The 576716-nt window shown below is 38.8% G+C and overlaps 11 protein-coding genes, 3 long non-coding RNA genes and 1 pseudogene across 20 annotated transcripts in view; 1 reads left to right on the forward strand and 14 right to left on the reverse strand.

Annotated features, from left to right (window-relative positions):
- Positions 1-103340: 103340 nt before the first annotated feature.
- Positions 103341-115128, reverse strand: LOC311069480 (B-cell receptor CD22-like; the record flags this gene model as incomplete). Its single annotated transcript, XM_084092659.1, has 3 exons — positions 103341-103618; positions 114511-114759; positions 114858-115128. 3 exons carry the CDS (start codon positions 115126-115128, stop codon positions 103341-103343), a joined length of 798 nt encoding a protein of 265 aa, XP_083948785.1.
- A 13237-nt stretch (positions 115129-128365) lies between these two features.
- LOC311069489 (B-cell receptor CD22-like) lies at positions 128366-130723 on the reverse strand (the record flags this gene model as incomplete). Its single annotated transcript, XM_084092670.1, has 7 exons — positions 128366-128960; positions 129107-129173; positions 129248-129325; positions 129556-129595; positions 129784-129871; positions 129994-130299; positions 130660-130723. 6 exons carry the CDS (start codon positions 130721-130723, stop codon positions 129141-129143), a joined length of 609 nt encoding a protein of 202 aa, XP_083948796.1. The 3' UTR covers positions 128366-128960; positions 129107-129140.
- Positions 130724-131759: 1036 nt separating this feature from the next.
- LOC311077775 (uncharacterized protein) lies at positions 131760-132547 on the reverse strand. The gene is made up of 2 exons (XM_084106394.1): positions 132206-132547; positions 131760-132107 (listed from the first exon to the last, which is right to left on the reverse strand). The coding sequence occupies exons 1-2, from the start codon at positions 132477-132479 to the stop codon at positions 131830-131832; spliced, it is 552 nt and encodes a 183-aa protein (XP_083962520.1). The 5' UTR covers positions 132480-132547; the 3' UTR covers positions 131760-131829.
- A 17352-nt stretch (positions 132548-149899) lies between these two features.
- Positions 149900-152824, reverse strand: LOC311077776. The gene is made up of 3 exons (XR_014604985.1): positions 152187-152824; positions 151599-151668; positions 149900-150251 (listed from the first exon to the last, which is right to left on the reverse strand). It is a non-coding gene; the product is annotated as an uncharacterized lncRNA (long non-coding RNA).
- A 75199-nt stretch (positions 152825-228023) lies between these two features.
- LOC311077773 (B-cell receptor CD22-like) lies at positions 228024-479534 on the reverse strand. The gene is made up of 5 exons (XM_084106392.1): positions 479214-479534; positions 478867-479115; positions 472565-472819; positions 472233-472475; positions 228024-228459 (listed from the first exon to the last, which is right to left on the reverse strand). Exons 1-5 carry the CDS (start codon positions 479479-479481, stop codon positions 228362-228364), a joined length of 1113 nt encoding a protein of 370 aa, XP_083962518.1. The 5' UTR covers positions 479482-479534; the 3' UTR covers positions 228024-228361.
- Positions 281032-351750, reverse strand: LOC311077768 (B-cell receptor CD22-like). 2 transcript variants are annotated; one of them, XM_084106383.1, is made up of 12 exons: positions 351464-351529; positions 337021-337356; positions 336674-336922; positions 332783-333037; positions 330876-331133; positions 330528-330782; positions 282465-282713; positions 282301-282382; positions 281939-281984; positions 281712-281792; positions 281488-281551; positions 281032-281338 (listed from the first exon to the last, which is right to left on the reverse strand). In XM_084106383.1, the coding sequence occupies exons 1-12, from the start codon at positions 351525-351527 to the stop codon at positions 281334-281336; spliced, it is 1944 nt and encodes a 647-aa protein (XP_083962509.1). In that variant the 5' UTR covers positions 351528-351529; the 3' UTR covers positions 281032-281333. The 2 variants fall into 2 exon arrangements, with proteins under 2 accessions (XP_083962509.1, XP_083962510.1); XM_084106384.1 differs by lacking the exons at positions 281032-281338; positions 281488-281551; positions 281712-281792; ... (1 more) ...; positions 282301-282382; positions 282465-282713 and adding exons at positions 329224-329654; positions 329801-329867; positions 329942-330019; ... (1 more) ...; positions 330324-330405; positions 351678-351750 and having other exon boundaries at positions 351464-351536.
- Positions 283147-288783, reverse strand: LOC311069494 (sialoadhesin-like; the record flags this gene model as incomplete). Its single annotated transcript, XM_084092688.1, has 3 exons — positions 288717-288783; positions 283514-283852; positions 283147-283415 (listed from the first exon to the last, which is right to left on the reverse strand). Exons 1-3 carry the CDS (start codon positions 288778-288780, stop codon positions 283147-283149), a joined length of 672 nt encoding a protein of 223 aa, XP_083948814.1. The 5' UTR covers positions 288781-288783.
- On the reverse strand, positions 322518-324002 carry LOC311077779. Of its 2 annotated transcripts, XR_014604988.1 has the most exons (4): positions 323859-324002; positions 323688-323781; positions 323312-323612; positions 322518-322957 (listed from the first exon to the last, which is right to left on the reverse strand). It is a non-coding gene; the product is annotated as an uncharacterized lncRNA (long non-coding RNA). The 2 variants fall into 2 exon arrangements; XR_014604989.1 differs by having other exon boundaries at positions 323312-323781.
- On the forward strand, positions 366217-369616 carry LOC311077772 (uncharacterized protein). The gene is made up of 7 exons (XM_084106391.1): positions 366217-366634; positions 366734-366851; positions 367287-367378; positions 367599-367713; positions 368040-368312; positions 368451-368624; positions 368708-369616. The coding sequence occupies exons 1-7, from the start codon at positions 366425-366427 to the stop codon at positions 368896-368898; spliced, it is 1173 nt and encodes a 390-aa protein (XP_083962517.1). The 5' UTR covers positions 366217-366424; the 3' UTR covers positions 368899-369616.
- On the reverse strand, positions 376165-378097 carry LOC311077777. Its single transcript, XR_014604986.1, has 4 exons — positions 377980-378097; positions 377308-377497; positions 376290-376461; positions 376165-376197 (listed from the first exon to the last, which is right to left on the reverse strand). It is a non-coding gene; the product is annotated as an uncharacterized lncRNA (long non-coding RNA).
- Positions 387628-409806, reverse strand: LOC311069499 (uncharacterized protein; the record flags this gene model as incomplete). Its single annotated transcript, XM_084092699.1, has 5 exons — positions 387628-387654; positions 388341-388600; positions 388699-389043; positions 408249-408497; positions 409758-409806. The coding sequence occupies 5 exons, from the start codon at positions 409804-409806 to the stop codon at positions 387628-387630; spliced, it is 930 nt and encodes a 309-aa protein (XP_083948825.1).
- LOC311078369 (uncharacterized protein) lies at positions 470199-472146 on the reverse strand. The gene is made up of 4 exons (XM_084107127.1): positions 472050-472146; positions 471839-471884; positions 471119-471375; positions 470199-470495 (listed from the first exon to the last, which is right to left on the reverse strand). The coding sequence occupies exons 1-4, from the start codon at positions 472118-472120 to the stop codon at positions 470438-470440; spliced, it is 432 nt and encodes a 143-aa protein (XP_083963253.1). The 5' UTR covers positions 472121-472146; the 3' UTR covers positions 470199-470437.
- Positions 479535-512433: 32899 nt separating the features above from the next.
- Positions 512434-513433, reverse strand: LOC311077774 (uncharacterized protein). The gene is made up of 2 exons (XM_084106393.1): positions 513116-513433; positions 512434-513017 (listed from the first exon to the last, which is right to left on the reverse strand). Exons 1-2 carry the CDS (start codon positions 513390-513392, stop codon positions 512686-512688), a joined length of 609 nt encoding a protein of 202 aa, XP_083962519.1. The 5' UTR covers positions 513393-513433; the 3' UTR covers positions 512434-512685.
- A 14174-nt stretch (positions 513434-527607) lies between these two features.
- Positions 527608-576716, reverse strand: part of LOC311077770 (sialic acid-binding Ig-like lectin 14) — a 54632-nt gene continuing 5523 nt past the window's right edge. For 2 of the 4 annotated variants that reach the window (XM_084106389.1, XM_084106388.1), the window contains 7 exons: positions 573422-573769; positions 573079-573323; positions 567784-568158; positions 567437-567685; positions 567107-567349; positions 566930-567023; positions 559587-559879 (listed from right to left, as the gene is read on the reverse strand). In XM_084106389.1, the coding sequence (XP_083962515.1) occupies positions 559792-559879; positions 566930-567023; positions 567107-567349; positions 567437-567685; positions 567784-568158; positions 573079-573082 (1053 nt within the window). In that variant the 5' untranslated portion in view covers positions 573083-573323; positions 573422-573769 and the 3' untranslated portion in view covers positions 559587-559791. Of the gene's footprint in view, positions 528483-529466; positions 529697-530204; positions 530251-530415; positions 530516-559586; positions 561204-564865; positions 565123-566715; positions 566762-566929; positions 567024-567106; positions 567350-567436; positions 567686-567783; positions 568159-573078; positions 573324-573421; positions 573770-576716 lie in introns of those variants that run through there. The other 2 variants (XM_084106387.1, XM_084106386.1) reach the window with 2 other exon arrangements.
- On the reverse strand, positions 530591-547242 carry LOC311069506 (B-cell receptor CD22-like; annotated as a pseudogene). The gene is made up of 7 exons (XR_014609568.1): positions 547185-547242; positions 539169-539516; positions 538822-539070; positions 536475-536729; positions 536115-536372; positions 535760-536021; positions 530591-530841 (listed from the first exon to the last, which is right to left on the reverse strand). The product of XR_014609568.1 is annotated as a B-cell receptor CD22-like (transcript).

Genomic DNA, 576716 nt, shown 5'->3' on the forward strand with positions numbered 1-576716 from the left:
TACGAGACCCTCCATCACTCCACCTGCTCTTATGAGACCCTCCATCACTCCACCTGCCCTTACGAGTCCCTCCATCACTCCACCTGCCCTTATGAGACCCTCCATCACTCCACCTGCTCTTATGAGACCCTCCATCACTCCACCTGCCCTCATGAGACCCTCCATCACTCCACCTGCTCTTATGAGACCCTCCATCACTCCACCTGCCCTTATGAGACCCTCCATCACTCCACCTGCTCTTATGAGACCCTCCATCACTCCACCTGCCCTTACGAGTCCCTCCATCACTCCACCAGCCCTTACGAGACCCTCCATCACTCCACCTGCCCTTATGAGACCCTCCATCACTCCACCTGCTCTTATGAGACCCTCCATCACTCCACCTGCCCTTACGAGACCCTCCATCACTCCACCTGCCCTTACGAGTCCCTCCATCACTCCACCTGCCCTCATGAGACCCTCCATCACTCCACCTGCCCTTATGAGACCCTCCATCACTCCACCTGCTCTTATTGCGTCAGATTGTGAAGCACAACACATCACGCAACAACCTCCGGCACGAGGGAACGGCTCACCTCGGGCGGTCAGCTGAGTCATCAGAATAAAGCCGCAGAATGGGAAGCGCTGTGTTGAGATGGCAGAAGGATGTGGGGTTCAGCGCCTGTAGTCTACATACATGATTGTAGTTTGAATAAAGCTTTGTTTCATGTGTTGACTTGTATATGCATTTGTTTATTGTGTGATGGTGACTTTCATTCATTCTTTTACTAATTTATTAATATTTCTCATTGTTGTCAGTAAATAAAATATAATTATTTAATTAATGTTTTATTTAATTGTTTGAAAGAAAATGTAGATATGTTCATTATATACACATCTAGAGTGTATTAAATCATGCATAGCTATGTCATATGACATACATTGCAATTTGTTTTATTGAATTATATAATTTTCAGTAAAAAGTAATATAATTAAGTATTGGTCAGCATTTATAGTTGTTATTATAGTATGTTTTGGGGTGGGATAGCAATGCAATTCATTCTGAGGTAATATTAATTTTTAATATTACAGTTTTTCTCGATTGCTTAAACACTATAACCAGGCTTTTGAACTAAAATTTCAAAACCATAATGCCATTTATCAAAAAGCACACCCATTTCACTAAACTATAAACACTATTCCATGATTTGACACATGAGTCAGATTTGTTGAACTGTCACTGCAGAACTCTACACACAAATCCCTTCATTTCTCATTGCCTAGACCATGTTGTCATATAGAAAGCACTAGCATTCAATATTGTTCACTCAAGTCAGCACAGCTTCAGCTCAGTTAGCACACAATTACCCAGGTGGAAACACTAGGAGTCAAAATTTAACACACATCAATCAGAACCTTCAATAGATATATAAAAGGGCCCAAATCAGTTTATTGCATTTTGGAACAATGGATCCAGAAAGACATAAAGGAAGAGGGATAAGATTGAGGAGGAGGAAGGGCAAGGACAAGAAGACAAGCAGTCTCAGATGAAGTTCAAGCCACTCTAGTTGGCCATGTGTTAGTCAATGGTGTGACTATGAGGGAGAATGGGCTACGAGTAAGGCCAAATTTGAGTCGCTTTACCGTCGCCTCGAGAACCTTCAGGGAGGAGTGGAGGCAAACAAAATTCTATCAGTGAATAAGAGACAAACATTTCCAATAGTCTTTGATGAGGTTTATTTTCTTGCAAGAAAAGGCCAGCAGTCGAACAGTCACATGGAGTGATTATATAGTGTGACAATGAAGGGAGGGCATCCTTTCTCCTTTATAGTCTTGACTCCCAGAATGTTATCTTTCTAGGCAAATGATGGTATTTCAACCATATGTGGAACATTCTTAGACGTATCCATCATATTGTATCCTTGAGTGGAGACCCTCCTGTCACGTACCAACACTCTTTACCATTCCAATACAATTTGAATTCCATATTAGAATATGGTTTGTGTGTGCTCTTTTACTGTCATATGTTGGTCACACACATCTTACTGTAAGTAAATATTACTCTAAAACAAAATAGAGGAGAAAGTAAAAAAAAAAAAGAGTAAAATGTGCCAATGTATCCATTGGTTGTGTATTTTGTGTTCATCATGTGAAAAGGTTTGTGATCGGGGAACCACAAGCAACAAAACTTACCAGTTTTGGAAATGTTGTTTTGAATTTATTGCACCAGTGTGTTAGACTATGTTGTAGTGTGTGTGATTTTGAGTGCTTGTGTGTCCAGTCTGAGGGCAAAGTTTGGTTTTTCAGCAAGAGTGAATGGTTTTGAGTGTAGAGCTTCATTTTGACCTGAAAATAGGATGTTTGGGGAATTGGGTGAGGCGTTATGGATTTGTGTTTATAGTTTTGAGAATACGAGGCATAGTTTCAAGAAATGTGTTTAATCAATCGAGAAAAACTGTAATGATACTTAAATTTTTCGAGTATAAAATCAACAGTTTTCTCCAAAGGCGAATCTTCGCACAGCTGCCCTTTGTGCAGACATTACAAACGCTGAGGAAAACCGTTCTAGGTAGGGCTGTCGAGTTCTGTAAAAAATCTCATTATATATATATATATATATTATGGGTTTGCATACATAATATGAGATTTTTTACACAGGAAAAAAGAACCTACAAGGTTGAATATCTTAATATATATTTTCTTAAATAATTCATTATAATACATTTAAAAAAAGCATTTTTTGTTATTTATAGGCCTGAGGGATGAAACGAGAGTTAAATTCAACAAGAAAAAGAGGAAAAAATAAAGCAGTTAGCCACTTTTGTGGATGAAAATGTTTGGATATAAAAAAAAAAAAAAAAATATTTAACAACATATTCAAGAGATGACAATTTTGGGATTTCATAATAAAAATAAATAACATCGTTAAGGATAAAACGGTGGGTCACATTAGTAGGGTTAAATATAAGAACTTAAATCAACCCTAAATGTATTCACAAAATAAATGGGCAGCAGTTTCTTCAAAAAGACCACAAAATGAGCAAGTTTAATCAATATCAAGATATTTACAGATAGATGAATTAAACGTGTCGTTCAAATCTTTTAAGTTGTTGCGCGTGTGATAACGCGTTGTAGGTCACATGATAACGTCAACATGGCAGATGTCCGGTTCGCATTCATACTCAACGAGATCTGGCTATAAAGTACCTACTCTTTTAGCGCTCGTTAAGTAAGTACTTATTGAAATTAAGTACCTACTCATGGAGTATGCGGTTTGGAACGCAGCCAGAGACACCGTTCCAACTTTAAAACGTATGGTCAGTAACGGTGTAAGTTGCTCGCGAAGATGACATCACGAGTCCATGTCGTTCGTCCGCCATATTGGATTGAACAAAAAGCGAAACTAAATTTTCACAGGTCACAAATTTGGTCCGAACTTCACGAAACTGGACGTACATGGTCCTTGGACCAAGCCTCACAAAAGTTACTAGAAGGATTTTTGTTTTTCGGAAGCGTTTGCCCGTCACAGTCAAATGAAATCGGCAGCGTAGTCGCCAAAACAGGAAGTCGTTCATATTTCAGGAACTCTATCACGTATCGAAACCAAACTTTGTACATGAACTCGGGACTCCAATGTGAGGATGCACAAGATCTGATTTTTTTTTTTTTTTTTTTTTTTTTTTTTCAGGGTAATTGACAAACCCATTTACCTATGTCTATGCAAAAGAGTTTCACCTCACACTTTTAATGTTAATGCATTTAGACAGTAGGTGGCACTGTTGTATTACATTTTCACAGAGCTGCCAAGTCGAGTGAATAGACTGCATTCGTTTTTACTAGGTTTGTCTTAATAAATGCAGGGCCTGGATTTCGTTTTTTAAACTGGGAGGGAATTCCACTGCTTACATGGGTCACATGGGGGGGATCTAAAGATTATGGGGGGGGGGGGGGGGGGATAACTTTTGATGCATCGGTCTAATTTAATCATCTTCATTTATTAATATCTACAGATTTGTATGCATGAATTGTGCATTCCCAGTTCTCAAAACAGTTAATAACAAAAAAAAAAAAAACTTTATACAAAATACATCATGCTCTTCTTCGCTAACCGAACAATTCACAATTGTCTGTGGCTGTGTTTGTGCGCGCGGGAAATATGCTGCGCATAACAATAGAAAACAAGGAGAAACGCGCAGTCACATGCTCAAACAATCAACAACGTCGCTCTAGATGTGTAAAAACCTATTTTTTACAGTCTATGGTAAAAACAAGTTGAAAGCGCGAGCGCGCCGCTGTCTCCTTTCCACAAGCGCTTGCTGTCCCGTGGCGTCTGTCGTTGCTATGCAACCATGAACTGCGCTCTCCATGATGACAAGGAAGTATCAGCAAAAGATTAATTGATTTCTAGCCCTTGCATTAGCTTTACTACTAGATATATTTATGGAGATGAAAAATAATAAGGCGCCCTGTACAGCTATGATCAGCTGTTCGGCCGAGCATTCAATGTTGTTACGCTGCAAGCTGATCAGTTGGTTTGTTGCTGCCGCGCTCTATCACTCGCACACCATAAAGAGCAAATTGTTTTTTAATGTTTCAATTTCGTGATTTAAAATGACATAATTTGGAAGCGGATAATTTCTTCACAAACAGCTCATTATGACTCAAAATGTTAGAATGCTGCACCTACACTCGATAGTGTGAATAAGATCAGCGCAACGCAGACCACTGCATTGACAGCGTGAAACATATAATCTGTCTACGGCCAGGGCTCAGCGGAAGACAGAAAATGCCGGTCCAGCGCTGATTGAGGAATTCAATTCGAAAATAAAAGACAGTTTGACATCTTTTTTCTCGCATCTGTGAATTTATTTTTTAATCATTTGCTCTGAGATGAAGCGAATATATTTGTGCGGGAATTTCTCGCACTATAAAAGCTAACCTTGCGGGAATGGTTTAAATTATGCGCAATCCCCACATTCCCGCACCGAAATTCAAGCCCTGAAATGGCAGCGGGATGTGTAACTCTAGCATATGGCGCATATGTCATATAAAGTTAGGCAAGGCCAAACAGCGTTATCCATGTTGTTGCGATTGCATCACTAGAATAAGCTAATAGTGAAACTGATAGCGTTTTTCATTTAATTACAATATGAGGACTGACGGTAGGCTATAAAAATCAGCGTTTCTGTATAGGTGATGGCAACCATCTTGACAGCAGCAATCAAAGCACTGCACTAATTACAGTAGACCTTAATTTGAGATAGTAAATTTGTTCCTAATCAAAGGGAACACTCAACCACAGAACAGCTGGGTGAGTTTTGGATTGGCTTATTGGATACAGTAAATGAAGACTGTCAACTTCTTTTCAATACTATTTCATCACCCAAAACACTCCCACTCTCTGCTGTATATTCATAACCAAATATTTCAAAACCAACAACCAAGCCACATAAACAATGCCATTGGCACTAGTCTACATTGCAGACATGTCTCTTAATGCACATAACTTTTCACCTTTTTGCACAATCTTGAAAAAAGTACTATTGTTGAAATTCTCAGATCAAGCAAACTTCAACGCACCCTTATTATCCACTACCTGCTAACGTTAGTGAACTGCACCCGAGCAAGCACACTTCGCAGTTCCTCCGGAAATGCATTCTAGTTTGATGTAAATGTTCATTGTAAACCTTTAAAAATCAGACAATTAAAATGTATATTTCTGAAAGTGAGCTGTGCACCCACACATTATTTTAGAGTCTTCTGATGGACATAACATGCAAATAAAGTGTAGTGCAACTTACCTCTCTTCACACAGAGCACTGCATCTTGTGGTGAAAGAAACAAGTGAAGTAATAATATCCTCAATAAAACAGTTTTACTGTATTGTTTATTGTATATAATTAATTAATTTCCTCATTATAAACACAGAAGCTCGTTCTTTAGCCTGTCAAGACAGATTATTTGTAATGCGTCATAGAGTAATATTGACTAGTCCCACCCACAGTAAAATCTGATTGGTTTTTCTCTCATTCTGCGAAATGGTGACGCGTTACGCTACTCAACGTCGACGGCCCATCGAAAACAAGTGAACACAATCATATCTTTTCTAGAAGGGTCTTTCCATGAATTAGCCAAGTTAAAATAAATTTAATTTATCATAATCTTTAAATAAAAGTATTAGTTTCGATATGATTATGTCATGGCAACCACCTGTTTCAAACACTATACCTTTCTAGTTTCTACAACAGTAATATAATAATTAATTTAGGTTTTTTTTTTTTTTTATCTCAAGGGGCTCTGTTGTATTTATGTTAATTTGAAATAAATATTTCCCTCCATCTGGGGTATTTGGTCTCTGAAACTTTATTTACATTACCATTATCCACAAGGCACATATATAAACATTTTACTTTTTTCTTCGCTGTCTGCTTGAGATCTGAAACTGAAAGAGACTCTGTCGATCCTGACTAGAGAGAAGAAAGGAGGAGGGTAAAGTAGTTGGATGCCAATGTAATCTGAGACATAGTTTATGTCCCATCAAAGAACAATAATTCACAAGTCAACCACTAGAGGTCCTACCAGTGCTGTGAATCCAGTAAAGACATAACAGACTTAAATATCTTGAAGGTTAATCAGGTTTATTGAAGCACTGGTCCTAGTTGAAAAACATACAAAGTAAAGCAGGGAGAGGAAACTTTATAAAATACCTTAATACATAAAATGAAATATTTTTGCATTTGAATATTAATAAATTCACTTGTCTGATTTCTAATCTTATGCCCAATCTGAAGAGCAAAAAATACTGAATAACAACAAACTCTATACTAACAGATTAAAGTCAAACAAATTTCAAAAAGTCAAATTATATATAAATTATATATATTATATTATATTATATTATATTATATTTATATATATATATATATATATATATATATATATATATATATATATATTTACAAAACAATTACACACAAAAGATGAAACAATTAAGAAACGTACTCGGTTACTAACTTAACCTCGGTTCCCTGAGAGTAGGGAACAAGTATTGCGTAGCTAATACGCAGTGGGGGAAACTCCTTTCCTCAAGAAATATTGAAGCCTAAATTTAAAATGCACAGCGAAAGCCCATTATTTCGCCATAATATCAGGTTAAATCGACTGAAGCAACAAACTCTGGCAGTTTGCAATAGTGCGGCAGGCTACGCAATACTTAGTAACCGAGTACGTTCCCTTTCGAAAACGGTCACTTTGTATTGCGTAGCTAATATGGAGTGGGGATGCAATGTAACACGCCGCACAATTAGCATGGGGAGCGACCCGCATCCAACGGCTCTTGTAGGAAGGAGAGTACCACTGATACCTTGCATGACTGGGGTTCGAAGTCCCTAGCTGTGCACCAGCTGGTGAACACTGACCACTTCAGGGCATAGAGGCACCTGATAGACGGTACTCTAGCTTCAGTGATAGTTTTCAAGACTTTTTCTGGGAGGCCCCAGGAGACCTGTCGAGGGGCCACACATGGAGGGCCCACAAGTCAGGGCGAGGGTGCCAAATCGTCCCGTTTGCCTGCGTGAGGAGATCCTTCCTCACTGGCACAGGCCAAGGGACTTTGTCCATCAACTGAGCCAGCTTTGGAAACCACACCTGGGTTTTCCAGAGGGGGGCTTCTAGGAGGACTGAGCATCCGCTCTCTATGATCCGTTTGATGACCTGAGGGATCATAGAGACAGGAGGGAACGCATATAGAGGGGCCAGGGATGGGCCAGTACCCTGTACTTTGAAAAGAACATTGCACAGTGAGTGTTGCTGTCCGAGGCAAAGAGGTCAACCTCTGCCTTGCCGAATACACTCAATATCAGACAAACCATCTGTGGGTTGAGAGACCACTCACCTGGAGAAGTGTTGTCTCGAGATAGCATGTCCGCACCCAAATTTTGGATGCCCGGGATGTGAGCAGCTCTCAGAGAGTGCAGGTTGGCTTGTGCCCAAAGGAGGAGGTTTCTGGCCATGACATACAGGTTGCCTGATCTGAGGCCGCCCTGGCGATTTATATAGGACACCACTGACATATTGTCCTTGCGGACCAAGACGTGGTGTCCTCTGAGGTCTGGCAGAAACACTTTCAGGGCTAAACAAACTGCTCTCATTTCCAGGCAGTTGATATGTAAGCTCTTCTCTGGGCTCGATCAGAGCTTGGTAACAGTTTGCTCTTGGGAAAATTTATCCTGAGCCCCAGACATTGCAAATGGCTGAGGAGCAAGGATTTGTGTGTCAATAATTCGGTCTTCGATTGAGCCATAATGAACCAATCATCGAGATTGTTCAGCACGCGCACTCCCTGTTGCCACATGCACTTCGTAAATGTACGGGGTGCCAGTGACAGACCGAACGGTAGGACCGTGTATTGATAAGCCTGCCCCTCAAAGGCGAATCTCAAGAATAGCCTGTGATTGGGTGTTATCTGAATATGAAACTAAGCGTCTTTCAGATCCACCGTAAAAAAAACAATCCCCCGGGCGAACCTGCGCGAGGATTTGTTTGGTAGTTAGCATTCTGAATGGCCGTCTCATGAGGGCTTTGATCAGATGTCTCAGATCTATAATGGGCCTGGTGCCGACATCCTTTTTTGGTACAAGGAAGTAGCGACTGTAAAACCCTGACTAACTCACGTGCTTTGCGCCAAAATACAAAATCTACTAGCAAAAGGGGTGATAGAATTAGTCCCCCACTAATTCTATCGCCCCTTTTGCTAGTAGATTTTGTATTTTGGCTCGAAGCACGTGAGCCACGTCGCTTCTCACTGAAGTCTAGACGACCACCTAAAATCGCGGGGGTTTGTGAGCGAATTCGAGCACGACAAGGTTAGCCATGCCTCTGCCGATCGCTTGAGTAGTAGCCTTCGTAGTGCGCAGTGCTAGGTCTGTGGCACAGCGCGGGTCACGAAATGCCTCAGGGTCGGGGCCAGACCAAGGATTGGAGAAGCTTGGCCTAGAAAACCTGTAACACCGCCATGGTGTGCTGAGCCGATGCCACCTGGCCGGAAGCTGAAAAAGCGTGTCCAGCAAGGGTTGAAGTGTTTCGGCAGGGCTTTGAGGGGTGTACTGCTCTAGATCTCCATCAAGCAGAAGGAGGAGGGCAGAGGTGAGTGGCGACTGCTTCCTCGAGCAGTGGCAGCTTCTCATATCCTTTTTCCGCGGCGCCGTCAAATGAGGAGAGCATAGCGGCGGTAGAAGCGTTCATGCGTGCCAATAGGGTGCGTGCCATGACTTTGTGAGTTCGTTGTGAACTTCAGGGAAGAAGGGCGCTGGCCTGTGACGGGAGGCCTGCTGGCGCCCCGGCAGAAACCATCCATCCAGTCGGCTCCTGGCAGGCACTTCGAGCGAGGCCCACTCAAGCCCGAGGTTCAAAATGGCCACGGTGAGAATGCGCAGCATCTCAGCATCTGAATTAGTCCTGATAGCACTAGCACTGGCTGGCACCTGACTGTGAGAGGAGGGTGGGGTCAACTAAGCCCGACCACTCTTCCTCAAAAGCAGCAATGGAGAGGCTGTCATCGTGCTCTTCGTCCGATCTACGAAGGAGACAAGATCCGCCGCTCGAAGAGAGGGGCCCTGGTCCGCCTGAGTGAACAGGACCGGCGAAGGAGACTGTAGTCTGCAGCTTCAGCATGGGCGGCTCCCAGGCACGTGGCACACTCCGTGTGTCCGTCCACCTTGTGCAGAAGGGATCCGCACGAGGTGCATGAAGAGCGAGGCATTTGAAACAGCGCTTGCGAATTTGCTCTTTTAGAAAACCGAGTGTCGCAGCGGCGAGCACACAGTTAGCAAATAAAGGATATAGCGTGTTCACCGGATGGCCAAAGGAGAACGGTGACAGAAGAGAAGTGGCTTCTAGGTGAGTGAAGAAGGAGCTGTCCGCTGTATGCAAGGCTCGTTCTGGCTGTAAAAGGCTTGTTTCCACGGCGAAGGCTTCAGAGGAGGCAGAGACGTGAAAGGTCGCTGAAGGAGATAAAATCTGATATTATGGCAAAATAATGTTTTTTTATAGACATACGCCCACCCATTTTGGCGGGCTCTGGCGCGGGGTCGCCTGATTAGTTTGTGTGTCAGAGGAGCTTCGCCATAGGGTGTGCAGTTGCCGCACCACAGCCAATGGGCGAGCTAGACGCTCTGCTGTGTTTGCTGTGCAGCTGCACTGCGTTTTAAATATAGGCTTCAATATTTCTCGAGGAAAGGAGTTTCCCCCACTGCATATTAGCTACGCAATATGAAGTGACCGTTCTCGAAAGGGAACACACTTTACATCAGTCCAGCACACAATTACTGTCGTTATCTCACAAAGGGTCAAAGAGAACTAATGAGTCTTAAGGGGGTCGCACACCGGACGAGAAGCGCAGCGCCACGTCGCGTCTAGGACAACTCAAGGTATCGCACACCGGACACGCACTTTCTCAGTTTATGGCCAGCAATATTGTTATGTTTGAGGACATTATGGAATTAAGATAATGTCTGTACTATGTTATGATTGTACTGTACAATTAAATACAATCGTTGTTGAGTCTGCAGTCTGAACACTTTACCTCAGAGCGTCCGTTAACTGAATGAATTGAGAATATCACCTAAAAATCTGATAACATCAGCAGTTTTCATCCATGCAGCTGATTTCTGTAAATTAATGTAAAACTAAATGTATATTGCAGCACAGGGTGAAGTCAGTATATACATACAACAATTTGAGACAAAAAAATTGACATTTAATATAAAACTATGTAAATGGCGCTCTGTGGCGCGGCAGGATTTTGAACAAGGTCCTGAGCCGTAGCTGGGCGCCACGGACAGATGCCGAATGGCGCCGCCGGTGTGTGTACACTCACAGAGAATAATGTGTTCGAATTTTAAAGACGTGGCGCTGTGCTTCTCATCCGGTGTGCGACCCCCTTTAATGTGGGTGATGAACATGTTTATATTGGTCTGAACAGATAGGTAACTTATTCCACAACTAAACAATCATCCAACAATCGTTCATTAAACGATTGAACACAGGCTTTGTGTTCCCTGGTCTCTATCACTCATTTGACGCTGCTGTAGATCACTGATGCATCTTCCACAATCTGAACAGTTGATCGCCTTAAAAATCAAAACAAACAGGAGCACAACAATATTATAGCCCATTAAATATCATATTAAATGATCTGTGGTTATTTAGATGGTGCTGGTTAAGCTGGTACTAGTTAAGTTGGTACTGGTTAAGTTGGTGCTGGTTAAACTGGTTAAGCTGGTACTGGTTAAATTGATGCTGGTTAAGTTGGAACTGGTCAGGTTGGCACTGGTTATGTTGGTACTGGTTAAGCTGGTACTGGTTAAATTGGTGCTGGTTAAGTTGGTACTGGTTAAGTTGGTGCTGGTTAAGCTGGTTTGGTTTGTGCTGGTTAAGTTGGTTCTGGTTAAGTTGGTACTGGTTAAGTTGCACTGGTTAAGTCAGTACAGGTTATGTTGGTGCTGGTTAAGTTGGTTCTGGTTAAGCTGGTGCTGGTTAAGTTGCACTGGTTAAAATGCACTGGTTAAGTTAGTACTGGTTAAATTGGTACTGGTTAAAGTCCCCATGAAATCAAAATTGACCCTATTTACTTTGTTAGCGCATATTACTAGTCTTGTGGTGAACAATTAATCCGTGCAAGAAAATATTGTAAAAAAAATTTTTTTACCATGGTAATCTTTAATCAAAATATGAAAATGCCCCTCCCCTCTGCATTGGAGGACCTTCTCTGATGACGTAGGTTTGAGGAATTGGTTTGGGCAACGCTTAACCACTCCCCTCAAACCGTTAGTCTGTTATGAGTGAGAGATGGAGAGGAGGAGCGCTAGAGTAAAACCCTGCCCTCTGTTCAATATTCCTTTTCACTGGGAAATACGTCATAACACTGGAGAAAAGTCGTTTGCAACTTCCGGTTCACGGGGACTTTAAGTTGGTTCTGGTTAAGTTGCACTGGTTAAATTAGTACTGGTTAAGCTGTTGCTGGCTAAGTTGGTGCTGGTTAAGTTGGTTCTGGTTAAGTTGGTACTGGTTAAGTTGCACTGGTTAAGTCAGTATTGGTTAGGTTGGTGCTGGTTAAGTTGCACTGGTTAAATTGCACTGGTTAAGTTAGTACTGGTTAAATTGGTACTGGTTAAGTTGCACTGGTTAAATTAGTACTGGTTAAGTTGATGCTGGTTAAGTTGGTTCTGGATAAGTTGGTTCTGGTTAAGTTGGTACTGGATAATTTGGTTCTGGTTAAGTTGCACTGGTTAAATTAGTACTGGTTAAGCTGTTGCTGGCTAAGTTGGTGCTGGTTAAGTTGGTTCTGGTTAAGTTGGTATTGGTTAAGTTGCACTGGTTAAGTCAGTATTGGTTAGGTTGGTGCTGGTTAAGTTGCACTGGTTAAATTGCACTGGTTAAGTTAGTACTGGTTAAATTGGTACTGGTTAAGTTGCACTGGTTAAGTTAGTACTGGTTAAGTTGGTGCTGGTAAAGTTGGTGCTGGTTAAGTTGCACTGGTTAAGTTGGTGCTGGTTCAGTTGGTGCTGGTTAAGTTAGTACTGGTTAAATTGGTATTGGTTAAGCTGGTTAAGTTGGTTTTTCTCACCTCACTGCAGCATCAGGCTGATGAACTCTTATATCATCATATTGACATTCATTCTCCTCTGCTCTCTTCGTCTCTGGTTTTCTGTGATGTTGGACAGTTACGTACTGGATCTCCTCAGTATCTCTGGATTCAGGAGTTTTTCCTCTTTTTATTTTGGGTTTCACACTGGCATACAGAGAATCATTGGCTGAATTTTGTTCAGAAAGAGGCTTGTCATGGACTGAAACGCTCTGTGACGCGTCAGAATAGAGATCATTCTGAAATGCAAGAAAATGTGTAATTATTATTAAGACATGTAAATCAGTTTGATCTGAAGATTCTCAGTCTAGAGGAACTGAGTTTTCCTCAAACTTTTCAGATCAAGTATCAGGTTAGATCAAATCAATGTAGTGATGTAAAATACAGGTATATTTCATTGATTCACACACGGAGTGAAGAAGAATAGGGCAGAATTAGTAAATGAAGTGACATGTTCATTCATCTCACTATGTGTTAATGATTATGCAATTAGACCAACACACCTATATTAAAACAATAAATATATAAGTATTCCATTAAACCATGTACAAATTAGTTAAATGTTTTCTTCAGTTTTATTTATGATTTTTTTTTTCTGGATTGTGTTGATAAAGTCTTTGATAATGTTAGTTTCTCATCAGTTCGTACAGTCACAGTCTGAGACACAGATAACGGCTGATCGACTGATTTTCTGCTTCTGTAAAGTCGTCTTGTGTTTAGATTTACCTCTTTCACTGTGTGATCTTCAGCTTTAACACTCCTTTGTTTCTTCCTGTTATAATCACAGACATTAACCCTATTTACTTTGTTAGCGCATATTACTAGTCTTGTGGTGAACAATTAATCCGTGCAAGAAAATATTGTAAAAAAAATTTTTTTACCATGGTAATCTTTAATCAAAATATGAAAATGCCCCTCCCCTCTGCATTGGAGGACCTTCTCTGATGACGTAGGTTTGAGGAATTGGTTTGGGCAACGCTTAACCACTCCCCTCAAACCGTTAGTCTGTTATGAGTGAGAGATGGAGAGGAGGAGCGCTAGAGTAAAACCCTGCCCTCTGTTCAATATTCCTTTTCACTGGGAAATACGTCATAACACTGGAGAAAAGTCGTTTGCAACTTCCGGTTCACGGGGACTTTAAGTTGGTTCTGGTTAAGTTGCACTGGTTAAATTAGTACTGGTTAAGCTGTTGCTGGCTAAGTTGGTGCTGGTTAAGTTGGTTCTGGTTAAGTTGGTACTGGTTAAGTTGCACTGGTTAAGTCAGTATTGGTTAGGTTGGTGCTGGTTAAGTTGCACTGGTTAAATTGCACTGGTTAAGTTAGTACTGGTTAAATTGGTACTGGTTAAGTTGCACTGGTTAAATTAGTACTGGTTAAGTTGATGCTGGTTAAGTTGGTTCTGGATAAGTTGGTTCTGGTTAAGTTGGTACTGGATAATTTGGTTCTGGTTAAGTTGCACTGGTTAAATTAGTACTGGTTAAGCTGTTGCTGGCTAAGTTGGTGCTGGTTAAGTTGGTTCTGGTTAAGTTGGTATTGGTTAAGTTGCACTGGTTAAGTCAGTATTGGTTAGGTTGGTGCTGGTTAAGTTGCACTGGTTAAATTGCACTGGTTAAGTTAGTACTGGTTAAATTGGTACTGGTTAAGTTGCACTGGTTAAATTAGTACTGGTTAAGTTGGTGCTGGTAAAGTTGGTGCTGGTTAAGTTGCACTGGTTAAGTTGGTGCTGGTTCAGTTGGTGCTGGTTAAGTTAGTACTGGTTAAATTGGTATTGGTTAAGCTGGTTAAGTTGGTTTTTCTCACCTCACTGCAGCATCAGGCTGATGAACTCTTATATCATCATATTGACATTCATTCTCCTCTGCTCTCTTCGTCTCTGGTTTTCTGTGATGTTGGACAGTTACGTACTGGATCTCCTCAGTATCTCTGGATTCAGGAGTTTTTCCTCTTTTTATTTTGGGTTTCACACTGGCATACAGAGAATCATTGGCTGAATTTTGTTCAGAAAGAGGCTTGTCATGGACTGAAACGCTCTGTGACGCGTCAGAATAGAGATCATTCTGAAATGCAAGAAAATGTGTAATTATTATTAAGACATGTAAATCAGTTTGATCTGAAGATTCTCAGTCTAGAGGAACTGAGTTTTCCTCAAACTTTTCAGATCAAGTATCAGGTTAGATCAAATCAATGTAGTGATGTAAAATACAGGTATATTTCATTGATTCACACACGGAGTGAAGAAGAATAGGGCAGAATTAGTAAATGAAGTGACATGTTCATTCATCTCACTATGTGTTAATGATTATGCAATTAGACCAACACACCTATATTAAAACAATAAATATATAAGTATTCCATTAAACCATGTACAAATTAGTTAAATGTTTTCTTCAGTTTTATTTATGATTTTTTTTTTCTGGATTGTGTTGATAAAGTCTTTGATAATGTTAGTTTCTCATCAGTTCGTACAGTCACAGTCTGAGACACAGATAACGGCTGATCGACTGATTTTCTGCTTCTGTAAAGTCGTCTTGTGTTTAGATTTACCTCTTTCACTGTGTGATCTTCAGCTTTAACACTCCTTTGTTTCTTCCTGTTATAATCACAGACATTAACAGCATATGGACAAATGTATTAAATTAAGAGAAAATATGTAAATAAAACATTGTTTTTAAGATTACTAATAATCAAACACAAATTAGCCATTTTCTTTTACATTAGACCAAAAGTGAACTTATACAATCACTGCAGTTTTTTATTGAGCTCACATTATAAACAGGATGATGATGAAGATGATGATGATGATGAATAATCCTCCAGATGCCGCTGTGATCACAATCACATTCCTACCAGCAACATGATGAACTGAAAGAGGAAGATCATCGTGATTAACTCTCCAAACTGATGAATGATGTGAAGATACAGGAGTGTGTTAATAAAAGCTTCATCTGTGACAGTTACAGTTAGTCTGATCTCTGAGACTCACTATAAATATTAGAAAATTATGAATTTGAAGTTTTTGAACAATGTGTAAACGATCTTTTACTCACACATGATGTTTAAAGTCACAGCATCAGAATATTTCTCTCCATGTTCATTGATGGTCTTGCACTTGTATTCTCCACTGTAATTAGAGTTGATCTTTGAGATGCTGTAGATTCTTCCAGATCCTACAATCGTTCCTCCTTTAAACCAGCTGAAGTTCAGAGCAGGAGGGTTTGAGTCACTGATGCAGTTCAGAGTCACTGAATCTCCTTCCACTATTACACCAGATGGACTGATGGAGATCACAGGTTTCACTGGAGGATCTAGAGATGTCAGGTAACAGTATTTATCAGAGACGGCTGGTGGAAAATGTTCTAGGAAAGGCTGCAGTTGGTTATTATTGGACAATTTCAGCAAACATCCCAGTTTAATTTTTCACTGTTTAAGGCTAAAACACATCCCCCTGTAGGATGTGAGGGAAGGTTGCAAGGAAAGAAAATGAAGACGGAGGAATCGCGGGAAAGTTTATGAGTGCTTCTCAATATTCAAATTGATGGTTCCTCATTTCCTCGCTCCTCCGTCCTCCAGCCTGTGACCCAGAAACCGATCAAACTCACCATCTCAATTCTCTCAATTCCCTTCACATGCACAATCATTTTTATTTATGCTTTACCTTTGCAGTTTATATAAATTATTTATTGTAAGACTGAAAATACTGGTTGGGGCCTGGTCTAAGGGACAAAATGGCCCTGCTGGCTAATTAACATTCAACCTCCCCATACAGCCTTTATCTATCTATCTATCTGAGCTCGGTCTGTGGTCCTGTTACGGTATACACTGACCATAATCTGTTGACTTTCTTAGATCGAATGCGCGGTAAGAATCAGAGAATTATGAGATGGAGCCTTATTCTACAACCTTTCCACTTACAGATTAAAACACATATGTGGCAAGGATAACATAATTGCTGATGCTCTCTCAAGGATGTAAGCTGTCCCAGTAGTGTCTGGTATCTTTTCTTCTCTCTCTCTCTTCTTTCTCCTTTTTCTCTCTCTGATGTCCTAGGGCCCAGGATTCCGGGAGCGAAATGGAGCGGGATTTATGGAGATGAGTATTAAAGTTATTGTACAGTCACATTTAAATGATTGTTTTGCATTTGTACCATTTTTATTCTCTCTCTCTCTCTTTTGTCTTTTTTTTTTTTGAGAACCTCTTTTTGAGTGGGAGGTGTGACGACCCTGAGTCTCCTGATTCTATTGGTGCAGGTCGTGGGAGTTCCTGATTGGCTTTCCTCATGCTAATTGCTAATTAGTTAGAGTATATAAGAGTGTTGTGCCTTATTTGGGGCAGGCACTCTGTAGGGAAGCTCTCCTCATGAGTGACTCTTTCTTATGTTTTCTTACACATGTAGCCTCAAGATTTTGTCAGAGTTGTTTGTCATTTCTTTGTTTTTCCCCTTATCCCTAGACTTCTGTTTATTATTATTATTACTTTTCGTTTCTGCTTGATCCCTCTTTTGTGTTTTGGCTTGAAACGAGCTAATCGTAACAGTTACGTCAGTGATTGATGAATTGGGATCCCTAAGAAAAACGCCACAAACACTGTCTTCCAGCGCCTCGTGTAAACCGCCTGATCCCCCCCACCCTTGGAGAAGGACAGGGCTTTACACAGAGAAGTCAATCACTGCTGTTCCTACTTGTTCCCACATAGTGAGGAAGGATATTGGATAACACTGGGAAAGCGTGCCTACTCGTTGTTGTGCGTTCAAGTCATCTCGTAAAGATCGTATTTTCGTATCCCGAACGATTGGAAAGCTCGGGATTTTCTTTAAGGCCCAATCTTTGCAAGTTCATATCACAATAATAGTGACCAAAATAATCGTGATTATCAATATTATCACGGTTTTGTTAAAACGAGATGAAAGTGTTCAAAAATAACTGATGCTCACACTGAAAACATTTCAACAAGTTTTATATTTGAAAAACAAACTTTTCCACTAGACGAATCCACACTCCTCTGGTGACCATATAAGGACTCTCACTGCATGAAAAGTGGGATTTTCGTCAGTAAGCGGCACTGTAGATTGTCGTGGAAGTTCAGGTTTACGACTGCACACGGCAATTTGCAGGCAACACCGAAAACTGACGTGAATTGTCGGAAATTGACGTGGACCTTGCTTGGCAGTTGTCGCCCCATGACCCCCCTCCCCCTAATTCTAGGGGAGGCTTTAACATGTAAATGAAAATGCTGTGAGCTATACAAATGCAAATCAGGGCAGGGGGAGTTTTACCCCAGGTAATATTTTTGTAAAAGGTATTTACTTCATTCTAAGAAAATCTCAGTAGCAGTTTTAACATTAAGTGACATGGCATCTGACGCACAGAAGCCAATGGCACGTCACTATGCATATTGGCACATCCGGTGGCACATCCGGTCTTCATTGGCATGTGCCAGTGGATAGTGGCATGTGTCACTGACATTATTGGCATGTGCCAGTGGTGGATAGTGACATGTGTCACTGCACTGACATCGCAACACACTGACACTGACATGTCACCTGACTGACACCGAGTCGCGGAACATGTCACCGTGTTGCGACACCTCCAGTAGTGACTGACAGATTAATCAAACACCTATAGCCTACTGACGTAATTGTGGCACAAAATCCTAAATAAATAGCCTAATTTTGTGATTTTTAAAATATCAATTAAACGAATTCAAACGTGTTATTTGTGTCAGTGTCACGTTCTGTAGGCTATTTGATTGGTATGTGCCACTGAATGTTTTGTAATACCAGTGCTACTTTATGTTGTTTATCTCGCAAAGTCACAAACTGCCCATTCTAGGAAAGACACGAAATAAATCTATCATGGGTCACTACGAATACAGTCGCGTCCGTTACTGTAAACCTTTATTTTTGCGTGATGCTGCACAGACGCACGCCAGTAGGTGTCAGTATAAGTGAGTGTAACAGTGGCCAGCGCAAGATTCTCATTTGTGGCTTTAATATTTAAAAAAAATAATTGTATCGAATTATGTATGTTGTAGGCTACACATTACCTTAGCGATGTTATAAATCATATTTTTTGACAGCATAAAGCAAATTGTTATGCAAGTGGCATATGACGCAATCCATTGGCACATATCACGTTTTAGTGACACATGGCAATATCCACTGGTGGTACATGCCAGTTGGCCTGTGTCACTAAAACTGACATGTCTCTTTATGTTGTGGCACCTCCAGTAGTGACACCTGCAGCTGTCTGCCGGAGTATAATGTAGATTATGTAACATATGCACATAGTTAATTTGTACAACAAAAAAATATTTTATTTATTGAATAATTCCAATAAAATTATTGAATAAAATTATTTTTGAAATATTAAAGGTACTGAGGTAGGTCCTGTTTGTTGGAAAAACATTCTGCCACTGAATGTTTTGTAATACCAGTGCTACTTTATGTTGTTTATCTCGCAAAGTCACAAACTGCCCATTCTAGGAAAGACACGAAATAAATCTGTCATGGGTCTCTCACTACGAATACAGTCGCGTCCGTTACTGTAAACCTTTATTTTTGCGTGATGCTGCACAGACGCACGCCAGTAGGTGTCAGTATAAGTGAGTGTAACAGTGGCCAGCGTAAGATTCTCATCTGTGGCTTTAATATTTCAAGTCCTTCCAAAAAGTGTAAAAAAATTAATTATTAAAAATCATTTGTTTGTTAGGCTATGTAGGCCTATCTGAAAAGGAGTATACCGAGCTACTAGCAATATTCTTTATTTATACAAGTGCAAAAAAGTGCTCAGTGCATTTTAAAAATTCAACAAACAGGACCTACCTCAGTACCTTTAATATTTCAAAAATAATTTTATTCAATAATTTTATTGGAATTATTCAATAAATAAAATATTTTTTTGTTGTACAAATTAACTATGTGCATATGTTACATAATCTACATTATACTCCGGCAGACAGCTGCAGGTGTCACTACTGGAGGTGCCACAACATAAAGAGACATGTCAGTTTTAGTGACACAGGCCAACTGGCATGTACCACCAGTGGATATTGCCATGTGTCACTAAAACGTGATATGTGCCAATGGATTGCGTCATATGCCACTTGCATAACAATTTGCTTTATGCTGTCAAAAAATATGATTTATAACATCGCTAAGGTAATGTGTAGCCTACAACATACATAATTCGATACAATTATTTTTTTTAAATATTAAAGCCACAAATGAGAATCTTGCGCTGGCCACTGTTACACTCACTTATACTGACACCTACTGGCGTGCGTCTGTGCAGCATCACGCAAAAATAAAGGTTTACAGTAACGGACGCGACTGTATTCGTAGTGACCCATGATAGATTTATTTCGTGTCTTTCCTAGAATGGGCAGTTTGTGACTTTGCGAGATAAACAACATAAAGTAGCACTGGTATTACAAAACATTCAGTGGCACATACCAATCAAATAGCCTACAGAACGTGACACTGACACAAATAACACGTTTGAATTCGTTTAATTGATATTTTAAAAATCACAAAATTAGGCTATTTATTTAGGATTTTGTGCCACAATTACGTCAGTAGGCTATAGGTGTTCGATTAATCTGTCAGTCACTACTGGAGGTGTCGCAACACGGTGACATGTTCCGCGACTCGGTGTCAGTCAGGTGACATGTCAGTGTCAGTGTGTTGCGATGTCAGTGCAGTGACACATGTCACTATCCACCACTGGCACATGCCAATAATGTCAGTGACACATGCCACTATCCACTGGCACATGCCAATGAAGACCGGATGTGCCACCGGATGTGCCAATACGCATAGTGACATGTGCCATTGGCTTCTGTGCGTCAGATGCCATGTCACTTAATGTTAATACCGCCTCTCGAAAATCTCTGGTATAAATAGATCAGGCTCATAGCCTAATTATAGACTCTTAAATTTTAGCTTAAATTGATATATTTAATGAAAGTAGCTAGATTAGTTACTATGTGTCATTAGCAATAGCCAATGTTATGTAAAAAAGACACAAAACCATTTATTTCAACAATTAATTTCAATCAGGCTTTGCCACAAAGGTAAAATGTGCATTCCATGCAAACAGCATCACAATCTCCTAGAGCTCAACCACTGTGCATAATACAACTGTTCACGAACAGAAGATTGTATTTGACTCATGCTGCATACACATACGCAATGACAAGAATTATGCCTACTGTACATATAGAGTTACAACTACGATTAGAGTTGTTTGCATAAAATGTACCGTGAACATTCACGTTTGCCCTGTGATAGGCTACAACTTATCTCTATAAATACTATTTTCTCAATTCTTTGCATATATTTTTACTTAGATCAATTGACATGATGCTGATAATGACGACATTGTGTGTAAGTAACTTTTTTACTATTCTGGCCTAGTAGTAGTGTATATACCTCGTTTCTATTTTCCATTAAAAATGTGTGTGGCCCCTTTAAGAAATCCCTCTCTTCTCGCGATACTATTCACTTGTGCTGGACGCGTGCGCGCGACCAGAGAAGCCATTTTTTCACTGTTCAGGAGAGCTCCATGACTGTGTGTGCATCGATCGGATTCTGTGTTATACGTTCTTCTTTCTTGGTAAATATTACTCCAATATCTTTAATATGCACAAATAAGTTGTGAAGCGAAGTTTTCTTTTCTTTCATTTTTTTGTAATAGATTTAGAGATTTATTATGTGTGACGAGTGAACCTCGTGGTGATCGGTAGTGATGGCAAAATGAGGCTTCCTGAACCACTGAGACCTTGCAGGCCATTGCTTCAGCTAAAGGTTCATTACTCGAAGCTTCATTCATCATTGCTCACTAGTGACACCTAGCGACTGTGCAAAGAAATAGCAGACAAAAAATTAATTAATTCTGAACCAGTGTCGCGCCCTCCCTCCCTCCCTCCCTCCCTAATTTTATAAAAAAATATTTATTTTATTAAAAAATATATATTTTATAAAAATGCTTTAATAAATAAAAATATTTATTTGTAATGTAAATATATTTATATTTAAATGTATATTTTATAAAAATATTTTTATAAATAAAAAATATTTATTTATTTATTTTGTACTCACTGTTGATGTTTGTAACCTTTCATTTGCAATAATAAAAAGACATGATCAGACATTTGTCCATTACTGTGTATAATATAAAATATGTATCTTTCTCTGTGTGAATTTACTTTTCCAGAGTAACACTCACAGTTCATTAATTATTCATAAATTGTTTGGATAGGGACAGTATGAACAACAACAGTGACACTGTTGAGTGCAGTGCTTATGTTAGAGGGAGTGTAATAAAGTACATTTATTAATTTAACAGATTATAGATAACAGATTAAAGTAAACTGCAACAGAATAGTCCGGAAGGAAGGAAAATAAAAATTGATTTTTTTATTGAGAAACAGAATTATTTCAAGTGTGTTGGGGTTTAGATGATTCCTCTTCTTGGACAAAATCTCTCTAGCCTTGGAAAAGATCCTTTCACAAGGAACAGAGGATGAAGGGGAACGTAAAAATGGCAGTGGTACAAATGAGGACACTGATGCTTCTGTTGAGCCCAGACAGGGGAGGATTCCCTCTTTCTTGCTGCTCCATTACCAGGAAAAAGGAAGAGTCACAAAAAGCAAACAAATCCAAAAGGGCAATCCAAATCAAAAAGCAGTCCAGTCCAGATCCAAAAATCCAGAGCAATCCAAATAATCTTATCTAATTAATATAACAAGACTATAATATAGGCCTACTATAATAATAATATACTATAACTACTAACCAGATAATGTAATAATATACAGCCCTCACATATGACACAATACAATGATAGTTTTATAACTCTCTGACTCTACAACTGCTTCTACTACTGCTGACAACACCCACAAGGAGGCGCGAGTTTCGAACCGCCTTTTATCCGGAAGCGACACTCAGACCGAACCGATGACGTAGCCACACAAACCGAGGCCTCGTTTGTCATTAGTCACGTGATTTTCACGTTAACAACACAAGCCTCGAATCGCGGCTTCATCTGGCACGCCCACTTTTTCTCGACACACGCTCCGACGCCTCGGTTCATATGTCACATCACTAGTGATCGGTAAAGGATATATGTACGTTTCATGGTTTATGGGGTAAATTACTGATGGCATGTTTATTTGATAAATCTGTTAATGAATTTAATCTATATTCTGTGATTATACAGTATAACTTTATGGTTTAATGCATATTTCTGGTTCTGCATGATTAAACGTGGGTTGTCGCTTTGTTGAAGTGCTTTTATTTCTCTTCTAACTTAGGCCTAAGTTACCTCAGCCACTGCCGTATTCCAGTTTGTGTTATCGTATTTAAAGGTCCCATGACATGCTACTTTGTGTAGGCTTTAATATAGTCCTTAGTGGTCCTTAGTACTGTATCTGAAATCTCTTTCCAAAAATTCAGCTTCGGTGCAGAATTATAGCCACTACAAGCCAGTCCCAGAATGAGCTTCCTTCAGACGGGCCGTTTCGGTGTCTGTAGCTTTAAATGCTAATGAGGAGGAGAAAGGCGGCGCAAGGTGGAGGGTGGGTGTGGCCATGACCATCTTGCGGCAACAGTACCATGCATGTTTGTTTATGTTGGATATATTGCAATGGCACAAAGACACGCAGTCGTTCAAGCATTTCAGTTTGACCCAGATGGAGAAGCAACGGATGAAGAAGTTGCAACTCAGCGGCTCCAGCAGGACGTTTCCGAATGGTTAGTTTAAAATATTATGTCTGGATACGGTACTTTATTCGGATGGTTTACAGTTATTATCATGTAGCTAACGCGAACCTACTGTTGCCTTTTCATGAGAGATCTGTAACGTCTGTGTTTATCTTATTACAATTACATCAAGCTCTGCGATCTTGAAATGCGGATATCGCGCGCGCCATATAACCAACAGGAAAACGGTTATCCAAATAACAAAGAAATGTACAACACTCGCGTTACAGTGTGTGTAACTTGATGCTGGTCTTCCTTTACATTAGCGCAAGTAACTGCATAGCTGCGTAGCTAATGTGACAGCCACATTCTATGTGTAACAAGCTAGGTAACCATAAACAGTAAAGCAACACACTTATATATAATTTGTTGACTTGCTTGTCTGACGTTCAGCAAGCCCAGCTCTGTATTGACCCTTCGGTGTTCATTTGTACATCCAATTATTGAGCAATTATAATGCTTTGCACGCTCAAAAGCCATGATATCTCTCGTGGACAAACTAAAATCGCGTGCGCGTTCCTACTTCCTAGCTCATTTTCTCATGGGCGAAAAATATTCTCTGGGCGGGCAAAGCAGAGACAGGGGAGGAAACATTTCTCCTTATAACGTCATAAGGAGGAGATTCAAGATCAGCCCGGTTGAGCTTCCATTTTCTCAAAGGCAGAGAAAAATAGCAAAAGCTCGATTTACACCGATTAAAATTTCTAGAAACTTTGGGACCATATACAGGCTAGGGGAACTCATATTAATGTCAAAAAACCTCAGAAAGTGGAAATTTCATGTCATGGGACCTTTAACATATTTTGGTTTGGAGAAATCGATTTAAATCTGACCTGTTGCAGTGCATTACACTATTTCAGTTGATCCACTGGTTAAACTTTTTGTGACATTTGATTATATGTCATCTTCAAATTTACTGTAAACTGTTTCTACAATTTCTTGTTTTTTTTGTTTGTTTGTTTTTTAACTAGTGAAATCAAATTTTTTCTTGTGAAGTCTCTTCAAACAAGGCAAACTTTTTTCTTAATCAGACTTTTATCTGTTTAATTGTGCTTCCATTGACCGCTGTCACTTATTTTAAACAGCAGTCAGAATAAAACCCCAATTTCAAAAAGCATAGTTTGCTTCCGGTGTGTATTTCTTCAATTTCATCCGGTTGAATCGTTTCTCCTTTGTTTAATTTTACTGTGACTTATGTTGTTCTTATTAATATAACTCTCATTTAATTGTTTTCCAGGTGCCTTTAAGACATATTACGCGACAGTGCGCAGGAGCTTCAGGTACAAAGCGAGAAGCGAGTCGAGCGAGAAGAAAGAGGGTAAGATTTATTAGATTAGATTTGTTTTTGGTCAATGTGACTATTTTTCAGGTGCATTAATAGATGTGTGTTGTCCATACGCAGTGCATTGCGCAGTACTGATTGTCTTTATTGGTTTTTACAGCTGCTAGAAGCGAGACAGAGTGTGCTAGCTGAGGATGAGGTGGGCCTTTGGAAGTGCGCTACCATAGACCTGATGTCTGATGAGGAAGACGGCATCGTCGGCGGGGTGTCTGGATGGATTGTGCGACCTCCGTCCTTTCACAGCCAGGAGCTCACCGAGCTCTGTGCCACGCTGCAGTCGAGATTAGAGGCGACTCCAAAGTACAGGGCAACGCACCACAGACGTCTGCAAAATGGACCGAATTCAGACAGAATGCCGCTAGTTACCTGCAGCTCTGAAGCAGAAAACAGACACTTCACGGTGCTGTAGGATTTTGTGCTTCTCATGAGCTTCCCATTTGTTGTGTGGGCAAATCTCCTATGCTTTGTACATATATGATATATGATATTAGTTGTGTGTTTGTGTTAATAAAGCTCTTTCTTTGAATAAACAGCACGTCCCTGGCAAATTTTCCTTTCCTCAATAAATTAATTCATGTCCTTGATGATGGTAATAGTGTAGTCCATAGGATAACAATGACATGAATATACAACATAACTTCATATATATATATATATATATATATATATATATATATAATAAAAATATATATATAATTATTATAATTTTGGGGTGGGGTTTAAATTTATAATGACCCAGGGTCACCAATAGTAACAGATCTGCCAACCAATCACGAGTGATTTTTCTTGTTTAAATGTAGTGGTTTCAACCAATACTGAGTGAGGAAATTCAAGCCATTCTCTGGCAAGGCGCGGGCGCTGCTATTCATATGCAAATTAGAGCCATTAGCGCCTCCGCGAGCTCTCCACATACGTCATGGTTCGTTTCCGTCAATATGTGGCACAGACGAACGTGTTCACAGGCTGTAAATTGTCGTTAACTGCCGAAAATTATGGAGATTTCCGGCCGTTTATGGGGACGAAAATCCCACTTTTCATGCAGTGCTCCGATTTCCATATATGGATCTTGTTTGGGAAGTAATGTTAATATTTGATTTGAATTCAATCTCTAAAACATATAAAAAGACACATAAAGAATCAGAGCATGTGTTATAATTCGACACCACATCTTTTGAAAATCAGTCGCCAAATATGAAAACTACAGTCTGAACACTTTCAAATGCTATATAGTTTGTCAAGATTACTTCAGTTAGACTAAGATATTATTGTTATAAATGTATAATGGCAAGTGTCCCACGGGTGCTGGGGAGGGGCAGTCTTAGTGGTTAAAAACTTTTTTATAAATCAGAAATGCAGATATTTAGTGTTTGTAATGTTTGAAAAGTATTGATATTAAAAGTTCATTATTTGTACCTGATTTTTTTTTTTTTTTTTTTTTTCATAGTGTGATTTTTGGGGAATTTACAATTACGGTCAGTTTGACCTGGACAAGAAATCTAAAGTGCATGAGGGTTAAAGAGAGAAAGTCAATCTGCACTCACACATGACATTGAGCTGAACAGCAGGAGAGATGTGAGTGTGTCCGTCTACAGCACAGCTATATCTGCCTGAATCCTCTCTTCTGACTGACTGCAGCAGGAGTTCATTGTTTCTGTCTCTTCTCTCAGTTAATGGCTGTGAGTTTCTGTACCAGATGAATGTTGCTCTGTCAGTCAGAGCGCAGCTGCTTTTACATCTCAGAGTGACTGAATCTCCCTCTGTCACTCTCTCAGGAGACTCCACCTGAAGATCTGAACACAACACACACATTATATCTAGTGCTGCTGTCATACACTGATTATTATTCAACATAATGCACAGAAGAAGAGATAAACCTCATCAAACTCACCTGTGACAGTAAGAGTCACTCCTGATTTAGCAGTCCATTTTCCTTTTGTTATATTAGTGATGAATCTGAAATAGTACTTGTGTTCATCCTTCAGTGTCACATGACTCAGTCTGACGGTGCAGTTCTGCTGTTTATCTCCCAGATACTGAAGCCTCTGACTGTATTCAGGGTCCTTAGACAGATCTAGAGGCTCAACACCCTTTACAGGGTTTTTGCTCCAGAACACTTTCTTGATCTGATGTCCAGTAGGGTATGTATAAGTGCATCTCATTATCACTGTTGAGTCCTTTAGTGCACAGATGTGTGAAGGACTGTAACTCACACTCCAATCATCACTAGAAATCCCTGAAACACAGAATTCATCAAACTGTATCAAACTGTTGTTTTATCTGTTATATAGGGCCATGAAAACATGACAATACTTTATTACTATTTGAAAACAGCGACTCATTACAGGAAATATAAGATAAATGTAAATAAATAATCTCAGTGTGAATTACTTTAAGACAGAGGAGTGAAGAGAGAATCAAGAAATCAGCCAAAAACAACAAGCTGCACAATTACAGTTTTTCTGAATTGCTAAAACACATTTCTTGAAACCATCACTCACTTTCTCAAAACCTTAAACACAAAAGCAAATGTTCAAAACTCATTCAGAGAATCTCTGACTCTTCTGGCAAAATCAAACAATGCTTTCAGATCTTACACACATCAGTCAATATTAGAAACACTACAGATCATTCGTTAGACACTACATGAAGAATGGAGAACACAGAATCCAAAGCAGTTACAGGAGAAATATTTATTTATATATTGTAACAAAGTAAACAAATTTTGCAATTCTGTAATAAAGTAGTACTGACACCTGACAGTGGTGAGTGAATAAATACTGTATGCACTGCAAGTACTGTATAGTATTGCACTGAATATTGTATAGTATGGAATGTCTGTATATTCAGCATTTGCATACTGTGAAATACAGTGACCAACTGCAGAAGCCCAAAAGGTTACAGTAAAAAACTGTAAATGAAAAGCATGTTACTGTAAAGTACAGTCAGAAGAGTTGAGCAACTGCAGAATCAAGGTCAGTGAGAGAGATTTATTCTGCTTCAGCTTCACGTCTTCATGTCGGTCCGGCCGGAGAATATCATCTCTGCAGGAGAAGAGAAAAACCCTGAAGCAGATCCAGCCTTGACAACATTCTCCACACCTTCCTCTTCCTCTTCCTCTTCCTCCTCGTTCATCACCTCTTTCACACACTCTTCCTCTTCTTATACACACACTCTTCCTCCTCTTATACACACACTCTTCCTCCTCTTATACACATACTCTTCCTCCTCTTACTCACACTCTTCCTCCTCTTATACACACTCTTCCTCCTCTTATACTCATACTCCTCTTATACACACTCTTCCTCCTCTTACTCACACTCTTCCTCCTCTTATACACACTCTTCCTCCTCTTATACACACACTCTTCCTCCTCTTATACACATACTCTTCCTCCTCTTACTCACACTCTTCCTCCTCTTATACACACTCTTCCTCCTCTTATACTCATACTCCTCTTATACACACTCTTCCTCCTCTTACTCACACTCTTCCTCCTCTTATACACACTCTTCCTCCTCTTATACACATACTCTTCCTCCTCTTACTCACACTCTTCCTCCTCTTATACTCACACTCTTCCTCTTATATACACTCTTCCTCTTATACTCATACTCTTCCTCCTCTTACTCACACTCTTCCTCCTCTTATACACATACTCTTCCTCCTCTTACTCACACTCTTCCTCCTCTTATACACACTCTTCCTCCTCTTATACTCATACTCTTCCTCTTATACACACACTCTTCCTCATCTTACACACACTCTTCCTCCTCTTATACTCACATTCTTCCTCCTCTTGTACTCACACTCGTCCTCTTATACTCACACTCTTCCTCCTCTTACTCACACACTCTTCCTCCTCTAACTCATACTCTTCCTCCTCTAACACACACTCTTCCTCCTCTTATACTCACACTCTTCCTCCTCTTACACACACACTCTTCCTCCTCTTGTACTCACACTCGTCCTCTTATACTCACACTCTTCCTCCTCTTAAACTCATACTCTTCCTCTAACTCACACTCTTCCTCCTCTAATACACACACTTTTCCTCCTCTTAAACTCATACTCTTCCTCTAACTCACACTCTTCCTCCTCTTATACTCACACTCTTCCTCTTATACTCACACTCTTCCTCCTCTAATACACACTCATCCTCCTCTTATACTCATACTCTTCCTCCTCTTATACACACTCTTCCTCCTCTTATACTCACACTCTTCCTCCTCTTATACACACTCTTCCTCCTCTAACTCACACTCTTCCTCCTCTTATACACACTCTTCCTCCTCTAACTCACACTCATCTTCCTCTTATACTCATACTCTTCCTCCTCTAACTCACACTCTTCCTCCTCTTATACTCATACTCTTCCTCCTCTTATACTCACACTCTTCCTCTTATACACACTCTTCCTCCTCTAACTCACACTCTTCCTCCTCTAATACACACACTCTTCCTCCTCTTGTACTCACACTCATCCTCTTATACACACACTCTTCCTCCTCTAACTCATACTCTTTCTCCTCTAACACACACTCTTCCTCCTCTTATACACACTTTTCCTCCTCTAACTCACACTCTTCCTCCTCTAATACACACACTCTTCCTCCTCTTGTACTCACACTCATCCTCTTATACACACACTCTTCCTCCTCTAACTCATACTCTTCCTCCTCTTATACTCACACTCTTCCTCTTATACTCACACTCTTCCTCCTCTAATACACACACTTTTCCTCCTCTTATACTCATACTCTTCCTCCTCTAACTCACACTCTTCATCCTCTTATACTCATACTCTTCCTCCTCTTATACACACACTCTTCCTCCTCTTATATAGTGAGGAAAATAAGTATTTGAACACCTGTCTATCAGCTAGAATTCTGACCCTCAAAGACCTGTTAGTCTGCCTTTAAAATGTCCACCTCCACTCCATTTATTATCCTAAATTAGATGCACCTGTTTGAGGTCGTTAGCTGCATAAAGACACCTGTCCACCCCATACAATCAGTAAGAATCCAACTACTAACATGGCCAAGACCAAAGAGCTGTCCAAAGACACTAGAGACAAAATTGTACACCTCCACAAGGCTGGAAAGGGCTACGGGGAAATTGCCAAGCAGCTTGGTGAAAAAAGGCCCACTGTTGGAGCAATCATTAGAAAATGGAAGAAGCTAAACATGACTGTCAATCTCCCTCGGACTGGGGCTCCATGCAGGATCTCACCTCGTGGGGTCTCAATGATCCTAAGAAAGGTGAGAAATCAGCCCAGAACTACACGGGAGGAGCTGGTCAATGACCTGAAAAGAGCTGGGACCACCGTTTCCAAGGTTACTGTTGGTAATACACTAAGGATGATCCAGAGGAGTCATGGGAGAAAGTCATGTGGTCAGATGAGACCAAAATAGAACTTTTTGGTCATAATTCCACTAAACGTGTTTGGAGGAAGAAGAATGATGAATACCATCCCAAGAACACCATCCCTACTGTGAAGCATGGGGGTGGTAGCATCATGCTTTGGGGGTGTTTTTCTGCACATGGGACAGGGCGACTGCACTGTATTAAGGAGAGGATGACCGGGGCCATGTATTGCGAGATTTTGGGGAACAACCTCCTTCCCTCAGTTAGAGCATTGAAGATGGGTCGAGGCTGGGTCTTCCAACATAACAATGACCCGAAGCACACAGCCAGGATAACCAAGGAGTGGCTCTGTAAGAAGCATATCAAGGTTCTGGCGTGGCCTAGCCAGTCTCCAGACCTAAAGCCAATAGAGAATCTTTGGAGGGAGCTCAAACTCCGTGTTTCTCAGCGACAGCCCAGAAACCTGACTGATCTAGAGAAGATCTGTGTGGAGGAGTGGGCCAAAATCCCTCCTGCAGTGTGTGCAAACCTGGTGAAAAACTACAGGAAACGTTTGACCTCTGTAATTGCAAACAAAGGCTACTGTACCAAATATTAACATTGATTTTCTCAGGTGTTCAAATACTTATTTGCAGCTGTATCATACAAATAAATAGTTCAAAAATCATACATTGTGATTTCTGGATTTTTTTTTTTTAGATTATGTCTCTCACAGTGGACATGCACCTACGATGACAATTTCAGACCCCTCCATGATTTCTAAGTGGGAGAACTTGCAAAATAGCAGGGTGTTCAAATACTTATTTTCCTCACTGTATATGTTGTTAGTAAATATATTGACAAATATATTCACATATTTAACTAAAATATATTTTCAAAAAAATAAAATATATATTTACATATATTTAACTAAAATATATTTATTGGGCCAATTTCAAATATTTGCATAGAATGTGTTTTGAGTTTTGCAAAAGAGTGCATGAGATTTGCAAACAGTGTTTTAACTTCCTGAACTTGTTTAATGTTTTACAGAAAGAGTGATTTATTCAACAAATTGGTTTAGGCTATTGAGAATTTGGTTCAGAGAAGTGGGTTTAGTGTTTTAGCAATTCAGAAAAACTGTAAATCCTGGAATATGACAATATAAATATTTAACATATATACATTCACTTCTGAGAACAAGAGCAAAATATATTCATGATCTAGTGCTAGAGCAGGGCTGTGAACTGTCACACATTCAGCCTGAGACTCTAATCGACACGTTTCACACACTCTCACGTAAATGGTGCTTGTAAATGTGACGTTTCCTCGAAAGGGAACTCAAAAGTTGGCAGCCCTGTCCTACAGTGATTTTTTGATGAGCTTTGATGGACGGTGTTGCAGAAAAGCAGAAGTAAACGTACAGAGACAGAGTGAAGAGAGAACCAAGAAATCAGCCACAAACAACATGACACACTCTCAAATAATGAAATATCTGAAAAATAAGATGAAGAAAATAATCAAAGTTGATTTATTAAATACCCAATGACATCAAAATATTAGTTTTGTGGCTTTTAGTTCTTATCTATCAGCTCAGAGCTCATTTATGCTAGTGAACTCCTTTGACATGATAAATATTTAACATGTACACATTCACTTCCGAGAACTCGAGCCAAACATACTCATGATCTGCTGCTACAGTGATTTCTGTCCAATCAAATGCTCTGAACATTGAGAAAGTCCCTCCCCCCTAAACCATGTGACACTGACTAGCAAGTAGCAAAAGACTATTGGACATTTCTAAAAGGAGCGTTTGACAAGTTCAACACAAACTTCCTGTTTCAGAGAGAAATATGTGAGAACAGGACAGAAGAAAGTGCAGATCAGCCGCTCATGAGGCCTTAAATAAAACATCAGAGTGTTTCTAATGTGAATGTAAGAGAGACTCACCGTGAATCATGAGCAGAAAGAAGATCAGAGGAAGAGGAGGAGCCATTCTGACCCACATCAGCATAACATATATCTATAATACAGCATTCAATTCAATTCACATTTATTTGTAGCGCTTTTCACAATACACATCATTTCAAAGCAGCTTTACAGAAAATACACGAGTCCACATTACAGTTTAGAGTGATCTGTTATCAGAGGAAACTGTCTAAGTTATGCATTTCAGAAATGTACATATACAAAATCACAGTTAGCTAAAATGTATTAATTGAAACAATGTAATAATTTAAGGCAAAAACAATGAGCTCATTGAAGTAAGGGACCGTTCGGTATTTAAGGAATGGACCACCGGAGGAAAATACACTCTCAGAAAAAAAGGTACAAATGCTGTGACTGGGACAGTACCCTTCAAAAGGGTTCTAATATGTACCATTTAGGTACTAATATGTACACTTTTGGTGCCAATATGTACCTTTGAGGGACTAATATGCACTCTTTAGGTACAAAGGTGTACCTTTTGAAAAGGTACCGCCACAGTGACAGCTTTTGTACCTTTTTTTCTGAGAGTGTAGGGGAGGTTCATGTCTTTTTATTCTTTGTTGAGGGGAGGGTCATCCAAATTTTGTTAGTCTAGGGGGAGGGTCACCCAACTTTTGTATTCATGAAAACAGCAAAATTTCAAAGTGGCTTGTTTTGCGTATTTTTTTCCCATCGCTAGCAGATGGATGGTCTGACCCTACATGAGTTCAGTTTGGCGCTGTTTGACTGCGTGCACACTTTGGGGCGTACACAGAACGCCAATGAAATGTTTACCCAGCAAAGCTTTAAAGCACAAGCAAATAATGAACTTTTGTGATTGTGAATAAGTGCAGTGTCCTGTGAGTGTAACTCTACCGCTGCATTAACATGCCGGTACAGTATTGGGACTGAGGCGCCAGAACTGCAGCTGATGTGCGCTGTAGCACGATACTGCCATATTTTAGTTTTCATGCTTATTATGTTTCCACAACAATGTTACAGGGCTGCCAACTCTCACGCATTGAGCGTGAGACTCACGCAATTGACACTTTTCACACGCTCTCACGCCACACATCCATTTTCTCACGCACAGAAAAATTGCGGCGCAAAGAGGTACTTTTGATATTAAACTAATTCCCAGCTCATAGATTCCGTCAATTTTATTACGAAATTCAGACAAAAATACGTTTGGCGCTTGTAAATGTGACGTGACAGATCGCTGAGCGCCTCAGATCAAGTGCACGTGAACCGATCATCTGTTACTTTTTATTTAAAGATGCAGTACAACTTACCGAAAGTATACATAATATCGACCAATTAGTGTTTTTCAACCACGTAAAGAGGTCAGTATAACAGCAGGAGAACAATTATGTCACATAACATTACATTTACCTCAGGAAAGCCATTTAATGACCATGTTAATTGAATAGAAAAAAATAGCTAGAGAGGAGATTTTGCTGAGCACTATATTACATATTTATTATATTTTTACTTATGTCATTAAATAATTTTTATTATAACAAAAACTGCATTATATTTAATTTAATTTGTTATTTTTAACCTTTAATAATACCAGCAGATTGGGCCCTCTATGTTTACAGCATTAGGTGAGATTATTTTTTTTAATAAAATTTAAAATAAACATGTATCCAAATTAGTCAATATTGAATCAAAATCGGAATCAAATCACAAGAATGGAATTGAAATCTTGAAATTTTTGTCAAGCAAAAAAAACTCTATCCTACCAGTCATTGTACAATGTAAACATCATAAAATTCTAATTAGTTACCAAATGTTTTGACAATCACAATTACACTTATTGTGATGCAATATTTGTTTTTACATAAGTCCCTTAAAAAAAAAAAAAAAAATCTCACTCAAAAGTTGGCAGCCCTGATGTTAGTAAATCTACTGAAATGGCCACCATAACAGTGGAGTGTGATGTGTAAGATGAGAAAGCAGAGGTTAACGCCTGTTTCACACATACTCAGTGTGCAGTGTGTATGCGGTACAGGAGCAGCATGCTATAGTGCTTTCACATATGCTGCGTTTGCAGTGCGTAACTGATCCGCGGCTGTACCACAAACGCTTACTCACTATTTTACTCTCAAATCCAGAAGTTATCAGCAAATTTTATTTTAAAAAAAGTTGTCAGCATTGCGATTCTCTCTATACACATCAGGGCCGTGCACAGACATTTTGAGGGGCAGTGGCTTAAACCAAAAAAGGGGGCACTATAAGGAGTTTGACTCTGAGGCAGTATCATCTTAATATAGTGAATTAATAACAACTCTTTTATAATCATGGGCAATTAGATTACAATTAGGATTTAGTGCTAAATCAATTTATGTTGTCATAATTACTCTTCCAATTAAATAATTAAATGCCTGTCTTTCTTATCACACTCTAGGATATGTATTTACTGTCAGCCAGTTTAACCGTCTGATTTGGCTGATGCTCAGTGGGCTCTCCCGCACTCTCTGAGCTGCCTCATCTTAAATGGAAGAATTAGACATTTCATTTAATATTATACAGTTACAGTATAAATTGAAATGATATTAGGTTACAACAGTTATAAAGTCACACCAGGGTAAAATGCACATTTGACTTAATTCTCTTTTAGACCACTCGATGGCACAAATTCAGCTCAGCACTTTTTTTCATAAATGCTTTTGATGATGGACTTGAAAATTTGGCTGATCCTTGACTTGATCGCGGCAAAGTTGATTCTGTACTAATTTGATCTAATATTTTATGTTTTTAAAAAAAAATGTTTTAAATACAAAGATCTCAAGAAACTTTTAGTTTTTCAAATTATTTTGTTTCTGTATTTTTTTAAGTAAATTTTGATGACAGTATATTTATTGAACAAACATTATTTATTTAATTTATCAAAATAACCCCAAAAATAGTATAAACTTTGCTAAAGTGATTGTTTTGAACAATTATCAACTTATGCATTATTAAAAGCATTTTAATTTAGCTAAAGTATCAATACTGTGTGTCTTTTATACCGTGCTGGTTTTACCCCGTGTGTGTTCCTCCTTGCCACCTCATACATTAATACGATTTTTAAACTAACAAACCACCTTTATGATTTATTTTCACACAAAATCTGTTGCTCATCAATTTTCAAACATATACTGTCCTCGGAGAGCGGGCACATGCTTGTCTGCGAGTGATGCTGCGGAGCGAGCAGGAAAACATGGAGCGGATTAGCGGAATCAGTGGATCTTTAGCGGAGCGATAACAGAACGTTTTTATGGGAATCCTCTGGAGGGTTAGGGAGGGGGGGGCGAGAGGGGCACCTCAGCTGATGAGGGCAGAAGGGCAGTGGCTCTAGCCACCGGGCCACCCCCCTGATACACATACACTCTTTAATAGACGTATTCACGTTAAAACACAATTTAAACAACGTATTATTCAATGCATTACTTATAGATTTAATATTAAGTTGCTCAAGCAAGTGGTAAAATATTTAACCATGTAGCCTGCCTATATTAAAATCGCAAACATTTTAAATTAAAACTTAAAATTTACAAAAACAGCCGATTCTCATGCCTTTTCTTTTGCATTTAAATTGTAATGCAATAAATATTGAATCTCACAAAACTTGTTTTTCCACCTCCACGAATGAGACGAGTGTTGTTCATTATGTCGCCTTGTTGAGGTAAATTGTAGTTCCCCTTGCTTTACCCCGGTCTTAAAGTAAAAAGATGACATTGAAAAATAGTGGTATTTAATTAAATACATTTATGGTGAGATTACTACATTTTATTTAATTAAATGCATTTATGGTGAGATTATTATATTTTCATGTCAATCTGTGTTCATTTTGACCACGACCCATGCACTGTCACTGTGTCAGCACAGCAGAAATAGACACTGTGCAGAAGCGATCTCTGCACTGCTGTATACGCACCGCACCTGGAACGGATCGACGGACCGCATCCGTGTGCAGTGTGAAAGCTCTAACCTCTTAACATGTGTGCAGAAAAAATACGCACCGAATATGCACTGAAAACGGAGTATGTGTGAAACGGGCGTAAGTCGTTTGTCACGGTTGTAAAAAACAATGGCTATCTGACATCTTTGCCAAGCGCAAACCAGTACAGAAGTTATCAATAAATTATCAGGGAGGGTCATGCCTTTTTTCACAATCATTTTGGAGGGTCATAGAAAAACGTATTGCTGGCGAAGGGAGGGTCAAGTCTATTTTGACTATAGATCTCAAAACTCCTCCAGTAGCCCCTTAAATAAAAAACGAACAGTCCCTAATGAATACTTGCCTTAATATATTCTTCATTTAAACAAGTATAAGTAAATTACCCTATTCTTAACATTTCCCATGTAAAGACACGTATGTTATATGAGCAATAATCATCAGTTTCATTTAAGCAAGAGTGTGTTTGTCTTACCGTGTTGAAGCTCATCAGATCAACAGCAACCAAATGACAGACTGTTTTAACACAAGCACTTTAGCTTTACAGTGAAGGACTTTGTGTGGTTAACACTGTTTATTAACACCCAGTGACAGAAACATCACAGTCCCTCCCTCAACAAGAGGACAACATTACTGAACTAAACATAACTAAAGAAAAATGATGATCTTTTTCTGTAAGTTGAAGATGAATAATTGTGAAGATGAATGATAGTGATTTACAGGTGAGGCTCATCAAGGTTGATGTCAGTCACAGGAGATGGTGACCTCTGGTGGCAGTTTGAGGGACTGAACGAGCACATATGAGACGAGATGTGTCAGACTGCAGAACTATATACGTCACTGTAGTCTCCCACTGAAAAGGGGAACATAGAAATATTAAAACAATGACAGACACTTGTTGTGTTTCCCTCAATCTCTGTATTATGAGTGCACAAAATTACCAAAAAAATGCATAACAACTTGCATATAACAATAATGTATTCTCAAATGACCCATATTGTATTTACTGTCAAAACACAAAGATACCAGCATCAATTGGCATAAAACACTATATCCATCCTGTTACAAACAATAAACAAGATAGTTTGCATCTGTGTGTGACAAAATAAACTATTAAATAAAGAAAATTAATAAAATATAAAAAAATGCAAATCATATTACATATTACTTATAAATCAGAATTAATGTAATCCTGTGAATTATTCTCTGTACTCTATATGTAGTGCATATTAATCTCAAAACATTTTACTTGTCACAATATAATACCACTTTACACGTCATCCATTTTATGTGATAACTGCAGGCCTTCACACTTGAACATGGACAGTTAACACTGCCACAGTTATTGCATCATTATAACTGCAGTCATTCATAAACTGTGTGTGCGCAAGTGTGACTTGCAAAAACACAGCTCAAGCAGCAAAAGAAACACTAATGTTTTAGCATCAGCATCCCAACTAAAGCAAGCACTGATCTCTATAACGGTAACTTCAAACCGAACATTTTCAATTAAACATCTCAATAACAACTTCTGTATGACAGAAATAAAGTCATACTGGTTAATAATAAGTGTAATAATGTGTAATGGCTGGAAGTCAGTCGTAGTTATTGTGTTTCTCTATTTTCTGTTCTTGTGTTTCTCTTTTCTTCAGTGATTCTGCTTACAATCACTTATCTCACTGCATCGTTACTTTTTACTCGTAGTGTGGATTTCCTGTGGGGTTGAAAGGGTTAACTGTGTAAGATAAAAAAGACACACCCACAAAATGTATTTTAACAGTAATAAACTGTAAGTTATAAAACAGGTTTATACTGGCAACACTGTTGCCAGTAGTTTACTGTAAAATTTATTTTTTGGGTCACCATTGTGCAGAAGAGTAGAGCCTGTGCTTCAGTCCAGCAGAAGATCTACAAACATTGATGATTTGCTGCATGTTGCTTTATTTAACAGGCGGTGACTGTGTAGTTGCTGATCCAGTGGAAATTTTTTTATGTACAATAGTTTTTTAGTGGTCTCAAATGAAAGAAGTTCACAGTAATACTTTGCTCACATTATTAATGCATTATACATTTTAGTTAATACATTTAAATGACAGTTGGTCAATTTAAGGCAGTCGGTTTCTGCAAGTGTAATTAGTTAACTATAATTTAGTGCATTTTTACAGAAACAAACTAGATTACAGTAAAGAACTGTACAATTAACAGTATTTTACTGGCAACAGTGTTGCCAGTATTTTACTGTAAAAAAACCCGGTAAGGTCTAACAGTGCAGTGTTACTTGCTTAGAGGAGCCAGCACCAGGGTCAGATTGTACAGCACCTGTAATCCCATCTATAATCGGCCGTCCCTTATTGCCTACTCAGAGCCAACTCCTCCGCCAGTGTATTCTGGTTTTCTGAATTTAACTCTTTATTTCTGTTTGCTGCAAACAAGTGTTTGTGATAAAATGTTCACAAAAATAATAAAAGGTTGTGGTAAATACTCACCACTTTGAATTATATTTTTATATTTTGTCTTTATCTGCTGCCAAGAACATTTGGAGTTGGGGTTGCATCTAAAAATCAATGAATATTAATCTTTCTTAGTACATGCACATTTTTTATATATTATAAAAATAGGCTATAGGCTATATTACACGTATAGGCTACATACATATACATAATTTTACATAAATATAGAACGTATTTGTTTAACTTACACATTAACAATCAGCAATCTTTCTCCAACAGTCTTCTCTTGCTTTGGCAGCAGAGACCGTATTGTTTCGAGCTTGAAATACATATTTAAATTCATCGTAATTATGAATGATTATCTCTTGCTCCTCCGCGGAAAAATATATCGCTCTCGCTCTACCCGCGATTGGTTGTTCAGTGTCGACGTCACTCTTTTATGTGCACGCGCGCGTGGAGTAATCATAGCTTGAGGATCAAAGCCTGAGTTGACAGAGAAAGTTGATGAGCTGCATCATGGTACCAATAAAGCCTGATTGCATCGGTTTGGTTTTGTCAACTCAAAACTAATCCTGTAACCCTGAGTTTGTTCAGCTACCTTCATGGTACAGGCCCCTGGTGAAAATTTCATGTCAGTAGCACCTTTGGAAATATATTTACTGAGAAAAATGATGACGTGTTCAATACTTATTTCCCCCGCTGTATGTAAGGGATAATGTAGAGCGAGTTCGGTTGTTATAGCGAATACAACCCCGACAGGCTGATTAGGACCCCGACGTGAAGCTTGTCTTGAATCAGCCTGAAGGGGTTGTATTCGCTATAACAACCGAACTCGCTCTACATTATACCGCTTATTACATGGCTACCTACCAAATAAATCAATAATTTGACACAAATTATTGATTTAAAAAGGAGTTTATTCCTTTAAAAACGATTGTATTGCTTCCGCTAAAGAAAATAGTCCATTCCGCGTCCATAGCAACGCTCTGTTTTTCATGGCAACGGTGTGTTATACTTCGCAGCGTCTATTATCAAGAAATAACAGACCACATTCTACATTAGAATTCAACCAAGCCATGTAATAAATATATATAATATTATATTATTATATATATACTTTTTGTTACAGGTTTAACAATGTCAATGTCAAAACCAGTTATTTCTTAAATTGGTATGTGATTTTAGAAAAAAAAAAAAAAAAAGCCTTAAAGGCATATCACACCAACAAACTCCAGCTAAATGTCAGGGGTGTTTTGGAGCAAACATGAAAAAAGTATTGAAAACAAATAAAAGTGATGCAGAAACCCATGTTTTGTCATTAACAATTTTAATATTGATATTTTGTAATGGAATTAATACCAAATAAGTAGCTTGTGAGAATCAATATATGGAATTAATACCAAATAAGTAGCTTGTGAGAATCAATATATATATATATATATATATATATATATATATATATATATATATATATATATATATATATATATATACATATATACATATATATACATATATATACATATATATATATATAGATATATATAGATATATATATATATATATATATATATATATATATATATATATATATATATCAATACTGCAGGATCTATGAGCCCTTCAGGTTTCTACAAGTATATATGAGATGATCACAAATACAACTTAAAAACTTAAAAACATTTAAAGCAAGAGTTACAGGAACACAAAAGACAGAATAACAGAAGCTGATTATATTGAGCACTTTGAGAGCAAGAAAAAAAAGAAACATTTTCCATTGTGAATGAATTCCATTATCAGAATAAAATGATCAATTATGATTTAAAAGCTGGAAAATATTGTACAATGAGAAAGCATAGATTGTTTGCCACAACTGAACATCACTTTAGGTGTTTTGACTTAATTTTAACGTATATTTTGACAATAACAATTCACCAGCTTTTAACTTTCATTTAATTCCATTGTTACATCATATTTCTTAAACTATAAAGAAATTAATCTTTTGTGACTCATCACTGATGATCCCTGTCAATCATCAGTGGCTCCGCCCACAGAGCTCAGGATTGGTTCATTTGTGCTCCGCCTCTCACTGCAGAATCTTCCTGTTGATCTGAACAAACAATAAGATGAAGAAAGACTGACTGAAGTTCATCAACAACATTATAAAACCTTTCTCAAGATACATAAAACAATCACACTAATACTGAAGAGAGTTTTATTGATTATATTGAGAAGAGCTGCAGGTTCTGACACTTACTGATGGATTCTCATGTTTAGAAAAGCTCTGAGGATCAAGAGTCTTCAGGAGGTCTGCGATCAACGGTCTGTGTGAAAGAGAGCGAGAGATCGGTCATGTGATCATCAGTGATGGAGTATCTGACTTTGACGTCTCACTTACTGTGAGTGTGTCGTACAGGTCAGAGGTCATGGACTTGAACTCAAGAGCTGTATATGTGTCTTCATTGGGATCAGAGATCTACAGGAGAGACAGAAGGACACACACATTGTGAGTTCATGGTTTAAATGCTGACTGTAATGTTTAGAGGATCTTGATGGAAATCAGTTTTACTGGATCTAGAACTGAAGAATCGGGTGTTTGGTCACGAGACTCGTGTGTCTTATACTCTTAATATCTGTGTACGGCTCATAGCGGCTGTAGGAAACATCTCTGCATGCAGGAAAACACTGTGAATAATTGAGATCATCTCACCTCCTTCATAGCAGATCTTCTGTTCATCCTTTTAGTAAGACTGTCAGAAGAAAGATGAATAAACAACACATTTAACGCCTCAAATAACTGCAATTTCAGGATTCAAACAGAGATGGCGACAAAGAGGCAAAGCTTACGCACTACCGCTTTAAATGTAACACTTAACCTAAATGTAATACAGTAATTCTTCATACATAGAGAATTCGATTTTTTAAATTAACTTCTAATTTTTTTAATTAAACAAGCTACAGTTAGTCCAAAATGCAGCCGCTAGAGTTCTTACTAGGTCAAGAAAATATGATCATATAACACCAATTTTATCATCACTGCATTGGTTACCTATAAAGTGCCGTATCAATTACAAGGTATTGCTACTGACTTATAAAGCCCTAAACGGCTTAGCTCCAGTCTATTTAACGGATCTTCTATCGCCCTATAATCCATCGCGCTCTTTAAGATCAATAAATTCGAGGCTTTTGGTCATACCTAGGATATCCAGATCAACCAAAGGAGGGAGAGCATTTTCACATTTGGCTCCAAAACTCTGGAATAGTCTTCCTGATACTGTTCATTGCTCAGACTCGCTCTCCCAGTTTAAAACTAGATTAAAGACGCATCTCTTCAGCCAGGCATTCATATAACATTTTAAATCTTACTGTTCAAACTACAATCCGGCCTCTAGTTCATAAATGCCAGAGGAGAACTGGCCCCCGACTGAGCCTGGGTTCTCCCAAGGTTTTTTTTCTCCATTAGGTCACCTGATGGAGTTTTAGGACACCATTAGGTCACTTGATGGAGTTTTCGGTTCCTTGCCACTGTTGCCTTTGGCTTGCTCAGTTGGGGATATTTTGGGGATATTAATTTAATTTTATCAATCAATAAATTTACACTAGAAACAACCTTGTTGTGTTATTTTGGTTTAATGCTGTGAAGCTGCTTTGATGCAATCTGTATTGTGAAAAGCGCTATATAAATACACTTGACTTGACTTGACTTGACTTCTTACCAAATGTACATCACAAAAGCCCCTGATGCTCCACCGAGTAAAACACCAACAGCAACACCGACAGTTACAGACGAGAAATATCTGACTGCTGAAATACAGACAAACGCACACCAATGTTTAACAGGACTAGATCAGACAAAATATAATGACAGATAAGAAAGTAAGCAGGAGTATGTGGTTAAAATACAGAATATGATTCATAAAACTCACACATGACGTTTAAAGTCACAGCATCAGAGTATTTCTCTCCATGTTCATTGATGGACTTGCACTTGTATTCTCCACTGTCATCAGAGCTGATCTTTGAGATGCTGATCTTTGAGATGCTGAAGATTCTTCCAGATCCTACAATCGTTCCTCCTTTAATCCAGCTGATTTCTGCAGGAGGGTTTGAGTCACTGATGCAGTTCAGAGTCACTGAATCTCCCTCCACTATTACACCAGATGGACTGATGAAGATCACAGGTTTCACTGGAGGATCTACAGATGTCAGGTAAAAGTATTTATCAGAGATGGCTGGTGGAAAATGTTCTAGGAAAGCCTGCAGTTGGTTATTATTGGACAATTTCAGCAAACAACCTTTGTTAATTTTTTCACTGTTTAATGCTAAACAGTGAAAGTTAAAGCAAAAAAGTTGACAGAAGGAAAAAGACTAGAATTTGAGAGGCTTGAAACATTTGAAATACAGACAAATGTGTTACCAAGTTCTAGATTAAAGGTACAATATCTAAGAATATTGTATCAAAATACCCCCCCCCCCCCCCCCCAAAAAAAAACTTTTTATAGTCAACTCACACCGTGTTATATATTTCTTTCAATTGTGTACTTACATTATCCTAAATCTTTCCAATAATTTGTAAATTCAGAGAAATTCACAATTTTAAATGGTGCTTGTCACTGGTCGTCTGTCAATTACGTAAAAAGATTTTACTTTTTTTTTTTTACTTTTCCTGATGTAACCCAGAGTTATTACAAATAAAAATTAAGAAAGGAAAAATAAATAAATAGTAAGCCAGACTGGTTATTAAAAGAAGTAACCAAAAGTAAATTAAATTAAAAGAAAAGTAAATTAATAATATTAATATAAAATTATTAATAATAAATTAATAACTGAGTTCAGAATTGTAAAGTTAAAACTTTTTCCATTAATGATCCAAAAGTGTTTTCTTTTTGTTCTTATTTTTCTCATATTGTGAATATGAAAAATGTATGCTGTATTTTGAATGTTATGTTGCCTTTAAGAGAATGTGATGTGTAGTTCACTGGCGACCTATCAGGAGACAGTAAGTGAATGGGGGGATGACGTCAGAACTCTCCAATAATATTTTTATTTTAATTTTTTTTATTATAAATTTCAGTACGAGTACACAAACAAGCAGATGCTGTAAAAAGTGATAACAGAATAAGTACAAGTACTACAACACATACAAGAGGTTACGGGAAATTCAATAGCTTAAACATGGCACATTGTAGACGTGTATTTATAGCCAAAGGGCTTGTTGAGTGTTCAAGAGAGAGCAAGTATTGGTTAAAGTCCTTTAGAAAGATACAAAAAAGAGGTTTTCTATCGATAAACTTACATTTGTGGATAAAAAACTTTGCTAGGAAAAGAAGCAAATTAATAACAAATTCTCTATTAGAAATATCACTTTGGACTTTGGGGACCCCAAAATAAACTTTTTTTAAAGTTAAAGTAAAATCTTCGGAAATATTTTTATTCACATAGTTCGAAAAATCAAGCCAGAAGATCCTTGAATATAAACACTCCCAAAAAATATGATCAATAGTTTCTGGGTAAAACAGACAAAAAGAGCATTCCTCTTTGATACTAGTATGAAATTTAGACAGACGATAGTTACAAGGGTAACATTTATGAACAATCTTGAGGGAAACCTCAACAACTTTGTTGGTAATCAAGAACTCTTTTTTTAGAGACCAAAATCTTTTCCAATCGATATTTTCGAACTTATTATTCCAAAAACTGATGCAAGGGGGAACAGAAGCACAAGGTTTGAGAAGGATTGATCTGATTTTCTTGTTGGTGAATTCACTACTTATAAAGAGACAGTTATCTATATAGAGGTTAGAGGAGTCTAAAGAGGGAGGAGAACAGGAAGGGCCTTTAGGACTGGATCGAAGTAGCATTCTAACACCAGAGGGAATAGCATAAAAAAATGACTGCATATTCTTTTGGTGGGATCGGAAAAGAAAATGCATCCATAAAGTCTCTATAAGACAAGAAATTACAATTTTCATCAAGAAGCTGTGACACTAAAGGCCCTTTCACATTGGACGCGATTTTGACGCACGAATAATTCGCGCGATGGGTTTATTTTTTGATCAGCTGTTTGTGTAATGAGCGCTTCCACACCGAACGCGAATGTGCTGCGGCGAAAAAACGACTTTTATTTTTTTCGCTTCGATGTCGATTTTTTTTTTACTTTTGCGGCGACAGAATAGGCTTCAGCCAATCACACACTACAAGGACAACAATTTGAAAGACAATGTGTGGCGTAGCATTGCCAACCAACTCGGTTATCTTGACTGTGAGTATGTTGTGTGATAGTTTTAGTCGTTGTATAGTCCTGTGCTGTGTAGGCTAGCAGGCCAAACTACATTTGGGATAGAAAGCGAACACTATTATCGTCAAAGATAGAGACAGAGACCGTGTTTACTTTGAACACGTAACAAAATGTAGTGAGACTATTTAGGGCTGCTTTTAGTATACTATACATTCTTTCTGTGATATCTACAGTTTCTAGTCGAATGATTTTTAACTTACTTCGTGTGTTACATGTAATGTGTAGTGACATTACAAAACGCACTGTGTTTAGTTGAAGACGCAAAAAAACCTGTGCACATTAGCATACTCCCCTTCAGACTCTCTGTTCTGTAAGATTGGGTGCACCCAAAACCTTCTTTTCTGTCTTTTAAATAAAATGAAAAGCTCGTCTTCACTGGATGCTATGACTATGACTGGATGATGATGATGATGATGATGAAGTGTCCATGTTTTCTCAGCTGTCGGCGCGATTCGCGCGAAAGTTTTGGAATGTTGAAGCTCTCTGAACGTCACAGACGTCGCAAATTCGTGTCGCGGCTGATGTGAATGGTTTTGATGCGAACTATTCGCACACGAACTATTCGCTTTTTCGTTTCGCTTTTTCGTTACGCATCCGGTGTGAAAGGGCCTTAAAAGGATATTTTTATCAAACCAAGAATGGTAGAATAGTGTTTTATTCTTATATGTAATATCCTTATTGTTCCAAATAAAATAAGTGTGAGGTGAAAAATTGTGATTGTACATAAGAGACCAACAGGATAACATCTGTTTGTGAAAGTTTGCTAACTTCAAAGGGAGCTTGGAGATATTATAATTGCAATGTATAAGGAATTCAAGCCCTCCCACAGGCTTTAACAGGAAGTTAGGGATACAGTTCCAGATAGTAGTGGGGTTCTTAAGGAATGATTTAATCCACTTGATTTTAAAAGAGTTGCTAAGTAGAGAGAAATCAATAAGATTGAAACCCCCAGATGTGTGATCAGCTAACATTACACTTTTTTTAATTAAGTGAGACCTAGATTTCCACACAAAGTTGACAATTAATTTGTCTAATCTCCTGCACAGCTCGAGAGGGACATCCAAGACCATAGCAGGATATATAACGCGGGATAATGCTTCCGTTTTAGACAGCAAAATCCTACCAGAAATTGAAAGGTCCCTCTGTAACCAAGAATTAAATTTTCTTTGAATATTGATTATCAGGGGGTCAAAATTTACTGACGTTCTCCTTTTTTGATCTCTGCATACCGTTATGCCCAGATACTTTAGCTCTGCTTTTACAGGAATATTGTATAACGTGTCATAAGTTGAAGAACCTAAGGAAAAAAGTTCACATTTATTTATATTAAGCTTAAGGCCTGAAGCTTCAGAAAAGGATCTAATGCTGTTCAGAGCTATGGGAATTCGATCCTTGTTTTTTAGAAATAAGGTAGAGTCATCTGCAAGTTGACTAATTAATAAGGAGTGTTCAGCAATAGAAATTCCTTCAATATTGCAGGAATTAAGGTGAGTGGCTAGAAGCTGCATCGGAAGAAGGAAAAGAAAGGGTGAGATGGGACAGCCTTGGCGGATACCTCTCTCTATGTTGAATCTCTTTGTTGTACCATGTTGTAATTTGATTGAGGCATTATTGTGTTTATAAATAGTCTGAATGGAATTGATAAAATTCTGCCCAAATCCAAAGACACTTAAGGCTCTGAAAAGAAATGGATGTTCAATGGTGTCGAAGGCTTTGTAAAAATCAAGAAAGAGTAAGAAACTGTCATCTGCCAATAAATGTGAATAATCTATTAGATCGAGAACAAGTCTAATGTTGTTGGAAATTAGTCTTCCTGGAATGAAGCCCGACTGACATTCATCTATAATACAATCCAGGACGCACTTTAGTCTTTTAGCCAGTACAGAGGCCAGGATTTTGTAATCAATATTTAGGAGACTTATAAGCCGCCAGTTCTCTATATATAAACGATCTTTTTAACTCTCCAATAATAACCAACTGCAGAACCGCAGAACCATACGTCATAACAGTGTGAGGACGACAGCTCCAGCCTGACAGTCTGATGCCGGAAGTGGGCGGGGTCAAAGTTGATGACGGAAGTGGACGGAGTTCATGCTTAACACGGTAGAACAAGGAAAAGAAGAAGAGAAGAAGCTAAAAATAAGTTATATCTTTGTTGGATACAACATACTTAACGTTACACTTATACAAAACGGCTCTAAGTTTTTTGTAAGTTAATATTCAACAATACTATTGATCTGTCATTGACACCATTATATGAGAACTGAACTGAGCTGGATGATAACATCACAGTTTTCTCCAGAATGGCTAACGTAACATTATATAGATTAATTAACTTTAACAACAGAAATGAATCAACACTGAACCTACTTAAGCTGGATTATGACACTATTTTGTTCTAGATCTCCCGAGACAAACTTTGTTGCATTATTTTCCTATGATCCGTGTAAAGCTGCTTTGAAACCATCTGTATTGTAAAAAGTGCTGTATGAATAAAGGTGACTTGACTTAATAAATGTGACTAAGTGAGAATGGTGACGATAGCACTTGATCATGTTGTTATTTTACTTCGCAGCGTCTATTATCAAGAAATAACAGACCACATTCTACATTAGAATTCAACCAAGCCATGTAATAAATATATATAATATTATATTATTATATATATACTTTCTGTTACAGGTTTAACAATGCCAATGTCAAAACCAGTTATTTCTTAAATTGGTATGTGATTTTAGAAAAAAAAAAAAAAAGACTTAAAGGCATATCACACCAACAAACTCCAGCTAAATGTCAGGGGTGTTTTGGAGCAAACATGAAAAAAGTATTGAAAACAAATAAAAAGTGATGCAGAAACCCATGTTTTGTCATTAACAATTTTAATATTGATATTTTGTAATGGAATTAATACCAAATAAGTAGCTTGTGAGAATCAATATATATATTGATATATATATAGGATCTATGAGCCCTTCAGGTTTCTACAAGTATATATGAGATGATCACAAATACAACTTAAAAACTTAAAAACATTTAAAGCAAGAGTTACAGGAACACAAAAGACAGAATAACAGAAGCTGATTATATTGAGCACTTTGAGAGCAAGAAAAAAAAGAAACATTTTCCATTGTGAATGAATTCCATTATCAGAATAAAATGATCAATTATGATTTAAAAGCTGGAAAATGTTGTAAATTGAGAAAGCATAGATTGTTTGCCACAACTGAACATCACTTTAGGTGTTTTGACTTAATTTTAACGTATATTTTGACAATAACAATTCACCAGCTTTTAACTTTCATTTAATTCCATTGTTACATCATATTTCTTAAACTATACAGAAATTAATCTCTTGTGACTCATCACTGATGATCCCTGTCAATCATCAGTGGCTCCGCCCACAGAGCTCAGGATTGGTTAATTTGTGTTCCGCCTCTCACTGCAGAATCTTCCTGTTGATCTGAACAAACAATAAGATGAAGAAAGACTGACTGAAGTTCATCAACAACATTATAAACCCTTTCACAAGATACATAAAACAATCACACTATACTGAAGAGAGTTTTATTGATTATATTGAGAAGAGCTGCAGATTCTGACACTTACTGATGGATTCTCATGTTTAGAAAAGCTCTGAGGATCAAGAGTCTTCAGGAGGTCTGCGATCAACGGTCTGTGTGAAAGAGAGCGAGAGATCGGTCATGTGATCATCAGTGATGGAGTATCTGACTTTGACGTCTCACTTACTGTGAGTGTGTCATACAGGTCAGAGGTCGTGGACTTGAGCTCAAGAGCTGTATATGTGTCTTCATTGGGATCAGAGATCTACAGGAGAGACAGAAGGACACACACATTGTGAGTTCATGTTTTAAACGCAGACTGTAATGTTTAGAGGATCTTGATGGAAATCAGTTTTACTGGATCTAGAACTGAAGAATCAGGTGTTTGGTCACGAGACTCGTGTGTCTTATACTCTTAATATCTGTGTACGGCTCATAGCGGCTGTAGGAAACATCTCTGCATGCAGGAAAACACTGTGAATAATTGAGATCATCTCACCTCCTTCATAGCAGATCTTCTGTTCATCCTTTTAGTAAGACTGTCAGAGAAAGATGAATAAACAACACATTTAACGCCGCAAATAACTGCAATTTCAGAATTCAAACAGAGATGGCGATAAAGAGGCAAAGCTTACACACTACCGCTTTAAATGTAACACTTTACCTAAATGTAATACAGTAATTCTTCATATATACAGAAGTAGATTTTTTAAATGAACTTCTTACCAAATGTACATCACAAAAGCCCCTGATGCTCCACCGAGTAAAACACCAACACCAACACCGACAACGACACCGACAGTTACAGACGAGAAATATCTGACTGCTGAAATACAGACAAACACACACCAATGTTTAACAGGACTAGATCAGACAAAATATTCTGACAGATAAGAAAGTAAGCAGGAGTATGTGGTTAAAATACAGAATATGATTCATAAAACTCACACATGACGTTTAAAGTCACAGTATCAGAGTATTTCTCTCCATATTCATTGATGGACTTGCACTTGTATTCTCCACTGTCATCAGAGCTGATCTTTGAGATGCTGAAGATTCTTCCAGATCCTACAATCGTTCCTCCTTTAATCCAGCTGAAGTTCAGAGCAGGAGGGTTTGAGTCACTGATGCAGTTCAGAGTCACTGAATCTCCCTCCACTATTACACCAGATGGACTGATGGAGATCACAGGTTTCACTGGAGGATCTACAGATGTCAGGTAAAAGTATTTATCAGAGACGGCTGGTGGAAAATGTTCTAGGAAAGGCTGCATTTGGTTATTATTGGACAATTTCAGCAAACATCCCAGTTTAATTTTTCACTGTTTAATGCTAAAAAGTGAAAGTTAAAGCAGGGCTCAGTAGTTTCGGGATTTCTTCGCTGTATTCTCGCTTTTTGCTCGCAGGTTTCTCTCTAGAGCCTTGAAACCTTTGAAATACAGACAAATGTTTAAGGAAGATTCTCACAAAAGTTTTTTTCTGCAAGATTTTTGTAACTTTTTTAACTTTTCCTAATTTACGATGAATGTATAAAGTGCAACCGCAAAAACTGAGAGGACATTACATTTGTTTAGAGTTTTTTTTTTATATACATAATTACAAGTCAATGTGCGATACCAAACAGGACCACATGGAGATGCCAAAAGACCACTAGCGGTGAGCGGGCAATACTTCCACACATGCTAGCATGAAGAAACTTAGGTTGCTTCTCATTTCTAATTTGTGCATCTTCGTTTCCTTTGTGGCAATGGGACGTAACTTCAACCTTCCCTCCTTCAGGGAACAGAAGTTACATTAGTAACCGTTCCCATTCAGTCGTCACTATGAGTTACGTCAGTGATTGATGAATTGCGATCCCTGAGAAATACGCCACAAACACTGTCTTCCAGCACCTCGTGTAAACCGCCTGATCCGCCTCACCCTTGGAGAAGGAGAGGGCTTTACACAGAGAAGTCAATCACTGCTGTTCCTACTTGATCCTAGGGCTGGGCGATATGGACAAAAATGAATATCTCTGTATATTTTGGCTAAATGACGATATACAATCTCGGTACTTCTCTGTAATTTATATTTTACAAAACATGTTCAACTCTAAAACCTCTAAAATATCTGAACAAGTTCTGTGACAAATTTTAGGTTGATGTCTCAAAAATATTTTTATTAAGTTTTTTTGAGCGCAGTACCAAACTTTTCCACTAGATGACATCCAGACTCCTCTGGTGACCATATAAGGACTCTTCGATTTCCATATATGGATTGAGTGATCTTAACCATATATTTCCATACTTTAAAAAAATATATTTATGAAGTAGACATCCTATTCAGAAGTAGTTTGGGAAGTAATGTTAATATTTGATTTGAATTCAATCTCTAAAACACATAAAAACATACGGAAAGAATCAGAGCATGTGTTATAATTTGGCACCACATCTTTAGAAAATCCCCTCCTTGAACTGCCACCTTACCGTGGTGGAGGGGTTTGAGTACCCGAATGAACCTAGGAGCTATGTTGTCTGGGGCTATATGCCCCTGGTAGGGTCTCCCAAGGCAAACAGGTCCTAGGCGACGGGTCAGACTAAGAGCGGTTCAAAACCCCTTATGATGCCCAAAAAAAGGAGGACCGTGACGTCGCCCGGTATGGCGCAGCCGTATGCGAGCGCCTGGTGGTCGGGCCTCCCCCCATGGGGTCCGGCCGGGCTCAGCCCGAAGGAGTGACGTGGGGCCACCCTCCCGTGGACCCACCACCTGCAGGAGGGACCGTAAGGGGCCGGTGCTAAGTGGATCGGGCGGCAGTCGAAGGCGGGGGCCTAGACAACCCGATCCCTGGACGCGGAATCTAGCTCTAGGGACATGGAATGTCACCTCTCTGGCGGGGAAGGAGCCTGAGGTTGTGCGTGAGGTTCAGAGATTCCGACTAGAGATAGTTGGGATCACCTCTACGCACGGCTTGGGCTCTGGAACCACACTCCTCGAGAGAGGATGGACTCTTCACCACTCTGGAGTTGCCCATGGTGAGAGGCGGCGGGCTGGTGTGGGTTTGCTTATAGCCCCCCAGCTCAGCCGCCATGTGTTGGAGTTCACCCCGGTGAACGAGAGGGTCGCTTCCCTACGCCTTCGGGTCGGGGATAGGTCTCTCACTGTCGTTTGTGCTTACGGGCCGAACGGCAGTGCAGAGTACCCGGCCTTCTTGGAGTCTCTGGGAGGGGTGCTGGAAAGTGCTCCGACTGGGGACTCCATCGTTTTACTGGGGGACTTCAACGCCCACGTGGGCAGCGACAGTGACACCTGGAGGGGCGTGATTGGGAGGAACGGCCCCCCTGATCTGAACCCGAGTGGTGTTCTGTTATTGGACTTCTGTGCTAGTTACAGCTTGTCCATAACGAACACCATGTTCAAGCATAAGGGTGTCCATCAGTGCACATGGCACCAGGACACCCTAGGCCGGAGGTCGATGATCGACTTTGTGGTCGTTTCATCCGACCTCCGGCCGTATGTCTTGGACACTCGGGCGAAGAGAGGGGCGGAGCTGTCAACTGATCACCACCTGGTGGTGAGTTGGATCCGATGGCGGGGGAGGAAGCTGGACAGACTCGGCAGACCCAAACGTACTGTGAGGGTCTGTTGGGAACGTTTGGCCGAATCTCCTGTCAGAGAGATCTTCAACTCCCACCTCCGGCAGAGCTTCGACCAGATCCCGAGGGAGTCTGGAGATATTGAGTCCGAGTGGACCATGTTCTCCACCTCCATTGTCAACGCGGCCACTCGGAGCTGTGGCCGCAAGGTCTCCGGTGCCTGTCGAGGCGGCAATCCCCGAACCCGGTGGTGGACACCGGAAGTAAGGGATGCCGTCAAGCTGAAGAAGGAGTCCTATCGGGCCTGGCTGGCTTGTGGGACTCCTGAGGCAGCTGATGGGTACCGACGGGCCAAGCGGACTGCAGCCCGGGTGGTTGTGGAGGCAAAAACTCGGGCCTGGGAGGAGTTCGGTGAGGCCATGGAGAAGGACTATCGGTCGGCCTCGAAGAGATTCTGGCAAACCGTCCGGCGCCTCAGGAGGGGGAAGCAGTTGCCCTACCAACGCTGTTTACACTGGAGGTGGGCAGCTGTTGACCTCGACTGGGGATATCACCGGACGGTGGAAGGAATACTTCGAGGATCTCCTCAATCCCGCCGTCACGTCTTCCATTGAGGAAGCAGAGGCTGAGGGCTCGGAGGCGGACTCGTCCATCACCCAAGCTGAAGTCACCGAGGTAGTCAAGAAACTCCTCGGTGGCAAGGCACCGGGGGTGGATGAGATCCGCCCTGAGTACCTCAGGTCTCTGGATGTTGTGGGGCTGTCTTGGCTGACACGCCTCTGCAACATCGCGTGGCGGTTGGGGACAGTACCTTTGGACTGGCAGACCGGGGTGGTGGTCCCTCTTTTCAAGAAGGGGGATCGGAGGGTGTGCTCCAACTATAGGGGGATCACACTTCTCAGCCTCCCTGGGAAAGTCTATGCCAGGGTACTGGAGAGGAGAATCCGGCCGATAGTAGAACCTCGGATTCAGGAGGAACAGTGTGGTTTTCGTCCCGGTCGTGGAACACTGGACCAGCTCTATACCCTCTACAGGGTGCTGGAGGGCTCATGGGAGTTTGCCCAACCAATCTACATGTGCTTTGTGGATTTTGAGAAGGCATTCGACTGTGTCCCTCGCGGCGGCCTGTGGAGGGTGCTCCGGGAGTATGGGGTCCGGGGCCCTTTGCTAAGGGCTATCCGGTCCCTGTACGACCGGAGCAGGAGCTTGGTTCGTATTGCCAGCAGTAAGTCAGACTTGTTCCCAGTGCGTGTTGGACTCCGGCAGGGCTGCCCTTTGTCGCCGGTTCTGTTCATAATTTTTATGGACAGAATTTCTAGGCGCAGCCAGGGGCCGGAGGGGGTCGGGTTTGGGGACCACACGATTTCATATCTGCTCTTTGCGGATGATGTTGTCGTGTTGGCCTCATCAGACCAGGACCTCCAGCATGCACTGGGATGGTTTGCAGCCGAGTGTGAAGCGGCTGGGATGAAAATCAGCACCTCCAAGTCCGAGGCCATGGTTCTCAGTCGGAAAAGGGTGGTTTGCCCGCTTCAGGTTGGTGGAGAGCTCCTGCCTCAAGTGGAGGAGTTCAAGTATCTTGGGGTCTTGTTCACGAGTGAGGGAAGGATGGAACGGGAGATTGACAGGCGGATCGGTGCAGCTTCTGCAATAATGCGGTCCCTGTACCGGTCTGTCGTGGTGAAGAAGGAGCTGAGCCGCAAGGCGAAGCTCTCGATTTACCAGTCAATCTACGTTCCTACTCTCACCTATGGTCATGAGCTGTGGGTCATGACCGAAAGGACAAGATCCCGGATACAAGCGGCCGAAATGAGCTTTCTCCGCAGGGTGGCTGGGCGATCCCTTAGAGATAGGGTGAGAAGCTCGGTCACTCGGGAGGAGCTCAGAGTAGAGCCGCTGCTCCTCCACATCGAGAGGGGTCAGTTGAGGTGGCTCGGGCATCTTTTCCGGATGCCTCCTGGACGCCTTCCCGGGAAGGTGTTCCGGGCATGTCCCACCGGGAGGAGACCCCGGGGAAGACCTAGGACACGCTGGAGAGACTATGTCTCCCGGCTGGCCTGGGAACGCCTCGGTGTCCCCCCGGAAGAGCTGGAGGAAGTGTCTAGGGAGAGGGACGTCTGGGCATCCCTGCTTAGACTGCTGCCCCCGCGACCCGGCCCCGGATAAGCGGTAGAAGATGGATGGATGGATCTTTAGAAAATCAGTCGCCAAATATGAAAACTACAGTCTGAACGCTTTCAAATGCTATATAGTTTGTCAAGATTACTTTAGTTAGACTAAGATATTATTGTTATAAATGTATAATGGCAAGTGTCCCACGGGTGTTGGGGAGAGTCTTAGTGGTTAAAAACTTTTTTATAAATCAGAAATGCAGATATTTAGTCTTTGCAATGTGTGAAAAGTATTGATATTAAAAGTTCATTATTTGTACCTGATTTCATAGTGTTATTTTTAGGGAATTTAATACAATTACGGTCAATTTGACCTGGACCACACAGACTGTAACCAGAAATCTAAAGTGCATGAGGGTTAAAGAGAGAAAGTCAATCTGCACTCACACATGACATTGATCTGAACCTCAGGAGAGATGTGAGTGTGTCCGTCTACAGCACAGCTATATCTGCCTGAATCCTCTCTTCTGACTGACTGCAGCAGGAGTTCATTGTTTCTGTCTCTTCTCTCAGTTAATGGCTGTGAGTTTCTGTACCAGATGAATGTTGCTCTGTCAGTCAGAGTGCAGCTGCTTTTACATCTCAGAGTGACTGAATCTCCCTCTGTCACTCTCTCAGGAGACTCCACCTGAAGATCTGAACACAACACACACATTATATCTAGTGCTGCTGTCATACACTGATTATTATTCAACATAATGCACAGAAGAAGAGATAAACCTCACCAAAGTCATCTGTGACAGTAAGATTCACTCCTGGATAACCAGTATATTTTCCATCAGGTTTATCAGTGATGAATCTGAAATAGTACATGTGTGAATCCTTCAGTGTCACATGACTCAGTCTGATGTTGCAGTTCTGCTGTTTATCTCCCAGATACTGAAGCCTCTGACTGTATTCAGTGTCCTCAGACAGATCTGGAGACTCATCAACCTTTACAGGGTTTTTGGTCCAGAACACTTTCATGATCTTATATCCAGTAGGGTATTTATAAGTGCATCTCATTATCACTGTTGAGTCCTTTAGTGCACAGATGTGTGAAGGACTGTAACTCACACCCCAATAATCACTAGAAACCCCTGAAACACAGAATTCATCAAACTGTAAATGTTGTTTTATCTGTTATATTGGGCCATGAAAACATGACAATACTTTATTACTATTAGAAAACAGCGACTCATTACAGGAAATATAAGATAAATGTGAATAAATAATCTCAGTGTGAATTACTTTAAGACAGAGGAGTGAAGAGAGAACCAAGAAATCAGCCAAAAACAACAAGCTGCACAATTACAGTTTTTCTGAATTGCTAAAACACATTTCTTGAAACCATCACTCACTTTCTCAAAACCTTAAACACAAAAGCAAATGTTCAAAACTCATTCAGAGAATCTCTGACTCTTCTGGCAAAATCAAACAATGCTTTCAGATCTTACACACATCAGTCAATATTAGAAACACTACAGATCATTCGTTAGACACTACATGAAGAATGGAGAACACAGAATCCAAAGCAGTTACAGGAGAAATATTTATTTATTTATTGTAACAAAATAAACAAATTTTGCAGTTATGTAATAAAGTAGTACTGACACCTGACAGTGGTGAGTGAATAAATACTGTATGCACTGCAAGTACTGTATAGTATTGTACTGAATATTGTATAGTATTGAATGTCTGTATATTCAGCATTTGCATACTGTGAAATACAGTGACCAACTGCAGAAGCCCAAAAGGTTACAGTAAAAAACTGTAAATGAAAAGCATGTTACTGTAAAGTACAGTCAGAAGAGTTGAGCAACTGCAGAATCAAGGTCAGTGAGAGAGATTTATTCTGCTTCAGCTTCACGTCTTCATGTCGGTCCGGCCGGAGAATATCATCTCTGCAGGAGAAGAGAAAAACCCTGAAGCAGATCCAGAGGTGTAAAGTCCAGGTTCAGAAAGTCAAAGTCCTGCTCAGAATTTTGTTCCAATCACCTGGATTTGCTAATTAGCAGTTTTTCAGACAGGAGATAGAAATCAGCTGACAAAGTTCATGGGTGGAATAAACATATGGCAGGACTTCTACTTTCTGACCCCTGGACTATACAACTCTGGTCAGTTGTAGTTCTTGTGTTTCTCTGTTCTTCAGTGATTCTGCTTGTTAACAGCAGGTGTTCATTAATGCTCAATCACCACTTAATTATCTCATTAACTTCAACACTGCTTCAATGGTACTTTAACTCTGTAGTGTGCACACATATGAACACTGAGAAGTGTTAATTTAACATGGGCGTTTTTCTGTGTACTATTACATAAATCTTACCCGTTTCATTAACATATGACTGACAAATATGAATCACATTCAGTTTATTAATACAATTGCATAAATCTTATCCGTTTAATTTATATATGACTTAAAAATATGAATCACATTCAGATTATTGATTGGTTTATGTTAAAACTATGTAATCCAAATGGATGGAAATTCTACATGCAATTCAAATACATAAATCTTATGTTTAGACATAATCTTTTTTTTGAGTGTACTAGCCGTTTGTCTGCTGTCTGTTAAGCGGGTCGCACACCGGACGCGCAGCTCAGCGCCGCGCCGCGCCACGTCTAGGACAACTCTCACCTGAAAATCCATTAGCATCAGCAATTGTCTGATTTCTGTAAATAAATATAAAACTAAATGTATATTGCAGCACGGGGTGAAGTCCGTATATACATTAACTACGATTTGAGACACATAAATGTAAATTTAATATAAAACTATGTAAATGGCGCTCTGTGGCGCGGCAGGATTTTGAACACGGTCCTGAGCCGTTGCTGGGCGCCGCGGACAGACGCCGAAAGGCGCCGCCGGTGTGTGTACTCTCATAGAGAATGATGTGTTCGAAGTTAAAAGACGTGGTGCTGCGCGGCGCTGAGCTGCGCGTCCGGTGTGCGACCCCCTTTAGCGTCACGTCACCTCAGCTAATCCGCCTCGCTGCCCATTTTCGTTTATTGCGGTGCCAAGATGGTGACGGCCGGCTCCGCCCACTTTGAGCTTCAAATATTTTCATCAGTTAGCACTGCTGGTAGCCCCAGGAAAAATATCACTGGTAAAATATCTACTATAATGTAGGGACATTTCTGTGATTTATTTGTTGCTTCCAAAGATAAACAGCAGAACTGCACCATCAGACTGAGTCATGTGACACTGAAGGATTGTGCCGCAAGGACTCACTCAGGAGATTCCAGAAACTAACAGTATCTTTCCTCATCGAATAAGGGACTATTCGAAAATGTAAAAACTTCTGAAATGGCTACGCAAAAACTGATGGAGAGCGACTTCCCGTTGAGTTCTGGCGATGCGGGGCACAAGTATCATCCGGCGTGTGAGTGTGCCACGGGCAATGAGTGTCGTTTAAGAGCTACGCTAGACTGTATGTTTATAGATCATTTTAGAGGCCAGATGGTTGGCTTGATGCACAGGATCATCGATGCTGCGTGTGATATGAAAAACGATTGTGCGCAGGATACCAAACATGTTACAAATCTCAAAAATTAAATGGATGTCGTAAGAGGCTTGACAAATTCATGGACAGATGTAACCCCCATGTTTTTTAATGGCAAAGAGCCAATCGGCGTAATCCTCAGAAAAGTTCTGGATGTGTTGCGTAAATGTAGTGATGTTATAGGAGTCACTGAAATACTCTGTATGTGTACATATGTGTATGGATCTCTGTGTGTCACTGGTGTCAAAAAATGCAAAAACTGACATTGGTGAAATAGTTGAAAGTCTGGTCAGCTATACCCTAGAGCAAGACATGATAGCCTGCAGATATTTCCTATTCTGGTTAGACCATCTGTAAATGTCATATTGTTTTACTTTATGTATGTAATGCCGGTCTATCATTTTCTTCACTACCTCAATTTATGAATGTATACTCAAAAGTATAATGTTGAAATAAAAAAAATTACAAAAATTTCTGTTGTGGTAATGTCTGAGCTCATACAAATAATATTACACAACTTATTCTTTAGGAGGTAAAAAATAAATAAATAAATAAATTAATTAATTAATTAATGTGTGAATTGTTCGCCATAAGTGCCGTAACAAGCATTTAGAAAGTAGCTAGGATGCATTTCATTTTGCGCATGCTTTAAGTTAATTTTACCAACTATTAAGATGTTAAAGTTCATAGACCTTTAGTGCATTCAAATGTATTGAGTTGAAATTAAAACATGATATCAATATTGCGTAAAACTGGTCATTACCGAATTCAGGGGTGTTTAATAACTTCAATAGTTATCAAGCACCAGCTGATTTAAGTTTTTCTTCAAACAAAGAGACAAATGTAATTTTATGATAAATCATCTCTCTCTCTCTCTCTCTCTCTCTCTCTCTCTCACTCTCTCATGCATGCTAGGAGTTTGTGGACGGAGAGTGAGTGTGTGTTGGAGTGAGCTCTACGGTGTAAGTGAGTTTTCTATCTTTTTATCTATTTCTTGTGGTTTTGTTAGGTAAATAGAGGAAAGTTTGTAGGTGTTTGTGAGGAGCGTCATCGGCAGGGTGGGAATTATGTAATTTTAGGGGCAAGGCCATTTGGCCTCCACCTTTTTTTTTTTTTTAGGGGCACCAAGGCCATATGACAGGGCACAAAGGCCATCATACAATTCGATGGTTTTCCCATTCAGATTGATACCATAACATCCTAATTTGGAATAAGACATGGATTATGACTTTTTTAATAAAAAAAACATTTTTTAATGAGAGAGAGAGCGCCATTACATCCAGAAGGTATACACCCTCACACAACAATAAAAACAACATAAATGCCAATAAAAGCATTCAGAAACACCACAAATGCCAATAAAAGCATTCAGAAACAACACAAATGCCAATAAAAGCATTCAGAAACAACACAAATGCCAATAAATTAATAATTTCCTGCATTGTCGAACGCTCTTCTTCATGTGTTTCAAATATGGACTATAATGTTCAGTAGAGCGCCCTCAGGCTGCTGGTATGAATTGAAAACACAGCACATCAGTATACAGCGCTCATAATGATCAGAGTTGTATAGTCCAGGGGTCAGAAAGTAGAAGTCCTGCCATATGTTTATTCCACCCATGAACTTTGTCAGCTGATTTCTATCTCCTGTCTGAAAAACTGCTAATTAGCAAATCCAGGTGATTGGAACAAAATTCTGAGCAGGACTTTTACTTTCTGAACCTGGACTTTACACCTCTGGAGAGAACAGAAAAAGAGACGAGCAGAAACACAAGAACTACAACTGACTTCAGCCACAGTCTCAGATGAAATCAACTGAAGAGAAAAGAAGACATTAAATCTGTGAAGATCTCAGCAGAGGAGGATTAAACAACTCCACAAACAGCATTACCAGCTTCACTTATTACTAACCAGACTGACTTTATTTCTGTTAGAACTCCTTATTGAGATGTGTGTAATTTGAAGTTACCATAACAGTGATTAGCATTTCCATTAGTTGGGCTCTAAACTCTGATTATATCTTTTGTGTTTTCTGGCAGCTGTGACAGTGTGTTTGTTAAACACATTTGCAGCAGCAAAGAAAGCTCAGTTTAATCAGGGCAGGTGATGATGGTTACCTGTTGATGGCTTTTTAATCATGATGTTATTGCCTGAATCACTGATATAATTTGTGTAATACAATTGTTTTGCTCAATTAATATATCAATATCATAAGCCCTGTGTTACTGCAGCATGAGATCAAGCAGTATTATACCTATCAGTTAAAATATTTGAACAAACATGAGAACAAAAATTTTATCTTCAGTGTGACACACACACTTATCAACAATCAGCGTATGAATCTCAACAATGGTGACAATCAAAAATATTCAGATAAACTGATCAACTCTGAACATTACAAAAAAGCTACTAAATGTCACTACAAAAACAACAGCAAAAAATAAAAGCAAATATTTAAAATTAAACAAAATAATAGGACAATTCAGCTGCATAATTTATTCATGTTGCAATGCATGCTGGGAGTTTTGTACTATGCTGGTACCCAGCATGCATTGCAACAAGGTACTTTTGATTGTCACCATTGTTGAGATTAATACGCTGATTATTGATGTTTGTCATAGTAGATTTAGCTATAGCACTCAAGTTTATAAAATTCTTTTAACTGATTTCTATATTACTTCTGTATCTCATACTGCAATAACTCAGGATTTGTGAAGTGAAAATATTAATGGAACACAATTGTTAGATTTGAAAAGCATCAGTGGAGCACGATACTTCATGATGATTATAAAGCCATCAACAGGTAACCATCATCACCTGCCCTGATTAAACTGAGCTTTCTTTGCTGCTGCAAATGTGTTTAACAAACACACTGTCACAGCTGCCAGAAAACACAAAAGATATAATCAGAGTTTAGAGCCCAACTAATGGAAATGCTAATCACTGTTATGGTAACTTCAAATTACACACATCTCAATAAGGAGTTCTAACAGAAATAAAGTCAGTCTGGTTAGTAATAAGTGAAGCTGGTAATGCTGTTTGTGGAGTTGTTTAATCCTCCTCTGCTGAGATCTTCACAGATTTACTTTACACCTCTGTTCTTTTCTCTTCAGTGGATTTCATCTGAGACTGTGGCTGAAGTCAGTTGTAGTTCTTGTGTTTCTGCTCGTCTCTTTTTCTGTTCTCTCCAGAGGTGTAAAGTCCAGGTTCAGAAAGTAAAAGTCCTGCTCAGAATTTTGTTCCAATCACCTGGATTTGCTAATTCAGACAGGAGAGAGAACTAATTAGTGAAATCAGCTGACTGAGTTCATGGGTGGAATAAACTATGGCAGGACTTTTACTTTCTGACCCCTGGACTATACAACTCTGAGCAGATCCAGCCTTGACAACATTCTCCACACCTTCCTCTTCCTCTTCCTATACTCATACTCTTCCTCTAATACACACACTCTTCCTCCTCTTATACACACACTCTTCCTCCTCTAGCTCACACTCTTCCTCCTCTTATACTCACACTCTTCCTCCTCTAACACACACTCTTCCTCCTCTTATACTCACACTCTTCCTCCTCTTATTGTCACGGTTCGCGGGTTTGCTTGTTCATTCTGTGTGTACTGCACTGATCTGATTGCATATCAGCGTCAGCTGCTTTGATGAGTGATCAGATCAGTCGCAGGCGTGTCTCGTTTATTAGTCCTATGGGCTGTGTTAGTCATGTTCAGTGTCAGATCGTTTGGTTTGCTGGTTCCTGTTTCTGATCTCTGGTCCTGCTCTCGGATCGCTCAGATCTCTTTTCGTTTCTGCCTGAGCTGTGGTCTGCCAGTGTTATGAGGATATTCACGGCGCATCACAATTCTCGTCTGCTTGGACTCTACTCTGCAGTTCTCGTGTCTCCTAGGACCTGCTTGGTGCTCGTTATTTGCCAGCAATTCTGGTTGTTCTATTGTTTACAATAAACTTCATTACGACTCGCTACTGGATCAGTTGTGTGCTTCCTGACACTTATACTCACACTCTTCCTCTTATACTCATACTCTTCCTCTTATACTCACACTCTTCCTCCTCTAACTCACACTCTTCCTCCTCTAACTCACACTCACACCCTCCTCTTATACACTCTTAGAAAGAATGTGTTAAAAATGACACAACCTGTAAAAAGAGATGTTAAAAATGACACATGTTGTGTAGATTTTAACACATGTAGTGTGTGTGCTCAGGGACAACACATGTTGTGTAGATTTTAACACATGTAGTGTGTGTGCTCAGGGACAACACATGTTGTGTAGATTTTAACACATGTAGTGTGTGTGCTCAAGGACAACACATGTAGTGTGTGTGCTCAAGGACAACACATGTTGTGTAGATTTTAACACATACATCACCCAACTTTAAAAATACATGGTGTAGAAAAAAGGTTTTGAACTACTGCAGTATTTAAACCAACACAGACATAAAGATTCAGCGTATGAATCTCAACAACGGTGACAATCAACACAATAATCAGATAAAACTCTGAACATCACAAAACAAGCTACTAAAAAGCTGCAACAAAAACAACATCAAAAATAAAAGCAGATATAATAATAAAAGAAAATACTAAGGCAATTCAGCATAATGTATTCCTGCTGCTATGCATGCTGGGAGATACTGATGAGTTTTGATTGGAGGCTCCATCAAGTGCGCTACACTTTTATCATCACCATTGTTGAGATTCATACGCTGACTCTTGATGTCTGTGTGTGTCTGAAAGATACAGCAGTTCAAACCTTAATTGTACACAATGTTTTAAAAATTCTTCTGATTATCACAGCAATGATGGATCACATGCTGTAGAATCATAGGGCTACTACAATCAATAATGTAAAATTAATAACACATATAATCAAAGATAAGACTCTATAAGAGCTCAGTGAATCAAACATGGTGATTGCCATCACTGAATCACAACCACCATCACACGATTCATTTTCTCTCTGATTTCCTAGCCATAATCAACATGTCTTATAAACACAGAGTTACAGCAGGCAGAGAAAAACTAATGTCAGAAAGTCAAGGGTCAAGAGCCCAACTAAAGCAGTCACTGATCTCCATCATGGTGACTTCAAATGAAACAATAAATCATCAACATCTAAACCTCTGTTAATTCTCAAACAGAACTGTAGACGTCTGACAGAAATAAAGTCAGTCTGGTTAGTAATAAGTGAAGCTGGTAATGCTGTTTGTGGAGTTGTTTAATCCTCCTCTGCTGAGATCTTCACAGATTTAATGTTTTTTATCTTCAGTTGATTTCATCTAAGGCTGTGGCTGAAGTCAGTTGTAGTTCTTGTGTTTCTGCTCGTCTCTTTTTTCTGTTCCTGTTGTTTCTCTAAATGGACATTCCCAGAATTCCCTGTGTGACACTTCACATTTGATGCTATTTCATTTAAATAATTATGTTTCTTCTTGGTTTTTGTTATCAGTTTTATACATTTGGGGTTTATATTACATCATATATTGTTTAATGAATGTTTATGGCATTATTTGGAGTCATGTGTGTGTCACCATGATGGTGTTTTGTGTTTGTGTGTATGACACTGTGCACCTTTTAAATATTAACATGTGCCTCAGTTTGTGGAAAACTAATGCTATACTTAAAATCATTGTGTGTTTTTCTTTTTTGCCACTTGTGTTATTATGATGGTTATCAGTATATTACAAAGATATAAAGCAGACTTTAATACTTTAGTGAAATTTAATGATAACATTTATCAGTTTATGTAATATAACGGTTGTCCTGTGAAAACTAAAAGGTTCCTACTGTATTTTTTATGGTAAAGTACTGGGAACCACAGCTGATGTTTTTTTTACCACACATTTAAATCCTGCTGAAGGTTTTTTTTTTTTTTTAAAGTAAGGTTGCTACCATATTTTTTACGGTAAAATACTGGCAACCAAGCTGACGTTTTTTACCGTAAATTTCACAGGGTTTTTTTTTACATTGTGTTTTTTTGCCCGTAAATTTAAATCCCGTAAAACATAAAAGGTTGCTACCTTATTTTTTACGGTAAAATACTGGCAACCACAGCTGCCAGTTCTTTACCGTAAATTTCACAGTTTTTTTTAACAGTGCACTGTAAAAAATGGCTGTGAAATCTACAGTTATTTACTGTAGATTTCACAGTAACATTACTGTATACGATTTTTACAGTAGAATATTGTAAAGTTTACAGTAAGACCGTAAAAATCACAGTAGTCCAAGCATTACAGTTGAAATCACAGTAGTCAAATCATTACTGTAAAAAAAAATCACAATTTAGCCACTATAGTACTGTAAATAGTAGGGCTGTGCGATATATATCGTGAGATTGTTATGCGCATCTCGTCAGTAAAGCCGGTTCCTTGATTAGTAGTAAATCGCCATCACCTGCTTTCAGATGGAGCGGCATTTAGGGCTGAGGAGATAATTAAGTGATTAATTTAGTGATGATTGAGCATTATTGAAGACACCTGATGTTAACAAGCAGAATCACTGAAGAAGAAAATCACAAATTGTAAGTTACCATTAAGGTGATGGGTGTTTGCTTTAGTTGGGCTCTAGACCATTATATGTTTACTTTAATATTTACTGTTGTTCGTCTGCTGTTATTGATTTATAACAGTTAAATGAACAAAGTAAAGTGTTATCTTATAGTGTTGGTTATGTTTTGACATAATCATGCTGTGATCTCAAAAAGGAAACTTATTGAGATAGTTTGATTTAACTTGTTAGCAGCAGTTTAGTGATTCTTCAGCCTATGATTATCAGTATTTTACTTATAATTCTAAATATTTAATAAATATTGTTCTGATCAAAAGACATTCAAATAAATTCATTTAAAACACAGACATCAATAATCAGCCTGTGAATCTCAACAATGGTGACAATAATAAAGCATGTTGCAGTGGCTGCCACCAATCACAACTCATTAATGGCTCCCATCATGCATTGCAGTATGAATAAATTATGATCTGAATTGTCTTTGTAATTTACTTTTCCTAATTGAATATTCTGCTCCTCACCATTGTTGAGATGCATAGACTGAATCTTGACATCTGTGTGTGCCTAAAATAATGATTTTTTTTAAACAACTTTTAAGAAATCCTTTATATTATATCAAAAATTCTGGGCATTTATGCAGATTCACAGTTATGCTGTAACCAACAACATAAATCGAAGTCAGAAAGAAGGATTTTAATGAGTTCAGTGATCAAGTTCAAATGATGATTGTCATAATATAACCAATACCATCAGATCACTTTTTTCTTTGATCAACTGGTGATTATAATTAAGAAACAACAGACAAACAAAATCTAAAGTTAATAATATATGGGTCAAGAGTCCAACTAAAGCAACCATTGATCGTCATAACGGTAACTTACAATTTGAGATTTTCTCCTTCAGTGATTCTGCTTGTTAACATCAGGTGTCTTCAATAACGTTCAATCATCACTAAATTAATCACTTAATTATATCATTAACTTCAACACTCTTGAGTGTGGACTCATACACTCCCAGGAGTGTTAATTTAAGACAGGAGTGTTTGCTGTGTACAAAGAGCCGTAGTTAACTGACAAGCTGAGCCATATCGCATTAAATATCGCTGGCGATACGTCCGCGATATTAATGCGATATGGCTCAGCTTGTCAGTTAACTACGGCTCTTTGTAGTAAATGCCGCTCCATCTGAAAGCAGGTGATGGCGATTTACTACTAATCAAGGAACCGGCTTTACTGACGAGATGCGCATAACAATCTCACGATATATATCGCACAGCCCTAGTAAATAGTAAAGTAAACTACTGTAATTTTCCTTTTTATACTTTTTATACTGTAATCTTTTTTTGTACCCCTTTCACATGGACGGCCCCAGATTATTGTTGTTCAGAATTCATTACCGGAATATGATATAAATACTCGATGGTGAGCTTTAAGTAAAAGTGTAATATTAATAAATTAAAATGTGTCATGTAACTTACTCTGATGCACCTGCTGCAGGAGCTTTCTATTCCATACAATATATTTTTTTAAAGAATTCACATAAGATTCCAAGAATATTTTTTGTTTGTTTGTTTTGTGGCTGTAAATGGGTGTTTGGGTGTAAATGGGTGTTAACAGGGCAATAAAATATTTGATAAGCCTTATCTTAAACTTCTCCAAAGTCTCCCCTGACATGGTCTAACAATATAGGCTTCATAAACGCATAATTTTTTGAGATGTCATCCTCAGATTTGAAATGAAGCATGACCATTGGTTATAAGTTGCAATAGTATATTCACATAATTATGTATATTAATATTAAAATATTAATATTTTTATACATTTAATAAATATATTCTTAATAATTGTTGTTTTTATTTTTGAGATTATATATCTCAATATTAAGAACATCTGATTAATTTTGAGTTTTGAACTTGAGCCAAAACTCAAGCTTTCTAAGGTTATGTGTCTATTCAGAATGACTTTTATTTTGGGTAGGCTATGTCATGTGCATTACTTGCCAAAATTGGGGCTGTCTGGTTAACTCATAAATACGTACCATGGGATTTTTATTTGACAAAAATCAGTGTTATATATTTTTTTCTTCGGAAGCAGGAGAGATAAACTTTTTAAACGATAAAAGTTTCCAGAGCTGTTTCTGAGGTGCAGGGCGAAATCAAAGCGCCGGCAGAGTGGGCGGGGTTTACCCAGTCTAGAAAGTTCTAGAATCTGTTGGAAAAAAGCGCGAAAGAAGCAACACTTGAATTTATGACTCGTCGTCAGTGACAGAAAAGCTCTGTTAATTCTCAAATTTACGTTTCTTTACACACGGCTTTGTCTTGTGGTTGTATTTATTTTGTTTTCGTCTTTGTGTTGATATCTTTCACTTTTTGCCTGAGAGGAATTCAGCGAAAACGTTTCCGTGAGAGCTCCGACGGAGATGTTTTCACAGCCTTTAGCAGCTAACGTTAATGTATTGTAATGATTATGATTCGACAGACGGTGCGTGACGTCATTGCTACGGATAAACACGGAAGGAATGATGTTTTCGAGGACACCTGTGGACAATGAATAATAATTGGATACTTTTAAAATGGGGGTTTTCAGACACTGGGGAGGAAAAAGAGAGACTGAAAAACTGTGTTTTAACCTGCTGGGTTCACAAAGGGGATCTGTGGCGTTCGTGGTTGGCTAGCACCACCGGCGTGAAGAAAACCGGGGTCCCACTTATTGGCCTGGAGGTAGACAGCAGGGGGGAAATATAGATAGATAGGGGAGTAAGTGACTTAGGGCTGGGCGATATATGCGCATCTCGTCAGTAAAGCCGGTTCCTTGATTAGTAGTAAATCGCCATCACCTGCTTTCAGATGGAGCGGCATTTACTACAAAGAGCCGTAGTAAACTGACAAGCTGAGCCATATCGCATTAATATCGCGGACGTATCGCCAGCGATATTTAATGTGATATGGCTCAGCTTGTCAGTTAACTACACTGTAAAAAAGAATACATTGATTTTATTAATATCTAATTAATAAAAATGAGGCAACAGATTACAAGCAATATTATTAATTAAATTTAACAAATTAGAATTGAGTAATAATTAATCAAATTAATTCCTTAAAAGTTAACCATTTAAAATGAGTAAAATGTACAAAATATCTTTTATTGCCAACATTGAAGACACCTGATGTTAACAAGCAGAATCACTGAAGGAGAAAACCATAATTTAAGTCACCATTGTGGAGATCAGTGTGTGTTTTAGTTGGGCTCTTGACCTTAAATTATTAACTTTAAGTTTTGTTTGGCTGCTGTACATGAGTTATAACAGCCAGATGAACAAATAGAAAAGGTGATCTGATGGTGTTGGTTGTGATTTAACATAATCATTATTTCACAATCCTTAGACCTGAATCACTGAACCTCATATAGAGTCCAGTTTATGAGTTAAGTTAATTTTATTAATTACAGCAGTATAATATTTTTAGCCTTTTCAATGAAATCCAAATGATCAAAATCAATAATAAAAAATAAATAAATATGTAATTTTTTTTTTTTTTTTTTGTGGCACAAACACACATCATGATTTTGCGTATGAATCTCAGCAATGGTGACGAACAGATCACCTCTGAACATAAGCTCATTATTTATTCATGCAGCAATGCATGATGGGAGCCATGAATGAGTTTTGATTGGTGGAACCCAGAATGCACTGCAACATGCTTTATAAATGTCACCATTGTTGAGATTCACAGGCTGATTATTGATGTCTGTGTGTCTCCTTTTTATGTAAGAGTAACTTTTTAGAAATTATTTGCCTTACATTGTAAAAGTTAAAAATATTATGCTGTACAAGGACAGTGCTGCTATAATTAATAAAGTAATTAAAGGAGAAGTTCACTTTCAAAAAAACTTTTGCTGATAATTTACTCACCCCCATGTCATCCAAGATGTCCATGTCTTTCTTTCTTCAGTCGCAAAGAAATTAAGGTTTTTGATGAAAACATTCCAGGATTTCCCCCCATGTAATGGATTCTATTGGGACCCAAACGGTAGAAGGTCCAAATGACAGTTTAAGTGCAGCTTCAAAGGGCTTTAAACGATACCAGACGATGAATAAGGGTCTTATCTAGCGAAACGATCGGTCATTTCCAAAATAAATAAAAAAGTTTAAGTTTTATAAGCACAAACGCTCGCCTTGCTCTGTTCTGTGATGCGCGTTCGTGACGTCACGTAATACGCAATTACGTTGAAAAGGTCACGCTTGACGTGTTTACAAATGTGCGGAAGGAGGACCATATACACATTTTCAAATGTATTTGTGTCAGTTTATCGTTTAAAATGCCCATTTCGTGTGCGTATCCTCGGTGTTTTAATATTAAAAAGCCAAAAAGAACATTTTCTTCAGGACAGAAATTTTTCAAGCGTGACCTTTTCAACGTAATTGCGTATTACGTGACGTCACGAACGCGCATCACAGAACAGAGCAAGGCGAACATTTGTGCTTATAAAACTTAAACTTTTTTATTTATTTTGGAAATGACCGATCGTTTCGCTAGATAAGACCCTTATTCATCGTCTGGTATCGTTTAAAGCCCTTTGAAGCTGCACTTAAACTGTCATTTGGACCTTCTACCGTTTGGGTCCCAATAGAATCCATTACATGGGGGGAAATCCTGGAATGTTTTCATCAAAAACCTTAATTTCTTTGCGACTGAAGAAAGAAAGACATGGACATCTTGGATGACATGGGGGTGAGTAAATTATCAGCAAAAGTTTTTTTGAAAGTGAACTTCTCCTTTAATAAAGTAAACCTAACTCATAAATTGGATTCTATATGAGTTCAGTGATTCAGGTCAAATGATTGTGAAATAATGATTATGTTAAACACAACCAACGCCATTACATCACCTTTTCTCTTTGTTCATCTGGCTGTTATAACTCATGTACAGCAGCCAAACAAAACTTAAAGTTAATAAGTTTAAGGTCAAGAGCCCAACTAAAACACACACTGATCTCCACAATGGTGACTTTAATTATGGTTTTCTCCTTCAGCGATTCTGCTTGTTAACACCAGGTGTCTTCAATGTTGGCAATAAAATATATTTTGTAAATTTTACTCATTTTAAATGGTTAACTTTTAAGGAATTCATTTGATTAATTATTACTCAATTCTAATTTGTTAAATTTAATTAATAATATTGCTTGTAATCTGTTGCCTCATTTTTATTAATTAGATATCAATAAAATCAATGTATTCTTTTTTACAGTGTACGGCTCTTTGTATACAGCAAAAACTCCAGTGTTAAATTAACACTCCTGGGAGTGTATGAGTCCACACTCAAGAGTGTTTAAGTTAATGAGATAATTAAGTGATTAATTTGGTGATGATTGAACATTATTGAAGACACCTGATGTTAACAAGCAGAATCACTGAAGGAGAAAATCTCAAATTGTAAGCCACCGTTATGACGATCAATGGTTGCTTTAGTTGGACTCTTGACCCATATATTATTAACTTTAGATTTTGTTTGTCTGAGGTATCTGAGTTATAACTGCCAGATGAACAAAGAAAAAAAAGTGATCTGATGGTGTTGGTTATATTATGACAATCATCATTTGAATTTGATCACTGAACTCATTAAAATCCTTCTGTCTGACTTTGATTTATGTTGTTGGTTACAGCATAACTGTGAATCTGCATAAATGCCCAGAATTTTCAATATAATATAAAGGATTTCTTAAAAGTTGATTTAAAAAAAAGTCTTTCTTTTAGGCACACACAGACGTCAAGATTCAGTCTATGCATCTCAACAATGGTGAGGAGCAGAATATTCAATTAGGAAAAGTAAATTACATAGACAATTCAGATCATAATTTATTCATACCGCAATGCATGATGGGAGCCATTAATGAGTTGTGATTGGTGGCAGCCACTGCAACATGCTTTATTATTGTCACCATTGTTGAGATTCACAGGCTGATTATTGATGTCTGTGTTTTAAATGAATTTATCCGAATGTCTTTTGATCAGAACAATGTTTATTAAATATTTTGAATTATAAGTAAAGTACTGATAATCATAGGCTGAAAAATCACAAAACAGCTGCTAACAAGTTAAACCAAACTATCTCAATAACCCCCAATTTCCACCGGCTGCGTTACGGCTCCGGCACGGCGGCGGAGTCAATAGGTTTCCATTAAAGTCAATGAGTGTATTTCCACTGAATGCGGTACAGCTGCGTTCCGACTCCGGCGATCCGCAGCCCTCCGGAGCAGATACGCAGAGCTTCTATTTTTGCCGGATGCCGGAGCGCTCCGCAGCACTACAGGGCAGAGTACGCAGGACAGGAAGTCGAGTGACAAAACAGAACAGCCAGAAACAAAATAAAAGATCCGTTTAATTTTCAAAATAAAATACACCGCGCTCATATTTCCCTACACTACACCTTGAAAACGTCATAATGGGCGGAGACAGGCTTGTTGAAGTTTTAACCCCGTTGACACGATGGATGAAGAAATGCTGATTATTGAGGTACAGAATCAACCCATCATCTATGACCCCTCACATCCTTTTTATAAGGACAACATTAAAAAGGATGCGGCGTGGAAAACTATAGCAGAAGTGATTGGTGTGGATGGTAAGTCACTATTTTTGTCCAAGAAATAAAGATAAAAAGCAAATAGCTAGTTATGTACTAGTAATGAGGAGTTATATAGCTATACAGGTTAAAAACACATTAAAAATTTTAATTAAGTAGCCATTGCAGGATTGTTTGATTAGTTTGATTGTTTATAGAAACTACATATCGCGCGATCACACCAGAATTCGCAAGATTACATGGGGCCTCGTGACGTCAGCTGTCAGTCATGACCGCAGCCGTTCCGCAACAAAGTGTTTAACTTAAACACTCTTGAGTGTGGACTCATACACTCCCAGGAGTGTTAATTTAACACTGGAGTTTTTGCTGTATACAAAGAGCCGTAGTTAACTGAAAAGCTGAGCCATATCACATTAAATATCGCTGGCGATACGTCCGCGATATTAATGCGATATGGCTCAGCTTGTCAGTTTACTACGGCTCTTTGTAGTAAATGCCGCTCCATCTGAAAGCAGGTGATGGCGATTTACTACTAATCAAGGAACCGGCTTTACTGACGAGATGCGCATAACAATATCGTGCGATATATCGCCCAGCCCTAATTCCTTCTTAATTCTTGTTTTGGATTGTGTTTGGTGTGCTCCTCCCGGACCAGACCGGGTTAAAATTAAAGGTGGTGGCAGTATAGGTCTCCAGCCGCAAGGAGGCTCGCCAGTGGCCCCTAGTGGTGGCAAAAATCATTACAGTATTTTTCCCACCCGTGGCCTCTGCCGGAGTTTCCATCTTGGAATCGCGGATCCTTCACCAACTGCTTATCGGGACTTCCAGAAAATTAGTAAGTAAATTTACCATCACTACTAGGAGTAAATAAAAAAAAAAAAAGTTCAGTGCCACACCCTTGTCAGGCTGTGGAAAGCCACATGTATACAGCTAGCACTAGAAGTATAACCAGTTAGCTTGTCATAAAAATGAATTACTCGTGCAAGCACTGTAATTTTACCACAGCTTTAATTACTGCATTTGTTCGTCATTTGAGCACACACAGAAATCTAGCTAACTTTAGATTTCCATGTGGCGTAGCAAAATGCTTTGCCACTTTTGTGACGCGTGGTGCCGTTCAAAGCCACATGTACCGCTTTCACAAGAAGACAGCTAAACCAGGACTTAAAAGGAAAATTGATGGAGTTGATTTGGCTTGCTCTGTTGAAGGTTTATGTGTCAGCAAATTTTCCAAGCTTACATGAACATCTTCATTGGCATATTAAAGATGGCACAAAAGTGTCATGCCCTTATATTAATTGTTTAAAACATTTCCGTGTCCGTTCAACCTTTGCCTCGCACTTGAATCGGAAACACAAGAGTATATCTAGTTCTCCACGTATTAGCCAAAGTTCTACCAGTGCTAGTACTAACATCACCTGTGCCTCCATGTCATCAGACAGTGAACTAGATTACACTTTTGAGACAACCTTTGACGATGATAATGACAACACAAATGATGAAGTGGACACAGATGATTTTATGAACAATCTGGCCATGTTTTATCTCCGAATGCAGGCTAAAATGCTGTTACCAGCCAGTACAATTCAGACCTTAATAGAGGAAATGCAAGAGGTACACAACACTGGTTTGACTCATCTATTGTCTAGGATGCATGAAGAGTTAACAAATCTGAATGTGCCTGAAAGTGATATTAAGAGGCTCCTTGATAATCTCTCAAAAGATAACCTTCTGAAAATGTGCAACGAAGGAGTGTTTAGAACAGATCAAACCCGTAAAACCTTCTTTAAGAGCAGATTTAGCTATGTTGAGCCAGTCAAGACTTATTTTGGCATTGATGCTAAAGGCAAAGAGAGGTTCTACCAGTACGTGCCCATCAAGGATACAATAAAATCACTCCTCTCTCAGAACTCTGTTAAAGAGCAGTATGCCCAAGCTAAAGCTGACACAGAAACAAATCCTGATGTTCTGGAAGATGTGAGAGATGGTAGAAACTTTAAAGAGAATATACTTTTACGAGATTCACCATCTTCATTGTCTCTCATCTTGTATCAGGATTCTTTCGAAGTTGCGAACCCACTGGGCTCAGGCAGAAAAAAACACAAAATACTGGCCATGTACATGACACTTGCAGAGACTGCACCACACAACAGGTCTTCCATTGATCCAATGCAACTTGTTATGTTGTGCAGAGAGGAGGATTTCAATTTTTTTGGACAAGAAAAAGTGTTCTCCACTTTAGTCAATGACTTAAAAGAAATGGAGGAAAATGGAATTGAATATGGTGCTGAGGAGAAAATAAAAGGCTCTGTGATTGCCATTACTGGAGATAATCTGGGGTCACACAGTACCCACATAGCAACATTGTGTCGGCCCAGATCCGGCCCACATCTGGCACACGTGGAAAGATGATCTGGCCCACATGCAGCGTGGAATTACGGCACTTGGGTGGGCCACTCCTGTTTGCCAGATCTGGGCCACAAGCAGGCCATAGCAATGCCACATCTCAGCCAAGAGCAAAGAAATAAACCAGAACTGGACCTTATCTGAGCCACAAAATCTGTGTATATTAAATATGAAGTCATCTCAGCCTGTTAACAAAAAGAATCACTGAAAGAAAGAAGAGAACAGAAAAAAGAGACGAGCAGAAACACAAGAACTACAACTGACTTCAGCCACAGCCTCAGATGAAATCAACTGAAGAGAAAAGAAGACATTAAATCTGTGAAGATCTCAGCAGAGGAGGATTAAACAACTCCACAAACAGCATTACCAGCTTCACTTATTACTAACCAGACTGACTTTATTTCTGTCAGACATCTACAGAAGTTTTTATTGAGAATTAACAGAGGTTTAACTCTAATGTGTTTCATTTGAAGTCACCATAACAGTGAATAGTGTTTCCATTAGTTGGGCTCTTAACTCATATTATATCTTGTATTTTTTTTTGGCTGTTGTGACAGTGTGTTTGTCAAACACATTTGCAGCAGCAAAGAAAGCTAAAGTGAAATGAGATCAGGTGATGATGGTTTTATAATCATCATGAAATAGACTGTTTCACTGAGGTAATTTGAATCTAACAATTGTGTTGTACCATTAATATATTCTCATCACAAACCCTGTGTTACTGCAGCGTGAGGTCCAGCAATATTATAACAACCAGTTAGAAGATTTTAACAAACATGAGCACAAAAAATTACTGTTTGATGACAAACACAGACATCAATAATCAACGTATGAATCTCAACAATGGTGACAATCTAAAGTACCTTGCTGCAATGCATGCTGGGTACCAGCATAGTACAAAACTCCCAGCATGCATTGCAACATGAATAAATTATGCAGCTGAATTGTCCTATTATTTTAATTCTAAATATGTGCTTTTATTTTTTGCTGTTGTTTTTTTGTGACATTTAGTAGCTTTTCAGTGATGTTATGAATTAATCTGTTTATCTAAAATATATATATATATTGTCACCCTTGTTGAGATTCATGTGCTGATATCTCTGTGTGTCACCGTGGATTCATTTTTCATGTTTGTTAAAATCTTCTAACTGATTGTTATAATATTGCTGGACCTCACGCTGCAGTAACACAGGGTTTGTGATGAGAATATATTATTGGTACAACACAGTTGTTAGATTCAAATTAACTCAGTGAATCAGTCTATTTCATGATGATTATAAAACCATCAACAGGTAACCATCATCACCTGATCTCATTTCACTTTAGCTTTCTTTGCTGCTGCAAATGTGTTCGACAAACACACTGTCACAGCGGCCAAAAAAGACAAAAGATATAATAAGAGTTAAGAGCCCAACTAATGGAAACACTATTCTCTGTTATGGTGACTTCAAATGAACCAGAGTTAAACCTCTGTTAATTCTCAATAAAAACTTTTGTAGACGTCTGCCAGAAATAAAGTCAGTCTGGTTAGTAATAAGTGAAGCTGGTAATGCTGTTTGTGGAGTTGTTTAATCCTCCTCTGCTGAGATCTTCACAGATTTAATGTCTTCTTTTATTTCAGTTGATTTCATCTAAGACTGTGGCTGAAGTCAGTTGTAGTTCTTGTGTTTCTGCTCGTCTCTTTTTTCTGTTCTCTTCTTTCTTTCAGTGATTCTTTTTGTTAACAGGCTGAGATGACTTCATATTTAATATACACAGATTTTGTGGCTCAGATAAGGTCCAGTTGTGGTTTATTTCTTTGCTCTTGGCTGAGATGTGGCATTGCTATGGCCTGCTTGTGGCCCAGATCTGGCAAACAGGAGTGGCCCACCCAAGTGCCGTAATTCCACGCTGCATGTGGGCCAGATCATCTTTCCACGTGTGCCAGATGTGGGCCGGATCTGGGCCGACACAATGTTGCTATGTGGGAAGTGTGAAAACAGAAATAAGGTGTCAGTCATAAACAACATGCTATCAACAGAAGGAACACTATAACAATTTCAAACACATGACAATTAAGACTAAGAAAATAATCAACAATAGTTTAAAGAATCAATGATATCAAAATATATATAAAATATGATCTGGCTATACACTTTGTCCAGTCAAATGCTCCGATGAGTGAGAAAGTCCCTCCCCTGAACCACCTGACACTGACTAGCAAGTAGCAAATTAGCAACTCATGTTCAAGACTGTGACGTATCCAAAAACTACTGGATATTTAGAAAATAGACAAGCCCATTGACATGCCTCACCCAAACTTCCCGTTTCAAAAGTAAACACATCAACATACCACAGAAAACTGCTCAATCATAAAAAAAAAAATAAAAAAAAAACCTTCACTATAAACATCAGAATAAAAGGAAAAATCGAGCAGCAACTAGTTGCTTTAGCGCCTCAGAAGCTGAAATGTAAGAGAGACTCACCGTGAATCATGAGCAGAAAGAAGATCAGAGGAAGAGGAGCCATTCTGACCGACATCAGCATAACATATATCTATAATACAGCATTAAACATCACTTATATGCTCATAAACAGTGTATGTTCATCACCCTAAACAGCTCTGTGTGTTAGTAAGATCTCTGCACATCTGAGGATTATTAATGCACAACATCAGTGTGTGTAAATGAACTGATCATTAGATGAACAGAAGATATTCCTCATGTCAGGAATCATGTGTTATTATGAGCTTCATCTATAGAAATAATCATTTCATTTTCAATAATCGTTTTCATTTAATTACGAATGTTGTTGAAGCTCATCAGATCAACAGCAACCAAATGACTGACTGCATTAACACATGCACTTTTGAATCTAAAGATCGATTAGTAAATGATGCTCTTACCCGTTTCACCAACACTCATGAAATGAGTAAAACCAGCGTTGGGTTTTTATGTGGTCAACACGTTATATTTAACACAGGATATGACACTTCCACCAGTGCTGATAGCAGAGGCAAAGTTTAAATATCGCAACATCAGAGACAACATTAGACTAAAGTGATAAAAGTTAAACTGGTGAAACTCAGTCATTATAATGTTTTCAAACTTCTGTGCATATTTATTGCACTGTGAGGAACGTGGAGTGAGGAAGCTTCCAGAGGAGCTACAGTATGTGCAAGGAACAGTTTAATTAGGTTCATTTTAGCAAATTTATCTTTTTAACTATTGTGTCATAACTTGTTTATTGTTTAAAATAATGATGATGATGTCCACATACTAAAGAACTAATAAAATAATTGATTAATTGTGGATTTGATAAATCTTGACAAATTAATAGCAATTTGGTAATAAAACAAACACTAAGAACTTTTCAGTAATAATTAACAGAGTGATAGAATACGGAAGTTTCATCCTTATGTCTAAAGGTTTTATAATATCAGATCTTCTTTGCTTTTCATTATCACAGTGACCATGTTGTGTCACTTCTAGTGAAACTCTAAATATGGCCATGAATGCAGTTTCCTCTGTAGCGAGAGAGGTGAGAAAACAAAACGTAAGCTGAGTTCACACTGCATGATTTTAGGCCTGATTTTCACTCGCTGACAGGTTTTGCGAGATTGCCGAAATGCCCAAAATCGGAGTCAAATCGGTGCTTGTGATCATCAAACATTAAACAGCTTGTAAATCAAAACTGCTTAATATGACCAAATGAAATGAAGCGTAACCCATGAAGAGAAAACGACTGAAGCTGTGGGGGTGTCGGACTCAATCTACTCCATCTGTGTTTGATCATCGTTCTGAATCTGATCAAGGCGTAGTCTTTGACAAAAATGAGATTTTCTCATCTTTTTTGTTTAAAATGTATGGGGCGCCGTTTGTAAATCGGCTCACGCTGAAAATAACAGCAACATTTTGTCACATTTAGCTTCAAACAATGTTTAAAAAACTGGTATGAATTTTTGACGGTCACTTTTTAGCACATTTACAACAATATTTGTCAACTTAGAGATATTTTAAATAGTTAAATCTAAATATTAAATGTTACACCTAAATGTTAAATGTTAAATCTAAATGCTAAATCTAAATCTAAATGTTAAATCTAAATCTAAATCTAAATGTTAAATCTAAATATTAAATCTAAATCTAAATGTTAAATCTAAATGTTAAATCTAAATCTAAATGTTAAATCTAAATGTTAAATCTAAATCTAAATCTAAATCAAAATGTTAAATCTAAATGTTAAATCTAAATCTAAATGTTGAATCTAAATGTTAAATCTAAATCTAAATGTTAAATCTAAATGTTAAATCTAAATGTTGAATCTAAATGTTTCAGGTGAAACTAAATATTTAACTAATATGCAAATTCAAAATGCCGGTAACCGGATTTAGATTCAACATTTAGATTTAACATTTAGATTTAGATTTAACATTTAGATTTAGATTTAACATTTAGATTTAACATTTACTTTTAGATTTAATATTTAGATGTAACATTTAGATTTAGATTTAACATTTAGATTTAGATTTAACATTTAGATTTAACATTTAGATTTAGATTTAACATTTAGATTTAGATTTAATATTTAGATTTAACATTTAGATTTAGATTTAACATTTAGATTTAGATTTAACATTTAGATTTAACATTTAGATTTAGATTTAACATTTAGATTTAGATTTAATATTTAGATTTAACATTTAGATTTAGATTTAACATTTAGATTTAACATTTAACATTTAGGTGTAACATTTAATATTTAGATTTAAGTATTTAAAATTTCTTTAAAGGAGCATTCCGTAAGTTCTGAAATTTCTAACCGTTACTGACACCAGTGGCCGTTAGAGGAACTGCAGCCAGTCTCATGCTCGTTCTCGGTGCGCACGCTCGTACGAGCACGACCACATCAACCAGGGTTGCCGCGGCAACCACTGACGGCTCATCGAGATTCACCACTCACCAGCATAATGTTTGAGGTAGGAAAAGTTACAGTACTGTAAGGTTATTGTTTGACAGACCATATTTTAGTAAAATGTTGCAGTGCTGCTTTATATTATCAACTAAAGTCTACTTCTAAAAGTATTTTAACACAACACTGTAACACACACTCCCAGCACTCACAGACCCCTTATTTTGACTATTGTAGAGTAACGCTAAATTATATAACTGAGTTGAAGACGTTATGCTTATTTTTAGATACAGTACAATTACTATTATAGTTGTACTACTATACTATTTTGTAGAATAGCAATAACATTATGGTATTAAAGGTAAAGGAACTCTAACCTTGATGTATGAGCTTGTCATGCTTTATTTTCATTCAGAATACCACATGAAATTTTGCACTAAAAACACTTGTCATAGTAAATAATTAGTTTTTTTTTTTTTTTTACACTTCCGAGGAGTGTCGGTGGGTGTCTGAGTTGTGCTGGGGGCTGGTCGCTTCTTTCCATCCGCAGAGTCCGTTTGAAAACACCGATTGCCGCTGCTTACTATAATGGCTGCCGTGCCGTACGGTTGTAAGCCCAAGTAGACGAGAACGCGCATGACGTCACATTTTGTGAATTTTCGCGCCGATTCGGGCCCGACTCCTCCACACACGATTGAGCCTACAGGCTGATAGAGGCAACCGTGGTGGACAGTCGAGGTGTCATTCTTTTTATTACATCATGGTTGGCTCAAACATGTACAAATGAAAACTCTATCTTAAAGATTTTTTTAAGTAAAAACCTACGCAATGCTCCTTTAAGTTGACAAATATTGTTGTAAATGTGCTAAAAAGTGACCGTCAAAAATTCATACCAGTTTTTTAAACATTGTTTGAAGCTAAATGTGACAAAATGTTGCTGTTATTTTCAGCGTGAGCCGCTTTACAAACGGCGCCCCATAAAAATGTTGCCTTTATTTATGAAACTTACCAACATTCAAGTGTTGATAAAAAAGGATGTATGAAGCTAATAAAATGTTTTTAAAATTAAAGTACAGTTAAAGGTATTTTTCAAGTATAAAAAAATAACATTTGAACATAGTAGTATAGGCCTACTGCAAGTGCAAAAAATATATATAAATAGTAAACTATAAGTATAATGTTAATGTGGTGAAGTGCTCCTTTAAGCATGACTCCGCCCCATGATTATTTAGCGGGCCTTATTTGGACCAGAGTGGTAGAGAAAACATCTCTCTCTATGGCTCTGATTTGGACTATATAAAGGGCATTTCCAGAGTGGTAGGATATGGCGTCATCCTTGCGTTCATCTGGGTGTCATGATTGCTGGTGCTCCTTTGCTCTGTGTGAGCTGACTTTTCCGCGCAGCTGGTGTCTGTGTGGAGGTACGGAGCGTACTGCTAGTAGTATGAAGCTGCAGACTCGGAGCCTGCATCTACAGTCCCGCACCCAGAGTCCCGCATTCTCAGACCATTCGTTTTTCGAGACAGCGCCTCCTATCAAATTGGATCCGGGTCCGTGTACGTTTTGATAGTTTGTTTTTTTGTTTGAAACACAAAACAAAATAACGAGAAACCACCTGTTTTTCGTTTGTCGTTTCAAACCAAAAACAAAGAAACGGTAAAAAAAAACAGCCGTTATCCCGTTTTTGGTTCTGAATCCAAAAACGAAAAATGACAAAACCAAAATCAAATAACGGTCCGATTTTGGTTTTTGGAAATTCCTTTTTCCGTTTTTCCTTTTGAAGATCTACATTGAAATATAGACAGGTTGGCCACGTGACCCGGAAGTAATAGTAAATATGGCCTATCAAAATAAAAGCCAAGCTTTTAGAACGGTCATAAAATGCAGCGCTAACGTTATACCAGAGTAACGTTAGAAGAAGAAAAATAAATTAATAAATAGCCTTATATAAACCTGGACCGGAATAAATATGTTAGCAACAGTAGTTTATTACAGCTATTTAATATCGTGCATATCCAGACATCACAGTCATGTTTAATGAGCGCATTGTTTGGCTCAATACAGTTGGTAATATAGGTTAACCTAAGAACTTATTGTGTGTGCAGAGTTGTTACTGTTAGCGCTATATTATATAATTAAATTTATATTTAATGTGGTTTCCACCGTAATGGACAGCGAACTGACAGCGATTGAATGAATACTTGTCAACGTGAATTCCCACGTGACGTCATGCGTAGGCCTAAAAACGTTAATAAAGAGGGAGATTGGGATTCCGCCATCAAAATATCAGTCCCTATCTCGTCTTTGCCATTTGATTGACACCCTCGTAAAACTTGCTGGTCCTCAAATATAATTTTATCCTAAACGCATCATATCTATTTTCAAAAAGCCCAAGGACACGCTGTTACCTCGCTCACGTTATACAGTGTTAATAAATGTATTGAACAGGCTAGTTAGGTAACTAATAGTGATAGTAGTTTGTTTATAATACAATCAAAAACGACATATGTGAAGGTTCTCAGTCCTCCATGTAACCTTAATAATCCAACGAAGTTTAAAATCACGGGCAGTTCAAAACGATTACAGACACCAGTAGGTGTCGCACTGTGTCTGCTGTGTGCGAGCTACTGTGTTCTGTAATTAAAACACTTTCCATTATTTTCATTACAACTGTGCTTTCACAAATCACGTTTCTTAGCACTGCTGCTTAAGGCATTAGCCTACTTACCAAAATGAGCTCTTTCTCCTCATGTCTGATTTACATGTGTGCTATTATACTGCGTGAACAGTTTTAGGAGTTGACTGTAACACTCAAAAATGTATATATGTATATACTTACACTTTAGAACTGGAGTTGATGCCCTAACATACAAATAAATGTTTTTATTTTGTGTCTGTACAGTTGCTTTTGAATAGCTGCCTATGATGGACATCATAAACGTAATAGTAATTTTGTTTGTATTTGTCAAAAAAAAAAAAACACCAGCATGTTGAAACTTGCATGTTCATGATAATAAATGAGAAAAAGTCACAAAATATCAAGAAAAAAAAGGTTTAATATTATTTCAGGTAGCTTGAAAAAATAAATGATAGGTCATTTTTACCATCTGTGGCAGACAAAATATTTTTCTGTATTGAAATAAGTGTGGAAAACCTTTTTTTAGCTTCATAAGGTAGTAAAAAATAAAATAACCAAATATAACCTAGAAATGTTATTATTTTGGGTTCGTACAGTTGCCTTAGAGCGTTAAAATATGCGGGTCAAATTGACCCGCGAACATCACGAAAGGAACAGTCATTTTGTTTGTATATGTCAAAAAACACCAGCATGTTGAAACTTTGCATGCATGTTCATGATGATAAATGAGAAAAAGTCACAAAATATCAAGAAAAAAAACATATTTAACCAGTATTTCCAACAACTAGAAAATCTAAACGGGTCCAATTGACCCGCAATATAACACAAGGGTTAAAAATATATTTTTAAATTGACGTAAATTCCTGACCGTATCTGATAATGTAGGATATCGACTATTGTCAAAACAAAATATATGCAGTAAATAATAATTAAATAGTGTTGTTTTGCACAGAGCATTCTTTAATATTTATACCATAGCAAAAAATATTTAGTTGTCATGAAAATCATTCTTTACATTTATGTAGGCTATTTTAAACATGCATTCGCGCTTAGGCTGACATAGACGCGCAATAGGCTATATTTTTAAGCGTAGTAGATGGTGCGACCATGGGCGCGACCGCACTTCTCCGAAGCACAGATTGCGCATAGAGTTTGCGTGACAGCGGTAGGCTATTATACTAAGGCAGCTTTGAAAAGCTGTCTATGAAAAAGCTACAGAAAGTTTTGGGTCCATGGTGGGTCTATCAGGATACCGCCTGATGAATTTTGTTTTTCTAGCACCTCATATTCATTCACGTATTATTAGCCTTCTTTGAAATGTGTACCTTGAAATGTTTTGTTTCCATTCCAGATTGATTTTAAAGGCTAGTTGTTTTCAGCAATTACTAGGCATATTGGCAATGATAAGCAGAATAGCCTATACTTAACAACTGCCATCATTATTTGATACAAGACCACTGAGAACACCTAAAGTTTTGATAATATTTATGGAATATAATTTATGGAATTCTACTTTTACATACATTTTTCAGATAAAGTTCATGTCAGCATAGTGATGCACAGTTCACTTCTCCATCATCTATTGTGATATCTGTCATTGCACAGTCAACAGATATATATACACAGATATACATTGCAACAAATGATATATTGAGCTGCAGTCAAAGGGACTGAAAGCAAACAAAAGTTGAATGCCATGCTGATTTAGACACACAGGCTAGGTGTACAGACACATTTTCATTTCTTAATTTTATGCCATTCTAAAACATTTTTATGTTAACATTGAAATATAAAGACAGTGCTGCAAGTCTGATCATAAGTAAGGACATTCAAAGTATGGACAGATAAGGTCACCACCAAGGAGAGCCTTGAGGATTATACATCATCAGTGTGACGTGTTACATCATGGTGATCACCTGACTGGAAACATCACAAACATGGGATGTGCATGGCCCAGGACCGGAGGGCTCTGCAGCGGGAGATTAAAACTGCTCATAAGATCACTGGTACCCATCAGAGCATCAGTGATGTCAGTGAGGTGAGGTGCCAACGCAGAGCCAAAAAGATACTAAAGGACAGAACCCACCCAGCCACAGCCTGTTCATCCTGCTGCCTTCTGGGAAGAGTATAGAAGTTTCTGCTGCCGCACCACCAGACTGCAGAGCAACTTTTCCCCCCAAGCTATCAGACTCTTAAACTATAGTTCATCCTCAGCACTGCTCCACTGATCATAGTTTATTTCTGTTTACTATTTTTATAATTGCTTCAATATTAGCCCAATAATGTCTGCTATGTACCAGAAGGGAGTTATAAACTCAATTTATACTTTATACTATTATAGATATTATATTGTGACAAAATATACCCACCTACCTTAAAGAAGAATAAAGTGAATGTTTTGGAAAGGCAGAGTCAAAAGTTATGACCTTAAAATGATTGAAATGTTGTGGAAGGATGAGGAAGCAAGCAGCTCATGTGAGGAAACCCACCAACATCCAAGAGTTGAAGCTGTTCTTTACAGAGGAATGGGCAAAGATTCGTCCAAGTCAATAAGCAGGACTGTTCAAAAGTTACTGGAAACGTTTTCTTGCAGTTATTGCTGATGTAATCAGCGTTGACAGCCTGTTTTAGTAATGTAATTATGTTTTTGGGTTTTCTTTTGAGGACCTTGTAAAATGTTCTTATCTTAGGGCTTAACAAATGTTCTGCAGCCATTGATTGTACATGCAATGCCCTTGAAAGCATGTATGTGCTATATAAAGTTTCAAGACTTGTATGGATTCTCTTCACTTGCATGACACAATCAGAGTTTTGTATGTTATACAAACTGGAATGTGTATAGAGAAGAAATATTCACACAGTATATAGCACACTGGTAAATCCTTCTTTTGGCCAGATGGCCTACATTAGGATTAGGACATGTCTGATGTGAGTTTGTTGTCTGAGCTGCTAAGAAGCTGATAGCAGTGTTATAATCAGGTTAAAACAGAAGCAGGTTTAACTCTGGGCTGGGTGAATGATGATGATGATAACTAGGCAAAAAAAATTAAAAACAAAATAAAATTAACAACAATATACATCTGTATCAGTAATCTTGATTTAAATCAGTTACCAAAGACACCATACAGTCAGTCATTTAAATACTGCCACCTGCTGGTAGAAAGGGGGAACAGTTATCCATTACGGTGGAAACCACATTAAATATAAATTTAATTATATAATATAGCGCTAACAGTAACAACTCTGCACACACAATAAGTTCTTAGGTTAACCTATATTACCAACTGTATTGAGCCAAACAATGCGCTCATTAAACATGACTGTGATGTCTGGATATGCACGATATTAAATAGCTGTAATAAACTACTGTTGCTAACATATTTATTCCGGTCCAGGTTTATATAAGGCTATTTATTAATTTATTTTTCTTCTTCTAACGTTACTCTGGTATAACGTTAGCGCTGCATTTTATGACCGTTCTAAAAGCTTGGCTTTTATTTTGATAGGCCATATTTACTATTACTTCCGGGTCACGTGGCCAACCTGTCTATATTTCAATGTAGATCTTCAAAAGGAAAAACGGAAAAAGGAATTTCCAAAAACCAAAATCGGACCGTTATTTGATTTTGGTTTTGTCATTTTTCGTTTTTGGATTCAGAACCAAAAACGGGATAACGGCTGTTTTTTTTTTACCGTTTCTTTGTTTTTGGTTTGAAACGACAAACGAAAAACAGGTGGTTTCTCGTTATTTTGTTTTGTGTTTCAAACAAAAAAACAAACTATCAAAACGTACACGGACCGATCGGATAAACATTTGAAGAACTTAAGCCGAAACGTGAGTATCGTCAGTTTTATTCAATGATTTCTTTTTTAATCAAACTACTTTATAGCTCATCGATACACCAACATATGAATAGTTAATATTTGTGAAGATAGTTTGTAACAAAATTTGAGCCGTTAATGTATGTTTTTCCGCCTTTTCCCCCCCCCGAAAATATTTTGATAGCTAACGTTAGCCTTTAACCTTGGACTTTTTGTAGACAAGCCATTGTAAAAATTTGATTAAATTTAGTTGACATTAAAGTAGACCAATTAAATACATTAAGTGTGTTAATATCAAAGAATGTCATCATTAATTATTTAATCAGATTTACCTTTTTACCTTTTTTTAATTATCGGACCTTTTCTCCTAAAACTATAAATTGAATTAATTAATGCCGGTAATTATTTTACTTTATATAATTTATGTAGACTACTTAAATTAGTTCTTATAAAACGTAAGTATTAAAATGGATAAATATTAATTTAACTGTGATATGAAGTTGTTGTCAGCCATTTACAATAATAAAACAATAAAAATATTATTTATTATCACACAATATTTTTGACAATGGCATTCATCTTTTATTTTAGTGAAGTTGAGGAATTTGACAGGGTGAATGCAAAAAGAATGAGAAAATAAGCAACATTTGCCTTCCAGAAAGTAATTATTTTACCTTATGCATTTACATTACATTTTACATTTATTCATTTAGCAGACGCTTTTATCCAAAGCGACTTATAAATGAGTAGTTTTTTTTAATGCAATTGAAGATGAAAAGTAAAGTCACTAACACAATTCTTTCTTCCTTTTTTCTTTGCTTTGCCCTGTTTACAGCAAGATGACGGTGATCAAGGTGATTGTTAGATAAAGTACAGAATTGTTTATTATTGGTGTTTTGTCTATTATTTGAGTTTTGCTTCACATTCAACATATCAAAAAACAGGTTTTGTAATGTTAGCATGGTATAATGTTAATTAGACCATTATAGGTTGAACTGAAAGAAAAAATGGAATTTGAAACATTGTACAAAAACAAACTAAAACATTGTAGCAATATAATATCACATAATATTTTTCAGAAGATAGTTCAATCTGTATTTGTATCCCTTACATCAGTAATTTTCTTTCAATTACACCCACGTTAAAAAAATAAATACTGGGTAATTAGTTAGTTTGAAAACCCAATGATTTTTTTTTTTTTTTTTTGGCACATGCATTAAGCAGGGAACGCAAATATTTATTTGGATAACTTTAAATAAAAAGAGACCGTAATATTGCATCCTAATGTTTTCAATGGCATTTGGATAAGGGTGTTATACGATCTTCCGAACAGCAGGAGGCGCTGTCTCGAAAAACGAGGGGTCTGAGAATGCGGGACTCTGGGTGCGGGACTGTAGATGCAGGCTCCGAGTCTGCAGCTTCATAATGTTGTACTGCTCGAGAGTTTTTGTTCCTCCACATTGCTGCTGTAGTTCCAGTGTAGAAAAGGGAACCGATCACACGTATAACCCGGCGTGCTGTGAGTGACTGCTACTTTACTGCTCGTAAATGGGTTGAGGGAATGGTCTGCCAGATATTCGAACGGAAGTCCGGCTGATCGGCCGTTAAAGAGGGCGCTTGATCAGGGCGCTGCCGTTTTGTTTCTAGCCGTTTTGTTTCTAGCTGTTTTGTTTCTAGCTTTGCTTTCATGTGTTTTGCTTTCATTTGTGTCTTCATTTGTTTTTGTGTTCTTTGTCTTTACGGTCAGTAGCAACGGTACTTTGTTTCTGTGTGTTTATTTGGCGTTAATTGCCTATTGCTGGCAATATTAACAATTAATGCTGTTTGTTCATAGGCTGCATTTGTATTTTGTTAATTGGTTTTATTTTTCCTTCACAGGAGCAGGGGTGACCCAAAAGCGGGCAGGCTAGCCATCCTGTGCATGGTGAACAGAAGTTCTCCTTTGAGTGTGCGGTAGAGGTTTTCTTGTAGTGGATTTCACGAGTGTGTGTGTGCTTTGGAAGTTTTGGGCACGGTGCACTCCTTGCGGGCTGATTCGAGGCCTATTGCCCAGCCTGCCCAGCTAATGGTGCACCCCAGCTCCGTCACGAGAGTCGAACTGTCTGTTTATTGATTGAACTTCGTTGCTCATGTACAAAGTAGTGGCCTTGCCATCCAGCCCCATTGTTTGACTGACTCTAGTAGCCTTTTAAATTTATGATCATTAAATAAAGAATTATATATATTTTTGTACGTATTCACGTCTCGGTGTCTTGTGATTGTGGGAGGGAGAAACGAACTTGTGTGCCCTTTTTTTTTTTATGGGTATTTCCCCAGCTGGGTTAATGCTGGGATGGCGTAGTCGTGATTCATTATAGCTCTGTATTTGAGAGCGTGCCCGTAATCATACAATTCCCTTGTATCACCACATTAAGTTCACTTAAAGAAAACTTTTAGTATAAAACAACTAAACTAGTAGTTTACTGAGAGTATACTTCAAAGTTGCTACAAGTGTTAAAATAGTAAACTACTATTATACCCATAAGTTCACTTGCAGTACAAATGAGAAACATAATTATGAACTAGTTGTGCACTTAAAGTTTACTACTGTTACACTTATAGTACACTTAACAATTTAGTCCCAAGCGGTGTTAAAATAGTACACTTAGAAGTTTACTACAAGTACATATTGACATTAGTATACTTACTACATAATGTATACTTAAAAATATACTTGAACATTAAGTATACTTTATAAAATTAACTTTAAGTATACTTTTTCGTAAGGGTACTCCTAACAATCATAATATTATCTTCTTTGCATTATATTTAAAGTCAAAGTCTGAGCCACACTGAGAGCAAACCCTCAGTAACTGTTGAAGGCCGGCACTATATGGACATAAAAATCACCAAATTAACATTGTTAAAACTTTCCCCAAAACAAGTATGACTTGTTTAGGAGCCAGAGTTCGACCAACTTCAACCTTGAAGAAGCTTTGTATCTTTATTGTGTGTGTGTGTGTGTGTGTGTGTGTGTGTGTGTGTGTGTGCTAGTATTCCTTTTACACTGCAGTATTGGCACCCTGGGGAGACTAAATAACTTGTTCTCAACAAGCTGCATGGCCAGTAAGAAATAATCTCATGTACTCACCGGCACCCAGTCAAAAACATTAATATAGACCAAAGAGAAAGCTTATATTAACAATTTTAGTATACCCACTTCAGGCAGTCACACATTTAGTGAGACTCACCGGCACCCAGTCAATACATTGTTCAAATAAAAAACCATGCTGTGCAGGCCAGGAATGTCAGATGTTCAATTTCTTTACACCACAATAAAGGCCAGAATCTCACCTTTCCTTCAGTGCCAAACACATTGATGTAGCCCAAAGAGAAAGCTAATAATAAAAAAATTTATAGTGCAATTCAGGCATTATTTCAACTTTTCCAAAAATGCTCCATATACAAAACCATGCTGTGCAGGCCAGGAATGTCAGATGTTCAATGTCTATACAGCAAAATAAAGGCCAGAATCTCACCTTTCTTTCAAGCCCAAGAACATTAATATAGACCAAAGAGAAGGCTAATAATACTATTTTTTATAGAGCAATTCAGGCATTATTTCAAATTTTCCAAAATTGTCCAAATATTAAACCCTTCTGTGCAGGCTAGCATAATCATATTCTCAATTGCCATACACCAAATTAAAGGCCAGAGTGTCCTCTTTCATTCAAGCCCAAGAACAATACTATAGCCCAAAGAGAAAGTTAAATATAACATTTTTTGAATGCCCAATTTAGGCATCATTTCAACTTATTTTAATTAATTAATTAATTGTTTTTTAAAACAAAGTCCATGCAGTGTGAGTCTTATATCATTGGAAAGCTCGTGTTTTGCTGTTTCACATGAGCACTTGCTCACTGCTGTGCGTTATTCGAGGGCCGAGAGACACAGGGGTCAAATTGGCCTCGATTTTGGGCTTGCCACTGGATCGTGACACTCACCGCACAAAAACGGCTGTTTTTCGGAATCCGAAAACCCAGGATGCATATTCTTTATGTCATTGTAAAGGGTGTGTTTTGCCGCTCGCAACGAGCCCAAGCACTTTGCTGTGCGTCGTTGGACAAGCGAGAAATCCCACGTCAAACGCGGCCCGTCCCGGGTTTAACTCTCGCACCGATCGGTCAGAGTGAAGGCCAAAATCTCGAAAACGTCGTTAAAAACCGACCCGCAAGGCGTATGTCGAAATCGAAGACACCGATGTTCTCAGGAGAGCGGGCCGGATGCTACGATACCAGACTCGGTGGGAACGGGCGCTCGCTCAACCTTTTGCGAATCCCAGAGAGGGCTCGGTGAGCTCACTGAGCGATTTCTAAAACATTGACGGAATTCGTAAAGTTGTGAGCCTCACGGGCCTGGAAAGTACGCCGCGCGAGGCCAACGAATCTGGTGTTTTTTTCCCGGTCCGACGCTCCGTCACACTTTTAGACCGATTATGGGTTATGAATTATGGTACCGATGGGTTCATTTTGTGGCTTCACCCTGAAAAGTCGTTCCCTACGGAAAAGTTCGGCTCATCGCGATCGCGCCGCCGAGACGAGCGCAACGATGTATGACTCACTATTTTGACCTGGGTGTGAGTCAAACTGTTGAGGTTGTCTTCACCCTGGATTGGCCCCCGACGCCTGTTGCGTCAGTTCTTTCCAGGGCCCTCACTGAACCGTGTTCTATTCTGTCCCTGTGTTGTGTACACACTGTACAGTGTGTGAGAAAATTGGCACATTTTCATTCTCCAGTGAAACATCAGTCTTAATAGACATCATATAGAGCATGGAGGTCTGATTGTAATATTCTATGGCATAACATTTAAGGCTGTGAGTTTTCTGAATGTCCCCCAAACAAAGGCTGTGACAGTCACTTTCCTTTTGTTCTATTAAACAAAAATAAGTCTTTCATCTTTGTTGTGAGTTACTGTGGAAATTAAGCACTCACAGCCTAAATGGTTAACACCGTATCAAGTTGCCCCACGAGTTTAACGAGGAGGGGAGGGGCTGCTTCAGAATATCAAGCAGGCTGATCAGAAGCTGGTTAACCTTGTTAACTTGTCTTAAGTTATTTTTGTTTTTTCTACATTCTTTTCCAAAATGTCCGTGCTTGCCACAGTAAGAACAACTGGCTTCTCTAGGACTTTTGCGTTTCTTTGGCTTCTCTGAATTGACCTTAATGGATGCTGCTGCAATTCTTACTCTCTCTTTGACATCAGAATTTCTTTCCCAAATAGCTAAACTTTCTAGGTTACTTCTGAGAGTTCTTTTAGCCCACGTAATATCTAGGAATGGCAAGGCTGTTCTGTACTCAGCTACAAGACCATCTGCCCAAATTCGGATTAGAGCTCCTTTGTCAGCTAACACACTTTCGGAATCATCCACTATTCCACTGTACGTTACCGCTACCTGACAGAACCTCTCAGTATATTCACTCACAGTTTCTTCTTTCTCTTGTACACAGCTAGTAACTCTCGACCAATCGATTTTGGGTCCTAAGATATTCTTTAGGATTTTCAAAACACCTTCTCTCAAATCGCCTTTACTGACATGTTGCAGTTCGGAAGTAAAAGCAGACTCAAAATTGTTGAATTCAGATTCAGTTAGAATTTGTGACATCAGCTGTGTGACTTCCGGCAACGACATGTCGTAAAGATGCATTTTGCTGAACAATGCTCTTCTAAATTCAGAAAAATTTGTACGTGCTGAGGGTAAACTCTGGGAGAGTCTATCTATATCCTTAGGACCTAAAGATGTTTTGGCAACCGTTTGTATTTGGACAACAGAAGAGTTCGGAGTAACACTTTCAGTTCCCTGAGATCTTCTCCTAGCCCCACAAACCTGCACTGAATCTACAGGCTGATCAGTTACTGATTGGATGGCTACATTTGTTTCAACGAAAGCTTTTAAGTCAGGATAATTGTTATCAGGCTGACTAACTTCTTCCACATCAGTTTTTTCTGCATCTTTGTTGCGGTTTACTTTCTTAGTCAACGAAGATATTCTAGCATGGAGCTCTTTGATCTGTTTCTCTAGCTCAGAGTTGCGCTTAGACTGTTCTGTGGCTTTTGCTAAGACAAATTCTCTATGAACACAAATAATGCCCTTCATATGGTTTTTGCGGATGCTTGCTCCAAGCACCTTTTTACACTCATCTACTGACCAAGTTTTGTCTGGGTGAATTTCATATTTCTGAGTTAGTTCCTGTCTAACTTTTTCAGTGACTATTAGGTCCATTTGTTCTCTTAACATATTTTTGAATTCGCTTTCTGACCACGAAGGTGTAATCTGTCTAGTACTTTTCCTAAACATTTTGTGAATTTCTGTTACCACAAACAAACACTAAAAAAAAAAACCTTCTCTCTACTGTCTTGCAAACAGAGGGTACAATCTTATTAGCACATGAGGCTAAATCTAATTCTAAAGCTAATTCTCTAGCTTACAGATAGGTCTTCTCTAGCAAGAGCATACACACAATATTAACATGTAACTGTTAATCTTCCCTGTCAACAACAGAGGATCAATTTCATCTCTAAAAGAAAACTTTTTAGAGGCTTATCTTTAGTTAACCAAACTCTACAGCTGTTTGTTAACCCTTTAGGCGCCAGAGGTTTTTTCCTAAAACGTTCGATTTTGACATCTTAATTTCAAAAGGCTATATCTTAAAAGTGATAAAAGATAGAGACTTTCTGTAAATTAGAGAAATATTAAGGATGACCCAAAGTTTATGTAGGGATTACATTTTCCCATCTAATTTGCATATTATGACGTCATATAGTGGCGGCCATCTTGGATTATAGAATTTTCATGAAAAGTCACGTTTAAATGATCAAATGCAGCACTTCTTTCCCCCAAAAATGTCCCTCACCTTCTGTATGCTATATTGCACAATACTGAAAGCTCAGGTAAATAGTAAGTAGTGAACAAACTGTGTAAATCATTACTAATAAATGGTAGAAACAAACTGAATGCATGTAGCGGTTGGCCTTTTGCTGTAGAGATTTTCCATTTACTACATACAGTTGGCACTCTGATTCCATGTATATGGGGCACATATTATTCATATGACACACAAACACAAGTAGACAAGACCTGTTTAGTTCAAAAGCTCACTCGCCACGGCAAGCCACAGATCATGAGTGAGATGACGAGACAAGACGAGAGACAATGTTAGTATTTTCTTTTTCTTTTTGTGGTTTTTGTTGTTTTTTTTGGTTGTTGTTTTTTTAGTTGACAAAGACGCACACATCACAAGGACATGAACACACAAAAAAGAACACATATTGTACACTACTAAATGGTCAGGGAAATAGATAGTAAATCAACAGTGTAAATCATTACTAATAAATGGCAGAAAAAAAAGAAAGAATTTATGTTGCAGGGCTTTTGCTGTAGAGATAATGACTCCCTATCCATCCAGGTGACATTTCTTGTAGTGTTTCATGGTGTGGTCTTGCGATAGACTATGCATAATATAGCCCCTCTGCCCCGTGTCACACCGCCTCTGCTCCTGATACGAGCAGCGCGGGCGCGGCCAGATCTGCCTCGCGCGCGCGCCGAGTGTGCACAGCTCGGACTACTGTCATTGTCATTGCGACTCCCCACCCTGCCTCCACGTTGCCCCCTAACTGTCCTATGAATACTTCGACCTCGTCTAACATACCCAGTGGCATTAGACAAAGCCTCCACCACAATACTATTGCCGCGATTGCGGAGACGCACACGGTCACCATGGCTAGCGCGGTAAAAATCTCCCGCCTCGTTCCCCACAACACTAACACGCCTGCTAACTTCGCGATGAACACTCCGACCCCGGGAAACATTGTTCCCACCACTGACATTGGGCAAAGGAGCATATATATTGGGCAAAGGATTCACCGTTTGTGCTTGGTGTAGGGCTATACTTTCACTTTCAGAATCACCGTCATTTTCTGAAGGCAGATAACGTTATTCCCCTTCAGAATTAGGGTCCGCGAATAGAAGACCCAACACTTCATTGCGGGTAAGCTTTATTGATGCCATTAGATAATAATAATAATAATAATAATAATCGAATGCAAATACTCGCTGACGTTGACAATATTGCTCTGATAAAATGGCTCACTCGCACACTAGCTCCGCTTTTGTTCGCACTGATTCAATGCGCTCTAGCTCGAAGATTTTGTATAGAAGCATGACGTTTTTTTGAGTCAGGGATGAAGTATGACATGTCTGCCAACTAGTGGAGGGGAGGTCGAACGAAATTTGACACCCTATTTGACAAAATCGGCCGTTTTATTCAGTGCCGCATCTTGTCGAGTAAACTCGACCGTGGCGCCTAGAGGGTTAACTACTTCTCTGAACGGTGCAGAGGAAAACATTTGTACTGGTCTGCATTGGTTCTTTTAATGGAGTGAAACTCACCGAGTCTTTCATTTGTAGAGAAAGATTCCGTCTGGAAAAATTCAGTCTTTGAGATCTTTTTGGAGCTTGAAGTTTTCAATCTGGATTCAGAAGATTCAGTCTGGAACTCAGTCAGCTTTGTTGAGATCTTTGAGCTTGAAGTTTCAAGATGCAGTTCTTTGAGCTTAAAATTCTTTGAGTTTCCTTCTTCTCCATCCGGGTCACGGCACCATCTGTTGTAAAGTTTTCTTTGTTTGAAGCAGAGACCAGTGAGACAGTCGGGATCGCGTTCAACAGAAGTTATTCTTTATTGAGAACTCCGCTGTACGCGGCTGTAGAAACTTCCAACATGATCTAATCTAATACAGTATGCATTGTAGTTATATACATTCCAAGGGGGAGGGATTACATAGAGGTGGAGACTCTGAACAAAGCATGCAAATGAAGTAGGAACACACCCTACTCTGAGTCCAATTGAATCAGCATAACTATTCACATGCTGATACTGGCCAGGAACTCCAATTCCAAGAGGCATCCCAGTGCCATTAAAGACAAAAGGTGAAAGTCAATCAACCTAACGATTCAACGTCTGGGCTCCGAAAGGTGAGAATCAAGTGATCTGATTCATTTAAAACACAATAGAGAAAACAGGTCTAGCAGGAAAGGAGACTCTTTGCTGGAGACTCCATAATCATCTGAAATCAGTCTACTAAACTTTATCAGTTTATATACTATTGCAGTGGAAAAACTAAATTAAACATTTAATAAAAATGTAATCCAACAAAACGTACTCGGTTACTAACTTAACCTCGGTTCCCTGAGAGTAGGGAACAAGTATTGCGTAGCTAATACGCAGTGGGGGAAACTCCTTTCCTCAAGAAATATTGAAGCCTAAATTTAAAATGCACAGCGAAAGCCCATTATTTCGCCATAATATCAGGTTAAATCGACTGAAGCAACAAACTCTGACAGTTTGCAATAGTGCGGCAGGCTACGCAATACTTAGTAACCGAGTACGTTCCCTTTCGAAAACGGTCACTTTGTATTGCGTAGCTAATATGGAGTGGGGATGCAATGTAACACGCCGCACAATTAGCATGGGGAGCGACCCGCATCCAACGGCTCTTGTAGGAAGGAGAGTACCACTGATACCTTGCATGACTGGGGTTCGAAGTCCCTAGCTGTGCACCAGCTGGTGAACACTGACCACTTCAGGGCATAGAGGCACCTGATAGACGGTGCTCTAGCTTCAGTGATAGTTTTCAAGACTTTTTCTGGGAGGCCCCAGGAGACCTGTCGAGGGGCCACACATGGAGGGCCCACAAGTCAGGGCGAGGGTGCCAAATCGTCCCGTTTGTCTGCGTGAGGAGATCCTTCCTCACTGGCACAGGCCAAGGGACTTTGTCCATCAACTGAGCCAGCTTTGGAAACCACACCTGGGTTTTCCAGAGGGGGGCTTCTAGGAGGACTGAGCATCCGCTTTCTATGATCCGTTTGATGACCTGAGGGATCATAGAGACAGGAGGGAACGCATATAGAGGGGCCAGGGATGGGCCAGTGCGTCCCTGTACTTTGAAAAGAACATTGCACAGTGAGTGTTGCTGTCCGAGGCAAAGAGGTCAACCTCTGCCTTGCCGAATACTCTCAATATCAGACAAACCGTCTGTGGGTTGAGAGACCACTCACCTGGAGAAGTGTTGTCTCGAGATAGCATGTCCGCACCCAAATTTTGGATGCCCGGGATGTGAGCAGCTCTCAGAGAGTGCAGGTTGGCTTGTGCCCAAAGGAGGAGGTTTCTGGCCATGACATACAGGTTGCCTGATCTGAGGCCGCCCTGGCGATTTATATAGGACACCACTGACATATTGTCCTTGCGGACCAAGACGTGGTGTCCTCTGAGGTCTGGCAGAAACACTTTCAGGGCTAAACAAACTGCTCTCATTTCCAGGCAGTTGATATGTAAGCTCTTCTCTGGGCTCGATCAGAGCTTGGTAACAGTTTGCTCTTGGGAAAATTTATCCTGAGCCCCAGACATTACAAATGGCTGAGGAGCAAGGATTTGTGTGTCAATAATTCGGTCTTCGATTGAGCCATAATGAACCAATCGTCGAGATTGTTCAGCACGCGCACTCCCTGTTGCCACATGCACTTCGTAAATGTACGGGGTGCCAGTGACAGACCGAATGGTAGGACCGTGTATTGATAAGCCTGCCCCTCAAAGGCGAATCTCAAGAATGGCCTGTGATTGGGTGTTTTCTGAATATGAAACTAAGCGTCTTTCAGATCCACCGTAAAAAAAAAAAATCCCCCAGGCGAACCTGCGCGAGGATTTGTTTGGTAGTTAACATTCTGAATGGCCGTCTCATGAGGGCTTTGTTCAGATGTCTCAGATCTATAATGGGCCTGGTGCCGCCGTCCTTTTTTGGTACAAGGAAGTAGCGACTGTAAAACCCTGACTAACTCACGTGCTTCGTGCCAAAATACAAAATCTACTAGCAAAAGGGGCGATAGAATTAGCCCCCCACTAATTCTATCGCCCCTTTTGCTAGTAGATTTTGTATTTTGGCTCGAAGCACGTGAGCCACGTCGCTTCTCACTGAAGTCTAGATGACCACCTAAAATCGCGGGGGTCTGTGAGCGAATTCGAGCACGACAAGGTTAGCCATGCCTCTGCCGATCGCTTGAGTAGTAGCCTTTGTAGTGCGCAGTGCTAGGTCTGTGGCACAGCGCGGGTCACGAAATGCCTCAGGGTCCGGGCCAGACCAAGGATTGGAGAAGCTTGGCCTGGAAAACCTGTAACACCGCCATGGTGTGCTGAGCCGATGCCACCTGGCCGGAAGCTGAAAAAGCGCGTCCAGCAAGGGTTGAAGTGTTTCGGCAGGGCTTTGAGGGGTGTACTGCTCTAGATCTCCATCAAGCAGAAGGAGGAGGGCAGAGGTGAGTGGCGACTGCTTCCTCGAGCAGTGGCAGCTTCTCATATCCTTTTTCCGCGGTGCCGTCAAATGAGGAGAGCATAGCGGCGGTAGAAGCGTTCATGCGTGCCAATAGGGGGCGCGCCATGACTTTGTGAGTTCGTTGTGAACTTCAGGGAAGAAGGGCGCTGGCCTGTGACGGGAGGCCTGCTGGCACCCCGGCAGAAACCATCCATCCAGTCGGCTCCTGGCAGGCTCTTCGAGCGAGGCCCACTCAAGCCCGAGGTTCAAAATGGCCGCGGTGAGAATGCGCAGCATCTCAGCGTCTGAATTAGTCCTGGTAGCAGTAGCACTGGCTGGCACCTGACTGTGAGAGGAGGGTGGGGTCAACTAAGCCCGACCACTCTTCCTCAAAAGCAGCAATGGAGAGGCTGTCGTCGTGCTCTTCGTCCGATCTACCGAAGGAGACAAGACCCGCCGCTCGAAGAGAGGGGCCCTGGTCCGCCTGAGTGAACAGGACCGGCGAAGGAGACTGTGATGGGGAAAGCGAGGCATGTGGGGACATGGCCGGCATGGGCTCGCTTACTTCCATATGTTCAGGCTGCCGATGGCTGAGGCGCTTCTTCTTCCGAGGCTGAAGTAGTGCGGGAAAAGGAAGAGCAGGAAAGCGGTGTCACTGTCTTTGAATAGAGCTAACCCGCAGCATTGAAATAGGCAGACTCTCGCTTTGAGAGCAGCTCCTGGCAGAGAGTGCAGCTTCAGCATGGGCGGCTCCCAGGCACGTGGCGCACTCCGTGTGTCCGTCCACCTTGTGCAGAAGGGATCCGCACGAGGTGCATGAAGAGCGCGGCATTTGAAACAACGCTTGCGAATTTGCTCTTTTAGAAAACCGAGTGTCGCAGCGGCGAGCACACAGTTAGCAAATAAAGGATATAGCGTGTTCACCGGATGGCCAAAGGAGAACGGTGACAGAAGAGAAGTGGCTTCTAGGTGAGTGAAGAAGGAGCTGTCCGCTGTATGCAAGGCTCGTTCTGGCTGTAAAAGGCTTGTTTCCACGGCGAAGGCTTCAGAGGAGGCAGAAACATGAAAGGTCACTGAAGGAGATAAAATCTGATATTATGGCAAAATGTTTTTTTATAGACAAATGCCCGCCCATTTTGGCGGGCTCTGGCGCGGGGTCGCCTGATTAGTTTGTGTCAGAGGAGCTTCGCCATAGGGTGTGCAGTTGCCACACCACAGCCAATGGGCGAGCTAGACGCTCTGCTGTGTTCGCTGTGCAGCTGCACTGTGTTTTAAATATAGGCATCAATATTTCTCGAGGAAAGGAGTTTCCCCCACTGCATATTAGCTACGCAATATGAAGTGACCGTTCTCGAAAGGGAACACACTTTACATCAGTCCAGCACACAATTACTGTCGTTATCTCACAAAGGGTCAAAGAGAACTAATGAGTCTTAAGGGGGTCGCACACCGGACACACACTTTCTCAATATATGGCCAGCAATATTGTTATGTTTAAGGACATTATGGAATTAAGATAATGTCTGTACTATGTTATGATTGTACTGTACAATTAAATACAATCGTTGTTAAGTCTGCAGTCTGAACACTTTACCTCAGAGTGTCCGTTAACTGAATGAATTGAGAATATCACCTAAAAATCTGATAACATCAGCAGTTTTCATCCATGCAGCTGATTTCTGTAAATTAATGTAAAACTAAATGTATATTGCAGCACAGGGTGAAGTCAGTATATACATTAACAACGATTTAAGACAAATAAATGTACATTTAATATAAAACTATGTAAATGGCGCTCTGTGGCGAGGCAGGATTGTGAACCAGGTCCTGAGCCGTAACTGAGCGCCGCGGACAGATGCCGAATGGCGCTGTCGGTGTGTGTACACTCAGAGAATAATGTGTTCGAATTTTAAAGACGTGGCGCTGTGCTTCTCGTCCAGTGTGCGACCCCCTTTAATGTGGGTGATGAACATGTTTATGTTGGTTGTGATCTGAACAGATAGGTAACTTATTCCACAACTAAACAATCATCCAACAATCGTTCATTAAACGATTGAACAAAGGCTGTGTGTTTGCTGGCCTCTATCACTCATTTGACGCTGCTGTAGATCACTGATGCATCTTCCACAATCTGAACAGTTGATTGCCTAAAAAATCAAAACAAACAGGAGCACAACAATATTATAGCCCATTAAATGATTATAGCCCATTAAATATCATATTAAATGATCTGTGGTTATTTAGATGGTGCTGGTTAAGCTGGTACTGGTTAAGTTGGTGCTGGTTAAGATGGTGCTGATTAAGATGGTACTAGTTAAGTTGGTACTGGTTAAGCTGGTGCTGGTTAAGTTGGAACTGGTTAAGCTGGTACTGGTTAAATTAGTGCTGGTTAAACTGGTTAAGTTGGTACTGGTCAGGTTGGCACTGGTTATGTTGGTACTGGTTAAGCTGGTACTGGTTAAATTGGTGCTGGTCAAGTTGGTACTGGTTAAGCTGGTACTGGTTAAGTTGGTGGTGATAAAGCTGGTACTGGTTATGTTGATGCTGGTTAAGTTGGTGCTGGTTAAGTTGGTTAAGTTGGTGCTGTTAAGTTGGTACTAGTTAAGTTGGTACTGGTTAAGCTGGTGCTGGTTAAGTTGGAACTGGTTAAGCTGGTACTGGTTAAATTAGTGCTGGTTAAACTGGTTAAGTTGGTACTGGTCAGGTTGGCACTGGTTATGTTGGTACTGGTTAAGCTGGTACTGGTTAAATTGGTGCTGGTCAAGTTGGTACTGGTTAAGATGGTACTGGTTATGTTGATGCTGGTTAAGCTGGTTAAGTTGGTGCTGGTTAAGTTGGTTAAGTTGGTGCTGTTAAGTTGGTACTGGTTAAGCTGGTTAAGTTGGTACTGGTTAATATGGTGCTGGATAAGCTGGTACTGGTTATGTTGATACTGGTTAAGTTGGTGCTGGTTAAGCTGGTTTGGTTTGTGCTGGTTAAGTTGGTACTGGTTAAGTTGCACTGGTTAAGTCAGTACAGGTTACGTTGGTGCTGGTTAAGTTGGTACTGGTCAGGTTGGCACTGGTTATGTTGGTACTGGTTAAGCTGGTACTGGTTAAATTGGTGCTGGTCAAGTTGGTACTGGTTAAGATGGTACTGGTTATGTTGATGCTGGTTAAGCTGGTTAAGTTGGTGCTGGTTAAGTTGGTTAAGTTGGTGCTGTTAAGTTGGTACTGGTTAAGCTGGTTAAGTTGGTACTGGTTAATATGGTGCTGGATAAGCTGGTACTGGTTATGTTGATACTGGTTAAGTTGGTGCTGGTTAAGCTGGTTTGGTTTGTGCTGGTTAAGTTGGTACTGGTTAAGTTGCACTGGTTAAGTCAGTACAGGTTACGTTGGTGCTGGTTAAGTTAGTACTGGTTAAGTTGGTACTGGTTAAGTTGCAATGGTTAAATTAGTACTGGTTAAGTTGTTGCTGGCTAAGTTGGTACTGGTTAAGTTGGTAAAGGTTAAGTTGGTGCTGGTTAAGTTGGTTCTGGTTAAGTTGGTACTGGTTAAGTTGCACTGGTTAAGTCAGTACTGGTTAGGTTGGTGCTGGTTAAGTTGCACTGGTTAAACTGCACTGGTTAAGTTAGTACTGATTAAATTGGTACTGGTTAAGTTGCACTGGTTAAATTAGTACTGGTTAAGTTGGCACTGGTTAAGTTGGCACTGGTTAAGTTGGTTCTGGATAAGTTGCACAGCAAAAACTCCAGTGTTAAATTAACACTCCTGGGAGTATATATGAGTCCACACTCAAGAGTGTAAAGTGTTAAAATATGAGTGTTAAATTAACACTCAAGAATGTTAAAGTTAATGAGATAATTAAGTGATTAATTGAGTGATGATTGACTATTATTGAAGACACCTGATGTTAACAAGCAGAATCACTGAAGGAGAAAATCACAAATTGTAAGCCACCGTTATGGTGATTATTGTTTGCTTTAGTTGGGCTCTTGACCTTTAAATGTTTACTTTAGATTTTGTTTGGCTGTTGTATCTGAGTTATAAATGCCAGATGAATAAAGAAAAAAAGTGATCTGATGGTGTTGGTTATATTATGACAATCATCATTTGAACTTGATCACTGAACTCATTAAGATCCTTATTTCTGACTTAGATATATGTTGTTGGTTACAGCATAACTGTGGCTCTGCATAAATATCCAAATTTTTAGATATAATACAAAGGATTTCTTAAAAGTTGTTTTGAAGAAAAACAAAAATCTTTCTTTTAGGCACACAAAGACGTCAAGATTCAGTCTATGCATCTCAACAATGGTGACGAGCAGAATATTCAGTTAGGAAAAGTAAATTACATAGACAATTCAGATCATAATTTATTCACACCGCAATGCATGATGGGAGCCATTAATGAGTTGTGATTGGTGGCAGCCACTGCAACATGCTTTATTATTGTCACCATTCACAGGTTTCTCAGATTCACAGGCTCAGATTCACAGGCTGATTATTGATGTCTGTGTTTCTAAATAAATTCATTTGAAAGTCTTTTGATCAGAACAATGTTTATTAAATATTTTGGATTATATGAAAAATACTGAAAATCATGTGCTGTAGAATCACAGAGCTGCTGTAATTAACAAGTTAATCCAAACTATCTCAATAAGTTTAGTTTTTCAGATCACAACATGATTATGTCAAAACATAACCAACACCATCAGATCACATTTTTTCTTTGTTCATCTGACTGTTATAAATCATTAACAGCAGACAAGCAAAATTTAAAGTAAACATATAAGGGTCAAGAGCCCAACTAAAGCAAACACCCATCACCATAACGGTGGCTTACAATTTGTGATTTTCTCCTTCAGTGATTCTGCTTGTTAACATCAGGTGTCTTCAATAATGATCAATCATCACTCAATTAATCACTTAATTATCTCATTAACTTTAACACTCTTGAGTGTTAATTTAACACTCATATTTTAACACTTTACACTCTACAAGTGTGGACTCATATACTCCCAGGAGTGTTAATTTAACACTGGAGTTTTTGCTGTGTGGTACTGGTTAAGTTGCACTGGTTAAGGTAGTACTGGTTAAGTTGGTTCTGGTTAAGTTGGTACTGGTTAAGTTGCACTGGTTACATTAGTACTGGTTAAGTTGGCACTGGTTAAGTTGGTGCTGGTTAAGTTAGTACTGGTTAGGTTGGTGCTGGTTAAGTTGGTACTGGTTCAGTTGGTGCTGGTTCAGTCGGTACTAGTTAAGTTAGTACTAGTTAAATTGGTATTGGTTAAGCTGGTTAAGTTGTTTTTTTCTCACCTCACTGCAGCATCAGGCTGATGAACTCTTATATCATCATACTGACATTCATTCTCCTCTGCTCTCTTCGTCTCTGGTTTTCTGTGATGTCGGACAGTTGCGTACAGAATATCCTCAGTATCTCTGGATTCAGGAGTTTTTCCTCTAAACCTTTTGGGTTTCACACTGGCATACAGAGAATCATTGGCTGAATTTTGTTCAGAAAGAGGCTTATCATGGACTGAAACGCTCTGTGAGGCATCAGAATTGAGATCATTCTGAAATGCAAGAAAATTTGTAATTATTATTAAGACATGTAAATCAGTTTGATCTGAAGATTCTCAGTCTAGAGGAGTTTTCCTCAGACTTTTCAGATCAAGTATCAGGTTAGATCAAATCAATGTAGTGATGTAAAATGCATGTATATTTCATTGATTCACACACGGAGTGGGAAAGAATAGGGCAGAATGAGTAAATGAAGTGACATGTTCATTCATCACAGTATATGTAAATGATTATGCAATTAGACCAACCTATATTGAAACACTAAATTTAAAAGTATTCCATTAAACCATGTAAAAATTAGTTAAATGTTTTCTTCAGTTTTATTTAATGATTTTTTTTTCTTTTCTGGATTGTGTTGATAAAGTCTTTGATAATGTTAGTTTCTCATCAGTTCTTACAGTTACAGTCTGAGACACAGATAACGGCTGATTGACTGATTTTCTGCTTCTGTAAAGTCGTGTTGTGTTTGGATGATTTACCTCTTTCACGGTGTGATCTTCAGCTTTAACACTCCTTTGTTTCTTCCTGTTATAATCACAGACATTAACAGCATATGGATGGAATGTATTAAATTAAGAGAAAATATGTAAATAAAACATTGTTTTTAATGATTACTAATAATCAAACAAATTAGCCATTTTCTTTTACATTAGAACAAAAGTGAACTTATACAATCACTGCCGTTTTTTATTGAGCTCACATTATAAACAGTATGAAGATGATGATGATGAATAATCCTCCAGATGCCGCTGTGATCATAATCACATTCCCACCAGCAACATGATGAACTGAAAGAGGAAGATCATCATAATTAACTTTCCAAACTGATGAATGATGTGAAGATACAGGAGTGTGTTAATAAAAGCTTCACCTGTGACAGTTACAGTTAGTCTGATCTCTGAGACTCACTATAAATATTAGAAAATTATGAATTTGAAGTTTTTGAACAATGTGTAAACGATCATTTACTCACAAATGACGTTTAAAGTCACATTATAGTATTTCTCTCCATATTCATTGATGGACTTGCACTTGTATTCTCCACTGTCATCAGAGCTGATCTTTGAGATGCTGAAGATTCTTCCAGATCCTACAATCGTTCCTCCTTTAATCCAGCTGATTTCTGCAGGAGGGTTTGAGTCACTGATGCAGTTCAGAGTCACTGAATCTCCCTCCACTATTACACCAGATGGACTGATGGACACTGAGACGCTCCTGGGAGGATCTAATACAGAAAAAAAACAAAACATTAATCAAATTAAATTTGACATCAGACTTATGAATCACCCTCCATTATTTCCCCAGATGGACTGATGCAATCACAGGATTTATTGGAGGATCTGTGTCAAGTAGAAGGTATGAAAAATGAAAATGTGATTCATAAAACTCACACATGATGTTTAAAGTCACAGCATCAGAGTATTTCTCTCCATGTTCATTGATGGACTTGCACTTGTATTCTCCACTGTCATCAGAGCTGATCTTTGAGATGCTGTAGATTCTTCCAGATCTTACAATCGTTCCTCCTTTAATCCAGCTGATTTCTGCAGGAGGGTTTGAGTCACTGATGCAGTTCAGAGTCACTGAATCTCCCTCCACTATTACACCAGATGGACTGATGGACACTGAGACGTTCCTGGGAGGATCTAACACAGATAAATATTGATATCATTAACAATCATTTTAAACTTAACATCACAGATGTTTCGAGGATTTAATGTCACAGTTACTGGACCATCATTAACTCACACATGATGTTTAAAGTCACATTATCAGAGTCTTTCTCTCCATGTTCATTGATGGACTTGCACTTGTATTCTCCACTGTCATCAGAGCTGATATTTGAGATGTTGAAGATTCTTCCAGATCCTACAATCGTTCCTCCTTTAATCCAGCTGATTTCTGCAGGAGGGTTTGAGTCACTGATGCAGTTCAGAGTCACTGAATCTCCCTCCACTATTACACCAGATGGACTGATGGACACTGAGACGTTCCTGGGAGGATCTAACAGATAAATATTGATATCATTAACAATCATTTTAAACTTAACATCACAGATGTTTCGAGGATTTAATGTCACAGTTACTGGACCATCATTAACTCACACATGATGTTTAAAGTCACATTATCAGAGTCTTTCTCTCCATGTTCATTGATGGACTTGCACTTGTATTCTCCACTGTCATCAGAGCTGATATTTGAGATGTTGAAGATTCTTCCAGATCCTACAATCGTTCCTCCTTTAATCCAGCTGATTTCTGCAGGAGGGTTTGAGTCACTGCTGCAGTTCAGAGTCACTGAATCTCCCTCCACTATTACACCAGATGGACTGATGGAGATCACAGGTTTCACTGGAGGATCTACAGATGTCAGGTAAAAGTATTTATCAGAGACGGCTGGTGGAAAATGTTCTAGGAAAGGCTGCAGCTGGTTATTATTGGACAATTTCAGCAAACATCCCAGTTTAATTTTTCACTGTTTAAGGCTAAAACACATACCCCTGTAGGATGTGAGGGAAGGTTGCAAGGAAAGAAAATGAAGACGTTGGAATCGCGGGAAAGTAGGGCTGGGCGATATATCGCACGATATTGTTATGCGCGTCTCATCAGTAAAGCCGGTTCCCTTGATTAGTAGTAAATCGCCATCACCTGCTTTCAGATGGAGCGGTGTTAAATTAACAGTCCTGTGAGTGTATATGAGTCCACACTCAAGAGTGTAAAGTGTTAAAATATGTGCAGGCACCACTGATTGGGACAGCCTATTAGCAATCACTTTCAGCTTTCCACCAAAGTCAACTCCATGCAATAATAACCAACTGCAGAACCGCAGAACCATACGTCATAGCAGTGTGAGGACGACAGCGCCAGCCTAACAGTCTGATGCCGGAAGTGGGTGGGGTAAAAGCATCTAAGGGGTGGAGATGGGTAGGTTTAGGGGTAGGTTTAGGGATCAGGGGGTGGAGATGGGTAGGTTTAGGGGTCAGGGGGTGGAGATGGGTAGGTTTAGGTATGGTATATGTAAGGTGGATATGTATGGTATCCACTTCCGGCACCAGACTGTTGGGCTGGCGCTGTCGTCCTCACACTGCTATGACGTATGGTTCTGCGGTTCTGCAGTCAGACCTATCTCACTCCATGGTCAGATTTAGATAAGAGACGAAACCATGGACGAAACATTGGATGAAGACGCAGCAGGTCCATCCCGGGAGTATTTTTTTTCCAAGGATGGTAGGGGAAGACTCATGAATATTCATTAGGGAAGTCATCCCTGATTGGTCTTAACCCCAGTGACGGGTAGGTTTAGGGGCGGGGTTAGGGAGGTCATAAGACCCCCAGTGACGGGTAGGTTTAGGGGTGGGGTTAGGGGTAGGTCATCAGACCAATCAGGGATGACTTCCCAAATGAATATTCATGAGTCTTCCTCTACCATCCTGGGAAAAAAAATATCACATCCCAGGAATGTGCCAACCCGTGGCCCCACCTCGCCAGACTATTTCAATTTTCTGAATAAGTTAATGATAGTTTTCACTTCAAGTGTCTGCTGTGTTTACCAATGTAAGCACTGTGGCAGTAGTAATGCAATATTTAGAAAATGTACTCTTGTACTCTTGATACTCAAGTACTTTTAAAAACAAGTACTTTAGTACTTTTACTTAAGTAGACATTTGACTGTAGTACTTTTACTTGTACTTGAGTAAAATTTAGCAAGGGGTATCTGTACTTTTACTCAAGTAATGAAGCTGTGTACTCTGTCCGCCTCTGAACAATTGTGACAATAATAAAGCATGTTGCAGTGGCTGCCACCAATCACAACTCATTAATGGCTCCCATCATGCATTGCGGTATGAATAAATTATGATCTGAATTGTCTATGTAATTTACTTTTCCTAATTTAATATTCTGCTCGTCACCATTGTTGAGATGCATGGACTGAATCTTGATGTCTGTGTGTGCCTAAAAGAAAGATTTTTTTTTTTTAAACAACTTTTAAAAAATCCTTTATATTATATCAGAAATTCTGGATATTTATGCAGATTCACAGTTATGCTGTAACCAAATCGAAGTCAGAAAGAAGGATCTTAATGAGTTCAGTGATCAAGTTCAGATGATGAATGTCATAATATAACCAACACCATCAGATCACATTTTTTCTTTGTTCATCTGGTAGTTATAACTCAGATACAACAGCCAGACAAAATCTAAAGTTAATAATATAAGGGTCAAGAGTCCAACTAAAGCAACCATTGATCGTCATAATGGTGGCTTACAATTTGTGATTTTCTCCTTCAGTGATTCTGCTTGTTAACATCAGGTGTCTTCAATAATGTTCAATCATCACTAAATTAATCACTTAATTATCTCATTAACTTCAACACTCTTGAGTGTTCATATACACTCCCAGGAGTGTTAATTTAACACTGGAGTTTTTGCTGTGTACAAAGAGCCGTAGTTAACTGACAAGCTGAGCCATATCGCATTAATTATCGCTGGCGATACGTCCGCGATATTGATGCGATATGGCTCAGCTTGTCAGTTAACTACGGCTCTTTGTAGTAAATGCCGCTCCATCTGAAAGCAGGTGATGATGTTTTACTACTAATCAAGGAACCAGCTTTACTGATGAGATGCGCATAACAATATCGTGCGATATATCGCCCAGCCCTACGGGAAAGTTTATGAGTGCTTCTCAATATTCAAATTGATGCTTCCTCATTTCCTCGCTCCTCCGTCCTCCAGCCTGTGACCCAGAAACCGATCAAACTCAGCATCTCAATTTTCTCAATTCCCTTCACATGCACAATCATTTTTATTTATGCTTTACCTTTGCAGTTTATATAAATTATATATCAAACGTATATCAACAGGACATCTTGCTTTATCTTTATTATGTATGAATTTCTTAAATAACCAAACTTTAACAACATAAGGGCAGATCCCTTGATCGCAGCTGTTGACGCTTTGAAGTGACGCTCCAGTGATCAAGAATATTCCAATTTACAAATAGGGCGCTTCTCATTTCTTATTTGTGTATCCTCGTTTCTTTTCCTCGTGTCTCAGTTCTACCCCTAGTGGTGCTTGTTGCTCAGCGGTGAACACAGGGATTGTGGCAAAGGGACGTAACTTCTCCCTTCCCTACTTCAGGGAACGGGGGTTACATTAGTAACCTAGACGTTCCCATTCAGTCATCACTATGAGTTATGTCAGTGACTGATGAATTGGGATCCCTAAGAAAAACGCCACAAACACTGTCTTCCAGCTTTCTCTGGATGGTGGGTTACTACAGAGGTTTTTGTCATAATTTTGCAAATGTAGTTGCCCCTCTGACTGATTTATTAAGCCCTAAGAGACCCTTTCAATGGTCAGAGCTAGAGATGTTCCGATACCCTTTTTTCCTTCCCGATACCGATTCCAATACCTGGACTCAGGGTATCGGCCGATACTGAGTACTAATCCGATACCTGGGTGTGTATCTATACAGCTGCAATTCATACTAGCCCTGTATGAATTGATAATTATTTTATAAAAGGTATTTTAGTTTTACAATATAACTGTATAAAAAAGTGCAACAAATAAATCTAGGAATCTAAAAAATTATATATGAATAATAGGGATGTAACGGTCCACAAAATTCACGGTTCAGTTCGATACCATACACTGGTGGTACGGTTCGGTACGTTTTCAATACAGCAAAAGGAAAGAAATGCCAGAGAAATTTCCTTGATTTACATTTTAATTTTTTTTTATTAAAACTAACATCATAAAGTATGATAATTTTTTACTTTGAGCAATGATGGAGCTATAATTGACATATAAAACAAAAACAGCTCCTTATAAAAAAATGAAATGTAATATTGTAGTAGGCTAGTTATAAACAAAGGTTTATTTTATTTCAGATTAACATTTGAGGGCAGCAATTTTATTCATAATGTCAAAATAAAACCAATGTCAAAATAAAACCAACGTAACGTTACTTGAAAGCACAATGTTCCTGGTTTCCACGTCAGCGCTGTTTAATCCATTAATAGCGGAGAAATGTGAATGTTTCTCACTAGATCTCGCAGCGATGTTATTAAGTTACTTCAGTGGCGAATTCAAAATGCTTTCTTTACTGGATCTCTTAGCGCGGTGTAGCAACAGTGTAGCTTGATCAAGATCGGCTCACGCTGCATTGTTCCAAACTGTTTAATGGTCCGTGAAGCACGAGTAGCTCAGTTTTGTTCCGTTTTCATTACGTTTGCCATTTGATGTTGGGCGCCAGCGTCTCTTACATTATTATGCGCTTGCCGCGCGCCTGCATTTGATAATTTGCGTTTTCATTTCTTCTTCGCTGCTCTAAACAGTGGTTGCTTGTGGCAACAGCACAACTTCCTGTGTTGCCACAAGCAACCACTGTTTAGAGCAGTGAAGAAGAATTGGTCTCTGATTTGCAGCGTAAAGCAAAGCTAGCGTGCATAACTAGGTATTGTTTAAAGGGATACTTCACTTTAAAATGAAAATTCTGTCATCATTTACTCACCCTCAAGTTGTTTCAAACCTGTATGAATTTCTTTCTTCTGCTGAACACAAAAGAAGATATTTTGAAGATTGTAAGTAACCAAACAGTTAACTGGAACCATTGACTAGTACTTTTTTTTCCTACTATGGAAGTCAATGGTTCCAGTTAACTGTTTGGTTACTGACATTCTTCAAAATATCTATCTTTCTGTGCAGCAGAAGAAAGAAATTCATACAGGTTTGAAACAACTTGAGGGTGAGTAAATGATGACAGAATTTTCATTTTAAAGTGAAGTATCCCTTTAATAAAATGGTATCAGATCGGTACATGGGTAGATGTACTCGCCGATACCGATGCTAGAATTTTTATTGGTATCGGCGGCATTTCCGATACTAGTATCGGAATCGGAACAACCCTAATCAGAGCAATGTCAGTGTTACTTTGAGAATGGCAAATCTTTATTGGCCAATGCTCCTGTGTTGGCTACTCCTAATTTTGAGAAGCATTTTCTACTTGCAGTTGATGCTAGCGCTTATGGTGCTGGTGCTGTTCTTTTACAAGAGGATTCTAATGGAATTGAACATCCAGTCGGTTATTTTTCCAAAAAATTAAATCGTCACCATCAAGTGTATTCTACGGTGGAAAAAGAGGCATTAGCCCTTATTTTAGCTGTTCAAAATTTCGAGGTCTATCTGAGCTCAGTCTGTGGTCCTATTACGGTATACACTGACCATAATCTGTTGACTTTCTTAGATCGAATGTGCGGTAAGAATCAGAGAATTATGAGATGGAGCATTATTCTACAACCTTTCCACTTACAGATTAAAACACATACGTGGCAAGGATAACATAATTGCTGATGCTCTCTCAAGGATGTAAGCTGTCCCAGTAGTGTCTGGTATCTTTTCTTCTCTCTCTCTCTTCTTTCTCCTTTTTCTCTCTCTGATGTCCTAGGGCCCAGGATTCCGGGAGCGAAATGGAGCGGGATTTATGGAGATGAGTATTAAAGTTATTGTACAGTCACATTTAAATGGTTGTTTTGCATTTGTACCATTTTTTTTCTCTCTCTCTTTTGTCTTTTTTTTTTTGAGAACCTCTTTTTGAGTGGGAGGTGTGACGACCCTGAGTCTCCTGATTCTATTGGTGCAGGTCGTGGGAGTTCCTGATTGGCTTTCCTCATGCTAATTGCTAATTAGTTAGAGTATATAAGAGTGTTGTGCCTTATTTGGGGCACTCTGTAGGGAAGCTCTCCTCATGAGTGACTCTTTCTTATGTTTTCTTACACATGTAGCCTCAAGATTTTGTTATAGTTGTTTGTCATTTCTTTGTTTTTCCCCTTATCCCTAGACTTCTGTTTATTATTATTATTACTTTTCGTTTCTGCTTGATCCCTCTTTTGTGTTTTGGCTTGAAACGAGCTGATCGTAACAGTTACGTCAGTGATTGATGAATTGGGATCCCTAAGAAAAACGCCACAAACACTGTCTTCCAGCGCCTCGTGTAAACCGCCTGATCCCCCCCACCCTTGGAGAAGGACAGGGCTTTACACAGAGAAGACAATCACTGCTGTTCCTACTTGTTCCCACATAGTGAGGAAGGATATTGGATAACACTGGGAAAGCGTGCCTACTCGTTGTTGTGCGTTCAAGTCATCTCGTAAAGATTGTATTTTCGTATCCCGAACGATTGGAAAGCTCGGGATTTTCTTTAAGGCCCGATCTTTGCAAGTTCATATCACAATAATAGTGACCAAAATTATCGTGATTATCAATATTATCACGGTTTTGTTAAAACGAGATGAAAGTGTTCAAAAATAACTGATGCTCACACTGAAAACATTTCAACAAGTTTTATATTTGAAAAACAAACTTTTCCACTAGACGAATCCACACTCCTCTGGTGACCATATAAGGACTCTCACTGCATGAAAAGTGGGATTTTCGTCAGTAAGCGGCACTGTAGATTGTCGTGGAAGTTCAGGTTTACGACTGCACACGGCAATTTGCAGGCAACACCGAAAACTGACGTGAATTGTCGGAAATTGACGTGGACCTTGCTTGGCAGTTGTCCCCCCATGACCCCCCTCCCCCTAATTCTAGGGGAGGCTTTAACATGTAAATGAAAATGCTGTGTGTTAATGACTGTATATTGTCTGTTTTGAAATGTAAATGATATAGTCCTTAAATTTATTTATTATTTATTTTTTGTATGGTAGGGGAGAGGCGGGACGATTGAAACGCGGGACGGATGAAACACTGAGATTTCCTTGAAAACCACTCATGTCATGTACGTCAAATTTCGTCAGCACGTACAGCACGCAATGCCTAACATACCCGCGAAAAGATTTCTTCTTTACGTCGTGCCGTTTTGGAGTTAAAGCCGCAAAGCTGTTTTTGAATGCGGTGAGTGAATTCTTTCGTGCGGTACTTTTTTTTGACTGACAAGTTGGATTTATTGTTTCATGTGCCATTGTAATGATAATATGGCAGGTGTATTAGTACTGCAACACACCCTTAAGTGGGCAATATCAGAGTTTTTTAGTTTAAGAGCAAAAGAGGTTTAAATGACAGGATGCGCTGTCGGGACGGTTGAAACAGTGTTTCAACCGTCCCGACCGCGCGTCCTGCCCGTTAAACCTGGTCATAGCCTATACTGTTCATAGATTCATATACTGTTTCTAGACTTGTGTTTCTTTTAATGCAAATTAATTTTTCCCGCACAGGCGGGACGATTGAAACAAAGCACAACTCCCGTTCAAAGTCATATTTTACTTAAATCATTCTATATTTGTAATTGTACCGAATAACACATGATACTAAGAGAACACATATGTGAGTTGTTAATCACAAAAAAAAAAAAAATCTATCTGTAACGTTATCTTAGAAAACGACATTTATCTGAAAAGTGTTTCAACTGTCCCGGCTCTCCCCTATCTAATTATTTTATTATTATTTTTTATTGGGTTTCATGTGTGTTATGGTAACAGAGGTCTTTTATTTTGACGTTCGCCCGCGTGAGCGGATATAATGCGCATATGGTCCAAACATTTCAGTATGGAACGAGACCCAAACGTACATGGTTGTGGTATTAAAGGATTACGGTTTGCAAGGAGTTTAAAAGGATTTAGCTCCTGGTTTAAATGGAGAACAAGGTACGGTTATAGACTTCCTGCTATCTTTGTTTTGTTTTGATTTATTTTCTTTGTATTAAAATTAATTGTTGGTTGTTTTGTATAATGTTTAGGTATGTTTAAGTCATTAATCTTTACTTATGTGGTTTTGATGTATGTCTATTTCAAGGTTTATTCATTTTGGTATTTTGTTTTCTTTTGTACAAGCTTTTACGTTGATTCTCAACGAGTCATGGTGTCCAACGGTGATCGAATCTGTGATGACGGACATTCAAATAAAGTGTGTGGGAATCATCAGTAAACGAGTTCAACCTTTCTTAAACCAGGCAGCTACACTGTGAGCTATACAAATGCAAATCAGGGCAGGGGGAGTTTTACCCCAGGTAACATTTTTGTAAAAGGTATTTACTTCATTCTAAGAAAATCTCTGGTATAAATAGATCAGGCTCATAGCCTAATTATAGACTCTTAAATTTTAGCTTAAATTGGTATATTTAATGAAAGTAGCTAGATTAGTTACTATGTGTCATTAGCAATAGCCAATGTTATGTAAAAAAGACACAAAACCATTTATTTCAACAATTAATTTCAATCAGGCTTTGCCACAAAGGTAAAATGTGCATTCCATGCAAACAGCATCACAATCTCCTAGAGCTCAACCACTGTGCATAATACAACTGTTCACGAACAGAAGATTGTATTTGACTCATGCTGCATACACATACGCAATGACAAGAATTATGCCTACTGTACATATAGAGTTACAACTACGATTAGAGTTGTTTGCATAAAATGTACCGTGAACATTCACATGTTTGCCCTGTGATAGGCTACAATTTATCTCTATAAATACTATTTTCTCAATTCTGTGCATATATTTTTACTTACTTAGATCAATTGACATGATGCTGATAATGACGACATTGTGTGTAAGTAACTTTTTTACTATTCTGGCCTAGTAGTAGTGTATATACCTCGTTTCTATTTTGCATTAAAAATGTTTGTGGCCCCTTTAAGAAATCCCTCTCTTCTCGCGATACTATTCACTTGTGCTGGACGCGTGCGCGCGACCAGAGAAGCCATTTTTCACTGTTCAGGAGAGCTCCATGTGGTGCATCGATCGGATTCTGTGTTATATGTTCTTCTTTCTTGGTAAATATTACTCCAATATCTTTAATATGCACAAATAAGTTGTGAAGCGAAGTTAAAAGAACATTTGATGTGTACTTTTTTTTTTATATAGATTTAGAGATTTATTATGTGTGACGAGTGAACCTCGTGGTGATCGGTAAAGGGTATATGTACGTTTCATGGTTTATGGGGTAAATTACTGATGGCATGTTTATTTGATAAATCTGTTAATGAGTTTAATCTATATTCTGTGATTATACAATATAACTTTATGGTTTAATGCATATTTCTGGTTCTGCATGATTAAACGTGGGTTGTGGCTTTGTTGAAGTGCTTTTATTTCTCTTCTAACTTAGGCCTAAGTTACCTCAGCCACTGCCGTATTCCAGTTTGTGTTATCGTATTTAACATATTTTGGTTTGGAGAAATCGATTTAAATCTGACCTGTTGCAGTGCATTACACTGTATTTCAGTTGATCCACTGGTTAAACTTTTTGTGACATTTGATTATATGTCATCTTCAAATTTACTGTAAACTGTTTCTACAATTTCTTGTTTTTTTGTTTGTTTGTTTTTTAACTAGTGAAATCTATTTTTTTCTTGTGAAATCTCTTAAAACAAGGCAAACTTTTTTCTTAATCGGACTTTTATCTGTTTAATTGTGCTTCCATTGACCGCTGTCACTTATTTTAAACAGCAGTCAGAATAAAACCCCAATTTCAAAAAGCATAGTTTGCTTCCGGTGTGTATTTCTTCAATTTCACCCGGTTGAATCTTTTCTCCTTTATTGTTTAATTTTACTGTGACTTATGTTGTTCTTATTAATATAACTCTCATTTAATTGTTTTCCATGTGCCTTGTAAGACATATTACGCGACAGTGCGCAGGAGCTTCAGGTACAAAGCGAGAAGAAAGAGGGAAAGATTTATTAGATTAGATTAGATTTGTTTTTGGTCAATGTGACTATTTTTCATGTGCATTAATAGATGTGTGTTGTCCATACGCAGTGCATTGCGCAGTACTGATTGTCTTGGTTTTTACAGCTGCTAGAAGCGAGACAGAGTGTGCTAGCTGAGGATGAGGTGGGCCTTTGGAAGTGCGCTACCATAGACCTGATGTCTGATGAGGACGACGGCATCGTCGGCGGGGTGTCTGGATGGATTGTGCGACCTCCGTCCTTTCGCAGCCAGGAGCTCACCGAGCTCTGTGCCACGCTGCAGTCGAGATTAGAGGCGACTCCAAAGTACAGGGCAACGCACCACAGACGTCTGCAAAATGGACCGAATTCAGACAGAATTCGAGAGGTATTGTAACACCGTTACTGTTCGAGAGGAAATTTGTACTCCGGATCTCGAGCTACTCTCTATCTCTCTTCGCCCCTTTTATCTTCCAAGGGAGTTTCCCCAGCTTTTCTTAACCCTGGTGTATATACACCCGCGCGCAAACGCCTCCACAGCCGCTCACTTAATCTCAGAAGTGACTAACAGACTCGATGCGATATCACCCGATGCTCCTAAATTTATTATGGGAGATTTTAACCATTGTCAGATTCACAAGACACTAAAAACTTACGAGCAGTATATCACCTGCGCAACAACTAAGAACAACACTACTCTTGACCTGTGCCTAGGCTCAGTACCTGGCGCTTTTAAATCTATGCCCAAGCCTGCTTTTGGCGCATCGTACCATAATAGTGTCCTCCTGATACCTACTTATAGTCCCATCTGCAAGCGACAGGAGAAGACTGTAAAAATGGAGATTTCCGGCCGTTTACAAGGACGAAAATCCCACTTTTCATGCAGTGCTCCGATTTCCATATATGGATCTTGTTTGGGAAGTAATGTTAATATTTGATTTTAATTCAATCTCTAAAACATATAAAAAGACACATAAAGAATCAGAGCATGTGTTATAATTCGACACCACATCTTTTGAAAATCAGTCGCCAAATATGAAAACTACAGTCTGAACACTTTCAAATGCTATATAGTTTGTCAAGATTACTTCAGTTAGACTAAGATATTATTGTTATAAATGTATAATGGCAAGTGTCCCACGAGTGTTGGGGAGGGGCAGTCTTAGTGGTTAAAAACTTTTTTACATTTACATTTACATTTACATTTATGCATTTGGCAGACGCTTTTATCCAAAGCGACTTACATTGCATTCAAGGTACACATTTTTTACATTTTTTTTTGTCAGTTCTTGCTTCCCCTGGGAATCGAACCCATGACCTTGGCGTTGTTAGCACCAACGCTCTACTGTTTGAGCTACAGCAAGGCATAAAACCTTCCTGTAATGTTTTTATAAACCATAAATGCAGATATTTAGTGTTTGTAATGTTTGAAAGGTATTATTAAAAGTTCATTATTTGTACCTGATTTTTTTTTTTTTCATAGTGTGATTTTTGGGGAATTTACAATTATGGTCAGTTTGACCTGGACAAGAAATCTAAAGTGCATGAGGGTTAAAGAGAGAAAGTCAATCTGTACTCACACATGACATTGAGCTGAACAGCAGGAGAGATGTGAGTGTGTCCGTCTACAGCACAGCTATATCTGCCTGAATCCTCTCTTCTGACTGACTGCAGCAGGAGTTCATTGTTTCTGTCTCTTCTCTCAGTTAATGGCTGTGAGTTTCTGTACCAGATGAATGTTGCTCTGTCAGTCAGAGCGCAGCTGCTTTTACATCTCAGAGTGACTGAATCTCCCTCTGTCACTCTCTCAGGAGACTCCACCTGAAGATCTGAACACAACACACACATTATATCTAGTGCTGCTGTCATACACTGATTATTATTCAACATAATGCACAGAAGAAGAGATAAACCTCACCAAAGTCACCTGTGACAGTAAGAGTCACTCCTGATTTAGCAGTCCATTTTCCTTTTGTTATATTAGTGATGAATCTGAAATAGTACATGTGTGAATCCTTCAGTGTCACATGACTCAGTCTGACGGTGCAGTTCTGCTGTTTATCTCCCAGATACTGAAGCCTCTGACTGTATTCAGGGTCATTAGACAGATCTGGAGGCTCGACACCCTCTACAGGGTTTTTGGTCCAGAACACTTTCTTGATCTGATGTCCAGTAGGGTATGTATAAGAGCATCTCATTATCACTGTTGAGTCCTTTAGTGCACAGATGTGTGAAGGACTGTAACTCACACTCCAACCAGCACTAGAAACCCCTGAAACACAGAATTCATCAAACTGTAAATGTTGTTTTATCTGTTATATTAGGCCATGAAAACATGACAATACTTTATTACTATTTGAAAACAGCGACTCATTACAGGAAATATAAGATAAATGTAAATAAATAATCTCAGTGTGAATTACTTTAAGACAGAGGAGTGAAGAGAGAAGCAAGAAATCAGCCAAAAACAACAAGCTGCACAATTACAGTTTTTCTGAATTGCTAAAACACATTTCTTGAAACCATCACTCACTTTCTCAAAACCTTAAACACAAAAGCAAATGTTCAAAACTCATTCAGAGAATCTCTGACTCTTCTGGCAAAATCAAACAATGCTTTCAGATCTTACACACATCAGTCAATATTAGAAACACTACAGATCATTCGTTAGACACTACATGAAGAATGGAGAACACAGAATCCAGAGCAGTTACAGGAGAAATATTTATTTATATATTGTAACAATGTAAAAAAAATTGCAATTCTGTAATAAAGTAGTACTGACACCTGACAGTGGTGAGTGAATAAATACTGTATGCACTGCAAGTACTGTATAGTATTGTACTGAATATTGTATAGTATGGAATGTCTGTATATTCAGCATTTGCATACTGTGAAATACAGTGACCAACTGCAGAAGCCCAAAAGGTTACAGTAAAAAACTGTAAATGAAAAGCATGTTACTGTAAAGTACAGTCAGAAGAGTTGAGCAACTGCAGAATCAAGGTCAGTGAGAGAGATTTATTCTGCTTCAGCTTCACGTCTTCATGTCGGTCCGGCCGGAGAATATCATCTCTGCAGGAGAAGAGAAAAACCCTGAAGCAGATCCAGCCTTGACCACATTCTCCACACCTTCCTCTTCCTCTTCCTCCTCGTTCATCACCTCTTTCACACACTCTTCCTCCTCTAACTCACACTCTTCCTCCTCTAACTCACACTCTTCCTCCTCTTATACTCACACTCTTCCTCCTCTAACTCACACTCTTCCTCCTCTTATACTCACACTCTTCCTCCTCTTATACTCACACTCTTCCTCCTCTTATACTCACACTCTTCCTCCTCTTATACTCACACTCTTCCTCCTCTTATACTCACACTCTTCCTCCTCTAACTCATACTCTTCCTCTAATACACACACTCTTCCTCCTCTTATACACACACTCTTCCTCCTTATACTCACACTCTTCCTCCTCTAACTCACACTCTTCCTCCTCTTATACTCACACTCTTCCTCCTCTAACTCACACTCTTCCTCCTCTTATACTCACACTCTTCCTCCTCTTATACTCACACTCTTCCTCCTCTAACTCATACTCTTCCTCTAATACACACACTCTTCCTCCTCTTATACACACACTCTTCCTCCTCTTATACTCACACTCTTCCTCCTCTAACTCATACTCTTCCTCTAATACACACACTCTTCCTCCTCTTATACACACACTCTTCCTCCTCTAGCTCACACTCTTCCTCCTCTTATACTCACACTCTTCCTCCTCTAACTCATACTCTTCCTCTAATACACACACTCTTCCTCCTCTTATACACACACTCTTCCTCCTCTTATACTCACACTCTTCCTCCTCTTATACTCACACTCTTCCTCCTCTAACTCATACTCTTCCTCTTATACACACACTCTTCCTCCTCTAACTCACACTCTTCCTCCTCTTATACACACACTCTTCCTCCTCTTATACTCACACTATTCCTCCTCTTATACACACACTCTTCCTCCTCTTATACACATACTCTTCCTCCTCTTACTCACACTCTTCCTCCTCTTATACACACTCTTCCTCCTCTTATACTCATACTCTTCCTCCTCTTATACACACTCTTCCTCCTCTTACTCACACTCTTCCTCCTCTTATACACATACTCTTCCTCCTCTTACTCACACTCTTCCTCCTCTTATACACACACTCTTCCTCCTCTTATACACATACTCTTCCTCCTCTTACTCACACTCTTCCTCCTCTTATACACACTCTTCCTCCTCTAACTCATACTCTTCCTCTTATACACACACTCTTCCTCATCTTACACACACTCTTCCTCCTCTTATACTCACATTCTTCCTCCTCTTGTACTCACACTCATCCTCTTATACTCACACTCTTCCTCCTCTTACTCACACACTCTTCCTCCTCTAACTCATACTCTTCCTCCTCTAACACACACTCTTCCTCCTCTTATACTCACACTCTTCCTCCTCTTACACACACACTCTTCCTCCTCTTGTACTCACACTCGTCCTCTTATACTCACACTCTTCCTCCTCTTATACTCATACTCTTCCTCCTCTTATACTCATACTCTTCCTCCTCTTAAACTCATACTCTTCCTCCTCTTAAACTCACACTCTTCCTCCTCTTATACTCACACTCTTCCTCCTCTAATACACACACTTTTCCTCCTCTTAAACTCATACTCTTCCTCTAACTCACACTCTTCCTCCTCTTATACTCACACTCTTCCTCTTATACTCACACTCTTCCTCCTCTAATACACACTCATCCTCCTCTTATACTCATACTCTTCCTCCTCTTATACACACTCTTCCTCTTATACACACTCTTCTCCTCTTATACACACTCTTCCTCCTCTAACTCACACTCATCCTCCTCTTATACTCATACTCTTCCTCCTCTAACTCACACTTATACACATACTCTTCCTCCTCTTACTCACACTCTTCCTCCTCTTATACACACTCTTCCTCCTCTTATACTCATACTCTTCCTCTTATACACACACTCTTCCTCATCTTACACACACTCTTCCTCCTCTTATACTCACATTCTTCCTCCTCTTGTACTCACACTCGTCCTCTTATACTCACACTCTTCCTCCTCTTACTCACACACTCTTCCTCCTCTAACTCATACTCTTCCTCCTCTAACACACACTCTTCCTCCTCTTATACTCACACTCTTCCTCCTCTTACACACACACTCTTCCTCCTCTTGTACTCACACTCGTCCTCTTATACTCACACTCTTCCTCCTCTTATACTCATACTCTTCCTCCTCTTATACTCATACTCTTCCTCCTCTTATACTCATACTCTTCCTCCTCTTAAACTCATACTCTTCCTCCTGTTATACACACACTTTTCCTCCTCTTAAACTCATACTCTTCCTCTAACTCACACTCTTCCTCCTCTTATACTCACACTCTTCCTCTTATACTCACACTCTTCCTCCTCTAATACACACTCATCCTCCTCTTATACTCATACTCTTCCTCCTCTTATACACACTCTTCCTCTAACTCACACTCTTCCTCCTCTTATACACACTCTTCCTCCTCTAACTCACACTCATCCTCCTCTTATACTCACACTCTTCCTCCTCTTATACTCATACTCTTCCTCCTCTTATACTCACACTCTTCCTCTTATACACACTCTTCCTCCTCTAATACACACACTCTTCCTCCTCTTGTACTCACACTCATCCTCTTATACACACACTCTTCCTCCTCTAACTCATACTCTTCCTCCTCTAACACACACTCTTCCTCCTCTTATACACACTTTTCCTCCTCTAACTCACACTCTTCCTCCTCTAATACACACACTCTTCCTCCTCTTGTACTCACACTCATCCTCTTATACACACACTCTTCCTCCTCTAACTCATACTCTTCCTCCTCTTATACCCACACTCTTCCTCTTATACTCACACTCTTCCTCCTCTAATACACACACTTTTCCTCCTCTTAAACTCATACTCTTCCTCTAACTCACACTCTTCCTCCTCTTATACTCACACTCTTCCTCTTATACTCACACTCTTCCTCCTCTAATACACACTCATCCTCCTCTTATACTCATACTCTTCCTCCTCTTATACACACTCTTCCTCTAACTCACACTCTTCCTCCTCTTATACACACTCTTCCTCCTCTAACTCACACTCATCCTCCTCTTATACTCACACTCTTCCTCCTCTTATACTCATACTCTTCCTCCTCTTATACTCACACTCTTCCTCTTATACACACTCTTCCTCCTCTAATACACACACTCTTCCTCCTCTTGTACTCACACTCATCCTCTTATACACACACTCTTCCTCCTCTAACTCATACTCTTCCTCCTCTAACACACACTCTTCCTCCTCTTATACACACTTTTCCTCCTCTAACTCACACTCTTCCTCCTCTAATACACACACTCTTCCTCCTCTTGTACTCACACTCATCCTCTTATACACACACTCTTCCTCCTCTAACTCATACTCTTCCTCCTCTTATACCCACACTCTTCCTCTTATACTCACACTCTTCCTCCTCTAATACACACACTTTTCCTCCTCTTATACTCATACTCTTCCTCCTCTAACTCACACTCTTCATCCTCTTATACTCATACTCTTCCTCCTCTTATACACACACTCTTCCTCCTCTTATATAGTGAGGAAAATAAGTATTTGAACACTTGTCTATCAGCTAGAATTCTGACCCTCAAAGACCTGTTAGTCTGCCTTTAAAATGTCCACCTCCACTCCATTTATTATCCTAAATTAGATGCACCTGTTTGAGGTCGTTAGCTGCATAAAGACACCTGTCCACCCCATACAATCAGTAAGAATCCAACTACTAACATGGCCAAGACCAAAGAGCTGTCCAAAGACACTAGAGACAAAACTGTACACCTCCACAAGGCTGGAAAGGGCTACGGGGAAATTGCCAAGCAGCTTGGTGAAAAAAGGTCCACTGTTGGAGCAATCATTAGAAAATGGAAGAAGCTAAACATGACTGTCAATCTCCCTCGGACTGGGGCTCCATGCAGGATCTCACCTCGTGGGGTCTCAATGATCCTAAGAAAGGTGAGAAATCAGCCCAGAACTACACGGGAGGAGCTGGTCAATGACCTGAAAAGAGCTGGGACCACCGTTTCCAAGGTTACAGTTTGCCAATGACCATTTGGATGATCCAGAGGAGTCATGGGAGAAAGTCAGATTTTGGGGAACAACCTCCTTCCCTCAGTTAGAGCATTGAAGATGGGTCGAGGCTGGGTCTTCCAACATGACGATGACCCGAAGCACACAGCCAGGATAACCAAGGAGTGGCTCTGTAAGAAGCATATCAAGGTTCTGGCGTGGCCTAGCCAGTCTCCAGACCTAAACCCAATAGAGAATCTTTGGAGGGAGCTCAAACTCCGTGTTTCTCAGCGACAGCCCAGAAACCTGACTGATCTAGAGAAGATCTGTGTGGAGGAGTGGGCCAAAATCCCTCCTGCAGTGTGTGCAAACCTGGTGAAAAACTACAGGAAACGTTTGACCTCTGTAATTGCAAACAAAGGCTACTGTACCAAATATTAACATTGATTTTCTCAGGTGTTCAAATACTTATTTGCTGCTGTATCATACAAATAAATAGTTCAAAAATCATACATTGTGATTTCTGGATTTTTTTTTTTAGATTATGTCTCTCACAGTGGACATGCACCTACGATGACAATTTCAGATCCCTCCATGATTTCTAAGTGGGAGAACTTGCAAAATAGCAGGGTGTTCAAATACTTATTTTCCTCACTGTATTTACATATATTTAACTAAAATATATTTATTGGGCCAATTTCGAATATTTGCATATATTCTAAAAATATATTTCAAATATACTTCTTTTGTGTATGGGCAATTTTGAGTCGTTGTGTGTAAACGATGACAACTGTGTTGTAGTTGTGTTTAACTTTAGCCTGCCTGTGTTTAGCGTTTTGAAACATAAGTGCATCACAGTGAGAAATGTGTTTTAATGAGTGAGAATGTGTTTAGTGTTTTGCAAAAAGAGTGCATGAGATTTGCAAACAGTGTTTTAACTTCCTGAACTTGTTTAATGTTTTACAGTAAGAGTGATTTATTCAACAAATTGGTTTAGGCTATTGAGAATTTGGTTCAGAGAAGTGGGTTTAGTGTTTTAGCAATTCAGAAAAACTGTAAATCCTGGAATATGACTAAATCAATATTTAACATATATACATTCACTTCCGAGAACAAGAGCAAAATATATTCATGATCTAGTGCTAGAGCAGGGCTGTGAACTGTCACACTTTCAGCCTGAGACTCTAATCGACACGTTTCCCACAGTCTCACGCCACACACAGATTTTCTCACGCAGAACAAAATTGCTAAACATTCATTGTGTGAGAACAGCAGACCTCGGGAAACTGCAAGCAGAGGGCATCATCAAAACGGTCAACGCCTCCCTATGGGCAGAGGTGTATAGTCCAGGGGTCAAAAAGTAGAAGTCCTGCCATATGTTTATTCCACCCATGAACTCAGCAGCTGATTTCACTAATTAGTTCTCTCTCCTGCTGAATTAACAAATCCAGGTGAACAAAATATTGACTTTTACTTTCTGAACCTGGACTTTACACCTTTGGCCACATGTCAGCCAAGACAGAGCTGGTTAATTTTAAATTCTGTCAATTTTATTATGAAATTAAAACAATAAATATCGTTTTGGCGCTTGTAAGTGTGATGTTTCCTCGAAAGGGAACTCAAAAGTTGGCAGCCCTGTCCTACAGTGATTTTTTGATGGGCTTTTATGGAGGGTGTTGCAGAAAAGCAGAAGTAAATGTACAGAGACAGAGTGAAGAGAGAACCAAGAAATCAGCCACGAGCAACATGATGCACTCTCAAATAATGAAATATCTGAAAAATAAGATGAAGAAAATAATCAAAGTTGATTTATTAAATACCCAATGACAATAAAATATTAGTTTTGTGGCTTTTAGTTCTTATCTATCAGCTCAGAGCTAATTTATGCTAGTGAACTCCTTTGACATGATAAATATTTAACATGTACACATTCACTTCTAAGAACATGAGCGAAACATTTTCATGATCTGCTGCTACAGTGATTTCTGTCCAATCAAATGCTCTGAACTTTAAGAAATTCCCTCCCCCTAAACCATGTGACACTGGCTAGCAAGTAGCAAAAGACTATTGGACATTTCTAAAAGGGACGAGCGTTTGACATGTTCAACACAAACTTCCTGTTTCAGAGAGAAATATGTGAGAACAGGACAGAAGAAAGTGCAGATCAGCCGCTCATGAGGCCTTAAATAAAACATCAGAGTGTTTCTAATGTGAATGTAAGAGAGACTCACCGTGAATCATGAGCAGAAAGAAGATCAGAGGAAGAGGATTAGCCATTCTGACCCACATCAGCATAACATATATCTATAATACAGCATTCAATTCAATTCACATTTATTTGTAGCGCTTTTCACAATACACATCGTTTCACAGCAGCTTTACAGAAAATACACGAGTCCACATTACAGTTTAGAGTGATCTGTTATCAGAGGAAACTGTCTAAGTTATGCATTTCAGAAATGTACATATACAAAATCACAGTTAGCTAAAAATGTATTAATTGAAACAATGTAATAATTTAAGGCAAAAACAATGAGCTCATTGAAGTTAGGGACCGTTCGGTATTTATGGAATGGACCACCGGAGGAAAATAGGTTCATGTCTTTTTATTCTTTGTTGAGGGGAGGGTCATCCAACTTTTGTATTCATGAAAACAGCAACATTTCAGAGTGGCTTGTTTTGTGCATATTTTTCCATCGCTAGCAGATGGTCTGACCCTACATGAGTTCAGTTTGGCGCTGTTTGACTGTGTGCACGTTTCGGGGCGTACACGCTCAGAAAAAGTGCATCATGTCAGAACAGAAGCCAATGAAATGTTTACCCGGCTGTAAGAATTGAGAAATTAGGAGATGCCGGACAGTCTGTTTGAAGAGCGACCAGACCCTGAGAGGACCTCTCTGGAAATTACCATTTGAACTCACCATGTGAGAGGCAAAGTCTCACCTCAGAACACATCAGAACACATCTCTCCCCCTCTTCCCCACTCCCCCTCTTCCCCACTCCCCCTCTTCCCCCTCTTCCCCACTCCCCCTCTTCCCCCTCTTCCCCACTCCCCCTCTTCCCCCTCTTCCCCACTCCCCCTCTTCCCCCTCTTCCCCCTCTTCCCCACTCCCCCTCTTCCCCCTCTTCCCCACTCCCCCTCTCTCCCCCTCAGATCACCTGAATTCACCCAAGAAAATGTATAGTTTAATGTGAATGATTATCACAGAGTATTTTTCATGTTTGGTATCGTTTAAAATGTCTCAGTGCAACTGGTACAAATGTCTCATTTCCAAATAAGTAAAACAAAAGGTAATAAGAGTTTATGGATAACTGGCACACAAGGAGGGGTTGGCCTCTAGACAAATGGTCTCCCTACACCCAAAGGTGTAATCTCTGAATGCAAATTTCCATTGTTAAAATATGTTTCCAAGTGAAAGAGGTCCTGACTATATAATGAAATGCAGCAGAGGATTCGGGGCCTTTCTGTATCTCAGATTCGCCCGTGAGGCTGAGAGTGAGAGCTCTCAGCCTCATGTATTTCTTAATGTTGGGTTTGTATCTTCTCTCTATTCCAGAGCATTTGATGTTTTGTATCGATTATCTTTGAATTGATTATGAAATTGGCATGATACATTTACCTGACATAACAAATTGTTACATTGATCATTCTAACTGACTTTGACATTATTTTCATTAAAGAGTTAAAAAGAATAGTTAAACATTCGCTCACATTTAATGATGCAGAGATATCATTTAAAACCTTTTCATTTATGGAGTCAGATGAAATAACGAGAGAATACATATTCAAATGTATTGCATTTAATCAAAAAGTACTTTGCCTCGAGAAAAGGACAGTAACACGTTAAGACCTTCTGCGCTGGTTGGATGCCGGTTTTGGGCCGATCGAGCGCGAGCTTACACGGCAAAGCTTTAAAGCACAAGCAAATAATGAACTTTTGTGGTTGTGAATAAGTGCAGTGTCCTGTGAGTGTAACTCTACCGCTGCATTAACATGCCGGTACAGTATTGGGACTGAGGCGCCAGAACTGCAGCTGATGTGCGCTGTAGCACGATACTGCCATATTTTAGTGTCCATGCTTATTATGTTTCCACAACAATGTTAGTGAGTAAATCTACTGAAATGGCCACCATAACAGTGGAGTGTGATGTGTAAGATGAGAAAGCAGAGGTTAACGCCTGTTTCACACATATTCTGTGTGCAGTGTGTATGCGGTGCAGGAGCAGCACGTTATAGTGCTTTCACATATGCTGCGTTTGCAGTGCGTAACTGATCCGCGGCTGTACCACAAACGCTTACTCACTATTTTACTTTCAAATCCAGAAGTTATCAGCAAATTTTATTTTAAAAAAAGTTGTCAGCATTGCGATTCTCTCTATACACATACACTGTTTAATAGACGTATTCATGTTAAAACACAATTTAAACAACGTATTATTCAATGCATTACTTATAGATTTATATATTAAGTTGCTCAAGCAAGTGGTAAAATATTTAACCATGTACCTATATTAAAATCGCAAACATTTTAAATTAAAACTTAAAATTGACAAAAACAGCCGATTCTCATGCCTTTTATTTTGCATTTAAATTGTAATGCAATAAATATTGTATCTCACAAAGAACTTGTTTTTCCACCTCCACGAATGAGACGAGTGTTGTTCATTATGTCGCCTTGTTGAGGTAAATTGTAGTTCCCCTTGCTTTACCCCGGTCTTAAAGTAAAAAGATGACATTGAAAAATAGTGGTATTTAATTAAATACATTTATGGTGAGATTACTACATTTTATTTAATTAAATGCATTTATGGTGAGATTATTATATTTTCATGTCAATCTGTGTTCATTTTGACCACGACCCATGCACTGTCACTGTGTCAGCACAGCAGAAATAGACACTGTGCAGAAGCGATCTCTGCACTGCTGTATACACACCGCACCTGGAACGGATCGACGGACCGCATCCGTGTGCAGTGTGAAAGCTCTAACCTCTTAACATGTGTGCGGAAAAAATACACACCGAATATGCACTGAAAACGGAGTATGTATGAAACGGGCGTAAGTCGTTTGTCACGGTTGTAAAAAAACAATGGCTATCTGACATCTTTGCCAAGCGCAAACCAGTACAGAAGTTATCAATAAATTATCGGGGAGGGTCATGCCTTTTTTCACAATCATTTTGGAGGGTCATAGAAAAACGTATTGCTGGCGAAGGGAGGGTCAAGTCTATTTTGACTATAGATCTCAAAACTCCTCCGGTAGCCCCTTAAATAAAAAACGAACAGTCCCTAATGAATACTTGCCTTAATATATTCTTCATTTAAACAAGTATAAGTAAATTACCCTATTCTTAACATTTCCCATGTAAAGACACGCATGATATATGAGCAATAATCATCAGTTTCATTTAAGCAAGAGTGTGTTTGTCTTACCGTGTTGAAGCTCATCAGATCAACAGCAACCAAATGACAGACTGTTTTAACACAAGCACTTTTAGCTTTACAGTGAAGGACTTTGTGTGGTTAACACTGTTTATTAACACCCAGCGACAGAAACATCACAGTCCCTCCCTCAACAAGAAAACAACATTACTGAACTAAACATAACTAAAGAAAAATTATGATCTTTTTCTGTAAGTTGAAGATGAATAATTGTGAAGATGAATGAAGATGAATGATAGTGATTTACAGGTGAGGCTCATCAAGGTTGATGTCAGTCGCAGGAGATGGTGACCTCTGGTGGCAGTTTGAGGGATTGAACGAGCACATATGAGACGAGATGTGTCTGACTGCAGAACTATATACGTCACTGTAGTCTCCCACTGAAAAGGGGAACATAGAAATATTAAAACAACGACAGACACTTGTTGCGTTTCCCTCAATCTCTGTATTATGAGTGCACAAAATTACCATAAAAATGCATAACAACTTGCATATAACAATACTGTATTCTCAAATGACCCATTGTATTTGCTGTCAAAACACATACAGATACCAGCATCAATTGGCATAAAACACTATATCCATCCTGTTACAAACAATAAACAAGATAATTTGCATCTGTGTGTGACAAAATAAACTATTCAATAAAGAAAATTAATAAAATATATAAAAAATGCAAATCATATTACTTATAAATCAGAATTAATGTAATACTGTGAATTATTCTCTGTACTCTATATGTAGTGCATATTAATCTCAAAACATTTTACTTGTCACAATATAATACCACTTTACACGTCATCCATTTTATGTGATAACTGCAGGCCTTCACACTTGAACATGGACAGTTCAGCATGTGACCCATTAACACTCATGTACGATACAAACTCAAATAAACATCCAAACTATCTTAACAGCATAATAACACTGTATTTTCATTATACGAATAGTTCTGATCAAAAGACTTATTTGGACACACAGACATCAAGAATCAGCCTGTGATTCTCAACAATGGTGGGACTCTTCACACAGAGTCAAAGCACTGCATCTTGGGGTAAAAGAAACAAGTGAATCAATAATATGTGACTCTGGATCACAAAAACAGTCACAAGTCGCACGGGTATATTATATATGTGGTCAAAATTATAGATTTTTTTGCCAAAAATCATTAGGATATTAAGTAAATATCAGAAGAGATCAGCAGCCTTCGAAGGATACAGCCTTCACATTGGGACACAGCTAATCACTCAACGGCTAGAGAATACCCACAATGCACTGTGAGAGTCATTTACCAAATGAATTCCTGCATCTGAACAGAAGATGGCGCCGCAAATGAATCATCCATCCATTTTCCAAACCGTTGATCCAATGTCGCTACAGCATAATATAAAACAGGTATAAATTCCTTTTGTATTGATTATTAATTTCATAAATTAAGGTTTATACATGCTAATTTCCATGACAGAGTCCAAGGTGATACTCTTTTTTCGGCTAAGGTTTCAGGCTTGCCAAAACCACCAGGCTTGAACAACTTCACAATAACTATAAGCTCCAGCATAACGAATACCCCACCCGACCACTAAACCAGACCTTAATGCTGCTGTAATCTGATCACCTAAAGGGAAAGTTACAGGAACACAAAGACAGAATAACAGAAGCTGATAATATTGACCATAAAATGAAAGAGTGTCCATTGTGAAGTGGCACAATTATGATTTTGTTCAGTATATTAGGGTAAAATGATCAATTATTATTTAAAAGCAGAAAAATGCACTTTATCCACCAATGAACATCACTTTAGGTGTTTTACCCCTCTGACTTAATTTTAGCATTTATATATTTTTATACACAGTGACAATTCACCAGCTTTTAACCTTTATTTAATTCCACTGTTACATCATTTGTTTTAAAGGTGCTCTAAGCCAGTGGTTCTCAAAGTGGGGTCTAAATAATTTTAGAGCCCTATGAACGGAATCGCGGGATCCAGTCAGACCATCGGGGAAATTCTTGGCAGAGCGCACCTGCTCTCTCTTTCTCTCCCCCCACAAACATGCGCGCATATCCAGAGAGAAGAGTGAATCGTGGATATACAGTAGCCTAGCCTAGTTGTAAAATCAAAGTTAAGAGGCTAGGTTTAAATTTTTCCGTTCTTTTTTTTTTTTATCCATCAGTTTATTTAAAATGTTTTAAAGTAATATTGTTTAAGACGTTTAGTAGTTTGCCTATGTCAATGGAGTTTAGTAGCTCATTGTAGTTTAGTAGTTTACCTATTGTAATGGAAGCCCGTTTCCGCCACTGAATACAAAAAAAAAGAAAGAAAAAGAACAACCGAACTCGCTCTACATTATACTGCTTATTACATGGCTACCTACCAAATAAATCAATAATTTGACACAAATTATTGATTTAAAAAGGAGTTTATTGATTTAAAAATGATTGTATTGCTTCCGCTAAAGAAAATAGTCCGTTCCGCGTCCATAGCAACGCTCTGTTTTTCATGGCAACGGTGTGTTATACTTCGCAGCGTCTATTATCAAGAAATAACAGACCACATTCTACATTAGAATTCAACCAAGCCATGTAATAAATATATATATATAATATTATATTATTATATATATACTTTTTGTTACAGGTTTAACAATGCCAATGTCAAAACCAGTTATTTCTTAAATTGGTATGTGATTAAAAAAAAAAAAAAAAAAAAAGACTTGAAGGCATATCACACCAACAAACTCCAGCTAAATGTCAGGGGTGTTTTGGAGCAAACATGAAAAAAGTATTGAAAACAAATAAAAAGTGATGCAGAAACCCATGTTTTGTCATTAACAATTTTAATATTGATATATTGTAATGGAATTAATACCAAATAAGTAGCTTGTGAGAATCAATATATATATATATCAATACTGCAGGATCTATGAGCCCTTCAGGTTTCTACAAGTATATATGAGATGATCACAAATACAACTTAAAAACTTAAAAACATTTAAAGCAAGAGTTACAGGAACACAAAAGACAGAATAACAGAAGCTGATTATATTGAGCACTTTGAGAGCAAGAAAAAAAAGAAACATTTTCCATTGTGAATAAATTCCATTATCAGAATAAAATGATCAATTATGATTTAAAAGCTGGAAAATATTGTACAATGAGAAAGCATAGATTGTTTGCCACAACTGAACATCACTTTAGGTGTTTTGACTTAATTTTAACGTATATTTTGACAATAACAATTTACCAGCTTTTAACTTTCTTTTAATTCCATTGTTACATCATATTTCTTAAACTATACAGAAATTAATCTCTTGTGACTCATCACTGATGATCCCTGTCAATCATCAGTGGCTCCGCCCACAGAGCTCAGGATTGGTTCATTTGTGCTCCGCCTCTCACTGCAGAATCTTCCTGTTGATCTGAACAAACAATAAGATGAAGAAAGACTGACTGAAGTTCATCAACAACATTATAAACCCTTTCACAAGATACATAAAACAATCACACTATACTGAAGAGAGTTTTATTGATTATATTGAGAAGAGCTGCAGGTTCTGACACTTACTGATGGATTCTCATGTTTAGAAAAGCTCTGAGGATCAAGAGTCTTCAGGAGGTCTGCGATCAACGGTCTGTGTGAAAGAGAGCGAGAGATCGGTCATGTGATCATCAGTGATGGAGTATCTGACTTTGACGTCTCACTTACTGTGAGTGTGTCGTACAGGTCAGAGGTCGTGGACTTGAGCTCAAGAGCTGTATATGTGTCTTCATTGGGATCAGAGATCTACAGGAGAGACAGAAGGACACACACATTGTGAGTTCATGGTTTAAATGCTGACTGTAATGTTTAGAGGATCTTGATGGAAATCAGTTTTACTGGATCTAGAACTGAAGAATCGGGTGTTTGGTCACGAGACTCGTGTGTCTTATACTCTTAATATCTGTGTACGGCTCATAGCGGCTGTAGGAAACATCTCTGCAGGAAAACACTGTGAATAATTGAGATCATCTCACCTCCTTCATAGCAGATCTTCTGTTCATCCTTTTAGTAAGACTGTCAGAAGAAAGATGAATAAACAACACATTTAACGCCTCAAATAACTGCAATTTCAGGATTCAAACAGAGATGGCGACAAAGAGGCAAAGCTTACGCACTACTGCTTTAAATGTAACACTTTACCTAAATGTAATACAGCAATTCTTCATATATACAGAAGTAGATTTTTTAAATGAACTTCTTACCAAATGTACATCACAAAAGCCCCTGATGCTCCACCGAGTAAAACACCAACACCAACACCGACAGTTACAGACGAGAAACATCTGACTGCTGAAATACAGACAAACACACACCAATGTTTAACAGGACTAGATCAGACAAAATATTCTGACAGATAAGAAAGTGAGCAGGTGTATGTGGTTAAAATACAGAATATGATTCATAAAACTCACACATGACGTTTAAAGTCACAGTATCAGAGTATTTCTCTCCATGTTCATTGATGGACTTGCACTTGTATTCTCCACTGTCATCAGAGCTGATCTTTGAGATGCTGAAGATTCTTCCAGATCCTACAATCGTTCCTCCTTTAATCCAGCTGATTTCTGCAGGAGGGTTTGAGTCACTGATGCAGTTCAGAGTCACTGAATCTCCCTCCACTATTACACCAGATGGACTGATGGAGATCACAGGTTTCACTGGAGGATCTACAGATGTCAGGTAAAAGTATTTATCAGAGACGGCTGGTGGAAAATGTTCTAGGAAAGGCTGCAGTTGCTTATTATTGGACAATTTCAGCAAACAACCCAGTTTAATTTTTCACTGTTTAATGCTAAAAAGTGAAAGTTAAAGCAGGGCTCAGTAGTTTCGGGATTTCTTCGCTGTATTCTCGCTTTTTGCTCGCAGGTTTCTCTCTAGAGCCTTGAAACCTTTGAAATACAGACAAATGTTTAAGGAAGATTCTCACAAAAGTTTTTTTCTGCAAGATTTTTGTAACTTTTTTAACTTTTCCTAATTTACGATGAATGTATAAAGTGCAACCGCAAAAACTGAGAGGACATTACATTTGTTTAGAGTTTTTTTTTATATATACATAATTAGAAGTCAATGTGCGATACCAAACAGGACCACATGGAGATGCCAAAAGACCACTAGCGGTGAGCGGGCAATACTTCCACACATGCTAGCATGAAGAAACTTAGGTTGCTTCTCATTTCTAATTTGTGCATCTTCGTTTCCTTTGTGGTAATGGGACGTAACTTCTCCCTTCCCTCCTTCAGGGAACAGGAGTTACATTAGTAACCGTTCCCATTCAGTCGTCACTATGAGTTACGTCAGTGATTGATGAATTGCGATCCCTGAGAAATACGCCACAAACACTGTCTTCCAGCGCCTCGTGTAAACCGCCTGATCCCCCGCACCCTTGGAGAAGGAGAGGGCTTTACACAGAGAAGTCAATCACTGCTGTTCCTACTTGATCCTAGGGCTGGGCGATATGGCCAAAAATGAATATCTCTGTATATTTTGGCTAAATGACGATATACAATCTCGGTACTTCTCTGTAATTTATATTTTACAAAACATGTTCAACTCTAAAACCTCTAAAATATCTGAACAAGTTCTGTGACAAATTTTAGGTTGATGTCTCAAAAATATTTTTATTAAGTTTTTTTGAGCGAAGTACCAAACTTTTCCACTAGATGACATCCAGACTCCTCTGGTGACCATATAAGGACTCTTCGATTTCCATATATGGATTGAGTGATCTTAACCATATATTTCCATACTTTAAAAAAATATATTTATGAAGTAGACATCCTATTCAGAAGTAGTTTGGGAAGTAATGTTAATATTTGATTTGAATTCAATCTCTAAAACACATAAAAACATACGGAAAGAATCAGAGCATGTGTTATAATTTGGCACCACATCTTTAGAAAATCAGTCGCCAAATATGAAAACTACAGTCTGAATGCTTTCAAATGCTATATAGTTTGTCAAGATTACTTTAGTTAGACTAAGATATTATTGTTATAAATGTATAATGGCAAGTGTCCCACGGGTGTCGGGGAGGGGCAGTCTTAGTGGTTAAAAACTTTTTTATAAATCATAAATGCAGATATTTAGTCTTTGCAATGTGTGAAAAGTATTGATATTAAAAGTTCATTATTTGTACCTGATTGTATTTTTTTTTTTTCATAGTGTTATTTTTGGGGAATTGAATACAATTACGGTCAATTTGACCTGGACCACACAGACTGTAACCAGAAATCTAAAGTGCATGAGGGTTAAAGAGAGAAAGTCAATCTGCACTCACACATGACATTGAGCTGAACAGCAGGAGAGATGTGAGTGTGTCCGTCTACAGCACAGCTATATCTGCCTGAATCCTCTCTTCTGACTGACTGCAGCAGGAGTTCATTGTTTCTGTCTCTTCTCTCAGTTAATGGCTGTGAGTTTCTGTACCAGATGAATGTTGCTCTGTCAGTCAGAGCGCAGCTGCTTTTACATCTCAGAGTGACTGAATCTCCCTCTGTCACTCTCTCAGGAGACTCCACCTGAAGATCTGAACACAACACACACATTATATCTAGTGCTGCTGTCATACACTGATTATTATTCAACATAATGCACAGAAGAAGAGATAAACCTCATCAAACTCACCTGTGACAGTAAGAGTCACTCCTGATTTAGCAGTCCATTTTCCTTTTGTTATATTAGTGATGAATCTGAAATAGTACATGTGTGAATCCTTCAGTGTCACATGACTCAGTCTGACGGTGCAGTTCTGCTGTTTATCTCCCAGATACTGAAGCCTCTGACTGTATTCAGGGTCCTCAGACAGATCTGGAACATCTACACCAATTAGATTTGGGCCTTTTGTCCAGAACACTTTCTCGATCTGATGTCCAGTAGGGTATGTATAAGTGCATCTCATTATCACTGTTGAGTCCTTTAGTGCACAGATGTGTGAAGGACTGTAACTCACACCCCAATCATCACTAGAAACCCCTGAAACACAGAATTCATCAAACTGTAAATGTTGTTTTATCTGTTATATTGGGCCATGAAAACATGACAATACTTTATTACTATGAAAACAGCGACTCATTACAGGAAATATAAGATAAATGTAAATAAATAATCTCAGTGTGAATTACTTTAAGACAGAGGAGTGAAGAGAGAACCAAGAAATCAGCCAAAAACAACAAGCTGCACAATTACAGTTTTTCTGAATTGCTAAAACACATTTCTTGAAACCATCACTCACTTTCTCAAAACCTTAAACACAAAAGCAAATGTTCAAAACTCATTCAGAGAATCTCTGACTCTTCTGTCAAAATCAAACAATGCTTTCAGATCTTACACACATCAGTCAATATTAGAAACACTACAGATCATTCGTTAGACACTACATGAAGAATGGAGAACACAGAATCCAAAGCAGTTACAGGAGAAATATTTATTTATATATTAATTAATTAATTTATTTATTTATTGTAACAAAGTAAACAAATTTTGCAATTATGTAATAAAGTAGTACTGACACCTGACAGTGGTGAGTGAATAAATACTGTATGCACTGCAAGTACTGTATAGTATTGCACTGAATATTGTATAGTATGGAATGTCTGTATATTCAGCATTTGCATACTGTGAAATACAGTGACCAACTGCAGAAGCCCAAAAGGTTACAGTAAAAAACTGTAAATGAAAAGCATGTTACTGTAAAGTACAGTCAGAAGAGTTGAGCAACTGCAGAATCAAGGTCAGTGAGAGAGATTTATTCTGCTTCAGCTTCACGTCTTCATGTCGGTCCGGCCGGAGAATATCATCTCTGCAGGAGAAGAGAAAAACCCTGAAGCAGATCCAGCCTTCCTCTTCCTCTTCCTCTTCCTCTTCCTCCTCGTTCATCACCTCTTTCACACACTCTTCCCCGTCTTATACTCACACTCTTCCTCCTCTTATACACACACTCTTCCTCCTCTAACTCACACTCTTCCTCCTCTAATACACACACTCTTCCTCCTCTTATACTCACACTCTTCCTCCTCTAACTCATACTCTTCCTCCTCTAACACACACTCTTCCTCCTCTTATACTCACACTCTTCCTCCTCTTACACACACACTCTTCCTCCTCTTGTACTCACACTCGTCCTCTTATACTCACACTCTTCCTCCTCTTATACTCATACTCTTCCTCCTCTTAAACTCATACTCTTCCTCTAACTCATACTCTTCCTCCTCTTATACTCACACTCTTCCTCCTCTAATACACACACTTTTCCTCCTCTTAAACTCATACTCTTCCTCTAACTCACACTCTTCCTCCTCTTATACTCACACTCTTCCTCTTATACTCACACTCTTCCTCCTCTAATACACACTCATCCTCCTCTTATACTCATACTCTTCCTCCTCTTATACACACTCTTCCTCTAACTCACTCTTCCTCCTCTTATACACACTCTTCCTCCTCTAACTCACACTCTTCCTCCTCTTATACACACTCTTCCTCCTCTAACTCACACTCATCCTCCTCTTATACTCATACTCTTCCTCCTCTAACTCACACTCTTCCTCCTCTTATACTCATACTCTTCCTCCTCTTATACTCACACTCTTCCTCTTATACACACTCTTCCTCCTCTAACTCACACTCTTCCTCCTCTAATACACACACTCTTCCTCCTCTTGTACTCACACTCATCCTCTTATACACACACTCTTCCTCCTCTAACTCATACTCTTTCTCCTCTAACACACACTCTTCCTCCTCTTATACACACTTTTCCTCCTCTAACTCACACTCTTCCTCCTCTAATACACACACTCTTCCTCCTCTTGTACTCACACTCATCCTCTTATACACACACTCTTCCTCCTCTAACTCATACTCTTCCTCCTCTTATACTCACACTCTTCCTCTTATACTCACACTCTTCCTCCTCTAATACACACACTTTTCCTCCTCTTATACTCATACTCTTCCTCCTCTAACTCACACTCTTCATCCTCTTATACTCATACTCTTCCTCCTCTTATACACACACTCTTCCTCCTCTTATATAGTGAGGAAAATAAGTATTTGAACACCTGTCTATCAGCTAGAATTCTGACCCTCAAAGACCTGTTAGTCTGCCTTTAAAATGTCCACCTCCACTCCATTTATTATCCTAAATTAGATGCACCTGTTTGAGGTCGTTAGCTGCATAAAGACACCTGTCCACCCCATACAATCAGTAAGAATCCAACTACTAACATGGCCAAGACCAAAGAGCTGTCCAAAGACACTAGAGACAAAATTGTACACCTCCACAAGGCTGGAAAGGGCTACGGGGAAATTGCCAAGCAGCTTGGTGAAAAAAGGCCCACTGTTGGAGCAATCATTAGAAAATGGAAGAAGCTAAACATGACTGTCAATCTCCCTCGGACTGGGGCTCCATGCAAGATCTCACCTCGTGGGGTCTCAATGATCCTAAGAAAGGTGAGAAATCAGCCCAGAACTACACGGGAGGAGCTGGTCAATGACCTGAAAAGAGCTGGGACCACCGTTTCCAAGGTTACTGTTGGTAATACACTAAGGATGATCCAGAGGAGTCATGGGAGAAAGTCATGTGGTCAGATGAGACCAAAATAGAACATTTTGGTCATAATTCCACTAAACGTGTTTGGAGGAAGAAGAATGATGAGTACCATCCCAAGAACACCATCCCTACTGTGAAGCATGGGGGTGGTAGCATCATGCTTTGGGGGTGTTTTTCTGCACATGGGACAGGGCGACTGCACTGTATTAAGGAGAGGATGACCGGGGCCATGTATTGCAAGATTTTGGGGAACAACCTCCTTCCCTCAGTTAGAGCATTGAAGATGGGTCGAGGCTGGGTCTTCCAACATAACAATGACCCGAAGCACACAGCCAGGATAACCAAGGAGTGGCTCTGTAAGAAGCATATCAAGGTTCTGGCGTGGCCTAGCCAGTCTCCAGACCTAAAGCCAATAGAGAATCTTTGGAGGGAGCTCAAACTCCGTGTTTCTCAGCGACAGCCCAGAAACCTGACTGATCTAGAGAAGATCTGTGTGGAGGAGTGGGCCAAAATCCCTCCTGCAGTGTGTGCAAACCTGGTGAAAAACTACAGGAAACGTTTGACCTCTGTAATTGCAAACAAAGGCTACTGTACCAAATATTAACATTGATTTTCTCAGGTGTTCAAATACTTATTTGCAGCTGTATCATACAAATAAATAGTTCAAAAATCATACATTGTGATTTCTGGATTTTTTTTTTTTAGATTATGTCTCTCACAGTGGACATGCACCTACGATGACAATTTCAGACCCCTCCATGATTTCTAAGTGGGAGAACTTGCAAAATAGCAGGGTGTTCAAATACTTATTTTCCTCACTGTATATGTTGTTAGTAAATATATTGACAAATATATTCACATATTTAACTAAAATATATTTTCAAAAAAATAAAATATATATTTACATATATTTAACTAAAATATATTTATTGGGCCAATTTCAAATATTTGCATAGAATGTGTTTTGAGTTTTGCAAAAGAGTGCATGAGATTTGCAAACAGTGTTTTAACTTCCTGAACTTGTTTAATGTTTTACAGAAAGAGTGATTTATTCAACAAATTGGTTTAGGCTATTGAGAATTTGGTTCAGAGAAGTGGGTTTAGTGTTTTAGCAATTCAGAAAAACTGTAAATCCTGGAATATGACAATATAAATATTTAACATATACACATTCACTTCCGAGAACAAGAGCAAAATATATTCATGATCTAGTGCTAGAGCAGGGCTGTGAACTGTCACACTTTCAGCCTGAGACTCTAATCGACACGTTTCACACACTCTCACGTAAATGGTGCTTGTAAATGTGACGTTTCCTCGAAAGGGAACTCAAAAGTTGGCAGCCCTGTCCTACAGTGATTTTTTGATGAGCTTTGATGGACGGTGTTGCAGAAAAGCAGAAGTAAACGTACAGAGACAGAGTGAAGAGAGAACCAAGAAATCAGCCATGATCAACATGACACACTCTCAAATAATGAAATATCTGAAAAATAAGATGAAGAAAATAATCAAAGTTGATTTATTAAATACCCAATGACATCAAAATATTAGTTTTGTGGCTTTTAGTTCTTATCTATCAGCTCAGAGCTCATTTATGCTAGTGAACTCCTTTGACATGATAAATATTTAACATGTACACATTCACTTCCGAGAACTCGAGCCAAACATTTTCATGATCTGCTGCTACAGTAATTTCTGTCCAATCAAATGCTCTGAACATTGAGAAAGTCCCTCCCCCTAAACCATGTGACACTGACTAGCAAGTAGCAAAAGACTATTGGACATTTCTAAACGGGACGAGCGTTTGACAAGTTCAACACAAACTTCCTGTTTCAGAGAGAAATATGTGAGAACAGGACAGAAGAAAGTGCAGATCAGCTGCTCATGAGGCCTTAAATAAAACATCAGAGTGTTTCTAATGTGAATGTAAGAGAGACTCACCGTGAATCATGAGCAGAAAGAAGATCAGAGGAAGAGGAGGAGCCATTCTGACCCACATCAGCATAACATATATCTATAATGCAGCATTCAATTCAATTCACATTTATTTGTAGCGCTTTTCACAATACACATCATTTCACAGCAGCTTTACAGAAAATAAACGAGTCCACATTACAGTTTAGAGTGATCTGTTATCAGAGGAAACTGTCTAAGTTATGCATTTCAGAAATGTACATATACAAAATCACAGTTAGCTAAAAATGTATTAATTGAAACAATGTAATAATTTAAGGCAAAAACAATGAGCTCATTGAAGTAAGGGACCGTTCGGTATTTAAGGAATGGACCACCGGAGGAAAATACACTCTCAGAAAAAAAGGTACAAATGCTGTGACTGGGACAGTACCCTTCAAAAGGGTTCTAATATGTACCATTTAGGTACTAATATGTACACTTTTGGTGCCAATATGTACCTTTGAGGGACTAATATGCACTCTTTAGGTACAAAGGTGTACCTTTTGAAAAGGTACCGCCACAGTGACAGCTTTTGTACCTTTTTTTCTGAGAGTGTAGGGGAGGTTCATGTCTTTTTATTCTTTGTTGAGGGGAGGGTCATCCAAATTTTGTTAGTCTACGGGGAGGGTCACCCAACTTTTGTATTCATGAAAACAGCAAAATTTCAAAGTGGCTTGTTTTGCGCATTTTTTTTCCATCGCTAGCAGATGGTCTGACCCTACATGAGTTCAGTTTGGCGCTGTTTGACTGCGTGCACACTTTGGGGCGTACACAGAACGCCAATGAAATGTTTACCCAGCAAAGCTTTAAAGCACAAGCAAATAATGAACTTTTGTGATTGTGAATAAGTGCAGTGTCCTGTGAGTGTAACTCTACCGCTGCATTAACATGCCGGTACAGTATTGGGACTGAGGCGCCAGAACTGCAGCTGATGTGCACTGTAGCACGATACTGCCATATTTTAGTGTCCATACTTATTATGTTTCCACAACAATGTTACAGGGCTGCCAACTCTCACGCATTGAGCGTGAGACTCACGCAATTGACACTTTTCACACGCTCTCACGCCACACATCCATTTTCTCACGCACAGAAAAATTGCGGCGCAAAGAGGTACTTTTGATATTAAACTAATTCCCAGCTCATAGATTCCGTCAATTTTATTACGAAATTCAGACAAAAATACGTTTGGCGCTTGTAAATGTGACGTGACAGATCGCTGAGCGCCTCAGATCAAGTGCACGTGAACCGATCATCTGTTACTTTTTATTTAAAGATGCAGTACAATTTACCGAAAGTATACATAATATCGACCAATTAGTGTTTTTCAACCACGTAAAGAGGTCAGTATAACAGCAGGAGAACAATTATGTCACATAACATTACATTTACCTCAGGAAAGCCATTTAATGACCATGTTAATTGAATAGAAAAAAATAGCTAGAGAGGAGATTTTGCTGAGCACTATATTACATATTTATTATATTTTTACTTATGTCATTAAATAATTTTTATTATAACAAAAACTGCATTATATTTAATTTAATTTGTTATTTTTAACCTTTAATAATACCAGCAGATTGGGCCCTCTATGTTTACAGCATTAGGTGAGATTATTTTTTTTAATAAAATTTAAAATAAACATGTATCCAAATTAGTCAATATTGAATCAAAATCGGAATCAAATCACAAGAATGGAATTGAAATCTTGAAATTTTTGTCAAGCAAAAAAAACTCTATCCTACCAGTCATTGTACAATGTAAACATCATAAAATTCTAATTAGTTACCAAATGTTTTGACAATCACAATTACACTTATTGTGATGCAATATTTGTTTTTACATAAGTCCCTTAAAAAAAAAAAAAAAAATCTCACTCAAAAGTTGGCAGCCCTGATGTTAGTAAATCTACTGAAATGGCCACCATAACAGTGGAGTGTGATGTGTAAGATGAGAAAGCAGAGGTTAACGCCTGTTTCACACATACTCAGTGTGCAGTGTGTATGCGGTACAGGAGCAGCATGCTATAGTGCTTTCACATATGCTGCGTTTGCAGTGCGTAACTGATCCGCGGCTGTACCACAAACGCTTACTCACTATTTTACTCTCAAATCCAGAAGTTATCAGCAAATTTTATTTTAAAAAAAGTTGTCAGCATTGCGATTCTCTCTATACACATCAGGGCCGTGCACAGACATTTTGAGGGGCAGTGGCTTAAACCAAAAAAGGGGGCACTATAAGGAGTTTGACTCTGAGGCAGTATCATCTTAATATAGTGAATTAATAACAACTCTTTTATAATCATGGGCAATTAGATTACAATTAGGATTTAGTGCTAAATCAATTTATGTTGTTATAATTACTCTTCCAATTAAATCATTAAATGCCTGTCTTTCTTATCACACTCTAGGATATGTATTTACTGTCAGCCAGTTTAACTGTCTGATTTGGCTGATGCTCAGTGGGCTCTCCCGCACTCTCTGAGCTGCCTCATCTTAAATGGAAGAATTAGACATTTCATTTAATATTATACAGTTACAGTATAAATTGAAATGATATTAGGTTACAACAGTTATAAAGTCACACCAGGGTAAAATGCACATTTGACTTAATTCTCTTTTAGACCACTCGATGGCACAAATTCAGCTCAGCACTTTTTTTCATAAATGCTTTTGATGATGGACTTGAAAATTTGGCTGATCCTTGACTTGATCGCGGCAAAGTTGATTCTGTACTAATTTGATCTAATATTTTATGTTTTTTTTAAATGTTTTAAATACAAAGATCTCAAGAATCTTTTAGTTTTTAAAATTATTTTGTTTCTGTATTTTTTTAAGTAAATTTTGATGACAGTATATTTATTGAACAAACATTATTTATTTAATTTATCAAAATAACCCCAAAAATAGTATAAACTTTGCTAAAGTGATTGTTTTGAACAATTATCAACTTATGCATTATTAAAAGCATTTTAATTTAGCTAAAGTATCAATACTGTGTGTCTTTTATACCGTGCTGGTTTTACCCCGTGTGTGTTCCTCCTTGCCACCTCATACATTAATACGATTTTTAAACTAACAAACCACCTTTATGATTTATTTTCACACAAAATCTGTTGCTCATCAATTTTCAAACATATACTGTCCTCGGAGAGCGGGCACATGCTTGTCTGCGAGTGATGCTGCGGAGCGAGCAGGAAAACATGGAGCGGATTAGCGGAATCAGTGGATCTTTAGCGGAGCGATAACAGAACGTTTTTATGGGAATCCTCTGGAGGGTTAGGGAGGGGGGGCGAGAGGGGCACCTCAGCTGATGAGGGCAGAAGGGCAGTGGCTCTAGCCACCGGGCCACCCCCCTGATACACATACACTCTTTAATAGACGTATTCACGTTAAAACACAATTTAAACAACGTATTATTCAATGCATTACTTATAGATTTAATATTAAGTTGCTCAAGCAAGTGGTAAAATATTTAACCATGTAGCCTGCCTATATTAAAATCGCAAACATTTTAAATTAAAACTTAAAATTTACAAAAACAGCCGATTCTCATGCCTTTTCTTTTGCATTTAAATTGTAATGCAATAAATATTGAATCTCACAAAACTTGTTTTTCCACCTCCACGAATGAGACGAGTGTTGTTCATTATGTCGCCTTGTTGAGGTAAATTGTAGTTTCCCTTGCTTTACCCCGGTCTTAAAGTAAAAAGATGACATTGAAAAATAGTGGTATTTAATTAAATACATTTATGGTGAGATTACTACATTTTATTTAATTAAATGCATTTATGGTGAGATTATTATATTTTCATGTCAATCTGTGTTCATTTTGACCACGACCCATGCACTGTCACTGTGTCAGCACAGCAGAAATAGACACTGTGCAGAAGCGATCTCTGCACTGCTGTATACGCACCGCACCTGGAACGGATCGACGGACCGCATCCGTGTGCAGTGTGAAAGCTCTAACCTCTTAACATGTGTGCTGAAAAAATACACACCGAATATGCACTGAAAACGGAGTATGTGTGAAACGGGCGTAAGTCGTTTGTCACGGTTGTAAAAAACAATGGCTATCTGACATCTTTGCCAAGCGCAAACCAGTACAGAAGTTATCAATAAATTATCAGGGAGGGTCATGCCTTTTTTCACAATCATTTTGGAGGGTCATAGAAAAACGTAGGCTATTTCTGGCGAAGGAGGGTCAAGTCTATTTTGACTATAGATCTCAAAACTCCTCCAGTAGCCCCTTAAATAAAAAACGAACAGTCCCTAATGAATACTTGCCTTAATATATTCTTCATTTAAACAAGTATAAGTAAATTACCCTATTCTTAACATTTCCCATGTAAAGACACGTATGTTATATGAGCAATAATCATCAGTTTCATTTAAGCAAGAGTGTGTTTGTCTTACCGTGTTGAAGCTCATCAGATCAACAGCAACCAAATGACAGACTGTTTTAACACAAGCACTTTAGCTTTACAGTGAAGGACTTTGTGTGGTTAACACTGTTTATTAACACCCAGCGACAGAAACATCACAGTCCCTCCCTCAACAAGAAAACAACATTACTGAACTAAACATAACTAAAGAAAAATGATGATCTTTTTCTGTAAGTTGAAGATGAATAATTGTGAAGATGAATGATAGTGATTTACAGGTGAGGCTCATCAAGGTTGATGTCAGTCGCAGGAGATGGTGACCTCTGGTGGCAGTTTGAGGGATTGAACGAGCACATATGAGACGAGATGTGTCTGACTGCAGAACTATATACGTCACTGTAGTCTCCCACTGAAAAGGGGAACATAGAAATATTAAAACAACGACAGACACTTGCGTTTCCCTCAATCTCTGTATTATGAGTGCACAAAATTACCATAAAAATGCATAACAACTTGCATATAACAATACAGTATTCTCAAATGACCCATATTGTATTTGCTGTCAAAACACAAAGATACCAGCATCAATTGGCATAAAACACTATATCCATCCTGTTACAAACAATAAACAAGATAGTTGGCATCTCTGTGTGTGACAAAATAAACTATTAAATAAAGAAAATTAATAAAATATAGAAAAAATGAAAATCATATTACTTATAAATCAGAATTAATGTAATACTGTGAATTATTCTCTGTACTCTATATGTAGTGCATATTAATCTCAAAACATTTTACTTGTCACAATATAATACCACTTTACACGTCATCCATTTTATGTGATAACTGCAGGCCTTCACACTTGAACATGGACAGTTCAGCATGTGACCCATTTACACTCATGTACGATACAAACTCAAATAAACATCCAAACTATCTTAACAGCATAATAACACTGTATTTTCATTATACGAATGGTTCTGATCAAAAGACTTATTTGGACACACAGACATCAAGAATCAGCCTGTGATTCTCAACAATGGTGGGACTCTTCACACAGAGTCAAAGCACTGCATCTTGGGGTAAAAGAAACAAGTGAATCAATAATATGTGACTCTGGATCACAAAACCAGTCACAAGTCGCATGGGTATATTATATATGTGGCAACAGTATGGGTCAAAATTATAGATTTTTCTTTTATGCCAAAAATCATTAGGATATTAAGTAAATATCAGAAGAGATCAGCGGCCTTCGAAGGATGCAGCCTTCACATTGGGACACAGCTAATCACTCAACGGCTAGAGAATACCCACAATGCACTGTGAGAGTCGTTTGCCAAATGAATTCCTGCATCTGAACAGAAGATGGCGCCGCAAATGAATCATCCATCCATCCATTTTCCAAACTGTTGGTCCAATGTCGCTACAGCATAATATAAAACAGGTATAAATTCCTTTTTTATTGATTATTAAATTCATAAATTAAGGTTTATACATGCTAGTTTCCATGACAGAGTTCAAGGTGAATCTTTTCATTACTACTGGAGCAAACATGTTTAGCACAGCGTTAGCTAGCGTTACGCTTTTTTCGGCTAAGGTTTCAGGCTTGCCAAAACCACTAACCCTAACCTCACAATAACTATAAGCTCCAGCATAACGAATACCCCACCCGACCACTAAACCTGACCTTAATGCTGCTGTAATCTGATCACTTAAAGGGAAAGTTACAGGAACACAAAGACAGAATAACAGAAGCTGATAATATTGACCATAAAATGAAAGAGTGTCCATTGTGAAGTGGCACAATTATGATTTTGTTCAGTATATTAGGGTAAAATGATCAATTATTATTTAAAAGCAGAAAAATGCACTTTATCCACCAATGAACATCACTTTAGGTGTTTTACTCCTCTGACTTAATTTTAGCATTTATATATTTTTTTACACAGTGACAATTCACCAGCTTTTAACCTTTATTTAATTCCACTGTTACATCATTTGTTTTAAAGGTGCTCTAAGCCAGTGGTTCTCAAAGTGGGGTCTAAATAATTTTAGAGCCCTATGAACGGAATCGCGGGATCCAGTCAGACCATCGGGGAAATTCTTGGCAGAGCGCACCTGCTCTCTCTTTCTCTCCCCCCACAAACATGCGCGCATATCCAGAGAGAAGAGTGAATCGCGGATATACAGTAGCCTAGCCTAGTTGTAAAATTAAAGTTAAGAGGCTAGGTTTAAATTTTTCCGTTCTTTTTTTTTTTATCCATCAGTTTATTTAAAATGTTTTTAAGTAATATTGTTTAAGACGTTTAGTAGTTTACCTATTTCATTTGTAATGGAAGCCCGTTTCCGCCACTGAATACAAAAAAAAAAAAGAAAAGAAAAGAAAAGAAAAGAAAAGGTAATTGTGACTTTAGTCCCAATTAGCCTACCTTTTTTATAGTTTTATGGCGGACACGGGCTTTCATTCTCTTTGATAGGCCTACATGAGTAAAAATGTATGAGCTTTTACACAATAGTGTCATCTCCAGAGCTGCTATGAGTCACTTTGAGAACGTTTCAGCATTTAATTTGATAAAAAAAAACAGGCCTAAATAAATAACAATACAAAACTTTTATTCACTACAACCCGCCAAAATAAAAGTGTGGTTTAACTTTAAGAAATTATTATATAAATAAAGTAATATTGCACCGTAGAATGTAGCCTACTTCTCAAAGTAATGATAAAAAATATATTAAAATTAATTACACAATCACACAACATATTGTGTGATTGTGAAAATCGTTTTAATCATTTTAAATAATTATATCATTTTCATTATAGCCTATAGCTAGACCTAATAAAATATTTTTATTTATTTAATTTGTAATGTTTTAATTTTAACAGTTAGGCTAAACCTTTTTTGTGCAGCATTGTTTGCTAAAATAAAATAAATAAAATAAATTAGCCAATTATATTTTCATTTGATTACATTTTAAAATATTATAATTTGGTAATGTTTCATGCCATTTGATTCCCCCCCCGTTTCTGATAATAAATTTGTATTAAATCATAAATTCAGAAATATTAAAAAGAAACTCTGATATGATTGTGACATAGTCTATAGCCTACAATCTGTCAATCACTTCACTCAGAATACAAATCTCTTCCCGCAACGAACGTTCCTGCTGCTAACTGACAAAAATGGAGAAGTCCGCGACTGAAGCTAATTTAAAATTACCGGTGTCTAAATTGAGAAAATACTGTGAGAGTTATATTCAATTTGGTTTTATTGAGAACAGCGACGGGAGACCAAAATGCGTTTTATGTCTTCAGGTGCTAGCAAATGAAGCTATGAAGCCCGCCAAATTGAAGCGGCATCTTATTACAAGGCACCCACAATATAAGGACAAAACTAAAGATTTTTTTGTTCGAAAGAGCCAGGAATACATCCAACAGAAAACACGGACGGTAAACCTGGCCACAGTTTCAGAGAAAGCACAAAAGTCTTCTTATTTGGTGGCTCAACGGATTGCTAAAAGTAAGAAACCACACACAATTGCACAAGAACTCATACTTCCAGCGGCCGTTGAAATGTGTGAAATTATGCTCGGCACAGAAGCAGCTGATAAACTGAAAGCTATACCTCTCTCTGTCACAGCTACTGGATAGATTGTGTTCCTGTGTAGAGGTCTGCGCGGGACTGTTTTTTAAGTCCCGCTCCCGCCCGCTCCCGCTCGCTCCCGCTGGGGTTATATCCCGCACCCACCCGTTCCCGCTATATATACACTATTTGTTCACCCGCTGTCTGCTTAGAATAATTTTCTTCCCGACCCGACCATCCCGCTTAATATAGATCTCCCAGAATTTCACATGTACATTTTCACAGAGAAAATAAAAATGTAGTCTGCACAAACATTTTTTATTATTATTTTATTCGCCTTGTCAATATACAAAATTTAACATTTTGCTGCAGACAGTAGGGGAAAAAATGTCGCAGCGAAAAAAAAAAGTGTAGGCTATTATTTTTATTCGTATTATCAAAATTCGTAACATTTTGCTGTCAACACAGGAAAAGTGTCAGAGAAAGAAAGAAAATATGACATGTCATTAAGCAAAATATGTAGGCCTTAACCGAACAATATGTAGGCCTTAACCTTCTCATCCCTGAGAAGAATGTGCTGACGTACGTCTCTCCAACAAAATATAAAAATTCAACAATAACTAAAAAAAATATTAACAACTCAAAATTGTAGGCAAAATATGTAGGCCTTCCATCGCGAAATTAAATCACTTTTTAACCAAACAATTTAAGAAAAGAATATGCCGACATCGATTTCAACGTCTCCCCTACAAACGAAATAAATTCAACAATAACTAATAATAAATTAACAACTCAAAATTGTAGGCCTTCCATCGCGAAATTAAACCACTTTAAAACAATTTAACATCCCTGGGAATGTGCCGACATCGGTTTCAAGTCTCTCCTACAAACAAAACATAAATTAAATTCAACAATAACTAATAATAAATTAACATCTCAAAATTGTAGGCAATATGAAATGAACGAAAGCCGTTTACTTACTTGGAAAAATCAGCTTTTTCCAGACTATTTTAAATATCCATGCAAGAAAAGAATGTCATTGACAAATGATCCAGCAAATACAATCAATGAGAAAGAACCGTTACTGGTCCGTGCGTGCAGCGCGTGCATAACGGTCCTGAGTAGCTACAGGGCAGACTGTAGCCTATACCGGGTGGTCCTTAAGATTAAGATTAGGTAAAGCGAAGATATGCTGTTCTGAAAGAACGTCGGCGTCGGGAACGTGATATTGAATGACCGACCGCTCCCGTTCAAATTACACCAGAGTTACCGACCGCTACCGTTTTTTAGTCGGAAATTTAATCCCGCGGCGCAAAATATCTGGTCGGGTCCCGCGGGTCCTGCGGGACAGCCGCGGGAATGCAGACCTCTAGTTGGACGAATCAACTGACATCGCCAGTGCGGCTCAGTTAATTGTTTTGGTTCGCTATCCATGGGAAGGGAAGATTTTGGAGGACTTTCTGTTCTGCAAGGAGATGCCTGCACTCAAAAAAAATTTTTTGTCTAAAAATAAGATTTATGTATTTTAATTGCATAACAAATTCCCATGCATTTGGATTACATAGTTTTAACATAAACCAATCAATAATCTGAATGTGATTCATATTTTTAAGTCATATCTAAATGAAACAGATAAGATTTATGTAATTGTATTAATAAACTGAATGTGATTTATATTTGTCAGTCGTATGTAAATGAAACAGGTAAGATTTATGTAATAGTACACAGAAAAACGCCCATGTTAAATTAACACTGCTCAGTGTTCATATGTGTGCACACTACAGAGTTAAAGCAGTGTTGAAGTTAATGAGATAATTAACTTATGATTGAGCATTAATGATGAACACCTGCTGTTAACAAGCAGAATCACTGAAGAACAGAGAAACACAAGAACTACAACTGACTTCAGACACAGCCTTAGATGAAATCAACTGAAGAGAAAAGAAGACATTAAATCTGTGAAGATCTCAGCAGAGGAGGATTAAACAACTCCACAAACAGCATTACCAGCTTCACTTATTACTAACCAGACTGACTTTATTTCATTTCCGTTTGAATTAAATCAATAGTTATATTTTAAAGTCACCATGATGGTGGTTAGTGTTTGCTTTAGTTGGACTCTTGACCATTGACTCTGTAATGTAAATTTTTCCTGGTTGCTATAATTATGTGTTTATAAGACACATTTGTTGCAGCGAAAAAGCCAAGAGAAGGTGAGATCAGGTGATGTTGGCTGTTTATTGATGAAGGTGTAATCATCATATTGTGGCCTGAATCACTTATCTTTTTCAGTGTCTAATGCTTTGATTATTGGGGTTATGTGATTTTGTTTTAATTGTTATAGTAGCTGTGTGACCTGACAGCATTAGATCCAACAGTTAATCAAATAATATAAAGAATTTTAAAAACATTTAGTGCATTAAACTTTCTACATTATTACTTGGACATCAATAATCAGTGTATGACTCTCAACAATGGTGACAATCAATGAAATGCTTCATGCTGCAGTGCATGCTGGGTACCACCAATCAAAACTCACCCATATCTCCCAGCATGCATTGCGGCATTAATAAATTATGCATCAGGATTTTTGTATCTTTTGTCACCATTGTTGAGATTCATATGCTGTTTCTTGATGTCTGTGTGAGTCTAAGTAATGCCATAGATGAAAGGTTTTTGTGCACTAACTAATGAAAAAAAAAAAGTATATTGTTTGATAAACAACACTGTTAGATTTCATGCTGTAAAATCAAATGGCTTCTGTTATGAATAAAACAATATTAAAAAGCATTAGACACTGAACAAGATCAGTGAATCAGGCAATTACATGATGACTTTGTCATCATCATCATCAATAAACAGCCAACATCACCTGATCTCTTTTTCTCATGGCTTTTTTGCTGCAATAAACATGTTTTATAAACACATAATTATAGCAGCCAGAGAAAATTTTATATTAAAGAGTCAATGGTCAAGAGCCCAACTAAAGCAAACGCTAACCACCATCATGGTGACTTTAAAATACACCTATTGTTTTCATTAAAACGGAAATGAAATAAAGTCAGTCTGGTTAGTAATAAGTGAAGCTGGTAATGCTGTTTGTGGAGTTGTTTAATCCTCCTCTGCTGAGATCTTCACAGATTTAATGTCTTCTTTTCTCTTCAGTTGATTTCATCTAAGGCTGTGGCTGAAGTCAGTTGTAGTTCTTGTGTTTCTCTTTCCTTCAGTGATTCTGCTTGTTAACAGCAGGTGTTCATCATTAATGCTCAATCATAAGTTAATTATCTCATTAACTTCAACACTGCTTTAACTCTGTAGTGTGCACACATATGAACACTGAGCAGTGTTAATTTAACATGGGCGTTTTTCTGTGTACTATTACATAAATCTTACCTGTTTCATTTACATACGACTGACACATATAAATCACATTCAGTTTATTAATACAATTACATAAATCTTATCTGTTTCATTTAGATATGACTTAAAAATATGAATCACATTCAGATTATTGATTGGTTTATGTTAAAACTATGTAATCCAAATGCATGGGAATTTGTTATGCAATTAAAATACATAAATCTTATTTTTAGACAAAATTTTTTTTTTGAGTGTGGCAGGGCAACAGGTGAGGAAATATTTAGAATACTGGATGCTTTCATGACAGAAGCGGGACTGAGCTGGGAAAAATGTGTTGCCGTTTGTACCGGCCGAAAAAGTGGAGTTATTGCACGAATAAAGACTGTTAACCCGAAGATTATGGCTACGCACTGTATACTGCATCGGCAGGCGCTCGCATCCAAAAGCATGGGACCTGACCTTCACTCTGTTTTGAACACAGCTGTCACTGCAGTTCATTTTGTGAAGTCAAGAGCATTGCAGTCACGCTTGTTCGGACAACTTTGTGGAAGGACGCAGGGCATGACACACTACTGTATCACACAGAAGTGCGATGGTTGTCACGTGGTAAAGTTTTGCAGCGTGTGTTTGAGCTACGCAGTGAGATGTCAGTATTTATGAGAGCGGACAAACCCGACATCGCAGAGTTTTTTCGGACCCGGAGTGTGTTGCCAAACTGGTATATCTTGCCGATGTATTCAACTTGCTCAACAGTCTAAACCTTTCTATACAAGGAAGCTATGAAGCGATAAAATCACTGCCTTCATGAAGAAAACAGAGCTATGGAGAAAAAGGATACAAGACGGAGTTACAGACATGTTCCCCCAACTGACCGAGTTTCTCCACACAAACAATCTGTCTGTTGCTATAGTGAGAGAGGTAGTTACCTCTCACCTCACTGCACTGAGCAAGCATTTCAGCTCATACTTCCCAGATGTGAACACAGATGCCTGGGACTGGGTGCGAGATCCTTTTGCCCCAGATGCAACAAGTGACCTTACTGGTAAGGCAGAAGAGGAGCTGTTGGACTTATCCTGTGAAAGGACACTGAAAGTCCGATTTCAGCAGATGCCTCATGCAGACTTTTGGCCCACCCTCTCACATGAGTATCCTGAACTCACTGCCAAGGCCATGGGAATATTGCTCCCCTTTCCTACCGCTTACCTATGCGAGTCATCATTCTCAACTTTGGCTGCAATGAAAACTACACTGTAAAAAGAATACTGTGAAATTTACAGCAACTTGCTGGCAGCAATTAGCAAGTAAGTTGCTGTAGTTCATTTCACAGTATGCTTACTGTAAACTTAATTGCAGTTACTTGAAAAATACTGTAAACTTTTTTACAGTAATAATCACAGTACTGTGTTTCATCACCTCACATATTTTACTACTGTAATAGGGATTACTGCATTAATTTTGTGTACTGTAAAATGAAGACACTGTTTTTAATCACAAAAATGCCGTTTATTGACAACTTTTCACACTTTAAATTTCAAAATTCTTAAAATAAATAGCAAAAAAAAAACTTTTTTTTTTCAATAGGTAAACATTTTTCTGTTAACATTTAATTTCGTTTTGTATACAACAACACTTTTCTGAACATAAAAATCAATCCTGTTCAAATGTATTAAAATGTTTGGTTAAAATTAGAGTGTATAAAAGACAAAATAAATGATTTAAAAACAGCAGGATTTCAAACAGTAGAATTTAGTCCCTTAATGTTGTTTTTCTCCCAGAACTGTATTTTCCTTCAAAAACGGGGCCTGAACTAGTCAACGTCCTGGGCTGGAGTCTTCTACCCTGCAGTGGAAGAAATTAATTATTAATTGAAAAGTTTATAAGCAAGACAGATGGGTTGATGACAATATACATAAAAGTTTGATTGGATCATTTGATTTAGCCAATCAACATGTAATACAATGTCCACTTCTCTATAAACCAAAACTCTTAAAACACACATTTACATATATATTAGGGCTTGGAGAGAAAAATCGATTAACCTAGCTATCGTGTAGATTCTAAAATCTTTTTTTATTTTTTTATTCCAGAATCGATATCAATTCAAATTCAATTGCTTTATTTTTGTCCTTGCTTGTAGATGAGGTTGACAGAAGTTAGCCACTTTCGTTCCAAGAGAGGATGAAATTTGTCGTTATCTATGAGTGTTAAAGTGGCGTAATATCCAGAATGGACGCGTATAAGAGACATGAGACTGAACGCACTGAAAAGCCTTTGCACTGCTCATATGCTGAGAGGGAGATTAGACAATAGAGCTGCACGATTCATCTTCAAAGACTGTGATCTCGGTCATCCAGACCTTTCAATTCGTCTGTCTATTAAACTTTGACAAATTCATATCGCAACATTCAAATCTGTGTTGGCGCTGCCGTTGACCCAGAGAGAGAAACGTTAGTCATGAAACAGCTTCACAAACAGTCTTTTAAATAAATATTTAAAATTGAATATATTTTTAAATAATTGTTAAACATCAAACTTTTATTTTAACTCACCATGCAAATGGTAGAAAAGTTAATAATAAAAATGAAAGTTTGATGTTTAACAATTACACAATAGTCCATATAAACCCAAATAAACACTTTGAGAATTATTTTACTAGTCGGGTAGGTGGTTAAAGAATGACTACTCAAATATTTGTTCCCATTCCTAGTCAAAAATATATCAACAACAAATAAGTGCTTACCTCTGGATAAATTCTAATGTATGATATTTATTTAAAAGACTGTTTGTGAAGCTGTTTCATGACTAACGTTTCTCTCTCTGGGTCAACGGCAGCGCCAACACAGATTTGAATGTTGCGATATGAATTTGTCAAAGTTTAATAGACAGACGAATTGAAAGGTCTCGATGACCGAGATCACAGTCTTTGAAGATGAATCGTGCAGCTCTATTGTCTAATCTCCCTCTCAGCATATGAGCAGTGCAAAGGCTTTTCAGTGCGTTCAGTCTCATGTCTCTTATACGCGTCCATTCTGGATATTACGCCACTTTAACACTTTGGAATCTAAGTGCAAGATGACGAAAAACTTTGTTCACACACAGTGAATCGATACAAATATACTTAACACTTAATATACTTATACACTTAAAATTGGGATCTATTGTGCATGTCTAGTGCTGGGATCTTACCGAGCATGATGAGCCTTGGAGTGCTTGGCAGGGAAATCTGGGCCTCAACGTCTGCTTGGGTGGAAGTTTCCTGTAACACAAAATAAACAGAAAAAAAAACCTTTTAAAAATCACAAGTACAATAAATGGTAAATAAATGAACTAGTAAGATCTCGAAAAATCTTAATACAGTGCGAGTATATTATTATGCTTCCACGAGTCATGAATAAAACTTTCGAATCGGCCCGCTTAAAATGTCTGATTCTTCAGGCGGCGACGTTAGCATTAGCAAGCATGAAAAAAAAAACGAGTGAGATTATTCAAACGGCTACCGCGCCAACACATAAGTTACATCAAATACACAATTACAAATTAATTTTATTCGACAATGCTACACGTTACTCTTTAATCAAATTTAAGACGTTATAAATGTAGGCTAATGTTGCCAGAAAAGACACTTAATACAGTATAGGCCTATGCTCCCACATGTGAAGGACATTTGAAGGAATGGCACTTCAAATTAGGCTATCAACAATCTCGTTTCTGCAGTTTGACCTGCGATTAAGTTCAGAAAAATCATGATCCTATTAAAAATGTGTTAAGTCTTACCTCTACCTGCGTTTTCTGTCGAGTCGGCTGGCTTCACGGCTTCACTGCTTCACGCGCACGCGGTGTCGTCCGCTGTGACAGTTGACGTGCTCAGGCAAGAGAAAAATCCAAGTGTATGGGGATCAAATTTCCGGCTAGCGCACCAATATACATCACGTACACATACACAATTCCAATTAAATTGTTATTCATTATGACGTTATCGAATGTTGCCAGATTAGAAAATCTATCGAAATTATGTGCAAATATATATAGATATATTTATTTTTTATTTTTTATAAAATGCACACAAGACACGAGTTTACTAGGAAGTGCGCCGCTCGTTTACTTGGTGCACTCTTAAAGTTGAACAAATAGGTAACTTTACAAGAGTAAACTGTGGAAATAAATCAGCAAAGTTACCTTTCTGAAGTTAAAATTCCGATAAAAGTGTGGAATCTCGTAGCTTTTCAGCTTACCATGGCAAAGAAATTGCTGTATTGTGATTCACAGAAAAAATATTTTTACTGTAGAATTTACCCGCCATTGAAAATTGACCATGATGCTTTGCAGATCTACAGTAACATGCTGTATACAGGTTCTACAGTAAGCATTTGCTCATTTTACAGTAATAATGCTGTGAAAACTACAGAAATTTGTTACAGTGTAAGTACAGGGCTCGTTTGAATGTGGAGAATGACCTTAGAGTGAGAGAGAGTGACCTTGCTCTGAGAGAGAGGCACACCCATCTCATTAGTTTATGTTAGCTCATCAAACTAGTTACTGTAAAAATGTGAGACTATAAGATGCAGACTAATTACTAGGATGTGTTCTGCAACAGTGTTAATTCTGTTATGATTTGTTGATTGATAAGGTGCAGTGAGTTCATTATTTTAAAAGTTGATGCACGTAAAGTAACATTATGTAACAACTACGAGAATGAACCAAACACAATTGAAGCTTTTAGGTGATTTTGTTCATACATAATCCTACAAAGAGTCTTCACATTCCAGACTCAAATCACCAAACCCAGAGCCATAAATCACCCAGGCTCCAGAGAGTCTGCAACCGTTGGAAGAACGTTGTCAACGTTTGATAATTTTGCAAGACAGATCTGTTCAGAAATGGTACTGCTCAGGGCCCTACCAAGAGGTCACCTGACCCCTGCGACTAACAGACCCCATCTTTCTTAAGGACCAAGGTCCCATGAGAGATGAACAAAACCTCTTTTCAGCAGGAACTATCCATGACCTCAGATTGGAATGTCTAAACCCCATAAACTTTACACACCAAAAAGACTTTACATATCAAAATCCATAAAACTCATCCCAGAACATTTCTTGACTGACCTATAATCAAACATCTACATCATTCTTTGTTGTCTACAATCTATATATGTGTCCATGCACGCTTAGATCACATACAAGTCATGTAATTGTTAACTATTAGATGTTTGAATGAAAGTGTGTCTCGTTTCATGGCTGTTTGATTGTCTGTTCAAAACTAGTAAGTTGGCTGGAATGAAATCTGTGTAATATGTTTTGATCTTCTTTTAATTAGAAATCATGTCTAAACTGTGGCCTCTGTTCTCTCTGCTTAAAGGGATAGTTCACTTTGAAATAAATTTTTGATATGTTTTAGCTTACCTCAAGGGCATCCAAGATGTAGGTGTCTTTGTTTCCACAGTAGTTTCAATTTTTATATTTTTAGGTCAAACCGTTCTTGTCTGTCAGTCATATAATGCAGGTCTATGGTCACTGTCTCAAAACACAAGCACAGAGTCCAAATTAAAACAATTCCCCATCGTCCAAATGAAACAATTCCCCATCATAAGTACACATTGATGGCCTAAGACACGAAACGAGCGGTTTATGTGAGAAAACGAACAGTATTTATATTGTTGTTATCTCTTGAAAACAGCACACGTCCAAATGATCTGACGGCGCGGGCGGGTATAGATATATACATAGATGCCGCCTTGGCTACGGTTTCGTCCCAATGAACTGCAGTAGCGAAGGCGACATCTAGTGTATACATCTATACCCGCCTGCGGGCAGGTATAGATATATACACTAGATGTCGCTTGGCTACGGTTTCGTTCCAATGAACTGCAGTAGCCAAGGTGACGTCTAGTGTATATATCTATACCCGCCCGCGCCGTCAGATCAGTTGGACGTGTGCTGTTTTCAAGAGATAACAACAATATAAATACTGTTCGTTTTCTCACACAAACCGCTCGTTTCGTGTCTTAGGCCATCAATGTGTACTTATGATGGGGAATTGTTTCATTTGGACGATGGGGAATTGTTTTCATTTGGACTCTGTGCTTGCTCTTTGAGACAGTGACCATAGACCTGCATTATATGACTGACAGACAAGAACGGTTTGACCTAAAAATATCAAAATTGAAACTACTGCGGAAACAAAGACACCTACATCTTGGATGCCCTTGAGGTAAGCTAAAACATATCAAAAATGAATTTCAAAGTGAACTATCCCTTTAAGAGCTAGAGAACAGACACCCCCCCCCCAGATAAGATAATTTACGATCAGAACTGAAAAGAACGCCACCTCCTAAATTTAGCCAGTGTCTAATTGGCCAGAACTCATCCTGGAGGTTGGACAAACTTTGAGTTTAAAATCTTAAGACCCGAACAAAGTTTTAGAAGAGCTCTCAACAAGTGCAGAACAAAGACGGAGACAGAAGACACTAGTAACCATGTAGACCGCAGAGACAAAGAACCCAAATTAAGATCAGAAGAACGGGTTCAACAGCTTTATTCAAGCCATCTTACTACTCTCGTCTCAATTTTCTTTCTTTTCTAAGTTTTCCTTTATTTTCCGTTGTGAGTCTCGGTTTTAAGTTAAGTTTTACAGCAAAGTTTCGCTCCACGTTTCTTCTGCAAAGCCAGCTTCAAACAAAGACAACTTCCATCAACCCGCCATCCACACCACGTGAGTGGCCGCCTCAGACCAGGCACGAGGAGACCAGCCAACGAACGAACTCGGGAAACCCCTTTTACGCCGAAAGGGGATCCCAAGAGAAAAAAAGGAAAAAGGAACTGAACTGGTGTATTTTATACAAATTTTGTAACCCACCTAAGAAACGAAGGGTGAAATTAATTATTGATGGTTCGTTCAGGTTATGTCTTATAAGTGCACAGAATCTTGAGATTTCATCATCTCACTCTTAAACTCATTCTTTCCAAACTCTTTCTCACTCTTTCTTTCTTTCTTTCGGCAAATTGTATGAATGTGTGTGTATGCTTGTGCGTGTGTTTGTGTTAGATATTAGTTTTATGTGTTAGTAGCCTATATAATCAATAAAGTATTGTTTGCATTTAAAAAGAGAAGTATTACTTGTGTTATGTGCTTACGAATTTATTGTCTTGAATTTCGATCTAAGTTACCTATGCTTTTACCCTTGAATTATTTAATTTACTGTTAGCTGGGGATTATTCTTTCTTGGCCAGGAAGATATTATATTTCCTAGAGTTAATAATTGTTTATGTGATCATACTATTGATTCTGCTATGGTAAATTCTGAAAATAATCAAATTATTAATGATTGATCATAATCCGTTATGAATAATAATTAATTATATTTATACGGGCGTATAAACGCTACAATTATATAATTTAAATGCTATTTTAAAGGGATGGTTCACCCAAAAAAAGAAAGAAAATTGTGTCATCATTTACTCACCCTCAAGTTGTTCTAAACCTGAATGAATTTCTTTCTTCTGCTGAACACAAAAGAAGATATTTTGAAGAATGTGGCTCATCAAATCACAAAAAGTTCCTTGACTTCCTACAAACACAGGACTGACTGTAATTTATGTCAAGGGTTTTAAATCCTTACCTTGTTCACATTTCTTCTGAAGCCCATTGAGGTAGAGGCCTCAGTTTCTGGGGCAGGTTGTGAAAAATCCTACAATAAAAGAGATGTGTAAGGGCCAGTCCCTTTTTTATGCCACACATTCAAATGTTTGCCATAATAAAAAGCCCAGTGCATTCACATCAGAAACTGTCTGAGAACACACAGACAGAGTGTCTTTATTTACTCCACCCTAATAAATAAAAATAGGCCAATGTAAAGCATAACTGTTGTAAAGCAGGTTATGTTTCTGGTGTTCTGTCTGCTGCATACTGACCTCTGTGTGGGAGACTGTGTGTATGTGTGCTGGCTTCAACAGGGACACTGTATTTCCCTCTACTGCAGAACATACAGTCAGCCATATTTAAAACTTAAAAACAGAGTAATGTATTGCACATGTACCCAGTGTTACTTGCTTAGAGGAGCCAGCACCAGGGTCAGATTGTACAGCACCTGTAATCCCATCTATAATCGGCCGTCCCTTATTGCCTACTCAGAGCCAGCTCCTCCGCCAGTGTATTCTGGTTTTCTGAATTTAACTCTTTATTTCTGTTTGCTGCAAACAAGTGTTTGTGATAAAATGTTCACAAAAATAATAAAAGGTTGTGGTAAATACTCACCACTTTGAATTATATTTTTATATTTTGTCTTTATCTGCTGCCAAGAACATTTGGAGTTGGGGTTGCATCTAAAAATCAATGAATATTAATCTTTCTTAGTACATGCACATTTTTTATATATTATAAAAATAGGCTATATTACACGTATAGGCTACATACATATACATAATTTTACATAAATATAGAACGTATTTGTTTAACTTACACATTAACAATCAGCAATCTTTCTCCAACAGTCTTCTCTTGCTTTGGCAGCAGAGACCGTATTGTTTCGAGCTTGAAATACATATTTAAATTCATCGTAATTCTGAATGATTATCTCTTGCTCCTCCGCGGAAAAATATATCGCTCTCGCTCTACCCGCGATTGGTTGTTCAGTGTCGACATCACTCTTTTATGTGCACGCGTGCGTGGAGTAATCATAGCTTGAGGATCAAAGCCTGAGTTGACAGAGAAAGTTGATGAGCTGCATCATGGTACCAATAAAGCCTGATTGCATCGGTTTGGTTTTGTCAACTCAAAACTAATCCTGTAACCCCGAGTTTGTTCAGCTACCATCATGGTACAGGCCCCTGGTGAAAATTTCATGTCAATAGCACCTTCGGAAATATATTTACTGAGAAAAATGATGACGTGTTCAATACTTATTTCCCCCGCTTTATGTAAGGGATAATGTAGAGCGAGTTCGGTTGTTATAGCGAATACAACCCCGACAGGCTGATTAGGACCCCGACGTGAAGCTTGTCTTGAATCAGCCTGAAGGGGTTGTATTCGCTATAGCAACCGCCTCGCTCTACATTATACCGCTTATTACATGGCTACCTACCAAATAAAAAAGGAGTTTATTGATTTAAAAACGATTGTATTGCTTCCGCTAAAGAAAATAGTCCGTTCCGCGTCCATAGCAACGCTCTGTTTTTCATGGCAACGGTGTATTATACTTCGCAGCGTCTGTTAACAAGAAATTCATACCTTCATAAGAATTCAACCAAGCCATGTAATAAATATAAATAATATTATATTATTATATATATACTTTTTGTTACAGGTTTAACAATGTCAATGTCAAAACCAGTTATTTCTTAAATTGGTATGTGATTAAAAAAAAAAAAAAAAAAAAAAAAGACTTAAAGGCATATCACACCAACAAACTCCAGCTAAATGTCAGGGGTGTTTTGGAGCAAACATGAAAAAAGTATTTAAAACAAATAAAAGTGATGCAGAAACCCATGTTTTGTCATTAACAATTTTAATATTGATATTTTGTAATGGAATTAATAACAAATAAGTAGCTTGTGAGAATCAATATATATATATATATATATATATATATATATATATATATATATTAGGGCTGTCAAAGTTAGCGCGTTAACGCAAAATCATATTAACGGCACTAATTTTTTTAACGCGCGATTAACGCAGCGCGTATTTTCTGTTTGACCCGTGGCCCAGCCCCTAGTTGGAGAACTGGAGATACACAGTGTTGCCAACTTAGCGACATTGCAGACCCCTTTAGCCATTTTTTCCCTTCAAAAAAGCACCCAAACCTTATTTAGTTTCTGAGAATCTACCGGTACCGCCGGTACTGCTCTCTCAGCACGCGCGCACACCTCTCTCTCTCTCTCTCTCTCTCTCTCTCTTAATGGGTCGCGTTTCAGTCACCATTTCAAATTCATTCTGTTGTTTGACAACAGAAACAGTAAAATATACCAATGAAAACAGTTTTATTGAGAATTTAGCTTCATCAAAATGGGCACAGAGAGAGACAAACTACAATGTAATAGGCTAATAAATAATAAATGTATATTTAGCATTTTCAGAAGAGCTGCCCTGTCATGCAAAAATCTAAACATGTTTGTGTTAGTAAATTGCTCAGTGCAAAGAAAGAGAAGTAATGGGTACCTGGTATTTCTTTGTTCTTTCTACATGTGTCTAATAGACATGAACAAGTTCTTTGAAAAACATCTATGACCTTTGAAACATGTCTCATCCTTATGCTCTATATTGACTATGGTTTCAATAATAAACATACATTTGCATAAAGCATCTATATTTATCCATGCCCACGTTGATTAGAGTATTGCAAACTTGAAAAGTATTAATTTAAGGTACATTTAGAACAAATAAAAAAATGTGCGATTAAATGTGATTAATCGCGAGTTAACTCATGACAATATGCGATTAATCGCGATTAAAAAATGTAATCGATTGACAGCCCTAATATATATATATATATATATATATATATATATCAATACTGCAGGATCTATGAGCCCTTCAGGTTTCTACAAGTATATATGAGATGATCACAATTACAACTTAAAAACTTAAAAACATTTAAAGCAAGAGTTACAGGAACACAAAAGACAGAATAACAGAAGCTGATTATATTGAGCACTTTGAGAGCAAGAAAAAAAAAGAAACATTTTCCATTGTGAATGAATTCCATTATCAGAATAAAATGATCAATTATGATTTAAAAGCTGGAAAATATTGTACAATGAGAAAGCATAGATTGTTTGCCACAACTGAACATCACTTTAGGTGTTTTGACTTAATTTTAACGTATATTTTGACAATAACAATTCACCAGCTTTTAACTTTCATTTAATTCCATTGTTACATCATATTTCTTAAACTATACAGAAATTAATCTCTTGTGACTCATCACTGATGATCCCTGTCAATCATCAGTGGCTCCGCCCACAGAGCTCAGGATTGGTTCATTTGTGCTCCGCCTCTCACTGCAGAATCTTCCTGTTGATCTGAACAAACAATAAGATGAAGAAAGTCTGACTGAAGTTCATCAACAACATTAGCAATAACCTTCACAAGATACATAAAACAATCACACTATACTGAAGAGAGTTTTATTGATTATATTGAGAAGAGCTGCAGGTTCTGACACTTACTGATGGATTCTCATGTTTAGAAAAGCTCTGAGGATAGTCTTCAGGAGGTCTGCGATCAACGGTCTGTGTGAAAGAGAGCGAGAGATCGGTCATGTGATCATCAGTGATGGAGTATCTGACTTTGACGTCTCACTTACTGTGAGTGTGTCGTACAGGTCAGAGGTCGTGGGCTTGAGCTCAAGAGCTGTATATGTGTCTTCATTGGGATCAGAGATCTACAGGAGAGACAGAAGGACACACACATTGTGAGTTCATGTTTTAAATGCTGACTGTAATGTTTAGAGGATCTTGATGGAAATCAGTTTTACTGGATCTAGAACTGAAGAATCGGGTGTTTGGTCACGAGACTCGTGCACTGTAAAAATGAATACGCTATATTTACTCAATAAAATTGTGGCAACAGATTACAAGCAATATTATTAATTAAATTGAACAAATTAGAATTGAGTAATAATTAATCAAATTAATTCCTTAAAAGTTAACCATTTAAAATGAGTAAAATTTACTTTTTTTTTAAACAAAAATATCGAAATAACAGACAGACGTCAAAGATGAATTAAGAACTCTTTATTTTTTATTGGCAACATTGAAGACACCTAATGTTAACAATCAGAATCACCGAAGGAGAAAACCGTAAATTGTAAGTCGCCATTATGGTGATCAGTGTTTACTTTAGTTGGGCTCTTGACCTTATATCATTAACTTTAGATTTTGTTTGGCTGCTGTACCTGAGTTATAACAGCCAGATGAACAATGAGAAAAGGTGATCTGATGGTGTTGGTTGTGTTTTAACAATCATTATTTCACCTGAACTCATATAGAGCCCAATGTCTGAGTTGTGTTTATTTTATTAATTATAGCAGCGCTGTCCTTGTACAGCATAATATGTTTAGCCTTTTCAATGAAATCCAAATGATCAAATAAAAAAAAAACTTGGTTTTTATATAAGCACACACAGGCATCAAGATTTAGTGTATGAATCTCAGCAATGGTGACAAACAGATCACCTCTGATCATAAGCTCATTATTTATTCATGCAGCAATGCATGATGGGAGCTATGAAAGAGTTGTGATTGGTGGAACCCAGAATGCACTGCAACATGCTTTATAAATGTCACCATTGTTGAGATTCACAGGCTGATTCTTGATGTCTGTGTGTTTAGAAACTAAATTAAAACATTTTTTTTTGTATTTTAGATATATTAGATAATTAATTATAGCAGCCCTGTCCCTGTACAGGATCATATTTTTAACTATATGAGTCCAGAGATTCAGGTCAAATGATTGTGTAATAATGATTGTTAAAACACAACCAACACCATCAGATCACCTTTTCTCATTGTTCATCTGGCTGCTATAACTTAGGTACAGCAGCCAAACACAATCTAAAGTTATTGATTTAAGGTCAAGAGCCCAACTAAAACAAACACTGATCACCATAATGGTGACTTACAACTTACGGATTTCTCCTTCGGTGATTCTGCTTGTTAACATCAGGTGTCTTCAATGTTGCCAATAAAAAATAAAGAGTTCTTAATTCATCTTTGACGTCTGTCTGTTATTTCAATATTTTTGTTTAAAAAAAAGTAAATTTTACTCATTTTAAATGGTTAACTTTTAATGAATTAATTTGATTAATTATTACTCAATTCTAATTTGTTCAATTTAATTAATAATATTGCTTGTAATCTGTTGCCACAATTTTATTGAGTAAATATAGAGTATTCATTTTTACAGTGTGTGTCTTATACTCTTAATATCTGTGTACGGCTCATAGCGGCTGTAGGAAACATCTCTGCAGGAAAACACTGTGAATAATTGAGATCATCTCACCTCCTTCATAGCAGATCTTCTGTTCATCCTTTTAGTAAGACTGTCAGAAGAAAGATGAATAAACAACACATTTAACGCCCCAAATAACTGCAATTTCAGGATTCAAACAGAGATGGCGACAAAGAGGCAAAGCTTACGCACTACCGCTTTAAATGTAACACTTAACCTAAATGTAATACAGTAATTCTTCATATATACTGAAGTAGATTTTTTAAATGAACTTCTTACCAAATGTACATCACAAAAGCCCCTGATGCTCCACCGAGTAAAACACCAACAGCAACACCAACACTGACAGTTACAGACGAGAAACATCTGACTGCTGAAATACAGACAAACACACACCAATGTTTAACAGGACTAGATCAGACAACATATTCTGACAGATAAGAAAGTAAGCAGGAGTATGTGGTTAAAATACAGAATATGATTCATAAAACTCACACATGACACACAAAGTCACAGTATCAGAGTATTTCTCTCCATGTTCATTGATGGACTTGCACTTGTATTCTCCACTGTCATCAGAGCTGATCTTTGAGATGCTGTAGATTCTTCCAGATCCTACAATCGTTCCTCCTTTAATCCAGCTGATTTCTGCAGGAGGGTTTGAGTCACTGATGCAGTTCAGAGTCACTGAATCTCCCTCCACTATTACACCAGATGGACTGATGAAGATCACAGGTTTCACTGGAGGATATACAGATGTCAGGTAAAAGTATTTATCAGAGACGGCTGGTGGAAAACGTTCTAGGAAAGGCTGCATTTGGTTATTATTGGACAATTTCAGCAAACATCCCAGTTTAATTTTTCACTGTTTAATGCTAAAAAGTTAAAGTTAAAGCAGGGCTCAGTAGTTTCGGGATTTCTTTGCTGTATTCTCGCTTTTTGCTCGCAGGTTTCTCTCTAGAGCCTTGAAACCTTTGAAATACAGACAAATGTTTAAGGAAGATTCTCACAAAAGTTTTTTTCTGCAAGATTTTTGTAACTTTTTTAACTTTTCCTAATTTACGATGAATGTATAAAGTGCAACCGCAAAAACTGAGAGGACATTACATTTGTTTAGAGTTTTTTTATATATATACATAATTAGAAGTCAATGTGCGATACCAAACAGGACCACATGGAGATGCCAAAAGACCACTAGCGGTGAGCGGGCAATACTTCCACACATGCTAGCATGAAGAAACTTAGGTTGCTTCTCATTTCTAATTTGTGCATCTTCGTTTCCTTTGTGGCAATGGGACGTAACTTCTCCCTTCCCTCCTTCAGGGAACAGGAGTTACATTAGTAACCGTTCCCATTCAGTCGTCACTATGAGTTACGTCAGTGATTGATGAATTGGGATCCCTGAGAAATACGCCACAAACACTGTCTTCCAGCGCCTCGTGTAAACCGCCTGATCCCCCGCACCCTTGGAGAAGGAGAGGGCTTTACACAGAGAAGTCAATCACTGCTGTTCCTACTTGATCCTAGGGCTGGGCGATATGGCCAAAAATGAATATCTCTGTATATTTTGGCTAAATGACGATATACAATCTCTGTACTTCTCTGTAATTTATATTTTACAAAACATGTTCAACTCTAAAACCTCTAAAATATCTGAACAAGTTCTGTGACAAATTTTAGGTTGATATTTTTATTACGTTTTTTTGAGCGCAGTACCAAACTTTTCCACTAGATGACATCCAGACTCCTCTGGTGACCATATAAGGACTCTTCGATTTCCATATATGGATTGAGTGATCTTAACCATATATTTCCATACTTTAAAAAAATATATTTATGAAGCAGACATACTATTCAGAAGTAGTTTGGGTAGTAATGTTAATATTTGATTTGAATTCAATCTCTAAAACATATAAAAACATACGGAAAGAATCAGAGCATGTGTTATAATTCGGCACCACATCTTTAGAAAATCAGTCGCCAAATATGAAAACTACAGTCTGAGAGCTTTCAAATGCTATATAGTTTGTCAAGATTACTTCAGTTAGACTAAGATATTATTGTTATAAATGTATAATGGCAAGTGTCCCACGGGTGTCGGGGAGAGGCAGTCTTAAAAATAGTGGTTAAAACATTTTTATAAATCAGAAATGCAGATATTTAGTCTTTGCAATGTGTGAAAAGTATTGATATTAAAAGTTCATTATTTGTACCTGATTGTAATTTTTTTTTTTTTTTTATAGTGTAATTTTTGGGGAATTTAATACAATTACAGTCAATTTGACCTGGACCACACAGACTGTAACCAGAAATCTAAAGTGCATGAGGGTTAAAGAGAGAAAGTCAATCTGCACTCACACATGACATTGAGCTGAACCTCAGGAGAGATGTGAGTGTGTCCGTCTACAGCACAGCTATATCTGCCTGAATCCTCTCTTCTGACTGACTGCAGCAGGAGTTCATTGTTTCTGTCTCTTCTCTCAGTTAATGGCTGTGAGTTTCTGTACCAGATGAATGTTGCTCTGTCAGTCAGAGCGCAGCTGCTTTTACATCTCAGAGTGACTGAATCTCCCTCTGTCACTCTCTCAGGAGACTCCACCTGAAGATCTGAACACAACACACACATTATATCTAGTGCTGCTGTCATACACTGATTATTATTCAACATAATGCACAGAAGAAGAGATAAACCTCATCAAACTCACCTGTGACAGTAAGAGTTACTCCTGGATAACCAGAATATTTTTTATCTTTATCAGTGATGAATCTGAAACAGTACATGTGTTCATCCTTCAGTGTCACATGACTCAGTCTGACGGTGCAGTTCTGCTGTTTATCTCCCAGATACTGAAGCCTCTGACTGTATTCAGGGTCCTCAGACAGATCTGGAGGCTCAACATCCTTTACAGGGTTTTTGGTCCAGAACACTTTCATGATCTGATGTCCAGTAGGGTATGTATAAGTGCATCTCATTATCACTGTTGAGTCCTTTAGTGCACAGATGTGTGAAGGACTGTAACTCACACTCCAATCAGCACTAGAAACCCCTGAAACACAGAATTCATCAAACTGTAAATGTTGTTTTATCTGTTATATTGGAACATGAAAACATGACAATACTTTATTACTATTTGAAAACAGCGACTCATTACAGGAAATATAAGATAAATGTAAATAAATAATCTCAGTGTGAATTACTTTAAGACAGAGGAGTGAAGAGAGAACCAAGAAATCAGCCAAAAACAACAAGCTGCACAATTACAGTTTTTCTGAATTGCTAAAACACATTTCTTGAAACCATCACTCACTTTCTCAAAACCTTAAACACAAAAGCAAATGTTCAAAACTCATTCAGAGAATCTCTGACTCTTCTGGCAAAATCAAACAATGCTTTCAGATCTTACACACATCAGTCAATATTAGAAACACTACAGATCATTCGTTAGACACTACATGAAGAATGGAGAACACAGAATCCAAAGCATTTACAGGAAAAATATGTATTTATTTATTGTAACAAAGTAAACAAATTTTGCAATTACATAATAAAGTAGTACTGACACCTGACAGTGGTGAGTGAATAAATACTATATGCACTGCAAGTACTGTATAGTATTGTACTGAATATTGTATAGTATGGAATGTCTGTATATTCAGCATTTGCATACTGTGAAATACAGTGACCAACTGCAGAAGCCCAAAAGGTTACAGTAAAAAACTGTAAATGAAAAGCATGTTACTGTAAAGTACAGTCAGAAGAGTTGAGCAACTGCAGAATCAAGGTCAGTGAGAGAGATTTATTCTGCTTCAGCTTCACGTCTTCATGTCGGTCCGGCCGGAGAATATCATCTCTGCAGGAGAAGAGAAAAACCCTGAAGCAGATCCAGCCTTGACAACATTCTCCACACCTTCCTCTTCCTCTTCCTCTTCCTCCTCGTTCATCACCTCTTTCACACACTCTTCCTCCTCTTACACTCGCACTCTTCCTCCTCTAACTCACACTCTTCCTCCTCTTATACACACACTCTTCCTCCTCTTATACTCACACTCTTCCTCCTCTTATACTCACACTCTTCCTCCTCTAACTCACACTCTTCCTCCTCTAACTCATACTCTTCCTCTAATACACACACTCTTTCTCCTCTTATACACACACTCTTCCTCCTCTAGCTCACACTCTTCCTCCTCTTATACTCACACTCTTTCTCCTCTAATACTCAGACTCTCTCTAATTCACACTCTTCCTCCTCTAACTCACACTCTTCCTCCTCTTATTGTCACGGTTCGCGGGTTTGCTTGTTCATTCTATGTGTGATGAGCGATCAGATCAGTCGCAGGCGTGTCTCGTTTATTAGTCCTATATGTGTGTTAGTCATGTTCAGTGTCAGATCGTTTGGTTTGCTGGTTCCTGTTTCTGATCTCGGTTCTGTGCAGTTCTGGTCCTGCTCTCGGATCGCTCGGATCTCTTTTCGTTTCTGCCTGAGCTGTGGTCTGCCAGTGTTATGAGGATATTCACGGCGCATCACAATTCTCGTCTGCCCTGCTTGGACTCTACTCTGCAGTTCTCGTGTCTCCTAGTTATTTGCCAGCAATTCTGGTTGTTCTATTGACTGTTTACAATAAACTTTATTACGACTCGCTACTGGATCAGTTGTGTGCTTCCTGACACTTATACTCACACTCTTCCTCTTATACTCACACTCTTCCTCTTATACTCACACTCTTCCTCCTCTAATACTCACACTCTTCCTCCTCTAACTCACACTCTTCCTCCTCTAATACACACTCTTCCTCCTCTTATACACATAGAAAGAATGTGTTAAAAATGACACAACCTGTGTTAAATTTTGACACATGTGTGGGTGAGCTCCAGGACTACTAGTTTTGTGTTAATTTTAACTCAGTCACTGTGTAAGTCATTTTAACACACAAATTGTGTCATTTTAAAAAATAAAGCGAAAGGGCCAGATGCTACAATATTAACCGTTTAATCAATAGTCGAGTACAGAATGCATGTGCACACAAAGTACAACACAATGTTTCAAGCTCAATGACTGGACAGACTCACTGTACTGGACATTATTCAGTTATTCACGCTTCAACCCCTAACTGATAATGCTGCTTTTGACAAAAGTTCATGAAGAGATAACAGTTAACCGAGTTTGCACTTTGAATTTAATTAAAATGTAGCAACTGACAAAATATTGTATATAAATAACTTGTATTTCCACTGGCCTGTTAGTTTGAGAACATAACAAACACTGCATACCATTCACAGTGATGGTGAGTGTCGGCACTCAAAATGATGAGTTGAAAACAACACAACCTGTAAAAAGAGATGTTAAAAATGACACGTTGTGTAGATTTTAACACATGTAGTGTGTGTGCTCAAGGACAACACATGTTGTGTAGATTTTAACACATGTTGTGTAGATTTTAACACATGTAGTGTGTGTGCTCAGGGACAACACATGTTGTGTAGATTTTAACACATGTTGTGTAGATTTTAACACACGTAGTGTGTGTGCTCAGGGACAACACATGTTGTGTAGATTTTAACACATGTTGTGTAGATTTTAACACATGTAGTGTGTGTGCTCAGGGACAACACATGTTGTGTAGATTTGAACACATGTAGTGTGTGTGCTCAGGGACAACACATGTTGTGTCAAATTTAACACACAACCTGTGTCGATTCTTAACACATCTCTGTGTTTATAAGGACTACACATTTTGTGTTACCTTTAACACAACTAATGTGTTATTCCTCTTACACAGAAGTGTGTTGAAACCTTTTACACACTAATGTGTTATAGTTACACAACTTGTGTCAGATATGTGTCACATGTGACTGTAGTCGGTGTGTATTTGCCAGAGTCACTTCCTGTGTTTTTACAACTGAGTGTTTGGATGAAAACTGAAACGTATTGTTAACTTGTGTTTATGGAGTCCAGTGACATTTAATAAAGAGTTTGTTTGAACATTTTAATAGCTGGATGTTTTAGACATTATGAATCTACATAGACAAGCTCTTATTGAGAATTAACAGAGGTTTAGATGTTGATGTTTCATTGAATGTGTTATCTGAAGTCACCAGAATCGTGATTAATGGCTCCTTTATTTGAGCTCTTAGTAGGGTTGGAAGGGGGGGTTCACCTGCACCCGAAAGGTATATTTTTTTAACCTAGTTTTTTGTAATCCTTAAGGTGTCTAGTAAAGGAATTTTGATGTTCCCCACGCAAATTATTGTCCCATATATGATTTTTTGTATCATCTTTTGTGTCCGTGCTTGATTTTCGGCTGTGAAAAATGAAAACTTTAAATCTACATAGAATCTGAACAATACATCCTACAGACACAATCCACCCCATTTTCTCTTCGTCTTTGCATGAGGAATTGATAGATATGAGGATTGTCATGATTAGATGATGTTTGGTGCATTAAAACTCAAATAAACGCAAAAAAATGTAAAAAATCGGTGACATTGGATCACTGGAACTCCTCCCCCATGGACCCTATTGATATATGTTTTCTAACTTTTGTATTTTTATAGTCTTTATGATGTCTAATAAGCAAATGTTGATGATCTCTACTTGAAAAATTGTCACATGTTGGTCCAAATGAACATCTCCCATAATAAGGAGTTACTATTCAAACCGTTATATTGGTATCATATTTATTGAAACAAAACAGAAAACCACTCATATTGTCAAATGTGTGTATATATAGGGTATAACAAATCCCCATTAGAATAAACGGAAATAGAAAAAAGTGATTGTAATCAAAGGTCAAAAGGTCAAGGGCAATGATGTCTATTCATCATACAGCAGGTCTTCATAATCGACCTCTTGCTCCTCGTCTTCTTCACCATCTCCATCCATCTCCTCGACTGTTTCCTCCAGCAAGTTAGTGAGTAAAGTGGGGAGGATAGGTCCACAAGACCACACTGGTTCCAGGGTACCCTCTTCAGTCTTTTCCCAGCCTTGGCCAGGATCATGGGGCTTGGGACACCAGAATATCGGTGTGGCTGCTCTCTTGTAGTTGGCCAGACGGTGGTCGACACGGTTGATGTGTGGGACCAGGTTGTCTCTCCAGGGCGGGAGCCGGGACAAACACTCTTTTTTTTTTTTCACTCTAACTCACACTCTTCCTCCTCTAATACACACACTCTTCCTCCTCTAACTCACACTCTTCCTCCTCTTATACTCACACTCTTCCATACTCACACTCTTCCTCCTCTAACTCACACTCTTCCTCCTCTTATACACACACTCTTCCTCCTCTAACACACACTCTTCCTCCTCTAACTCACACTCTTCCTCCTCTTATACACACACTCTTCCTCCTCTAACACACACTCTTCCTCCTCTTATACTCACACTCTTCCTCCTCTAATACTCACACTCTTCCTCCTCTAACTCACACTCTTCCTCCTCTTATACTCACACTCTTCCTCCTCTTATACTCACACTCTTCCTCCTCTAACTCACACTCTTCCTCCTCTAACTCACACTCTTCCTCCTCTTATACTCACACTCTTCCTCCTCTAACACACACTCTTCCTCCTCTTATACTCACACTCTTCCTCCTCTAACTCACACTCTTCCTCCTCTAACTCACACTCTTCCTCCTCTAACACACACTCTTCCTCCTCTTATACTCACACTCTTCCTCCTCTAATACTCACACTCTTCCTCCTCTAACTCACACTCTTCCTCCTCTTATACTCACACTCTTCCTCCTCTAATACTCACACTCTTCCTCCTCTAACACACACTCTTCCTCCTCTTATACTCACACTCTTCCTCCTCTTATACACACATTCTTCCTCCTCTTATACACACTCTTCCTCCTCTTATACACACACTCTTTGTCCTCTTGTACTCACACTCGTCCTCTTATACACACACTATTCCTCCTCTTATACTCACACTCTTCCTCCTCTTATACTCACACTCTTCCTCCTCTTATACTCACACTCTTCCTCCTCTTATACACACTCTTCCTCTAACTCACACTCTTCCTCCTCTAATACACACACTCTTCGTCCTCTTGTACTCACACTCGTCCTCTTATACACACACTCTTCCTCCTCTTATACACACACTCTTCCTCCTCTTATACACACACTCTTCGTCCTCTTATACACACACTCTTCCTCCTCTTATACACACACTCTTCGTCCTCTTATACTCACACTCTTCCTCCTCTAATACTCACACTCTTCCTCCTCTAACACACACTCTTCCTCCTCTTATACTCACACTCTTCCTCCTCTTATACACACATTCTTCCTCCTCTTATACACACTCTTCCTCCTCTTATACACACACTCTTTGTCCTCTTGTACTCACACTCGTCCTCTTATACACACACTATTCCTCCTCTTATACTCACACTCTTCCTCCTCTTATACTCACACTCTTCCTCCTCTTATACTCACACTCTTCCTCCTCTTATACACACTCTTCCTCTAACTCACACTCTTCCTCCTCTAATACACACACTCTTCGTCCTCTTGTACTCACACTCGTCCTCTTATACACACACTCTTCCTCCTCTTATACACACACTCTTCCTCCTCTTATACACACACTCTTCGTCCTCTTATACACAGACTCTTCCTCCTCTTATACTCACACTCTTCCTCTTATACTCACACTCTTCTTCCTCTAACTCACACTCTTTCTCCTCCAATTCACACTCTCTCTAATTCACACTCTTCCTCCTGTAATACACACACTATTCCTCCTCTTATACACACATTCTTCCTCCTCTTATACTCACACTCTTCCTCCTCCCCAGCCAGCAGAGCCATGTGGGGCCCAAATGGGTTTGACCTGGACTATCTAACTGGGACCCAGCCAGTTTGTAGGCCCCACATGGATTTGCCCAGATGAAATGAACACTGCTTAGTGTGCACACTACAGGCTGTTTAATGTAACACTTAATCAGTGTTGGAGGTAATGAGATAAGTGATTAAGTGATTGAATAATGATTTTGTATTAGTGAAGAACACCTGCTGTTAACAAGCAGAATCACTGAAGGAAAGAGAAACACAAGAACTACTTCCAGCCACAGCCTTGGATGAAATCAACTGAAGATAAAATACATTACATCTCTCAAGATCTGATTAAACAACTCCACAAACAGCATTACCAGCTTCACTTATTACAAACCAGACTGACTTTATTTATGTCAGACATCTACAGAAAATAATTAAGAAGAGGTTTAGATGTTGATTACTTATTTGAAAGTAATAGTTTGATTTGATGTTACCATTGTGGCGATCAGTGTGTGCTTTAGTCAGGCTCTTGACTTTTCAACATTTGTTTTTCTCAGGCAGCTGTGTCTGTTTGTTATGATGAGAACAGCAAGAGAAAAAATAATCAGATGCTGTAAGCTGATTGATGATACGAATATAATCATCATATATTGGCTTAACTCATTGATATTATGTGGGAGGTTTATATGGGTAGTATGTTATTAATTCTGTTTTATTGTTGTGATTCTACAGCAAGAAAATAATAGAATTTAATCAGAACATCAAACGATTTTTAACACACCATTTACATATTTTGGGCTCCTGTTAGTTTTACTCGCACACAGACATCAAGAATCAGCATATGAATCTCAACAATGGTGAGTCGGTGACATGCTTCATAGTGCAATGCATTCTGAGTGCATCATACGAAACTTATCCATGGCTCCCAGAATGCATTGCACCATTGTGCGTCTTATACACACACTCTTCCTCCTCTCATACTCACACTCTTCCTCCTCTCATACTCACACTCTTCCTCCTCTTATACACACACTCTTCCTCCTCTCATACACACACTCTTCGTCCTCTTATACACAGACTCTTCCTCCTCTTATACTCACACTCTTCTTCCTCTAACTCACATTCTTCCTCCTCTTATACTCACACTCTTCCTCCTCTTATACACACACTCTTCCTCCTCTTATACTCACACTCTTCCTCCTCTTATACTCACACTCTTCCTCCTCTCTTCCTCTATATTTCTGTGAAATATATTTACATTTTTAACATGTAATGTAAAATATATGACAAAATATATTGTCATAAAATGTTTAGCTTGCTAAAGAAGGGTCGAAATTTCCACAGGCCACCAAGGGACAACTGGGGACAGCTGTCAACTCAAAAATAGCTGAACTCAGATTTAAAATGAAATGAATAAAAATGTAAAAAATAAATTGAAAATGTGTTGTTTGTTTGTGAAAATGTTAACTTTTTAAATTTCAAAATATATTTCAAATGAAACAATTTGCAAAAGTTAAAACATATATGAACATATATGTTGTTAGTAAATATATTGACATAAATATATTCACATATTTACAGTTTTTCTCAATTGCTAAAACACTAAACCCTATTGTCTGAACCAAATGCTCAGTTGCCTGAACCCACTGATTGAATCAATCACTCTTTTGGCAAAACCATAAGCACTTTTCACCTGTTTAGACACAACTTGCCAACACATTTTCATTGTGATGCACCCGTGCTGCATAATGGTGAGCACAGGTGACAAAAGTCAAACACAATTAAAGCACAGGTGTCACCACTTGAACACAACAACTCAAAATTGATCACACTTGTGGCTAATGATGTGAGGGAACATATACAGTAAGCCAGTTCAGAGAGCACTGGTTTGTGAGGCCCTACAATGGATTGAAATCTGAGAGGAAGAGTTTGTGTGAGAGGAGGTTGAGGTGGTCAGTGAAGACAAAGAACAGTAATATCTGATGAAATCAGAGCTACTGTGATTGACTATGCTCTTGTCCATGGTATGAGCATGAGGGACGCTGGACAAAGGGTACAACCAAACATCAGTAGATTCACTGTGTCCACCATAATCCGAAGATTTAGAGAACAGAACAGCTAATTACCTTTTTTGACATTATAGTACACTATGTAAATGTTGACATCAATTACTGTATGACATACTATATACTGTACCACAGTATACTGTAAGTAAATATATGTTTCAGTACATCACTGTACCAATGTACTGTAGTATTGTGATGGAGGGTTGGTCTAACTGTTTGTAGGCCTAGTATTCCATGTATATTTTTTGTAACTCCATGTTCTCTTTTTGTAGAATTGAAAGACTGCCACATGGGGGTGGGAGGACAGGTATGTTCTCCCCACACCAAGAGACCCTAATTGTTGATATGGTCCGTGAGAACAATGCCATTAAACTGAGTGAAATTCAGCAGAAGATCATTGAGGACCATGTAAATTTTGAGGGTATCAACAGTGTCAGCCTCTCTACTGTTGATCGTGTCCTCAAGCGCAACAGACTGCGTATGAAACAGTCAAAGAGCAAAGATTCCAGTATGTACAGGTTGGCATATATCCAGACACATTCAATGTTGATTACTTCAAGTAGTGATTTACTGTAGTGGCCTAAATCACTTTTTCCGTATCACTTACAAAACTATATCTATTTCTACAGAGGGTTTTTCAACTGGATGCAATGGAAAGACCCCATGAATACATCTACATGGATGAAGCTGGGTTTAATCTCACCAAAAGGAGAAGGAGAGGCCGTAATGTGATTGGCCATCGGGCCATTGTTGGTGTTCCTGGGCAGCGTGGTGGCAATGTCACATTATGTGCTGCCATCAGCAATCATGGGGTTGTCCACCATCATGCCAACCTGTGGCCCTACAACACTCACCAGCTCCTCATTTTCCTCAATCACATGCGAGATGCTCTGTTAAGGCAGCAGGATGAGCTCCCATCTATGTTGTTGTTTGGGACAATGTGAGTTTTCACAGAGCCCTCCAGGTTAGAGAGTGGTTCAATATGAACCAAGGTTTTATCAATCTTTGCCTTCCACCGTACTCCCCTTTCCTAAACCCCATTGAGGAATTCTTCTCCTCATGGCGGTGGAAGGTATATGAACGCCAACCTTACACCAGGGTAAATCTCCTGCAAGCCATGGGACTTGCCTGTGGTGACATAGGTGTGGAGGCATGCCAAGCCTGGATACGGCATGCCAGGGGTTTTTTCACCCGTTGCCTGGCCAGACAAAATGTGGCCTGTGATGTGGAAGTCCTGTGGCCTGACCCAGTACGGAGACATGATGCTGTGGCTGAGTAATGCACTTATTTGTATATTTTTGTACTTTATTTTTACATGGGCTTACTGTACACTGTAAAAATTTTTCGTAATTTTAACAGTAAAAAACTGTAAAAAAGCAACAAAAAAAAAATGTTAATTCCTTAACGGTATGTACCCTTACTATATACAGTGAAAAACTGTAATAGCTCTCACGGGACATTTCATGTAATTTTACATTACATTAATATACTGTTAAATGTACGGATTTTGGAAGTAAACTGTAAAAAAAAAACTTACCGTTGCATTTACCGTACCTTACCGTAAAAAATACGGTAGCAAATGTTTACTAATTTTACAAAGTTTTACATCATCGAACTAAAAATTACGGTGAAAAACTGGCAGCTGGTTGCCAGTACTTTACCGTAAAAAATATGGTATAAATATTTATGTTTTACGGCATTGAACTAAAGTTTACGGTAAAAAACTGGCAGCTGGTTGCAGGCGATTTACCATAAAAAATATGGTAGTAATATTTTAGGTTTTACGGCAGTGATCTAAATATTACGGAAAAAAACTGGCAGCTGTGGTTGCCAGTACTTTACTGTAAAAAATACGGTAGAATTTTTTTTGCTTTTACAGCACTGAACTAAAGTTTACGGTAAAAAACTAGCAGCTTGCAAGTGCTTTACCGTAAAAAATACGGTAGTAATATTTTAGGTTTTATGGCATTGAACATTGAACTGAACTTTTATATAAAAAATAAAAACCTGCCAGCTGTGGTTTCCTGTAATCTAATTATTGAGAATTACCAGAGGTTCAGACGTTGACGTTTTATTGAAAATAATAAAGTTTGAAGTTACCATTAAGGAGATGAGTGTTTGCTTTAGTTGGGCTCTTGACCCTTGACTTTTTAACTTTAGATTTACTCTGACTGCCTTAACTGTGTGGTAGCAGTTACACAAACAATAACACAAACGTTATGGCATGAAAACCAGAGAAAAAATGTGACCAGGTGATGATGGCAGGTTAATGATGACATAATCGTCATATTGTGGCCTGATTCACTGATCTCATAAAGAGTTTTATCTCTCACTTTATGAGCAAAGTGATAATATTAATTATAATATTAAAAATAAATGTTTCATATTATTGAGTATAATATCTCTGTAAGCCAGCAGCGAGCAACAGATAATCTGAAGAACTTTAAAAATACATGGTGTAGAAAAAAAGGTTTTGAACTACTGCTCGATTTAAACCAACACAGACATCAAGATTCAGAAATTAATAACACATATAATCAAAGATAAGACTCTATAAGAGCTCAGTGAATCAAACATGGTGATTACCATCACTGATACACAACCAACATCACATGATTCATTTTCTGTCTGATTTCCTAGCCATAATCAACATGTCTTATAAACACAGCATTACAGCAGGCAGAGAAAAACTAATGTCAGAAAGTCAAGGGTCAATAGCCCAACTAAAGCAGTCACTGATCTCCATCATGGTGACTTCAAAATGAAACAATAAATCATCAACATCTAAACCTCTGTTAATTCTCAAACAGAACTGTAGACGTCTGACAGAAATAAAGTCAGTCTGGTTAGTAATAAGTGAAGCTGGTAATGCTGTTTGTGGAGTTGTTTAATCCTCCTCTGTTGAGATCTTCACAGATTTAATGTTTTTTATCTTCAGTTGATTTCATCTAAGGCTGTGGCTGAAGTCAGTTGTAGTTCTTGTGTTTCTGCTCGTCTCTTTTTTCTGTTCCTGTTGTTTCTGTAAATGGACATTCCCAGAATTCCCTGTGTGACACTTCACATTTGATGCTATTTCATTTAAATAATTATGTTTCTTCTTGGTTTTTGTTATCAGTTTTATACATTTGGGGTTTATATTACATCATATATTGTTTAATGAATGTTTATGGCATTATTTGGAGTCATGTGTGTGTCACCATGATGGTGTTTTGTGTTTGTGTGTATGACACTGTGCACCTTCTAAATATTAACATGTGCCTCAGTTTGTGGAAAACTAATGCTATACTTAAAATCATTGTGTGTTTTTCTTTTTTACCACTTGTGTTATTATGATGGTTATCAGTATATTACAAAGATATAAAGCAGACTTTAATACTTTAGTGAAATTTAATGATAACATTTATCAGTTTATGTAATATAACGGTTGTCCTGTGAAAACTAAAAGGTTCCTACTGTATTTTTTATGGTAAAGTACTGGGAACCACAGCTGATGTTTTTTTACCACACATTTAAATCCTGCTGAAGGTTTTTTTTTTTTTTTTTTTTTTTTTTTTTTTTCAAAGTAAGGTTGCTACCATATTTTTTACGGTAAAATACTGGCAACCAAGCTGACGTTTTTTACCGTAAATTTCACAGGTTTTTTTTTACATTGTGTTTTTTTGCCCGTAAATTTAAATCCCGTAAAACATAAAAGGTTGCTACCTTATTTTTTACGGTAAAATACTGGCAACCACAGCTGGCAGTTTTTTACCGTAAATTTCACAGTTTTTTTTTAACAGTGCACTGTAAAAAATGGCTGTGAAATCTACAGTTATTTACTGTAGATTTCACAGTAACATTACTGTATACGTAATATACGAATATTGTAAAGTTTACAGTAAGACCGTAAAAATCACAGTAGTCCAAGCATTACAGATGAAATCACAGTAGTCAAATCATTACTGTAAAAAAATCACAATTTAGCCACTAGTACTGTAAATAGTAAAGTAAACTACTGTAATTTTCCTTTTTATACTTTTTATACTGTAATCTTTTTTTGTACCCCTTTCACATGGACGGCCCCAGATTATTGTTGTTCAGAATTCATTACCGGAATATGAGATTCAGATTTTAAATGAAGCATGACCATTGGTTATAAGTTGCAATAGTATATTCACATAATTATGTATATTAATATTAAAATATTAATATTTGTATACATTTAATAAATATATTCTTAATATTTGTTGTTTTTATTTTTGAGCTTATATATCTCAATATTAAGAACATCTGATTAATTTTGAGTTTTGAACTTGAGCCAAAACTCTCAAGCTTTCTAAGGTTATGTGTCTATTCAGAATGACTTTTATTTTGGGTAGGCTATGTCATGTGCATTACTTGCCAAAATTGGGGCTGTCTGGTTAACTCATAAATACGTACCATGGGATTTTTATTTTACAAAAATCAGTGTTATATATTTTTTTAAGAGATAAACGTGCAAGTTTCCAGAGCTGTTTCTGAGGTGCAGGGCGAAATCAAAGCGCCGGCAGAGTGGGCAGGGTTTACCCAGTCTAGAAAGTTCTAGAATCTGTTGGAAAAAAGCGCGAAAGAAGCAACACTTGAATTTATGACTCGTCGTCAGTGACAGAAAAGCTCTGTTAATTCTCAAATTTACGTTTCTTTACACACGGCTTTGTCTTGTGGTTGTATTTATTTTGTTTTCGTCTTTGTGTTGATTTCTTTCACTTTTTGCCTGAGAGGAATTCAGCGAAAACTTTTCAGTGAGAGCTCCGACGGAGACGTTTTCACAGCCGTTAATAACAGACTATTACTCAAATTTACGTTTCTTTATACACGGCTTTGTCTTGTGGTTGTATTTATTTTGTTTTTGTCTTTGTGTTGATATCTTTCACTTTTTGCCTGAGAGGAATTCAGCGAAAACGTTTCCGTTTCGGAGACGTTTTCACAGCCTTTAGCAGCTAACGTTAATGTATTGTAATGATTATGATTCGACGGACGGTGCGTGACGTCATTGCTACGGATAAACACGGAAGGAATGATGTTTTCGAGGACACCTGTGGACAATGAATAATAATTGGATACTTTTAAAATGGGGGTTGTCGGACACTGGGGAGGAAAAAGAGAGACTGAGAAACTGTGTTTTAACCTGCTGGGTTCACAAAGGGGATCTGTGGCGTTCGTGGTTGGCTAGCACCACCGGCGTGAAGAAAACCGGGGTCCCACTTATTGGCCTGGAGGTAGACAGCGGGGGGGAAATATAGATAGATAGGGGAGTAAGTGTAGGTGGACCTGGCTGGTTGAAAAAGACCTTCCTATCATTACCGCGGAGGGGAAGGTTGAGTCCTCACAGTGACGGCAGGGTGTCGTCGGACGTGGACAGGGAAGTCCGAAACTATTTTAATCATTCTATATGATTTATGTGTGTTGTTGTTGTGTTTAGCCATTGATGATTAACGTTACTGCCTTCATGAACTGTATGTTGATTGCCTGTGCTGGTTATTATATTTAGGGCATGTGATTGATGATTGGAGTTTCTAATTAAGCATGCTTTGTCTGAGATAATCACAATATTTATAGTTTGCTGTGAATTTGGAATGAGTTTTTGTTCCCCTTTCAAATGTGTGTTCACGGTTTAATGAAATAGGATGACCAGTATATGTAATCAGGATATTTAAGTGAGAGAATGCCATACGGCTGCTATTGTCACTAATAAAAAGTGTATTCCTTCTTAATTCTTGTTTTGGATTGTGTTTGGTGTGCTCCTCCCGGACCAGACCGGGTTAAAATTAAAGGTGGTGGCAGTATAGGTCTCCAGCCGCAAGGAGGCTCGCCAGTGGCCCCTAGTGGTGGCAAAAATCATTACAGTATTTTTCCCACCCGTGGCCTCTGCCGGAGTTTCCATCTTGGAATCGCGGATCCTTCACCAACTGCTTATCGGGACTTCCAGAAAATTAGTAAGTAAATTTACCATCACTACTAGGAGTAAAAAAAAAAAAAAAGTTCAGTGCCACACCCTTGTCAGGCTGTGGAAAGCCACATGTATACAGCTAGCGCTAGAAGTATAACCAGTTAGCTTGTCATAAAAATGAATTACTCGTGCAAGCACTGTAATTTTACCACAGCTTTAATTACTGCATTTGTTCGTCATTTGAGCACACACAGAAATCTAGCTAACTTTAGATTTCCATGTGGCGTAGCAAAATGCTTTGCCACTTTTGTGACGCGTGGTGCCGTTCAAAGCCACATGTACCGCTTTCACAAGAAGACAGCTAAACCAGGACTTAAAAGGAAAATTGATGGAGTTGATTTGGCTTGCTCTGTTGAAGGTTTATGTGTCAGCAAATTTTCCAAGCTTACATGAACATCTTCATTGGCATATTAAAGATGGCACAAAAGTGTCATGCCCTTATATTAATTGTTTAAAACATTTCCGTGTCCGTTCAACCTTTGCCTCGCACTTGAATCGGAAACACAAGAGTATATCTAGTTCTCCACGTATTAGCCAAAGTTCTACCAGTGCTAGTACTAACATCACCTGTGCCTCCATGTCATCAGACAGTGAACTAGATTACACTTTTGAGACAACCTTTGACGATGATAATGACAACACAAATGATGAAGTGGACACAGATGATTTTATGAACAATCTGGCCATGTTTTATCTCCGAATGCAGGCTAAAATGCTGTTACCAGCCAGTACAATTCAGACCTTAATAGAGGAAATGCAAGAGGTACACAACACTGGTTTGACTCATCTATTGTCTAGGATGCATGAAGAGTTAACAAATCTGAATGTGCCTGAAAGTGATATTAAGAGGCTCCTTGATAATCTCTCAAAAGATAACCTTCTGAAAATGTGCAACGAAGGAGTGTTTAGAACAGATCAAACCCGTAAAACCTTCTTTAAGAGCAGATTTAGCTATGTTGAGCCAGTCAAGACTTATTTTGGCATTGATGCTAAAGGCAAAGAGAGGTTCTACCAGTACGTGCCCATCAAGGATACAATAAAATCACTCCTCTCTCAGAACTCTGTTAAAGAGCAGTATGCCCAAGCTAAAGCTGACACAGAAACAAATCCTGATGTTCTGGAAGATGTGAGAGATGGTAGAAACTTTAAAGAGAATATACTTTTACGAGATTCACCATCTTCATTGTCTCTCATCTTGTATCAGGATTCTTTCGAAGTTGCGAAACCACTGGGCTCAGGCAGAAAAAAACACAAAATACTGGCCATGTACATGACACTTGCAGAGACTGCACCACACAACAGGTCTTCCATTGATCCAATGCAACTTGTTATGTTGTGCAGAGAGGAGGATTTAAATTTTTTTGGACAAGAAAAAGTGTTCTCCACTTTAGTCAGTGACTTAAAAGAAATGGAGGAAAATGGAATTGAATATGGTGCTGAGGAGAAAATAAAAGGCTCTGTGATTGCCATTACTGGAGATAATCTGGGGTCACACAGTATTGGCGGGTTTACTGAAAACTTCAGTAAAAGCACACATTTTTGCCGGTACTGTGTCATCGACAGAGTGTCTTTTCAAACAGATCCCTGCAAATCTGGTCCTAAAAGAACCGTAGAGAGTTACAAAAACAGTGTGGCAGACCTGGTAGACCAGGAAATGAACAGTGGAGTAAAGTTTGACTCAATTTTCAATCAGTTGAAATATTTTCATGTTTGCCAGCCAAGGCTCCCTCCATGCCTGGGTCATGACCTGTTTGAAGGGGTTGTTTCATTTGATCTTGCTATGTACATTAAGCACTTAGTGAAAGTGGGCAAACACCTATGGTCAGCTGAATCGGACTATATCACAGTTCACATACCTAGGCAGTGATGCAAATAACAAGCCATGTGAGGTTAAAACTAATGCGGAGAAGCTGGGAGGGCATGCTGCTCAAAACTGGTGCCTCTTGCGTCTCTTTCCTATTCTGGTTGGAGACAGAATCAAAAATCCACTTGATGATGAGGTGCGGCAGTTGTGTTTAAAGCTCAGAGAAATTGTGGATTTGATATGTGCACCCAAGATCCATACCAACCAAGTAGCATACCTTAAGATTCTCATTGAGGAATACATCCAGCTAAGAACTGTCACATTCCCAGAAAAGACACTTAAACCCAAACACCACTATCTTGTCCATTATACCCAGAACTCATTCTTCAGTTTGGTCCCCTCATTAGGTTGTGGACATTGCGCTTTGAAAGCAAGCACTCATATTTTAAGCAGTGTGCAAGGAAACTGCATAACTTTAAAAACCTCTGCAGTACCTTAACAGAAAGACACCAGTTGCTACAAGCATACCCACATAGCAACATTGTGTCGGCCCAGATCCGGCCCACATCTGGCACACGTGGAAAGATGATCTGGCCCACATGCAGCGTGGAATTACGGCACTCGGGTGGGCCACTCCTGTTTGCCAGATCTGGGCCACAAGCAGGCCATAGCAATGCCACATCTCAGCCAAGAGCAAAGAAATAAACCAGAACTGGACCTTATCTGAGCCACAAAATCTGTGTATATTAAATATGAAGTCATCTCAGCCTTAATAAGCCTGTTAACAAGCAGAATTACTGAAAGAAAGAAGAGAACAGAAAAAAGAGACGAGCAGAAACACAAAAACTACAACTGACTTCAGCCACAGCCTTAGATGAAATCAACTGAAGAGAAAAGAAGACATTAAATCTGTGAAGATCTCAGCAGAGGAGGATTAAACAACTCCACAAACAGCATTACCAGCTTCACTTATTACTAACCAGACTGACTTTATTTCTGTCAGACGTCTACAGAAGTTTTTATTGAGAATTAACAGAGGTTTAACTCTAATGTGTTTCATTTGAAGTCACCATAACAGTGAATAGTGTTTCCATTAGTTGGGCTCTTAACTCGTATTATATCTTGTATTTTTTTTTTGGCTGCTGTGACAGTGTGTTTGTCAAACACATTTGCAGCAGCAAAGAAAGCTAAAGTGAAATGAGATCAGTTGATGATGGTTTTATAATCATCATGAAATAGACTGTTTCACTGAGGTAATTTGAATCTAACAATTGTGTTGTACCATTAATATATTCTCATCACAAACCATGTGTTACTGCAGCGTGAGGTCCAGCAATATTATAACAATCAGTTAGAAGATTTTAACAAACATGAGCACAAAAAATTACTGTATGATGACAAACACAGACATCAATAATCAACGTATGAATCTCAACAATGGTGACAATCTAAAGTACCTTGCTGCAATGCATGCTGGGTACCAGCATAGTACAAAACTCCCAGCATGCATTGCAACATGAATAAATTATGCAGCTGAATTGTCCTATTATTTTAATTCTAAATATGTGCTTTTATTTTTTGCTGTTGTTTTTTTGTGACATTTAGTAGCTTTTCAGTGATGTTATGAATTAATCTGTTTATCTAAAATATATATATATATTGTCACCCTTGTTGAGATTCATGTGCTGATTTTTGATATCTCTGTGTGTCACCATGAATTCATTTTTCATGTTCATGTTCGTTAAAATCTTCTAACTGATTGTTATAATATTGCTGGACCTCATGCTGCAGTAACACAGGGTTTGTGATGAGAATATATTATTGGTACAACACAGTTGTTAGATTCAAATTACCTCAGTGAATCAGTCTATTTCATGATGATTATAAAACCATCACCAGGTAACCATCTTCACCTGATCTCGTTTCACTTTAGCTTTCTTTGCTGCTGCAAATGTGTTTGACAAACACACTGTCACAGCAGCCAAAAAAGACAAAAGATATAATAAGAGTTAAGAGCCCAACTAATGGAAACACTATTCTCTGTTATGGTGACTTCAAATGAAACACATTAGAGTTAAACCTCTGTTAATTCTCAATAAAAACTTCTGTAGACGTCTGACAGAAATAAAGTCAGTCTGGTTAGTAATAAGTGAAGCTGGTAATGCTGTTTGTGGAGTTGTTTAATCCTCCTCTGCTGAGATCTTCACAGATTTAATGTCTTCTTTTCTCTTCAGTTGATTTCATCTAAGGCTGTGTCTGAAGTCAGTTATAGATCTTGTGTTTCTGCTCGTCTCTTTTTTCTGTTCTCTTCTTTCTTTCAGTGATTCTTTTTGTTAACAGGCTGAGATGACTTCATATTTAATATACACAGATGTTGTGGCTCAGATAAGGTACAGTTCTGGTTTATTTCTTTGCTCTTGGCTGAGATGTGGCATTGCTATGGCCTGCTTGTGGCCCAGATCTGGCAAACAGGAGTGGCCCACCCAAGTGCCGTAATTCCACGCTGCATGTGGGCCAGATCATCTTTCCACGTGTGCCAGATGTGGGCCGGATCTGGGCCGACACAATGTTGCTATGTGGGAAGTGTGAAAACAGAAATAAGGTGTCAGTCATAAACAACATGCTATCAACAGAAGGAACACTATAACAATTTCAAACACATGACAATTAAGACTAAGAAAATAATCAACAATAGTTTAAAGAATCAATGATATCAAAATATATATAAAATATGATCTGGCTATACACTGATGTTTGTCCAGTCAAATGCTCCGATGAGTGAGAAAGTCCCTCCCCTGAACCACCTGACACTGACTAGCAAGTAGCAAATTAGCAACTCATGTTCAAGACTGTGACGTAACTACAAACTACTGGATATTTATAAAATAGACAAGCCCATTGGCATGGCTCACCAAACTTCCTGTTTCAAAAGTAAACACATCAACATACCACAGAAAACTGCTCAATCATCAAAAGAAAAAAAAAAAAGAAAAAAGAAAAAAACCTTCACTATAAACATCAGAATAAAAGGAAAAATCGAGCAGCAACTAGTTGCTTTAGCGCCTCAGAAGTTGAAATGTAAGAGAGACTCACCGTGAATCATGAGCAGAAAGAAGATCAGAGGAAGAGGAGGAGCCATTCTGACCCACATCAGCATAACATATATCTATAATACAGCATTAAACATCACTTATATGCTCATAAACAGTGTATGTTCATCACCCTAAACAGCTCTGTGTGTTAGTAAGATCTCTGCACATCTGAGGATTATTAATGCACAACATCAGTGTGTGTAAATGAACTGATCATTAGATGAACAGAAGATATTTCTCATGTCAGGAATCATGTGTTTTTATGAGCTTCATCTATAGAAATAATCATTTCATTTTCAATAATCGTTTTCATTTAATTACGAATGTTGTTGAAGCTCATCAGATCAACAGCAACCAAATGACTGACTGCATTAACACATGCACTTTTGAATCTAAAGATTGATTAGTATATGATGCTCTTACCCGTTTCACCAACACTCATGACCAGTGACAAATGAACAGAGTAAAACCAGCGTTGGGTTTTTATGTGGTAAACACGTTATATTGAACACAGGATATGACACTTCCACCAGTGCTGATAGCAGAGGCAAAGTTTAAATATCGCAACATCAGAGACAACATTAGACTAAAGTGATAAAATTTAAACTGGTGAAACTCAGTCATTATAATGTTTTCAAACTTCTGTGCATATTTATTGCACTGTGAGGAGCATGGAGTGAGGAAGCTTCCAGAGGAGCTACAGTATGTGCAAGGAACAGTTTAATTAGGTTCATTTTAGCAAATTTATCTTTTTAACTATTGTGTCATAACTTGTTTATTGTTTAAAATAATGATGATGATGTCCACATACTAAAGAACTAATAAAATAATTGATTAATTGTGGATTTGATAAATCTTGACAAATTAATAGCAATTTGGTAAAAAACAAACACTAAGAACTTTTCAGTAATAATTAACAGAGTGATAGAATACGGAAGTTTCATCCTTATGTCTAAAGGTTTTATAATATCAGATCTTCTATGCTTATCATTATCACAGTGACCATGTTGTGTCACTTCTAGTGAAACTCTAAATATGGCCATGAATGCAGTTTCCTCTGTAGCGAGAGAGGTGAGAAAACAAAATGTATGCCGAGTTCACACTGCATGATTTTAGGCCTGATTTTCACTCGCTGACAGGTTTTGCGAGATTGCCGAAATGCCCAAAATCGGAGTCAAATCGGTGCTTGTGATCATCAAACATTTAACAGCTTGTAAATCAAAACTGCTTAATATGACCAAATGAAATGAAGCGTAACCCATGAAGAGAAAACGACTGAAGCTGTGGGGGTGTCGGACTCAATCTACTCCATCTGTGTTTGATCATCGTTCTGAATCTGATCAAGGCGTAGTCTTTGACAAAAATGAGATTTTCTCATCTTTTTTGTTTAAAATGTATGGGGCGCCGTTTGTAAATCGGCTCACGCTGAAAATAACAGCAACATTTTGTCACATTTAGCTTCAAACAACACTGTTAACCCTTGCTGTAAAATTCTGACAATATTATACCATTTTCCATTAAAACAGTAATATACTGTAGAAAATAAAAGTAGCCTACAGGAATATACTGTAAATGAACAGTGCTCAAAGTCGACACTCAGAGGCTGTTTTCCCAATCACACCCTATACCCTCATTCACTATTCCCTACATTAGTTCACTAATATAGTCCCCTAGACTGAGTGAATGAAAAGAAGTGAGTGAATTGAGAAACTGATGAACACCTGATAAGCAGAATCACTGAAGGACAGAGAATCAAGAACAGAAAAAAGAGAAACACAAAAACTACAACTGACTTCTAGCCACACTGAGTGTGAAACCAGTTTACAAACCAGTTCACGATTATTTCTTTCATACATGTACAAAAGTTCTTGTTGAGAATTAACAGAGATTTAGTTAATAATAAAATTTGTTGTCACCATGATGGAGATCAGTATTTGCTTTAGTTGGTCTCTTGTCCCTTGACTACTTACCTTTCATCTCTCTCTGATCGCTGTAACAGTGAGTTTATAAAACACATTTGTTACGGCAAGAAAAAGTCAAGAGGAAGATGATCAGGTGTTTTTATTTTTTTGTGATGATATCACAATCATCCTGGACATGCCTGATTTTCAGATTTTTCCTGTATATTGTCTTTGAAATTATAGTTAACTCATATTTAGCATATATCTGTGAATCTACAAAATGAAATCAATATTACTGTAATCAGGTCATCTGAAGAATATTGTAATCATATAGTGCATTCAATTTTATTTTACTCCTGCTTGACTGAGACCCACACAGATATCAACAATCAGCACATGAATCTCAACAATGGTGAAAAGTTTCATGTCGCAATGCATGCTGGGTTCCAGGATAATATAAAACTCCCAGCATGCACTGCTGCATGAATAATAATAATAATAATAATAAAGAAATATTGCCACCATTGTTGAGATTCATGTGCTAAATTGTGATATCTCTGTGTTTCTAAAACACAGTGTAGCTCTGTTTCTCTGCTTATGCATCATGTGTTAAAAAAAAAGAGTCATTGTATCTTATTGCTGCGTTTTCACAGTGGTGGTAATGTAACACTTTTGATTGAGGATTAATCTCTGAATAAGTGAGAATGAATTCCTTAGTGAATGAACAGGCAATATGATGATTTTGTCATCATAATCATTATAACTGCAGTCATTCATAAACTGTGTGTGCACAAGTGTGACTTGCAAAAACACAGCTCAAGCAGCAAAAGAAAAACTAATGTTTTAGCATCAGCATCCCAACTAAAGCAAGCACTGATCTCTATAACGGTAACTTCAAACCAAACATTTTCAATTAAACATCTCAATAACAACTTCTGTATGACAGAAATAAAGTCATACTGGTCAATAATAAGTGTAATAATGTGTAATGGCTGGAAGTCAGTCATAGTTATTTTGTTTCTCTATTTTCTGTTCTTGTGTTTCTCTTTTCTTCAGTGATTCTGCTTATTAACAGCAGGTGTTCATCACTAATGCTCAACAATCACTTACATATTCCCTTAATTATCTCACTGCATCGTTACTTTTTACTCGTAGTGTGGATTTCCCTGAGGGGTTGAAAGGGTTAACTGTGTAAGATAAAAAAGACACACCCACAAAATGTATTTTAACAGTAATAAACTGTAAGTTATAAAACAGGTTTATACTGGCAACACTGTTGCCAGTAGTTTACTGTAAAATGTATTTTTTTGGGTCACCATTGTGCAGAAGAGTAGAGCCTGTGCTTCAGTCCAGGAGAAGATCTACAAACATTGATGATTTGCTGCATGTTGCTTTATTTAACAGGCAGTGACTGTGTAGTTGCTGGTCCAGTGGAAATCTTTTTATGTACAATAGTTTTTTAGTGGCCTCAAATGAAAGAAGTTCACAGTAATACTTTGCTCACGTTATAAATGCATTATAAATTTTAGTTAATACATTTAAATGACAGTTGGTCAATTTAAGGCAGTCGGTTTCTGCAAGTGTAATTAGTTAACTATAATTTAGTGCATTTTTACAGAAACAAACTAGATTACAGTAAAGAACTGTACAATTAACAGTATTTTACTGTAAAAAAACCCGGTAAGGTCTAACAGTGAATGTTTAAAAAACTGGTATGAATTTTTGACGGTCACTTTTTAGCACATTTACAACAATATTTGTCAACTTAGAGATATTTTAAATAGTTAAATCTAAATATTAAATGTTACACCTAAATGTTAAATGTTAAATGTAAATGCTAAATCTAAATGTTAAATCTAAATCTAAATATTAAATCTAAATGTTAAATCTAAATCTAAATGTAAATGTTAAATCTAAATATTAAATCTAAATGTAAATGTTAAATCTAAATGTTAAATCTAAATCTAAATCAAAATGTTAAATCTAAATGTTAAATCTAAATCTAAATGTTGAATCTAAATGTTAAATCTAAATCTAAATCTAAATGTTAAATCTAAATGTTAAATCTAAATGTTGAATCTAAATGTTTCAGGTGAAACTAAATATTTAACTAATATGCAAATTCAAAATGCCGGTAACCGGATTTAGATTCAACATTTAGATTTAGATTTAACATTTAGATTTAGATTTAACATTTAGATTTAGATTTAACATTTAGATTTAACATTTAGATTTAGATTTAGATTAAACATTTAGATTTAACATTTACATTTAGATTTAATATTTAGATTTAACATTTACATTTAGATTTAATATTTAGATGTAACATTTAGATTTAGATTTAACATTTAGATTTAACATTTACATTTAGATTTAACATTTACATTTAGATTTAATATTTAGATTTAACATTTAGATTTAGATTTAACATTTAGATTTAGCATTTAGATTTAACATTTAACATTTAGGTGTAACATTTAATATTTAGATTTAAGTATTTAAAATTTCTTTAAGTTGACAAATATTGTTGTAAATGTGCTAAAAAGTGACCATCAAAAATTCATACCAGTTTTTTAAACATTGTTTGAAGCTAAATGTGACAAAATGTTGCTGTTATTTTCAGCGTGAGCCGCTTTACAAACGGCGCCCCATAAAAATGTTGCCTTTATTTATGAAACTTACCAACATTCAAGTGTTGATAAAAAAGGATGTATGAAGCTAATAAAATGTTTTTAAAATTAAAGTACAGTTAAAGGTATTTTTCAAGTATAAAAAATAACATTTGAACATAGTAGTATAGGCCTACTGCAAGTGCAAAAAATATATATAAATAGTAAACTATAAGTATAATGTTAATGTGGTGAAGTGCTCCTTTAAGCATGACTCCGCCCCATGATTATTTAGCGGGCCTTATTTGGACCAGAGTGGTAGAGAAAACATCTCTCTCTATGGCTCTGATTTGGACTATATAAAGGGCATTTCCAGAGTGGTAGGATATGGCGTCATCCTTGCGTTCATCTGGGTGTCATGATTGCTGGTGCTCCTTTGCTCTGTGTGAGCTGACTTTTCCGCGCAGCTGGTGTCTGTGTGGAGGTACGGAGCGTACTGCTAGTAGTATGAAGCTGCAGACTCGGAGCCTGCATCTACAGTCCCGCACCCAGAGTCCCGCATTATCAGACCCCTCGTTTTTCGAGACAGCGCCTCCTATCAAATTGGATCGGATAAACATTTGAAGAACTTAAGCCGAAACGTGAGTATCGTCAGTTTTATTCAATGATTTCTTTTTTAATCAAACTACTTTATAGCTCATCGATACACCAACATATGAATAGTTAATATTTGTGAAGATAGTTTGTAACAAAATTTGAGCCGTTAATGTATGTTTTTCCGCCTTTTTCCCCCCGAAAATATTTTGATAGCTGAGTCATTCCACGAAACCGGTACGATTTGAGTCCCTCTGACGTTTTTAAGTGTATTTTACCTATTGGGTCAACAAAATCTATTCTTTAAAGCTTTTTGTATCAATTGAAATGTCTCCTTTAATAAAGTTTAAAAATAATGACATACATATTATCTTTATATTAGAAATTATCTTGTTTTTCAGTTGACACCACCTATTTTGTTATGTCCCTCATGGCCTTCTTTGAAAGTGTACTTGGAATATGAATAATATAATTAGAAAAAAGTCCATACATTTTGCCATTCCCATGAATATCTATCTGTGCTTTTTTGCTGGTAATGTTTTTTTTCTAAGTAAATTCATGATTATTCATTAAAATCACATTATTTAGTTCCGTCCCTCAGTAATCCCTCAACCCCGTTACACAAACCATTCTCCCTCATAAAACTAATGAACAGATCCTTATATGTGACATCAATAACATGAATTAACATCATAGAAGTCTTCTGGACAACACTGTGTGTAGACACAGGCAAGTTACCACCTTCTTTTATAACTATAACTTATTTAGAATCTGATATTGTGGTCGTCAAGCTCAACGACTCAACCCCGTTACATCAAATAAAGATAGAATTCTATTACTTGTGAAAATTATCTTTGTTATTTCAAAAATATACATGATTTCTTAATACAATGAATGCCATGTGCTCTCCTGTTATTCACTACATGTAGAGCAGTGGCCATTTTCAAGCAAAAAATCACAACCCCGTCACACTCAACCCCGTTACTTTTTTGCCACGAAGCGCGCGCACATGCAAAAAAACACACAAAAACATGTTCGCACAGACACACAAACACATCAAAAAAGCACACAAGTAAGATGTTTTATTTTGATGACCTATTTAGTCAGTTTATAATGTTCTAATGTATTTAAAGTTATTGTTGTTTTTCCTGCAGTCAGGTTAATAAAACTGAGTTGCAATTGCAATTTATATATGTTGTTTTTCTTGGTTACATAATGAAATACAGTGCTCATAGAAAATCTTTCAGTGAATTTCAGAAAAAAACAACTATGTATATGTTTAGCTGTATTTGTCTCTTCAACCCCGTTACCATTTTCAACCCTGTTAACCTTAGTCTCAACCCCGTCACTGGCGTTACACCTACATTTTTATTCATTTTTTTAAGTTTATGAATAAGTAATTTAATGTTTGTTGAACTTAGTCAGAAATGTTCAGAGCAATCATAAGAATACTGATTTTAGTTAAAATTCTGAAGTTAAGCCACATCTTTGATCAAAAATGATGAGGTTGCTGTCACAAAAAGTGCCCATTTCAGGCTTTAGTATAGCATAAGTGTAAAATTATATGTAAATTTTACATTTACAATTACTGAATTAGTGTGAGGGACATATGATTAATAGGAAAATGTTGATTTCATTACAAATATATTTTATAATCATATTCAGAGAGCTCCCATAGTGTCCATAACGGGGTTGAAGATTAATAGTGCCCATATCTTAAAATAATTACCAATAATAATAGGGATTTGATGCCTGAGGTGGGAAAATATGATTTTCTGGAAGTTAAACATGTAATTAATGTTGTGGGTTGTTCAGAAAAGTAATACATGAAAGTAAAAAATCCAAAAATGTGTTTGTCCAAATCGTACCGGTTTCGTGGAATGACTCAGCTAACGTTAGCCTTTAACCTTGGACTTTTTGTAGACAAGCCATTGTAAAAATGTGATTAAATTTAGTTGACATTAAAGTAGACCAATTAAATACATTAAGTGTGTTAATATCAAAGAATGTCATCATTAATTATTTAATCAGATTTACCTTTTTACCTTTTTTTAATTATCGGACCTTTTCTCCTAAAACTATAAATTGAATTAATTAATGCCTGTAATTATTTTACTTTATATAATTTATGTAGACTACTTAAATTAGTTCTTATAAAACGTAAGTATTAAAATTGATCAATATTAATTTAACTGTGATATGAAGTTGTTGCCAGCCATTTATAATAATAAAACAATAAAAATATTATTTATTATCACACAATATTTTTGACAATGGCATTCATCTTTTATTTTAGTGAAGTTGAGGAATTTGACAGGGTGATTGCAAAAAGAATGAGAAAATAAGCAACACCCACATAGCAACATTGTGTCGGCCCAGATCCGGCCCACATCTGGCACACGTGGAAAGATGATCTGGCCCACATGCAGCGTGGAATTACGGCACTTGGGTGGGCCACTCCTGTTTGCCAGATCTGGGCCACAAGCAGGCCATAGCAATGCCACATCTCAGCCAAGAGCAAAGAAATAAACCAGAACTGTACCTTATCTGAGCCACAACATCTGTGTATATTAAATATGAAGTCATCTCAGCCTGTTAACAAAAAGAATCACTGAAAGAAAGAAGAGAACAGAAAAAAGAGACGAGCAGAAACACAAGATCTATAACTGACTTCAGACACAGCCTTAGATGAAATCAACTGAAGAGAAAAGAAGACATTAAATCTGTGAAGATCTCATTAAACAACTCCACAAACAGCATTACCAGCTTCACTTATTACTAACCAGACTGACTTTATTTCTGTCAGACGTCTACAGAAGTTTTTATTGAGAATTAACAGAGGTTTAACTCTAATGTGTTTCATTTGAAGTCACCATAACAGAGAATAGTGTTTCCATTAGTTGGGCTCTTAACTCTTATTATATCTTTTGTCTTTTTTGGCTGCTGTGACAGTGTGTTTGTCAAACACATTTGCAGCAGCAAAGAAAGCTAAAGTGAAACGAGATCAGGTGAAGATGGTTATCTGGTGATGGTTTTATAATCATCATGAAATAGACTGATTCACTGAGGTAATTTGAATCTAACAACTGTGTTGTACCAATAATATATTCTCATCACAAACCCTGTGTTACTGCAGCATGAGGTCCAGCAATATTATAACAATCAGTTAGAAGATTTTAACGAACATGAAAAATGAATTCATGGTGACACACAGAGATATCAAAAATCAGCACATGAATCTCAACAAGGGTGACAATATATATATATATTTTAGATAAACAGATTAATTCATAACATCACTGAAAAGCTACTAAATGTCACAAAAAAACAACAGCAAAAAATAAAAGCACATATTTAGAATTAAAATAATAGGACAATTCAGCTGCATAATTTATTCATGTTGCAATGCATGCTGGGAGTTTTGTACTATGCTGGTACCCAGCATGCATTGCAGCAAGGTACTTTAGATTGTCACCATTGTTGAGATTCATACGTTGATTATTGATGTCTGTGTTTGTCATCATACAGTAATTTTTTGTGCTCATGTTTGTTAAAATCTTCTAACTGATTGTTATAATATTGCTGGACCTCACGCTGCAGTAACACATGGTTTGTGATGAGAATATATTAATGGTACAACACAATTGTTAGATTCAAATTACCTCAGTGAAACAGTCTATTTCATGATGATTATAAAACCATCATCAACTGATCTCATTTCACTTTAGCTTTCTTTGCTGCTGCAAATGTGTTTGACAAACACACTGTCACAGCAGCCAAAAAAAAAATACAAGATATAATACGAGTTAAGAGCCCAACTAATGGAAACACTATTCACTGTTATGGTGACTTCAAATGAAACACATTAGAGTTAAACCTCTGTTAATTCTCAATAAAAACTTCTGTAGACGTCTGACAGAAATAAAGTCAGTCTGGTTAGTAATAAGTGAAGCTGGTAATGCTGTTTGTGGAGTTGTTTAATCCTCCTCTGCTGAGATCTTCACAGATTTAATGTCTTCTTTTCTCTTCAGTTGATTTCATCTAAGGCTGTGGCTGAAGTCAGTTGTAGTTTTTGTGTTTCTGCTCGTCTCTTTTTTCTGTTCTCTTCTTTCTTTCAGTAATTCTGCTTGTTAACAGGCTTATTAAGGCTGAGATGACTTCATATTTAATATACACAGATTTTGTGGCTCAGATAAGGTCCAGTTCTGGTTTATTTCTTTGCTCTTGGCTGAGATGTGGCATTGCTATGGCCTGCTTGTGGCCCAGATCTGGCAAACAGGAGTGGCCCACCCGAGTGCCGTAATTCCACGCTGCATGTGGGCCAGATCATCTTTCCACGTGTGCCAGATGTGGGCCGGATCTGGGCCGACACAATGTTGCTATGTGGGCATTTGCCTATACCAGAAAGTAATTATTTTACCTTATGCATTTACATTACATTTTACATTTATTCATTTAGCAGACGCTTTTATCCAAAGCGACTTATAAATGAGTAGTTTTTTTAATGCAATTGAAGATGAAAAGTAAAGTCACTAACACAATTCTTTCTTCCTTTTTTCTTTGCTTTGTCCTGTTTACAGCAAGATGACGGTGATCAAGGTGATTGTTAGATAAAGTACAGAATTGTTTATTATTGGTGTTTTGTCTATTATTTGAGTTTTGCTTCACATTCAAAATATCAAAAAACAGGTTTTGTAATGTTAGCATGGTATAATGTTAATTAGACCATTATAGGTTGAACTGAAAGAAAAAATGGAATTTGAAACATTGTACAAAAACAAACTAAAACATTGTAGCAATTAGGGCTGGGAGATATATCGCACGATATTGTTATGCGCATCTCATCAGTAAAGCCGGTCCCTTGATTAGTAGTAAATCACCATCACCTGCTTTCAGATGGAGTGGCATTTACTACACAGCAAAAACTCCAGTGTTAAATTAACACTCAAGAGTGTTAAAGTTAACAAGATAATTAAGTGATTAATTTAGTGATGCTTGAGCATTATTGAAGACACCTGATGTTAACAAGCAGAATCACTGAAGGAGAAAATCACAAATTGTAAGCCACCGTTATGGTGATCAGTGTTTGCTTTAGTTGGGCTCTTGACCTTTATACGTTCACTTTAAATTGTGTTTGTCTGCTGTTATTGATTTATAACAGTCAAATGAACAAACAAAAGTATGATCTGATAGTGTTGGTTATGTTTTGACATAATCATGCTGTGATCTGAAAAATGAAACTTATTGGTTTACCTTGTTAGCAGCAGCTTTGTGAGTCTACAGCATATGATTTTCAGTATATTTCTTTTAACCCATAATATTTAATAAACATTGTTCTGATCAAAATACTTTCACTTTTTTTTTTTAGAAACACAGACATCAATAATCAGTCTGTGAATCTCAACAATGGTGACAATAATAAAGCATGTTGCAGTGGCTGCCACCAATCACAACTCATTAATGGCTCCCATCATGCATTGCGGTATGAATAAATTATGATCTGAATCACCATTGTTGAGATGCATATACTGAATTTTGATGTCTGTGTGTGCCTAAAAGAAAGATTTTTTATTTTTTTTAAACAACTTTTAAGAAATCCTTTATATTACATCTAAAATTCTGGATATTTATGCAGAAAAACAGTTATTCTGTGGTCAACAACATAAATTTAAGTCATAAATAAGCAAATAAGGAGTTCAGTGATCAAGCTCAAATGATAATTGTCATTATATAACCAACACCATCAGATTGCTTTATTTTTTGTTCAGATACAACAGCCAAACAAAATCTGAAGTACACATAAAAGGGTCAGAGCCCAACTAAAGCAACTACCCATCACAATAATGGTAACTTACAATTTGTGATTTTCTCCTTCAGTGATTCTGCTTGTTAACATCAGGTGTCTTCAATAATGTTCAATCATCACTAAATTAATCACTTAATTATCTCATTAACTTCAACACTCTTGAGTGTGGACTCATACACTCCCAGGAGTGTTAAATTAACACTGGAGTTTTTGCTGTGTACAAAGAGCCGTAGTTAACTGACAAGCTGAGCCATATCGGATTAATTATTGCTGGCGATACAGATGGTGCCCAACCAGAATGAGACTTTTACCGCCGCCGTTCCTGCGGCGGCAAAATTGGGATGTGTATTTGCTGCCTTTTACCGCTGAGTGGCGCTGTAATCACAGACTTTGAAAAGTGTCAGTTTATTCTCTTTAATGCCGTAATCTGCCGCGGCAGTAATCTGATCTGAGGCCACAGATAAATTTAAGATAAATATTGTGGTTAAACGAATTCAAATTCATTTAATTTAAACAAAGTAGACACACGTTAACATTGTGTGCCCAGTTTTTCTATAATTTAAAAAGGCTATGTCAATAGGTTACTTGTCATTTACTTCGTGTTATTTTAATGTGTTTGTAGATTTATTAACTGAAACATAACAGTGAAATAAATTAAAATAATTTACCGTAAAATTAAAACATTTTCAGGACTTGCAGTTACTAACCGATGTTAGTCGGTTTAAGCATTATTTGTTATATTCAGAATTAGGCTTACATGTTGTTATGATTATCAATTGAATTCTTTAATAAATAATCAACCACAATGCCTATTACTACTGCCGCAGCAAAAATAAACCAGTCGAATTTCAAAGTCGTTCGCGAAATTACTATAGGCTATACCGGGCAAGTGACAGGGCAAAACAGCAGCAACTGCGGCATTTTAAAAGGTAAGTTTCCTATCTGTTTATTTAAAAAAAAAAAAAAACTTTTTTCATTATTTGAACAAAAATTAGACTGACTGAATATGTTAAAATATAAACAAACAAAGCAGAGAATAAAACAAACTTTTAGGGAAAAAATATAGGCCTATTATGCTCAGAATTGTTTAACATTAACGAAAGCAAAATATGTAAAAATACATTTCAAACAAAATAAAACAAAACAAATTCGTGGCCGAGTGGTAGGCTATAACTTACGTTTCAAATCCCGAACAAACATGGGCTACTTTTTTATTATTAATTTGATTTGATAGTTCTAAAATATTGCTACACCATATTGTTTTTTTCTCCTATAGCCTATAGGCTATTAAATATTTTATATTTATAAAATAAAATTACCATTCATTTCCATTTTACATTAGGGACAATTTTTTTCCAACAGAATGGCTGAATTAACATCTGCATAATAATAATAATAATAAATAAATAAATAAACAGCACAAGGTCTTGTAAAAACACTTCTTTTTTTTTTTTGACACATAATTTTTTTTTTTAAACTTTTAAAACAGAGAAAATAGTAGACCTAGGCTATTCAGACGATATCTGTGGTCAATGCATTAACAATAGACTCTCGGAGCTTCAAACGATCTGAGATCGAATCTCAGTGTAGCCGACAGTGTTTGTGTTTTTCCATTCTTGATGCTTAAATATGCATCTGTTTATTAAAGTCAATCATCTTGTTTAATTATCAATTGTACATTAACATAAATTTGCTACATTCCAGTTGAGCCGCTGCACGCTATGACATATCTGATGAAGGAAGACTGTCAGCCGATTGCACTAGAAAATGAAGATGATGAAGCTCATCTTTAATCTGCTAAATTATTGTTTTTGTGTGTGTGAATCATTCACGAGATTGAGATGACTGACAGTAATACCCGGCCATAGCAACGGTAGACATTTTCCAAAACAGATCGAACAAATCAGAAAAATACTTTCAATACAGTATTGCTTTCAATTAAAAAATAAACAATGAAAATGTAAAAGAAAAATAAAATTAATTAAGTTTGAAAACCCATCGCACATTTCAAGGTGTGAATAAAGTGTCGGGACAGTTTATTTATTTAAACAGGGTTGCATCGATTCGATAGAGTTTATTCCCTTTGTGATGCAAAATAAGAAACATTTTAAATTTATTGTCAAAGAAATTGCAGCTAAATTAAAAAATGAAAACGGTACAAAACGAAAAAAAGTTCAAAGCAACATAAATTAAGAACAGGCGTTTTTCTTTGCCTCTCTAGCGCTGGATATTTTTTTAGTAAGTTTGGTCTCCCTCACTGCGCGCGGCGGGTCTTTCTCGAAATTAAGCATTTCAGCGTAAAAAACACCATACAGCTGATAATACTGTATATGTCGCTGTGTGTCATCCACACAAATCACGAAAGAAAAAACTGTAACAAATAGCTTTTGTTCCTTCAAAGATACAACATGCCTTGCTGAATTCGCCTCACAATAAAACGAGGTGGGTCGCGAATTAAAGAGTTCTGTATCTGCTAAATTGAAATTGTGTGTGGAAAACCTTTAAATACAATCAATAAAACTACAATATATAATTTAATAAGATATAGGGCCTACTGTACATAGGCTATGGACTTTTGGAGATTTTGAGATTAAACCTTAAAATAACTTTGCCTTTGCCTGCTCATCAGGCTGGCTCCGACACTCTCCATATGAAAGACGGAACATTAACACCTCTGTCCTGCACCCCCACGATAAAGCAACTATTGCCTTCTCCAAACCCCCCACAGGCTAGCTGAGTTTGCAAAACAAAACAAAGAGTTTGCCACTCGTAGTGGTGTGCCAAAACACTTCATTATAAACTTCAATATTTCATTCAAAACAATCTCAAAACGCTTTGTGACATTCTGAAAAGCCGTGGATGCATTACTGCCACTGGAACCATGAACGCAAATACTGGTTCTGATTTTATTGTTTGTCGTTTAAACGTCATATATATATATATATATATATATATATATATATATATATATATATATATATATATATATTAACAGAACTGCTTTTGAAATTACGATTGGAATTATTATAGGCTACAGAAGTAAAGTCATTGTATAATATTTGTTCCTTAGTGTAAAATGGAAATGCATGGTGATTTTATTTTGTAAATAGGCTATAAGCAAAAAACTATGTTTTAGAACTAGACAAATCTCTCTGCATCAACAATAGACTATAAAATGCATTAATAGGCTAATATAAAAATATCAATAGTCCAGGTTAGTTCGGGATTCGATCCTGTGTCATCTAAATGATCGTAACGTAAGTTCAACCACTCGGCCACGATTCACTCGTTGCGACATAGCCTAACGTTCCAGTGTGTGTTCGCTCACACGAGCGAGAAGCGCTCTTCATTCAAATGAACGCGCCGCCGCGTTTGTCGAACACTAATTCAACATGCCAGAATAAAACCTGGCTTTAGAACAATGCATAGCGCCACTCGTCGTGGTGTGCCAAAAAATTTACAATAATTTAGTTTTATTTATTTCAGTGTTAATGTTTGAGTTAAAAAAATCCTCTACAAATTAAATTAACACAAAGTCGGCTATAAGAGTCCTTTATAGGCTAAGTAAAAAGCAAAGGGCTTACAGTCTTAACATTTAGGCTACTTTGCTTAAATTCGATATATTTATTTTCAGTAGGGCCTAATAAATTTGTAGGGATGTAATTTCAGTTTGCTTTACCAACGCTATGTATTCAATTAAAGTTCCAAGAGGTCTGGTATATATTTCCTTCCCAGCTGACACTAATATGCAAGTGCACAACAAAAATCACAACTTGTGCTTGCTGCGAACGCAAGTTATTTAAGGTGTCTCAACTGTACACAGTCTACCATACAGTGTGAATTCGTTACAAGGTTTCATTTAATTATTTTTTTTCCATCTATGTTGAATATGAAAAGTGAACAGCACGAGTAAGATAGGATGCATTAGGCTATATCGAGAGATGGATATGGAGTGGGTCAGACATGATTTTGACCACTTCATTAAGTTTTGTTTAGTAGAAAACCTTTCTTTAAAGTGAATTTCGTTTTCTATAAATTGTATCTTAATTTTAACCAATTTTTCATCAACCAATTGCCTGTATTTAATAAGTAAGAGAAGCAAATATAACAGACACTAATCATGAAGGCGCCCGCGCGGTCACTTGCGTTGCACGTCAGCTGGAGCGCATCTCATCCTAACTTAACGAAACTCAGCGTATGCCTCACACAGACATGATAAATACATCAAATACACAAAGCTTGAAATGTCTTCAAACGAAATAATTCAAAACGAAAAGAAAAGGCTATACTCTCTGATAATCAGATTATGTCTTTATGTGCATTTATCTCTAGGTGCGTTCACTACAAATATGGCGATCGTCAACTTCATCTTTGCAGTCGACACTGTCAGAAAACACTAGTTTATTGATAAAAATCAATGCACGCATCACCGGATTTACAAATACACATCTTGCTTGTTGCACGCACACATATTATGTCGACAAAACGATATTATGATATAACGAAATATTATGTTGAAATAACATTATTATTAATAATACATCTTTTAGAATATTTGATTAAATGCTGATTGTTGCGCTTGTTCAATTTAATAAAATTAAAACTTTAATTGTGATAATTGAAATAATTGAAAATTAAATATTTAGTGGCCAAGTTTAGCTAATTTATTATATAGGCTATTATATGCCTATTGCCTATATTAAGTAGGTCATATTAAGACAAGGCATATATTAAGTTATTTTAGCTGTTATGAGAAAAAATAAATCTAACGAAATCTAAAATCTAAATCTAATAAATCTAAAAAAAAATTCTAACGCCAATTCAACATGCCAGAATAAAACCTGATTTTTGAACAATGTGTAACGCCACTCGGCCTGGTGTGCCAAAACACTACATTTTAAACTTCAATGTTTAATTCAAAACAATCTCAAAACGCGTTGTGACATTTTTTTAAAGCAGTAGCCTAGCCTATATACATTAAGGGCATTGAAACCAGGATCTTAACTAAAACGCGTTCCGCGTAATCTCTCAATTTATGCCACACTACTCCATGTATTTTTTTTTTTTTTAAGGACTGCTTTTGAAATCACTATAAATTACTATGCAATTGTATCGCTCACGAGAGCTCTTCATTTATCTAATTCCTCAATAGAATAGCGTCATTGCTCCTAATATCGTCTCTATTTTTAACTTTTGATTCTATTTTTTCAGTTCTAAAATTGATTCTATCTTTAGTTCTATTCTGTTGTAGCCTTATAGGCCTATTTATATATATGAAAAATATGCCTATTAGGCTTAGGGTTTTATATTTAACCCACTTACATTTTAAAATACGGCAATTGCTGCTGATTTGCACAATGTCCCTTTGCGCCACCTGGCGGTCATTTCGGGAACGACTTTGAAATGCGGCTGGTTTATTTTCGCCGCGGTGATTTCGCCGCGGCAGCTGGCGCGGCGGTAATAGGCATTCTGGTTGGGCACCATCTGTACGTCCGCGATATTAATGCGATATGGCTCAGCTTGTCAGTTAACTACGGCTCTTTGTAGTAAATGCCGCTCCATCTGAAAGCAGGTGATGGTGATTTACTACTAATCAAGGAACCGGCTTTACTGATGAGATGCGCATAACAATATCGTGCGATATATCTCCCAGCCCTAGTAGCAATATAATATCACATAATATTTTTCAGAAGATACTTCAATCTGTATTTGTATCCCTTACATCAGTAATTTTCTTTCAATTACACCCATGTTAAAAAAATAAATACTGGGTAATTAGTTAGTTTGAAAACACAATGATTTTTTTTTTTTTTTTTTTGGCACATGCATTAAGCAGGGAACGCAAATATTTATTTGGATAACTTTAAATAAAAAGAGACCGTAATATTGCATCCTAACGTTTTCAATGGCATTTGGATAAGGGTGTTATACGATCTTCCGAACAGCAGGAGGCGCTGTCTCGAAAAACGAGGGGTCTGAGAATGCGGGACTCTGGGTGCGGGACTGTAGATGCAGGCTCCGAGTCTGCAGCTTCATAATGTTGTACTGCTCGAGAGTTTTTGTTCCTCTACATTGCTGCTGTAGTTCCAGTGTAGAAAAGGGAACCGATCACACGTATAACCCGGCGTGCTGTGAGTGACTGCTACTTTACTGCTCGTAAATGGGTTGAGGGAATGGTCTGCCAGATATTAATCGGAAGTCCGGCTGATCGGCCGTTAAAGAGGGCGCTTGATCAGGGCGCTGCTGTTTTGTTTCTAGCTGTTTTGTTTCTAGCCGTTTTGTTTCTAGCCGTTTTGTTTCTAGTTTTGCTTTCATGTGTTTTGCTTTCATTTGTGTCTTCATTTGTTTTTGTGTTCTTTGTCTTTACGGTCAGTAGCAACGGTACTTTGTTTCTGTGTGTTTATTTGGCGTTAATTGCCTATTGCTGGCAATATTAACAATTAATGCTGTTTGTTCATAGGCTGCATTTGTATTTTGTTAATTGGTTTTATTTTTCCTTCACAGGAGCAGGGGTGACCCAAAAGCGGGCAGGCTAGCCATCCTGTGCATGGTGAACAGAAGTTCTCCTTTGAGTGTGCGGTAGAGGTTTTCTTGTAGTGGATTTCACGAGTGTGTGTGTGCTTTGGAAGTTTTGGGCACAGTGCACTCCTTGCGGGCTGATTCGAGGCCTATTGCTCAGCCTGCCCAGCTAATGGTGCACCCCAGCTCCGTCACGAGAGTCGAACTGTCTGTTTATTGATTGAACTTCGTTGCTCATATACAAAGTAGTGGCCTTGCCATCCAGCCCCATTGTTTGACTGACTCTAGTAGCCTTTTAAATTTATGATCATTAAATAAAGAATTATATATATTTTTGTACGTATTCACGTCTCAGTGTCTTGTGATTGTGGGAGGGAGAAACGAACTTGTGTGCCTTTTTTTATGGGAATTTCCCCAGCTGGGTTAATGCTGGGATGGCGTAGTCGTGATTCATTATAGCTCTGTATTTGAGAGCGTGCCCGTAATCATACAATTCCCTTGTATCGCCACATTAAGTTCACTTAAAGAAAACTTTTAGTATAAAACAACTAAACTAGTAGTTTACTGAGAGTATACTTCAAAGTTGCTACAAGTGTTAAAATAGTAAACTACTATTATACCCATAAGTTCACTTGCAGTACAAATGAGAAACATAATTATGAACTAGTTGTGCACTTAAAGTTTACTACTGTTACACTTATAGTACACTTAACTAAACAATTTAGTCCCAAGCGGTGTTAAAATAGTACACTTAGAAGTTTACTACAAGTACATATTGACATTAGTATACTTACTACATAATGTATACTTAAAAATATACTTGAACATTAAGTATACTTTATAAAATTAACTTTAAGTATACTTTTTCGTAAGGGTACTCCTAAGAATCATAATATTATCTTCTTTGCATTATATTTAAAGTCAAAGTCTAAGCCACACTGAGAGCAAACCCTCAGTAACTGTTGAAGGCCGGCACTATATGGACATAAAAATCACCAAATTAACATTGTTAAAACTTTCCCCAAAAGAAAGTGTGTGTGCTAGTATTCCTTTTACACTGCAGTATTGGCACCCTGGGGAGACTAAATAACTTGTTCTCAACAAGCTGCATGGCGCCTCGAACCGCAGTCCTGTGACCCAGGAGAGTCTCTAACTCAGGGTCCTGGTGTCAGCTGTATAACCGATGGAGATGTGCTTTATCAGTCCATGTGTGGATATTTTCTAAATGTATCTATTTCTTAGCCAATCAGAATCATTCAACCTGAAATAATGACGTATCTTCATGATTATGTGAGAGTATTATTGGTGTGAAACTGGGAATGTATGGCAGAACGGCCTACGAACTCCTGTCTGAGTATTGAAGCTGATTCTGCTGATGAAACTGCAAACTTTCTTCAGGAAAACTTTCATCAATTGACTGCACTTCTGACTCCTGGTCTTCATTCATCATATCTGGTCCTGGTCTTTAACTGTAAATTCCTCTCCTTCAACAAGACAACAATAGGACTAAAACTAAAGAAAATGATGAAGATGAATGATAGTGATTAACAGGTGAGGCTCATCGAGGTTGATGTCAGACGCAGGAGATGTGACCTCTGGTGGCAGTTTGAGGGATTGTTAGGGATGGGCGATTACAAACTTTTAATTTTGATACAATACCAATACTTTGTTACATTTTCAACCAATGTAAATATTTTTATTCAATGCCAATGTCAAAACCAGTTATTTCTTAAATTGGTATGTGATTTTTAAAAATTAGTTTTAGGAAAAAAAAAAGACTTAAAGGCATATCACACCAACAAACTCCAGCTAAATGTCAGGGGTGTTTTGGAGCAAACATGAAAAAAGTATTGAATACAAATAAAAGTGATGCAGAAACCCATGTTTTGTCATTAACAATTTTAATATTGATATTTTTTAATATCAATCATATCGAATCAATACCAAATAAGTAGCTTGTGAGAATCAATATATATATATATCAATACTGCAGTATCTATGAGCCCTTCAGGTTTCTACAAGTATATATGAGATGATCACAAATAAAACTTAAAAACTTAAAAACATTTAAAGCAACAGTTACAGGAACACAAAAGACAGAATAACAGAAGCTGATTATATTGAGCACTTTGAGAGCAAGAAAAAAAAGAAACATTTTCCATTGTGAATAAATTCCATTATCAGAATAAAAAGATCAATTATGATTTAAAAGCAGGAAAATGTTGTAAAATGAGAAAGCGTAGATTGTTTGCCACAACTGAACATCACTTTAGGTGTTTTGACTTAATTTTAACATATATTTAGACAATAACAATTCTCCAGCGTTTAACTTTCTTTTAATTCCACTGTTACATCATATTTCTTAAACTATACAGAAATTAATCTCTTGTGACTCATCACTGATGACCCCTGTCAATCATCAGTGGCTCCGCCCACAGAGCTCAGGATTGGTTCATTTGTGCTCCGCCTCTCACTGCAGAATCTTCCTGTTGATCTGAACAAACAATAAGATGAAGAAAGTCTGACTGAAGTTCATCAACAACATTATAAAACCTTTCACAAGATACATAAAACAATCACACTATACTGAAGAGAGTTTTATTGATTATATTGAGAAGAGCTGCAGGTTCTGACACTTACTGATGGATTCTCATGTTTAGAAAAGCTCTGAGGATCAAGAGTCTTCAGGAGGTCTGCGATCAACGGTCTGTGTGAAAGAGCGAGAGATCGGTCATGTGATCATCAGTGATGGAGTATCTGACTTTGACGTCTCACTTACTGTGAGTGTGTCGTACAGGTCAGAGGTCGTGGACTTGAGCTCAAGAGCTGTATATGTGTCTTCATTGGGATCAGAGATCTACAGGAGAGACAGAAGGACACACACATTGTGAGTTCATGTTTTAACCCTCTGATGGTCTTCATTTGGAGTGACACTCGTGGTCTCCAGACTAGAGACCTGCACTCCCGCGGGGCAAGATATTATTGGGTGCGTGTTGTGGGAAAATAAAATTATTTGCGGGAAATATCTAACAAAATAAAATAACTAGAAACAAATAAACCGTTATTTAAATGTGCGCTCCTTGGCAGATCTTATTAACAACAGGAGCGACACCCTCGAAAAAATGGTGGAATCTGTACGAGGCGACATTAAAGTCTTAAATGCAAAGGTGGTTTACATTGAGAAGAGGGTGCAAAGAAACGAGGATTCTGCTTTGAAAACCATGAACCGGGTTAGTGAGCTGGAACGTTACAGCCGCCGGTGGAACTTACGGCTCCAAGGGCTGACAGAGGACAGGGAGGAGGATGTGCGGGCTCGTGTAACCAGTGTTTGTCAGGCGATTCTACCGGAGGAAAAGGAAAGGCTCCCTGCTGCTATAGACGTCGCGCACCGAGCGGGAAAACTTCGACAAGATCAGACGAAACCTAGAGGCGTTATCATGAGATTTATCTCTCGAAGATAAAGAGATGCAATTTGGAAAGCAGCAAAAAACAACTCTTATCTCCAAAACAACGGTCTTCGCTTCTCAGAGGACTTAACCCAAGAGGACAGAGAGAACAGACAAAAACTGTGGCCGCACATAAAGAAAGCTCGGGATGAAGGAAAAACGGCCTACTTCGTGGGAGGAAAAGGATTCGTGAACGGTTCGGAGATTCATCTGTGATCTGTCAAGCTTAGATCAGAAGGTTTGCCTTAAGTGCCTCGTGTTCAGATCATTCCAGGATAATTACTCTGAATTGTTTTATCTCAGGGTAAAATTTTGTGTTACTTAGATAGCAGGTGAAGTTCCTGTCGGTTCAAAAAAAAAAAAAAAAAAAGGTATAATGTTTACACGTTTCCTACTTCTACGGTTATATGATATAGCACATTATTCTTCTTTCACGTGAATGATGTCAAGGTTATATTATGGTGCTGAGTTATAATGCTAAATATGGTGCCGATCTCGACAGCCCACTGTTACTTATCAACACTAGTAGTATTTATCCAAGGCTTATCTAAGTTTAAGTTCTTTATCCTTCATAGTTCTTATTTTTTGTCTCTATTAATGTTGTCAATTGTCTCACTAAATGCCAGGGGTCTTCGTAATAGTGTTAAGAGAAAAGCATTATTTTTGTTCGCAAAACAATTCAAATCAGACTTTATCTATTTTCAAGAATCTCACTCTAATGAGGACGATTCTAACTTTTGGAGGTCTCAATGGGGAAATACTATATGGCTCTCCCACGGAACAGAGCGGTCAGCTGGGGTAGCTTCTTTAAATAACAGGTTTAATGGAAATGTCGTGACCACACAATGTGACCCAGACGGTCACTTTATTTGCCAAGTTATTGAACACAATGACTCAACCTACTTACTTTCTAATATTTATGGGTACAATACCAAGAAAGAAAATGTGAACCTTCTGTTGTCAATTGAAAACATTTTTACAGGTTGGTTGGTTAGATTCCCAAATGCGTTTATATTGTTAGGAGGTGATTTTAACATTATTCTAGACGGTTCTATAGATAAAAGTCCACCTTCTCAGCATAACAGTTCAGACTCATACTTGACTGACTTTATAAGAAGATTTAAACTGATAGATATATGGAGAGAGAAGAATCCTAATAGCAGATTGTATACCTGGAGCAATAAATCAGGATCTAGGCAATCACGACTGGACTATTGGCTTATATCTGACAGTTTAAACAAGGATTATGTTGATGTTAGCATCTGCCCTACTCCCTTAACTGATCATAAAGCCATATGCATATCTCTTAATATCTCAGCTGGTTCTACACTTGCCACACGCTCAAGCTATTGGAAGCTCAACTGTTCTTCACTGCAAAATGGGGTAGTCCAGCATAAGATTAAGGATATGATTTCACTTTATTGGTCTAAAGCAAACAAAGAAAACTGTTTTGGGCTCAACTGGGACCTGCTCAAATATGAGATAGGAAAATATTTAAGAAAGTTTGGTGCTGAAACAGTCAAAGCCAGGAAAGCGGAGGAGTTAAAGATTGTCTCTAATATAACAAAATTATCCTGCAGAGATTTTGACTCCCTAACAAAGGAGGAAAAAGAAGGGTTATCTTACTCACAAATCAAACTTGATGAAATGTATCGACAAAAAGCAAAGGGTGCCTTTATCAGGTCTCGCTCTAAGTGGTTAGAAGAAGGCGAACAAAACTCTCATTATTTCTTTAGTCTAGAGAAATATCGTTCCACCAACAACAGTATCAGTAAGTTGAATATTAATGGAGCTATCACTGAAGATCGTCGTAAAATATCAGAGTTTTGTTCAAAATTCTATAAAGAATTGTATAGCTCTCAATTTAACCCAACTGCGTCTGATAATTTTTTAAACTCCCTTTCAGTGAAGATGATAAGCAAATTGGATAGAGAGCACTGTGACATGCCTATATCACTTGAAGAAGTACAGCAAGCTATAAACCAACTAAAAAATAACAAATCGCCTGGGTGTGATGGGCTATCCTCCGAATTTTATAAATCTTTTATCGCTGAACTGTCCCCTTTTTTATTGAAAGTCTTCATAGAATCTATTGAGAACGAATGCCTCCCCACCTCTCTGACCCAAGGAATAACAGTCCTAATTCCTAAACCAAACAAGAACAAATTATTTTTAGATAATTGGCGCCCAATTTGTTTACTTAACAACGATTATAAAATCTTAGCTCTCTTATTGGCTAGAAGATTACGGTCTGTTCTGGACTCCATCATAGACGAAACACAATCAGGCTTCATAAACAAAAGGCATATAGGAAATAACATTAGGCTCATTTTAGATATTTTAGATTACCCAGAAATGGTAGAGGAGGGTGGGCTCATGCTGTTTGTAGATTTCTACAAAGCATTTGACACCGTTGAACACCCATTCATTTTACAGTCCCTTAAGAAATTCGGTTTTGGTGAGTTTTTTTCCTCAGCTATTAAAAGTCTATATAACAATAGTAATAGCTCAATTAGTCTAACAGGTGGCATGTCTCCCAGATTCAATGTCTCTAGGGGCATCCGACAAGGGTGCCCGGCTTCGCCTTACCTCTTCCTATTGGTTGCCCAGCTTTTGTCTGATCATATTAAATCAAGTGAGATAAACGGCATCAATATATTAGGTAGAGAGCTTATTATATCTCAACTGGCGGACGATACCACTCTCTTTCTTAGAGATGAAAATCAAGTCTCTGTTGTAATAAATACCATAGAAAAATTCTCCATGGCCTCTGGCTTAAGGCTGAATATCAATAAGTGTGAAATCATGTCTATTAAGGACTGCATGAAATCTTCCATTTGTAGTATCCCAGTCAAAAATGAACTTGTTCACTTGGGTATCACAATTATCAAGGACCAACAAAAAAGGACTTTATTGAACTTCAACCCTATTATTCAAAGAACCAGAAAAAAGCTGAACCAGTGGCTGTTACGGGATCTCTCCCTCAGAGGCAGAACCTTACTGTCTAAGGCAGAAGGTTTATCACGGTTAACATATCCAGCTCTATCTCTGTATGTGGACAAAAAACATATTACTGAGATTGACAAGCTACTTTGTAACTTCTTATGGAAAAATAGAACTCATCATGTGAAGAAGTCTGTTCTAACAAATGATTATGAAAAGGGTGGATTAAACTTTATCGATTTCTGTACTCTTAATAATACTTTTAAAGTAAATTGGTTGAAACATTTCTTTAAAAACCCTAATTCTATTTGGAATGTCATACCATGTCATATTCTGTCAAAACTGGGTGGGTTGAGCTTTTTCTTAACCTGTAATTATAATATTGATAAAGTTCCGATAAAAATGGCATCCTTTCACCGCCAGGCCTTCCTTTCATGGTCTCTTATTTTCAAACACAACTTTTCACCCAACAAATATTACATATGGAACAACAAAGACATACTGTTTAAACACAAATCTTTATTTATTGATTACTGGTTTAATAATAACATTATTTTTGTTGACCAATTATTTAACAGGGCTGGTTGTCTTTACTCGAATAATGAGTTTCTAGAAGAATACACAATTCCTGTGTCTCCTGGAGATTATGCCAAAGTCTTTGGAGCAATTTCTTCTGGTGTCTGCATGGTATATAGAGCTCAACCAAGATTGGACACACAACAACTAACTTTGTTATCGCTGACTGACACTTCAGTTGGTAAGATTTGTTTTTCTTGTAACAATGGTAAGAACAATAAACTAATTAGATCCCTGTTCAAAACAGATATTATCACAGTCCCATATGTGGTTCCATACTGGAATAAATTTGTGCAAAACATTGACTGGAAGAAGGTCTGGCTCTTACCCAACCGATACCTGCTGACCAACAAAATTAGAGAAATATCATTTAAAATAATTCATAAGTTTTACCCGTCTAATGATCATATTGTTAAAAAATTTAAAAAAGACATTGATGTAATGTGCACTTTCTGCTCTATGAATATTGAAACAGTTACCCATTTGTTTTGGCACTGCCCTTTTGTCCAAAGATTCTGGTCTGACGTTTGTAATTTTATTGCAGAAAAAATTGAGAAAGATTTCAAGTTGTTTTGGAAGGATGTTCTTTTTGGCCTTTATGACCTCAACAGAACTAAGACTAGGCCTAATGAAACTTTCATTATTAATCTCATTATTCTCTTGGCAAAATTTTACATTCATAAATGTAAGTTTGCGCATTCCAAAACATCTTTTATTGCTTTTAACAATGAGGTCAAGCAATATGTCAACACGATTAAGTATTCTCTTAATCAAAAGGCAAAAAAAACGGTGAATGTTTGTAAACACTTTGATATCTTTTTGTAAATCCGTACTTCCCCTGGCAAAATGTGATGATGTGAGTCTTTTGTTTATGTTTTGTTTATGTTAAAACACCTGCAATGTTGGAAAATGCACAAAATGTTATTTTTATAATGGAGATGAACGTTCTGTAAACTGTGCAATTATTGAATAAAAAAATAAAAAATAATAAAAATGTAAGCACAGAGAAATCGGCAGAGATATTTCTGAGAGAAAATAACAGTGATTTTGACGTAAAACTAGACAAAACGTCTAGAGATATATTTATTTTATTTGAACTGAACTATATTTTGCTGTTACGAGTGATTTTGAGTTAGTTTTGAGTGTTTTTATCGTGGACACGGCGATGACACGGACTGAGCTCATCACTGTGTGGAACAAGATGGCGGAGCCTCCCAGCGAATCCTGAATAAAGCGAAACCATCGAACGATTTCATCGGACCCTCTGCTCAGTTTTCCCCGGACGGAGGAAAAGAAGTGTGCAGGATGACAGAGTGAACTGACGTTTAACTCTTTTCTCTTCTCTTCTCAGTCGACAGTAGTCTATTTTCCCCTTTCACCACGACGGCAGGCCTGATTGAACTGTTGCATCTAACGGTCACTGGGGTATGGGTGATATTTTTTTCTCTTTTGAATTCAGAGACTGGTATTTGAAAAAACACACTGAATCTACAGATATTTGAACTGTTTATCTATATTGACAGTTGAATTGGTCTTTATCATTTTTTCATTGCCTGTTTTTATTTTTATTTTAAAGAGAATGGTTTATTGTGTGAAATAATTGAAATATAATTTTTATTTTTATTTTATTTCTGAGTTGGACTGGGAAGAAAAAGGGAAACTATCCGATTAAGAAACCTAAAACCTAAAATTAGTTCAAATAAGGAACTACAACACTAAAAGATAAATATGTAAAAAGATAATATTGAAATAACAGTTAAAATAGAGAACGTTTGCAATAAATTAGATTTCAAAAAGAGATTAAAATGAAATAAATAGGCTAACTCCTATAAGAAAAAAATATGGGGGATAGATAACTAATAATTCTAACAAGGAAAAAGAAACCATTTTATTTAATTGTTTTATTTTTCCTGCATTTATTGACAATCTGTGGTTTCATTGTTATTCCATTGACTATTTTTCTTTTCTGCCATTTCTGTCTTTCCAAGACAATTTGTTAATTCATTTCATTCATCATTTTTTTCCCTTTAATATAAATTTTGCAACATTATTCTAACTTACCTTTGTTGTCTGTCTGTTCATTTTAATCTCTCACTGCTGCTCCCTACGAATCTAGAGTACTGGTCCACGTACCCTCTTGTATGACTTACCTTGGTGCCCATTAGACCGTGGTGTCCTGGTGACCTAAAGGAGGTGTTACATAATTAACGATGAATGTATGAAGAGTTCAGATGCAAAAGCCTCTAAGTGCCATCTGAAATTTTCTTCTAGAATGATCATTTTTATCAAGCTCGTATATTTAAGTTCAATAATTTCACTTAAATGGCGATGCAAATGACATATTAATTGTCATTTAAGTGAAATTACTTAACTTAAATATACAAGCTTTACAAAAATTATCATTCTAGAAGAAAATTTCAGATGGCACTTAGAGGCTTTTGCATCTGAACTCTTCGTATATAGTGTAACCGCAAAAACCGAGAGGACATTACATTTGTTTAGAGTCTTTTTTATACATAATTACAAGTCAGTGTGCGATACCAAACAGGACCACATGGAGATGCCAAAAGACCACTAGCAGTGAGCGGGCAATACTTCCACACATGCTAGCATGAAGAAACTTAGGGTGCTTCTCATTTCTAATTTGTGCCTCCTCGTTTCTTTTCATCGCTTCCTTTCCTCGCGTCTCAGCTCATGCGAGGGAAGATTGCAAGGAAAGAAAATGAAGATGGAGGAATTGAGGGAAAGTTTATGGGTGCTTCTCAACACTCAAATTAATGCTTCCTTGTTTCCTCGCTCCTCCGTCCTCCAGCCTGTGACCCAGAAACTGATCAAACTCAGCATCTTGAAGGACATCTCAATTCTCTCAATTCCCTTCATGTCACAATCATTTTTATTTATGCTTTACCTTTGCAGTTTAAATAAATTACATATGACACTACATGAAAAATGGAGAACACAGAATCCAAAGCATGCAGTTACAGTAGAAATATTTATTTATTTATTGTAACAAAGAAAACAAATTTTGCAATTACATAAAAAAGTAGCACTGACACCTGACAGTGGTGAGTGAATACTGTATGCAAGTACTGTATAGTATTGTACTGAATATTGTATAGTATCGAATGTCTGTATATTCAGCATTTGCATACTGTGAAATACAGTGACCAACTGCAGAAGCCCAAAAGGTTACAGTAAAAAACTGTAAATGAAAAGCATGTTACTGTAAAGTACAGTCAGAAGAGTTAATCAACTGCAGAATCAAGGTCAGTGAGAAGGATTTATTCTGCTTCAGCTTCACGTCTTCATGTCGGTCCGGCCGGAGAATATCATCTCTGCAGGAGTGTAACGTGAAGTAACAGAGGAGACAATAGCAAGTAAAACTGGTTCTTAATTGAACAAAACGAGGAACCAGACTCAGAAAATGTAGGAAGAACACTAGAACAGTCTCAGTCCATTGCAGGCAGGTCTCATGAATAATACTCAGCATCTGAAGGAAGGAACACAGGAATGGATGCATTGGCAGCGCAGGCTTGCGTGGGCAACTCGAAGATGCACGGTCAGATGAGTGAGGTAAAATCCCAGTGAAGACGAGACGTGAAGACACAACTGCCACGATGATTCTCTCACATGAAAACACAGGCTGGAGACACGAGGAATCGAGGAGGAACAGGAACAGTACGGGGAACATCCACAAACAACTATCTGACAAACACATGACGCTCAAGGTGAGTATAAGTAGGCACTGGAAATGAGAATCACCTGCCGCTGATTCTCCCGGAGGATAATCAGTGACCACGCCCACACACACACACACACACACACACACACAATGCCAGGAAGAGTCAATGAATACATCAACCGTGACAGTACCCCTCTCCCTAGGAGCGCCTCCTGACGCTCCCAGGAGATCCTACCTGTTGATTGTAATCATCAATAAGGGATTGATCCAGGATGTCCCTAGCAGGAACCCAACTTCTCTCCTCCGGACCGTAACCTTCCCAGTCCACCAAATACTGAAATCCGCATCCCCTCCGTCTCGAGTCCAGAATACGATTTACCGAATAAGTAGGTTCCCCATCTACGAGTCGCGGCGGTGGAGGAACTGGGGCCGGCGGATTAATGGGAGAATAAAATACGGGTTTTAATTTGGACACATGGAACACGGGATGAATTCTCCTGTACGCAGGATGAAGTTTGAGTCGGACTGTCACTGGACTAATGACTCTAGTGACAGAAAACGGGCCAATGAATTTAGGAGCTAACTTATTCGAAACGGAGCGGAGAGGAATATTCTTGGTAGAAAGCCACACTTTGGAACCGACAACGTATATGGGAGGTCTTGACCAGTGGCGATCGGCCTTAACCTTGGTGCGTGCCCCTACCTGGAGCAGAGTCTCACGGGCTCTGGTCCATGTACGGTGACACCTCTGGACGAAGGCGTGAGCGGAGGGAACCGCGACTTCGGATTCCAGGCTAGGAAAAATTGGTGGCTGGTACCCTAAACTACACTCAAACGGAGATAGGCCCGTAGATGACACTGGTAACGAGTTGTGTGCGTACTCCACCATAGAAAGTTGTTGGCACCAGGAGGAAGGATTCTTAGACACCACACATCGCAACATTCTCTCCAAATCTTGGTTGGCTCTCTCGGTCTGACCATTGCTCTGGGGGTGGTAACCCGAGGACAGACTGACAGTGGCCGCCAGTAATTTACAAAATTCTGGCCAAAATTTGGACACAAATTGGGACCCCCTGTCAGAGACCACGTCTATCGGGAGGCCATGTAAACGAAAGACGTGATCAATGACAGGCACCGCTGTCTCCTTGGCAGAGGGTAATTTAGGCAAGGGAATAAAATGAGCCGCCTTCGAGAACCGGTCCACTACGGTCAAAAAAACCATCTTGCCTTGAGATGGCGGGAGGGCGGTGATAAAATCTAGCGCAATATGGGACCAGGGTCTCGAAGGGATGGACAGCGGTTGGATTAACCCATCAGGAGGTTGATTGGAAGTCTTACCAGTGGCGCAAACCGAGCAAGCCAAAACAAAATCTCGAATGTCGCGAGCCATCAAAGGCCACCAGAATCGTTGCTTGACCAAAAAACTGGTACGGTTTACTCCTGGGTGGCACGCTACGTTAGAACAATGACCCCACTGAATAACATCAGACCATAATCCCTCCGGCACAAATAACCGACTCGGTGGGCAACCGGGCGAAGGCGTTACCCCTTCTAAGGCCGTCTTGACCTTCGAGTCGACCTCCCATGTGAGTGTGGAGACGAATAGAGTCTCGGGTAAAATGCACTCGGGAGTAGACAGGTTGACCGCCAACAACTCCCTGTTACCAATGTCATAGTTACGTTCGGTAGGCGATAAGCGATGAGAAACAAACATGCATGGGTGCATCTTGTCGTCTGTGGAAGAGCGTTGGGAGAGTACCGCACCTACCCCCACCTCTGACGCATCAACCTCCACCACGAACTGACTTGATGGATCAGGGGCTATTAGAATGGGAGCGGAAACAAAGCGGCTCTTCAGGTTAGCGAATACAGCCTCGGCTGCATCGGACCACCTGAACGTCGTCCTGGGGGAGGTCAAGGCTGTCAGAGGAGCGGCTAGTTGGCTGAAATTACGAATGAAATGTCGGTAGAAATTGGCAAACCCCAGAAACCTCTGTAGGGCCTTACGGGAATCTGGACTTGGCCAATCCACCACAGCCTTAACCTTGTCAGGATCCATACGCACTCCCTCAGACGAGATGATGTAACCTAAGAAAGGAACAGACTGTGCATAAAAAGCGCATTTCTCCGCCTTGACAAAAAGTCCATTCTCTAGCAACCTCTAAAGCACTCGTCTGATGTGCTGAACGTGTTCCTGGAGAGACGAAGAAAAAATCAATATGTCATCCAGGTAGACATATATGAACTGGTCTACCATGTCTCTCAGCACGTCATTGACGAGTGCCTGGAAAACCGCTGGGGAGTTGGAAAGCCCGAAAGGCATGACCAAATATTCAAAGTGCCCCCTGGGGGTGTTAAATGCGGTTTTCCATTCATCTCCCTTCCTGATGCGGACCAAATGATAAGCATTACGTAAATCCAATTTTGTGAAGACCGAGGCTCCCTGCAACCGCTCGAAGGCCGGTAGTGATGAGAGTTAACTGAATGGTGGTGTCAGATATAGTGGGTAACTCTTGGCCATTGAGTGCGTTGACGGAGATCTGGTTGGTGAGTGGTATGGTGGGTATCTGAAGTTTGTGTGCTAGAGACCAGTCCATAAAATTACCTTCCGCTCCGGAATCGACAAGTGCTTGACAGTGATGAGTGATGAGTGTGAGTTGCCCACTGCAATCTCACCGGAAGGAGAGTGGAAGAGGGTTTCTGGATGGAGACCCTGCCCGTCAGAATCCTCTTCTCTACTGCCGGGCTCGCTCTTTTACGGGACAGTTATTGAGAAAGTGACCCGAACCTCCACAGTATAAGCATAATCCTCGGGATCTCCTTCTCTCCCTCTCCTCCTGGGAGAGTCGGACTCGACCCACCTGCATGGGCTCGTGATTGTTGACGGGGCTGGCCGCATCACGACCGCTGGGCTGATGGAGTCCCAAAACTCTATGAACCAGAGTCATGCGGGTGCGCTGCTCCAGGCGATGCAGGCGAGCGTCCACTCGCAGAGCCAAGTCAATTAATCCATTGAGGCTCATGGGTAGCTCCAGGGTGTAGATCTCACGTTGGATGCGGTCAGCCAGCCCATGCAGGAAGATGTCCCACTGCGCCTCCTCGTTCCAGCGGCACTCTGCGGCGAGGGTGCGGAACTCGATGGAATAGTCAGCGACAGGTCTTTCTCCCTGGGCGATGTCCACGAGCTGGCGAGCCGCTTCTCTCTCGGCGACGGCCCGGTCAAACACCCTCTTCATCTCCTCCGAGAGTGTCGCGAACGAGGAACAGCATGTTCGTTGGTTCTCCCACACCGCCGTCCCTCCTCTTATACTCGCACTCTTCTTCCTCTTATACTCACACTCTTCCTCCTCTAACTCACACTCTTCCTCCTCTAACTCATACTCTTCCTCCTCTAACTCATACTCTTCCTCCTCCTATACACACACTCTTCCTCCTCTTATACTCTTCCTACTCTTATACTCATACTCTTTCTCCTCTTATACTCACACTCTTCCTCCTCTAACTCATACTCTTCCTCCTCTTATACTCATACTCTTCCTCCTCTAACACACACTCTTCCTCTTTTTATACTCATACTCTTCCTCCTCGTATACACACACTCTTCCTCCTCTTATACACATACTCTTCCTCCTCTTATACTCACACTCTTCCTCCTCTAACTCACACTCTTCCTCTTCTTATACTCATACTCTTCCTCCTCTTATACTCACACTCTTCCTCCTCTTATACTCACACTCTTCCTCCTCTAACTCACACTCTTCCTCCTCTAGCTCACACTCTTCCTCCTCTAACTCACACTCTTCCTCCTCTTATACTCATACTCTTCCTCCTCTTATGCTCATATGGGCTCGTGATTGTTGACGGGGCTGACCACATCACGACCGCTGGGCTGATGGAGTCCCAAAACTCTATGAACCGGAGTCATGCGGGTGTGCTGCTCCAGGCGATGCAGCACACTCACTACATGTCTTAAAACTGACACAACATGTGTCATTTTTAACACAATTTTAATGTGCCATTTTAACACAACTCTTTTTAGAGTGTACTTATGAAAATATTGTTTTATCAGTTAAACTGGACCATGAAAATATGAAAATACTTTATTACTATTGGAAACATCGACTCATTACAGGAAATATAAGCTCATCTTCTCAGAATCTATGGAGTGATAAATGTGAATAATCATCAGTGTGTTTGTCTTACCGTGTTGAAGCTCATCAGATCAACAGCAACCAAATGACTGACTGTTTTAACACAAGCACTTTAGCTGTACAGTGAAGGACTTTGTGTGGTTAACACTGTTTATTAATGACCAGCGATGGAAATATCACAGTCCCTCCCTCAACAAGAGAACAACATTACTGAACTAAACCTACTTAAAGAAAAACTATGATCTTTTTCTGTAAGTTGAAGATGAATAATTGTGAAGATGAATGAAGATGAATGATAGTGATTTACAGGTGAGGCTCATCAAGGTTGATGTCAGTCGCAGGAGATGGTGACCTCTGGTGGCAGTTTGAGGGATTGAACGAGCACATATGAGACGAGATGTGTCTGACTGCAGAACTATATACGTGACAGCAGTTTCAGATATGGAAAACATTTTCTGCCAAAATTAAATAAATCAATAAAATTATAAAAAATGAAAACTAAAACCAGATTAACCACTTCATTACAGAAATCTGTATGCAAAATATGTGAATAATTTGAGAATGGAATTAAATGATTTTTTTTTTTTCTAAATGATTTCATTTTAATCTTTTTAATTTTAAAAAGAAACGTCGTCGACGCCCCGTGTGAATGAGGGTGATTGAGTGAGTGTGAATGGCTAAATGTGTGATACAAAGTTATTGACATGTGATCATATTGTAATCGAGACGATTCATGGCGGAATCTGTAAGTCAGCTTTTGCGGGAAGCTGCCGCAGCATTGGAACGAGAGTAGAACAACACAAACCAGACTGTCCAGCAAGCGTCAAACCCTCGGCCCACTGCAGTTCCTCAGCCTGAGTCGCGGGCATCTTCAGTTGCCAGAGAAACTGTTCAGCGTAAGTAGGCCATGTTATGATGTTAGACTAGACCATAATTGATGAGGTTCATTCATGTATTAGCCTATTTAGTGATGTCAACCCCTTGTGTGTACTAAAATCTTAGCATTACATTAACTATAAGCTCCAGCATAACGAATACCCAACCCCACCACTAAACCTGGCCTTAATGCTGCTGTAATCTCCACGCTAACAGCCGGTCTGAGACTGCTGGTCTGGCGCTGATGTGGTGTGTGGCTCTGCGCTGGGCTAGTATTGTATGAGCGCATCACTAATAAAACTGACTGTCACCAATTGCATTTTATTTTTCAATCTGACAGTCACCATGAAAATTAATCATTTAATTTCATTCTCAATTTTGTCACATATTTTGCATACAGTTTTCTGTAATGAAATGGTTAATCTGGTTTTAATTTAAATTTTTATCGTTTAATTGATTTATTTAATTTTGGCAGAAAATGCCTTCCATACTGACCGAACGTTAGGAGCTGACGATCACCTAAAGCCTGCGTTATACCAGAGATGGTCTCATTACTGGGAGATACCAGGATCTGTGGCTCTACCATAGTGGTACACCATAGTGGACGTTATCGAGTGCACTCATTCAATCCCACAATGCACCGCAATAACATGAATTAAAAAAATGAATTCCTGCATCTGAACAGAAGATGGTGCCACAGCCGAATCATCCATCCATCCCTTTTCCAAAGCGCTGGTCCAATGTCGCTACAGCATAATATAAAACAGGTATAAATTCCTTTTTTATTGATTATTAAATTGTAAAATTAAGGTTTACACATGCTGGTTTCCATGACAGAGTTCAAGGTCTTTTCATTACTACTGGAGCTGCCAGTTTGGTAAGTTTCATGAAGCCTATAATATGTGGCAACAGCATAATATCATACAGGTATTACTCTAAAAATAGATCAATCCTAAACTTATGTTTTAGAGCAAACATTGAAGATTAGCCGATGGGCTGTCGATTCATTAAATGATAAGCTATTTCCTCACTAAAGCGGTTTATTCAGTGTTATGAAGCCTCTCCTCCATTGATATCCATTAAGAAAATGGCCTCTGGTCTCCTTCCCAGCGTAGCACAGCATTAGCTAGCTTAGCTACACTTTTTTCGGCTAAGGTTGCAGGCTTGCCAAAACCACTAACCCTGACTTCACATTAACTATAAGCTCCAGCATAACGAATACCCAACCCCACCACTAAACCTGGCCTTAATGCTGCTGTAATCCGATCACTTAAAGGGAAAGTTACAGGAACACAAAGACAGAATAACAGAAGCTGATAATATTGACCATAAAATGAAAGAGTGTCCATTGTGAAGTGGCACAATTATGATTTTGTTCAGTATTTTAGGGTAAAATGATCAATTATCATTTAAAGGTGAGAAATGCACATGTATCCACCAATGAACATCCCTTTGGGTGTTTTACTCCTCTGACTTAATTTTAGTATTTATATTTATATTTTTTCAGCGATAATTCACCAGCTTTTAACTTTCATTTAATTCCACTGTTACATCATGTTTTTTAGCTATACACAAATAAATCTCTTTTAGTGACTCATCACTGATGACCCCTGTCAATCATCAGTGGCTCCGCCCACAGAGCTCAGGATTGGTTCATTTGTGCTCCGACTCTCACTGTAGAATCTTCCTGTTCTCACTCTCTCTCTCTCTCTCTCTCTCTCTCTCTCTCTCTCTCTCTCTGTTTTAGACATGTATTTTACATAAAAGTTTTACTAAAAACCTGTATGTTTTACAAGTTTTGCTAAAACATTAGGTGTGTTTTATTGTTTTGGCTGCAAAATATACATTTGAAGAAATAATTCACACAAAATACATATTTACATACAGGCATTACATACATCTCATCTGACAAACACCAACATCAGCATTTTCAGGTGAGAACAACATCCAATCTTTTTTGATAATATTTTATAAGTATATCTTTAAAACTTCAAGTGTTCCTACGGGACTATAAAGAGAGAGTAAGAGTGATTATTTCTTTTTACAAAACAAATCTCAGTAATCTCACGCGTTTCTCTTATAGATTTTTAGAAGCGATTTGACAAAATACTAAAGTCTGCGAACACAATAAAACATTTCTCATCAAAGAGCAAATGATCTGAGCTGCTATTCATTTTTAAAGCTTGATACTCTTGAATCATTTATGACTTTTTATTTTTCTCAAATATTTTAGGAGACAAAGTTGATTATTCACACTGATGTTGATTTCAATATTAAGTCTAGGGGAAAGCTGATAAATTAGTGTAATTCCATTGTTTCCTGAACAATACAATAACATTCCCTCAGAGGCTGAGACATACAGTATCAAGTTTTTTTTTTTTTTTTTACAATAATGTTATATGTTAATATAAATAATGTATACTTTGCATTACAGCTGTAGTCAGGTGTGAAAGCAGTCTTCACACAGAGTCAAAGCACTGCTGTCATGCTTGTTCTGTGTTCCTCTGTCACCAGTCACATGTCTGTCTAGTTCAGTTTTCCCGCCTGTCATTATCAGTTCAGTTTATTCACCTGTGTCTAGTTAATTAGTGTTCATCAGTGTCTGTATTTAGTTCCCTCAGTTCAGTTAGTCCTTGTCCATTCTTGTCTATGTAACATATGTGTTACGTCGTGTTTGGTGTTAGTTTAAACCTTCTACCTATATGTGCCTTTCTAAGTGAGTTAGTAAAAATGTATGTATTGGAGCCTTCTGCCTTCCTCGTCTTCTTCAACCTACACCACACCCTGACAACTGCATCTTGGGGTAAAAGAAACAAGTGAATCAATAAAATGTGACCCTGGATCACAAAACCAGTCACGAGTCGCACGGGTTTATTTGTGGCAATAGCCAACAATACATTGTATGGGTCAAAATGATCAATTAGGATATTAACCCTCTATTGCATGAAATGGTAAAAAATGTTTTGCATGTTTTTATTACTTGAAATGAGCTAAATAACAGATATATATATAAAAAAAAAAAGTTTAAAGGGGGGTCGTTGGTAAATTGTTGCCCTATGGCAACAATATGCAATCGTGGAAAGTACCATAAAATCAACATTTAAAAAAAAAAAAAACTCATTTTATTTAAAACAAGACTCAACAAATCCATCTCATACTTAGTGAAAGGTTTAAACAAACATTTATACAGTAAAAACATTATATAATTTCAACAGTTATCTGAAATGTCTGGTAATAATAACCAGGAACCTGGAACCTGTCTCACTGAAATACACTATTCATTCGTTTCATTTCATTCAGTCATTTTGTGCTGTTTTATTTCATTTCATTCTCTTCATGGCTTGTGAAGCAGAGGAAAACTGCACACTTGGAGCACTTGCTTCTCACAATGCCCTCACATCCTGGCATTTTGCATCTGCCCTTCTCAGATGTGCGGTCTCTGCGGACAGGATCTGGCAGGACAAAGCTTTGGATAATATGTTACAGATAACCTACAAAATAGCTTAAATTTTAGCATATTACAAAACACGTACAAAATCAAAACTGAATTTAATGTTAAAAAATTAAAGTTTACTTTCCCCAGATAGTGATTTCAATTTTTTATTTGATGAAAATTTTCCAAAATTCTGAATAAAAGGCAATCTTCGGGAGCCCCAGACAGTGATGTTTGCATGTCAATGTCCATGAGCAAAAAGGACTGGCAAACAGGATTTCCTGGTCATGTGACCTCATAAATTGTATTTCCCTCAAAGTAAAAGCCCCCTTTTAACTGTAAAAACAAAGATTTTATATCACAGCTTTTTTGAAAATTAAGATAAAGTAATCCCAGCCAGCAGAGCCATGTGGGGCCCAAATGGGTCTGACCTGGGCTATCTAACTGGGACCCAGCCAGTTTTGCACCCAGTTTCCATGTAGGCCCCACATGGATTTGCCCAGATGAAATGAACACTGCTTAGTGTGCACACTACAGGCTGTTTAATGTAACACTTAATCAGTGTTGGAGGTAATGAGGTAATTAAGTGATTGAATAATGATTGTGCATTATTGACTCAACAATGGTGACATGCTTCATAGTGCAATGCATTCTGGGAGCATCATACAAAACTTATCCATGGCTCCCAGAATGCATTGCAGCATGAAGCATGTCACCACTGTTGAGATTCATATGCTGATTCTTGATGTCTGTGTGCGAGTAAAACTCACAGGAACCCAAAATATGCAAATGGTGTGTTATAAATCATTTGATATTCTGATTAAATTCTATTATTCTCTTACTGTAGCATCACAACAATAAAACAAAGTGAATAACATACTACCTGTATAAACCTCACACATAACATCAGTGAGTTAAGCCACTACATGATGATGATTATATTCTTATCATCAATCAGCTTATAGCATCTGACTACATTTTCTCTTGCTGTTCTCACCATAACAAACAGACACAGCTGCCAGAGGAAAACAAATGTTGAAAAGTCAAGAGCCTGACTAAAGCACACACTGATCGCCACAATGGTAACATCAAACCAAACTATTACTTTCAAATAAATAATCAACATCTTAACCTCTGTTAATTCTCAATAAGAATTTCTGAAGACGTCTGACAGAAATAAAGTCAGTCTGGTTACTAATAAGTGAAGCTGGTAATGCTGTTTGTGGAGTTGTTTAATGAGATCTTGAGAGATTTAATGTATTTTATCTTCAGTTGATTTCATCCAAGGCTGTGGCTGGAAGTAGTTCTTGTGTTTCTCTTTCCTTCAGTGATTCTGCTTGTTAACAGCAGGTGTTCTTCACTAATACAAAATCATTATTCAATCACTTAATTACCTCATTACCTCCAACACTGATTCAGTGTTACATTAAACAGCCTGTAGTGTGCACACTAAGCAGTGTTCATTTCATCTGGGCAAATCCATGTGGGGCCTACATGGAAACTGGGTGCAAAACTGGCTGGGTCCCAGTTAGATAGCCCAGGTCAAACCCATTTGGGCCCCACATGGCTCTGCTGGCTGGGAATTGTTGCCATATGGAAACTCTATGCAATAGAGGGTTAAGTAAAGATCATGTTCCATGAAGATATTTTGTACATTTACTACCGTAAAGATATAAAACATTTATTTTTGTGAGTGAATGCAGCACAATCGCGAACATAACATTCTCAATGTTTTGATTTTTTTTTGCACCCTCAGATTCCAGATTTTCATTCAGCTTTCAGATGATGAATAAATCTCAATTTAAAAAATTGACCCATGTGATTGGTTTTGTGGTCCAGGGTCACATATCGTCAATAAAACAGCTTTACTGTATCGTGTATTTTTTCTTTAATTAATTTCCTCATTATACATTTACAATCTCTTATTTTCACTAGCCTGTCAAGACAGATTATTTGTAATGCTGCATTGCGTAATATTGACTAGTCCTACACACAGTAAAATCTAATTGGTTACTACGGTGGCCGAGAAGGGTCACAACACATACAAATGCCACAACAACTACATATTCAGAAAACACCTCCAAATTCAGAAAACACATACAAAGCCACAACACCTACATATTCAGAAAACAACTTTGTCGATTTCACATCACGTACGCTGCAAATATTCACAACACGAGCAAATAGGGTGGATGCGGGTCCGTCACTGATTATGGCCCCCCTGGAAACATTTCCGTTGTGTCTTTGCAGTTTGCAGTTCGTTTCCCTATTTGCTCGTGCTGTGAATATTTGCAGTGTACGTGATGTGTAATCGACAAAGTTGTTTTCTGAATATGTAGTTGTTGTGGCGTTTGCATGTGTTGTGACCCTTCTCGGCCACCGTAGGTTTCTCTACTTTGGGAAAATGTTTTGTTTGGAATTTGTTAATTGGAAAAACAATTACACAAAAACAAAATATTCTTACTTAATCTTTTTTTGTTAACAAAATGTTATATAGCCTACATAAATGTAAATTTTCAGGTCAGAAACCACTTTTCTATGTTTTGCTTACTGAAGTACAACATTAATTTGGGACTATCTCTGACTCGTGCAACAAGAAGACTTTAAAAACAATTGACTAATTGATCTTGACTAAACTCACTAATCTTTTCCTTTGATATGTAATCTTTTCTGATTTGTTAGGCCTGTCTTGTGTCTTGTCTTTTTTTCCCCTTTCGTTTATTTGTTCTACATTTTGACTGTTTCCTTCTTTGTTTATTTAATGTTCTCAATAAAATAAAATAAATGTGATTGGTTTTCATTCATTCTGCGAAACGGTGACGTGTCAGTGAACCCAATCTTTTCCAGAAGGGTCTTTCCATGAATTAATTAAGTGTGCATGTGATGGTCACTTCGAGGAAGCGCTTTTGCCGTCCGTTTATGATCACGTGATACAGGATTCATTTTAAAAACTGAGGTAATTTACTGACGTTACTGGGATAAAACCTATTTAAACAAAATGGGAAATGTCCCTTACAAATGTATCTGTTTTTCCACACACCACACAAAGAAACAGCGCATAAACTGAAATAAGATTGAATTTAAGACACAAGTAGTAATAATATTTGATGCCAAATATTTTATTTATCAGACAGCTTAACAGAAGAATGAATTTCGATATGATTATGTCATTGCAACCCCGTTTCAAACACTATACCTTTTAGTTTCTACAACAGTAATATAATAATTAATTTGTGTTTTTTTTTTTATCTCAAGGGGCTCTTTTATGTTAATTTGAAACACATATTAATCAAGTGTGCATGTGATGTGATATTTCCCTCCATCTGGTGTATTTGGTCTCTGAAACTTTTTTTACATTTTATTAACATTATCCACAAAGCACAAATATAAATATTTTCCTTTTTTCTTCACTGTCTGCTTGAGATCTGAAACTGAAAGAGACTCTGTCGATCCTGACTAGACAGAAGAAAGGAGGAGGGTAAAGTAGTTGGATGCCAATGTAATCTGGGAAATTGTTTATGTCCCATCAAAGAACAATAATTCACAAGTCAACCACTAGAGGTCCTACCAGTGCTGTGAATCCAGTGAAGAGACTTAAATGTCTTGAAGGTTAATCAGGTTTATTGAAGCACTGGTCCTAGTTGTAAAAGAGTAAACTATATATATACAGAGTAAAACAGGCAGAGAAAACTCTTTATAAAATACATTAATACATAAAATGAAATACTTTTGCACTTGAATATTAATAAATTGTGCAGATATCACTTGTCTGATTTCTAATCTTACGCCCCAATCTGAAGAGCAAAAAATAATGAATAACACCAAATTATATACTAACAGATTAAACTCAAACAAACTTAAAAAAAAGAAAAAAGTAATATATATATATATATATATATATATATATATATATATAAAAATTACACACAAAAAATGATACAAGTAAGAAACAGAGTTTACATCAGTCCAGCACATAATTACTGTCATTCTCTCACAAAGGCTCAAAGAGAACTAATGAGTCTTAATGTGGGTGATGAACATCTGAACAGATGGGTACATTTTTCCACAACTATACAATAATCCAACAATCGTTCATTAAACGATTGATCACAGGCTGTGTGTTTGCTGGCACTCATTTGACGCTGCTGTAGATCACTGATGCATCTTACACAATCTGAACAGTTGATCGCCTAAACAATCAAAACAAACAGGAGCACAACAATATTATAGCCCAGATTATATGATCTGTGGTTGTTAAGATAGTACTGGTTAAGTTGGTACTGGTTAAGTTGCTATTAAGTTGGTACTGGTTAAGTTGGTACTGGTTAAGCTGGTTAACCCTCTGGGGTCTAGGGTGTTTTTGGGGTCCTTGAGATGTTCTGACATGCCCTGACATTTGTGCTTTTTTCAGTTGCTTATAAACATATTAATGGCAAAAAAAAATTACACACTATTTAGCACAAACAGGGCTACCATAATATGTGAGCAACAAGAATGTACAAGTCTGCATTTTTGAGAGAATAATGTTTATGCATAGTTATTGAAAAAACTAAAAACTAAAGTTTCTGAAATAAGGCCATAAAACACATTCTAAATATGTGCCAATAAGACTTTTGTCTAATGGATGTCATCACCTAGTGTTTTTTCTTCAAAATGATGTGAAAATCACCCTGCCTTATCATTCACATAACACAATACATTAATTTGAATTTTGCAAAGCACTTTCTGTTTGGAAAGGCAATATGCGGAGTGGGCGTCAACGATCATGCATATTTAGTGGTTCACACCTTAAGAGACAATGGGGCCTGCATACTTAATTAGCCATTCATTCAGGTGCGTAGTGTCCGTGACGTCACCCGTAGGTTTCTGAAGAGCATTTTTGAAGCCTAAAGTGGGCGGAGCCGGCCGTCGCCATCTTGGCCTTGCATCACTCCCGGATAACAGAAAATAGACAAACAGGCGGGGCGTGAGTGGAGCTGAGGAGCCTGGCTATCTGAAATCACCTAGCTCGACGTGATCGAGTTAGCTGATGATGTAAAGCCAATTAAACGTTCCTATTTTTGCCCTTCGAAATATTATAATAGTTAAAATACATGGCTACAAGTGAGACTGTGTATTACTTCGAGAGTGTTTGTGTATGACAGTGATTTATGTGCATACATGTCCGTCACTCTTTCATGGTCCTTCAGCGCGGCATCGCTCAAGTTCGTAGAGAGCTTATTCAGTCCATTTTAAATTCTGATGTTGGCCGTCTCTCAAATGGGTTATGGTTTAACCGTTAAACCATAGATATATTGCCTTTGAAGTGCAAGTAAATGCGCTAGAAAATCCGCGCTCATTCATGTGCATTTATTGCACGGACGGAGAAAGCGCCGACGCCTGCATGATTTCATCTGACGGTAACTTACATAAGCATATTATAATCCATCTGTTCCATGGGAGCAGAACGAACGAGCATTTATTGACGTTTTAAATTTGAAAACCCCAAAAAGCAACGAAATTGTCAGACATCCATCAGTGCATGTTCACAGAGGAAAACAACTGAAATACAGCGCTGGTTGTTCTCTCGAACGATAACGACGGAATCCAAAGACGTGGGCTTTGTAACGTTACCCAAGTATTAAATTGTATGAAATAATAATCCCGAAAAAAAGCACAAACACTGCAGAGATGGCAAGTTCAGCAGCTAACATTGCTGAGGTGAAGTGACGGCTAGTAACAGCAGACAAACGGCTAGCACTGACAGCGGCAATCCATCTGTCACTCAAGTGGCTTGGCCACACCCTTAAATTTAAATATTAATCAACTAAACGGACGAGTTATAAAATAATTCACCCCCCTCACAGTTGTTATGAAGGGCAAAATTAGCTGTATAGACCAAATCCACATACAGACACCAGGCTTTAAACACGTTTTTTTCTGCTGTAAAATTTGGCATTTTAACATGGGGGAGATACAGATTTGACTCACTTCTGACAACAGCCTCAAGCGGCCAGTCAACGAATTGCAGTTTAACTCACTTCCGTGTTGGTTTCAAGAGAGAGACGGGGAGGTTGCCGCTTGGAGTCACTGAGCCACAAGAATGCAAGAGCAACAGTTAGAAGCATCTCAATTCTTTTTTATTTTTCCACATATTGTGCTTGCAATTTGGCCTATAATATCCAAGGAAAACATGTCTAGTAATTGTGCAGTTAATTCTCATACTGTATTTTCAGTTTTGGAATATTTATCCTCTCCCCAAATTTGTCACTAATAAAACACAATAAAAATTATTTAAAGAAAAGGCTTATATTTACCTTTTAATCTACCTTGTAAATATATTTTTTTATTAAAAAGGTTACAATTACAACAACAATTCAAGTGTAATCTTTCTTTGTAAAAACTAAAGTATACATTTTATCATACATATTTCAAAGTTAAGGATTTGATTGATTATTTGATTACTTTATTTTTGACAAAACATACTATATTTAACATGAGCAAATATTGGCAAACAAAAGCTTATTTGAGGTGGCAGATATTTTACAGTAAAAATGTATAATCTATCCAAAACTAATCAACAAAATGTTGTCTTTCATATGTCTGTAACATAGGTCTTTAATTTTTATTATAAGAAATATAAATGTTAATTTGCAGTTTAATACGTTGCTTATACAAATACATTTTATTTCAACATATTTCAGTCGATTTTTACTCAGTATAGCAATACAGTTTGCTAAAACCGAAACATTCATTCACAAACAGAAACGCCTGACTGTAACGTTGTTTTTATAAAATATTAGGGCATATAAATGTTAATTTTCAGTTTAATACGTTGCTTATACAAATAGCCTACATTTTATTTCAACATATTTCTGTCGATTTTTACTCAACTCAGTATAGCAATACAGTTTGCTAAAACATCATCATTCATTCACACAGAGACGCAATTTAAATTTAAACTGTCTTTTTGCGAGCTGTGATAAACAGTGTGCATCTCTGCGGCTGCCGTTCATTCATTCACAGAAACGCGATTAACTTGAGAAGGAAAAAAAAACTTACTACATATTTGGATCCTCTCTCCTGCAATACCCGCACTCTGAGGTAGATTTTCCATTATTATTATTCCTCACCGCGCTGCCAGATGGTGTAAACACGTAGGCTACAATGATATGATTAAACTTGTGTTTTCTCGAGCTGATATGGGGGGCGTTCACAGGTTTGCTTGGATTGCCTCAGTTTTTGCTTGAATAGCACGCGCTCTCCGTGGGTGGAGTCACATTACATTTGAATTAGCTCTAATGAGCTCGACTGGAATCGCTCTCTTTTAATACAGATTTCACAAGATGAGAATATTTGTTTTTTATATAAATTACCTCATTTAAAAGAATAGAATTCAAGCTTCATGCCTGTGTGTCTGTATGCCTGTTTGACTGAGTATTCGCTGAGTTACAGTTCATTTTCGGACGCGTTTCAGAATGGTCTTCACTGACAGAGAGAAGGCAGAACTCGCATCACGTTTATTTTTCTTTATTTGGCAAAAAGCACAACACTTTGTTTTTATTGTGAGTATACACAAAAATAATACACATTTAACAGAATCGATTGATGTATGAAACTTGCTTGTAATATCAAAGTCCACAGAGCAAAATTAATTTCTTTTGAACTGAACTGAAAAAAAGCGAGCTGGTATCGCCGGTGATACCGTCGACCCCAGGGGGTTAAGTTGGTGATGGTTAAGTTGGTACTGGTTAAGTTAGTACTGGTTAAGCTGGTGCTAGTTATGTTGGTACTGGTTAAGTTGTTTTTCTCACCTCACTGCAGCATCAGGCTGATGGACTCTTATATCATCATATTGACATTCATTCTCCTCTGCTCTCTTCGTTTCTGTCTTTCTGTGATGTTGGACAGTTGCGTACAGAATATCCTCAGTATCTCTGGATTCAGGAGTTTTTCCTCTGATTTTTTTGGGTTTCACACTGGCGTACAGAGAATCATTGGCTGAATCTTGTTCAGAAAGAGGCTTGTCATGGACTGAAATGCTCTGTGACACGCAAGAATAGAGATCATTTTGAAATACAAGAAGATTTGTAATTATTATTAAGACATGTAAATCAGTTTGATCTGAAGATTCTCAGTCTAGAGGAACTGAGTTTTCCTCAAACTTTTCAGATCAAGTATCAGGTTAGATCAAATCAATGTAGTGATGTAAAATACAGGTATATTTCATTGATTCACACATGGAGTGAAGAAGAATAGGGCAGAATGAGTAAATGAAGTGACATGTTCATTCATCACAGTATATGCAAATTATTATGCAATTAGACCAACCTATATTGAAAAAGTAAATATAAAAGTATTCCATTAAACCATGGAAAAATTAGTTAAATGTTTTCTTCAGTTTAATTTATGATTTATTTTTTTTTTTCTGGATTGTGTTGATAAAGTCTTTGATAATGTTAGTTTCTCATCAGTTCGTACAGTCACAGTCTGAGACACAGATAACGGCTGATCGACTGATTTTCTGCTTCTGTAAAGTCGTGTTGTGTTTGGATGATTTACCTCTTTCACTGTGTGATCTTCAGCTTTAACACTCCTTTGTTTCTTCCTGTTATAATCACAGACATTAACAGACATTGGACGAATGTATTAAATTAAGAGAGAATATGAATGCTGTAAAGATTACTAATAATCAAATACAAATTAGCCATTTTCTTCTACATTAGACCAAAAGTGAACTTATACAATCACTGCAGTTTTTTTAAATTAAACTCACAGTATAAACAGGATGATGATGAAGATGATGATGAAGACTAATCCTCCAGATGCCGCTGTGATCACAATCACATTCCCACCAGCAACATGATGAACTGAAAGAGGAAGATCATCATGATTAACTCTCCAAACTGATGAATGATGTGAAGATACAGGAGTGTGTTAATAAAAGCTTCACCTTTAACAGTGACAGTTACAGCGTCTGATCTCTGAGATCCATGTTGATTGTGAGCCTGACAGTAGAAGCGTCCACTCTGTAGTGCACTGAAACTCTGTCCAGATCCAACAGCTGAGGTTTCATTCTCCTTAAACCAGCTGACGTTCAGAGCAGGAGGGTTTGAGTCACTGATGCAGTTCAGAGTCACTGAATCTCCCTCCACTATTACACCAGATCCACTCATCAACACTGAGACGCTCCTGGGAGGATCTAAAACAGACAAAAAAACAAAAAAACATTAACAATCAAATTAAAATGTTCTAGGAAAGGCTGCAGTTGGTTATTATTGGACAATTTCAGCAAACATCACGGTTTAATTTTTCACTGTTTAATGCTCAAAGTTAAAGAAAAAGTTTAAGCAAAAAAGTTAACAAGGAAAAACTATTAAGACTAGAATTTGAGAGGCTTGAAACCTTTGAAATACAGACAAATGTTTTACCAAGTTCTGGATTAAGTTTGAGAAAAATTCTCACAAAACATTTTTTTTCTGCAATTATTATTATTTATTTTTTTACTTTCCTAATTTACAATGAATGCATATAGTAAAACCGCAAAAACTGAGAGGAAAAAAATACGTTACATTTGTTTAGATATTTTTTATATATAACTACAAGTCAATGTGCGATACAAAACAGGACCACATGGAGATGCCAAAAGACAACTTGGGGTAGCGGGGCAATACTTCCACACATGCTAGCATGAAGAAACTTAAGCCTTGTCCACACGGACACAGGTATTTTTATAACCGTGACTTTTTTTACGCAGTTTGGCCGTTCGTCCACACGGAAACGCAGTATCAGGTCACTGAAACCGAACATTTTTGAAAACCCCTGCCATGGTGAGGATTTTCAGTAACGCCGATTGCAGTGTTGTCGTGTAGACAGTAAAACCGGGGTTTTTGCTTCTGATTCAGGCTTCTGATTGGCCAACATGGCTTTACGATCGCCGCCTGCTGGTGTGACATGCTCTTGACAGCGCGTGATAGCGTGTTTTTGTGTTTTCATGTAGGCGGAGATTTCTTTTAAACCGAGCATGTGTGGACGGGATTTTTTTTTAAACGCAGAAGGAAAAACTCCGGTTATAAAAATACCTGTGTCCGTGTGGACTAGGCCTTAGGGTAACACTCTTGTGTTGTCCGTTCGGACCAGTATATGCTTGTCTTGCAGCAACAGCAGAAACCGGCGGAGAGCAAGGAATACTGTGAGCAACTTGAGACAATTGATCTGCCACTGGAGTCGAGTTTGCTCTTTCCCAATTGACCTGAAGCTCCAGATGGCTGAGGTGTCTGAGCACCAGGTCCCTGTGTTCGCACAACTGATCTCGCGAGTGGGCCAAGATGCGAACACTCACCTCCCGTAACAGGGAAAGGGCGGCCTCCGCGACCTTCGTAAAGACGCCGGGTGACAGGGAGGACTCTGTACTGGTATGCCCATCCCTTGAACTCAAATTGATATTGATATTGAGAATTGAGACATTAAAGTACACGTCCTTCAGGTCAATTGTTATGAACAAATCTTAAAGGCAAACACATTCGAAAAGGTGTTTCTGTATTATCATTTTGATCAGAAGCTTGTGAAGGGCCGATTCAAAACCACAACTCTTCCTGGGAACAGTGAAGTCGGGGCTGTTAAACCCTGACCTCACATCGGCTGGAGGGACCGGCTCGATCACGTCCTTCGCCAGGAGGACTGCGATCTCCACATGCAGAACAAGGGGCCTCTATGTCCACTGAGGTTAGACGTATGCACTGGCCGAACTGAATCTCATAGTCAAATCTGAACATCCCAATGAGCCAGCGTGACGGGCGCTAGCCAGGCTCCCAGCGACTGAACCAGCAGGACCAATGGGACCACAGACGTACCCGTGGTGGGGCAGCGAGGTGGAGGACAGGGACCCGTCCCGGAGTGGGGTCTGAGTGTGCAGTGCATCACTTACCTGGCTCCACAGTTTGGCAGGGGTGCGTGAGAAGGCATAGCATACAGCTTGATAACTGAGATACTGGTTATGATTTATGGGGATTGAAAAAGGTGGCTGTGTACACACACTGCCGACACATTTATGTTCAAACACTATGTAAAAGTGAATTTTGCATTATAGGGGCCCTTTAAAAACCTTGTTAAAAATCTTAATAGCGGAGGTTGTCTGTGATCTTAATTCCGTGCATATCGGCCATGTCTGTGATTTGTAAAGTGAAAATTCCCCCGCAAATGACCTACCATATTTACATATTTCACCGAACACCAAGGTCCTGTGATAGTATTAGTCCCGTGCGAATCGGCATCTCTGTGATTTGGCGGGGTCGTTTATAATTTTTTTCAAGGTTTTTGTTTCCTGTGCGAAACAAATTTCTAAATCACACGAGGTCCCCAAATAATAATAATCCAGTGTGAATAGGGCTTAAGATATTATTGTTATAAATGTATAATGGCAAGTGTCCCACGGGTGTCGGGGAGGGGCAGTCTTAAAAATAGTGGTTAAAACATTTTTATAAATCATAAATTCAGAAATGTATTGTTTGTAATGTGTGAAAAGTATTGATATTAAAAAGAGAAAGTCAATCTGTTCTCACACATGACATTGAGCTGAACAGCAGGAGAGATGTGAGTGTGTCCGTCTACAGCACAGCTATATCTGCCTGAATCCTCTCTTCTGACTGACTGCAGCAGGAGTTCATTGTTTCTGTCTCTTCTCTCAGTTAATGGCTGTGAGTTTCTGTACCAGATGAATGTTGCTCTGTCAGTCAGAGCGCAGCTGCTTTTACATCTCAGAGTGACTGAATCGCCCTCTGTCACTCTCTCAGGAGACTCCACCTGAAGATCTGAACACAACACACACATTATATCTAGTGCTGCTGTCATACACTGATTATTATTCAACATAATGCACAGAAGAAGAGATAAACCTCATCAAAGTCACCTGTGACAGTAAGAGTCACTCCTGGATAACCAAACCATTTAATTTCTTTATCAGTGATGAATCTGAAATAGTACTTGTGTTCATCCTTCAGTGTCACATGACTCAGTCTGACGGTGCAGTTCTTCTTTTTATCTCCCAGATACTGAAGCCTCTGACTGTATTCAGGGTCCTCAGACAGATCTACTAGATGATCTACATGTGTTTTGCTCCAGAACACTTTCTTGATCTTATATCCAGTAGGGTATTTATAAGTGCATCTCATTATCACTGTTGAGTCCTTTAGTGCACAGATGTGTGATCGACTGTAACTCACACCCCAGTCAGCACTAGAAACCCCTGAAACACAGAATTCATCAAACTGTAAATGTTGTTTTATCTGTTATATTGAGAGATTTATTCTGCTTCAGCTTCACGTCTTCATGTCGGTCCGGCCGGAGAATATCATCTCTGCAGGAGAAGAGAAAAACCCTGAAGCAGATCCAGCCTTGACAACATTCTCCACACCTTCCTCTTCCTCTTCCTCCTCGTTCAGCACCTCTTTCACACACTCTTCCTCCTCTTATACTCTTCCTCCTCTTATAGTCATACTCTTCCTCCTCTTATACTCACACTCTTCCTCCTCTCCCTCTTATATTGTTTCCATCCATTGTTGTTCTCAACATTCAATGCAACATTTTGAGTCAATTTAGGCACTTTAAACTGTCTTGTATTTTGTACAGTTGGTTTCATCATTAGAAATAAGTGTGAACAATTTTGAGTCGTTGTGTGTAAACGATGACAACTGTGTTGTAGTTGTGTTTAACTTTAGCCTGCCTGTGTTTAGCGTTTTGAAACATAAGTGCATCACAGTGAGAAATGTGTTTTAATGAGTGAGAATGTGTTTAGTGTTTTGCAAAAAGAGTGCATGAGATTTGCAAACAGTGTTTTAACTTCCTGAACTTGTTTAATGTTTTACAGAAAGAGTGATTTATTCAACAAATTGGTTTAGGTTATTGAGAATTTGGTTCAGAGAAGTGGGTTTAGTGTTTTAGCAATTCAGAAAAACTGTAAATCCTGGAATATGACTAAATCAATATTTAACATATATACATTCACTTCCGAGAACAAGAGCAAAAGATATTCACGATCTAGTGCTAGAGCAGGGCTGCGAACTGTCACACATTCAGCCTGAGACTCTAATCGACACGTTTCACACACTCTCACACCACACACACATTTTCTCACGCAGAGAAAACTCGCACTGACACTGACCAGAGGTGTATAGTCCAGGGGTCAGAAAGTAGAAGTCCTGCCATGTGTTTATTCCACCCATGAACTCAGCAGCTGATTTCACTAATTAGTTCTCTCTCCTGCTGAATTAGCAAATCCAGGTGATTGGAACAAAATTACGGTGGCCTAGAGAGCTCAACACGCTGCAAATGAAGAAAACACATGCAAATAGAAAAACACCCGCAAATTAAGAAAACATCTTCATCAGTTTCACAACACATGTGTGCTCCAAATACTCACAACACAAGAGCGTACAACGTGTTCTTATCATCATCCTCTTCCTCCTCTAACTCATACTCTTCCTCCTCTTATACTCACACTCTTCCTCCTCTAACTCACGCTCTTCCTCCTCTAACTCACGCTCTTCCTCCTCTTATACTCACGCTCTTCCTCCTCTTATACACACACTCTTCCTCCTCTAACTCACGCTCTTCCTCCTCACGCTCTTCCTCCTCTTATACTCACGCTCTTCCTCCTCTTATACCCACACTCTTCCTCCTCTTATACCCACGCTCTTCCTCCTCTTATACTCACGCTTTTCCTCCTCTTATACCCACGCTCTTCCTCCTCTTATACCCACACTCTTCCTCCTCTTATACTCACACTCTTCATCCTCTAACTCACGCTCTTCCTCCTCTTATACTCACGCTCTTCCTCCTCTTATACTCATACTCTTCCTCCTCTAACTCATACTCTTCCTCCTCTTATACTCATACTCTTCCTCTTCTTATACTCATACTCTTCCTCCTCTCATACTCACACTCTTCCTCCTCTTATACTCATACTCTTCCTCCAACTCACACTCTTCCTCCTCTTATACTCATACTATTCCTCCTCTAACTCACACTCTTCCTCCTCTTACACAAATACACTTCCTCCTCTAACTCACACTCTTCCTCCTCTTATACTCATAATCTTCCTCCTCTTATACTCATAATCTTCCTCCTCTTATACTCACACTCTTCCTCCTCTAACTCACACTCTTCCTCCTCTTATACTCATACTCTTCCTCCTCCTCTTATACTCATACTCTTCCTCCTCTTATACTCATACTCTTCCTCCTCTGACTCACACTCTTCCTCCTCTTACACTCATACTCTTCCTCTTACACAAATACTCTTCCTCCTCTAACTCACACTCTTCCTCCTCTTATACTAATACAGTATTAGTATAAGAGGAGGAAGAGTGTGACTATTAGGGCTGGGCGATTTAAATCGCGATATTGTTATGCGCATCTCGTCAGTAAAGCCGGTTCCTTGATTAGTAGTAAATCACCATCACCTGCTTTCAGATGGAGCGGCATTTACTACAAAGAGCCGTAGTTAACTGATAAGCTGAGCCATATCGCATTAATATCGCGGACGTATCGCCAGCGATATTTAATGTGATATGGCTCAGCTTGTCAGTTAACTACGGCTCTTTGTACACAGCAAAAACTCAGTGTTAAATTAACACTCCTGGGAGTGTATGAGTCCACACTCAAGAGTGTTTAAGTTAATGAGATAATTAAGTGATTAATTTAGTGATGATTGGACATTATTGAAGACACCTGATGTTAACAAGCAGAATCACTGAAGGAGAAAATCTCAAATTGTAAGTTACCATTATGGCGATGATTGTTTGCTTTAGTTGGACTCTTGACCCATATATTATTAACTTTAGATTTTGTTTGTCTGAAGTATCTGAATTATAACTGCCAGTTGAACAAAGAAAAAAAAAAGTGATTTGATGGTGTTGGTTATATTATGACAATCATCATTTGAACTTGATCACTGAACTCATTAAAATCCTTCTTTCTGACTTCGATTTATGTTTACTCTTCCTCCTCTCATACTCACACTCTTCCTCCTCTTATACTCATACTCTTCCTCCAACTCACACTCTTCCTCCTCTTATACTCATACTATTCCTCCTCTAACTCACACTCTTCCTCCTCTTACACAAATACACTTCCTCCTCTAACTCACACTCTTCCTCCTCTTATACTCATAATCTTCCTCCTCTTATACTCATAATCTTCCTCCTCTTATACTCACACTCTTCCTCCTCTAACTCACACTCTTCCTCCTCTTATACTCATACTCTTCCTCCTCCTCTTATACTCATACTCTTCCTCCTCTTATACTCATACTCTTCCTCCTCTGACTCACACTCTTCCTCCTCTTACACTCATACTCTTCCTCTTACACAAATACTCTTCCTCCTCTAACTCACACTCTTCCTCCTCTTATACTAATACAGTATTAGTATAAGAGGAGGAAGAGTGTGACTATTAGGGCTGGGCGATTTAAATCGCGATATTGTTATGCGCATCTCGTCAGTAAAGCCGGTTCCTTGATTAGTAGTAAATCACCATCACCTGCTTTCAGATGGAGCGGCATTTACTACAAAGAGCCGTAGTTAACTGATAAGCTGAGCCATATCGCATTAATATCGCGGACGTATCGCCAGCGATATTTAATGTGATATGGCTCAGCTTGTCAGTTAACTACGGCTCTTTGTACACAGCAAAAACTCAGTGTTAAATTAACACTCCTGGGAGTGTATGAGTCCACACTCAAGAGTGTTTAAGTTAATGAGATAATTAAGTGATTAATTTAGTGATGATTGGACATTATTGAAGACACCTGATGTTAACAAGCAGAATCACTGAAGGAGAAAATCTCAAATTGTAAGTTACCATTATGGCGATGATTGTTTGCTTTAGTTGGACTCTTGACCCATATATTATTAACTTTAGATTTTGTTTGTCTGAAGTATCTGAATTATAACTGCCAGTTGAACAAAGAAAAAAAAAAGTGATTTGATGGTGTTGGTTATATTATGACAATCATCATTTGAACTTGATCACTGAACTCATTAAAATCCTTCTTTCTGACTTCGATTTATGTTGTTGGTTACAGCATAACTGTTAATCTGCATAAATGCCAGAATTTTTGATATAATATAAAGGATTTCTTAAAAGTTGTTTAAAAAAAAAATCATTCTTTTAGGCACACACAGATGTCAAGATTCAGTCTATGCATCTCAACAATGGTGACGAGCAGAATATTCAATTAGGAAAAGTAAATTACATAGACAATTCAGATCATAATTTATTCATACCGCAATGCATGATGGGAGCCATTAATGAGTTGTGATTGGTGGCAGCCACTGCAACATGCTTTATTATTGTCACCATTGTTGAGATTCACAGGCTGATTATTGATGTCTGTGTTTTAAATGAATTTATTTGAACGTCTTTTGATCAGCACAATGTTTATTATATATTTTGAATTATAAGTAAAGTACTTATAATCATAGGCTGAAGAATCACAAACCTGCTGCTAACAAGTTAAACCAAACTATCTCAATAAGTTTCATTTTTCAGATCACAGCATGACTATGTCAACACATAACCAACACTATCAGATCACATTTTACTTTGTTCATTTAACTGTTATAAATTAATAACAGCAGACAAACAACAGTAAATATTAAAATAAACATATAATGGTCAAGAGCCCAACTAAAGCAAACACCCATCACCTTAATGGTAACTTACAATTTGTGATTTTCTCCTTCAGTGATTCTGCTTGTTAACATCAGGTGTCTTCAATAATGCTCAATCATCACTAAATTAATCACTTAATTATCTCATTAACTTTAACACTCTTGAGTGTTAATTTAACACTCATATTTTAACACTTTACACTCTTGAATGTGGACTCATATACACTCCCAGCCCCAGGAGTGTTAATTTAACACCGCTCCATCTGAAAGCAGGTGATGGTGATTTACTACTAATCAAGGGAACCGGCTTTACTGACGAGATACGCATAACAATATCGTGCGATATATCGCCCAGCCCTAGTGACTATAAGAGGAGGAAGAGTGTGAGTATAAGAGGAGGAAGAGTATTAATAATACTCTTCCTCCTCTTATACTCACACTCTTCCTCCTCTAACTCACACTCTTCCTCCTCTTAAAATCATACTCTTCCTCCTCTTATACTCACACTCTTCCTCCTCTAACTCACACTTCCTCCTCTTATACTCATACTCTTCCTCTTCTTATACTCACACTCTTCCTCCTCTCCCTCTTATATTGTTTCCATCCATTGTTGTTCTCAACATTCAATGCAACATTTTGAGTCAATTTAGGCACTTTAAACTGTCTTGTATTTTGTACAGTTGGTTTCATCATTAGAAATAAGTGTGAACAATTTTGAGTCGTTGTGTGTAAACGATGACAACTGTGTTGTAGTTGTGTTTAACTTTAGCCTGCCTGTGTTTAGCGTTTTGAAACATAAGTGCATCACAGTGAGAAATGTGTTTTAATGAGTGAGAATGTGTTTAGTGTTTTGCAAAAAGAGTGCATGAGATTTGCAAACAGTGTTTTAACTACATGAACTTTTTTAATGTTTTACAGAAAGAGTGATTTATTTGACAAATTGGTTTAGGCTATTGAGAATTTGGTTCAGAGAAGTGGGTTTAGTGTTTTAGCAATTCAGAAAAACTGTAAATCCTGGAATATGACTAAATAAATATTTAACATATATACATTCACTTCCGAGAACAAGAGCAAAAAATATTCACGATCTAGTGCTAGAGCAGGGCTGTGAACTGTCACACATTCAGCCTGAGACTCTAATTGACACGTTTCACACACTCTCACGCCACACACACATTTTCTCACGCAGATAAAAATCACACTGACACTGACCAGAGTTGTATAGTCCAGGGGTCAGAAAGCAGAAGTCCTGCCATATGTTTATTCCACCCATGAACTCAGCAGCTGATTTCACTAACTAGTTCTCCTGGCTGAATTAGCAAATCCAGTTAATTAGAACAAAATACTGAGGAGGACTTTTACTTTCTGAACCTGGACTTTACACCTCTGACACCGACAGACAAGACAGAGCTGGTTACTTTTGATATGAAAAATTCTCAGCTCTCAGATTCTGTCAATTTTATTTTGAAATGAAAACAATAAATATCGTTTTGGCACATGTAAATGTGATTTGGCAGATCGCTGTAGCGCCTCAGTTCAAGCGGCACGTGAACCGATCATCAACGAATGAACAATTGTTACAAGACAGAAGGGGCAGACACACGGATACAGGTAAAGTGAGTTCATTTAGAACAACCAGATGAGTGAAGGGCAGTGCAGGTGAAGGTAATTTGGTGAGTAGATATCCAGATGATAAAGACACCGGAGGGTGGACAGGGAAACGACAGACAGGAGACTCCAGGATGGTATCGCCGACCACGGCGGAGCAGGACGAGGAGGAGACCATGGCGGTGCAGGCTGAAGAGGTGGCCATGGCGAAGTGGCCTCCTCTTATACTCATACTCTTCCTCCTCTCATACTCACACTCTTCCTCCTCTTATACTCATACTCTTCCTCCAACTCACACTCTTCCTCCTCTTATACTCATACTATTCCTCCTCTAACTCACACTCTTCCTCCTCTTATACTCATAATCTTCCTCCTCTTATACTCACACTCTTCCTCCTCTAACTCACACTCTTAGACATTAATGTGACATTATTCCCCCCTCCTGCTAGGCGCGACCCGCGCAGTACAAGGCAAAACACGGGAGGGGGGGTGGGCATCCTGGAGTCTGTGACCGGAGGGTGGACAGGGAAACGACAGACAGGAGACTCCAGGATGGTATCGCCGACCACGGCGGAGCAGGACGAGGAGGAGACCATGGCGGTGCAGGCTGAAGAGGTGGCCATGGCTGAGATGGCTGTGCAGACGTCCCAGGTGGACCAGGTGGTACAGGGGATCCTGTCGGCACAACCTCCATGGTCCCCTTAGAGGACATACTGCTCGGGGTTGGAGGAGGTCAGCGGCAAAGGCAATTCAGGGCTGGACGAGACCAGCGGCGAAGGCAATTCAGGACTGGACGAGACCAGCGGCGAAGGCAATTCAGGTCTGGACGAAACCAGGGGCGAAGGAAGCTCTGGGCTGGACAGAACCAGCGGCGAAGGAAGCTCTGGGCTGGACGGGACCAGCGGCGAAGGAAGCTCTGGGCTGGACGGGACCAGCGGGGAAGGAAGCTCTGGGCTGGACGGGACCAGCGGGAAGGAAGCTTTGAGCTGGGCAAGACCAGCGGCAAAGAGGGCGTTGAGCTGGACAGAAGCAGCGGAGAAGGGCGATCCAAGCCAGGTGGAACCAGCGAGAAGAACCTCTCTGCAGGCGTGCCGTTCTCAGTCTCTAGCTCGGCGGGCATGACGCTGTCTGCATTGACCTCAGCAGATCTTTCGTTGAATGCGGGCTCAGCATGACTGGCGTGACGTGCAGGGTCGCTAGTGCAGGCGACTGACTCGGTGGGGCTGACGTGAAGAGAGCCTGGAAGGGTGCTGGTGAGATCCTCTTCACCGGAGCATAATGTGAAGGCAGAATTACAACTCACTAACACCCATTCCACAAAAACAGCGAAATTATCTTGCGGGCCTTTTCCAGACAACTGCTCTCTGCATGAGCCGTTCAGACTCACCTGGTAGAATGTGCAGAGGCAGTAGAGCGGGTAGTGAGTGAGATAAGCAGTCTCTAGAAAGCTCTGCGTGTGGTCCTCCAATGTTTGATCCCCCTGTTCCAAACACAGGAGGCGGACAGCGGGGATATCCATTTTTAAAGGTCGGCTGTTCGTCGGTTTAGGTCCGGTATTCTGTTACAAGACAGAAGGGGCAGACACACGGGATACAGGTAGAGTTTATTTAGAACAGCCAGATGAGTGAAGGGCAGTGCAGGTGAAGGTAAGTTGGTGAGTAGATATCCAGATGATAAAGACTTGAATGACTCAGTTCGTTTTCTTGTAGATGGAGATCGGATGAAGACACACAGGACTGGAGAAGACTCAGGAGAATACACAGGAGACGAGGAACTGCGAGGAAGACTTGGAGAGATCACAAGGGAACAGGTAAACAGCATTGGAGACCTGGAGGTAAGCACAGCGTTAGCGTCTTGATGCAAACAATACCGGACCATGACTGAGAGTGGGAGTGGAGCTTAAGTGCTGGAGGTAATTGCTGGGCTGATGATGTGCAGGTGTGTGTGATCAGTACTCAGGGGAGAGTGAGTGCAGGTGTGCCAAAGAGGATCCTGGGGAATGTAGTGCAGAGAAGACAGACGAAGACAGACGGTGAATGTGACAACAATAGGTAGGCTATGTTGAAAGATACAGTAAAACTTACTGAAATGTAAATGCCTCTGTAGTCGCATAGATTCAAATACTCGTATATTGTTATTTATATGTTTTATTATTATGTATTGTTGGTTACCATTTATTAAGAAGGCCTATAGATGTTTATGTTATCATCACTTAATCCTGCGTATACTGGCGGGTGACGCTAGGGGGCAGTGGTGAGCCGCAGGGCGTTTCACTTTTTGACATGGAGTCACACTGCCAGCTATTTCAACACTGTGAAACAAAAAATGATTTATTGTTGTTTTTGTTGAATTTTCAGATTGTACAGCGTGTGAAAGAAATAAAAATTATATGTGCCACCAGAAAACACAGCCTCTTCTGTGTATGCAACACCTCACACATAATATCGATCAATCAGTGTTTTTCAACCGTGCAAAGAAGTCAATAAAACAGCTGGAGAACAAGTATATCACATAACGTTACATAACGCTGGAGAAGCATAACATTACATTTACCCCAGGAAAGCCATTTCATGACCATAGCACATTAATTGGCTAGAAATATTAGCTATAGAGACCATTTGCTAAATATGTGCACTGTATTAGCCTACATATTTATTATATTTTTACCTATATCACTAAAATATTATTATGTTGTTATTATAATAAAAACACACTATATTTAATTAGAATTGTTATTTTTAACCTTTAATAATAATAGCTGGCAGGGCTCTGTATGTTTACAGCATTGTATGAGTTTTTTTTTTTTTCTTGATAAAAATGAACATGTACCTAATATTTATCCAAATGAATCAATATTGAATCAAGATTGGAATCAAATCACAATAATTGAATTCGTAAAAGAGACTGAAAATGAATTTTATTTTTACACCCCATCAATCCCCCTTCCATAATCATCACTCCAAACTAAACTCAAAAGTTGGCAGCCCTGTGCTACAGTGATTTTTTGATGAGCTGTGTTGCAGAAAAGCTGAAGTAAATGTAGACAGAGTGAAGAGAGTTCCCTTTCCCTTTCTCACGTTCAACGTAAAGTGGCGGATGCGAGCATTGCAGCTCACAACTGCTGTTTCACAGACTGCAGTTCTGTGTGTGTGTGTGTGTGTCAGTTCCGGTGGGCGTTTCCTCCTGAGTGTGTGTAAATACACACCGCGGCTACCCCTGGGTGCCTCATAGAGAGTTTTTTTCTGTTTTTTGTTTTCACTAAAAGAGCAACACAAGCGTGACCCTACGTCCTTTTCAGGATGTCATTCTGCTTGTGCGTTTCTGGGTGCGGCCGTTCCCTTGTGCCAGCAGATGGCCACAATAGTTGCCTCTCGTGTTTGGGCATTCAGCACGCTGAGGCAGCTTTTGTGCATAGTTCATGTTCCTATTGCAGGAATATGACTATGTCAGCGCTTAGATCGAGACTCGCTTACCTCAAGGGAGGTGCAGTCCCCTCGACTATGCCTCGATCTAGCGTCTATTCTGGACCTCAGAACAGACCTACTTCTGTGCATGGCCAGGGTGATCTGAGGATCACCGTGAGGGCTTCCAGTACAGTTTGCAGTACATCTTGCGCTGAGCCGCTTCAAAACACTGCTACTAGGCAAGCATGTACTGGTCCGTACGGACAGCACTGCGACCATTGCATACATCAACCACCAAGGTGGTCTACGCTCCCACCGCATGTCAGAACTCGCCCACCATCTCCTCCCCTGGAACCAGAAGCATCTGAGGTCACTTCGTGCCGTTTACATTCCGGGACTGCTTATCCGTGCAGCCGACGAGCTCTCACGGCAGCAGGTGCTACCGGGAGAATGGTGACTCCATCCCCAGGTGGTCCAGCTGATTTTCAGGCGCTTCGGGACCCCACAGGTAGATCTGTTTGCCGCCCCGAACATGTCTTACTGCCAGTTGTTCTATTCCCTGACCGAGGGGACCCTCGGCACGGATGCTCTGGCACACAGCAGGCCCCAGGACCCACGCAAGTATGCGTTTCCCCCAGTGAGCCTTCTTGCACAGACCTTGTACAAAGTCAGGGAGGACGAGGAGCAGGTCTTGCTAGTTGCACCATATTGGCTAAACCGGACCTGGTTCCCGGAACTAGTGCTCCTCGCAACAGCCCCTCCCTGGCCCATTCCTCTGAGAGAGGACCTGCTCTCACATGGCACCCACGTCCAGACCTCTGGAAACTCCATGTCTGGTCCCTGGATGGGACACAGAGGTTCTAGGTGACCTACCCCCCGTGGTAGTTGACACAATCACTTCCGCTGGAGCCCCCTCTACAAGACACCTCTATGCGTTGAAGTGGAACCTGCTCGTTGACTGGTGTTCTTCTTTCTACGAGGAGAACCCCTGATCTTGCTCGATCAGAGCCGTGCTTTCCTTCCTGCAAGAGGGGCTGGAGCGAAGGCTGTCTCCCTCCACCCTTAAAGTGTATGTTGCTGCGATTGCAGCACATCATGATAGAGTTGAAGGTAAGTTTTTGGGAAAGCACGACCTGATCGTCAGGTTCCTGAGGGGGGTGAGGAGACTAAATCTGCCTCGCCCACTCTCTATACCCTCTTGGGATTTGTCTCTGGTCCTTTTGGCACTTCAGAGACAACCTTTTGAGCCCTTGCAATCAGCTGAGTTAAAAATCCTGTCCTGTAAGACAGTTCTCCTGATTGCATTGGCCTTTATCAAGAGGATAGGGGACCTGCATGCATTTTCGGTCGACGAATCGTGCCTAGAATTCGGCCCTGATAACTCTCACGTGATCCTGAGACCCCGGCCCGGATACGTGCCCAATGTTCCTACCACTCCCTTCCGGAACCAGGTAGTGAACCTGCAAGCGCTGCCTTTGGAGGAGGCAGACCCAGCCCTGGCTCTTCTCTGTCCCGTTCGCGCTCTGCATCTGTACGTGGACAGAACGCAAAGCCTCAGGACCTCAGATCAGCTCTTCGTCTGTTACGGAGGCCAGCAGAAGGGAAAGGCTGTCTCCAAGCAGAGGATGGCCCACTGGATAGTGGATGCCATCACCTTGGCTCACGAAGCCCAAGGCATGCCCTGCCCACCCGGGATGAAAGCCCACTCCACTCGGGGTGTCGCTTCTTCCTGGGCGCTGGCACACGGCGCCTCGCTGACAGACATCTGTAGAGCTGCGGGCTGGGCGACACCTAACACGTTCGCTAGGTTTTATAGCCTTTGTGTTGAGCCAGTTTCTTCCTGTGTGCTCGCTTCAACCAGCCGGTAACACCGAAGTTCCCGCACTAGTGTCGGCTTTCTGTGCCACTCCCTTCCACTGGAATGGATACGTGCGCTTTTTTGCTCCAGTCGAGTTCCCCACTCAGGCGAACCCTGTGAGTTCCTCTGCACCCCTTCGACAGTCGGACCTTGCGGAGCTTCCGACGCCAGGCCTAGTGCTTGTATGCTTGTGTAACTTGTGCTAGGCTGGGTTCCATATGTGGTGATCCCTGCGGCGATCCCATATGCGTGTTCTTCCACGACCCGCTCCCTGCGGTGAGCCCGTGTATTTCCCTTGGCAGAGTCCGCTCTGCCGTCACTGTCCGGTGCTGCCTCCCCCTTCTCAGGTGGAACCACCCCAGTGACATTCCATATGTTGCACTGCCCCTATCCGGCCAGTCCATATGTGTATTCTCCACATGGTACCTCCCTTCGGGCAGGATGTGGCATGACGCATTTCACGCATGCCAACGTTCATTGGCTCGTTCTGTAGACACTCGGATATGATAGGGCTCCCTAAAGTGATCCCAATTATGTCATCACGTTGACGTTACGTCTCCCGTTCCCTCCTTCAGGGAACGAGGGTTACATTAGTAACCGAGACGTTTTGTCCAATTAAATGCTCTGAACTTTGAGAAAGTCCCTCCCCCTAAACCATGTGACACTGACTAGCAAGTAGCAAAAGACTATTGAAAATTTCTAAAAGGGACAAGCTTTTGACATATTCAACACAAACTTCCTGTTTCAGAGAGAAATATGTGAGTACAGGACAGAAGAAAGTGCTGATCAGCCGCTCATGAGGCCTTAACCCCCTGAGGTCGACGGTACCGCCGGCGATACCAGCTCGCTTTTTTTTTATCAGTGTAAAAGAAACTCATAAATACTCTGTTGACTTTGATTTTCCATAGGAGTTTCATACATCAATCGATTCTGTTAAATGTGTATTATTTTTGTGTATACTCACAATAAAAACAAAGTGTTGTGCTTTTTGCCAAATAAAGAAAAATAAACACGAAGCGAGTTCTGCCTTCTCTCTGCCAGTGTAGTCCATTCTGAAACGCGCCAGAAAATGAACTGTAGCTCAGCGAATACTCAGTCAAACAGGCATACACAGGCATGAAGCTTGAATTCTCTTCTTTTAAATGAAGTAATTTATATAAAAAACAAATATTCCCATCTTGTGAAATCTGTATTAAAAGAGAGCGATTCCAGTCGATCTCATTAGAGCTAATTCAAATGTAATGTGACTCCACCCACAGAGAGCGTGCGCTATTCAAACGCAAATAGCTGAGGCAATCCAAGCGCAATCCTGTGAACGCCCCCATACAGCTCGAGAAAACTCACAAGTTTATTCAGATCATTACTTGTTTACACCGTCTTGCAGCGCTGTGAGGAATAATAATAATGGAAAATGTCCCTCAGAAGTGCGGGTATATGGAGGAGTGAGCTGAGGAATACTAGTAAGTTTTTTCCTTCTCACGTGAATTTCTTCACGTGGGTTTCTGTTTATGAATGAACGGCAGAGATGCGCGCTGTTTACCACAGCTGGCAAAGACAGTTTAAATTTAAATCGCGTGTGTGAATGAATGATGATGTTTTAGCAAACTGTATTGCTATACTGAGATGAGTAAAAATCGACTGAAATATGTTGAAATAAAATGTAGGCTATTTGTATAAGCAACGTATTAAACTGCAAATTAACAATATGCCCTAATATTTCATGAAAACAACGTTACAGTCAGGCGAAATATGAAAGACAACATTTTGTTTAGTAGATTTGGGTACAGTTTTTACTGTAGAATATACTGCCTCGTCAAATAAGCTTTTGTTTAGCAATTTCTATATATAAAATACTATTTTTGTCAAAAATAAAGTCATCAACTAAGATGTTAGCTGTTCCAATGTTGGCTATATTCAAACTAATGAATACATAGATAAAATGTAGGCCTATAATCTTTTTTTTTTACAAAGAAAGAGTACACTTGAAATATTGTTGAAATTGTAATTATTGTTGTAATTGTAACCTTTTTAATAAAATAGCAAAACATATTTACAAGATAGATGTAAGCAAAATCTTAAATGGTCAATATAAGTCTTCTTCTAAATATATCTTTTGTCCTTGCATTGTGGCTCAGTCAGTTTCACACCTGAATGAATGGCTCATTATGCAGAGTGGGTGGGACATTGTATTCTAAGGTGTAAACCACTCCTCGTTCACGCCCCCCTCGCATATTGGCTTTCCAAGCAAAACCTGTTTTACATCAATTTAAATCAATGTATGGTTTTATGTGAACGATAAAGCAAGACAATTTTCACATAATTTTGAAGAAAAAACTATAGGCGACGACATCCATTAGTCAAAAGTCTTATTGACACATATTTAGTATGTGTTTTGTGACCTTATTTCTGCAACTTTCATTTTTATTTTTTCCAATAACCACGCATAAACATTATTCTCTTAAAAATTCAAACATATAAATGCATGTTGATCAGATATTTTGGTAGCCCTGTTTGTGCTATATAGAGTGAATTTACACCTTTGCCATTAACATGTTTATAAATAACTGAAAAAAGCACAAATGTCAGAGCATGTCAGAACACCTCCAGGGCCCAGAAAACAGCTCAGACTCCAGAGGGTTAAATAAAACATCAGAGTGTTTCTAATGTGAATGTAAGAGAGACTCACCGTGAATCATGAGCAGAAAGAAGATCAGAGGAAGAGGAGGAGCCATTCTGACCCACATCAGAATAAAATATATCTATAAAACAGCATTCAATTCAATTCACATTTGTTTGTATAGCGCTTTTCACAATACACATCGTTTCAAAGCAGCTTTACAGAAAATACACGAGTCCACATTACAATTTAGAGTGATCTGTTATCAGAGGAAACTGTCTAAGATATGCATTTCAGAAATGTACATATACAAAATCACAGTTAGCTAAAAATGTATTAATTTCAACAATATAATAATTTAAGGCAGAAACAATTTTAGTAATGAATACTTGCGTTAATATATTCATCACTTAAACAAGTATGTGTAAATCACCCTATTCTTAACATTTCTCATGTAAAGACACGTAGGTTATTTGAGCAATAATCATCAATTTCATTTAAGAGTGTGTTTGTCTTACCGTGTTGAAGCTCATCGGATCAACAGCAACCAAATGACTGACTGTTTTAACACAAGCACTTTAGCTTTACAGTGAAGCTTTGTGTGGTTAACACTGTTTATTAAAGAACGCCCAGCGACAGAAATATCACAGTCCCTCCCTCAACAAGAGAACAACATTACTGAACTAAAACTACAAAAGAGAAATGATGATCTTTTTCTGTAAGTTCAAGATGAATAATTGTGAAGATGAATGAAGATGTGATTTACAGGTGAGGCTCATCAAGGTTGATGTATGGTGACCTCTGGTGGCAGTTTGAGGGATTGAACGAGCACATATGAGACGAGATGTGTCTGACTGCAGAACTATATACGTGACAGCAGTTTCAGGCCAGCAGCTTCAGACCGGACGTTAGGAGCTGACGATCACCTAAAGCCTGCTTTATACCAGAGATGGTCTTATTACTGGGAGATACCAGGATCTGTGGCTCTACCATTGGAAAAAGTGTAACGGCTAACTTGGATCATGTGTGCCTTGATAACCAATCGCATTACAGACTTGACGTCATTGAGGCTGTGTCCGAAATCTCCCCCTATACCCTTAAATAGGGCATTATTTGAGGGAACAGCCATTTGTAGTGGTGTCTGAAACCATAGTGGACCTTATCGAGTTCACTCATTCAATCCCACAATGCACCGCAATAACAAGTGCACAACAGATATAGGCTGCGTCCGAAACCGCATACTTCCCTACTATTTAGTATGGGAAAAAGAGTAGGCGAGCGAAAAAGTATGTACGAATCCAAAAGAGTAGGCGAGAATTACCTGGGTGACGTACTAATTATCGTGAGATTCGGACTTAAGTGCGTCCGAATATGCCTACTTTCCTACTATATAGTAGGCGAAAACAGTACGTGAAGGAAGCAGTACGTTCGAAACATCAGTATTCATAAAAGAGTAGACGAGAAGTTCCCGGATGGTTTACTGCTTCCGGCCAGATTTTCGAGTGCTCGACCGATGGATACTCTTCTATCCCAGGAGGCCACGTGTAACCCTGGTTACAAAGCACCATTTCAAACTAAAGCTGTTAATAAAAACAGTCATAAAGAATTACATTGCAAGCAATGAATAGGCAACAAATAGGTTAAAAGAAATTTATAATGCATTAAAATAGTCAAATGTTTTATTTCATATGTTTCATTTAGGTTTAAGAACATATAAAAAGGGTTAAAAATATGTGAATTTATTTTATTTATTTTTTTCTTCATTTAACATGGTTTAAAATGTGTTCAGACTCTTATTTTGAAGAGTCACGTTGCAGCGTGACTCTTGAGACTAGCCACAGCCAACCGGGTTGTTTTGTTTTTTCCTGCTTGTTAACGAGGGAGAAACGCAGACAGTCGTTGCAGAGCTGCTGCTGAAAAACAGAGGAAAACAAGAAAGAATAAGTAAAGAGTCCATTCAAAGTTAATTTTGTGCCTTGAAGAAGTTTTTTTTTTGTGTTCCAACCTGCTGTGACCTGGCGACATTGCATACTTGTGTTCATTACCGAACGGGACTTGGCCATTAAGGTTTGGACTGGAAATTCTGAGCGAATATCGGAGTTGGATTCCACGTGCATGAGATGTAAGATGGCGAGCCACCCAGTGACCCCATGAACTGTGCATCACACAGGAGCAAGGCGCCTCTGCTGGATGTTGCATGGTTTTCATCAGAAACTGGTAGGATTTATCCACATTTCACTGCAGAGCTGCAGTGGATCCACAGAGACACTGGATTAACCGTTCAGGACAATTAAAGGACTGATACCAAAGAGAACAAAGACAATTACTTGTGAAATACAAGTTTATTCAGTCTTTTGCTGAATACAATTTGAGTTGTTTTTTAATTTTTTTGTTATTGTTTTATTTGTTAACCCTTCATGTTAATGCTGTAATGGTGTTTTCTGACAGGTAATATTTTTTTTGGGGTACGAACAACAAAATAGAAAACGGTTGAAACTAACAGGGAATTTAACCAAACTTGAACTAAACCTTGAAACTTAAGAACTAAACTTTATGCAGAATAAAGCTGAGTTAACTCACATAAATTAGTGATACAACTTGAGACTAATAATAACCTAGGTTGAAAATAGTATCCTTTTAAGCCAAATAGTAGGTTTAAATAAAAAAAAGGGATTCATAAACTAACTCACACAAAAAAAAAGAGGGGGAAATAATTATTTTTTTCCTTGAGTGATTTTGAAATTAATGTTAACTGTATGTCAACTGTCTGTTTTATGCTGTCAACTAAACGTATTAAGCCGGCAATTTAAACTGATTCTGTGGTCTGTGGTTATTAAGCATCCTACATCAATCACTGCTCCCGTAGGGAACCTAGCACTGAGCCTAGTATACTGTAACGGTTACAAAAGTGTTACACACGCGAGAGGATACGTCATTATCAAACATCGCAGAGATCAGCGACGCGGGTGCTTTCAAATGTGAGTAAACACGTGTCCTTGTGTTAAAATTGCATGCGTTGAACTACTGTAGAGCAGAGTTGTATAGTCCAGGGGTCAGAAAGTAAAAGTCCTGCCATATGTTTATTCCACCCATAAACTCAGTCATCTGATTTCACTAATTAGTTCTCTCTCCTGCTGAATTAGCAAATCCAGTTGATTGGAATAAAATACTGAGGAGGACTTTTACTTTCTGAACCTGGACTTTACACCTCTGCATAGCAATGCCACATGTCAGCCAAGAGCAAAGAAATAAACCAGAACTGGACCTTATCGTAGCCAAACAATCTGTGTATATTAAATATGGAGTAATTTCAGCCACAGCCTCAGATGAAATCAACTGAAGAGAAAAGAAGACATTAAATATGTGAAGATCTCAGCAGAGGAGGATTAAACAACTCCACAAACAGCATTACCAGCTTCACTTACTACTAACCAGACTGACTTTATTTCTGTCAGACGTCTACAAAAGTATTTATTGAGAATTAACAGAGGTTTAACTCTGGTTCATTTGAAGTCACCATAACAGTGATAAATGTTTCCATTAGTTGGGCTCTTAACTCTTATTATATCTTTTGCCTTCTTTGGCCGCTGTGACAGTGTGTTTGTCGAACACATTTGCAGCAGCAAAGAAAGCTAAAATGAAATGAGATCAGGTGATGATGGTTACCTGTTGATGGTTTTATAATCATCATGAAATAACCTGATTCACTGAGGTATTTTAATCTAACAATTATGTTGTTCCACTAATATATTCACATCACAAACCTTGTGTTATTGCAGCATGAGATCCAGCAATATATAAATCGGTTTAAATCTTTTAACAAGGATGAAACAAAAAATCAGACCCACGCTGACACACACAGATATCAACAATCAGCGTATGAATCTCAACAATGGTGACAATCACAAATAATATTTAGATAAACAGATCAACTCAGAACATCACTGAAAAGCTACTAATTCACAACAAAAACAACAGCAAAAAAATGAATGTAAATATTTAGAATTAAACAAAATAATAGGGCAATTCCAGCGTTATGGATGTGACATTTGAACTCATAATGACAGGTGAAATGTCTCGGAAAAAAAAAACTTCTTACAATATTTACATTGGAAATGCATATTCTCAGAGCACCCAATCTGGGGAATTGACAGGCAAAATCTTTTTTTCTAAAATATATTTAAGCACCCCCAAAAAAGGCAAATATGCATGCGTTATGGATGTGACGGGAAATGACAGAGTTTTTGGTATACTGTTCGATTTCCTTTAAAGTCTGTGAACTTTTAAGTCCAATGTATAAATATTGCTATCCACATGATGAAGGGGTCTTAGCTGAACATAAAAATATCAATGTTTAAAATATTTATATTTTTATGAAGTGTATTATGAGGAAAAACCAACGTTATGGATGTGACAAAAACCCTGTTATGGATGTGACGCGTCTGAAATGCATAGAATCTGTTTGGAAAATCAGCAATCAAACCATCATGGCACTTTTGTTGATGCATAATGGCTGTTTTGACATTAAGAAGACTGTCTGAAATGATTCTGAAGATCCCCCCCCCAATCATGAATTAGAATACAGGCTTTTTGATATGACACATTAATATAACTAGATTTTTATTCAATTTATTTTCCCTGATTGTGTGCGGTTTTTAGTATCATCTTACGATTTTATCCATCTGTCGTTGTGGTAGGCATTTAGCTTTAAGATAACGCTATCTTTGAGCTGTCAAAACCTGAGCTTGAATGACAGGAAGCGTGAGCGAATTAGAGGGCGCCTGTTTCGCGCCTAAACCAATCAGGTTCCTCGCGCAATTGCAGGACGCCTCTCGACTAGGACGTGAATAGGCTACTATAAACACACAGACGGAACATTAAAGCAGAGACTATTACGGAAGACAGTCAAGATTAAAATACATTAACAATTAATGTTTGTCATATAGGAGTTCAAATCACATGTTTCCTCCACAGTCAGGTGAACCGATGGACATTATTGTCCGTAGATGTGAGTCACTAGCAATCATGTAGCCTACGTTTTCTGTGTCTAAATGATCGCACGGTTTTCGGCCAGTTTATGGATTTTAATGCACAGTCGCGAGTCAAAATCATCACATTTTTTTAAGATACAATTTATACAAAACGAAATTCACTTTAAAGAAAGTCTTTCTACAAAACAAAACTTTAATGAAGTGGCCAAAATCATTTCTGTCTTGAAACAGATAGTCATATGCATGATTTAATATGAAGCGTCCGTAACGGTCACGTCCGTAACGCATTATTATGGTTGTTCAGAGCAAATTAGTGAGATGAATTGTCGATCCTAATAAGCATACACATAATTTAGCTTTGTAAATAAAGTTTCAAGTTATTTGCATTTATAATTGTCATATTAAATAAACTAAACCTTTAAAACGTTATGGATGTGACAGTGCACTGAAGCGTCAAGACCTCTTTATTATAGCCCTTCTAAATTCAACAGGCAGTGCAGTTATGACCAAATTAGTATATTTATTTCTCAGGCATGCCTCCATCTTTATGCAAAATGCTTACTGTTAAAATAAAGTTTAAAAAGGGGGGTCTTTGATACCTTTTTTTGATAGCATGAAATATGGCTGGTTGAAAATGTAATTTAAGCATTGTTGCTCACCTCATATCTGGTGGATAAACAAGGCAATTTTCTTAAAATTTTTGTTAAAGCACATTAATACAGTATATTACAGACCTAAATGGACAACTTAAAAAGGGTTTTGTTCTTTTGGTTAAAACTTTATTTTTTCATGGTAAAGATGACCTTTGCGTGGAATTGCCCAATAGGACAATTCAGATGCATAATTTATTCATGCTGCAATGCATGCTGGGAGTTGTGTACTATGCTGGTACCCAGCATGCATTGCAGCAAGGTACTTTTGATCATAGATATCATATATAAAGGCTAGATGTCTCGTGTGCGCTGCTGGCCAACGGAGGTCGACGTCCGCACGTGGCGGCCATCTTGCGGCAGTGCGCTCGCTCACTCGTTTAATGGTGCAAATACTTTTAAATAACCATAACTTGCCCAATTTTCTACCGATTTTCAAACGGTTTGGTTTGTTATAAACGTCAGAGATGTAGTTATGACACTACATACATACACTGCATACATATGAAAAATTATAACATACATGTTCAAGCATTCGGAATTATAGCCACGTTAATAACGTTTGTAAGAAACCAAACCGTTTGTAAATCCGTCAATATTTCAGCGAGATATGAGGATTTGTGTGCATGCTGATCACTCACCTTAATGCACAGAGCACTGACATAAGATGGCCGAACGGTGATGCCGGAAGTGACTGCGCCATAAGACATCTAGCGTTTATATATGATATCTATGCTTTTGATTGTCACCATTGTTGAGATTCATACGCTGATTGTTGATGTCTGTGTGTGTCAAAGAAACTGACTTTTGCATGCTCATGTTTGTTGAAGTCCTCTAACTTATTTTTATAATATTACTGGATCTCATGCTTTAGTAACACAGGAATTAGATTAAAATATTTCACTAAATCAGTCTATTTCATGATGATTACAAAACTATCACCAGATAACCATGATCACCTGATCTCATTTCACTTTAGCTTTCTTTGCTGCTGCAAATGTGTTTGACAAACACACTGTCACAGCAGCCAAAAACAACAAAAGATATAGAAAGAGTTAAGAGCCCAACTAATGGAAACATTTATCACTGTTATGGTGACTTCAAATGAAACAGAGTTAAACCTCTGTTAATTCTCAATAAAACTTCTGTAGACATCTGACAGAAATAAAGTCAGTCTGGGGTGCGTTTCCCGAAAGCATCGTTGGCCAACTATGGTCGCAAGTTCATCGCAATGTCCATTGAACTCTATTGGTAACGAGGGAACTTGCGACCATAGTTGGCTAACGATGCTTTCGGGAAACGCACCCCTGGTTAGTAATAAGTGAAGCTGGTAATGCTGTTTGTGGAGTTGTTTAATCCTCCTCTGCTGAGCTCTTCACAGATTTAATGTCTCTTGTCTTCATTTGATTTCATCTAAGATTGTGGCTGAAATTACTCCATATTTAATATACACAGATTGTTTGGCTACGATAAGGTCCAGTTCTGGTTTATTTCTTTGCTCTTGGCTGACATGTGGCATTGCTATGCAGAGGTGTAAAGTCCAGGTTCAGAAAGTAAAAGTCCTCCTCAGTATTTTGTTCCAATCACCTGGATTTGCTAATTCAGACAGGAGAGAGAACTAATTAGTGAAATCAGATGACTGAGTTTATGGGTGGAATAAACACATGGCAGGACTTTTACTTTCTGACCCCTGGACTATACAACTCTGCTGTAGAGTAAACTGTTGAATTGTTGAAGGTGTAAAGACGTTACACAGTATAGTATAGTTGTGATTTTGCTGTAAAAACATGTTTTATTATGTATAACGTTAGCTAACAGGGGAGCTCCAGTAAGGACACGTAAGTTACGTCTCTAAAGTGGATTTACATAAACCATATACATCCTAAAGACGTTTATTTTAAATGTACATTTACATCTGACAGGAAAATCTTCAGTAAGAGCACATCACAACACGAAATACCGTAGACATCTGAGTGATGAATGTGTGCTATTATGTAGAACAAATCTATAAAGTAACTAAACATAAGTTATCTATTTTATTTGTCCATTAGTACTGTTGATAAATTGAGGAACATTTATGTTGGATAAAAAGTTAAAACAAGCTCTGTGAATCTTGTCTGGAGGGGACAGATGAACAGATGTGTGTTTATCCAGTGGAGAGTGGCTCATGAAGCTGAATGCTGCCATCAAAGGCTTTGAGTGAGTATATTACAGAAATTAATAACTACAACTATTTACATCTTAAGTTGTAGTTTATTAATATTATTATTAATTATTGTAATTTCAAACAGAGCTATTACAGCACTTTTCTGATTCTTGATTTCTGTGCATTAGCTGCACAGCTTTTGTGGTGGAGCAGGACCTACAAGGAAAGATGATGGGGGCGTTTGTGAAAAAAAAAGCGGTTTTGTCTCCTAAAACTGAAATCAAATGACATTGTGCGGTTAAAATGACTGCTTTTGTGTTATGTTTGTGCATTTTGTAGGATCTGAAATGTCAGTAGGCTGGTGTGAGCACTGAGGATGAGGAGCCCAGAGCTGAATCCTGGAGATGGTGCCATGGATGAGTCCCTCCATCACTCCACCTGCCCACCTGCCCTTACGAGACCCTCCATCACTCCACCTGCCCTTACGAGACCCTCCATCACTCCACCTGCCCTTATGAGACCCTCCATCACTCCACCGGCCCTTACGAGCCCCTCCATCACTCCACCGGCCCTTATTGCCTCAGATTGTGAAGCACAACACATCACGCAACAACCTTAGCGCCTTCAGCCTACATACATGATTGTAGTTTGAATAAAGCTTTGTTTCATGTGTTGACTTGTATATGCATTTGTTTATTGTGTGATGGTGACTTTCATTCATTCTTTTACTAATTTATTAATATTTCTCATTGTTGTCAGTAAATACAATATAATTATTTAATTAATGCTTTATTTAATTGTTTGAATGCAAATGTAGATATGTTCACTATATACACATGTAGAGTGTATTCAATCCTGCATAGCTATGTCATATGACATACATTACATTTTGTTTGTTTTATTGAATTGAATATTTTCAGTAAAAAGTAATATAATTAAGTATTGGTCAGCATTTATCGTTGTTATTATTGTATGTTTTGGGGTGGGATAGCAATGCAATATATATATATCATGGGTTTGCATACATAATATGAGATTTTTTACACAGGAAAAAAGAACCTAGTACAAGATTGAATATCTTAATATATTTTTTCTTAAATAATTCATTATAATACATTTAAAAAATGCATTTATTTTATTTTATTATTATTTATAGGCCTAGGCCTGAGGGATGAAAGGAGAGTTAAATTCAACAAGAAAAAGAGGAAAACATAAAGCAGTTAGCCACTTTTGCTTGTGGATAAAAATGTTTGGATATAAAATAAAGAAATTAACAACATTCAAGAGATGACAATTTTGGGATTTCGTAATAAAAATAAATAACATCGTTAAGGATAAAACGGTGGGTCACATTAGTAGGGTTAAATATAAGAACTTTAATCAACCCTAAATGTATTCACAAAATAAATGGGCAGCAGTTTCTTCAAAAAGACCACAAAATGAGCAAGTTTAATCAATATCAAGATATTTACAGATAGATGAATTAAACGTGTCGTTCAAATCTTTTAAGTTGTTGCGCGTGTGATAACGCGTCGTAGGTCACATGATAACGTCAACATGGCAGATGTCCGGTTCGCATTCATACTCAACGAGATTTGGCTATAAAGTACCTACTCTTTTAGCGCTCGTTAAGTAAGTACTCATTGAAATTAAGTACCTACTCATTGAGTATGCGGTTTCGGACGCAGCCATACACTCAACGGCTAGATAATACCCACAATTCACTGTGAGAGTTGTTTGCCAAATGAATTTCTGCATCTGAACAGAAGATGGCGCCGCAACTGAATCATCCATCCATCCATTTACCAAACTGCTGGTCCAATGTCGCTACAGCATAATATAAAACAGGTTCCTTTTTTATTGATTATTAAATTGTTAAATTAAGGTTTATACATGCTAGTTTCCATGACAGAGTTCAAGGTGAATCTTTTCATTACTACTGGAGCAAACATGTTGAAGATTAGCCGATGGGCTTTCGATTCATTAAATGATAAGCTATTTCCTCACTACCCTTACGAAAAAGAAGTACACTTCAAGTTAATTTTATGAAGTATACTTAAGTAATGTTCAAGTATATTTTTTAAGTATACTTTATGTAGTAAGTATACTAATATCAATGTGTACTTGTAGTAAACTTGTAAGTGTACTATTTTAATACTGCTTGGGACTAACTTTTAGTATATAAAAGTATACGTTTAAGTGTACTAAACGTAAGTGTTCTTTCTCTATTGCTGTTCTATTACAAGATAGAAAGTCTAAGGCCTTCAATAGCCGTACAGCAAACCTAACTAATCTGGTGCCTATTACACGTCAAACTAATATTGCTGTGGGGAAAAGTAAGTCTGTTAAGTTAGCACTCTTTAACATCCGCTCACTTAAAAATAAATCACTTCGAGTCAACGACTTAATAACCACAAACAATCTGGATTTTATACTTCTGAATGAAACCTGGCTAGAAGAAAGCTGCAGTGCAACAGTCCTCAATGAAGCAGCCCCTCCTAACTTTACTTTTATGAGTGTCTGCAGAGCTGTTAAGAGAGGTGGGGGTCTAGCTGCTCTTTTTAAAGATATCTATCAATGTAAGCAAATATCACTTGGGAATTACTTGTCTTTCGAATATCTGGGTATTGTGTTAAAAGGTGCTCCACGCATTTTACTTATCATTATTTACAGGCCTCCAAAATACTCTCCAGCCTTTGCTGAGGACTTTACAGAACTGTTATCAACAATTACCTCAGAGTTTGACTGTTTTGCCATTGCTGGAGATTTTAACATCCACATAGATAGTGCAGAGAACAATATGGCAAAAGAAATCAAAAGTGTTTTAAAAACTTTTGATCTGACTCAGCATATACATGGACCCACACACAATCGTGGACACACTCTAGATTTACTTATCAGTAAGGGTCTAAACATTTCATCGATTGTTATTAAGGATGTAGCACTGTCTGATCATTTCTGTATTTTCTTTGATATATTGATCTCTCCTGCCACTGAAGCTAGATCTGTGTCTCTCAAGAAGAGATGCTTAAATGAGAACACTAGTGTGCTATTTATGAAGGCTATATCCTTAACACCAAGCATATCTGCAGACTCTGTTGATTTTCTCCTTGATTCTTTTAACTCAAAAGTTAAAAGTGTATTTGATGATATTGCTCCTGTTAAAGTCAGGAAGAAGAGTGGCAGACAAAAAGCACCTTGGAGAAACTCAACAGCAGTGCAAAATATGAAAAGACAATGCAGAAAAGCAGAGCGCATGTGGCGGAAGACAGAACTTGTAGTCCATTATAACATCTACAAAGACAGCATCCATGCTTTCAATATGGAACTAGGCAAAGCTAGACAGACTTTCTTCTCAAATATTATAAACAGTAATTTAAACAACACACGCACTCTTTTTGCTACTGTAGAGAGACTGACAAACCCCCCAAGCCAGATTCCCAGTGAAATGCTCTCAGAGAACAAGTGCAGTGAGTTTGCTTCTTTCTTCTCTGAGAAAATTAATAATATCAGAAAGGTGATCAGCACATCCTTGAGTTGCCCTGGGGTTAGACAGATCAGACCACCTGAGAAAGTAGTTACTATGTCTGACTTCAAAGAAATTGATGGCAAAATTTTGGAAGAAACCGTACAGCACCTTAAAACATCAACCTGCGCTCTTGACACACTTCCCACATCGTTTTTCAAAAGTGTATTAAACAGTTTAGAAGCAGATCTTCTAGAAGTGGTAAATGCCTCACTTCTCTCTGGGAGTTCCCTTTCAAGGGAACTCGCGTTGCGTCGAGTTTGACGCTATGGGAACGCTTTGCGTGATGACGTCTTGAAGCACATGTAAAATCAGTCCAATGGTGTGGCGGAACGTCAGAGGCGGGTGACGTCACGTACCAGGAAGCTATAAAAGCCGGCCCGAAACAGAAAACGAAAGCTTTCTGAGTCTTCAGTTGCGCTCTGTGTGAAATCTGTCTGTATATTTGGTGTTGTCTGTCTATATCATATATATATATATTCAGTATGGCGAGCGAGCAGCAGTTTAGAGTGTGTGTCCATCCCGGCCCGCGTTATTTAACGGGAGGTGACACACACACTCTTTGTGTTGTTTGTTTGGGAGAGGAGCATGCCCAGTCAGCACTCGAGGGTGGTGACTGTGTGCATTGCTGTGCGCTTCCATTGCGTACGCTTCGATCCCGCTTGGCTCGGTTCAATCCCGACCACGCTCCCCAGGGCTCGGGTCCCGCCGCTGCCGAGGCACGGCGTCGATCTCAGACCTGGGGTTCACAGATGGATTTATCAGTGGATGTTGAGACGGGCTCTGCCTTATCTCAGCATCCGTCTGATAGATCCAGTGCCTCTTATCAGGGTGTGGAAGCACGCGCTGCGGTTTCTTCCCCCCCGATAGAGGTACCAGTACTGCAACTATCCAGCTCTGAGGAGTTGGATGTTGTGAGTATTGTAGCTGAGTCTGAGGATTCGCCACCTCAGTCTCATGCGTTTGAGGAACTGCTCGATGTCATTACTAGAGCTGTTGACAGACTGTCTATTGAGTGGCCAGAAGATAGGCAGGACGTTCGTTCGAAAAGTAAGCTCGACGAACGCTTCCTGCCATCTCGTGCGCAGCCCCAGCGCAGGAGCCTGCCGTTTTTCCCCGATCTCCACACCGAGGTGTCGAGATCGTGGGCGAAACCAGTGTCATATCGAGTGTATACTGCACAAACATCACACTATTCATCCATTCACAATTATAAAGAGCATGGTTATGGGGAGATGCCGAAGGTGGAAGAGACGCTCGCGAGCTATCTCTCTCCAGCAACGGCATCTTCTCTGAAGGCTCCTGCACTTCCATCCAAGCCAGTAAAAGTTACTTCTTCCCTGGTTCATAAAGCTTATGCCGCCGCCGGTCAAGCTGCAGCGTGTTTACATACAATGTCCATAATGCAGGCTTACCAGGCTGAGTTATTGGGTGATTTTGAGGAGGGCGGGGGTATTAGTGCTGATACGGTGTCTGAACTGCGTAGAGCCACGGATTTGTCTCTCAGGGCCACCAAGGAGACGGCTAAATCCATCGGCCGCTCTATGGCAACCCTGGTGGCCACTGAGAGGCATCTGTGGCTCAACTTAAGTGACATAAAGGACAAAGAAAAACATGTTCTTTTAGATGCACCAGTATCCACGCAAGGGTTATTTGGAGACGCAGTTAATAGTGCTGTAGCGAAGTCACAAGAAGCTTCAAAACAGGCAGCTGCACTTCAGAAACTTCTCCCCCGCCGTTCTTTCTATGAGGCTGCTGAGCGGGAGCAGCCTCACTCCTCTAAAAAGAGCGCTGAGCACCGCGCCACTCAGAAACAGAGCGTTTCCTCCCGTGCTCCCCCACAAAAATCTCGGGGACACGGAGGGCGCTCTCAAACCCAGCAGTCTTCGAGGGGTAAAACGGATCTGCGGACCGTTATTACCGCCAAGAAGGCTGCTGGGAAAAAGTCCTGATGTCTGAGGGCTCAGGACAAATGAGGGTAGTCCCCCCGAAGCAGAGCGGTTAACACCTCTTTTCACGGTGCCCGTCTCCCTTCGGTGCCCTCAGGGGACCGTTCTGCCAACCCTGCCGCCTCCGGCGTTACAGGGCGCAGCGGTCTCCGGCGAGCACATATCTCAAGGTCCACCCGGAAACGTAGTGGCCTCGGGATGCCCGCCCCCTCTGAGGAGGGTGCTAGAGCAGTCTGTTTGGTCGTTCCCTGCCGGTGCGCCGTTACAGGGCGACGAACCGACTGCTCAACAGCAGGAGAAAAATACGGTGCCGTCTCTCTTCGGTGCCCTCAGGGGACCGTTCTGCCAACCCTGCCGCCTCCGGCGTTACAGGGCGCAGCGGTCTCCGGCGAGCACATATCTCAAGGTCCACCCGGAAACGTAGTGGCCTCGGGATGCCCGCCCCCTCTGAGGAGGGTGCTAGAGCAGTCTGTTTGGTCGTTCCCTGCCGGTGCGCCGTTACAGGGCGACGAACCGACTACTCAACAGCAACAAAATCCAGAAACCAGTCTCGAGAGACTGGTACCTCTAGTAGAATCTTTGACAGTGTGGAAGCTACTGTCAAATGTTTCTCGTTGGGTCCTGCAGACCGTGGAAAGAGGGTATTAGATACAATTCTAGTAACGCCCACCGCGGTTTATGGGGGTCCTGCCCACTATGGTGGGCCCCGAGCAGGTTCTGGTTATGGAACAGGAAGTAAACACTCTGTTAGAGAAAGGGGCCATAGAATATGTACCTCCCTCCAACAGGGAAACCGGGTTTTACAGCCGGTACTTCATAGTTCCAAAGTAGGACGGGGGATTGCGTCCCATTTTAGGTCTTCGAGTTGTCATGCAGCTCAAGTTCAAAATGTTAACATTGAGACAATCGTGCCACAGATTAGTCCGAGGACTGGTTTGTCACGATAGACCTCAAGGACGCATATTTCCATCCGTCCGTGTCATTGGAAGTTCCTGAGGTTTGCTTTCGGGGGCAAAGCATACCAATATCGAGTTCTTCCATTCGGCCTGGCTTTATCACCCCGCACTTTCACCAAATGCGTGGATGCAGCTCTGGCGCCTCTGCGCCTCCGGGGTATTCGCATCACAAACTACATCGACGATTGGTTGATTTTAGCTCAGTCGCATTAGATGGCGGTTCAACATCGAGATGTTGTTCTCGCCCATATGAAAGAGTTGGGGTTACGGCTGAACGCCAAGAAGAGTGTGCTTCTCTATTTTAGAGGACCACTTTTTTAGGCGTGGTTTGGGATTCAGTGTCGATGCAGGCGCGCCTGTCATCGCCACGCTTCGATCCTGGCAGCTGTGAGAAGTGTAAAGCTAGGCCAGCTACTCACTGTCAAACAGTTCCAGAGACTGTTGGGTCTCATGGCAGCAGCTTCCAACGGGATACCTTTTGGACTGCTGCACATGAGGCCCCTGCAGTGGTGGCTCAGGACCAGAGGGTTTTTCCCCGAGGGGCAACCCATTTCGCACAATCAAGGTCACGCGGTGATGCCTACGTGCCTTGGTTATGTGGAAGAAACCTTGGTTCCTGTCCCAGGGCCCAGTGCTGGGAGCTCCTTGTCGTCGCAAACTGCTAACGACGGATGCTTCCCTCACGGGTTGGGGAGCGATCCTGAGGGTCGCTCATCTCAAGGTCTGTGGGAAGACCATCATCGTTCCTGGCATTCTATAGCCTAGAGATGTTAGCTGTCTTCCGGGCTCTGAGGAGCTTTATCACAGGTCTCAGGGGACACCATGTGTAGTACATACGGACAACACGTCGGTAGTCGCCTATATCAAGGGGGTTTGCGCTGGCACGCCATATCCTCTTGTGGTCCCAGGGGAAGTTGCTGTCACTCAAGGCAGCCTACATCCCCGGGGTCCAGAATATAGGAGCAGACACTCTGTCGAGACAGGGGCCGAGGCCCGGGGAATGGTGGCTCCACCCCCGAGGTGGTGGAGCTGATATGGAAATTATAAGTGGATCTGTTTGCGTCTCGAGAGACGTCTCACTGTCCACTTTGGTTCTCCCTCACGCATCCAGCTCCTCTGGGACTGGATGCTATGGTACAGACGTGGCCGAGGCTACGTCTGTACGCCTTTCCCCCAGTTGCTCTGCTCCCGGGAGTTCTGGAAAGAGTTCGCAGGGACCGGGTTTGCCTGCTTCTTATAGCCCCGCGCTGGCCGGGCAGAGTATGGTTTCCCGATCTTGTGTCCCTCCTCGACGGGCCTCCTCTGGAGCTACCCGTCAGGAGGGACCTTCTGTCCCAAGCAGGGGGCTCGATTTTTCACCCCCGACCAGAACTGTGGAACCTGTGGGCTTGGCCTCTGAGGGGGCCCAGCTCATAGAGTCAGGTCTCTCAACTGAGGTTGTTGAGACCATTCTACAGTCCAGAGCTCCCTCCATGAGGAAACTGTATGCCCTGAACTGGAGAGTATTCACCTCTTTGTGTAGTGACCGTCGGTTGGATCCAGTCAACTGCCCAATTGGTACAGTTCTGGAGTTCCTGCAGGACCGGTTCACTGCAGGTCTGACCCCGTCCACTTTAAAGGTTTATGTGGCGGCCGTAGGTGCTTACCACAGTCCTTTGGGTGGAATGTCTGTGGGGAAAGACCCCTTTGGTATCTCGTTTCCCTCGTGGCACTTGGAGGTCCTCCTCCCTTTCGAAATCGGACCAGGAGGCGAATAATTTGCTTTGCCCTGTTCGGGCGTTAGACGCGTATGTCCACAGAGCTGCCCTGTGGCGTAAAAGTGACATTTGCTCCCCTAACAAGGGAGGTCCAGTGTCTAAGCAAAGGATGAGCAAGTGGGTGGTTGAGACTATCTCACTTGCTTATGAGGCGGCTGGACAGCCTTCTCCTTTGGCTGTCCGGTCGCACTCTACGAGGAGTATGGCGGCCTCTAAGGCCCTTATATCAGGAGTTTCGTTACAGGACGTTTGTGATGCGGCAGGCTGGTCCTCACCGCACACTTTCGTCAGGTTCTACTCTCTGGATCTAGACTCTGCTCCAGGGTCTCATGTTTTGTCTTCCTAGTGCTGCTCACCAGATTTCACACAGGACAGACATTTGTAGCTATGGAGGCGTTGGTATAGACGTTCCCATAGCGTCAAACTCGACGCAACGCGAGTTCCCTTGAAAGGGAACGCCTCGGTTACGACTGTAACCTCGGTTCCCTGAAGAGGGAACGAGCGTTGCGTCACCTTGCCATATCTCCTTCATGCCTGTCAACACGACTTCAGACTTTACGAAGCTTTCGTTTTCTGTTTCGGGCCGGCTTTTATAGCTTCCTGGTACGTGACGTCACCCGCCTCTGACGTTCCGCCACACCATTGGACTGATTTTACATGTGCTTCAAGACGTCATCACGCAAAGCGTTCCCATAGCGTCAAACTCGACGCAACGCTCGTTCCCTCTTCAGGGAACCGAGGTTACAGTCGTAACCGAGGCGTTTTCCAAACTCCCTGAAAACTGCAGTTGTCAAGCCCCTCCTGAAAAAGAACAATCTGGATAAGACCATATTAAGCAACTATAGGCCGATCTCAAATCTTCCTTTCATAGGCAAGATCATTGAAAAAGTTGTCTTCAATCAGCTGAACAAATTCTTATGCTCGAATGGATACTTTGACAATTTTCAATCTGGTTTCCGACCGCACCACAGCACAGAGACAGCGCTCATAAAGATAATAAACGATATTCGCTTAAATACTGAATCAGGCAAATTATCGGTGCTGGTACTACTCGACCTCAGTGCTGCATTTGACACTGTCGATCATAACATACTTCTTGACAGGCTGGAAAACTGGGTGGGGCTTTCTGGGATAGTCCTAAAATGGTTCAGGTCATACTTAGATGGGAGAGGTTATTATGTGAGTATAGGAGACCATAAGTCTGAGTGGACATCCATGACATGCGGAGTCCCTCAAGGCTCAATTCTTGCGCCACTCCTGTTCAACCTGTATATGCTCCCAATGAGCCAAATAATGAGAAAGAACCAAATTGCTTACCACAGCTATGCAGACGACACACAGATTTACTTAGCCCTATCGCCGGACGATTACAGCCCCATTGACTCCCTGTGCCAATGCATTGATGAAGTCAACAGTTGGATGTGTCAAAACTTTCTTCAGTTAAACAAAGACAAAACTGAAGTCATTGCGTTTGGAAACAAAGATGAAGTTCTCAAGGTGAACGCATACCTTCACTCTAGGGGTCAAACAACTAAAAATCAAGTCAGGAATCTTGGTGTGACACTAGAGTCAGACCTTAGTTTCAGTAGTCATGTCAAAGCAATAACTAAATCAGCATACTATCATCTGAAAAATATTGCAAGAATTAGATGCTTTGTTTCCAGACAAGACTTAGAGAAACTTGTGCATGCTTTCATCACCAGCAGGGTGGATTATTGTAATGGACTCCTCACTGGCCTTCCCAAAAAGACCATAAGACAGTTGCAGCTCATACAGAACGCTGCCGCCAGGATTCTGAGCAGAACCAGAAAATATGAACATATCACACCAGTCCTCAGGTCTTTACACTGGCTCCCAGTTAAATTTAGGATTGATTTTAAAGTATTATTACTGGTATATAAATCATTCAATGGCCTAGGACCTCAATACATTGCAGATATGCTCACTGAATATAAACCCAACAGATCACTCAGATCACTAGGATCATATCAGCTAGAAATACCAAGGGTTCACTCAAAGCATGGAGAGTCCGCTTTTAGCTATTATGCCAGCCGCAGCTGGAACCACCTTCCAGAGGAGATCAGATGTGCTCCTACTGTAGTCACTTTCAAATCCAGACTCAAAACACATCTGTTTAGCTATGCATTTAATGAATGAGCACTGTGCCAATGTTTGTCCGACTGTTTGTACTGTACTGTATTTTATTTTTTATTTTTCTAAACTGTTTTAATTATTCTTATTTCTTTTTATTATTTTAATTTCTTCTATGTAAAGCACTTTGAATTGCCATTGTGTATGAAATGTGCTATATAAATAAACTTGCCTTGCCTTGCCTTGCCTTACTAAAAGTGTAAGAGTAGTAAACTACTTACTATTTTAATACAAGTAGTATTTTTTTTAGTTTATGAAAGTACACACTGAAGTGTACTCTCAGTAAACTACTAGTTTAGTAGTTTATACTGCAAGTATACTTGTAAGTTTTCAAGTGAACATAACATTATACTTATAGTTTATTATTTATATATTATTTTTGCACTTGCAGTATGCTACCATGTTCAAATGTAAATATTATTTTTTAAACAAAAAATATACCTTTAACTGTAATTTAATTTTAAAAACATTTTATTAACTTCATGTATCCTTTTTTAATCAACACTTGAATGTCGGCAAGTTTCATAAAGAAAGGCAACATTTTAAACAAAAAAGTTGAGAAAATCTAATTTTTGTCAAAGACCACGACTTGATCAGATTCAGAACGATGATCAAAACACAGATGGAGTAGATTTTCTCTTCATGGGTTACGATTCATTTCATTTGGTCATATTAAGCAGTTTTGATTTACATGCTGTTTAATGTTTGATGATCACGTTATTTTACATTTGAGTGAGCAATCTTCTATCACTTGTTTCAGCTTCTTCTTCTCCTGTGTTTTGATCCGGAGATTCTGTACTAGAAGATGTGTCATAGGTCCGTGTACTTTTTGATCATTTCATTTCCTGTTTGGAATGGAATAATGAGAAATGAAAATCAGCTTGTTTATTCGTTTTTTAGTTTAGTTTAAAAAACGAAAAATGAGATTTTGGCTCGATTTTTCATTTTTCGTTTGTGGTTTACAAATCGATTTATGGGTTCGATATTTCATTTGCACACGTGGGCGGCGCTGAAACGCCCCTTTCATCTGATTGGTCAAAACGCTCCGCCTTCAGTAAGCTACAAGCTTTTCTTTCTGTCAGGCAGAATAAGAGTCAGTACGAGTGCGGCACTGACAAATGCACTTTAATAAAATAATGTCTGAAACCACCACTCACTGTAAACTACGCACAATATTTGAAGCAGAAATATGTTGCTGGTCACGTAATTCGTACTCCTGCGACTTGCAAGTGTGTCCCCATTAATGTGAGCCACAGTATATGACAGATTATTTTAGCATGATGTATTTCCCATTGATAAATACAGTGCAAATAGTTCTGTCTCTTTGAATAAAAGGGAAGTGGAAATAAAAATAAATAATAGGCTGAACTGTACCATGATAATATGTCCGTAACATTAGATGTCCGTAGATGACCTACCCATAACTGTTACATTAGAGTTAGGGGATAACACAGTTTATACAGTATAAAAATCATTAGCCTATGTCTAAAGTTCCCTTTAAACATTACCTTTAAACATGAAAACCCCAACAACCCAATGGGAATATATCCTTGTTGTGTAAAACATCCAGAGGTGGACACTGACAGTAACAAAGTACATTTACTTGAGTAGGCTACTGTACTTGAAACTGATTTTCATTTTCAACGTTGGGTTTGGTCTTCTAAATGCAAATTTTGTCATTGTTTTGGTGCATACTAGCTTATAGATAACAGTAAGGCAAACATATTCATACTAAAAGCCAAAAAACTATGGCACTATTTGAGGGAACAGCCATTTGGGTGTCCGAAACCATTGTGGACGATATTGAGTGCACTTATTCAATCTCACATTCAATCCCACTACTGGAACTGTGTTCTAGAAATAAATGTGATATTGATATGAGGGTAGGAAGGCAGGCATAGATTCAGAGGCATAAGGTACTGTAAGTATTACACACAACAATGCAACAATAATAATACAATGCATTGACATTTACTTTTGATACTTAAGTACTTTTAAAAACAAGTACTTCTGTACTTTTACTTAAGTAAAAATCAGTCTTTACAACTTTTACTTGTAAAGGAGTAATATTTGACCAGTAGTATCTGTACTTTCACTCAAGTAAGGAAGTTGTGTACTTTGTCCACCTCTGAAAACATCTGTTCATAATATGTGATTACACAATTCCAATACGAACAGCACCGGGAGGCGTCTGGAATAACTCTGCATTGATCAATCTGCATTTTTAAGACAGCTAATTATACAGTAGGCTCATATTCAAAATGTCCTCCTTGTATAACGCCAACGACTGCACAAATGGGCTTCCTTTGTGAAATATAGCAGACCACCGTTTTAAATAACAGTTTTAAAGATAGATAGATAGATAGATAGATAGATAGATAGATAGATAGATAGATAGATAGATAGATAGATAGATAGACTCGTACTGACTCTTATTCTGCCTGACAGAAAGAAAAGCTCGTAGCTTACTGAAGGCGGAGCGTTTTGACCAATCAGATGTAAGGGGCGTTTCAGCGCCGCCCACGTGTGCAAATGAAATATCGAACCCATAAACCGATTTGTAAACCACAAACGAAAAATGAAAAATCGAGCTGGTTTTCATTTCTCATTATTCCGTTCCAAACAGGAAATTAAATGATCAAAACGTACACGGACCGTCATAGCGCCCCCTACCATATAACAGTGAAAACATGGATAGCTGGAAAATTCAGTCAATGGTGGGGAAGAGTAGCCTGACATCGTCATACTCAGATTCTAGTCAGAAAGAATGTGAGTCTGATACTGCTCCATTGAGCTTTGATTATGGGGCGTGTTTCAACCTAACCAGGAAGGAAAATGCCTCTGCACTCAATTGGATAGACCTACAACCAATCAGAGCAACGGAGTAAGTGGCGTATGTTCTTCATTCATCTTTCCGATCGACAAATGCCTTGATTGCGGTTCTCTGTTCCTCTTTTAAAATTAATGCGCTGTCGATATCTTCTATAACAGACGTGATGGCGGAATCTACACATGATGTTTCATAAACAAAGTTCGGGAGGAGCACGTTCAGATAATCAATCCAATCAACTTGTCATCAAACAATTACCATGTTTATCCTAACAGCATGAGAGGAAGCATATATTTATTCACTCTGTCAACTCACCTAACATTCCTTGACAGTGTTCAGCATCCCTCCACTTACTCTCGGCTTGTTCTTCCACAGCCAGGAATACGGGGGGAGTACTTTGGGTTCGGGCCGAATACACTGAAAAAAATGATTCATTGACTTAGTTGAATTTACTAAAAAAAATTATGTTAATTGGTTCCACATCTACGGAAGCGTATTGCATTCACTTGAGGAAAAATAATCTACTCTGTTTTTCTGAATTAACGAGTTAATTATCTCAGAATTACGAGATAATTTTTCATGAATAAAAGTTTTTGCTCTGTTTTTCTGAATTAACGAGTTAATTATCTCAGAATTACAAGATAATTTTTCATGAAAAAAAGTTTTTGCTCTGTTTTTCTGAATTAATGACTTAATTATCTCAAAATTATGAGATCATTTTTCATGAATAAAAGTTTTTGCTCTGTTTTTCTGAATTATTGAGTTAATTATCTCATAATAATAAAGTTAATTTATCTCATAATTTTGAGATAATTAAGTCATTAATTCAGAAAAACAGAGCAAAAACTTTTTTTTCATGAAAAATTATCTCGTAATTCTGAGATAATTAACTCGTTAATTCAGAAAAACTGAGTAGATTTTTTTTCCTCAAGAGAATGCAATACACTTCCATACACATCATTGATTTTAGCTACATTTAAACAAATGCATTAAGTTGAACTAAGTTCAACTTGATGCATTTCTTTAAATGTAGCTAAAATCAATGATGTGGAACCAATTAACATAATTTTTTTTAGTAAATTCAACTAAGTCAATGAATTATTTTTTTTCAGTGTACCGAGCCAGAGCCTCTCCTCGGACAGCACGCCAAATATGCATTTATTCTATCTGACTTATTTGTAAGTGTGAAATCTCAATTCTCCAGCAGCAGTCATCTTTGTTGTAAACGAATTCAACCCAAGCGCTTGTTGGTGACGTAGATGATTAAGTTAGTGTTGATCATCTGTCCATCATCGTATAAAGCCCGTCCTGACAATTTGATTGGTCCGAACAGCTTTTGTTCGGGCATAATAGCTCCACAACAGATCGAATGCAGACCGAACTTCCCGACCTAAAAATGTTGTGGGCGGGGCTAAGTTCGGCTGGCATCCAGGCTAGGGGAAGAGTAGAATTAAGAGTAAATTCCTATACACTACCAGTGGACTAGCCTACACAAAAATTCAGATACGCAGAATTAGAAATATATCTGTTTTATTCTAATCAACATTTTCAAACAATCTAAGGCTACGTTCACACTGCAGGCTGAAACGACCCAATTCCGTTTTTTTTGCCCCATGCAACCTGTATCTGATCTTTTCATGACAGTCTGAACGACACAGATCCGATCTTTTCAAATGCGACCCAGGCCACTTGAGTATGTGGTCCAAATCCGATACGTATCCGATCTTTTGCAATGCGACTTCAGTCTGAACGGCCAGGTCGCATGTATCCGACCCGCACGTCATTGATACGCGACAAACATCATAATTCTGCGTTGAAGTAGGCGGGAATGAGAAGATAAACAACAACTATGGCAGACGATGCTGAGACCAGTCAATGGAAGGGAAGCAAGGTTTCTGATTTAATTAATATTTGGGGGGACAGCTCTATTCATGCCAAACTCATGGGCTCTTATCGGAACCGGGCGGTTTATGAAAACATTTCCAGCGAAATGGCCGAGCATGGTTACAGACGATCCTGGCTCCAATGCCAGCGAAAAATAAAAAGCCTCCGAGCCAAATACAAGGAAGTTAAAGACTGGAACAAACGAAGTGGCCGTCAACATATCACCTGTCCATTTTACGAAGAGCTGGACCGCCTTTTGGGGGATAAGCCCAGCGTTCAGCCACTAGAATTGTTGGACAGCTGCTTTGCCCAAGAGGAGCCTGAGGAGAAGAGCCCAGGTAGCAAGTGAAGATACATCTGTGAACAGCCATGCATCTTCCACACCCACTGCTTGTAAGAAAGTTCTTGGCTGTATTTTGATCGTTTTCCAACTCAATTAACCTCTTAAACCCCACCTGAACCGAGCACATTTTCTACAGTTTGTCATTACCCAAATCTAAAAGCTTCTTGGAAAAAAAAGCAACGAAAATGTTACGAAAATGCAACAAAAAAGTGACAAAAACATGACAAAAAAGTGATGAAAACGTGACAAAAAAGAAATAAAAAATATGATGAAAGCGCAACAAAAAATTGACAGAAGAGTGATCATAAAAAACAGTCAAAAAGTGACGGCAACACGACAATGTGAGATCAATTTTGTAGCTTTCAAATGAGGCGTTAGCCTGGTCTGTAGGCTGTAAGCTTTTAGATTTGGGTAAAGCCCAAGAAAATGCACTCGGTTAAGGCGGAAGTTAAGAGGTTAATATAAGTCTTGGCAACCTTCGACCTAAAACATGTGATATGAAATTAATTTGTTTGAATTGAACGTTGAACTGGCTTCCACTCCTGAACAGCTTAGTATTGTTTATAAATGGCCATAAAAAATCATCATTATTACTAGATATAAACTGGAATGCTTGGCGCTTTTACTGTTATACTAATAAAAAAATAAAAAATAAACATTGTAATCCTTATTTTGATCTGTTCTTTTTTTCTTTTTACAGTTACTACTGCCAAGAAGAGAAAAAGAAAATCAAAGATGGAGGCAACGCTGGAGGTGTTTGCTGACAAGATTACCAGTGCCCTTAAAGATGACACAGAGCTTTTGTTGAAGATGCAAGCAGCTCAGCATGAGCATGATCGTAAAATGTTCGCCATGATATCTCAGTTTATGGAGAGATCAACCCAGCCTCCACAGCCACCTTTCTACCAGGCACCAATTCAACCTTCTCAGCTTTACAACCCAATTCATCCTCCTACTCATCATTCCTCACGGTTTCCTGTGGCTTCCTCTCCATCTCCCACCCAGCCCCTGCCCTTTTTTCAAGATTTAAATCAACCACTGCCCTTCAATAATACTCATCCACATCCCCGTCTCACTCAGTCATTTTTCCAGGCACCGGCAAATTCTCAGGGTCAACAGCATAGATATCATATAAAGGCTAGATGTCTTAAGGCGGAGTCACTTCCGGCATCACCGTTCGGCCATCTTGTCACAGTGAAGCTGGGAATTAAGGTGAGTGATCAGCATGCACACAAATCCTCTTATCTCGCTGAAATCTTGACGGATTTACAAACGGTTTGGTTTCTTACAAACGTCATCAACGTATCACTTTTTTTTTTTTTTTTGTGGGATATTTTATACTTATATCATTGTGGCCTGAATCACTTATCTTTTTCAGTGTCTAATGCTTTGATTATTTGAGTTATGTGATTTTGTTTTATTTATTATAGTAGCTGTGTGACTTGACAGCATCATGCTGCTTCATGCTGCAGTGCATGCTGGGTACCACCAATCAAAACTCACCCATATCTCCCAGCATGCATTGCAGCATTAATAAATTATGCATCTGGATGTTTTGTAGCTTTTGTCACCATTGTTGAAATTCATATGCTGTTTCTTGATGTCTGTGTGAGTCTAAGTAATGCCATAGATGAAAGGTTTTCGTGCACTAACTATTTAAAAAAAAAAAGTATATTGTTTGATAAACAACACTGCTAGATTTCATGCTGTAACATCAAATGGCTTCTGTTATGAATAAAACAATATTAAAAAAACACAAGTCCTATATAATCAAAGCATTAAACACTGAACAAGATCAGCGAATCAGGCAATTACATGATGATGACTTTGTCATCATCATCATCAATAAACAGCCAACATCACCTGATCTCATTTTCTCATGGCTTTTTTGCTGCAACAAATGTGTTTCGTAAATACACAATTATAGCAGCCAGAGAATGTTTTTTAATTAAAGAGTCAAGGGTCAAGAGCCCAACTAAAGCAAACGCTAACCACCATCATGGTGACTTTAAAATACAACTATTGATTTCATTAAAACTAGAAATTAAATAAAGTCAGTCTGGTTAGTAATAAGTGAAGCTGGTAATGCTGTTTGTGGAGTTGTTTAATCCTCCTCTGCTGAGATCTTCACAGATTTAAAGGAGAACTCCGGAGTTATCCTCTTTTTATAGGTATCATATCATAGGTAACTAAACCTATGCGCGTGAACTCGACAATCGACGACTTTGGACTTCGACCGAAAACAGGATGTAAATACAGGTATGAGCGCTGGCTGAAATAACATCATTTTTATTCATATCTTTCACATCTACTGCAGTCAAATTCACCCGTGTTCACTCTGAAGGAATCACTCACAATGGCTGGGCACTTGTAATGACACATCAAGGATGTTAAGAGGCTAAAAGCAGGTTTAAAACTTGCCCCATTGAAGTCAACAGGGTGCAAATTTTAAAAAGAGTATAACACGGTGTAGGCAACACCGATTTTTGTCGTTGTTCTCTGTATTGACAGCACTCCAAATTTACAAAAAAATGAGCTCAATGTTAAAATTGACCGGAGTTCTCCTTTAATGTCTTCTTTTCTCTTCAGTTGATTTCATCTAAGGCTGTGTCTGAAGTCAGCTGTAGTTCTTGTGTTTCTCTTTCCTTCAGTGATTCTGCTTGTTAACAGCAGGTGTTTATAATTAATGCTCAATCACCACTTAATTATCTCATTAACTTCAACACTGCTTTAACTCTGTAGTGTGCACACATATGAACACTGAGCAGTGTTAATTTAACATGGGCGTTTTTCTGTGTACTGTTACATAAATCTTACCCGTTTCATTTACATATGACTGGCAAATATGAATCACATTCAGTTTATTAATACAATTACATAAATCGTTTTTGTTTCATTTATGTATGACTTAAAAATATGAACCACATTCAGATTGTTGATTGGTTTATGTTAAAACTATGTAATCCAAATGGATGGAAATTTTATATGCAATTCAAATACATAAATCTTATGTTTAGACACAAAACATTTTTTGAGTGCACTATAAACATAAACTACGATTAAACGCAACCTACGCAGGTTAAAAAATAGAGTATTACATTAATAAAAATGTGTAAAAAAAATGCAAATATATGTACAGATAAATATTGAGGTCAAAAAGTACGAATGTTGAACGATATAATAATTATTGTGACAGCCCAGTTTGTGGCTCAACGTTGGCTAACAAAAAGCTGAGTCAGTGCTTCTCTGACTCCTGCTGGCTGCCAGAGGTGGACAGAGTACACAGCTTCATTACTTGAGTAAAAGTACAGATACCCCTTGCTAAATTTTACTCAAGTACAAGTAAAAGTACTACAGTCAAATGTCTACTTAAGTAAAAGTACTGAAGTACTTGTTTTTAAAAGTACTTGAGTATCAAGAGTACAAGAGTACATTTTATAAATATTGCATTACTACTGCCACAGTGTTTACATTTATGTAAACTGGGAGGGGGGGGGGGGGGGGGGGTTCTCTCCTCTCTCCACCTATAGCTGGTGTGTGGTGAGCGCACTGGCGCCGTTGTACTGTGGCTGCCGTCACATCATCCAAGCGGATGCTGCACACTGGTGGTGGTTGAGGAGAGATCCCTGATATGATTGTAAAGCGCTTTGAGTGTACAGTAGTACATATGAAAGCGCTATATAAATGCCTCATTCTCTTCTTTTCTTTTTACAATCCAAGGGAAGAAAGTGCAACCCCACATAGCAACATTGTGTCGGCCCAGATCCGTCCCACATCTGGCACATGTGGAAAGATGATCCGGCCCACATGCAGTGTGGAATGAAGGCCATTGGGCGGACCACTCCTGTTTGCCAAATCTGGGCCACAAGCAGGCCATAGCAATGCCACATGTCAGCCAAGAGCAAATAAATAAACCAGAACTGGACCTTATCTGAGCCACACAATCTGTGTATATTAAATATGAAGTCATATCAGCCTTAATAAGCCTGTTAACAACAATAATCACTGAAAGAAAGAAGAGAAAGAAGAGAACAGGAAAAAAGAGACGAGCAGAAACACAAGAACTACAACTGACTTCAGACACAGTCTTAGATGAAATCAACTGAAGAGAAAATAAGACATTAAATCTGTGAAGATCTCAGCAGAGGAGGATTAAACAACTCCACAAACAGCATTACCAGCTTCACTTATTACTAACCAGACTGACTTTATTTCTGTCAGACGTCTACAGAAGTTTTATTGAGAATTAACAGAGGTTTAACTCTAATGTGTTTCATTTGAAGTCACCATTACAGTGATTAGTGTTTCCATTAGTTGGGCTCTTAACTCTTATTCTAACTATTGTCTTTTTTGCCTGTTCTGACAGTGTGTTTGTCAAACACATTTGCAGCAGCAAAGAAAGCTAAAGTGAAATGAGATCAGGTGATGATGGTTACCTGGTGATGGTTTTATAATCATCATGAAATAGACTGAATCACTGAGGTAATTTGAATCTAACAATTGTGTTGTACCATTAATATATTCACATCACAAACCCTGCGTTACTGCAGCGTGAGGTCCAGCAATATTATAACAATCAGTTAGAAGATTTTAACCTTGTTTTTACCTTCAGCATCAGCCTATCCCATCATTATATGATACAGTGAGTTTCTGCACGCTGCTCTTTATGTAGCGCCGCCACAAATGGGAAGCACACAAAGGTACATAGGGCTACAATATGCACTAAATGTGTAGTCTTTACAGATCCTGAGCACATGCTAAATTTGCGAATCAACATGTTAACTTGTGCATAGATCATACGACGCTGTCTGTAAATGTCCCAATCATCAGAAAGGTCATCAATTATATAATGTCCTAACTAAATATTTCTCCTCATCACATACTTTAAGGACTATATCAGACAGAGAGAAATCTGGAAATTACAGTTTCATGTCTTCCCTACGCCAAACAATCATAATATTATCTTCTTTGCATTATATTTAATGTCAAAGTCTGAGCCACACTGAGAGCAAACCCTCAGTAACTGTTGAAGGCCGGCACTATATGGACAGACAAATCACCAAATTAACATTGTTAAAACTTTCCCCAAAACAAGTATGACTTGTTTAGAGCCAGATTTCGACCAACTTCAATCTTGAAGATGCTTTGTATCCTGTGTATTTGAATGTGTGTGTGTGTGTGTGTGTGTGTGTGTGTGTGTGTGTGTGTGTGTGTGTGTGTGTGTGTGTGTGTGTGTGCGCTAGTATTCCTTTTACACTGCAGTATTGGCACCCTGGGGAGACTAACTAACTTGTACTCCAGAACTTGTAATCCACGAAACGCAGTCCTGTGACCCAGGAGAGTCACTTCGTACCGAACGCTGGTCCAGGTGTCAGCTGTATAACCTTTAATGCTTTATCAGTCCTAAATGTATTTCTTAGCCAATCAGAATCATTCAACCTGAAATAATGACTTAGCTTCATTATTGTGTGAGAGTATTATTGTGTGAAACTGGGAATGTACGGCAGAACGACCTACAAACTCCTGTCTGAGTATTGAAGCTGATTCTGCTGATGAAACTGCAAACTTTCTTCAGGAAAACTTTCATCAATTGACTGCACTTCTGACTCCTGGTCTTCATTCATCATATCTGGTCCTGGTCTTTAACTGTAAATTCCTCTCCTTCAACAAGACAACAATAGGAAAAAAACTAAGAAAAATTATGATCTTTTTCTTTGTTGAAGAATGAAGATGAATGATAGTGATTTACAGGTGAGGCTCATCGAGGTTGATGTCCGACGCAGGAGATGTGACCTCTGGTGGCAGTTTGAGGGATTGTTAGGGACAGGCGATTACAAACTTTTTTATTTTGATCCGATAACAATACTTTTTCTTGCAGGTTTAACAATGCCAATGTCAAAGCCAGTTATTTCTTAAATTGGTATGTGATTTTCTAAATTATTTGTAGAAAAAAAAAAAAAATGACAAGGCACATCACACCAACAAACTCCAGCTAAATGTCAGGGGTGTTTTGGAGCAAACGTGAAAAATGTATTGAAAACAAATAAAAGTGATGCAGAAACCCATGTTTTGTCATTAACAATTTTAATATTGATATTTTTTAATGGAATCAATACCAAATAAGTAGCTTGTGAGAATTAATATATATATCAATAGTGCAGGATCTATGAGCCCTTAAGGTTTGTACAAGCTTATATGAGATGATCACAAATAAAACTTAAAAACATTTAAAGGGAGAGTTACAGGAACACAAAAGACAGAATAACTGAAGCTGATTATATTGAGCACTTTGAGAGCAAAAAAAACAAAACAAAAACATACATTTCCATTGTGAATGAATTCCATTGTCAGATTAAAATGATCGATTATGATTTAAAAGCAGGAAAATGTTGTAAATTGAGAAAGCATAGATTGTTTGCCACAACTGAACATCACTTTAGGTGTTTTGACTTAATTTGAACATATATTTAGACAATAACAATTCACCAGCTTTTAACTTTCATTTAATTCCACTGTTACATCATGTTTCTTAAACTATACAGAAATTAATCTCTTGTGACTCATCACTGATGATCTCTGTCAATCATCAGTGGCTCCGCCCACAGAGCTCAGGATTGGTTCATTTGTGCTCCGCCTCTCACTGCAGAATCTTCCTGTTGATCTGAACAAACAATAAGATGAAGAAAGACTGACTGAAGTTCATCAACAACATTATAAAACCTTTCACAAGATACATAAAACAATCACACTATACTGAAGAGAGTTTTATTGATTATATTGAGAAGAGCTGCAGGTTCTGACACTTACTGATGGATTCTCATGTTTAGAAAAGCTCTGAGGATCAAGAGTCTTCAGGAGGTCTGCGATCAACGGTCTGTGTGAAAGAGAGCGAGAGATCGGTCATGTGATCATCAGTGATGGAGTATCTGACTTTGACGTCTCACTTACTGTGAGTGTGTCGTACAGGTCAGAGGTCGTGGACTTGAGCTCAAGAGCTGTATATGTGTCGTCATTGGGATCAGAGATCTGCAGGAGAGACAGAAGGACACACACATTGTGAGTTCATGTTTTAAATGCTGACTGTAATGTTTAGAGCAGGGGTGTCAAACTCAGTTCCTGGAGGGCCAAAGTCCTGCAGAGTTTAGCTCCAACCAGCTCCAAAAACACCTGCCTGGAAGTTTCTAGTAATCCTGAAGACCTTGATTAGCTGGATCAGGTGTTTCATTAGGGTTGGAGCTAAACTCTGCAGGGATGTGGCAGGAACTGAGTTTGACACCCCTGGTTTAGAGGATCTTGATGGAAATCAGTTTTACTGGATCTAGAACGGAAGAATCGGGTGTTTGGTCATGAGACTCGTGTGTCTTATACTCTTAATATCTGTGTACGGCTCATAGCGGCTGTAGGAAACATCTCTGCATGCAGGAAAACACTGTGAATAATTGAGATCATCTCACCTCCTTCATAGCAGATCTTCTGTTCATTCTTTTAGTAAGACTGTCAGAAGAAAGATGAATAAACAACATTTAACGCCTCAAATAACTGCAATTTCAGGATTCTAACAGAGATGGCGACAAAGAGGCAAAGTTACGCACTACCGCTTTAAATGTAACACTTAACCTAAATGTAATACAGTAATTCTTCATACATAGAGAATTAGTTTTTTTTTTTAATTAACTTTTTACCAAATGTACATCACAAAAGCCCCTGATGCTCCACCGAGTAAAACATCAACACAAGCAGCAACACCGACAGTTACAGACAAGAAACATCTGACTGATGAAATACAGATAAACACACACCAATGTTTAACAGGACTAGATCAGACAAAATATTCTGACAGATAAGAAAGTAAGCAGGAGTATGTGGTTAAAATAAAGAATATGATTCATAAAACTCACACATGACGTTTAAAGTCACAGCATCAGAGTTTTTCTCTCCATGTTTATTGATGGACTTGCACTTGTATTCTCCACTGTCATCAGAGCTGATCTTTGAGATGCTGAAGATTCTTCCAGATCCTACAATCGTTCCTCCTTTAATCCAGCTGATTTCTGCAGGAGGGTTTGAGTCACTGATGCAGTTCAGAGTCACTGAATCTCCCTCCACTATTACACCAGATGGACTGATGGACACTGAGATGCTCCTGGGAGAATCTAATACAGAAAAAAAAAGAAAAAAAAAAACCCTTTAAAGGCTCTTGCACACCGAGTCCGAAATTGTCGCATGCATTTTTTCGCATTCGTGATTCGGTGGCTTCTAATTGTCAAAACACCATAAATGCTACGGATGCGAAAAACACAGAAAATCGAACCTGATTCGAATTTTTTAACGTGAGGTCGTAGCCTATTTATTTTTTAACGTGCGAAAATTTCGGACGCGAATTTCAAACTCAGTGTGTCAGCCTTAACAATCAAATTAAATTTGACATCAGACTTATGAATCACCCTCCATTATTTCACCTGATGAAACTCACCCAACTCTATTTCACCTGAGCGTGAGACTCACGCAATTTACACTTTTCACATGCTCTCACGCCACACATCCATTTTCTCACGCACAGAAAAATTGCGGAGCAAAGAGGTACGTTTAATATTAAACTAATTCTCAGCTCTTAGATTCCGTCAATTTTATTTCGAAATTCAGTAAATGTGACGTGACAGATCGCTGAGCGCCTCGGTTCAAGTGCACGTGAACCGATCATCATCTGTTACTTTTTATTTTAAAGATGCAGTACAACTTACCGAAAGTATACATAATATCGACCAATTAGTGTTTTTCAACCACGGAAAGAGGTCAGTATAACAGCAGGAGAACAATTATGTCACATAACGTTACATTTACCTCAGGAAAGCCATTTACTCACCATAGCATGTTAATTGAATAGAAAAAATAGGTAGAGAGGAGATTTGAGATTTTGCTGAGCACTATATTACATATTTATTATATTTTTACTTATGTCATTAAATAATTGTTATTATAACAAAAACTGCATTATATTTAATTTAATGTTATTTTTAACCTTTAATAATACCAGCAGATTGGGCCCTCTATGTTAAAGATGAACTGAACTGAAAGAATCAACATTGATAACGTGTTGTTTATGACAATTAAAAGTAAATATACTTATTATATACTATTAAAAATATCAATATAGCAACACAAAAATTGCGTTTGCTAGTATAAGAACGCTGGTAATTCTGATGACGTCACTGGAATGGTAGGACCTGCGAAGGTATATAGGCAGCTGCAGCTGCAGGTCCTATACACACGAAAATGAATCATTTTGGTTACGCGTTTGAGCCTGTGAGGGACAGGCCAGTAGTACCTGACTACCACCACAAGGAGGACGATTAGTTTCAGGCTCCACCTACAGTACAGGATCGTTTGGGGGGAAGTGACTGGTGTGGGTGCAGGCGCTGCCGGAGCATGGACAGTGCACCGGAATCGATCTGTTGCAGAGAGGTCAACCTGGAACATTTATTTTTGAAATGCGATATGGAATGAGACCATATTGCATATATCGATATAGTTCAAATTTGTGATCCTTGCTCCCCGCGCCCCCGCTCCTCCTTTTCCACTCTGCGTGCGTGTTTAGAGCATGTTATGTTATAGAGGCGAATCATGATCTCTTCAATCATGATTCAAAATACTAAAACATGGTTGAGGTACTGTGCGTTTTAGAAAGTCGAGGCAGATAAATGGCAAATGTTATTGGACAAATTCATCCAATGGGATCGCTTGTTAAGTTAGCTGCACGCAAAATGTTAAAATCAAAATACTGTACGGCCGGTTACTGCATAGATACCTCTTACTATGGACCTAGCAGCTAACGTTAGTTCTGCGAGTTGAACTCCCTGCATCAACAATGTTTCCTGACACGATGAACATCAGCTAGCTTCAGGGTGAGTTGAGACTGAGAGGGACATTGGATTCTGTTTACAGACCTGCTGCGGTTTAGTTAGCTGTTAGTAAACGCATTATTATTGATCTGTGATATGGTCGGGATCATGATTTATTTATACAGTTTATATGGTCGGAGTGGTGGCTAGCTTGTGGAGTTTGACAAAAGTGCTTCCAACGTGTTTAGCTGCTAGCCCTTTACCTAGGTTGGATCGTTTGGTATCTAGCTTGGTTTTGTGACTCAATTTCAATGAATGCCGAGTGTGTCAGTCTCAGTTTTGTTGAACAGTTTTGTCTATAAAGCCTGGTTTCCTTGTCAAAGGTAGCCTGTGAAAATGTATCGTAACCCCAGCTGCCTTAGCCCTATACAATTCATTACGACAGCCAGGGGCAATACAGTATGAACCCCCCCCTAGACCTGTTGGTTTCTGTTTCCTCAGCCATGTCAGCTAGCCTCAGACTATGTACATGCTGTGGCTGCTCTGCTTGTGTTGGTTAGCAACAGAGTAGCTTACCATGCCAGTGACGTAGCGGAATGCTGAAATCCAACATGGCGGTGCCAGTGTAACAACAACAGCATTTTCAACATACCATACAGTGTTCACAAATTCTAGCTGTTTTTTTTTTTTTTTTGCTTGTGCATTACTACAATAAGTAAACTACGGTTTAAGACAGACCAGAACATTTTGAAATTAAATGCACATTGAGGTGGTAATAAGATGTTAAGCTTTGAAAAAATTAAAAATTAATTAAACTAAAAAAATAGAAAATAATAATAATTCATTATTATTGTCTTGTGCCTATTGTTAAATAAACTATTTTTGAGAATTGAATTTTCTTGTGCCTTATTTGTTCACATGGTTTGGGTAAGATTAGGCTGGGTTATGGCTCAGTTTTGGGGTTTCTGGTTAAAGGGTGGCGTTGATATGGTTAACTTATGGCTGAGAATTGGTACCAATTGTGAGAAAGCCCTAACCACGCCCCCTGAGTCGTTGGTATTGTACAGAGCTCGGCCAGGCGTGAACATGCAGGGGTCGGCAGCTGAGTTGCAGGTCGGGCCGGCTGGTCTATCGTCCAGCAGTGTATATGTTTGTTTTTCAGTGCGTAGATGATTATGGGTGAGTTTTCGTTTATATTTTGCCTTTGTTGTTGGTATTATTGTTCTGAATGTCGAGATTTGCTCGTGAAATGAACGCATTTTAAACTGCGTCACAAAGCGCTCGAACCGTCGTCATAGAATTTGAGCACAGAAATGATTGTAGTTATATTCGATTACAAGATATTATATTCACATCTTATTTACAGATCACCCGGTTTGTTCAATATTGTTTGAATATATTGAATTTGACGACATTATATGTTTGCTGTTGTAATATTGAGCATACGCAACGATCGTGCAAACTGCGTGTCATTGTTCACTTTATTATTTATTAATATAATCAGCATGCAGTTAACCTCTGTATGTTAATTTATCTTACTTAACTGAATCTTTGTATCCTGTACTTATAACTGTTTTATTTGTGTTTATTCTGTTTATTATAGACCACACATACATTTGTGAATCAACGTATACAAAAACCCTTTGAATAAATAAGTTGAACCGGATTCCCTCTAGTGTTTCTCTTACCGGAAACACACACACCACCATCTTGACTGCATTAATCCCGAACCCTTGAGCGTCCCAAGCGCTCGTATACCAATAATAAAACCTGTTTTGGCCCAGTTCAGGGCCAGTTAAAGGTGACTACCTGGCTGAGATTCGGGCCAGTTATGACCCATGTGTGACCCTTGTCTTTAATCCAGTTCTGGGCCACTTCAGGGACGTCATTCTTTGCGGTACTTGGGCCGAGGGAAAAGTGATTGTGTGGCCTGGAGCTGGGCCAGAAAAAAATTGCTATGCGGGAACTTGTTTCTGTTTGAACTGCTTTTATTATTGTAGAAGGACTAAGTTGAAACGTAAGTTGCTGTGTATTAAGGACTTTTTTTTTATAGAAATATTGTTGTTCCGAACAACAGCAAGATTGCGAGTGTAATTTTGTGCAGTAATCCTTATATTAATAATCTTATGTAGTTTGATCTATTTTTTTCTCTCTAGCAATATCTAAGTGTAATGGTCTTTAACATTTGTTAGGCTGTTATTCTTAATTTACTGAATGACAGAAAAGTGTGGAATTTTACACCAAAGCCTTATTTTTTTCTGCCTTTTATTGGAAACATGAACAATACCGATACTCACGGTCAAAAACATTAATAATCTCAATGAAGTAAGATTCATACATGATATAAAAGCATAAAGAGAAACACACAACCTAGTGATTACACAGTTTTACATAAATCATTAACCGTTTACTTTCATTATCGCACATCCATCTATAAAACGATCCCTTAATTGCTTCAATCACACGTCATCATGGCACTCCTGTCAATCATTCAGGGCTCCTCCCACAAAGAGATGCATAAAGGCTGTAATATTTACTGTGTCCAAACCACTACAGCCTCTTCTTGTTAGTCTGAATAAGAAAGAAAGAAAGAAAGAAAGAAAGAAAGAAAGAAAGTGAAAACATTAATATTGAAATATGTCAATAAAAGCATCAACAACATGTGTCAAGAGGTAAGGCTAATAGATTGGGTTTTGTCTCTATCTAGTGGGTATTCTTACTTGCTCGAACATTTTCATACAGAGACGAGTCCAGTTCAGGTTTACAGTCATCAAGTTGAGCAGTCTTTATGAATGAGGACAAAGTAAAAAACAGGAGTGTGTTATTTAAATTCCCATATTCTTAGTCAATATAGTCATTTCCACACTGACATTGAGCGTTTAATTCCTTTTGACTAAAGGTGAAGAGAGTTTAGTCTGTTGTAGGAAACACTTACAACACTTACCGTTACATTCTCATACACAGGATCACTCAGTTCAACATCATAAGCGTTGCGTCTGTCATGATCAGGTCTGGGATGATTCATCTTTGCCATTAAAGAAAAAAACAGAATAAAGAGAAAATAAATAATGTCTATAAACAACTCACTAGAAAAAGTCACTAATTCAGACTTTCACTTTTAGTTACAAATGAATTTAGTAAACTACGGAAAACCAAATATTTTTTTCTCACCTGAGATTCCTGTGTGTCATTTCTCTGTTTCAAACACCTGGTTCCCCTTTAAAGACAATGATTTGAAACAATTACACCCAATCAGAACCTATTTGATGATTAATACACAGATATGATTTGAACTAAAGGTATTTCTCTATAGGACGTGGCACTGCCACTTTGAATGTGATGAAATCTGGTCCATCTTCAGGATTTACTGCAGTAATTATTCAATAACTAACTGAGTAGCTGTCAGTGTGGAAAGAAAGAATGGGAAATTTTGCCTTAGTTCACGTTCATCATGACGTCTCACTGAATTCACAACTTTCTTATTCAGTCATTCATTCACACACACGAGAGAGTACCACAGACACACATCTTACCAAATCACTAACATCGTAATGATCACTGCAGCTCCACAAACCCCTCCAATGGATATGTATAATATCACCAGACGTCCTGCAACTGAGACAAAAGAGTAAAACATCTGAACAGATTAATTTGAGTCACTATAGAAAGAGTAATGTAAGTATATGAGCCGCGCTACCTTTAACAGTGACAGTTACAGCGTCTGATCTCTGAGATCCATGTTGATTGTGAGCCTGACAGTAGAAGCGTCCACTCTGTAGTGTACTGAAACTCTGTCCAGATCCAACAGCTGAGGTTTCATTCTCCTTAAACCAGCTGAAGTTCAGAGCAGGAGGGTTTGAGTCACTGATGCAGTTCAGAGTCACTGAATCTCCCTCCACTATTACACCAGATCCACTCATCAACACTGAGACGTTCCTGGGTGGGTCTAATAACAGTCACCGTATTATTTAAGACACATTTTTAAAATGACTAATATGAGCCAAATTAATGAAAACAGAATTAGCATCTTATGTTTTGTAATAAACTTACACATGACGTTTAAAGTCACATTATCAGAGTATTTCTCTCCATGCTTATTTCTGGATTTGCACTTGTATTCTCCACTGTCATCAGAGCTGATGTTTGAGATGTTGTAGATTCTTCCAGATCCTACAAAAGTTCCTCCTTTAAACCAGCTGAAGTTCAGAGCAGGAGGGTTTGAGTCACTGATGCAGTTCAGAGTCACTGAATCTCCCTCCACTATTACACCAGATCCATTTATCAACACTGAGACGTTCCTGGGAGGGTCTAAAAAGTATAAAAATTAAAACCCTAAATAATCTAAATCACTAATACACGATCTCCTAATCTTAAAAAGACTAAATTAATCTGTACTCACACATGACATTGAGCTGAACCTCAGGAGAGATGTGAGTGTGTCCGTCTACAGCACAGCTATATCTGCCTGAATCCTCTCTTCTGACTGACTGCAGCAGGAGTTCATTGTTTCTGTCTCTTCTCTCAGTTAATGGCTGTGAGTTTCTGTACCAGATGAATGTTGCTCTGTCAGTCAGAGCGCAGCTGCTTTTACATCTCAGAGTGACTGAATCTCCCTCTGTCACTCTCTCAGGAGACTCCACCTGAAGATCTGAACACAACACACACATTATATCTAGTGCTGCTGTCATACACTGATTATTATTCAACATAATGCACAGAAGAAGAGATAAACCTCATCAAAGTCACCTGTGACAGTAAGAGTCACTCCTGATTTACCAATCCATTTGTCTTTATCAGTGATGAATCTGAAATAGTACTTGTGTTCATCCTTCAGTGTCACATGACTCAGTCTGACGGTGCAGTTCTGCTGTTTATCTCCCAGATACTGAAGCCTCTGACTGTATTCAGTGTCCTCAGACAGATCTGGAGGCTCAACATGCTGTATATACTTATCGGTCCAGAACACTTCTTTGATCTGATGTCCAGTAGGGTATGTATAAGTGCATCTCATTATCACTGTTGAGTCCTTTAGTGCACAGATGTGTGAAGGACTGTAACTCACACTCCAATCGTCACTAGAAACCCCTGAAACACAGAATTCATCAAACTGTAAATGTTGTTTTATCTGTTATATTGGGCCATGAAAACATGAAAATACTTTATTACTATTTGAAAACAGCGACTCATTACAGGAAATATAAGATAAATGTGAATAAATAATCTCAGTGTGAATTACTTTAAGACAGAGGAGTGAAGAGAGAACCAAGAAATCAGCCAAAAACAACAAGCTGCACAATTACAGTTTTTCTGAATTGCTAAAACACATTTCTTGAAACCATCACTCACTTTCTCAAAACCTTAAACACAAAAGCAAATGTTCAAAACTCATTCAGAGAATCTCTGACTCTTCTGGCAAAATCAAACAATGCTTTCAGATCTTACACACATCAGTCAATATTAGAAACACTACAGATCATTCGTTAGACACTACATGAAGAATGGAGAACACAGAATCCAGAGCAGTTACAGGAGAAATATTTATTTATATATTGCAACAAAGTAACAAAGTATTTATTTATAAAAATAAAGTAGTACTGACACCTGACAGTGGCGAGTGAATAAATACTGTATGCACTGCAAGTACTGTATAGTATTGTACTGAATATTGTATAGTATCGAATGTCTGTATATTCAGCATTTGCATACTGTGAAATACAGTGACCAACTGCAGAAGCCCAAAAGGTTACAGTAAAAAACTCCTCCTTAATGTCACATGCCTGTCCTGTCTTGTGCTGCTTGTGTTTTGTTATTTTGGGCCATGTGCTCATGTCATTGTCTGATCCCTCCCACTTGTTATCTGATTATTGTTTGAGTTCTTCCACCTGTTCCCTCCTGATTAGTTTCCCTTTATAAGTCCCCTCTTGTTTGCAGTCTGTGTCGGTACGTTGTCTAATGTTTCCTGTTCCCCGTGATCCTCCAGAAAGTTCTTGTTCTGTTTTGGTTTGGTATTTATTAGTTATGTTTTCCCCCTCGTGGGTTTTGTTTTGTGTTTAGTGTTTCCTTTATAAATAAACTTAATTTCTCCTGCACTTGAGTCCTCGCACCTTTTTGCAATTATCCCACCGTGACACTTATACACTCACACTCTTCCTCCTCTTACACTCATACTCTTCCTCCTCTTATACTCACACTCTTCCTCCTCTTACACTCATACTCTTTCTCCTCTTATACTCACACTCTTCCTCCTTTAACTCACTCTTCCTCCTCTAACTCACTCTTCCTCCTCTAACTCACTCTTCCTCCTCTTATACTCACACTCTTCCTCCTCTTATACTCACACTCTTCCTCCTCTTATACTCACACTCTTCCTCCTCTTATACTCACACTCTTCCTCCTCTTATACTCACACTCTTCCTCCTCTTATAGTCAGACTCTTCCTCCTCTTATACTCACACTCTTCCTCCTCTAACTCACTCTTCCTCCTCTAACTCACTCTTCCTCCTCTTATACTCACACTCTTCCTCCTCTTATACTCACACTCTTCCTCCTCTAACTCTCTCTTCCTCCTCTTAAACTCTTACTCTTCCTCTTCTCACACACATACTCTTCCTCCTCTTATACTCATGCTCTTCATCCTCTTATACTCATGCTCTTCCTCCTCTTACACACATACTCTTCCTCCTCTTACACACATACTCTTCCTCCTCTTACACACATACTCTTCCTCCTCTTAAACTCATACTCTTCCTCCTCTTAAACTCATACTCTTCCTCCTCTTAAACTCATACTCTTCCTCCTCTTACACACATACTCTTCCTCCTCTTACACACATACTCTTCCTCCTCTTACACACATACTCTTCCTCCTCTTAAACTCATACTCTTCCTCCTCTTAAACTCACACTCTTCCTCCTCTTACACACATACTCTTCCTCCTCTTATACTCACACTATTCCTCCTCTAACTCTTATATTGTTTCCATCCATTGTTGCTTTCAACATTCAATGCAACATTTTGAGTAAATTTAGGCACTTTAAACTGTCTTGTAATTTGTACAGTTGGTTTCCTCTCATCATTAGAAATAAGTGTGAACAATTTTGAGTCATTGTGTGTAAACGATGATAACTGTGTTGTAGTTGTGTTTAACTTTAGCCTGCCTGTGTTTAGCGTTTTGAAACATAAGTGCATCACAGTGAGAAATGTGTTTTAATGAGAGAGAAAGTGTTTTGAGTTTTGCAAAAGAGTGCATGAGATTTGCAAACAGTGTTTTAACTTCCTGAACTTGTTTAATGTTTTACAGAAAGAATGATTTATTCAACAAATTGGTTTAGGCTATTGAGAATTTGGTTCAGAGAAGTGGGTTTAGTGTTTTAGCAATTCAGAAAAACTGTAAATCATGAAATATGACTAAATAAATATTTAACAAATACACATTCACTTCCGAGAACAAGAACAACAGATATTCACGATCTAGTGCTAGGGCAGGGCTGTGAACTGTCACACATTCAGCCTGAGACTCTAATTGACACGTTTCACACACTCTCACGCCACACACACATTTTCCCATGCAGAGAAAAATCAAAGAGGACACTGACACCGACAGGTAAGACAGAGCAGGTTACTTTTAATATGAAACAAATTCTCCGCTCTCAGATTCTGTCAATTTTATTATGAAATTAAAACAATAAATATTGTTTTTGGCGCTTGTAAATGTGACCTGACAGATCGTGTAGCTCAGGAAATAAACAAGAATGAACAATAGGTAGGCTATGTTGAAAGATACAGATTTGTCTCAGTCGTTACAGTGTGGAGTCTGCATCCATGCAGGCTTCGCTGAAAAACCGCTTCAAGGGTACAAAGGGGGCGCTGCTGAGCACACTCCAGAGCGTTAAAATGCTGAATGGGACGGCCTACGGACTCGTAGACTCAGTGAGCACACGCAATTTAAATCCACAAGACTGAAAGTCCACATGAAGTGCGCCATTTGCGACAGGGCCTTAAACAAGCACTTGCGAACTTCCCTAAGCACTTTCCCTCAGGGGAATACCTGCCGCCATTTTGAAGTGCGTTTCAGGGAAGTGGACGAGGGAAGTTTATATGGACAGACCCTCGTTCCCTCGATTTTGACAGAGGGAGCGAGTCTACTTCATATGTATGCTTCAGGCACCTTCAGGTCCCACAATTCGATTGTGACGTCACCACATATCTTGTCTAATCACCACAACCCAACTTAACACAACCCAAACACACCTATGTACATTTGGATGCTGCGTTAAACAAATTCTTAAAGGGAAAACATTTTTAAATAATAAATCAGCTCCATAGCTGATTGCAAGTGATCAAGGGCTTAGGACGTTCCCATTGCAGTTTCCGCCAGTAGTGGGCACTCGTGCAACGTAAGCAATGACGTACATCCGAGTGAACGAGATGGAGGGAAGTTAGCGAGTGAAGGGCATGACAATTTTGGACTGGACCGCAGCCCCAGCAGTTTTGCCCTGTCACATTTCATTTTTAAATCTTAGCGACTGTTCTGTCCTAAAACTATCTAATGGTTATTGTTACTCCTGCTGTTATTTTTTGCTCCTGCTGTTGTCGCAGGCCTTAAGGCTCCTTCAATGAAATAAAATAATGCTTGTGTCATGAACACTTTATGCGGACACACCATTATGTTACCATTATCATATTACCATTGATCATTCACTATAAAATTATACAAGCACAATTACACCAAGAAGTAAAAAGACAAAAATGGTGAGATTGGTCACAGCAAGAAGAGCATTTTGAATACTTAGGAAAATTATTCCCTTCCAGTGCCGTAACATGCATCTCGACGACAAAACTCTCTCAAACTCTCACGATGAAATGTGCATGCGCGGGCAAAACTGCTGTGGGGTAAAACTGTAGTTGGGGTAAAACTGTGGCTCTGTGGCTCTGCAGTCAGACCCTTCTCGCTATTTCAACACTGTGAAACAAAAACAAATTTATTATTGTCTTTGTTGAATTTTCAGATTGTACAGCGTGTGACAGAAATACAAATTATATGTGCCACCAGAAAACACAGCCTCTTCTGTGTGTGCGACACCTCACACATAATATCGATCAATCAGTGTTTTTCAACCATGGAAAGAAGTCAATAAAACAGCTGGAGAACAAGTACATCACATAACGTTACATAACGCTGGAGAAGCATAACATTACATTTACTCCAGGAAAGCCATTTAATGACCATGGCACGTTAGTTGGCTAGAAATATTAGCTATAGAGACCATTTGCTAAATATGTGCACTATATTAGCATACATATTTATTATATTTTTACCTATATCACTTAAATATTATTATGTTGTTATTATAATAAAAACACATATTTAATTAGAGTTGTTATTTTTTACCTTTAATAATAATAGCTGACAGGGATCTGTATGATTACAGCAATGTGTGAATTTTTTTATTTCCTTGAGAAAAATGAACCTGTATCTACTGTACCTAATGTTTATCCAAATGAATCGATACTGAATCAAATCGGAATCAAATCACAAGAATTGAATTTGTGAAAGAGATTGAAAATTAAGGTTTTTTTTACACCCCATCAATCCCCCTTCCGTAATCATCACTCCAAACTAAACTCAAAAGTTGGCAGCCCTGATGAGCTTTGATGGACGGTGTTGCAGAAAAGCTGAAGTAAATGTACAGACAGAGTGAAGAGAGTTGCGTCCAATCAAATGCTCTGAACTTTGAGAAAGTCCCTCCCCCTAAACCATGTGACACTGACTAGCAAGTAGCAAAAGACTATTGGACATTTCTAAAAGGGCGTTTGACATATTCAACACAAACTTCCTGTTTCAGAGAGAAATATGTGAGAACAGGACAGAAGAAAGTGCAGATCAGCCGCTCATGAGGCCTTAAATAAAACATCAGAGTGTTTCTAATGTGAATGTAAGAGAGACTCACCGTGAATCATGAGCAGAAAGAAGATCAGAGGAAGAGGAGGAGCCATTCTAACCCACATCAGCATAACATATATCTATAATACAACATTCAAGTTATGTAGGCCCTATTTCAGAAATGTACATATTACAAAATCACAGTTAGCTAAGAATTAAAAAAATTAAACAATGTAATAATTTAAGGCAGAAACAATGAGCTCACTGAAGTATTGAATACTTGCGTTAATATATTCATCACTTAAACACGTACATGTAAATCACCCTATTCTTAACATTTCTCATGTAAGAAACGTATGTTATATGAGCAATAATCATCAGTTTCATTTAAGCAAGAGTGTGTTTGTCTTACTGTGTTGAAGCTCATCAGATCAACAGCAACCAAATGACTGACTGTTTTAACACAAGCACTTTAGCTTTACAGTGAAGGACTTTGTGTGGTTAACACTGTTTATTAATGACCAGCGACGGAAACATCACAGTCCCTCCCTCAACAAGAGAACAACATTACTGAACTAAACCTACTTAAAGAAAAATGATGCTCTTTTTCTGTAAGTTGAAGATGTATAATTGTGAAGATGAAGATGAATGATAGTGATTTACAGGTGAGGCTCAGTCGCAGGAGATGGTGACCTCTGGTGGCAGTTTGAGGGATTGAACGAGCACATATGAGACGAGATGTGGCTGACTGCAGAACTATATACGTGACAGCAGTTTCAGGCCAGCAGCTTCAGACCGGACGTTAGGAGCTGACGATCACCTAAAGCCTGCTTTATACCAGAGATGGTCTTATTACTGGGAGAGACTAGGATCTGTGACTCTGTAACGGTTGACGTTACAGAGCCACAGAAAAAGTGTAACGGCTAACTTGGATCATGTGTGCCTTGATAACCAATCGCATTACAGCCTTGACATCATTGAGGCTGTGTCTGAAATCGCCCCCTATACCCTTAAATAGGGCATTATTTGAGAGAACAGCCATTTGTTGTAGTGGTGTCTGAAACCATAGTGGACGTTATCGAGTTCACTCATTCAATCCCACAATGCACCGCAATAACAAGTGCACAACCGATATACACTCAATGGCTCGAGAATACTCACAATGCACTGTGAGAGTCGTTTGCCAAATGAATTCCTGCATTTGAACAGAAGATGGCGCCACAACTGAATCATCTATCCATCCATTTTCCAAACCGCTGGTCCAATGTCGCTACAGCATAATATAAAATGGGTAAAAATTATTTTTTATTGATTATTGAATTGTTAAATTAAGGTTTATACATGCTAGTTTCCATGACAGAGTTCAAGGTGAATCTTTTCATTACTACTGGAGCAAACATGTTGAAGATTAGCCGATGGGCTTTCGATTCATTAAATGAAAAGCTATTTCCTCACTAAAACGGTTTATTCAGTGTTATGAAGCCTCTCCTCCATTGACATCCATTCAAAATATGGCCACTGGTCTCCTTCCCAGCGTAGCACAGCATTAGCTAGCGTTACGCCTTTTCTGGCTAAGTCAAGTCACCTTCATTTATATAGTGCTTTAAACAATATAGATTGTTTCAAAGCAGCTTTACAGTGATAATAGGAAATTAAAGTAATAGAGGTTGTTTTGGCTTTATAGAAGCTCTAGAATAAAGTTATTGTCCAAATAAAGTTAGTTTTAAATGCTGATGGCCTGCACATGCACATTACATGTCTAGTCTATAGCTATTAGCATTTGAAAATATATGTGCACAGGCGTGTAGTCCTTCTTTACAAACCAACCCTCAATAAATTACTTGTTTAGCCTTAAAAACGTATAATACAGAATTTTTTATCGCTTCCGTGTAGCCACGTGAACTGGAATTATCCCGACAACGCTTTGTCTGTAGATAGGTAAAGGGAGGGGAGGGAGGCCTTCATAAGGAAGATAGTTGACACTTCAGGACTGCATTGTTGTCGTGTCCAGGCGCAGATCCTTCATCAGACCCGGATACGGCTAGATCCGGCGGACTGCGGTAAACCTCAGGATAAACAGAGAGACTAATATTACCGTAGACGCCATCCTTCTTATGATGTAACTGTCACGGTTCATGAATCGGCTGTCTCATTTCTGATGTGTGTGTGTGTGTGTGTCTGTATGTGGGCGTGGTTACTCATTGTAGTGATTAGTGTTGCCAGCTGTGATCAATCCCCGTTCCCTTTATATGTGCAGTAATTCCCATCTCATGTTGTCAGATCGTTGTGGTTTCCCCGGTGTCGTGTCCTGTTCCCGTGTGGCTCTCTGTTTCCCTGCTGTGGATTTCGTCGTGTGGATTCGTTGTGTTTCGTCACCTCGTCTGGATGTTCCACTGATTCCTGGTTTCCTGAGCACGCTTCACTTCACCACCACCGGAGGCCATCGAAGTCCCTGTACCACAATCGTCATCTGAGTGTGTTTTCCCCGACCTGTGTTTGTGCGTTTTCTGACCATTAATAAACGCCTTTTTACTTGCAATTGTATCCGTTCTGATTTCCTCACAGAACGATCTGACCAAATATGGATGCAGCAAGCGAGGCTCGTCTGAGTGAATTCATCTCCCATAGCATCACGTGTATGGATCAACAAGAGGAGAGCATATCTAACACAGGTCGTGCGGTCCAAGCACTCGTGGCACAGGTGTCCGAGCTCACCCAACAGTTACAACATCTACGAGCTCCCACTGCGCCGCCCACACCGCCCGTTCCCCCACCACCAGCACCAGCGGCAGAAAATCAACCTGAGCCTCGTCTACCCACACAGGAAGGGTATTCTGGTGAGCCTGAATTCTGCAGAGCCTTTCTTACGAGATGTTCCATGCATTTTGCCTTACAGCCGCGCACCTTTCATAGTGAATCCTCCAAGGTGGCGTTTGTAATGACACTGCTGTCAGGAAAGGCATCTCTCTGGGGAACGGCGGTGTGGGAGAATAAGGACGACTGCTGCACCTCGTTCCAGGCACTCTCCGAGGAGATGAGGAGGGTTTTCGATCGCGCAGTGGCGGGTAAGGAGGCGGCCAGATTACTCGCCGATCTGCGTCAAGGTGAAGGCTCGGTGTCGGATTACTCCATCCGTTTCCGCACCCTGGCCGCAGAGTGCCATTGGAACGAGGAGGCGCAGTGGGACAGATTCCTGCATGGGCTGGCTGACCGCGTTCTTAGAGAAATCTACGTTTTGGACCTCCCTGAGACACTTAATGGACTGGTGGAGCTGGCGTTAAGAGTGGACGCTCGCCTGAATCATGTGACCGGACTGACACGTCCAAATCGTCTCCAGCACAGCGCGGAGGACCACCAGCCCAGTGGAGCGAGCGCGGTCAGCCCAGTTTCCGACCACGAGCCCATGCAGGTAGGGAGAGCTCGGCTTTCCCGGGAGGAGAGGGAAAGGCGGAGATCCCAAGGACTCTGTCTGTACTGCGGCCGGGCTGGTCACTTTATCCATTCGTGTCCGGTAAAAGAGCAAGCCCGATAGTAAGTATGAGGCTACTATCGGGTGGGATCTCCGCCGAGAAGACCTCATCACCATCATCGACCCTCCTCCCGGTAAGACTGAGATGGCCAACGTCCACACACAGCACTCAAGCACTACTGGATTCGGGAGCAGAAGGTAATTTCATGGACTTCAAACTTGCACTCAAACTTCAGATTCCCATCACTCCCCTTCCGCACAAGATAACCGTCAACGCACTCAATGGACAGGAACTTCCCCGGATTACTCATGCTACCGAAATCATCACTCTCATCACTTCTGGCAATCACACCGAACGCATATCATTTCTCCTCATGGACTCACCACTTGCACCAGTGGTTCTGGGACACCCGTGGCTTACTCGGCACAATCCTCGGGTCGACTGGCACACTAACACTATTTCCACATGGAGTAACCACTGTCATGAGTCCTGTTTGGTGTCGGCTTGTTCTTCTGTGTCTGGTTCTGTTTTTCAGAATGAGGCAGCGGATTTATCTAACGTGCCCGCGGAGTACCTCGACCTGAAGGAGGTGTTCAGTAAGTCTCGTGCTGCTTCTCTTCCTCTGCATCGTTCCTATGACTGTGCGATAGATCTACTGCCAGGTAAATCTCCGCCTAAAGGCAAACTTTACTCTCTTTCTGTTCCCGAGAGGGAGGCCATGGAGAAATATATTTCTGATTCTCTGGCCTCTGGGTTCATCCAGCCTTCCTCTTCTCCTGCGGGGGCGGGGTTCTTTTTCGTTGGGAAGAAGGATGGTTCTCTGCGACCTTGTATTGATTACCGAGAGCTGAACAACATCACGGTAAAGAATTCTTATCCTTTGCCGTTGATGTCTTCAGCTTTCGAGAGGTTGCAGGGAGCATCCATTTTCACGAAACTGGACTTACGCAATGCATATCATTTGGTTCGCATCAGGAAGGGGGATGAATGGAAAACCACTTTTAATACCCCTAGGGGGCACTTTGAATATTTGGTTATGCCTTTCGGGCTTTCCAACAGCCCAGCGGTTTTCCAGGCACTCGTGAATGACGTGTTGAGAGACATGGTAGATCAATTCATATATGTTTACCTGGATGACATATTGATTTTTTCCTCGTCTCTCCAGGAACACGTTCAATACGTCAGACGAGTGCTCCAGAGACTGTTAGAGAATGGGCTTTTTGTCAAGGTGGAGAAGTGCGCGTTTCATGCACAGTCTGTTCCCTTCCTAGGGTACATCATCTCTTCTGAGGGAGTGCGCATGGATCCTGACAAGGTTAAGGCTGAGGTAGATTGGCCAAGTCCAGATTCCCGTAAGGCCCTACAGCGGTTTCTGGGGTTCGCCAATTTTTACCGGCGTTTCATTCGTAATTTCAGCCAACTAGTCGCACCTCTGACTGCTTTGACCTCCCCCCGAACGACGTTCAGGTGGTCGAACACTGCCGAGGTAGTGTTCAACAACCTCAAGAGTCGCTTCGTTTCGGCTCCCATTCTGGTCACCCCTGATCCCACACGTCAGTTCGTGGTGGAGGTCGACGCGTCAGAGGTGGGAGTAGGAGCAGTGCTTTCACAACGCGCTTCCTCAGATGACAAGATGCATCCCTGCGCGTTTTTTTCTCATCGACTATCGCCTGGCGAACGTATTTATGACATTGGTAACAGAGAGTTGTTGGCAGTAAAGTTAGCGTTGGAGGAGTGGCGTCATTGGTTAGAGGGTTCGGGGGTACCCTTTATCGTTTGGACCGATCATAAGAATCTGGAATACATCAGATCTGCTAAAAGACTCAACTCCAGGCAGGCTCAGTGGGCTCTTTTTTTCGGACGTTTTGATTTTGTTCTCTCGTACCGCCCGGGTTCCAAAAACATCAAACCCGACTCTTTATCTCGTATTTTTGATCCATCCGAACGCCCGGTGACTCCCGAGTGTATTTTACCTGAGAAAGTTGTCATCTCCACTCTGGTATGGGAGGTCGAATCGAGGGTCAAGACAGCCCTAGAAGGGGTAACGCCTCCGCCTGGTTGCCCACCGGGTCGTTTGTTTGTTCCGGAGGGGTTACGGTCCGACGTTATTCGATGGGGTCATTGCTCCAACGTGGCTTGTCATCCAGGAGTGACTCGTACCAGTTTTTTAGTTAAGCAACGATTCTGGTGGCCATTAATGGCTCGCGACATTCACGATTTTGTGTTGGCTTGTTCAGTCTGTGCCACTGGTAAGACATCTAACCAACCCCCAGATGGGTTACTTCGACCGCTGTCTGTCCCTTCGAGACCCTGGTCATATATCGCTCTAGATTTTGTCACCGCCCTCCCGCCTTCCAATGGCATGACGGTTGTTTTAACCGTAGTGGACCGGTTCTCGAAGGCGGCACATTTCATCCCCTTGCCCAAATTACCTTCAGCCAAGGAGACAGCGGTCGCAGTCATAGATCACGTCTTTCGGTTACATGGCCTCCCGATGGACGTGGTCTCTGACAGGGGTTCCCAATTCGTATCCAAATTTTGGCGAGAATTTTGTAAATTACTGGGGGCCACGGTCAGTCTGTCCTCGGGCTATCATCCCCAGAGCAATGGCCAGTCTAAACGAGCCAATCAGGACCTCGAGAGAATGTTGCGATGTTTGTTTGCCAAGAATCCGTCGTCCTGGAGCCAACAGCTTTCTATGGTGGAGTACGCCCACAATTCATTACCAGTGTCATCCACGGGCCTCTCGCCATTTAAGTGTAGTTTAGGTTACCAGCCACCAATTTTTCCGAGTCTGGAATCCGAAGTCGCGGTCCCCTCCGCTCACGCATTCATCCAGAGGTGCCGCTGTGCTTGGACTAGAGCCCGTGAGACTCTACTCCAAGCAGGGGGGCGCATGAAGGCCAAGGCCGACCGCCACCGGTCAAAGCCTCCCGTCTACGTCGTGGGTCAAAAAGTGTGGCTTTCTACCAAGAATATTCCGCTCCGCTCCGTGTCTAACAAGTTAGCTCCCAAATTCATTGGCCCGTTTCCTGTCACCAAAATTATTAGTCCGGTGACAGTCCGACTCAAACTCCCTCCTGCGTACAGGAGAATTCACCCCGCCTTCCATGTGTCCAAAGTCAAGCCCGTGTTTTATTCTCACATTAATCCGCCTGCCCCGGTTCCCCCCCCGCCGCGACTCGTAGATGGGGAACTTACTTATTCGGTTCGTCGTATTCTGGATTCGAGACGGAGGGGACGCGGATTTCAGTACTTGGTGGACTGGGAGGGTTACGGTCCAGAGGAGAGAAGTTGGGTACCTGCTAGAGACATTCTGGATCACTCCCTTATCGATGATTACAATCGACAGGTAAGGTTATCTGGGAACGCCAGGAGGCGTTCCTAGGGGAGGGGGTACTGTCACGGTTCATGAATCGGCTGTCTCATTTCTGATGTGTGTGTGTGTCTGTATGTGGGCGTGGTTACTCATTGTAGTGATTAGTGTTGCCAGCTGTGATCAATCCCCGTTCCCTTTATATGTGCAGTAATTCCCATCTGATGTTGTCAGATCGTTGTGGTTTCCCCGGTGTCGTGTCCTGTTCCCGTGTGGCTCTCTGTTTCCCTGCTGTGGATTTCGTCATGTGGATTCGTTGTGTTTCGTCACCTCGTCTGGATGTTCCACTGATTCCTGGTTTCCTGAGCACGCTTCACTTCACCACCACCGGAGGCCATCGAAGTCCCTGTGCCACAATCGTCATCTGAGTGTGTTTTCCCCGACCTGTGTTTGTGCGTTTTCTGACCATTAATAAACGCCTTTTTACTTGCAATTGTATCCGTTCTGATTTCCTCACAGTAACGAGTACATCAGGATTAATGGGAAGTGTTCCCGGTTCCTAATATATGCAGCCTAACATTGAATTATAGAAGTCTATAATGTGTTATGTGTATGCTAGGTCAAAGAGATGTGTTTTTAGTCTAGATTTGAGGAGGAGGGCGGCTAAGAAAAGAGAAGGTTTTGAAAAATGGAGTGAGAGTGAGAAAAATTGTTAATTTGGTTGTGATAGTGAGTCATATTAGCAGTAGAGATATTAGCAGAGAAAGAAGAGAGGAGGGATTGGTACAGACCAAGGTCAGTAGGATCTCTCGATTTTCACCACTTCCTCTCTGCAGCCCTGAGTTTAGAACGATGTTCGCGGAGAAGGGGGTGGCACGGGCTGGCCTGGAGGAAAGGGGGCAGAAGTTGTCCAAACCCAATGTTAGAGTGGAGAAAAGATTATCAGTTGCACTGTTAGTATCTAGTGTTGAGAGCTGATTAGGTGGAGGAATTGTGGATGAGACCGGAGAGGAAAGGCGAGAGGGTGAGAGTGAACGTAAAGGTGGCCTGTGGAGGAGTGTGTGTTGTGTTCTGAGGCAGGTTGAGGTTAAGAGTGAAGAGGAAGTGATCTGAGATTGTGTGCAGTGGAGTGACCAGTGTATGGTCAGTGGAGCAGTAAGTTTCCTGATTTGTGAGTAGCGGCAGTAGATACTCGTTTGAGGTCGAATTGTGGAAATCAGCAGCCTGAGGCTTTTCTAGGTGGATTTTGAAGTCTCCAAGAACGAGGAGAGGAGTACCATCCTCAGGGAAGGATGAGAGTAACACAAGAAACTGCCAAACTGACCTGGTGGAGGATCAACAACTACTAAAGGGATTTTCAATAGGACTGGTGATAGTAATTGAGTGCGATTCAAATGAGCTGTTGTCACACAGAGATGGTAAAGGATACAATTTCCAATCGTTAGAGATGAGCAGACCAGTATCTCCTCTCCTTCCGGTCAGCCAAGGGGGTGTGTGAGAAAGTGAAGTTAGTGGAGAAGGCAGCCGGTGTGGCGGTGTCCTCTGGTCTGATCCAGGTCTCAGTCAGGGCCATGACGCTGAGACCTGAATGACTAGAAATAGATGTAATCAGCTTTGTTTACAGCGGACTGGCAATTCCAGAGACTGATAGGAAAAGAAAGTAATGTACTAGTAGAAAAGTATGCAGGTTGTTAGGATTGCACTGCCTTCTATGTGTGACATTTTGATTTACGTGTTAGTAAAAGTAGGGATTTGGAAGCACATAGTAAAGACAGGTCACAAGAAAGATGAGAACAAGCAGTGTAGAAGAAGGAGGAAGGAAATAAGAAAAATAATACTCAAGTGCCTTGTCGGTGTCCTTGCTCGGTGGAGTCGCGCAGGTAGAGTCGCTGGTCTTTACAAAGATACAAGAAATAAAAGATACAAAAACACTTACATGTATCCTTTTTTAATCAACACTTGAATGTCGGCAAGTTTCATAAAGAAAGGCAACATTTTAAACAAAAAAGTTGAGAAAATCACATTTTTGTCAAAGACCACGACTTGATCAGATTCAGAACGATGATCAAAACACAGATGGAGTAGATTTTCTCTTCATGGGTTACGATTAATTTCATTTGGTCATATTAAGCATTTGCATGCTCATTTGCATTTTGATTTACATGCTGTTTAATGTTTGATGATCACGTTATTTTACATTTGAGTGAGCAATCTTCTATCACTTGTTTCAGCTTCTTCTTCTCCTGTGTTTTGATCCGGAGATTCTGTACTAGAAGATGTGTCATAGGTCCGTGTACTTTTTGATCATTTCATTTCCTGTTTGGAATGGAATAATAAGAAATGAAAATCAGCTCGTTTATTCGTTTTTTAGTTTAGTTTAAAAAACGGAAAATGAGATTTTGGCTCGATTTTTCATTTTTCGTTTGTGGTTTACAAATTCATTTTTTGGGTTCGATATTTCATTTGCACACGTGGGCGGCGCTGAAACGCCCCTTTCATCTGATTGGTCAAAACGCTCCACCTTCAGTAGGCTACGAGCTTTTCTTTCTGTCAGGCAGAATAAGAGTCAGTACGAGTGCGGCACTGACAAATGCACTTTAATAAAATAATGTCTGAAACCACCACTCACTGTAAACTACGCACAATATTTGAAGCATAAATATGTTGCTGGTCACATAATTCGTACTCCTGCGACTTGCAAGTGTGTCCCCATTAATGTGAGCCACAGTATATGACAGATTATTTTAGCATGATGTATTTCCCATTGATAAATACAGTGCAAATAGTTCTGTCTCTTTGGATAAAAGGGAAGTGGAAATAAAAATCAATAATAGGCTGAACTGTACCATGATAATATGTCCGTAACATTAGATGTCCGTAGATGACCTACCCATAACTGTTACATTAGAGTTAGGGGATAACACAGTTTATACAGTATAAAAATCATTATGTCTAAAGTTCCCTTTAAACATTACCTTTAAACATGAAAACCCCAACAACCCAATGGGAATATATCCTTGTTGTGTAAAAGATCCAGAGGTGGACACTGACAGTAACAAAGTACATTTACTTGAGTAGGCTACTGTACTTGAAACTGATTTTCATTTTCAACGTTGGGTTTGGTCTTCTAAATGCAAATTTTGTCATTGTTTTGGTGCATACTAGCTTATAGATAACAGTAAGGCAAACATATTCATACTAAAAGCCAAAAAACTACACTGTAAAAAAAAAAAATCGTAAAAAAAGGGTCAATGACTGTCAGCTGCAGCTGCCAAACAAAAACCGTAAAAATAAAGTAAAAAATCCTAATTTAAACAAAGTGCAAAGAACTTTTACAGAAATTTTCCTTAAATGTTTTACAGAAAAACACTGTTATTTTACAGCTATTTCCTGAATTATTACGATCAAACACCTTCATTGTAAAAAAATCCCATAAAAAAACAGTCAAATGACTGTCAGCAATGGCTGCCATACAAAAACCGTAAAATTAATGTAAAATATCCTAATTTAAATAAGTGCAAAATACTTTTACAGAAATCTTCATTAATCTTTTTTAACAGAAAAACACAGTTAAAACACTTTTATTTCAATTTTTTTTTACTGAAAAACATGCAGTTAATTACATGCATGATTTGTTGTGACTATACGTCACTGCATCAGCAACTACACAGTTACTGTCTGTTAAATAAAGCAACATGTAGCATATCATCAGTGTTTCTCTGCTCATCCTGGACTGAAGCTCAGGCTCTACTCTTCAACACAACGGTGACACACGAAACACACCATACAGAAACACTTTCAACCCCAACAGAACATTAAACACTACCAGATCTCTCAGGATCTCAGCATCTTCACTTATTACAATCCAGACTTCATTTCTTTCACACTAACATTCTTATTGAGAATAACAGAGGTTTAGAAGTTGAAGTTTTATTGAAAAGAATAAAGTTTGATGTCACCATGATGGAGATCAATGTTTGTTTTAGTTGGTCTCTTGACCTTTTAGTGATAAACTTAAGTTTTCTCAGACTTCTTAACTGTGTGTCTCTGATGCATATTAGTGATAATAGTCATCATGTAGTGTCATGCTTTATTGATACCATCTGAAGTGTAATATCCGATTAAATTGTTAAATGTTAATATTGCATGCCAAAACTCATATGTAAGATCCTGCAGTGCTGTGATACTTAGATTTTATGAAGTCATTACACAGAAAATGTTTTGACAGGATCATATAGACTCACTCAGACATCAAGAATCAGAGTATAAATCACAACAATGGTGACGATGAAAAAAAAAACTGAACTACTATAAAGTCACAAGAAGGCTTTGTTGGTTGTCACCATTGTTGAGATACATATGTTGATTCTTGATGTCTCTATGCTACTAAAAAAAAAATTAACCAGCTCAAACTTATTTTGTATGTCCTTTTTTTTTTTTTCGGATTGTTATAATACTGATGCCACAATATTTCAAAGGACTTTTTAGATTAAAAATAGACTTTGTATAAAGCTAAATTCCATCTACATATTATTTAATCTAAGATAATCAATTCTGATATTTTACTATCATATCAGTGAATCAGATCATCTTATGATGAATATTACATCACCAATGTATGACCAAAATCATCTGATATGTTCTCCTGCATTTACTGCTTTAACAAATGTGTATCAAATACACAGTTAAAGCAGCCAGAGAAAAACAAAAGTTATAAACTCAAGGGTCATGAGCCCAACTAAAGCAGACACTGATCTCAATCATGGTGACATCAAATTTATTTTAAAGTTTTTTACACTTTATTTAAATTAGCATATTTTACTTTCATTTTATGGTTTTTGTTTGGCAGCCGCAGCTGCCAGTCATTTGACCCTTTTTTTACGATTTTCTTACAATGAAGGTATTTGATCATAATAATGCAGGAAATACCTGTGAAATAACAGTGTTTTTTCAGTTTATTTAAATTAGAATATTTGACTTTATTTTTATGGTTTTTGTTTGGCAGCCGCAGCTGACAGTCATTTGACCCTTTTTTTATGATTTTTTTTACAATGAAGGTATATGATCGTGATTATTCAGGAAATGCCTGTAAAATAACAGTGTTTTTCAGTTTATTTAATTTAGGATGTTTTACAGTTTTTGGGAGGGCTGACAGTCATTTGACCATTTTATCATTTAACTGTTTTGTTACTGTTAAATTACAGATTATATTTGTAATTTTACATACATTTATATGTAAATTAAGAAAACAGCAAAAATACTGTATTAAAAATACAATCAATTTTCTGTATAAAAAAATGTGAATTACTAGAATTTGTCATTAATGTCACAATACCTAAAATAACAGCTGAATTTTTATTTTACAGACATTATTTGTAATTTTACAGTGTTTTGAGTACAATTTAAAATTAAAGAAAATGATCGTCAAAAAATCACAGTTATTTTCTGTAAAATTAGGATTTTTTTTTACAGTGTATGGCACTATTTGAGGGAACAGCCATTTGGGTGTCCAAAACCATTGTGGACGATATTGAGTGCACTTATTCATTCTCACATTCAATCCCACTACTGGAACTGTGTTCTAGAAATAAATGTGATATTGATATGAGGGTAGGAAGGCAGGCATAGATTCAGAGGCATAAGGTACTGTAAGTATTACACACAACAATGCAACAATAATAAAACAATGCATTGACATTTACTTTTGATACTTAAGTACTTTTAAAAACAAGTACTTCTGTACTTTTACTTAAGTAAAAATCAGTCTTTACAACTTTTACATGTAAAGGAGTAATATTTGACCAGTAGTATCTGTACTTTCACTCAAGTAAGGAAGTTGTGTACTTTGTCCACCTCTGAAAACATCTGTTCATAATATGTGATTACACAATTCCAATACGAACAGCACCGGGAGGCGTCTGGAATAACTCTGCATTGATCAATCTGCATTTTTAAGACAGCTAATTATACAGTAGGCTCATATTCAAAATGTCCTCCTTGTATAACGCCAACGACTGCACAAATGGGCTTCCTTTGTGAAATATAGCAGACCACCGTTTTAAATAACAGTTTTAAAAAGATAGATAGATAGATAGATAGATAGATAGATAGATAGATAGATAGATAGACTCGTACTGACTCTTATTCTGCCTGACAGAAAGAAAAGCTCGTAGCTTACTGAAGGCGGAGCGTTTTGACCAATCAGATGTAAGGGGCGTTTCAGCGCCGCCCACGTGTGCAAATGAAATATCGAACCCATAAACCGATTTGTAAACCACAAACGAAAAATGAAAAATCGAGCTGGTTTTCATTTCTCATTATTCCATTCCAAACAGGAAATGAAATGATCAAAACGTACACGGACCGTCATAGCGCCCCCTACCATATAACAGTGAAAACATGGATAGCTGGAAAATTCAGTCAATGGTGGGGAAGAGTAGCCTGACATCGTCATACTCAGATTCTAGTCAGAAAGAATGTGAGTCTGATACTGCTCCATTGAGCTTTGATTATGGGGCGTGTTTCAACCTAACCAGGAAGGAAAATGCCTCTGCACTCAATTGGATAGACCTACAACCAATCAGAGAAACGGAGTAAGTGGCGTATGTTCTTCATTCATCTTTCCGATCGACAAATGCCTTGATCGCGGTTCTCTGTTCCTCTTTTAAAATTAATGCGCTGTCGATATCTTCTATAACAGACGCGATGGCGGAATCTACCCATGATGTTTCATAAACAAAGTTCGGGAGGAGCACGTTCAGATAATCAATCCAATCAACTTGTCATCAAACAATTACCATGTTTATCCTAACAGCATGAGAGGAAGCATATATTTATTCACTCTGTCAACTCACCTAACATTCCTTGACAGTGTTCAGCATCCCTCCACTTACTCTCAGCTTGTTCTTCCACAGCCAGGAATACGGGGGGAGTACTTTGGGTTCGGGCTGAATACACTGAAAAAAATGATTCATTGACTTAGTTGAATTTACTAAAAAAAAAAATGTTAATTGGTTCCACATCTACGGAAGCGTATTGCATTCACTTGATGAAAAATAATCTACTCTGTTTTTCTGAATTAACGAGTTAATTATCTCAGAATTACGAGATAATTTTTCATGAATAAAAGTTTTTGCTCTGTTTTTCTGAATTAACGAGTTAATTATCTCAGAATTACAAGATAATTTTTCATGAAAAAAAAGTTTTTGCTCTGTTTTTTCTGAATTAATGACTTAATTATCTCAAAATTATGAGATAATTTTTCATGAATAAAAGTTTTTGCTCTGTTTTTCTGAATTATTGAGTTAATTATCTCATAATAATAAAGTTAATTTATCTCATAATTTTGAGATAATTAAGTCATTAATTCAGAAAAACAGAGCAAAAACTTTTTTTTCATGAAAAATTATCTCGTAATTCTGAGATAATTAACTCGTTAATTCAGAAAAACTGAGTAGATTTTTTTTCCTCAAGAGAATGCAATACACTTCCATACACATCATTGATTTTAGCTACATTTAAACAAATGCATGAAGTTGAACTAAGTTCAACTTGATGCATTTCTTTAAATGTAGCTAAAATCAATGATGTGGAACCAATTAACATAATTTTTTTTAGTAAATTCAACTAAGTCAATGAATTATTTTTTTTCAGTGTACCGAGCCAGAGCCTCTCCTCGGACAGCACGCCAAATATGCATTTATTCTATCTGACTTATTTGTAAGTGTGAAATCTCAATTCTCCAGCAGCAGTCATCTTGAGGTACTTGGGTATGTGGTCCAAATCCGATACGTATCTGATCTTTTGCAATGCGACTTCAGTCTGAACGGCCAGGTCGCATGTATCCGACCCGCACGTCATTGATACGCGACAAACGTCATAATTCTGCGTTGAAGTAGGCTGGAATGAGAAGATAAACAACAACTATGGCAGACGATGCTGAGACCAGTCAATGGAAGGGAAGCAAGGTTTCTGATTTAATTAATATTTGGGGGGACAGCTCTATTCAGGCCAAACTCATGGGCTCTTATCGGAACCGGGCGGTTTATGAAAACATTTCCAGCGAAATGGCCGAGCATGGTTACAGACGATCCTGGCTCCAATGCCAGCGAAAAATAAAAAGCCTCCGAGCCAAATACAAGGAAGTTAAAGACTGGAACAAACGAAGTGGCCGTCAACATATCACCTGTCCATTTTACGAAGAGCTGGACCGACTTTTGGGGGATAAGCCCAGCGTTCAGCCACTAGAATTGTTGGACAGCTGCTTTGCCCAAGAGGAGCCCGAGGAGAAGAGCCCAGGTCCCACAGCTGTCGCGGCCAGCCCAGCTAGTAGCTCTTGCGGTGATACAGGTGGGTTATTTGCACATGCACTGTTAGACCTTACCGGGTTTTTTTACAGTAAAATACTGGCAACACTGTTGCCAGTAAAATACTGTTAATTGTACAGTTCTTTACTGTAATCTAGTTTGTTTCTGTAAAAATGCACTAAATTATAGTTAACTAATTACACTTGCAGAAACCGACTGCCTTAAATTGACCAACTGTCATTTAAATGTATCAACTAAAATTTATAATGCATTAATAATGTGAGCAAAGTATTACTGTGAACTTCTTTCATTTGAGACCAATAAAAAACTATTGTACATAAAAAGATTTCCACTGGATCAGCAACTACACAGTCACCGCCTGTTAAATAAAGCAACATGCAGCAAATCACCAATGTTTGTAGATCTTCTCCTGGACTGAAGCACAGGCTCTACTCTTCAGCACAATGGTGACCCAAAAAAATAATTTTACAGTAAACTACTGGCAACAGTTGTTGTGGGTGTGTCTTTTTTATCTTACACAGTTAACCCTTTCAACCCCACAGGAAATTCACACTACAAAGAGTAAAAAGTAACAATGCAGTGAGATAATTAAGGGAATATGTAAGTGATTGTAAGCAGAATCACTGAAGAAAAGAGAAACACAAGAACAGAAAATAGAGAAACACAATAACTACGACTGACTTCCAGCCATTACACATTATTACACTTATTATTAACCAGTATGACTTTATTTCTGTCATACAGAATTTTATATTGAGATGTTTAATTGAAAATGTTTGGTTTGAAGTTACCGTTATAGAGATCAGTGCTTGCTTTAGTTGGGATGCTGATGCTAAAACATTAGTTTTTCTTTTGCTGCTTGAGCTGTGTTTTTGCAAGTCACACTTGTGCACACACAGTTTATGAATGACTGCAGTTATAATGATTATGATGACAAAATATTGCCTGTTCATTCACTAAGGAATTAATTCTTATTCATTCAGAGTTTAATCCTCAGTCAAAAGTGTTACATTACCACCACTGTGAAAATGCAGCAATAAGATACAATGACTCTTTTTTTTTAACACATCATGCATAACCAGAGAAACAGAGCTACACTGTGTTTTAGAAACACCGAGATATCACAATTTAGCACATGAATCTCAACAATGGTGGCAATATTTCTTTATTATTATTATTATTATTATTATTCATGCAGCAGTGCATGCTGGGAGTTTTATATTATCCTGGAACCCAGCATGCATTGCGACATGAAACTTTTCACCATTGTTGAGATTCATATGCTGATTGTTGATATCTGTGTATGTCTGAGCCAAGCAGGAGCAAAATAAAATTGAATGCACTATATGATTACAATATTCTTCAGAAGACCTGATTACAGAAATATTGATTACATTTAGTAGATTCACAGATATATGCTAAAGATGAGATAACTATAATTTCAATGACTATATACAGTAAAAAACTGAAAATCAGGCATGTCCAGGATGATTGTGACAGCATCACTAAAAAATAAAAACATCTGATCAACTTCCTCTTGACTTTTTCTTGCCATAACAAATGTGTTTTATAAACTCACTGTTACAGCAGCCAGAGAGAGATGAAAGGTAAGAAGTCCAGGGACAAGAGACCAACTAAAGCAAATACTGATCTCCATCATGGTGACAACAAATTTTATTATTAACTAAATCTCTGTTAATTCTCAACAAGAACTTTTGTACATGTATGAAAGAAATAATCGTAAACTGGTTTGTAAACTGGTTTCACACTCAGTGTGGCTGGACGTCAGTTGTAGTTCTTGTGTTTCTCTTTTTTCTGTTCTTGTTTCTCTGTCCTTCAGTGATTCTGCTTATCAGGTGTTCATCAGTTTCTCAATTCACTCACTTCTTTTCATTCAAGTGGACTATATTAGTGAACTAATGTAGGGAATAGTGAATGAGGGTATAGGGTGTGATTGTGAAAACAGCCTCTGAGTATTGACTTTGAGCACTGTTAATTCACAGTATATTCCTGTAGGCTACTTTTATTTTCTACGGTATATTACTGTTTTAATGGAAAATGGTATAATATTGTCAGAATTTTACAGCAAGGGTTAACAGTGTGGCCTATAGCTACCTGTGACTTAACTTTATAACATTGAAATACGATGTGTGACAGTTTGTTAAATGCATACACAGGTGATGAGACCCTTGTAGCTCTTTCGCCTTCTGCCTCTACCTCCGAAGAAAGTTCTGCAGCAAGTGAAGATACATCTGTGAACAGCCATGCATCTTCCACACCCACTGCTTGTAAGAAAGTTCTTGGCTGTATTTTGATCGTTTTCCAACTCAATTAACCTCTTAAACCCCACCTGAACCGAGCACATTTTCTACAGTTTGTCATTACCCAAATCTAAAAGCTTCTTGGAAAAAAAAGCAACGAAAATGTTACGAAAATGCAACAAAAAAGTGACAAAAACATGACAAAAAAGTGATGAAAACGTGACAAAAAAGAAATAAAAAATATGATGAAAGCGCAACAAAAAATTGACAGAAGAGTGATCATAAAAAACAGTCAAAAAGTGACGGCAACACGACAATGTGAGATCAATTTTGTAGCTTTCAAATGAGGCGTTAGCCTGGTCTGTAGGCTGTAAGCTTTTAGATTTGGGTAAAGCCCAAGAAAATGCACTCGGTTAAGGCGGAAGTTAAGAGGTTAATATAAGTCTTGGCAACCTTCGACCTAAAACATGTGATATGAAATTAATTTGTTTGAATTGAACGTTGAACTGGCTTCCACTCCTGAACAGCTTAGTATTGTTTATAAATGGCCATAAATAATCATCATTATTACTAGATATAAACTGGAATGCTTGGCGCTTTTACTGTTATACTAATAAAAAAATAAAAAAGAAACATTGTAATCCTTATTTTGATCTGTTCTTTTTTTCTTTTTACAGATACTACTGCCAAGAAGAGAAAAAGAAAATCAAAGATGGAGGCAACGCTGGAGGTGTTTGCTGACAAGATTACCAGTGCCCTTAAAGATGACGACACAGAGCTTTTGTTGAAGATGCAAGCAGCTCAGCATGAGCATGATCGTAAAATGTTCGCCATGATATCTCTGTTTATGGAGAGATCAACCCAGCCTCCACAGCCACCTTTCTACCAGGCACCAGTTCAGCCTTCTCAGCTTTACAACCCAATTCATCCTCCTACTCATCATTCCTCACGGTTTCCTGTGGCTTCCTCTCCATCTCCCACCCAGCCCCTGCCCTTTTTTCAAGATTTAAATCAACCACTGCCCTTCAATAATACTCATCCACATCCCCGTCTCACTCAGTCATTTTTCCAGGCACCGGCAAATTCTCAGGGTCAACAGCATAGATATCATATAAAGGCTAGATGTCTTAAGGCGGAGTCACTTCCGGCATCACCGTTCGGCCATCTTGTCACAGTGAAGCTGGGAATTAAGGTGAGTGATCAGCATGCACACAAATCCTCTTATCTCGCTGAAATCTTGACGGATTTACAAACGGTTTGGTTTCTTACAAACGTCATCAACATTTTTTTTTGGGATATTTTATACTTGTATTATTGTGGCCTGAATCACTTATCTTTTTCAGTGTCTAATGCTTTGATTATTTGAGTTATGTGATTTTGTTTTATTTATTATAGTAGCTGTGTGACTTGACAGCATCATGCTGCTTTATGCTGCAGTGCATGCTGGGTACCACCAATCAAAACTCACCCATATCTCCCAGCATGCATTGCAGCATTAATAAATTATGCATCTGGATGTTTTGTAGCTTTTGTCACCATTGTTGAAATTCATATGCTGTTTCTTGATGTCTGTGTGAGTCTAAGTAATGCCATAGATGAAAGGTTTTTGTGCACTATTTAAAAAAAAAAAGTATATTGTTTGATAAACAACACTGCTAGATTTCATGCTGTAATATCAAATGGCTTCTGTTATGAATAAAATAATATTAAAAAAACACAAGTCCTATATAATCAAAGCATTAAACACTGAACAAGATCAGCGAATCAGGCAATTACATGATGATGACTTTGTCATCATCATCAATAAACAGCCAACATCACCTGATCTCTTTTTCTCTTGGCTTTTTTGCTGCAACAAATGTGTTTCATAAATACACAATTATAGCAGCCAGAGAAAAATTTATATTAAAGAGTCAAGGGTCAAGAGCCCAACTAAAGCAAACGCTAACCACCATCATGGTGACTTTAAAATACAACTATTGATTTCATTAAAACTAGAAATTAAATAAAGTCAGTCTGGTTAGTAATAAGTGAAGCTGGTAATGCTGTTTGTGGAGTTGTTTAATCCTCCTCTGCTGAGATCTTCACAGATTTAAAGGAGAACTCCGGTCAATTTTAACATTGAGCTCATTTTTTTGTAAATTTGGAGTGCTGTCAATACAGAGAACAACGACAAAAATCGGTGTTGCCTACACCGTGTTATCCTCTTTTTATAGGTATCATATCATAGGTAACTAAACCTATGCGCGTGAACTCGACAATCGACGACTTTGGACTTTGACCGAAAACAGGATGTAAATACAGGTATGAGCGCTGGGTGAAATAACATCATTTTTATTCATATCTTTCACATCTACTGCAGTCAGATTCACCCGTGTTCACTCTGAAGGAATCACTCACAATGGCTGGGCACTTGTAATGACACATCAAGGATGTTAAGAGGCTAAAAGCAGGTTTAAAACTTGCCCCATTGAAGTCAACAGGGTGTAAATTTTAAAAAGAGTATAACACGGTGTAGGCAACAACGATTTTTGTCGTTGTTCTCTGTATTGACAGCACTCCAAATTTACAAAAAAATGAGCTCAATGTTAAAATTGACCGGAGTTCTCCTTTAATGTCTTCTTTTCTCTTCAGTTGATTTCATCTAAGGCTGTGTCTGAAGTCAGTTGTAGTTCTTGTGTTTCTCTTTCCTTCAGTGATTCTGCTTGTTAACAGCAGGTGTTCATAATTAATGCTCAATCACCACTTAATTATCTCATTAACTTCAACACTGCTTTAACTCTGTAGTGTGCACACATATGAACACTGAGCAGTGTTAATTTAACATGGGCGTTTTTCTGTGTACTGTTACATAAATCTTACCCGTTTCATTTACATATGACTGGCAAATATGAATCACATTCAGTTTATTAATACAATTACATAAATCTTATCTGTTTCATTTATGTATGACTTAAAAATATGAACCACATTCAGATTGTTGATTGGTTTATGTTAAAACTATGTAATCCAAATGGATGGAAATTTTATATGCAATTCAAATACATAAATCTTATGTTTAGACACAAAACATTTTTTGAGTGCACTATAAACATAAACTACGATTAAACGCAACCTACGCAGGTTAAAAAATAGAGTATTACATTAATAAAAATGTGTCAAAAAAATGCAAATATATGTACAGATAAATATTGAGGTCAAAAAGTACGAATGTTGAACGATATAATAATTATTGTGACAGCCCAGTTTGTGGCTCAACGTTGGCTAACAAAAAGCTAAGTCAGTGCTTCTCTGACTCCTGCTGGCTGCCAGAGGTGGACAGAGTACACAGCTTCATTACTTGAGTAAAAGTACAGATACCCCTTGCTAAATTTTACTCAAGTACAAGTAAAAGTACTACAGTCAGATGTCTACTTAAGTAAAAGTACTGAAGTACTTGTTTTTAAAAGTACTTGAGTATCAAGAGTACAAGAGTACATTTTCTAAATATTGCATTACTACTGCCACAGTGTTTACATTTATGTAAACTGGGGGGGAATTCCCCCCTTACTTGGGTCACATGGGGGGGATCTAAAGATTATGGGGGGGGGGGGGGGGTAACTTTTGATGCATCGGTCTAATTTAATCATCTTCATTTATTAATATCTACAGATTTGTATGCATGAATTGTGCATGTCCAGTTCTCAAAACAGTTAATAACAAAACAAACAAAAAAACGTTATACAAAATACACCATGCTCTTCTTCAAATTGACATTAAGACCTCTGTTTAAACTAGGCCTAGGCTATATATTAATGTCTCTCTATTTCAGTGTTGTTAGGAATATAGCAATAAAACCCTCGGACACGGACAAGTTCTTCTTTAGCCTCTTTCTCTCTTTATTAACTCTTTCTCTTCCGCTCTCCTCTCTGTCTCCCCATCATAATAAAAGTCCTCACAACAACATCCACTTTAACACAATATATACTGCTGAATTAACATTTAAATATTCAAATATAACATCAGCATTCATATTTTAATATAATGTGCAACACTTTTATCTGTTCTCAAGCAAGTGGTGGCTGAATCATGTAGAGTAAGTGGACTTTTTGTCTAACTTTTTTAGAAGGACAGCCGTCCTTCGGATGAGACGTAAAACCAAGGTCCTGACTCTCTGTGGTCATTAAAAATCCCATGGCATTTCTCGTAAGGAGTAGGGGTGTAACCCTGGTGTCCTGGCCACATTCCACCAATTGTCCCTTACCAATCATGGCTTCCTAATAATCCCCTTTCATTGAATTGGCTCTATCACTCTCTCTCCTCTCTCCTCTCTCCACCTATAGCTGGTGTGTGGTGAGCGCACTGGCGCCGTTGTACTGTGGCTGCCGTCACATCATCCAAGCGGATGCTGCACACTGGTGGTGGTTGAGGAGAGATCCCTGATATGATTGTAAAGCGCTATTTTGGGTGTACAGTAGTACATATGAAAGCGCTATATAAATGCCTCATTCTCTTCTTTTCTTTTTACAATCCAAGGGAAGAAAGTGCAACCCCACATAGCAACATTGTGTCGGCCCAGATCCGTCCCACATCTGGCACATGTGGAAAGATGATCCGGCCCACATGCAGTGTGGAATGAAGGCCATTGGGCGGACCACTCCTGTTTGCCAAATCTGGGCCACAAGCAGGCCATAGCAATGCCACATGTCAGCCAAGAGCAAATAAATAAACCAGAACTGGACCTTATCTGAGCCACAAAATCTGTGTATATTAAATATGAAGTCATATCAGCCTTAATAAGCCTGTTAACAAAAATAATCACTGAAAGAAAGAAGAGAAAGAAGAGAACAGAAAAAAAGAGACGAGCAGAAACACAAGAACTACAACTGACTTCAGACACAGCCTCAGATGAAATCAACTGAAGAGAAAAGAAGACATTAAATCTGTGAAGATCTCAGCAGAGGAGGATTAAACAACTCCACAAACAGCATTACCAGCTTCACTTATTACTAACCAGACTGACTTTATTTCTGTCAGACGTCTACAGAAGTTTTATTGAGAATTAACAGAGGTTTAACTCTAATGTGTTTCATTTGAAGTCACCATTACAGTGATTAGTGTTTCCATTAGTTGGGTTCTTAACTCTTATTCTAACTATTGTCTTTTTTGGCCGCTGTGACAGTGTGTTTGTCAAACACATTTGCAGCAGCAAAGAAAGCTAAAGTGAAATGAGATCAGGTGATGATGGTTACCTGGTGATGGTTTTATAATCATCATGAAATAGACTGAATCACTGAGGTAATTTGAATCTAACAATTGTGTTGTACCATTAATATATTCACATCACAAACCCTGCGTTACTGCAGCGTGAGGTCCAGCAATATTATAACAATCAGTTAGAAGATTTTAACCTTGTTTTTACCTTCAGCATCAGCCTATCCCATCATTATATGATACAGTGAGTTTCTGCACGCTGCTCTTTATGTAGCGCCGCCACAAATGGGAAGCACACAAAGGTACATAGGGCTACAATATGCTCTAAATGTGCAGTCTTTACAGATCCTGAGCACATGCTAAATTTGCGAATCAACATGTTAGCTTGTGCATAGATCATACGACGCTGTCTGTAAATGTCCCAATCATCAGAAAGGTCATCAGTTATATAATGTCCTAACCAAGGTTATTATAGTTTTGCTTTTTTAAATTAGTTTTTATTTTAATATCGTTTTCAATTTTGCTTTAAATTTAAGTTTAGTTTTAGTTAGTTTCATTAATGGTTTTGTTAGTTTAAGTTTAGTTTTTATTTTGCAAACACATTTCTATTTAGTTTTTATTTTATTTAGTTTCAGTTTTAGTTTTAGTAATTATAGTTTAGCAGAGCAAACAGAACACTTCCAGGGTAGACCAAAGCGAGACGCAGAGTGACGCTTTTTTCAGAGTGACACTGGTACATACAACAAAAAAACAGCTAAATTAATCTGACAACCTGCTGTGAAGCCAGTGTGATTAAATAATGAAGTATCTATGCTGTTTGTGAATGTGTACATGTTTTTCTATCGTGGTGGGGACTTAAACCTGAATGCACACACACTCATGGGGACTTGTGTCACTGTTGGCCTAAATTAAATCACACAGAATGAGTTTTTTTGAAAATGTGTGTGATGGGTCGGTTTAGGGGTCGGGTTAGTGTGTGTGTGTGTGATGGGTCAGGTTAGTGTGTGTGTGTGTGAGTGTGTGTGTGATGGGTCGGGTTAGTGTGTGTGTGCGTGTGTGTGTGTGTGTGTGTGATGGGTTGGTTTAGGGGTAGGGTTAGTGTGTGTGTGTGCGTGTGTGATGGGTCGGTTTAGGGGTCGGGTTAGTGTGTGTGTGTGTGTGTGTGTGTGTGTGTGTGTGTGTGATGGGTCGGGTTATGTGTGTGTGTGTGTATGTGTGTGATGGGTCGGGTTAGTGTGTGTGTGTGTGTGTGTGTGATGGTCGGTTTAGGGGTCGGGTTAGTGTGTGTGTGATGGGTCGGGTTAGTGTGTGTGTGTGCGTGTGTGTGATGGGTAGGTTTAGGAGTCGGGTTTGTGTGTGTGTGTGTGTGTGATGGGTCGGGTTATGTGTGTGTGCGTGTGTGTGTGTGATGGGTCGGGTTATGTGTGTGTGTGTGTGTGTGATGGGTCGGGTTATGTGTGTGTGTGTGTGTGTGTGTGTGTGATGGGTCGGGTTTGTGTGTGTGTGCGTGTGCGATGGGTATGTTTAGGGGTCGGTTTAGTGTAAGGAGACAGAATATACAGTTTGTACAATATAATAGCCTAACCATTACGTCTATGGAGAATCCCAACAAAGATAGTGGACCAGAGAGAGAGAGAGAGAGAGAGTGAGAGAGAGTGAGAGAGTGTGTGTTTGTGTGTGTGGACATGTCTCCACATGGATAACAATATTATTAGCAGAAAATCTTTTGTAAAAACAAAGATAACAACAGCACCTTTCAACCTGTCAACCTTCATGAAAGCATGACATCGCCAGATTAAAGGTATTTTTGTGCTTGACGGACTTGTTTTGCTGTTGCACCCGCGTCTCGCACGCAAATGAAAGGACATTCTAAAAACGCTTCGCTCAAGTTAAAAGTTCAACTTGCGTCTCATTACCTTGAGTTATTATTTCCCATTCCACTGCCACAGACGCATCCTTTATGAACAGCCGCTTAGGACTAGAGATGTGTTCGTTGGTCCTTCATTGAGCACGTCACAGGACAGCGGTTAATCGCCTCAGCAACTTCACGCGTGTGAAGCGCAATACAGGCATTTCCCTAAACAGCCACAGGTCAGACTTTCCACCAAAGTAAAGAGCTTATTAAATACGAAAACGATTATTTATTTTTGCTAATTATTATTTTATTTCAGTTAGTTTTTCAGTAACTGTTGTTAGTTTCGTTTAGTTTTAGTTTTTCATTTATTATGAATTTCTAATTTTATTTCAGTTTACGAAAATGTTTTTTGACCAATAGTTTTAGTCTTAGTTTCAGTTTTCGTTTACGAAAATAACCTTGGTCCTAACTAAATATTTCTCCTCATCACATACTTTAAGGACAATATCAGACAGAGAGAAATCAGGAAATTACAGTTTCATGTCTTCCCTACGCCAAACAATCATAATATTATCTTCTTTGCATTATATTTAATGTCAAAGTCTGAGCCACATTGAGAGCAGACCCTCAGTAACTGTTGAAGGCCGGCACTATATGGACAGAAAAATCACCAAATTAACATTGTTAAAACTTTCCCCAAAACAAGTATGACTTGTTTAGAGCCAGATTTCGACCAACTTCAATCTTGAAGATGCTTTGTATCCTGTGTATTTGAATGTGTGTGTGTGTGTGTGTGTGTGTGTGTGTGTGTGTGTGCGCTAGTATTCCTTTTACACTGCAGTATTGGCACCCTGGGGAGACTAAATAACTTGTACTCCAGAACTTGTAATCCACGAAACGCAGTCCTGTGACCCAGGAGAGTCACTTCGTACCGAACGCTGGTCCAGGTGTCAGCTGTATAACCTTTAATGCTTTATCAGTCCTAAATGTATTTCTTAGCCAATCAGAATCATTCAACCTGAAATAATGACTTAGCTTCATTATTGTGTGAGAGTATTATTGTGTGAAACTGGGAATGTACGGCAGAACGACCTACAAACTCCTGTCTGAGTATTGAAGCTGATTCTGCTGATGAAACTGCAAACTTTCTTCAGGAAAACTTTCATCAACTGACTGCACTTCTGACTCCTGGTCTTCATTCATCATATCTGGTCTGGTCTTTAACTGTAAATTCCTCTCCTTCAACAAGACAACAATAGGAAAAAAACTAAAGAAAAATTATGATATTTTTCTTTGTTGAAGAATGAAGATGAATGATAGTGATTTACAGGTGAGGCTCATCGAGGTTGATGTCCGACGCAGGAGATGTGACCTCTGGTGGCAGTTTGAGGGATTGTTAGGGACAGGCGATTACAAACTTTTTTATTTTGATCCGATAATACTTTTTCTTGCAGGTTTAACAATGCCAATGTCAAAACCAGTTATTTCTTAAATTGGTATGTGATTTTCTAAATTATTTGTAAAAAAAAAAAAAAAAAAGACTTCAAGGCATATCACACCAACAAACTCCAGCTAAATGTCAGGGGTGTTTTGGAGCAAATGTGAAAAAAGTATTGAAAACAAATAAAAGTGATGCAGAAACCCATGTTTTGTCATTAACAATTTTAATATTGATATTTTTTAATGGAATCAATACCAAATAAGTAGCTTGTGAGAATTAATATATATCAATACTGCAGTATCTATGAGCCCTTAAGGTTTGTACAAGTATGAGATGATCACAAATAAAACTTAAAAACATTTAAAGGGAGAGTTACAGGAACACAAAAGACAGAATAACTGAAGCTGATTATATTGAGCACTTTGAGAGCAAAAAATAAATAAATAAATAAACATTTCCATTGTGAATGAATTCCATTGTCAGATTAAAATGATCGATTATGATTTAAAACCTGGAAAATGTTGTAAATTGAGAAAGCATAGATTGTTTGCCACAACTGAACATCACTTTAGGTGTTTTGACTTAATTTGAACATATATTTAGACAATAACAATTCACCAGCTTTTAACTTTCATTTAATTCCACTGTTACATCATGTTTCTTAAACTATACAGAAATTAATCTCTTGTGACTCATCACTGATGATCTCTGTCAATCATCAGTGGCTCCGCCCACAGAGCTCAGGATTGGTTCATTTGTGCTCCGCCTCTCACTGCAGAATCTTCCTGTTGATCTGAACAAACAATAAGATGAAGAAAGACTGACTGAAGTTCATCAACAACATTATAAAACCTTTCACAAGATACATAAAACAATCACACTATACTGAAGAGAGTTTTATTGATTATATTGAGAAGAGCTGCAGGTTCTGACACTTACTGATGGATTCTCATGTTTAGAAAAGCTCTGAGGATCAAGAGTCTTCAGGAGGTCTGCGATCAACGGTCTGTGTGAAAGAGAGCAAGAGATCGGTCATGTGATCATCAGTGATGGAGTATCTGACTTTGACGTCTCACTTACGTGTGTCGTACAGGTCAGAGGTCATGGACTTGAGCTCAAGAGCTGTACACAGCAAAATCCCCAGAGTTAAATTAACTCTGTTCAGAGAACATTTGGTCCCTCTCTAAAGAGAGTTAAAATAACTCTGAATCAGAGTTAAAGTTAATGAGATACTTAAGTGATTAATTAAGTGATGATTGGGCATTAATGATGAACACCTGCTGTTAACAAGTTCTCAGCAGAGGAGGATTCAACAACTCCATAAACAGCATTACCAGCTTCACTTATTACTAACCAGGGGTGCGTTTCCCGAAAGCATCGTTGGCCAACTATGGTCGCAAGTTCATCGCAATGTCCATTGAACTCTATTGGTAACGACGAACTTGCGACCATAGTTGGCCAACGATGCTTTCGGGAAACGCACCCCAGACTGACTTTATTTCTGTCAGACGTCTACAGAAGGTCTTATTGAGAATCAACAGAGGTTTAGATGTTGACGATTTATTGAAAATGTATGATCACCATTATAGTGATGAGTGTTTCCTTCAGTTGGGCAGTTTGACTCTTCTTGCAAGTTTGTGGGTTTTGTAACAACTTTTACCAAAACACGTAATTTGTTACAAAGAAAGCCAAAAAAAAGATGATCGGGTGATATAGTGTTTAACAGCAGATAGTAAAAAAAATGCACTTATATCATCACTGTCCAAAAGTGGTCATTTGATGTTAATAGGTTATATTCACTAACAATACTCTCTTGCCACAGATTGGACATTTTGATTTTTTAAAATACATAATGGGGGATTTTTTTTTTTTTTTTAAACAAAGACATCAATAATCAGCTTATGAATCTCAACAATGGTGACATGCTTCATGCTGCAATGCATGCTGGGAGCCACAATAGTATAAAACTCATGGCTCCCAGGATGCATTGCGGCATGAAGCATGTCACCATTGTTGAGATTCATATGCTGATTCTTGATGTCTGTGTCTTAGAAAGAAAATATTCCCCTATTATGTATTTAAAAAATTCAAAATGTCCAATCTGTGGCAAGAGAGTATTGTTAGTGAACATAATCTATTAACATCAAATTACCACTTTTGGACAGTGATGATATAAGTGCATCATTCTACTTTTTGTTGTTGAAAACTAGATCACCTGAACATCTTTGCATCTGGCATTCTTTGCAACAAATTACATGTTTTGGTAAAAACTGTTACAAAAACCACAAACACTCAAAAAAATAAGCTAGAGTCAAACTGCCCAACTAAAGGAAACACTCATCACGATAATGGTGATCATACATTTTCAATAAATCGTCAACAGCTAAACCTTAATTCTCAATACGAACTTCTGTAAACGTATGACAGAAATAAAGTCAGTCTGGTTAGTAATAAGTGAAGCTGGTAATGCTGTTTGTGGAGTTGTTGAATCCTCCTCTGCTGAGAACTTGTTAACAGCAGGTGTTCATCATTAATGCCTAATCATCACTTAATTAATCACTTAAGTATCTCATTAACTTTAACTCTGATTCAGAGTTATTTTAACTCTCTGTAGAGAGGGACCAAATGTTCTCTGAACAGAGTTAATTTAACTCTGGGGATTTTGCTGTGTATGTAGCTGTGTCCCAATGTGAAGACTGCATCCTTCGAAGGCTGCGGACTTCAAACGATGCAGCCTATGCGTCCTCCGAACGGCACACCATGTAGCCTTCATAGGATTTCCTAATTGCGCAGCCAGGTGTTCCCGATTACCGCTCCAGGCGCCAAGCAACGGTGCGAGTGTATGCTGCCATGCTGATAATTCATTTGATATAATTGAGTAAACAGCTATGGAGCCAGAATTGGCTATTGTCATTTTTATGTTTTATATTTTACTGGAGGACATGGAATTAAGGATGTTTCAGGTCATGTACTTTCAGCTTAGCCGAAGATTCAAATGTTCATTTATAGGCCTATCTTACCTTGATGCGATTTTGTAGGCTAGTGTATTCTTTTTTATTATGCACATAAATGGACCTTGGTAAATATATTTACACAGGATTTCAACCCTATTTGAATATAAAACTCAGTTGAATATAAAAAGTCCAGTGCGAATGTTACTCCCGCTCGTCATCGGCAGCTGTCAGTCACTGTTGCTAGGCGACAAGAACAATCGTCCGTAGGCTAGACCAGTCCGAGCGCTTCAGATGCGCCCTTTGAAATGGGACGGAGCTGTAGTTAGCAACAATTTGTTAATATTGTGACAATAGGCCTACATTTACTTTAATTTTCAAAATAACCAGTGGTGGTATGTAAGGAACTACATCGTTAATACTCAAAGTGATTTTCCCACACAGGACAGCAACACTACAAAATTATGTTATTTTACAATATGATGCATTGTTTTACAATAAACTACACAAAAGTATATAGTTTAAATGTATCAACCTTGAAAATATTCAGAAGTAAAATGCAACATGTGCAGTAATATAAAAGCAGAACCATCATAAAAACCCTGACAAGGTTTTTTTCCTCCAGAATTCCTTTACTTTTACTCTTGATACCTTAAGTACATTAGAGTATGCAAGATAATTTTGCTTAACTAAGGTTTGAAATATATGACTAGTAGTTTTTCCCCAATGCGGTATTAGTGGTTATTAAAAGTACTTTAGTGTAATAAAGTATCTCAATATTTATTCCATGAGTCAGCCCTGCAAACCTGTTGGTAGACAACTTAGTGGATAGTGAAAATATGCAGTCAAACACTCTGGAGAGCATCCCAGATGATGTCCCACCAGCAGGAGGCCTTACCAGGGTCTCTATTGTGGAGCCCATCCCGGTCCAGCAGCACACCAGGGTCTCCCACTCAGCTGAATAAAAGTCTACATCATTTTTTCTTATTTTATGTACTGTAAATTTAAATGTTTATGTTGATTTTGAGATGTTTAAAGTATGTTGTAAATAGTTGGGGGAAAAACATTATAGAAGAATTTGTTTCATGTAGAAATTATGACTGTCATTACAAAAATAAACAATGTCCAGAGCAATGAATTCTCTTTTATTTACACATTTAAAGTTGCATAATTTTTTTTTTCCTTTTAAAAAATATAAGTGAAAAAAGTTAAAGAAAAGTGCTCTCTTGTGCTCTCCTCGCCTCTGCAGTCCCATGTCTTCTCTAATCAAGTCCAAAAACTCGTCCTTTCTGTCTCGCCTTCATCGTGGTGCTGGTGCGGGTGCTGCTGCTGCCCCTGGCTCCTCCTCTTCTTGGTCACACACTGCTGAACTCGGCCCTGGTGTGTCCTCAGGGATTGAGGCAATGAGGGTGCAATGCCTCTGTCCCAACACCTCATCCATGAGGACAAACCAGGGCCAAGTTTCAGCAGTGGGTTTCCCACTCACACCCTCACCTGTCCCAGGACACGTGCAATCCTAAGGCAGAGCAAATTAACCATGGCTTGTTAACAACAGCACAATACATTTCAGCAAAGATGTGATCTCAACTTTCTTACTTTGTATTTTTAAAATCATATTCATGTTCAGAAATCATATTTATGAATACTCAAATTTGGTTAAAACCTTTGTAGACATAGCTTGCATGACAGCACTACAAAAACACATAAAAGTGAAACCCCATTGCCTTATCTACTGCTTTTCCTATTGTTGTGGGCTTTATAGGGTGAGTGATATTTCTTATTTACACAAGTTAGACAGACTAGTGCAAATATTACAATAAAATTTAATTTAATTTATTTAGTTTTTTTTATATTTTTTTTATTGCAGTTTAATAAATTGAGCTGTCTGCTCCTTGCTCCCTGAAACAATTATTAAACTATTAGCTCAAGTTTTGCCTCAGACCACCTGACAAATGAAGCCACGCAATGGTGAAGAAGGAGTTAAGGTGAAGTTTATAAGAAAGAAAAACTTGTGGCTTTTAACTCAGGTTTCACTAGCTATTTGAGTAAATGAAAACATAATACTTACATTTAAATGTGAATTGCCGTCCACCAGCGAACTCTCGGTCGTCATTTATTTATTTATTTTTTAATAAAAATGCTGTTGTCACCGCCGCGCGATGAATTATGGGGTAGGATAGTCCGCAAAGTGTCCATTTATGTATCCTTCCTTTCACGGGGAAACGAAGGGTGCATTTGGCGTCGCTTTAGCCTTCGTCGCGCCGCGATGACGCAACCGGCCTTCGAATACGGCCTTCGGAGGATGCAGAATTTAATTGGGACAGCCTAAAGATAACTTTAGGATTATAGCAATAAAACCTTGGGAACCGGACGAGTTCTTCTTTAGCTTCTTTGTCTCTTTTTTTTTTTTTTTTTTTTTTTTTTTTTTGTTGCTTTATTGTCAACAGCAGGTAGCATGTACAGTGCCATATCTCATATAACAAAAAAAAAAAAATATTTCACATGCCTCAACAAGAAGGAACAAGGGAGAAATAAAATATAATAATAATAATAATACAAAATAATAATAATAAATAATAATCATCAGTTTACAAACAGATATACATTAAACATATAACAATCCCATAGAATATTACAATGCAATTTAAATGCAGGTCAGCACCATTCATTATATTAATTTTTTTATATTATGTGAAAATGTTAAAGGAGGAGCATATATTAATTGTTTTAATTGCTTTACTATTGTTAGATTTTGACATCACATCTACATACATTTTAATCTCCTTTTCAAGCACCATAAAAAGAGGTTTGCCTTTTGTAAACTTGCATTTATGAATGTGAAATTTACATAAAAAAAAAAAAAAATATATATATATATATATATATATATATATATATACAGTATAATAATACCAACATCCTTTAAAGAGCGATCCTTGATATAATAACCCCAAATCACATGTTTATAAGATAAAGAAAATGTTTTTAAAATATTATCAGCAATGAAAACCTCCACATTATTCCAAAAATACTGGGTATATTGGCAAGACCAAAACAAATGAGAAATTGTTTCAGTGGAGCATTCACAGAAAGTTTCATTTTTTTGTAGGAATACCTTTGTAGGATAAACTCTATGAATTCATTTATATGAGATTTCCTTAACCTTATTTGTAAGGAGGAATATTTGAGGTAATGACCAAACTTGAGTCCAATTTACATTATTAAAGGAACTGTTCCAGTAGAAAATAACATAAGGCGTATAAATAATCTCTCTTAAAAACAAGGATCTAATTTTATAATGGTTAGGCTTTAACCCAGAGAAACAGATAGTGTTGACAGAGGTATGTTCAGGTCTAGGAGGACAGACAGAGAGTGTGGATGTATATACACTGCTTTTGAACAAAAGCAGTTTGTTCAATCTGTCATCAGCTAACAGTTTGTTCAATCTGTCATCAGCTAACTGACTTATTACCACTTAAGTGTCATCAACAGTTATTCCTTTTAAAGGGCTTTCTCTGATATGCAAATTTAGAAGTTCGTTAGCTATCAGAAACAGATATGGGGAGATTGAGCATCCCTGCCTGACTCCCCGATTCAGAGTAAATCTAGGAGAGGTTCCACTGCTGAGTTTGATAGAGCTATTGCAATTAGTGTAGAGCATTTTAATAGATCTACAAAAGAAGTCACCAAATCCCACCTTGCGAAGAGTCTGGAACAAAAATTCATGCTCCAGGGAATCAAAGGCTTTATAATAGTCCAAGAAGAGAATAAGAATATCATTAGAGAAAAAATCAGAATAATCTAGAATGTCTAAAACCAGACGCATATTATTAAAGAGATGCCTTTTTTTGTAGAAAGCCAGATTGAAATTCATCAATTAAATAATTCAAAACACATTTTCATCTTTTGGATAAAACCAAAGCAATAATTTTATAATCGTTATTTAGCAATGTAACTGCATGGCCACCAATTATCAATACGGGATCTTTATTTGTTTTTGAAATGAAAGTTATAAGTCCTTGACACAAAGTCGGAGGAAGCAGGACTCTTTCTACACTCTCTTTGAAGACTTCAAGCAAAAAAGGGGATAATAGTTTGCTAAATGCTTTATAAAACTCGTTAACCCGTCTGTTCCCGGAGACTTATTATTTTTCAAAGAGTTAATTGCATCAGTAATTTCTTGTAAACTAAGAGGGGCTTCACATATATTGAACTCTTCATTATTAATCTGCTTCATATTATGTAAGGACTCCAAAAACTCAGATGAGGATTGTTGACAGAAATTAGAAGCATTCAGATTACTATAAAATTCAGAACAAAAATTTGCAATAATTTCAGGGTCCTCCACAATATTATCTTTAATCCTCAATTTTTCAATATGATTATTTTTAGCTTGTTGCCCCTCAAGTCTAAAGAAATAAGCAGAGCTCTTTTCACCCTCTTCAAGCCAATTCCTTCGAGACCTAATAAAAGCTCCTTCAGCCTTTTGTTTGTAAATCTCCTCTAGCTTAAGCTTCTGTTCAGTAAGTTCTGCTTTATCGAATTCTGATCACTCTTCTACTCTTTTGGATAATGAAGTAGATATTTTAAATAGGCTACAATTTTATCCTCTTCAGCTTTCCTCTTTTTTTGCAAACTCGCTACAGTTCATCCTAATAAATATTCCGACTTCAAATTTAAGAAGTTGCCAATTGCTACAATATTTTTTTTTTCAATTTTTGTCAAAATTATTTGTTCTATGCCAGTGATTACTTCTTTATGCTGAAGTACTGATTTATTTCATTTCCAGTATCCAGACTTTTGAGTTAAATTTACAGAAGAACTAAAGGGAATACTTATTGAAATAGCCTTGTGATCCGAGAATGGAGATGGTATTGTTTCAGTAACAATATTAACTAAATCCTTATGTGGCAGGTGGAATATATATAGCTGGGCTTAGACCCAGACAAATAGCAGACTACGCCACGATGGGACTTGCACCCAAAGACGTAATGGTTTTTCGCTAACAAGGCACTCAGGTTCGTGAAAGGATCAGCCAGAGACAGTGGTCAAATACAAAAATATAATTTTATTATTATTAATTTCTCTTCTTTTACTTTTTATAAAAATGTACAACCAATGGAGCCATACACACCAGAGTCACTCCAAAAATTCAAGATTTCACAACAAACATATAGTACGAATTTCACAGCAAATAGAATGTAATTGACACCAAATCAAATAACAAACACACAATATACTCTAGTCACAATGTACACACACACACACACACACACACACACACACGAGGTGAAGCTAGGGCTGAAACTTACCAGTGGGAGGCTAGTGGCCCGAGCAATGAACATCCATAACACAACACCCCACTCACACGTGATAAATTTCACACACACGCACCACAAGGGAAATGATCACATTTGGTGAACGCACCGCCACTGCACACACCAAGGGACCCACCACCACAAGGGGCACTGCTCCCACTGGCGGTCCTCAGCACCTAGACAAAAGACAAACACGTGAAAATCAACCAAAACTACACACAACAATTGCAAAACACTGTTAAACCCAAGATGGTACTAGAGTTAAAGATATGGGTAGCAATTAAATCACAAATCAAAATACAAATTAAACAAACAAAATATCATAGCCCATCCAGCACAATGGGGCAAAAATGCCCTCTGGCGTAACGATCTTTGGTCGGGGTAGACAAAGCAAAACAAATAAATAATCAACCCAAATAAATCAGAATAATGCTCTTGTATATCAGCAGCAGACAAAAGCCTCCATACAAGAGTTTAAATAAACAAACAAAACAACACTGAGCCTATAAGATATAGACCAAAATAATTACAGTTAGTGGTGTCAGTCCATCCAACACTCCACACTTAAACCATGAAACTGGCCATATGATGCTGAATGAAACCAATTCACGGTATAACAGGAGGAACGAGATCACCAGGAAGCTGCCGATTAACGTGAGCAAACCACGGTTCCACTTATTCTAGGTCCCGGGTGAAAAAGGCAGCCGCAGTTGTTGACATGAGCATATTATATCCGCAAACAAATCGTGACATTAAAAACGTAAGCAAAGCAGCAGGCGTTCGGCGCTGATGTCGCCCACTGGCCGCTACACCCCGGCTATAAAGCCTTCCCTGAAATACAAAAAATGTCTACTTATAAACGCATCTCACCGTAACATTTATCTATTAATTATCGTAGTCACATACCTTTGCTAAACAGCATCCAGTCACGGCCCCAGGCTCTGATCACCAATAACCGGGCACAACTTTAGCTGCTAACAGGGCTACAGCAACGGGGATTCTAAAATTAAAACATTCCCTATAAGCCCCAGTCATAAAGTTAAAAGAGTGGAAACAAAGAACCAGAGCTTTTCCTACCTGTAACGCTAGGATAGAATAGATGACCAAGGCAGACCAAGACAGACATCAGACGGATAGGCCGGCAGATAGACAGGACAACAGTCGCATGTCAATGACGTAGCTTGTCAAACGAAAGGTCCCGATTTATATAGGGACTCGACCATCGCGGTTGGCTCACTGTTCACTGCCCAGCACCACTCACAGCACTGCAAATGAATTGCCATTTGGCCAGACAGCTGTAGCCTGCTACACTTAGATGTAAGCCAATAATCAATCCTGGACTGACTAGATAAAGAATTATTACTCCAAGTAAAGCATTGTTGTGTTGGGTGAGATTTTCTCCATGTATCAATTAAAGAAAATTTCTCCATAAACGTAGTTACATAATCAGGACTTAGATTTCCAGCCTGAGGAGGCCATCTATCTAACCTGTTGTCCAGGACGACATTGAAATCACCTCCAAAGATCAGATAAGAGTTAGGATATGGCTAACATACGAGTCACCCGATCACCTAATCTGTCAAAAAAGGCATTATTTCCTCTTTGTAAGTTGAAACCATATACATTAATAACAATACAGGTTGAATTTAAAATTTCAAGGACAAGTAAAATGTAGTGTCCAGACGTATCACACTCAGAACTTATTTTCCCTTTAAAACGATTTTTCAAGATACAAACCCCAGCAGAATGAGTAGTGCCGTGGGCTAACCATAAATCTAGTCCCCATTGTGACCTCCAAAAACTTACATCATGACTATCCGAAATGCACAAAAAACAAAAATCTGTATTAAAACGCTTCAAATACAAAAAAATGTACAAAAAAATCTCCTCTACAATTAAGAGAAACAATAGATAAAGATATAAACCAACAATCTATAGAAAATATAAAGTTAAACTCAGAAGATTCCTATAAAAATTATATTTTTATTTAATTATAGCAAATCTAAATCGGTTGCAACAGGTGTATACCGGGATGAGAACAGCAATCCCTTTTTAATGCAAATAATTTTTTCATTACCCTGTTTAAGATGGTCGTGCAAGTTGTCTGCAATCAAGTTGCTAGAAGAGACTTTAACAGAACTTTCGGTCGCCTGCAAACTGCTGCTGTTTTTACTAGCCAAGTTAGCATGTACAGTCGGTTCGGGCTTTCCAGCCTTCTTTCCAGAACTTTTCCTTTTTTCTGAGCCACCCATTGTGGTCTTTGGTGAATCACTGTATCTATTTGAGTTAACTTTCAAAAATTTCTTTGCAATAATGTTCCGAAGGTCCGTTTAAGTGATTAGGATTGCGAGCTCATCGAAACGTGTGCGTTCAAGGAGACATCTTGAAAGATCCATTTAATATAATGTGCAACACTTTTATCTGTTCCCAAGCAAGTGGTGGCTGACAGTGAAGAAACCCTCAGATGATTGTCCTTTGGAGGAAGTACTGTAAGTGCATAAATAATTCAGTAATACACTTCTTAATGTATAGATATATATGTGATTAGATATAGTAGTGTATGTGTAATATATTGCAGATATATTTACTCATGCAGCATAAACGCATATATAGAGATATATATAGTGTAATATAATTCTTATAGTTATAGGCCTAACTCTTAACTTTAATGTTTGCTCTTCTTTAACAGTCAGAAGCAAAGCATGCTGGGAATTAGAAATTCGTGAAACTCCATGAATGTGTGTAAACATACATTCACATTTATATGGGAACATGTATGTGCAATATATGTACACAATAAAGGATAAAACTTTAGGATAATAGGATTTAATACATATTAAAGGTTTTGAATGACTTCTTCAGGCTTATGAGATTTACTTAGTTATAGAATTATGTCTGTTTACTGGAATGCGCTCTCGATGTTTTAAAGACAGAGAGACACCCAACATGTGTTAAAAGATATTTGATCTTCTTGCTGAAGACATCCGAGGTCACTGGGGTCACTTCAATCAGTCGCCTACGTGATCACTTCTTAGTTAAAGCATTTACTTTTCTTATCTTCAATCACTAGAGAATAATGATGAATATTGTCTGAAAGACTGAGAGAAAGAACATCAGTATCATCATCATCATCATCAAAGCTTTATTAAGGACACACATGGTCCAATATTAGTTCACATATCACATATTTACATGTAAAACGCCAATGGTTCCTCATACTGGAGAAGAACCTGACTGATCTTAGTTCCGGGTTCTTCAGTGTTGAAATGATCATGTTTGCAGAGTGATAACCTACACATACATCTGTACATGTTATTGCTAGGGCTGTAACGATACACGATATAAAACCGAAATCGCGACACACCCCTTCCAACTCCCAGAGTTATCCTTCCCGTCCAGATCTAATGCTACCACATCTTCAAATTACTATTAGTATTATTTGAAGTTAACATTATAAAATATGTAGACCTACTCCACAAAATTAGTTGAGGATAAATTATTTAAAATTGGGCAATTCCAGCATTATGGACGTGACATTTGCAGTCAAAACTTGAAATATAAATTCTCTGAAAATGCTTTGAAACTTCTGCTTATATATCCATACTCCCTTAATAAAGGAGTCCAGACATTAGAAAAATATAACTCTACACATGCATTTTATATTTAATATGAGGGAAATACACATGCGTGTACGTGACACAAAACTTTTAGGTGGCAAAATATTTTTTAGTAATTCTGTGAATGGGCTAGTTGCACTGAGCCTCGTGACGCACTTCCGCTTTATAGTAATACATATCAGTTATTTCCGGTATGACCGGCGCCACGGTTTCTTGATCCAGACGAGCCGTGTAAAATGTGCGCAAAACAAACCGTTTTTAGATTTCAGAAACAGCAGAAGAAAACCACTGAATTTTGTTGTGTTCCACTATGTACTGCTTGTTCAAAGTTCAGTACAACTTTAAGTTTTCACAGCTTGCCTGTCGATGTCGACCTTAGAAAACGGTGGCTCGTGAACATACGCCGAGACTGTTTTTCTGCTTCCAGTCGCACGAAGGTCTGTAGCAGACATTTTACCAGCGATCAGCTTATTGAACCTCAGACAACAAATGGTAAGAGAAGGTTAGTACCTGGTACTGTGCCAGTACTTTTTGCCTGTAATGAATACACTATTCAACGACCGCAGCCCAGTGTGTGGAAGAGGAGAGAGAGACCTGTTGATGTTGTTGATGCTGAGCCTGTGCCTATCGATATAACCATGGATCATGATTACTGTGTCGTTCCTGAGCCATCATCATTGGACTTGGCTTGTGCTAAAATAGAAGATCTCTCCCATGAGGTCGAGGAGTTGAAGCAGCTACAGGGGGTACAGATTCAGCGCCATTTTGGATTGCAGAGGTTTAAGAAAAATGAATAAATTACACATGCACGGCTATCAGTGGTAGGTTATTCTCTTATACACAGTAAGAATTACGGTTATTATGTACAGTTAATTGTTCATTAGTTACTTCAAAACAACTACAGTATGAATTTTTCTGTATTTCCTAGGTGATAACATAATACAAACTTACCTTTCATCCAAGTTTTTATCTTTCGAGAGACAGCAGCTGAGGCTAACTGATGAGTTTTTTCTTTTCCTCATCTGTCAGTGGGTTTGAAGGAGAGTGACTTAGGACACCGTTTCCATGTGCACCCATCCACGGTGAGCAGAATCAATTCAACATGGACAAACTACCTCTACTCACTGTTAGGATCAGTGTGTGTGTGTGTGTGTGGCTTCCACCAGCTCAAGTCAAAGCTAACCTCCCTGAAGACTTCAGTGCTTTCCCAGACACACAGGTGATCCTCGATTGCACTGAACTCAGATGTCAGACTCCATCCTCCCCACTACTCCAGAGTGAAATGTACTCGAACTACAAATCTCACTGCACAATGAAAGGCCTCATTGGGATAGCGCCACATGGTGCAGTCACATTTGTCTCTCAGCTTTATGCTGGGTCAATGAGTGACAAGGAGATCTTTAAACAGTCTGGGATAGCCAAACAACTGACAGAAGAAATGGCAGTTATGGTAGACAAAGGCTTCCTAATCAGTGACTGTGTCAAATGTAAAGTGTACTGTCCACCATTCCTGTCCAAGACAAAGCAGACGCCAGCACATCAGGTGAAAGAAACACAGGCCATAGCACGACTGCGAGTACATGTGGAACGTGTAAAATTGTCCGTTCCGCGTCCATAGCAACGCTCTGTTTTTCATGGCAACGGTGTATTATACTTCGCAACGTCTATTATCAAGAAATAACAGACTGCATTCTACATTAGAATTCAACCAAGCCATGTAATAAATATATATAATATTATATTATTATATACTTTTTGTTACAGGTTTAACAGTGCCAATGTCAAAACCAGTTATTTCTTAAATTGGTATGTGATTTTAGAAGAAAAAAAAAGACTTAAAGGAGACATATCATGCTTTTAAATTGTTCCTTTTTACATGTAAATCATACATTTGTAGTCTATATAAAGCGGAACTGCAATGCTTGGGTCTGAATTCCTCATTATTATAGCTCCACAGGCCCCTTTTCTGATGTGCGTCTGAGAGCAACTCGTTTTGGTGCGGTCTCTTTAAATACAATTGAGACACTTCATACCCCGCCCACACTCGGTTCAACTCCACCCCGTTCGGCCATTTTTGTAGTTTGATAGCAGAGATACGATTATCTAGCGGCACAGAAACTTTTTATTCACACGTTATTAACAAAATGTCAACAACGGAAGACTTGTCCAGCCAGCCTTACATGTTCGAGCCAGAGTCGGAGCCGGAGCGAGATGAAAATGAAGACGACGAACCTGTAGAACAACGTCTTCATATGGATGTATCGCAATGGTGTGTTACTGTATTTACACATGAAACTTTGTGCGAGGGAGAGAGAGCAGTTCATCTACATTAGACGGTGTAATGAAGCGTGTGGGTTACTACATCCAACAACCGAACATTTTAACTTACCCTCTCGTAACTTCTGCATCCTTTAGCTTGGACTACAAAATTGCAGCGAGAAATAAAAATGGCGGATTGCTCGAAGTGTTGGGCCGGAAGTCAATGTCCTTATTTGGCAGTTCCGCTGCAAATACTGTGACGTAATAGTTCAAAAAACGTCATAGAGAACAGAAAAATCAGAACAGGTTGAAAAATATGACCAAAACAGAATATAAAAGATATCAACGAAGCACCTGAAGAGAATAATTTCATATTTTCTGTACTTCTAAACACTCCAAATATACAACACAATGCATTTAAGGGCTAAAAAAGTGCATTTGGCATGATATGTCCCCTTTAAAGGCATATCACACCAACAAACTCCAGCTAAATGTCAGGGGTGTTTTGGAGCAAACATGAAAAACGTATTGAAAACAAATAAAAGTGATGCAGAAACCCATGTTTTGTCATTAACAATTTTAATATTGATATTTTGTAATGGAATTAATACCAAATAAGTAGCTTGTGACAATCTATATATATCAATACTGCAGTTCCTATGAGCCCTTCAGGTTTGTACAAGTATATATGAGATGATCACAAATACAACTTAAAAACTTAAAAACATTTAAAGGGAGAGTTACAGGAACACAAAAGACAGAATTTTAATTTAAAGACTTAAAGACTTAATTTTAACATATATTTTGACAATAACAATTCTCCAGCTTTTAACTTTCATTTAATTCCACTGTTACATCATATTTCTTTAAATATACAGAAATTAATCTCTTGTGACTCATCACTGATGATCCCTGTCAATCATCAGTGGCTCCGCCCACAGAGCTCAGGATTGGTTCATTTGTGCTCCGCCTCTCACTGCAGAATCTTCCTGTTGATCTGAACAAACAATAAGATGAAGAAAGACTGACTGAAGTTCATCAACAACATTATAAAACCTTTCACAAGATACATAAAACAATCACACTGTACTGAAGAGAGTTTTATTGATTATATTGAGAAGAGCTGCAGGTTCTGACACTTACTGATGGATTCTCATGTTTAGAAAAGCTCTGAGGATCAAGAGTCTTCAGGAGGTCTGCGATCAACGGTCTGTGTGAAAGAGAGCGAGAGATCGGTCATGTGATCATCAGTGATGGAGTATCTGACTTTGACGTCTCACTTACTGTGAGTGTGTCGTACAGGTCAGAGGTCATGGACTTGAGCTCAAGAGCTGTATATGTGTCTTCATTGGGATCAGAGATCTACAGGAGAGACAGAAGGACACACACATTGTGAGTTCATGTTTTAAAACACTGTGAATAATTGAGATCATCTCACCTCCTTCATAGCAGATCTTCTGTTCATCCTTTTAGTAAGACTGTCAGAAGAAAGATGAATAAACAACACATTTAACGCCTCAAATAACTGCAATTTCAGGATTCAAACAGAGATGGCGACAAAGAGGCAAAGCTTACGCACTACCACTTTAAATGTAACACTTAACCTAAATCTAATACAGTTATTCTTCATACATAGAGAATTAGATTTTTTAAATGAACTTCTTACCAAATGTACATCACAAAAGCCCCTGATGCTCCACCGAGTAAAACACCAACACAAGCAGTTATAGACAAGAGACATCTGACTGCTGAAATACAGACAAACACACACCAATGTTTAACAGGACTAGATCAGACAAAATATTATGACAGATAAGAAAGTAAGCAGGAGTATGTGGTTAAAATACAGAATATGATTCATAAAACTCACACATGATGTTTAAAGTCACAGCATCAGAGTATTTCTCTCCATGTTCATTGATGGACTTGCACTTGTATTCTCCACTGTCATCAGAGCTGATCTTTGAGATGCTGTAGATTCTTCCAGATCCTACAATCGTTCCTCCTTTAAACCAGCTGATTTCTGCAGGAGGGTTTGAGTCACTGATGCAGTTCAGAGTCACTGAATCTCCCTCCACTATTACACCAGATGGACTGATGGACACTGAGTCGCTCCTGGGAGGATCTACAAAGACAACAAGTGTAAAATGACATGCAGTGAGACAAATCATTGCACAAATAATCTTCCAGAACTGGTTAAAAATAAAGGCAGACTTACACATGATATTCACATTCACAGCAGCAGAAGTCTGAGATCCATGTTTATTTCTAGCAGAGCAATGATAGTCCCCGCTGGCCTCAGACTTAATATTAGTGATGCTGTAGGTTTCACCAGATTGCAAAATATTCCTTTTTCCTTTAATCCAGCTGATTTCTGCAGGAGGGTTTGAGTCACTAATGCAGTTCAGAGTCACTGAATCTCCCTCCACTATTACACCAGATGGACTAATGGATACTAAGACGCTCCTGGGAGGATCTAACACAGAGAAATACTGATATATCATTAACAATCATATTAAACCGATTTTAGAAAAACTCTTTATCACTCGTCTTGACAAATTTTTGGAAAAAAAATAATATATTTAATGAATGCCAGTATGGATTTAGAGCAAAAAGGGCAACATCACTTGCATTGTTAGACTTTATAGAAGAAATATCAAGTTCAGTAGATAACAAAATGCATACTATTGGAATATTTATTGATCTACAGAAGGCGTTTGATACCATCAATCATGAAATTTTGTTAGGAAAATTAGAGCGATATGGGATCCGAGGAAAGGTATTAGACTGGATAAAAAGTTATTTGACTCAGCGAAAGCAGTTTGTGAAACTGGGAGATTATTTTTCTGAATGCCTGGAAATTTCTTGTGGAGTCCCACAGGGGGCAGTGTTAGGCCCGAAATTGTTTCTTATTTACATTAATGATTTATGTCAAGTGTCAGAAGTATTGAAATTAGTGTTGTTTGCTGATGACACTAACATTTTTTGTTCAGGGTTCAGGCAGTGAACTTCAGTTGCTAGTGCAGGAGATAAATAAGGTATTAGAGAAGATTAAATTATGGTTTGATACAAACAAATTATCACTAAATTTAAAGAAAACTAAATTAATGATGTTTGGTAATGGTCGAAATAATTAGCAAATTGAAATTAAGCTGGATGGAGTGAACATTGAAAAGGTTAATGAAATAAAAATTTTAGGAGTCATAATTGACAATAAAGTGAACTGGAAACCTTATGTTAGGAGTAAGGTTTCAAGGAGTAGCAATAATTGTGTAGAAATATGGGGAAACAATTACACAACAACAGTTCAGCCACTTGTCATTTTACAGAAGAGAGCTTTAAGGATCATTCATGGGGCGGGTTATAGGGAACATACCAAAATATTTTTATGGAGTTCAAATTACTCAAATTTAAAGATTTGGTGGATTTACAGACTGTGCAAATTCCATATAAGGCAAAGTGTAATGATTTACCCCAAAATGTACAAAAGTTACTTACTCGGAGAGAAGGAGGGTATGTGTTGAGAGGAAAACTAAATTTCATATTACCAATGGTACACAGTAGGAAGAAAAGTTTTTGTGTTTCCATACAAGGGGTGAAACTGTGGAGCAACTTAAATGAGAAGCATAAGGAATGTCCAAATATAAAACAATTCAGGAAAAGAATTAAAGAAATCATTTTTGAACGTTATAAAAATGAAGGAAAATGAGTTGGTTAAGTCAGAAATTTTGTTGTTAACATAGTATAAATGTATGAAGATTTATGTGCTTGTGTTTTGTAAAAAAGTGGATAATACCAAAGGAAGTAAACTAATGTATTAAGAGTTTGAAAGAGGGGGTGGGAATTAACAAGTGTTAAACTTCATCCCACTCCTTTTCAAGCAGCGGTGAATTTGATTTGTTTGATCATGAGTGTTCTTTTGATTATTGTCTTATGTTGTACATACTGTACACTTTTTCATTGTATGCTTGAAATAAAATAAATATAATTCAATATAATAATAAATATAATACAATAAAATATAATAATAATAATAATAATAATAACATATAATAATAATAAAACTTGACATCACAGATGTTTAGAGGATTTAATGTCACAGTTACTGAACCATCATTAACTCACACATGACGTTTAAAGTCACAGCATCAGAGTCTTTCTCTCCATGTTCGTTGATGGACTTGCACTTGTATTCTCCACTGTCATCAGAGCTGATCTTTGAGATGCTGTAGATTCTTCCAGATCCTACAATCGTTCCTCCTTTAATCCAGCTGATTTCTGCAGGAGGGTTTGAGTCACTGATGCAGTTCAGAGTCACTGAATCTCCCTCCACTATTACACCAGATGGACTGATGGAGATCACAGGTTTCACTGGAGGATCTACAGATGTCAGGTAAAAGTATTTATCAGAGACGGCTGGTGGAAAATGTTCTAGGAAAGGCTGCAGTTGGTTATTATTGTATATAGTGCAACTGCAAAAAACTGAGAGGGGAAAAAAATATGTTATATTTGTTTAGAGATTTTTTATATATAACTACAATTTTGATGCTACTTCTTTTCCTCGCTCCTCCGTCCTCCAGCCTGTGACCCAGAAACTGATCAAACTCAGCATCTTGAAGGACATCTCAATTCTTTCTATTCCCTTCACGTCACAATCATTTTTATTTATGCTTTACCTTTGCAGTTTAAATTAATTATACATCAAACATATATCAACAGGGCTTATTGCTTTATCTTTATTATGTATGAATTTCTTAAATAACCAAACTTTAACAACATAAGGGCAGATCCCTTGATCGCAGCTGTTGACGCTTTGAAGTGACGCTCCAGTGATCAAGAATATTCCAATATACAAATAGAGCGCTTCTCATTTCTTATTTGTGTATCCTCGTTTCCTTTCCTCGTGTCTCAGTTCCACCCCCTGTAGTGGTGCTCGTTGCTCAGCGGTGAACACAGGGATTGTGGCAATGGGACGTAACTTCTCCCTTCCCTCCTTCAGGGAACAGGGGTTATATTAGTAACCTAGACGTTCCCATTCAGTCGTCACTATGAGTTACGTCAGTGATTGATGAATTGCGATCCCTGAGAAATACACCACAAACACTGTCTTCCAGCTCCTCGTGTAAACCGCCTGATCCCCCGCACCCTTGGAGAAGGAGAGGGCTTTACACAGAGAAGTCAATCACTGCTGTTCCTACTTGTTAACGCCTACTTGTCACTGTTCTGCCATTTTCACTATGATGGTATAAATAAATAAATTAAATAAGTAAATAAATAACCTTTTAACTTTGAGTTAAAAACTGAATGGTAGAAACTTAGAAGATCCTACATTTCTCCAAGGACAGTGAATTATTTTTTGAGTCTATTTACCCGTGGAAGAATACACATATAGGATCACCACATATGGGCACCAGTCTAGCACAGGGGCTGACCACTGACCAGAGTCGCTTCTGACTCCAGAGGAGGAGATACTGGGCGAGTTGCGACAAGCAATGGATTGTAGATCACCTTGATGGTTTATGTACACATATCGATGTGTTGTCCGTACGGACCAGTATATGCTTGTTGCAGCCAGGGCCGTCGCTAGTGGGGTGAAAGGTGGTGACAATTATAGGTCCTGCTGCCCAGGGGGCCCCACAAAATCCAGCAGTTATACTATAGGCCCCTGTTGTATAAATAATTCCAATATTTATATTAGTTGTATGCCTGAGATTTTAATGAATACCACAAAAACATGCAATTTGGTTAAATATTTTTTTCCAAATATTCTCTTACCTCCCTAAAAATGTTTTAGTCTGATCTAAAGTATTTATTAATTATTCAGTCAGTGACAAACATCAGATGGACCCAATACAACTGTAAGTCCCAGTTGGTTGTATTGTTATTTCGCTGGGAATAAGAAACTACCGTTTACAGTCTGCCGGGTAGGCTACTGTCACTCTTCATTATCGGCGCGCACCACAATCGACAGAATGATTACATGGTCAAAATTCCTGTCTTTTTACACTATTGTAAATAGAGTTTAAAAAATTGACACGAGTCACGACGCATTGCTTTATGCACCTGACCTGACCCTTACATCAATAAAACACGAATACACACTGCACTTGAATGAATACATTTTAGCTTTATTTAATAATATTATCTTTATTAAAATATAAGACAATAAATTACTTTATTTTTTAAATTTGACTGCATTCTTGTCAATTTATAAATGTTTACTTTTTGATTTATGAATTATAGGAAAAAATACTTAATAATAATAATGGGGAAAAAAACATTATTTTGCTGTTACTTTTTAAAAATTGGTTTTATTATTATTTAACGATTTCTTATTATTAGTTGTATATGATATTGGTGGAGGGTGGTGGGGGCCCACGTCAATATTTTTTCAGGGGGCCCCGAATCCTCTAGCTACGGCCCTGCTTGCAGCAACAGCAGAAACAGGCAGAGAGCAAGGAATACTGTGAGCAACTTCAGGCAATTGATCTGCCACTGGAGTCGAGTTTGCTCTTTCCCAATTGACCTGAAGCTCCAGATGGCTGAGGTGTCTGAGCACCAGGTCCCTGTGTTCACACAACTGATCTCGCGAGTGGGCCAAGATGAGCCAGTCGTTGAGATAGTTGAGGATGCGAACACCCACCTCCCGAAACAGGGAAAGGGCGGCCTTCGTAAAGACGCCGGGTGACAGGGAAACTCCGAAGGGGAGGTATTTGTACTGGTATGCCCGTCCCTTGATTGCAAAGTGTGTCGAGGGAGAATTGAGACATTAAAGTACATCCTTCAGGTCGATCGCTACGAACCAATCTTAGGGGCGAACACATTCGAAAAGGTGTTTCTGCGTTAGCATTTTGATCTGAAGCTTGTGAAGGGCCGATTCAAAACATGCACATCCAAGATTTGCCGTAACCCACCACTCTTCTTGGGAACAATGAAGTCGGGGCTGTAAAACCCTGACCTCACATCGGCTGGAGGGACCGGCTCGATCACGTCCTTCGCCAGGAGAAACATGAGGTCTGCAAAATCTGCATGCAGAACAGGGGCCTCTACGTTCACCACTGAGGTTAAACGGATGCCACTAAATCTGGCACTGGGAGAACTGAATCGCATAGCCGAGTCTGATTGTCCGAATGAGCCAGCGTAACGGGCTGGGAAGCGCTAGCCATCCCGGCTACCATATACTATATCCAGCTACCCGTCCCGGAGTGAGGTCTGAGTGTGCAGTGCAACACTACCTGGCTCCACAGTTTGGCAGGGGTGCGTGAGAAAGCATACGGCTTGTTCTGAGACACTGCTTATAATTTATGGGGATTAAAAAAGAGGAGTGGGAAGATTTTTTATCATTATAGGGTGGTTGTGTACACACACTGCCGACACATTTATGTTCAAACACCATGTAAAAGTGAATTTTGCATAATAGGTGCCTTTAAAAATCTTAAATACTTCAGAGCACAGACTTAAGTCTTAAAATCTTTTTAAAGGGAACACTTCACAGATTATTGTAGATTTTTTTTTTAAGTTTACAAAAAGCATTATAGAAGTTTAAGTTTATGAAAATGTAAAATATATATTTTTATATTTTATATAAAATATATATTTTACAAATAAAAATTCAACTTAAACTTCAAGAAAATCAAAGCTAAATATCTGAACAAATTCTGAGACAAATTTTAGGTTGATATTTAAATAAAATAAAAAGTAAGATTTTTTGAGCGCAGTACCAAACTTTTCCACTAGATGACATCCAGACTCCTCTGGTGATCATATAAGGACTCTTCGATTTCCATATATTGATTAAGTGATCTTAACTACAGTCTGAATGCTTTCAAATGCTATATAGTTGGTCAAGATTACTTTAGGTTTAGACTAAGATATTATTGTTATAAATGTATAATGGCAAGTGTCCCACGGGTGTCGGGGAGGGGCAGTCTTAAAAATATTGGTTAAAACATTTTTATAAATCATAAATTCAGATATTTATTATTTGTAATGTTTGAAAAGTCAATCTGTACTCACACGTGACATTGAGCTGAACAGCAGGAGAGATGTGAGTGTGTCCGTCTACAGCACAGCTATATCTGCCTGAATCCTCTCTTCTGACTGACTGCAGCAGGAGTTCATTGTTTCTGTCTCTTCTCTCAGTTAATGGCTGTGAGTTTCTGTACCAGATGAATGTTGCTCTGTCAGTCAGAGCGCAGCTGCTTTTACATCTCAGAGTGACTGAATCTCCCTCTGTCACTCTCTCAGGAGACTCCACCTGAAGATCTGAACACAACACACACATTATATCTAGTGCTGCTGTCATACACTGATTATTATTCAACATAATGCACAGAAGAAGAGATAAACCTCATCAAAGTCACCTGTGACAGTAAGAGTCACTCCTGGGTTACCAAACCAGCTTGCACCAGGTTTATCAGTTGTGAATCTGAAATAGTACATGCGTGAATCCTTCAGTGTCACATGACTCAGTCTGACGGTGCAGTTCTGCTGTTTATCTCCCAGATACTGAAGCCTCTGACTGTATTCAGGGTCCTTAGACAGATCTGGAGGATCTATACTTTTTTTGGTCCAGAACACTTTCTTCATCTGGTGTCCAGTAGGGTATTTATAAATGCATCTCATTATCACTGTTGAGTCCTTTAGTGCACAGATGTGTAAAGAACTGTAACTCACACTCATATCCTCACTAGAAACCCCTGAAACACAGAATTCATCAAACTGTAAATGTTGTTTTATCTGTTATATTGGGCCATGAAAACATGACAATACTTTATTACTATTTGAAAACAGCGACTCATTACAGGAAATATAAGATAAATGTGAATAAATAATCTCAGAGTGAATTACTTTAAGACAGAGGAGTGAAGAGAGAAGCAAGAAATCAGCCAAAAACAACAAGCTGCACAATTACAGTTTTTCTGAATTGCTAAAACACATTTCTTGAAACCATCACTCACTTTCTCAAAACCTTAAAGGAGAACTCCGGTCAATTTTAACATTGAGCTCATTTTTTTGTACATTTGGAGTGCTGTCAATACAGAGAACAACGACAAAAATCGGTGTTGCCTACACCGTGTTATCCTCTTTTTAAAATTTGCACCCTGTTGACTTCAATGGGGCAAGTTTTAAACCTGCTTTTAGCCTCTAAACATCCTTGATGTGTCATTACAAGTGCACAGGTCATGCGAGTGATTCCTTCAGAGTGAACACGGGTGAATCTGACTGCAGTAGATGTGAAAGATATGAATAAAAATTATGTTTATTCAGCCAGCGCACATACCTGTATTTACATCCTGTTTTCGGTCGAAGGCCATAGTAATCGATTGTCGAGTTTACGCGCGTGATCATAGGTAACTAAACCTATGCGCGTGAACTCGACAATCGACGATCATGATCTGATGTCCAGTAGGGTATCAGTCAATATTAGAAACACTACAGATCATTCGTTAGACACTACATGAAGAATGGAGAACACAGAATCCAAAGCATGCAGTTACAGGAGAAATATTTATTTATATATTGTAACAAAGTAAAAAAATTTAGCAATTTTGTAAAAAAAAGTAGTAATGACGGTCCGTGTAATGCTTCACAATTCAGTTTTCAGACCATACAATGCAAATGCAAAAATGAAAAATTGAAATCAGACATTAATTTTTCTTGTTTTTCCAGTACATTATCATATTTGCCTTTTTCTCCCCTTTTTCAATTTTACTTTTGCTAAATTGTGACTTCAGAAACAAACATTTGAATAAATGAAATCTAACCGATTTTCTATTTTTCCATTTTTCGTCTTGTAATTTGCGCCGTGGGCGGTACCATTAGCACGGGGGTGTGGCCGTGGACTAACTTTAGCCTACTATCATTTCATTGATGTAACTGCTTTATTTACACTGCATGCACGTTTGAGGAGAAGTTTAAAAGACGGAACACGGGACGACATTTTTCACGGACCCATGACATCTGACAGTGGTGAGGTTAATAAATACTGTATGCACTGCAAGTACTGTATAGTATTGCACTGAATATTGTATAGTATCGAATGTCTGTATATTCAGCATTTGCATACTGTGAAATACAGTGACCAACTGCAGAAGCCCAAAAGGTTACAGTAAAACACTGTAAATGAAAAGCATGTTACTGTAAAGTACAGTCAGAAGAGTTGAGCAACTGCAGAATCAAGGTCAGTGAGAGAGATTTATTCTGCTTCAGCTTCACGTCTTCATGTCGGTCCGGCCGGAGAATATCATCTCTGCAGGAGAAGAGAAAAACCCTGAAGCAGATCCAGCCTTCCTCTTCCTCTCCACACCTTCCTCTTCCTCTTCCTCCTCGTTCATCACCTCTTTCACACATTCTTCCTCCTCTTATACTCACACTCTTCCTCCTCTTATACTCACACTCTTCCTCCTCTTATACACACACTCTGCCTCCTCTTATACACACACTCTGCCTCCTCTTATACACACACTCTTCCTCCTCTTATACACACACTCTGCCTCCTCTTATACACACACTCTTCCTCCTCTTATACACACACTCTTCCTCCTCTTATACACACACTCTTCCTCCTCTTATACACACACTCTTCCTCCTCTTATACTCACACTCTTCCTCCTCTTATACTCACACTCTTCCTCCTCTTATACACACACTCTTCCTCCTCTTATACACACACTCTTCCTCCTCTTATACACACACTCTTCCTCCTCTTATACTCACACTCTTCCTCCTCTTATACACATACTCTTCCTCCTCTTATACTCACACTCTTCCTCCTCTTATACTCACACTCTTCCTCCTCTTATACACACACTCTGCCTCCTCTTATACACACACTCTTCCTCCTCTTATACTCATACTCTTCCTCCTCTAACTCACACTATTCCTCCTCTTACACTCGTACTCTTCCTCCTCTTACACTCGTACTCTTCCTCCTCTTATACACACACTCTTCCTCCTCTAACTCACACTCTTCCTCCTCTTACACTTGTACTCTTCCTCCTCTTATACACACACTCTTCCTCCTCTAACTCACACTCTTCCTCCTTTTATACACACACTCGTCTCTTCCTCCTCTTATACACACACTCTTCCTCCTCTTATACTCATACTCTTCCTCCTCTAACTCACACTATTCCTCCTCTTACACTCGTACTCTTCCTCCTCTTACACTCGTACTCTTCCTCCTCTTATACACACACTCTTCCTCCTCTAACTCACACTCTTCCTCCTCTTACACTTGTACTCTTCCTCCTCTTATACACACACTCTTCCTCCTCTAACTCACACTCTTCCTCCTTTTATACACACACTCGTCTCTTCCTCCTCTTATACACACACTCTCCCTCCTCTAACTCTCACTCTTCCTCCTCTTACACTCATACTCTTCCTCCTCTTACACTCATACTCTTCCTCCTCTTACACACGTACTCTTCCTCCTCTAACTCACACTCTTCCTCCTCTAACTCACACTCTTCCTCCTCTAACTCACACTCTTCCTCCTCTTACACACGTACTCTTCCTCCTCTAACTCACACTCTTCCTCCTCTTACACTCGTACTCTTCCTCCTCTTACACACGTACTCTTCCTCCTCTAACTCACACTCTTCCTCCTCTTACACCCGTACTCTTCCTCCTCTTACACACGTACTCTTCCTCCTCTTATACACACACTCTTCCTCCTCTTATACTCACACTCTTCCTCCTCTTATACACACACTCTTCCTCCTCTAACTCACACTCTTCCTCCTCTTACACACGTACTCTTCCTCCTCTTACACACGTACTCTTCCTCCTCTTACACTCGTACTCTTCCTCCTCTTACACTCGTACTCTTCCTCCTCTTACACACGTACTCTTCCTCCTCTTACACTCGTACTCTTCCTCCTCTAACTCACACTCTTCCTCCTCTTACACACGTACTCTTCCTCCTCTAACTCACACTCTTCCTCATCTTACACTCGTACTCTTCCTCCTCTTACACTCGTACTCTTCCTCCTCTTACACTCATACTCTTCCTCCTCTTATACACACACTCTTCCTCCTCTCCCTCTTATATTGTTTCCATCCATTGTTGTTCTCAACATTCAATGCAACATTTTGAGTCAATTTAGGCACTTTAAACTGTCTTGTATTTTGTACAGTTGGTTTCCTCTCATCATTAGAAATAAGTGTGAACAATTTTGAGTTGTTGTGTGTAAACGATGACAACTGTGTTGTAGTTTTGTTTAACTTTTGCCTGCCTGTGTTTAGTGTTTTAAACATAAGTGCATCACAGTGAGAAATGTGTTTTAATGAGTGAGAATGTGTTTTGAGTTTTGCAAAAGAGTGCATGAGATTTGCAAACAGTGTTTTAACGACCTGAACTTGTTTAAAGGTCCCCTATTATGCCCCTTTTCACAAAATGTAAAATAAGTCTCCGATGTCCCCGGAATGTGTATGTGAAGTTTTAGCTCAAAATACCCAACAGATCATTTTTTACAGCATGTTTAAATTGTCATTTTTTGGGGCTCAGAAATATAGTAAAACGAAAGTAAAACTCAGAAATATAGTAAAATAAGTAAAACGCCCTGTTTTAGTGTGTGCCCTTTAAATGCAAATAAGCTGCTGCTGCACGGCACAGGGGGGCGGAGCTTCATGAGCTCGCGCTCAGTCTCTCAGGACAATTTCATCTCATGGAATGATGATAATATCAGAAACTCTCAGTAACGGTGTTCATTTCGAGTCGGACAATAATGCCTACAGAGTCAGAGTGCTATATGGAGATGGAACAGGTATGGTTTAGTAGTTTAATTACGGTTATAACGTATTTGTCATTTGCTTGTATGTATCCATTATTAATACCCTACAAGTCTGCTGTTTCGGACCAGGTCCGAATGATGATCAAACATATACTGATGAGTTTAATAAAGTTTATTGTACATCACACAAAAGATGAAGCGTCAGTTTTACTTCAGAAAATCAGCTGAGTAAACATAGTAGTTATAAGAAGTGTGCAAGTACATAAACGAATTTCGGTAGAGTTGAGGGAGCATTTTCTTTAAAAACTAAATAATTCCACCTCGTCTTCAGCGACTGCCTCAGATTTCGGGAGTAAATAGAGAGAGCTATGTGGATTAATACATTCAGCCACACAACACCTACAACGCTTGGGAGACATTCTCGTCAGTGCAGCAGCTGTGAACTCGATCAGGGCGGGTCTATGTTGAAACGGCATTTTCTGTCAACACTCGTGGGCGGGGCATGTGGCTTTAGTGACGTCACTAAAGGAGACACTGCTGATGATTAATGGGGATTATTAAAAAAGGAGTGAGTGGATTTTTATCACTATTGGGTGGCTGTGTACACACACTGCCAACACACATTTATGTCCAAACAGCATGCAAAAGTGAATTTTGCATAATAGGGGACCTTTAATGTTTTACAGAAAGAGTGATTTATTCAACAAATTGGTTTAGGCTATTGAGAATTTGGTTCAGAGAAGTGGGTTTAGTGTTTTAGCAATTCAGAAAAACTATAAATCCTGGAATATGACTAAATAAATATTTAACATATACACATTCACTTCCGAGAACAAGAGCAAAAGATATTCACGATCTAGTGCTAGAGCAGGGCTGTGAACTGTCACACTTTCAGCCTGAGACTCTAATTGACACGTTTCACACACTCTCACGCCACACACACATTTTCTCACACAGAGAAAAATCGCACTTTAATTCATTCAATTCAATTCAAAGCACTTTATTTGTCCCCAGGGGGAAATTTAAAAGGGCACATTACAGTAGCTTCCACAGGCACACTGCACAACCACACACTACATACCACATATCATCATACATAAAATCAGAGTGCGAAAAAGCAGATAAAAATCATTTAACGTTAATCATTTTTCCTGTTAACGTTCATAAGCTGGACAGCCCTCGGGATGAAGGTTGCTTTCCTCCTCTGTGTCCGACAAAGCGGACAACGGAGTCTACATCCCGAGGGTAGCCACTCAAACTCCGAAAACAGGATGTGAGAGGGGTCATTAATAATCCTGCGTGCCACCTTTACAGTCTGTTGGTCACATAAGGCAGTGAGAGTTCGGACGGGCTGGTCAATGATTTTTGAACAGACCTTAACCACACTCAACAGGCGGTTTCTGTTTTGCAGGGTGATGGAGTGGAACCAGCTAATGAATGAGAAGGTTATTACATTTTCAATAAAAGCATAGTAGAATGTGTTAAGAATGACTTTGTTAACCCCAAATGACTTCAGCTTCCTAAGTAGATATTGTCTCTGATGACACTTTTTAAGGATTTCCTCTGTGTTAGTGGAAAACCTTAGCAGGTTGTCAAAAATTGATCCCAGGTATTTGTATGTCTCCACTATCTCCACTGGCTCCTGCTGGATGATAGTGGTGACAGCCTCAGCTAATTGTCTCTGTTTGGGTGGGAAGGTTACAGTCATGTCCTTAGTTTTAGCTATGTTCAGCTCGAGACAAGACTTTTCGCACCAAACTAAAAAGTCCTGCAGGGCTGGGCTGTGATGTTGTGTATTACTGGAAAGCAGAGACAGGAGGACTGTGTCATCAGCAAATTTCACACAGTGGCAATTTGGCTGGGTGGATCTACAGTCATCAGTGTAGAGGATGAAGAGAAGTGAAGAGAGGACACAGCCTTGTGGAGAGCCTGTGGAGGTGAAGAGGTTGTCGGATAAGGTGTGGTTCACCAACACCCTCTGTGATCTGTTGGTGAGGAAATCTATAATCCACAGGATGAGTTGGTGGTTGAGGTGGAAGCGTGTGATGAGCTTCTCTGCCAAAATGTGTGGCTGCATTGTGTTAAATGCTGATGAGAAGTCTGCAAAGAGAAGTCTGGCTGAGGTGTTTGGTATTTCCAGGTGCTTGTGGATGATGTTTAAGATTAATATTTTTGCATCATCGACACCCCTGCCAGCCTGATAAGCAAACTGCAGTGGATCCATCATCAAACTAGTTGCCTTGGTGATGTGCTCCTTGATGATCCTCTCCATGGCCTTCATGACCAGGGAGGTGAGAGCGACTGGTCTAAGGTCATTCAGGACCCTGGTGGTGCCCTTCTTGGGGATGGGGATCACTGTTGAGTTTTGGATCACTGTTGGGGGACTGTGCTGCTGTTCAAAGAGCCCTGGAACAGATGCTGGAACACACCTCCCAGCTGCTCAGCACAGTGCCAGAGGGTCCGGAGGAGTTGAGGTCATTCGGGAGTGAAGTGGAGCTGCTTCCTGCTACCTGGATGGGTTTGCGGCTGGAAGAGACAGAGTTCACTGCTGCCATGTTCTTGATGCCCTGCCAAGCCGCACGGAGGTTCCCTTTTTCAAAGGTCTGCTCCACTTTGTTCTTAAATTTCAGCTTGGCAATTTTCATGGCTCGCTTGACCTCTCTATTTACCTCCTTCTTCTCAGCTTCAGAACCGGTAAAAAATAATCTCTTTATGTTTTTTAGATCTTTAGTCACCCAGGGTTTATTGTTAGGGAAAATTGTAACCTTCTTGGAGGGGATAATACTATCCACACAGAAAGTGATGTATGCTGAGACTGTATCCACTTGCTCACTGATGTTGGTGGAGCAGGATGTGAGGGTATTCCAGTCCGTGGTTTCAAAGCACCCTTGAAGTCTGTCAATACTGTCCGGTGTCCACTGTTTGATGTCCTTGATGACTTTCTCTATTCTCTTAACCACAGGTGTGTAGGCGGGAGCAAGCAATATGCTGCTGTGGTCAGCAGAGCCTAAAGGGGGGAGGGGGACGGCTCTGTAGGCGTCTGGAACTGACCCATAGCATTTGTCCAGTGTTTTCCCTAAACGGGTGGTGCAGTTGACGTACTGATAAAATCCTTTAATTGATTTGTCTAAAAAACAGTTATTAAAGTCGCCCATGATGAATTTGGGGGCATCCGGAGATATCAGCTTGAGTCTGTCGAGCGTATTTCTTATATAATCTGTAGCAGTGGATGCATTTGCCCTGGGGTGGATGTAAACCAGAATGAAAAACAGTTGTGGAAATTCCCTGGGAAGGTAGAAGGGACGCAGGGAGACAGCCAAGAGTTCGATGTCAGGATTGCACAGTTCTTCTCTGACAACAACTGTTTTGCACCAACGTGGATTGATGTAGAGACAGACACCACCACCATGGTGCTTGCCAGTCAATTCAGTATCACGGTCTAACCTTACAGGGGACCCGAAGCCATCTATGTACATACTGTCACTGTTGTCACTTCCAGTTAGCCACGTTTCAGTGAGAGCAAGAATGGAAGCAGTCCGGTATTCATACATGTGATAAACGTTGCAGTTGCAGTTAATCAGTCTTGTTACGCAGTGAGCGCACATTAGCAAGAATCACTGAGGGGAGCGCACGGTGCTTATTTCCTCCTCGCCTAAGTTTTGCTTTAATTCCACCCTTCTTCTTCCTCCCCCGTCTCGTTACCTTCTTTCTATTGTTTAGCAGAGTGTCTGTCCTGTCGTTTGGGAGTTTACGTTGTAGCTCCTCTGGCAACTTGTCAGTGCCTTGGTGGAAGTGAAATTGCAGCTGCAATAAAAAATTCCTGGAATAAGTAATCCGTCGGGTGTCCGGAAGAGTATATCCATATGATGCAGTAGGCAGATAATCCAAGACGAAAAGTAAGAGCACTGACACTGACCTGGGGCCGTATTCACAAATAATTTTAAGGCTAAAAGTAGCTCCTAACTGGCGAATTTAGGAGCAACACCTAAAAATAATGGGCGTGTCACTCGTAACTTTAGGACTCCTAATTTTTTTGACTAAGAGTAATTCACGAAGCATTAAAAGTAGCACCTAAGCCTGGGACAGCTTAAAAGAAGTCGAGAGGACTCCTAACTCACTAAGACCTATTCACAAACCGCTTTTTGTGGCATTTCACGTCGCGATGTTTTGAAATGCGTATGCGGCGGCTACAGGAGCTTCCAATCTCGAGGGAACAATTTTGCATTGTAGGCATAACTAGGGATGCAATAACGGCACCAACAACAACCAAAACTACACTGTAAAACCTAACAGTAATATGCACTAAATACAATTGAGTACACAGCACTCAAATATTACCGAAACTTGAATGACTGAAACAGAACTCAAACTGAATGAGTTATAGAACATTTCTAGATCCCAGAATGATAATTGTATAATTCAGTGATTAATTAAGTGATAATTGAGCATTAGTGATGAGCACCTGCTGTTAACAAGCAGAATCACTGAAGGAAAGAGAAACACAAGAACTACAACTGACTTCCAGCCACAGCAAAATCAACTGGAGATAAAAGAAGACATTAAATATCTCAAGATCTCAGCAGAGGAGGATTAAACAACTCCACAAACAACATTACAAGCTTCACTTATTACTAAACAGTTTGACTTTATTACTGACATTCATCTACAGAAGTTCTTATTAGAATTAACAAAGGTTTAGAAGTTGATGATTTGAGTTTCATTTAAGGTCACCATGATGGAGATCAGCGTTTGCTTTAGTTGAGCTCTTGACCCTTGACTTTTGCACTTAAGATTTTCTTTGACTGCTGTAATTGAGTGTTTATAAAACATATTTATTATGGCACAAAAGGCAAGGAAAAGTCTGATCGGGTGTTGATGGTGAAGGACTGATGATGACAATCATCATTTAGTGGCTTGATTCACTGATTTCATTCAGAGTCTGATCTCTGATTAAAAGGGCAACATATTAGTTTTACTCAAAACTGTGTTTCTACAGCATAAGAGCTAGCCATGTTGTGGCCATCAGATAATATGAAGGATTTTACAAATAGTTGTGCACAAAAAGTTTCATAGAAAAGGTATTGCATTACTAAGACTCACACAGACATCAAGAATCAGCATATGAATCTCAACAATGGTGACCATTAAAAAATTATTCATGCTGTAATGCATGCTGGGTACTAGCATAATACAAAACTTATCCATGGCTCCCAGCATGCATTGCGGCATAAATCATTTTTTAATGGTCACCATTGTTGAGATTCATATGCTGATTCTTGATTACTGTGTAAGTCAGCATGATACCATAGAGGTTTTTAAAATCTGATTGTCACAACAATGGGCCTTACAGCAGAATCAGTTATATTATAATGAATAATACAAGTAATACATCACCTGTCTAATCAGAGATTAGGCTCTGGAAAACATCAGAGAATCAAGTCACTAAATGATGATTTGTATTATCTTAACACAACCACATGCTCATATTTTCTTTTGGCGTATGTGCCATAACAAATGTGTTTTATAAACACTCAGTTAAGGCGGGCGTACACGGTGCGAGTTCGGACCAGGATCGGACACTCGGGAGGTTGAGAGATATTGCACACGCTGCGAGTCAGTTTAACTGATAATCGCGTCAAAGCAGCTGGTACACGACTGTCTGTCCTGCACAAATTTTATCCCGAGCCGGCAGCAATCACGTGAGCTTTCGCGCTAAACACAGAGACCGTCAATGTTGCATGCAGCAGGCAAAGCTTCAGATAGAAAAAATGACAGAAATGTGTGTGCAAATGATTTGTTGTAAAGCAGAGAACAGTAGCCATTCCTTTCAACATAAAAACTAAAGAGAGAGAGAGAGAGAGAGAGAGAGGTGTGTGTGTGTGTGTGTGTGTGTGTGTGTTTTTGTTTATATTACATTGTGGGAACCAAATGGCCCCACAAGGACAGTAAAACCTGAGATCACCTCCATTGTGGGGACCAGCCAGCGGTCCCCATGAGGGAAATGGGTTAATAAACATACTAAATGATATTTTTTTGAAAATGTAAAAATGCAGAAAGTTTTCTGTGATGGGTAGGTTTAGGGGTAGGGTTAGTGTAAGGGGACAGAATATACAGTTTGTACTGTATAAAAACCATTACGTCTATGGAGAGTCCCCACAAAGATATGTGCGCCTGTTTGTGTGTGTGTGTGTGTGACAGTGTATGCGCACCCTGTATGGTTGCTGCCACTGAGGTATAGCCCCACGTGGTTGTGTATGATTAGCAATAGGGGACAGCTGGTGAAAATCGGGCCGACTCCCCGAATTTTTTAAGCATGTTTAAAAATGATCGGGAGGTCGGGGAGGTGCTCATAACGTGCTCGGCTCGGCTCGTGATTCCTCTCACACGCTGCGAGCCGCGACCATGCGAGCATCACCGATTCCACTCGATTACTCCCGAGTGAAAAAAATCCTCTGCGAGCTCGTAAAAACAGCAAAAATCGCACCGTGTACGTCCGCCTTTACAGCAGCCAGAGGAAATACTGGTGTTATAAAGTCAAGGGTCAAGAGCCCAACTAAAGCAAACACGGATCACTATCATGGTGTCTTTAAATGAAACTCAATAAATCATTATCATCTAACCTTCTGTTCATTCTCAATAACAACTTCTGTAGACAAATGACAAAAGTCAAACTGTTTAGTAATAAGTGAAGCTGGTAATGCTGTTTGTGTAGTGGTTTAATCCTCCTCTGCTGAGATCTTTAGAGATTTAAACGTCTTTTATCTTGAGTTGATTTCATCTAAGGCTGTGGCTGGAAGTCAGTTGTAGTTCTTGTGTTTCTCTTTCCTTCATTGATTCTGCTCGTTAACAGCAGGTGTTAATCACTAATGCTCAATAATCACTTAATTAATCACTTGATTTATTGACTGCAATGTATATCTACTTTTAGTAAACGCAACTGAAATAAGTTCAGAGTACTCATAACTATTGTTTTTATAAACTTAATTGAATTGAGGCAATCGGTTTCCTCAAATGAAATGAGTTAGCTTAACTTGTTGGGTTTTACAGTGAATTAAGGCAATCGGTGTCCTCAAATGTAATAAGTTAGCTTAACTTATTGAATTTGACTTTGTATTACTGTTTTAGCGGACTCGATTAAAATAAGTTCAGAGTACTCATAACTATTGTTTTTTATAAACTTAATTGAATTAAGGCAATCGGTTTCCTCAAATGAAATGAGTTAGCTTAACTTGTTGGGTTTTACAGTGTAGGCTACTCATTGCATGTAAACTAATTGTATCTTTTCATTGTGAATCAAATTAAAATGTTCTTCTCTTTGCAAACGTAGGCAGAGGCATAGGCTATAGTGACAGATTCATTCAATAATGTTGCAAAGATATTGCATCAATCCATATGTTTCATTAGGCTACTAGGCTATTTGTTTTGCCTTACTCTTTATTCATTTAGGCTATTTATTCAGTTATTCATCATCTTCCGTCCTTCGCACTACTTGTGTAGCGCACGCATTCTCAGACCTGTCACCTGTCACTCATCATCGTAGGGGAGGTGTTTGGAATCATTCCCGCGTTACAATCATCAGCCAATCAAGGTGGTCACTTCAGTCAAGCTCGTGCATGAGTAATGACGTCATCCATAGCAACGAAGACTCACTCTTAGTTTAGGAGTTGTCATTTTTCTTTACTAAGAGTAGGTCTGAAAGGCGTTGTGAATAACTTTTAAGAGAAAACTCCTAGCTAAAATATTTTAGTGCGATTTAGGAGTACTCCTAGTGGTAAGATAAAATGCTTTGTGAATACGGCCCCAGAGGTGTATAGTCCAGGGGTCAGAAAGTAGAAGTCCTGCCATATGTTTATTCCACCCATGAACTCAGCAGCTGATTTCACTAATTAGTTCTCTCTCCTGGCTGAAAAACTGTGCTAATTAACAAATCCAGGTGGTTGGAACAAAATACTGAGGAGGACTTTTACTTTCTGAACCTGGACTTTACACCTCTGGCACCGACAGACAAGACAGAGCTGGTTACACTTTTGATATGAAACACATTCTCAGCTCTCAGATTCTGTACATTTTATTACGAAATTAAAAGAATAAATATCGTTTTGGCGCTTGTAAATGTTACATGGAACAAAATTACGGTGGTCTAGAGAGCTCAACGCGCTGCAACTGAAGAAAACACATGCAAATTGAAAAACACCCGCAAATTAAGAAAACATCTTCATCAGTTTCACAACACATGTGTGCTCCAAATACTCACAACACAACCAAATACAGAAACACACTGCAAAAGTTCACAACACAAGCAAATACAGAAACACACTGCAAATAGCACAGACCACGACGGAGATTGTTTCCAGGTGACCCCAATAAGTGACGAACCCGGCTGGGATGTGCTTATTGCTCGTGAGCATCCCTATGCCCTACTCCTTTTGAAGGGCAGAGCCTTGAAGTGGGTACTGTGGAGTGAGCAGGGCACTTGTGTGCCATTATGTAGCCGTTTTGGATAACCCCAATAAGTGACGAACCCGGCTGGGACGTGCTTCTTTGTTGCATGTGCAAATTATGATACACTAATACAAAGGAAAACATTTGTATTCACAAAAATGTCTCTATTTGTACAAATTGCTTCACATTCATTCAATTTTGAATTTTGCACACGCAAGTTGAAACGCATGGATAAAACATTTCTGCAACATGTATCAAGTGCATTGATAAGTGTGCTTGCACGTGTTAATCATTGTGATACTATATTCAGCCAGTACATTATCAATTAGGGGTTGAAGCGTGAATAACTGAATAATGTCCAGTCATTGAGCTTGAGACATTGTCTTGTACTTTGTGTGCACAAGCTTTCTGTACTCGACCATTGATTAAATGGTTAATATTTTTTCACTTTATTTTTTGAAATTCTGAGTATGTAATAACCTGACACAATTTGTGACCCGTCACGGAAACCAGGGACACAAGTTGGCAGCACAACTTTCGAGCAAAATGAGAAAGAATCATTTTTTTTTTCAAAATTGGTGATTTTCGTTTTTTTGCAGAATCTGTTAGTTGAGATCACGAAGAAGCCTCTTCATGTTTGAGATAGCAGTATTGGTATATTTAAAAGCGTACATTTTGAGTTTGAATTCAGCTTGTTTTTCGGAGATTCTAGCACGCAGTAGGGGCGTGTCATTGTAGGTGTGTATAACATATAACATAACTTCTATGACTTGCACAACTATTGTGTTACATTTGACAACATGTGTTGTGCCTGAGCACACACACTACATGTGTTGACACACAATTTTAATGTGTCATTTTTAACACAACACTTTTTAGAGTGTACTCTATATTGAAAATATTGTTTTATCAGTTACACTGGACCATGAAAATATGACAATACTTTATTACTATTGAAAACATCGACTCATCACAGGAAATATAAGCTCATCTTCTCAGAATCTATGGAGTGATAAATGTGAATAAATGATCTCAGTGTGAATTACTTCTTCAGCTTTGATGGACGGTGTTGCAGAAAAGCAGAAGTAAATGTACAGAGACAGAGGAGTGAAAAGAGAACCAAGAAATCAGCCACGAGCAACATGACGCACTCTCAAATAATGAAATATATGAAAAATAAGACAAAAATAATCAAAGTTGATTTATTAAATACCCAATGACATCAAAATATTAGTTGTGTGAATTTTTGTTCTTATCTATCAGCTCAGAGCTCATTTATGTTAGTGAACTCCTTTGACATGATAAATATTTAACATGTACACATTCACTTCCGAGAACTTGAGCCAAACATATTCATGATCTGCTGCTACAGTGATTTTTGTCCAATCAAATGCTCTGAACAATGAGAAAGTCCCTCCCCCTAAACCATGTGACACTGACTAGCAAGTACCAAAAGACTATTGGACATTTCTAAAAGGGACGAGCGTTTGACAAGTTCAACACAAACTTCCTGTTTCAGAGAGAAATATGTGAGAACAGGACAGAAGAAAGTGCAGATCAGCCGCTCATGAGGCCTTAAATAAAACATCAGAGTGTTTCTAATGTGAATGTAAGAGAGACTCACCGTGAATCATGAGCAGAAAGAAGATCAGAGGAAGAGGAGGAGCCATTCTGACCCACATCAGCATAACATATATCTATAATACAGCATTAATATAAACATCACTTAAACAAGTATATGTAAATCACCCTATTCTTAACATTTCTCATGTAAAGACATGTATTTTATATGAGCAATAATCATCAGTTTCATTTAAGCAAGAGTGTGTTTGTCTTACCGTGTTGAAGCTCATCAGATCAACAGCAACCAAATGACTGACTGTTTTAACACAAGCACTTTAGCTTTACAGTGAAGCTTTGTGTGGTTAACACTGTTTATTAATAACCAGCAATGGAAACATCACAGTCCCTCCCTCAACAAGAGAACAACATTACTGAACTAAACCTACTTAAAGAAAAACTATGATATTTTTCTGTAAGTTGAAGATGAATAATTTTGTGAGGATGAATGAAGATGAATAATTGTGAAGATGAATGATAGTGATTTACAGGTGAGGCTCATCAAGGTTGATGTCATTCGCAGGAGATGGTGACCTCTGGCGGCAGTTTGAGGGATTGAACGAGCACATATGAGACGAGATGTGTCTGACTGCAGAACTATATACGTGACAGCAGTTTCAGGCCAGCAGCTTCAGACCGGACGTTAGGAGCTGACGATCACCTAAAGCCTGCTTTATACCAGAGACGGTCTTATTACTGGGAGAGACCAGGATCTGTGGCTCTACCATTGGAAAAAGTGTAACGGCTAACTTGGATCACATGTGCCTTGATAACCAATCACATTACAGCCTTGACGTCATTGAGGCTGTGTCTGAAATCGCCCCCTATACCCTTAAATAGGGCATTATTTGAGAAAATAGCCTTTTGTAGTGGTGTCTAAAACCATAGTGGACGTCAACGAGTTCACTCATTCAATCCCACAATGCATCGCAATAACAAGTGCACAACAGATATAGGCCCTGTCCCAAATGGAACACTAACTACTCGCGGTCTTCCTCTGAGTCCGAACTTTCATGACATAATGCCGCTTTGACTGTCGGGAAGAAGTCTGCTGCGGGCTCGGCAAAAGTGCGCATCAAGGGCGCAAATCGACCACATGGGGGCGCTCGCGAGCACCCTTCTGAGATCTAAAAATGACAAATGGGACACACTGCGGTCTCACAGACTTAACGGACACGCGCACACAGCAGCCATTGTAAATCCACAAGACCGAAAGTGCACATGAAGTGTGCCATTTGGGACAGGGCCATACACTCAACGGCTAGAGAATACCCACAATGCACTATGAGAGTCGTTTGCCAAATGAATCCCTGCATCTGAACAGAAGATGACATCCATCCATCCATTTTCCAAACCGCTGGTCCAATGTCGCTACAGCATAATATAAAACAGATATAAATTCCTTTTTTATTGATTATTGAATTGTTAAATTAAGGTTTATACATAGTTTCCATGACAGAGTTCAAGGTGAATCTTTTCATTACTACTGGAGCAAACATGTTGAAGATTAGCCGATGGGCTGTCGATTCATTAAATGATAAGCTATTTCCTCACTAAAGCGGTTTATTCAGTGTTATGAAGCCTCTCCTCCATTGACAACCATTAGGAAAATGGCCTCTGGTCTCCTTCCTAGCATAGCACAGCGTTAGCTAGCGTTACACTTTTTTCGGCTAAGGTTGCAGGCTTGCCAAAACCACTAACCCTAACTTCACAATGACTATAAGCTCCAGCATAACGAATACCCAACCCGACCACTAAACCTGACCTTAATGCTGCTGTAATCTCCACGCTAACCCTTACGAAAAAAAAGTATACTTCAAGTTCATTTTATGAAGTATACTTGAGTAATGTTCAAGTATATTTTTAAGTATACTTTATGTAGTAAGTATACTAATGTCAATATGTACTAGTAGTAAACTTGTAAGTGTACTATTTTAATACCGCTTGGGACTAAATTGGCCCACTTGAAGTATATAAAAGTATATGTTTAAGTGTACTATAAGTGTAACAGTAGTAAACTTTAAGTGCACAACTAGTTCATAATTATGTTTCTCAATTGTACTGCAAGTGAACTTATGAGTATACTAGTAGTTTACTATTTTAATACTTGTAGCAACTTTGAAGTATGCTCTCAGTAAACTACTAGTTTAGTGGTTTTATACTACGAGTTTTCTTTTAATGTACTCTCAGTAAACTACTAGTTTAGTAGTTTTATACACTAAAAGAGTAAAAATAATATATAAATGGTAAACTATAAGTATGATGTTAAGTTCACTTAAAGAAAACTTGTAGTATAAAACTACTAAACTAGTAGTTTACTGAGAGTACACTAAAATAAAACTTTCTAATATACTTGCGGTATAAAACTACTAAACTAGTAGTTTACTGAGAGTACATTAAAAGAAAACTTGTAGTATAAAACTAATAAACTAGTAGTTATACTTATAGTTTACTATTTATATAGAATTTGTGCAGTTGCAGTAGGCCTACAGTATACTACTATGTTCAAATGTTATTTTTTATACTTGAAAAATACCTTTAACTCTACTTTAATTTTAAAAACATTTTATTAGCTTCATGCATCCTTTTTTATCAACACTTGAATGTCAGTAAGTTTCATAAAGAAAGGCAACATTTTGTTAAAATTAAAATAGTTGAAATAGTTGAAAAAATCACATTTTTGTCAAAGACTACGCCTTGATCAGATCCAGAACGATGATCAAAACACAGGTGGAGTAGATCGAGTCCAACACCCCCAAAGCTTCACAGTCGTTTTCTCTTCATGGGTTAGGCCTACGCTTCATTTCATTTGGAAACATTAAGCAGTTTTGATTTACAAGCTGTTTAATGTTTGATGATCACGTTATTTTACATTTGAGTGAGTAATCTTCTATCACATGTTTCAGCTTCTTCTTCTCCTGTGTTTTGATCCAGAGATTCTGTACTAGAAGATGTGTCATAGCGCCCCCTACCGTATACCTGTGAAAACATGGATAGCTGGAAAATTCAGTCAATGGTGGGGAAAAGTTTAATTAAAGTAAATATGTACACTACCAGTGGACTAGCCTACACAAAAATTCAGATACACAGAATTAGAAACATATCTGTTTTATATCAACATTTTAATCAATATTTTCAAACAAAGTTTCATAAGACTATATATGAAAAATGATGTAAAAAAAGTATATTTAATAGGCTACTCGATCAAAAGAGTTAACACAACTACAAGCCAAGTATACTTTGAATAATTAAAATTTTAAGTATATCTCGATCAAAAGATTGAGTACAAGAATAGGCCAAATATACTTGGACTTTTCTCTCAGTATAAGTCAAGTACACTCAGACATGGGCAGTATTTCAATTAAATGTATTTTAAATACGTATTTAATTACTTTAGTATATTTTGTAATTTGTATTTTGCAGTTGTGGAAAAAATAAAATGTAGTTTGTAACAAAATATTTTGAGGGAGTGTATTTAGAGTATTTCAAATACTTAAATACTTAAGAAAAATCACCATATGCTTATCACCATAGTAAATGATTTTGCCATATTTTCGGTCTGATGTTGGCAATGGCAATGTCCAGGATGCACAAAGATTTGTGCGCAAAAAATAAATAAAAAAATAACGACTTTATTCCACTATTCATTTCCTTCTCTCTGGGCCTCGAGTTGGTTCACGTAGTGTTTTAGCGCAGCGCGTCTGTGTTGTACGTCACACGTAGGCTCACTATTGGCCGACGCTGGTCATGTGTGTGATGCGTGGTGACATGTAACACAGACGTGCTGCGCTAAAACACTACGTGAACTAACTCGAGGCCCAGAGAGAAGGAAATGAATAGTGGAATAAAGTCGTTATTTTTGTGTTGTTTTTTTTGCGCACAAAAAGTATTCTTGTCGCTTTATAAACTTAAGATTGAGCCACTGGAGTCACTTGGACTATATTAACGATGTCTTTAATACATTTTCTTGGCCAGCAAGTTATAGTGTCTTAGAAGCCTATGGAGGAGTGATCCAGCTCTCAGATTTAATCAAAAAATCTTAATTTGTGTTCCGAAGATGAACGAAGGTCTTACGGGGTTGGAACAACATGAGGGAGAGTAATTACTGACAGAATTTTCATTTTTAGGTGAACTAACCCTTTAAGATTATTGTGGGAGTATTTTTGTATTTTCAAAATACTAATTACTTGTATTTTATTTAAATACATTTTTCACATCAGTATTTTGTATTTTATTTTGTTACATTTCATGAGCCAGTATTTGTAGTTTGTAACAAAATAGTTTTTGATGTATTTGTGCCCACCTCTGAGTACACTTAAGTGTAATTAAGTATATTTTTGAGAAGTATATAAAATGTAGACTGAAAGTATGCTTTCTTCTTTTTAGTTGAAAAGAAGTATACTAATAGAACACTTGAATAAACTTATTTTCCATGCTTATTTTATTTACTCTATAAGCTATTCCAACCGAAAGTTTGTTACTATATAAAGCTGAACATGTAAGTTTATAAGACGGTATGTAATATTATGTTTTTAAAAAAGTATTTAATAAGCTACTCAATCAAAATAGTAAACACAAGTACAAGCCAAGAATACTTAGAATACTTAATTATGCTTTTAAGTATATCTCGATCAACAAGTAGAGGCCAAATATACTTAGACTTTTCTGTCAGTATAAGTCAAGTATACTTAAGTGCAATTTGAAGTATATTTCTGAGAAGTACATAAAGTATATTTCTGAGAAGTATATAAAAAGTAGACTGAAAGTATACTTTCTTATTTTTAGTTTAAAAGAAGTATTCTAATAGAACACTTGAATAAACTTATTTTTCGTAAGGGAACGGCCGGTCTGAGACTGCTGGTCTGGCGCTGCTGTGGCGTGTGGCTCTGCGCTGGGCTAGTATTGTATGAGAGCATCACTAATAAAACTGATCACTTAAAGGGAACGTTACAGGAACACAAAGACAGAATAACAGAATCCATTGTGTGTTGTTTGTGGAGAAAAACTCTGCAATGAAGCAATGAAGCCTTCAAAACTTCAGAGGCACTACAGAGTTTTTCGAAAGAAAGAAACGTGAGTTGGACGCTCAGCGGCAAGTTTTAATATTGTCAACTTCAGTAAACGTAGCTGCAACAAAGGCGTCATATCTTGTTGCTCACCGAATAGCTAAAGCTAAAAAAAACTTTACAATCGGAGAAGAACTAATTTTGCCTGCTGCAAAAGATATTTGTCGGGAACTTTTGGGAGGAAAAGCAGCTAGCAAGCTGGGACATGTTCCACTATCTGACAATACTGTTGCCAGGAGAATTGATGATATGGCTGAGGATATTGAGGGGCAGCTGTTGGGCAGATTAAAAGCATTGCCGTGGTACGCAATTCAAGTGGACAAATCGATTGACGTGGAAAATAAGGCGATCATGTTAGTTTATGTGCATCAAGATGAGGTGCAGGAAGAATTGTTCTGTTGTCTTTCACTTCCAAGCACAACTACCGGCTCCAAAATATTCCAAGTATTGAACGAATACGTTACAGGCAGACTGGAATGGAAGTTTTGTGTGTGTGTCTGCACTGACAGGGCTGCAAGCGATGCCAGGGTGAAAGAAGTTGCGCCAGAATGTGAGGCAACTCACTGCATGATTCACCCAGAGATGCTGGCAAGCAAGAAGATGTCTCCAGAGCTCCACGCGGTCCTTAATGATGCTATACGTGTCATTAACCACATCAAAGCTCATGCCCTGAATACGTGTTTGTTTGAATTACTGTGTGAGGACATGGATGCTGATCACAACCGCCTGCTTCTACATACAGAAGCTAAGTGGCTGTCCAAAGGGAAGGCCCTAACACGAGTGTTTGAGCTAAGAGAGGAATTACAGAAATTCCTCTCCGACAAGCAGTCACCCTTAGCAGCGCACTTCAGTGGCAAGAGCTGGCTCGCAAAACTGGTCTACTTGAGTGACATTTTCATGGCCTTGAACGACTTGAACCTGACAATGCAGGGGAGGATGGCTGATACATTCACTTTGGTGGATAAAATCGCAGGATTTAAAGCCAAGCTGGAAACCTGGGCATGGCGCATCAACCGGGGTGTTTTTGATATGTTCAGCAACTTATCCAGTTCTTTCCGAGGATGCTGAAGGACTTGGCAAGTTGATACATAGCCACCTGAAATCACTGTCTGATGAGTTTGAACGTTATTTCCCATCTGAAAAAGACCCAAGGAATGGCAAAGTATGGATGCGCAATCCATTCCAAGGTAAATATATGCATATTACATATTCATAGATAATGCCCCTCCCCAAAATATATAATATATAATTATAGAAAATAAATAATATATATTTTTCTTTATAAAATATATCATTTTCAATTTGGCAAAATAGTCATTTCAGTAAATGCAGTATTTTCAATACTTATATTTAATTTTGTCATGCACCAAAACACCAAAGCAAATTCCTTGTATGTGAAAACCTTCATGGCAATAGAAGTCAATTCTGATTCTAATTCTGAAGATGTTGACGTCAGAACCAGCTCTCATCAAGACAAGAAGACCAGCTGCTGGAGCTCAGACATGATGGAGGCCTGAAAACTGTCTTTAATTCAACACCATTGACATCCTTCTGGATCAAAGCATCAAGAGAATATATTGAGATCATCACCCTTGCACTGAAGACCCTGCTCCCGTTCCCGACTTCATATCTGTGCGAGGCAGGTTTTTCTGCCATGACTGCCACTAAGACCAGACTTAGAAACAGACTGGATGTGAGGAATACCCTGCATGTCTCATTGTCAACCATCAAGCCCCGGTATGATGTTCTTGTGGCTGCCAAGCAATCCCAGGGGTCTCACTGATATGGATATCAGACTGTAAGCTGGTTTCAATTAATATTTGTGAAACAGTCCTTTTTATATTTTGTTTTATCATATCCTGGAATTTGTGTCTTTTACAAGCTTCTACTGGAGTCTTTACTGTAAACATCACTGATCTGAGAGAAGTACAAAAAGAGAAGAGAAACTTCAGCGATACACACTCGTATGTGATTCCTGTCCAAACACATAAAGCAAAAATCAACCTTCCAAAAGGCATAAAAATGTGGTGGCCTCCTCTGCCAAAGGGAGTGAACTCACTTTAAGTGAGTGCAGGAGAATATCATTCGAATTCTCTCTGAGAAGATTAACGAGAGATCCGACCAGATTGAAAGGATGGTGAAGGAGAATTCTTCCAACATTGAAGCTTTGGGCAAATCTCTTATACGTCAGTTCATGATGATGTAATGGAGCTGCAGAAAGAAAACAAAATCCTAAAAAATGCAAATGCTCTCCTAAAACATTGTACAATGGATGTAATAGTTCTGTCAAACTTGCTTATGGCACTTCACAAAGGTTTGATATTCATCGTGGCATTAGGCAAGGATGTCCCCTCTCTCCTTCTTTATTTTTGTCACCCAGGTTTCGGCAATGCATGTAAAAAGAAATCAGTATAGTGGTATCACAGCTTTAGGTTTAGAATTTAAACTTAGCCAGTTTGCTGATGACACTGCAATTTTTTTTTTTGAAAAACAAATTTGAGGAACCAAAAATAATCAGATGTATTGAGGCATTCACTGCTGTATCAGGCCTTAAAATGAATTGTGATAAATCTGTATTGTTTCCCCTTAAAGATTGCTCCTCTACAGAAATAGAGAACATCCCAGTTAAACGCCAATTAACATATCTATAGTAATTTGTAAAAATGAAAAACAGTTACATTTTGAACCAATTATTGAGAGAACAAAAAATAAATTTAACTGGTGGTTAATGAGAGATATATCAATAATTGGGAGGGTATTATTGTCAAAGGCGGAAGGTATTTCTAGATCAGTATATACATCTTTATCTTTAGATGTGCCTTCTAAGGTGATTAAGGAATTAGATAAGATACTTTATGACTTCATATGGAGAAAAAAGGAGGTAATATGTAACACCAAAGAGCAAGGGGGACTCGAGGTCTTAGATTATAGTACACTTAATGACACTTTCAAAATTAAATGGTTGATAGAATTTTTGAAGAATAGAGAAAGTCTTTGGAACGTTTTTCCTAATTACATATTTAATACTCTTGGAGGCATAGATTTTTTTGTTGAAATGTAATTTTTCTGCTGACAAAATTCCTGTAAAATTGGCCAGTTTTCACAGACAAGCCCTGCTAGCATGGAAATTGGTATAAGCACAATTTTTCACCACACAACTATTTCATATAATAACAAAGACATACTATTTAAAAACAAATATATTCTATCATACTTGGTTCAATAAAGGGATTATATTAGTAAGACAATTGGTTAATTCCAATGGATATTTGTTATCATAAACTGAATTTCTAAAAATAAATAAATTACCAGTTAAACCAAGAGAGTTTGCTATTGTTCTTGACGTGATTCCAAAGAGTGTGATGTTACTCTTCATCAACATGAACAATCTTTGTGATAAAATGTTCATTGATAATATTGATGGGTTAGGGTTAGGGTTAGGTTACAAAAATGTAGCAATAAGATTATAAGGAATGCTCTTCTGTGTCTTTTCCTGCAGCAAGATTCTTTTGGTCTTCTTTATTTGGTGAAATCTCTTGGGTTAAAGCATGGAAATTGCCAAATAAGTTTTGTGTCAATAACAAAATTAAGAAAGTGTCTTACAAAATACTTCACAGAATTTATCCTGCTAAGCATGTTTTTGGAAAGATTTAAGCTTAATATTTCATTTACTTGTGAATTTCATGCACTAGAAAAAGAAACAATTGTGCACCTGTTTTTTCAATATATTTACTCAAGATTATTTTGGAAAGATTTAGAAACCTTTATTAATAGAAAACTGAAGTGTATGATGGAAATTTGTGTCTTTGATGTGCTTTTTTTATACTCAGAATGACAATTTGGAATGTAAAGAACAACATATTATACAGTTATTTATTTTATTAGGAAAATACCATATACATACACAAAGAAGTGGGCTCAAGGTAAACCAAATTTTCCACATTTTATAAATGACTTTACATTATATGTACATCTTTTGGAACAAGCTAAAAACAAAAAAGCAATGAAAAAATGTAATGCATTGAAAGAACTGGATTTTATGTAAAACAGTTTTTTTTTTTCTGGCAGCTAATGTTAATATGATATTGTGAATATGCAATACCTCTTGGGGCCCGTTCTTCGTACGTCGCTAACTCAGTTAGCTGGATTTGATTGTTGACGATTTGGCTTGATCTTGGATTGTTTGGTTCTTCGAAGCTCATCCTGGACTTCACCCCTATTCGTCACATACTGCCGTTTGGTCATTTCCCCCTCACGTCCAAAAGCCGACGTTGAGGGTACCCCCTATTCGTCGCTTGACAACGGAGAGGGTCGTCCGATAGATTTGAGTGCAAATCCCTCATCTTTGAATTCTGACGAAATGGGGTTACACATCCAGTGGTTTGCCTGCGCTGGAAAGAATGGTTTTAGGCGACTGATTTTATGCTGCAAATGTGTATTTTGCAGTAGCGTGCAGCGCATATTGTTACAATCATTCATTGGTGCGGTGAGCATACATTTTCGTGAGGCAGAAACCCTTGTCTGAATGGGTATCACGACCTTTTCTTTTCTCTGTTCTATATCATTTTGGGCTACTTTAAAATTACATAATTACAGGACTTTATATTTGCTGTATGCTTAACACATGCCTTAATTTAGGTGGGATATTTTTTATAATTTTAGATAACATAGTTTGATCATTTCCCCCTCACGTCCATATGCCGACGTTGAGGGTACCCCCTATTCGTCGCTTGACAACGGAGAGGGTCGTCCGATAGATTTGAGTGCAAATCCCTCATCTTTGAATTCTGACGAAATGGGGTTACACATCCAGTGGTTTGCCTGCGCTGGAAAGAATGGTTTTAGGCGACTGATTTTATGCTGCAAATGTGTATTTTGCAGTAGCGTGCAGCGCATATTGTTACAATCATTCATTGGTGCGGTGAGCATACATTTTCGTGAGGCAGAAACCCTTGTCTGAATGGGTATCACGACTTTTTCCTTTCTCTTTTTTTATATCATTTTGGGCTACATTAAAATTACATATTTACAGGACTTTATATTTGCTGTATGCTTAACACATGCCTTAATTTAGATGGGATATTTTATAATTTTAGATCACATAGTTTGATCATTTCCCCCTCACGTCCAAATGCCGACGTTGAGGGTACCCCCTATTCGTCGCTTGACAACGGAGAGGGTCGTCCGATATTTGAATGCAAATCCCTCATCTTTGGATTTTGACGAATTGGGGGTTATCCATCCTGCTGGAAAGTATGGTTTCAGGTGATTAATTATGCTGAAAATGTGTATTTCACAGTGGCGTGCGGCGCATAGGCTACTGTACAATAATTGGCGCGGTGACCATACATTTTCGTGGGGCAGAAATCCTTGACTAAATCGGTATCACGACTTTTTCTATCTCTCTCTCCTTTTTATTTATTTATTTTTTTAAATATAATTTTAGGCTACATTAAAACGACATAATTGCAGGACTGCATTTGCTGTAGGCTTAAAACATGCCTTAATTTAGGTGGGATTTTGCCGATGGTATTTCAATTTGCAATTGCTTATACTATAGTGATATAGCCCTACAACTTTGCTTTTTATGCGACAAAAAAAAAAAAGAAAAAAAGAAAAAAAGAATAGCCTACTTTTATAGAACTTTCTTCTGATTATGATGTTGTAATAAATTAAACAGCCTACTGCAGAAATGTTTTTATTGCTTAATATGGACATATCCTTTGGCAAAGTGATGGATGCATTCTGGGAAGTTGTGTGTTTAAATGTAATATACCCGTGTTTCCTTCACTTAGACATTTATGCTGACCCCTTTAAAATTATATTAAAAAATATTATAAAAAAATATTAAGACTGTGCTTTTTAATTATGATTGATATTTTGGCGCAATTTTGTGCAACACGTCACTGTGTGCGACCATCGCAGAAACCATTGCCCAGCGCGATTCCACCACGGTAAGTCGCTTACAATAGTCTCATAGAAAGAGAAATAAATACAACAGTCTCATAAGAAAGAGAAATGAATAAGCATTTACACGCCCAAAATTAATAAAATTACGAGTTTATTGGCTAGCCTATATGCCTACAACATGTTTTTTTTTATAAACTCGTAATTGTATTAATATTACATATAATATATAATATAATATATAATTTCACTTAAATGCAATGCAAATTACCTATTAATTGTCATTTAAGTGAAATTACTGAACTTGAATATACAAGCTTTATATACTGTAAATGATCATTCTAGAAGAAAATTTCAGTTGGCACTTAGCTTTTGCATCTGAACTCTTCATATATACAGTGTGTGTATATATATATATATATACCGGTAGGCTATACATATACACAACATTTTTTTTGTGTGGAAATAAACTCAATTTTATTTTGGACGTGTAAATGATTATTGGGGGAAAGGTTATTGGGGATATATAGAATTAAAGCAGATCAAGGATGTGTTCAAAATACTTCTTTTTGAAGCCATTCATTTTTTATGATATTGTGATTGCATGAATAAACAAGAGCAGCATTTGCTTAACTTCTTAGTCTAGTAGTTATTCATATTGTAATATGTAGTTTGGTGATCTATTCTTTTTTGATTTGTTCTTCTCTTTCTCTGCAGGTTCCTTAATCCCTGTCCTTTAAAAAAAAACAGCACCTCATTACATCGAGAAAAAAAAGGCACTTTTAAGAGCCACATTTGTCTTGTATCTTGTTCCTCTCTCTACTGTTGTATTGTGTTCTCTCTCTCTCTTGCTGTCTTACCCCCCCCCGTCTCTCTTTTTGTTGTTTGTTTGTTTTTTTTGTTTTTGTCCCTGTGTGTTTATATTTTGTGCCATGTCTGATAATGAGATGGACCGTCTCCTGAATGAGATGAGTGACCTTGTTGATCAGGCTGAACATCAAGCTCACCTCCAACATCTCATTGGCATGCACCAGGAAGCAGAACCATCCACCAGTCAGCCTTGCACCAGTAATCCGTCCACCAGCCGGCCATCAAACAGCAAGCAAGATGTTAGGTGGATTAAGAGGGACAGTGATGGAAACATTATTTACTGCAGGCCCAGATCATCCCGGAAACAAGCAGGTACGATTTTTTTTACATTAATGTTTATTAAAATGTAGACTCCAGATCTAGTTTTGTATCTTGGAAAGGTATACAGCATAATCACAAGTCATGGGTCTGAATTAGAATATATCTGAGGTTATTATTACGTACCTGTGCCTAGCATCAGGTAAAGTTTATGTCATTGAGTGTAAAAAGCAACAGCTTTGTTTTTTGTTTTTTGCTACAGCAGGTCCCAGTCAAAGCCAGAGTCGAAAGACTGGTGTCTCTCATGTCAGGGCTCCGGAAACCAGTGCGGAAATGATCAGTGACTTTCCTTCCGTTACTGCAGGTGTGTTATTTATTTTGACTTCACTGGTTCAAAACAGTATGTTCATTTATTATAAAATTGTTCAATGCTATTCTCTTTTGTTATAATAAACTACTGTTTTTAAATATTGTGCATTGTTTTAACAGAGTCCTTCCTTCAAGAGCTTAAACGCTCACTGGGTGAGGAGGACATATATGAAGATGAAACGGCACTTCAAGCCTCAGCAGACTGGTCGACTCGAAAGAGCCTCATATCAGGGTGGTGGGAGAAAGAGAGACCCCGACTGGTCAACACCATGGTGGCTCGACAACATGCAGCAACTCGGATCTGCCAACATTGTGGAAATGGTCCAGCCGTTATCCATTGTTGTGACTGCCGACCACACCCATTCCTCTGTGGCCAGTGTGATGTCAGGGTCCACCAAGGTCAAGTGTTCCACAACAGGGATACGATGACACGTGCATTTTTTCATCCATTGCCTCCCACAACTTGTGTTGTGGAGAGGGTTCTAACCCAGTGTGGTAAGTTGTAGTTTTTAAGTCAAATTCTTAGACTGAAAAACGAAATGCTGTTTTCTGATAGGTCGATGAAGCCGTCAAGTGCATCTTGTTTAAAATAGTTTCCAGTAAATAAATGTTATTGTTTAATTCTCATCCATGTGTTTTTTTTTTTTTTTTTTCAAGAGCGTCTTGTTCCTTTGGAGATGCCAGAGACAATATGCGGTTGTCTACAAGTATCGTCCAGTGTCATCGCAGGACAGTCCATAGTTGTGGTTACAATGAATGGTAAGAAGAACTTTATGGGTTTGGGTGGGGGTCACTTCTGTCGAATTTTCTTTTTGATTTTTCTCTGATTTTCTTTATCATGGATGGAAATCCAGAGGTGTCAATAGGTTGTGTGTTGATTAGATTGGCTGGGCCCATCTATGTGGAGGAAAACAATTAACCTTTGTTTGAATGGGGATAGTTCATTTTCCTGACAAAAGTGTGACTTCCAATAGAGTGCCTTACAAAATTTTGGTCTGTCATAATTAACTTTGTGTATATATTTTCTTCTTTTTCCAGGGCGATATGATCTCAGATTGCCTCAGATTATATGCAAAGCATGTGAAGCCACTTGGAGTCCTGGAGTGGATGACCTGATCCGTAATGACTACTGGCCTGCCACTTCTCACTTTTCAACTGTGTACGCAACAGATGTCCTTTTTTCTTTTGAAGAGCTGAAGATGGCTGCACCAGGGATATCTAGCCAAGCATTTCTTAGAATGCTGGATCAACGCACTGTTCGCTTTGGCCGTGTAAGTATTTGTGGTAATAATTTCGTAACTCCATATATAATACTATGAGGGCATGATGATGATGATAGCACACATGAAAAGAGCCATTAGACCCTTTATAGACAACCATAAACTCATGTTCTCTCATCAGCAGTTTGCACTGAGACATTTATGAAAAAACAGGTCATTCTGAAGATCTCAAATTCAACTCCAATGGCTACTGACTTTGACATCTTCTCCCCAATATCATTTCCTGATCCCAGAAGTGTTCCCTTGGATTAATGGGCTAAACATTGCACAGGCTTACTTCTAAACAGTATGGAAGCCGTTGTAGCTCTCTTTGCGTATAGATTTAGACTGAATGTCAAACTATCCTGTATGTTTAATGGCCAGGTCCCCTAAATACACCAGTGTATAGTGTATGAGTGAAGTTTACACATTGTTTATTTCCTTCGATATGTATTCTAAGGAGTGGTAACACTGGGTACCACAAACTTTGTTAGTGGTAACAAAGTTTGTACAAACATCCCAAAATGCATCCATTTAGAACATTTTACTTAAGTGAGTATATTGTTTAATTTGATCCGTTTTACTGTTCTCTTTTGTTCTCTTTTACTCAACTCTTCTTTGAAACAGAGCGGAAACATCACAGCAGACAGCTTCCGGAAAAGCTTCTTGCAGTGGGAAGCTGTCCGATTCGAAGTGGAAAAATTATGCCAGGAGGACCACTTTGACTGCCCAGCGTGCAGCCCAGACATGCTTGCAGTATCCGTTGATGGAAACCGTAAGCACTACAGATTCAAGAGTGCAGCAAGGTACTGTGTGTGCATTGACGGTCCATTACTTTGAAAGTAACTGCTGTGAATTCAAAATCATATGAATATTTAAAGTTAATTTGTATCTCTTTTATTTAGATCGGAGGAAAAAGCCATCTTTGATGGCGTGTTCATCGCGAATGATGATGACGTTGCAAAATTCGTGGACTATGTCCATACCTCAACCAGTCATGTAAACTTGCACAACTTCACTATATTTACCTATAAAACACCATGTCCTACAGAGGACTTTGTTTGAACAAGTTTGGACTGTTAACCATCTTCCATGTTTTAGGTCTCTGGAAGAGGTGTCTGTGGAGGGCAATGGTCAGCGGCGCGTGAAACGTCTCAGAAGTCCTCAGGAAAAACAGACGAGGAGGGCCTGGAACTCGCTGTATGTCGTCATGGGGTTCTGCTTCGTGCCCTCAATATGTTCAGGGGGGAGATTTTTGCCTACCCCCTGTACCTCCAAAAGCAAATGGCCTGTAAACCAGTTACATTTTTTGCAATGGATGTGGCATGCAAATACTGGCCTTACCTCCAGAGAGTGGCAGAGAAATGCCCTGAGCTTCAGGATCTCCTCACCATGAGGCCATTTCTTTCTGTTTTTCATGCCAAAGCTCATGATTTCAAATGTGAGGTAAGAAAAAATGATTGTCCATGACATTTTCTTTCCCTGAATTCCTGCATAATATTGTTGCCACTTAGGTTTTCTTTTTTTTTGTTTTCTTTTTTAAAGGTAAAATGGAGTGGAGCATATCAGGAGGGGGCTGGTTCGACTCTTGGGGAAGAGGTGGAGCAGTGCAACGCCTTCCTCTCAAGGATTGCTGTTACGACAAAGCACATGTCAAAAGCAGGTAAGGTAACCAGTAAATTTTTATCCTGATGACAATGGTGAGCCACTTTGAGCTCATGCATATATGCTGACTCTGAAAATATAAAGCTCAGAATATTCAACATAAATGGATGGATCGATTACAATACCATCATCCTAATTTATTTGACGTGAGGATAATAAGGAAGGGCAGTGCGATATAAAAAATACACATCAGAGTACCATTCACCTACTGTCCTGCCATAGTGCTCTAAGCCATTTGACTACTGTCCTGCGCCACTGTTTCATGCTATTTCTTCACTATCCTGTGCAACCCTTTCATGGGTCAGTAATCAACTGGCACAAGACAGCAGATTAATAGTTCCAAAGTACTGTAAGTTATTATTGTCTGCACAGTTTCTTCTCCTACTGCTACTGGAAAGAAAGGTGATAATCTCATATTTTTTTATTTTTGCAGGACGCATAGACATGCTGACGATCATGGCCATGCGCTGGAACCAACAAAAGTTTGACAACTTGGCTTCTACCCTTGCCCGCCGATATCGGAAGGTAAAGACACCAGTTTTCCCTTATGCAAAATGCATAGCGATATTGTCAAATAAAATATTAAATGTTCATACCACATATATTCATAGTCCACATATATACGAATATACTGTATATTTAATTAGTATTGTATGTGGTTTTCTAATAGTGAAGGTACTTCACAATCCTTATAAACAATTGTCAAAGTTGTAGGCGTTTCCCTCATTGTCATTTATGTTTGAAGGCCAAAATAGCCCTGCAATGCCAGTTGCATAACCTGGAGGCCATGAAAGCGGTAATGGACATCTCAGACAGTCAACTGGAGAGGTGGATCTTTGATGTCAATGAGTGGGCAGAAGGTAGGATATACTGTTTTATACTGTTTGATATGGTGCTTGATGTATCACTTCTGACTAAGCTTGGCTGCAATTCCAAAGAGGCTCATTGTAATCGTAGTCAAAGAGCACATACTCTGATTGCTGATGACGTGTGGACAAGATTATCCCCATGGGGACAATAAAGAACCTAGCTAACCTAACTATACTCAAACTTAGCTACAAGTGTAGCCTCTCAGTTACAGAGAAATATGAAAAGATTGTTGAGGCTTTATTTTGCTCATACAGCAAAAATATTTTTTCATGGAATCAAGAAGCATATTTCTTATCTCTTCATTTCTTCCTCTCAGCAACAACATCCCCAAATGATGCTGATGTTGCCGCTGTTGCCAACCGCATAGAGGAGCTGGTGGCAAGTGTTAAGAGGAGGTCCCAGCGTCTTTATAAGGATAGTGACGGATGCAAAGGACGTGCCCGAATCCGCCGAAAGATCAGGGAGGAAAAAAAAATCTTAACTTCTGTAGTGGAAAAGTACAACACCTTGGTTCCTAATGCAGAACAACTGACATTGGACACCATTCTTTCTGACGAGATTGTTTGGCCATGGCAGCTTACACACGGTGGTATGTACACAATTCCATTGACTTTGTGAAATAGTCACATAGTAGGACAAAATCTGTCATGGCTCGATTGTAACCCCAGAAAATATTGAAATGCTAATCTTAATTACAACTGACTTATGTTTCATCTATGTATTTCAGACTCTGTAGATCTAAGGACAAAGAGGAAAGCGTTCGACATTGTGATGGCAGTAAGGAGACTTGAGGAGGAGAAGAGGATTCTTATAGCTGAGATGAACAAACATTGGAAGTCTCTTTGCACCCGTGCAGACACCCTGAAGCAGATGTCATCCCAGCTTTCTAATGTGACATCAGGTATGTATTTGTTATACTTGGCATACATTACAATGTTTCTGAATGTTTCTGATTAATAAAGGCTCAATGTGTTTTAACGTAAGGTAAGACGTGGGGTCTGCTTCAAGATGGTATCCGAGGTCTACAGAGCTTGACAATGAAGAACAAAGAAGCAAGCAACAGCCTGGCAAAGCATGCGAAGAAATGTTATGTTCAAGTTCTGACTGAAACCGAAATTAACTTTGAAAGTGATTCTGAGGAGTACCATACCAGCAGTGACTCTGAGCAAGACTAAACATGGCCAGAGTCCTATTTTTATGCTGATGTGTGCTGGGGAGGCAGCATTAAGAAGAGGGCAGCTGGGACAGGTTGGTAAGGAAAGCTGGCTCTGTGTTTGGCATGGAGCTGAGGTTAATCATTTAACAAACTGAGGATAATTTGCAGTAGCAGTCTTCTGTCATGCTCAACAACGAGGAGGTAATTTGTCCCCAGGGCAAACCAGCAACTCAATATCACAGAAAAGGTTAGGGGAGAAATGGACTTTTCAGCATGAGTCTCACCCTGCGCCAACCATCACATCACTTTCTCTATTGTCTAGTATCCACTATCCATTTCACTGTCTTACAGGCTACATTTGCCCCTCCACACATTCTGGGCCGTGGTCCCAACATTTACCCCTGTTGGCTTGTATAATCTTTTTTTCTTTTTTATAAATATATTTAAGTTTCTGTTGTTCTATTTATTTGATCTTCTTTGTATTGCTTTTGTTAAGCAATACTATTACACTCTTTTTTTCCATAGTAATATTAAACAGCTTTGCACTGATTAAATCCCTGCAATGTTTACTTTTGCACTACCACCACTGCAAATCACTCCATAGCTGCCCATCATGTATCACAGGGTCAGTCCCTACCAGGCCTTTGTAATCACTTGACATGCTCTTCACTTTTTGCATTTGTGATTTTTGTTATGTGTCTGAGCTATGTGTGTTGTTTTGTGGTTGTATAAGCTAATAAAAGCCTAAAATGTGGTGTGTCGTCTTAAGTACAGTGTTTATACTAGGGGGAAGACATTTCATCATGACAGTTTCCTCCATCTCCTAGATACATCTTACATGGATACATAGATAACATTTATTCATGAGATCATATGGTTTATATGTATTTCTTTTAATGTTATTATTTCTGTCTTATTGCCAGGGAAGCTGGATTGATTTGATTATTGATATTTTTAAAACTATAATGCTACATCTATCAACATTTATTTAGATGTTATCATGGTATTCATTACATTATTTTAATAATGTCATTCCAGTATTATTATTGGTGAAACATTACAGTATGCTGTAAGACAGAACACTACAATGTGGGCTGAGCGGGTCACATACATGAATCCCATATCCCTCAATGCAGGTCAGGGTTTTTTTAACACCAGTATAGCTTCAATGTACATATTTAATCAGTGGTTTTGTCACCAGCAACAACACTTTGCTCAGTTTTAAACTTTTCGAGTGTAGTTGGAGCCCATTCACAGCAGACAGCAGAAAAACAGAGTCGTCGAACAAGTCCAACCACCCAGCCCGGAAGAACTACAAGTAACACTAGCGTTGTAACTTTGTTCTGTGTGAAGTTGTAGTTTTAAAATATATTGGTATATTTCTCATAAGTAGAAGTTGGCAGTGTAGAATTTTGGGGGATGGGGAACACACTGGTCTCATCAGATTTTAAAAATTGAATTGTTAAATAGGTCAAACTAGCTTATTACCATATTTGACAGTGATTAAACATTGGAGACCATATCTGCATGACAGCTAAGGTCCAGAGCTTTCTATAACAGCTGGTCCTATGTGTGCAGCACATACTGTTGCTAAATGACAAGCCTGCACAAACATGTACTGGGTTCAAGGTTCAGAGCAGAGGTCAATAATTCAAATCAGGAGTAATGTATCCTCTTCAGACTGACATATGTTACTGTTGAGGTTTGAGACCTTTCCAATGATGTGCTTGCTATAGTCTTACGACAACGTTTACATTTTTACATATCATGAAGCCCATTTTGCAGGCGATAGCCTCCTTTATTGTCCCCAGAGGGATATTTGCCTTGAGTTCACATACTTCACACATAAAACTTAACATATTATTTTATCATACATCTGACATATACTTACAATAAAAAAAAAAAACATAAACAAAGTGATATGTAGCCAGACTGATGCACATCAAAGCCACAGTCTATTGCTCATCTTTCAACCTATCCACAACCTACACACCCTATATGCATTATATCATGAAGCTATTGCACAACTGCTGCAGCCTCAAGCAACATTATTAAAATTTGTAGTTGAGGTAGGTTTAAATTAGGCCTATAGTTTAGAAATATTTAGTTTACATTGGGATCCCCTATATCTTATGCCTAAGGATAAGAGCTCATACTTGGTGGTGGACGAAATACACAACTTCCTTACTTGAGTGAAAGTATAGATACTACTGGTCAAATATTACTCCGTTACAAGTAAAAGTTGTAAAGACCTATTTTTAAAAGTACAGAAGTACTCGTTTTTAAAAATACTTAAGTATCAAAAGTAAAAAGTAAATGTCAATGCATTGTTTTATTATTGTTGTATGTAATACTTAAAGTACTGTATGCCTCTGAATCTACGTCTGCCTACCCTCATACCAATATCACATTTATTTCTAGAACACAGTTCCAGTAGTGGGATTGAATGTAAGATTGGATAAGTGCACTCAACGTCCACAATGGTTTCGGACACCCAAATGGCTGTTCCCTCAAATATTGCCCTATTTACATTTTTTTTGGCTTTTAGTATGAATATGTTAACCTTACTGTTATCTATAAGCTAGTGTGCTCCAAAAAAGTGACAGAAGTCACATTTAGAAGACCAAACCCAACGTTGAAAATGAAAATTTATGTCAGAATCTATGTCAGGTTTATGTCAGAATCCAATGTAAGATTGACGTTGATCTCCAACGTTGGAAAGACGCTGTATTGTGGTTGAAAATGAAAATCAGGTTCACGTCAGAAACCAACATCAGTCAACCCGACTTTCATTTCCAACCACAATGCAACCCCTGCAACCAAAATCATCCACTGACTGATGTTACTTTCTACTCATGGACCTTGACAGAATTGTAGTGGAGTAAAAAGTATGATATTTGTTTTTCAAATGTAGTGAAGTCAAAGTAAAAAGTTTCCAGAAAAAAATAATACTCAAGTAAAGTACAGATACTCAAAAAGTGTACTTAAGTACAGTACTCAAGTAAATGTACTTTGGTACTGTCCACCTCTGGTTAAGGTTAGAATAAGTGGGGACTGAGGGTATTTCATGAATAATGCAACATTTTCCTGAGAATTAAGACCAGAGGCCTTTGATCATGAAGACATAGGCCAGATTAAACAGCACATCAGTCCACATGTGGCCCACCTTGCACAGCCAGGCCTTAGATTTCCTACCACTGTCATAGGCCTACAAACCGCCCACAGTCAAGTCACTCCAGGGTGACCAGATTGATGTCCTCAGTGTCCTGGCACGTTCCATATTGTCAGGGAAACATAGGAAACCTACCTCTCCCTGGTTTTATGACAAGAAAACATTAGACTTTAAAATTATATTGATGGCCAAGCTGGAAATGTTCCTGGCTTTAACGATTTCTCAGGCTCATGTCTCCAGTCTTTCTGGTCTCTGAAGTCTGATGTCCTTATGCACATCAGACTTCAGATGTACCTTATGTCATGCACATAATGTATGTTGATTGATGACAAAGAGGAGGAAAAAAAATATTTGTGTGATTTCAATTCATTTTCATATTATTTGTCATAGTTCTTTCTTGACCTGAAAAATCATTGCTGACCCATGTACCATTGATGAAAATTGATAAATGTGCCTCTTCTCTTCATTGGGAATGTTTGAAATGTCTTAATAACTCTCATAATTGTTCTGAACAGACAACCATGATAAAAAAAAACAGTACTGTGTGCAAGCGATCAGAGGTAAAAAAGGATGCAGTCTTTCAGTAATACATCCTGATGACGGAGGCATCTATCAACAGGGATAGGAGCCCATTTACTTTGCTCCAAAATTACCATAAATACGGACTAAAATGTACATGATCAGTTAGTATAATGTCAATGTGGTACTTGTTCTGGTTGCCTTAGGCCATTGGCTTTTGGCTTGCTTAGTTTGGCTTGCTAATCTGCCTTAAGATGGACGAGGACGTAATTTTCTTTTAGAAAGAAACTTTGTTGTATTATTTTCATGTTATCAATGTGAAGCTGCTTTGATACAATCTGTATTGTAAAAAGTGCTATATAAATAAAGGTGACTTGACTTGACTGTCACTACATGCAACTTTCCACTATCTTACTTTTCCCATCAAATGCAGTACAAAGTCATGACACATTAATTATTCAGTGCAGTCAATGAATTGGACAGACCAATCATAAAATGTAACAATTGTGAATTTAATTATTGACAAATATATACAAAACAAATAGTACAACAGTATAAGTAGTAGTAATAGTATTAGTAATAGTACAGGTCATCAGGCGAATTTGCTGGCCGGCTCCCAGGTGTCCTCCCAGACTCTGCCACTGTAAATAGTCCACAAGTCATCTTACACACAGCATACAGTACAGCCTACAGCTCACAACTAGTCTTCAGGCTCAAGTTTGAAGATATGTCATCTGAAGCTGAAAAATAAAGGTTTACCCTTTTTCTGTTGGATAATTTATTTTGGTTTATTTTAAATGGCATTTGTCAAACAGCAGTCATTTTGTTCCAAGTGAAAACTACTGGACTCAGTCGCTTGGACACAGTCATTCCTACAATCAACCCTTTGAAGTTCTGCATCGGGTTAACCACATCAGAAATTATGTGGTTAAAGGTCTCTATGTTGGTCGCAGAGGGGGTCAGCAAAGAAGCAATGGCACCACAAAGGCATCTGCGTCACATCTACATGTAACTATGAATTGGGCTTAAGACCCCATCAGAGCTGAAGTGGACTAGAAAGTGATCTGCATCATCTTTAAGTGAACTCATAATGTGAACACAAAGAACACAAATGTTCTTGGTTCATTTGACCTCACAGGCCATTTTAATTGGACTACATTTGGTTCGTAATGGGAAATATAACTGCTGTTTGGCAAACACCGTATAAAACAACCCAAATAAACAAAATAGAATTAGCAAATGTATAGGGCAAACAGGTTAGAATGCATTTGTTTCAGATGTCATATGACCAAACTTGAGCCAGATGACTACTTGAAGGCTGGTGTGCACATGTTCTCATGTGGTCTCAGTTCAGTTTACTTTAAAAGGGATCCGAGTATGCTTAGATAGTTCCTTGGGCCCAAAACAATTATCAGTCCCACTTTCACTTCAAAGTTCAATTTGAAGGCTGAAAGGGACCAGATTTTAAAACACTAATACCGTGTGTGGTTATGGATTAAGTGACATCAGCCATCACTTACCAGGAAGAGCAAGGTAGCCAGCGCACTTTGACCTCTGCTGCCTTCCCCTGCAGAACACACACACACACACACACACACACACACACACACACACACACACACACACTTTGTTTAAAATGTTGCCTTTATGAAACTTACCGACATTCAAGTGTTGATAAAAAAGAAAGCATGAAGTACAGTTAAATGTATTTTTCAAGTATAAAAAATATCTACATTTGAACATAGTAGTATACTGCAAGTGCAAAATAATATATAAATAGTATAATGTTATCTTCACTTAAAGAAAACGTACAAGTATACTTGCAGTATAAACTGCTAAACTAGTAGTTTACTGAGAGTACACTTCAGTGCGTACTTTCATTAACTAAAAAATGTACTGCTGGTATTAAAATAGTAAACTACTAGTATACTTATAAATTCACTTGTAGTAAAGATGTATTAAAAATAAGAAACCTAGTTGTGTACTTAGTTTACACTTGTAGTACACTTAAACGTATACTTTTATATACTAAAAGTGGGCCAATTTAGTCCCAAGCAGTATTGAAATAGTACACTTACAAATCTACTACAAGTACACATTGATATTAGTATACTTACTACATAAAGTATACTTACAAATATACTTGAACATTACTTAAGTATACTTCATAAAATTAACTTGAAGTATACTTTTTTTTTTCGTAAGGGGTAGCACTTGTCAGAGGGTTGATAACTACTGCTCAGTGATACCGTTTTGTCACATGTGGATTGAAAGATGAGACAGACATGAGTCAAGAGATAATCAGACAGCCTAATGAAAAATGTGGTTCTACATCTTACCCCATTCATCCGTCTTTCCAATATCTTATCGTATAGATACATTGTCTGTCGACTGCATTTGCAACCTTAAATGACAAAGGCAAAAAAAAGTTTGGTTCACTTCAAATGGGTCTGAGTTTGCTTGAGGTGTTCATATATGAGTCACTGTTCTTAGTTCACTTTGAGGGCTGAAAGAGACCAAGTGTGAATACACCCTGAGTTTGGTCCAATTAAAGGGGGCTACATGCAAAAACACCTTTACACCCAACACATGGCTGCTGATATACACATGGGGTGCAAAGAATAGAAACAAATACACACAACACTTAACAAATATAAGAATGTCTACTTGCTTTTTGTTTTCTTCTTTTTGGCCAGGGTAGCGGGTGGGGCTTGTGTGGCTCCTGTACCTGTGGCTTAGGGGTGCAAGGGGAAAAGATTAAGAATTATATATTCAGTATCTTGGGGAAGTTGCTTAATTAATAGAAGGGGGTGAAATTCACATTGGTTAACTTTATATTAATACAATGATTACAAAACCATGGAGCCTATTTACAGATGCGGTGCAAGGCAAGATTACTTACTTTGTCTTTTCTTTAGTTGACGTTGAATGGATGGTGGGGCTCGTCTGCCTTGGCTTGGTTTGGATAGTGGGGCTTAAGGTGCAAGGGAAAAAGGTTAAGCATTTTATATTCAGTATCTTGGAGGAGTGGCTTAATTAATTAAAAGAGGTGAAATTCCCCCTGTGTAACTTGTTTTATATTATGCACTGATTGCAAAAAAAAAAACATAGGATAAATTTACAGATGTGGTGCAATGCAAGATTACTTACTTTGTCTGTTCCTGGGTAGTAGAGGCTCCTCAGGCTGCTGAGCCTGAGAGTCGATCGTAAACAGTTCAAGTGTAATAATTTGCTGGTCTTGTGGGATTAGCTGGTCTATGGGCAGGGGCTGGTCTTGCTGGAGGGGCTGGTCTTGCTGGGGCTGGAGGGGCAGGGCCTGGTCTTGCTGGGGCTGGTCTTGGTGGAGGGGCTGGAGGGGCAGGGGCTGGTCTTGCTGGGGCTGGTCTGGCTGGGGCTGGTCTTGGTGGAGGGGCTGGTCTTGCTGGGGCTGGAGGGGCAGGGGCTGGTCTTGCTGGGGATGGAGGGGCTGGGGCTGGTCTCGCTGGGGCTGGTCTTGCTGAGGCTGGTCTAGGGGCAGGGGCTGGTCTTGCTGGGGCTGGTCTTGCTGAGGCTGGTCTAGGGGCAGGGGCTGGTCTTGCTGGGGCTGGTCTAGGTGCAGGGGCTGGTCTTGCTGGGGCTGGGGCACATCTGTTGTGAAGTTTGCAAAAATATAAATTCAGTACACATTGTCAAGGAAATCAACAACAAACACTAATGAACTATACATAAAATTATCTTACCATTCAGTTTGATTATGAAGTCATATGCCCTCTTCATGCTGGTTAAGAAACGCGTGTGTTTTTGCATTGGTGGCAGATGCGTGACTACATCTGCCATCAACTTGCCTGTGCCCTTGTGCCTCTGGCTTATAAATAATATGGGCATATAGCCCAAGGCAGAAAGTTTTTGGACCTGAAATGAAACAAAATAATTAACACATTTCCAATATATTATATTGCTACATTACTACATATATGGCAGTCCGTCTACAATTTAAAGACCTAATCTGACAAAAAAATATTTGTTCACGCTTTCAACAAGTGTTAAGTATTATTAAAGACATGTTGTAAAATTAATACACAGAAATATTAATTCATGAGTATTTCTTAAATTGCAACTGTCAGTGCTCGATTTTGTTTGAAGATAATTAATCAGATGTTGTTACAGTAATGAAGAGGGCGTCTACTCCACACTGACTTTGAATCAGAAACAGAGGGCAGTTTACAAACTAGCTACTATTTGATTCATAGTTCATCCCTATCCCTGCTATCCCTGCCATCAGTTACACAAGTATTTTAAAGATAAGTGTAGTCTAGAATATTTCCATCTTATGTACATACACCAATGTATTTTCAAGATTTTTTTTTTTCACAACAGAAGTACACCTGCATAAAATGAAAGTATCTTTACATATTGTGTAAGGAGAGCTTTTTGACAAACTGTTTATCAGAGCAACTTGTATGTGATGTACATTTATCACTTGAGCATCATGTGTGTTGCCAAAGCAATTTAATAGGGATGTACAGTATGGTGTGGTTTTTAAACGATTGTCTGTTCATGCTGTTCATACTCAAATTTCATACTGACAAGATGTGCCAACTTCCAACATCCAGGCACGAATGTGAATCCTGGTACACAGCACACAGCATGGCTGCTATGTCTTCTGTCCATCAACAAACATGATACCAAATACTGTATGTACTTTGGGCTTAATATTGATTACCACTCAATTAATGAAGCATAAGCATTTTTACTTACAGCTATTTGGGCAGAGGCCACCACCCGAGATGCATTTTTGTTTTTGATGACCCTCTGGCCCCAGTCATCATTAATTTTTTTGAATAACCGCTTGCTTGGCAGTGTGGCAAAACAAGCACTGCAGGTTTTGCGGTTGGCCTGCTGACAGACCTGGCAGCTTGGGCAAGGCCTGAATTTTGGCTTTGTCATTCTAAAATGTACACACATACAAAAAATATAAATATTAAATATCATACAGGGATCCAAACACACATACAGTAAGTACAAGAAAGACAGAGCTAGTCAATCTATTAGCACGTGTCATACAGCAGTAGGCTATGCTTAACGTATCACTTTTCTAACATTATCAAAGGCAATACTAGATCTGGATGCTTGCAAGCTGGCAAATTATTTAAGTGCAGAAAAGGTGTGAAACAAAGTCGCCAAGCGAGCTATTTGCTTTCCTGTAGTCATAAACCATCTTTGAATACTGACATTCCTCACAAAACTTAAGTTTGATTTACCTCATGCCAACAGCAATCTTTATTTTAAAGGTTGGCCTATATTGTGCAGACTCCTGCAAATTTAATTTGGTGCAATAACCAGGTATTATGCCAGTCTATATTCATTAAATTGGTAAATGATGTACTTAAAACAACACCAACAAATTAATCTATATTCTCTGATCCCGACCTTTACACTTTCAGTTGATTACAGTGAGTGAAGAAGAGGCAGCAACCCAGGTCCTCCGTCCCTCTAAAAAGCTACCACCACTCAGATGGTTAAGGAACCTGTAGAGAAAGAGAAGAACAAATCAAAAAAGAATAGATCACCAAACTACATATTACAATATGAATAACTACTAGACTAAGAAGTTAAGCAAATCCTGCTCTTGTTCATTCATGCAATCACAATATCATAAAAAATGAATGGCTTCAAAAAGAAGTATTTTGAACACATCCTTGTTCTGCTTTAATTCTATATATCCCCAATAACCTTTCCCCCAATAATCATTTACACGTCCAAAATAAAATTGAGTTTATTTCCACACACAAAAAAAAATGTTGTGTATATGTATAGCCTACCGGTATATATATATATATATATATATATATATATATATATATATATATATACACACACTGTATATATGAAGAGTTCAGATGCAAAAGCCTCTAAGTGCCAACTGAAATTTTCTTCTAGAATGATCATTTACAGTATATAAAGCTTGTATTTTTAAGTTCAGTAATTTCACTTAAATGACAATTAATAGGTAATTTGCATTGCATTTAAGTGAAATTATTAAACTTAAATATACAAGCATGATAAAAATGACCATTCTAGAAGAAAATTTCAGATGGCACTTAAAGGCTTTTGCATCTGAACTCGTCATATATATATTATATATATATATATATATATATATATATATATATATATAATAAAATTACGAGTTTATAAAAAAGAAGAAAATTCTAGAATTCTAGAAGAAAATTTCAGATGGCACTTAAAGGCTTTTGCATCTGAACTCGTCATATTATATATTATATGTAATATTAATACAATTACGAGTTTATAAAAAAAACATGTTGTAGGCATATATATAGGCCTAGGCTATAGGCCTCCAACATGTTTTTTTTTATATATAAACTCGTAATTTTATTAATTTTGGGCGTGTAAATGCTTATTCATTTCTCTTTCTTATGAGACTGTTGTATTTATTTCTCTTTCTATGAGACTATTGTAAGCGACTTACCGTGGTGGAATCGCGCTGGGCAATGGTTTCTGCGATGGTCGCACACAGTGACGTGTTGCACAAAATTGCGCCAAAATATCAATCATAATTAAAAAGCACAGTCTTAATATTTTTTTATAATATTTTTTAATATAATTTTAAAGGGGTCAGCATAAATGTCTAAGTGAAGGAAACACGGGTATATTACATTTAAACACACAACTTCCCAGAATGCATCCATCACTTTGCCAAAGGATATGTCCATATTAAGCAATAAAAACATTTCTGCAGTAGGCTGTTTAATTTATTACAACATCATAATCAGAAGAAAGTTCTATGAAAGTAGGCTATTGTTTTTTTTTTTTTTTTTTTTTTTTTTTTTGTCGCATAAAAAGCAAAGTTGTAGGGCTATATCACTATAGTATAAGCAATTGCAAATTGAAATACCATCGGCAAAATCCCACCTAAATTAAGGCATGTTTTAAGCCTACAGCAAATGCAGTCCTGCAATTATGTCGTTTTAATGTAGCCTAAAATTATATTTAAAAAAATAAATAAATAAAAAGGAGAGAGAGATAGAAAAAGTCGTGATACCGATTTAGTCAAGGATTTCTGCCCCACGAAAATGTATGGTCACCGCGCCAATTATTGTACAGTAGCCTATGCGCCGCACGCCACTGTGAAATACACATTTTCAGCATAATTAATCACCTGAAACCATACTTTCCAGCAGGATGGATAACCCCCAATTCGTCAAAATCCAAAGATGAGGGATTTGCATTCAAATATCGGACGACCCTCTCCGTTGTCAAGCGACGAATAGGGGGTACCCTCAACGTCGGCATTTGGACGTGAGGGGGAAATGATCAAACTATGTGATCTAAAATTATAAAATATCCCATCTAAATTAAGGCATGTGTTAAGCATACAGCAAATATAAAGTCCTGTAAATATGTAATTTTAATGTAGCCCAAAATGATATAAAAAAAGAGAAAGGAAAAAGTCGTGATACCCATTCAGACAAGGGTTTCTGCCTCACGAAAATGTATGCTCACCGCACCAATGAATGATTGTAACAATATGCGCTGCACGCTACTGCAAAATACACATTTGCAGCATAAAATCAGTCGCCTAAAACCATTCTTTCCAGCGCAGGCAAACCACTGGATGTGTAACCCCATTTCGTCAGAATTCAAAGATGAGGGATTTGCACTCAAATCTATCGGACGACCCTCTCCGTTGTCAAGCGACGAATAGGGGGTACCCTCAACGTCGGCATATGGACGTGAGGGGGAAATGATCAAACTATGTTATCTAAAATTATAAAAAATATCCCACCTAAATTAAGGCATGTGTTAAGCATACAGCAAATATAAAGTCCTGTAATTATGTAATTTTAAAGTAGCCCAAAATGATATAGAACAGAGAAAAGAAAAGGTCGTGATACCCATTCAGACAAGGGTTTCTGCCTCACGAAAATGTATGCTCACCGCACCAATGAATGATTGTAACAATATGCGCTGCACGCTACTGCAAAATACACATTTGCAGCATAAAATCAGTCGCCTAAAACCATTCTTTCCAGCGCAGGCAAACCACTGGATGTGTAACCCCATTTCGTCAGAATTCAAAGATGAGGGATTTGCACTCAAATCTATCGGACGACCCTCTCCGTTGTCAAGCGACGAATAGGGGGTACCCTCAACGTCGGCTTTTGGACGTGAGGGGGAAATGACCAAACGGCAGTATGTGACGAATAGGGGTGAGACCGTGTTGGCTGTCATAGCAACAGGTGCGCAAACTTAAACCTGCTCGCGAGCAGGCTTATTTCATGTAAACAGGATTAGATCGCGGCTTCACAAGCGGAGCTGATACGGGAAGTCCAGCGCAGCGCGATAGTGCACTTTCTGAGATATATATTTTTCTCGTCACTCGTGAGATTGTCGTTTACATTATTAATTTGTTGGAAACGCACATTTATTTTCGACTTGTCAGAGTCGGGCTTTAACTACAGCACAAACTGTGCCCTAAGATTATTTGCGAGTGGCTCTTTCCTTTACACTATTGGAGACGGGGAGAACTTGATGGAAAGTGCTGTCTGTCGTTTTTAGGTTTACAAAACAGTTTTATGTTTTTTTGTGGCATTTCCAAGCCACTTAAGACCCAATGTTGTAAAGCAGTTTTTTTAAGCAGTTTTTTTTTTTTTTTTTTTTATTATTATTATTAGGCTATCATATTTTTTTATGAAGATCATGCAATCATGACCATGCTGATTACAGTATATGTCACTCAGGTTTATAGACCATAGACTGCCATCAAGGCCTCAATGAAGGGGATTATGTGAACAGAAAGGGGGTTCACAATGTAAATGTGCAGCCCAGTTACTATTGTGATTCTTAATCTTAATATTCCAGATTAATAATATTATATCAAATAAAAAAGGCAGTTGACAAATCTTCCATATCACAAATGTGAAAGTAAAATGGCCAGGATCTGTGCATGACTTAAGAATTTTCAGAAATTCACATTTATGCACATTATTTAAAAGTGGTAAGGAAAGTTCCACAATTAAATATCAAGCTCACTGTATTACATACACTTATGCTGATCCTAACAGAACTGCATTTTTTCATAGGTGATTATGACATGTTCCTGCCTGCAGACAGGTGTTTTATGACCACATTCCCTGACCCAAACCAGTTACAATGCAGCATAGCCAGGACAAGGGCACACAATGAAATGAACTTTGGCTAACTAAAGGGAAGATTTCAGTGTCTGAAAAGTCTGAGGGTTGCACACCTGACAGGGCCTGTGACATTGTTGCATGTGCCATATTACACAACACTGCCAAAAAAACACTTTTCATTAAATGTTTAATAAAAGACAAATAGCCTATGCTTAGTTCCTTGAGTTTTATTTTAATTGTTCTTTGTAAAGAAAAGCCAGTGGTCAAGTGCCTGCAACAAGAGATATTAGACACATGCCTCATGCAACAAATAAAAAGGAAAATTTGTCTATACACTGCCCACCTGTAGGCCTATGTCTCCTCTGTCTGTGCAGACTCTTCTGTAGGCCTTTCTGTAGATGTGGAATCCTGCAACTTATATTGCAGCCATAAAGCATTCAAGTATAAATTAAGTAAAGTTATTTATGCACTTGCAGGTAGGCTAGTTCCTCCATATGACCGTTATCTGAGAGGGTTTATTCACTGTCCAGTGCAATGGAAACAAATAGACATTACAAAGTCTTATACTTTCTTTCCTTTGGAAAGTTAGAAAATGTCCACTTACTGCACATATTTCAGCCACCACTTTCTTGGGAACAGATACAAGTGTTGGTGTATTTTGTAAAAGTGCACAAAAGAGGAAAACACAATGTCATTACAATGAACTACACTGGGGAAAAATGTGATCAATAACTCATATTTTTACATTAACATAAGTTTATCAGTTTTCACTTTCACAAGTCAAAGCAATTCATACTCAAGATTTAACAGTTGAAATGACTATACGGCCTTAATTTAATGCAGCAAAAATTATTTTACAGTGTAGGCTACTAAGATATTTTTTCTCAGCCTTTTTCTTGGTTGCTTTTATAAACAGACAACCATTTATTTAACAGTGCCTTTTATAAAAGAGACTATACTATAACTAAAAATTACCATTATGTAGAATATTTTTGTACTTCACTTTTATTTGCTCCCATGTTCTAGTGTGGTGACTCTGACATTACAATGAACAAAGTAATTATGCAATTATTAAAATACAAAAATATAGGTGATATTAAGTAATAAAAACATCTAACATGGCCTTCTAACGGATTTAAATTGTCTACTACTTTTTGCCAGCCCTCTATCCTGGCCTTTGCAGACTTTGAGGTGTTCCCTGGCGTTTTGATTAAACATTAAAAATCCGAATAAACTTTTAGTTCTTGCTCGGCTGAGGAGAAAAACTGAGCCCGCTCTTTGGCCACGCTGAACAGCCAATAGCAGCGTTGCTGATCAATGTTTCTACTATCGATACATATCCCCTTTTAAGCCAGCGCATGAACGCGCAATTAACTCAATCCAGCTATACTAATCATAAACAACAGGTGAGTTCGAAGAACCCAATTAGCCGGATCATGATTAGCACGATGAAATCATCTTGGATGTGTCATTTGATCTCGGATGTAATAAGCAACGTACGAAGAACGAGCCCTTGTTCTTGTGGCATTGAATAATAATAATAAAAAAGAACAATAATTTACAAGTCAACCACTAGAGGTCCTACCAGTGCTGTGAAAGACATTACAGACTTAAATGTCTTGAAGGTTAATCAGGTTTATTGAAGCACTGGTCCTAGTTGTAAAAACAGAGTAAAACAGGCAGAGGAAACTCTATTAAAATACATTAATACATAAAATGAAATACTTTTGCATTTAAATATTAATAAGTTGTGCAGATATCACTTGTCTGCTTTCTAATCTTACCTCAATCTGAAGAACAAAACAATACTGAATAACAACAAATTCTATACTAACAGATTAAACTCAAACAAACTTAAATATATATATACAAAGAGTCAAAGAGAACTAATGAGTCTTAATGTGGGTGATGAACATGTTTATATTGGTTGTGGTCTGAACAGATGGGTAAATTATTCCACAACTATACAGTCATCCAACAATCGTTCATTAAACGATTGAACACAGGCTTTGTGTTCGCTGGTCTCTATCACTCATTTGACGCTGCTGTAGATCACTGATGCATCTTCCACAATCTGAACAGTTGATCGCCTAAACAATCAAAACAAACAGGAGCACAACAATATTATAGACCAGATTATATGATGTGTGGTTGTTAAAATAGTGCTGGTTAAGCTGGTACTGGTTAAGTTGGCGCTGGTTAAACTGGTACTGGTTAAGTTGGTACTGGTTAAGCAGGTACTGGTTAAGCTGGTACTAGTTAAGCTGGTACTAGTTAAGCTGGTACTGGTTAGGCTGGCACTGGTTAAGTTTATGCTGGTTAAGCTGCTGGTTAAGTTGGTGCTGGTTAATCTGGTGCTGGTTAAGCTACTGGTTAAGTGGGTGCTAGTTAAGCTGGCACTGGTTAAGTTGGTACTGGTTAAGATGATGCTGGTTAAGCTGGTCCTGGTTAAGTCGGTGCTAGTTAAGTTGGTACTGGTTAAGTTTTTAATGGTTAAGTTGGTACTGGTTAAGGTGGCACTGGTTAAATTGGTGCTAGTTAAGCTGGTACTGGTTAAGTTTGTACTGGTTAAGTTGGTGCTAGTTAAGCTGGTACTGGTTAAGATGGCGCTGGTTAAGTTGGTGCTGGTAAAGCTGGCACTGGTTAAGTTGGTGCTGGTTAAAATGGTATTAGTAAAGTTGATATCAGAAAACTTGAAGTTCCCATGAGATTTACATTTCTGTCCAAATATCACTTCTGTCACAAAATATCGAACCTTGAGACTCAGACCTTTCTGACAATATTTTTAAGATTAGAAAAGGTTTTGATCATAAATTATGAAATATGATTACGCCCAAAAGGGGCTGGTTAAGCTTGTACTGGTTAAGCTGCTGGTTAAGTTGGTACTGGTTAAGCTGGTACTAGTTAAGCTAGTACTGGTTAAGTTGGTGCTAGTTAAGCTGGTACTGGTTATGTTGGTATTGGTTAAGTTGCTATTGGTTAAGATGATGCTGGTTAAGCTAGGTACTGGTTAAGTTGGTGCTGGTTAAACTAGGTACTGGTTAAGTCGGTGCTGGTTAAGCTAGGTACTGGTTAAGTCGGTACTGGTTAAGTTGGTACTTGTTAAGTTGGTACTGGTTTAGCTGGCACTGGTTAAATTGGTGCTAGTAAAGCTGGAACTGGTTAAGATGGTTAAGTTGGTGCTGGTTAAGTTGTTAGTGGCTATCACTCATTTGACGCTGCTGTAGATCAGTGATGAATCTTCCACAATTTGAACAGTTGATCGCCTAAAAAATCAAAACAAACAGGAGCACACAATATTATAACCCAGATTTAATGATCTGTGGTTATTTAGATGGTGCTGGTTAAGCTGGTACTGGTTAGGTTGGTACTGGTTAAGTTGGTGCTGGTAAAGCTGGTACTGGTTAAGTTGGAACTGGTTAAATTTGTGCTGGTTAAGTTGGTTAAGTTGGTACTGGTTAGGTTGGCACTGATTAGGTTGGTACTGGTTAAACTGGTACTGGTTAAATTGGTGCTGGTTAAGTTGGTACTGGTTAAGCTGGTACTGGTTAAGTTGCTGCTGATAAAGCTGGTGCTGGTTAAGTTGGCACTGGTTAAGTTTGTCCTGGCTAAGCTGGTACTGTTTAAATTGGTGCTGGTTAAGTTGGTATTGGTTAAGCTGGTACTGGTTAAGTTGGTGCTGGTTAAGCTGATTTACTTGGTACTGGTTAAGATGGTGCTAGATAAGCTGGTACAGGTTTTGTTGGTACTGGTTAAGTTTGTGCTGGTTAAGCTGGTTTGGTTTGTGCTGTTGAAGTTGATGCTGGTTAAGTTGGTACTGGTTAAGTTAGTATTGGTTACTTTTGTGCTGGTTAAGTTGATACTGATTAAGCTGGTACTGGTTAAGTTGGTACTGGTTAAATTGTTTTTCTCACCTCACTGCAGCATCAGGCTGATTAACTCTTATATCGTCATATTGACATTCATTCTCCTCTGCCCTCTTCGTCTCTGTCTTTCTGTGATGTTGGACAGTTGCGTACAGGATCTCCTCAGTATCTCTGGATTCAGGAGTTTTTCCTCTGATTTTTTTGGGCGTACAGAGAATCACTGGCTGAATCTTGTTCAGAAAGAGGCTTATCATGGACTGAAACGCTCTGTGACACGCAAGAATAGAGATCATTCTGAAATACAAGAAAATTTGTAATTATTATTAAGACATGTAAATCAGTTTGATCTGAAGATTCTCAGTCTAGAGCAGTTTGCCTCAAACTTTTCAGATCAAGTATCAGGTTAGATCAAATCAATGTAGTGATGTAAAATACAGTACATTTCATTGATTCACACACGGAGTGGAGAAGAATAGGGCAGAATGAGTAAATGAAGTGACATGTTCATTCATCACACTATATGTAAATGATTATGCAATTAGACCAACAAACCTATATTAAAACAATAAATATTTATAAGTATTCCATTAAACCATGGAACAATTAGTTAAATGTTTTCTTCAGTTTTATTTATTAATAATTTTTTTCCTGGACTGTGTTGACAAAGACTTTAATAATGTTAGTTTCCTATCAGTTCGTACAGTTACAGGCTGAGACACAAGGCGCGTTTCCATTAAAGATTTGAGCAAAACTTTTGCGATTTTTTCTAAATATTGATAAAAAACTATTGCGAAATGACAGTGTTTCCATTAACCGATGTCATGCGACTAAAACATCATTTTTTCCTCTCGCGATAAGTCATTCCAAAAATCATGGCAACGGACATTGGTAAGTTTATATATATCACAGCCACGTACTGCACTAGACATTATTATTATTATTAATGGAAGGAAACGTAGGTGTGTTATCCAAGCATTAATGGCAAGGAAAGACCCTTATACTGTGAGCGGCACATATGAGGTGTTACTGGGTTTTTCTCACTCATATCTGCTTCGAGGTCTTGATTGTGGAATTTCATTGAGGTTTAGAATCCAGTATTTCTGTCATTCTTTTGTCTTTTATGAATTTAAAAAAGAGCTCTGTCTCATATTCTGTCCAAACACACCACGTCATCTAAGTCAGGTGACTGTAAATGCTCAAAAACTGTTTCCATTGCAGTTTTGCAAAATATTCCTTTTTCGAATTGCCTGAAAAAACACCTCATATGCGAGCTTAAATACTTTTTTGCGATAAATGGGAGTTTTTGTGAAATTGACGTGTTTCCATTGGGCGTATTTTCAATTCGCAATTTCAATTTGCGCAATTTGAAGGGTAATGGAAACGCGGCTACAGATAACGGCTGATCGACTGATTTTCTGCTTCTGTAAAGTCATGTTGTGTTTGGATGATTTACCTCTTTCACTGTGTGATCTTCAGCTTTAACACTCCTTTGTTTCTTCCTGTTATAATCACAGACATTAACAGACATTGGACGAATGTATTAAATTAAGAGAAAATATGAACGCTGTTTTTAAAGATTACTAATAATCAAACACAAATGGATAATTTCCTTCTACATTAGACCAAAAGTGTACTTGTACAATCACTGCAGTTTTTTAACTCACAGTATAAACAGGATGATGATGATGATGATGAAGACTAATCCTCCAGATGCCGCTGTGATCACAATCACATTCCCAACAGCAACATGATGAACTGAAAGAGGAAGATCATCATGATTAACTCTCCAAACTGATGAATGATGTGAAGATACAGGAGTGTGTTAATAAAAGCTTCACCTGTGACAGTTACAGTGTCTGATCTCTGAGATCCATGTTGATTGTGAGCCTGACAGTAGAAGCGTCCACTCTGTAGTGCACTGAAACTCTGTCCAGATCCAACAGCTGAGGTTTCATTCTCCTTAAACCAGCTGAAGTTCAGAGCAGGAGGGTTTGAGTCACTGATGCAGTTCAGAGTCACTGAATCTCCCTCCTCTATTACACCAGATCCACTCATCAACACTGAGACACTCCTGGGAGGATCTAAAGACAAAAATGAAAATTCACAACACATATTAGAAAACTATTTTAACTTAAAATAAGTTTTTTAACAATATGTAGGTGATCATTAACTCACACATGACGTTTAAAGTCACAGTATCAGAGTATTTCTCTCCATGTTCATTGATGGACTTGCACTTGTATTCTCCACTGTCATCAGAGCTGATCTTTGAGATGTTGTAGATTCTTCCAGATCCTACAATCGTTCCTCCTTTAAACCAGCTGATTTCTGCAGGAGGGTTTGAGTCACTGATGCAGTTCAGAGTCACTGAATCTCCCTCCACTATTACACCAGATGGACTCATCAACACTGAGACGTTCCTGGGTGGATCTGATACAGAGAAATATTGATATCATTAACAATCATATTAAACTTAACATCACAGATGTTTCGAGGATTTAATGTCAGTTACTGAACTATCATTAAATCACACATGATGTTTAAAGTCACAGTATCAGAGTCTTTCTCTCCATGCTCATTGATGGACTTGCACTTGTATTCTCCACTGTCATCAGAGCTGATCTAAGACTAAGATATTATTGTTATAAATGTAAAATGGCAAGTGTCCCACGGGTGTCGGGAAGGGGCAGTCTTAAAAATAGTGGTTCAAACATTTTTATAAATAATACATTCAGATATTTATTCTTTGTAATGTTTGAAAAGTCACTCTGCACTCACACATGACATTGAGCTGAACCTCAGGAGAGATGTGAGTGTGTCCGTCTACAGCACAGCTATATCTGCCTGAATCCTCTCTTCTGACTGACTGCAGCAGGAGTTCATTGTTTCTGTCTCTTCTCTCAGTTAATGGCTGTGAGTTTCTGTACCAGATGAATGTTGCTCTGTCAGTCAGAGCGCAGCTGCTTTTACATCTCAGAGTGACTGAATCTCCCTCTGTCACTCTCTCAGGAGACTCCACCTGAAGATCTGAACACAACACACACATTATATCTAGTGCTGCTGTCATACACTGATTATTATTCAACATAATGCACAGAAGAAGAGATAAACCTCACCAAAGTCACCTGTGACATTAAGAGTCACTCCTGGATAACCAGTATATTTTCCATCAGGTTTATCAGTGATGAATCTGAAATAGTACATGCGTGAATCCTTCAGTGTCACATGACTCAGTCTGACGGTGCAGTTCTGCTGTTTATCTCCCAGATACTGAAGCCTCTGACTGTATTCAGGGTCATTAGACAGATCACGAGGATCTACACCATTCATATAATCATTGGTCCAGAACACTTTCTTCATCTGATGTCCAGTAGGGTATGTATAAGTGCATCTCATTATCACTGTTGAGTCCTTTAGTGCACAGATGTGTGAAGGACTGTAACTCACACCCCAACCAGCACTAGAAACCCCTGAAACACAGAATTCATCAAACTGTAAATGTTGTTTTATCTGTTATATTGGGACATGAAAACATGACAATACTTTATTGCTATTTGAAAACAGCGACTCATTACAGGAAATATAAGATAAATGTAAATAAATAATCTCAGTGTGAATTACTTTAAGACAGAGGAGTGAAGAGAGAAGCAAGAAATCAGCCAAAAACAACAAGCTGCACAATTACAGTTTTTCTGAATTGCTAAAACACATTTCTTGAAACCATCACTCACTTTCTCAAAACCTTAAACACAAAAGCAAATGTTCAAAACTCATTCAGAGAATCTCTGACTCTTCTGGCAAAATCAAACAATGCTTTCAGATCTTACACACATCAGTCAATATTAGAAACACTACAGATCATTCGTTAGACACTACATGAAGAATGGAGAACACAGAATCCAAAGCAGTTACAGGAGAAATATTTATTTATTTATTGCAACAAAGTAAACAAATTTTGCAATTCTGTAATAAAGTAGTACTGACACCTGACAGTGGTGAGTGAATAAATACTGTATGCACTGCAAGTACTGTATAGTATTGCACTGAATATTGTATAGTATGGAATGTCTGTATATTCAGCATTTGCATACTGTGAAATACAGTGACCAACTGCAGAAGCCCAAAAGGTTACAGTAAAAACTGTAAATGAAAAGCATGTTACTGTAAAGTACAGTCAGAAGAGTTGAGCAACTGCAGAATCAAGGTCAGTGAGAGAGATTTATTCTGCTTCAGCTTCACGTCTTCATGTCGGTCCGGCCGGAGAATATCATCTCTGCAGGAGAAGAGAAAAACCCTGAAGCAGATCCAGCCTTGACAACATTCTCCACACCTTCCTCTTCCTCTTCCTCCTCGTTCATCACCTCTTTCACACACTCTTCCTCCTCTAACTCACACTCTTCCTCCTCTTATAGACACACTCTTCTTCCTCTTATACTCACACTCTTCCTCCTCTAACTCACTCTTCCTCCTCTAACTCACTCTTCCTCCTCTAACTCACTCTTCCTCCTCTTATACTCACACTCTTCCACCTCTTATACTCATACTTACACTCGTACTCTTCCTCCTCTTACACTCACACTCTTCCTCCTCTTACACTTGTACTCTTCCTCCTCTTATACTCGTACTCTTCCTCCTCTTACACACACTCTTCCTCCTCTTACACTCATGCTCTTCCTCCTCTAACTCACTCTTCCTCCTCTTACACTCGCGCTCTTCCTCCTCTTACACTCACACTCTTCCTCCTCTTACACTCACACTCTTCCTCCTCTAACTCACACTCTTCCTCCTCTTACACTCACACTCTTCCTCCTCTAACTCACTCTTTCTCCTCTTACACTCACACTCTTCCTCCTCTTACACTCACACTCTTCCTCCTCTTATACTCACACTCTTCCTCCTCTAACTCACACTCTTCCTCCTCTTACACTCACACTCTTCCTCCTCTAACTCACTCTTCCTCCTCTTACACTCGTACTCTTCCTCCTCTTACACTCACACTCTTCCTCCTCTTATACTCACACTCTTCCTCCTCTAACTCATACTCTTCCTCCTCTTACACACACTCTTCCTCCTCTTATACTCGTACTCTTCCTCCTCTTACACTCACACTCTTCCTCCTCTAACTCACTCTTCCTCCTCTTACACTCGTACTCTTCCTCCTCTTACACTCGTACTCTTCCTCCTCTTACACTCGCACTCTTCCTCCTCTTATACTCCTCCTCTTACACTCGTACTCTTCCTCCTCTTACACTCGTACTCTTCCTCCTCTTACACACACTCTTCCTCCTCTTACACTCGTACTCTTCCTCCTCTTACACTCACACTCTTCCTCCTCTAACTCATACTCTTCCTCCTCTTACACACACTCTTCCTCCTCTTACACTCACACTCTTCCTCCTCTAACTCACTCTTCGTCCTCTAACTCACTCTTCCTCTTATACTCATACTCTTCCTCCTCTAACTCACACTCTTCCTCCTCTTATACTCACACTCTTCCTCCTCTTACACTCACACTCTTCCTCCTCTTACACTCACACTCTTCCTCCTCTTACACTCACACTCTTCCTCCTCTTACACACACTCTTCCTCCTCTTATACTCGTACTCTTCCTCCTCTTACACTCACACTCTTCCTCCTCTAACTCACTCTTCCTCCTCTTAAACTCGTACTCTTCCTCCTCTTACACTCGTACTCTTCCTCCTCTTACACTCGTACTCTTCCTCCTCTTACACTCGTACTCTTCCTCCTCTTACACACACTCTTCCTCCTCTTACACACACTCTTCCTCCTCTTACACTCGTACTCTTCCTCCTCTTACACTCACACTCTTCCTCCTCTAACTAACACTCTTCCTCCTCTTACACACACTCTTCCTCCTCTTACACTCACACTCTTCCTCCTCTAACTCACTCTTCGTCCTCTAACTCACTCTTCCTCTTATACTCATACTCTTCCTCCTCTAACTCACACTCTTCCTCCTCTTATACTCACTCACACTCTTCCTCCTCTTACACTCACACTCTTCCTCCTCTAACTCACTCTTCCTCCTCTTACACTCGTACTCTTCCTCCTCTTACACTCGTACTCTTCCTCCTCTTACACTCGTACTCTTCCTCCTCTTACACTCGTACTCTTCCTCCTCTTACACTCGTACTCTTCCTCCTCTTACACTCGTACTCTTCCTCCTCTAACTCACTCTTCTTCCTCTAACTCACTCTTCTTCCTCTAACTCACTCTTCTTCCTCTAACTCACTCTTCCTCCTCTTACACTCGTGCTCTTCCTCCTCTAACTCACTCTTCTTCCTCTTACACTCGTACTCTTCCTCCTCTTACACACACTCTTCCTCCTCTTACACTCACACTCTTCCTCCTCTAACTCACTCTTCGTCCTCTAACTCACTCTTCCTCTTATACTCATACTCTTCCTCCTCCTCTTACACTCGTACTCTTCTTCCTCTTACACTCGTACTCTTCCTCCTCTTACACACACTCTTCCTCCTCTTACACTCACACTCTTCCTCCTCTAACTCACTCTTCGTCCTCTAACTCACTCTTCCTCTTATACTCATACTCTTCCTCCTCCTCTTACACTCGTACTCTTCCTCCTCTTACACTCGTACTCTTCCTCCTCTTACACTCGTACTCTTCCTCCTCTTACACTCGTACTCTTCCTCCTCTTACACTCGTACTCTTCCTCCTCTTACTCTCGTACTCTTCCTCCTCTTACTCACACTCTTCCTCCTCTTATACTCACACTCTTCCTCTAACTCACTCTTCCTCCTCTAAGTCACTCTTCCTCCTCTAACTCACTCTTCCTCCTCTTACACTCATGCTCTTCCTCCTCTTACACTCGTGCTCTTCCTCCTCTTACACTCGTGCTCTTCCTCCTCTTACACTCGTGCTCTTCCTCCTCTTACACTCGTGCTCTTCCTCCTCTTACACTCGTACTCTTCCTCCTCTTACTCTCGTACTCTTCCTCCTCTTACTCTCGTACTCTTCCTCCTCTTACTCTCGTACTCTTCCTCCTCTTACTCTCGTACTCTTCCTCCTCTTATACTCACACTCTTCCTCTAACTCACTCTTCTTCCTCTAAGTCACTCTTCCTCCTCTAACTCACTCTTCCTCCTCTTACACTCGTGCTCTTCCTCCTCTTACACTCGTACTCTTCCTCCTCTTACACTCGTACTCTTCCTCCTCTTACACTCACACTCTTCCTCCTCTAACTCACACTCTTCCTCCTCTTACACACACTCTTCCTCCTCTTACACTCACACTCTTCCTCCTCTAACTCACTCTTCGTCCTCTAACTCACTCTTCCTCTTATACTCATACTCTTCCTCCTCTAACTCACACTCTTCCTCCTCTTATACTCACTCACACTCTTCCTCCTCTTACACTCACACTCTTCCTCCTCTAACTCACTCTTCCTCCTCTTACACTCGTACTCTTCCTCCTCTTACACTCGTACTCTTCCTCCTCTTACACTCGTACTCTTCCTCCTCTTACACTCGTACTCTTCCTCCTCTTACACTCGTACTCTTCCTCCTCTTACACTCGTACTCTTCCTCCTCTAACTCACTCTTCTTCCTCTAACTCACTCTTCTTCCTCTAACTCACTCTTCTTCCTCTAACTCACTCTTCCTCCTCTTACACTCGTGCTCTTCCTCCTCTAACTCACTCTTCTTCCTCTTACACTCGTACTCTTCCTCCTCTTACACACACTCTTCCTCCTCTTACACTCACACTCTTCCTCCTCTAACTCACTCTTCGTCCTCTAACTCACTCTTCCTCTTATACTCATACTCTTCCTCCTCCTCTTACACTCGTACTCTTTCTCCTCTTACACTCGTACTCTTCCTCCTCTTACACTCGTACTCTTCCTCCTCTTACACTCGTACTCTTCCTCCTCTTACACTCGTACTCTTCCTCCTCTTACACTCGTACTCTTCCTCCTCTTACACTCGTACTCTTCCTCCTCTTATACTCCTCCTCTTACACTCGTACTCTTCCTCCTCTTACACACACTCTTCCTCCTCTTACACTCGTACTCTTCCTCCTCTTACACTCACACTCTTCCTCCTCTAACTCATACTCTTCCTCCTCTTACACACACTCTTCCTCCTCTTACACTCACACTCTTCCTCCTCTAACTCACTCTTCGTCCTCTAACTCACTCTTCCTCTTATACTCATACTCTTCCTCCTCTAACTCACACTCTTCCTCCTCTTATACTCACACTCTTCCTCCTCTTATACTCACACTCTTCCTCCTCTTACACTCACACTCTTCCTCCTCTAACTCATACTCTTCCTCCTCTTACACACACTCTTCCTCCTCTTATACTCGTACTCTTCCTCCTCTTACACTCACACTCTTCCTCCTCTAACTCACTCTTCCTCCTCTTAAACTCGTACTCTTCCTCCTCTTACACTCGTACTCTTCCTCCTCTTACACTCGTACTCTTCCTCCTCTTACACTCGTACTCTTCCTCCTCTTACACACACTCTTCCTCCTCTTACACTCGTACTCTTCCTCCTCTTACACTCACACTCTTCCTCCTCTAACTCACACTCTTCCTCCTCTTACACACACTCTTCCTCCTCTTACACTCACACTCTTCCTCCTCTAACTCACTCTTCGTCCTCTAACTCACTCTTCCTCTTATACTCATACTCTTCCTCCTCTAACTCACACTCTTCCTCCTCTTATACTCACTCACACTCTTCCTCCTCTTACACTCACACTCTTCCTCCTCTAACTCACTCTTCCTCCTCTTACACTCGTACTCTTCCTCCTCTTACACTCGTACTCTTCCTCCTCTTACACTCGTACTCTTCCTCCTCTTACACTCGTACTCTTCCTCCTCTTACACTCGTACTCTTCCTCCTCTTACACTCGTACTCTTCCTCCTCTTACACTCGTACTCTTCCTCCTCTTACACTCGTACTCTTCCTCCTCTTACACTCGTACTCTTCCTCCTCTTACTCTCGTACTCTTCCTCCTCTTACTCTCGTACTCTTCCTCCTCTTCCTCACACTCTTCCTCCTCTTATACTCACACTCTTCCTCTAACTCACTCTTCTTCCTCTAACTCACTCTTCCTCCTCTAAGTCACTCTTCCTCCTCTAACTCACTCTTCCTCCTCTTACACTCGTGCTCTTCCTCCTCTTACACTCGTGCTCTTCCTCCTCTTACACTCGTGCTCTTCCTCCTCTTACACTCGTACTCTTCCTCCTCTTACTCTCGTACTCTTCCTCCTCTTACTCTCGTACTCTTCCTCCTCTTACTCTCGTACTCTTCCTCCTCTTACTCACACTCTTCCTCCTCTTATACTCACACTCTTCCTCTAACTCACTCTTCTTCCTCTAACTCACTCTTCTTCCTCTAACTCACTCTTCTTCCTCTAACTCACTCTTCCTCCTCTTACACTCGTGCTCTTCCTCCTCTAACTCACTCTTCTTCCTCTTACACTCGTACTCTTCCTCCTCTTACACACACTCTTCCTCCTCTTACACTCACACTCTTCCTCCTCTAACTCACTCTTCGTCCTCTAACTCACTCTTCCTCTTATACTCATACTCTTCCTCCTCCTCTTACACTCGTACTCTTCTTCCTCTTACACTCGTACTCTTCCTCCTCTTACACACACTCTTCCTCCTCTTACACTCACACTCTTCCTCCTCTAACTCACTCTTCGTCCTCTAACTCACTCTTCCTCTTATACTCATACTCTTCCTCCTCCTCTTACACTCGTACTCTTCCTCCTCTTACACTCGTACTCTTCCTCCTCTTACACTCGTACTCTTCCTCCTCTTACACTCGTACTCTTCCTCCTCTTACACTCGTACTCTTCCTCCTCTTACTCTCGTACTCTTCCTCCTCTTACTCTCGTACTCTTCCTCCTCTTACTCACACTCTTCCTCCTCTTATACTCACACTCTTCCTCTAACTCACTCTTCTTCCTCTAACTCACTCTTCCTCCTCTAAGTCACTCTTCCTCCTCTAACTCACTCTTCCTCCTCTTACACTCGTGCTCTTCCTCCTCTTACACTCGTGCTCTTCCTCCTCTTACACTCGTGCTCTTCCTCCTCTTACACTCGTGCTCTTCCTCCTCTTACACTCGTGCTCTTCCTCCTCTTACACTCGTGCTCTTCCTCCTCTTACACTCGTACTCTTCCTCCTCTTACTCTCGTACTCTTCCTCCTCTTACTCTCGTACTCTTCCTCCTCTTACTCTCGTACTCTTCCTCCTCTTACTCACACTCTTCCTCCTCTTATACTCACACTCTTCCTCTAACTCACTCTTCTTCCTCTAAGTCACTCTTCCTCCTCTAACTCACTCTTCCTCCTCTTACACTCGTGCTCTTCCTCCTCTTACACTCGTACTCTTCCTCCTCTTACACTCGTACTCTTCCTCCTCTTACACTCACACTCTTCCTCCTCTAACTCACACTCTTCCTCCTCTTACACACACTCTTCCTCCTCTTACACTCACACTCTTCCTCCTCTAACTCACTCTTCGTCCTCTAACTCACTCTTCCTCTTATACTCATACTCTTCCTCCTCTAACTCACACTCTTCCTCCTCTTACACTCACTCACACTCTTCCTCCTCTTACACTCACACTCTTCCTCCTCTTACACTCGTACTCTTCCTCCTCTTACACTCGTACTCTTCCTCCTCTTACACTCGTACTCTTCCTCCTCTTACACTCGTACTCTTCCTCCTCTTACACTCGTACTCTTCCTCCTCTTACACTCGTACTCTTCCTCCTCTAACTCACTCTTCTTCCTCTAACTCACTCTTCTTCCTCTAACTCACTCTTCTTCCTCTAACTCACTCTTCCTCCTCTTACACTCGTGCTCTTCCTCCTCTAACTCACTCTTCTTCCTCTTACACTCGTACTCTACCTCCTCTTACACACACTCTTCCTCCTCTTACACTCACAGTCTTCCTCCTCTAACTCACTCTTCGTCCTCTAACTCACTCTTCCTCTTATACTCATACTCTTCCTCCTCCTCTTACACTCGTACTCTTCCTCCTCTTACACTCGTACTCTTCCTCCTCTTACACTCGTACTCTTCCTCCTCTTACACTCGTACTCTTCCTCCTCTTACACTCGTACTCTTCCTCCTCTTATACTCCTCTTACACTCGTACTCTTCCTCCTCTTACACTCGTACTCTTCCTCCTCTTACACACACTCTTCCTCCTCTTACACTCGTACTCTTCCTCCTCTTACACTCACACTCTTCCTCCTCTAACTCATACTCTTCCTCCTCTTACACACACTCTTCCTCCTCTTACACTCACACTCTTCCTCCTCTAACTCACTCTTCGTCCTCTAACTCACTCTTCCTCTTATACTCATACTCTTCCTCCTCTAACTCACACTCTTCCTCCTCTTATACTCACACTCTTCCTCCTCTTATACTCACACTCTTCCTCCTCTTACACTCACACTCTTCCTCCTCTAACTCATACTCTTCCTCCTCTTACACACACTCTTCCTCCTCTTATACTCGTACTCTTCCTCCTCTTACACTCACACTCTTCCTCCTCTAACTCACTCTTCCTCCTCTTAAACTCGTACTCTTCCTCCTCTTACACTCGTACTCTTCCTCCTCTTACACTCGTACTCTTCCTCCTCTTACACTCGTACTCTTCCTCCTCTTACACACACTCTTCCTCCTCTTACACTCGTACTCTTCCTCCTCTTACACTCACACTCTTCCTCCTCTAACTCACACTCTTCCTCCTCTTACACACACTCTTCCTCCTCTTACACTCACACTCTTCCTCCTCTAACTCACTCTTCGTCCTCTAACTCACTCTTCCTCTTATACTCATACTCTTCCTCCTCTAACTCACACTCTTCCTCCTCTTATACTCACTCACACTCTTCCTCCTCTTACACTCACACTCTTCCTCCTCTAACTCACTCTTCCTCCTCTTACACTCGTACTCTTCCTCCTCTTACACTCGTACTCTTCCTCCTCTTACACTCGTACTCTTCCTCCTCTTACACTCGTACTCTTCCTCCTCTTACACTCGTACTCTTCCTCCTCTTACACTCGTACTCTTCCTCCTCTTACACTCGTACTCTTCCTCCTCTAACTCACTCTTCTTCCTCTAACTCACTCTTCTTCCTCTAACTCACTCTTCTTCCTCTAACTCACTCTTCCTCCTCTTACACTCGTGCTCTTCCTCCTCTAACTCACTCTTCTTCCTCTTACACTCGTACTCTTCCTCCTCTTACACACACTCTTCCTCCTCTTACACTCACACTCTTCCTCCTCTAACTCACTCTTCGTCCTCTAACTCACTCTTCCTCTTATACTCATACTCTTCCTCCTCCTCTTACACTCGTACTCTTCTTCCTCTTACACTCGTACTCTTCCTCCTCTTACACACACTCTTCCTCCTCTTACACTCACACTCTTCCTCCTCTAACTCACTCTTCGTCCTCTAACTCACTCTTCCTCTTATACTCGTACTCTTCCTCCTCTTACACTCGTACTCTTCCTCCTCTTACACTCGTACTCTTCCTCCTCTTACACTCGTACTCTTCCTCCTCTTACACTCGTACTCTTCCTCCTCTTACACTCGTACTCTTCCTCCTCTTACACTCGTACTCTTCCTCCTCTTACTCTCGTACTCTTCCTCCTCTTACTCTCGTACTCTTCCTCCTCTTACTCACACTCTTCCTCCTCTTATACTCACACTCTTCCTCTAACTCACTCTTCTTCCTCTAACTCACTCTTCCTCCTCTAAGTCACTCTTCCTCCTCTAACTCACTCTTCCTCCTCTTACACTCGTGCTCTTCCTCCTTACACTCGTGCTCTTCCTCCTCTTACACTCGTGCTCTTCCTCCTCTTACACTCGTGCTCTTCCTCCTCTTACACTCGTACTCTTCCTCCTCTTACTCTCGTACTCTTCCTCCTCTTACTCTCGTACTCTTCCTCCTCTTACTCTCGTACTCTTCCTCCTCTTACTCACACTCTTCCTCCTCTTATACTCACACTCTTCCTCTAACTCACTCTTCTTCCTCTAACTCACTCTTCCTCCTCTAAGTCACTCTTCCTCCTCTAACTCACTCTTCCTCCTCTTACACTCGTGCTCTTCCTCCTCTTACACTCGTACTCTTCCTCCTCTTACACTCGTACTCTTCCTCCTCTTACACTCACACTCTTCCTCCTCTAACTCACACTCTTCCTCCTCTTACACACACTCTTCCTCCTCTTACACTCACACTCTTCCTCCTCTAACTCACTCTTCGTCCTCTAACTCACTCTTCCTCTTATACTCATACTCTTCCTCCTCTAACTCACACTCTTCCTCCTCTTATACTCACTCACACTCTTCCTCCTCTTACACTCACACTCTTCCTCCTCTAACTCACTCTTCCTCCTCTTACACTCGTACTCTTCCTCCTCTTACACTCGTACTCTTCCTCCTCTTACACTCGTACTCTTCCTCCTCTTACACTCGTACTCTTCCTCCTCTTACACTCGTACTCTTCCTCCTCTTACACTCGTACTCTTCCTCCTCTTACACTCGTACTCTTCCTCCTCTTACACTCGTACTCTTCCTCCTCTTACACTCGTACTCTTCCTCCTCTTACACTCGTGCTCTTCCTCCTCTAACTCACTCTTCTTCCTCTTACACTCGTACTCTTCCTCCTCTTACACACACTCTTCCTCCTCTTACACTCACACTCTTCCTCCTCTAACTCACTCTTCGTCCTCTAACTCACTCTTCCTCTTATACTCATACTCTTCCTCCTCCTCTTACATTCGTACTCTTCCTCCTCTTACACTCGTACTCTTCCTCCTCTTACACTCGTACTCTTCCTCCTCTTACACTCGTACTCTTCCTCCTCTTACACTCGTACTCTTCCTCCTCTTACACTCGTACTCTTCCTCCTCTTACACTCGTACTCTTCCTCCTCTTACACTCGTACTCTTCCTCCTCTTACTCTCGTACTCTTCCTCCTCTTACTCTCGTACTCTTCCTCCTCTTACTCACACTCTTCCTCCTCTTATACTCACACTCTTCCTCTAACTCACTCTTCTTCCTCTAACTCACTCTTCCTCCTTTAAGTCACTCTTCCTCCTCTAACTCACTCTTCCTCCTCTTACACTCGTGCTCTTCCTCCTCTTACACTCGTGCTCTTCCTCCTCTTACACTCGTGCTCTTCCTCCTCTTACACTCGTGCTCTTCCTCCTCTTACACTCGTGCTCTTCCTCCTCTTACACTCGTACTCTTCCTCCTCTTACTCTCGTACTCTTCCTCCTCTTACTCTCGTACTCTTCCTCCTCTTACTCTCGTACTCTTCCTCCTCTTACTCACACTCTTCCTCCTCTTATACTCACACTCTTCCTCTAACTCACTCTTCTTCCTCTAACTCACTCTTCCTCCTCTAAGTCACTCTTCCTCCTCTAACTCACTCTTCCTCCTCTTACACTCGTGCTCTTCCTCCTCTTACACTCGTACTCTTCCCCCTCTTACACTCGTGCTCTTCCTCCTCTTACACTCGTGCTCTTCCTCCTCTTACACTCGTGCTCTTCCTCCTCTTACACTCGCGCTCTTCCTCCTCTTACACTCGCGCTCTTCCTCCTCTTACACTCGCGCTCTTCCTCCTCTTACACTCGCGCTCTTCCTCCTCTTACACTCGCGCTCTTCCTCCTCTTACACTCGCGCTCTTCCTCCTCTAACTCACTCTTCCTCCTCTTATACTCACACTCTTCCTCCTCTTATACACACACTCTTCCTCCTCTTATACTCACACTCTTCCTCCTCCTATACACACACTCTTCCTCCTCTTATACTCACACTCTTCCTCCTCTTACACTCGTACTCTTCCTCCTCTAACTCACTCTTCTTCCTCTTACACTCGTACTCTTCCTCCTCTTACACTCGTACTCTTCCTACTCTTACACTCGTACTCTTCCTCCTCTAACTCACTCTTCTTCCTCTAACTCACTCTTCTTCCTCTAACTCACTCTTCTTCCTCTAACTCACTCTTCCTCCTCTAAGTCACTCTTCCTCCTCTAACTCACTCTTCCTCCTCTTACACTCGTGCTCTTCCTCCTCTTACACTCGTGCTCTTCCTCCTCTTACACTCGTACTCTTCCTCCTCTAACTCACTCTTCTTCCTCTTACACTCGTACTCTTCCTCCTCTTACACTCGTACTCTTCCTACTCTTACACTCGTACTCTTCCTCCTCTAACTCACTCTTCTTCCTCTAACTCACTCTTCTTCCTCTAACTCACTCTTCTTCCTCTAACTCACTCTTCCTCCTCTAAGTCACTCTTCCTCCTCTAACTCACTCTTCCTCCTCTTACACTCGTGCTCTTCCTCCTCTTACACTCGTGCTCTTCCTCCTCTTACACTCGTGCTCTTCCTCCTCTTACACTCGTGCTCTTCCTCCTCTTACACTCGTGCTCTTCCTCCTCTTACACTCGTGCTCTTCCTCCTCTTACACTCGTGCTCTTCCTCCTCTTACTCTCGTACTCTTCCTCCTCTTACTCACACTCTTCCTCCTCTTATACTCACACTCTTCCTCTAACTCACTCTTCTTCCTCTAACTCACTCTTCCTCCTCTAAGTCACTCTTCCTCCTCTAACTCACTCTTCCTCCTCTTACACTCGTGCTCTTCCTCCTCTTACACTCGTACTCTTCCTCCTCTTACACTTGTACTCTTCCTCCTCTAACTCACTCTTCTTCCTCTAACTCACTCTTCTTCCTCTAACTCACTCTTCTTCCTCTAACTCACTCTTCCTCCTCTTACACTCGTGCTCTTCCTCCTCTAACTCACTCTTCTTCCTCTAACTCACTCTTCCTCCTCTAAGTCACTCTTCCTCCTCTAACTCACTCTTCCTCCTCTTACACTCGTGCTCTTCCTCCTCTTACACTCGTACTCTTCCTCCTCTTACACTCGTACTCTTCCTCCTCTTACACTCGTGCTCTTCCTCCTCTAACTCACTCTTCTTCCTCTAACTCACTCTTCCTCCTCTAGGTCACTCTACCTCCTCTAACTCACTCTTCCTCCTCTTACACTCGTGCTCTTCCTCCTCTTACACTCGTACTCTTCCTCCTCTTACACTCGTACTCTTCCTCCTCTTACACTCGTACTCTTCCTCCTCTTACACTCGTACTCTTCCTCCTCTAACTCACTCTTCTTCCTCTAACTCACTCTTCTTCCTCTAACTCACTCTTCTTCCTCTAACTCACTCTTCTTCCTCTAACTCACTCTTCCTCCTCTTACACTCGTGCTCTTCCTCCTCTAACTCACTCTTCTTCCTCTAACTCACTCTTCCTCCTCTTACACTCGTACTCTTCCTCCTCAAACTCACTCTTCTTCCTCTAACTCACTCTTCTTCCTCTAACTCACTCTTCTTCCTCTAACTCACTCTTCTTCCTCTAACTCACTCTTCTTCCTCTAACTCACTCTTCTTCCTCTAACTCACTCTTCCTCCTCTTACACTCGTGCTCTTCCTCCTCTAACTCACTCTTCTTCCTCTTACACTCGTACTCTTCCTCCTCTTACACTCGTACTCTTCCTCCTCTAACTCACTCTTCTTCTTCTTCTAACTCACTCTTCTTCCTCTTACACTCGTACTCTTCCTCCTCTTACACACACTCTTCCTCCTCTTACACTCGTACTCTTCCTCCTCTTACACTCGTACTCTTCCTCCTCTTACACTCGTACTCTTCCTCCTCTTACACTTGTACTCTTCCTCCTCTTACACACACTCTTCCTCCTCTTACACACACTCTTCCTCCTCTTATACTCGTACTCTTCCTCCTCTTACACTCACACTCTTCCTCCTCTAACTCACTCTTCTTCTTCTAACTCACTCTTCTTCCTCTTACACTCGTACTCTTCCTCCTCTTACACACACTCTTCCTCCTCTTACACTCGTACTCTTCCTCCTCTTACACACACTCTTCCTCCTCTTATACTCGTACTCTTCCTCCTCTTACACTCGTACTCTTCCTCCTCTAACTCACTCTTCTTCTTCTAACTCACTCTTCTTCCTCTTACACTCGTACTCTTCCTCCTCTTACACACACTCTTCCTCCTCTTACACTCGTACTCTTCCTCCTCTTACACTCGTACTCTTCCTCCTCTTACACTCGTACTCTTCCTCCTCTTACACTCGTACTCTTCCTCCTCTTACACACACTCTTCCTCCTCTTACACACACTCTTCCTCCTCTTATACTCGTACTCTTCCTCCTCTTACACTCACACTCTTCCTCCTCTAACTCACTCTTCCTCCTCTTACACTCGTACTCTTCCTCCTCTTACACTCACACTCTTCCTCCTCTAACTCACTCTTCCTCCTCTTACACTCGTACTCTTCCTCCTCTTACACTCATACTCTTCCTCCTCTAACTCACTCTTCTTCTTCTAACTCACTCTTCTTCCTCTTACACTCGTACTCTTCCTCCTCTTACACACACTCTTCCTCCTCTTACACTCGTACTCTTCCTCCTCTTACACTCGTACTCTTCCTCCTCTTACACTCGTACTCTTCCTCCTCTTACACTCGTACTCTTCCTCCTCTTACACTTGTACTCTTCCTCCTCTTACACACACTCTTCCTCCTCTTACACACACTCTTCCTCCTCTTATACTCGTACTCTTCCTCCTCTTACACTCACACTCTTCCTCCTCTAACTCACTCTTCTTCTTCTAACTCACTCTTCTTCCTCTTACACTCGTACTCTTCCTCCTCTTACACACACTCTTCCTCCTCTTACACTCGTACTCTTCCTCCTCTTACACACACTCTTCCTCCTCTTATACTCGTACTCTTCCTCCTCTTACACTCGTACTCTTCCTCCTCTAACTCACTCTTCTTCTTCTAACTCACTCTTCTTCCTCTTACACTCGTACTCTTCCTCCTCTTACACACACTCTTCCTCCTCTTACACTCGTACTCTTCCTCCTCTTACACTCGTACTCTTCCTCCTCTTACACTCGTACTCTTCCTCCTCTTACACTCGTACTCTTCCTCCTCTTACACTTGTACTCTTCCTCCTCTTACACACACTCTTCCTCCTCTTACACACACTCTTCCTCCTCTTATACTCGTACTCTTCCTCCTCTTACACTCACACTCTTCCTCCTCTAACTCACTCTTCCTCCTCTTACACTCGTACTCTTCCTCCTCTTACACTCACACTCTTCCTCCTCTAACTCACTCTTCCTCCTCTTACACTCGTACTCTTCGTACTCTTCCTCCTCTTACACTCATACTCTTCCTCCTCTAACTCACTCTTCTTCTTCTAACTCACTCTTCTTCCTCTTACACTCGTACTCTTCCTCCTCTTACACACACTCTTCCTCCTCTTACACTCGTACTCTTCCTCCTCTTACACTCGTACTCTTCCTCCTCTTACACTTGTACTCTTCCTCCTCTTACACACACTCTTCCTCCTCTTACACACACTCTTCCTCCTCTTATACTCGTACTCTTCCTCACTCTTCTTCCTCTTACACTCGTACTCTTCCTCCTCTTACACACACTCTTCCTCCTCTTACACTCGTACTCTTCCTCCTCTTACACACACTCTTCCTCCTCTTATACTCGTACTCTTCCTCCTCTTACACTCGTACTCTTCCTCCTCTAACTCACTCTTCTTCTTCTAACTCACTCTTCTTCCTCTTACACTCGTACTCTTCCTCCTCTTACACACACTCTTCCTCCTCTTACACTCGTACTCTTCCTCCTCTTACACTCGTACTCTTCCTCCTCTTACACTCGTACTCTTCCTCCTCTTACACTTGTACTCTTCCTCCTCTTACACACACTCTTCCTCCTCTTACACACACTCTTCCTCCTCTTATACTCGTACTCTTCCTCCTCTTACACTCACACTCTTCCTCCTCTAACTCACTCTTCCTCCTCTTACACTCGTACTCTTCCTCCTCTTACACTCACACTCTTCCTCCTCTAACTCACTCTTCCTCCTCTTACACTCGTACTCTTCGTACTCTTCCTCCTCTTACACTCATACTCTTCCTCCTCTAACTCACTCTTCTTCTTCTAACTCACTCTTCTTCCTCTTACACTCGTACTCTTCCTCCTCTTACACACACTCTTCCTCCTCTTACACTCGTACTCTTCCTCCTCTTACACTCGTACTCTTCCTCCTCTTACACTTGTACTCTTCCTCCTCTTACACACACTCTTCCTCCTCTTACACACACTCTTCCTCCTCTTATACTCGTACTCTTCCTCCTCTTACACTCACACTCTTCCTCCTCTAACTCACTCTTCCTCCTCTAACTCACTCTTCCTCCTCTAACTCACTCTTCCTCCTCTTACACTCGTACTCTTCCTCCTCTTACACTCACACTCTTCCTCCTCTAACTCACTCTTCCTCCTCTTACACTCGTACTCTTCCTCCTCTTACACTCGTACTCTTCCTCCTCTTATACTCCTCCTCTTACACTCGTACTCTTCCTCCTCTTATACTCGTACTCTTCCTCCTCTTACACACACTCTTCCTCCTCTTACACTCGTACTCTTCCTCCTCTTACACTCACACTCTTCCTCCTCTTACACACACTCTTCCTCCTCTTATACTCGTACTCTTCCTCCTCTTACACTCTCACTCTTCCTCCTCTTACACTCGTACTCTTCCTCCTCTTACACTCGTACTCTTCCTCCTCTTACACTCGTACTCTTCCTCCTCTTACACTCGTACTCTTCCTCCTCTTATACTCCTCCTCTTACACGTACTCTTCCTCCTCTTATACTCGTACTCTTCCTCCTCTTACACACACTCTTCCTCCTCTTACACTCACACTCTTCCTCCTCTAACTCACTCTTCGTCCTCTAACTCACTCTTCCTCTTATACTCATACTCTTCCTCCTCTAACTCACACTCTTCCTCCTCTTATACTCACACTCTTCCTCCTCTTACACTCACACTCTTCCTCCTCTTACACTCACACTCTTCTAACTCACTCTTCCTCCTCTTACACTCGTACTCTTCCTCCTCTTACACTCGTACTCTTCCTCCTCTTACACTCGTACTCTTCCTCCTCTTACACTCGTACTCTTCCTCCTCTTACACTCGTACTCTTCCTCCTCTTATACTCCTCCTCTTATACTCGTACTCTTCCTCCTCTTACACACACTCTTCCTCCTCTTACACTCGTACTCTTCCTCCTCTTATACTCGTACTCTTCCTCCTCTTACACACACTCTTCCTCCTCTTACACTCGTACTCTTCCTCCTCTTACACACACTCTTCCTCCTCTTACACTCACACTCTTCCTCCTCTAACTCACTCTTCGTCCTCTAACTCACTCTTCCTCTTATACTCATACTCTTCCTCCTCTAACTCACTCTTCCTCCTCTTACACTCGTACTCTTCCTCCTCTTACACTCACTCTTCCTCCTCTTATACTCACACTCTTCCTCCTCTTATACTCACACTCTTCCTCCTCTAACTCATACTCTTCCTCCTCTTACACACACTCTTCCTCCTCTTACACTCACACTCTTCCTCCTCTAACTCACACTCTTCCTCCTCTTACACTCGTACTCTTCCTCCTCTTACACTCGTACTCTTCCTCCTCTTACACTCGTACTCTTCCTCCTCTTATACTCCTCCTCTTATACTCGTACTCTTCCTCCTCTTACACACACTCTTCCTCCTCTTACACTCGTACTCTTCCTCCTCTTACACACACTCTTCCTCCTCTTACACTCGTACTCTTCCTCCTCTTACACTCGTACTCTTCCTCCTCTTACACTCGTACTCTTCCTCCTCTAACTCACTCTTCTTCCTCTAACATACTCTTCTTCCTCTAACTTACTCTTCCTCCTCTTACACTCGCGCTCTTCCTCCTCTTACACTCGTGCTCTTCCTCCTCTTACACTCGTGCTCTTCCTCCTCTTACACTCGCGCTCTTCCTCCTCTAACTCACTCTTCCTCCTCTTATACTCACACTCGTCCTCCTCTTATACTCACACTCTTCCTCCTCTTATACACACACTCTTCCTCCTCTTATACACACACTCTTCCTCCTCTTATACTCACACTCTTCCTCCTCTAACTCACACTCTTCCTCCTCTTAAACACACACTATTCCTCCTCTTACACTCGTACTCTTCCTCCTCTTACACTCGTACTCTTCCTCCTCTTACACTCGTACTCTTCCTCCTCTTACACTTCCTCCTCTTATACTCACACTCTTCCTCCTCTTATACTCACACTCTTCCTCCTCTAACTCATACTCTTCCTCCTCTTACACGCACTCTTCCTCCTCTTACACTCACACTCTTCCTCCTCTAACTCACTCTTCGTCCTCTAACTCACTCTTCCTCTTATACTCATACTCTTCCTCCTCTAACTCACACTCTTCCTCCTCTTATACTCACACTCTTCCTCCTCTTATACTCACACTCTTTGTAAAAGTTTATACGATGAAATACCGTTCCAAATTATTTTACATCCTATCAGGACATATAAATAATCCTGCGGTATCTAAAGAGCCTAACCTTTAGTCGTACTTTTAAGAGTTAGGTGATCAGTCTCTACAAATTCGTATTTTATTATAAAGATAATAAGGATTATAAATATAATAAATGTCCCCTTCGTAGTATAAGTCTACCTGTTTAGGTACTCTTCAACCGTGTTTGCTATACAACAATAACCCTGTTATAAGTTGTTTCTTTAGCCAGGCGTGTCAATCAATCAAACAGTGCATACTGATTATTCACATATCAGAATTAATGCTCACCCTCTGTAGTTTTCCCCCGGTTCGGATCGTCCTGATCCAGGAAAGAAAAGGTGAAGCGTACTCAAAAATTCCAAGTTCCAGTCAGATGATTTTGAATAAATGTTTAACAATATTTATTAAAAGAATCAAAAATGAAAAGAATACTTGTTACAGAATATAATAGAGTACTTAGACTAACAGAGTAATATTAGCTATGCTTAAACAGCTTCTTGCATTCAGGAACTGCTGGGGTCCTGAATTGGAGATTGCAAGGATGAGCCCTTATCCGTCTCCAGTTCCTTTCTTTTATAATCCAGATTCGAATACCTTTCGTCATATTTACTGTAAGGCAAATCACATGTGCAGATGCTGATCCCAGCAAATGTCTTAACACTCTTATCCGTAGTTGCTTGACTGTCCAGTCGACGGAAATCCCCCCAGAAGATACAATAGCTTCTCTGTATGTGTGGACAAAGACCCATGTCACTGCTCTCTCATGTGACTTTGAGAGTAGCAGCGATGGACAGAAAAACTTTTCATACAAAACAATTATCATTGAACAGTCATGTGTTCTAAAAGACCAAGAATTGCATCTGCCGCAGTATTGGGTACAGGCTTCTTATTATGGCCCTTTCTGCGTTGTCGGCGAGTTTGAGGTATGGGTGAAGTGAATGAAATGCCGCTCTCAGGTGGATCCTCGTGACTTGACATCACACCCCCTTTCGGCATTAAATGAGCTTCTTTAATTCTTCTAAACTTGTTCAATCTAGCTCTAGGTTTTCTTGGTTTCAGTTTATCTACAAAATCTCTTACACCAAATCTATCCATTTTGCTCACAAAATCAGTACAGTAGATACTTGGGGTAATGCCGTCAAATTCTATCTCGTACAGTCTATGACTAATCCCATCATTTTTACATATCATCACTTTTAATGAGTTGGCTTGATCCTGGCTCATCCCAACTTGATGACACCAGGTTCTCAGACTCTGGATAACCTTCTGCCTGTACCACGGTTTGAGTGCTGGCTTCCACTGAAACTCGTGTTTGTTCCGCCAGACTTTCAGCAGTCTGTCCAAGTTCACTTGGTTGACTGCGAAGATGAGTCCTCTTTCGGCCACATCCAGAGTCAACGGTACCATTGTCCAGACTCCAGGGGCCTTTGATATGAGGACTCTCTGCGGGGACATAAACACAGCTATAATTGAATTTTTGTCTAGCACTTCCGGGTTGGCTAGGATTATCCAGAACCCAATGCCTGTAAACCATTCCTATTATTTCTTTTAAACCTCCATTTTTCTTTTTCTTTAGATACACCCGTGGTTCCAGGTGATATCTGGTAGCTGCATAATTATTTCTGTAGCCAGCCTGTACGGTTAGAATTTCACTGACCTTACAGCATTTAAATTTCATTGCCATGCACCATTCTATATAAATCTTTGACACCCAAGGACCACTACGGTCCATTCTTTTTCCTCGTTGAGTCACAGTCACTTGTACAATTTCATCCATCTTTACATTTTGTATTACAGTACAATTTGAACAGAGGTCTTGCCGCTGATTCATCAGAAAACATCTTATTCTTAAACCTCCTGGAAGCTTTCCACATATAACACAGTTCGTCTGTTTTTTAACTACATTTCTTGGTCCACAAATTTCATTTGAGATGCAGTCTATGTATCGTTTCCTTTGCCATCCAGAAGCTGATGCATCCTATTGGTAGGTTATAAAAGGGTTTGTCAGCTCAATATTGAAACAACATTCTTTACCAGCTTTTATCAGTTTTGTTACATAAAACCAATCATTACTAACTATTAATATTGCTATACCACACATCACATAATCATCATAGTACTCTGCAATCATCATTATCATAAATGCAGTTGCAACTACAGTTATTTCATAGACAGTCATTTTTGTACCTTCAATTTCTACTCTTCTTGTGGCAAGTATTATAAGATACAAAATCACCAATAGTGTAGAAGAGAGTACTATGTACTTTACAGATTGGATCCCAAGATAATACTTCAATAAATCACATGCAAAAAGTATTATATTAAGTGTTGCCAATCTGATCATGCCTCTAAGTCCAAAAATGGATTTTATCTTAGGGCTTTTCACAACTTGTCCTATTATCATGCTTGCCAGATTTAGCCTTTTCTCCAAATTAAATGAGGCTAGGTTACATATTGCAATTGGAATTTGCCATAACCCTTGTAAACCCATTAACATACATATCCAATAAAGGATCAAAATTACATTGTAGATTATAATTTGAAATTTATTTACAGGCAATTCAGAACAAGTTGCAGTGGAGTTGTTTCCCCAATTTGGTTTTGTTAAAGCCATTCTTCAGGTTTCTCAAAACTTTTTAGCTGGTATACTCCGTTCAGTATGCTGGTTTTCAGGAGAATGAAGTGATTTTACGAGCCACTAACTTTTTACGATCTTTGAATTAGCCGTAGGCACCTTCTCCTTCACTCTCATTCTCGGACTCTGAAAGATCAGCTGACAGTCGAATCTTTCTATATTTGGCTTGGACAGCTAACTGTTTTAGCTTCCTACAATGTAAGCATATTTTCACTAATTTAATTAGAATACCTATTATCACAATGATTGCTATCGTGACTCCCACACAATAAAGAATAGTTTTTACTATCTCCCATGCGTCTGTCATTATACTCCATACATTTGTGGCCACTGCCTTAATTTTCCCGCCTATATCTTCGAATGCTGTTTTCACTATTCTCCCAATTAATTTAATCAAAGTTACGTCTGAAGGGCTTCTGGTTTTTGACCAGTAGTCTAAACGGTGAATCCAGTGAGCTCCAAGGCTCTCCGATTCTGTTAAATCATCGACTGGATGTAATAAGTCTTTCCACTCACTTATATATTTAATATAAGGTATAATAGCACATATTTTCCTGATTTGCGTTTCTCCTACCATTTGCTTTAGAATCAGTGGAGTAATCTTTAAGTTCTCTCCTGCCCAGAGGGCGCCTTCCATGGCTTCGTAGTTGCATGACATATAATTCCTATCAATGTTCCCCTTTGTGTTTTTAGCTGCGTAAGATTGCATTATGGGGGCACTAAAAGTTGCATGTTGCCAATTGTTAAATAGGTCCCCTCTGCATAAATATTTAGTTTCTACGCGGTCACTCCAAAATTCGATCTTTTTATTATCCATTCTTTCACCTACCATCAATACTTCTGTTCCTAAGTCGAATTCTTTAACACATTTAAGGTTATATGCTATCCTTTTTCCTTTTGAAGATTTTACAATATCAAAATTGCCTCGTCTTGTGCACGGCTCTCCATACCAATCCGTAACATTCCATCTTTTGTTGAAGTTTCCTCGAGTGGGCCTGATATATATTTTACTCTGAGTTCCCCACGAGTAACTATCTGGATCAGATACTTTTAAATAATAGCCAGTTTCCCATTGTCCTATATTTTGGGATTTATAGGAGTTTAAGATTTTGTGTGAACCTAGATATTTCATGTGTAACGGCCATACAAGGTTGCCTTCTTTTCTTCCAGTATGTACATCTTTTATATCTTGATGTCTTCCGTGGTATCTTATGTAACCATTAGGTCTTTTAGTGATGGTATAATGCTTTAACGCTTCTCCTCCCTGCAGCATGTATAACAACAATGCGCTCCTATATTGTTGCTCCATCACTTTTGTTGTTAGGTATTTTGATATTCCGGAGATAGCTATAAGTTTCTCTGGAATACCTGCATTTGGAAAATATTCTAGCGTATATGGATGTTTATAATTTCCATTTGCTCTTTTCTTTCCTTCTAATGTGGCTTTCACAGTCCACGTAGTCCTATCTGCTTCACTACCTGTTCCTTGTGTGAAATTATAATTCTTTATTATCCATTTGTGCCATATAGTAATAGTATCTTTCTCATATTTTTCCATAAGAGTTTGATTCCATGGAGCTTCAGCTTTTATGACACAATACCAAACTTTTTTCTCCGGGTTTAATTTACGAGCACACTGCTTTTCGTGATCAACTGTTGATCTGTCTTTGTTACTTGGCCAGACCATCTTTCCCAACCAGGGACATGGTATTTTATGGCACATAGGTGTAGCTCTAGGCCTATGGTTGCAGTCTATGCACTCTGTGGTTTTTGCAGGAATTATAGGTTTGTTTTCATGGATTGAATGAATTATAGTTTTATCTTGGAATTCACTCATACGAAGCCAACGATCTATTGGTTTTGGCCCTGCGCGTTGCGCTGCAGGTGTCAGTGGACTTGATTTTGGTGACTCCCTTCCTTTGGTTTCTTCCATGTCACCTGCCACTTCAAAGTCATCTGCCACTTCTAAATCATCTGCCACTTCTAAATCATCTTGGTTCTCTTTGTCTACTACCTTTACTCTTTTTATGTTTGCTTTGGCTGTTTCACAATTCCATTCTAAAGTCGAGATTGTCTTTCCATACGAATATGTCCACCATACTAGATCAAAGTTTTTTACACTAATGTTTCTAGCTGCACTACCATTTATTTCTTGGCCTGTTAATAACACATGTGTTTGATTTAGTAGTTGTAGTTTATTCCATTTCATTACAGTTAATCCTTTTTCAGTTGTTGGACCATAATCTGCAGCTGATTCTAAGAAACTTCCTTCACTAGTACAATTCCAGTATTCTGGATCTATGTCTACTATCCAGTTTCTTATCAGCTTAGCATTATTTTCAGGATTGTATACTATCCCTGCTAAAATCAAAGGTGAACCTTTAACCATTATTGTTTGATTATAGCAGTGTAATTTAACTATCTTTTCCATTTTAGTACAAGGATAGACAGTATAGATTTCCTCTGTTTCCTTTGTTCCGAATCCAGCCAAAATGCATACAAAAAGAATGAAAGCCATACTTATCCACGCTAACATTTCCTGAAAATGTTCCGTCTTTTCTTGATCAAGCCTTCTGTAGATGTTTTTCAATCTTTGTCTACTCCCCCCTCTAGGCATGTTGGTCTGTGGGTGAGAGAACAAAGAATTGCCTGTCTGACCCTAGAATCGTTGTTTTAGCAGCCAGTCTCGGACCCTTTGTTTAAAAGGTTTAACGTCTGTCCTCCAATCAATATTAAAACCCTGTATGGCAAAGCCGATGCCCATGTAACCCCTGGAACAACATAGCTTCACCACCAGTGTTTTAATCATAGATGCATCGTTTTCATCATATTTAATCTTATAACAGGCTTCCCCAGTCATAATTATTTGACTTCTGGACATTCTTGTGATGTCTGTTTCTCTTACACCCAGTTCCCATGTCCTGGTCTCGTAGTTATAGTCTGTAATTAGGAAGCTCATATTTTTAAGTTCATTAACAATTAATTGTTCGGCTGAGCTGCGTTCATACTGTCCCTGTCTTTTCACAAAGATAGTTTGCTTTGGTTCATTTAGATTATGTGAGACAACTCTTTCCCACGCCTCCAAACAAGTGATTTGTCCTAGTACCTGACCTAATACAGATCCAATCTCCAGAGGATCAGTATAGGATGGGCTACCAAGCCCTGACAATTCACAGTATCGATATAGCCATGCTTGTTCATCTTCTTCCATTAATTGGATCGGATTACTAATCCATGCTGTCATAATTTTACTCTGTGACACGCATCCCATGGCTAATTTCGATTTTCTGGTTAACCAGACCTCTTTCTTACTGACAGTCTGGACCCATTGCCGCTCTTCTAGTTTTTTACATCTGTTGCACAGTTCCAGTTTAGAGTCACTAAACTTACAGGAACATTTTGAGCCTAGTAAAATTAGTTTTTCTGTACACGTTTTACAGGTTCGGCAGACACAACTCGTTTGTCCTCGTTGTATTGTTTGAATGACCCATCTTTGTTTACCTAGTCTGCAATTTCCGCATACTGAAATTTCTCCCAAGGCACAGTGGCCGATTCTACCTTCAGGATTGTACCAGGAGAAAAGGTTATGCTCTCCCTTGGTAGGGAGTGATTTTAAGCTCGCTTTGGTAGGCCGAGACTCATTCGGACCTTCCCAAAGTAATTCTGCCACGTTCGCTGCTTCACAAATACAACAGCTTGTGAATGGTATTAATTTACTATTAGTACCATCAGGGCAGTCCTCATGCCATTTTTTGACTCTTAGTAGCTCATACGCTTCATTTTGGCACCTGACCCATCCTGTTTTTGATTCAATAATGGACTCAAATACCACTTTCTTCATGATTATGCCTTAATTAAGTCTCTCAAGGACCAAATGCCGTTATTTTCTAATTGTACAGTAGTATTCGAAGTGATTTTTGTTACCGTGTCCACGGTCCCAGTTTTATGCCTAAATCTTTTACCTCTGATTTTATGCAATATAATTACTTGATCGCCTACCTTAAATGGATTGGCTTTAAAATTTTCCTGCTCAGGTTGATCTTCACTTTTGAGTTCACTCGGTTTGATTCTGTAATTTAGAAAATGCGTACATTGGTCAATCAAAGTATCCCACTGTCCTAGTTGTTCGTTCTTCACGAAAAATTGTTTACATCTCTTAACAGCGTTCTCGGCTAGTCCATTGCTTTCCGGTCTATATTTTACACTTTTTATCAATTCGACCCCGATTTTATTACAATATTCCTCAACTTCTCGTCCTGTAAGGTTCGGAGCACCATCCCCCCTAATTCTTTTAGGTGGCCCCCGAAATCTGATCCACTCTCTTAGTGCTTGTACGACAATCGCACTAGTAGCTTGTTTGCATGGATATATTTGAAGAAAATTGGAGCAATTATCTACAATCACTAAGAAGTAACAGTTTTTTAATTTCGTAGCTGGCCTAATAGGTCCTCCGAAATCCATCGATATTTCATCATTCTCTTTATCTGTTTTAATCTTTCCATACTCATTGAACCTGCTGTTCATGACCTTTCTGCATTCAGGACATTTTTTCCTTATTTCAAGATAGGTAGCTTTTAGATTCTGTATATTGAGTCCTGTGGCCTTACAATACTTTGACATATAAGCTAAGCTTGGATGCATTAAATCCATGTGTAGTTTTTCAACAATATTATTTTCACTTGTCTTAGTGATAACTTTAATAATTTTTATTGTTTGCACCGTTTTATGTCTGATATATTTGTCTACCTCAGCATTACCTTTGGCAGCTGATGTAGTCTGTACTGTGTGACTGCTTTGGTGCAACACTACCGGTTTAACACCTTCCAATAATATTGCAATTTCCTTCCACAAACTGTCCTGTTTTAATGGCTTTCCCTTTGCTGTGCAGAAGCCATTCAGTTTCCAAGTGTCTACGTGCTCAGTTAGCGCTTTGTAAACATAATCACTATCTGAGACAATAATTCCATTATTCGTGGCTGTGGCTTTCATATGCCTTAGGGCTTCTAAAACAGCTTTTACTTCTGCCAGTTGCGCTGAGTCTTCACTAGACAATTGACCCTTTTGTTTAAAAACTATTTTTCCTTTTTCTTTCCTTATGAAGCCCCACCAGACTTCTTCATTTTCTTTTGAACCATCTGTAAAATAACAAATATTAGCCCCTTTAGGGATTTCTGTTATTTTGTCTTTTTTGTTAAGTTTACTTTGTCCAAAAATTATCTGAGTATCTTGCAGCAATTTGCTCCACTTAGCCCAAGTAAATTGATGTATCTTAGGAGCTTCACTGACTAGGTTTTTGGATTCTCTCACTAGCTGTGCGATGCCTTCACCTTTCGATTCTACAATTATTAGTTGATCTAGAGCTAAGGTTTTTATCGCTATCAAACATTTAGCAATACTAGCTAAGATGTCAGTTGCTGATTTAGGTTCCTGTTTTAGCTGATTAGCAGGTTTTGTGTATGACATGAACTGTATAGGATTCTTCCTATCTTTTTCATTATACAAGACCAGTTCAATTTCATCTGCAGTATTTTCAACACTCACTACTAATCTTTGATCCGATTCTCTTCTTGCTATTTTACCTGAGGCTAATGCCAAGTCAATTAATTGTAGCCTGATATTTTCTAATTCATCGCTCCAATTAAATTCATTTCCTTTCGTGGCTCCATAAAGAGGTTTCGCCAATTTTGCATAGCCTGGTATCAGATCCCTGAGAAAATTCATGTGTCCCATGAAGCTTTGTAAATTCTTTAGGCTTTTTGGGCTGTTTTGTCTCAAATCTTCCAGTTTTTCTTTGGTGGTTTTTGAGAGTCCACGATCCATTCCTGTCATTGCAAAGCCTAAAAAATCTACTTCCTTTTGTCCTATTTCATATTCATATTCTTTATCTAATAGGCCTACATCATTTTTAAATTTAGCGGCTCCTCCTTTATGTTTTCAAGGATTTCTCTTAATTTGTTTCAATCAACTATGATTTCCTGTACCATTCTATGAGTTTCCCGTCCAAGGTTGACCATTTTCATCCATCTAAGTGTTATTTCTTTATCAATTTTACCCACAATTTTCGTTGCATCTTGCAATGTCATTAGGTTTTCTGACTGATTAGGAATAATGGCTATATCTTTCCACAAATACCAGTTAGTATAAATTGGGCCTTGAGTTTTATTAAAACTGTACACCCTCATCATGCCTTTTTGTTTTATGGCCTCTTCAGGTAAGTCAGTAAGACAGCTTAATCTCAGTTCCTGTATCTAAAATGAATGTCCTACCATTGTATTCTATAGAAAAGAAACCTTCATGTTCTTTAACTAAATCAGATTGGATGGTCGCTTTTCCTTTAAGGATTTCCTATTTTTGTCTTTGTTCAGATTTGTTAAGTCTCACAGATTTAGGCTTAGACTGACCAGCACTGGATGTTTTTTCTACAGTCATCTTCTGTTTAGCTCTCTGTTCTCTGATTTTGTTTTGTTGCTCAGGAGTCATTTTGTCCCATTCATCTCTAGAAACATATGTAGAGCTAGTTTGCTTACTTGCATTTTTTTTTTCAATGGAGGTCTTTGTTCCCAATTAGGCTTTCTCTGCCCTCCTCTGCTCCGAGATCTGCCTCTCCTTTGAAAGCTTGCTGGTCCAAATTGGTCTCTTTCCTCCCTGTAAGATTTCTGCTGCCCAGAATTTCTGGACCCCAGTTGACCATCACGGCCTCGAGCCTTAAGTCTCTCTGAACGTCTCAGACCTTGCTGTTTGCTATTTCCCTGGAAATTTAAATCTTGACTGCCTGTTTTCTCTGTCTCCTGTTTGGTTCTTCTATCATACCTCACAGCAAAAGTTTGTAACTCGTCCCATTTAGTCTCATAACCCCAAGATTTTAAGTTATTTAGACCTGGGAGATCTTTGTCAAACAACAACAGTTCTTTTACAGTTTCTGATGTGCTTTTTCCTTCAAGGGCCCTATTCTTGCAGAATAGTATTAACCCTGTGCTTTTTATTTCTTTCAGTCTTTTCTCATACCATTCTTTTTTAGTTTCACCAGAAATGTTCCTCTGATGTAGAGAAACATCATTAATTCCTATATTTAATCCCAATAGTTGATTAATCATCAGCTCTATATCTTCATCATTGATATTAAGCCTCTTCCCTAGCTGCACTATTTTCTGGCAGCTTCTCATGTTATCTTTCGGATCCAATTTCATTCCATTAAACATTCCTATCTCAGTAGCTGTTATAGTATGTTTAGTTCTCGATCTATTTTTTCTCTCCGAGCCCTGGTCAAAGTCATCCTCTAAGCAGACAGACACACTGGATATAGAGTCGTCACAATAGTCATATTGTTCCCTATAGGCCCCCCTATTCTGAGGGCTAATTCTTTCTTTCTTCACTGACGAGGCTGCTATCTCAGCTAAGTTTATGCCTAGCCCCCCTCTGGGCAATCGTCCTTCTCTCTCTGCCTCAGAGTACACTTCATGTTTTTGCACCAGTTCAGTCTTTGTTGTAATTTCTGGTAAAGGTCTCCTATAATATATAGAGTTTTTTGATTCCTTTAAAACTTCTTTTCTGAGTTCAAATATATCACCCATAATCGGATCCCTACCACTTCTTCCTCTATTTTCAGATAGGGTCAAACGCAGTAATAATGACAGAGCTTTCTGACAAGAGTCTTTTTGTTCTGCAAGCATATCTTGTTTAGCTTTAAGGCTTGTGTCCGGCATGTCTAAAATCTCATCAGCTGTCGGTCCAGTAGCCGCTAAGAAAATTCTCTGCATATACTCAGGTTCCCTTCTGACCTTCTCTTTCAGATTATGCCCTGGTGCTGTTAGAGTTTTTCTTCCTGCAAGATCTATATGTTCTCTAGCATAACTACTACTCTTTCTCTCACGAGACAATGGTCTTGAATTTCTTTGATTAACTCTACTTCGCTGTGGGATGGGTTCGTCCCACTGACACACTACACTTTTTTCACCATCCCATTCAGTGTCGTCACCCTCGGTGGTTGTATCCTCACCTCTAGTTTTAGTCTGGTCTTTTTTATCATACTATTTAAAGTATGAATTAATTCATTCACCAGCGGTATATATTGAAGTCCAGGACCAGTTTCTTTAAAGTCTAATCTTTTCTGAGCGCCAGGGCCAGGTTTTTCCACATCAGAATAATAAATTTCAGTATCATGAGAATCCCTGCGTGTTCTATGAGGCATAGCCGTAGCATCATACATAACTCTCGTTTTACCATAGTATACTTCTATACTAGAATCTGTTGTTGGCTTGTATGTTACTTCCATTCTTGGCTCAAAAAGGATTTCAATTTTGTCTTCTTTCATTTCCAATGTCATTCATTTATTTTTGTTTTCTAACTGATATAATTCACTGTAAACTTCCTATTTTTCACTATTGTTTGGATTCGCTGGAATGTCTTTAAGACTTCATGTTGGATACACCGACCCTGTTGTCGTTTTGTGATTCATCAGAAGTACCTGCTCGCACTTCCTTATGACATGTGCAGCTAAGAGACCAATGCCCACTAACAACACAACCCGAAGGGAGCAGCATTCAAGCCGTGCTGAAAGTCCGCACTGAAAACTTAGACACCCATGTGTCGCATACAAGTGATGCAACTTTCACAAATCTATACGACTCCTTAATCCCACATTTTCTGCTAGTGTCTGGGTTCACTAAAATTCCTTTATTTTTTGCAAGTGTTTTGATTCACTTAATAACCCTCATTTTTTCTTCAAGTGTTTGGGTTCACTTTCTTTTTCTTTAGAAGCTTTCTGCTTCTGAAAATTGTCACATTTTGTTATAGTGATTCTGTAAACGGATTCCTGCTGAGAAGCTGGACATACATTTAACTCTGGTGCTATTTGAGCCATTTGAATTATTTTGGGTCTTTTATTTTTGGAAATGCAGACTAGGAAACTTTTATCCTCTATTACGGGATTGTTTTTCAATATTTTTACAGATACTCTTTGGTTCTGCCGCGCGGATTCGCTTTTCTTTTAATAGAGCGTCCTCTATTTATTTTGCGAAGGTTTTTCGGGTCATTCAATTTGATTGATTAAATTCTTTCATCATTTGCTCCGGGTTTTATTCTTTAAAGACCGACACGAGCCCCCATGTAAAAGTTTATACGATGAAATACCGTTCCAAATTATTTTACATCCTATCAGGACATATAAATAATCCTGCGGTATCTAAAGAGCCTATCCTTTAGTCGTACTTTTAAGAGTTAGGTGATCAGTCTCTACAAATTCGTATTTTATTATAAAGATAATAAGGATTATAAATATAATAAATGTCCCCTTCGTAGTATAAGTCTACCTGTTTAGGTACTCTTCAACCGTGTTTGCTATACAACAATAACCCTGTTATAAGTTGTTTCTTTAGCCAGGCGTGTCAATCAATCAAACAGTGCATACTGATTATTCACATATCAGAATTAATGCTCACCCTCTGTAGTTTTCCCCCGGTTCGGATCGTCCTGATCCAGGAAAGAAAAGGTGAAGCGTACTCAAAAATTCCAAGTTCCAGTCAGATGATTTTGAATAAATGTTTAACAATATTTATTAAAAGAATCAAAAATGAAAAGAATACTTGTTACAGAATATAATAGAGTACTTAGACTAACAGAGTAATATTAGCTATGCTTAAACAGCTTCTTGCATTCAGGAACTGCTGGGGTCCTGAATTGGAGATTGCAAGGATGAGCCCTTATCCGTCTCCAGTTCCTTTCTTTTATAATCCAGATTCGAATACCTTTCGTCATATTTACTGTAAGGCAAATCACATGTGCAGATGCTGATCCCAGCAAATGTCTTAACACTCTTATCCGTAGTTGCTTGACTGTCCAGTCGACGGAAATCCCCCCAGAAGATACAATAGCTTCTCTGTATGTGTGGACAAAGACCCATGTCACTGCTCTCTCATGTGACTTTGAGAGTAGCAGCGATGGACAGAAAAACTTTTCATACAAAACAATTATCATTGAACAGTCATGTGTTCTAAAAGACCAAGAATTGCATCTGCCGCAGTATTGGGTACAGGCTTCTTATTATGGCCCTTTCTGCGTTGTCGGCGAGTTTGAGGTATGGGTGAAGTGAATGAAATGCCGCTCTCAGGTGGATCCTCGTGACTTGACATCACATCTTCCTCCTCTTCTACTCACACTCTTCCTCCTCTTCTACTCACACTCTTCCTCCTCTTACACTCACACTCTTCCTCCTCTTACACTCGTACTCTTCCTCCTCTTACACTCGTACTCTTCCTCCTCTTACACTCGTACTCTTCCTCCTCTTACACTCGTACTCTTCCTCCTCTTACACTCGTACTCTTCCTCCTCTTATACTCGTACTCTTCCTCCTCTTATACTCCTCCTCTTATACTCGTACTCTTCCTCCTCTTACACACACTCTTCCTCCTCTTACACTTGTACTCTTCCTCCTCTTATACTCGTACTCTTCCTCCTCTTACACTTGTACTCTTCCTCCTCTTACACACACTCTTCCTCCTCTTACACTCACACTCTTCCTCCTCTAACTCACTCTTCGTCCTCTAACTCACTCTTCCTCTTATACTCATACTCTTCCTCCTCTAACTCACACTCTTCCTCCTCTTATACTCACACTCTTCCTCCTCTTATACTCACACTCTTCCTCCTCTTACACTCACACTCTTCCTCCTCTAACTCACTCTTCCTCCTCTTACACTCGTACTCTTCCTCCTCTTACACTCGTACTCTTCCTCCTCTTACACTCGTACTCTTCCTCCTCTTACACTCGTACTCTTCCTCCTCTTATACTCGTACTCTTCCTCCTCTTATACTCCTCCTCTTATACTCGTACTCTTCCTCCTCTTACACACACTCTTCCTCCTCTTACACTTGTACTCTTCCTCCTCTTATACTCATACTCTTCCTCCTCTTACACTTGTACTCTTCCTCCTCTTATACTCGTACTCTTCCTCCTCTTACACACACTCTTCCTCCTCTTACACTTGTACTCTTCCTCCTCTTACACACACTCTTCCTCTTCTTACACACACTCTTCCTCCTCTTACACTTGTACTCTTCCTCCTCTTACACACACTCTTCCTCCTCTTACACACACTCTTCCTCCTCTTACACTCACACTCTTCCTCCTCTAACTCACTCTTCGTCCTCTAACTCACTCTTCCTCTTATACTCATACTCTTCCTCCTCTAACTCACTCTTCCTCCTCTTACACTCGTACTCTTCCTCCTCTTATACTCACACTCTTCCTCCTCTTATACTCACACTCTTCCTCCTCTTACACTCACACTCTTCCTCCTCTAACTCACTCTTCGTCCTCTAACTCACTCTTCCTCTTACACTCATACTCTTCCTCCTCTAACTCACTCTTCCTCCTCTTACACTCGTACTCTTCCTCCTCTTACACTCGTACTCTTCCTCCTCTTATACTCCTCCTCTTATACTCGTACTCTTCCTCCTCTTACACACACTCTTCCTCCTCTTACACTCGTACTCTTCCTCCTCTTACACTCGTACTCTTCCTCCTCTTACACACACTCTTCCTCCTCTTACACTCGTACTCTTCCTCCTCTTACACTCGTACTCTTCCTCCTCTTACACTCGTACTCTTCCTCCTCTTATACTCCTCCTCTTATACTCGTACTCTTCCTCCTCTTACACACACTCTTCCTCCTCTTACACTCGTACTCTTCCTCCTCTTACACACACTCTTCCTCCTCTTACACTCGTACTCTTCCTCCTCTAACTCACTCTTCTTCCTCTAACTCACTCTTCCTCCTCTTACACTCGTACTCTTCCTCCTCTTACACTCGTACTCTTCCTCCTCTTACACACACTCTTCCTCCTCTTACACTCGTACTCTTCCTCCTCTTACACTCGTACTCTTCCTCCTCTTACACACACTCTTCCTCCTCTTACACTCGTACTCTTCCTCCTCTTACACACACTCTTCCTCCTCTTACACTCGTACTCTTCCTCCTCTTACACTCGTACTCTTCCTCCTCTTACACTCGTACTCTTCCTCCTCTTACACTCGTACTCTTCCTCCTCTTATACTCCTCCTCTTATACTCGTACTCTTCCTCCTCTTACACACACTCTTCCTCCTCTTACACTCGTACTCTTCCTCCTCTTACACACACTCTTCCTCCTCTTACACTCGTACTCTTCCTCCTCTTACACACACTCTTCCTCCTCTTACACTCGTACTCTTCCTCCTCTAACTCACTCTTCTTCCTCTAACTCACTCTTCCTCCTCTTACACTCGTGCTCTTCCTCCTCTTACACTCGTGCTCTTCCTCCTCTTACACTCGTGCTCTTCCTCCTCTTACACTCGTGCTCTTCCTCCTCTTACACTCGTGCTCTCGTGCTCTTCCTCCTCTTACACTCGTGCTCTTCCTCCTCTTACACTCGTGCTCTTCCTCCTCTTACACTCGTGCTCTTCCTCCTCTTACACTCGTGCTCTTCCTCCTCTTACACTCGCGCTCTTCCTCCTCTTACACTCGCGCTCTTCCTCCTCTTACACTCGCGCTCTTCCTCCTCTTACACTCGCGCTCTTCCTCCTCTAACTCACTCTTCCTCCTCTTATACTCACACTCTTCCTCCTCTTATACACACACTCTTCCTCCTCTTATACTCACACTCTTCCTCTTCTAACTCACACTCTTCCTCCTCTTAAACACACACTCTTCCTCCTCTTACACTCGTACTCTTCCTCCTCTTACACTCGTACTCTTCCTCCTCTTACACTCGTACTCTTCCTCCTCTTACACTCGTACTCTTCCTCCTCTTACACTCGTACTCTTCCTCCTCTTACACTCGTACTCTTCCTCCTCTTACTCACACTCTTCCTCCTCTTACTCACACTCTTCCTCCTCTTATACTCACACTCTTCCTCCTCTTATACTCACCCACTTCCTCCTCTTCCTCCTCTTATACTCACCCTCTTCCTCCTCTTATACTCACCCTCTTCCTCCTCTTATACTCACACTCTTCCTCCTCTTACACTCACACTCTTCCTCCTCTTATACACACACTCTTCCTCCTCTCATCCTCATACTCTTCCTCCTCTTATACTCACATTCTTCCTTCTCTTATACACACACTCTTCCTCCTCTTATACTCATACTCTTCCTCCTCTTACACTCACACTCTTCCTCCTCTTATACACACACTCTTCCTCCTCTCATCCTCATACTCTTCCTCCTCTTATACTCACATTCTTCCTTCTCTTATACACACACTCTTCCTCCTCTTATACTCATACTCTTCCTCCTCTTATTCTCACACTCTTCCTCCTCTTATACTCACACTCTTCCTCCTCTTATACTCACATTCTTCTTTCTCTTATACTCATACTCTTCCTCTTCTAACTCACACTCTTCCTCCTCTTATACTCACACTCTTCCTCTTATACTCACATTCGTCCTTCTCTTATACTCATACTCTTCCTCTTCTAACTCACACTCTTCCTCCTCTTATACTCACACTCTTCCTCCTCTTATACTCACACTCTTCCTCCTCTTATACTCACACTCTTCCTCTTCTAACTCACTCTTCCTCCTCTAACTCACTCTTCCTCCTCTTATACTCATACTCATACTCTTCCTCCTCTAACTCAAACTCTTCCTCCTCTTATACTCACACTCTAACTCACACTCTTCCTCCTCTTATACTCACACTCTTCCTCCTCTAACTCACTCTTCCTCCTCTAACTCACTCTTCCGCCTCTAACTCACTCTTCCTCCTCTTATACTCATACTCATACTCTTCCTCCTCTAACTCACACTCTTCCTCCTCTTATACTCACACTCTAACTCACACTCTTCCTCCTCTTATACTCGTACTCTTCCTCCTCTTACACTCGTACTCTTCCTCCTCTTACACTCGTACTCTTCGTCCTCTTACACTCGTACTCTTCCTCCTCTTACACTCGTACTCTTCCTCCTCTAACTCACCTCTTCCTCCTCTAACTCACTCTTCCTCCTCTAACTCACTCTTCCTCCTCTTACACTCGCGCTCTTCCTCCTCTTACACTCGTGCTCTTCCTCCTCTTACACTCGCGCTCTTCCTCCTCTTACACTCGTGCTCTTCCTCCTCTTACACTCGTACTCTTCCTCCTCTAACTCACTCTTCGTCCTCTAACTCACTCTTCCTCCTCTTACACTCGTACTCTTCCTCCTCTTATACTCACACTCTTCCTCCTCTTATACTCACACTCTTCCTCCTCTTATACTCACACTCTTCCTCCTCTAACTCACACTCTTCCTCCTCTTACACTCACACTCTTCCTCCTCTAACTCATTCTTCGTCCTCTAACTCACTCTTCCTCTTATACTCATACTCTTCCTCCTCTAACTCACACTCTTCCTCCTCTTATACTCACACTCTTCCTCCTCTTATACTCACACTCTTCCTCCTCTTATACTCACACTCTTCCTCCTCTTACACTCACACTCTTCCTCCTCTTACACTCGTACTCTTCCTCCTCTTACACTCGTACTCTTCCTCCTCTTATACTCCTCCTCTTATACTCGTACTCTTCCTCCTCTTATACTCATACTCTTCCTCCTCTTACACACACACTCTTCCTCCTCTTACACTTGTACTCTTCCTCCTCTTACACACACTCTTCCTCCTCTTACACTCGTACTCTTCCTCCTCTTACACTCACACTCTTCCTCCTCTAACACACACTCTTCCTCCTCTTACACACACTCTTCCTCCTCTTACACTCACACTCTTCCTCCTCTAACTCACTCTTCGTCCTCCAACTCACTCTTCCTCTTATACTCATACTCTTCCTCCTCTAACTCACTCTTCCTCCTCTTACACTCGTACTCTTCCTCCTCTTACACTCACACTCTTCCTCCTCTTATACTCACACTCTTCCTCCTCTTATACTCGCACTCTTCCTCCTCTAACTCATACTCTTCCTCCTCTTACACACACTCTTCCTCCTCTTACACTCACACTCTTCCTCCTCTTACACTCACACTCTTCCTCCTCTAACTCACTCTTCGTCCTCCAACTCACTCTTCCTCTTATACTCATACTCTTCCTCCTCTAACTCACTCTTCCTCCTCTTACACTCGTACTCTTCCTCCTCTTATACTCACACTCTTCCTCCTCTTATACTCACACTCTTCCTCCTCTTATACTCACACTCTTCCTCCTCTAACTCACACTCTTCCTCCTCTTACACACACTCTTCCTCCTCTTACACTCACACTCTTCCTCCTCTTACACTCACACTCTTCCTCCTCTAACTCACTCTTTGTCCTCTAACTCACTCTTCCTCTTACACTCATACTCTTCCTCCTCTAACTCACACTCTTCCTCCTCTTACACTCGTACTCTTCCTCCTCTTACACGTACTCTTCCTCCTCTTACACTCGTACTCCTCCTCTTATACTCACACTCTTCCTCCTCATACTCACACTCTTCCTCCTCTAACTCATACTCTTCCTCCTCTTACACTCACACTCTTCCTCCTCTTACACTCACACTCTTCCTCCTCTAACTCACTCTTCGTCCTTCAACTCACTCTTCCTCTTATACTCATACTCTTCCTCCTCTAACTCACTCTTCCTCCTCTTACACTCGTACTCTTCCTCCTCTTATACTCACACTCTTCCTCCTCTTATACTCACACTCTTCCTCCTCTTATACTCACACTCTTCCTCCTCTAACTCACACTCTTCCTCCTCTTACACACACTCTTCCTCCTCTTACACTCACACTCTTCCTCCTCTTACACTCACACTCTTCCTCCTCTAACTCACTCTTTGTCCTCTAACTCACTCTTCCTCTTACACTCATACTCTTCCTCCTCTAACTCACACTCTTCCTCCTCTTACACTCGTACTCTTCCTCCTCTTACACTCGTACTCTTCCTCCTCTTACACTCGTACTCTTCCTCCTCTTACACTCGTACTCTTCCTCCTCTTATACTCACACTCTTCCTCCTCTAACTCATACTCTTCCTCCTCTTACACACACTCTTCCTCCTCTTACACTCACACTCTTCCTCCTCTTACACTCACACTCTTCCTCCTCTTACACTCATACTCTTCCTCCTCTTACACACACACTCTTCCTCCTCTTACACTTGTACTCTTCCTCCTCTTACACACACTCTTCCTCCTCTTACACTCGTACTCTTCCTCCTCTTACACTCACACTCTTCCTCCTCTAACTCATACTCTTCCTCCTCTTACACACACTCTTCCTCCTCTTACACTCACACTCTTCCTCCTCTAACTCACTCTTCGTCCTCCAACTCACTCTTCCTCTTATACTCATACTCTTCCTCCTCTAACTCACTCTTCCTCCTCTTACACTCGTACTCTTCCTCCTCTTACACTCACACTCTTCCTCCTCTTATACTCACACTCTTCCTCCTCTTATACTCGCACTCTTCCTCCTCTAACTCATACTCTTCCTCCTCTTACACACACTCTTCCTCCTCTTACACTCACACTCTTCCTCCTCTTACACTCACACTCTTCCTCCTCTAACTCACTCTTCGTCCTCCAACTCACTCTTCCTCTTATACTCATACTCTTCCTCCTCTAACTCACTCTTCCTCCTCTTACACTCGTACTCTTCCTCCTCTTATACTCACACTCTTCCTCCTCTTATACTCACACTCTTCCTCCTCTTATACTCACACTCTTCCTCCTCTAACTCACACTCTTCCTCCTCTTACACACACTCTTCCTCCTCTTACACTCACACTCTTCCTCCTCTTACACTCACACTCTTCCTCCTCTTACACTCACACTCTTCCTCCTCTAACTCACTCTTTGTCCTCTAACTCACTCTTCCTCTTACACTCATACTCTTCCTCCTCTAACTCACACTCTTCCTCCTCTTACACTCGTACTCTTCCTCCTCTTACACTCGTACTCTTCCTCCTCTTACACTCGTACTCTTCCTCCTCTTATACTCCTCCTCTTACACTCGTACTCTTCCTCCTCTTACACTCACACTCTTCCTCCTCTTACACTCACACTCTTCCTCCTCTAACTCACTCTTTGTCCTCTAACTCACTCTTCCTCTTACACTCATACTCTTCCTCCTCTAACTCACACTCTTCCTCCTCTTACACTCGTACTCTTCCTCCTCTTACACTCGTACTCTTCCTCCTCTTACACTCGTACTCTTCCTCCTCTTATACTCCTCCTCCTCTTACACTCGTACTCTTCCTCCTCTTACACTCGTACTCTTCCTCCTCTTACACTCGTACTCTTCCTCCTCTTACACTCGTACTCTTCCTCCTCTTCCTCCTCTTACACTCGTACTCTTCCTCCTCTTACACTCGTACTCTTCCTCCTCTTACACTCGTACTCTTCCTCCTCTTACACTCGTACTCTTCCTCCTCTTACACTCGTACTCTTCCTCCTCTTACACACACTCTTCCTCCTCTTACACTCGTACTCTTCCTCCTCTTATACTCCTCCTCCTCTTACACTCGTACTCTTCCTCCTCTTACACTCGTACTCTTCCTCCTCTTACACTCGTACTCTTCCTCCTCTTACACTCGTACTCTTCCTCCTCTTACACTCGTACTCTTCCTCCTCTTACACTCGTACTCTTCCTCCTCTTACACTCGTACTCTTCCTCCTCTTACACTCGTACTCTTCCTCCTCTTATACTCCTCCTCCTCTTACACTCGTACTCTTCCTCCTCTTACACTCGTACTCTTCCTCCTCTTACACTCGTACTCTTCCTCCTCTTACACTCGTACTCTTCCTCCTCTTCCTCCTCTTACACTCGTACTCTTCCTCCTCTTACACTCGTACTCTTCCTCCTCTTACACTCGTACTCTTCCTCCTCTTACACTCGTACTCTTCCTCCTCTTACACACACTCTTCCTCCTCTTACACTCGTACTCTTCCTCCTCTTACACTCGTACTCTTCCTCCTCTTACACTCGTACTCTTCCTCCTCTAACTCACTCTTCCTCCTCTAACTCACTCTTCCTCCTCTAACTCACTCTTCCTCCTCTAACTCACTCTTCCTCCTCTTACACTCGTACTCTTCCTCCTCTAACTCACTCTTCCTCCTCTAACTCACTCTTCGTCCTCTAACTCACTCTTCCTCCTCTAACTCACTCTTCCTCCTCTAACTCACTCTTCCTCCTCTTACACTCACACTCTTCCTCCTCTTACACTCACACTCTTCCTCCTCTTATACTCACACTCTTCCTCCTCTTATACTCACACTCTTCCTCCTCTAACTCATACTCTTCCTCCTCTTACACACACTCTTCCTCCTCTTACACTCACTCTTCGTCCTCTAACTCACTCTTCCTCTTATACTCATACTCTTCCTCCTCTTATACTCACACTCTTCCTCCTCTTATACTCACACTCTTCCTCCTCTTATACTCACACTCTTCCTCCTCTAACTCACTCTTCCTCCTCTTACACTCGTACTCTTCCTCCTCTTACACTCGTACTCTTCCTCCTCTTACACTCGTACTCTTCCTCCTCTTACACTCGTACTCTTCCTCCTCTTATACTCCTCCTCTTATACTCGTACTCATCCTCCTCTTATACTCATACTCTTCCTCCTCTTACACACACACTCTTCCTCCTCTTACACTTGTACTCTTCCTCCTCTTATACTCATACTCTTCCTCCTCTTACACACACTCTTCCTCCTCTTACACTCGTACTCTTCCTCCTCTTACACTCACACTCTTCCTCCTTTAACTCACACTCTTCCTCCTCTTACACACACTCTTCCTCCTCTTACACTCACACTCTTCCTCCTCTAACTCACTCTTCGTCCTCTAACTCACTCTTCCTCTTATACTCATACTCTTCCTCCTCTAACTCACTCTTCCTCCTCTTACACTCGTACTCTTCCTCCTCTTACACTCACACACTTCCTCTTCTTATACTCACACTCTTCCTCCTCTTATACTCACACTCTTCCTCCTCTTACACACACTCTTCCTCCTCTTACACTCACACTCTTCCTCCTCTAACTCACTCTTTGTCCTCTAACTCACTCTTCCTCTTACACTCATACTCTTCCTCCTCTAACTCACACTCTTCCTCCTCTTATACTCACACTCTTCCTCCTCTAACTCATACTCTTCCTCCTCTTATACACACTCTTCCTCCTCTAACTCACTCTTTGTCCTCTAACTCACTCTTCCTCTTACACTCATACTCTTCCTCCTCTAACTCACACTCTTCCTCCTCTTACACTCGTACTCTTCCTCCTCTTACACTCGTACTCTTCCTCCTCTTACACTCGTACTCTTCCTCCTCTTACACTCGTACTCTTCCTCCTCTTATACTCCTCCTCCTTTAACTCATACTCTTCCTCCTCTTACACACACTCTTCCTCCTCTTACACTCACACTCTTCCTCCTCTAACTCACTCTTCGTCCTCTAACTCACTCTTCCTCTTATACTCATACTCTTCCTCCTCTAACTCACTCTTCCTCCTCTTACACTCGTACTCTTCCTCCTCTTACACTCGTACTCTTCCTCCTCTTACACTCGTACTCTTCCTCCTCTTACACTCACACACTTCCTCCTCTTACACTCACACTCTTCCTCCTCTTATACTCACACTCTTCCTCCTCTAACTCATACTCTTCCTCCTCTTACACACACTCTTCCTCCTCTTACACTCACACTCTTCCTCCTCTAACTCACTCTTTGTCCTCTAACTCACTCTTCCTCTTACACTCATACTCTTCCTCCTCTAACTCACACTCTTCCTCCTCTTATACTCACACTCTTCCTCCTCTTATACTCACACTCTTCCTCCTCTTACACACACTCTTCCTCCTCTTACACTCACACTCTTCCTCCTCTAACTCACTCTTTGTCCTCTAACTCACTCTTCCTCTTACACTCATACTCTTCCTCCTCTAACTCACACTCTTCCTCCTCTTACACTCGTACTCTTCCTCCTCTTACACTCGTACTCTTCCTCCTCTTACACTCGTACTCTTCCTCCTCTTACACTCGTACTCTTCCTCCTCTTATACTCCTCCTCTTATACTCGTACTCTTCCTCCTCTTATACTCGTACTCTTCCTCCTCTTACACTCGTACTCTTCCTCCTCTTACACTCGTACTCTTCCTCCTCTTACACACACTCTTCCTCCTCTTACACTCGTACTCTTCCTCCTCTTACACTCGTACTCTTCCTCCTCTTACACTCGTACTCTTCCTCCTCTAAGTCACTCTTCCTCCTCTAACTCACTCTTCCTCCTCTAACTCACTCTTCCTCCTCTAACTCACTCTTCCTCCTCTAACTCACTCTTCCTCCTCTTACACTCGCGCTCTTCCTCCTCTTACACTCGCGCTCTTCCTCCTCTTACACTCGCGCTCTTCCTCCTCTTACACTCGTGCTCTTCCTCCTCTTACACTCGTGCTCTTCCTCCTCTTACACTCGTACTCTTCCTCCTCTTACTCTCGTACTCTTCCTCCTCTTACTCACACTCTTCCTCCTCTTATACTCACACTCTTCCTCCTCTTATACTCACCCTCTTCCTCCTCTTCCTCATCTTATACTCACCCTCTTCCTCCTCTTATACTCACACTCTTCCTCCTCTTACACTCACACTCTTCCTCCTCTTATACACACACTCTTCCTCCTCTCATCCTCATACTCTTCCTCCTCTTATACTCACATTCTTCCTTCTCTTATACACACACTCTTCCTCCTCTTATACTCATACTCTTCCTCCTCTTATTCTCACACTCTTCCTCCTCTTATACACACACTCTTCCTCCTCTTATACTCACATTCTTCCTCCTCTTATACTCACACTCTTCCTCCTCTAACTCACTCTTCCTCCTCTAACTCACTCTTCCTCCTCTTATACTCACACTCTTCCTCCTCTAACTCACTCTTCCTCATCTAACTCTCTCTTCCTCCTCTCTTATACTCACACTCTTCCTCCTCTAACTCACTCTTCCTCCTCTAACTCACTCTTCCTCCTCTAACTCACTCTTCCTCCTCTAACTCACTCTTCCTCCTCTTATACTCACACTCTTCCTCCTCTAACTCACTCTTCCTCCTCTAACTCACTCTTCCTCCTCTAACTCACTCTTCCTCCTCTCTTATACTCACACTCTTCCTCCTCTCTTATACTCACACTCTTCCTCCTCTAACTCACTCTTCCTCCTCTAACTCACTCTTCCTCCTCTAACTCACTCTTCCTCCTCTAACTCACTCTTCCTCCTCTAACTCACTCTTCCTCCTCTAACTCACTCTTCCTCCTCTTATACTCACACTCTTCCTCCTCTAACTCACTCTTCCTCCTCTAACTCACTCTTCCTCCTCTAACTCACTCTTCCTCCTCTAACTCACTCTTCCTCCTCTAACTCACTCTTCCTCCTCTAACTCACTCTTCCTCCTCTTATACTCACACTCTTCCTCCTCTAACTCACTCTTCCTCCTCTAACTCACTCTTCCTCCTCTCTTATACTCACACTCTTCCTCCTCTAACTCACTCTTCCTCCTCTAACTCACTCTTCCTCCTCTAACTCACTCTTCCTCCTCTAACTCACTCTTCCTCCTCTAACTCACTCTTCCTCCTCTAACTCACTCTTCCTCCTCTTATACTCACACTCTTCCTCCTCTAACTCACTCTTCCTCCTCTCTTATACTCACACTTCCTCCTCTCTTATACTCACACTCTTCCTCCTCTCTTATACTCACACTCTTCCTCCTCTAACTCACTCTTCCTCCTCTAACTCACTCTTCCTCCTCTAACTCACTCTTCCTCCTCTAACTCACTCTTCCTCCTCTAACTCACTCTTCCTCCTCTTATACTCACACTCTTCCTCCTCTAACTCACTCTTCCTCCTCTAACTCACTCTTCCTCCTCTAACTCACTCTTCCTCCTCTTATACTCACACTCTTCCTCCTCTAACTCACTCTTCCTCCTCTAACTCACTCTTCCTCCTCTAACTCACTCTTCCTCCTCTAACTCACTCTTCCTCCTCTAACTCACTCTTCCTCCTCTTATACTCACACTCTTCCTCCTCTAACTCACTCTTCCTCCTCTAACTCACTCTTCCTCCTCTAACTCACTCTTCCTCCTCTAACTCACTCTTCCTCCTCTAACTCACTCTTCCTCCTCTAACTCACTCTTCCTCCTCTTATACTCACACTCTTCCTCCTCTTATACACACACTCTTCCTCCTCTTATACTCACATTCTTCCTCCTCTTATACTCACACTCTTCCTCCTCTAACTCACTCTTCCTCCTCTAACTCACTCTTCCTCCTCTTATACTCACACTCTTCCTCCTCTAACTCACTCTTCCTCATCTAACTCTCTCTTCCTCCTCTCTTATACTCACACTCTTCCTCCTCTAACTCACTCTTCCTCCTCTAACTCACTCTTCCTCCTCTAACTCACTCTTCCTCCTCTAACTCACTCTTCCTCCTCTAACTCACTCTTCCTCCTCTAACTCACTCTTCCTCCTCTAACTCACTCTTCCTCCTCTAACTCACTCTTCCTCCTCTTATACTCACACTCTTCCTCCTCTAACTCACTCTTCCTCCTCTAACTCACTCTTCCTCCTCTAACTCACTCTTCCTCCTCTTATACTCACACTCTTCCTCCTCTAACTCACTCTTCCTCCTCTAACTCACTCTTCCTCCTCTAACTCACTCTTCCTCCTCTAACTCACTCTTCCTCCTCTAACTCACTCTTCCTCCTCTAACTCACTCTTCCTCCTCTAACTCACTCTTCCTCCTCTAACTCACTCTTCCTCCTCTAACTCACTCTTCCTCCTCTTATACTCACACTCTTCCTCCTCTAACTCACTCTTCCTCCTCTAACTCACTCTTCCTCCTCTAACTCACTCTTCCTCCTCTAACTCACTCTTCCTCCTCTAACTCACTCTTCCTCCTCTAACTCACTCTTCCTCCTCTAACTCACTCTTCCTCCTCTTATACTCACACTCTTCCTCCTCTAACTCACTCTTCCTCCTCTAACTCACTCTTCCTCCTCTCTTATACTCACACTCTTCCTCCTCTAACTCACTCTTCCTCCTCTAACTCACTCTTCCTCCTCTAACTCACTCTTCCTCCTCTAACTCACTCTTCCTCCTCTTATACTCACACTCTTCCTCCTCTAACTCACTCTTCCTCCTCTAACTCACTCTTCCTCCTCTAACTCACTCTTCCTCCTCTAACTCACTCTTCCTCCTCTAACTCACTCTTCCTCCTCTAACTCACTCTTCCTCCTCTTATACTCACACTCTTCCTCCTCTAACTCACTCTTCCTCCTCTAACTCACTCTTCCTCCTCTAACTCACTCTTCCTCCTCTAACTCACTCTTCCTCCTCTAACTCACTCTTCCTCCTCTTATACTCACACTCTTCCTCCTCTAACTCACTCTTCCTCCTCTTATACTCACACTCTTCCTCCTCTAACTCACTCTTCCTCCTCTAACTCACTCTTCCTCCTCTCTTATACTCACACTCTTCCTCCTCTAACTCACTCTTCCTCCTCTAACTCACTCTTCCTCCTCTAACTCACTCTTCCTCCTCTAACTCACTCTTCCTCCTCTAACTCACTCTTCCTCCTCTAACTCACTCTTCCTCCTCTAACTCACTCTTCCTCCTCTTATACTCACACTCTTCCTCCTCTAACTCACTCTTCCTCCTCTCTTATACTCACACTTCCTCCTCTCTTATACTCACACTCTTCCTCCTCTCTTATACTCACACTCTTCCTCCTCTAACTCACTCTTCCTCCTCTAACTCACTCTTCCTCCTCTAACTCACTCTTCCTCCTCTAACTCACTCTTCCTCCTCTAACTCACTCTTCCTCCTCTAACTCACTCTTCCTCCTCTTATACTCACACTCTTCCTCCTCTAACTCACTCTTCCTCCTCTAACTCACTCTTCCTCCTCTAACTCACTCTTCCTCCTCTTATACTCACACTCTTCCTCCTCTAACTCACTCTTCCTCCTCTAACTCACTCTTCCTCCTCTAACTCACTCTTCCTCCTCTTATACTCACACTCTTCCTCCTCTTCCTCATCTTATACTCACCCTCTTCCTCCTCTTATACTCACACTCTTCCTCCTCTTACACTCACACTCTTCCTCCTCTTATACACACACTCTTCCTCCTCTCATCCTCATACTCTTCCTCCTCTCATACTCACATTCTTCCTTCTCTTATACACACACTCTTCCTCCTCTTATACTCATACTCTTCCTCCTCTTATTCTCACACTCTTCCTCCTCTTATACTCACATTCTTCCTCCTCTTATACTCACACTCTTCCTCCTCTAACTCACTCTTCCTCCTCTAACTCACTCTTCCTCCTCTTATACTCACACTCTTCCTCCTCTAACTCACTCTTCCTCATCTAACTCTCTCTTCCTCCTCTCTTATACTCACACTCTTCCTCCTCTAACTCACTCTTCCTCCTCTAACTCACTCTTCCTCCTCTAACTCACTCTTCCTCCTCTAACTCACTCTTCCTCCTCTTACACTCGTACTCTTCCTCCTCTTACACTCGTACTCTTCCTCCTCTTACACTCGTACTCTTCCTCCTCTTACACTCGTACTCTTCCTCCTCTTACACTCGTACTCTTCCTCCTCTTACACTCGTACTCTTCCTCCTCTTACACTCGTACTCTTCCTCCTCTTACACTCGTACTCTTCCTCCTCTTACACTCGTACTCTTCCTCCTCTTACACTCGTACTCTTCCTCCTCTTACACACACTCTTCCTCCTCTTACACTCGTACTCTTCCTCCTCTTACACTCGTACTCTTCCTCCTCTTACACTCGTACTCTTCCTCCTCTAACTCACTCTTCCTCCTCTTACACTCGCACTCTTCCTCCTCTTACACTTGCGCTCTTCCTCCTCTTACACTCGTGCTCTTCCTCCTCTTACACTCGCGCTCTTCCTCCTCTTACACTCGCGCTCTTCCTCCTCTTACACTCGTGCTCTTCCTCCTCTAACTCACTCTTCCTCCTCTTATACTCATGCTCTTCCAACTCATACTCTTACTCCTCTCCCTCTTATATTGTTTTAATCCATTATTGCTATCAACATTCAATGCAACATTTTGAGTCAATTTAGTCACTTTAAACTGTCTTGTATTTCATAAAGTTGGTTTCCTCTCATCATTAGAAATAACTCTGAACAATTTTGAGTCATGTGTGCACTGTAAAACCTAACAGTAATATGTACTAAATACAATTGAGTTCACAGCACACAAATATTACCAAAACTTGAATGACTGAAACAGAACTCAAACTGAATGAGTTATAGAACATTTCTAGATCCCAGAATGATAATTGTATAATTAAGTGATTAATTAAGTGATGACTGAGCATTAGTGATGAGCACCTGCTGTTAACAAGCAGAATCACTGAAGGAAAGAGAAACACAAGAACTACAACTGACTTACAGCCAAAGCAAAATCAACTGAAGAGAAAAGAAGACATTCAATCTGTGAAGATCTCAGCAGAGGAGGATTAAACAACTCCACGAACAGCATTACAAGCTTCACTTATTACTAACCACTTTGACTTTATTACTGCCATTTGTCTACAGAAGTTCTTATTAGAATTAACAAAGGTTTAGAAGTTGATGATTTGAGTTTAATTTAAGGTCACCATGATGGAGATCAGCGTTTGCTTTAGTTGGGCTCTTGGCCCTTGACTTTTGCACTTAACCCTCTGAGGTCGGCAAACGCGCCGGCGCGTTTTGCTGGATTTTCTTCACATTGTAGCACTATAAACTTAAATTACTCCGTCATTTATGGTCATACAGAAAAAAGAAATATAAAAAAAGAATCTGTGATATTTCTACTTTTGTATGTGTCCACTTACAATCAAATCAAAACATTGTGCTTTTGTAAAATAAAGAAAATAAACAGGGTGTGCGTTCTGCCTCTCCGTCGCGCTGAACTTTTTTTTCTTGAGCACGTCTATAAACTGAAACAAAACTCAGCGAATACTTGTCACACATTTATGAGCCATATACCTTTATAAACATTTAAGTGTGTACTTTTAAATGATCGGATTCAAACTGAAAACAAATATTCTCTGTTTAAGTAATTTGTATAAAACCAACAAGATGTCCAGCTTCTCAAACGCTTCCTAATTATTTTTAATTTGAACACGCCCACTCGCGCAAAAGAGATTGACATGCAAATCTCCACATGGAACGCGAACGCGCTCGTTACCTCAGAAACAAAGCAGCAAAACACTTCACAAGTCTCTGCTTTTCGTCGAGTTTGAAAGACGCGCCATGAGCTTACATTTGATTTACCTCAGAAGAAGAAGAATGCGATTTGAAGACAAGAAAGATGTAAGGTAAGAAATTCTTACATATTAGTTTGTTATTGTTGCATAAATTTCACATTGCAGTTGAACTGTTGCTAGATATATGGTGAATATTATAATATTTAGACCCGTGTTTACTGTTACTGTGTTTGTGGTTATCTGCTCAAATGTAGATATGTATATGGTAACCATAATGTTTTATATTTGAGCGCGATCGCGTTTGAATGTATCATATTTTGGATCGCGATCGCGTTTGAAACGCACCAAACGGCTTCATGTTTTTACTATTATCTCATTTCATATCATCATAACGAATGGAAATATTTGAAGTAACATGATAATCAATATATTTTCTCTAGCTTAGTTGTTACTGAAATATTTTGGAAGATTTATAGGCTGCTATGGTTATTGTTATTATTATTTTATGCAGCACTGCGCATAGCCTATGCCTACAAGGCACAACAAACCTGGTGTTCATTCTAATAGGGCCGTTAGGGGAGGGTCTTTGTCTTTCTCAGGTGTGAAAAGCTTACATATTAATGAGCTCCCGCATAAAGCTTTTTCACACAAAACGCGTCGTAAAAATTTTAAATCAATATATTGTCTTATCTGAATGAGCAGTCAGGGTGATTTTCACATAGTTTTAGAGCAAGTATTATAGGCTACGTCATACAATTTTCAAAAGTCTTGTGAAGAAATAATCAGTATGGGTTTCATGACCTTATTTCAGTGAGAATTTTTTTTTGTATTTTCACAAACCACGCATAAATGTCATTATCTCAAAACAACAAACTTTTACACACATGCTGCTGATATATTATTGTAGCAGAGTTTGTGCTGAATACAGTGTAATCAGACTTTAGCCATGAAAATGTCACAAGTAACAGAAATAAGCACAAATGTCAGAGCATGTCAGAACACCTCCAGGGCCCAGAAAACAGCTCAGACCCCAGAGGGTTAAGATTTTCTTTGGCTGCTATAATTGAGTGTTTATAAAACATATTTGTTATGGCACAAAAGGTAAGGAAAAATCTGATCGGGTGTTGATGGTGAAGGATTGATGATGACAATCATCATTTAGTGACGTGATTCACTGGTTTCATTCAGAGTCTGATCTCTGATTAAAAGGGCAACATATTAGTTTCACTCAAAACTGTGATTCTACAGCATAAGAGCTAGCCATGTTGTGTCCATCAGATAATATGAAGGACTTTACAAATAGTTGTGCACAAAAAGTTTCACTGAAAAGGTATTGCTTTGCTAAGACTCACACAGACATCAAGAATCAGCATATGAATCTCAACAATGGTGACCATTAAAAAATGATGCATTGCGGCATAAATCATTTTTTAATGGTCACCATTGTTGAGATTCATATGCTGATTCTTGATTACTGTGTAAGTCAGCATGATACCATAGAGGTTTTTAAAATCTGATTGTCACAACAATGGACCTTACAGCAGAATCAGTTCTATTAGAATGAATAATACAAGTAATACATCACTTGTCTAATCAGAGATTAGGCTCTGGAAAAGATCAGTGAATCAAGTCACTAAATGATGATTTTTATCATCTAAACACAACCACATGCTCATATTTTCTCTTGGCGTATGTGCCATAACAAATGTGTTTTATAAACACTTAGTTATAGCAGCCAGAGGAAAAACTGGTGTTATAAAGTCAAGGGTCAAGAGCCCAACTAAAGCAAACACTGATCACTATCATGGTGTATTTAAATGAAACTCAATAAATCATTAGCATCTAACCCTCTGTTCATTCTCAATAACAACTTCTGTAGACGCATGACAAAAGTCAAACTGTTTAGTAATACAGTGAGGAAAATAAGTATTTGAACACCCTGCTATTTTGCAAGTTCTCCCACTTAGAAATCATGGAGGGGTCTGAAATTATCATCGTAGGTGCATGTCCACTGTGAGAGACATAATCTAAAAAAAAAATCCAGAAATCACAATGTATGATTTTTTAACAATTTATTTGTATGATACAGCTGCAAATAAGTATTTGAACACCTGAGAAAATCAATGTTAATATTTGGTACAGTAGCCTTTGTTTGCAATTACAGAGGTCAAACGTTTCCTGTAGTTTTTCACCAGGTTTGCACACACTGCAGGAGGGATTTTGGCCCACTCCTCCACACAGATCTTCTCTAGATCAGTCAGGTTTCTGGGCTGTCGCTGAGAAACACGGAGTTTGAGCTCCCTCCAAAGATTCTCTATTGGGTTTAGGTCTGGAGACTGGCAGGCCACGCCAGAACCTTGATATGCTTCTTACAGAGCCACTCCTTGGTTATCCTGGCTGTGTGCTTCGGGTCATTGTCATGTTGGAAGACCCAGCCTCGACCCATCTTCAGTGCTCTAACTTAGGGAAGGAGGTTGTTCCCCAAAATCTCGCAATACATGGCCCCGGTCATCCTCTCCTTAATACAGTGCAGTCGCCCTGTCCCATGTGCAGAAAAACACCCCCAAAGCATGATGCTACCACCCCCATGCTTCACAGTAGGGATGGTGTTCTTGGGATGGTACTCATCATTCTTCTTCCTCCAAACACGTTTAGTGGAATTATGACCAAAAAGGTATATTTATATTTTGGTCTCATCTGACCATATGACTTTCTCCCATGACTCCTCTGGATCATCCAAATGGTCATTGGCAAACTTAAGACGGGCCTTGACGTGCTGGTTTAAGCAGGGGAACCTTCCGTGCCATGCATGATTTCAAACCATGACGTCTTAGTGTATTACCAACAGTAACCTTAGAAACGGTGGTCCCAGCTCTTTTCAGGTCATTGACCAGCTCCTCCCGTGTAGTTCTGGGCTGATTTCTCACCTTTCTTAGGATCATTGTGACCCCACGAGGTGAGATCTTACATGGAGCCCCAGTCCGAGGGAGATTGACAGTCATGCTTCTTCCATTTTCTAATGATTGCTCCAACAGTGGGCCTTTTTTCACCAAGCTGCTTGGCAATTTCCCCGTAGCCCTTTCCAGCCTTGTGGAGGTGTACAATTTTGTCTCTAGTGTCTTTGGACAGCTCTTTGGTCTTGGCCATGTTAGTAGTTGGATTCTTACTGATTGTATGGGGTGGACAGGTGTCTTTATGCAGCTAACAACCTCAAACAGGTGCATCTAATTTAGGATAATAAATGGAGTGGAGGTGGACATTTTAAAGGCAGACTAACAGGTCTTTGAGGGTCAGAATTCTAGCTGATAGACAGGTGTTCAAATACTTATTTGCAGCTGTATCATACAAATAAATCGTTAAAAATCATATATTGTGATTTCTGGATTTTTTTTTTTTTAGATTATGTCTCTCACAGTGGACATGCACCTACGATGACAATTTCAGACCCCTCCATGATTTCCAAGTGGGAGAACTTGCAAAATAGCAGGGTGTTCAAATACTTATTTTCCTCACTGTAAGTGAAGCTGGTAATGCTGTTTGTGTAGTGGTTTAATCCTCCTCTGCTGAGATCTTTAGAGATTTAAACGTCTTTTATCTTGAGTTGATTTCATTTAAGGCTGTGGTTGGAAGTCAGTTGTAGTTCTTGTGTTTCTCTTTCCTTCATTGATTCTGCTCGTTAACAGCAGGTGCTAATCACTAACGCTCAATAATCACTTAATTAATCACTTAATTTATTGACTGCAATGTATATCTACTTTTAGTAAACTCAACTGAAATAAGCTCAGAGTACTCATAACTATTGTTTTTATAAACTTAATTGAATTGAGGCAATCAGTGTCCTCAAATGAAATGAGTTAGCTTAACTTATTGAATTTGACTTTGTATTATTGTTTTAGCGGACTCGATTAAAATAAGTTCAGAGTACTCATAACTATTGTTTTTATAAACTTAATTGAATTGAGGCAATCAGTTTCCTCAAATGAAATGAGTTAGCTTAACTTGTTGGGTTTTACAGTGTGTAAATGATGACAACTGTGTTGTAGTTTTGTTTAACTTTTGCCTGCCTGTGTTTAGCATTTTGAAACACAAGTGCATCACAGTGAGAAATGTGTTTTAGTGAGTGAGAATGTGTTTTGAGTTTTGCAAAAAGAAAGCATGAGATTTGCAAACAGTGTTTTAACCTGAACTTGTTTAATGTTTTACAGAAAGAGTGATTTACTCAACAAATTGGTTTAGGCTATTGAGAATGTGGTTCAGAGAAGTGGGTTTAGTGTTTTAGCAATTCAGAAAAACTGTAAATCATGGAATATGACTAAATAAATATTTAACAAATACACATTCACTTCCGAGAACAAGAGCAAAATATATTCACGATCTAGTGCTAGGGCAGGGCTGTGAACTGTCACACTTTCAGCCTGAGACTAATTGACATGTTTCACACACTCTCACGCCACACACACATTTTCTCACGCAGAGAAAAATCGCACTGACACTGACCAGAGGTGTATAGTCCAGGGGTCAGAAAGTAGAAGTCCTGCCATATGTTTATTCGGTAACACTTTAGAATACTGTATCTTACTTACTGCATAACTAATAAGGAATTATTGAAGAACTAATAGGTAATTCTTCATTAACTACTTCTTCACTACTGTTAACTACTAAGGAAGATGTGTTAACTAATCAGTATGTAATAGAATTGTATGATTGTGTTAAGTATCAGTTAGTTAATCAATAACTAATGAATTGTCATATATCCTGAAGAACTACTATTAATTATCTACTAATTAAGGTTCAAGAAAAATAACTTTGAAGTAACTACTAATGAACAGTCATATACAGTAGTTACCGGTACTACAATAATCCAGGTTTTTTTCAGTGGAGTGGTGGATGAAGTACACAAATCAAGAACTTGAGTAAAAGTACAGATACCCCAATAACATATGACTTAACTAAAATTATAATTAGGCCTATTCATTTTCAAATTAACCTTAAAAGTACAAATGTAATTAATTTTTAAAGTACTTAAAAAGTAAAAAGCACTGATCAATGTTTTTTTTTGTTTTTTAGACAGTTTTATTCATTCAGCACTAATAAGAAAGATAAGTGCAGACATTTACCTATAGGCTATATATTGATCAGCAAATAAGCAAACTTTTTATTTCATTAGCAAAACTACATTTTACAGTGATTTGGTGATCAAGACTAGAGTGCGGGCATTTGCATCCTCTTTTGGAGAGTTCTCAGCGCCGCCAATATGGTGCATTTCTTCGGCGAAATGCAGGTTTGTGTACGTTTCATTTAATCTATAAAATCATTACTGTGCTGTAAATCATTTTATTCTATACAAGCAACATACAAGGACGCGATGTCAGTTAGCCTACCTAGCTAACGCGTTGGTCTTTTTTGCGTGATGGAAACGCCTGATCCCTTGCATAAAACAAATAATTTTATTTCTAAAGATACTAAATCTATTTACATCAGATGTTAAAATATGTTCTCAGAGCTGTGCACTGTTTGTTTATGGGCAGGTTATGGAGTCACAGCATCTTTTGGCAGCGGTCTGAAGTTAGCAGTTTCCCCGCCAAACACGAGCCCAGCTCCCGCAAGAGATCCAGCACTACTACCGTGGAAACGGGAGAACAGAGACGGGTGATTACACTTGGAATAGTTTTTATCTGAGTTCCAAGAGTTTTCAGATACGCAAAATGAACTGAGTTTTGAGATATGCAAAATGAACACACGGATTGATTAACCGTGACAAAAACAAAATAAAATAAGCTGTATTAAGAAATGGTCTTATCTGAAATAAAGGAAGATATCATGTACCCTAAACGAGTCATTGTCATGTATTTTACAAAGGTTAAGATGATTATGTTAATAGTGTTTTTTTTTTTTTAACAGTAAGTTTGATTTGAGTGGGAAGTATGTGGTAATTCTTTATTAATTACTAATGGGTTCCCTATATTTTCACTTTAGAATACTGTTTCAGGTTATAAGTAATTCCTGAAGAATTATCTAACAATTATTTATTAATTACTAATAAGTTCCCTACATGTTCAGTTTTCCTCAGTCGTTGCCTCAAATACATGAATTTAGTCAATGGCATTCTATGCTGAGCAATACAGACACACAGTACTGTATATACAATATAAAAACTAATCTGAGGTTAGTTAAGGCAAGGCACTTGAGTGGGGTTCCTTTCTGAAGTTTATTTCTTACAGAACACACTCACAAAACCACATAGGCCAAAACCTCTTTAACATTTATATGCATTTGTTAAAATTGTATTTTCTTCTATTAATAACATTAGTAAATAAGGAAGGTCACAACTCAATGTAGTTTTGTATGTAGTTTAGTTACTTCTTAGTTATTTTTCTTGAACCTTAATTAGTAGATAATTAATAGTATAGTTCTTCAGGAGATATGACATAATTCATTAGTTATTGATTAACTAACTGTTACTTAACACAATCATAAAATTATTTTACATACTCATTAGTTAACACATCTTCCTTAGTAGTTAACAGTAGTGAAGAAGTAGTTAATGAAAAATTACCTATTAGTTCTTCAATAATTCCTTATTAGTTATGCAGTAAGTAAGATACAGTATTCTAAAGTGTTACCGTTTATTCCACCCATGAACTCAGCAGCTGATTTCACTAATAAATTCTCCTGGCTGAATTAGCAAATCCAGGTGATTGGAACAAAATACTGAGGAGGACTTTTACTTTCTGAACCTGGACTTTACACCTCTGACACTGACAGACAAGACAGAGCTGGTTACTTTTGATATGAAACTAATTCTCTGCTCTCAGATTCTGTACATTTTATTATGAAATTAAAAGAATAAATATCGTTTTGGCGCTTGTAAATGTGACGTGGAACAAAATGACGGTGGCCTAGAGAGCTCAACACACTGCAACTGAAGAAAACACATGCAAATAGAAAAGCACCTGCAAATTAAGTGTGACCTAAACTTGGTGGCTGTTAACCCTCTGAGGTCGGCAATCACGCCGGCGTGATCTGCTCGCTTTTTTCCTTATCAGTTGAAACGAGAGTGCAAATTCTCTGTTGACTTTGATTTTACAAACAAGTTTCATACATCAATCGATCCTGTTAAGTGTGTATTATTTTTGTGTATACTCACAATAAAAGCAAAGTGTTGTGCTTTTTGCCAAATAAAGAAAAATAAACATGATGCGAGTTCTGCTTTCTCTCTGTCAGTGAAGTCAATTCTGAAACGCGTCCGAAAATGAACCATAACTCAGCGAATACTCAGTCAAACAGGCATACAGACACACAGGCATGAAGCTTGAATTCTCTTCTTTTAAATGAAGTAGGCTAATTTTGATTTTAAAAAAACAAATATTCTCTGTTTATGTAATCTGTATGAAAAGAGAGAGATGTCAGTCGTTCTCATCTCAGCTCATTATGTTTTAATTTGACTCTGCCCACGGAGAGCGCGCGCTATTCAAACGCAAATGTGAGGCGATCCTGCAATCCTGTGAAACGCCCACATCAGCTGGATAACACACACACCACGAGTTCACTTTCAGACTCATGTACTTTACGACGCTGTGAGGAATAATAGGCTACTATCTTGATAATAATCCTGGAAAATTTACCTCAGAAGTGCTGGAAGTTTCATTTCGAGGAGCAAAGGGATCCGGCTGAGGAATAGGTCAGTTCTATGCTTTGTTCTAATCGCAAGTGTCTGTACACGCTGAATGAATGAACGCACAGATGCGTGCTGTTGTGTAGCTACAGCTGGAAAAAAGACTGTTTAAATATGAATCGCGTTTCTATGTGTGAATGAATGAACAGCTTTTACCAAACTCTATTGCTATACTGAGATGAGTAAAAATCGGATAGATTATAGATTATTATTGCTGTAAAATACTGCCACATCAAATAAGCTTATAATGTTGACAATTTCTGCTCATATGAATTGAATTACGTATGATAAAATGTATACTTTAGTTTTTCCAAAGAAAGATTGCACTGGAAATATTGTTACAATTTTAATTGTTGTTGTAATTGTATAACCTTAAAAAAAAAAAAAAAAAAAAAAAAAAAAAAATTATATATATATACAAAAAAACAAAATCTTAAAAGGTCAATATAAGCCTTCTCTTTAAATAATTTTATTATGCTTTATTAGTGACACATTTGGGTAGAGAATATATTCCAAATCTGAAAATACAGTATGAGAACAATTAACTGCACAATTACTAGAAATGTTTACCTTGGATATTATATAATTTGCAAGCACAATTTGTGGAAACAACAACAACAACTGTGAACCAATCATATATATATATATTGTCCTTGCATTCTTTCTTGTGGCTCAGTCACACACCTGAATGAAAGGCTCATTACGTATGCAGCCTCATTATGCGGGGGCCCATTGTCTCCTCAGGTGTGAATCACTAAATATGCATGATGGTGTTGGATCGTTGACGCCCCTTGTGCATACTGCCTTTCCAAGCTAAAAGTGTCTTAAAAAATTTAAATCAATGTATTGTTTTATGTGAATGATTAGGAAGGATGATTTTCACATAATTTTGAAGCAAAAACTCTAGGCGACAACATCCATTAGTCAAAAGTCTTATTGACACATATTTAGTATGTGTTTTGTGGCCTTATTTCAGACATTTTCATTTTTAGTTTTTTCAATAACCATGCATAAACATTATTTTCTCAAAAATACAAACATGTACATTCATGTTGCTCACATATTATGGTAGCCCTGTTTGTGCTAAATAGAGTGTAATTATACCTTTGCCATTAATATGTTTATAAGCAACTGAAAAAAGCACAAATGTCAGGGCATGTCAGAACATCTCAAGGACCCCAAAAACACCTTAGACCCCAGAGGGTTAAATTGTCGACCCAATTTGACTACGCCACCCCCACGTTCTGGGATGGGGGACCCTAACAATGATATTTTTGCACAGGCAGTTCAAATAAATGATCTAGAAGCCAGAGTACAAAAAATTCAACTCCACCGCAATTCAACTCCACTCTCAGGGCCCTATTTTAACGATCTGAAACGCAAGTATCAAGCGCAAAACGCAAGTAACTTTGTGGGCGGGTCTTGGGCGCTGTTGCTATTATACCGGCGGGATAAATGACTCTTGCGCCCGACTCAAATCTAAAATGGGTTGGTCTGAAGTAGCTTCATTATTCATAGGTGTGGTTTGGGCGTAACGTGAAAAACCAATCAGAGTGTCATCTCACATTCCCTTTAAGAGCAGGAGTGCTTGTTCTATAGCGGATTCCCATTGTAACGGCGGATTTGACAGGCGCGCGCCAGGAGTGTTTGGGGATGGAGAAACACACCCAAATTAACTTCGGTTAAACAGACGTATGATAATTTGGGTAAATGTGTAAGCTAGATGTATGCTTTTATAATAAACTATCTATCTATCTATCTATCTATCTATCTATCTATCTATCGTAATAATGTATGATTTGCAAAAATGAAAACTGCTGCGTCTGTGTGTAGATGAGAGAATCAAAGTGTATGCGCATTGTGCACACGTTACATTAATTACGGCCCTTAAAATAGCATATGAATAACATGCGCAACGCGCCACTGACTTTAAACTAGTTTTTTTCGGTCAGTGGCGGAATTGTTTTCAAAACCTGTAAAATAGCATGAGGGAACGTTTGCGCCGGAACACGCCTCCTCTTTGCGCTGAACCGCCCCCGGGAGCGCAAGTGTATTTCTTAGTTAACCGACGTGTGTCTGTGGAGGGAAAAGGCCGCTTTGCGCGGGTGCAAAATAGGAATGATACATGCGTCGGTGTACAAAGTCAATTGCACTGGGTGCAAGATAGGGCCCTAAATGTTATTCATAACACAAAAAACTAAAGAAAAATAAACAAACCACAACAATTCAACTTTATGGATTTAAAGTAAACTTAACCAAAATATTTTTCAAAAGAAATGAAAACAATGCTCCAAACAAATCAGAATCAAATTAAAGGAATACAATTAAAGAAATAAATCATTAATCTAAAATTCAGATTAATTAAACAGACAAATCATAATTTGGATCAAATGATAACGAAAAGACAATGATAAGAATGACACTCAAAATAACACAAATCAACCTGGAATCATAAAATGGGAAATACACCACATGGGAGGAACAAATCAAACCCAAAAAAATCAAAACCAATCAAACCATAATATGTAAAACACACAACCCAACAAGACCTCCCATACAGTGATATACCACTAAATAAGGCAGGCAGACCTCGCAAAAAAATGAATGCCACAAAAATCAAAATATAACAAATAAACAAAAAAATAAAGCAACCAAATCCCAAGTTCGGTGGGGAAAAAAACGATGGCCACTTGCCAAGAAAGGTTTTGACCTGTAACCGAAACCATTTAATTTTTATTACACATACAACATTCCACATTTAAAAACAATCATATAAAAATACTCACGTTGCTGATACGCTAAGGCTCACTTAATGGATGATTAAGATGCATAAGTCTCAATGAAAGACAGAAGTGTTGCAATGCAGTCGTAACTCGGCCAACTAATAATGCTCCTAAAAATACACATTTTAATATTTTAACAATTTAAAATGAAACAAACAAACTTGATCGTTCACTCACATCAGTTGGCTGAAGCCAAGCGCAAAATGCAAAATGCAAAACAGTTGATGGACCCCACTGACTTCCATAGTATTTTTTTTTTCCTACTATGGAAGTCAATGGGGTCCATCAACTGTTTGGTTACCGACATTTTTCAAAATATCTTCTTTTGTGTTCAGCAGAAGAAAGAAATTCATACAGGTTTGAAACAACTTGAGGGTGAGTAAATGATGACAGAATTTTCATTTTTGGGTGAACTATTCCTTTAAAAGCACTGTAGGATTACAAATTTAAGAATATGTTTTAGATCTGCTGATCCTACTTCCTTACATAACATCACATAAAAAAAACTAAGGTGAACTATACTGTATTGGGCATTCAAGGTGAACATAAGGGCATCCATTTACTGATTAGATTTAACAGTTTCCTTTGAAGGGGTTTTGTTAGTCTTTAATCTTCCTACTAAGAGATGAACTATGTGTGAATGTTACAAAGTCTTAGTTCTCGTGACCATGTGTTGTTTATACAATTTGGGGGGTACCATTATCTCAGTTGGGGGTAATTGCCTCTATTGTCTTTAGATGATTAGATTCAGTAGTCATCCCTAAAGGCTGTGTGTAAGTTCAGCACCTTTAAGGACAGCCCACTGAATTGCCTATAAGACACCATGTAAAGTTCCCTTAGTCAGATAATGTTGGACGAACCGCAGCCGCGCTCAATAAAGAATAACTTTGTTTGAACGTGATCCCAACGTCTCCTGGTTTCTGCTTGGACAAATGCTGAGTTTCCTACAAGCGCAACATACTCATTCCGGTTACATCAGAAAACATCTTCATCAGTTTCACAACACATGTGTGCTCCAAATACTCACAACACAACCAAATACAGAAACCCACTGCAAATAGCACAGACCACAACGAAATGTTTCCAGGTGACCCCAATAAGTGACGAACCTGGCTGGGACATGCTTATTGCTCGTGAGCATCCCTATGCCCTACTCCCTTCGAAGGGCAGAGCCTTGAAGTGGGCATTGTGGAGTGAGCAGGGCACTTGTGTGTCATTATGTAGCCGTTTGGATCGCACTTGGCGAAGGGAGGAACGAAAGACAACGTAATTTCCTCATTGTTTTCACCTGGGATGTTCCCATGACAACGCAGCATGGTGTCCATCAGCTGAATAGCTGTTCTCACAACAGAAATGTCTTGTTATTGCTGTTAACATAACCGTTGCAAATAAATATACATTTTATACAAAAAAAGGTTTTAAAATATGCGTTATATATGTGTGTGTGTGAGTGTTTCAACTTTAAAGGAACACGCCAACTTTTTGGGACTTTAGCTTATTTACCGTATCCCCCAGAGTTAGATAAGTCCATACGGGACTTCCGGTTATGTCGGGTTGCTGAACGGTCACGTTTTTCAAAGCTCTCGGATAATCCCGTTTTTAAATCTTTATCTAGACCCGATAACCAAAAGAAACGTTTTCTTTTTTGACGGTTGGTCTGCAAAACAGTCAGCGCGAAGAAAAAGAGATAAAAAAGATAATACAGATTCGGCTGTCGACGAACTGGTCCCTCGCCTGAAGCTGAAGCTGATAGCGCACCAGTTAGTGCCAACGCTAACACCGAGGCTGAAACTCAACCCGATAATAGCGTAATTCTTTCAGCTATAAACAGCTTGAAGAGTGAGTTTCTGTCCCAATACAAAGAGGTTCTGGCAGTGATTAGAAGAAGAAGTTAAAGAGGATTTCTCTACTTTCACTGAAAGACTTACCGAAGCGGAGAGCCGAATCCGCCAAGCCGAGGATGACATTAGCGGCCTTCAAGGAAGGGTTGCCAAACTCGAAAAAACTGCATCGGATCTTGCCTCTGCTCTTGACATGGCCAAGTGTAGAAGCCGGCGCTCTAACATTCGGATTCTGGGACTTCCAAACGGAATCGTTTTTGGAAAGCTGGCTTCCTCAGGTTCTAGGTGCGGACACCTTCCCGGCACCGGTGATCATTGAAAGGGCACACAGGTTACCCAGCAGTGACAAACAAGCTGGAATCGCATCGTCAAGGCCAAAAACAATGATACTGAAATTCCTCAACTATGCTGACAAAGCCAGAGTACTGAGAGCAGCTCGGGAAAGAGGTACAGTGATGTTCCAGAATCACCACATTATGTTTTTTCCTGATCTATCGTCCGAAGTGTTGAAACAACGAAAGCGATTTGAGGAGGTGAAGACAGAGCTTCGTAAGAGGAAGATTAAGTACAGGATGATTTTCCCCGCCAAGCTTCTGGTTACCTACGGAGACCCTCGTCATTTCTTCGTCTCTCCTGAAGACAAATTTGCGTTCTTGCCAGAAGATGTTCGGGAAGCAGAGCAGCCAATGCCTAAGTAACTCAGCTGTACTTTTTGTCACTTTGCATTAAAGTTTAATCGACCACATTAAAATTTATGTTGGATGATAAGTCTGAATGCCCTATAAAACGTAAGGTTGGGCCTTTTTGGATTCATAGTTAATAAAGTGTTGGTGCTGATTTGAATACCAAGCAGAACCATCAAGTAGGCTGATTATTTAGGTAACGTATTTTCTTTTTCAGATTTTGTCACTGTCTGAGGAAGACTCCAAAGTATTGGATCAACCAATTGAAGAAGCAGACCTGAATGCAGCCATTAATTGTATGAATAGTGGGAAAGCACCAGGTCCCGATGGTCTACCTATAGACATCTATAAGATCTTTCACAACAAATTGATAACCCCAATGATTGACATGATGAATGAATCATTCAGTAATGGAGAACTTCCTTTTTCCTTGCGTTCAGCCCTCATAACTTTAATTCTTAAGCCAGGGAAAGGTCCTACGAGATGTGGCTCTTACAGACCCATTAGTCTTTTAAATTCAGACACAAAGATAATTGCTAAAGTTTTAGCCAGTAGACATGATACATATTTACCTTTATTAATTGATCCTGATCAAAATGGCTTTATAAAAGGTAGACAAGCTTTTCATAATATATGTTGTGTGTTAAATGTCATACACTCTACAAAAGGAGTCTCAGATACAGCTTTACTTTCTTTAGATGCCGAGAAGGCTTTTGATAGGGTGGAGTGGGACTATCTTTTTGATACCCTCTCTTGTTTTGGTATCGGTCCGTATTTTATGAAATGGATAAAAATTGTATATTCAAATCCCATATCATTTCCGCTTTCCGCTATTGCAGTACGAAGAAATGGAGATATATCAGGGATTACAATTGGCGGTCTTGAAAATAAAATAGCTTTATATGCTGATGACATTATATTATTTCTGTCCAATTTAAGTACATCTGTGACTTCTTTATTGGGCCTAATCAAATCATTTGGGTCTTTTTCAGGTTATAAAGTGAATGAGTCAAAATCTATGATCCTATTTCTAAAAGAATCAGAACGTCTCACACCCTCCTTCCAGACCCCCTTTAAAAATGCTCATGAAGGTTTTAAATATATTGGTATTAATATCACTGCAGACATAAATTATTTGGCCACCAGCAATTATAATTATACAACTAAATTAATCACTGAATCAATTAATAAATGGTCATCCCTACCAATTTCTCAGATTGGACGTTTCAATATATTAAAAATGAATGTTCTCCCCAAATTCTTATATTTATTTCAATCAATTCCTCTACCACATTTTTTTTTTTTTTCTGTAATATGAAGAAGCTTTTCACCAATTTTATTTTGGCAAATCAACGTCCCAGGCTGAGTTAAGGCTAAATAATACAATTCTGAAATGTTTTGCCAATCACAATATACTTATTGTGATGCAAGTTTTTTTTTTTTTACACCCCATCAATCCCCCCTTCCATAATCTAAACTCAAAAGTTGGCAGCCCTGTCCTACAGTGATCTTTTGATGAGCTTTGATGGAGGGTGTTGCAGAAAAGCAGAAGTAAATGTACAGAGACAGAGGAGTGAAGAGAGAACCAAGAAATCAGCCACGAGCAACATGATGCACTCTCAAATAAGGAAATATATCAGCATTTTATATCAGCTCAGAGCTCCTTTGAGATGATAAATATTTAACATGTACACATTCACTTCCGAGAACATGAGCCAAACATATTCATGATCTGCTGCTACAGTGATTTTTGTCCAATCAAATGCTCTGAACATTGAGAAAGTCCCTCCCCCTAAACCATGTGACACTGACTAGCAAGTAGCAAAAGACTATTGGAGCGTTTGACAAGTTCAACACAAACTTCCTGTTTCAGAGAGAAATATGTGAGAACAGGACAGAAGAAAGTGCAGATCAGCCGCTCATGAGGCCTTAAATAAAACATCAGAGTGTTTCTAATGTGAATGTAAGAGAGACTCACCGTGAATCATGAGCAGAAAGAAGATCAGAGGAAGAGGAGGAGCCATTCTGACCCACATCAGCATAACATATATCTATAATACAGCATTCAATTCAATTCACATTTATTTGTATAGCGCTTTTCACAATACACATCATTTCACAGCAGCTTTACAGAAAATACACAAGTTCACATTACAGTTTAGAGTGATCTGTTATCAGAGGAAACTGTCTAAGTTATGCATTTCAGAAATGTACATATACAAAATCACAGTTAGCTAAAAATGTATTAATTTAAACAATGTAATGATTTAAGGCAGAAACAATGAACCCATTGAAGTAATGAATACTTGCATTAATATATTCATCACTTAAACAAGTATATGTAAATCACCCTATTCTTAACATTTCTCATGTAAAGACACGTATGTTATATGAGCAATAATCATCAGTTTCATTTAAGCAAGAGTGTGTTTGTCTTACCGTGTTGAAGCTCATCAGATCAACAGCAACCAAATGACTGACTGTTTTAACACAAGCACTTTAGCTTTACAGTGAAGGACTTTGTGTGGATAACACTGTTTATTAATGACCAGTGACAGAAACATCACAGTCCCTCCCTCAACAAGAGAACAACATTACTGAACTAAACCTACTGAAAGAAAAACGATGATCTTTTTCTGTAAGTTGAAGATGAATAATTGTGAAGATGAAGATGAATGACAGTGATTTACAGGTGAGGCTCATCAAGGTTGATGTCAGTCGCAGGAGATGGTGACCTCTGGTGGCAGTTTGAGGGATTGAACGAGCACATATGAGGCGAGATGTGTCTGACTGCAGAACTATACGTGACAGCAGTTTCAGGCCAGCAGCTTCAGACCGGACGTTAGGAGCTGACGATCACCTAAAGCCTGCTTTATACCAGAGATGGTCTCATTACTGGGAGAGACCTGGGGCACGTTCACGTTCAAAACGGTGCGCAACGTTTTGCTACGGTTTCCGGGTTGAACGTCATGTTTCCTGGAAACGGCGTGCACCGGTGTGCAACAGGGTTTGAGATACGTTTTCTCTTGTTTGGTGGGTGTGTCAGAACTGCAGTCCAATCAGCAGCAACATGTATATAAAGCACGCGGTATTAAAGTGAACTCGCACAATGGGTTCAAGGAAAGTAATTTACAAATGTGTTCGATGCAGCTCGGTATACGCAACAACTGAGGATATTAGAAGACATGTTTGTAGTAAGTTTTATTGTAAAAATATAGGATATCAACATAATGATGTAGTTGTTTATATTTTTAGCTTCATTGCAAATGATATTTGGTATAGAAATAAACAATGGTAATTAAGTGCTTTTCATAAAAAATGAGAAAGAAAATACAGGGTATTAAAACAGTATGAGCTACAAATAAAGTCAGTATGTGAGGCTAAATAGATGTGTTTTAGTCTGAATTAGGTAAGATGTGTGCTTCAGTTTCAGCAATCCCTTCACTCGATTGGGATGTTCTCTTTTGTTCTGGGCGGCAAGTGCAGTAACTGTAACATCGGGCATATTTTGTAGTATTAAACACATATTTATACCGACTTCATCAGGCTCAGAAAATTCTTTACAAAGAACACAAAGAATGGCCTTCTCAGCTGCCATAGTTGCAACTCTTGTGTCATCAGAACAGTGTGTTCAACGCATCACCGTTTCTGTTTTGTCGGGGCTGAACGCAGCCCTGCTTTATACCAGAGATGGTCTTATTACTGGGAGATACCAGGATCTGTGGATCTACCATTGGAAAAAGTGTAACTGCTGACTTTTATCACACGTGCCTTGATAACCAATAACATTACAGCCTTGACGTCATTGAGGCTGTGTCTGAAATCGCTCCCTAATACCTTTAAATAGGGCATTATTTGAGGGAACAGCCATTTGTAGTGGTGTCTGAAACCATAGTGGACGTTATCGATAGCACTCATTCAATCCCACAATGCACTGCAATAACAAGTATTCAACAGATTTAGGGTGTGTTCGTAACTGCATACTCACTGAGTAGGTACTTAATTTCAATAAGTACTTACTTAACGAGCGCTAAAAGAGTAGGTACTTTATTGCCAGATCTCGTTAAAGGTGCTCTAAGCGATGTCACGCGTTTTTAGGCCAAAACATTGTTTGTCACATACAGCAAACATCTCCTCACTATCCGCTAGCTGCCTGTCCCCTGAACACACTGTAAAAAAACGCGGTCTCTGTAGACACCCCAGGTGTCTTCAAGCGCAACAACTTAAAAGATAAAAGCGACAGGTTTAACTTGTCTGTCTGTAAATATCTTGATATTGATGAAATTTGCTCATTTTGTGTCTTGTTGAAGAAATAGCTGCCCATTTATTTTGGGAATACATTAGGGTTGATTTCTTATATTTTAAACCCTACTAATGTGACCCAGTTTTATCCTTAACAATATTATTTTTCATTACGAAAACCCAAAATCGTCATCTCTTGAATATGTTGTTAATTAAATTATTTTATCCACAATTTTTCACCCACAAGCAAAAGTGGCTTAAATCTCCTTTATGTTTCCCTCTTTTTCTTGTTGAATTTTACCTCTTGTTTCATCCCTCAGGCTTATAAATAACAAATAGCAACAACAAAAAATGCATTTTTTATGTATTATGATGAATTATTTAAAGATATTTAACCTTGTCATTGTTCTTTATTCCATTTTTTATTTTATTTTTGTCATTATGATTGTTCATTGTTAATCCATGGTATCTTTCCCTGATCTTGTATGTAACTAAGTTTGGCAATAAAAAAATGATATGAGTGACAGGTGCACTAACACCTCACAACATCAGTAACTCAACAGCCCTACCTAGAAGGTTAGGTTTTCCAAAGCGTTTGTAATGTTTGTAATGTCTGCACAAAGGAGACGGAGGAAAGGAGCTGCTCGAAGATCTCACCTTTGGAGAAAACTGTTGATTTTATACTAAAAAAAGTATCAGTCCTTAAAAATGTATATTACCCCAGAACAAATTGTATTGCTAGCCCACCCCAAAACTTACACACAATAATAATGATAAATGCTGGCCAATACTTAATTATATTACCTTTGTTTTACTGAAAATTATGTAATTTAATAAAGCAAGAAAAATGTAATTTGTTTTGTCATATGACATAGCTATGCATGTATACATTCTAGATGAATGCAGTGAAAACATTTACATTTTCAGTCAAGCAATGAATTAATGCATTAATTAAATAATTATTTTTTATTTACTGACAACAATAAGAAACATGAATAAATTATTAAAAGAACAAATGAAAGTAACCATCAATAAACAAATGCATACAAGTCAACAACACATGAAACTTTATTCAAACTATAATCATGTATTTACAGGCGGTGAACCCCACTTCCTACTGCCAACTGAACACAGCGGTTCTCCTTCTGCGGCTTTATTCTGATGAGTCAGCTGACCACCAGAGGTTAGCCGTGCCTTCGTGCCGGAGGTTGTTGTGTGCTGCGCTGTGCTTCACAATCAGAGGCAATAAGAGCAGGTGGAGTGATGGAGGGTCTCATAAGGACAGGTGGAGTGATGGAGGGTCTCATGAGGGCCGGTGGAGTGATGGAGGGTCTCATGAGGGCAAGTGGAGTGATGGAGGGTCTCGTAAGAGCAGGTGGAGTGATGGAGGGTCTCATAAGGGCCGGTGGAGTGATGGAGGGTCTCATAAGGGCCAGTAGAGTGATGGAGGGTCTCGTAAGGACAGGTGGAGGTGATGGAGGGTCTCGTAAGGGCAGGTGGAGTGATGGAGGGTCTCGTAAGGGCAGGAGGAGTGATGGAGGGTCTCACAAGGGCCGGTGGAGGTGATGGAGGGTCTTGTAAGGGCAGGTGGAGTGATGGAGGGTCTCGTAAGGGCAGGTGGAGTGATGGAGGGTCTCACAAGGGCCGGTGGAGGTGATGGAGGGTCTTGTAAGGGCAGGTGGAGTGATGGAGGGTCTCGTAAGGGCAGGTGGAGTGATGGAGGGTCTCATAAGGGCCGGTGGAGGTGATGGAGGGTCTCGAAAGGGCAGGTGGAGTGATGGAGGGTCTCGTAAGGGCAGGTGGAGAGATGGAGGGTCTCGTAAGGGCAGATGGAGTGATGGAGGGTCTCGTAAGGGCAGATGGAGTGATGGAGGGTCTCGTAAGGACAGGTGGAGTGATGGAGGGTCTCATAAGGGTCGGTGGAGTGATGGAGGGTCTCATGAGGGCAGGTGGAGTGATGGAGGGTCTCATGCAGGTGGAGTGATGGAGGGTCTCATAAGAGCAGGTGGAGTGATGGAGGGTCTCATGCAGGTGGAGTGATGGAGGGTCTCATAAGGGCAGATGGAGTGATGGAGGGTCTCGTAAGGACAGGTGGAGTGATGGAGGGTCTCATAAGAGCAGGTGGAGTGATGGAGGGTCCCATAAGAGCAGGTGGAGTGGTGGAGGGTCCCATGAGGGCAGGTGGAGTGATGGAGGGACTCGTAAGGGCAGGTGGAGTGGTGGAGGGTCTCATGAGGGCAGGTGGAGTGATGGAGGGTCTCGTAAGGACAGGTGGAGTGATGGAGGGTCTCGTAAGGGCCGGTGGAGTGATGGAGGGACTCGTAAGGGCAGGTGGAGTGATGGAGGGTCTCGTAAGGACAGGTGGAGTGATGGAGGGACTCGTAAGGGCTGGTGGAGTGATGGAGGGACTCGTAAGGGCGGGTGGAGTGATGGAGGGTCTCGTAAGGGCGGGTGGAGTGATGGAGGGTCTCGTAAGGGCGGGTGGAGTGATGGAGGGACTCGTAAGGTCGGGTGGAGTGATGGAGGGACTCGTAAGGGCGGGTGGAGTGATGGAGGGTCTCGTAAGGGCCGGTGGAGTGATGGAGGGTCTCGTAAGGGCCGGTGGAGTGATGGAGGGACTCGTAAGGGCAGGTGGAGTGATGGAGGGTCTCGTAAGGGCTGGTGGAGTGATGGAGGGACTCGTAAGGGCAGGTGGAGTGATGGAGGGTCTCGTAAGGACAGGTGGAGTGATGGAGGGTCTCTTAAGGGCTGGTGGAGTGATGGAGGGACTCGTAAGGGCGGGTGGAGTGATGGAGGGACTCGTAAGGGCGGGTGGAGTGATGGAGGGTCTCGTAAGGGCCGGTGGAGTGATGGAGGGTCTCGTAAGGACAGGTGGAGTGATGGAGGGTCTCATCCATGGCACCATCTCCAGGATTCAGCTCTGGGCTCCTCATCCTCAGTGCTCACACCAGTCTCCTGAGATTTCAATTCAGATCCTACAAAAATACACAAAACATAATACAAAAGCAGTCATTTTAACAGCACAATGTCATTTGAATGTATTGGAAGTAACAAAATTACCTTTCTTTACATTTTAGTAAGATCCCTAAAATACCCCTTTTCCCCCAACAAATGCCTCCATCATCTTTCCTTACATCCTCTGCTCCACCACAAAAGATCTGCAGCAAATTAACAGAAATCAAGAATCAGAAAAGTGTTGTAATAGCTATGTTTGAAATTACAATAATATTAAAATATATTTTGCTATTCATTTCCGTAGTATACTCACTCAAAGCCTTCTTCAGCCACTCTCCACCAGATAAACACACATCTGTTCATCTGACAAGGTTCACGTTACTTCTGTGATTTATGTACTCAACACTACATTTACATATTGCGGTTGTTGCTTATGTGTTAACGCACTTTTTATCCAACTTAAATGTTCCTCAATCTATCAACAGTACTAAGGGACAAAGATAAGTTATGAATCCGTGTATCATTCGTTCAGTCGTTTTTTTATTTAATATTGAAAGTAGAAAAATGAGAAAACAGTTCATTTTTCGATTTTTCATTTTTTCCCAAAAAACGAAAAACAAGAATTCAGCTTTAGTTTTCGTTTTTCGTTCTGAGGTAGCAAAATTAATAAACAGCTTGATATTCGATTTCTACACATGGGCGGGAATGAAACGCCCCTTTCCTCTGATTTGTCAGCCGAAGATCAAACTGTCCCGTCATCAGTTCTTCCTCAGATCTGCACTGCAGAATAAGAGTCCTCCGTTGTGCAGATTCTTAACGCGTTTATTGCAACTTTTTCATATTTTTTTCCATCAACCAGACTAACGAATGGCTCGACACAAGTTCTCAAGTGCCAGGGGTTTGCTATTTTCCGAACTGTAAAGTCACGTTTTTTTTTTTTTTTTTATCATGAACCACGCTGTGTTTTATTCCTAAGTGACTATATAATGCATTTTACTTAAAATAATCTAAATGTTGACTTTCAAAAGTAGGCGCGTCAGAAGGCTATTCACTCTATTTTGGTTCATTTTTGGTGTGCGCCAGAAAGATGTTCAAGGAGTCTGAGACGCAGCGCATCATGTTGTTTTCTTTATTTTTTAAAGGTCATTTGTAGTCATTTTGAATGTACACAAATAAAAATATAAATTTTACTGCTTCGAATGACAGTATTAAAAGACAGAATATTAAGTTATTTCCCCTGCTGAGCAACAAATCCAAGTGATGGCGCTGGCGCATTGCTCGCTCACACAACATCTAGGCCAGGGCTATTCAATTAGCTTCATTCGAGGGCCGGATTATCAAATCGAAAAGTTGAGGTGGGCCGGTGGGTTGGTTTGGGGGTTTAGCTTATTTATTGAAACATAACAGTTTCAATAAATAAGTTAAAGTAAACCTAAAAAAGTATGGTATTTACTTGAAAATGTGGTACCCAACAGTATGCAGATATATAAAACCATAATAAATAAAAACTTGATAATTTACAGCTGTGTACAACTATTTTCCTTGGAACAAATACATTAATTATACAAACTCGTAGCTGTTGGTGAGAAATAATAATTATTTTATTTATAATTGTTACGCTTAAATGAAAATATTCGGTAACACTTTATATTACGACCCGCAAACAACTGCGTAAGTAAACCGAAACTACGGTGTACGTTTCTGTAATTATAGTGTACTTCCGTGTAGGTATAAGGGAACAATATGTTAAGTTTTGGGTAATAAAGGGGTAACAAGCAGATATACAACCTGCAAAGAACTTCGTAAGTAAACCGAAATTACGGTGTATGTTTCTGTAATTATAGTGTACCTCCGTGTAGGTATAAGGGAACAATATGTTAAGTTTTGGGTAATAAAGGTGTACAACCAGATATACAAGCAAATTATTTATAATGTAATTATTTTAAAACTAACAGGTACCTATTCTGTTAATATATTCCAGGCAAAAATTGTACGTCTGTTGTATAAACGTTTTTATCACATTTCTGGAAAAATATGTTCTTGTGCAATGTAGTTACAGGGTAATTTTGACATCTGTGGGTTGTAAATTAAACTTTTTGGCAATGCTATTTATTGGCTTTTCTTACTAAACTACTTAACGTTAAGCCAAAAAAATAAATAGTTTTTGCTATGTTTTTAATTTAAAACGTACCATGTAGTACTTAGTACTACTACTTACCTTATCACATTGTATTGCAATGACACTTAAATGTCAGGGCAAATATACTGTGTAATTAAAAAAAAAATTGTTTTGTTTTTTTAATAAGAGTACCTTTCTCTGTAATTACTGTGCAAATAGTGTTGTTTCGTATTGTTACATAGTAAGTAGTGTTTGTTACCCATTTCAACTGTGTAGTTACAGGGTAAGTGTAACTCCTGCGGGCTGTAAATTAAAGTGGCGCTTGTTACCCCCTTGTTCTGTGTAGTTACAGGGTAAGTGTAACTCCTGCGGGCTGTAAATTAAAGTGGAGCTTGTTACCCCCTTGTTCTGTGTAGTTACAGGGTAAGTGTAACTCCTGCGGGCTGTAAATTAAAGTGGAGCTTGTTACCCCCTTGTTCTGTGTAGATACAGGGTAAGTGTAACTCCTGCGGGCTGTAAATTAAAGTGGCGCTTGTTACCCCCTTGTTCTGTGTAGTTACAGGGTAAGTGTAACTCCTGCGGGCTGTAAATTAAAGTGGAGCTTGTTACCCCCTTGTTCTGTGTAGTTACAGGGTAAGTGTAACTCCTGCGGGCTGTAAATTAAAGTGGAGCTTGTTACCCCCTTGTTCTGTGTAGTTACAGGGTAAGTGCAGTAAATATACAATAAAGGATCCGATTTAATTTCTGACTTTTATTTTACAAAAAAATGTCAAAACACTTTTTCATCTTAATAAAACATCATCTTTTCTACAGTATACTCAAACAACAAAGCTGAGGGCTGTGGCAATAGTTCAATAGTTCGGATTGAGCTGATCAACAAACGGACAGGGAACTACGTCATCACGTTGAAAGGTCACGCCTGCGCCGGCCGAAGTACCGCCCCACTGTTTACAATGCGACCGTACGTAGGAGGATAATTCAAATAGTATTGTTTGCGATTATATATAGAAATAGTATTCAGTGAATATGAATATGAATAGTATATGAATAACATTCTGATGAATATGAATAGTAGTTCAAATAGTATTGCCGGCGCAGGCGTGACCTTTCAACGTGATGACGTAGTTCCCTGTCCGTTTGTTGATCAGCTCAATCCGAACTATTGAAGGTAAAAAGTCTATAAATTATATATTTCTTTTTTTTAAATGACCTATCGTTTCGCTAGATAACAACCTATTCTTCAGCTGTGATCGCGTACAGCCCGTTTAAACACTTAAAAGACTTTTGAAACTGCATTGATTTGGACTTAACGATGGTGACCAATGAAGTCCGTTGTAAATTTTCATTTTGGGGTGAACTAATCCTTTAACAAGTGCATTTATAATGTACAGTACCAGTGATGTTTAGTTCTTCAATTTGATGTTTTAAAAAATAGGAAAGTGGTCACAAGTATAAGCCCTGGAGTAGGGCAGGAGTAAAATTTAAACGTCAAACCTTTCTTTCTTTCTTTCTTTCTTTCTTTCTTTCTTTCTTTCTTTCTTTCTTTCAAAGATAAGATTATCACTCTTAAAGCAGAGATCACCTTGCTCAAAGATGAGTGTGATTTTTTGAAAAAGGAAACTGAAAAGATGAAGTCTGCTGTCCCATCTGCAATGGCACAGAGATATACTGTTACTATAGTGCCACAGCCCTCATGTTTATGTTTCATGCTTTTTTGTTTTTTTTGTTGCTGTCAGAACAACTATGCCTTTTTTAAAAACATTTTCTGCTGCACTACAGTCATTATCACTATAAAATATCACAACCCCCCCATGATCTGCCTCAAACTTCACCAAAATGTGTTTTCTTCAAAATTACAGTTACTACAGTAATATCAGGTGGCACAAAATGTTTTAGAGTGGAGGATTGTTCAACAACTTAAAATTGAAGGTGTAGCTTGCTAAGAGCATGTATACTGTATATTCATATTTTTGCCCAGTGGAAGTTAAGAAAAAGAAGAGCAAGAAAAGAAAGAAGAAGAAAAGCAAGAGAAGCAAATAAAGGGGGGGGGGGGTATAATGTGTTACTTTGTTGTTTGAGTATACTGTAGAAAAGACAATGTTTTATTAAGATGAAAAAGTGTTTTGAAATGTTTTTGTAAAATAAAAGTCAGAAATTAAATCGGATCCTTTATTGTATATTTACTGCACTTACCCTGTAACTACACAGAACAAGGGGGTAACAAGCTCCACTTTAATTTACAGCCCGCAGGAGTTACACTTACCCTGTAACTACACAGAACAAGGGGGTAACAAGCTCCACTTTAATTTACAGCCCGCAGGAGTTACACTTACCCTGTAAATACACAGAACAAGGGGGTAACAAGCTCCACTTTAATTTACAGCCCGCAGGAGTTACACTTACCCTGTAACTACACAGAACAAGGGGGTAACAAGCTCCACTTTAATTTACAGCCCGCAGGAGTTACACTTACCCTGTAACTACACAGAACAAGGGGGTAACAAGCTCCACTTTAATTTACAGCCCGCAGGAGTTACACTTACCCTGTAAATACACAGAACAAGGGGGTAACAAGCTCCACTTTAATTTACAGCCCGCAGGAGTTACACTTACCCTGTAACTACACAGAACAAGGGGGTAACAAGCACCACTTTAATTTACAGCCCGCAGGAGTTACACTTAGCCTGTAAATTCACAGTTGAAACGGGTAACAAACACTACTTACTATGTAACAATACGAAACAACACTATTTGCACAGTAATTACAGAGAAAGGTAGGCTACTCTTATAAATTTTTTTAAAAAAAACCTTTTAATTACACAGTATATTTGCCCTGACATTTAAGTGTCATTGCAATACAATGTGATAAGGTAAGTACTAAGTACTACATGGTACGTTCTAAATTAAAATCATAGCAGAAACTATTTTTTTTGGCTTAACGTTAAGTAGTTTAGTAAGAAAAGCCAATAAATAGCATTGCCAATGTTTTTCGAAATCAGCTGTTTATAAAATTGTTTCAGATAAATTTTTTATCATACTGTGCTTACATACAGCCATATATATATATATATATATATATATATATATATATATATATATATATATATATATATATATATATATTTAATTTACAACCCACAGATGTCAAAATTACCCTGTAACTACATTGCACAAGAACATATTTTTCCAGAAATGTGATAAAAACGTTTATACAACAGACGTACAATTTTTGCCTGGAATATATTAACAGAATAGGTACCTGTTAGTTTTAAAATAATTACATTATAAATAATTTGCTTGTATATCTGGTTGTACACCTTTATTACCCAAAACTTAACATATTGTTCCCTTATACCTACACGGAGGTACACTATAATTACAGAAACATACACCGTAATTTCGGTTTACTTACGAAGTTCTTTGCAGGTTGTATATCTGCTTGTTACCCCTTTATTACCCAAAACTTAACATATTGTTCCCTTATACCTACACGGAAGTACACTATAATTACAGAAACGTACACCGTAGTTTCGGTTTACTTACGCAGTTGTTTGCGGGTCGTAATATAAAGTGTTACCAAATATTCTGACAGTGAGGCTTGATAACCACAGGCTACTCACTCCCACTGTATAAAAAAATGCCTAAACACAGGTTAAAAACTATACGCACCTTTACAAAGAAACTGACATAATTTCATAACAAACATTAATTATATATTCCTCTACCCACCTAATAAATCTAATGCAATATAAATCACTATATTTACTATTATACTGTATAATATTATAGTAAATATATATATTTACTATATTTATTTATTACTACACAGTAATTCAATATAAATATTACACATTTCTGCCCAACCATGGTAAATTACTACAGCACATTCATGGTAAATGTTTGTAAGGGTGATTAGCGGATTTAAAGTGTTCTAATTTCGTTCATGCCACAATGTTTCTTCTCCTGCTTTCCTCATCAGTCTTGTTGGGAATGTTGAGGCTGTTTCATCTGATTTAATACTAGTTAAATCGTCGAGTGATTTGTGGTTTGTAACAGAGAGGTTTCTGTCGAACTGAAAAACGCTTCCCACTGGTTGTCGCAACGCTGTTTAATAATAGTGCCCGGGACCGGAGTAAACGCAACTATTTGTTGTTACTGTACTGACCGAGAAACCGCTTCAGATGATTCAGTGACGGAGCGGTCCGAATGAATCCGAATAGTTTTAGACCGGCCACTTTGACGCTCTCGTCTCGCTGGCGGCGGTGTGAACGCACAGTTATGCAAGCGCGTTTAGAAAGGATCGAACTAAAAGAATGATTCATTCACGAATGATTGGTATCGCTGGTTCAGTCGACATAAATTCGGGACACATAACTGCTGAAATATTCGCACGTAAAACGTTTCTCAGGTTAATCGGAGCGAGTATCAAACTAAATTAGCCGCACCGCCAGGAAAAGAGGGGGAGGGAGGTTGGTGCCGTCGGGCCGGATGGAGATGATTGGCGGGCCGCATTTGACCCGTGGGCCGCCAATTGAATAGCCCGGATCTAGGCTATTATCAGTTCACTTCTGGCATTGCTAACTTGACATCGCAGCCTATTCATTATTAAAATAAAACACAGTTAACCAAATATATAAAAATTATTCTGCTTAATTTAATTGGTCTTTTGTACAATATAAAGGCTGTGCTGCACAGTCCTACTTGCTGTTATTCCAAACTCATTTCCCTTGCTGTGAAGATGATGATTTAGCATATACTTGTATATTGGGACTCGACTGAAGTACGAAGCCTTCTTTACATTACTAGTTAGCATCCAAATGTTACATTGCAAATATGGAAACCTTGGACCGAATGAGAGATGCGCGAAACCAATGTCCGTACAGTTTCAGTTTCAATAAAGGACATAATAGGCTATTATTATAAGTTATTAGGTTAGGCTATATTTTTATTATACGGGCTACTTATTTTTCATTCTTGTTGTTTTCTGAATACCATTCATTTAAGGATTTGACAGGCTACAGTAAGGGGAAGTAAAATACGCATAGACATATGTTATTAATAGCGTTTATAATGTTAATGTTGTATTTTATTTATGGTCGTTTACACTATTTCTGAATAGGCTAATAATAAAATGCGTTTGTTTCCCTCTCAACATGACCGTGCGCTGCGCGCAAGCGCACATCTTTGAGATATAAATTAATACATTTCAGAAGAGTATGTATTTTAATATCTCTGTTGTTCTCTGTTCTCCGGTTGTTAGATAGTCAGTCTGAATGACAGTTCATGCGTTTACGTTAAAATAGGCCTATTATATAGTCAATGCATTATTCTTTTCTTTGTGTATTAGTGTTAAAAATATTTAATTTACAACTAATTATATTGATTTATATCTTCATTTATTATTAAAAAAATAAAATAATTACTGGGTGAGGCGACCATGGTAGCCGTCACAGCCGTCATTTACCCTGCATACCCAGCTGATGCAAAGCGTATGTGAATTTATATCTACACAGAAGAAAGCCCTGTCTAGTCTATTCCCCAGTACGGGTTGTGTCGAACCATTCGTTAGTCTGGTTGTTTGATGAAAAGAAGATTAAATGTAGCCTAGTTGCAATAAAGGCGTTAAGAATCTGCACAATGGAGGACTCTTATTCTGCAGTGCAGAACTGAGGAAAATCTTCGGCTGACAAATCAGAGGAAAGGGGCGTTTCATTCCCGCCCATGTGTAGAAATCGAATATTCAAGCTGTTTATTATTTTTTCTACCTCAGAACGAAAAACGAAAAATCAAGCTGAATTCTTGTTTTTCGTTTTTTTGGAAAAAATGAAAAATCGAAAAATGAACTGTTTTCTCATTTTTATACTTTCAATATTAAATAAAAAACGACTGAACGAATGATACACGGATTGTTATGTTTAGTTACTTTATAGATTTGTTTATTTACTTTACTAACTGCACATTTATCTAATGTAAGCAGTGATGACAACAGTGAATTATCTTACATAATAGCACACATTCATCACTCAGATGTCTATTTCATGTTGTGATGTGCTCTTCTGCAATATTTATAGAAGATTTTCCTGTCAGATGTAAATAGACATTTAAAATGAGCATCTTTAAAGTCCACGTGAACTGGAAGTTGCAAACGACTTTTCTCCAGTGTTGTGACGTATTTCCCAGTGAAAAGGAATATTGAACAGAGGGCAGGGTTTTACTCTAGCGCTCCTCCTCTCCATCTCTCACTCATAGCAGACTAACGGTTTGAGGGGAGTGGTTAAGCGTTTCCCAACCAAAGCCGTCAAACCTATATCATCAGCCATTCCAGACCGGAAGTAACTTTTCAGACTTTGATTAAAGATTACGATGGCAAACAATTTTTTTCTGTGTATTAACTTGCACGGATTAATTTTTCACCACAAGACTAGTAATATGCGCTAACAAAGTAAATAGGGTCAATTTTGATTTCAGTTGGACTTTAAGATGTATATGTTTTATGTTAATCCACTTTGGAGACGTAAAAGTGTGCTTACTGGAGCTCCCCTGATAGCTATACATAATAAAACGTGTTTTTACAGCAAAATCACAGCTAAACCGGTCTAACTCCTTTACACCTTCAACAATTCGACAGTTTACTCTACAGTAGTTCAACACATGCAATTTTAACACAAGGAACCGTGTTTACTCACATTTGACATAGACAGTAAAAGAAATGGACACAGCGACCCCATTGGATTCAATGGAGAAGTGAAGTCAAATAGAAACACTCTCTTCCTGATGGCTGAGCGTACTGCGCAGACTCAAACTGAGCTTGACGACATAGATGTGACGTGAGCAACCCGTCTGTCTTCTAGTAGCTGTGCCAAGAGAAATCTGAATCATTCCCTTCCGAAACTTGCAGAGACGGAGAGTGTGAGTAGGAGGTGTCCATGAGCTTGGAGCAGGAGCAACTTTTGCTAAGTATTCTGATTAATTACTTTGTCATTTTGCCTCCACGTCCCCCCGATTGCCCGCGAGCTTCTCCTCCTGTCCATACGGTAATCTCTCTACTGTGCGACAGAGAGTCGCGTGGTTATGATGCAATCGTTAGCCTATTTTTACAAAAACTGCTTCTACGGGGCCATAATGTAAGATACAAGGTAATGGATCCGTTTATACATTTTCGTGTTTCTTTAGAAATAAATAATGGACAAATGGAGTCTTTAAACGCCTCAGATGTAAAGTTATTCGCTGTCAAAGTGACGCCATAATGAATGGGAGTCAATGGAATGCTAACAGCAGGTGAGGGTCTGCTAATCAATGGCGGCCCCTGGGGAAGCTTCAGTTTTTTCTGAAACATTACCCCCTTGACTTTTGCACACACCTGCATCGCTGATCTCCGCGATGTTCGATTATGACGTATCCTCTCGCATGGCCTCCTGGGATAGAAAAGTATCCATCGGTTGAGCACTCGAAAATCTGGGCAGAAGCAGTAGATCATCCGGGGACTTCTCGCCTACTCTTTTGTGAGTATTGAGGTTTCGGACATACTACTCCTTTCACGTACTGTTTTCTCCTAGGCTACTATAATAGGAAAGTAGGAATATTCGGACGCACTATAGTATACGCACTTCCGAATCTCGTGAGAATTAGTACGTCACCCAGTACTCGCCTACTCTTTTATGGATACTAAGAATTCGGACATACTTATTTGCTTGTCTACTGCTTTTCCCCTACTATATAGTAGGGAAGTATGTGGTTTCGAACCCAGCCAGTGATACTCTATGGTGCGTTCAAGTCATCTCAGTCGATTGTATTTACGAGTTGAACACCACCACAATGTCGTAAATACGAGTGGGAAGCTCGGGATTTTCTTTAAGCCCCGATCTTTACGAGTTGGGGGAGTGTCGTGAGAAACAAGGCGGAATACCACAATATTAAAGGTGTTTAGCAGTGATATTGTAAGGCTTTTATATGTACAACACATTAAGATAATTGCCTGCACAGAATATGATGGCATTCTAATATAACAATGCAACATGCAATGATAAAGTTGGCACTGGCTTCATAAATTAATTAAAAACATTAAAAAAACAAAATCCACCTGATGCACATTTCTTTGTTCTTCATTTCTAGAACAAGAGTTTAAGAACCTTTCCGTATTTTTGTGTAATTAATTAAGAGAAAGTACTCCGCCATCTTACTCCGTCGAAAGTTACTGATTTGAACGCTTCTGCCGTCGTAAACACGACTTCCCATCCCACCTCGTATGTACGAACTTCCCAGGAGGACTTGAACGCGCCATTACTTCTTCTGAATTTATTTTAAGGAACCTAACTAATAATAACAAGTGACAGTGCCACCTGCAGGCACAATGGGGGAATAGCTATTACATACATAAAGTTGTGGACTATTATTGCATTCGTTTTTTTTTCATCTCCCCTCCCTGCAGACACACATGATGTTCTGTGGAAATCAGACAAGATTACAGGTGTGTGTTTCCGTGGAACAGACTCCTTTTGACCTGATCCTGATTTAACTGATTGTTGATATCTGTGTGTGTCAGCATAGGCCATTTTTTTTATTTATTTCATGTTTGTTTACAGATTTAAACCGATTGTTATATTGCTGGATCTCATGCTGCAGTAACACAGGGTTTGTGATGTGAAAATATTAGTGGAACAACATAATTGTTAGATTATAAAAAACCTCAGTGAATCAGTCTATTTCATGATGATTATAAAACCAGGTAACCATCATCACCTGATCTCATTTCACTTTAGCTTTCTTTGCTGCTGCAAGTGTGCTTGACAAACACCCGTGAACAGTTACCGTTGAGCAAGGGAGATGACCCAGTCTTCATGAGGAAGGGGAAAATGCTAGCTTGTGCTTGGCATGATACAAAGCAGCGCCTCAATGCTCTCAACACTGCATTCCAACACATGTGAATGCCCACATCATTTACTGCCGCTGCACTGCTGCTCCTCACAAGCCCCTGAAAGTCTTCGTGCAGGATGTCATCACTGCTTTACTGGAAGGCTTCTCCAGGAAAGAGAGCAACAAAGGCCGAAAGTCGTCCTCACTGGGAGACTTGCCACAGAGACTCACTGAGCGCCACTTTATCTGCCAGGCTGATGGTTACCCAGATTGTGTAGTTTGTTCTGATCGGACCCGCCCTAAAGGCCGCCGTCAGACAAAATACATGTGCAGGCAGTGTGGGGTGGGTCTTTGTGTTGTGCCTTGCAATTAGAGGTACCACACCATGTGATGTGTGCGTCTTTGTCAGCTAAAAAAAAAACAACCAAAAAAACATCAACAAAAAACACACACACAAAAAAAAAAACTAACATTGTCTCTCGTCTTGTCTCGTCTGTCTCTCGTCTTGTCTCGTCATCTCACTCATGATCTGTGCATTGCCGTGGCGAGTGAGCTTTTGAACTAAACAGGTCTTGTCTACTTGTGTTTGTGTGTCATATGAATAATATATATGTGCCCCATACATGGAATCAGAGTGCCTACTGTATGTAGTAAATGGAGAATCTCTACAGCAACGTCGACGGGTCGTCGAAAACAAAAGTGAACCTAATCTTTTCCAGAAGGGTCGTTCCATGAATTAGCCAAGTGTACATGTGATGGTCACTTCGAGGAAGCGCTTTTGCCGTCCGTTTATGATCACATGATTTTGAAAACTGAGGTAATTTCGACAAAAATTAAAGAGGTAAATAAAGAGGTAATTTAAACAAAATGGGAAATGGGATCTTTTCCACACACCACACAAAGAAACAACACAGTTCATAAACTGAAATAAGATTGAATTTAAGACACAATAAGTAATATATTTGAATTTTGATATAATTATGTCATGGCAACCCACTGTTTCAAACATTATACCTTTCTACGGTATACGGTTTCTACAACAGTAATATAATAATTAATTTGTATTTTATTTTATTTTTTTATCTCAAGGGGTTCTGTTGTTTTTCTGTTAATATGAAACACATATTTCCCTCCATCTGGGGTATTTGATCTCCGAAACCTTATTTACATTTATTACCATTATCCACAAAGCACAAATATAAACATTTTACTTTTTTCTTCGCTGTCTGCTTGAGATCTGAAACTGAAAGAGACTCTGTCGATCCTGACTAGACAGAAGAAAGGAGGAGGGTAAAGTAGTTGGATGCCAATGTAATCTGAGACATTGTTTATGTCCCATCAAAGAACAATAATTCACAAGTCAACCACTAGAGGTCCTACCAGTGCTGTGAATCCAGTAAAGACATTACAGACTTAAATGTCTTGAAGGTTAATCAGGTTTATTGAAGCACTGGTCCTAGTTGTAAAAACAGAGTAAAACAGGCAGAGGAAACTCTTTATAAAATACATTAATACATAAAATGAAATACTTTTGCATTTGAATATTAATAAGTTGTGCAGATATCACTTGTCTGATTTCTAATCTTGCGCCCCAATCTGAAGAGCAAAAAATACTGAATTACAACAAACTCTATACTAACAGATTAAAGTCCACCTGAAATCAAAATTGACCCTATCTACTTTGTTAGCGCATATTACTAGTCTTGTTGTGAACAATTAATCTGTGCAAGTTAATACACAGAAAAAAATTGTTTGCCGTGGTAATCTTTAATCAAAATCTGAAAAGTTACTTCCGATCTGGAATGGCGTTCCTTTTCTGGGGCCTCATTTATAAACGTGGCGTACGCACAAAACGGGGGTGAAAATGTGCGTACGCCGCTTCCGACGCATAAGTTGTGATTTATAAAAACAAACTTTTTGACGGGAAAATTTGCGCACCTGCACGCAAACTCTGACCCATGCTACGAACGTTTTGGAGATGAAGCAGTTTGGCGACACCGATGGTGAGCTGGAGTTAAGCGTCTTTTTGTTAACTTTTAGACAGAAAATCTAAAGAAATACAAGATAACGTTGGGCCGTTTAGTGAAACTGACGCAAATAACAGTTTAAATAAATAAAATAATGATTTAAACTATGTTTTACTTCTGATATAAACATTTAGATTAAATATGCCATTCAAATTAATGGAGAACACTTAAACATGAAATCATTACTGAGAAGTTACAACATTTTTTATATTCAAATTCAATCAATAGAAATATTTGTTGTGGATGCGATGTTTTTGAACACTTTTCCTCTGGCATGCTGTGTTTTAATGTTTTAACCACAGAGATAATTGCTTATCATGATAATACAAGATTGTCTGAGAAAATAGTTTCGTGCAAATAATGCCCAAGGCCTATCTGTTTCCATTAAAAATATAAATCACTTAAAAATACTATTCGGCCAGTGGAAAAGATGAAATGTATTTTACACTATTTGATTTATGTATTCAAAAACAAGACAAGGATAGGCAAGTACATGATTTTTATTAATGTAATGTGTCTTGTACTGTTAAACGTTATCACGTGGATGAATAATCATATGCAAATGATATGCAGATGAGGATCTGCATAGTAAAACTAGGTGTTGTAAGCTCCATATATGGTTATTTCGGGGAGGAGATGCATGGGCGCACAATCTTCCGCTGACTGGGATTTATAAAGTGAATTCTGCGCAGGTTCTGGCATACGAACGGTTTTATAAGTCTGAATATTTTTTTGCGTACGTCATTTTTGGCTTTCAGGCGCACGTACACTTTTAGTAAGGTTCCTACGCACAGTTTTATAAATGAGACCCCTGATGACGTCGGTTTGACGGCTTGGGTTGAAAACGCTTAACCACTTCCCTCACACCATTAGTCTGCTATGAGCAGAGATGGAGAGGAGGAGCGCTAGAGTAAAACCCTGCCCTCTGTTCAATATTCAGTTTCACTTGGAAATACGTCACAACACTGGAGAAAATTTGTTTGCAACTTCCGGTTCACGCGGACTCTAAACTCAAACAAACTTCAAAAAGTCAATTTGTATATATATATATATATATATATATATATATATATATATATATATATAAAATAAACAATTACACACAAAACATTAAGCAAGTAAGAAACAGACTTTACATCAGTCCAGCACACAATTACTGTTGTTATCTCACAAAGAGTCAAAGAAAACTAATTAGTCTTAATGTGGGTGATGAACATGTTTATATTGGTTGTGGTCTGAACAGATGAAAATAAATTATATTTGAAAGGTAAATTATTCCACAACTAAACAATCATCCAACAATCGTTCATTAAACGATTGAACACAGGCTTTGTGTTCGCTGGCCTCTATCACTCATTTGACGCTGCTGTAGATCACTGATGCATCTTCCACAATCTGAACAGTTGATCGCCTAAACAATCAAAACAAACAGGAGCACAACAATATTATAGCCCAGATTATATGATCTGTGGTTGTTGAGATAGTACTGTTTAAGTTAGTACTGGTTAAGTTGGTTCTGTTAAGCTGGTGCTGGTTAAGTTGGTGCTGGTTAAATTGCACTGGTTAAGTTAGTACGGGTTAAGTTGGTGCTGGTTAAGTTGGTACGGTTTAAGTTGGTGCTGGTTAAGTTGGTACTGGTTATGTTGGTACTGGTTAAGTTAGTACTGGTTAAGTTGGTTCTGGTTAAGTTGCAATGGTTAAGTTGGTACTGGTTAAGTTGGGTGCTGGTTAAGTTGGGTGCTGGTTAAGTTGGTTCTGGTTAAGTTGGTACTGGTTAAGTTGCAATGGTTAAGTTAGTACTGGTTAAGCTGGTGCTGGTTAAGTTGGTACTGGTTAAGTAGGGGATGGTTAAGTTGGTACTGGTTAAGTTAGTACTGGTTAAATTGGTATTGGTTAAGCTGGTTAAGTTGGTACTGGTTAAGTTGGCACTGGTTAAGTTGGTACTGGTTAAATTGGTATTGGTTAAGCTGGTTAAGTTGGTACTGGTTAAGTTGGCACTGGTTAAGTTGGTACTGGTTAAATTGTTTTTCTCACCTCACTGCAGCATCAGGCTGATTAACTCTTATATTGTCATATTGACATTCATTCTCCTCTGCTCTCTTCGTCTCTGTCTTTCTGTGATGTTGGACAGTTGCGTACAGAATGTCCTCAGTATCTCTGGATTCAGGAGTTTTTCCTCTGAATCTTCTGGGTTTCACATTGGCATACAGAGCGTCATTGGCTGAATCTTGTTCAGAAAGAGGCTTGTCATGAACTGAAACGCTCTGTGACACGCAAGGATAGAGATCATTCTGAAATACAAGAACATTTGTAATTATTATTAAGACATGTAAATCAGTTTGATCTGAAGATTCTCAGTCTAGAGGAGTTTGCCTCAAACTTTTCAGATCAAGTATCAGGTTAGATCAAATCAATGTAGTGATGTAAAATACATGTATATTTCATTGAAAAATAGGGCAGAATGAGGAAATTAAGTGAATTGTTCATTCATCACAGTATATGTAAATTATTATGCAATTAGACCAACAAACCTATATTAAAACAATAAATATATAAGTATTCCATTAAACCATGGAAAAATTAGTTAAATGTTTTCATTAGTTTTATTTATTATTTATTTATTTATTGTGTTGATAAAGTCTTTGATGATGTTAGTTTCTCATCAGTTCGTACAGTTACAGTCTGAGACACAGATAACGGCTGATCGACTGATTTTCTGCTTCTGTAAAGTCGTGTTGTGTTTGGATGATTTACCTCTTTCACTGTGTGATCTTCAGCTTTAACACTCCTTTGTTTCTTCCTGTTATAATAACAGACATTAACAGCATATGGACGAATGTATTCAATTAAGAGAAAATATGAACACTGTTTTTAAAGATTACTAATAATCATACACAAATGGATAATTTACTTCTACATCAGACCAAAAGTGTACTTGTACAATCACTGCAGTTTTTTAACTCACAGTATAAACAGGATGATGATGATGATGATGATGATGAAGATGAATAATCCTCCAGATGCCGCTGTGATCATAATCACATTTCGACCAGCAACATGATGAACTGAAAGAGGAAGATCATCATGATTAACTCTCCAAACTGATGAATGATGTGAAGATACAGGAGTGTGTTAATAAAAGCTTCACCTGTGACAGTTACAGCGTCTGATCTCTGAGATCCATGTTGATTGTGAGCCTGACAGTAGAAGCGTCCACTCTGTAGTGCACTGAAACTCTGTCCAGATCCAACAGCTGAGGTTTCATTCTCCTTAAACCAGCTGAAGTTCAGAGCAGGAGGGTTTGAGTCACTGATGCAGTTCAGAGTCACTGAATCTCCCTCCACTATTACACCAGATCCACTCATCAACACGGAGACGCTCCTGGGAGGGTCTGAAACAGACAAAAATTAAAGTTCAATGAATATTAGAAAATTATGATTTTAAAGTTTTTGAACATTGTGCAGATGATCATGAACTCACACATGACGTTTAAAGTCACATTATCAGAGTATTTCTCTCCATGTTCATTGATGGACTTGCACTTGTATTCTCCACTGTCATCAGAGCTGATCTTTGAGATGCTGTAGATTCTTCCAGATCCTACAATCGTTCCTCCTTTAATCCAGCTGTTTTCTGCAGGAGGGTTTGAGTCACTGATGCAGTTCAGAGTCACTGAATCTCCCTCCACTATTACACCAGATGGACTGATGGACACTGAGACGCTCCTGGGAGGATCTAACACAGAGAAATACTGATATATCATTAACAATCATATTAAACCGATTTTAGAAAAACTCTTTATCACTCGTCTTGACAAATTTTTGGAAAAAAAATAATATATTTAATGAATGCCAGTATGGATTTAGAGCAAAAAGGGCAACACCACTTGCATTGTTAGACTTTATAGAAGAAATATCAAGTTCAGTAGATAACAAAATGCATACTATTGGAATATTTATTGATCTACAGAAGGCGTTTGATACCATCAATCATGAAATTTTGTTAGGAAAATTAGAGCGATATGGGATCCGAGGAAAGGTATTAGACTGAATAAAAAGTTATTTGACTCAGCGAAAGCAGTTTGTGAAACTGGGAGATTTTTCTGAGTCCCACAGGGGGCAGTGTTAGGGCCGAAATTGTTTCTTATTTACATTAATGATTTATGTCAAGTGTCAGAAGTATTGAAATTAGTGTTGTTTGCTGATGACACTAACATTTTTTGTTCAGGCAGTGAACTTCAGTTGCTAGTGCAGGAGATAAATAAGGTATTAGAGAAGATTAAATTATGGTTTGATACAAACAAATTATCACTAAATTTAAAGAAAACAAAATTAATGATGTTTGGTAATGGTCGAAATAATTTGCAAATTGAAATTAAGCTGGATGGAGTGAACACTGAAAAGGTTAATGAAATAAAAATTTTAGGAGTCATAATTGACAATAAAGTGAACTGGAAACCTCATATTAGTTATGTTAGGAGTAAGGTTTCAAGGAGTATAGCAATAATTGGTAGAGCAAGGTAAGTTTTAAATCAGAAGTCTTTACGTATGCTTTATTGTTCATTAGTTTTGCCATATTTCACTTATTGTGTAGAAATATGGGGAAACAATTACACAACAACAGTTCAGCCACTTGTCATTTTACAGAAGAGAGCTTTAAGGATCATTCATGGGGCGGGTTATAGGGAACATACCAAAATATTTTTATGGAGTTCAAATTACTCAAATTTAAAGATTTGGTGGATTTACAGACTGTGCAAATTCCATATAGGGCAAAGCGTAATGATTTACCCCAAAATGTACAAAAGTTATTTACTCGGAGAGAAGGAGGGTATGTGTTGAGAGGAAAACTAAATTTCATATTACCAATGGTACACAGTAGGAAGAAAAGTTTTTGTGTTTCCATACAAGGGGTGAAACTGTGGAGCAACTTAAATGAGAAGCATAAGGAATGTCCAAATATAAAACAATTCAGGAAAAGAATTTAAAGAAATAATTTTTGAACGTTATAAAAATGAAGGGAAATGAGTTGGTTAAGTCAGAAATTTTGTTGTTAACATAGTATAAATGTATGAAGATTTATGTGCTTGTGTTTTGTAAAAAAGTGGATAATACCAAAGGAAGTAAACTAATGTATTAAGAGTTTGAAAGGGGGGTGGGAATTAACAAGTGTTAAACTTCATCCCACTCCTTTTCAAGCAGCGGTGAATTTGATTTGTTTGATCATGAGTGTTCTTTTGATTATTGTCTTATGTTGTACATACTGTACACTTTTTCATTGTATGCTTGAAATAAAATAAATATAATAAAATATAATAATAATATAATATAATAAAATATAATAATAATATAATATAATAAAATATAATAATAATAATAATAATAATAATAACATATAATAATAATAAAACTTGACATCACAGATGTTTAGAGGATTTAATGTCACAGTTACTGAACCATCATTTACTCACACATGACGTTTAAAGTCACAGCATCAGAGTCTTTCTCTCCATGTTCGTTGATGGACTTGCACTTGTATTCTCCACTGTCATCAGAGCTGATCTTTGAGATGCTGTAGATTCTTCCAGATCCTACAATCGTTCCTCCTTTAATCCAGCTGATTTCTGCAGGAGGGTTTGAGTCACTGATGCAGTTCAGAGTCACTGAATCTCCCTCCACTATTACACCAGATGGACTGATGGAGATCACAGGTTTCACTGGAGGATCTACAGATGTCAGGTAAAAGTATTTATCAGAGACGGCTGGTGGAAAATGTTCTAGGAAAGGCTGCAGTTGATTATTATTGGACAATTTCAGCAAACATCCCAGTATATTTTTTCACTGTTTAATGCTCAAAGTTAAAGAAAAAATTAAGTAAAAAAATTAAGAAAAAAAAAGTTAACAAGGAAAAACTATTAAGACTAAAATTTGAGAGGCTTGAAACATTTGAAATACAGACAAATGTTTTACCAAGGTCTGGATTAAGGTTTTTTTTTTGTTTTTTTTTGTTTGTTTTTATGTATATAGTGCAACTGTAAAAAACTGAGAGGGGAAAAAAATATGTTATATTTGTTTAGAGATTTTTTATAAATAACTACAATTTTGATGCTTCCTCGTTTCCTCGCTCCTCCGTCCTCCAGCCTGTGACCCAGAAACTGATCAAACTCAGCATCTTGAAGGACATCTCAATTCTCTCCATTCCCTTCACATGTCACAATCATTTTTATTTATGCTTTACCTTTGCAGTTTAAATTAATTATACATCACACATATATCAACAGGGCTTATTGCTTTATCTTTATTATGTATGAATTTCTTAAATAACCAAACTTTAACAACATAAGGGCAGATCCCTTGATCGCAGCTGTTGACGCTTTGAAGTGACGCTCCAGTGATCAAGAATATTCCAATATACAATTAGAGCGCTTCTCATTTCTTATTTGTGTATCCTCGTTTCCTTTCCTCGTGTCTCAGTTCCACCCCCTGTAGTGGTGCTCGTTGCTCAGCGGTGAACACAGGGATTGTGGCAATGGGACGTAACTTCTCCCTTCCCTCCTTCAGGGAACAGTATTTACATTAGTAATCTAGATGTTCCCATTCAGTCGTCACTATGAGTTACGTCAGTGATTGATGAATTGGGATCCCTAAGAAATACGCCACAAACACTGTCTTCCAGCGCCTGATCCCCCGCACCCTTGGAGAAGGAGAGGGCTTTACATAGAGAACTCAATCACTGCTGTTCCTACTTGTTAACGCCTACTTGTCACTGTTCTGCCATTTTCACTATGATGGTATAAATAAATAAATTAAATAAGTAAATAAATAACCTTTTAACTTTGAGTTAAAAACTGAATGGTAGAAACTTAGAAGATCCTACATTTCTCCAAGGACAGTGAATTATTTTTTGAGTCTATTTACCCGTGGAAGAATAGACATATAGGATCACCACATATGGGCACCAGTCTAGCACAGAGTCGCTTCTGACTCCAGAGGAGGAGATACTGGGCGAGTTGCGACAAGCGATGGATTGTAGATCACCTTGATGGTTTATGTACACATATCGATGTGTTATCCAGTATATGCTTGTCTTGCAGCCAGGGCCGTCACTAGTGGGGTGAAAGGTGGTGACAATTATAGGGGCCCCACAAAATCCAGCAGTTATACTATAGGCCCCTGTTGTATAAATAATTCCAATATTTATATTAGTTGTATGCCTGAGATTTTAATGAATACCACAAAAACATGCAATTTTGGTTAAATATTTTTTTCCAAATATTCTCTTACCTCCCTAAAAATGGTTTAGTCCGATCTAAAGTATTTATTAATTATTCAGTCAGTGACAAACATCAGATGGACCCAATGCAACTGTAAGTCCCACCCCAGCTCGTGAACAGAGCCAATCCGAGTTGAGGCGGCAGTGCCTGAAGTTAACGATGAACTTGGTGGAAGAGCAGGAGATTGACTGACAAAATGTCGGGGAAAAGAAAACATAAATCAGGGTACCAGAAACGCTATGAAAAGAATGAGAGGGAGGCCAGGGGAGTCATCTCAGTCAATCAAGACGTTCTTAAACGGACAGTATGGAATTTTTCACCACTAGGGGTTTTTCACCACTAACCTCTTTACAATAACAAAGGCGTAGTTTGATGACGCAGTATTTGCTAAGAACTATGGATCTTGTCGTCAACATCAAGCCGACCGATCTAATAATGTTTATGGATGACTGAATACATCGATGCTTTTATCATGACTGTGATATGAAGCAGGTCGGGATTGCTAAAAGACAGCTATCAGCTCCACAAGCGACGCAAGTCCCGCGGATATAAAAGGAATATGGACATTTCTAACTCACAGGTCAGTTTATTAGACAAATTAAACTTGTGAGGTAACGCAGCGCTGTTTCACTTGGTCTAACATTACACTATCACACTAAAACTGCATTTGAATGTGTTGAAATGTAACGTTATGTGTTAGTCTGTCTGTATGAGACTAGCAGTAAACTAGATCAACATTAGAATAACATACAGATCATATTCTGACATTTTATCATTGTTGAACTATATAACATTGATTAGTTTTATGTAAATGTGCTCACCTGTTTAATAAAGTACATGTAGGAGCGGTCGAAGTCTCGGACGTGGAGCTCTCGTTTATATACTGTCTATGGGAGCTCTCGGCATCTCGAAAACACCCCGCTGATATTGATTCTCGTTTTAGTTCTCCTTTTTTATCCAAAGTCTGCTTGCCATGGTCCATAATGTTTGAACGAAACAACAACAGCGTGCAGATAGACATTGCGAACTACACAGTTGTCCACGTCTGTCGCCTTGGTTACTATCAGAGGGCTCTGGTTCATAGCTCTGGTTACCATGGCAGCACGAGCGGAAACCAGGGACAACGCGGATATGACGGCATTGACTGCGACAAAACGGAAATAAAGAAACGGGACGTGTCTTCTAATTAAATTACAAATTTCTCCTGGTTTGAAAGTTGTTGGAAACAGTCGGGATAATGTAAGTACACAACTAAAAAAATATATAACATAGATATAGTGATTTTTTCTATTTTTAAAGCAAAAAAGTTACATATTGTGCCTTTAAAGACAGGTTGTATTGTTATTTCGCTGGGAATAAGAAACTACCGTTTACAGTCTGCCGGGTAGGCTACTGTCACTCTTCATTATCGGCGCGCACCACAATCGACAGAATGATTGCATGGTCAAAATTCCTGTCTTTTTACACTATTGTAAATAGAGTTTAAAAAATTGAAACGAGTCACGACGCATTGCTTTATGCACCTGACCTGACCCTTACATCAATAAAACACGAATACACACTGCACTTGAATGAATACATTTTAGCTTTATTTAATAATATTATCTTTATTAAAATATAAGACAATAAATGACTTTATTTTTTAAATTTGACTGCATTCTTGTCAATTTATAAATGTTTACTTTTTGATTTATGAATTATAGGAAAAAATACTTAATAATAATAATGGGGGAAAAAAACATTATTTTGCTGTTACTTTTTAAAAATTGGTTTTATTATTATTTAACGATTTCTTATTATTAGTTGCATATGATATTGGTGGAGGGTGGTGGGGGCCCACGTCAATATTTTTTCAGGGGGCCCCGAATCCTCTAGCTACGGCCCTGCTTGCAGCAACAGCAGAAACCGGCGGAGAGCAAGGAATACTGTGAGCAACTTGAGACAATTGATCTGCCACTGGAGTCGAGTTTGCTCTTTCCCAATTGACCTGAAGCTCCAGGTGGCTGAGGTGTCACTCTGCTTATAATTTATGGGGATTAAAAAAGAAGAATGGGAAGATTTTTATCATTATAGGGTGGTTGTGTACACACACTGCCGACACATTTATGTTCAAACACCATGTAAAAGTGAATTTTGCATAATAGGTGCCTTTAAAAATCTTAAATACTTCAGAGCACAGACTTAAGTCTTAAAATCTTTTTAAAGGGAACACTTCACAGATCATTGTAGTTTTTTTTTAAGTTTACAAAAAGCATCATAGAAGTTTAAGTTTATGAAAATGTAAAATATATATATTTTATATAAAATATATATTTTACAAAAAAAATTCAACTAAAACTTAAAGGAAATCAAAGCTAAATATCTGAACAAATTCTGAGACAAATTTTAGGTTGATATTTAAAAATAATAAAATAAAAAGTAGGCAGTCTTAAAAATAGTGGTTAAAACATTTTTTATAAATCATAAATTCTGATATTTATTCTTTGAGAGAAAGTCAATCTGTACTCACACGTGACATTGATCTGAACAGCAGGAGAGATGTGAGTGTGTCCGTCTACAGCACAGCTATATCTGCCTGAATCCTCTCTTCTGACTGACTGCAGCAGGAGTTCATTGTTTCTGTCTCTTCTCTCAGTTAATGGCTGTGAGTTTCTGTACCAGATGAATGTTGCTCTGTCAGTCAGAGCGCAGCTGCTTTTACATCTCAGAGTGACTGAATCTCCCTCTGTCACTCTCTCAGGAGACTCCACCTGAAGATCTGAACACAACACACACATTATATCTAGTGCTGCTGTCATACACTGATTATTATTCAACATAATGCACAGAAGAAGAGATAAACCTCACCAAAGTCACCTGTGACAGTAAGAGTCACTCCTGGATCACCAGTATATCTTCCTTTTGTTATATCAGTGATGAATCTGAAATAGTACATGTGTGAATCCTTCAGTGTCACATGACTCAGTCTGACGGTGCAGTTCTGCTGTTTATCTCCCAGATACTGAAGCCTCTGACTGTATTCAGGGTCATTAGACAGATCTGGAGACTCATCACCCTTAAATGACTCGGTCCAGAACACTTTCATGATCTGATATCCAGTAGGGTATGTATAAGTGCATCTCATTATCACTGTTGAGTCCTTTAGTGCACAGATGTGTGAAGGACTGTAACTCACACCCCAACCAGCACTAGAAACCCCTGAAACACAGAATTCATCAAACTGTAAATGTTGTTTTATCTGTTATATTGGGCCATGAAAACATGACAATACTTTATTACTATTAGAAAACAGCGACTCATTACAGGAAATATAAGATAAATGTAAATAAATAATCTCAGTGTGAATTACTTTAAGACAGAGGAGTGAAGAGAGAAGCAAGAAATCAGCCAAAAACAACAAGCTGCACAATTACAGTTTTTCTGAATTGCTAAAACACATTTCTTGAAACCATCACTCACTTTCTCAAAACCTTAAACACAAAAGCAAATGTTCAAAACTCATTCAGAGAATCTCTGACTCTTCTGGCAAAATCAAACAATGCTTTCAGATCTTACACACATCATTCAATATTAGAAACACTACAGATCATTCGTTAGACACTACATGAAGAATGGAGAACACAGAATCCAAAGCAGTTACAGGAGAAATATTTATTTATTTATTGTAACAAAGTAAACAAATTTTGCAATTACATAATAAAGTAGTACTGACACCTGACAGTGGTGAGTGAATAAATACTGTATGCACTGCAAGTACTGTATAGTATTGCACTGAATATTGTATAGTATCGAATGTCTGTATATTCAGCATTTGCATACTGTGAAATACAGTGACCAACTGCAGAAGCCCAAAAGGTTACAGTAAAAAACTGTAAATGAAAAGCATGTTACTGTAAAGTACAGTCAGAAGAGTTGAGCAACTGCAGAATCAAGGTCAGTGAGAGAGATTTATTCTGCTTCAGCTTCACGTCTTCATGTCGGTCCGGCCGGAGAATATCATCTCTGCAGGAGAAGAGAAAAACCCTGAAGCAGATCCAGCCTTGACAACATTCTCCACACCTTCCTCTTCCTCTTCCTCCTCTTATACTCACACTCTTCCTCCTCTTATAATCATACTCTTCCTCTTATACTCATACTCTTCCTCCTCTTATACTCACACTCTTCCTCCTCTTATGCTCATACTCTTCCTCCTCTTATGCTCATATTCTTCCTCTTATAATCATACTCTTCCTCCTCTTCTTATAATCATACTCTTCCTCTTATAATCATACTCTTCCTCCTCTTATACACACACTCTTCCTCCTCTTATACTCATACTCTTCCTCCTCTTACACACACACTCTTCCTCCTCTTATACACACACTCTTCCTCCTCTCCCTCTTATATTGTTTCCATCCATTGTTGTTCTCAACATTCAATGCAACATTTTGAGTAAATCTAGGCACTTTAAACTGTCTTGTATTTTGTACAGTTGGTTTCCTCTCATCATTAGAAATAACTTTGAACAATTTTGAGTCGTTGTGTGTAAGCGATGACAACTGTGTTGTAGTTGTGTTTAACTTTAGCCTGCCTGTGTTTAGCGTTTTGAAACATAAGTGCATCACAGTGAGAAATGTGTTTTAATGAGTGAGAATGTGTTTTGAGTTTTGCAAAAAGAGAGCATGAGATTTGCAAACAGTGTTTTAACTTCCTGAACTTGTTTAATGTTTTACAGAAAGAGTGATTTATTCAACAATTTGGTTTAGGCTATTGAGAATGTGGTTCAGAGAAGTGGGTTTAGTGTTTTAGCAATTCAGAAACACTGTAAATCCTGGAATATGACTAAATAGATATTTAACATATACACATTCACTTCCGAGAACAAGAGCAACAGATATTCACAATCTAGTGCCAGAGCAGGGCCCAAACCATTGAACAAATAAGGCACAAGAAAATTCAATTCTCAAAAATAGTTTATTTAACAATGGGCACAAACCAATAATAATAAGTCAATTCTAACTAAATTAATCTATCAATGAATCTAGCACTGAAATTTAAACATATTATAATGTAATTTTACTCTCAACAAACATAGAGCAAAAAAAAAAAAAAACTTAAAACAAATTTGCACACAAGAATGTTTGTATGTGTGAGGGAGAAAGTGATGCTGTTTAGGACTGTCCTCAGGAAGTGAAGTACAGCTCTGCAGCCCCTCTTTTCTCCTCAAGCGCTCTCCTTCCTCCATCTCTATCAGGAGCAAGCTGAAGCCATCTTTGTATTGTTGCTTCTATCTCCTGATTTTTTCCTCACAGCAGCTAAAAGACAAAATACTAAATTAAAAAATACATATACAAATATTCATCCACCTACTGTAAATAAATTTAGGTAACAAATTAAAATAAGGTTGCTTCGGTTAAATTTTATACAGGAAATGATTGCTTATAATGTGGCACTATTGAATGACCCGCAGGCCGGTCTATCGCACCCCGGTCGCGTCAGTCTGTACTAGAGCCCGACCGATATATCGGCATTTTCCAAACTATCGGTATCGGCATTTATAACGGCCGATAAATGAATATTTAAAAAATAAAATAAAAGCGGACGAAACACCCTGCAACCATGTTATGAGTGTTGGCGCTGCATAGTTTGTCCACCAGAGGGCACTCTACAAGGAAGACTGCTAACATCAATGAGCTTGGAAATCACAACGAACTTATTCTGACTAAATAAAGTAATGATTACTGTATTTATAACTAGCATATCTGTAGTTCCAGTCCCTGCATTGTAAAACGTAAGTTAGGCACGCGAGGAGTGAACATTTAGACATAGAGAAAAAGTATCAAACATAGCCTGTGCATAAAAGTTAGCTTTGTGCGTTGCTGACTTTGTTTAGCCGCAGCATTAAAGGACAATTCCAGTGAAAAATGAACCTAGGGGTAATTAACACATGGTTACCGAGTCGATTGTTCCCTGGGATGCGTTTACATGAAAATCGAATGTAAAAGAATAAGTAAAAGTAAATCGCTAGTTAATACCACTAACAAGGCTCAAAATAGCCTCACACTAACACGGTAGCATAATGAGGGTCCCTACATACAAACCGAAGCATTGAGAACTTTGTAAGTGTACAGACAGTTTAATAAGAAGATACTTTATAAAGACAATACATTACGCGTTTCAGGCATTCGTCATCTTGGAAAACAGTCTCGACTAATCGAGTCACGAACGCCGTGCTAAGTGAGCTGGTCGATAGGAATTACGTTTGTGAAATCTAACTTAGCACGGCGTTCGTGGCTCGATTAGTCGAGACTGTTTTCCAAGATGATGAATGCCTGTAAACACGTAATGTACTGTCTATACATAAAAAATATATATATATCGGCCGATATATCGGATTTTGAAATCACCAAATATTTGTATCGGTATCGGCCTTAAAAATCCTTTATCGGTCGGGCTCTAGTCTGTACTCGCGTTCTCAAGTTCAGGGCAGTGAATCAGCTACCGTATAGTTCACTTCAATAAAGAACAAGGTGACATCCGAGTTTGAATTCAGGTATTTAAAAAAGCTCCAAAAAAGAGATGTTCTTCTATTTTTTAAAGATTGCCATTACATAACCTGCCAAAATAACCTTCGTACCCGCCACGGTCGATTTTTAATCGAGGTTAAGGTTAAATAAAAAAACTAAAAAAATAAGAGAGCTGTAAACACATCACAGGCTTGATCTGTTTCGGCATGAGTGCAAAAGAGAACCCATGTGGTTGCATATCTGCTGTATGTATTACATCTAATGTTAGGTCGTACACAATATATAGACTGTAAAAAAAAAAAATAGGGTCGTACACAACATAGCTCCACTTACCTGAACAGCGGTTGGGTTACTGACAGACGTCTTCTTCTACCTTTAGCGGGAGAAATTTCAAACGACGCATCACGTGAACCTCATCCACCAACCAGAAAGCTGCTGTTACCGTGGAGATCGCACCAAAATAAACAATAGTTCACTGCACAGTTAACTGCACACAGAGCCGTTAAATAGGGTTTTTTTGTTCAGGTCAAATGGAGTTTGGAATTTTTAAATGATTATTGAATTTTGTGAACACTGCTGAAAACTAAATTCTATATTTATTAATTATTTATCATTTTTCTGGACATAGCTTTTTTCACTGACTCATAAGTCAATTCATATTATTATTGTTATTAATTATTAAAATCATTACATCTCTTTCGTAGTTTTGATAACTGCACCATCCATGGACAACACTTTAAACTGTTTTATTTCTCCCGTGAAAAATTGTGGTGGTTCCCAGTGGGCATTTGATGTCAATTTAACATCAATGTGACATCAAACATTGATGTCAAAATTACATCACGAAATAGGTCAAAAATGAAAGTCATATTGACGTCAAAGTGTCGATGTCAATTTGATGTCAAGATTTTGATCTCTGCTGATGTCATTTTGATGTTATTTTGATGTCATGCTTTGTTGGCATTTGATGTCAATTCAACATTTATTTGATGTCAAGATGTCATGATGTTGATCCCAGCAGGCACAGGATATAGACTACAACATCGGTCAGACGTTGGATTTTGGTTGAAAATGAAAGCTGGGTTGATGTCTAAATCCAATGTTTGTTTGACGTCAAGCTCCAACGTTGGCCAGTTGCTCAATTTTGGTTGGAATAAACCAAACAAAAAGGTGAAATGCATGGCCGTACACTTATTACCAGCTTCACTTAAAACTAACCAGATTTACTTTATTTAATTTCCTGTTTAAAGAAATAATATTTTGTTTTTTAAAGTCACCATGATGGTGGTTAGCGTTTGCTTTAGTTGTGCTCTTGACCCTCGACTCTTTATAATACATTTTTCTCTGGCTGCTATAATTGTGTGTTTATAAAGCACATTTGTTGTGGCAAAAAAGCCATGAGAAAATTTAGATCAGGTGATGATGGCTGTTTATTGATGATGATGATGATGATATCATCATGTAATTGCCTGAATCCCTGATCATGTTCAGTGTCTAATGTTTTGATTATATAGAATTTGTGTTTTTAATGTTGTTTTATAATAGAAGACAATTGATTTTACAGCATGAGAGCAATGTTGCTTATCAAATAATATAAAGGATTTTCAAAACATTTAATGCATTAAACTTTTTCCTCTACATTATTAATTAGCCATCAAGAATCAGTGTATGACTCTCAACAATGGTGACAATCAATGAAATGCTTCATGCTGCAGTGCATGCTGGGAGTTGATCTGATTATCTGGATATTTTGTTTGATTGTCACCATTGTTGAGATTCATATGCTGTTTCTTGATGTCTGTGTGTGTCTAAGTAATGCCATAGATGAAAGGTTTTTGTGCACTAAATAGTTTTTAAAAATCAAGTATATTTTTTGATAAACAACACTGCTAGACATGTTGTGGAATCAAATGACTTATATTATGAATAAAACCATGTTAAAACCACAAGTCCTATATAATCAAAGCATTAGACACTAAATAAGATCAGGGATTCAGGCAATTACATGATGATATCATCGTCAATAAACAGCCAACATCACCTAATCTCATTTTCTCATGGCTTTCTTAGCTACAACAATTGTGCTTTATAAACATACAATTATAGCAGCCAGAGAAAAACGCATTATAAAGAGTCGAGGGTCAAGAGCACAACTAAAGCAAACGCTAACCACCATCATGGTGATTTTAAAATACAAAATATAATTTCTTTAAACAGGAAATTAAATAAAGTGAAGCTGGTAATAAGTCTACAGCCATGCATTTCACCTTTTTGTTTGGTTTATTCCAACCAAAATTCAAAGAACGTTGCCCAACGTTGGACCTTGACGTCAAACAAACATTGGATTTAGACGTCAACCCAACTTTCATTTTCAACCAAAATCCAACGTCTGACCGATGTTGTCGTCTATATCCTGTGCCTGCTGGGCATCTATTTGACATCAGGATGCCATGATGTTGATGTCATTTTAATGCTATTTTGATATCATTCAATATCAAGCTCCAATATCAGATTAAATTTACCTTTTATAGTATGTGCAATTATAGTGTCTGCTGTCATTTTAAACGTGAACTAAATGTAAATATGCTAGGATTTAAATAAATAAAAACACACATGCAAAATACATAGACCTAGGTCTACAACTTTCAAGATCATTCAGGCTAGGTCTTTTAGATGTTGTCACATTGATTTACAATGAGTAATAAATATACTTTTTTCAGACATTTCAGACATCGTTTTGACATAAATTTTACATCAGTTTGACGTCTTGTTTCCTGACATCAAATCAACATCGATTTAATGTCAATGATATTGACCTGAGATGTAGGGACCAAAAAAAAACATGTCAGATTGATACCTTTGTTAGGCATCTTTACAACCACAAGGAAATAATTACAAAATATAATGAAAATATGCATATTCATGCATGTCATACATCGTGGTCAAAGTCTTGACTACTTGTTGATGTCAAATTGACGTCAAGGTGCCCGCTGGGATGGGGGGACAATCCTTGAATAAAGTAGCGGCCTAAATACTTATAATTGTTCAGTACACAAATTATGGCCTATAATCGCTACACTGATCTGGGCCACACACCTCCCATCAGGGCTGGACTGGGACAAAAAAATCGGCCCGGGCATTTTGGCCCAGACTGGCCCACTATATGATCATAAACACCACCCATCTTTGCACGCCCTTAAATATATGCATACCAACTCCTATTCATTAAAACCACTAATGCCATGTAATGAGTTAGTATAGGAACGAGTGAGAGTTAACAGATGAAATAAGTAAAAATTTGACATTTATTAATACAGTTGAACTATACTCCACACACAGTAAATTCTCCGGTGTTAAATAAGTTTTGCTCGGTGTTTATATGGGAACCACCAGCAGGGTGTTAAAAGTAACACTGAAGCAGTGTTAGAGTTAATTAGATAATTTAGTGATTAATTGAGTGATGATTGAGCATTGAAGACACCTGATGATAACAAGCAGACTCACTGAAGAAAAGAGAAACGCAAGAACTACAACTGATGAAATCAACTGAAGATAAACGACGACATTAAATCTCTGAAGATCTCAGCAGAGGAGGATTAAACAACTCCACAAACAGCTTCACTTATTACCAACTAGTCATTGAGAATTAATAGAGGTGTAGATGTTAATGTTTTATTGGAAATAATATGTTTTAGTAAATTCACCATTATGGTGATCAGTGTTTGCTTTAGTTGGGCAGTTTGACTCTTGGCTCTGCCATGCAAGTTTGTGGTCTTTGTAACAGTGTTTATCAAAACACATAATTTTGTTACAGAGTATGCCAGAAACAAAGATGATCAAGTGATGTAGTTTTAACCATCATGAAGTAGAATGATTCACTAATTTCATTAATTACCAAAAATGGATATTTGTTATTAAAATAAAAAATTTTCACTAATGGTAATTTCTTGCCACAGAACAGACATTCTGAATTATGATTTATTTTTGTGAACACTGTGGAGCAAATTATTTAAAACACACACAGTCATCAAGAATTAGCATATGAATCTCAACAATGGTGACATGCTTCCTGCAGCAATGCATGCTGGGAGCCACCATATTATAAAACTAATGGCTCCCAGCATGCATTGCAGCATGAAGCATGTCACCATTGTTGTGATTCATATGCTGATTCTTGATGTTAGTGTTTGTGTGTCTGTCTTCGGTTTATTTTCTCACAATGTATTTAGAAGTTAAAATTCAGAACGTTTGATCTATGGGAAAAAAAAATATTGATGGTAAAAATCTGTTAATAACAAGTTACATCTTTTAGTCAGTTATGACATTTGTCAAACATTTTTATGATGATGATGAGATATATATCATATCTTAGTTTATGGTTTCCTTTGCAACAAATAATGTTTCAGTAAACACTGTTACAAAGACAACAACTAACATAAAAAATATATACATTTTCAAACCACCCAACTAGAGGAAACACCGATCACCATAATGCTGGCCAAACATTTTCATCTAAAAATTAGTTAATTCTCAAAAATAACTTCTTTTGAGGAATGACAGAAATAAGATCAAACTGGTTTGTAATAAGAGCGATTTCATTTCTTTTCAGTTGATTTCATCTAAAGCTGTGTCCAGAAGTCAGTTGTGGTTCTTTTGTTTCTCTTTTCTTCAGTGATTCTGCTTGTTATCATCAGGTGTCTTCAATAATCAAACAATCATCACTCAATTACTTATTTAATTATCTAATTAACTCTAACACTGCTTCAGTGTTACTTTTAACACCCTGCTGGTGGTTCCCATATGAACACCGAGTGGTGTTAATTTAACACCGGGGAATTTACTGTGCAGTGATGAATCCTAAAACAAGCCATAAGCTGCATTGGCATAGCAATACCAGTGTTTCTTACAGAATTTTTGGTAAAACTGTGGTGGGTGAACCCCGGTCCTTCCAGGGGAGTTTGGGGGCCATGCCCCCCCGTAGAAAATTTTGTGCATTTTAATGTTAAATTCATCAATCTGGTGCACTTTGAGAGTTCAAAATTAAAAGCTCCAACCCATATTCAGTGTGCAAATTAAACAAAGAAAAATTCAAACCTCTTTTTGTTACAGTGTCTATTTACATTACACCTACTACATAATAATAGTTATAATATTAATCGTATGACAGTAATAGCCATATTTTGTAAAACAAATGCACTAAAAAATAAAGGAAACTTTCATAATTAGTTTTGTACCAATTTCTATACTTGAAAGAGATAAGCACATGATTTTTTTTTTGGACGCAAACTGCATCAAGCTTTTATTTTGGCGGAAAACATGGTTTACAAACGCCTCTCATTAGATTTCTAGTAAATTGCGGTAATCGTCAACTATGCAGATGTGGAAATAATAGATGTGGTTCCTACCATGGACTGTAAAAAATAGGTTCCTACACACAGTGTTTTGAAAGTAGTTCTGCTTACCGCGGACTCGACACTCTCTCATCTCTCTCCTGATCCTCCTCACTATCATCATCTCCCACAGGAGCTTATGAAGGTCAGAAAACATATATTTTGACACATTTTACAGTGTCTGCTTTAAGGGCCTGGTTCTATTTTTTCACGCTATTTCTCTGCACATTCATTGCGTTTCTTCTCCATCTCGCTGACTATTTTGACAGATACACACTGACACTGCTGCAGTTGTGATTGGGCCAGCCCAGTGTCAATCAAGAAAAGAACCAATGGGCCACTGATCTACGCGTTTCATGGGCTGGTCTAGCTGTCAGGAAAAAAAAACTAACGCTGACTTTTTTTGACCAATGCATAACACCGGCACAAACCCAGCGGCGCCAATTAAGCAAAACAAAACAAAACGAATGGGCCGCCGATGTACAAATTGTATGGGCCGTAAAAAAAAAAAGAAACAATAATAATAATAAAAATGATGTATGAGTATGAGATGTATCGGCCCAAAAAGCACGTTTGCCCGATGGCCAGTCCAGCCCTGCCTCCCATTCACAATCGGCCCAAATGTTGTCTGCCGTCATGCATGCAGTGCCATCATTGCCACACATGGCCCACAGTTGGCTGACATGATGCATGCCAGTGCCGGCAACACGCCAGCAGTGCCATGATGAGGCCACATTTGGGCCAAGTCTGTTTGCTATGTGGGATGTCAACTACACAGCCTGCTTTTACAGTTCTATATTTTGATATTGTGTAATGCCTCCTGGGCATTCGACAATAGATACATCATGCTTAATTAAATGATTTACACAGTTGTACATAATAATACATAATGTTCCACTCAAACTAAGAATACAATTTTAAAGGGACTGTAAGTAGAAATTTCTCCCATCTAGTGGTGAAATTGTACTTTGCATTCAAACGAATAATGCTCTCCAGCGCCTCACTTTTTCAAATGCGCGTTGCATCTACGGTAGCCGTTATGTACCAAAAAGCTATGACAGGATGTCTTATGGCTCGTTTCCACTGAGCAGTACAGTACGGTACGGTACAGTACGGTACGGTTCGGGTCTGTTAACCATGATCTGGCTAGCGTTTCCACTGCCAACAGTACCCTTACTTGATAGGCGTGGTGTTTCGATCGACGTAATTTTCGCGCGAAGAAGAACATAGTAAACTACAATGGATGACATACAGCAGATCTTGTTCTTGCTCCTCGACATGTTTGTCACAAGAAGACAAGCGCCGACATTAGGCTTTTCTCAATATTAAGTACGCAAAGTTTGTACTTGCCATGTGCGACTCCTACATGCACATGGTACAGCGCGTTCTTAAAAGCGTCACTCAGCTCGCTCTGCTACTCCGGTTATCTCTGTTACTCTGTATGTACAAATTTAAGCAACAATAAAACGAAATATGTTATAAAACACTACTCTGCCTCTTTTCGTTTTCATTTAAATAAATTAAACATTATAGGGACACAAATGTGGTTCATGCGCAACGCATATTGATTATTCACTGCACGTTATACGTTATTCTATTTATAACAAAACGATTTAAAACACAACCCTAACGTTACCTCTTTTCGTTTAAATAATAAAAAAAATTACACATTACAGGCAATATATGCATTTGTACAAATGTTGCAATAAACATCAGTGATAATCTTGTAATAAGAAAATGACAAGAAACCATATTTCTTTTTGTAAAATTTCAGTTTTATCAATAATAGCCAATATAAAAGTTTAAGTAAAAGGTACAAGAAGCTATACAATAAGAAATAAAGCAAACAATTCAGTCAAATGTCCAAATGCTGCGCTAGTCTAACATTACAACAGTAAAATTAAATACAAATAGCCTATAATATGAAACTAAACTTAGCCCTCAGTCAAAACGATTGACAGGGAACGAATTATATATTCACGAGACCAAAGATCGCCCGTTAGGTCTGCACAAGACGAATTATATCTCATGTTTAACCACTACCGTCGGAGTCATCGGCGAACGTCAGAAGAACTAACTTAGCCGAGGAAAGGCTCATCCAGCCGGGAAACATGAGCGCCGAGCGCCCGCTGATCGCATGGATCTCACAACCGGGGAAAAACAAATCATCTTTATAAATAAACCACAGATTAGAGCTTTAAACAACTACATTCTCGCCTGAAAAACTCTTAAAATTACATTTCGTGACACAGTAACAGTATATTATATTAAACTGTATATAAAAAAATGGCGCTTCTTATGTTGTCATTCCCCTCGTAGCACGCGCAAGTGACGATTCTCTGTCAACCAATCAACGTCCTGCAGTGAGTCTAGCTCCACCTTTTAGTACCGTACCACTGTGCTAGGTACCCCAACGGAAGGGTACCCAAAAAGTGGTACGGTACGGTTCGGCTTTTTGGTACCATTCTCAACTTTTGGCAGTGGAAACGCAAATAAAAGGGTACCGACCCGTACCGTACCGTACCGTACCGTACCGCTCGGTGGAAACGCGCCATTATAATAGCACTTCCTAGTTTTTCTTCGGGTGAACAGGTTTGTTATTTAAAACAAACTGAAACTTGATACAACGAAAAAAGAATGTTACAGTATGAATTACTGCTTGTGAAAAACATTAACTAAGGTAGTAATAAAGCCTTTACTCGTTATATTTTTTGAAGTAGGCTACGTGCATTGTTAGATCATCATCATCAGAGCCTTCTCTAATGTTACTTTACTCAATAGCTGCTATTCATCAAAGAGCCTTTTTAACTTTTACTATAAATGTTCTTCTGTCTATATAATAAAGTACTTCTCTATATAATAAAAAACTTATATAGTTTTTTATTATATACATATTATATTATTTTTCTGTCTATATAATAAAAAACTTCTCTAATGTTACTTTACTCAATAGCTGCTATTCATCAAAGAGCCTGTTTAACTTTTACTATAAATGTTCTTCTGTCTATATAATAAAGTACACAACCAAGTAATGAAAAAAAAGCTTGTAATTAAGACCGTAACATTGACTTACCTGACGAGAAGAAAGCAGGCAACTTCAGCGTCTCTTTTGAAAGCTTTCTCCTGCATTAGCTATCCCGACATTAACCCTTGTTTTTGTAATCTCCGTTCACGTTTCCTTTTACGGTCTATTTTGGACTTTTTCGACGACGAGGACTCCTTATCCTGTGACTCAGCATATGTATGAATGAACAGTGTATAAATAACCGTACAGTGCAGCCTTTTAAACTTGCCGCGGCAGTGACAAGCGCCTCTCACTGCTCTGCTCCTCCGCTTCTGCTGACTTCAGTCACGTGACACCTGGCTCTGAATGAAAACGCGTTGTGGAAACGCGTTGGCCTAGTACTTTTTGTCCCTCACTGCTATTAGAGTTTTTCAAGATGGCGGAACTACATGGAAGCCTCCGTGGACCTACCCGTCCCATGTATATAAAGATAATAAATTCTTCGTTTAGGAGGATTAGTCTGATCATTGGCATAGGTATTTGTACATCATTGAGGGCATATTTATTAATAAAAATATTGATTTTAGATAATAAAATACCTAAAAAGCTACATACAGTCCCTTTAACACATAATGAAAATGTTTCAAATGAATTGTCTGTGAGCGAAATCTCCTCCCATCCGTTGTCTAATTGGCCTTTCGGAAGGATTCCTGGGTAGTTAAAGTGTGTTTTAACGCGTTTGCTCAAAGGCGAAATATTAATAATAACTCATTACTTGTTATGATTAATTATTAATATTTGGGTCAGTTAAGTGGGTTAACTTGATGTAGCTAAATTAATATTACAATCAATTAATCAGTTCGTCCAACAAGCTCTTTTGATTATTCATTTATTCTAAGAAAAGCGTATCTTTCATGGCCACCGAATTTTTTTTATTTCTTAGCATGTACAGTGCTTAGAGCATGTAACAAGATCAAGATCGTAAAACAGACTTTGTTGCAAGCAGAGAATCAGAATCAAATACATATTGTGCACAAGCTGTATTACCATAAAACTTCAAATAATAGCCCGGGCTTTTATTTTCCCAAATCGCCAAACTGCACCGGCTTGTACTTGAGACAGGCGTCTATATGAGACAGGCCTTTAATTTAGTGTTGAGATGTTGTTCATTGAGTGTAGGCCTAGAGATAAAGATCCAAATAGCATAGGCTGATAGACGGAAAGCATGACAGTAGGAGGATACCAAATCTATGTTTGTGTTTAACAGATCAGTTAATGTCAGAATTAGCCTACTATATTTCCGTATGTCTAAAGGGGGTCGCACACCAGACGAGAAGCGCAGCGCCACGTCTTTAAAATTCTAACACATAATTCTCTATGAGTGTACATTGTCTCAAATCGTCGTTAATGTATATACTGACTTCACCCTGTGCTGCAATATAAATTTTTTACATTAATTTACAGTAATCAGCTGCTTGAATGAAAATTGCTGATGTTATCGGATTTTCAGGTGATGTTCTCAATTCATTCAGTTAACGGACGCTCTGAGGTAAAGTGAATTCATACTGCAGATTAAGCAACGATTGTATTTAATTGTACAGTACAGTCATAACATAGTACAGACATGATCTTAATTCCATAATATCCTTAAACATAACAATATTGCTGGCCATAAACTGACAAAGTGCGCGTCCATTGCTTGACCAATGAGAAGGGTGGAATTTCCAAGCGGGAAAATTCCTCCGTGGTTGATTTATGAATCTTTGTTCTAAGCGTGCTCATTTGCATGTGCAGCTGGATTGGTTTCTGATGATGAAACTAAGAAAGATTCTTGTAATACTAATGTTGCGCAGCTATCGGCATATCATGCACACAATCATTTCGATCTTCAAAGTACCAATTTATAGAGACCAAACATGGTATAGGTTACATTGACCGTTGGTTCTACCATAAAATACACAGTATAAAAAAAAAATAATCTAATTAAAAACACTACACAAGACACTAAATCATTCACACAATTTTATGTTCATTTATAGATCAGATTAATGCAGCAAAGTCTGTTTTAAAGTCTGTTTCTGTCTTCCCCATTGTCTCTGTCTTGACCAGTGACCATATTTATAACAGCAATAAAACCAACTTATCTGATCGTGGTCATGGTAACTAAGACCTTCTTGCTCTTGTTGGGGGGATGGGACCACAGATCCCAGAGTGAGTTTTAAATATTATTTGTTAAACTATAACAAATACTCTGATTTGTCTCAGTCGTTACAGTCTGGAGTCTGCATCCATGCAGGCTTCGTGGAAGACCACTTCAAGGGTACAAAGGGGGCGCTGCTGAGCACACTCCAGAGCGGTAAAATGCTGAATGGGACGGCCTACGGACTCGTAGACTCAGTGAGCACACACAATTTAAGTCCACAAGACCAAAAGTCCACATGAAGTGTGCCATTTGGGACAGGGCCTTAGACACGCACTTGCGAACTTCCCTAAGCACTTTCCCTCGGGGGAATCCCTGCCGCCATTTTGAAGTGCGTTTCACTTCGTGAAGTGGACGAGGGAAGTTTATATGGACAGACCCTCGTTCCCTCGATTTTGACAGAGGGAGCGAGTCTACTTCATATGTACAGTTCAGGCACCTATATGTCCCACAATTCGATTGTGACGTCACCACATATCTTGTCTAATCACCACAACCCAATTTAACACAACCCAAACACACCTATGTACATTTGGATGCTGCGTTAAACAAATTCTTAAAGGGAAAACATTTTTAAATAATAAATCAGCTCCATAGCTGACTGCAAGTGATCAAGGGCTTAGGACGTTCCCATTGCAGTTTCCGCCAGTAGTGGGCACTCGTGCAACCTAAGCAATGACGTACATCCGAGTGAACGAGACGGAGGGAAGTTAGCGAGTGAAGGGCATGACAATTTTGGACTGGACCGCAGCCCCAGCAGTTTTGCCCTGTCACATTTCATTTTTAAATATTAGCGACTGTCCTGTCCTAAAACTATCTAATGGTTATTGTTACTCCTGCTGTTATTGTTTGCTCCTGCTGTTGCTCGCAGGCCTTAAGGCTCCTTTAATGAAATAAAATAATGCTTGTGTCATGAACACTTTAATCTCCAAAAACGAACAGCCTAGTATAATAAACACACTTTATTTTTGAAAGCCTGGCATAACAAATAAACTTTTGAATAGACATTCAAAGGGCAATTATTAGTCTAAAGTCAAGATAACTCTAATTCCTTAAGTTAATTAATTCTGCCTGGGGTTAATGCGTAAACTTGAACACAAATAAAACTTAATTTCAAACAGGCTGAAAGTGTGAACATATTATTCATTTGTTGGAGACATAACCAAGAATACAATTTAATTTACATTTACCTTTCAGTGCGGACACACCATTATTTTACCATTACCATTGATCATTCACTATAAAATTATACAAGCACAATTACACCAAGAAGTAAAAAGAAAAAAAAAACGGTGAGATTGGTCACAGCAAGAAGAGCATTTTGAATACTTAGGGAAATTATTCCCTTCCAGTGCCGTAACATGCATCTTGATGACAAAACTCTCTCAAACTCTCACGATGAAATGTGCATGCGCGGGCAAAACTGCTGTGGGGTAAAACTGTAGTTGGGGTAAAACCAAGGGTGTAGATTTGGTTTGAACATTGGGGGGGTTGAAGTTGTGATCAACCCCCCCCAATGTGATCAGCCTCCTGATATTGTGATCATGGTATAAATATTGGGGGGGTTGTAATGCATAGCTTTAAATATTGGGGGGGTTATCTCCCCCCCATCCCCCCCACAAACTACGCCCCTGGGTAAAACTGTGGCTCTGCGGCTCTGCAGTCAGACCCTTCTCGCTATTTCAACACTGTGAAACAAAAACAAATTCATTATTGTCTTTGTTGAATTTTCAGATTGTACAGCGTGTGAAAGAAATACAAATTATATGTGCCACCAGAAAACACAGCCTCTTCTGTGTGTGCGACACCTCACACATAATATCGATCAATCAGTGTTTTTCAACCGCGGAAAGAAGTCAATAAAACAGCTGGAGAAATAGTATATCACATAACATTACATTACGCTGGAGAAGCATAACATTACATTTACTCTAGGACAGTGGTTCTCAACTCCAGTCCTCGGGACCCGCTGCTCTGCACATTTTGTATGTCTCTCTTATCTGACACACTCAAATCAGTTCATGGAGTCTCTCCTAACGAGCTGATGATCTGGTTCAGGTGTGTTAAATAAGGGAGACATACAAAATGTGCAGAGCAGTGGGTCCCGAGGACTGGATTTGAGAACCACTGCTCTAGGAAAGCCATTTAATGACCATAGCACGTTAGTTGGCTAGCTAGAAAAATTAGCTATAGAGACCATTTGCTAAATATGTGCACTATAAATATTATATATTTAATATAATTAAATATTATTATGTTGTTATTATAATAAAAACACATTATATTTAATTAGAGTTGTTATTTTTGACCTTTAATAATAATAGCTGCCAGGGCTCTGTATGATTACAGCAATGTGTGATGTAACAACTGAGACCAGGTCCCTGAAGGACCTTTCACACTGGACGCGATTTTGACGCACGAATAATTCGCGCGATGGTTTTATTTTTTGATCAGCTGTTTGTGTAATGAGTGCTTCCACACTGAACGTGAATGTGCTGAGGCGAAAAAACAACTTTTATTTTTATCGCTTCGATGTCGATTTTTTTTTTACTTTTGCGGCGACAGAAAAGGCTTCAGCCAATCACATCACAAAGGTGACGTCACAGCAAAAATGACGGATCTTCTGATTACTTGTGTGTCAGCGAATCCCGTTTTGTTTGACAAATCTAATAAAAACTACAAGGACAATGATTTAAAAGACAATGTGTGGCGTAGCATTGCCAACCAACTCGGTTATCACGACTGTGAGTATGCTGTGTGATAGTTTTAGTCGTTGTATAGTTCTGTGCTGTGTAGGCTAGCAGGCTAAACTACAGGGGATAGAAAGCTAACACTATTATCGTCAAAGATAGAGACAGAGACCGTGTTTACTTTGAATATGTGACAAAATGTAGTGAGACTATTTAGGGCTGCTTTTGGTATACTATACATTCTTTGTGTGATATCCACAGTTTCTAGTCGAATGATTTTAACTTGTTACTTCGTGTGTTACATGTAATGTGTATTGACATTACAAAACGCACTGTGTTTAGTTGAAGAACTGTGGAAAAACCTCAGGGACACCTATGTGAGGAAAAGGAGAGAGGAAAAGGAAACTAAAAGTGGACAAGCTGGAAAACAGAGGAAGAGGTGGAAGTATATGGAGTGCATGAGCTTCCTTGAGGCTTCTACTTCTTTCAGAAGGTAGCTGTAGCCTGTTCAGTTATTCAGATTCAGAAGCTTTTTTCTTTTTTTTAAGTTCTCTGGAATACAACGATGAAGTTGAAAAATAATGCAGTGTTTGTATGAGGTGGCACAGGAGAGTTTATAGAATGCTTTTGAACAGGGTCTGCAGCAATCTTGAGGAGGAGCAGCAGGTGGTAGATGATGCAGGTCAGGGCACATCCGAGCAGAGTTGTATAGTCCAGGGGTCAGAAAGTAAAAGTCCTGCCATAGTTTATTCCACCCATGAACTCAGTCAGCTGATTTCACTAATTAGTTCTCTCTCCTGTCTGAATTAGCAAATCCAGGTGATTGGAACAAAATTCTGAGCAGGACTTTTACTTTCTGAACCTGGACTTTACACCTCTGGAGAGAACAGAAAAAGAGACGAGCAGAAACACAAGAACTACAACTGACTTCAGCCACAGTCTCAGATGAAATCCACTGAAGAGAAAAGAACAGAGGTGTAAAGTAAATCTGTGAAGATCTCAGCAGAGGAGGATTAAACAACTCCACAAACAGCATTACCAGCTTCACTTATTACTAACCAGACTGACTTTATTTCTGTTAGAACTCCTTATTGAGATGTGTGTAATTTGAAGTTACCATAACAGTGATTAGCATTTCCATTAGTTGGGCTCTAAACTCTGATTATATCTTTTGTGTTTTCTGGCAGCTGTGACAGTGTGTTTGTTAAACACATTTGCAGCAGCAAAGAAAGCTCAGTTTAATCAGGGCAGGTGATGTTGGTTACCTGTTGATGGCTTTGTAATCATCATGAAGTATCGTGCTCCACTGATGCTTTTCAAATCTAACAATTGTGTTCCATTAATATTTTCACTTCACAAATCCTGAGTTATTGCAGTATGAGATACAGAAGTAATATAGGAATCAGTTAAAAGAATTTTATAAACTTGAGTGCTATAGCTAAATCTACTATGACAAACATCAATAATCAGCGTATTAATCTCAACAATGGTGACAATCAAAAGTACCTTGTTGCAATGCATGCTGGGTACCAGCATAGTACAAAACTCCCAGCATGCATTGAATAAATTATGCAGCTGAATTGTCCTATTATTTTGTTTAATTTTAAATATTTGCTTTTATTTTTTGCTGTTGTTTTTGTAGTGACATTTAGTAGCTTTTTTGTAATGTTCAGAGTTGATCAGTTTATCTGAATATTTTTGATTGTCACCATTGTTGAGATTCATACGCTGATTGTTGATAAGTGTGTGTGTCACACTGAAGATAAAATTTTTGTTCTCATGTTTGTTCAAATATTTTAACTGATAGGTATAATACTGCTTGATCTCATGCTGCAGTAACACAGGGCTTATGATATTGATATATTAATTGAGCAAAACAATTGTATTACACAAATTATATCAGTGATTCAGGCAATAACATCATGATTAAAAAGCCATCAACAGGTAACCAACATCACCTGCCCTGATTAAACTGAGCTTTCTTTGCTGCTGCAAATGTGTTTAACAAACACACTGTCACAGCTGCCAGAAAACACAAAAGATATAATCAGAGTTTAGAGCCCAACTAATGGAAATGCTAATCACTGTTATGGTAACTTCAAATTACACACATCTCAATAAGGAGTTCTAACAGAAATAAAGTCAGTCTGGTTAGTAATAAGTGAAGCTGGTAATGCTGTTTGTGGAGTTGTTTAATCCTCCTCTGCTGAGATCTTCACAGATTTAATGTCTTCTTTTCTCTTCAGTTGATTTCATCTGAGACTGTGGCTGAAGTCAGTTGTAGTTCTTGTGTTTCTGCTCGTCTCTTTTTCTGTTCTCTCCAGAGGTGTAAAGTCCAGGTTCAGAAAGTAAAAGTCCTGCTCAGAATTGTGTTCCAATCACCTGGATTTGCTAATTAGCAGTTTTTCAGACAGGAGATAGAAATCAGCTGACAAAGTTCATGGGTGGAATAAATATATGGCAGGACTTCTACTTTCTGACCCCTGGACTATACAACTCTGCATCCGAGAGCGAGGGAGAGCTTTTCTGTCCACCTCCTCAGAAAAGGAAGTCTAAGGACTTTTTTGAGGATTATTTATTGAGGAAAGAGGCCAGGGAGGACCAGAAAGTCAGGCAGCGAGAGGAGAAAGATGAGACATATCATTTGTTTAATGAGCCTGGCCCCAGCCATGAGAAGGCTGCCTTCAGAGCGGCAGTCCTGGCTAAAAATTAAAATTCAGGAGATGGTTCATGGGGTGGAGTTTAGCCTTCCGTCTACGTCAACGTACACTGTCCTATAAGTTTATTTTTTAATATTGTGCTGTCAGTTATTATTATTTTGTGTCCTTTAAGTTCTGTCTGTTCTTGTTTAGTTACTGTATACATCTCAACAAATAAATAATAATCAAGACATTGGTGTTTTTTCACTGGCTTTAAAGGTCTTCAATTATCAAGTACAAACTATTAACAAATATACAAATACAAGATTTACTTTAATGAAATACATTTACATTTAACAGGCAAACTCAAATTATTTACTTTTTGAACAATAAAAATGAATCATGTTATGTTCACTTTTTCAGTGCCACCTGCACCACCAGGAAGAAATTCAAACTGAGGGATTTTGGAACATCCCAATTGGACTAATTAATAATGTAACCCCTTTAAATAAAACATCTCCCTTCTATTGCTTTTTTATTATATAATTATAGTTGATTAATATTACCCAAGACCAAGAATTAAAGTGAAATAAGCATTTAAAGAGTAGAAATGAATAGGCCTATATGAACTACAATGGAAAATATATAACATAAAATAACTTTGTTTGAGACTATAATCCAATGATGAAAAACAAAACAAAAAGGGAGTAAATCAAGAACTGGGGTTATTAATAGAAAAAACTTTCTGTTTCACATTTTTTTAAACTGTTGCATTAAATGCAGGGCTCGAATTTTGGCGCGGGATTGCGGGTATTGCGCATAATTTTAATCATTCCCGCAGGTCTCCCACTTATAATGCGGGAAATTCCCGCAAACATTGATTCACTTTAGCATGTAGGTTGTATTGGTAAATTAATCCACACAGATTATAAAATCAAATCAGTCATTTTAAAACTGTCTGCGAGACGCAATTTCCCAAACAGCGTGAGTGTAGGCATATAACTTCTCCGCGCGCTGCTATTCCTCAGTTGACATTCGCTTCTCGCGATCTCTGCACTGACACAGTTCGGTTGGATTAACGTTACGCTGCTCACTTTCGAGTCTTCAGGAGGACATATCGCCAGATCAGCCTCCGCCAGACGTGAGTGACAGTCGTTTCTTCAGCTTATCCGCTGTGTTTTTTGCATCCGGAGCCGCCCGCGCTCTCGCTGTCCTTCACCTGCTCCTCCTTACATGGCTGCCCGCCACGGATTTTTCCGAGCTCTTCACCGCTGGCCCAGCCATGGCTATGTGACCGTCTAAACCGCCGCGTGTGGTGCTCTCATCGCTGCTAAGTACCCTATCGTTCTGCGCAGTCTGCTTGGGCTTTACACGCTCAAGAAGCTTAGGAGAACCCGGAGAATTGCGGTCATTGTAATTGCTGTCCATGTAACGTTAGCTTTTACTAAGCCGGCTTTTAGTTGCACTATCCAGCGCGCCGTGCTCGGCCTTTCTGACTCGGATGGAGGACACGGTGATGATGACGCGCTACCGGGGGACTCCCGGAGCGCCACCTCTCTAAAATATTTGAGCTGACATCAGCCCAATCCGCATTCCCTGAAGAGGACATCTTCGCGGGAAAACCTCACTCTCGTTGACGAAACGGCCGGTTCCGATGACGGGGATGACGCAGTCCTTTTAGAATTCCCTAGGCTAGCGCTCACGCTCAAGCTCATAAGCACGGCTGGAGCGTCCCGCTAGACTGTTAACACGGTCTCACGGGCCTTGATGCGTTACGATTACGTGTTGAGGCTTTCAATTTAGGCCTTCCTAGGAAGGCGGCCCCGAACGCAAGCGGCCTGCCTGTTGTTCGACCGTTGGGAGTATCGAACCCGCTTTCACGGGCCACAAGCCCTCCGGATTCTCTCCCGGTCCCGGAACCCCTGTCCTAAAGACACAGGGTCTCCCGCGGACGGTCGGTTAATCCCGTCTCATGGCTGCCCAGCCCGTGTGTTTAGTGACGCTGTTGTGAGGAAAAGTACATAAGCAGTGTTACCACACCGCACGCACTTGGTCAGATGAATTTGTGCAGATTTATATATCTGCCAACATAGAGAGCAAATATCTCTGATCCCATGCATGTCGCCCTGAGTCTGTCCACAAGAGGGCGCCATTGCCTCACAAATCAACCAGCTGGGCTCACACAGCTCAGTTGCGGCTGCCCAGCCCGTGTTTTTAGTGGTCTTTGTGTGTGGAAGGCTTCGGCCCCTATGTTACCCAACACAAAACACACACATTACTAAACAACACATTTAACAAACGAATCAAATGAATTCGTGCAGATTTATATATCAGCCAACATAGAGAGCAAATCTCTCTGATCCCATGCATGTCGCCCTGAGTCCGTCCACAAGAGGGCGCCATTGCCTCACAAATCAACCAGCTGGGCTCACACAGCGTTGTGTGTGGAAGGCTTCGGCCCCTGTGTTCCCCAACACAAAACACACATAACTAAATAACACTTTAAAACAAACAAATTAAATAAATTCATTACAGAGAGAGTATCTCTCTTATTTTTCTGCCTGCACTTGAGACTGCCCAGTTCATGTGTTCAGGAGATGTGTGTTTTCCCCCCACTTAAAAATCAGGGGGAAAGTTTAGCACAGTGGACACCACACTATGTTCCCCTCACTCTGTCAATAAAGGCTTTCGGCCCCAGTGTTTGCCCAACACAAAACACACAAAGTTACGAATCAAATGAATACGTTTTGGAAAGAAGACCTCTCTCCGCAGAGAAAACTTCTCACTGCAGAGAGAGGAAATCCCTCCGAACCCCTGCATGTCACCTCTAGTGTGCCCACTAGATGGCGCCTTTGCATCACAAATGAACCAGCTGGGCCCATACAGCCCCACTCCGGCCCGAGCGGGGGCGCTTGCGAGTCACGAAGCGGCTTGGCAAGCCGTTTCAGCGCCCGAGTGGGTTTTGCATACCGTAAACCTGGGTTACAGGCTGCAGTTTGCATTAGAACCTCCGCATTTCAACGGCGTTCTCTCTTCTCACACAGAAGAAAACGCCTCACACATTCTGAAAGAGGAAATTTCCTCCCTCCTAAACAAGGGAGCGATTCAGATGGTGCCACCCAATCTGATAAACCATGGTTTTTATTCCTGGTATTTTCATTATCCAAAAGGCGTGGCGCCCCCCGCCCTATATTGGACCTTCGAGTGTTGAACAAACATTTGAGGAAATACAATTTCAGAATGTGACACAAGGCTCTCTCGCCCGTGCCATAAAGCAGAACGACTGGTTCACATCAGTCGATCTGAAAGATGCTTTCTTTCACATAAGCATCTACCCTCCACACAGGAAATATCTTCGTTTCGCCTACCAAGGCATTTGTTACGAATTCACAGTTCTTCCGTTCGGGCGCAATTTGAGTCCCCGAACTTTCTGTCTGTGTGCAGAAGGCGGGCGTGGCGCCCCTGAGTCTATCAGGGCTGAGAATTCGTACTTACATAGACGATTGGCTCATCATAACCAAATCGAAGGAGAAGGTGTTGCTGGTCACCGGGCCGGGTGCTCGCGCACATCACATCCCTCGGGTTCAAGGTGAATGCGAGCAAAAGCAATCTGACTCCCAGTCAGAATGTCATTTTCCTGGGCTTGGAATTGAACTCAGTCTCCATGCGAGCGCGTCGCTCTCAAGAGCGCGTTCCCTCGCTGATGGACTGTCTGTCTCAGTTCAGAGAAGAGGCGAGAGTACAATATCGCACATGCCTCAGGCTGCAGGGTCTCATGGCTTCATCTATCCAAGTTGTGCCAATGGGTCTCCTGAGAATGAGAGCATTCACAAAATGGGTTTTACCACTACATTTCAGCCCGATTCGCGATCTCTGCCGCTCGGTAACGGTGACGCGCGCCTGCTCGGCGGCCCTGCGCCATTGGGAGAGCGAGAACTTTTACGCACGGGGAACCCCCCTCGGGACGGTTACGATGCGGAAAGGTGTGACGACAGATGCATCCTTAACAGGCTGGGGAACCACCCAGGAAGGCAGAATGCTGAACGGTCTGTGGCTGAGCAGACTACGTTCAGCGCACATTAACTATTTAGAGCCTTTACCATTTGGAAAACTCTGAATCATTTTCTGCCTCGCCTGCAGGGACATCCCGTTCTAGTACGGTACGATAATACCACGGCAGTGGCTTATATCAACCGTCAGGGCAGCATGCTCTCGTCGAAACTCCACGCTCTAGCTTACAGGCTTTTGGTGTGGAGCAGACGGGTTTTTCTGTCATTACGCGTGACTCATGTTCCGGGCATTCTGAACAGTGGCGCCGGATCTGCTATCGAGGGGAAACCCAATCTACGGGGATTGGCCTTGTCACCCGCAAATAGTGAAGATGTTATGGATGAGATTTGGACAGGCAGCCGTATATCTTTTCGCCTCGCGCGAAAACCACCATTGTCCTATGTTCTTCTCGCTAAAGGACATGGACGCACTGGCCCACCAATGGCCCAAAGTACTGCTGTATGCTTTTCCTCCCCTGTGCCTGATAATTTTCACACTGGCCAGGATGAGAGAGCACGGCCTGTCTCTCATTCTGATAGCACCCAGGTGGCCCAAAGCCCCGTGGCTGGCAGAGATAATCCCTCTATTATACGCCGAGCCATGGCGCCTCCCCCCTCGCACGGACATACTGTCCCAAGCCAAAGGGGAGATTTACCACCCCCACACTGTAAAAAAGAATACATTGATTTTATTAGTATCTAATTAATAAAAATGAGGCAACAGATTACAAGCAATATTATTAATTAAATTTAACAAATTAGAATTGAGTAATAATTAATCAAATGAATTCCTTAAAAGTTAACCATTTAAAATAAGTAAAATGTACAAAATATCTTTTATTGCCAACATTGAAGACACCTGGTGTTAACAAGCAGAATCACTGAAGGAGAAAACCATAATTAAAGTCACCATTGTGGAGATCAGTGTGTGTTTTAGTTGGGCGCTTGACCCTTAAATTATTAACTTTAAGTTTTGTTCGGCTGCTGTACATGAGCCAGATGAACAAATAGAAAAGGTGATCTGATGGTGTTGGTTGTGATTTAACATAATCATTATTTCACAATCATTAGACCTGAATCACTGAACCTCATATAGAGTCCAATTTATGAGTTAAGTTAACTTTATTAATTACAGCAGTATAATATTTTTAGCCTTTTCAATGAAATCCAAATGATCAAATCAATAATAAAAAAAATTTAATTAATTAATTAATTAAATAAATAAATAAATAAATATATATATATATTTTTTTTTTAGGCACAAACACACATCAAGATTTTGCGTATGAATCTCAGCAATGGTGACGAACAGATCACCTCTGAACATAAGCTCATTATTTATTCATGCAGCAATGCATGATGGGAGCCATGAATGAGTTTTGATTGGTGGCACCCAGAATGCACTGCAACATGCTTTATAAATGTCACCATTGTTGAGATTCACAGGCTGATTATTGATGTCTGTGTGTCTCCCTTTTATGTAAGAGAAACTTTTTAGAAATTATTTGCCTTACATTGTAAAAGTTAAAAAATATTATGCCGTTCAAGGACAGTGCTACTATAATTAATAAAGTAAACCTAACTCATAAATTGCACTCTATATGAGGTTCAGTGATTCAGGTCTAATGATTGTGAAATAATGATTATGTTAAAACACAACCAACGCCATTACATCACCTTTTCTATTTGTTCATCTGGCTGTTATAACTCATGTACAGCAGCCGAACAAAACTTAAAGTTAATAATTTAAGGTCAAGAGCCCAACTAAAACACACACTGATCTCCACAATGGTGACTTTAATTATGGTTTTCTCCTTCAGTGATTCTGCTTGTTAACACCAGGTGTCTTCAATGTTGGCAATAAAAGATATTTTGTAAATTTTACTCATTTTAAATGGTTACTTTTTAAGGAATTCATTTGATTAATTATTACTCAATTCTAATTTGTTAAATTTAATTAATAATATTGCTTGTAATCTGTTGCCTCATTTTTATTAATTAGATACTAATAAAATCAATGTATTCTTTTTTACAGTGCATCCGGACAGCGTGGCTCTCTGGGCCTGGCCCGCGAGAGGACGAACCTAAATGCACTGGAGCTCCCGCCGCGTGTAATCGCCACTACTCAGAATGCCAGGGCCGTTTCCACGCGATCCCTGGCTGTAAGTGGAAAGTGTTATGGGCGTGGTCTCACATCTTATCAGTGCTCGGTGCCTGATATTTTGTGTTTCATGCAAGACCTCATGGAAAGAGGCAGGTCCTTTTCCACCATTAAGGTCTACCTGGCTGCGATTTCAGCCTGTCATGTGGGTTTTGAGGGCTCCACCGTCACACCCTCTAACCCGCAGTTTTATGAAGGGTGCACGCCGCTCTTTGCCGGTCATCAGGAGATCTGTTCCAGAGTGGGACCTCTCCATGGTGCTGGAAGCGCGGCCTCTGTATCTTTTGAGCCCCTGGGGAGTATTTCCCTTAAGCTGCTGTCCCTCAAGACAGCTTTGCTCTCGGCCTTGGCATCTGCTAAACGGGTCAGTGAGCTACAGGCACTCTCGGTTCACCCCTCGTGCGCCAAATTCTCCCTAAGTGGGGATAGGGTTTCCCTTAAGCCTAACCCGGCTTTCATGCCGAAGTGCTTCCCTGCGTTCACTTCGGAGGTTTTGGAGCTATCCGCTTTTCACCCTCCACCTTTTTGCCTCCCCGGAGGATCAGAGGCTGAATGCTCTGTGTCCCATCCGTGCTCTGCAAGCATATATGACCAGGACCAGTGCTTTCCGCAAGAGCTCTTTGTTTCAATGGCTCCCCCCGCACAAGGGGAGTCCCATTTCAAAGCAATGCCTCTCACATTGGCTTGTGGACGCTATACTATGGCTTATGAAGCAAAGGGAGTGCAGCCCCCAGGGGGCATCAGAGCTCATTCCACAAGGGGCTTAGCCACCTCTTGGGCTTTGTTCAGGGGAGTGCCACTGCAGGACATCTGCTCCACTGCCAGCTGGGCCTCTCCTCATACCTTTGAGCGTTACTACCGGTTGGATGTCACCAGAACCTCGGTGGCACACTCGGTCCTAGGGGTAGGGTCCTCTTAGCCCTTTCCCACAGCCCCGTTGGGTTAACCAACGAGGAGTGAATAGGCCGGCTGGCCATGTTCATTCCTGTCACCAAGCATTTGCATTCCTTCTTGGGTTTAGCTATGTGCATTGGTGGTGCGGGGGCCATTATCATGTATGGGTCTCATGCATGTTTCATGCCCTGCTTGTCCACAGCAGTTTAGCGTGGCGTCACCCTTGCAGGGTCATGTTTGTGGGACGTGTCAGGCACTGCCTCTCTGAGGTGACCGTCCTTCTCTGGCCTTCAGAACCTCACTGTGAGTGTATTGGGCAATCGGGGAGCTGTCCATGTCTCTCCCATAGGTGGATCTCGAAACGAGATGATGAAAGAGAACAATAGGTTACTGTCGTAACCCCGGTTCTCTGAAACATCGAGTGGAGAGATCCACCAGCGTTGCCCCGCTTGCCGCACGAGAAGCGAATATACTTACTGAGGAATAGCAGTGCGCGGAGAAGTTATATGCCTAGGTAAGGGGTGTGGCCTTACCTGGCATTGGCTGCGCGCTTCTGTCTGTCTAGCCAGACTTGGTGCAATTGGATGCTTCTGCAGAGGTCAGGTACGGACGCCCTTCCCATAGGTGGATCTCTCCACTCAATGTTTCAGAGAACCGGGGTTACGACAGTAACCTATTGTTATGTCGTAAATACGCATAACTCGCACGTGACCCTATAATGAAAACAGGATCCGTGCACTAGCTCTTACAGTGACAGCAGCCATATGTGTCTGTCATTAATTTGGTTGTCAAAACAAAAAAACATAGCTTTCATTTTAAGGAATCAGGATTAATAGCCTATGTATTTAATTTAGTCAGGACTAAAATACTACCCAGTGTTATTTTACATTTGATTACTTTATTCAGTCTCTAAATACTAAATAAATAATAAATTAGTATTTCTGAATACTACACTGTAAAAACTAAAGGAGCATTTTGGTGCCAATAATGCTATGCATTTTTTCTTATATCTTTATCATTTGCATTTGAATATAATACATTTTAACTCTGAATTATAACTTCAAGTTTGTTCTTTTCCTGCAAAAAAAAAAAAAAAAGAAAAAAAGGAAAAACTATTAAATGGCTCCAGAAGACTTACAACACAACCCATAACACATGAGTTGTGAACTCATTGATTATTTTTAGGATCTTTTCTGGGACATTTTTGGAGCTTAACCATTTTTACATAAATTCTTTCATTGAAGTGAACCAGACAAGTGTACACTGTTAACCCTTGCTGTAAAATTCTGACAATATTATACCATTTTCCATTAAAACAGTAATATACCGTAGAAAATAAAACTAGCCTACAGGAATATACTGTGAATTAACAGTGCTCAAAATCGACACTCAGAGGCTGTTTTCCCAATCACACCCTATACCCTCATTCACTATTCCCTACATTAGTTCACTAATATAGTCCCCTTGACAGAGTGAATGAAAAGAAGTGAGTGAATTGAGACACTGATGAACACCTGATAAGCAGAATCACTGAAGGACGGAGAATCAAGAACAGAAAAAAGAGAAACACAAGAACTACAACTGACTTCCAGCCACACTGAGTGTGAAACCAGTTTACAAACCAGTTTACGATTATTTCTTTCATACATGTACAAAAGTTCTTGTTGAGAATTAATTTCTCTCTGGCTGCTGTAACAGTGAGTTTATAAAACACATTTGTTATGGCAAGAAAAAGTCAAGAGGAAGATGATCAGGTGTTTTTATTCTTTTGTGATGATGTCACAATCATCCTGGACATGTCTGATTTTCAGATTTTTCCTGTATATAGTCATTGAGATTATAGTTATCTCATGTTTAGCATATATCTGTGAATCTACTAAATGAAATCAATATTTCTGTAATCAGGTCTTCTGAAGAATATTGTAATCATATAGTGCATTCAATTTTATTTTACTCCTGCTTGACTCAGACACACACAGACATCAACAATCAGCACATGAATCTCAACAATGGTGAAAAGTTTCATGTCGCAATGCATGCTGGGTTCCAGGATAATATAAAACTCCCAGCATGCACTGCTGCATGAATAATAATAATAATAAAAAAGAAATATTGCCACCATTGTTGAGATTAATGTGCTAAATTGTGATATCTCTGTGTTTCTCTGGTTATGCATCATGTGTTAAAAAAAAAAGAGTCATTGTATCTTATTGCTGCGTTTTCACAGTGGTGGTAATGTAACACTTTTGATTGAGAATTAAACTCTGAATAAGTGAGAATAAATTCCTTAGTGAATGAACAGGCACAATATGATGATTTTGTCATCATAATCATTATAACTGCAGTCATTCATAAACTGTGTGTGTGCGCAAGTGTGACTTGCAACAACACAGCTCAAGCAGCAAAAGAAAAACTAATGTTTTAGCATCAGCATCCCAACTAAAGCAAACACTGATCTCTATAACGGTAACTTCAAACCAAACATTTTCAATTAAACATCTCAATAACAACTTCTGTAGATGTATGACAGAAATAAAGTCATACTGGTTAATAATAAGTGTAATAATGTGTAATGGCTGGAAGTCAGTCGTAGTTATTGTGTTTCTCTATTTTCTGTTCTTGTGTTTCTCTTTTCTTCAGTGATTCTGCTTACAATCACTTACATATTCCCTTAATTATCTCACTGCATCGTTACTTTTTACTCGTAGTGTGGATTTCCCTGAGGGATTGAAAGGGTTAACTGTGTAAGATAAAAAAAGACACACCCACAAAATGTATTTTAACAGTAATAAACTGTAAGTTATAAAACAGGTTTATACTGGCAACACTGTTGCCAGTAGTTTACTGTAAAATCTTGTTTTTTGGGTCACCATTGTGCAGAAGAGTAGAGCCTGTGCTTCAGTCCAGGAGAAGATCTACAAACATTGATGATATGCTGCATGTTGCTTTATTTAACAGGCGGTGACTGTGTAGTTGCTGGTCCAGTGGAAATCTTTTTATGTACAATAGTTTTTTAGTGGTCTCAAATGAAAGAAGTTCACAGTAATACTTTACTCACATTATTAATGCATTATACATTTTAGTTAATACATTTAAATGACAGTTGGTCAATTTAAGGCAGTCGGTTTCTGCAAGTGTAATTAGTTAACTATAATTTAGTGCATTTTTACAGAAACAAACTAGATTACAGTAAAGAACTGTACAATTAACAGTATTTTACTGGCAACAGTGTTGCCAGTATTTTACTGTAAAAAAAAACGGTAAGGTCTAACAGTGTACATAAGAATGGTTTCATGAATGATTTACACTATTTTCTGCTTGTGTTTCATGCAGTGTAAGCGATCGGTGACAGGGGTTGCATTATGCCTGAGATCTGCTTTTGGGGTCCACAGACAGAAAGTCAAACAGGTTTGGAACATCACAAGGCTTAGGAAATTATTTAAATTTCACAACTATCACTTTAATAACCTTACTAACAGTACATTTTGTACTTTGCAGGGATCTCGGTAAGCTGAAATGCACGTTTGATCAAGAATAAAAATCCTCCTGTAGACCTGAAAATCACTGAAGTGCCTGGACCATCCACCAGAACAGAGGAAAAACAAACGGAAAACGAATCTGCTGTACCTTTTCACTTTTCTAACTCTTTAAGTACCTCACACCAACTTGGTCCCATAGTGACATTTTTGACCACAAACGAAATTGCTGATCGTGTGAATTCTTATTGAAATGACTGAATTCACCAATGAACATTCAACAACAGATAATTTTACTGCACCTTAATACTGTTTCCGGGTCGAAGCCTCTACTTCTACTTCCTCTATCATGTTTCATGAGAATACTCAACAACAATTTATGAACACTGTTGATTCAAGTCACACATTTAAGCTTTTCAAAAGCCACAGTGTACATTACAGTCTCCAGTCTCACGGCATCCCGGACTTCAACATTTTATGAATCAAAATAGCTGAAAAACTAACCATCTGAGATTTCGGTATAGAGATAAAGGTTAGGATCATAATTTTCAGGAATATTACAGCACAATGAGTGCATATTAGCACTGTTTGTTTGTTTTTGGCATCTGATAGAGCTTTTGTACTTGGAAACAGTGATGTCAGACTTACCATCGGCCTGAAACACAAATGTTTTAAAGTTAAGTAAAGATGGACATTTTGTATTGGTCAAAATGTAATTTTTTTACATTGGTTTATTTCGTGGAACATATGCGTTTCCATGCATTTTGTTGAGATGTCTTTTATTGTTTATCTATTGTATATACATGGTTGATTATTCATGTTGCTTATGTATTATAAACAATTTTTGTGTATTCATTTGATATTAATCTATAGTTAGCTTTTTTTTCCCATGTGCATGGAAGTGTATGTATAAAAATGAATATCAAATATGTAATAATTCTTATTTTGTATTTGTTTAATTTTATTTATTATAATAGAAGTCAAAGGTAACCATAGTAACAACATGAAATTAAATATTTAAAAAAAATTAAATTTGGTTCCTGGAGGCACCCAAAGTGGTTCCACACAGTGCCACATATAAGAGTTCCACAGGAAACTTGTGTGGTTCCTCAGAGAACCGCCCCTTTTTAAAGGGTGCCTAGAGGATCTACAGACGGTTCCGCCGGTGTGGCAAAGTGAAGAACCCCAAAAGGTTCCTCCAGGCACCTTTTATTTTTACAGTGTAGTGTTAGACCCAAGCAAAAACTTTTTTTTACCTAGCAGTGATAATAGTAGTGGGTTGGTATTTGTATATCAGTTCTAACACTGCTATTATGAGGTATCACCATATGTCATCATTCTGTTTAATTTAGATTAGAAGATTATATGATATCAAGGGGAATGTCTAAACTTAAAAATCCTGGGTGTTGTGACACTGTTTTTGCTTTTAGATCAACAAATAATAACCCAAAATGATTGTCTTGATAATGTCATGCATAAGACTTTTTTTCCTGTCCTGGACTCTGTCTTGACTCGGACTCAAACCTTTTTGGACTCAGTCTTGTCTTGGACTCGAACCTCTTTGGACTTTGTCTTGACTTGGACTCGACTGGTCCTGGTCTTGGTGGTCTTGACTACAGCCCTACAGTGAAGTAGGGGCTGTTAAACCCTGACCTCAAATCGGCTGGAGGGACCGGCTCGATCGCGTCCTTCACCAGGAGGACTGTGATCTCCACATGCAGAACAAAGGCACCTCTACGTCCAATGAGGTTACGTCCACAGTTAGGCAGGGGTGCGTGAGAAAGCATACGGCTTGTTCTGAGATACTGCTTATTATTTATGGGTATTAAAAAAGGTGGTTGTGTACACACACTGCGACACATTTATGTTCAAGCACTATGTATAAGTGAATTTTGCATAACCTTGTTAAATATCTTAAATACTTCAGAGCACAGACTTAAGTTTGGTATCTTTTTAAAGGGAACACTTCACAGATTATTGTAAAAATATATATATACTTTTTAAGTTTTATATTTTATATAAAATATATATTTTACAAAACATTTTCAACTAAAACTATAAGAACATTAAAGCTAAATATCTGAACAAAATCTGTGACAAATTTAAGGTTAGATCAAAAAAATAAAAATAATAATTCAGTATGATTTTTTTTGAGCGCAGTAACAAACTTTTCCACTAGAAGACATCCAGACTACTCTGGTGACCATATAAGGACTCTTTTGGCGCTTTTCCACTGCATGGTACGGCTCGTTTCGACTCGGCGCGGAACGGTTCGGCTCGCTTCGCTTTTCCACTGCGTGGTACGACTCGACTCGGTACGGCACGGTTCGGTTCGCTTTAGCTCGGTTGCTTTTCCACTGCAGTTAGTACCGCTTCAAAGTGGGTGGGACTGATCGTTATAGTTGCCGTCTCTACTGCCATGACATCATCATATTAAATGCAAATTTTTCATTCCGTGTTTCCCCATCCACTCCTTGGCAACCAACGAGAGGAACGTCTGCCGCTCGTCCACTGACCACGATTCAGCCATTTCTTTTTTTTTGAAGTTTATACTCTTTTAAAACAAGTTAAACAAGTAGGCTACTTTTAAAACAAGTACTACAGCGTCGGCTGTTGTCTACTAGCTATTTAAATCTAGCGGGTTTAGTGTCTCGTGTCGTAAATACAATGACACTGGTAGAGATGATTCTGTCTGACCAATCAGTGATCTGCAGTGTTCTCACGTCACATTTTAGTATCGGTACGGTACGCTTGGAACCTGAACAGAGGTGGTACCATTTAAAGCGAGTGGAAATGCGCCATAAGTGAGCTGTACCGAACTGAGCCGTACCGTACCATAAATTGGAAAAGCGCCATTTGATTTCCATATATGGATTAAGTGATCTTAACTACAGTCCGAACACTTTCAAATGCTATATAGTTGGTCAAGATTTCTTTAGGTTTAGACTAAAGCCCTATTCGCACTGGATGAGTATTACCTGGTGACCTCTAGTCATTTGTAATAATTGCGGAGGTTGTCTGTGATCTTAATCCTGTGCGAATCGGCCATGTCTGTGATTTGTAAAGTAAAAATTCCCCTGCAAATGAACGGCCATATTTAGCAGAACACCGAGGTCCTGTGATAATATTAGTGGTTAATGGTAAGTGTCCCACAGGTGTCGGGGAGGGGCAGTCTTAATAGTGGTTAAAATATTTTTATAAATCATAAATTCTGATATTTATTCTTTGTAATGTGTGAAAAGTATAGATATTAAAAGTTAATTATTTGTAACTGATAGTAAGTTTTTTTTTTTTTTTCATAGTGTGATTTTTGGGGAATTTAATACAATAGGGTCAGTTTGACCTGGACCACACAGACTGTAACCAGAAATCTAAAGTTCATGAAAGTCAATCTGTACTCACACATGACATTGAGCTGAACCTCAGGAGAGATGTGAGTGTGTCCGTCTACAGCACAGCTATATCTGCCTGAATCCTCTCTTCTGACTGACTGCAGCAGGAGTTCATTGTTTCTGTCTCTTCTCTCAGTTAATGGCTGTGAGTTTCTGTACCAGATGAATGTTGCTCTGTCAGTCAGAGCGCAGCTGCTTTTACATCTCAGAGTGACTGAATCTCCCTCTGTCACTCTCTCAGGAGACTCCACCTGAAGATCTGAACACAACACACACATTATATCTAGTGCTGCTGTCATACACTGATTATTATTCAACATAATGCACAGAAGAAGAGATAAACCTCACCAAACTCACCTGTGACAGTAAGAGTCACTCCAGGTTTACCAGTCCATTTTCCATCAGGTTTATCAGTGATGAATCTGAAACCGTACATGTGTGAATCCTTCAGTGTCACATGACTCAGTCTGATGGTGCAGTTCTGCTGTTTATCTCCCAGATACTGAAGCCTCTGACTGTATTCAGGGTCCTCAGACAGATCTAGAAACTCTTCATGTTCCTTTTTATTTTTTGTTTTTGTCCAGAACGCTTTCTTGATCTGATATCTAGTAGGGTATTTATAAGTGCATCTCATTATCACTGTTGAGTCCTTTAGTGCACAGATGTGTGAAGGACTGTAACTCACACCCCAATCACCACTAGAAACCCCTGAAACACAGAATTCATCAAACTGTAAATGTTGTTTTATCTGTTATATTGGGCCATGAAAACATGACAATACTTTATTACTATTTATTACATGGCTTGGTTGAATTCCAATGTAGAATGCGGTCTTATTTCTTGATAAATGAAAGTATAACACACCGTTGCCATGAAAAACAGACGTTGCTATGGACGCAGGATTCTAACCGTAGAGACGGAACGGACTATTTTCTTTAGCGGAAGCAATACAATCGTTTTTAAATAAATAAACTCCTTTTTAAATCAATATTTTGTGATTATTTCTCCGCTTCGCGTCCCTATCAGCCTGTCAGGGTTGTATTCGCTATAACAACCGCCTCACTCTACATTATCACTTACTTGAAAACAGCGACTCATTACAGGAAATATAAACTCTTCTTCTCAGAAGGAGTGATAAATGTGAATAAATAATCTCAGAGTGAATTACTTTAAGACAGAGGAGTGAAGAGAGAACCAAGAAATCAGCCAAAAACAACAAGCTGCACAATTACAGTTTTTCTGAATTGCTAAAACACATTTCTTGAAACCATCACTCACTTTCTCAAAACCTTAAACACAAAAGCAAATGTTCAAAACTCATTCAGAGAATCTCTGACTCTTCTGGCAAAATCAAACAATGCTTTCAGATCTTACACACATCAGTCAATATTAGAAACACTACAGATCATTCGTTAGACACTACATGAAGAATGGAGAACACAGAATCCAAAGCAGTTACAGGAGAAATATTTATTTATTTATTGCAACAAAGTAAACAAATTTTGCAATTCTGTAATAAAGTAGTACTGACACCTGACAGTGGTGAGTGAATAAATACTGTATGCACTGCAAGTACTGTATAGTATTGCACTGAATATTGTATAGTATGGAATGTCTGTATATTCAGCATTTGCATACTGTGAAATACAGTGACCAACTGCAGAAGCCCAAAAGGTTACAGTAAAAAACTGTAAATGAAAAGCATGTTACTGTAAAGTACAGTCAGAAGAGTTGAGCAACTGCAGAATCAAGGTCAGTGAGAGAGATTTATTCTGCTTCAGCTTCACGTCTTCATGTCGGTCCGGCCGGAGAATATCATCTCTGCAGGAGAAGAGAAAAACCCTGAAGCAGATCCAGCCTTGACAACATTCTCCACACCTTCCTCTTCCTCTTCCTCCTCGTTCATCACCTCTTTCACACACTCTTCCTCCTCTAACTCACACTCTTCCTCCTCTTATACTCACATTCTTCCTCCTCTTATACTCACACTCTTCCTCCTCTTATACTCATCCTCTTCCTCCTCTTATACTCACACTCTTCCTCCTCTTATACTCACACTCTTCCTCCTCTTTTACTCACACTCTTCCTCCTCTTTTACTCACACTCTTCCTCCTCTTATACTCACACTCTTCCTCCTCTAACTCACTCTTCCTCCTCTTATACTCACACTCTTCCTCCTCTTATACTCACACTCTTCCTCCTCTTACACTCACACTCTTCCTCCTCTCTTCCTCCTCTAACTCATACTCTTCCTCCTCTTATACTCACACTCTTCCTCCTCTTATACTCACACTCTTCCTCCTCTTATACTCACACTCTTCCTCCTCTTATACTCACACTCTTCCTCCTCTTATACTCACACTCTTCCTCCTCTAACTCACTCTTCCTCCTCTTATACTCACACTCTTCCTCCTCTTATACTCACACTCTTCCTCTTCTAATACTGGCATTTATTTTATGCCATCCATTATAGATCCGTACACAGAAGCAAACTTCATTTTTAATGTATCTTCCAAAGCCAATGTTGACAGCAACAGAAACAAACTTTTCCATAAAGAGGTGATATTTCTGCTATAAACTGATTTCCTGGGGCATTTTTTAAAACCTTATCAAATAGTAGGCTATATGCATTTTTATGTAGCCTATACGTTCTTAATTTTAACTGATCAATTTAGGCACTTAATAAGGCACTACTATATTAAGGCACTACTTATTAACTTAATAAGGCACTATTATAGGCCTGTTACTAGTACCTAAAATAAAATCAGTTTCTGTTGCTGTCAACATTGTTTTTGGAAGATACATTAAAAATGCAGTTAGCTTCTGTGTACGGATCTACAATGCATGGCATAAAATGTGGTTAATAGTGGATAATTTGACGTGCTTCCATGTCAAAGTGTCTGTTATCAGCGGATTCTGTTCATGTGTGCCCAGACATTTGAGAAATCCCGACCAGATGATGTTTTACGGCCATGTCCGGAATAAAGAGTAGGCCTATGTATGGTAAACCTATACATACAGTTAGGGTGATATTAAAGGACATAAACCGTGATATAAGATTTTGGCCATATTGCCCATCTCGAAGTAATTTATTCCCTGCATAACCTGTAAAGTCACGTCCACAAACCTCTTGCGTATTGTTTGGTCACACCACAAGGTGTCACTGTGGCCTCAAAGCTTCAGCACTGCCACTCTGAACTCGATTGCTATGCCTGAGGTAAAACACACCTCCCTCATTAGCATACAAAGCAATAAATGAATAAATAAATAAACGTATAAATAAATGTATAAATAAATAAATGTAGACATAAATACATATATACATAAATAAATGCATAAATAAATGAAAAACAAATGTGGAAAATATATAATTATACATAAATAGGGAAATAAACAGTAATTTATTATTATTATTATTATTATTATTCATTTCTTTGCATATTTATTTATGTATTTATTCATTTTTCATTTCTGCAGGTTTGGTCCTCCATATAAAATCCCTGTTGAACTCTTAATTTGAATTATTCTGTGACATCACATGTGGGCGGAGTCGGGGATATGCAGGAACAAGTTTATAGACCTTATGCACCAGAGAAACGAGGGCACCGCTGTGGTGAACATATGAGTCCTACTGAAGAGATGAGTCCGAGCTTAGGACCCAAGCAATCCGATTGGTCCAAAGCACGTTTTATGGGTAATCGCTTTAGTGCCTGGTTACAAATCATACAAAATCACTTTATTATAGAAGACGTCTGTACTATGTTATAACGAGTCATTAATGTATTTTAACTTATATGTTTCATATACTAGTTTTTAACCGAAGCCATAGATTGTGAAATTAAACATTTCTCGTTGTTAGTGTGTTTTTTTAATTATAAATAAACAACATATTTGAGCTTCAAACAACTATATTCTCGACTGAGAAATTCTTCAAACTATATTTCGTGGCACAATAACAGTCGTATTTTTAAATTCCGCGGTCTTATATAATATTAGCTATAGAATATATACAATTTACATATACAATATACAATTTTATTTAATCTTATCTTGCATAATAGCAGCGGGATTTAGCATTCTACATAAAGCTACCACATAATAACACTAAAACAGTTCACGTTAGCTACAAGTTGTCGTGAGAACAGATTTAGATCAGGCATACTAATGGGGTCCTAAGCTCGGACTCATCTCTTCAATAGGACTCATTTGTTCACCACACCGCCATCTTTAGAATATTGTCTTTGAACTTCCGTGTTTGCGGTTGCTCTGTATATTTCTATGGCGCTGCTGTCCAGGAGTAATTAGCTTTTGAAGTGGATTTACTTAATGTAAAGTTAACGAAAGTTATCATGAGGACTGTGATGTTTAAAGCAGATGACTTAACAAATGTCAGTCGACCGGGAAGATTTTAAGACGAGCCGTTCATTAATAAACACGCAAAATCCCTGTGAAAATACAGACCGGAAGTCAAAAGACAACGAGCGCAGCGCTGAAAAGGTGCGGGGCTAGATAAGGTCTATATCTGCCGCTGTAACGAGACATCATTGTTTGTTTGATGTGTGTGCATTCTTGACAACATAAGTTTCCATTAATATACCTTAGGTGAACGTGTATGTGTATAAGTAGACATGTATGTTTATTCAATGTTTTGTCGTGATATTTATGCATTTGCTAAGAGAGTTTTGATTAACAGAATAGACGGTCACGTTCTATGTTTATTGCAATTGCATATATTAAACATACTCTTATTGATCGCTGGAATATTTGTGTGATGTTATCATATAGTATTCTATTTACAGTTTGAGGGTGTTGTTTTAGTGATTTATCACGAGTAGACCCATTTGATTTAGTTAAGCACCAAATCTTGTGACTCTGTTGTATTACTGGAGTAAGAGCTCCGCATAGTGGTGGTCGTTAGTTTTACAGGTTGTGTTGTTTTCGACACATCATTTTATAAGAGTGCGCCGTTATCAATGTGCATCGTATGCAGTGTTTGCTGTGTATTCAAACAAACTGGCCTGTGTAAATAAAAGCTAGTTATATATAATAATTTGTCACATTTTAATTGAATTTAAAGTGCAAACTCGGTGAACTGTTATCTCTTCATGAACTTTTGTCAAAAGCAGCATTATCAATTAGGGGTTGAAGTGTGAATAACTGAATAATGTCCAGTACAGTGAGTCTGTCCAGTCATTGAGCTTGAAACATTGTCTTGTACTTTGTGTGCACATGCATTCTGTCCTCGACTATTGATTAAATGGTTAATATTTTTACATCTGCCTGTTTCAGTTTATTTTTAAAATTACATCTGGGTAATTACATCTATTACATCATGAATGTTAAAATGACTTACACATTTATTGTGTTAAATTTGAGCACACACACTACGTGTGTTAAAACTGACACAACGTGTCATTTTTAACACAATTTTAATGTGTCATTTTAACTCTTTTTAGAGTATACTTATGAAAATATTGTTTTATCAGTTAAACTGGACCATGAAAATATGACAATACTTTATTACTATTGGAAACATCGACTCATTACAGGAAACATAAGCTCATCTTCTCAGAATCTATGGAGTGATAAATGTGAATAAATGATCTCAGTGTGAATTACTTCTTCAGCTTTGATGGACGGTGTTGCAGAAAAGCAGAAGTAAATGTACAGAGACAGAGGAGTGAAGAGAGAACCAAGAAATCAGCCACGAGCAACATGATGCACTCTCAAATAATGAAATATATGAAAAATAAGACGAAGAAAATCAAAGTTGATTTATTAAATACCCAATGGCATCAAACTATTAGTTTTGTGGCTTTTAGTTCTTATCTATCAGCTCAGAGAACATTTATGCTAGTGAACTCCTGAGACATGATCAATATTTAACGTACACATTCACTTCTGAGAACTTGAGCCAAACATATTCATGATCTGCTGATACAGTGATTTTTGTCCAATCAAATGCTCTGAACATTGAGAAAGTCCCTCCCCCTAAACCATGTGACACTGACTAGCAAGTAGCAAAAGACTATTGGACATTTCTAAAAGGGACGAGCGTTTGACAAGTTCAACACAAACTTCCTGTTTCAGAGAGAAATATGTGAGAACAGGACAGAAGAAAGTGCAGATCAGCCGCTCATGAGGCCTTAAATAAAACATCAGAGTGTTTCTAATGTGAATGTAAGAGAGACTCACCGTGAATCATGAGCAGAAAGAAGATCAGAGGAAGAGGAGGAGCCATTCTGACCCACATCAGCATAACATATCTATAACACAGCATTAATATATTCATCACTTAAACAAGTATATGTAAATCACCCTATTGTTAACATTTCTAATGTAAAGACACGTATGTTATATGAGCAATAATCATCAGTTTCATTTAAGCAAGAGTGTGTTTGTCTTACCGTGTTGAAGCTCATCAGATCAACAGCAACCAAATGACAGACTGTTTTAACACAAGCACTTTAGCTTTACAGTGAAGCTTTGTGTGGTTAACACTGTTTATTAATGACCAGCGACAGAAACATCACAGTCCCTCCCTCAACAAGAGAACAACATTACTGAACTAAACCTACTTACAGAGAAATAATGATCTTTTTCTGTAAGTTGAAGATGAATAATTGTGAAGATGAATAATTGTGAAGATGAAGATGAATGATAGTGATTTACAGGTGAGCTCATCAAGGTTGATGTCAGTCACAGGAGATGGTGACCTCTGGTGGCAGTTTGAGGGATTGAACGAGCACATATGAGACGAGATGTGTCTGACTGCAGAACTATATACGTGACAGCAGCTTCAGGCCAGCAGCTTCAGACCGGACGTTAGGAGCTGACGATCACCTAAAGCCTGCTTTATACCAGAGACGGTCTTATTACTGGGAGAGACCAGGATCCGTGGCTCTACCATTGGAAAAAGTGTAACGGCTAACTTCTTCTTCTTCTTCTTCTTTTAGTTGTCTGGCCGTTCACTCCATAGGAGCATTACCGCCACCTACTGAATATTTTATCCACCTGGGTGATGAATCTGTATTGTTTTCTTTTCTTTTCTTTTCTTTTCTTTCTTTCCCCTTTCCTATTTCCTTTTCCTTCCTTTTCCTTTCCTTCCTTAAAAAAAAAAAAAAAAAAAAAAAAAAAAAATTGAAGGGGGGGTGGACACCCCACCCACCCCAAAGGATCAGAGCCCAGGCTTCAGCTGACGCTGCGTGTTCAGCTCCTCCAACTTCCACACTGGGCTCCTCAGCCTTTAAGGCAGGCAGAGGCACCATACATCTCACCCTCAGACCCTATATTTCTATATCCTGTAACATAGACCTGTAACCTCCAAAAAGGTTAAAACAGCCCTATATATCTGATTATAACGGCTAACTTGGATCACGTGTGCCTTGATAACCAATCACATTACAGCCTTGACTTCATTAAGGCTGTGTCTGAAATCGCCCCCTATACCCTCAATAGGGCATTATTTGAGGGAACATCCATTTGTAGTGTTGTCTGAGACCATAGTGAACGTTATCGAGTGCACTCATTCAATCCCACAATGCACCGCAATAACAAGTGCACAACAGATATACAACTGAATCATCCATCCATCCATTTTCCAAGCCGCTGGTCCAATGTCTCTACAGCAGTGGTTCCCAAACCTGTCCTGCCGGCACCCCAACACTGCACGTTTTCTTTGTCTCTCTAATCAAACACACCTGATTCAACTCATCAGCTCATTATCACATGGGTTAATTAGCTGATGAGTTGAATCAGGTGTGTTTGATTAGGGAGACAAAGAAAATGTGCAGTGTTGGGGTGCCGGCAGGACAGGTTTGGGAACCACTGCTCTACAGCATAATATAAAACAGGTATTAATTCCTTTTTTTATTGATTATTAAATTGTTAAATTAAGGTTTATACATGCTAGTTTCCATGTTAAATTACATGCTAGTTTCCATGACACAGTTCAAGGTGAATCTTTTCATTACTACTGGAGCAAACATGTTGAAGATTAGACGATGGGGTGTTGATTCATTAAATGATAAGCTATGTCCTCACTAAAATGGTTTATTCAGTGTTATGAAGCCTCTCCTCCATTGACAACCATTAAGAAAATGGCCTCTGGTCTCTTTCCCAGCGTAGCACAGCGTTAGCTAGCGTTACACTTTTTTTCAGCTAAGGTTTCAGGCTTGCCAAAACCACTAACCCTAACTTGACAATAACTATAAGCTCCAGCATAACGAATACCCAACCCCACCACTAAACCTGACCTTAATGCTGCTGTAATCCGATCACTTAAAGGGAAAGTTACAGGAACACAAAGACAGAATAACAGAAGCTGATAATATTGACCATAAAATGATAGAGTGTCCATTGTGAAGTGGCACAATTATGATTTTGTTCAGTATATTAGGGTAAAATGATCAGCTGAGAAATGCACATGTATCCACCAATGAACATCACTTTAGGTGTTTTACTCCTCTGACTTAATTTTAGCAATTTTCTTATATATTTTTTTTTACACAGCGACAATTCACCAGCTTTTAACTTTCATTTAATTCCACTGATACATCAAGTTATTTACCTATACACAAATAAATCTCTTTTAGTGACTCATGACCCCTGTCAATCATCAGTAGCTCCGCCCACAGAGCTCAGGATTGGTTCATTTGTGCTCCGCCTCTCACTGCAGAATCTTCCTGTTGATCTGAACATAAGATGAAGAAAGACTGACTGAAGTTCATCAACAACATTATAAAACCTTTTACAAGATACATAAAACAATCACACTAATACTGAAGAGAGTTTTATTGATTATATTGAGAAGAGCTGCAGGTTCTGACACTTACTGATGGATTCTCATGAGTAGAAAAGCTCTGAGGATCAAGAGTCTTCAGGAGATCTGGGATCAACGGTCTTTGTGAAAGAGAAGTCAAAACAGGGACAGTAATAGGTGAACGCCAGCCAATGAGATTTCCGTTTGCATTTTATTTTCTGCTTGTTCATAAAAAGCTGAATAATTCCAAATGAGCTCCATTATTTTTTTACAGGAAAATACAACAAAGAATATCGTTTACATGTAGCATGTCAATTCTGTGTGGTATAAGACTCTCTCTCTCTCTCTCTCTCTCTCTCTCTCTCTCTCTCTCTCTCTCTCTCTCGTTCCTCTTTTAGCGATAAACTCCTCCTCAGCTTCACTGGTTAAGTTCAGTTCCGCCATAGTTGTTTTCGCTCTGTGCGTGAGGTGCATATGGGTCGCAAACAGAAAAACATCATCAACTAGGCTTTATCGTTGTTATCGTGGGAAGACTGATTCTTATCGTGAGGGGAATTACCTGGAAGGCACATCTTCTTGGCAGACCTAAAACCTCGGATGATGGCAGAAGAGTTTAACCAAGACCGGTGATCATGAGATTCATTTCTCGCACGGCCATAGATTTAATCTGGAAAAATTCAAAAAATAACGAGTATCTGACCACCAAGGGGCTGCGGTTTAAAGAGGACTTGACTGCTTTTGACGTTGAAGCACGGAATCGTCTTTGGCCGGCTGTGGAGAGGGCGAGGAAGGAGGGCAAAAGCGCATACTTCAGCGGAGCGAGGGCTTTCGTTGATGGTAAAGAGATTCATCCTGAAGAGGGCAAGGGAACTTCATAGACTTGTGGTCGTTGGGTAGGAGTCTGCAGTCGGCGGTATCCTGAAAGTCAAGGTTAATCTTCTCTATTAGAGACAAGAAGTTCTTCGGATGGGTAAATAACGGATGCACTTTAAGGTTTATTTAAATGTTTGCAACTGCTATAATTTTTGAAGATTGTTTGTGGGAATCCCATTATGTTAAAGTTTAAAGTTTAGGCTATTTACCTACTCTTGTGGTTTATTTTTTTACTAATTGGCTACTTTTGACACTTTATGTCTCTTTCTTTGTTTTCTATCAATGCCAGAGGTATTCGTGATATCCTAAAGAGAAAAGCTTTATTTTTGTATTGCAAAGGGAAATGTGTAGATGTATGTTTAATTCAGGAAACGCATGCATGTTCTTCAGACGCCATGTTCTGGAAAAATCAGTGGGGAAAAGAGATTTGGTTGTCATTTGGCAGTAATCGATCAGCGGGGGTCGCTATTTTACAAGATCAATTTACAGGGCGGATACTGAATTATGAAAAAGATGATTGTGGTAGATGGATATTACTTGTGATAGATAAGGATAACAAACACTATATATTAGTTAATTGTTATGTCACCAATAACAACATTAACAACAAAATACTCTTTTTGCAGATTGAATCTAGAATTTAGCATTTTATTTTCTTATATTCTTTAGCTAAAGTTATTTGGGGAGGAAATTTCAACTATTGATAGATGGCCTTCTAAAAGTAGGCCTGGCCCTTCGAGTGAACTAGTTCATGTATGTTTAAGATTGGGCCTTACTGATGTGTGGCGAGAATCCTGACAGGGAGGAATATACATGGAGTAATAAGAACCTATCTCTTCATTCTCGTATGACTATTGGTTAGTGTCAAATGATTTAACTAATAATGTGGCCTCTGTACTGATAGAACCTTGCATAATGACAGATCATAAAGGAATATTCATAAGAATAAATATGGTGCAAGATAAATCAGTAAAAAAAAACTAATAGTTACTGGAAATGAAACAATAAATTGCTTGAAAATGAATGCATAAAGGAAGAAAATCAAACTCATTATTGAAAAATATAGGACAATTGCAGCTATAGAAAAAACCTATGGAAAGTACTGGGAATTAATGGAGTTTGATATCAGAATGGCATCCTCTAACCAAGGAAAATTGGAAGCAAAAACTTTAAAAAAAGAAAATTCAATTATTGAGGAAATATTAAATTTGAATAAAAAGAGGAAAGAAGCTTTGACTGATTTAGATTTTTTTTTTTTATTACATACTGAACTTGATAATATCTATGAGGATAAAGCAAAAGGAGCATTTATTCGATCTTGACATAAATGGTTAGAAAAAGGGGAAAAAATACCAAATCGAAAAAAGAAACAGTGAATTTCAATTTCAAAACTAATGATTAACAACAAAATAGTACAAAATTCTTTAGATATTTCAAAATATGTGCTCAGTTCTTTAGTAATTTGTATTCTTCCACAATGGCTACTTCCAACATTTATATTTTTTTTTAAATAGCTTTATGAGTGATACCAAAAAAAACAGAAAAAAAAAAAACAGATCAGAACTTCCAAAATGTGTGTGATAAAGAAATAGATATTGCGGAGCTGAGAGAGTGCATTAACTTGCACTTTTTAATTTTTTTTCCAGGCAATGACGGGCTAACAGGAGAGTTTTACAAGACATTTTCTAAAGAACTTTTTAATTTTTATTAGTAGTATTTATAGAAGCTATAGAAAAAGGTGAATTACCTGCTTCATTAAAACAAGGGGTTATAACGCTGATTCCCAAACCTAGATATGTTCATAATCAATTAATTGATGATGATAGTTTTATTTTATTTATTGATTTTTATAAAGCATTTTGATATGGTGAATCATGATTTTATTTTCAAAGTTATTAAATTGTTAGGGTTTGGAGATGTATTTTTGAAAGCAGTTAAAACATTGTACAATAAATAGTTCCGTCAAACTTGCTTATGGTCCTGCACAGAGGTTTGATATTAATCGTGGCATTAGGCAAGGATGCCCCCTCTCTCCTTCTTTATTTCTGTTAGTCACCCAGGTTTTGGCAATGCATGTAAAATAAATCAGTATAGTGGTATCACAGCTTTAGGTTTAGAATTTAAACTTAGCCAGTTTGCTGATGACACTGCAATTTTTTGGAAAAACAAATTTGAGGTACCAAAAATAATTAGATGTATTGAGGCGTTCACTGCTGTATCAGGCCTTAAAATGAATTGTGATAAATCTGTATTGTTTCCCCTTAAAGATTGCTCCTCTACAGAAATAGAGAACATCCCAGTTAAACCCCAATTAACATACAGTGAGGAAAATAAGTATTTGAACACCCTGCTATTTTGCAAGTTCTCCCACTTGGAAATCATGGAGGGGTCTGAAATTGTCATTGTAGGTGCATGTCCACTGTGAGAGACATAATCTAAAAAAAATAATATCAGAAATCACAATATATGATTTTTTAACTATTTATTTGTATGATACAGCTGCAAATAAGTATTTGAACACCTGTCTATCAGCTAGAATTTTGACCCTCAAAGACCTGTTAGTCTGCCTTTAAAATGTCCACCTCCACTCCATTTATTATCCTAAATTAGATGCACCTGTTTGAGGTCGTTAGCTGCATAAAGACACCTGTCCACCCCATACAATCAGTAAGAATCCAACTACTAACATGGCCAAGACCAAAGAGCTGTCCAAAGACACTAGAGACAAAATTGTACACCTCCACAAGGCTGGAAAGGGCTACGGGGAAATTGCCAAGCAGCTTGGTGAAAAAAGGTCCACTGTTGGAGCAATCATTAGAAAATGGAAGAAGCTAAACATGACTGTCAATCTCCCTCGGACTGGGGCTCCATGCAAGATCTCACCTCGTGGGGTCTCAATGATCCTAAGAAAGGTGAGAAATCAGCCCAGAACTACACGGGAGGAGCTGGTCAATGACCTGAAAAGAGCTGGGACCACCGTTTCCAAGGTTACTGTTGGTAATACACTAAGACGTCATGGTTTGAAATCATGCTTGGCACGGAAGGTTCCCCTGCTTAAACCAGCACATGTCAAGGCCCGTCTTAAGTTTGCCAATGACCATTTGGATGATCCAGAGGAGTCATGGGAGAAAGTCATGTGGTCAGATGAGACCAAAATAGAACTTTTTGGTCATAATTCCACTAAACGTGTTTGGAGGAAGAAGAATGATGAGTACCATCCCAAGAACACCATCCCTACTGTGAAGCATGGGGGTGGTAGCATCATGCTTTGGGGGTGTTTTTCTGCACATGGGACAGGGCGACTGCACTGTATTAAGGAGAGGATGACCGGGGCCATGTATTGCGAGATTTTGGGGAACAACCTCCTTCCCTCAGTTAGAGCATTGAAGATGGGTCGAGGCTGGGTCTTCCAACATGACAATGACCCGAAGCACACAGCCAGAATAACCAAGGAGTGGCTCTGTAAGAAGCATATCAAGGTTCTGGCGTGGCCTAGCCAGTCTCCAGACCTAAACCCAATAGAGAATCTTTGGAGGGAGCTCAAACTCCGTGTTTCTCAGCGACAGCCCAGAAACCTGACTGATCTAGAGAAGATCTGTGTGGAGGAGTGGGCCAAAATCCCTCCTGCAGTGTGTGCAAACCTGGTGAAAAACTACAGGAAACGTTTGACCTCTGTAATTGCAAACAAAGGCTACTGTACCAAATATTAACATTGATTTTCTCAGGTGTTCAAATACTTATTTGCAGCTGTATCATACAAATAAATAGTTAAAAAAATCATACATTGTGATTTCTGGATTTTTTTTTTTTAGATTATGTCTCTCACAGTGGACATGCACCTACGATGACAATTTCAGACCCCTCCATGATTTCTAAGTGGGAGAACTTGCAAAATAGCAGGGTGTTCAAATACTTATTTTCCTCACTGTATCTAGGTGTAGTAATTTGTAAAAATGAAAAACAGAGGAGTCAGTTAAATTTTGAACCAATTATTGAGAGAACAAAAAATAAATTTAACTGGTGGTTAATGAGAGATATATCAATAATTGGGAGGGTATTATTGTCAAAGGCGGAAGGTATTTCTAGATCAGTATATACATATTTATCATTAGATGTGCCTCCTAAGGTGATTAAGGAATTAGATTAGATACTTTATGACTTCATATGGAGAAAAAAGGAGGTAATATGTAACACCAAAGAGCAAGGGGGACTCGAGGTCTTAGATTATAGTACACTTAATGACACTTTCAAAATTAAATGGTTGAGAATTTTTGAAGAATGGAGAAAGTCTTTGGAACGTATTTCCTAATTACATATTTAATACACTTGGCGGCATAGATTTTTGGTTGAAATGTAATTTTTCTGCTGACAAAATTCCTGTAAAATTGGCCAGTTTTCACAGACAAGCCCTGCTAGCATTGAAATTGGTATAAGCACAATTTTTCACCACACAACTATTTCATATAATAACAAAGACATACTATTTAAAAACAAATCACTATTCTATCATACTTGGTTCAATAAAGGGATTATATTAGTAAGACAATTGGTTAATTCCAATGGATATTTGTTATCATAAACTGAATTTCTAAAAACAAAATAATTACCAGTTAAACCAAGAGAGTTTGCTATTGTTCTTGACGCGATTCCAAAGAGTGTGATGTTACTCTTAAAAAATGCTGATTCAGTGGAAATCAACATGGACAATCTTTGTGATAACATTTTCATTGATAATGTTGATGCTTTAAAACAAAAATGTAGCAATAAGATTATAAGGAATGCTCTTGTGTGTCTTTTACTGCAGCAAGATTCCTTTGGTCTTCTTTATTTGGTGAAATCTCTTGGGTTAAAGCATGGAAATTGCCAAATAAGTTTTGTGTCAATAACAAAATTAAGAAAGTGTCTTACAAAATACTTCACAGAATTTATCCTGCTAAGCATGTTTTGGAAAGATTTAAGCTTAATATTTCATTTACTTGTGAATTTTGTGCACTAGAAAAAGAAACAATTATGCCCCTGTTTTTTCAATATATTTACTCAAGATTATTTTGGAAAGATTTAGAAACCTTTATTAATAGAAAACTGAAGTGAATGATGGAAATGTGTGTCTTTGATGTGCTTTTTATACTCAGAATGACAATTTAGAATGTAAAGAACACATTATACAGTTATTTATTTTATTAGGAAAATACCATATACATAAAAAGAAGTGGGCTCAAGGTAAACCAAATTTTCCACATTTTATAAATAACTTTACATTATATGTACATCTTTTGGAACAAGCTAAAAACAAAAAAGCAAAAAGCAATGAAAACATGTAATGCATTTAAAGCGCTGGATTTTATGTAAAACAGTTTTTTTCTTTTCTTTTTTTTATGGCAGCTAATGTTAATATGATATTGTGAAAATGTAATACATCTTGTTCTTGTGGCATTGAATAATAAAAAATAACAACAATAATTCACAAGTCAACCACTAGAGGTCCTACCAGTGCTGTGAATCCAGTAAAGACATTACAGACTTAAATGTCTTGAAGGTTAATCAGGTTTATTGAAGCACTGGTCCTAGTTGTAAAAACATACAAAGTAAAACAGGCAGAGGAAACTCGTTATAGAATACATTAATACATAAAATGAATTACTTTTGCATTTGAATATTAATAAGTTGTGCTGATATCAGTTGTCTTTTCTAATCTTACACCCCAGTTTGAATACCAAAAAAATACTGAATAACAACAAATTCTATACTAACAGATTAAACTCAAACAAACTTAAAAAAAAAAAAGTCAATAACAATTACACACAAAAAATTAAACAAATAAGAAACAGACTTTACATCATTCCAGCACACAATTACTGTCGTTATCTCACAAAGAGTCAAAGAGAACAAATGAGTCATAATGTGGGTGATGAACATGTTTATATTGGTTGTGGTCTGAACAGATGGGTAAATTATTCCACAACTATACAGTCATCCAACAATCGTTCATTAAACGATTGAACACAGGCTTTGTGTTCGCTGGTCTCTATCACTCATTTGACGCTGCTGTAGATCACTGATGCATCTTCCACAATCTGAACAGTTGATCGCCTAAACAATCAAAACAAACAGGAGCACAACAATATTATAGCCTAGGTTATATGATCTGTGATTGTTAAGATAGTACTGGTTAAGTTTATGCTGGTTAAGTTGCTATTGGTTAAGATGGTGCTGGTTAAGCTGGTACTGGTTAAATTGGTGCTGGTTAAACTGGTACTGGTTAAGCTGGTACTGGTTAAATTGGTGCTGTTAAGTTGGTGCTGGTAAAGCTGGTGCTGGTTAAGTTGTTGCTGGTTAAGCTGATTAACTTGGTACTGGTTAAGATGTTGCTGATGAGCTGGTACTGGTTTTATTGTTACTGGTTAAGTTTGTGCTGGTTAAGCTGGTTTGGTTTGTGCTGGTGCAGTTGGTACTGATTAAGTTGGTACTGGTTAAGTTGCCCTGGTTAAGTTAGTATTGGTTACTTTTGTGCTGGTTAAGTTTGTGCTGGTTAAGTTGCACTGATTAAATTGCACTGGTTATGTTAGTACTGGTTAAGTTGGTACTGGTTAATTTGATACTGGTTAAATTGCACTGTTTAAGTTGGTGCTGGTTAAGTTGGTACTGGTTATGTTGTTACTGGTTAAGTTAGTACTGGTTAAGTTGGTTCTGGTTAAGTTGCAATGGTTAAGTTGGTACTGGTTAAGTTGGTACTGGTTAAGTTGCAATGGTTAAGTTAGTCTGGTTAAGCTGGTGCTGGTTAAGTTGGTACTGGTTAAGTAGGTGATGGTTAAGTTGGTACTGGTTAAGTTGGTACTGGTTAAGTTAGTACTGGTTAAGTTGGTTCTGGTTAAGTTGCAATGGTTAAGTTGGTACTGGTTAAGTTGGGTGCTGGTTAAGTTGGTACTGGTTAAGTTGCAATGGTTAAGTTAGTACTGGTTAAGCTGGTGCTGGTTAATTTGGTACTGGTTAAGTAGGTGATGGTTAAGTTGGTACTGGTTAAGTTGGTACTGGTTAAGTTAGTACTGGTTAAGCTGGTTAAGTTGTTTTTCTCACCTCACTGCAGCATCAGGCTGATTAACTCTTATATTGTCATATTGACATTCATTCTCCTCTGCTCTCTTCGTCTCTGTCTTTCTGTGATGTTGGACAGTTGCGTACAGGATCTCCTCAGTATCTCTGGATTCAGGACTTTTTCCTCTGAATCTTTTGGGTTTCACATTGGCATACAGAGCGTCATTGGCTGAATCTTGTTCAGAAAGAGGCTTGTCATGGACTGAAATGCTCTGTGACACGCAAGAATAGAGATCATTTTGAAATACAAGAAGATTTGTAATTATTATTAAGACATGTAAATCAGTTTGATCTGAAGATTCTCAGTCTAGAGGAGTTTGCCTCAAACTTTTCAGATCAAGTATCAGGTTAGACCAAATCAATGTAGTGATGTAAAATACAGGTATATTTCATTGATTCACACATGGAGTGGAGAATAGGGCAGAATGAGTAAATTAAGTGACATGTTCATTCATCACACTATGTGTTAATGATTATGCAATTAGACCAACAAACCTATATTAAAACAATACATATATAAGTATTCCATTAAACCATGGAACAATTAGTTAAATGTTTTCATTAGTTTTATTTATTAATTTTTTTTTTGGATTGTGTTGATAAAGTCTTTGATAATGTTAGTTTGCGATCAGTTCATACAGTTACAGTCTGAGACAAAGATAACGGCTGATCGACTGATTTTCTGCTTCTGTAAAGTCGTCTTGTGTTTGGATGATTTACCTCTTTCACTGTGAGATCTTCAGCTTTAACACTCCTTTGTTTCTTCCTGTTATAATCACAGACATTAACAGCATATGGACGAATGAATTAAATTAAGAGAAAATATGAACGCTGTTTTTAAAGATTACTAATAATCAAACACAAATGGATAATTTCCTTCTACATCAGACCAAACGTGTACTTGTACAATCACTGCAGTTTTTTAACTCACAGTATAAACAGGATGATGATGATGATGAAGATGATGATGAAGACTAATCCTCCAGATGCCGCTGTGATCACAATCACATTCCCACCAGCAACATGATGAACTGAAAGAGGAAGATCATCATGATTAACTCTCCAAACTGATGAATGATGTGAAGATACAGGAGTGTGTTAATAAAAGCTTCACCTGTGACAGTTACAGCGTGTGATCTCTGAGATCCTTGTTGATTGTGAGCCTGACAGTAGAAGCGTCCACTCTGTAGTGCACTGAAACTCTGTCCAGATCCAACAGCTGAGGGTTCATTCTCCTTAAACCAGCTGAAGTTCAGAGCAGGAGGGTTTGAGTCACTGATGCAGTTCAGAGTCACTGAATCTCCCTCCACTATTACACCAGATCCACTCATCAACACTGAGACGTTTCTGGGACGGTCTAAAGACAAAAATGAAAATTCACAACACATATTAGAAAATTATGATTTTTATTTATTTATTTTTTTTTTTTTTTTTTTTTTTTTTTTTTAAAATGCGGGACCCTTGAGGTTTAAATTAGTTGGTCATGATTAAGTTGTTTGAGGGGAAATGGGTTTGGAAACATGTTATGCATGAGTGTGGATAGTGTATGCCTGTGTGTATATATGAAGTGATAGCTGCAGGGGCAAAAGCAAAAGAGAAAAGAAAAAGAAAATATATAAACTTATAGAATGGAAGGGTTATGTGTCTGGTAATGTACACGGCTTGTAGTTATGGTTGTGTGGTATTAAGAAATGTCTACAACAGGGACCAGGCGTCTTCAAAGGCTGATATTTGCTTCCTTCTGTGTGCATTGTGTTTCTCCATTGAAATGTGTTCTGAGATTAAATTTGTCCAGTGATTGATGTGGCAAGATTTCTTTGATTTCCAGTTTTGGAGAACTACTTTCTTAGCGACAGCTAGAGAGATGAGCAATGGATTCCTGTATTTTTGCGGGGTATGGATTTCGGAAAAGTCGCCTATGAGACAAAGTGTTGGTGATGATAGGATTCTGTGGCTCAGGATAGTGGACAGTGTCTCAGTGACTGTAATCCAAAAAGAGTGAACTGGTTGGCAGTGCCACATGGCATGCAAATAGTTGTCTGTGCTACCTAATGTGCATTGTGAACAAATATCGGTGTTGTGTAGGCCCATTTTGAACATTTTACTTTGGGTGATATGAGTTCTGTGAATGACTTTATATTGTATAAGCTGAAGGTTTGTGTTATAGGTCATGAAAAATATGTTCCTACAGATTTGTTCCCAGTACTCAGGGTTGGAAGAGACGGCCAGGTCGGTTTCCCACTTGGTTGTTGGGAGTGTTACTGTTGTGTTTTAGTTGGAAATCAATGTATATAGTTGGGAGGTTAATTGTTTGAAGTTATTAATTTTCATAATTTCTTCTATAAGCTGAGAAGGTTGTAATGTATTGTTGGTAAGTGTGGTTTTATCTTTAATTTGAAGTCTAAGTTGTTGATATTGAAGGAATTGTTCTCTCCCAACCCCATATCTCTGTGTGAGTGTGTTAAATGACATGAAATGGTAGTTCTCAAATAAGTGGTGAAGGTGTATGATTCCTTTTTGTGCCCATGTGGGGAAATAAAGAGGTTTGTTCTGTATCATGAATTCTGGGTTGTGCCAGAGTGGGTTTTGTGATTTGTTTCGTTTTCCACCAGGCTGTCAGAGTTGGATGGATGGTAATGCGTTGGCAGAAGTTGGATTTCTTGATTGATTGTGAGAGGAAGGGGAGGTCTTCAACTGGGATATTTGTGCATTGGTTTTGTTCCAATTCCAGCCACGGGTAATTATGCTTGTGTATATTGATCCATTTAACTAGGTACTGTAATTGATTTGCCAGGAAGTAGTGATGGAAGTTTGGTGCCTCAAGCCTAGGGTTGCCAACTGTCCCAAATTAGCTGGGACGTCCCGCATTTTGGGTCTAATTTATTTGTCCCGTACGAGACCTCCCTTGTCCCGATTAAATAGACTACTACGCTGATCTAACCACTGACTGATACAACAGCAACACGACACTTGAGAATGATCACGACACCGCATCATCCAATCACAGTCCACACTCACGTGCATCAGACCATACGAAGAATAACAAACTCTAAAATAGAATTAATTATTCTTTTGGGACAAATTATTGTTTGATTTGCGAACTGAATCCTCTGCTGTCTGGTCGCTCCCGGTTCGATCCGGAGATTCCGGACTCGCGCTAACGGCAAATTCCTTTCACTGTCCGGCCGGGTTTTGATTTCGGCAAATCAGTTTTGGTGAATTCAAACAACGTGATTATTGTTCATGAGTCCAACATCCAGCCATGCAAGAAATTGTCCCGCATTTTTCTTTTCTGAAGTTGGCAACCCTACTCAAGCCCCCCATGTGATTTTTTATTTTGTAGTGTAGAAAGTGATATTCTGGTTTGTTTTTGTTTTTCCAATAAAATTGTGTTAAGAAAAATTAAGAGTTTTGAATCAATTATCTGTAGGAGTGATGGGGATCATAGAAAAAAAAGGTAGTTAATTTGGGGTAGGGTTTTCATTTTGACAGCAGCTATTCTTCTGATGAGTGTGAGTGGGTGTTTAGACCAGCGTTTATATTCGTCTTCAATTTTCTTTAGGAGTGGAGTGTAGCTGAGGGTGAAAAGCTCTGACAGCCTGGGGGAAATCTGAATCCCTAGGTATTTGATGTTGCCTGTGTGAAGGTGGAGGGATGTGTCCTGAGCTCCAGAATCCCATGCATCATCCCATGCATCATCCCATGCATCATCTGAAAGTGGTAGTAAAATTGACTTGTTCCATTTGATAGTGTAATGTGAGACAAGGGAGAATCTGCTGATAATATTGAACGTTTCTTGAAGTGATACTCGTGGGTTCTGTAAATAAAGTAAAAGATCATCTGCATATAAACTGATTTTGTGTTGTACGTTGTCTACCTGAATTCCTTTGATTATGGTGTTTTGTCGTATTGCTGCTGCGAGCGGTTTAATGAAAATGGCAAAGAGGGAAGGCGAGAGTGGGCATCCCTGTCTGGTGCCCTGATGCAGTGTGAAACTCTGTGAAGTGATACCGTTAGTGGTGATGGTGGCCCTGGGTGATGTGTACAGTATTTTAATCCAGTAGATGAACGACTCTCCAAAACCGAACTTGTGAAGTGTATTGAATAAAAAAAGACCAGTTTACCTTATCAAAAGCTTTTTCTGCATCAAGTGAAATGATAATGGTTTTCTGTTGTCTTTCTTGTGCTATGTTAAATAAATTAAAAAGTCTGCAGACATTATCTGTGGCGTGTCTATTTTTTATGAAGCCTGTCTGATCTGAATGAATGAGTGTGGACTGTTTCTATTCTGGCTGCTAGTGCTTTGGTGATAATTTTCAAGTCAGTATTCAATAGTGAGAGAGGTCGGTAACTAGAAGGGTGAGATGGATCTTTATTGGGTTTTATCAGTAATGTCATGGCTGCTGTATTCATGTGTGTGGGTATGGTAGATGACGTTTTAATTTCTATAATTACTCTGTTGAATAGTGGTGATAATATGTCCCAGAAGTGTCGGTAGAATTCAGCTGGGAATCCATCTGGCCCGGGAGATTTATTGCTAGGAATTTTATTGAGTGCTTTAGTAAGTTCATTAAGGCTAAGGGGTGCGTCTAGAAGGTTGGTTTGTTCTGCAGTTAATTTTGGCAATGTCAGACTGTTTAAGAAGGTGTCGATTTCTGATTGAGTAGGTTGGTGAGTGGGGGAATAGAGGTTGCTGTAGAAATTCCGAAATGTGTTGTTTATATCCTGTGGGTTTTGATTAATGTTTCCTGTGACGTCTAAGATGGCTGGGATGATTGATTTCTCTTTCTTGTGTTGGAGTAGATTTGCTAAATATTGAAAACCATTATATTTCAGTTGCTGAATTTGAAGTTGTGTTTTTTTCTGTATGATTTTATCGATTTGTGTTTTGAGGTCCTTTAATTCCTTCTGTTTTGGTTCACTGGGAATTTCATTCGTTAGGAATTAGGTTTTTTGCTCTAATATATTTTTGCCAATTGTTGTTGCTGTTTTTTCCTATATGAAGAGTATTTATAGACACTTACGAATGATTAGTGAATTGCTGATAAGAAATAAGTCGATTCTAGATGAACATTGGTGGACTGTAGAAAAATATGAATATTTCCTTAAGAAAGGGTTCCTCATTCTCCAACTGTCGCTAAGGCCATAGTCCTCCATATATTGCTTTATTATGTCAGTGGAGTGCCAGTTTCGTAAGTTGCCAGAGGTGCTTGAGCGGTCAATTGTAGGATTGATGACTGTATTGATGTCTCCAGCTATGATGAGGTTGTTTGAATTTGATAGTATGGAGAAGAGATTGTGGAAGATAGAAGGATCATCATTGTTAGGGCCATAAATGTTTGCCAATGTAAATGTTGTATGATTTAGAGTTACATTAATGATGATGAATCTACCGTCTGGGTCCATGATAGATTGGTTTAGTGTGAAATGAATGTCTTTATTTATTAAAATAGAGACACCTCTTTGTTTGCTGTTATATTTTGAAGAGTATATTTTGTCAAATTGTGATTGTGGAAGATAGAAGGATCATCATTGTTAGGGCCATAAATGTTTGCCAATGTAAATGTTGTATGATTTAGAGTTACATTAATGATGATGAATCTACCGTCTGGGTCCATGATAGATTGGTTTAGTGTGAAATGAATGTCTTTATTTATTAAAATAGAGACACCTCTTTGTTTGCTGTTATATTTTGAAGAGTATATTTTGTCAAATTGTTTAAAATTAAGATGTTGCAATTCTGTGTCTGATAAGTGTGTTTCTTGAAGTAAGCAAACATCAGCCCCCAATTTTGTTAGATGATTAATTACTTTAAGTCTTTTGGTTTGGTTACGGAAGCCGCGCACATTCCATGTTATCAAGTTAAGTGGTTGCATGTGTGTATGTCAGGTATATCAGAGTTGTGGACTATCAAGTATATAGTTTAAGGGCCATATGAAGTGATAAAGAGAAAAAGAGAGTGAGGAGGGGGAGAGAGGGATAGAGGGGTTCGATTGAGGGAATATGGCGTGAGTGTTTTTTTTTTCTTTTTCTGGTCAGTATTGAGTGGATGTGTGTCATATCTCGCATAACATGTTTTCCAGCGTTTTTACTTGGGGTTGAGCTTAGAGGTAGTAGTGGTGTTGAACATAAATACAAAACTAACAAACACACTGGACAAAATGACTTTACACATATAGACAAAGACAAACAGAGTCAAGACATAAATATTCAATATACAAAGAAAATTATGATTTTAAAGTTTTTGAACATTGTGCAGGTGATCATTAACTCACACATGACGTTTAAAGTCACAGCATCAGAGTCTTTCTCTCCATGTTCATTGATGGACATTGATGGACTTGTATTCTCCACTGTCATCAGAGCTGATCTTTGAGATGCTGAAGATTCTTCCCGTTCCTACAATCGTTCCTCCTTTAATCCAGCTGAAGTTCAGAGCAGGAGGGTTTGAGTCACTGATGCAGTTCAGAGTCACTGAATCTCCCTCCACTATTACACCAGATCCACTTACCAACACTGAGACGCTCCTGGGAGGATCTGTAAAGACAAAAAGTGTAAAATGACATGCAGTGAGACAAATCATTGCACAAATAATCTTCCAGAACTGGTTAAAAATAGAGGCAGACTTACACATGATATTCACATTCACAGCATCAGAAGTCTGAGATCCATATTTATTTCTAGCAGAGCAATGATAGTCTCCGCTGGCCTCAGACTTAATATTAGTGATGCTGTAGGTTTCACCAGATTGCAAAATATTCCTTCCTCCTTTAATCCAGCTGATTTCTGCAGGAGGGTTTGAGTTACTGATGCAGTTCAGAGTCACTGAATCTCCCTCCACTATTACACCAGATGGACTGATGGACACTGAGACGCTCCTGGGAGGATCTAACACAGAGAAATATTGATATCATTAACAATCATTTTAAACTTAACATCACAGATGTTTAGAGGATTAATATCACAGTTACTGAACCATCATTTACTCACACATGACGTTTAAAGTCACAGTATCAGAGTATTTCTCTCCATGTTCATTGATGGACTTGCACTTGTATTCTCCACTGTCATCAGGGCTGATCTTTGAGATGCTGTAGATTCTTCCAGATCCTACAATCGTTCCTCCTTTAATCCAGCTGATTTCTGCAGGAGGATTTGAGTCACTGATGCAGTTCAGAGTCACTGAATCTCCCTCCACTATTACACCAGATGGACTGATGGAGATCACAGGTTTCACTGGAGGATCTACAGATGTCAGGTAAAAGTATTTATCAGAGACGGCTGGTGGAAAATGTTCTAGGAAAGGCTGCAGTTGCTTATTATTGGACAATTTCAGCAAACATTGCAGTTTAATTTTTCACTGTTTAAGGCTAAAACACATCTCCCTGTACACTGTAAAAAAGAATACATTGATTTTATTGATATCTAATCAATAAAATTAAGGCAACAGATTACAAGCAATATTATTAATTAAATTTAGAATTGAGTAATAATTAATCAAATTAATTCCTTAAAAGTTAACCATTTAAAATGAGTAAAATTTACAAAATATCTTTTATTGCCATTATTGAAGACACCTGGTGTTAACAAGCAGAATCACTGAAGGAGAAAACCATAATTAAAGTTACCATTGTGGAGATCAGTGTGTGTTTTAGTTGGGCTCTTGACCCTTAAATTATTAACTTTAAGTTTTGTTTGGCTGCTGTACCTGAGTTATAACAGCCAGATAAACAAATAGAAAGGGTGATCTGATTGTGTTGGTTGTGTTTTTACATAATCATTATTTCACAATCATTTGACCTGAATCACTGAACTCATCATCTGATCTGAGTTTCTCTTGGAGTCTGATAATACATCATGGTGACATCAAACTTTATTCTTTTCAATAAAACTTCAACTTCTAAACCTCTGTTAATTCTCAATAAGAATGTTAGTATGAAAGAAATAAAGTCTGGATTGTAATAAGTGAAGATGCTGAGATCCTGAGAGATCTGGTAGTGTTTAATGTTCTGTTGGGGTTTAAAGTGTTTCTGTATGGTGTGTTTTGTGTGTCACCGTTGTGTTGAAGAGCAGAGCCTGAGCTTCAGTCCAGGATGAGCAGAGAAACACTGATGATATGCTGCATGTTGCTTTATTTAACAGACAGTAACTGTGCAGTTGCTGATGCAGTGACGTATAGTCACAGCAAATCATGCATGTAATTAACTGCATGTTTTTCAGTAAAAAAATCAGAAAATAAATGTGAAATAACTGTGTTTTAACTGTGTGTTTCTGTTAAAAAAAGATTAATGAAGATTTCTGTAAATGTATTTTGCACTTGTGTATATTTGCACAAATGTATATTTTTCATTAATTTTACGGTTTTTGTATGGCAGCCGTTGCTGACAGTCACTTGACAGTTTTTTTATGGGATTTTTTTACAGTGAAGGTGTTTGATCGTAATAATTCAGGAAATAGCTGTAAAATAACAGTGTTTTTCTGTAAAACATTTAAAGAAAATTTCTGTAAAAGTTTTTAGCTGACAGTCATTTTATTTTTATTTTATTTAAAGATTTTATTTTTTACAGTGCAGGACGACTACAGTTCATGGATGCACAATTCATGGAGATTTAATGGATGCACTGGCCGAAAATTCTGTGACAAATTTTAGGTTGATATTGATAGGTTGATGTGATTTTTTGAGCGCAGTACCAAACTTTTCCACTAGATGACATCCAGACTCCTCTGGTGACCATATAAGGACTCTTCAATTTCCATATATGGATTGAGTGATCTTAACCATATATTTCCATACTTTAAAAAAATATATTTATGAAGTAGACATCCTATTCAGAAGTAGTTTGGGAAGTAATGTTAATATTTGATTTGAATTCAATCTCTAAAACACATAAAAACATACGGAAAGAATCAGAGCATGTGTTATAATTCGGCACCACATCTTTAGAAAATCAGTCGCCAAATATGAAAACTACAGTCTGAGAGCTTTCAAATGCTATATAGTTTGTCAAGATTACTTCAGTTAGACTAAGATATTATTGTTATAAATGTATAATGGCAAGTGTCCCACGGGTGTTGGGGAGAGGCAGTCTTAAAAATAGTGGTTAAAACATTTTTATAAATCAGAAATGCAGATATTTAGTCTTTGCAATGTGTGAAAAGTATTGATATTAAAAGTTCATTATTTGTACCTGATTGTAATTTTTTTTTTTTTTTTTTTCATAGTGTTATTTTTGGGGAATTTAATACAATTACGGTCAATTTGACCTGGACCACACAGACTGTAACCAGAAATCTAAAGTGCATGACGGTTAAAGAGAGAAAGTCAATCTGCACTCACACATGACATTGAGCTGAACAGCAGGAGAGATGTGAGTGTGTCCGTCTACAGCACAGCTATATCTGCCTGAATCCTCTCTTCTGACTGGATTGAGGGAGAGTTTGTTACTGTATTTATTCTCAGTTAATATCTTCTGTGAGTTTCTGTACCAGATGAATGTTGCTCTGTCAGTCAGAGCGCAGCTGCTTTTACATCTCAGAGTGACTGAATCTCCCTCTGTCACTCTCTCAGGAGACTCCACCTGAAGATCTGAACACAACACACACATTATATCTAGTGCTGCTGTCATACACTGATTATTATTCAACATAATGCACAGAAGAAGAGATAAAGCTCATCAAAGTCACCTGTGACAGTAAGAGTCACTCCTGGATCACCAGTATATCTTCCACCAGGTTTATCAGTGATGAATCTGAAACAGTACATGTGTGAATCCTTCAGTGTCACATGACTCAGTCTGACGGTGCAGTTCTGCTGTTTATCTCCCAGATACTGAAGCCTCTGACTGTATTCAGTGTCCTCAGACAGATCTGGAAACTCAGCACCCTTTTTAATTGGGCCATTGGTCCAGAACACTTTCATGATCTGATATCCAGTAGGGTATGTATAAGTGCATCTCATTATCACTGTTGAGTCCTTTAGTGCACAGATGTGTGAAGGACTGTAACTCACACTCCAATCATCACTAGAAACCCCTGAAACACAGAATTCATCAAACTGTAAATGTTGTTTTATCTGTTATATTGGGCCATGAAAACATGACAATACTTTATTACTATTTGAAAACAGCGACTCATTACAGGAAATATAAGATAAATGTAAATAAATAATCTCAGTGTGAATTACTTTAAGACAGAGGAGTGAAGAGAGAACCAAGAAATCAGCCAAAAACAACAAGCTGCACAATTACAGTTTTTCTGAATTGCTAAAACACATTTCTTGAAACCATCACTCACTTTCTCAAAACCTTAAACACAAAAGCAAATGTTCAAAACTCATTCAGAGAATCTCTGACTCTTCTGGCAAAATCAAACAATGCTTTCAGATCTTACACACATCAGTCAATATTAGAAACACTACAGATCATTCGTTAGACACTACATGAAGAATGGAGAACACAGAATCCAAAGCAGTTACAGGAGAAATATTTATTTATTTATTGTAACAAAGTAAACAAATTTTGCAATTACATAATAAAGTAGTACTGACACCTGACAGTGGTGAGTGAATAAATACTGTATGCACTGCAAGTACTGTATAGTATTGCACTGAATATTGTATAGTATGGAATGTCTGTATATTCAGCATTTGCATACTGTGAAATACAGTGACCAACTGCAGAAGCCCAAAAGGTTACAGTAAAACACTGTAAATGAAAAGCATGTTACTGTAAAGTACAGTCAGAAGAGTTGAGCAACTGCAGAATCAAGGTCAGTGAGAGAGATTTATTCTGCTTCAGCTTCACGTCTTCATGTCGGTCCGGCCGGAGAATATCATCTCTGCAGGAGAAGAGGAAAACCCTGAAGCAGATCCAGCCTTGACAACATTCTCCACACCTTCCTCTTCCTCTTCCTCCTCGTTCATCACCTCTTTCACACACTCTTCCTCCTCTTATACACACTCTTCCTCCTCTTATACACACTCTTCCTCCTCTTATACACACTCTTCCTCCTCTTATACTCACACTCTTCCTCCTCTTATACTCATACTCTTCCTCCTCTTATACTCACACTCTTCCTCCTCTTATACTCACACTCTTCCTCCTCTTACACACACACTCTTCCTCCTCTTATACTCACACTCTTCCTCCTCTTATACACACTCTTCCTCCTCCAACTCACACTCTACCTCCTCTAATACACACACTCTTCCTCCTCTTATACTCGTACTCTTCCTCCTCTTATACACACTCTTCCTCCTCTAACTCATACTCTTCCTCCTCTAACACACACTCTTCCTCCTCTTACACACACACTCTTCCTCCTCTTATACTCACACTCTTCCTCCTCTTATACACACTCTTCCTCCTCCAACTCACACTCTTCCTCCTCTAATACACACACTCTTCCTCCTCTAACACACACTCTTCCTCCTCTAACACACACTCTTCCTCCTCTAATACACACACTCTTCCTCCTCTAACACACACTCTTCCTCCTCTAACACACACTCTTCCTCCTCTAACACACACTCTTCCTCCTCTAATACACACACTCTTCCTCCTCTAACACACACTCTTCCTCCTCTAATACACACACTCTTCCTCCTCTAACTCATACTCTTCCTCCTCTAACACACACTCTTCCTCCTCTTATACACACTTTTCCTCCTCTTATACTCATACTCTTCCTCCTCTTATACTCACACTCTTCCTCCTCTTATACTCACACTCTTCCTCCTCTAATACACACACTCTTCATCCTCTTATACTCATACTCTTCCTCCTCTAACTCACACTCTTCCTCCTCTTATACACACTCTTCCTCCTCTAACTCACACTCTTCCTCCTCTTATACTCATACTCTTCCTCCTCTTATACTCATATTCTTCCTCTAACTCATACTCTTCCTCCTCTTATACTCACACTCTTCATCTTATACTCACACTCTTCCTCCTCTTATACTCATACTCTTCCTCCTCTTATACACACTCTTCCTCCTCTAACTCACACTCTTCCTCCTCTTATACACACACTCTTCCTCCTCTAACTCACACTCTTCCTCCTCTCATACTCATACTCTTCCTCCTCTAACACACTCTTCATCCTCTTATACACACTCTTCCTCCTCTCATACTCATACTCTTCCTCCTCTAACTCACACTCTTCATCCTCTTATACTCATACTCTTCCTCCTCTAACTCACACTCTTCCTCCTCTTGTACTCACACTCGTCCTCTTATACTCACACTCTTCCTCCTCTTATACACACTCTTCCTCCTCTAACTCACACTCTTCCTCCTCTTATACACACTTTTCCTCCTCTTATACTCATACTCTTCCTCCTCTTATACTCATACTCTTCCTCCTCTTATACTCATACTCTTCCTCTAACTCATACTCCTCCTCCTCTTATACTCACACTCTTCCTCTTATACTCACACTCTTCCTCCTCTAACTCATACTCTTCCTCCTCTAACACACACTCTTCCTCTTATACTCACACTCTTCCTCCTCTAATACACACACTCTTCCTCCTCTTGTACTCACACTCTTCCTCCTCTTATACTCATACTCTTCCTCCTCTAACTCACACTCTTCCTCCTCTAACTCACACTCTTCCTCCTCTTATACTCACACTCTTCCTCCTCTAACTCTCACACTCTTCCTCCTCTAACTCATACTCTTCCTCCTCTAACTCACACTCTTCATCCTCTTATACTCATACTCTTCCTCCTCTAACTCACACTCTTCCTCCTCTTATACTCACACTCTTCCTCCTCTTATACTCACACTCTTCCTCCTCTTATACACACACTCTTCCTCCTCTTATACTCACACTCTTCCTCCTCTTATACACACTCTTCCTCCTCTAACTCACACTCTTCCTCCTCTTATACTCACACTCTTCCTCCTCTTATACACACACTCTTCCTCCTCTTATACTCACACTCTTCCTCCTCTTATACTCACACTCTTCCTCCTCTTATACTCACACTCTTCCTCCTCTTATACTCACACTCTTCCTCCTCTTATACTCACACTCTTCCTCCTCTCTTCCTCTATATTTCTGTGAAATATATTTACATTTATAACATGTAATGTAAAATATATGACAAAATATATGGTCATAAAATGTTTAGCTTGCTAAAGAAGGGTCGAAATTTCCACAGGCCACCAAGGGACAACTGGGGACAGCTGTCAACTCAAAAATAGCTGAACTCAGATTTATTTTGTTGTGTGTAAACGATGACAACTGTGTTGTAGTTGTGTTTAACTTTTGCCTGCCTGTGTTTAGCGTTTTGAAACATAAGTGCATCACAGTGAGAAATGTGTTTTAATGAGTGAGAAAGTGTTTTGAGTTTTGCAAAAAGAGTGCATGAGATTTGCAAACAGTGTTTTAACTTCCTGAACTTGTTTAATGTTTTACAGTAAGAGTGATTTATTCAACAAATTGGTTTAGGCTATTGAGAATTTAGTTCAGAGAAGTGGGTTTAGTGTTTTAGCAATTCAGAAAAACTGTAAATCCTGGAATATGTCAATATAAATATTTAAATTCACTTCCGAGAACAAGAGCAAAATATATTCACGATCTAGTGCTAGAGCAGGGCTGTGAACTGTCACACATTCAGCCTGAGACTCTAATCGACACGTTTCACACACTCTCATGTAAATGGTGCTTGTAAATGTGACGTTTTCTCGAAAGGGAACTCAAAAGTTGGCAGCCCTGTCCTACAGTGATCTTTTGATGAGCTTTGATGGACGGTGTTGCAGAAAAGCAGAAGTAAATGTACAGAGACAGAGGAGTGAAGAGAGAACCAAGAAATCAGCCACGAACAACATGACACACTCTCAAATAATGAAATATATGAAAAATAAGATTAAGAAAATAATCAAAGTTGATTTATTAAATACCCAATGACATCAAAATATTAGTTTTGTGGCTTTTAGTTCTTATCTATCAGCTCAGAGCTCATTTATGCTAGTGAACTCCTTTGACATGATAAATATTTAACATGTACACATTCACTTCTGAGAACATGAGCCAAAAATATTCATGATCTGCTGATACAGTGATTTTTGTCCAATCAAATGCTCTGAACAATGAGAAAGTCCCTCCCCCTAAACCATGTGACACTGACTAGCAAGTAGCAAAAGACTATTGGGGTGCTTCTCATTTCTTATTTGTGCATCCTCGCTTCCTTTCCTCGCGTCTCAGCTCCTCCCCCTGTAGGATGCGAGGAAAGGCTGCGAGGAAAGAAAATGAGGACGGAGGAATCGAATGTAACTTTTTTTTATGCATTGGAATACTTGATCACTCGAGCGTCACTTCATCGCGTCATCAGCAGCGCTCAAAGGATCTGCCCTTATGTTGTTGAAGTTTGTTTATTTAAGAAATTCATAATAAATAATAATAAAGCAAAATACCCTGTTGAAATATGTGAGATGTGTGGTAACTGCAAAGGTAAAGTATAAATTAAAATGATTGTGACCGATGTGAAGGGGGAGGAGAATTTATACGTGCGTCACGTTTAGTACACTGTAAAAAAATTACTGTAGAATTTACAGCAACTTACTGGCAATTTTGGTTGCCAGTAAGCCTGTAAATTTTACAAGAGTACTGTAAAACATCAACTACAATTTAACAGTAAAAATACAGCACTAACAAATTGCTGTAAAATTTACAGCAACTTACTGGCAATTTTGGTTGCCAGTAAGCCTGTAAATTTTACAAGAGTACTGTAAATCATAAACTACAATTATACTGTAAAATTATACAGCACACCTGTAAAAGCAGCAAAACAAGAGCGGCTGTGAATTTACAGTTATTTAATGTAAGCTTTACAGTATGTTACTGTTATTAATAATATACTGAATTAAAACCTGAGATAACTCACTTCATTTGAGGAAATTGGTCAATTTCCATTAAATATTTATACTGTGAGATTATTTCATTTGAATCCATTAAGAAAAAGACGTCATCAATGCATCAACAACTACACTCACTGCCTTTAAATAAAGCAACATGCAGCATAACATCAGGGTTTCTCTGCTCATCCTGGACTGAAGCTCAGGCTCTACTCTTCAGCACAATGGTGACACACAAAACTCAACAGAAACCCTTTATATCCCAACAGATCATTAAACACTAACTGGTGTTAGTATATGCTCCACTATAGCATTATGTGCAAAAACACATAAAATCACACAAAGCAAATCACAGAATTGTACTTTTTTATTTAGTAAATATGACTATATAAATATAAATGTGAGATTTTACTGTAAACAACTGACTTAAGCCGCTTTAGATGAAATCAACTGAAGAGAAAAGAAGACATTATCTCTGAAGATTTCAGCAGAGGAGGATTAAACAACTCCACAAACAGCATTACCAGCTTCACTTATTACTAACCAGACTGACTTTATTACTGTCATAATCAGAAGGTCTTTTTGAGAATTAACGGAGGTTTAGATGTTTTGTTTTTTTTATTGTTACCATGATGGTGATGAGTGTTGGCTTTAGCTGGGCTCTTGCCTTTGACAGTTCAACAATAGTTTTTCTCTGGCTACTTTACCTGTGTGTTTATAAGGCACAACAATTATAGCAAAAAAGCTGAGAGAAAGTGACTTGGTGTCTATAGCTCTGTAATGATGATGTCATCAATAGAGCTTACAAGGCAGTCCCTCGTTTTATTTACATGGTAATCTTTTTTCAAGCAATCATGTGGTTTATTTCATATGACTGATTATTAAGCAAACACATATGATATTCCACGGCATTGTTATAATTTGAACAGTTTAAAAATTAATATGCTTAGAAAGGTTTAAAAAACCATGCTATTTTCTCACACACAGACATCATCAATCGGCGTATGAATCTCAACAATGGTGACATTCAAATGAAAAGCTTCATGTTGCAATGTATGCTGGGTACCACCATAGTACATAATTCCCAGAATGCATTGCTGCATGCATAAATTATGTAGCTGAATTGTATTATTTTATTTTATTTTTACCATGTGCTTTTATTGTTGTTGTTGTTTTTGATGTGACTTTTTAGTAGCTTGATTTGTGATGTTCAGAGCATATCTGTTTATCTGAATATTTTGTCTGTCACCATTGTTGAGGTTCATATGCTGATTCTTGATATATGTGTGTGTGTTCCTGTAAATAAAGTTTTGTGATTTGTAAATATATAAAACACAAATTATCTGATCTCATGACATCATGCTGTAGTATGACTATTACAATCAATTTTTTAATAATTAGAGAACAGACTCTGGTCAACATCAGCATATCATCCACTACACATTGATACACCATCATCAATACAGAACCATCAACACAACAGTATGTTTTTCTTTGGCTTTTTTGCCATAACAAGTTTGTCTTACAAAGACATGGTTACAGCAGCTCAAGAAAAACAATTGTTAAAGAAATAAAGAGTCAAGAGGCCAACTAAAGAAAGCACTAATCACGATCATGGTAACTTCAAATGAAATATTGTCAATACATCATCAACATCTAAACCTCAGTTATTTCTTATTAAGTATGATTATGATTATCACTCCTCAGTTGATTTCATCTAAAGCTGTGGCTTAAGTCAGTTGTTTACAGTAAAATCTCACAGTCAAATTTACTAAACAAAAAGTACAATTTTGTGATTTGCTTTGTGTGATTTTATGTGTTTTTGCACATAATGCTATAGTGGAGCATATACTAACACCAGTTAGTGTTTAATGATCTGTTGGGATATAAAGGGTTTCTGTTGAGTTTTGTGTGTCACCATTGTGCTGAAGAGTAGAGCCTGAGCTTCAGTCCAGGATGAGCAGAGAAACCCTGATGTTATGCTGCATGTTGCTTTATTTAAAGGCAGTGACTGTAGTTGTTGATGCATTGATTACGTCTTTTTCTTAATGGATTCAAATAAAATAATCTCACAGTATAAATATTTAATGGCAATTGACCAATTTCCTCAAATGAACTGAGTTATCTCAGGTTTTAATTCAGTGTATTATTAATAACAGTAACATACTGTAAAGCTTACATTAAAAAACTGTAAATTCACAGCCGCTCTTGTTTTGCTGCTTTTACAGGTGTGCTGTATAATTTTACAGTATAATTGTAGTTTATGATTTGCAGTAATCTTGTAAAATGTACAGGCTTACTGGCAACCAAAATTGCCAGTAAGTTGCTGTAAATTTTACAGCAATTTGTTAGTGCTGTATTTTTACTGTTAAATTGTAGTTGATGTTTTACAGTACTCTTGTAAAATTTACAGGCTTACTGGCAACCAAAATTGCCAGTAAGTTGCTGTAAATTCTACAGTCAATTTTTTACAGTGTAGATAAAACTCTTCCGCATAGGATACACCTGTACATCCTTGCTCATGACTCCTCACTCCTCACTCCTCCATTCTCGACTCCTCGCAGTGCAGTTAGAGAATTGAGATGTCCTTCAAGATGGCTGAGCTCGATCGGTTTACGGGTCATAGGATGGAGGACGGAGGAGCGAGGAGACGAGGAGGGATATTGAGAAGCACCCCTTGACATTTCTAAAAGGAGCGTTTGACATGTTCAACACAAACTTCCTGTTTCAGAGAGAAATATGTGAGAACAGGACAGAAGAAAGTGCAGATCAGCCGCTCATGAGGCCTTAAATAAAACATCAGAGTGTTTCTAATGTGAATGTAAGAGAGACTCACCGTGAATCATGAGCAGAAAGAAGATCAGAGGAAGAGGAGGAGCCATTCTGACCCACATCAGCATAACTTATATCTATAATACAGCATTCAATTCAATTCACATTTATTTGTATAGCGCTTTTCACAATACACATCATTTCACAGCAGCTTTACAGAAAATACACGAGTCCACATTACAATTTAGAGTGATCTGTTATCAGAGGAAACTGTCTAAGTTATGCATTTCAGAAATGTACAAATTCACAGTTAGCTAAAAATGTATTAATTGAAACAATGTAATAATTTAAGGCAAAAACAATGAGCTCATTGAAGTAATGGACCGTTCGGTATTTATGGAATGGACCACCGGAGGAAAATAGGGGAGGGTCATGTCTTTTTATTCTTTGTTGAGGGGAGGGTCACCCAACTTTTGTATTCATGAAAACAGCAAAATTTCAAAGTGGCTTGTTTTGCGTATTTTTTTCCATCACTAGCAGATGGGTCTGACCCTACATAAGTTCAGTTTGGCGATGTTTGACTGTGTGCGCGCTTCGGGGCGTACACGCTAAGAAAAAGTGCATCATGTCAGAACAGAACGCCAATGAAATGTTTACCCGGCTGTAAGAATTGAGAAATTAGGAAATGCCGGACAGTCTGTTTGAAGAGCGACCAGACCCTGAGAGGACAAAGGACCTCTCTGGAAATTACCATCTGAACTCACCATGTGAGAGGCAAAGTCTCACCCCAGAACACATCTCTCTCTTCCCCTCTCTCCCTCTTCCCCCCTCTTCCCCCCTCTTCCCCCCTCTTCTCCCTCTCCCCCCCTCTTCTCCCTCTTCCCCCTCCCCCCCTCTTCCCCCTCTCCCCCCCTCTTCCCCCTCTCCCCCCCTCTTCCCCCTCTCCCCCCCTCTTCCCCTCTTCCCCTCTCCCCCCTCTTCCCTTCTTCCCCTCTTCCCCTCTCCCCCCTCTTCCCTTCTCTTCCCTTCTTCCCCTCTCCCCCTCTCCCCCTCTTCCCCTCTCCCCCCTCTTCCCTTCTTCCCCCTCTTCCCCTCTCCCCCCTCTTCCCCTCTTCCCCCTCTTCCCCTCTCCCCCTCTTCCCCCTCTTCCCCTTCTTCCCCTCTTCCCCTCTTCCCCCTCTCCCCCCCTCTTTCCCTCTCAGATCACCTGAATTCACCCAAGAAAATGAATAGTTTAATGTGAATGATTATCACAGAGTATTTTTCATGTTTGGTATCGTTTAAAATGTCTCTTCCAAATAAGTAAAACAAAAGGTAATAAGGTTTTTAAGAGTTTATGGATAACTGGCACACAAGGAGGGGTTGGCCTCTAGAAAAATGGTCTCCCTACACCCAAAGGTGTAAATTGAATGCAAATTTCCATTGTTAAAAGATGTTTCCTTAGTGAAAGAGGTCCTGACTATATCGAGCCGATCGAGCGCAATCTTACACGGCAAAGCTTTAAAGCACAAGCAAATAATTAACTTTTGTGATTGTGAATAAGTGCAGTGTCCTGTGAGTGTAACTCTACCGCTGCATTAACATGCCGGTACAGTATTGGGACTGAGGCGCCAGAACTGCAGCTGATGTGCGCTGTAGCACGATACTGCCATATTTTAGTTTCCATGCTTATTATATTTCCACAACAATGTTAGTGAGTAAATCTACTGAAATGGCCACCATAACAGTGGAGTGTGATGTGTAAGATGAGAAAGCAGAGGTTAACGCCTGTTTCACACATACTCCGTGTGGAGTGCGTATGCGGTGCTTTCACATATGCTGCGTTTGCAGTGCGTAACTGAGCCGCGGCTGTACCACAAACACATACTCAATATTTTACTTTCAAATCCAGAAGTTATCAGCAACTTTTATTAAAAAAAAAAAGTTGTCAGCATTGCGATTCTCTCCATACACATACACTCTTTAATAGACGTATTCACGTTTTAACACAATTTAAACAACGTATTATTCAATGCATTACTTATAGATTTATATATTAAGTTGCTCAAGCAAGTGGTAAAATATTTAACCATGTACTTTTATTAAAATCGCAAACATTTTAAATTAAAACTTCAAATTGACAAAAACAGCCGACTCTCATGCCTTTTCTTTTGTATTTAAATTTTAATACAATAAATATTGTATCTCACAAAGAACTTGTTTTTCCACCTCCACGAATGAGACGAGTGTTATTTATTATGTCGCCTTGTTGAGGTAAATTGTAGTTTTCCTTGCTTTACCCCGGTCTTAAAGTAAAAAGATGACTGTGAAAAATAGTAGTATGTAATTAAATACATTTATGGTGGTATTACAACATATTATTTAATTACATGCATTTATGGTGAGATTATTATATTTTCATGTCAATCTGTGTTCATTTTGACCACGAACCCTGCGCTGTCACTTTAATTCAGCGCGTGCAGTACAGCAGAGGGTTTTCACTTTTCACTTAAAGGGAAAGTTACAGGAACACAAAGACAGAATAACAGAAGCAGATAATATTGACCATAACATGATAGAGTGTCCATTGTGAAGTGGCACAATTATGATTTTGTTCAGTATATTAGGGTAAAATGATCAATTATTATTTAAAAGGAGAAAAATGCACTTTATCCACCAATGAACATCACTTTAGGTGTTTTACTCCTCTGACTTTTTTTACACAGTGACAATTCACCAGCTTTTAACCTTTATTTAATTCCACTGTTACATCATTTGTTTTAAAGGTGCTCTAAGCGATGTCGGGAGACGTAACTTCTTGTTGACGTTAGTTTGTTTGTTGTGTCAAACAAAACAGAGGCTAGCTAGACCCTCCCTCCTCCTCATCCCGTCTCCTCCCTCCTCCCCTCCCTTCCGGCATAAAGGAAAGTCAAAGTAGTCACTACAAACAAAGTTGAGTTTTACTGATACTTCATTCAATGTGTAATTGTCAATAGCCTATAAATGTACATTCAAATTGATAACAAACAACCCAGCGGGCACCTTGATGTCAAAATTACGTCAAGAAATAGGTCAAAAATGAAAGTCAAATTGACGTCAAAGTGTTGATGTCAATTTGATGTCAAGATTTTGACCTCTGCTGATGTCATTTTGCCAAACAAAAAGGTGAAATACATGGCCGTACACTTATTACCTGCAGCTTCACTTACACTAACCAGATTTACTTTATTTAATTTCCGGTTTAAATAAATATAATATTTAAATAGTTGAAAATATATTAAACATATTTTGATGACACCATGATGGTGGTTAGCGTTTGCTTTAGTTGTGCTCTTGACCCTTGACTCTTTAATATTAATTTTTTTCTGGCTGCTATAATTGTGTGTTTATAAAGCACAACTGTTGTAGCTAAAAAAGCCATGAGATCAGGAGATGTTGGTGGTTTATTGAAGATGATGACAATATCATCATGTAATTGCCTGAATCTCTGATCTTGTTCAGTGTCTAATGTTTGATTATATAGGACTTTTGATTTTAATGTTGTATTATAATAGAAGCCATTTAATTTAACAGCATGAGAATAATGTTTTTTTAAACTAATACAGGATTTTAAAAATATTTAATGCATTAAACTTAACATTATTACTTAGCTATCAAGAATCAGTGTATGACTCTCAACAATGGTAACAATCAATGAAATGCTTCATGCTGCAGTGCATGCTGGGTACCACCAATCAAAACTCACCCATATCTCCCAGCATGCATTGCGGCTTTAATAAATTATGCAGCTGGAGTTGATCTGATTATCTGGATATTTTGTTTGATTGTCACCATTGTTGAGATTCATACGCTGTTTCTTGATGTCTGTGTGCGTCTAAGTAATGCCATAGATGACAGGGTTTTGTGCACTAAATAGTTATTAAAAACCAAGTACATTATTTGATAAACAACACTGCTAGATATGCTGTAGAATCAAATTACTTCTATCATGAATAAAACTGCTTTTAAACCACAAGTCCCATATAATCAAAACATTAGACACTGAACATGATCAGGGATTCAGGCAATTACATGATGATTTCATCAATAAACAGCCAACATCACCTGATCTCATGGCTTTTTTAGCTACAACAGTTGTGCTTTATAAACACACAGTTATAGCAGCCAGAGAAAATTTTATATTAAAGAGAAAAGGGTCAAGAGCACAACTAAAGCAAACGCTAACCACCATCATGGTGACTTTAAAATACAAAATATGATTTCATTAAACCGGAAATTAAATAAAGTAAATCTGGTTAGTTTTAAGTGAAGCTGGTAATAAGTGTACGGCCATGCGTTTCACCTTTTTGTTTGGCAAAATGACATCAGCAGAGGTCAAAATCTTGACACTTTGACGTCAATTTGACTTTCATTTTTGACCAATTTCTTGACGTAATTTTGACATCAATTTGATGTCATATTGATGTTAAATTGACATCAAATGCCCACTGGGAGTGGGTGAAAACAATCATTCACACAAATTGTCCCCTACTGTGAATTTGCTTGATCATTTACAATAGAGATTGATCGCTAGCTGCTAGAAACATATATGTTGTATTCACCAAAGTTAACGCTGACTGCATAGTTCTAGCTAATTACATCCTTGTGTTGGTTTGTCGAACATGAACGTCAATTTAGAAAAACAAATGGATTTACCAGTTCAGCAAAAACAGAGCAACTGAATGTGGATTGGAAGCCCTTCTGCCGGTGGAGTTCTCGCCACCTTTCGAAGGCTTTTCCGATGTAAATTCAGTATTTCACGCGTTCCTTATCCTTGTCCCTCTTCTTTGCAATTTGTTCATCGGAACGTCGTCTCTTTGGTCGTGTGTCGGCCTTAATTCAAACTTCCCTCTTCATGCTTCTCTCTCCTCCACATCCCCTTCATGTGTACGTGCACTAACCCACCCTCAAATACTTCTTGCCAGTGATTGGCTGGAACACTGTTTGTTGTGTTTCGTGGTGCGGGTGAGCCCAGTTTGTTTTTGTTGCCGTTTGTGGAGCCTGTGGTTTCTACAGAGACCGCGTGTGTTCAGGGGACAGGCAGCTAGCGGATAGTGAGGACATGTTTGCTGTATGTGACAAAAAAAACTTTGGCCTAAAAAACACGTGACATCGCTTAGAGCACCTTTAACTATACAGAAATAAATCTATTTTAGTGACTCATCACTGATGATCAACTCCCTGAAATGACTTTTTGCAGGTTGGGACGTCTGCCAACCGGTCCGTGGACCCATTAGTATTTTTTACTAATAATAATGTTTTTTAAAAAGTTTTTTTTTTTTTTTTTTTAAGTGCTATGACATGTCATGTTATTTAATCCAAAACATAAACAATAAATAGATCAAAATGTGTTTCTTTGAGCGCCTTGCGATTGCTTAGCGTCTCATTGGTTCTGAACATAACTGTTATCTGACCGGACTGCAGAGCGCGGTGCACGTGAAGTGGCAGAGACCTATGTGGAGAGATGACCGGGACCCAGCAAACTTCCATCATGGCCCATTTAATCACGGACTGTTCCAGCAAAAGAAAGGGCGATGACCTCGAAAATAGCGGAAAAAAGAAAAGCAAGTCAAGCTTCAATCGTAAATACTATGTATCCTATATTAAGTATGGATTTACAGCAACAGGCGATTCCGTGGTGCCAAATCCATTGTGTGTTGTTTGTGGAGAAAAACTCTGCAATGAAGCAATGAAGCCGTCAAAACTTCAGAGGCACTTAACCACCAAACACCCAACTCTCAAGGACAAAACAGAGGAGTTTTTCGAAAGAAAGAAGCGTGAGTTGGATGCTCAGCGGCAAGTTTTAATATTGTCAACTTCAGTAAACGTAGCTGCAACAAAGGCTCATATCTTGTTGCTCACCGAATAGCTAAAGCTAATAAAAACTTTACAATCGGAGAAGAACTAATTTTGCCGGCTGCAAAAGATATTTGTCAGGAACTTTTGGGGGGAAAAGCAGCTAGCAAGCTGGGACATGTTCCACTATCTGACAATACTGTTGCCTGGAGAATTGATGATATGGCTGAGGATATTGAGGGGCAGCTGTTGGGCAGATTAAAAGCACCGCCGTGGTGCGCAATTCAAGTGGACGAATCGACTGACGTGGAAAATAAGGCGATCATGTTAGTTTATGTGCATCAAGATGAGGTGCAGGAAGAGTTGCTCTGTTGTCTTTCACTTCCAAGCACAACCACCGGCTCCAAAATATTCCAAGTATTGAACGAATACGTTACAGGCAGACTGGAATGGAAGTTTTATGTGTGGGTGTCTGCACTGACGTATCAGCACTGACGGTGTTTTTGATATGTTCAGAAACTTATCCAGTTTTTCCGAGGATGCTGAAGGACTTGGCAAGTTGATACATAGCGACCTGACATCACTGTCTGATGAGTTTGAACGTTATGTCCCATCTGAAAAAGACCCAAGGAATGGCAAAGTATGGATGCGCAATCCATTCCAAGGTAAATATATGCACATTACATATTCATAGATAATGCCCCTCCCCAAAATATATAATTATAGAAAATAAATAATATGTTTTTTTCTTTATAAAATATATCATTTTCAATTTGGCAAAATAGTCATTTCAGTAAATGCAGTATTTTCAAACATCAATACTTATATTTAATTTTGTCATGCACCAAAACACCAAAGCAAATTCTGATTCTAATTCTGAAGATGATGACGTCAGAACCAGCTCTCATCAAGACAAGAAGACCAGCTGCTGGAGCTCAGACATGACGGAGGCCTGAAAACTGGCATTTATTTGTGAAACAGTCCTTTTTATATTTTGTTTTATCATATCCTGGAATCTGTGTCTTTTACAAGCTTCTACTGGAGTCTTTCCTGTAAACATCACTGATCTGAGAGAAGTACAAAAAGAGAAGAGAAACTAAAGCGATACACACTCGTATGCCTGTAAGGTAACAGACGGAGGAAGTTGTGATTCGTGTCCAAACACACCAAGCAAAAATCAGCTTTCCAAAAGGCATAAACATGTGGTGGCCTCCTCTGCCAAAGAAAGTGAACTCTCTTTAAGTGAAGTGCAGGAGAATATCATCCGAATTCTCTCTGAGAAGATTAACGAGAGATCCGACCAGATTGAAAGGATGGTGAAGGAGAATTCTTCCAACATTGAAGCTTTGGTCAAATCTCTTATACGTCAGTTCTTGATGATGTAATGAAGCTGCAGAAAGAAAACAAAATCCTAAAAAATGCAAATGCTCTCCTAGGAAAAAAAAAAAAAGTCAAGGAAATTAATATGAAAATTCATGACCAGGAACGTTACAGCCGCAGATGGTGTCTGCGTTTATACGGACTGTCCGAGCAATCCAATGAAAACGTGAAAACGAGAGTTATGCAAAGAAGTGTCCGCTGACACAGTGGACAGGCGTATGGTAGCGGATGCTCTGGATGTGGCACATCTTCTTGGCAGACCTAAAACCTCGGATGATGGCAGAAGAGTTCAACCAAGATTCATTTCTCGCACAGCCAGAGATTTAATCTGCAAAATTAAAAAAAAACGAGTATCTGACCACCAAGAGGCTGCGGTTTAAAGAGGACTTTATGCTTTTGACATTGAAGCACGGAATCGTCTTTGGCCGGCTGTGGAGAGGGAGAGGAAGAGTAAAGAGATGGTAAAGAGATTCATCCTGAGAGGGCAACAGAACTTCATAGACTTGTGGTCGTTTGGTTTATTTAACCCTTTAACTGTCATTCACCCTTTAACATTTTCAGACCTTTTTTTCTCATAAAATTTAATTGGTGTTATCTTTTGAACTCTTGGCATGAAAACACCTGAGGTTTCTACCAATCTTTTATGATTTTTCATGTTTATTTCTATTTCAAAATAAAGGCCTAAACGCACCTAATGAATATGAAATATTCTTGTTGCAAATTGATAAATTACTGCTCCTCTGTAATTTATTTAAAAAAACAGCCACCAAATATGAAAACTAGAGATTGTAAGCTTTCAAATGATATATAGTTTGTCAATATTACTTTAGGTTTTTACTAAGATATTATTGTTCTAAATATATATGGGCAGTGACACATGTTTGCAACTGTTATAATTTTTGAAGATTGTTTGTGGGAATCCCATCATGTTGAAGTTTAAAGTTTAGGCTATTTACCTACTCTTGTGGTTTATTTTTTACTAATTGGCTACTTTTGACACTCTTTCTTTGTTTTCTTTCAATGCCAGAGGTATTCGTGATATCCTAAAGAGAAAAGCTTTATTTTTGTATTGCAAAGGGAAATGTGTAGATTTATGTTTAATTCAGGAAACGCATGATGTTCTTCAGACGCCATGTTCTGGACAAATCAGTAAAAGAGATTTGGTTGTCATTCGGCAGTAATCGATCAGCGGGGGTCGCTATTTTACAAGATAAATTTACAGGGCGGATACTGAATTATGAAAAAGATGATTGTGGTAGATGGATATTACTTGTGATAGATAAGGATAACAAACAATTTATATTAGTTAATTGTTATGCCACCAATAACAACATTAACAACGAAATACTCTTTTTGCAGATTGAATCTAGAATTCAGCATTTTATTTTCTTATATCCTTTAGCTAAAGTTATTTGGGGAGGAGATTTCAATACTGTGTTTGATGCAACCATTGATAGATGGCCTCCTAAAAGTAGGCCTGGCCCTTCGAGTGAACTAGTTCATGTATGTTTAAGATTGGGCCTTACTGATGTGTGGAGAGAATCCAGACAGGGAGGAATATACATGGAGTAATAACCTATCTCTTCATTCTCGCATTGACTATTGGTTAGTGTCTAATGATTTAACTAATAATGTGGCCTCTGTACTGATAGAACCTTGCATAATGACAGATCATAAAGGAATATTCATAAGAATAAATATGGTGCAAGATAAATCAGTCAAAAAAACTAATAGTTACTGGAAATTAAACAATAAATTGCTTGAAAATGAATGCATAAAGGAAAAAATCAAATCATTATTGAAAAATATAGGACAATTGCAGCAACAGAAAAGACGTATGGAAAGTACTGGGAATTAATGGAGTTTGATATCAGAACGGTATCCTTTAACCAAGGAAAATTGGAAGCAAAAAGTAAAAAAAGGAAAGAAAATTCAATTACATTTGAATAAAAAGAGGAAAGAAGCCTTGACTGATTTTGAATTAAATTTTTTTTATTTATTACATTCTGAACTTGCTAATATCTATGAGGATAAAGCAAAAGGAGCATTTATTCGATCTAGACTTAAATGGCTAGAAAAAGGGGAAAAAAAATACCCTTTCAAAGATAATTCTTTAGATATTTCAAAATATGTGGCTCAGTTCTTTAGTAATTTGTATTCTTCCACAATGGCTACTTCCAACATTGATATTTTTTTAATAGCTTTATGAGTGATACCAAAAAATAGGTCAGAACTTCCAAAATGTGTGTGATAAAGAAACAGATATTGAGGAGCTGAGAGAGTGCATTAAACTTGCTAAAAAATAACAAATCTCCAGGCAATGACGGGCTAACAGGAGAGTTTTACAAGACATTTTCTAAACAACTTTCCCCCTTTTTATTATTAGTATTTCTAGAAGCTATAGAAAAAGGTGAATTGCCTGCTTCATTAAAACAAGGGGTTATAACACTGATTCCCAAACCTAACAAGGACAAGTTACTCAGTGAAAACTGGAGGTCTATTAGTTTGCTCAATAATGACAGTAAGTTGTTTGCAATGATTTTTGCTAGAAGAATGAAACGAGGTTTAGATAAAATAATTGATATGGAGCAGTCTGGTTTAATGCAAGGTCGTCATATTAGGAATAATATTAGACTAGTTTTAGATTATAATCAATTAACTGATGATGATAGTTTTATTTTATTTATAGAGTTTTATAAAGCATTTGATACAGTGAATCATGATTTTATTTTCAAAGTTATTAAATTGTTAGGCTTTGGAGATGTATTTTTGAAAGCAGTTAAAAGATTGTACAATGGATGTAATAGTTCCGTCAAACTTGCTTATGGTCCTTCACAAAGGTGTGATCTTCATCGTGGCATTAGGCAAGGATGCCCCCTCTCTCCTTCTTTATTTCTGTTAGTCACCCAGGTTTTGGCAATGCATGTAAAAAGAAATCAGTATAGTGGTATCACAGCTTTAGGTTTAGAAATTAAACTTAGCCAGTTTGCTGACGACACTGCAATTTTTTTGAAAAACAAATTTGAGGAACCAAAAATAATTAGATGTATTGAGGCGTTCACTGCTGTATCAGGCCTTACAATGAACTGTGATAAATCTGTATTGTTTCCCCTTAAAGATTGCTCCTCTACAGAAATAGAGAACATCCCAGTTAAACACCAGTTAACATATCTAGGTGTAGTAATTTGTAAAAATGAAAAACAGAGGAGTCAGTTCAATTTTGAACCAATTATTGAGAGAACAAAAAATAAATGTAATTAGTGGTTAATGAGAGATATATCAATAATTGGGAGGGTATTATTGTCAAAGGCGGAAGGTATTTCTAGATCAGTATATACATCTTTATCATTAGTGTGCCTCCTAAGGTGATTAAGGAATTAGATAAGACACTTTATAACTTCATATGGAGAAAAAAGCCGCATTATTTATAAAAGGAGGTAATATGTAACACCAAACAGCAAGGGGGACTCGAGGTCTTAGATTATAGCACACTTAATGACACTTTCAGATGAAATGGTTGATATAATTTTTGAAGAATAGAGAAAGTCTTTGGAACGTATTTCCTAATTACATATTTTAATACTCTTGGAGGCATAGATTTTTTTTATGTTGAAATGTAATTTTTCTGCTGACAAAATTCCTGTAAAATTGGCCAGTTTTCACAGACAAACAAGCCCTGCTAGCCAATGTTGTTTTCGTCAACGATGACAATAATGAAATGATTTCGTTGACGCACCTTTTTTTTATGACGATAACGCGACGATAACTAGCTAAAAATGTCTCTAAGGTGACTAAAACATGACGAGACGTTTTCGAGTTTTCGTTGACGAGACGAGACGGAACGAAAATGATTATAACTTGAAATATGGGGATAAAAGGTTTCTGCCCAATGTGACAATGAAGTACAGCTTGGCAGCACTGCATCTCCATCAATGAGAAAGTCTAGTTTATTATGCAAAGGTTTTAAGGTTAACTGTTGTTTTATGTATTGCAACACTTGCTACAACCTGTCAAACCTGAGCCCATTTCCAATACTTTTTAACTTAAATTAATTTAAAACAGCACACGTCCAAATGATCTGACGGCGCGGGAAGGTATAGATGTATACATAGATGTCGCCTTGGCTACGGTTTCGTTCCAATGAACTGCAGTAGCGAAGGCGACATCTAGTGTATACGTCTATACCCGCCAGCGGGCGGGTATAGATATATACACTAGATGTCGCTTGGCTACGGTTTCGTTCCAATGAACTGCAGTAGCCAAGGCGACATCTATGTATATATCTATACCCCCGTGTGCTGTTTTCAAGAAATAACAACGATATAAATACTGTTCGTTTTCTCACACAAACCGCTCGTTTCGTGTCTTAGGCCATCAATGTGTACTTATGATGGGGAATTGTTTCATTTGGACGATGGGGAATTGTTTTAATTTGGACTCTGTGCTTGTGTTTTGAGACAGTGACCATCGACCTGCATTATATGACTGACAGACAAGAACGGTTTGACCTAAAAATATCAAAATTGAAACTACTGCGGAAACAAAGACACCTACATCTTGTATGCCCTTGAGGTAAGCTAAAACATATCAAAAATTAATTTCAAAGTGAACTATCCCTTTAATCTTTGCAAATAGCTTGCACGCTTCAAGATGAATGTGGCTATTTTTACACTCAGGGTACATTATGGCATGTTTTCTATGTATGACGTTCTCAATATAATTAATAATCCCACGTTTATAATAAACAACGCATTATGGTTATTGTGTTATTGTGTTACAAAAGGTGTACACACAGAACAGAGGGGCGGGGTGAGCAAAGCTCATTATCATTTAAAGACACATGGACTGAAACTGCGTGCTGAAAACAGAGCTGTTTTTGACCAGGTAAAATTAGTGTTTTCTGACAATACTAATGAGCATTTTTAAAGTATATTACAAACTTTTAATTTAGACCCTAAAGAATCATATTAGCTTGTACAAAAATGACATTATATGACCCCTTTAATAGTGAATTGTGTTTTTGATGTGCTTTTTATACTCAGAATGACAATTTGGAATGTAAAGAGCAACATATTATACAGTTATTTATTTTATTAGGAAAATACCATATACATATAATACCATATACTAATGCTAATATGATATTGTGAATATGTAATACCTCTTGTTCTTGTGGCATTGAATAATAATAAAAAAAGAACAATAATTCACAAGTCAACCACTAGAGGTCCTACCAGTTCTGTGAATCCAGTAAAGACATTACAGACTTGAATATCTTGAAGGTTAATCAGGTTTATTGAAGCACTGGTCCTAGTTGTAAAAACATACAAAGTAAAACAGGCAGAGGAAACTCTATTAAAATACATTAATACATTCAATGAAATACTTTTGCATTTGAATATTAATAAGTTGTGCAGATATCACTTGTCTGCTTTCTAATCTTACACCCCAAATACTGAATAACAACAAACTCTATACTAATATATTATAACAATTACACACAACAAATTAAACAAGTAAGGAACAGACTTTACATCAGTCCAGCACACAATAGCCGCGTTTCCACTGTCGGGCCAGGGCCGGGCCGTGCTAGTGCGTGCCAGGGCCAGTCGCGTTTCCACTGTCACTTCCGGGGCTTGATCGGGGCTTACTCGGGGCCAACGGCCAGGATTTCTGGCCCGTCGAATACCTTGGGCCAAAGCGGGCCAGCTCGGGCTAGAGGAGTGGTTACCAACAGAGGAGGAGTTTACCGTTGGGAGACGGCAGCGCTGGATGATTCTGTCAGCATTAAAGACTTAAAAATAAAATAATTTAAATCGCGTTCATGTTTGAATGCCTTCTGTTTGTGATGCAAAAGACTATGCGCGCTAACCGTTACCATAGTAAACATAGTAAACGCTTGAAGATACGCATAGTAAAAAAAAAACAGCGAACGCTTGAAGAAATCAGACCAATCTTAAAGGCTATCACAGTCATGTTTTTATTTTATCTGTCATAGTGTCTCGTCTCTTTGAACCAGACTATCATAAAATAAAGTAACTTTTTTTTCGGGAGCTTCCTCTGTTTCTCTGACTGAAAATATCTGTATGGGAGTCGAGAGAGTGCTAAAGCTCCTCAGGTCGTATGGCATATATTTGTAGAAATGTAGAATTTTTTCTAAATGTGATGTAAATATGATAAAGAAACAGACGCGACTGAAAAAGTAAGTGTGTCCTCTTTCTTTTGTGAAATAGACCTAACAGTAATTTATTTCTGAGTGACTAATGTGCAATTTTGACATAAATTAATTCATTATGATCAATGTATCACTTTTTATTGTAAACCTGAGGTAAAACATCGCTTGGGTTTTAAATATTCAAGTAAACAAAAATAAAATGCTAGCAAACGGCCGCTTTTATCGTGTTTGTTTTCAACGCTGTTTCCAGTGATTTCTGATTAGTTTTTTGATAAAACTTCCATTTGTTGGTGAAATGATGGGTTAGTGTGACGTTGTTCCAGAGAGGCGTGTTACGGGCGTGTTTTAGTGAAGCGCTGTGGAGCTTCTGGCCCGACAGTGGAAACGCAGGCCCGGTGCTATTGGCCCGAGGCTATTAGCCCGGCACGGCCCGTTTAAAGCCCTGGCTCGCACTGGCCCGACAGTGGAAACGCGGCTAATTACTGTCATTATCTCACAAAGAGTCAAAGAGAACAAATGAGTCTTAATGTGGGTGATGAACATGTTTATATTGGTTGTGGTCTGAACAGAAGGGTAAATTATTAAACTATACAATCATCCAACAATTGTTCATTAAACGACTGAACACAGGCTTTGTGTTCGCTGGTCTCTATCACTCATTTGACGCTGCTGTAGATCACTGATGCATCTTCCACAATCTGAACAGTTGATCGCCTAAACAATCAAAACAAACAGGAGCACAACAATATTATAGCCCAGATTATATGATCTGTGGTTGTTAAAATAGTACTGGTTAAGCTGGTGCTGGTTAAGCTGGCACTGGTTAAATTTATGCTGGTTAAGTTAAACTGGTACTGGTTAAGTTGGTACTGGTTAAACTGGTACTGGTTAAGCTGGCACTGGTTAAGCTGGTGCTAGTTAAGCTGGTATTGATTAAATTGGTACTGGTTAAGCTGGTGCTGGTTAAGTTGGTGCTGGTTAAGCTGGCACTGGTTAAGCTGGTGCTGGTTAAGCTGTTACTGGTCAAGTTGGTGCTGGTTAAGTTGGTACTGGTTAAGCTGGAACTGGTTAAGCTGGTGCTGGTTAAATTGGTGCTAGTTAAGCTGGTCCTGGTTAAGTTGGTACTGGTTAAGTTGGTACTGGTTAAGCTGGCACTAGTTAAGTTGGTACTGGTTAAGATAGTACTGGTTAAGTTGGTACTGGTTAAGCTGTTGCTGGTTAAGCTGGTACTGGCTAAGTTGGTGCTGGTTAAGATGCTGGTTAAGTTGGTACTGGTTAATCTGCTGGTTATTTTGGTACTGGTTAAGTTGGTACTGGTTAAGCTGTTACTGGTTAACCCCCTGGGGTCGGCGGTATCGCCGGCGATACCAGCTCGCTTTTTTTCTTATCAGTTCAAAAGAGATTCATTTTGCTCTGTTGACTTTGATATTACAAACAAGTTTCATACATCAATCGATTCTGTTAAGTGTGTATTATTTTTGTGTATACTCACAATAAAAACAAAGTGTTGTGCTTTTTGCCAAATAAAGAAAAATAAACGTGATGCGAGTTCTGCCTTCTCTCTGTCAGTTAAGTCCATTCTGAAACGCGTCCGAAAATGAACTGTAACTCAGCGAATACTCAGTCAAACAGGCATACAGACACACACGCATGAAGCTTGAATTCTCTTCTTTTAAATGAAGTAATTTATATAAAAAACAAATATTCTCAGCTTGTGAAATCTGTATTAAAAGAGAGCGATTCCAGTTGAGCTCATTAGAACTCATTCAAATGTAATGTGACCACACCCCGGAGAGCGCGCGCTATTCAAATGCAAATTCTGAGAACCATTTCAGACCTGTGAAACGCCCACACATCAGCTGTAAACACAGCGCGCCGCGAGTGAGGCATAATATAGCCTACCTAATAATCCTGGAGAAAAGTTTCCTCAGAACAGTGCTGATATGAGGAGCAATAGATCCCGCTGAGGAGTGAGGAAGGCTAAGTTTTCTTTTCTCAAGTGTTAATGTGGAATAACGTTAGTGTAGGCCTATGTAAACCGCAAAAAGTTGAAAAGTATTCTCAGGTGTAAACTACTCCCCCTTTACGCCCCCCTCGCATATTGGCTTTCCAAGCAAAACCTGTCTTACACAATTTAAATCAATGTATTGTTTTATGTGAACGGTAAGGCAAGACTATTTTCACATAATTTTGTAGCCAGAACTCGAAGCGACAACATCCATTAGTCAAAAGTCTTGTGGACACATATCTAGTATGTTTTTTGTGGTCTTATTTCAGCAACTTTCATTTTAATTTTTTTCAATAACCACGCATAAACATTATTCTCTTAAAAATACAAACATGTACATACATGTTGCTCACATATTATGGTAGCCCTGTTTGTGCTATATAGAGTGAATTTACACCTTTGTCATTATCATGTTTATAAATAACTGAAAAAAGCACAAATGTCAAGGCATGTCAGAACATCCCAAGGGCCCCAAAAACACCTTAGACCCCAGAGGGTTAAGTTGGTGCTGGTTAAGTTGGTGCTGGTTAAGTTGGTACTGGTTAATTTGGTACTCATTAAGTTGGTACTGGTTAAGTTGCTGGTTAATTTGGTACTGGTTAAGTTGGTACTGGTTAAGCTGTTACTGGTTAAGTTGGTGCTGGTTAAGCTGCTGGTTAATTTGGTACTGGTTAAGTTGTTACTGGTTAAGTTGGTGCTGGTTAAGTTGGTATTGGTTAAGCTGCTGGTTAATTTGGTACTGGTTAAGTTGGTACTGGTTAAGCTGGTACTGGTAAAGTTGGTGCTAGTTAAGCTGGTCCTGGTTAAGTCGGTGCTGGTTAAGCTGGCACTAGTTAAGTTGGTACTGGTTAAGATAGTACTGGTTAAGCTGTTGCTGGTTAAGCTGTTGCTGGTTAAGCTGGTACTGGCTAAGCTGATGCTGGTTAAGCTGCTGGTTAAGTTGGTACTGGTTAAGCTGTTACTGGTTAAGTTGGTGCTGGTTAAGTTGGTACTGGTTAAGCTGCTGGTTAATTTGGTACTGGTTAAGTTGGTACTGGTTAAGCTGTTACTGGTTAAGTTGGTGCAAGTTAAGCTGGTACTGGTTAAGTTGGTACTGGTTAAGATAATGCTGATTAAGCTGGTCCTGGTTAAGTCAGTGCTGGTTAAGCTGGCACTGGTTAAGTTGGTACTGGTTAAGTTTATGCTGGTTAAGCTGCTGGTTAATTTGGTACTGGTTAAGTTGGTTCTAGTTAAGCTGGTACTGGTTAAGTTGGTACTGGTTAAGTTTCTATTAGTTAAGATAATGCTGGTTAAGTCAGTCCTGGTTAACCCTTTAGAACCTGAAGCTAAAATAGGTGTTTTTCACATATATATTTTTTTTTATTGTAAAATTCTAAAACTATGTGCTATCTTCATGTGCAAGGTGTCAACTTTTTCAGAAAAAGATAAGCTTTCAACAAATTAGTTATTGACCATTATTGTGTGTGGTGAGTTTGTAAATAGAATTTAAATAGACAAAAATAAAAAAAATAAGAGAATAAATTTACTGATTTTTATTTAGAAAAAAACAGAAAAAATCATGAACGAAAGAAACTAACACTTTAAAGTTGAAAAATTAACTATAATACATATATACAAGTCTTTTTTGTGACATTCGGTTGCACAGTCTTCATTTAGTACACTTTTTTTCATACACGCACACATACAAATGCACACATTCATAGGCACGCACACATACACATGCACACACTACATGCTTAGATACGTGAAAGAGTAACGGCCATCCGCCTCCCAAATGTCATTAAAAACATCCCAATCCCCTCTTCTGCTGTCTAACACTTCTTTCGCCATGTATTTGTTCGTTTCTTTTATTATTTTATGCAGTCCAAAACACTCTAATCTGCCGTGTGTCGTATCTCTCTGTTCAAATCCTTCCATCCCGTGCTGCTGTCATTTGCAGACATTACCATAATAAGCTGTATATTGGCGAAAAGCGCATGATGTCTACTTTCAGGAACTATTTGAATTATTTTGATAGTGCAAACGGTTGAAGAGTTACAGTGACATGAATACAGCTTGGTTGGCTGTGTCATCGACGACACATCCAGTTTTAAAGGGTTAATGTGGTACTGGTTAGGTTGGTACTGGTTAAGCTGGTACTCGTTAAGCTGCTGGTTAAGTTGGTGCTAGTTAAGCTGGTACTGGTTACGTTGGTATTGGTTAAGTTGCTATTGGTTAAGATGATGCTGGTTAAGCTTGGTACTGGTTAAGTCGGTGCTGGTTAAGTTGGTACTGGTTAAGTTGGTACTGGTTAAGTTGGTGATGGTTAAGTTAGTACTGGGTATGTTGGTACTGGTTAAGTTGGTGCTAGTAAAGTTGTTTTTCTCACCTCACTGCAGCATCAGGCTGATGAACTCTTATATCATCATTCTGACATTCATTCTCCTCTGCTCTCTCCGTCTCTGTCTTTCTGTGATGTTGGACAGTTGCGTACAGAATGTCCTCAGTATCTCTGGATTCAGGAGTTTTTCCTCTTATTTTTTTGGGTTTCACATTGGCATACAGAGCATCATTGGCTGAATCCAGTTCAGAAAGAGGCTTATCATGGACTGAAACGCTCTGTGACACGCAAGAATAGATATAATTCTGAAATACAAGAACATTTGTAATTATTATTAAGACCAGTAAATCAGTTTGATCTGTAGATTCTCAGTCTAGAGCAGTTTGCCTCAAACTTTTCAGATCAAGTATCAGGGGCCGGTTTCACAATGATAGACTTTGACTATGGCTTAGATATAGTAGATAGTCAGACTTCAGATAGACATCTAAATCAGACCGTTGCACAAAGCACTTAAGACTCTGACTACCTTGAGTAGGACTACACTGCAATGCATTCTGGGTAAAATAAGACACTTTTCAAAACAAAAAGCATGGCGGATCGAGTAAGCGCATTCAACCGCTCAGTGCAGTTTACCCCAGCGGAAAATATGTGTTAGTTGGAGGAGTATAACAGTTACAAGGACATTTTACTTGGGAAATTTAGCGGAGAATGTAGTAACAAGAAGAAATGTTTAATTTGGACAAAGATTGCTACAACAGTTAACAGCGTTAATCCGATCGTTGAGCGGAGCGTTAAAGACGTACAGAAAAGATACAAAAACATGGTACAAGATACCCTGTATACCACCCGTGACAGAAGCTTTGCTGAGACCTACTGTGTCACCAACAGCATTCAGAAAAGCTCCTGTTGCATAAAATCTCAACGCAGTGCAAACCGGCGGTGCCATTCGGCGTCTGTTCAAAATCCTGCCGCGCCACAGAGCGCCATTTACATTTTTGTCTCATATTTGTCTCAAATCGTCGACTTCACCCTGTCCTGCAATATACATTTAGTTTTACATTCATTTACAGAAATCAGCTGCGTGGATGAAAACTGCTGATGTTATCGTATTTCCAGGTGATATTCTCAATTCATTCAGTTAACGGACGCTCTGAGGTAAAGTGTTCAGACTGCAGACTTTAGTTTGCAACGATTGTATTTAATTGTACAGTACAATCATAACATAGTACAGACATTATCCTAATTCCATAATGTCCTTAAACATAACAATATTGCTGGCCATAAACTGAGAAAATGTGTGTCCGGTGTGCGATACCTCGAGTTGTCCTAAACGCGGCGCTGCGCTTCTAATCCGGTGTGCGACCCCCTTTAGACCTAAGTTAGCCTGTGAGTAAGGTGTCTAATTGCTTTGGTCTAAATTAAGTCAGTCTTTATTTTTGTGAAACAGTCTAACTTGCATTAGACTAGTCTTTGAGCAAATTTTAGACTTGTCTAACACTATAGACCGGTCTAAAATAGCTTTGTGAAACCGGCCCCAGGTTAGATCAAATTAATGTAGTGATGTAAAATGCATGTATATTTCATTGATTCACACATGGAGTGGAGAAGAATAGGGCAGAATGAGTAAATGAAGTGACATGTTCATTCATCACACTATATGTAAATGATTATGCAATTAGACCAACAAACCTATATTAAAACCATTAAACCATGGAAAAATGTGTTAAATGTTTTCTTCTGTTTTATTAATTCATTATTTTTTTCCTGGACTGTGTTGATAAAGACTTTGATAATGTTAGTTTGCCATCAGTTCGTACAGTTACAGTCTGAGACACAGATAACGGCTGATCGACTGATTTTCTGCTTCTGTAAAGTCGTGTTGTTTTTAAATGATTTACCTCTTTCACTGTGAGATCTTCAGCTTTAACACTCCTTTGTTTCTTCCTGTTATAATCACAGACATTAACAGCATATGGACGAATGTATTCAATTAAGAAAGAATATGAACGTTGTTTTTAAAGATTACTCATAATCAAACACAAATGGATAATTTCCTTCTACATTAGACCAAAAGTGAACTTATACAATAATTACTGCAGTTTTTTAACTCACATTATAAACAGGATGATGATGAAGATGATGATGAGGACTAATCCTCCAGATGCCGCTCTGATCACAATCACATTCACACCAGCAACATGATGAACTGAAAGAGGAAGATCATCATGATTAACTCTCCAAACTGATGAATGATGTGAAGATACAGGAGTGTGTTAATAAAAGCTTCACCTGTGACAGTTACAGCGTCTGATCTCTGAGATCCATGTTGATTGTGAGCCTGACAGTAGAAGCGTCCACTCTGTAGTGCACTGAAACTCTGTCCAGATCCAACAGCTGAGGGTTCATTCTCCTTAAACCAGCTGAAGTTCAGAGCAGGAGGGTTTGAGTCACTGATGCAGTTCAGAGTCACTGAATCTCCCTCCACTATTACACCAGATCCACTTATCAACACTGAGACGTTCTTTGGAGGATCTAAAAAGGACAAAAATTAAAACCTTGAATAAATTCATTCAAACACAATCTTCAAATTTTTTAAAATACAAATTAATCTGTACTCACACATGACATTGAGCTGAACAGCAGGAGAGATGTGAGTGTGTCCGTCTACAGCACAGCTATATCTGCCTGAATCCTCTCTTCTGACTGACTGCAGCAGGAGTTCATTGTTTCTGTCTCTTCTCTCAGTTAATGGCTGTGAGTTTCTGTACCAGATGAATGTTGCTCTGTCAGTCAGAGTGCAGCTGCTTTTACATCTCAGAGTGACTGAATCTCCCTCTGTCACTCTCTCAGGAGACTCCACCTGAAGATCTGAACACAACACACACATTATATCTAGTGCTGCTGTCATACACTGATTATTATTCAACATAATGCACAGAAGAAGAGATAAACCTCATCAAACTCACCTGTGACAGTAAGAGTCACTCCAGGATTACCAGTATATTTTCCAGTAGGTTTATCAGTGATGAATCTGAAATAGTACATGCGTGAATCCTTCAGTGTCACATGACTCAGTCTGACGGTGCAGTTCATCTTTTTATCTCCCAGATACTGAAGCCTCTGACTGTATTCAGTGTCATTAGACAGATCTCGAGGATCTGCACGTATTTTAGTCCAGAACGCTTTCTTGATCTGTATATCTGTATATGTATATGTGTATCCAGTATATGTATTATATCCAGTAGGGTATTTATAAGTGCATCTCATTATCACTGTTGAGTCCTTTAGTGCACAGATGTGTGAAGGACTGTAACTCACACTCCAACCAGCACTAGAAACCCCTGAAACACAGAATTCATCAAACTGTAAATGTTGTTTTATCTGTTATATTGGGCCATGAAAACATGACAATACTTTATTACTATTTGAAAACAGCGACTCATTACAGGAAATATAAGATAAATGTAAATAAATAATCTCAGTGTGAATTACTTTAAGACAGAGGAGTGAAGAGAGAACCAAGAAATCAGCCAAAAACAACAAGCTGCACAATTACAGTTTTTCTGAATTGCTAAAACACATTTCTTGAAACCATCACTCACTTTCTCAAAACCTTAAACACAAAAGCAAATGTTCAAAACTCATTCAGAGAATCTCTGACTCTTCTGGCAAAATCAAACAATGCTTTCAGATCTTACACACATCAGTCAATATTAGAAACACTACAGATCATTCGTTAGACACTACAGCTGTGTCCCAATGTAAAGGCTGCATCCTCCGAAGGCCACGTACTTCAAATGATGCAGCCTATGCGTCCTCCGAACGACGCACCATGTAGCCTTCGTAGGATTTCCTAATTGCGCAGCCAGGTGTTCCCGATTACCGCTCCAGGCGCCAAGCAACGGTGCGAGAGTATGCTGCCATCCTGATAATTAATTTGATATAATTGAGTAAACAGCTATGGAGCCAGAACTGGCTATTGTCAGTTTTATGTTTTATATTTTACTGGAGGACATGGTACGGATGTTTCAGGCCATGTACTTTCGGCTTAGCCGATCGATTCAAATCTTACTTTGATGTGATTTTGTAGGCTAGTGTATTATTTTTATTATGCACATAAATTAACCATGGTAAATATATTTACACAGGTTTTCAACCCTATTTGAATATAAAACCCAGTTGAATATAAAAAGTCCAGTGCGAATGTTACTCCCGCTCGTCATCGGCAGCTGTCAGTCACTGTTGCTAGGCGACAAGAACAATCCTCCGTAGGCTAGACCCGTCCGAGCGCTTCAGATGCGCCCTTTGAAATGGGGCGGAGCTGTAGTTAGCAACAATTTGTTAATATTGTGACAATAGGCCTTTAGGCCTTTTGCTTTAATTACTTTACTTTAATTTTCAAAATAACCAGTGGTGATATGTAAGGAACTACATACTTCGTTAATACTCGAAGCAATTTTCCCACACAGGACAGCAACTCTACAAAATTGTTATTTTACAATATGATGCATTGTTTTACATTAAACTACACAAAAGTATATAGTTTAAATGTATCAACCTTGAAAATATTCAAAGTAAAATGCAACATATGCAGTAATATAAAAGCAGAACCATCATAAAAACCCTGACAAGGTTTTTTTCCTGCAGAATTCCTTTACTTTTACTCTTGATACCTTAAGTACATTAGAGTATGCAAGATAATTTTGCTTAACTAAGGTTTGAAATATATGACTAGTAGTTTTTCCCCAATGTGGTATTAGTGGTTATTAAAAGTACTTTAGTGTAATAAAGTATCTCAATATTTATTCCATGAGTCAGCCCTGCAAACCTGTTGGTAGACAACTTAGTGGAAAGTGAAAATATGCAGTCAAACACTCTGGAGCCCATCCCAGATGATGTCCCACCAGCAGAAGCCTTACCAGGGTCTCTATTGTGGAGCCCATCCCGGTCCAGCAGCACACCAGGGTCTCCCACTCAGCTGAATAAAAGTCTACATCATTTTTTCTTATTTTATGTACTGTAAATTTAAATGTTTATGTTGATTTTGAGATGTTTAAAGTATGTTGTAAATAGTTGGGGGAAAAAAGGTATAGAAGAATTTGTTTCATGCAGAAATGATGACTGTCATTACAAAAATAACAATGAATTCTCTTTTATTTACACATTTAAAGTTGCATAAAAATAAATAAATGTACAGAATTTTTTTTTCCTTTTAAAAAATATAAGTGAAAAAAAGTTAAACAAGAATATATACTGTATATATATATATTTCTCAATCACTCTTTCAAGAAGAGAAAACAGCCTGTCCATTCTCTCCCTAATCTCCAGTGCTCTCCTCGCCTCTGCAGTCCCATGTCTTCTCTAATCAAGTCCAAAAACTCGTCCTCTCTGTCTCGCTTTCTTCGTGGTGCTGGTGCTGGTGCTGGTGCTGGTGCTGGTGCTGCCCCTGGCTCTTCCTCTTCTTGGTCACACACTGCTGAACTCGGCCCTGGTCTGTCCTCAGGGATTGAGGGATTGAGGGATTGAGGCAATGAGGACAGGGGGTTGGTGCAATGCCTCTGTCCCAACACCTCATCCATGAGGACAAACCAGGGCCAAGTTTCAGCAGTGGGTTTCCCACTCACACCCTCACATGTCCCAGGACACGTGCAATCCTAAGGCAGAGCAAATTAACCATGGCTTGTTAACAACAACAGCACAATACATTTCAGCAAAGATGTGACCTCAACTTTCTTACTTAATCATATTCATATTCAGAAATCATATTTATGAATACTCAAATTTGGTTAAAACCTTTGTAGACATAGCTTGCATGACAGCACTACAAAAACACATAAAAGTGAAACCCCATTGCCTTATCTACTGCTTTTCCTATTGTTGTGGGCTTTATAGGGTGAGTGATATTTCTTATTTACACAAGTTAGACAGACTAGTGCAAATATTACAATAAAATTTAATTTTATTTATTTCGTTTATTTATTTTTTTAATTGCAATTTAATAAATTGGTCTGTCTGCTCCTTGCTCCCTGAAACAATTATTAAACTAACATTAGCACAAGGTTTGCCTCAGACCACCTGACAAATGAAGCCACACAATGGTGACGAAGGAGTTAAGATGAAGTTTATAAGAAAGAAAAACTTGTGGCTTTTAACTCAGGTTTCGCTAGCTATTTGAGTAAATGAAAACATAATACTTACATTTAAATGTGAATTTGCCGTCCGCCACCGAACTCTCGGCCGTCATAAAAAAAAAAAAAAAAAAATGCTGTCGCAAAAAAATGGCGCGCGATGACTTATGGGGTAGAATAGGGTAAGATAGTCCGCTAAGTGTCCATTTATGTATCCTTCCTTTCACGGGGAAACGAAGGGTGCATTAGGTGTCGCTTTAGCCTTCGTCGCGCAGTGATGACGCAACCGGCCTTCGAATACGGACTTTGGAGGATGCAGAATTGAATTGGGACAGCCTTGACGCAATCAGCCTTCAAATGCGACCTCCGAAGTGTGCAGCCTTTGAATTGGGACGTCCTTCGTCGCGCCGCTGTGACGCAATCGGCCTTCAAATACGGACTTCGGAGGATGCAGTCTTCACATTGGGACACAGCTTACATGACAAATGGAGAACACAGAATCTAAAGCACACTCTTCCTCCTCTTATACTCACACTCTTCCTCCTCTTATACACACACTCTTCCTCCTCTTATACTCACACTCTTCCTCCTCTTATACTCACACTCTTCCTCCTCTTATACTCACACTCTTCCTCCTCTTATACACACACTCTTCCTCCTCTTATACTCACACTCTTCCTCCTCTTATACTCACACTCTTCCTCCTCTAATACTCATACTCTTCCTCCTCTTATACACACACTCTTCCTCCTCTTATACACACACTCTTCCTCCTCTTATACACACACTCTTCCTCCTCTTATACTCATACTCTTCCTCCTCTTATACACACACTCTTCCTCCTCTTATACACACACTTCCTCCTCTTATACTCATACTCTTTCTCCTCTTATACACATACTCTTCCTCCTCTTATACACACACTCTTCCTCCTCTTATACACACACTCTTCCTCCTCTTATACACATACTCTTCCTCCTCTTATACTCACTCTACCTCCTCTTATACACACACTCTTCCTCCTCTTATACTCACACTCTTCCTCCTGTTATACTCACACTCTTCCTCCTCTTATACTCACACTCTTCCTCCTCTTATACTCACACTCTTCCTCCTGTTATACTCACACTCTTCCTCCTCTTATACACACACTTCCTCCTCTTATACTCATACTCTTCCTCCTCTTATACACACACTCTTCCTCCTCTTATACACACACTCTTCCTCCTCTTATACTCACACTCTTCCTCCTGTTATACTCACACTCTTCCTCCTCTTATACTCGTACTCTTCCTCCTCTTATACACACACTCTTCCTCCTCTTATACTTGTACTCTTCCTCCTCTTATAAACACACTCTTCCTCCTCTTATACTCGTACTCTTCCTCCTCTTATACACACACTCTTCCTCCTCTTATACTCGTACTCTTCCTCCTCTTATACTCACACTCTTCCTCCTCTTATACTCACACTCTTCCTCCTCTTATACTCACTCTTTAAATCTTAAATACTTCAGAGCACAAATCTTTTTAAAGGGAACACTTCACAGATTATTATTTTGTTTGTTTTGTTTTAAGTTTACAAAAAGCATCACAGAAGTTTAAGTTTATGAAACTGTAAAATATATATTTTTATATTTTATATAAAATATATATTTTACAAAAAAAAATTCAACTAAAACTTCAAGAAAATTTTGAGACAAATTTAGGATGATATCTAAAAAAATAAAATAAAATAAATCAGTATGATTTTTTGAGCGCAGTACCAAACTTGTCCACTAGATGACCTCCAGACTCCTCTGGTGACCATATAAGGACTCTTTGATTTCCATATATGGATTGATTGATCTTAACTACAGTCTGAACGCTTTCAAATGCTGTATAGTTGGTCAAGATTACTTTAGGTTTAGACTAAGATATTATTGTTATAAATGTATAATGGCAAGTGTCCCACGGGTGTCGGGGAGGGGCAGTCTTAAAAATAGTGGTTAAAACATTTGTATTATTCATTGATTAAAATGTGATTTTTAGGGAATTGAATACAATTATGGTCAATCTGAACCAAACTATACAGGCTGTAACCAGAAATCTAAAGTGCATGAGGGTTAAAGAGAGAAAGTCAATCTGTACTCACACATGACATTGAGCTGAACCTCAGGAGAGATGTGAGTGTGTCCGTCTACAGCACAGCTATATCTGCCTGAATCCTCTCTTCTGACTGACTGCAGCAGGAGTTCATTGTTTCTGTCTCTTCTCTCAGTTAATGGCTGTGAGTTTCTGTACCAGATGAATGTTGCTCTGTCAGAGCGCAGCTGCTTTTACATCTCAGAGTGACTGAATCTCCCTCTGTCACTCTCTCAGGAGACTCCACCTGAAGATCTGAACACAACACACACATTATATCTAGTGCTGCTGTCATACACTGATTATTATTCAACATAATGCACAGAAGAAGAGATAAACCTCATCAAAGTCACCTGTGACAGTAAGAGTCACTCCTGATTCACCCTTATATCTTCCACCAGGTTTATCAGTGATGAATCTGAAATAGTACATGTGTGAATCCTTCAGTGTCACATGACTCAGTCTGATGTTGCAGTTCTGCTGTTTATCTCCCAGATACTGAAGCCTCTGACTGTATTCAGGGTCCTCAGACAGATCTGGAGGCTCTTCACCCTCTTGTATTGGGCCTTTTGTCCAGAACACTTTCATGATCTGATGTCCAGTAGGGTATGTATAAGTGCATCTCATTATCACTGTTGAGTCCTTTAGTGCATAGATGTGTGAAGGACTGTAACTCACACTCCAACCAGCACTAGAAACCCCTGAAACACAGAATTCATCAAACTGTAAATGTTGTTTTATCTGTTATATTGGGCCATGAAAACATGACAATATTTTATTACTATTTGAAAACAGCGACTCATTACAGGAAATATAAGATAAATGTAAATAAATAATCTCAGTGTGAATTACTTTAAGACAGAGGAGTGAAGAGAGAAGCAAGAAATCAGCCAAAAACAACAAGCTGCACAATTACAGTTTTTCTGAATTGCTAAAACACATTTCTTGAAACCATCACTCACTTTCTCAAAACCTTAAACACAAAAGCAAATGTTCAAAACTCATTCAGAGAATCTCTGACTCTTCTGGCAAAATCAAACAATGCTTTCAGATCTTACACACATCAGTCAATATTAGAAACACTACAGATCATTCGTTAGACACTACATGAAGAATGGAGAACACAGAATCCAAAGCATGCAGTTACAGGATAAATATTTATTTATATATTGTAACAAAGTAAACAAATTTTGCAATTATGTAATAAAGTAGTACTGACACCTGACAGTGGTGAGTGAATAAATACTGTATGCACTGCAAGTACTGTATAGTATTGTACTGAATATTGTATAGTATCGAATGTCTGTATATTCAGCATTTGCATACTGTGAAACAGAGGTGGGTAGTAACGAAGTACATTTACTTCGTTACATTTACTTGAGTCGTTTTTTGGAAAGATTGTACTTTTAACAGTAGATTTGAATGTGGGTACTTATTACTTTTACTCGAGTACATTTCTAATGAAAAAAATGTACTTTTATTTCGTTACGTTGGGCGACGTTCCTCTCGTTACTTTATTTTAATGCAATATGTGTTGTTAAATGCGTATTTTATTCCAAGCGCGCTGTATCTTTTTTCTGGGCTTGAGCGATGCTCAATTCACAAATGAATCACTCTTTTGAGTCGATTCTGTTCAAAGACTTCATCAAACAAGTTGGCAGATCTTTCTAAATCGGTTCGCGAATCAGTTTGAATGAACTGTTCAGTTCCTGCACGCACTGAATCGTCTGAAGCAATTTCAATTCACACTCGGCTCGGAGTCGTAACAGGAAGATTTAAGAACATCAAGAGCGTTAGATGAAGTGGCCGTGGACCTACAGTACAGTCAAGTGAGAGCAAATCTGCAAATGCATCATATATTTGCCAGCGATGAATATAGTTGACCATCTTCGTAAGCTGTCTGTGAATGAATGATTACACAGGACGATATATTCGATTTCATTTCACTCAGGTAACACATTTTACAAACAAACAGATTATTACGCCACGATAGCACTACTAGAAAGTATGACATTACCCGTTTTTTGGACATATTCATTAATTTATACATTAAATAAGCTACCATTGTCCACAGTTTATGAACACCCGCCATCCCGCGGTAGTTTGTGTGTATTGTTGCGCAGTGGCGTGCGAACTCGACTTGAAAACGAATGCCTTTAATTGCCTGCCGTAGACACAGTTAACCAGTTTAAACATGCTTGCAGAAATATACATTTGATTATATTTTGGAGAACCGACAGAAGAAGATTCGTCGATGTACTTTTTTTTTTTTTTTTTTTTTTTTTTTTGTGTTCAGATATTCAGTAGCTGTCATGAGCGCGAGCACATGTGAAGAGTTTTAACTCTTTCTTCTCTGTGTCAATTGCATGCCTTTGAATGCAACACTCTGCAGATTCACTTTATTTCGACATTGTCTAATAATCCAAATGTAGTTGTATAAGTTATATTACTATTATACAAACTAGGGATGGGACTTTTTCTCGACAAAACGACCGACATTCGACACATGCTCCACTCGACAAAAAAATAGAGTGTCGACATGTCGAGGGGGCGGGGCTTGTGGGATTTCCAAATTGCATTTTTTTTTTTTTTTTTTTGGCTTTTAATTTATTACATTTCCTCGGTTACTTTAACCTCGGTTCCCTGAGAGATAAGGGAACGAGTATTGCGTTGCAAACGCTATGAGAAAACTCCTTTTCTCGAGAAAAGAACGACCATGGTGTGTAAACAGAAGCAGCAGCGGAAATATGCACGATCCGCGAGTGCTGAAGACGTTCTGCACGGCTTTGATGGGTGCGCAGGAGGACACAAATGGGCGGCGACAGCTTCTTACAGTGGCGGGAACTTTTTCCTCAGCGCCGTCAACAGAAAGAGCGTTAACTGTAGGTACGTACACACCGCCGCCGACTTTAGCTGCCAAGAAGCTCTGGCCGCCCTGTCAAGGACGCTTGTCAAAAAGTACGGGGAAGCTTGACCGCTCTGAATGGTGAGTGCGCGCGCGCGCGGCCGGGACTCGCTCTCTCTCTCTGCTCGTGCGTGCGCGCTTAAAATTTCATATTTTGTTATGAACATTCACCCGCCAGTGTGGCGGATAGCCTTTTGAGATTTACTCGCCAAACAGAAAATCTACCCGCATTTGGCACTTGGCGGGTGTTAATTTCGGACCCTGATGTAGAATATTTTCCACCCTCCGCATTGCTGCTGCTCTTTAAAAAAAAAAGAAAAAAAAGGCCGACAATCCGACAAAAAGTCGACACATGGGCCTCGACAGTCGATTTCCCAAATCCCGTGTCGTTCCCATCCCTAATACAAACCAAAGGACAGGCAATAATTTTCTTTTTCGGGCTAAAGATGGGAGAAAATGCTTTTTGTTGCAAAGAGAGCCAATCTACTTATGAAAATAATAGCCTAGTCATTTAAATAAAAATTAATAATTGAAATAATATAATTTTATATATATGACGACTTCAAATGCAAAAGCCTCTAAGTACCATCTGAAATTTTCTTCTAAAAGAGCATTTTTATCAAGCTTGTACGTTTATGTTCAGTTATTTCACTTAAATGGCAATGAAAAGTACCTATTAATTGTCATTAAAGTGAAATTACTGAACTTAAATATACAAGCTTGATAAAAATGCTTGTTTTAGA

The sequence above is a fragment of the Abramis brama genome (assembly GCF_963993115.1).
Source record: "Abramis brama genome assembly, chromosome: 2".
Classification (NCBI taxonomy): domain Eukaryota; kingdom Metazoa; phylum Chordata; class Actinopteri; order Cypriniformes; family Leuciscidae; genus Abramis; species Abramis brama.

Coding starts and splice junctions, on each gene's coding strand:
- LOC311078369 (XM_084107127.1), bottom strand. CDS start 472,120: ATGATCACAGCGGCATCTGGAGGATTATTCATCTTCATCATCATCATC. Junction 471,885..472,049: donor ATCATCATCCTGTTTATACT/GTGAGTTAAAAA, acceptor TTATTATAACAG/GAAGAAACAAAGGAGTGTTA. Junction 471,376..471,838: donor AAGATCACACAGTGAAAGAG/GTAAATCATCCA, acceptor CTTGTATTTCAG/AATGATCTCTATCCTTGCGT.
- LOC311077772 (XM_084106391.1), top strand. CDS start 366,425: ATGTTCAGGGGGGAGATTTTTGCCTACCCCCTGTACCTCCAAAAGCAA. Junction 366,635..366,733: donor CTCATGATTTCAAATGTGAG/GTAAGAAAAAAT, acceptor TCTTTTTTAAAG/GTAAAATGGAGTGGAGCATA. Junction 367,379..367,598: donor TTGCCCGCCGATATCGGAAG/GTAAAGACACCA, acceptor TTATGTTTGAAG/GCCAAAATAGCCCTGCAATG.
- LOC311077775 (XM_084106394.1), bottom strand. CDS start 132,479: ATGAGATGCACTTATACATACCCTACTGGACATCAGATCGAGAAAGTG. Junction 132,108..132,205: donor AGTGACTCTTACTGTCACAG/GTGAGTTTGATG, acceptor TGTTGTGTTCAG/ATCTTCAGGTGGAGTCTCCT.
- LOC311077768 (XM_084106383.1), bottom strand. CDS start 351,527: ATGCTGATGTGGGTCAGAATGGCTCCTCCTCTTCCTCTGATCTTCTTT. Junction 336,923..337,020: donor AGTGACTCTTACTGTCACAG/GTGACTTTGATG, acceptor TGTTGTGTTCAG/ATCTTCAGGTGGAGTCTCCT. Junction 281,552..281,711: donor CTGTGTATGAGAATGTAACG/GTAAGTGTTGTA, acceptor TCATTCATAAAG/ACTGCTCAACTTGATGACTG.
- LOC311077774 (XM_084106393.1), bottom strand. CDS start 513,392: ATGAGATGCACTTATAAATACCCTACTAGATATCAGATCAAGAAAGCG. Junction 513,018..513,115: donor AGTGACTCTTACTGTCACAG/GTGAGTTTGGTG, acceptor TGTTGTGTTCAG/ATCTTCAGGTGGAGTCTCCT.
- LOC311077773 (XM_084106392.1), bottom strand. CDS start 479,481: ATGAGATGCACTTATACATACCCTACTGGATATCAGATCATGAAAGTG. Junction 479,116..479,213: donor AGTGACTCTTACTGTCACAG/GTGACTTTGGTG, acceptor TGTTGTGTTCAG/ATCTTCAGGTGGAGTCTCCT. Junction 228,460..472,232: donor AGACGCTGTAACTGTCACAG/GTGAAGCTTTTA, acceptor TTCCTCTTTCAG/TTCATCATGTTGCTGGTGGG.